The sequence below is a fragment of the Pseudophryne corroboree genome, chromosome 10 (assembly GCF_028390025.1).
Source record: "Pseudophryne corroboree isolate aPseCor3 chromosome 10, aPseCor3.hap2, whole genome shotgun sequence".
Lineage (NCBI taxonomy): Eukaryota > Metazoa > Chordata > Amphibia > Anura > Myobatrachidae > Pseudophryne > Pseudophryne corroboree.
This window is the reverse complement of record NC_086453.1, coordinates 206,052,995-206,629,710: the sequence shown is the minus strand read 5'-3', so window position 1 is coordinate 206,629,710 and position 576,716 is coordinate 206,052,995. Positions and strand designations below refer to the sequence as shown.

General features: G+C 46.1%; 2 protein-coding genes across 7 annotated transcripts; one reads left to right on the top strand and one right to left on the bottom strand.

The window, feature by feature from the left end:
- Positions 1-25,604: 25,604 nt before the first annotated feature.
- Positions 25,605-197,260, top strand: NADK (NAD kinase). Of its 6 annotated transcripts, none has more exons than XM_063943045.1 (12): positions 25,605-25,711; positions 64,219-64,438; positions 82,570-82,653; positions 139,375-139,504; positions 140,874-140,982; positions 150,798-150,883; positions 176,838-176,940; positions 182,098-182,249; positions 183,021-183,120; positions 183,953-184,110; positions 184,659-184,741; positions 193,822-197,260. In XM_063943045.1, exons 2-12 carry the CDS (start codon positions 64,260-64,262, stop codon positions 193,970-193,972), a joined length of 1,335 nt encoding a protein of 444 aa, XP_063799115.1. In that variant the 5' UTR covers positions 25,605-25,711; positions 64,219-64,259; the 3' UTR covers positions 193,973-197,260. The 6 variants fall into 6 exon arrangements, with proteins under 6 accessions (XP_063799115.1, XP_063799113.1, XP_063799114.1 ...); XM_063943043.1 differs by lacking the exon at positions 25,605-25,711 and adding an exon at positions 62,182-62,362; XM_063943044.1 differs by lacking the exon at positions 25,605-25,711 and adding an exon at positions 62,382-62,518.
- Positions 197,261-272,721: 75,461 nt separating this feature from the next.
- LOC134966369 (uncharacterized) lies at positions 272,722-514,673 on the bottom strand. Its single transcript, XM_063943042.1, has 9 exons — positions 514,419-514,673; positions 473,410-473,503; positions 424,227-424,380; positions 362,715-362,860; positions 351,066-351,242; positions 307,897-308,016; positions 299,361-299,447; positions 298,301-298,448; positions 272,722-280,493 (listed from the first exon to the last, which is right to left on the bottom strand). Exons 1-9 carry the CDS (start codon positions 514,430-514,432, stop codon positions 280,462-280,464), a joined length of 972 nt encoding a protein of 323 aa, XP_063799112.1. The 5' UTR covers positions 514,433-514,673; the 3' UTR covers positions 272,722-280,461.
- Positions 514,674-576,716: the final 62,043 nt, after the last annotated feature.

Sequence of the window (576,716 nt, the reverse complement as noted above, 5' to 3'; positions counted from 1 at the left end):
AGACGCGACAAAGGTGCACCACGTGCTCATTGCAGATTGCACGCCGTGATATAGAGTGCCACCCATGTACATCATTGAAGAACCCGTACAGCAGAGGAATGGGAGTCCTGTGGCGGAGGGATGGGGGCCCCAGGGTGGACATACCCTAGCTATTTATTTAACAGAGTAAAAGTAGAAATGTATAACTGTTCAGGTTTAACTTGTTAGCATCTATTTATTTGCATTTATTGGGAATCCAAAGACTGTTGTGCAGGACTTTGAGCCATTACAGTATGCGTGGGGACACGCATAATTTTAGCGGGCAAATTTGTGATGACCCCCCTCTTGGGGTACCCCTTCTGCTAGTTTAAACCAGCTGCACGAAGACACTGTAAGGATTAAAACCCTTTTGATCTGGTTACTAAGCAACATTGGCACCCAGGAGAAAAATCTATATAGCACTAGGACTCTGGGCTTTTCAGCAGGATTCCTGGCAGAGCAGGAAGCTGGGAGCGCTCTGATTGGCCATGGTGTGTGCGTGGAGAGAAGCAGGAAGGAGAGCTGCAGAGAGCTGAGAGGAGCATGGCAGTGAAGCAGGAACCGGTGCGTGTGTGAAGAGCTGTGTGCGGAAGTCCGGAGGCACGCTGCGCTGGGAGAGACTGGGCACTGAGAGAAGGCTGTCACCCTGCAAAGCAGCAGTGAGGAGAATTGACCGGCAGGAGCTGGCAACAGCAGCAGATAATACAGGTACTCTACCTCACCCCAGACAGCCCCCACCTATGGGCACCCAGGCCAACAGAGATCACCCTGCCAACTTTCAACATCACAGCCCCCCTTGGGACAGATCACAGCAGGACTCTATGTACAAGGAGAGGGACATGTGTGATTTATTTGGGCCTGCCAGCCACTTTACCAGAGAGCCTTAAGGGATAGGGTTGTGTGAAACCCTCTGCTTCCCTGTACCACTTCAATTGCAAGGAAAACACAAACAGTACCATTTATCCCTTGCCGGCTTGAACTACAGCACTATGTATGTGCCAGGATTGTGTCATTTGCTCTGCATCCCACTGTATGCTGACATCAGTTCAACTCCACAGCGCCCTCTATTAGAAGCTCATTGCTACACTGTGCTATGACTTACTCCACAGCGCCCTCTATTAGAAGCTCATTGCTTCACTGTGCTATGACTTACTCCACAGCGCCCTCTATTGGAAGCTCATTGCTACACTGCGCTATTATTGACAACAGCGCCCTCTATTGGAAGCTCATTGCTACACTGCGCTATTATCGACTCTTCAGCGCCCTCTATTGGAAGCTCATTGCTACACTGCGCTATTATCGACTCTACAGCACCCTTTATTGGAAGCTTGTGTGAGGGATCGCTAGTAAGCACTTCACCGCATTATCTATGGGATTACAAATACTGGGCCCAGTACCAACTCACGTTGCAACGTCCTTTGAGGGACATCGACATATGTGGGGACTTTTGTTAAAAGGTTAGACTGAGCCTAATAAACCTAACGCCATCTTGTGGACATTCCAGTTTTCACATGGTTGATAGGAAAGGAAGGTTATTATTTATTTTTTGTTCATTTACATGGTAAATATCTAAGATGCGGACATATTTCTTGAATGTTAATATTGTTGTTTGATTATGCTGCCAAGTACCTTATTGAAACATTATACAGTACAGCTATGATTAACGTTGTTACAAGATGTGATATGACAACTTTTACAGTGATTTGTTATACACTTGATTGGGTATAGCCCCGGTTCAGTCGCAGTAGTGACCCATTGATTACGGCACAATAAATTATCATCACCGCCATTTTGTGTATTACTCTATCTGTTGGGTTCTCCTTGGAGTGTCCATCCTTCTGCCACAGGCTCCTGTGGAAGAAGCCGCGAGAGGTCCTGAACCAGCAAGCGTCATCTGGAAACACAGGTACGACACTACACCATCAGAGGAGCTGACATTACACTTAGACTCTCCTCATGGATTTATGATGTTTTTGAGCACACAGTTGGTTCCTGTGCCTTAACAAGTTTCTTTTTTTTTTTAAACTTCTACAGGTAGATGGGCTTACAGCATCATAAGAGGCAGAACCACCAGTCATAAGTAAAGGCCAAGGCCTTAGTCTTACCTTGCCACTTCATGTGGTGAATGGCATATTGGCAATTTTAGGTTTCTCTGCAGCTAACTTTCCTTTTGATGTTTATATTTCTTTATCACTGTAAAATTATATTGCTCTTTGATTTTATATGCCCTGACTTAATCCCTCAATGCCCTTGGGCATCGGCCTTAGTAGATGACGTTGATGGACTTGTATTGTCATGACTGGTGGCAGCAGTTGCAGCAATAACATGTGGTTCCTGCTCTCCTCTCAAATGATCATCCTCCATATCAACAAACACAAACAAAGTGGAGTACAGGACACACCAACATTTGTAAACAAAAATATATATATTTTTTAAACTTTGTTCACAAATTACACTGCAGAGTCACACCACTTATGTGAATGCACTGGGGTAAGACCTACAGCGTCACAATATGTATATGAATATTACACTGCAGAGCCACCTACAGTGTCACAATACGTGTATGAATATTACACTGCGGTACCACCTACAATGTCCCGATACTTGGATGAAATTGGGGTACAACCTGCATCACAATATACGTGTATGAAAATTACACTGCAGTACCACCTAGTGTTGCAATATTTAGGTGAAATTGGGATACCATCTACAGTGTTACAATACGTGTATGAATATTACACTGCGGTACCACCTACAGTGTTACAATACTTGGATGCCATTGGGGTACAACCTGCAGCATCACAATACTTGTATAAATATATTACACTGCGGTCTGACGTGCAGCATCACAATACTTGAATATTGCACTCCGGTTTGACTGGCAGTGTCATAGTACTTGTATATGAAACATATTAAAATAATAATATAATAATAATAATAATAATAGTATAGTACACTGGAGTATAGAACAAACAAAAATATCATTTTTTTGAAACTATAATTTTACCTTTTATTTTTTTACACTGAGGCAGAGCCGCTGGATGGATGGACAGAGCACCCCTGGAGGACACAGCAGCCCCATGATAGATGGACAGAGCACCTCTGGATGGACACAACAGCCCCTGATGGACAATACAGCAGCACCCCTGGATGGACAATACAGCACCCCTGGAAGGACAGAGCACAGCTGTTTGGACACAGCAGACCCTTGTAGGAAAACACTGCAGCACCTCTGAATGGACAACACAGCACCCCTGGATGTCCAGAGCTCCCCTGGTTGGACACAGCAGCCCCTTGATGGACAACACAGCAGCACCCCTGGATGGACAACACAGCACTCCTGGACAGACACAGCATGGACATAACTTCACTAAACAAGCTTCACAGCCATAGTGAAAATGGCACAATCACTGGGGACCTTTTATATAATCCAAAATAATAATCTGACAGTAGGAGGATGATGTTTTGTCTCATTTTGAGATCCGAGTCAGGTAGGAAAACCTGATCTGGACTCGGATCCCTCCTCGGATCGCCATATTCGGGCAGGTACAGCTCTTAGAGAACCATCTGCTCATTTCTAGTCATAATACCATACCATAATCTTTAACACCCAAAGTGCTGGTACGCATACATACAAGCCATCATGGAGGTGGTACATGCTACAGACAAGCAAGAGATACACTGTACTGGCCTAACATGCAAAGTGAGTTTAAAAACTATGGGCGTAATTCAGAGTTGATCACAGCAGCAAATTTGTTAGCAGAAGGGCAAAACCATGTGCTCTGCAGAGGGGCAGATATAACATGTGCAGAGAGAGTTAGATTTGGGTGTAGTGTGTTCAAACTGAAATCTAAATTGCAGTGTAAAAATAAAGCAGCCAGTATTTACCCTGCACAGAAACAAAATAACCCACCCAAATCTAACTCTCTCTGCACATGTTATATCTGCCACACCTGCAGTGCACATGGGCCCTCATTCCGAGTTGATCGCTGGCTGACATTTTTTTGCAGCATAGCGTTCAGGCTAAAAACCGGCTGTTCTGCACATGCGTATGGGCCGCAGGGCGCACGTGCCAAGTACTTTCACACAAAACTAAGCAATTTTACACAGGGGCGAGCAACGCTTTTCAGTCGCTCTGCTGATCGGTGTGTGATTGACAGGAAGTGAGTGTTTCTGGGCAGAAACAGACCGTTTTCCGGGAGTGTGCTAAAAAACGCAGGCGTGTCAGGCTAAAACGCAGGTGTGGCTGGGGAAACGGGGGAGTGGCTGGCCGAACGCAGGGCGTGTTTGTGACGTCAAATCAGGAACCAAACAGTCTGCAGTGATTGCAATCTAGGAGTAGGTCTGGAGCTACTCAGAAACTGCAGGAAAAGATTTTCGAGCAATTCTGCTAATCTTTCGTTCGCACTTCTGCTAAGCTAAGATACACTCCCAGAGAGCGGCGGTCTAGCGTGTGCAATGCTGCTAAAAGCAGCTAGCGAGCAATCAACTCGGAATGAGGGCCATGGTTTTGCCCAACTGCTAACAAATTTGCTGCTGCGATCAACTCTGAATTACCCCCAATGTTGGCAACTGCTCTGCATGTAAGGAAAGTGCCCCTGCACAACAGAAAGAAACTATGATGTCACATAAGATACCAATATATCCATGGCTGATTATTAGCATGGGTTTACTTACTTATACAGGAAAGAATTTCTGTTGATAGTGGGCCATTATTCAGATTTTTGGGAGATTACACTACTCCCAGACTTGTCCACATAGGGTGGTCTTCAGTTTGCCGGCTGTGGACGGGTGTAGTAGGGTATACCGGCACCGGAATACAGACAGCCGGCATATCTACACCTTTTCTCCCTCTTGGAGGTCCACGACCCCCCCTGGAGGGAGAATAGATAGCGTGGTGCGCGTAGCAAGGGGCTCATATGTGCTCACCCAGCTGTTGGTATGAGGGCGGTCGGGATTCCGGCGTCGGTCTGCTGGCCGCCGGGAGCCCGGCTGCCGGCATACCCTGCTACACCCGTCCACACAGACTACAATAAAGCATTGCAAGGCACAATTTGCATGTGAACAATTTAGATGATTTGCCTCTGGGTGGACATGTTTCACCATCCCCACGTCACCCAAACTCGAATGCTGAAGCTTAATAGGCAGTCAAAATAGTGGAGAGTCTGTGCAAAAAAGCTAGCAGTGATCATATAGTCCCATGGAAGGCCATATTTTGTTGCAGGAATACACCAACCAAGGACAAGGGGACAAGTCCAGCACAGTGTCTAATGTAAAGAGACTTAGGACATCTTTGCCAGTCACCAGGACTTTATTTATTCCAGTGTACTATACAGTGTACCAGAGAAGCAGCAGAGGGAGCAGATTTCTAAGTTGGTTTATGATAGACCTACAAAGGAGTTGCCTGAACCTGTTATTAGTGAGCCAATATGTATGAAGCCCTTTCTTGGAGATCGCACGAGCTGTTGGAGTCTTAGTTCCTCTGTGTGAAAGGTTGCATCATGCTCATATCTTGTGGATGTGGAAGGTATTTTGTGCAGATGCAATTGTGTAGATTTGCGAGTAGCAGAGCGGCCCATTCTACATGAACATGTTGGGAGCTTTGTTCAGGCCCGGCGCTACCCTCTCAGCGAAGGGATGCAGTGCAGGGAGGCGCTGGGAGGGAGAGGCGCTCCCCCTAGTCTGCATCCCTTCCCTGCTGCGCAGTCCTGTCCCCCCTGCTGCTGCTGCCAGCTACTGTGCGGCGCTGGCAGCATGAAAAGCCCACTCTCCCCCTCCCCTCACCTGTGTGACAGCAGCTGGGTACATATCAGAGGAGGGGGGGGGAGCTACATGGACCGAAATGGGCGGAGCTAAATGGGACAGAATGGGGCAGAGCTACATGGACCAGGCTGCTGTAGTGAGGGAGACAGTGGCTTAGGTAAGTGGAGGGTGAGAGAGAAATGTATGTGTGTGTGTGTATGGTGGGTGTGTGTGTGTATATGGTGGATGTGTATGTGTGTGTCTATATGTGTGAATTGTGTGTGTGTGTGTGTGTGTGTGTGTATGTGTGTGTGTGTGTGTGTGTGTGTGTGTGTGCGCGTGCTTTAGAAACGCTACTACTGGGGGGTATTACGTATAACAACGCTACTACTGGGGGGGGCATTACATGTAAGGACGCTACTACTACTGGGGGAGCATTACGTATAAGGACGTTACTACTACTGGGGGGGCATTACATATAAGGATGCTACCACTACTGGGGGGGAATTACGTATAAGGACGCTACTACTACAGGAGGGGGCATTACGTATAACAACACTACTACTGGGAGGGCCATTACATGTAAGGACGCTATTACTACTGGGGGGAGGCATTATGTATAAGGACGGTACTACTACTGGGGGCACATTACGTAAAAGGAAGCTACTACTACTGGGGGGACATTATGTATAAGGACGGTACTACTACTGGGGGGGGGGATTACGTATTAGGTCGCTTCTACTACTGGGGGTGCACTACTTATAATGATGCTACTACTACTGGGGGGGTCATTACGCATAAGGATGCTACTACTACTGGGGGTGCACTACGTATAAAGACGCTACTACTACTGGGGGGGCATTACGTATAAGGACGCTACTAATGGGGGCGCATTATGTATAAGGATGCTACTACTACTAGGGGGGAATTACGTATAAGGATGCTTCTACTACTGGGGGTGCACTACGTATAAGGACGCTACTACTACTGGGGGGGGGGCATTACGTATAAGGATGCTACTACTACTGGGGGGGGCATTACGTATAAGGATGCTACTACTACTGGGGGTGCACTACGTATAAGGACGCTACTACTACTGGGGGGGCATTACGTATAAGGACGCGTCTACTACTGGGGGTGCACTAAGTATAAGGACGCTACTACTACTGGGGGGGCATTATGTATAAGGATGCTACTACTACTGGGGGGCATTATGTATAAGGATGCTACTACTACTGGGGGGCCATTATGTATAGGGACGCTACTACTACTCCCCAGTAGTAGCATAAAAAGTGGTATAAAAAGTAGTGGCATAAAAAGAGGCAGGTCTGATAGCTAGGAGTCAGGAGTCAGAAGAAGTCATGAAGAAGAGGCAGAAGGAATGATCCTTGGGATGGCAATCATGTACTTGCCAGTATACACTTTATGTTAGTAATTGAAACTGTTTGTGAAACTTATGTCATGTTGTTTATGTTATATAATTAAGGAAGCATAGATATTAGTATATATATATATTGATCAACCAGTGGCCAAACATTTCAGGGAATCGGGTCACCCCCTGTCCTCCCTGAGATATTTCATTATTGATCATGTTCCAGCATCATTACGTGGGGGGAATAGATCCAAGGATCTGTTAATTCGAGAATCTCAATGGATTCTGCGACTGGATACCATCTACCCTATGGGTCTTAATGAAAAGATAAACTGGAACACCCTGTAATACTGTTTTTTATTTTTATTTTTAAAAGCAGATTATGGTAGTGTCAGTATTTGAAGGTATTTTGATATAGATGGTTTCCATCGATTGGCCCCTCTTTGTACATTTGTGATAGTTTGTTATTTATTATATTTATTTGCACTTGTTTTTGTGGATGATATTATCCATATGCATGCCATGTTTTCACAATGTCTGGTCTGCTGTGTGTGCCCTTATCTCCCCGTTCATAGGAAGCACGGCGTCTGCGCATGCGCACTAACGACGGCTGTGTTTAACAGGAAGCCCAGCAGGTGAGACGCAAGCTCAGCGTCTCCATGGTTACGGTTCCTGTCTGCACAGGAAATTCGTCATGGTGGGCTGCCGGCGCTGGAGGGACTGATGAACGGAAGAGATCAGGTGAGTCACCAGCAGGTATTTAAATGTGTGTTTGTCCCTGTTTTATCTGTTACTGTCTGTTTGATCCTGACGAAGGGGCTGTGTCCCCGAAAACGTGTACGTTCGATTTCAATACAACGTTTGTATATCTACCAGTCCCTGAGTGCCGTTCTTTTTGGAGAGATATGAAGTGCTTTGAAATGGACACCGGGGCAATTGTTCTTTGAATGTGAGTGCCGACTGAATTGGAACTGTATACTATGTGCAATTGTGCACCAGTTGTATGGCACCGTGAATATTTTTGTTGCTATATACATTTATTTATTGCGACATTGGATCTTTGACATTGCATCAATCTTTATTTGGGGTACATGCCAGTACACCCATTGGTTGGAAACCTCTATTAATTGGATGGGACTCTGTCTTTAGTGTATCTGCACCCTTATACCATACGTGTATTACAGTTGGTTTGAACACAATGGAGGATATAGTACCGATTGCTGAATCTTCAGGTTGTTGCATTATACCTGTACCTCCACAAGGGACAACATTTAGCTACACTGCTGCTCAGATAGAGACCATCCTATGTAAAGATGTCATGAACACTAGTGATCCGGTAATAAACTCAGAGGACCTGTATCAACAGCTGCTGAAGTTGAAACGCCGGGAGACTGATTATCTGCTGCACGCGATTTCGCTATCAGAATATTATCGCGAGCAGAAAATCCCTAGGGGCTTCAGGGTCCACAACGTGCCTACAATTGGCCGCAACAACCCTGAGTTTGTTGCTCGTTGGATCGCAATTTTGAACAAGTGTTCATTTGACCTAATGGTGTCTGTTATAGAGGAATCCAACAGAGAATTACTTATCACTAAACAAAGAATTGCCAACTTTGAGAAAGACCATCTTCATACCTTGGAGGGTGAATCCAGTCATGATTGGTTACACAAATTGGAGCTTCAACATAATGAATATAAGAACAATCTTATCAAATTTAAGAAACAAAAGAAACGCACCGTTGATGGTGATTACGATGACAATCACGTCTATAAGTGGCTCACAGGCGGAGACAGTGGGAACCAGGGTCGCAGAAATACATTTCGGAGACGCCCATGGCAAAAACGTAATCCTGGCGTCCGAAAAGATCAACAAACTTCGAATAGCGACAGTGACTTCAATGTCTCCGAATCAGATGACACGTCACGTCCAGCAAGTGTCCCTTTAGGCAGGGGACCCAGGAATGGTATGGACCCACAAGCCATCCTCCCACCCGTCGGGGGGGCCAAAACAAGAGGGGGAAGAAAAATTCAAGAAACAAAGAAGACCTAATCTTTAATTTGTCACAACGACATTTGAAACCTCTTGAAATACAAGTACTGAATAAAGGCTTGAGTTTTGTACCGACCAACAAATACAACGAATTCAACTGGAAGAGGGACGCCCATAAGTTCTCTAGGAATTTGAGATTAAAAGAACATTTTCAATACCAACAAACACCCGCAATGTCCACCATTCTGGATCCTTTCTTAAAGTCATCTTCGAGCTCCAAATATGATCCTGTCTCCAATAATGCTTCATTAAAAACATTTGGACGACTACTGGATGGTGCAGTCTCAAGATATACAGCGGCACCAGGAGCCATTCGACACAACTTGACGAGAGAGGAAACTTTGGCTTTACGTGATCTAGCCCAATATGACGACATAGTTATCAGGCCAGCCGACAAGGGCGGTGCCATCGTCATCCAGGACATTGTGGACTACCGATCAGAAATTGAGTCACAATTATCTGATAAATTGGTCTATCTAAAATTACCTAGAGATCCTACTGAGCAGTATCAACTAGAATTAAATAGTATTCTTAAAAAAGCCTGTGATGACCAGTTGATTTCTAGTAAGGTATATCACAAACTGGTGGTACAATTCCCGAAGGTCCCTGTCCTATATACCCTGCCTAAAGTGCATAAAGATAGGGCACATCCACCAGGTCGCCCTATCGTGTCAGCACGGGAGTCACTGTATCAACCAGTGGCTCAATTACTTGATTGTATCTTACAACCACTTTTATCTAAAAAGAAAGCATTTCTTAAAGACACCACAATGTTTCTGTTAGAACTCTCTAAATTTGTTAGAGTTGTTCCAGGAACATTGATGGTATGTATGGATGTCTCCAGTCTGTACACCTCCATACCCCATGAAGGGGGTTTAAGGGCCATGCGCCAATTCCTCGAAACATTCTTAGATGCTGAAGAATTTAATCATGATTTGTTCTTGACCCTCTTAGAACTGACATTACAAAGAAACTATTTTTTGTATGATGGTAGTTTCTACCTGCAGCTACGGGGGTGTGCCATGGGGTCGCCTGTGGCCCCCTCGTATGCTAATGTTTTTATGTTTAGTTTCGAAGATGTCATGTTCTTTGAGGATCTGGAAATCTGTCACAATGTATTATGGTATACCAGATACATTGATGACATGTTCATGTTATGGACGGGTGGTGTAGAGAAGTTAGAACAGCTGATGGCAGTGATTAATGGTGTAGAGTCTCCTATTCGCTTGACGTACACTTACAGTCTATCAGAAGCAGTTTTTTTAGACGTCAAGATTTCATTGAATAATTGTACTTTTGAGACTGAAGTACACCATAAGACCACTGACTGTAACACCCTGCTTCAAGCATCTAGCCATCATCCTGATTCCTTGAAAAGGGGCCTCCCACTCTCTCAGATGATGAGGATTGCCAGAATCACCAGTGATTCTTCCAAAGTTGAAGGGCATATAGACAACCTCATAATTAAATTCCTTGATAGAGGTTATGATAGGGCTGTCTTGTTAGAACAAAAACTTAAGGTATTAGGTATGTCTCGCACAGAATTACTTCACCCACATCGTAAAGTTGAACAGGATGTAATACCTATGGTATCAGATTATACAGTAGCTAGTCCCATCATTAGAAGAGCTACAAATGCGCTGTGGCCATTAGTTAAGTCCGATCCGGATCTACCAGTTTTTAGGAACAGTAGACCCATAGCGGCCTTTAGGAGAGGAAGTAACCTGCGTGATCGTCTGGTTCATACAGACATCACGGGCCTTGGGGTCTCTAGACCACAGAATGTATATACTAAAAAAACAGGTTGCTATAGGTGTGTGAACTGTGCTACATGCACTCACTTAATAGCCTGCAAATCCTTTAAGCATCCTCACTCTGATAAGACATATGAAATCAGACACATACTTACTTGTAGTACTTCATTTGTCGTTTACGTAATAGTTTGCCCATGTGGGCTTTACTACGTGGGTCAAACTATACGTAAATTTAGTGAGCGTATGGCGGCGCATCGTTCAGCCATACGTCTCACGTTAGAAGGGAGACATATTGATCAACCAGTGGCCAAACATTTCAGGGAATCGGGTCACCCCCTGTCCTCCCTGAGATATTTCATTATTGATCATGTTCCAGCATCATTACGTGGGGGGAATAGATCCAAGGATCTGTTAATTCGAGAATCTCAATGGATTCTGCGACTGGATACCATCTACCCTATGGGTCTTAATGAAAAGATAAACTGGAACACCCTGTAATACTGTTTTTTATTTTTATTTTTAAAAGCAGATTATGGTAGTGTCAGTATTTGAAGGTATTTTGATATAGATGGTTTCCATCGATTGGCCCCTCTTTGTACATTTGTGATAGTTTGTTATTTATTATATTTATTTGCACTTGTTTTTGTGGATGATATTATCCATATGCATGCCATGTTTTCACAATGTCTGGTCTGCTGTGTGTGCCCTTATCTCCCCGTTCATAGGAAGCACGGCGTCTGCGCATGCGCACTAACGACGGCTGTGTTTAACAGGAAGCCCAGCAGGTGAGACGCAAGCTCAGCGTCTCCATGGTTACGGTTCCTGTCTGCACAGGAAATTCGTCATGGTGGGCTGCCGGCGCTGGAGGGACTGATGAACGGAAGAGATCAGGTGAGTCACCAGCAGGTATTTAAATGTGTGTTTGTCCCTGTTTTATCTGTTACTGTCTGTTTGATCCTGACGAAGGGGCTGTGTCCCCGAAAACGTGTACGTTCGATTTCAATACAACGTTTGTATATCTACCAGTCCCTGAGTGCCGTTCTTTTTGGAGAGATATATATATATATATATATATATATATATATATATCACTACTGTGTATATCTTATTCTGTACGATTTGATCTGCATGTAAATAAATAATCAATATAATCAGATCGGTAATGTCAAGTTTGAACTCTCTTTAAGGAATCTTAACTTCATAATTTCATAAGTCATATGTATAAGGACTGCATATATTTATCAGCCAATTAGTTTGTAAGCCTGACATAATATATTTGCAGATATATATGATAAACGCATATTAATTAAAATATATCCATATATTAAATACCATATATGATATATTAAATATTAATATTCATAAATATGATTCCATATGTATAAGGATGCTACTATACTGGGGTGCATTACATATAAGGACGCTACTACTATGGGTGGGGCATTACGTATAAGATGAATAAGATTGTGCTACATTGTGGCGTAATTTTAAATGGGGGTACTATTGTGTGGCCATGCCCCTTACTTGTGAGGCCACACCCTTTTTCCAGGCGCGCGCCAAAGGAATATGGGAGGGCGCAAATTTATAGTTTGCAGGTGGGCGCCAAACACCCTAGCAGCGGCCCTGGTTCTGATCCTGGCCTATTTATGGAATCGGTTGCATCAATGGCGGGTCAGAAACTTGAAAACCCACAGGTCATTATAACGAAAGGCTGTCACACTGAGAATATGGCAGCATACCGGATGGCAGCCCATATACTCCATCATTATCACATACTAGAGCTATACAGACTCTTACCCAAGAAAATCCTGTCTATACTCAGAGTGGATGTCAGTCATAGCCACCTGACAGACTTAACTTATAGTTTTGATAAATATCGGACATTTATAGTTAAGATATAGTGTAATACCCTGCATCAGTAACGTAATACTGTATGTGGTCATATAGATATATAATAGTGATTAAGATAAAGTTTATGAGGTTTCTTATATTAAAATTACCACTTAGTGGTAAAAAGTTATTGAATTGCAGATACCCTCATGGAGGGCAAAGTTCTATATAAAATTATATCACCCTCACGGAGGGTAGGTGGCCTGGACAGAACAGTTAATGGCCCAGGAAAGTTATAGACTCTTGGGGGTTAATGGGAGCGCCACGAGGAGGATTAAAGTTGGCTCGTGGAGAAGGCAGAGAGCGGGACTAATCCGGGGCTTAGAACGGAGCATATAAATAGGCTGAGGAGAGAACCGTTAGAGGTCGCCGCTGAGGAGGAGACGGAGATAGAGGAACGACGCTGGGGCGGTGAACTGTGCATGGAGGGACTGACGCACCTGAATTGAGCCTGCGTTCTGAGCGAAGGACTCCGGTGTGCGTTGGGGTGGCTCCGGTGGAGTGGGGAGCGAGGTCCGAGTGGCAATAACCGTGGTGAGCAGCAGCGAAACTTGGAGCGGCTGTTCCCGCTGGGCGGAGCGGAGGAGGCGGCTTGTGACGGACGGAGACGTGGGCGGCGGCATCGACGAGGTATCAGGAGTAGACTTCCTCCCTGCTGGGCGGATCAAAGGCGGCACCGTCCAATATACCATCCCGAAGCGGGCGGTCTGAAGCGGTGTGACAGCGGAGGGCAGAACCGCAGCCCCAAATATGGTACTCATGATCCCGCAGCAGCCAGTCAGCTGTAGTGTTCTCTTCAGCCATTCAACCCAGCCTCAGCCTTGTCAGTGACAATTAGTATAGTGCTCATACGTGTCTCAGCCCTGCCTCAGCCTTGTCAGTGACAATTAGTACAGTACTCATATGTGCCTCAGCCTTGTCAGTGACAATTAGTGCAGTGCTCATACGTGCCTCAGCCCGCCTCAGCCTTATCAGAGATAAGCAGTATAGTACACCTATAAGACCCTCAGTGTACTCAACTCAATGTTGACGTCAGAGACTTTTAACGCACCTTGTTCTGAGGCAGTCAGCACAGTGTATGCACACATTTCTCAGCCCTGCCTTACGTTGCCAGTGACAGCTAGCTCAGCGCTACCCACATAGTGTTATCAAAGGTTACCCAACACTGCAATAGTTCGGTCAGAACTAGTCGGACTAGTCACTCAGTCTGGCAGTAGTTTCGCCAGTTTCATAGCACCATTGTAATTCCTCGGTGATCTTCGCAAGCAGCTCATTCTCGGGAATTTATTACCTGATTCAGCAACCCCGGAACCAAGGATAGTCTTTAGAAACAGTTTCCATTTCTACAGATGTTGTGGGCTCTAAGGAGTAGCGAACTGGGAGTCGATTGACAGATCAGAGACATTATTTCAATACAAGTCTCTCAATTAAACTACTGGCCAACACAGAGATATAGGAAGTCATATAGCCCAGTCAAACTTTGGGGAAGTGTCGTCTTAATGTGCACCAACGAGTAATTACGAGTACTCCAAATAGAAAGTTAAATGATTAGGGGAACCCCTTCCCTTATGGTACCAACAGCACGTAGAATTGATAGAAGTGTTAGAATTATTGTATGTTCCGCTATCTACTGAAATTGTATGAATTATACCGCTGTATTAACCCTTTTATCCAGGTTACCTCCGTTACCACAGACAACAGAGGACAGAGAGCCGTTCCAGTAAAATAAAACGTTTTCTTTATTGGTTCAGCAATTTATTCCAGGTTGCATTAATGGTACAGTATTGTAGATCATACGGGACTCTATCAGGTACAAACTCAGGAGCTAATCGCTTCATCAGGAGAAATTCTGTAGTTACTAGCGATAGGGTATATTGTTACAATAGTATATTAACCAATTAACTGGCAGGGTCAGGTCACATGCGACCGCGCCGCCCCACTGTGTATCCCAGATGAGGAAATCCATTCTGCAGATGTGCATGATATAATATTTAAATATTTAAAACAAATACTTTTCAACTATATTAAATAAAACATTTAAAAAATTCAACTATATTATCGGTTTTGAAAGGAAAAACCATCAATTAAGTGGTTAAAAGAGGGAACTGTTATAGATGTTACTGTAATGTTAGTGTACTGTAATGTTAGTCTTATGCTTGGCGCCACCTTGTGGTACAATGTATGTGTTTATAAGGTGCATCTACCTATGATTGGTATCCGGATAATAGGTCAACAGTAATAAGATCAACAGTCAATAGGTCGACCACTATTGGTCGACATGCATAAGGTCGACGTGGCAATGGGCAACACAGCATATGGTCGACATGCGTTTTTTTCGAAGTTTTTTTCATTTTCAACTTTTTCATACGTTACCATCCACGTAGACTATGATTGGGAATAGTAACCTGTGCTTAGTGCAGCAGTAGCAGATGAAGGCACCTTGCCCGCAACATGGCGAGCGTTTACGGAGTAAATGGCACAAAAATCACCATGTCAGTCTTTTTTGTGTCGATATTTTAACCATATCGACCTTTTTCTCAACCTTGTGCATGTCCCAGAGATGCGGGCTGCCTCCAGGGACCAGTATAAGTGCAGTGCCAGCTCCTATACAGTGGCAGGAGCTGGGTGCAGGGGCGGTGCTAGGGTGTTCGGCGCCCTCCTGCAAACAATGAATTTGCGCCCTCCCCCACATACTCTTTAAAGGGACAGGTGTGCGCCGGAGGCGCGCAGGAAAAATATAGGGGTGTGGCTTCATAGGGAAGGGGCGTGACCACAGTATAGTACCAATTCACATTACAACGCACAATAGTGTCCGTCATTCACATTACACCACACAGTAGTACCCCTTATTCACATTATGCAATGTTAAAGCACCTCACACGCATTACATCACAGTAGAGCAGAGCCCGTTATACACAATACACCATGTAAAGCCCCTTTTATGCATGTTACACCAGGTAGAGCCCCTTACGCACGTTGCGCCAGGTAGAGTCTCTCTATAGAGAGATAGTGTGCGTGTGTGTGTGTCCTCACTCACCAGGTCCGACAGCGGCAGTAGGTCCCCCACCTCTCGACCATCTCTTCGGCCACTTCATACCTCACTTCCGCCCAACGTGAAGCTGGGCGGAAGTCAGTAGCGGGAAGCGGCCAGTGGGGGGCGCCCAGCAGGAGGCGGACAGCTAGCCTGCACCTTAAACCGCTACTGTCCGCAGCTTTAGGGCCTATGGGCTACACTTCACGAGATGTAGGTCTGGCAGGGTTTCCCAGGAACCCTCTGCCGAAAATGGCCCCTCTGCTTGGCGGTAAGGCTGACTGTGCAGAAGCCCTAGAAGTGTATTCAGCACATCACCGGGACTGGCTCCTGTCCATGCCTGTGCCGGGTGATACATTCAACCGATGTGATTGCATTCCGTAATGCGATCCTGGGTGCTAATATCACACCCAGATCGCATTGCAAATGCGATCATTGATAAATGGCACCATAGTCTTCCTTGTTTAGTACACAACTGAATAAGTATATGGGGGGTCATTCCGACCCATTCGCACACAGCGGTTCTTCGCTGCGGTGCGAACGGGTCAGAAATGCGCATGCGCGGCGGTTGCTTAGCGCACGCGGCCGTTGCCAATGACAAATGTGATCGCAGTGGCGATCGCAAGAAGATGGACAGGCGGGAGGCGTTCCGGGGCGGATACTCACCGTTTCCAGACGTTTTCGGGGAGTGGTAAGAGAAACGCAGGCGTGTCCAGCAGAACGGAGGGCGGATGTCTGACGTCACAGCCGGGACCTTCATCGCTGGATCCGTCGCACAGGATAAGTATGTCCAGGGCTGGTCTTGTTTTGAGTGAAACTTTTTTAGCATAGCAGGGCTGCACAAGCGAACGCAGCCCTACTATGCTAAAATACACTCCCCCATAGGCGGAGATTAGTTGATCGCTCCAGCAGCAAAAAGTTGCTTGGTGTGATCAACTCGGAATGACCCCCATAGACAGTTAATATAGTTAAATGTCCAGGGCAGGTAGGCTTACCTGTAGTTGGCTTTAACTGATTCTTTATGGTAAAAAAGCAGTAGTGTCTGCTTCCCAGGTGCTGCTGTATCAGGGTGCCTTCCTGGGAGCAGGTGGTGGTCATACCTCTGCTAACTGCGGTCGGCTGAGCTCCAGGAGGAATGTGGAGGGAGCTTCTCTACATGTCTTCCGGCTGCCAGACTTGTAGGGCTTTCTGCAGCCCATAGCTGCGCTGTGTGTGGTCCCCGCATAGGTTGCTCTAACTCCGGCTCTGCAGGCGGCGGCGGCGGCTCCCTCTGACTACTGTAGCTGTCACTTCTGGCAAGGAGGAGGCAGAGAGGGGGAGCTGTTCTTCATGCTGCCGGCGCCGCTGCCTGTCATACAGTGACAGGCAAAAGCTGCGGCAGCCGGCAGCAACATGCAGGGTAGTGGTAAGGAGGCAGGGAGGGGGAGCCGCTCTCCTTTCTGATGGCGCCGCTGCCTGTCACACAGAGTGACAGGCGCAGCGGCAAAGGGCAGCAATAGCGCACATCAGCAAGGTCTGTAATACATGGAGAGCGCCTATCATGCACAGCGCCTCCCTGCATTGCGGACCTTGCTGAGCGGGTAGCGCCGGCACTGGCTGGGTGCTTCACATAATGTCACAGTACAGCACCAGACTCCTGTCACTGAGGAGGAGTCGGCAATTTGGTGTCACCCCTTGGCGGGTGATACCCGGGTGCAGGCGGAGCACCATTTAACATTCAGAACGCGTGAAATTAAAAAAATCATTCTGCCTCCATATCTTATTATATAAGTACTTCCTTACATTGCTACATGGTGTCAGTATGCACTGTGTAGTAAGAATACAGTAAAAAGGGGAAGAAACCCCCCGACAAAGATCATTTTATTCAGCATGTTTATATTCTTTCCAGGCCAGGCTCGTTCTTGATCGCACAGCAGTCATGTGACGTGTGGAGGAATTCAGCTCAGCAGTGAATATATTACAGGCTGAACACTAGGCAGAGCAGAGCAGAGCAGAGCAGAGAGGGAGCTTTCTTATACAGCACCGCTCTCTTGATACTATGAAGGAGGCCTGGCCTTGGGGATTCTTGAATATGACAGAACTATCCAAGAAAGGTTATGAGAAGAACTCTCTTACAGGGGAACGCTACCTATATTGTATTCAGTATTAAGATATAACTTTTTATTAGTATGCATTAAAAGATTTTTGTTTCTTAAAAAAAGGCGATTATCAAAAAATTACAAGTGAGATATATACACGTGCATAACACAGACAAATCTTTTAGAAAGAATATATAAGGAATCATAAGAGTAGTACAAAATGATGACTAAACCGAAACAAAACTAATTTCTTGAGAAAGAGAACAATGAAAATATTTACAGGTACAGTCAATCAATCAAAGTTTAATTACCTTGATATAACCAACACAAAGTAATCAATGGAATTTATCAACTGCATGGATTCTCCAGTGCTCAGACCTTCCCACTCCCCATTTCTCTCACATTACAGATTCTTCAATAACCCTGCTTTGTTTTGTGCTAATTACATAGGGTAACACAAAACAAAAAAGTTTTAATTGTTTAGAATCTCCCAATCATTTTCCTCGATTTTAGACCATTGCAGCTTTTTGTGCTGCTTCCTTTGTGCTGTATAGAGTGAATACTTTCTTCCAGCGATCCCATCATTAGTACATGTAGTACATTTTGCTGTTGAAGAGCATAATATGTGTGTACCGTGTTGCCGCAGGGTATGATTTTAAGTATTTTATATGTGTCCATAAACCATTTTAATACAGAAAAGTATGTAAGCACCGTGGACATGCACACAGACATATTTTGACAAGTGTTCTTCTTGCAGCGTTTAGAACCATTACATGTATATTCAAAAAGAGGTGAGTTCCTATGGGAATACTTATTTATCACTGAGGACTCACATGCAGTACATAATTTACCTTTAGCTGCTTCCACTGCATCCCCTTCTACCAACAAGGCACCAGGGAAGGGCAGGCATTTACCACCCAGGTGTGGCTTTACTGGAATTATTCCCAGCAGGTTATAATAAGGTAAGGTAGTATTCAGCTGAGTACCTTTTTTTTTTTTACTGGTCTACAATTTATTCCAAATACTGTATATTAAATTCAGTCTGGTATTATAGCATCTTTAACTTGTTATTGTAAAATGTTCCAAACTGGGAAAACCAGCCAACCAGCATTCCATGTTGGCCTGTAGACTGTAGTAACTTCTGGGCGGAACTAAGAAGGGTCAGACATTTAAATATCGTGTTGAACGAACTGATTTAGGCACATGTTCAGGAGCTTTAATGCTAGAGGCTTGGTAAGTTAATAGTATATTTGGATATGTACCCAGTTACTTCCAAGAATTTACACATCTCAAAAGTACATGTTAAATATTTATGTTTCTCGTGTGCTTTGATGACCTTTGTTGTTGTTTTGTTTCATTATTATTTATTTTGTGGCACGTCAATGGCCCTATTTTAAAGGGTATCCGGTCTCTAGGTCGACCACACTTAGGTTGACAGTCATTAGGTCGACCACTACTGGTCGACATGCATTAGGTCGACACGGTCACTAGGTCGACATGATGTTTTTTTTTCTAAATCATTTTTTTAACTTTTTCATACTTTACGATCCACGTGGACTACGTTTGGGAATGGTAACCTGTGCTGAGCGTATTGGTAGCAGAGCGAGGCACCTTGCCCGAAGCATGGCGAGCGATCACGGTGCACTAATTGGAATCCATGGTCACTTTACAAAGAAAACGACTCCAATTTTTTTTTAAAAAACCTCATGTCGACCTTTTCCCATGTCAACCTTATTCGTGTCAACCTAATGACTGTGTCAACCTATTTCAGGTCCTAGTCACTGGCGACCAAAAGTGGTCGACCTAATCACTGTTGACCCCCATTTTAAAGTTATGTACTTGAAGATGAGGGGCTTCTGGGTTGATGGTTTGTATTATCATTTGTACTTTGTTCTATTTTGTAATAATGTTTGTATTATACCAATAATATAGATACTTCTTTGTTCATTGACACTAAAGGCAGCCAATGAACGACAGGCAGACACTAAACGAGCCAGTGACTCGTTGTTAAACTGTCTGCCATCCCTTGTAGCCGCCTGTCTTTGATCCTTACAGCTGTGACTATAAAATATTTAAGCCGCCAGTTATATATTTTTCTACATTCTTGCATTAATACAGCAATGCATATTAACCTCACTTTTTGAAATCATGCACATTTTTATCTTTCTAAAAGTGCCACAAAGGAAATAGAAAATAAATAACGCATTATTGTGATTTGTTATGGCAGGTTAATTGTGCTTTTAGTTAGAGATGTGCGGTGGGCAATTTTCGTGTTTTGGTTTTGGTTCTGGTTCCATCCTTGTGTTTTGGATCTGGATTGGTTTTGCCAAAACTACCCTTTCGGGTTTTGGTTTTGAATCTGGATGATTTTTGAAAAAAACATAAATAAACTAAAATCACATAATTTGGGGTTAATTTTGATCCTACGGTATTATTAACCTCAATAACATTCATTTCCACTCATTTCCAGTCTATTCTGAACACTGAACACCTCACAATATTATTTTTAGGCCAAAAGGTTGCATCAAGGTGGCTGTATGACTAAGCTAAGCGACACAAACACCTGGCACATCTAGGAGTGGCACTGCAGTGGCAAACACGATGGCAGATTTAAAAAATAGGCCCCAAACAGCACATGATGCAAAGAAAAAGAGGTGCAATGAGTTAGCTGTATGACTAAAGTGGTCATTCCGAGTTGATCGCAGCCAGCAACTTTTTGCTGCTGGTGTGATCAACTAGTCCACGCCTATGGGGGAGTGTATTTTAGCTTAGCAGGGCTGTGATCGCTTGTGCAGCCCTGCTAAGAAAAAAAAGTGTTGTGTAAAAGAAGACTAGTCCAGGACCTACTTACCCTGTGCGACGGTTTCAGCGATGCAGGTCCCGGCTTTGAGGTCAGACATCCGCCCTCCGTTCTTCTGACCACACCTGCATTTTCTCCACCACTCCCCAAAAACATCCGCCAACGGTCTGGTGCCGCCCAGGAACGCCTTCTTTCTGTCAATCTTCTTGAGGCCGCCGCTGCGACCGCTTTCTTCGTAATCCGCATCGTAACCCGGTGACCGCTGTCTCCGGGCATCGATGCGCGTGCATTCCGGACCCGTTTGCACTGCAGCGACAAACTGCTGCGTGCGAACGGGTCAGAATGACCCCCTAAACTAAGCGAGATAAGTGTGCGGCACAAACACCTGGCCCATCTAGGAGTGGCACTGCAGTTGCAGACAGGATGGCACTTAAAAAAACTAGGCCCCAAACAGCACATCATGCAAAGAAGAAAAAGAGGTGCAATGAGGTAGCTGTATGACTAAGCTAAGCGGCACAAGCAACATGGGACGTGCTGGAATTTGCCCAGATGTAATACACGCACAATATTGGTGGCACAGGAGCGTACCCCTAAACCACACACACACACACACACACACACACAGCAAAGCCTGTAAAATGAATTTGGATAATAATAACCCTTTTATTTGGAGCTATTATAATAATATGCAGCACAGGCGAGCGTACCCATACACCACACAGGGCAAATCCTGTAAAAATTATTTGGATAATAATATAAGTAACGTATATAAACCTTTTATTTGGAGTAAATAATATACAGCACAGGACACCACCATTGGACTTATGGTAGCACAAGACACCACCACTGGACTGATGCAGGACAAGACAGCACCACTGGACTGGACTTATACAGCAGTACCCCTGGAATTGTACGGCAGTGTCAGACAGGAAGGCACTTTAAAAACTAGTCCGCAAACAGCACATGATGCAAAGAAGAAAAAGACGTGCAAGATGGAATTGCCCTTGGGCCCTCCCACCCTTATGTTACATAGTAACATAGTAATTGAGGTTGAATAGAGGCAAAATGCCCATCGTGTTCAACCTGTATTATGTTGAGTTGATTATAATGTACCTGCTGAAGTAATGTTTTATGACTAGTTAACAACTATAAATCATGTTACACCCGGATTATCAATGTCAATATTGTAAATGTTATAACCTTGGATATAATTTTCAATCAGAAATTTATCCAATCCTTTTTTAAATGCATTTACAGATTCCGCCATTACCACCTTCCCTGGCAGTGAATTCCAAATCCTTATTGCCCTAACAGTGAAGAACCCTTTCCTCCATTGCGTACAAAATTTTCTCTCCTCCAGCCTCAGCGAGTGCCCACGTGTCCCAAACAGTGTACTTTCAATAAATAATTCCTCTGATAACTCTTTGTAATGTCCCTTTACATATCTGAAGATATTAATAATGTCTCCTCTTAGGCGCCTCTTTTCCAGTGTGTACATATTCAACCTAGTAAGCCTTTCCTCGTAATCCAGTCCATCTAGCCCTTTAATCAATTTAGTAGCTCGCCTTTGAACCCTTTCGAGTTCACCGATATCTTTTTTATACAGTGGTGCCCAAAACTGAACACAATATTCCAGGTGCGGACGTACCAATGATTTGTACAGCGGCAGGATTACATCCTCGCGTCCCTTGTCTCAATTCCCCGTTTTATGCACGCTAGCACCTTACTTGTTTTCTTTACTGCGCTTTGACATTGTATACGGTTATTAAGCTTATTATCAATGAGTACCCCCAAATATTTTTCCAATACTGCTACCCCTAGACTTTCCCCATTTAATATGTAGGATGCAAGTTTGTTTTTAGTCCCGAAATGCATAACCTTGCATTTTTCTATATTGAACCTCATCCCCCATTTAGACGCCCAGGTTTCAAGTTTAGACAAATCATTCTGCAGAGACTCTACATCTATTTCCGAATTAATTACCCTACACAGTTTAGTATCATCTGCAAAGATTGACACTGTGCTTTCCAGGCCTATTTCTAGGTCATTGATAAATATGTTGAACAGTAGTGGCCCAAGTACGAACCCTTGTGGTATTCCGCTGACTACTGGGGTCCAGCTTGAGGACTTCCCGTTGACCACTACTCGCTGTACCCTGTTATCCAGCCAGTTACTTATCCATGTACAAACAGTTTTTCCTAGGCCAAGCTCCTTTAATTTGATGATCAGTCTCCTGTGAGGCACTGTATCGAAGGCATTTGCAAAATCTAAGTAGAACACATCCAGTGCTTTTCCCTGGTCAAGATTATCGCTCACTTCCTCGTAGAAGCTAATTTAGTTAGTTTGACATAATCTGTCCCTCACAAACCCATGCTGGTTCTTGCTAATAATCTTAGCGGTCTGTAGATACTCTTGTATGCTATCCCTTAGAATTCCTTCCAATATTTTCCCTACTATAGATGTCAAACTAACCGGTCTGTAGTTACCTGGATGATTTTTGGATCCCTTTTTAAATAATGGCACTACCTCAGCTATACGCCAGTCCTTCAGTACCATGCTTGATCTAACTGAACTATTTAAAATCAAGAATAGGGGGTCTTTCTAGTTGTGACCTAAACTCCATAAGAACCCTCGGGTGAAGTCCATCAGGACCAGGTGATTTATTAATCTTAATTTTGCTTAGTCTCTCCCGGACTACTTCTTCACGTAAACAAGTATATAACCACAAATCATTACTGTCACTATCTTAATGCACTACTCCCACCATCCGTTCTTCTCTGGTGAACACTGATGAAAAATATTTGTTCAGTATTTCTGCTTTTATTTCGTCATCATTGATCAATACTCCAAATTCATCTTTTATTGGACCAATGTTCTCCTTTTTTAACCTTTTACTATTTATGTATTTAAAAAACTTTTTAGGATTGGTTTTACTCTCTATAGCGATCTGCTTCTCATTTTCCATTTTAGCTGCTCTTATTGCTTTTTTGCATTTTTTTATTGCATTCCTTGTAACAATGGAATGACTCCTCCTTTCCATTAGATTTAAATGCTTTGAAAGCATGCTTCTTTTTATCCATTTCTGCCTTGACCTTCTTGTTAAGCCACATCGGTTTGAGTTTAGTACTCCTGTGTTTACTGCCCATGGGAATAAATTTGTGAATATTGCTATGTAGCAACCCTTTTAAAGCATCCCACAATTATGTAGTGTTCTTGCTATGAAACAAAACTTCCCACTCAATGTTGTTAAGTGCACATCTCAGCATACTGAAATTAGCCTTCCTAAAGTTAAACGTTTTGGTTGAACCCTTAGAGCTATGTTTCCTGAAACTGATGTCGAATGTGATCGTATAGTGATCACTGTTACCCAAAGTCTCCCCAACTTTAGTGTTTGATATAATGTCCACATTATTAGTAATTACTAGATCCAGAGCAGTTTTAGCCCTAGTTAGGTCCTCGACTAATTGAGAAAAGTAGTGATCCTTTAACATATTCAAGAACCTGTTAACATATATATATATACATATAAAACATATATATATAAGAACCTTTAACATATTTAAGAACCTTAAACCTAGCTTTAACACATGAATCGTTAATCCAATTTATATCAGGATAATTAAAATTCCCAATCACTAGTATGTCCCCCAATCCCGCAGTTCTTTCGATTTGCTGCAAGAGTTGTTCTTCCTCATGTATGCTAATATCCATCTGTTTGTAACTCGTGCCTATGACTAGTTTTTCTGCATCAATACGCCCACTTGAGATTTCAACCCATAGTGACTCCACATTATCGCCAGTCCCCTCATAAATAACCTCCTTTAAGTATGGTTTAAGAGATGGTTTAACATAAAGACATACACCTCCTCCTCTTTTTCTTGCTCTGTTCCTCCTGAAAAGAGAATACCCCTCCAAGTGTGCAATCTGTCAATCAGGCAGAGGCATTCGCGGGGGGGGGGGGGACGCTCTGTTTCCTAGGCGGAGATGGAGCGTTGCAAGGGCGTGGCTTATAAACGGGGATGGCGGTAGTCGAATGGGGCATCTGTGTGATGTCACGCGCAGCCACTGCGATCACAAAAATGGCGGCAGGCCTCCTACGGAAGGCTACCCTCCAGGCTGCACCGGCCCTATTTTTAGCAATCATGCTGAAATTGCGGTGCGACCTCAATTTCAGCAAGTTCGGGGGGGAGAGGAGCGGCGGTCGTGCCCTGAGATGGGCATCCCCCAGCATGCGATCAAAATGGTTGCAAATTTTGCTACTTAGCAGAAATTGCAATCCTTACTGAATCAGGTCCATTGTGTGGATTTATAGCTGAAAGTCTACTCACAAAAAGAGCTGTGCTTCTGTGTAAACTTCCCTGTGGTAAATTCAAATATTACTAAAGGTGGGCATACATAGATGGAATCAGCCAGATAATTGTACCATGTACATTATGCCCATTATTAGTCTGATTAATGTGGACAAACATTTATTTTTATCAGTCTCTCAAGTGTAAGGTGTTACTGAAAAAAAACAGAGTGAATCACTAATAAATATATAATACCTTAAACAAACTTTTTTTAATATTATTATTATTATTATTATTATTATTATTATTGCAGCAGCAGCAGCAGCAGCAGCAGCAGCAGCGTTAATGTTTGTTAAAGTAATTTATATCATGCTAGAGGTTTTTCCCCCATTGCTTTCCATCTGAATAAGGATGAAGGCTGTGTAAGAAGTATATGGCTATGACGTTTTGTGGAGTGATTTTTATTTTCTTTTTTGTGGTTTCTAATGTGGTTAATCATTTACAGCTCGTATGTTTGTGACCAAAGTGTCACTCTTTGCTGTACTTGGAGTGATCTACTGTAGATACTGTTGATATTTTTTTTCTACATTTTTTGGAGAGGAATAAGACTGACTTCTTTAGGTTTGGGAATTTTAAGAGTATGGTATGGATTCTATTAAACTATATGGTCAGTGTTTCTGTGAGAAGGTAAGGACAGAGAATGCACCATGTTGCTTTAAATGTGTTATGTTAGGGCTATGTCTGGATTTAATTACAATGTTTGTGCATATTGTAGAGGAACTCTGCATTAACTCTATGTTAATTAATTCACTTTATGTTGGCAGTTGAAAAACAAATTGCAGCCTTCTAGTAAATGTTGTTCATTGGGCTATGAAATAGGTTTCCTTTAGATCTGTACAACACTATCCAGGCATACTGCATGACACTGCAAATTTTTCAATGGCTCCAGTTTTTGTTATCTTTGTAAAATTATCGTTGTATGTTTTGTAGAAGACACTGCTGAAAATGTTTAAATATCATGCAGCATTGGGCTTCATAGTGTAAAGGTGCATACACACGGAACGATTATACCCATGATGTTGGCATTCCCGATCAATCGGAACAATAAATAGTTTACATTGTGAGTATGAACGATAGTGCTGCCGATGCGTGCACCCGCGAGTTACTAGCGACAGTCTCAGATCTTTTGTACATGCAAGAAGATCTGTGGCTGTCGCTAGTGATGGCATGCTGCCGAATGCAGCATGGCCCCGCTCCACACCACCCCCTCCCTGCGTGCCCATTCGTCGCTGCCGGAATCAGCAATTGTGTATACACTTGCTGATGCCTGCCCCATGCCGGTCACGATGTGTCATTCAGTAACACATTGTGTAGTTTGTAGGCAACTTAAAGCCGGCCATAGACTTCATGATTACTGCAAACGGTCAAGGCGATTAACGATGGCCCAATAATCAGAGCTCATGCACACACTGCATGATACAGTGGGGCAAAAAAGTATTTGGACAGCCACCGATTGTGCAAGTTGACCCACTTAAAAAGATGAGAGAGGTCTGGAATTTCCATCATAGGTACACTTCAACTGTGAGAGACAGAATCTGAAAAAAAAAACTAGGAAATCACATTGTATGATTTTTAAACAATTGATTGTATATTCTTGCAGAAAATAATATTTAGACAATCAAAAAGTTTGACTCATAACTTTGTAATATAACCTCGGGTGGCAATTACAGAGGTCAAACGTTTTCTGTAGTTCTTGACCAGGTTTGCACACACTGTAGCAGGTATTTTGGCCCACTCTTCCATGCAGATCTTCTCTAGATCTGTCATGTTTTGGGGCTGTCACCGGACAACACGGACTTTCAACTCCCTCCACAGATTTTCTATTGGGTTGAGGTCTGAAGACTGGCTAGGCCACTGCAGGACCTTGAAATGCTTCTTACGGAGCCACTTCTTAGTTGCCAGGGCAGTGAGTTTGGGGTCATTGTCATGCTGGAAGACCCAGCCATCTTCCATCTTCAATGCTCTTACTGAGGGAAGGAGGTTTTTGCCCAAAATCTCATGATACATGGGGGTAAATTTACTAAAATGGGAGTTCTATTTAAGATGGGATGTTGCCCATAGCAACCAATCAGATTCCAGGTATTATCTTCTAGAACAGGGGTGGGGAACCTTTTTTCTACCAAGGGCCATTTGGATATTTATAAAATCCTTCGGGGGCCATACAAAAATTATCAACTTAAAAATTAGCCTGCTCCCAGTAGTTATGCCCCCAGTCACTTGTTATGCCCGATTAGATTTGCCTCCAGTCAGTTGTTATGACCCATTAGATATGCCCACTGTCAGTTGTTTTGGCCCATTAGATATGCCCCGTCAGTTGTTATGCCCCATTAAATATGCCCCCTGTAGTTATGCCCCATTAGATATGCCCCCTGTAGTTATGCCCCATTAGATATGCCCCCGGTAGTTATGCCCCATTAAATATGCCCCCTAGTAGCGCCGCTTACACACACACACGTTAAAAGGAAAAAAAAACCACAATGCTCACCAGCCCTGCTCCTGCTTCCGAACCGCTGCCCTCCCTCTTCTCGGAACTATGGGAGAGATGTCATGACGTCTCTCCCATAGCGCCGCACAGCCACACATGTACACTGCCTGAGCCAGAAGCTGGAGCTCAGGAGTGAGCTCCTGCGTCTGGCTGCTGCTGAGGAGCCGGGGCGCCTGCTGGTGGTAAATTCTCAGCGGGCGCTCGACATCTCCTCTCGTTTAGGTGAGCCTGGCCGGGCCTGATCAAGTGGCTTCGAGGGCCTTATACGGCCCTCGGGCCTGAGGTTCCCCACCCCTGTTCTAGAAGGTGCTACATAAATGAGAAGTGGAATCTGATTGGTTGCTATGGGCAACATCCCATCTTAAATAGAACTCACATCTTAGTAAATTTACCCCATGGCCCCATTCATCCTCTCCTTAATACGGATCAGTCGTCCTGTCCCCTTTGCAGAAAAGCAGCCCCAAAGCATGATGTTTCCACCCCCATGCTTCACAGCGGGTATGGTGTTCTTGGGATGCCATTCATCATTCTTCTCCCTCCAAACACGGCGAGTGGAGTTTATAACAAAAAGTTAAATTTTTCTCTCATCTGACCACATTACATTCTCCCAATCCTCCTCTGGATCATCCAGATGGTCACTGGCAAACTTTAGATGAGCCTGGACATGTGCTGGCTTAAGCATGGGGACCTTTTCGGGCGCTGCAGGATTTCAATCCATGACGACATAGTGTGTTACTAATGGTAACCTTTGTGACTGTGGTCCCAGCTCTCTTGAGGTCATTGACCAGGTCCCCCCGTGTAGTTCTGGGCTGATTCCTCACCGTTCTCAAGATCATTGATACCCCACGAGGTGAGATCTTGCATGGAGCCCCAGGTCGAGGGAGATTGTCAGTGATCTTGTATTTCTTCCATTTTTTAATAAATGCGCTAACAGTTGATCGCTTCTCACCAAGCTGCTTGCCTATTGTCGAGTAGCTCATTCCAGCCTTGTGCAGCTCTACAATTTTGTCCCTGCTGTCCTTAGACAGCTCTCTGGTCTTGGCCATGGTGGAGAGGTAGCAGTCTGACTGTTTGAAGGTGTGGACATGTGTCTTTTATACAGATAACCAGTTCAAACAGGAGCCATTAATACATTTATTTATTAGCAGTTTCTTATACAGGTACAGGTAACGAGTGGAGGATAGAAGAGCTTCTTAAAGAAGAAGTAACAGGTCTGTGAGAGCAAGAAATCTTGCTGCTTGGTTGGTGTCCAAATATTTATTTTCCACAAGAATATACAAGTAAATTGTTTAAAAATCATACAATGTGATTTTCTGTCTCTCACAGTTAAAGTGTACCTATGATGGAAATTACAGACCTTTCTCATATTTTTAAGTGGGTCAACTTGCACAATCGGTGGCTGACCAAATACTTTTTTGCCCCACTGTATATGGAGGCAATCTCCATTCACACCACGTGGAGGCAGCTTAATCACAGTCACTAGGATCGGGGTAGGTTTGATAACCAAACAATCCAGACCATTTTTCAGCCATATTCAGTCTGTGAACAATACTTGTTAACGGTCAGCTGATCTGAACGGTAATCATACAGTCTATGGATAGCTTAAGATACATGTTCTAATATTCCGATCATCCCACATGCTTCTTTTGAGTGGTACTTGGTGTTTCTATTGATCAATACTAGATGGCTGACTTAATTTGTATCTGTGTATGCAGTGGGTGTGTATCTGCTGGTAAGGCTCTGAGCGTAGTTTACAGTGATTTTCTGTATTATCATGTTACAAGTGTTGATGATATGTTTATAATGTTATGCTTTCTTTTGTTTCATCTAATGGGAAAGCATTTGTTTCACATTGTTTGATGGGTTTTTTTTTAATGGTATATTAATATCCTTTTGGTATTTTGGTATAGTTTTGTCATTGAAAATTAAGTATGTATCACTTCACAGGAACATATCGTTTTATTTTTGAAAACACAGAAACAAAACAAATCTAGCACCAGCATAAAAAGATATCTGTTCATATTACAATTGGTCTCATCTCACATTAATATACTTGTATCTATAGGAAAGTGGTTCTTCTTGATGTTAAAGATATGTGATGAGGTGCTACGTGTAACTTATATAAATAATAAGATTTCACTTACCGGTAAATCTATTTCTCGTAGTCCGTAGTGGATGCTGGGGACTCCGTAAGGACTATGGGGAATAGACGGGCTCCGCAGGAGACAGGGCACTTCAAGAAAGAATTTGGATTCTGGTGTGTTCTGGCTCCTCCCTCTATGTCCCTCCTCCAGACCTCAGTTAGAGAAACTGTGCCCGGAAGAGCTGACAGTACAAGGAAAGGTTTTTGGAATCCAGGGCAAGACTCATACCAGTCACACCAATCACACCGTATAACTTGTGATAAACATACCCAGTTAACAGTATGAACAACAACGGAGCATCAGATCAACCCTGATGCAACCATAACATAACCCTTATTTAAGCAATAACTATATACAAGTATTGCAGAAGAAGTCCGCACTTGGGACGGGCGCCCAGCATCCACTACGGAATACGAGAAATAGATTTACCGGTAAGTAAAAATAAGATTTTACTTACCGATAAATCTATTTCTCGTAGTCCGTAGTGGATGCTGGGACTCCGTAAGGACCATGGGGAATAGCGGCTCCGCAGGAGACAGGGCACAAAATAAAAGCTTAAGGATCAGGTGGTGTGCACTGGCTCCTCCCCCTATGACCCTCCTCCAAGCCTCAGTTAGGATACTGTGCCCGGACGAGCGTACATAATAAGGAAGGATCTTGAATCCCGGGTAAGACTCATACCAGCCACACCAATCACACCGTACAACTCGTGATCTGAACCCAGTTAACAGTATGATAAATGCAAAGGAGCCTCTGAAAAGATGGCTCAAACAATAATAACCCGAATTTTTGTAACAATAACTATATACAAGTATTGCAGACAATCCGCACTAGGGATGGGCGCCCAGCATCCACTACGGACTACGAGAAATAGATTTATCGGTAAGTAAAATCTTATTTTCTCTGACGTCCTAGTGGATGCTGGGACTCCGTAAGGACCATGGGGATTATACCAAAGCTCCCAAACGGGCGGGAGAGTGCGGATGACTCTGCAGCACCGAATGAGAGAACTCCAGGTCCTCCTCAGCCAGGGTATCAAATTTGTAGAATTTAGCAAACGTGTTTGCCCCTGACCAAGTAGCTGCTCGGCAAAGTTGTAAAGCCGAGACCCCTCGGGCAGCCGCCCAAGATGAGCCCACTTTCCTTGTGGAATGGGCTTTTACTGATTTTGGCTGTGGCAATCCTGCCACGGAATGTGCAAGTTGAATTGTACTACAAATCCAACGAGCAATCGTCTGCTTTGAAGCAGGAGCACCCAGCTTGTTGGGTGCATACAGGATAAACAGCGAGTCAGTTTTCCTGACTCCAGCCGTCCTGGAAACATATATTTTCAGGGCCCTGACAACGTCTAGCAACTTGGAGTCCTCCAAGTCCCAAGTAGCCGCAGGCACCACAATAGGTTGGTTCATGTGAAATGCAGAAACCACCTTAGGTAGAAATTGAGGACGAGTCCTCAATTCCGCCCTGTCAGAATGAAAAATTAAGTAAGGGCTTTTATATGATAAAGCCGCCAATTCTGACACACGCCTGGCTGAAGCCAAGGCTAACAGCATCGACACCTTCCACGTGAGATATTTTAAGTCCACAGTGGAAAGTGGTTCAAACCAATGTGATTTTAGAAAACTCAATACAACATTGAGATCCCAAGGTGCCACTGGAGGCACAAAAGGAGGCTGTATGTGCAGCACCCCTTTCACAAATGTCTGAACTTCAGGTACTGAAGCCAGTTCTTTCTGGAAGAAAATCGACAAGGCCGAAATTTGAACCTTAATGGACCCTAATTTTAGGCCCATAGACAGTCCTGTTTGCAGGAAATGCAGGAAACGACCCAGTTGAAATTCCTCTGTAGGGGCCTTCTTGGCCTCACACCACGCAACATATTTACGCCATATGCGGTGATAATGTTTTGCGGTTACTTCCTTCCTGGCTTTGACCAGAGTAGGGATGACTTCTTCTGGAATGCCCTTTTCCTTTAGGATCCGGCGTTCAACCGCCATGCCGTCAAACACAGCCGCGGTAAGTCTTGGAACAGACAAGGCCCCTGCAGTAGCAGGTCCTTTCTTAGAGGTAGAGGCCACGGTTCGTCCGTGAGCATCTCTTGAAGTTCCGGGTACCAAGTCCTTCTTGGCCAATCCGGAACCACGAGTATAGTTCTTACTCCTCTCCTTCTTATGATTCTCAATACTTTTGGTATGAGAGGCAGAGGAGGGAACACATACACTGACTGGTACACCCACGGCGTTACCAGAGCGTCCACTGCTATTGCCTGAGGGTCCCTTGACCTGGCGCAATATCTGTCCAGTTTTTTGTTTAGACGTGACGCCATCATGTCCACCTTTGGTTTTTCCCAACGGTTTACAATCAGGTGGAAGACTTCCGGGTGAAGTCCCCACTCTCCCGGGTGAAGGTCGTGTCTGCTGAGGAAGTCTGCTTCCCAGTTGTCCACTCCCGGAATGAACACTGCTGACAGTGCTATCACATGATTTTCCGCCCAGCGAAGAATCCTTGCAGCTTCTGTCATTGCCCTCCTGCTTCTCGTGCCGCCCTGTCTGTTTACGTGGGCGACTGACGTGATGTTGTCCGATTGGATCAACACCGCCTGACCCTGAAGCAGAGGTTTTGCTTGACTTAAGGCATTGTAAATGGCCCTTAGTTCCAGAATGTTTATATGAAGAGATGTTTCCATGCTTGACCACAAGCCCTGGAAATTCCTTCCCTGTGTGACTGCTCCCCAGCCTCTCAGGCTGGCATCCGTGGTTACCAGGATCCAATCCTGAATGCCAAATCTGCGGCCCTCTAGAAGATGAGCACTCTGCAGCCACCACAGGAGAGACACCCTTGTCCTTGTCGACAGGGTTATCCGCTGATGCATCTGAAGATGCGATCCGGACCATTTGTCCAGTAGATCCCACTGAAACGTTCTTGCATGGAATCTTCCGAATGGAATCGCTTCGTAAGAAGCCACCATTTTTCCCAGGACCCTCGTGCACTGATGTACTGAGACCTGTCCTGGTTTTAGGAGGTTCCTGACTAGCTCGGATAACTCCCTGGCCTTCTCCTCCGGGAGAAACACCTTCTTCTGGACTGTGTCCAGAATCATTCCTAGGAACAGGAGACGTGTCGTTGGAATCAGCTGCGATTTTGGAATATTTAGAATCCACCCGAGCTGACGTAACACTACCTGAGATAGTGCCACTCCGACTTCTAACTGTTCCCTGGTTCTTGCCCTTATCAGGAGATCGTCCAAGTAAGGGATAATTAAGATGCCTTTTCTTCGTAGAAGAATCATCATTTCGGCCATTACCTTGGTAAAGACCCGAGGTGCCGTGGACAATCCAAACGGCAGCGTCTGAAACTGATAATGACAGTTTTGTACTACAAACCTGAGGTACCCTTGGTGAGAAGGGTATATTGGGACGTGGAGATAAGCATCTTTGATGTCCAGAGACACCATATAGTCCCCTTCTTCCAGGTTCGCTATCACTGCTCTGAGTGACTCCATCTTGAATTTGAACCTTTTTATGTAAGTGTTCAAAGATTTCAGATTTAAGATTGGTCTCACCGAGCCGTCCGGCTTCGGTACCACAAACAGCGTGGAATAATACCCCTTTCCCTGTTGTAAGAGGGGTACCTTGATTATCACCTGCTGGGAATACAGCTTGTGAATGGCTTCCAAAACTGCCTCCCTGTCGGAGGGAGACTTTGGTAAAGCAGACTTCAGGAACCGATGAGGGGGAAACGCCTCGAATTCCAGTTTGTACCCCTGTGATACTACCTGTAGAATCCAGGGATCCACTTGCGAGTGAGCCCACTGCGCGTTGAAATTCTTGAGACGGGCCCCCACCATATCTGAGTCTGCTTGTAAAGCCCCAGCGTCATGCTGAAGACTTGGCAGAAGCAGAGGAGGGCTTCTGCTCCTGGGAAGCGGCTGCATGGTGCAGTCTTTTTCCCCTTCCTCTGCCCCGGGGCAGAAAAGAGTGGCCTTTTGCTCGCTTGTATTTATGGGAACGAAAGGACTGAGTTTGAAAAGACGGTGTCTTTTTCTGTTGATGTGAAGTGACCTGGGGTAAAAAGGTGGATTTTCCAGCCGTTGCCGTGGCCACCAGGTCCGATAGACCAGCCCCAAATAACTCCTCCCCTTTATACGGCAATACTTCCATGTGCCGTTTGGAATCTGCATCCCCTGACCACTGTCGCGTCCATAACGCTCTTCTGGCAGAGATGGACATAGCACTGACTCTTGATGCCAGGGTGCAAATATCCCTCTGTGCATCACGCATATATAGCAATGCATCCTTTAAATGCTCTATAGTTAACAAAATACTGTCCCTATCCAGGGTATCAATATTCTCAGTCAGGGAATCCGACCATGCGACTCCAGCACTACACATCCAGGCTGAGGCGATTGCTGGTCGCAGTATAACACCAGTATGTGTGTATATACTCTTTAGGATATTTTCCAGTCTTCTATCAGCCGGTTCTTTGAGGGTGGCCGTATCAGGGGACGGTAACGCTACTTGTTTAGATAAACGTGTGAGCGCCTTATCTACCCTAGGGGGTGTTTCCCAGCGCGTCCTAACCTCTGGCGGGAAAGGATATAGTGCTAATAATTTATTCGAAATTAGCTGTTTTTTATCGGGGAAACCCCACGCTTTATCACACACCTCATTTATTTCATCTGACTCAGGAAAAACTATTGGTAGTTTTTTCACCCCCCACATAATACCCTTCTTTGTGGTACTTGTAGTGTCAGAAAGGTTCAATGCCTCTTTCATTGCTGTGATCATGTAACGTGTGGCCCTGCTGGACATCACGTTTGTCTCGTCACCGTCGACACTAGACTCAGTATCTGTGTCTGGGTCTGTGTCGACCCACTGAGGTAACGGGCGTTTTAGGGCCCCTGACGGTGTCTGAGACGCCTGGACAGGCACTAATTGATTTGCCGGCTGTCTCATGTCGTCAACAGTTTTTTGCAAATTGCTGACATTATCACTTAATTGTTTAAATACAATCATCCAGTCAGGTGTCGACTCCCTAGGGGGTGACATCACTAACACAGGCAACTGCTCCGCTTCCACCTCATTTTCCTCCTCATACATGTCGACACACGCGTACCGACACACAGCACACACACCGGGAATGCTCTGATAGAGGACAGGACCCCACTTAGCCCTTTGGAGAGACAGAGGGAGAGTCTGCCAGCACACACCCAGCGCTATATATATATACAGGGATAACCTTATATAAGTGTTACTCCCTTATAGCTGCTGTTAATATATTTATTTGCTGCCAAACGTGCCCCCCCTTCTCTTTTTTACCCTGATTCTGAAGCAGGACTGCAGGGGAGAGTCAGGGAGCCGTCCTTCCAGCGGAGCTGTGAGGGAAAATGGCGCTTGTGTGCTGAGGAGATAGGCTCCGCCCCTTCACGACGTCCTTATCTCCCGCTTTTTCTGTGTAAAATGGCAGGGGTAAAATACATCCATATAGCCCAGGAGCTATATGTGATGTATTCTTTTTAGCCACCTAAGGTATATACTGTAATATTGCGTCTCAGGGCGCTCCCCCCCCAGCGCCCTGCACCCTCAGTGACCGGAGTGTGAAGTGTGCTGAGAGCAATGGCGCACAGCTGCGGTGCTGTGCGCTACCTTAGTCTGAAGACAGGATCGTCTTCTGCCGCCGATTTCACCGGACCTCTTCGTCTCTTCTGGCTCTGTAAGGGGGACGGCGGCGCGGCTCCGGTGACCCATCCAGGCTGAACCTGTGATCGTCCCTCTGGAGCTAATGTCCAGTAGCCTAAGAAACCCGATCCACTCTGCACTCAGGTGAGTCCGTTTCTTCTCCCCTTAGTCCCACGATGCAGTGAGCCTGTTGCCAGCAGGACTCACTGAAAATAAAAAATCCTAAACTAAACTTTTATTCTAAGCAGCTCAGGAGAGCCACCTAGATTGCACCCTTCTCGGCCGGGCACAAAAATCTAACTGAGGCTTGGAGGAGGGTCATAGGGGGAGGAGCCAGTGCACACCACCTGATCCTTAAGCTTTTATTTTGTGCCCTGTCTCCTGCGGAGCCGCTATTCCCCATGGTCCTTACGGAGTCCCAGCATCCACTAGGACGTCAGAGAAATCTTATTTTCTCTAACGTCCTAGTGGATGCTGGGGACTCCGTAAGGACCATGGGGATTATACCAAAGCTCCCAAACGGGCGGGAGAGTGCGGATGACTCTGCAGCACCGAATGAGCAAACACAAGGTCCTCCTCAGCCAGGGTATCAAACTTGTAGAACTTTGCAAAGGTGTTTGAACCCGACCAAGTAGCCGCTCGGCAAAGCTGCAATGCCGAGACCCCTCGGGCAGCCGCCCAAGAAGAGCCCACCTTCCTCGTGGAATGGGCCTTAACTGATTTAGGCAGCGGCAACCCAGCCGCAGAATGAGCCTGCTGAATCGTGTTACAGATCCAGCGAGCAAAAGTTTGCTTTGAAGCAGGCGCCCCAAGCTTGTTGGAAGCACACAGGATAAACAAAGATTCTGTTTTCCTGACCTTAGCCATTCTGGCCACATAAACCTTCAAAGCCCCGACTACATCCAGTGACTCGGAATCCTCCAAGTCAGTAGTAGCCACGGGCACTACAATTGGTTGGCTTATATGAAAGGATGAAACCACTTTCGGCAGAATTTGTGGGCGGGTCCGCAATTCTGTTCTATCCGCATGGAAAACCAGATAAGGGCTTTTATGTGACAAAGCCGCCAATTCTGACACACGCCTAGGCGAAGCCAAGGCTAATAGCATGACCACCTTCCACGTGAGATATTTTACTTCCACCGTTTTGAGTGGTTCAAACCAGTGTGATTTCAGGAAACTCAACACCACGTTAAGCTCCCAAGGTGCCACTGGAGGCACAAAAGGGGGCTGAATATGCAGCACTCCCCTTACAAACGTCTGAACTTCAGGCAGAGAAGCCAGTTGTTTTTTTAAAGAAAATGGATAAGGCCGAAATCTGAACCTTAATGGAACCCAATTTAAGGCCCAAAGTCACTCCCGACTGTAGGAAGTGAAGGAAAAGGCCCAGCTGGAATTCCTCCGTAGGGGCATTCCTGGCCTCACACCAAGCCACATATTTTCGCCATATACAGTGATAATGTTGAGCCGTCACATCCTTCCTAGCCTCTATTAGCGTAGGAATGACCTCATCCGGAATGCCTTTTTCTGCTAGGATCCGTCTTTCAACCGCCATGCCGTCAAACGCAGCCGCGGCAAGTCTTGGAACAGACAGGGCTCCTGTTGCACAAGTCCTGTCCTAGCGGCAGAGGCCACGGGTCCTCTGTGAGCATTTCTTGCAGATCTGGATACCAAGTCCTTCTTGGTCAATCCGGATCAATGAGTATTGTTCTCACTCCTCTTTTCCTTATGATTCTCAGCACCTTGGGTACGAGAGGAAGAGGAGGAAATACATAGACCGACGGGACACCCACGGTGTCACCAGTGCGTCCACAGCTATCGCCTGAGGGTCTCTTGACCTGGCGCAATATCTCTGCAGCTTTTTGTTGAGGCGGGATGCCATCATGTCCACCTGTGGCAGTTCCCACCGACTTGCAATCTTGCAATCTGCGTGAAGACTTCTTGATGAAGTCCCCACTCTCCCGGGTGGAGGTCGTGCCTGCTGAGGAAGTCTGCTTCCCAGTTGTCCACTCCCGGAATGAACACTGCTGACAGTGCGCTCACGTGATTCTCCGCCCAGCGAAGAATTCTGGTGGCTTCTACCATCGCCACCCTGCTCCTTGTGCCGCCTTGGCGGTTTACATGAGCCACTGCGGTGATGTTGTCTGACTGAATCAGAACCGGTTGGTCGCGAAGCAGGGACTCCGCTTGACGTAGGGCGTTGTATATGGCCCTTAGTTCCAGGATGTTGATGTGAAGGCAAGTCTCCTGACTTGACCACAGCCCTTGGAAATTTCTTCCCTGTGTGACTGCCCCCCACCCTCGGAGGCTTGCATCCGTGGTCACCAGGACCCAGTCCTGAATGCTGAATCTGCGACCTTCGAGAAGGTGAGCACTCTGCAGCCACCACAGGAGAGACACCCTGGCCCTGGGGGATTGGGTGATTAACCGATGCATCTGAAGATGTGATCTGGACCACTTGTCCAGTAAGTCTCATTGGAAGGTCCTCGCATGGAACCTGCCGAAGGGAATGGCCTCGTATGATGCCACCATCCTTCCCAGGACTTGAGTGCAGTGATGCACTGACACCTGTTTTGGTTTTAATAAATTCCTGACCAGAGTCACGAGCTCCTGAGCTCTCTCTATCGGGAGATAAACCCTTTTCTGGTCTGTGTCTAGGATATGCCTAGGAGAGGCAGATGAGCTGTAGGAACCTACTGCGACTTTGGAATATATAGAATCCAGCCGTGTTGCCGTTACACTTCCAGAGAAAGTGATACGCTGTTCAGCAACTGCTCTCTTGATCTCGCTTTTATGAGGAGATCGTCCCAGTACGTGATAATAGTGACACCTTGCTTCCGCAGGAGCACCATCATTTCCGCCATTACCTTGGTGAATATTCTCGGTGCCGTGGAGAGACCAAACGGCAACGTCTGAAATTGGTAATGACAATCCCGTACCACAATTCTGAGGTACGCCTGATGAGGTGGATAAATGGGGACATGAAGGTATGCATCCTTTATGTCCAGAGTCACCATAAAATCTCCCCCTTTCAGGCTTGCAATGACCGCTCTTAGCGATTCCATCTTGAACGTGAATCTTTTCAGGTATATGTTCAGGGATTTTAAATTCAATATGGGTCTGATCGAACCGTCTGGTTTCGGGACTACAACATGGTCGAATAATAACCCCCTCCTTGTTGAAGGAGGGGAACTTTGACCACCACCTGTTGAAGATACAATCTGTGAATTGCAGTTAACACTGTTTCCCTCTCATGGGGGGAAGCCGGCAGGGCCGTCGGTGAGGGGGCATCTCCTCAAAGTCCAGCTTGTATCCCTGAGACACAATATCTATTGCCCAGGGATCTAACAGGGAGTGAACCCACTTGTGGCTGAACTTACGAAGGCGTGCCCCCACCGGGCCTAGCTCCGCCTGTGGAGCCCCAGCGACATGCGGTGGATTTTGTAGAGGCCGGGGAACTAGCTGTGTTGTGCAGCTTCTTTCCTCTGCCCCTGCCTCTGGCAAGAAAGGACGCACCTCGGACTTTCTTGTTTCTTTGTTTGAAAGGCTGCATTTGATAATGTCGTGCTTTCCTAGGCTGTGCAGGAATATAAGGCAAAATATCAGAATTACCAGCTATAGCTGTGGAGACCAGGTCCGAGAACCCTTCTCCACACAATCCTCAGCCTTCTATATGCCTCTTAAGTCGGCATCATCTGTCCATTGCATATTCTACAGGACACGCCAAGCAGAAATCGACATAGCTTTGACTCTAGGACCCAGTAGACTCATGTCTCTTTGGGCATGTTTTATATATATATATATATATATATATATATATATATCTCTTAAGACAGCATCTTTAATATATATATATCTATATATACATTCTATGGTCTCAATCTCTGCTGATAAGGTACCTGTCCACGCTGCCACAGCGTTATAAACCCATGCCGACACAATCGCCGGTCTGAGTAGTGTACCAGAATGTGCACGCTATCTGCAGGATCCCTGAGAATAGCTGTTACGTCAGGGCTACCTTTTGGGCAAACGTGACACCCTAGGGGAAGATTCCTATCGTATCGTGACCCTAGTGGGGAAAGGATACTCCCTGAGAATTCTTTGTGGGAAACAGCAGTCTCTTGTCTAGAGATTCCCGCTCTTTTTCCTCATGAGAGGAGGGAAATTTACCTCAGCTTTCTTCCCCTTAAATATGTGTACCCTTGTGTCAGGGACAGATGAGTCATCAATGATATGCAAATCATCTTTTATTACAATAATCATATATTGAATACTTTTCTGCCATTTTGGCTGTAACTTTGCATTATCGTAGTCGACACTGGAGTCAGACTCCGTGTCGATATCAGTGTCTATTATTTTGGATAGTGATCATTGAGAGACTCTGAAGTTCTCTGCGACATAGGGACAGACATGGGTAGATTCCCTGTCTGTTCTCTAATCTTTTGTGCAATAAATTTACCTTAGCACTTAATTACACATATCCAAACAGGTGTCGGCGTTGTCGACGGAGACACCCTCTCACACACATATTTGCTCCATCTCCTCCTTAGGGGAGCCTTTTACCTCAGACATGTCCACACACGTACCGACACACCACACACTCAGGGAATGCTCATCTGAAGACAATTCCCCCATAAGGCCCTTTGGAGAGACAGAGAGAGAGTATGCCAGCACACACCCCAGCGCTATTAACCCAGGAATCACACAGTAACTTAGTGTTAACCCAGTAGCTGCTGTATATTATGTTCTGGTTTTTTTGCGCCTAATTTATGTGCCCCCCCTCTCTTTTTACTCTCTTCTACCGTGTATCTGCAGGGGAGAGCCTGGGGAGCTTCCTCTCAGCGGAGCTGTGGAGAAAAAATGGCGCTGGTGAGTGCTGAGGAAGAAGCCCCGCCCCCTCAGCGGCGGGCTTCTGTCCCGCGTTTCTGTATAATATAATGGCGGGGGGTCATGCATATATACAGTGCCCAACTGTATATATGCCTACTTTTGCCAAGAGGTCCTAATTTCTGCCCAGGGCCCCCCCCCCCCCCCCTGCACCCTACAGTGACCGGAGTATGTGGGTGTAGTGTGGGAGCAATGGCGCACAGCTGCAGTGCTGTGTGCTACCTCAGTTTGAAGACTGGAGTCTTCTGCCGCCGATTTCGAAGTCTTCTTGCTTCTTTCATCCGCCTTCTGTCTTCCGGCTCTGCGAGGGGGACGGCGGCGCGGCTCCGGGATCGGACGACAAAGGGTGAGATCCTGTGTACGATCCCTCTGGAGCTAATGGTGTCCAGTAGCCTAAGAAGCAGGACCTATCTTCAGAGAGTAGGGCTGCTTCTCTCCCCTCAGTCCCACGATGCAAGGAGTCTGTTGCCAGCAGATCTCCCTGAAAATAAAAAAACCTAACAAAATACTTTCTTATAGCAAGCTCAGGAGAGCTCACTAAACAGCACCCAGCTCGTCCGGGCACAGATTCAAACTGAGGTCTGGAGGAGGGACATAGAGGGAGGAGCCAGTGCACACCAGAATCCAAATTCTTTCTTGAAGTGCCCTGTCTCCTGCGGAGCCCGTCTATTCCCCATGGTCCTTACGGAGTCCCCAGCATCCACTAGGACGTTAGAGAAATACATTTACAAACAACAAAAAGAAGAGTTGTACAGAAGGTGCACTAGAGACCAGATATTATGCTTTCATTGTTATTAAAATCAATTTGTATTAATTCAAATATTAGAATTGGTGAAATAAAATTAGTTACCAGCCCATAAAAATGACGGAACAACATAACAATAATGTCAGCGCCGGCGGCTGTCCGTGCTCGAACAGAGCAACACTTGAATTGCTCCATCGGCGCCATCTAGTGGACGCTGGCATGCAAAGAACTTGAATTCCCCCCATCGAGGTGAGGAGCAGCGTTTACCTTTTATATAGGACAGGCATATCCAAACTGCGGCCCTCCAGCTGTTGAGAAACTACACATCCCAGCATGCCCTGACAACGCTTCAGCATTCTCTAACAGCAAAACTGTGTCAGGGCATGCTGGGATATGTAGTTTAACAACAGATGGAGGGACGCAGTTTGGACATGGCAGCGTCTAGTTTCCCTTCGTGGAGAGGACATTTCCCATAACCCCCTGGGTCCATGTCACAATCTATTTGGAATAGTAAAGTGTGGCGAGCGAAGCGAGACACCGAGGCTGATGCATGGCGAGCGAAGCGAGCCCGCGAGGGTTCAATGCTGCATAGAAAAATACATTTACCCCAAACGAACGGAGAACGAAGAAAACATGTAGGTGCTGTAAGGGTGGAAGTTCTCTCCTGCCCTCTCATTATGTCACTTCCAGGTCCTGAGCACGAAGGTAACATAGACACAACCGTTTAGACATGCCTGATTATAGGATAAAAGATGTCCAAAAGTATTGAAAATATGTGGAATACAATGCTTTATCAATAACTGTGGTCACTGTCTTACTTTTCTGCTGTATGGTATCTAAGGGGCTAGCTCTTGTATATTCCCATCTATAAGTGTAACCTTTTTTTAGACTTTATCAAAGTGTGTGGGCTGTCATAAATTTGGCACAATCCCTTTACAGTATATTACAAAATGTATTTGCTAAACATTTTATTCCACACATTTTCTATACGTTTGCACATCTTTTATTTTATTTATTTTGCCAATTAGTGGTTGTCTGCACTGTGTATTTTGAATGCACTGTTGTGCGTATGACAGCACAGTGCTGCAGAATCTGTAAACAAGCAATGATGATTATGGAAGCAGACCCCATATCTGGTGTGTATAGAAAAAATGAGGCCTAACCTTCATCATCAACCCCAAGCTTTTTTCAAGGCATGGGTTAAGTTCCTAGTCAGCTGATTAGACGGTGGTGAGTTTTGCTATAGCAATGTTTTCTGGTTCTTCAGGGTTGCAATATTTTGTGGTGAACTCCTGTGAAGGTCAATGACCTGTAACGCAGTACTGAGTAGTGACCAGCCTTAGAGTCTTATCAGAACCCAATGAACTTTACTTTCTGCATGGAGCAGCAGAACATCAAAGGGGGAAAGTCAGTCAGTTTGGATAATGATAGCTACAATAGATTTTAGAAAAGCAATCTAGTGGGAAGAGTAGTAGCTAAATAGTACACTAAAGGCCAACTACAAAAGCGATTGGGCCCTCTTACCAACACACTCATCGTTAACAAATGCTAGTAAAGGATTGGGTATGATATCCTGGCTGTTAGGATCCATACTGTCACAATGCCAATGAATTTCAGTAAGTATTCTAACCCAAACCCTTATCCACACGTCCTGCAGTCTAACCATAAAAGTCCCCTTAGGCCAGAGGTTCCCAAGCTGTGTGCCGTGGCTCCCCGGGGTGACTCGGGACACTTGCAGGGGTGCCCTGGGTTGGTGGTTCAGGACCAATTCAAATTATTCATGGTCAATATAATAGGCAAAACCAGTACTGGTGGCTGCCAGTCATAAAATATGTGGCCAAACAGAAGCAAATCTTGTCCCTCACCACACAACTGGCCCTAAGGATGACATATAAACACAATCTACTTAATGTAATAATTCTTTCTAAATTTCTCAATAAGAAATTTTTGGCCTAGGGGTGCCGTGAAAAAAATTCTGATATTCTAGGGTGCCGTGATTCAAAAAAGTTTGGAAACCACTACCTTAGGCAGTCTAACCTTAACTGTCCCTTCCCACAGCCTAACTCTTCCCCTAGTGCAGAGGTTCTCAAACTGAGTGCCGCAGCACCCTGGGGTGCCTCAGGACACTTGCAGGGGTGCCCTGGGTTGGTGTCCCAGAACCAATTAAAATTATTTATGGTCTATGTAATAGGCAAAAACCAGTGGTGATGGCTTCCAATTATAAAATCCTGTCGCTGATCACATAACTGATCCTAAAGGACTATGCGATTTCCCTTGAACTCCCCCAGAGCCCAGATAGTACAGATCGTACAGATTTTGACTATCTGTGCTTGAGATTTTGTCTATGTACGATTTTGACTAAGTGGCAATTTTGACTATACTTTGTACTAGATAGTACACTAGATAGTCAAGATTTACTTGCCTGCACCGTCTATCTAGCCTTACGATACCGACTCCACGGGAGCGCGCATCGGGATCGAATCTGTATCGCAAGCTGCCGAACACCTTGAGATATGTACTAACTTTTCATAAGATTTTGACTATATAGTCAAAATCTTACAGATTTATCTCACCGTGTGTACACACCTTTAGGAAGACATATAAACACAATTTACTTAATTTTATATTTTTTCTGTTTTCTCTATTACAAACTTTTGGAGTAGGGGTACCATGAATATAATTCAGATACTCTAGGGTGCCGTGACTCAAAAAACTTTGAGAAGCACTGCCCTAGTGTTTAACTCTAACCATAAAACTCATCTGCATCTGTCACTATTGTGACCATTGGGATTCTGTTGCTGGAATTCCGGCCGCCGGGATCCTGATTACATCCCCCTAATAAAAGCCTTCATATTGACACCTTTTGCAAAGTTGCCTTGAAATAGCAATTCTGATTATACAGAACTCTATTTTGTCATTGGGTCAACTATAAGGGTAACTGTAGCCATTGTGTTTATAGTTCCAGTATATCGGAGGCGTAAGGGAGAAGTGCTTATACAATAACACACTTTTGCAATTGTAACCAGCTCTCTGTATTATCAGGATGCTTTCTCATCACATGAATTTATTGCTCTAAATACCTTCCTCATTCTTTAACTCTAGACCTGGGCTTTTCTTTTTTGCACAAGATATTTCCTGAATTCTAGAATAATACAGATGATTCATTTGTGTTTCCACTAATTATTTCCTCATGCGTGCGTGTATACAAACAAACTAAGTTCCTTTTTTAATGAGCGGCTGAGATATGACAAACTGAAAGGTGTGGTCAGTCATTTCAGGTTTTATTGTGAGACTGCAGCCGGCAGTCTCACAATAAAACAGAGTCTCTTGTTTTCTTCTTTGTTGAATGTTCTGTAAAACATAGTGTGACCAGACGGTCCCGTACGAAAGCTCTCACCGCTTTTGCGTCCCGTCCCCAGTACACAGAATGGATGTTTAGGTCACACAAGACCTGGCCACATAGGGGATCCCCACTTACGTCAGTAACCGCCAGTTACTGACTCCACCCACTGCTCCGTGGGTGGGTTTATGCTGCCACCACCAAACTCCTAACCTGCCGTGGCATTTGGAACCACGGTTCTGCTCTGTATGTGCCGACACGCCGCCTTACCACAACTGTGTGGTGTTGACGAATCCCCACTAGTCGCTTGACTAGGGCTCTACCAGTAGCTGGCGAAAGGCGGAACTTGGAGATGTTGGGTGCTCCCTGGCTAGCCGGTGAACAGGGCTAGGTTTCGCATAGCCCTGTAGGTCACAAGATGACGCAGTTGTCTTTAGGCAGAAGATCTTTATTTGCCCAAATACAGCCTTCAAAAAGGCTCAGAAATACAGCAAGATGTTACAGCAGAATGAAACTTGTATAATACACTGGAGGCTCACTGACCTCCTCTTTTTATCTCAGTTCTACACACAGTACCACAGGGGGGTAAGCCCTTCCTGTCTTCTCCAACCAATCAGGTCATCGCACAAAATGTAAATAAATATGTTACATTTCAAAAGTTAAGAATTAGATAAAGCAATGTTCTGCTCCTTTTCATATATAACCAAACCAGTGGCTTTCCCAAACACAATCTGATTACCATGTTCCCGTCACTTTCACAAATGTAAATATACAGTAACTTGAATTTCAATTGCATTCATCCTCTCACACATAGACAACATTCTTATAAATTAAACATAATCTGCATCACACATAATGCAGCCTAGGAAATCTTACATCAAACTGTTGTTACACGAAACCCACTAGTTTGCATTTGTAAAACACAATCTGACTTAGCAGCCACTTGTGTCTCCATGCAAAACCACTTTTGAGTTATCACACCACAGGAGATGCTGAAAGCACAGTCTTCTTTCCAACCCTTCATTTGTACATGAAAGAGAATGTTTACCCACCAAAATGCCTGCTAATCGAAACCCTGCTTTAGCTAGGACAATTAACATATGACTTCCTAGTTGCTGAACAACAATCGTCAAGGTCTTTTAGAAACAAAATACCTTGTACTTTTCTCATAAGTGCCCTGTCCATGCAGTTCTATAACTGTCCATCATTCTCCAACTGCGCACTGCGCAGCGATACAACATATGGCACATTATTAAACATATTTTAAATACCCGGTGCCTAGCACCCACAATACATTTAAAGATGGCGCCTAGCGTCAGTGCACAGTTTAAAAGTGGCGCCAAGTGCCCATTGACCTCCTAATGGTGCCGGGCACTAGGGGTTAACCCCATTCAGTGCCACGGGCGCCATTGTCCATGTGGCCACCAGGGCTGTCCGGCCACACTCCCCCCCCCAATTCAAGTGGGAAACCAGGAAGCCATGTCCCAACGATTTGACTCCTGGTCCCGCAGTCTCTTGGGTTGAAGGGGACGCTACCTGGGTGGTGTAGGCTCCGGCCTAGACAGTTCATCCATAGTGCAGTGGGCCTCTCTTCGTGGGTGCACAATGTTCAAATAGTCCACCTGAAGTCCAAGTTCAAGGCTCCACCACAAAAGTCTGTCCGATTTCCCCAAGGTAGGTTCTAGCCACCTAACAGGTGGGTGGTAAGTCACCACGGAGGGGGGCCAGTTACACACAAGTGCCACCCAAGGTGTCTCAATTGTGGCATACCCCACCTCCCACAATAGCAGTATTCTGCTCAAACAGGCCACAGGGTGCTCCTGCCCATATGGCTCCTCCTGGCTCGGTACTGCTCCCAGTCTGTGCAGTGGCGCAGTAGTTCGTACCACACAGTCCTGGTCAAGAATGTGCGCCATCAGCACTGGAGCGGGTACCACAGCCGCCTTCATTGACTGGAATGCCAACTCACAAGCGGGTGCAAAGTACACTGACTTGGGAATGCCCTTCCTAGTCATCTCTGTAAAGGGGTTCACTACAGGACTAAAGTCAATGACAACGTGTCTGTAGGGCCTTACAGGTTCTAAGGTCAGTACCAGTCTGGGTGATGTGGGCCGGGGACAGCCTCTGCTTGCCTCTGCTTTCGGCCTACCCCTGTCTCCTCCCACATGGTGCCCCAGGCACTGCACCTCCATCATTCCTATCTGGCAACTGCCTGCTCTAACTGTCAGACCTGCCCTCCAATCCTCCTCTGTCGACCTATGACTCGGGAAACCTATCCTATCACCTAGGTATGCTCTTTCCTCCTTGTCCTCTACCTGTGCCACAGTGATGGCGGCCAGACCACCAGCCTCTGGATCCTGTGTGGCATCCACTACAGGGAGGCTGCGTGTCTTCCCCGATCTACTGCGCATAGGCAGGGGACCTGCTATGTCCACAGCAACTTGCTGCAAGGTTTCTCCTATGAGCAGAGACCCAGATACAACACAACTGCTGGAGTGCCCCAGCTGCCAACGCATGGCACCAGCCTTACAGTTGGTCTGGGCGTCATCCGACATTCCAGACCAGGGTAAGCTCTGTGACAGGCACTTCAGGTTACGGTCTATCTCCGGGTTACTGTCCAAAGGGGTTTCGCTGGCAACCAACACCGGTTGCGCAGGAAAGTTCCCTGGGGGACCAGTTGGACACATTCCCTATCTGGTCTATCCTCTCCCACTTTCCTGTCTACCCTGTACCTTAACCCTTCCCGCCAGGTCAAACTTCCTGCCCCAACCCTGTCAAGGCCGCTGCCAGAGTGGCGCCTCATGCCTTTCAGGGATGGGTCAGAGAGTTGAGCCTCCCTAAACGCCTGCCTGCGGCCCTCAATCTCTCCTAAATTGGGACACACTACAGGGGGATCTAGGTGGGGACTACTAGGGTCAGTCTGGTAGGGGTCAGTCACAGAAAGGTCAGTGTGGTTTCTCATACTCACCGCCGGAGTTGGCAAACCACTTGGGGCAGGAGCATCATTGGGCACCCCCACAGGATCAAATGAGCTGGAACCAACATCCTCTGCGTTGCTCGGGTATGTAGGCATACCAGAGGCAAAAGGCATTCGGGGTTGATATGCTCATCTAGCCGCTGTAATCTTTTCTATTTAAGATGGGATGTTGCCCAAAGCAACCAATCAGATTCTACTTCTCATTTATCTATCACCTTCTAGAAGATAATACCTGGAATCTGATTGGTTTCTATGGGCAACATCCCATCTTAAATAGAACTCCCATCTTAGTAAATTTACCCCATAGAACACTAAATGTGTCTGTGCAGAGCCTAATTTCACTTTAAAGCATATGCCATTCATTAAATCAATGAGAAATGAGAACTACACTTTGGCTCTCACTAAAGAGGTACTATGAAGAATCCTACAGTCTCTCTGTATGCTTGTTCTTACGGGATCATTTAGGTTTTTACCACTAGAAGCATAAAGACATTGTCATACCTTACAGGTGATTCCAGTAACAGAGCTTCTTCAGCTACTGAGTCACAATCCGCATTGGAGTCAATGTCACAAGGCAAAATCACAGCTTTCTTAGTAGAAGAAAGTCTTCCAAACTTTGACTGGAAATGGATATGGCAGAATTTGAATCTTCAAATGACTTTGAACAGTCTGATTTTGGGGTGAATCTTTGTTGTACTGCTTTAAGGAAGGCAGGCAGATCAATGAGCAATGGATCTTTGGACTTGATGAAGGGCAGGACTTGGCACTTACCCACACTGCCAAAAGTACCAAAACCTGGTTCAGTGACCGTGGGATTACTGTGCTGGATTGGCCAGCAAACTCACCTGAACCTGAACCCCATATAGAATCTATGGGGCATTGCTAAGAGAAAGATGAGAGACATGAGACCTAACAATGCAGAAGAGCTGAAGGCCGCTATTGAAGCATCCGTGTCTTCCATAACACCTCAGCAGTGCCACAGGCTGATAGAATTCATGCCACGCCGCATTGAGGCAGTAATTCATACAAAAGGGGCCCAAACCAAGTACTAAGTACATATGCATGATTATACTGACATTTCTGTATTTAAAATCCTTTTTTTATTGTTTTTATGTAATATTCCAATTTTCTGAAATTTTGGATTTAGTGTTTTCTTAAGCTGTAAACCACAATCAACAAAATTATAACAAATAAAGGCTTGAAATATCTCATTTTGCATGTAATGAGTCTATATATTAGTTTCACCTTTTAAGTTGAATTAATGAAATAAATTAACTTTTGTACAATATTCTAATTTTCTGAGTTTCACCTGTAATCTACAGTACATTGGATCCTTTGGAGTGTTCATTCTCATGAATATTGCTTTGGCCAAGAAAATGGCTTTCTCAACTATGTTTTGTTAATTGCACTAAAATATATGTAACATCATGTTTTTGAGTATTAATGTAGCTATTATATAATTTCTAACTTGTTGGCAGAAAGTGATCCATTTAAAGCAGAAGTGTGGGTTGTAGGGTTTGTCAGTGTGTTGTAAGATCCTTAATTACTGCAATAATTATTTTGACACAAAACTGAGGAAATGTAAGAATGTTGTGACATGAGTCCCTTATTTACAGTTACACATAAATATAAAGCGCTCGCAAACTTGCTAAATGTGCGTGTGCACTTGCCGTTGTATGGCTACGTTTTGAATTGCACTTACTGTATAAGACACAAACTTTAAATGTAATTTATATATTCATCCAATGTCTCAGAAACTTCCACCAGGCCTATGAAACAAGAAAATATATATCCCCTTAATGGTATAACTTAGATATATGTAAAGCAAATCTAACGCATCTCAAGTGTGTCAGACTGGTAGTTTCATCCCCCTACTTTATGGAACTTAGGTGGTATAATGCCCCTAACTCACCCTTTTTAGTGCCAGCATGAGACAATTAACTGCAAATACGGGTACAAGTGATGCACATACTCAGTACCACGAATGAAACATCATTTGCATATTTTGAAATCCTGCCCTTATATTGATTTAAACTTGAGCTTAACATTTTATATAGTAAGTGGGGAATCCTATTCCCCGCAAAGGGTGTAAGTTGCTATTGCCATGGCGTGTAAATATTGGCAACGGCACCCAAACTCGCACCCCTCACTGCACCTTCTAGAGCCCAACTCATATATTTTTGCTCTTTGGCCTACTGTATCTGTGAGACCCAATTACTCACACCCGCAAAGATATTGTGGATAATTGGATTCCCACCTAATTCTTCTCTTCTTCTTAGAGGCCAAGTTGTGTGCATCATTTTCATAATAAAGTCCGCAGGATCTGGTTCCTCTAGAGCAGTGGTTCTCAAACTCGTTCCTCAGGACCCCAAACAGTTCATGTTTTCCAGGTCGCCTCACAAAATCAATATAACTTTGAAATATAATCAGCTCCACCTGTTGATCTTCTAAAATGTGTAAGTGAATAATGAATACACCTGTGCACCTGCTATGTGATCTGGAAAAAGTGAACTGTTTGGGGTCCTGAAGACCGACTTTGAAAACCTATCCTCTAGTGAAATCAGCATCAGATTAGGGTTGGCCATCGACCATTGATGGTTACAAACCATCAACAGGTTTATTGACAACATTAGTTTTGCTATCAACGGTAACCCCCCCCCCCCCTTAGCCCCGCCGGAGGTTCTGATTGTCCCACAGGCCAGTTAGTAAAAGAGCAGCAATGACCATCATTAGTTGAACCCATTGATGGTCCTCCATGCATAGTTTACTACCATCTATGGTAAGTTAGATTATTTAGCGTGTTCTGCTTCATGCGATTCATAAACAGGTTTTAATTTGTTTTATAGTAGTAAAACCTCTTTCAAATTCAGCTGCGCTTACATGTCCAATGGTAGCATGTTTGGCTATATTTGGAAAAGATTCTTTGAAACTGTATGCATTATTTGTTCTGAAGCTAGATGTTTTTAGGTCTCTAGTTCAAACAAATTAGATGCAACTTCCTATTCTAATTTACAAATTTCATAATTTATGCAGGAATTCCATTTTTAGAATAATGCTCAAAAACAATGTCAAAAGCCTCATTCTGATCATGGTTCTCTGTATAGCAAACTATGATTGGCAAAGTATCTGGAAATCTTGCTTTTAAGTGATTAACATCTGTGTATATGTATTTACCATATTATTTATTTATTTATTTATTACCAGTTATTTATATAGCGCACACATATTCCGCAGCGCTTTACAGAGAGAATATTTGCCCATTCACATCGGTCCCTTCCCCAGTGGAGCTTACAATCTATATTCCCTACCACATGTACAGTACACGCGCTCACATTCAGGGTTAATTTTTGTTGGTATCCATTTGACCTACCAGTATATTTTTGGATTGTGGGAGGAAACCGGAGTACCCGGAGGAAACCCACGCAAGTACGGGGAGAATATATAAACTCCACACAGGCAGAGCCATGGTGGGAATCGAACCCATGACCTCAGTGCTGTGAGGCAGTAATGCTAACCATTACACCATCCGTAAATATTTGTCTTAAAAGCAGTGGCATCAGGAAAATTTATTTAAAGGTCTGACCAATCACCAGCAAGTAGATGGGAGATTTTCCAAATGATTAGCAGGTGTGTGTTTTAATTTCATAATGCATAGTTTTGTTGCTTCTAACACCAGGTCTATATTAAAAATAACTTCCTCCCTTTGCCAAACGTGACCAATGAGGCAGCACTTCTGAAACCATAAGTAGGCTTATCATACTATCCCATACTTGCCTACCTGACCCTCTCCATGGGGTCAATTCTATTCGGCAACTAAAGAATAGCGCCGGGAATTAGCTCCCGACGCTATTCAATTCAGCTAAAGTTAAGTCGGCGATGTCCCGTTCTCGCCGACTTAACAGGTAGTTTTGTCGGGAGAACGGGCATTCTCCGACTTAACTACCCGGCGCGAGGCTGATTCCCGACAGAATCAGCCTCGCGCCGGCCGCGAGGCAGCACTTTTGTCGGGTTTCTTCTCTCATCTCCCGGGGATGAGAGAAGAATTCCCGACAATTGCGGGCAACTAGTAGCAGAATTGAATAGCGTCGGGAGCTAATTCCCGGCGCTATTCTTTAGTTGCCGAATAGAATTGACCCCCATGAGGGAGAAAATGCTCTGTTCCTGGACTTTCCTGGTAATGTATGATTGCCATCACCTGTGGTGAAACACCTTTCTTATCAATTAACTAGCTCACCACAGGTGATGGCAATCATACATTACGAGGAAAGTCCAGGAACAGAGCATTTTCTCCCTCATGGAGAGGGTCAGGTAGGCAAGTATGTACTATCCCTTTAAACTGGGACACTCATGAATTACGCAAGTTCTGTGGCTGGCTTAATTCAAGTCTGCATTTCACCTGGTTTTAAACAGCCATAGAACATGTGTAATTCATGTGTCCTGGTTTAAAGGGATAGTTTGGCAAGCCTAACAAGTACAGCTACTAAACTGCATACCTCCCAACATGACCCTCTCCAGGAGGGACACAATGCTCTGCTTCTGGACTTCCCTCTTAATGTATGATTGCAGGCACCTGTGTTGAACAGGTTAATGAGTAACAAAGGTGTTTCAGCACAGGTGATGTAAATGTAAAATGAAGAGGGAAGTCCAGGAGCAGAACATTCTGTCCCTCCTGGAGAGGGTGATGTTGGGAGGTATGAAACTGTAAGGTCTCATATATTTGCTTAAACTTTCACTGTGATGTAATTTCATTCAGTGACCTATTCTTACTTTCCAGTGCAGCAATGACACTCACCAAGGAATCTCTTAACCACTTGCCTGGCATGGTTGAATCAGATTGCAACCACACCGACAAGTGCCTTATCTGATCTGCTCACACAGTACGCGACTTCAGACAGATCATGTATGCAGCTGCTGACAAGATGAACTCCCTGCTGCTGCTCTCAGATGGACCAGAAGGTCCATCTGCCTCCCTGCACCCTCCCCCAGTGTTTGCCATGCTGACTGTAAGGATTCTTCCTCTATTCTTTAACCCTCGATGTGATAGTCTCTTAGACGTCCGTGAGTGTAAACCTTATGCTACGAGTAACATGCAAAACACAAGCAGTAAAGATTCACACTGTTTATTGTTTGTTTAACAAAAGTATATAAAAGAAAGGATTTAGGGCGTGTATGTCCCAAGTCAATAACTAATTGGACAGAACACAAAAGGGGGTCAACATAACATGATTGGCTAGAAACTGCCGCAGCGAAAGGATATACATATATGGGCAAATTTGTACTCAAATAGAAAAGTTATTCACACGGTATAAAAAGATAACAGACAAAGACAGTAGCAAAAAATGTGCTGGAACAAACAGTTCTGTAACACAAACAATTCTATGACATGTGAAGCAGAGACGAGCTTTAACCCTTTCATTCCCCTCTTAGAATCATTATTGTTATACTATATGATTCTTGCAAAGCTTACGTCTTTCTGCACGCCAGTGGACTAGATACTGGGCATATGACTCAGGGCCAGGTACCTCAGTTTCAGTAGTATGGGACAGGGCACCATTGTACATTATGGCATTATCGATACCCTTGGAGGTGAGCTTCTTACAGCACGGGATAATACAGTAAACAATAGTGGTAACAAGAATAAGGGTAATAAGTATAAATATACCTATTTGTATAAGGGCTTGTTTCCAGTTTTCAACCCATCCAAAGTATTGGCTCCATGGATTATCAACACCTGAGTTCCTTTTGAGTTCTTTTGATAATGACTCTAGTTTCTGTATGGCTAATGTTACTTTACCGTTAGGACCTGTGTTATCAGGGATATAGGTACAACATCCTTCGGCTTTGTTGATGTAAACGCATGTACCACCTTTTTCTGCTAGCATCATATCCAGAGCCATCCTATTTTGGAAGGTCATATGGGAAGTAGCTTCTAGTTGCTCAGATATTCCCAGAAGGGCCTCTTTGGTATCATTAACAAATCTTTGTTGGTTATAATATATATAGTTAATCCACGCTACATTTTTGTTTACAGTCACTATAGGGAATAAAGATTCAAATCCTGCAGCTACCTCGTCTCTAGCTTTGAACTTATTTGGAACCCCTCTTGGGACCCCTATAGCATCAATGTATACATGGGGGTCAAAACTACCTCCTGGGAGTGTCCTTTTCTTCCGAAGGATAGGGGAATTAGAGGAAGGAGTGGGGTGGTCTTCGGTGATCATTAGAAGTGGCATTATGACTTTGGCCAGGGCACACTCACCATGCCAGGGCGTATCCAATTTGATCCTAAGTTTCATATCCCCGCATATATAGTAGATGTCGCCTAATGATCTAGTTTGATTAACTAGGACAGTTGTCCTTCTTTCTGCGCAATACCCTGGTGGGAAAGGTTTTAAATCCCTTCCTTTGGTGGTGTTGGATACATAACAGGTATAATTCCCGGGGTATATGGTTATGGTACTTCCGGGATTAGGATTTTTTAATAATATAGGATATTCCTTCTTCCACATTTCACACTGACTATCATTATTTTTAGTATCATTGTATAGGCTAAAGAAGCGTCCTTCTTGATCTAAAGGAATGTTTAAAGGTACTGTACCTAAGTGGGGCCTAGATTTGCCACATACGTAACAATTACTCATATTATGTTTTGCAGCATTATACTTCATCCATTCTAGCCAGAAATTAATGTCAGAGAAACCGGTTTCAATGGCTAGGACGTCTTCAAAAGTGGGGTTATTAATGGCTACCATATCCTTAAAGGTAGCAATATGAGGCCTTAAAGGTTTACCTTGGGGAGAAACTCTGGACTGGTATGCTGGATGTTTAAACATATCCCATAAATAAAAGATCTGTCTTGCGCTAAAGTACCCTGTTTTCCACCATATCCCAACTACATAGGTACCATTATCTGCTCTGCTAGGGTGTTGGATGTTTAGTCTAAACCTGTATGCATTCGGGCCTTCATCCATCTTAAAGATAGACAGTCTCTTGAGTAGGGGTACTCCATCAGGTTGACTCCATCTGTTTAAGGCGTCTGATGGTCTGTACCCCCAATCAAGTCCCGTGTTCCACCCCACGGATCCCCAGGAATCACAGTTATATCCCCACCAGGAATCAGTAACACAAATATAAACTGTTTCGGACATCCCTGCTTTCCTTCTTTGCTGTATGAAATGTTTGTTGTCAGCAAGCTTGGGGAACATAAAATAGTCTAGGACATAGGTGGCTACGTGTGTGTTGGAGGAATTATACCACAAGGTGGGAACCCCGTCGGTGTGTGTAATGTCAACTTCACATGTTGTGAGGTGGATGTGGGCCAGTAGGGCTATCAAGGTAGTCCCCAGGGTAAAGATAGGGGGCATTTTCTTCATCCTCCTCTGGTCTTCTGTCTTCGCTAGGTGGGAGGTCAGGGCTGTCCGCCCCTGTTCGTACCTCACTGGAATCACCTGTTTCCTCCTCTAGGTCTGGTCTAGGAATTTTCTTTACTCGGGAAGCATGGATCCAGGTGGGACTCTCTTCTGTCAGGACTGCGGTTCGGGTTACAGCAACGACTTCTGTCTCTGGACCATAGGTGAAGTCTCCCGGAGTCTTGTTCTTTGGGAGTACTTTTACCACGACTCTGTCTCCAACTTTGAAAGGATGTGTTGGTTCCTGTGGGTTCAAAGGATTTTTACAAACAACATCATGTTCAATCTCATCAAGTTTGGTTATGAGGGCCCTGACATACTCTTCCCTTATAAGTTCTAGATCTCCTTCCTGTATTATCAACGGTTTTTTTGCCCATGGGGTGGGAAAAGGCCTACCCATCAATATCTCAAAAGGGGAGTACCCTAGGGTTTTCTGTGGGGTCATCCTAATTTCTGCTAGGATGATAGGGAGGACTTGCTTCCATTTGTGGAAGGTACCTCCTGTGGCCTTCCTTAGTTTGTCTTTGAGGGTCCTATTCATTCTTTCTACGACCCCTGAACTCTGCGGGTGGTACGGGATGTGAAACTTCCATTCTATTTGCAAGGCCTTCACTAGGGCCTGTGTGACTTTGGCTGTAAAGGCTGTGCCTTTGTCGCTATTTATCTGCAATGGGCATCCCCATCTCGGGATGATTTCCTGTGTTAGGATTCTAGCTACTGTCTTAGCATCCTCTGACTTAGTTGGGAATACTTCTGGCCAGCGAGAGAACATATCTACAATGACCAGGGCATATTCTTGTTTGCCTATGCCAGGGATATGGGTAAAATCAATTTGTAAGTGTGTAAAAGGGGTAGTGGGGTATTCAAGATGCTGGTGTTTCGCTTTATTAGGGTTGTTAGGGTTGTTCCTGAGGCAGGTGATGCATCTGCTAACATATTGGTCCACAAGTGTTTTGGCCTCAGTAACATAAAAATCCTTGGTTAGTAGGAGGAGTGTTGTGGCTTTACTATGGTGACCAACACCATGGTAATGGGCAATGAGCAAAGGGGCACTGGACTGGGGTATACAGGGTTTCCCCTCTTTGCAGATTAATCCTGATTTAGGATTTTTCTGCAGAATTGGGTAAGTCCAATCGGAGAGATCAGTATTAGTCGCAGCAGCTTGAAGTTGAGTGAGCAGATGGACGTTGTCAAGGGAGGGAGGAGCCATGACTGCCATGTGAGAATGGGCAGTAGGCTGTAGGGCCGCTTGTTTAGCAGTAGTGTCTGCAAGGGCGTTGCCAAGGGAGATATTATCCTTGCCGCCAGTATGTGCCTTGCAGTGGATAATGGCAATGTCAGAAGGGAGGGTAATGGCATGTAACAGATCAGAGATGAGCTGCGCATGCGAGATACCCTTACCATCTGCCCCGAGAAAGCCACGGCGTTGCCAAATGACCCCATGGTCATGAACAACGCCGTGGGCGTATCTGGAGTCAGTGTAGATGGTAACAGGCTTGTTCTGGTAGAGCTGACATGCTCTAGTGAGTGCAATGAGTTCTGCAGCTTGCGCGGACTGATAAGGTATTGGTAGGGCTTCCAACACAGTGTCAGGGAGGGTGACAATGGCATAGCCAGCTTGGTATGTATTGTCATTGGGCCTACTACAGGAGCCGTCAACAAAAACTATGTCTGCGCCTGGTATGGGAACGGGAGACATGTCAAGTCTGGGAGAAGTTTCAGCTTCAATGGAAGCAGCACAGTCATGTAGGTCGGGTGGTTCATCCTCGGGACCTTTCAAGCCTAAAAGGGCATTGAGAATGGGTGCTGGGCCAGAAGAACTAGCAGTGTACTTGATGGTAAGGGTAGGGTTACTCAAAAGGAGTACTTCATATCCACTAAGGCGTTGAGCAGACATGTGCTGTGTGTGTAAGCCTTTAAGTATTGCCAGGACATCATGTGTGGTGTGGAGTACTGTGGTGTGGCCTAAAGTGAGGGTAGTGGCCATTTCTGCAACCATTGCACAGGCTGCCAAAGCCCTGAGGCAGGCAGGCATACCTTGCACAGACACTGGCATGACTTTGGAAAAAAATGCCACGGGGCGCAACTTCCCTCCATGAAACTGTGTGAGCACCCCCGCCATGGTTTTACAATTGTCCCTTGCATATAGATGGAAAGGTAGTACATAATTGGGGAGGCCAAGTTCCGGACTTTTCATCAACATACATTTTAAACTTTCATATGCAGTTAACATTTCTTGTGACCATTGTACAGTTTTAGGTTTGTCCTTCAGTGTGGCTTGTCTCAAAATGTTATCATAATAGGAGCAATCAGATATCCACTGTCTGCAGTAATTTACCATACCCAGGAAGGACAGTAGTTCCTTCTGGGTAGTTGGGGTGACCAGGCCCAATACAGACTGTATGCGTTGTGGACTGATTTTCCTCTCTCCCTGAGTGAGCACAAAACCTAAGTAATCAACATGCTTTTTACACCATTGCATTTTTGTTTTGGACACCTTGTGTCCACATTCACAAAGCCAGTTTAGTAATGAAACACCATCCTCTCGGCAGGCCTCCTCAGTTTGACTACAGAGCAGCAGATCATCTGCATACTGTAGCAGGACTGAACCATGGTGAGGTTGCCAGGGCCTCAATGTGGCCTGGAGTACAATGCTATAGACAACGGGTGAGTCAATATAGCCCATGGGTAATCTGCACCAGGTAAGTTGTTTACCCTCAAAAGAAAAGGCAAAAAGTAATTGTGTCTGTGAATCTACAGGTATGCTGAAAAAGGCATTCTTCAAATCAATTACAGAGAAGAACGCAGCATCTGCAGGGATTGCAGAAATGAGTGAGTTTACGTCTGGGACAATTGGTGCAATTGGGACAATTAGCTGATTGATCGCTCTGAGATCCTGTACAAATCTTATGCTGCCATCAGCCTTGGCAACAGGGTTCACAGGAGTACAGTATGGTGATACAATATGTCTGAGAATACCCTGTTGTAAGAATTGCTGTATCATGGGGCGGAGACCTTCTATCTTTTCTGGTGAGAGGGGATACTGTTTTTGATAAACAGGGTGTGAGTCGGGTTTGAGATTGGCCTTATATGGTGTGCATGAGATTAGGCCAGTGTCATATGGACCTTCTGACCAAAGAGCGGGGTTTACTTGGGCGAGGTCAGGCATGTTGGTAGTCATTTCCCAAATTGGAAAATGAGGGGATTCAATATCCAACCCAGTACCAGTAGGTGAGGGCAGGATAGAGATGGAAAGTTTGCTAAGCAGGTCCCTACCTAGTAGGTTAATGGGGCACTCAGGTATGACTGTGAACCTATGTTTGCCCATGCGCAACCCCTTTGTTGTGGAGACAGAGAGGGCCTTGGTTAGGTAGGCATCGGTGGGTATCCCATTGATTCCCATTGAAGGAGCAGTCTTTTCCAAATCACCATCATATAGGTCAGAACACAAAACACTGGTTGTTGCACCGCTGTCCACTAAAAAGGGAATTTTACTTCCATTTATAATAAGTGGCAGCAGAGGTGAATCTTTCCAATGACGGGTGAGTTGAATAAAGGCTGGGATACCCTCCTCCGGGCCCCGTCAGTGCGCGGGGTCTTGCCAGTCAACTCTGAAACGTACATGATCAGAGAGAGGGTTGTCATGGCGTGGGCGGGGGTGTTGTTGGGGGGCAGGATTCAGAGCAGGCTGTCGAGGTGTCTGAGGGGGCTGGGGGCAATCTCTTGCCCAGTGACCATCCTGGCCACAGTTGTAACAGGAGGTGTGCCGTTTGCCGGCCATGTCTCCTGTAGGTGATTTATGTTGGGGTCTTTGGAATCTTCCCTGACTGCGGGTTTGGTTCTGTCTGTCAAAGCGTCTGGAGTTCTGATAGTTATGAGTGGGTGCAGGTTTCTTTACATCAAAACACCCTGCAGCCTCTTTCTCATATAAATGTTTCTCAAAATCTTTCGTACTATCAGAAGTCCAGGAAGAGACGCTTTGCTTAACAGAAACTATGACAGAAGGTAGAAGGTTGTTAATGAAGGTGGAAATGAGTAAGCTTTCTGAGTTAAGCAAAGGTAAGCCAGCGTCATCTGTCCAGCAGTCCTTAAACCTTTTCCAAAACTCAGTAACAGACTCTGAGGGCTTCTGTTTACAAGCTACAGCGACAGGCAAAGAAGCACGGGTTTTAAAGACTTCCTTCATATGTGTATCAATTTCCTTCCACATATCCTCGATACCTGTCAGTGTGTTGAGGGGGTAAGCAGCGGCACTATTTTGTGCAGCGGGTGTGTGGATGGTAGGGACCTTTGTCCAATCCCATCCATTATAGTGGTCGGTTACACCATCTATAATCAGCCTCATGTCTTCTTGTGTATAGCTGCGTCCTTTGCAAGCTTTGCGCAAATAAGATATACAGCCAGCGGGGGTAACGGTAGGCTTGGGACAGTGTTTTACTATCCTGTCTAAATCTACTATTTCAATGGGTTTTATTAACATTTGGTCTCCCACTGTCATAAAGGGTAAGTGGAGGGCAACGGTGGTGGAAGAAGCTTCACCGCCGTCAGAGAATTCAGTTCCTCTTCGAGTGACATGGGGGGAGAAGGAGCCCTCAGCAGCGATAGTGGAATCGGCTGTGCGGCGGGTGGCTGATTGTTTAAGGGATGTGGGCTGGGAGGTTATTACACTATTATCTAAACTCTGGGTTACTGGTGCGTTAGGGATAGAGCTAGTGGACGCATTTTCTAGCAGTGGAGTTGGAGGCGATCCCATCTGCTGTGAAAGGGTTACTGCTGCTAAGAGATGTGTCTTTAAGGGCAGGATATACTGGAATGTAAGGGGGAGGCGAGAGGGTTTTCAAAGATTTACAGGTTCTCACTTCCTCCCTTCTGTGCTGTTGGGAACTGATATTTTTAATCCTCCTTTGTTTCTTATTGATGGATTTATCATACCAATAGGGCGCTATGGTCAGCCACTGCTCACCCCCGGCCCGCATATATGCCATATCCCATTGTGGATCATGATCATACCACGGCCAGGCTTCCCTGTCCCCTAAACAAAGACCTTTAACCATATCCATATAAAAAGGGTAATTACTGCCTTCCCGTGGGAATGGGTCCTGTCCTGCTTTCTCTGTCCACCCTGCTAAATTATCCACCCAGGGATCAATCAAATAATAATCAGAGGTAGAGTTACGGGCCACGTATTCTTTACATGTCTCCTCGGGTAGGGGAGGGGGGTATACAGTTTTCTTACTCTGACCAGAGCCCATAGTAAAAACACAATTTCCAACAACTTTCTATGCATGCATCAGCTAACCAGTTAATTAGTTATTGACAATATCACAATATCATCTGCATAGTACTTTAACAAAACAATCGATAGTAATAATCTGTACGTTTACTCACCACTCGTACAGGGACTTGGAAATGCAGCGTATTGTGATAGGAAGCAAGAAAGTTATAAGGGTATTCAACAGACGTGCACTTACCACCCGTCAAGCTGAATACATGAAACTTATACTCTAATATCTGTTATGGCCATAACATAATAAGTAGACAATCAAATCGAGGTAAAATCTACGTTATGTATAGACTCCCAGGTCTATTTTAAGTATCCCAGATACTAACGTCTTTGGAGAATTGCGCTTGGACCCCTGGTCACTTCTCAGACGTATCTTTAAGTCCCAGACATTAAAGATGTTTGGTCACGTGTTCCCAGAACACTGACACGGATTCAGCTTCAGTGTATGACCGCAATCCCGTATGGCAAAGACAGACAATAAATTCTCTATCTTACCGTCCGGGGACGATCAACTGAATTCCGGCAAGAGCCCCCACTTGTAAGGATTCTTCCTCTATTCTTTAACCCTCGATGTGATAGTCTCTTAGACGTCCGTGAGTGTAAACCTTATGCTACGAGTAACATGCAAAACACAAGCAGTAAAGATTCACACTGTTTATTGTTTGTTTAACAAAAGTATATAAAAGAAAGGATTTAGGGCGTGTATGTCCCAAGTCAATAACTAATTGGACAGAACACAAAAGGGGGTCAACATAACATGATTGGCTAGAAACTGCCGCAGCGGAAGGATATACATATATGGGCAAATTTGTACTCAAATAGAAAAGTTATTCACACGGTATAAAAAGATAACAGACAAAGACAGTAGCAAAAAATGTGCTGGAACAAACAGTTCTGTAACACAAACAATTCTATGACATGTGAAGCAGAGACGAGCTTTAACCCTTTCACTGACGATCACTGCTGATTGGTCAGCGCAGCAGGAACCACCACCCAGGTATTTGCAGACAAAATCAGCTGCTGGGGAAGTGTAAATTAAACCCCTCCCCCTAACCTGGTGGTTGTTAAAAGGATAGTCACAATTTTTCAAATGTTGACAACCGATGTTCCAAATTTTTTTTTTTTTTTGGGGGGGGGGGGGGGGATTTCTTTACAAATATAGATATATAAAAATATACATATATATTTATTATTCTATTTAAAATAAAAACATTTTGGATAAGCTTGAACACATGCTCTTCACCTAATTCACTCATTTAAAAAAAAACGGCAATTTCTATGCGCTTTCCAGGAAACAAAAATTGTCAAATTGTTAAGGACTGTATAGCAAAGTCAACTGACAGCCTCTTAAGTTGGGTGCATACTACCCAGCAGACAATGGGACCCGGCTGGAGGGGGTAGCACGCAAGTGCCTATGCCGACAGCGAGAAAGGGGGCCACGGCCGACGGAGGAGTGTGCATCATCGACATAGCGGGTACACTGGACAACATACTTCTCATATCACTAACGATTCTCTAGCTTTACTCTAAAGGGCCCTACTCACTGGCCGACCCGCCGCCGAGCTGCCCGACGGCGGATACGGCCGACGAGCGACCCGGCGGCGGGGGGGCAGTGACGGGGGGAGTGAAGTTTCTTCACTCCCCCCGTCACGCGGCTGCATTGAAGTGCAGGCAAATATGGACGAGATCGTCCATATTGGCCTGCATGCACAGCCGACGGGAGACCAGCGATGAACGAGCGCGGGGACGCGCATCGTTCATCGCTGGAGTCTCCACACTGAAAGATATGAACGAGTTCTCGTTCATTTATGAACGAGATCGTTCATATCTTTCCGAAAATCGGCCAGTGTGTAGGTCCCTTAAGGCTAAGCACTGTATATTTTAGATTTCAATTAGCCAATCTGGGGAGCTTTGAATAAAAGATAATTTGACTTGTGAAGTTGGTAAATGTTGCTGTAAAATGGCTTGACACAAAAAATTTTTTTGAGCGAGGCCCAGATACTGTATAGTGCTACATAGGAGAGAAACACGCAGCAGCTGAATGGCAGCCAGCCGCTGCTCCCCTACGCCTACGTGCACCGGCGCCTATTCTCCCCGCCAGCAACCGCACCCTTCCTTATATACTGGGGCAGGCGTTGCTGCTGCCCCTGCTCTGCCCTCCAGTATGACGCGTTAGTCGCATTGCGCCGACGTTTCTCTATGACACGTCAGTACTGCGCGACTTTCCGCCGTGTCAAAGTATCGGGTGCCAGGGGAATTTTGCCGGGCGTGTCGCCCGGCAAAATCAGCGCGGAGAGAGCATGCCCTTCTCAGCCGTAAGCGGTATTTATCGGTACGTCGCTCCTGGATGCCACCGGTGCGCTGTGCAGGCTGCGCTGCTGCCATGTCTGACCATATAGGCTGGAGGCTCCTGCTCAGTAGTGAAGTGTCCTTGACAGCTATACAGCGGCAGCAGCAGGAGCACAGGCACCTAGCATAATACTACACGGTAATAGATACAGTACATGTAGTGTAAGGGTTCACTACGGCTGGCCGGCGGTCGGGCTCCCGGCGACCAGCATCCCGGCGCCGGGAGCCCGACCGCCGGCTTACCGACAGCTTGGCGAGCGCAAATAATACTGTACGCATAGCATAGTGAGCAGCATGTCAAAATAGTTTCTAGGGCACTTGTGTCTCGGTGGACCTTGGCGCACTACATTCCCCATCTGAACCTTTATTGGATTTGATTAGAAAATGTGTTTACCTTTTATTTTACGTTTTTATTTTTAAATGCTAAAGCCCAATGGATGGTAAGCGTTGCATATAGTGTGCAGAAATGGGGAATATTGTGTAGATAGTAATATTGATAATAGGGAATTGGTAAAAACTAGAATGCTGGACCGGCCCCCTGCACGACCTCTGCCACTCTGGAACTTGTAGTGCGTGTTCCTGTCCAGTGTGTGTGTGTATCTGTCTGTCTGTGACAGCTGTCACTGAGATGGGGAGGGAGAGATTATAACTTTACTGCATGGTCCGGCCATGGGGTAAAATCTGGAATGCTGGACCGGCCCCCTGTGTGACCTCTGCCACTCTGGAACTTGTAGTGCGTGTTCTTGTCCAGGGTGTGTGTGTGTCTGTGACAGCTATCATTGAGATGAGGAGGGAGAGATTATAACCTTCCTGCATGATCCGGGCATAGGGACGGTGTAATGTCTACCTGCCCATCTCCGGTGACAGCCTTCACAGATGTCCCCCGAAATGGGACTCCCTTCCTACCCCCCAGGGCTGGTTACTGCAGGGAGCTGGTTTGGACCATTCCAGCTTTTACCCAATCCCTGAGAGTGGAGACACTTATGGGTAAATTTACTAAGATGGGAGTTTTATTTAAGATGGGATGTTGCTCATAGCAACCAATCAGATTCTACTAATTTATCTAGCACCTTCTAGAAGATAATACCTGGAATCTGGTTGCTATGGGCAACATCCCATCTTAAATAGAACTCCCATCTTAGTAAATTTACTCCTTCATGTCTATCCCTGGAGTTTCTGGAGTTGGTGTCTTTGTATTAGGAACAATAGGGCAGATGTATTAACCTGGAGAAGGCATAAGGAAGTGATAAAGCAGTAATAAACGCAAGGTGATAACGCACCAGCCAATCCGCTCCAATATGTAAATTATCAGTTAGGTTCAGATTGGCTGGTGCGTTATCACCTTGCACTTATCACTGGTTTATCACTTCCTTATGCCTTCTCCAAGCTTAATACATCTGCCCCAATGTCTGCTACAGATGCTCTAAATTTTGCAACAACCCTACAGTGCAACAACTTGAGATAACTTGGTTTTGTTCTCTCTTTGTCAACACTGTATCCTGTTTGTGTAATACAGACTGTTCATGTTCCCAGGCATGTGTGCTCCCTGTGCACTAACCTCCTGTTAGTTGTGAGGAAGCCGGGTGGAGTTTCCTCCATTCTTCCAGTGCAGAGTGAAGTACTGTAAGGATTAATAGGCAATTACTCAGACAGGTATTTCTGTGGCTCTCGGTTCTGTTTACGCCGTGTTGTGATAATGCTGTTGTGCAGCAAATTAATTTCTCAGGTGTCAGTCTGACTTTGTACATCATACCTATTATTGAATTGGCTGATGAAAAGAATGTTGTTTATCCATTACAGCCTGCTAATGTGTAATCAGTATTAATATTTTCTTTTTAGGCAAATTCATTTTCTATAAGTGAGGCATTCCTGATTGCACTATGGAGAACTGCCAGGGGAAGACGTGTGGCAAAGAGGAGAGCGTGAGCTCCGACGCCATACCCTTTTTTGCAGCCTGTGACTGTGAGGAGGATCTGACTCGGGGGAAACCCATCCGAGGAAGGACAAAATCCCGCAGCTTGTCTGCGTCTCCAGGACCTGGGAGCACTAAGGAGTTCAGGTGAGAAGAACAGAGCTTATACTTGCCTGAGTCGCCTGTATTCCCAGCGTAAATTCATCTTGTGTCTTTTAAAATGTTAAATACTTGCATCTTCTTAATCCAGTGTTCTGAGTTAATCACTGAGGCCAAAGATATTTATTTATTTAGTAACAGATTTTTATATAGCACAGCATATTTCATTGCGCTTTACAATTAGGACAACAGTAATAGAACAAAACTGGGTAAAAATAGACAGACATAGAGGTAGGATAGGCAGGAAAAGGCAGAGATTGAAAATAAAAGGCAATAATCAAAAGTTATATTTTTATTTTGAAATAAGCATGGCTAACATAACTTTAGAAACAATTGATTAGAGGTGTGTTAAGCTGGATACACACTGGAGTGATGTGTACCCAGCCGATATGATGGGCTGACATATCGGAACCTGGGAACACATTGAGCGATGTTAATGAAGGATAGAATAATCACTGTTCCGTCCTTCATTAGCATACATGTTGTCGTTAGCGATATCGTCAGGTTTGATGCATCACATCAAACCTAATGACTTCGCTAGCAACCGCGATCACCCGCATATCGGGCATACACACGGCCCTATGTGTGCCGAGTTGAGAGATGTCGTCCGATCCGCCGGATCGGATGACCTTTTGCTCAATGGGGGTCATTCCGAGTTGATCGCTAGCTGTCATTCGCTGCGTAGCGATCAGTGGAAAAAACGGCTAATCTGCGTATGCACCGCACTGCGCACGCTTGTCGTACGGGTACAAAGTCCTTTGTGGTTTTGCACTGGTTCTAACGACGATTCCAAACGCACAGCCGAACGCAAGAAGATTGACAGGATGAGAGCGTTTCTGGGTGTCAACTGACCGTTTTCTGGGAGTGTTTGGAAAAACGCAGGCGTGGCCGGGCGGGTATTTGATGTCATTACCGTGTCACTCATCGCAGCAATCATCACACAGGATAAGTAACTACAGGGCTGGTCTTGTTTTGCACAAAATGTGTTTGCAGGCGCACTGCTGAGCAGGCGTTCACACTCCTGCAAAGCGAAAATACACTCCCCCCGAGGGCGGCGACTATGCGTTTGCACGGCTGCTAAAAACTGCTAGCGAGCGATCGACTCGGAATGACCCTCATTATGTACTAAGCTTAACTTTATAGTTACATATGAAGGTTAATTAAACATCTTTATAAAAGTAGAATTTATTTTCTCTTCCCTTCCCTCCACTTTTTGTGCAGAAAAAGGGTTTACTTTTTTTTTCTTCGGTATTGATATGCTGTAGTTCTATTGTAGAAACTTTTTATATTTACTAAATCATCTCTCATTGGGTAAGCATGACTATCGCTTCTTGTGAATATTGGGGTCATTCTGACCCGATCGCACGCTGCACTTCTTCGCAGCGGTGCGATCGGGTCGGAACTGCGCATGCGCGGCGTTGCCGTTGCCGGGCAATGATGCCAGGAACGAGGATAGCGGTCGCAGCAGCGACCGCAAGAAGATTGACAGGAGGAAAGCGTGTCGGGGCGTCAACTGACCGTTTTCCGGGAGTGGTCCAGCGAACGCAGGTGTGTCCAGGTGTTTTGAGGGCCGATGTCTAACGTCAAATCCGTGACCTGCATCGCTGTATCCGTCGCAAATGGTAAGTAGGTCTAGGGCTGGTTTTGTTTTACGTGAAACTTTTTTAGCATAGCAGGGCTGCACAAGCGTTCGCAGCCCTGCTATGCTAAAATACACTCCTCCACAGGCAGTGTCAGGTTGATCGCACGAGCAGCAAAAAGTTGCTATGTGTGATCAACTCGGAATGACCCCCCATGTCCTCCTCCTGTGCACCTTTGAACAGACCTGCAGTGAACTGTGGCTAAACACATTTAATGTTATCATAAATGGTATCTAACAGATAGGACTTGTTAGCAAACCAATAAAGCACACTCATGGACAAAATGATGTTGCCCTGTAACGTGCAGAGAGAGATAAGGGCCCTACACACTAGGTTAACTATGAACAATGAACGATTTTTCAGTAACTATTTCTCTAACGTCCTAGTGGATGCTGGGGACTCCGAAAGGACCATGGGAATAGCGGCTCCGCAGGAGACTGGGCACAAAAGTAAAAGCTTTAGGACTACCTGGTGTGCACTGGCTCCTCCCCCTATGACCCTCCTCCAAGCCCCAGTTAGATTTTTGTGCCCGAACGAGAAGGGTGCATACTAAGGGGCTCTCCTGAGCTGCTTAGAGTAAAAGTTTAAAGTAGGTTTTTTATTTTCAGTGAGACCTGCTGGCAACAGGCTCACTGCACCGAGGGACTAAGGGGAGAAGAAGCGAACTCACCTGCGTGCAGAGTGGATTGGGCTTCTTAGGCTACTGGACATTAGCTCCAGAGGGACGATCACAGGCCCAGCCATGGATGGGTCCCAGAGCCGCGCCGCCGGCCCCCTTACAGAGCCAGAAAACTGAAGAGGTCCGGAAAATCGGCGGCAGAAGACGTCCTGTCTTCAATAAGGTAGCGCACAGCACCGCAGCTGTGCGCCATTGCTCTCAGCACACTTCACACTCCGGTCACTGAGGGTGCAGGGCGCTGGGGGGGGGCGCCCTGAGACGCAATAAAAACACCTTTTTTGGCAAAAAAAATACATCACATATAGCTCCTGGGCTATATGGATGCATTTAACCCCTGCCAATTTTTCCATAAAAAAGCGGGAGAAAGGCCGCCGAGAAGGGGGCGGAGCCTATCTCCTCAGCACACTGGCGCCATTTTTTCCTCACAGCTCCGTTGGAGGAAGGCTCCCTGACTCTCCCCTGCAGTCCTGAACTACAGAAACAGGGTAAAACAAGAGAGGGGGGGCACTAATTTGGCAGATAAATATATACAGCAGCTATATCAGGGAAAAACACTTATATAAGGTTATCCCTATATATATATATATATAGCGCTCTGGTGTGTGCTGGCAAACTCTCCCTCTGTCTCCCCAAAGGGCTAGTGGGGTCCTGTCCTCTGTCAGAGCATTCCCTGTGTGTGTGTGCTGTGTGTCGGTACGTTGTGTCGACATGTATGAGGAGGAAAATGGTGTGGAGGTGGAGCAATTGCCTGTGTTAGTGATGTCACCCCCTAGGGAGTCGACACCTGACTGGATGGTCTTATGGAAAGAATTACGTGATAGTGTCAGCACTTTACAAAAGACTGTTGACGACATGAGACAGCCGGCAAATCAGTTAATACCTGTACAGGCGTCTCAAACACCGTCAGGGGCTCTAAAACGCCCGTTACCTCAGGTCGATACAGACACTGACACGGACACTGACTCCAGTGTCGACGGTGAGGAAACAAACGTATTTTCCAGTAGGGCCACACGTTACATGATCACGGCAATGAAGGAGGTTTTGAACATTTCTGATACTACAAGTACCACAAAAAAGGGTATTATGTGGGGTGTGAAAAAACTACCCGTAGTTTTTCCTGAATCAGATGAATTAAATGAGGTGTGTGATGAAGCGTGGGTTTCCCCCGATAAAAAACTGCTAATTTCTAAAAAATTATTGGCATTATACCCTTTCCCGCCAGAGGTTAGGGCACGTTGGGAAACACCCCCTAGGGTAGATAAGGCGCTCACACGCTTATCAAAACAAGTGGCGTTACCGTCTCCTGATACGGCCGCCCTCAAGGAACCAGCTGATAGGAAGCTGGAAAATATCCTAAAAAGTATATACACACATACTGGTATTATACTGCGACCAGCAATCGCCTCAGCCTGGATGTGCAGTGCTGGGGTGGCTTGGTCGGATTCCCTGACTGAAAATATTGATACCCTGGACAGGGACAATATATTATTGACTATAGAGCATTTAAAGGATGCATTTCTATATATGCGAGATGCACAGAGGGATATTTGCACTCTGGCATCAAGAGTAAGTGCGATGTCCATTTCTGCCAGAAGAGGGTTATGGACGCGACAGTGGTCAGGTGATGCGGATTCCAAACGGCATATGGAAGTATTGCCGTATAGAGGGGAGGAGTTATTTGGGGTCGGTCTATCGGACCTGGTGGCTACGGCAACGGCTGGGAAATCCACCTTTTTACCCCAGGTCACCTCTCAGCAGAAAAAGATACCGTCTTTTCAGGCTCAGTCCTTTCGTCCCCATAAGGGCAAGCGGGCAAAAGGCCACTCATATCTGCCCCGGGGCAGAGGAAGGGGAAAAAGACTGCAGCAGACAGCCTCTTCCCACGAACAGAAGCCCTCCCCCGCTTCTGCCAAGTCCTCAGCATGACGCTGGGGCCTTACAAGCGGACTCAGGCACGGTGGGGGCCCGTCTCAAGAATTTCAGCGCGCAGTGGGCTCACTCGCAAGTGGACCCCTGGATCCTGCAGGTAGTATCTCAGGGGTACAAATTGGAATTCGAGACGTCTCCCCCTCGCCGGTTCCTGAAGTCTGCTTTACCAACGTCTCCCCCCGACAGGGAGGCGGTATTGGAAGCCATTCACAAGCTGTATTCCCAGCAGGTGATAATCAAGGTACCCCTCCTACAACAGGGAAAGGGGTATTATTCCACGCTGTTTGTGGTACCGAAGCCTGACGGCTCGGTGAGACCCATTTTAAATCTGAAATCCTTGAACACTTACATAAAAAGGTTCAAGTTCAAGATGGAGTCACTCAGAGCAGTGATAGCGAACCTGGAAGAAGGGGACTATATGGTGTCTCTGGACATCAAGGATGCTTACCTCCATGTCCCAATTTGCCCTTCTCACCAAGGGTACCTCAGGTTTGTGGTACAGAACTGTCACTATCAGTTTCAGACGCTGCCGTTTGGATTGTCCACGGCACCCCGGGTCTTTACCAAGGTAATGGCCGAAATGATGATTCTTCTTCGAAGAAAAGGCGTCTTAATTATCCCTTACTTGGACGATCTCCTGATAAGGGCAAGGTCCAGAGAACAGTTAGAGGTCGGAGTAGCACTATCTCAAGTAGTACTACGACAGCACGGATGGATTCTAAATATTCCAAAATCGCAGCTGATTCCGACGACACGTCTGCTGTTCCTAGGGATGATTCTGGACACAGTACAGAAAAAGGTGTTTCTCCCGGAGGAGAAAGCCAGGGAGTTATCCGACCTAGTCAGGAACCTCCTAAGACCAGGCCAAGTGTCAGTGCATCAATGCACAAGGGTCCTGGGAAAGATGGTGGCTTCTTACGAAGCGATTCCATTCGGCAGATTCCACGCAAGAACTTTTCAGTGGGATCTGCTGGACAAATGGTCCGGATCGCATCTTCAAATGCATCAGCGGATAACCCTGTCTCCAAGGACAAGGGTGTCTCTCCTGTGGTGGTTACAGAGTGCTCATCTCCTAGAGGGCCGCAGATTCGGCATTCAGGATTGGGTCCTGGTGACCACGGATGCCAGCCTGAGAGGCTGGGGAGCAGTCACACAGGGAAAAAATTTCCAGGGCTTGTGGTCAAGCATGGAAACGTCACTTCACATAAATATCCTGGAACTAAGGGCCATTTACAATGCCCTAAGTCAGGCAAGGCCTCTGCTTCAGGGTCAGCTGGTGTTGATCCAGTCGGACAACATCACGGCAGTCGCCCACGTAAACAGACAGGGCGGCACAAGAAGCAGGAGGGCAATGACGGAAGTTGCAAGGATTCTTCGCTGGGCGGAAAATCATGTGATAGCACTGTCAGCAGTGTTCATTCCGGGAGTGGACAACTGGGAAGCAGACTTCCTCAGCAGACACGATCTTCACCCGGGGGAGTGGGGACTTCACCCAGAAGTCTTCCACATGATTGTGAACCGTTGGGAAAAACCAAGGGTGGACATGATGGCGTCCCGCCTCAACAAAAAACTGGACAGATATTGCGCCAGGTCAAGGGACCCTCAGGCAATAGCTGTGGACGCTCTGGTAACACCGTGGGTGTACCAGTCAGTATATGTGTTCCCTCCTCTGCCTCTCATACCCAAGGTACTGAGAATCATAAGAAGGAGAGGTGTAAAGACTATACTCGTGGCTCCGGATTGGCCAAGAAGGACTTGGTACCCGGAAATTCAAGAGATGCTCACGGAAGACCCGTGGCCTCTACCTCTAAGAAAGGACCTGCTCCAGCAGGGACCTTGTCTGTTCCAAGACTTACCGCGGCTGCGTTTGACGGCATGGCGGTTGAACGCCGGATCCTGAAGGAAAAAGGCATTCCGGATGAAGTTATCCCTACCCTGATCAAAGCCAGGAAGGATGTAACTGTGCAACATTATCACCGTATTTGGCGTAAATATGTTGCGTGGTGTGAGGCCAGGAAGGCCCCTACAGAGGAATTTCAACTGGGTCGATTCCTGCATTTCCTGCAAACAGGACTGTCTATGGGCCTCAAATTAGGGTCCATTAAGGTTCAAATTTCGGCCCTGTCAATATTCTTCCAAAAAGAACTAGCTTCAGTTCCTGAAGTTCAGACGTTTGTCAAGGGGGTACTGCATATACAGCCTCCTTTTGTGCTTCCAGTGGCACCTTGGGATCTCAATGTAGTTTTGGGATTCCTAAAATCACATTGGTTTGAACCACTCACCACTGTGGACTTAAAATATCTCACATGGAAAGTGGTAATGCTGTTAGCCCTGGCTTCAGCCAGGCGTGTATCAGAATTGGCGGCTTTATCCTATAAAAGCCCTTACCTAATTTTTCATATGGACAGGGCAGAATTGAGGACTCGTCCTCAATTTCTCCCTAAGGTGGTTTCAGCATTTCACTTAAACCAGCCTATTGTGGTGCCTGCGGCTACTAGGGACTTGGAGGATTCCAAGTTGCTGGACGTAGTCAGGGCCCTGAAAATATATGTTTCCAGGACGGCTGGAGTCAGAAAATCTGACTCGCTGTTTATCCTGTATGCACCCAACAAGCTGGGTGTTCCTGCTTCTAAGCAGACTATTGCTCGTTGGATTTGTAGTACAATTCAGCTTGCACGTTCTGTGGCAGGCCTGCCACAGCCAAAATCTGTAAAAGCCCATTCCACACGGAGAGTGGGCTCATCTTGGGCGGCTGCCCGAGGGGTCTCGGCTTTACAACTTTGCCGAGCAGCTACTTGGTCAGGGGCAAATACGTTTGCAAAATTCTACAAATTTGATACCCTGGCTGAGGAGGACCTGGAGTTCTCTCATTCGGTGCTGCAGAGTCATCCGCACTCTCCCGCCCGTTTGGGAGCTTTGGTATAATCCCCATGGTCCTTTCGGAGTCCCCAGCATCCACTTAGGACGTTAGAGAAAATAAGAATTTACTTACCGATAATTCTATTTCTCGTAGTCCGTAGTGGATGCTGGGCGCCCATCCCAAGTGCGGATTGTCTGCAATACTTGTACATAGTTATTGTTACAAAAATCGGGTTATTATTGTTGTGAGCCATCTTTTCAGAGGCTCCTCTGTTATCATGCTGTTAACTGGGTTCAAATCACAAGTTGTACGGTGTGATTGGTGTGGCTGGTATGAGTCTTACCCGGGATTCAAAATCCTTCCTTATTGTGTACGCTCGTCCGGGCACAGTATCCTAACTGAGGCTTGGAGGAGGGTCATAGGGGGAGGAGCCAGTGCACACCAGGTAGTCCTAAAGCTTTTACTTTTGTGCCCAGTCTCCTGCGGAGCCGCTATTCCCATGGTCCTTTCGGAGTCCCCAGCATCCACTACGGACTATGAGAAATAGAATTATCGGTAAGTAAATTCTTATTTTTTTGCATACACACTGAACGATTTGTATGAATGATTTGACATTGCAAACATCAATATCGTCCAAATTGGCTTGCAATGATTAACGATGATAGACTGCGGGGACGCGCATCGTTCATCGTCTGTACCTCCATACTGAATGATATCTCGTTAATTTTTGACTGGTATCTTTCATATCTTTCTAAAATGTCGACCAGTGTGTAGGGCCCTTGAGATTTGGGTGGGGTGTGTTCAAACTGAAATCTAAATTGCAGTGTAAAAATAAAGCAGCCAGTATTTACCCTGCACAGAAACAAAATAACCCACCCACATCTAATGTGCCCTACACATTGTGCGATCCGCCGCCGAGCTGCCCGATGGCGGATACGGGCGACGCGGGGGGGGGGGGCGGCAGTGACGAGGGGGAGTGAAGTTCCTTCACTCCCCCGTCACCTGGCTCCATAGCAGTGCAGGCAAATATGGACGAGATCGTCCATATTGGCCTGCATGCACAAGCGACGGGGCACCAGTGATGAACGAGCGCGGGGCCACGCATCGTTCATCGCTGGTGCCTCCACACTCAAAGATATGAACGGTATCTCGTTCATTAATGAATGAGATCGCTTATATCTTTCAGTATTATCGCCCAGTGTGTGGGGCCCATAACTCTCTCTGCTCGTTAGATCTGCCGTATCTGCAGTGCTACATGGATTTGCCCAATTTCTTACTTTTTTGGTTTGCTATCCAACCTGAATAACCCCCTATAGTCCATACATGTCATTAGGAATCTTTTAGCCCATGCCTCTCAGTCTACATTCAGTCACATGTGATCTAAGTTAATTCTTTCGCCATATGACTGAGAGAGTAACTGTGCAAATAACTAAAGTTCTCACTAAATTGCTCTAGTGATGTAATCCACGGCAGCAGTGCCTATGCAGAGTCTCAAGCAACAAAACATATCAATAGTAAGAAATAACAAAAAACACATAATACAAACACACTATTTGTGTTTGGAGGGGGAATCTAAAAATTGTACAAACAGACTTTTTATAGGAACTGTAAATTGTTTTGTTATATATCTGGATCAGTGACACAGCCTGTGCATACATTCAGTATATTTGTTTTTTTTATTATTTTTATTTTGTTTTAGTAGTGCTCCATTTGTTGGGAATGTATCGTTTAAACAGTGTTGCTGCTTCGGGCGTCTTTGTATAAAATATGTGGAATGCCATCTTTCTTGTGCCATAGGTAATATTTCTGTCACTTATCCGCTTCTACATTATACTCTTAACCACTTGCCTGGCATGGTCACATCAGATGCGACCACACCAGCAAGTGCCTTATCTGACCTTGCCGCACAGGATGTGACCACTCAGATACATAGTGTTTGTAGCTGCACGGAAGAGAAACTTCCCTAGTAGTGACCAGCTCCTGACAGAAATTCAGGTAGCTCCTTTAATGTTGCCGTAGGTCTCTTACTAGCCTTTCTGGTGAGGTTTTTCCTCGGCACGTTATCAGCTTTGGAGAGAAGTCCTGATTTTGGCAATGTCTCTGTTGTGTCATCTTTTCCCCATTTACAGGTGGTAGTGTTCAGTTGGGCTAAACCATGTGCACTGCAGATGTGGCAGATATAACATTTGCAGAGAGAGATAGATTTGGGTGGGTAATTTTGTTTCTGTGCAGAGTAAATCCTGCCTGCTTTATTTTCTCTTACGTCCTAGGGGATGCTAGGAATCCATTTAGTACCATGGGGTATAGACGGGTCCACTAGGAGCCATGGGCGCTATAGAAGTTTGCTTATGTGTTCTGGCTCCTCCCTCTATGCCCCTCCTACCAGACTCAGTTTAGAAAATGTGCCCGGAGGAGCCGGTCACGTCTCTGGAAGCTCCTGAAGAGTTTTCTGCATTTATTTTCTGAGTTTATTTTCAGGCAGGACTGGATGGCACCAGCCTGCCTGCTTCATGGGATTTAGGGGGGGGACAGCCCAACCTCTCTCAGGGTTAATGGTCTCGTTCCCCGCTGACAGGACGCTAGCTCCTGAGGGAAATATTAGCAAGCCCCACCACGGCAAGCGTATATTCACGCAGCACGCCGCCACCCCTAACAGAGCCAGAAGAATGAAGAGTGGTGAGTGCTAAGCTGGTGTCGCGGTTAGCGGGTCGCCGGCCATTATGGCAGCATGAGGGTATGGAGACGCACGGCTTCTAAATGGGGCGGACGGAGTCACCTGACTGTGTACACTACAGTGTACACAGTACCCAGACTGGCACGACAGCCATAAAAGGAGGTGTACTCCATTGTATGCACATAGACACACACAGCCAGTATAAAGAAGATTTGGAAGACCGCGCGCCATTGAAGGGTCGGGGCTTCACTATGAGCGGATCCAGCAGCTCACAAGCGTCATTTTCCCTACTGCAGCTGACACAGACACTGAATAACAGGGACGCGCAGCTCCTCCGGAGAGACTCCATATGACCTCAGCGGTACCAGGGGGTCATAGCGGGGCGGAGCGACTTATTAGTGTACTAAGGGGGTAATTCAGACTTGATCATGGCAGCAAATTTGTTAGCAGTTGGGCAAAACCATGTGCACTGCGGGGGGGGGCAGATATAACGTGCAGAGAGAGTTAGATTTCGGTGTGGTGTAATTGCAGTGTAAAATAAAGCAGCCAGTATTTATTCTGCACAGAAACAATATAACCCACCCAAATCTAACTCTCTCTGCAAATGTTATATCTACCCCACCTGCAGTGCACAAGGTTTTGCCCAACTGCTAACAAATTTGCTGCTACGATCAAGGCCTGAATTACCCCCGAAGTCCCTAATCTAGGTACTTAGGGACTAATTCAGACCTGGTCGGTGCTGTGCGTTTTTGCACAGCAGTGATCAGACCTGAACTGCGCATGCACCCGTCTATACCCCATGGTACTAAATGGATTCCCAGTATCCCCTACGGACTACGAGAAAAGGAATTACCGGTAGGTAATTAAAATTCTATTTTTACACTGCAATTTAGGGGGACATTTACTAAGCAGTGATCAGAGCGGAGAAGTGAGCCAGTGGAGAAGTTGCCCCATCAACCAATCAGCAGCTCTGTATAATTTTATATTATGCAAATTATAGATGTTACTTCAGTGGTGATTGGTTGCCATAGGCACTTTTCCACTGGCTCACTTCACTGCTTAGTAAATGTCCCTCCTAGATTTCAGTTTGACCACATCCCACCCAAATGTAACTCTCTCTGCACATGTTATATCTGCCCACCCTGCAGTGCACATGGTTTTACCCAACTGCTAAAAAATTTGCTGCTACGATCAGGTCTGAATTACACCCTGTGTTACATGCACTTTATTAGGTACACTTGTTTGATGCAAATTTTTATTTAGCCAATCATTTGACAGCAACTTAATAATCACATGAAGAGCAGACACCAGAATGGTGACCAAATGTGATCTAAGTGAGAATGGCTGTTGGTCTATGATGGAGTGGTTTAAATGTCTCAGAAATTGCTGATCTGCTGGAATTGTCTCAAGAGGTTACATAGAATAGTTCTCATAACAAGACACCCACTGAGCATCCGTTCTGCTGCTTTGTTAATGAGAAGATTGGCCAGAGTGATTCAAGCTGGCCGGAAGAAGACCGTTCATATGGGATACGGTCATTAGGTCGACATGTACTAGGTCGACAGTTGAAAAGGTTGACATGAGTTTTTCACATTTTTAAACATTTTTGGACTTTTTCATACTTTACGATCCACATGGACTACAAATGGGAACGGTAACCTTGTCCGAAGCATGGCGAGCGAACACTGTGCACTAATTGGTGTTCCCCGTAACTTTATGAAGAAAACGACACCAAAATGTAAAAAAACTTCATGCCGACCTAGTACATGTTGACCTAATAACCCTGTCGATCTTATGCATGTCAACCAATAGTGGTCGACCTAATGACTGTCGACCCAACGACCCATACCCGTTCATATTACCATGCATTACGTCAGTGGTATGCAGAAGAGCATGCCTGAATGCACAGCATATTGTGTGTTGAAGTGGTTGCGCTACAGCAGTAGACCTCTACACCAGATGCTACTCCTGTCACCACATTGGGCACTGGCTTACCAAAACCGGACAGTTGAAGGCTGGAAAAACGTTGCTTAGTCCAGGTTCGGCCAATTTGTGGCTCTCCATCTGTTGTGAAACTACAAGTCCCAGTATGACCACCACAGGTTTAGAAAAACTGTCAGGGTGGCGAACATCCCCATACTAAAGTATGAGGATGTAGAAATTGTGGGATTCATCAATCTCCTAAGATGCATTATTTTGGAAATTGATAGTGTAACTGTTGGCCATCCTGAGATGACATTCAGTTCCCCGCATGTACTGAAGCTGCTGTGTGACAGCATGTGTAGTGTCTTCAGATCTATTCAGATTCCTCACCGCTGTGCTGTGTGCCGCATAGCTCATCCTCCATGCTGCCATCCCATCACACTCGCTAGTAATCCGCCGGTGACTGCTTCCCTTTGGCTGTGCTTACTGTAACCTACTCCACTTGGCCCCATCTCCTCCCCGGGTCACCATATCAGCCGTCATGTCAGTGCTGTCTGTAAGCTCTGCATTATAAACGTGTAACCCCTGCATTATGAACTACTTATCCCTTATATAAACATTCATCATATATCTATCAGGACTGCCTTCCTGATTGGGTGCTTCTCATGCGCAGCTTTAAGTATGCTCAGGTGGAAAGATTCTTCAGACGGCGCAGCAGGTGAAAATTATCACTTTTCCGAAAAGCTGTCTTTGCAAAAGGAGCAGCTTTTTGGAAGCGATGATGTTATGTTGGAGTCATGATGAATTTAAAAAAAGTTGTAAAATGTAAGAATGAGAATTGAAAACTAAATTTTCTCATTTCACAATTTTATTCATGATGAATATGCCCCCAAAGCTTTTATAGTCCATGCCACAAGTTATTCAGTCTATTCTGGGGGGTAATGAGCGGCCCTACTTAGTACTAGAAAGGTTTACCTAATAAAGTAGCCTCCGAGCATATAATGCTTTGGAATTCTTTTATACACTGTCCTTATATTAGTGTGTCACTTGAATGTTGTTGGCTGTAAGGGGACATTAAAGGTGGAAAAAGGACTGACGCGTTTCATCTTAATTTCAAACTTTACATGACCAAAATGTGAAATTTCAATAAGTGTGTGTAGAACTTTTCTCTGTAATTATATGGGCCGGATGTATCAGAGTTAAAAATGTGGTGTAATCTCCAAAACTTCAGTTCTCTGAGGGTTACCTCAATACATATAGCTCGCCATATGTAGTAAAAAGGGTCCACAGTAGATATCGGAGCTATTCGCTGCAGTCCCCATAGAATTCTATGGGCTCGCATGCACAATACAACTCGTGGGTCATAAACACATGAGGAACAGCTCTTATCGGAATCATATTGATCACAGATGCCGGTATGCAGGCGAAAGAAGGAGGGATGTAGCCCGCCCTATGAGACCAGTGTGGCAGACAGATGATAAATACAGATACTCAGAGAAATAGGTTTTTGGGTATATTCAATTGAAGTCGAAACTGCCGTCTTGTCGGAAAGACGGCAGTTTCCGACATTTTCAGGTCGGAAGGGGTTCCGACCTATTCAGTCCCCGGCTGTTTTTTTTATCCGACAAGTCGGGGAATTCGACTTGTTGGCACGTGTATCGGTGGAATAGTTGCCGATCCGCGCGCTTCTGTCGGTAACGGGGCCAAATCCGACAGGTTTTGGTCCTGTTTTCGACATCTCAATCCGACTTTAAAAAAAGTCGGATTGAGATGAGGGTGCCAAGAGGAGGAGAGGGGGGGGGGGGATGGGGGAGAGCAGCGGGTACAGCACAGCATATGCAGGAGGATGTGGCACAGCAGCGTCCACCCGGCTCCAGCAAGCGATGTCTTTTTTTAAAGTCGAATTGAGATGGCCATTGAATAGCCCTTGTCAGATCCATTCCGACAAATGCATGTCGGAATGGATCCGACTTCAATTGAATATAAGTCTTTGTCTGTATGCCCATACAAAATACTTTTGTTGGAATTAAAAGCAATTCATTTATCTTGTTCTTCTCTCCTTGGTCTGTCTTCCACAGTGCATCTCTCGTACATACTTATTTTTGTTTATTTTTGTGTTACATTGTTGCACTAATAATAAATGGCTTAGTAACTTAATCAACAATACCAGCAAATAAATAATGACATATTGCACACACAGGTAACTGATCACACAATAGTGTTATAGATGTCCTCACTGGTGTCACATGCCCACTGCAGAGATCCATTTTGCTTCTTCCAAACCAACTTTACTTTTCACTTTGTCTTATCTCTTTGATATGTGACTGAATGCGAGGAGACCCTGGCAACTGGCAGTATATAGTAGTTTAAAAAGAAATTGATCACGGTCACTCAGCTTTTGGGAAAGGTGTGATTTTCTATATAGACACGGGGTTTTTTTTCCAATGCTCTAATGACGGGACACCGCTGTTGGTATAGTGTCAGCCGGCATCCCGTTTGTATTCCCTGTAGTGTTGTATGGGGTACAAATGTAAATACACATGAAGATTTCTCAGTTTTTTTTATTTTAGATACTTTAATTGCAAATATTTTTTTACTTCCCGTTTTGCCTGCTTGTTTCTATGTTTCAGAGAACGGTCAGTAGCTTGTTCTCCTTTAATATATATTTCCACAGACGAATTAGAGATTTGCTGAGAATCCTAAGCCAGGCATAATGCAATGTGTTACACGTTATCTTGGTGCCTTCCACTTGTATTTAACGCTGACTAATGAAGACTACATAAGAAGTTTGATTTTATTGTTAATGATTAACTTATGTAACTTTCACCAATATATTGCAGTGTTTGCATGTATCTAATATAAGAAATATGTTTTTATGTCCATTTAGGCACCAGGTCAGAGGTTCTCAAACTTTTCTGAATCACGGCGCCCTAGAGTATCAGAAATTTTTTTCATGGCACCCCTGGGCCAAAAGTTTCTTATTGAGAAGTTTTGAAAAGAGATATTAAATGAAGTAAATTGTGTTTATATGTCATTGTTAGGGTCAGTTATGTGGTGAGAGATAAGATTTGCTTCTGTTGGGCTACATATTTTATGATTGACAGGCACAAGCACTGGTTTGACTGTTACATTGACCATAAATAATTTGAATTGTTCCTGGACCACCAATTCAAGGCACCCCTGCAATTGCCCTGAGGCACCCCAGGGTGCCACGGCACACAGTTTGGGAACCATTGCTTTAGGTAGAAGGATGGGACAGTGCCAGCTTTTAAAGTTTTGTCTCTGGAAATGGCCATCATTTTCACTTCTTTACCAAATGCAGTCCCTCCTATGGGCCCTACACACTAGGCGATTCGCCCCCGAGCTGCCTGACGGCGGATACGGGTGACCCGGCGGCAGAGTGGAGGTGACGGGGGAGTGAAGTTTCTTCACTCCCCCCATCACCCGGCTCCATAGCAGTACATGTTAATATGGACGAGATTGTCCATATTGGCCTGCATGCATAAGCGACGACGGGGCACCAACGATTGACTAGCGCAGGGCCGCGCATCGTTAATCGTTGGTGTCTACACACTGCACGATATGAACGAGTTCTCGTTCATTAATGAGATCTGCTAGTGTGTAGGGCCCATTACCCTGCATGCATTTTGTGATCCCTGATTCAATGTTGCACGCAACCCCTCATTTTGTGCAGTTGAGCATTATTGGCCGACAGTGCAAACTGTACATGTGATTTGCACTGCACATGTGCCACGATGGTGCTGCAACAGCGGTAGCAAAAAGGATTTATTTGCAAAGTGATTGAAGCGACCATTTGAGGGAGGTAACTTGGAGCGGTGGCGACAGGGCAGATGTAGGGACAGTTTTCTGTGCATGTTTAAGCCTATGATCCTTATGCAGTTAAACTTCATGTAGCCATGCTGTGTGACTGTACGGCTCTCAGAAATTCGATAATCCCCTGATCTTCAACCAACGCTGCGCCTTTTTATACAGCAGCTGGGACTCGCAAAGCCACCGGTGGACATCCCAATTAATTTCTAGGGCAGTACGGATGATGTAATGGTTAGCATTACTGCCTCACAGCACTGAGGTCATGGGTTCGATTCCCACCATGGCCCTAACTGTGTGGAGTTTGTATATTCTCCCCGTACTTGCGTGGGTTTCCTCCGGGTACTCCGGTTTCCTCCCACAATCCCAAAAATATACTGGCAGGTTAATTGGCTCCCAACAAAATTAACCCTAGATTGAATGTGTCTGTGTGTACATGTGGTAGGGAATATAGATTGTAAGCTCCACTGGAGCAGGGACTGATGTGAATGGGCAAATATTCTCTGTAAAGCGCTGCGGAATATGTGTGCGCTATATAAATAACTGGTAATAAATAAATAAATAATTTCTAGGCGGCTGCAGCATTTGCATAATTTCGCCGTTGCTGCAGCAGCATTAGAACACCCCTCTGAATCAGGCCCTGTATCTGTAATAAATAGTGGCTTTACTTGCTTTTTTATATGCAGGAATTCTATTATAACAGCGTTCAGTAACTTGTTCTCATGGAGAGTGCCAATTTACATCCGGACAGACCTCGGAATGATGAGTGTTGATACACTGCAGCAGTGTCCCTAGAAATGATTGTAACATTTGCAACATTGATATCATCACATGTTCCGATGTTTCCTTACTGTTTGGAGCAAAAACAAAACAAAATAGAATTGCTTCCCTCAAAATAAATATATATATATATATATATATATATATATATATTTTTTTTTTTACATTTGTTTACCCTTGCAAGGGTTTTAGGGAATAAATAAAGTTATTGGGAGCGATTACCAGACACAGGTTTGTGAAAGAATCCGTGAACTAAAGTGCAAGTTGCCACATACAGGGGTGACTGGTAACATTCCCAAATATCTGACGTTGTAATAATATATCAGAAGGAAATTCCCAAACGCATAGAAATGCAGCAAATATATATTATACAATATATTTGAGGTGGGGGAAATGTCTTAAGGTATTTGTTCCTCCCATATGTATAGCATATTTCCAGTTGCATAGTTTGACCCTGTCACACTAAGTAGTGTGCAGTTAAAATACCGCCCGTCGGAATCCCGGCTGTCTCAATACCGACGCTGGGATTCCGACAAGGGTACTATACCGGCGAAGTAGGTAATTCCACCTCTGTGGGTATCCACAACACCCACAGAGGGAGAATAGAACCTGTGGCAAGCCCCCCTGCCGGCATGCCGGCGCACGGGATGCTGATGTTGGTATACTGACATTCAGCATCCCGTGCGCCGGCATCCCATACCGATCCTGTGGCCCCCATATAGCAGTCAGATGCATACTTCTCCTGGATAGTCTGTGTGTGAAGCCTTGTAACTACATATTTGTCAATGTCACAATATCCTTTTCAGATTGTATCATTTTCCCTTTAACAAATACCTTTTTGTTATTTGGGTTCTGTGGAATATAGATGAGCTCAGTACATGTTTACCCAATGTTTGTGGGCTTATGTTCCTCTTTTTCTTCCTGTAACATTAGTTGATTTATGTTAATGCGTTTGTTCCTTCCATCTGTAAATGGTTAATAATGAGGTTGCACGGTTTATTACAGTAAGCATGACTCTGCAAATCCCTGTGGCACTCCTACGTCTATGCCTTTGTCTCATGCCTACTGTAATACTGTAATATATAGTATAGTGCTGGTTTATACTGTAGATGTCTCATTCTTTTATTACAGTTCTCTTACTGCTGATGGTTTCTGTAGCAACCAGGACATAGAAGATTATTCCCCAGTTTAACATTTTTTCTCTTTTTTTATAAATTGTTTCCTTTTTCTACAGTTTGAGACAAAGATGGTCTTTGTCATATTAATATGTAAATTACCCTAATGTATGGTTTGAATGTAATATGATTCTATTTGGCCTATATTTAGCACTGTCATTAGCATCATGTTCATGTTCTGAGGATGTCAGCCGCACCCAATGGCAAAAGCCATTCTGTGAGCTATAGAAGTTACCCATCAAAGTTCCAGTGGTCATAGTAATGTAACACACATGTCCTGTTTAATTATGTGTACATAATACACATGGGCCTCATTTCGTTTAAAAGACCGGTCCCTCCTATTGAGGAGAGGGGGAGGTGGTCATGCCCTGTTACAGTGGCAAGTATACAATATATATATATATATATATATATATATATATATATGACATTGTAATCCTAGGTTATCTGGAGGCACAGCTTAGTTGAGTAATCATTTATGTAGCTCAGAATGGTAACTGGAAGCCTCAAACTGCAAATACTAGATGAATGCTATGGTAAAATCCAGTCGTCTTTCCTTTGGATACATTTTTCTATGGATTCCTCATGCAAAGTACTCCTTGATTTTGAGTCTTTTTTTTCTTTCCCACAGGAGAACAAGATCCATGCATGGACCATGCCCAGTAACCACGTTCGGACCAAAAGCCTGTATGCTGCAGAATCCGAAAACGATCATGTGAGTACTGTACCCGCACGGGATCCTTGGTATTGCTGAGTAGCACTATCATTCCGCTCTTACTGCTATGATCTGTACAGCTGTAGCCAACGCTCATCCAGACTGCAGCTTGCCATATTTGCGGCAATCCAGGCGTGGTAAGTCAGGGCCGAAACTAGGATTGCTCTCACCCGGGGCAAGACAGCAAATTTGCGCCCCTCCCCCCCCCCCCCCCCCACACACACAAAAAAGGACAAGAAAATAATTATACTTAAAATGCAATTATATATAATCCCACACGGTACACCACAGAGGATCTACTTGTACATGTTACACCACAGTACAGCCGCTTATAAATGTTACACCACAGTACAACAGCTTATACACATTACACCGCCGAGGAGACACTTAAGCACATTACAGCACAGAGAAGCCACGTATACACATTACATAGATTGTATAGGGGGCACACTGACACACATATGGTGCAGGTCCCAGGGGAACACTGTTACCCACACACAGACCAGGAGCACACTGACACAAAAAAAGATTGTATATGAACACTTTGACACACACACGGTATAGGGACCAGATGCACATTGACACACACACACACACACACACACACACACACACACACACACACACACACACTGTATATGGACCAGATGCACACTGACAAACACACACTGTCTAGGGACCAGATGCATACACACACACACACACACACACACACACACACACACACACACACACACACACACACACACACACTGTATAGGGACCAGGTGCACACTGACACACACACACACGTTGCAGAGGGGGAGCTGTCTGCCAGGCAGAGAAACATACCTCGTAAATCTCTTCTCTCTGTCACAGTTCCCCCTCGTTCAGAGTCAACGCTGCTGCACTGTGTCCCTCCCCCTGTTCCCAGGCATGGGGGAGGGCTGTGTGCACTGTTCAGGGCTGCTGGAGAGTCGAGACTGCCACGAAAGTTCCCCTGTCAGAGGAGCCTGCCAAGGGGAGATCCACAGATCCCGTTCAGAGGTCGGACCCCAAGTCCAGCGTCAGAAAGGGGGAGCAGGAGCAGCTGGTGGAAGCCGCAGTAGGTGGAAGGGAGCCGGGCGGAAGCCGCAGCGGGTGGAAGGGAGCCAGGCGGAAGCTGCGTCAGGTGGAGGACACTGGCGGAAGACGCAGTGGGTGTAAAGGAAGTCGGGCGGAAGCCGCAGCAGGAGGAAGGGAGCCGGGCGGAAGTCGCGGCGGGTGAAAGGGAGCCGGGCGGAAGTCGCGGCGGGTGAAAGGGAGCCGGGCGGAAGCCGCGGCGGTCAAAGTGAGTGAAAGCTACGGCGGGTGGAATGAAGGAGTCGTCTCATCGCCCTCTCAAATCCGGCGCCTGGGGCACGTGCCCCCCTAGCCCCCCCCTAGTTGCGGCCCTGGGTAAGTGTGCCCATGTGTCTAAGTACACATGCCCATAGGAATATATTGGCGGCGTACTAATCCGCAACTCAGTGTACTAAGTCGCACGCTCACTTTGCCACGTGTGCGGCCGAGCCGCAGGCTGGATGAGTATGGGTATATCTGTATCCAATTTCTTCATTTTTCTCATTGTGTTATTTTCTTATACAGGTTGAGTATCCCTTATCCAAAATGCTTGGGACCAGAGGTATTTTGGATATCGGATATTTCCGTATTTTGGAATAATTGCATACCATAATGAGATATCATGGTGATGGGACCTAAATCTAAGCACAAAATGCATTTGTTACATATACACCTTATACACACAGCCTGAAGGTAATTTTTAGCCAATATTTTTTATAACTGTGCATTAAACAAAGTGTGTGTACATTCACACAATTCATTTATGTTTCATATACACCTTATATACACAGCCTGAAGGTTATTTAATACAATATTATTAATAACTTTGTGTATTAAACAAAGTTTGTGTACATTGAGCCATCAAAAAACAAAGATTTCACTATCTCACTCTCACTCAAAAAAAAGTCTGTATTTCGGAATATTTGGATATGGGATACTCAACCTGTATAAACTTTTTCCTGCTCTGGTTAGGTGCTGGGTAGGACTGATATTATGATATTATGCACTAGGATGCTGTACTATTATTGATACTTTTTCCCTTGGGTCTTTATATTTGTTATAGATTATTTCAGGCTTTCTACGCTTTGTGTCAAAAAAGGATTTCTCTGCAGTCACAGTCCTGGTTCTAGCTAGATAGCAAAGTGTGCAGGTGCATGCTGTGCTGTCTAGGTGTGATCACCCACCACTACTAAAGGAGGATAATAGAGGATTGTTATATTTCTGACTGTGACTGCAGATATCTAGTAGAGAAGTCCTACAGTGCTGGTATAATGACTGGAAGAGTGGTGGCCATTCCAACTGGGTCAAGTGCATGGTTGGCTAGGAGACTGAAGATGGGTTGTCTGCATCATGAGGATTGTGGCTGTCAAGTGAAGTTTACCTTTCATGTGTTACTTCAGTATATGCTTTATTTATATCCTTGATTTATATGGTGCCACAAGGTTCCCGAGCCACCTAACAACGGACATAAACAAATCAGCAAAACAAGAAAACAGTGACTTATAGTACAAGACAGTGTAGGACAAGTGCAGATGTAGCCATGCTCATCATGGCTACATCTTGCCGCATGCACGTCTGGGGTTCGCGCATGCACGTCTAGGGCTCGCGCGTGTCTTAGGTGTGCCGGGTAGGCTTGTTCGGCGCTGATGTAGCCACGATGAGCGTGGCTACATCTGTACTTAGTATATAAATAGCTGCATCAGCGGTTTCTGAAATAAGCATAAGGGTGGCAGAAACCAAGGGTCAGGTACCATTATAGGGAGTATGGAGTAGAAGATAGTCAACTTAAGAGAAGGAAAAACACGAGGGGAGGGGTAGGCAGACATGGCTGACACAGATGGGGTAGACAGCATGGAACAGAGGGTTAGGAGGAGAGACAGCTGGGTTTGGTGAAGAAGTGATTCTTGAGAGCCCATTTGAAGTTTTGTAGAGAGGTTGAGAGTCTGATGGGCAAAGGTAGAAAATTCCAGAGATAGGGAGCAGCACGTCCAAAATCTTGGAGCAGGGATTGTGTGGAGGTAATCAGGAGGAAGGAGAGGCAGCATTCAATTTTGGAGCGAAATGGGTGGGCGGGAGTATGAAGGGCGATAAGGTCAGAGATGTGAGGGCTTTGTAAGTGAGTATGAGAAGCTAAAATTGGTTTCTGAAGGGGAGCCGGTATAGGGCTTGGAAGAGAAGGCAGGCAGCCGTAGTACGTTTGGAGAGGAACATCAGTTGGCAGCATGGAGGACAGATTGGAGTGGAGACGGCTAGTTGTCAGGGAAGCCAGATAAACAAAGGTTACAGTTGTCCAATGTGGAGATGACCAGTGAGTGATGAGGGTCTTAGTAGTATCCAGGGTGATAGAGGGTCTGATCCTGGAAATATATTTCTCTAACGTCCTAGTGGATGCTGGGAACTCCGTAAGGACCATGGGGAATAGCGGGCTCCGAAGGAGGCTGGGCACTCTAGAAAGATTTATGACTACCTGGTGTGCAATGGCTCCTCCCACTATGACCCTCCTCCAAGCCTTAGTTAGATTTCGTGCCCGGCCGAGGTTGGATGCACACTAGGGGCTCTCCTGAGCCCTTAGAAAGAAAGTATAGTTTTAGGTTTTTTATTTTCAGTGAGACCTGCTGGCAACAGGCTCACTGCTGCGAGGGACTAAGGGGAGAAGAAGCGAACTCGCCTGCTTGCAGCCGGATTGGGCTTCTTAGGCTACTGGACACCATTAGCTCCAGAGGGATCGACCGCAGGCCCAGTCCTTGGTGTTCGGTCCCGGAGCCGCGCCGCCGTCCCCCTTACAGAGCCAGAAGCAAGAAGAGGTCCGGAAAAACGGCGGCAGAAGACATCAGTCTTCACCAAGGTAGCGCACAGCACTGCAGCTGTGCGCCATTGCTCCTCATGCACACTTCACACTCCGGTCACTGAGGGTGCAGGGCGCTGGGGGGGGGGGGCGCCCTGAGCTGCAATAAAAACACCTTGGCTGGCAAAAATACCACAATATATAGCCCCAGAGGCTATATATGTGGAAAATACCCCTGCCAGAATCCAGAAAAAAGCGGGAGAATAGGCCGCGGAAAAGGGGCGGAGCTATCTCCCTCAGACACACTGGCGCCATTTCTCCTTCACAGATCCGCTGGAAGGAAGCTCCCTGGCTCTCCCCTGCAGTCTACACTACAGAACAGGGTAAAAACAGAGAGGGGGGGCACTAAATTTGGGCGCAATATATATATATATATATATATATATATATATATATATATATATATAATATAAAAAGCAGCTATAGGGGACATAACTCGGTTAGTCCCTGCATTATATAGCGCTCTGGTGTGTGCTGGCATACTCTCACTCTGTCCCCCCAAAGGGCTTTTGTGGGTCCTGTCCTCATTCGGAGCATTCCTTGTGTGTGTGCGGTGTGTCGGTACGGCTGTGTCGACATGTTTGATGAGGATAATGATGTGGAGGCGGAGCAGATGCCTTTAGAAGGGATGTCACCCCCTGCGGGGCAGACACCTGAGTGGATGGGCTTATGGAAAGTAATGAGTGCACGTATAGACTCCTTATATAAAAAAATCGACGACATGCCAAATGTGGGACAGCCGACTTCTCAGCTCGTGCCTGCCCAGGCGTCGCATGGGTCGTCAGGGGCTCTAAAACGCCCGCTACCTCAAGCAGACCCAGATGTCGACACTGATACTGACACCAGTGTCGACGATGATGAGTCAAACCTGATGCCCACTAAGGCCATTCACTGCATGATTGAGGCAATGAAAGAGGTGTTAAACATTTCTGATATAACTACAGGTACCACTAAAAAGGGTATTATGTTTGGAGAGAAAAAACTACCCGTAGTTTTTCCCCCATCAGATGAATTAAATGAACTGTGTGAAGAAGCGTGGGCTTTCCCTGATAAAAAATTGGTAATTCCTAAGAAGGTACTAATGGCGTTCCCTTTCCCGCCAGAGGATAGGTCACGTTGGGAAACACCCCCTAGAGTGGATAAAGCGCTCACACGTTTGTCTAAAAAGGTGGCACTACCGTCTCCGGATACGGCCGCCCTCAAGGAACCTGCTGATAGAAAGCAGGAGGCGATCCTGAAGTCTGTATATACTGACAAAGCTAAATTCCCTTGTCGTATAAACAACCCTTTATGAAGTCTAAGAACACTGTACGCTGTTTACTTAAGAAGTACCGTAATGGTACGCTAGTTGCGTAACGATCGCTCAGCCGTAGGCGAGACGCTCAAGCGTCACGTTCGCTCACGGCCCAGTGATCACAGGACACGTTATTGGCTATGACTAGAGTAATGATTCGCTATGGCGTAGCGGACGCTCGAGACCACGAGGAGATCACCAGCGGCGCAGACGCTCACAACGCTATACCTTTATGTCTAAACCTTATACCAATAAAATTCACAGAATACCTTAATGTGAGTACAGGGTGTAAGTGCAACCTTGTGTAACCTGACTAACTACAAAGCTGCTTGAGCGTCACCGACGCTCAAGTGAACACTTAACACTATAGGAAATACACAGATACTGGTTTAGGGTCCAAAGCCTATTAACTGTATTATATCTAATATACTTGTAAAAGGGGATAACAGTACAAATGATACACTACAATATAACAGAGACTTCCTAACCAAAATACAATACTATCTAATACAATACAATACTAGTCTAGGGGAGATACGAGAGAAAGAGAAGGGAAAGAGAGAGAGAGACGGAGAGAGATGAGAGAAATTGGCTCACAGAAAGACAATGATTACGGAGAGAAACTTACGCACAAAGGTAAACGATCGCATGCGCCTGGACATCCAGCACCCGATTTTCAGCAATGAGAACCGTTGAAGAGTGAGAGCTGGATGTGGTCGGCCTGCCTATTTATGCCCCACACACAATGCAATCTCATAGTCCCTACAATCCCATTGTCCATTGGACGTCGGAATCCGGCCCTGTATCATAACAAAAGGTCATAGGTTGATTCATACAGGTGGGCTGTGACGATTTCAAACAGCTCAGGTGGGTGGGGAACTAGGTTTCCCGCCGCATACCTGAGTATGAGTAAATAATAGAAATGGACATAAACTTCTTATGTCCATAACTATTCGCACGAGCGATTAATACGCTCCAAACCAACACCGGAATATTGCTAATTAAATACTCTTCCGATGGGTACCAAACACTGCTGTATGATTCCTGTTAGACCCTTCGTACAATACAAAGAGGGATTACTTTAAACAGGGACCTTCTATATTAACCAAACTTTCAGAAACTATCAAAGGGATCATGATCTATAAACTACATTAATTGTGAAAATATGTAACGAATGAGTCGCACGCTACGACTACATAAACTCTACCGTAAATACGCATACCGCGCCTGCGAGTGCACGCTATTGCGGGTATGCGCCTTCACGGGAGAGCGTACGCATGCGCAGCACGGACCAGTGTGCGGTGCAAATATGGCAACGTGCATGGGGATATTTTTCTGACTTTGACAGTCCACCCTTTGGCAGTCAATAATAACTGCCACCTTCTAAAACATTTCAAAAGGAGAAAAATATATGTCAGGGGTTAATTCATTTCCATGGTTGGGTGAGGGAGGAGAGAGGAGTAGGTGTGAAGAGGGTATGACCTAGTGTGATAGCAGAAGCATGTGTGTATGAGTCCATGTTTGGAGGGTCATGTATCATCGTGCCGTACGTGTTGTAAATCAAGCTTCGAGGTATTGCGAAGTATACATTTGAATTCCTTCTTATCCTGTGGTACAGGTCTGTGGATGGGCTGTCAAACTTTACCGAGCTCTTTTCGGATTTTGAACAAAATGGGGAGCACATTTTAGTTGATGATACATGAATGGGGGAGGTATGTGGTTGCTGATATCTGTGCCTGTATTCCCTATCGTCTATGTGTGTCATTACCTGAGGGTTGTAGAGATGAAGATAAAGAACACTTATGGAAAATGCAATGATATTCTATGTCAGGGAAATGTACATCTGTCGTCGAAGTTGTGTTCGGTATCTGTTGAGAGTCGTCTTCTTTGCGCTGTATTGCTCTTTGGGCATGAGCAAATAGCTTTGTCAGTGCCATCAGATTTACAAAAAATGTTGGGCTAGCGTGAGTTTAAAATACTAGGGAAACTGGGGATCCATGGCAAAGTTCATCAAGTGTCCATTTCTCAAGTGGTCAAAACTTCATCTTTGGTGCTTGTCTGTTGTCTGTATAGCGTCTCGTCAACTTCCTCGTCCAAGGGGGTCTTTGTATCTTGGAGAAAAGCAGAAAAACAGGTGAAAGAAACGGACCGTATAATCGCATTTTCATCACATTCTGGTTTCTATTATTGGGTCATAAATCAAATCCAGGTTAATTACAGTTTCCTCACTCCCCAAGCTCATCACTTTTGTACTTTGTTTGCACCTCATTAAAGCCTGCCCGCATCTAAATATCAATCCAATAAATATAACAACACCTAAGATACATAGTAGAAACTTTCCAACATCCATTATGACTCCTTGAGCCCAGTCTCCTAAACCGGAGAACCAATTTCGCGGGTTCAACCATGACACCCAACCAGTCAGCTCATTACCTACAGCAGCAAGGGTGAGATTGTGTTTTCGACGAAATTCCCACTTTAATTGCAGAATATCGTCCATCTTTTGGTCTATGACCTCTACCGGATCCTCGGTGCTATTCGTGATATAAGTGCAACACTTTATGCCGTACTGTGTTGCCAATGTAACACAATATCCGCCTGTTACTGCTGTAAGATAATTAAGAACCATCCTATGCTGAACTAGTTCCGTTTTGTAAGCTTGAAGTTCTCTTCCAGTGTATCTAAACGTGTCATCATACATTTCAGTGATATTATCTAACAAATTGGCGAGTGCGGAAATGTATTTATAATTCATCACTCCTCGAGCGGTGCGAGTGAAATCTAACGCTACCAGAACCTGAATCCCGGTGGATTCATGGATAAGATCAGAGGCCGGATGCTCTAACCTTTCTGACAGTTGTCTTTTAACTCGGTGCTCGTAATGAGTGTGAGTATAAGGAGCTTGGGCACCACGGTGTATGTCCTTCATTTTGTCATGTGTAACAGTCATCACTTCAGGCAATACTTTTCCAATATAACACAATCCTTCAGAGTTTGGGGCAAGCCACTTGTACGCCTTTCTCCCGCATATGAAATATGCATCATCGGGGAGAACATATGGGACAGAGAAGGACATTACCATGTTACAAACCTTCCAGGTGAAATCTCCTGACCCTAATTCTTCCATCTGCTTAATGCACGTATCAGTTTGTACGATATGTGCACAGTATCCTGGTGATACCTCTCCAACTCTAGTAATCCTATTTCCTAAGGTATATCGATACCGGAAAGATTTTCCTCTACTGGCTATGTGGCGTACAAGCTCGGTATCTGTAGGCATTCTATCTGCTCTGTGTGAAAAGGTCATGGTAAGGTTGCTCCATGACACTTCCCAATTTCCCGGCTTACGGGGATTGGAGATATTAAAACATAAGAGGGACCTATCCACATGGTATTGGTGGAGCTTCAAACTAGGAGGGCTGGAGATGTTAAACCTCCGGTCCACCGGTCTCCCACCACTTAGCTCAAGTACCTCCCCTAACGTTAAAGGAAATGGTACTAGCCCTGATTTGCTATGACCCTGAGGTACTTGAGAGCATACCCAACAATCTGTTTGGTTTAACACGTTACCCACTAAAGAGTGATAGTCACTCAATGGATGCCGGTCTATATGGATATTAAAACTGGATTGGCATTTCTTTATGCATCCATCTTCAACCAGATTATCACAGAGCCTACAGATACAGTTTTCTTCAGCTAACAATCCATCACAATTTCTTCTATCGGATCGTTTTCTGATACTCGCCTTTGCTTGTTGGTTTGGTTGATCTTGGAAAACTACGCCTCCGTCATCATAATCGGAACCCATTCCAGATCCTCTCTCGACCTCTATGGTACTCTCGCCGGAACAGACTGCTCTGGTCAACATCACGGTTAACATCAAAATCCGGATCACAGTCTCTTGGGGCAAGTCCATCTTTGAGGAGGAAATAGAGAAGAATGAGAAGGGGAAAAAAAAGAAATTTCAAGGAAGAGGGGATGGGAAGTGGAGAAAAACAATAAAAGGGAGAGGGGAGTCGACAACTGCTTTCGGTCTTCAAGGCTCAGGTGCCGCCTCAGTCCTCCTGGAACAGACACTCCAGTGATACAACCTCTACCGTCTGTTCCTTATCACGGGACTTCTCTGGATCAGCAACCTTTTTGCAGTGGGATGAATGGACCCAAGTCTCTCTCTCAGCCACCTTCAATGCTGTGGTGCTAGTCAATAAGACCTGGTATGGTCCTTCCCATCTATCAATAAGACAACCTGAGCGTAGAAAATTTCGTATCATTACATAATCCCCAGGTTCAATGTCATGACAATTACTATCTGGTAAATCAGGAATCACCAACTTCAGATTATCATTTTGATTCCTCAACTGCTTACTCATGTTAATCAAGTACTTTACAGTTACTTCATTGTTACATTTCAAATCATCCTGAGGGTTAATCATGACATGCGGTTGTCGACCAAACAAGATTTCAAAAGGAGACAGATTAAGAGGGGACCTGGGAGTGGTTCTGATGCTATACAAAACAATGGGTAAAGCTTCTGGCCACGTCAATCCTGTCTCTGCCATTACTTTACTCAATTTATTTTTAATAGTGCTGTTCACTCTTTCGACCTTCGCACTCGCCTGTGGACGGTACGGAGTGTGCAGCTTGCTATCAATTCCCATCAACTTACACATTCCTTGAAAGACATCACCTGTAAAATGGGTACCCCTATCACTTTCAATGATTCTAGGGATACCATATCTACATACAAATTCCTGCACAATTTTCTTAGCTGTAAACATAGCGGTATTTGTAGCTGTTGGGAAAGCTTCGACCCAATTCGAGAAAACATCTATACAAACAAGTACATATTTCAAATTTCGACATGGGGGTAATTGAATGAAGTCGATTTGTATTACCTGGAAAGGGCCGCCGGCAGGTGGGATATGGGATGGTTCTGTAGGTATTGCCTTTCCAATATTCTTTCTCAGACAGGTAAGGCATGACATTGCTCTTTTACTCGCATGAGAGGAGAATCCTGGGGCGCACCAGTATGCTCTTACCAATTTGCACATCCCCTCCTTGCCTAGATGAGTCAGCCCGTGAGCTGCTTCAGCCAGACATGGAAGGTATGCCCTGGGGGCCACTGGTTTACCATGTCCATCCGTCCAGAGCCCTGAGGACTCCTGGCCATATCCCTTTGCCTTCCAGACTGCTCTTTCCTGTGTGGAACACAAATTCTGCATCTCACACAACTTTTGTGTGTTGATGGTATTAAATACCATCAGTTGTGTGGTGTCTGTCTGTATGGGGGTAGCAGCTGCAAGCTTTGCGGCTTCGTCTGCTCGGCTGTTACCAAGGGATACTGGGTCTTGGCTATATGTATGTGCTTTACATTTGATAACAGCCACTCTGTCGGGTTCCTGTATCGCTGTTAGAAGCCTTTTTATATATGCTGCATGCGCTATCGGTGTACCAGCTGCCGTCATGAAATTTCTGAGGCGCCATAGGGCTCCGAAATCATGTACTACCCCGAAGGCGTATCTAGAGTCGGTGTAGATATTGGCTGACTTACCCTTAGCCAATTCACATGCTCTGGTTAGGGCGACCAGTTCAGCAACCTGGGCTGAGTGAGGTGGGCCTAGCGGTTCCGCTTCTATGGTGTCTTGGTCATCTACGACTGCGTATCCAGTACACAAGTCTCCCGAGTCTGACTGTCTATGACAACTACCGTCAGTGTAGAACGTGAGTTCTGCATCTTCCAGTGGATTGTCACTGATGTCAGGCCTTGCGGTGAAATTTTGGGTCAAATATTCCATACAATCATGTGTATCTTCCTTTGCATTAAATCCTCCTTCCCCATCACTCTCACCTTCCACCCTTTGTGCCTGACCAGGCACACCTGGGAGAAAAGTTGCAGGATTTAATGCGCTGCATCTCCTTATGGTGATGTTTACTGGGGCCATTAATGCCAATTCCCATCTTGTAAACCTTGCAGATGAGACGTGTCTGGTTTGGGCAGAATTCAATAAGGCAGATACCGCATGTGGTGTATGGATTGTGAGGTTGTGGCCTAGCACGACATCTTCGCTTTTTGTCACTAGCAATGCTATCGCCGCAACGCTACGCAAGCATGTGGGGAGGGATCGCGCTACCGTGTCTAGCTGGGCGCTGTAGTATGCGACTGGCCTGCTGGCGTCACCGTGTTTTTGGGTTAGTACACCTGCTGCGCACCCAGCACTTTCTGTTCCGTATAGTTCAAAGGGTTTCCCATAGTCTGGCATACCTAGTGCTGGTGCCTGCGTTAGGCACTGTTTGAGTCTCTCAAATGCTGTTTCGGATTCGTCTGTATGCGAAATCCGATCAGGTTTGTTTGAAGAGACCATTTCCTGCAAAGGTAACGCCAATATGGAAAACCCTGGGATCCAATTACGGCAATACCCACACATTCCTAAAAACGTCCTGATCTGTTGCTGGGTTTGTGGCAGTGTCATGTCTCTAATGGCTTGGATTCTATCAGCGGTCAGGTGTCTCAGTCCTTGTGTTAGACAGTGTCCCAAATATTTTACCTTAGTTTGGCATAATTGTAACTTGTCTTTGGAAACCTTGTGTCCGGTGTCTGAAAGATGAAACAGGAGCTGTTTCGTATCCTTCAGAGATGCTTCCAGTGAATCTGAACACAGTAATAAATCGTCCACATACTGTATCAATACTGATCCACTGTCTGGTTGGAAAGACTGTAAACAATCATGCAAAGCCTGAGAAAATATACTTGGACTATCTATGAAACCTTGGGGTAACCGAGTCCACGTGTATTGGACTCCTCTGTATGTGAATGCAAACAAATATTGGCTGTCAGGGTGCAGAGGTACCGAAAAGAAAGCGGAGCAGAGGTCAATAACAGTGAAAAATTTGGCAGTGGGAGGAATTTGCATTAGGATGACAGCTGGATTAGGCACTACGGGGAACTGTTTCGACTATTTTGTTAATCCCCCTTAGATCCTGCACTAGCCTGTAACCCCTCCCCCCACTCTTTTTAACAGGGAAGATGGGACTATTTGCTGTGCTGGACGTTCTTACTAGAATGCCCTGTTGTAGCAAGCGCTCTATTACGGGAAAAACTCCTAACTCCACCTCTGGCTTCAGAGGATACTGTGGGATTTTTGGAGCTATCCTACCATCTTTTACTTGTACAATTACTGGAGCTACGTTTGCCATTAATCCAGTGTCCTGTCCATCTTTTGTCCAAAGTGACTCTGGTATCTGAGATATCATCTCTTCTACTTGGGATGGATTCCTATTTGTCATAATGGAATGTGACATTAATTTTGATGGGGAGTCTAACATGTCTCGTACCTCCTGAGCGTGATTCTCAGGAATGTCCAAGAATACACCTTCAGGAGTACAATAAATGACGCAACCCATTTTACATAGTAAGTCTCTACCCAGGAGATTAGTTGGTGCCGATGCAGCCAGCAAAAAGGAATGCTTGGTATGCAAAGGCCCTATTGTAATCTCGGCTGGTTTGCTAACAGGGTAGTGCTGGACTACTCCTGTTACTCCCATGGCTGGAATTGTCCTACCAGTGGTTCTCATGCCCACTGTTGAATTTATCACTGACTTGGCCGCCCCTGTGTCTACAAGAAAGTTTAAAGTTTTACCAGCTACATTGATTGCAATCTCTGGTTCACTTCCAAGACTGGCAATCAACTTAACTGGCTGCAGATTACAGGTATGGCCACACCCCTAGTGGGTATGCTGACCTCCCTGTATCCCGCTGGCAGCGACTACTTGTGAGGGGGTTAGCTGGGAACTACCAGAGGCATGCCAATCTCTGTTCGGGGGATATCTTTTTGTTTCCCCTGTATGTGGCTCGAAACTCCGCCTCTGTGGACCCTGCTCCCAATGTCGTGTGTCGTGTCGTTGTCTAGGGGGTTGAAAAGATCTTTGTACACTCTTTGTTCTACATTCTCGTGCATAGTGTCCCGGTCTGTTACAAGAAAAACATGTTATTACACTTGCCTTACCCACAGGATTCGGTGGTACATACGCAGGCTGCCTTGTGGTCAGCGCCTGTATACTTACGGACATCAACTTATCACTTTGCGACTCCCTGTGCCTAGTGATGTTTCTGTCGTGATCAATAGCAGCCTCTCTCAATGTGGACACTGACAGACCTCGCCAACATGGTTGTGTGGTCTGTACCCTAGCTTTTAATGTTTCTTTCAAACCATCCATCAGTACAGATACTGCTACTTCTCGATGGTTTGGGTTGGTCTTAATGTCTTCTATACCAGTGTACTTTGCCATTTCTAATAGTGCCCGGTGAAAATATTCTGTTGCCGTTTCGGACTCCTTTTGCTTAATGGAGAATATCTTGTTCCATTTAACAACGGCTGGGAAATACTCCTTTAGCTGTAAATTTATCCTTTTTACATTATCCTTGTTGTACACGTCTGTAAGCGGTACATCTTTATCCAAGGCGCAGTCAACTAAGAATTGAGTTGCGTCGACATTGGAAGGTAAACAAGCTCTTAGCAGTATCTGCCAATCCTTGTTGTTGGGTTCTACAGTGTTACCTAGATCCCTGATGTATTTTTGGCTAGCAACTAAGTCTTTCCTGGGGTCAGGAAATTCGGACACTATTGTTCTTAATTCCATTCGGGAAAATGGAGTGTACATGGCAATGTTCCTTATGGGAGTGGCTCCAGACACATCTGTTTTTCCATTGGGAACTGCTATTACCCTTACAGGAGCAATTCTAACAGCCTCATTCTGCGTAGATTCTACAACTTGTGGTACAATTGTTTCAGTGTAGTGCATGGTGCCGTACTTACCCGTTGACACGACCTCACCTATCCCTCCGCTAGGGGCTTTCACTAATCTCGTGGGTGTCGCTGTGCCTACTGTGGTCTCTGCTATGGTGGCCGCAAGAGAGAGAGCTGAAATTGTTGCCGAATCTTCTTCTTGATCACACTCCTGAGGAAGGTTCAAAACAGGGTACAACTTGCACGGGTTAATAATAGCATGAGTTACTTGGTTAACATCATTTACATTTACAGGGCTACTAAGTGTTTGTGTTTTACAACCCAGTGCGTTTCTCTCCGCAATCAACTTCTCTCCTGCAATGTATGGTGGAGGAGGGGCTGTGGCTATCAGCTTACTGACTGCCCCAGATCCTGCCGCCAGAGCCAAACCTCTCTGTATCTCACCTTCCTGGTGCCATAACTGTAAATAATCATGATGCTGAATTCGTCTCTTTGTTGATTTTACGAGACATATCCTCCTCCTTAAATTTTGTAACACGTCTGGACTGAAGCTACCTATTCTTGGGAATTTGTCCCTGTCTTGTACAGTCATTCTCTCCCATTCATCACATAAAGATTCTGTGTGACTTCCGTATTTTTCACACATGATGTACCTTGCCGACCCAACGGGTCGGTTCTCTGAATCAACCCGAACCGAGGTTGATCGCCCCCTACCTGAACAACTGGCCCCCATAATTCTGCAGGTGTTGCTTATTCCTCCTTGGATCTTTATCTCAAGGTTTTCAGCGAACCCTTACAAACAAACCAAGATGTCCTGGGCAGGCCGGCGGTGGCGGTTTACCAAGTACCCCACTTACTTCTCGCCCACGTTGGCCAGTACTGCAATAACTGTAACCAGAGCTGCTGTACCCAACCCAGGGCCCCTGTGAACCTTCTGTTTACTGGAACATATGAGGGTTACCCGAAGGACACTTACTCTTTCCAGTAAAGTTGGGGTTGTTGGATAGTTCCTGAGTGACCAGCGAACTTCCCTTTAAAAATAAAAAATTACACAAATCACGTCAGAATGTACAGATAGCGTTTGTGACCACTTTACTCTAATGGTATTAGGTCAGATTACTAACTACTGCACACAATTACGTGCGGTCCAATCGTTCAGTACATAAGCACTACTTGTCATGTACTGAAAGATCAATGGAATCGATGTTTCCGGCCGCGATTCCTTCAGCAAGAGCTTATGGCCTATATGGGTTCTGCACCAACACCCCAGGCGTTGTGCCTCTTGTACCTTTATAGCGGACCTCTTTGTCTATTTTACCTGTTACCTTATGACCTCCTGGTCTGTTACCGTCTGTTAATGACCTCCTGGTCTGTTACCTTATGACCTCCTGGTCTGTTACCTTATGACCTCCTGGTCTGTTACCTTATGGTCCGCTATACTCTAATGCTCAAATATTATTTAACCAGGGATGCCTCCCCAGCCACCGTATATGTCACTTACACGTGTGTCCCTTGACGAGTACCCGACTTTCCTTTTGGTTCAACCTCTAAGTTATATAAACTTATGTGATAAAAACACACTCACTCAACACATGTACACTTTGTTTCTATATCTATTTCTGCGCAGAAATTGTCTTCAGTCCAACTGTGTTACCAATTAGGAGCAGGATCTGTTAAACTAAATTTCAGATTTTTCCAAAAAATAGATTTGCGTTATTTACCGCGTCGCGTTATTTATCGCCTTTGCGCTAATTATCGCTTTGCGCTAATTCAACTTTTCGTGACTTGAGCTACGTTGCGTAACCAGACGCTACGTTGCGTAATGTACGCTGCGTGCGTCTGCCGTTTGGATTGCGTACGCAAGTCTTTTGTTAGGGACACGTGTACGCAAAACAAAGATCCACCGTAACACAATTTCTACCTTTATCAATGTAGGTGATCCCTGATCATCTACCGCACACCACACTGACTGTCTTATCTCCCAGACAAGCCGTATGTTGGTCTATACTTTAACTATTACCTCTACTATGAAATAACAGCAAATCTCTTTTAGCACTTTCTATCAACTAAAAAAACTTGGCAAACAGGAATAGTGATATACGAAATTTGAAAAAGAAATGCAGATAAATGTATGCGTGCGTGTATACGCAAGACAGAAGAGAAATAAAACAGTTTTAAAAGACACAAGCGTTTTGTTCTTACTTCCGGTTCCCGGATTCCTTCAGCACTCTTTATCTAAGCGAAGCAGACGCTTATCCCGTCAGCACTGCGAGACAACCTCCCACCCTTTGCTGGGGGGATAATGTCTGCTGATCTACCTAGTGCAGATATGAGAAGGATAGGACGAGTCCCCAATTGACAAAGCTAAATTCCCTTGTCGTATAAACAACCCTTTATGAAGTCTAAGAACACTGTACGCTGTTTACTTAAGAAGTACCGTAATGGTACGCTAGTTGCGTAACGATCGCTCAGCCGTAGACGAGACGCTCAAGCGTCACGTTCGCTCACGGCCCAGTGATCACAGGACACGTTATTGGCTATGACTAGAGTAATGATTCGCTATGGCGTAGCGGACGCTCGAGACCACGAGGAGATCACCAGCGGCGCAGACGCTCACAACGCTATACCTTTATGTCTAAACCTTATACCAATAAAATTCACAGAATACCTTAATGTGAGTACAGGGTGTAAGTGCAACCTTGTGTAACCTGACTAACTACAAAGCTGCTTGAGCGTCACCGACGCTCAAGTGAACACTTAACACTATAGGAAATACACAGATACTGGTTTAGGGTCCAAAGCCTATTAACTGTATTATATCTAATATACTTGTAAAAGGGGATAACAGTACAAATGATACACTACAATATAACAGAGACTTCCTAACCAAAATACAATACTATCTAATACAATACAATACTAGTCTAGGGGAGATACGAGAGAAAGAGAAGGGAAAGAGAGAGAGAGACGGAGAGAGATGAGAGAAATTGGCTCACAGAAAGACAATGATTACGGAGAGAAACTTACGCACAAAGGTAAACGATCGCATGCGCCTGGACATCCAGCACCCGATTTTCAGCAATGAGAACCGTTGAAGAGTGAGAGCTGGATGTGGTCGGCCTGCCTATTTATGCCCCACACACAATGCAATCTCATAGTCCCTACAATCCCATTGTCCATTGGACGTCGGAATCCGGCCCTGTATCATAACAAAAGGTCATAGGTTGATTCATACAGGTGGGCTGTGACGATTTCAAACAGCTCAGGTGGGTGGGGAACTAGGTTTCCCGCCGCATACCTGAGTATGAGTAAATAATAGAAATGGACATAAACTTCTTATGTCCATAACTATTCGCACGAGCGATTAATACGCTCCAAACCAACACCGGAATATTGCTAATTAAATACTCTTCCGATGGGTACCAAACACTGCTGTATGATTCCTGTTAGACCCTTCGTACAATACAAAGAGGGATTACTTTAAACAGGGACCTTCTATATTAACCAAACTTTCAGAAACTATCAAAGGGATCATGATCTATAAACTACATTAATTGTGAAAATATGTAACGAATGAGTCGCACGCTACGACTACATAAACTCTACCGTAAATACGCATACCGCGCCTGCGAGTGCACGCTATTGCGGGTATGCGCCTTCACGGGAGAGCGTACGCATGCGCAGCACGGACCAGTGTGCGGTGCAAATATGGCAACGTGCATGGGGATATTTTTCTGACTTTGACAATACACACACAGGCATTATACTTAGGCCAGCTATTGCGTCAGCTTGGATGTGCAGTGCTGCCGCTGCGTGGTCAGATAAACTGTCAGAAAATATTGACACATTAGACAGAGACACGATCCTGTTAACCATAGACCATATAAAAGACTCAGTCTTATATATAAGAGATGCACAGAGGGAAATCTGCCGACTGGCATCTAAAGTAAGTGCATTGTCCAGTTCTGCTAGGAGAGGCTTATGGACTCGCCAGTGGACAGGAGATGCGGATTCAAAAAAGCACATGGAAGTGTTACCATATAAGGGTGAGGAATTATTTGGGGATGGTCTCTCGGACCTAGTTTCCACAGCAACGTCTGGGAAGTCAGCATTTTTACCCCATGTCCCCTCACAGCCTAAGAAGGCGCCGTTTTATCAGGTTCAGTCCTTTCGGACCCAGAAAAACAGGCGTGGAAAAGGCGGGTCTTTTCTGTCCAGAGGCAGAGGTAGGGGAAAAAGACTGCAACAAACTGCAGGTTCCCAGGAGCAAAAGTCCTCCCCCGCTTCTTCTTCCAAGTCCGCCGCATGACGGTGGGGCTCCACAGGCGGAGCCAGGTACGGTGGGGGACGCCTCAAAAATTTCAGCGATCAGTGGGTTCGCTCACAGGTGGATCCCTGGATCCTGCAAATAGTATCTCAGGGGTACAAGCTGGAATTCGAGGCGCCCCCACCCCACCGGTTCCTAAAATCTGCCTTGCCGATTGCTCCCTCAGACAGGGAGGCGGTGCTAGCGGCAATTCACAAGCTGTATTCCCAGCAGGTGATAATCAAGGTACCCCTACTTCAACAAGGCCGGGGTTATTATTCCACACTATTTGTGGTACCGAAACCGGACGGTTCGGTGAGACCCATTCTAAATTTGAAATCCTTGAACACATACATAAAGAAATTCAAGTTCAAGATGGAATCGCTCAGGGCGGTTATTGCAAGCTTGGACGAGGGGGATTACATGGTATCCCTGGACATCAAAGATGCTTACTTGCATGTCCCCATTTACCATCCTCACCAGGAGTACCTCAGATTTGTGGTACAGGATTGCCATTACCAATTTCAGACGCTGCTGTTTGGACTGTCCACGGCACCGAGGGTATTTACCAAGGTTATGGCGGAAATGATGATACTCCTTCGAAGAAAGGGAGTTTTAATTATCCCGTACTTGGACGATCTCCTAATAAAAGCGAGGTCCAAGGAACAGTTGTTGGTGGGAGTAGCACTATCTCAGGAAGTGCTGCACCAGCACGGCTGGATTCTGAATATCCCAAAGTCACAGCTGGTTCCGACGACACGGCTACTGTTCCTGGGTATGATTCTGGATACAGTCCAGAGAAAAGTGTTTCTCCCGGAGGAGAAAGCCAGGGAGTTATCATCTCTAGTCAGAGACCTCCTGAAACCAAAACAGGATTCAGTGCATCACTGCACGCGGGTCCTGGGAAAGATGGTGACTTCTTACGAAGCAATTCCCTTCGGCAGGTTTCATGCCAGAATATTTCAGTGGGACCTGTTGGACCAGTGGTCCGGATCGCATCTTCAGATGCATCGCTTAATAACCCTGTCTCCAAGAACCAGGGTGTCTCTACTGTGGTGGCTGCAGAGTGCCCATCTTCTAGAGGGCCGCAGGTTCGGCATACAGGACTGGGTCCTGGTGACCACGGATGCCAGCCTTCGAGGCTGGGGGGCAGTCACACAGGGAAGAAACTTCCAAGGACTATGGTCGAGTCAGGAGACTTCCCTTCACATAAATATTCTGGAACTAAGGGCCATCTACAATGCCCTAAGTCAAGCAAAATCCCTGCTCCTACACCAGCCGGTGCTGATCCAGTCAGACAACATCACGGCAGTCGCCCATGTAAATCGACAGGGCGGCACAAGAAGCAGGATGGCGATGGCAGAAGCCACAAGAATTCTCCGATGGGCGGAGAATCATGTACTAGCACTGTCAGCAGTGTTCATTCCGGGAGTGGACAACTGGGAAGCAGACTTCCTCAGCAGACATGACCTCCACCCGGGAGAGTGGGGACTTCACCCAGAAGTCTTCCAGATGCTGGTAAACCGTTGGGAAAAACCACAGGTGGACATGATGGCGTCCCGTCTCAACAAAAAGTTAAAAAGATATTGCGCCAGGTCAAGGGACCCTCAGGCGATAGCTGTGGACGCTCTAGTAACACCGTGGATGTACCAGTCGGTTTATGTGTTTCCTCCTCTGCCTCTCATTCCAAAGGTATTGAGAATAATAAGAAAGCGAGGAGTAAACACAATTCTCGTGGTTCCGGATTGGCCAAGACGAGCGTGGTACCCGGAACTTCAAGAGATGCTCTCAGAGGACCCGTGGCCTCTACCGCTCAGACAGGACCTGATACAACAGGGGCCCTGTCTGTTCCAAGACTTACCGCGGCTGCGTTTGACGGCATGGCGGTTGAACACCGGATCCTAAAGGAAAAGGGTATTCCGGAAGAAGTCATTCCTACGCTTATTAAGGCCAGGAAAGATGTTACGGCAACGCATTATCACCGCATATGGCGAAAATATGTTGCATGGTGCGAGGCCAATAAAGCCCCAACAGAGGAATTTCAACTAGGTCGATTTCTGCATTTCCTGCAAGCAGGAGTGGATATGGGCCTAAAACTAGGCTCCATTAAAGTACAGATCTCGGCTCTGTCGATTTTCTTTCAAAAAGAACTAGCTTCAGTACCTGAAGTTCAGACTTTTGTAAAAGGAGTGCTGCATATTCAGCCCCCGTTTGTGCCTCCAGTGGCACCTTGGGATCTCAACGTGATGTTGAGTTTCTTAAAATCACATTGGTTTGAGCCACTTAAAACCGTGGATCTGAAATATCTCACGTGGAAAGTGGTCATGTTATTAGCCTTGGCTTCAGCCAGGCGGGTGTCAGAATTGGCGGCTTTATCATGTAAAAGCCCTTATCTGATTTTCCATATGGATAGGGCAGAGTTGAGGACTCGTCCCCAATTTCTCCCTAAGGTGGTGTCAGCGTTTCACCTGAACCAGCCTATTGTGGTGCCGGCGGCTACTAGTGAATTGGAGGACTCCAAGTTGCTAGACGTTGTCAGGGCCCTGAAAATATATGTTTCCAGGACGGCTGGAGTCAGAAAATCTGACTCGCTGTTTATCCTGTATGCACCCAACAAACTGGGTGCTCCTGCTTCTAAGCAGTCTATTGCTCGCTGGATTTGTAGTACAATTCAGCTTGCACATTCTGTGGCAGGCATACCACAGCCAAAATCTGTAAAGGCCCATTCCACACGGAAGGTGGGCTCATCTTGGGCGGCTGCCCGAGGGGTCTCGGCTTTACAACTTTGCCGAGCAGCTACTTGGTCAGGGGCAAATACGTTTGCAAAATTCTACAAATTTGATACCCTGGCTGAGGAGGACCTGGAGTTCTCTCATTCGGTGCTACAGAGTCATCCGCACTCTCCCGCCCGTTTGGGAGCTTTGGTATAATCCCCATGGTCCTTACGGAGTTCCCAGCATCCACTAGGACGTTAGAGAAAATAAGAATTTACTCACCGGTAATTCTATTTCTCGTAGTCCGTAGTGGATGCTGGGCGCCCATCCCAAGTGCGGATTGTCTGCAATACTTGTAAATAGTTATTGTTAACTAAAGGGTTATTGTTGAGCCATCTGTTGAGAGGCTCAGTTGTTTTCATACTGTCAAACTGGATATAGTATCACGAGTTGTACGGTGTGATTGGTGTGGCTGGTAAGAGTCTTACCCGGGATTCTAAATCCTTCCTTATTATGTCTGCTCGTCCGGGCACGGTGTCCTAACTGAGGCTTGGAGGAGGGTCATAGTGGGAGGAGCCAGTGCACACCAGGTAGTCATAAATCTTTCTAGAGTGCCCAGCCTCCTTCGGAGCCCGCTATTCCCCATGGTCCTTACGGAGTTCCCAGCATCCACTACGGACTACGAGAAATAGAATTACCGGTGAGTAAATTCTTATTTTTTTAGATGAAAATGGCAGGACTTGCGAAAGGTATTGAATGTATGGTTTTGAAGGAGAGTGAGGAGTCGAGGATAACTACCAAGACAGTGTACTAGGGGGCTAGATGAGATGGTTGTGTCGTCAATAGATAATAATGATCAGCTCAGTAGATGTGTAAAGTTTAAGAAATTGGTGGGACATCCAGTAAGAGATAACAGAGACACAGTTGGAGATACTTGAGGAGAGAGGGAAAAGAAAGGTAGATCTAAGTATAATTACTATAGAGATATTGAAGGTCAAAAGAGCTAATGAGCTCACCTAAAGAGGTTGTATAGTCGGAGAACAGAAGGGGTTCAAGAACTTCAGCTTGGAGGACACCGACTGCTAATGGAAGTGTGTGTGTTGGGCGGAGTGGAGACAGGGATGGAATGGCCAGATAGGTTGGAGGACAGCCAAGAAAGGGCAGTGTCATGCAGACTAAGGGAGTGAAGAATTTGCATGAGAGAGTGGTCCACAGTGTCAAAAGCAGCAGAGAGGTTGAGGAGAATGAGCAGAGTAGTGGCGCTTGGATTTGGTAGCAAGGCAGTCATTGCTGACTTTTCACTTTCTCTTTCAACAATTTAATCAGTTCTAATAAACGCTTTTGGCAAAAGCTAGCAGTCACATCAGTGTACCTATCTGCCAGAGAGACATTTGCAGGACTATTGGACATAAATTTCTCTGACGTCCTAAGTGGATGCTGGGGACTCCGTCAGGACCATGGGGATTAGCGGCTCCGCAGGAGACAGGGCACAAAAATAAAGCTTTAGGATCAGGTGGTGTGCACTGGCTCCTCCCCCTATGACCCTCCTCCAAGCCTCAGTTAGGTTTTTGTGCCCGTCCGAGCAGGGTGCAATCTAGGTGGCTCTCTTAAGGAGCTGCTTAGAAAAAGTTTTTAGGTTTTTTATGTTCAGTGAGTCCTGCTGGCAACAGGCTCACTGCATCGAGGGACTTAGGGGAGAGAAGTTCAACTCACCTGCGTGCAGGATGGATTGGCTTCTTAGGCTACTGGACACCATTAGCTCCAGAGGGAGTCGGAACACAGGTCTCACCCTGGGGTTCGTCCCGGAGCCGCGCCGCCGACCCCCCTTGCAGATGCTGAAGATTGAAGGTCCAGAAACCGGCGGCAGAAGGCTTTTCAGTCTTCATGAAGGTAGCGCACAGCACTGCAGCTGTGCGCCATTGTTGTCACACACTTCACACCATAGGTCACGGAGGGTGCAGGGCGCTGCTGGGGGCGCCCTGGGCAGCAATGTATAATACCTTTTATGGCTAAAAAATACATCACATATAGCCCTTGAGGCTATATGGATGTATTAAACCCATGCCAGATATCTCAAACTCCGGGAGAAAAGCCCGCCGGAATAGGGGGCGGGGCTTATTCTCCTCAGCACACAGCGCCATTTTCCTGCTCAGCTCCGCTGTGAGGAAGGCTCCCAGGACTCTCCCCTGCACTGCACTACAGAAACAAGGTAAAACAGAGAGGGGGGGCACTTTTTTTGGCGATATTTTATATATTTAAGCTGCTATAAGGATACAACACTTATATAAGGTTGTTCCCATATATATATTATAGCGCTTGGGTGTGTGCTGGCAAACTCTCCCTCTGTCTCCCCAAAGGGCTAGTGGGGTCCTGTCTTCGATAAGAGCATTCCCTGTGTGTCTGCTGTGTGTCGGTACGTGTGTGTCGACATGTATGAGGACGATGTTGGTGTGGAGGCAGAGCAATTGCCGATAATGGTGATGTCACCCCCCAGGGAGTCGACACCGGAATGGATGGCTTTGTTTATGGAATTACGTGATAATGTCAGCACATTACAAAAATCAGTTGACGACATGAGACGGCCGGAAAACCAGTTGGTACCTGCCCAGGCGTCTCAGACACCGTCAGGGGCTGTAAAACGCCCTTTACCTCAGTCGGTCGACACAGACCCAGACACGGACACTGAATCTAGTGTCGACGGTGAAGAAACAAACGTATTTTCAAGTAGGGCCACACGTTATATGATCACGGCAATGAAGGAGGCATTGCATATCTCTGATACTGCAAGTACCACAAAAAGGGGTTTTATGTGGGGGGTGAAAAAACTACCTGTAGTTTTTCCTGAATCAGAGGAATTGAATGATGTATGTGATGAAGCGTGGGTTAACCCAGATAGAAAAGTGCTAATTTCAAAAAAGTTATTGGCATTATACCCTTTCCCGCCAGAGGTTAGGGCGCGCTGGGAAACACCCCCTAGGGTGGATAAGGCGCTCACACGCTTATCAAAACAAGTGGCGTTACCGTCTCCTGATACGGCCGCCCTCAAGGATCCAGCTGATAGGAGGCTGGAAACTACCCTAAAAAGTATATACACACATACTGGTGTTATACTGCGACCAGCCATCGCCTCAGCCTGGATGTGCAGTGCTGGGGTGGTCTGGTCGGATTCCCTGACTGAAAATATTGATACCCTGGATAGGGACAGTATTTTATTGACTATAGAGCAATTAAAGGATGCTTTTCTTTATATGCGAGATGCTCAGAGGGATATTTGCACTCTGGCATCGAGAGTAAATGCGATGTCCATATCTGCCAGAAGAAGTTTATGGACGCGACAGTGGTCAGGTGATGCGGATTCTAAACGACATATGGAAGTATTGCCGTATAAAGGGGAGGAATTATTTGGCGTCGGTCTATCGGATCTGGTGGCCACGGCAACTGCCGGAAAATCCACCTTTTTACCTCAGACCCCCTCCCAACAGAAAAAGACACCGTCTTTTCAGCCGCAGTCCTTTCGGTCCTATAAGAACAAGCGGGCAAAAGGACAGTCATATCTGCCCCGGGGCAGAGGAAGGGGTAAGAGACAGCAAGCAGCCCCTGCCCAGGAACAGAAGCCCTCCCAGGGTTCTGCAAAGCCCTCAGCATGACGCTGGGGCTTTACAAGCGGACTCAGGAGCGTTGGGGGGTCGACTCAAGAATTTCAGCGCACAGTGGGCTTGCTCACAGGTGGACCCCTGGATCCTGCAGGTAGTATCTCAGGGTTACAGGTTGGAATTCGAGAAGTCTCCCCCTCGCCGGTTCCTAAAGTCTGCTTTGCCAACGTCTCCCTCAGACAGGGCGACGGTATTGGAAGCCATTCACAAGCTGTTTTCTCAGCAGGTGATAGTCAAGGTACCCCTCCTACAACAAGGAAAAGGGTATTACTCCACGCTATTTGTGGTACCGAAGCCGGACGGCTCGGTAAGACCTATTCTAAATCTGAAATCTTTGAACCTGTACATACAGAAATTCAAATTCAAGATGGAGTCACTCAGAGCAGTGATAGCGAATCTGGAAGAAGGGGACTTTATGGTGTCCCTGGACATAAAGGATGCTTACCTGCATGTCCCAATTTGCCCTTCACATCAAGGGTACCTCAGGTTCGTGGTGCAAAACTGTCATTATCAGTTTCAGACGCTGCCGTTTGGATTGTCCACGGCACCTCGGGTCTTTACCAAGGTAATGGCCGAAATGATGATTCTTCTTCGAAGAAGAGGCGTATTAATTATCCCTTACTTGGACGATCTCCTGATAAGGGCAAGGTCCAGAGAACAGCTGGAGGACGGAGTAGCACTAACCCAATTAGTGCTGCAACAACACGGGTGGATTCTGAATTTTCCAAAATCTCAGTTGACACCGACAACACGTCTGCTGTTCCTGGGAATGATTCTGGACACGGTTCAGAAAAAGGTGTTTCTTCCGGAGGAGAAAGCCAAGGAGTTATCCAAACTTGTCAGGAACCTCCTAAAACCAGGGAAAGTGTCTGTGCATCAATGCACAAGAGTCCTGGGAAAGATGGTGGCTTCTTACGAAGCGATTCCATTCGGCAGATTCCACGCACGAACTTTTCAGTGGGATCTGTTGGACAAATGGTCCGGATCGCATCTGCAGATGCACCAGCGGATAACCTTATCACCACGGACAAGGGTGTCTCTTCTGTGGTGGTTGCAGAGTGCTCATCTGTTAGAGGGCCGCAGATTCGGCATACAGGACTGGGTCCTGGTGACCACGGATGCCAGTCTGAGAGGCTGGGGAGCGGTCACACAGGGAAGAAACTTCCAGGGAGTATGGTCAAGCCTGGAGATGTCTTTTCACATAAATATACTAGAGCTAAGAGCGATTTACAATGCTCTAAGTCTGGCAAAACCCCTGCTTCAGGGTCAGCCGGTGTTGATCCAGTCGGACAACATCACGGCAGTCGCCCACGTAAACAGACAGGGCGGCACAAGAAGCAGGACAGCAATGGCAGAAGCTGCAAGGATTCTTCGCTGGGCGGAAGATCATGTGATAGCACTGTCAGCAGTGTTCATTCCGGGAGTGGACAACTGGGAAGCAGACTTCCTCAGCAGACACGATCTACACCCGGGAGAGTGGGGACTTCATCCAGAAGTCTTCCACATGATTGTGAACCGTTGGGAAAAACCAAAGGTGGATATGATGGCGTCCCGCCTCAACAAAAAACTGGACAGGTATTGCGCCAGGTCAAGAGACCCTCAGGCAATAGCTGTGGACGCTCTGGTAACACCGTGGGTGTTCCAGTCAGTGTATGTGTTCCCTCCTCTGCCTCTCATACCAAAAGTACTGAGAATTATACGGCAAAGGGGAGTAAGAACGATACTCGTGGCTCCGGATTGGCCAAGAAGAACTTAGTACCCGGAACTTCAAGAGATGCTCACGGAGGATCCGTGGCCTCTACCTCTAAGACGGGACCTGCTTCAGCAGGGACCGTGTCTATTCCAAGACTTACCGCGGCTGCGTTTGACGGCGTGGCGGTTGAACGCCGAATTCTAAGGGAAAAAGGCATTCCGGAAGAGGTCATTCCTACACTGGTAAAAGCCAGGAAGGAGGTGACTGCACAACATTATCACCGCATTTGGAGAAAATATGTTGCGTGGTGTGAGGCCAGGATGGCCCCCACGGAGGAATTTCAATTGGGTCGATTCCTACATTTCCTGCAAACAGGATTGTCTATGGGCCTCAAATTGGGGTCCATTAAGGTTCAAATTTCGGCCCTGTCGATTTTCTTCCAGAAAGAATTGGCTTCAGTTCCTGAAGTCCAGACTTTTGTAAAAGGAGTACTACATATACAGCCCCCGGTTGTGCCCCCAGTGGCTCCATGGGACCTTAATGTAGTTTTGGATTTTCTCAAATCCCATTGGTTTGAGCCACTCAAATCGGCGGATTTGAAATATCTTACATGGAAAGTAACCATGCTACTGGCCCTGGCTTCAGCCAGGAGAGTGTCAGAATTGGCGGCTTTATCCTATAAAAGCCCATATCTGATTTTCCATTCGGACGGGGCAGAACTGCGGACGCGTCCTCATTTTCTGCCTAAGGTGGTGTCAGCGTTTCACCTGAACCAGCCTATTGTGGTGCCTGCGGCTACTAACGATTTGGAGGATTCCAAGTTGTTGGACGTGGTCCGGGCGTTGAAAATATATATTTCAAGAACGGCTGGAGTCAGAAAGTCTGACTCGCTGTTTATATTGTATGCACCCAACAAGCTGGGTGCTCCTGCTTCTAAGCAGACGATTGCTCGTTGGATTTGTAGCACAATTCAACTTGCACATTCTGTGGCAGGCTTGCCACAACCAAAATCTGTCAAGGCCCATTCCACAAGGAAAGTGGGCTCATCCTGGGCGGCTGCCCGGGGGGTCTCGGCATTACAACTCTGCCGAGCAGCTACGTGGTCGGGGGAGAACACGTTTGTAAAATTCTACAAATTTGATACCCTGGCTAAAGAGGACCTGGAGTTCTCTCATTCGGTGCTGCAGAGTCATCCGCACTCTCCCGCCCGTTTGGGAGCTTTGGTATAATCCCCATGGTCCTGACGGAGTCCCCAGCATCCACTTAGGACGTCAGAAAAAATAAGATTTTACTTACCGATAAATCTATTTCTCGTAGTCCGTAGTGGATGCTGGGCGCCCATCCCAAGTGCGGATTGTCTGCAATACTTGTACATAGTTATTGTTACAAAAAAATCGGGTTATTGTTGTGAGCCGTCTGTTCAGAGGCTCCTACGTTTGTCATACTGTTAACTGGGTTCAGATCACAAGTTGTACGGTGTGATTGGTGTGGCTGGTATGAGTCTTACCCGGGATTCATTATCCTTCCTTATTGTGTACGCTCGTCCGGGCACAGTATCCTAACTGAGGCTTGGAGGAGGGTCATAGGGGGAGGAGCCAGTGCACACCACCTGATCCTAAAGCTTTATTTTTGTGCCCTGTCTCCTGCGGAGCCGCTAATCCCCATGGTCCTGACGGAGTCCCCAGCATCCACTACGGACTACGAGAAATAGATTTATCGGTAAGTAAAATCTTATTTTTACCATTACATTGCACACCCTTCAATTTCGTTACTTTGGATTTGGATCAGCATCTTTCCTTTATGCCTCTCCGAGGTGAAGCTTACACAAACTGTGCACAACTTGTTGCTCTTCCAGAACATTTGGCAGAAGTGTTACTCTGCTGTAATGACTGATAACTTGAAGAGATATTCTCCTTATTCCAGTTCATTCAGCAGAGCTCACAGTGACCCATCAGACAACAGCAGATTGCACATTGGTAACCGGATGGAAGATAGACCGTAAATAGATTGTCAATAGGTCGTCACCAGTAGATCAACAGGGTCAAAACACGGACAGTTAAATGGTCGACATGGACTGTATGCGGTTAACATACCGCTTGGCCGGGATCACGGCTGTCACAATACCGACGCTGGGATCCCGACAGGGGCACCATCCTGCCATTGGTATACCTGCGAGATAGGTGATTCCCCCTCTATGTGCTCGCCCCCCCGCCGGCGTTCCACCGTGTGGGATGCTGATGTCAGGATCCTGACGTTCGCCATCCCGGGCGGCGGTATATCACACCTATGCCACGTGGACTTAGGTTGACAGGGTCAAAAGGTCGACATGTAAATGGGTGACACCTGTTTCTTTTTCATCCACTAGGGGTCACTGGAGTACTCTTGGGATATGGACGGCTTAGCAGAACAAAGGCACTGAATATTTAAATTTAGAACTCTCCACCCCTCCATATCCCAGAGTACCTCAGTGTACGACCTCAGTGTTTTTTCTGTGCTCAAAGCACTAACATCGGCTTGTGGGAGTTCCCACACTTTGTGGAAGATTTTATTAATTTTTCATTTTTACTTTTTACTTTTTCATTTTTACACATCCCTTCCCAGTTTCTGAAAAACATGGGTCCGGGATGGTGCCGCTGCAAGGCAGCGCATGGCGTGTCGGTCCTCACAAAGAGCACCCTCACAGCCACAGGCAGCCCACTGTCTCCTGCAAGCTGGACGGAGCTTACAGATAGAAGCCCCGTCGCAGCCATGACCTGAAGAGCTGGACGGAGCTTACACATAGAAGCCCGTCGCAGCCATGACTGGAGAGCTGGACGGAGCTTACACATAGAAGCCGTCGCAGCCATGATCGGAGATACAGAGCGTAAGGTAGGCTGGGGAACGGGGCGGTCAGCGCAGGCTGCCGCCCCGCTATGTGGGTCAGTATTGTAATGCCGCTCCCGCCGCTCATACATCCGCCCGCCACAGCGTCCCAGCCGCTACGTCTGGCAGCCCAGCCGCTCCATACAGCGGCCGGCCGCCCATCCCAGCCGCTGCGTCCGGCCGCCCAGCACACTCCATCAGTTGCCAGCGCTAAGAGGGTGACAACCGGCCCGCCGCTCCATCCGGCTGCCTAGCAACGTCCACCCGCAGACGCTCCGTCAGTCACCAGCGCTAAGAAGCGGAGCGCTCCTGGTGACCTCCGCTGCTCGGCAAGAAAGCCTCCCTGCAAGTCTTCCCCGGCTTCCCGCTGAGAGACAGCGTTACAGGGAGCACGGGGGGAAGGGGGGGCGGTGGAATCTGGCGGATTACAGCGGCAAGGTTATGTAAAATACTTATATAGCCACAGTTTATGTATATATATATGTGACATGTATTCACTAGATAATAGGCTATTGAGCCTATATTAATGATAGTGAGGCATGTATTGTAACACTGGAGGCATGTATTGTAACATGCCCTGTGATTATCAAATAGGCTATTGAGCCTATATTAATGTCTGTTATTATCACTATATAATAGGCTATTGAGCCTATATTAATGTCTGTGGTTATCACTGTATAATAGGCTATTGAGCCTATATTAATGTCTGTGGTTATCACTGTATAATAGGCTATTGAGCCTATATATATTATTCACATGTTGTACCCTGCCTGTGATTATCATTGTATAATAGGCTATATTAACACTGAAGCAATTGTAACTTGTTATGTGATTATCAGGGTCAGCATGGCAAAGGGGCCATTTTAACCATGCTTCCTGTTGTTTTACAGTTTGTAATTCCGGAACATTCCTGCCATACATCTCTACGCCACCAGAGGCGCAGGGGTGTTAGTGGGAATTTTGGTTCGGGTTTCACATAGGCTGCCCATGTGAACTGTTTTCAGCCATAAATAAATATATATTACACACCTTCAGATAATAACTTTACTAAGTCGTGCAGGTGTCTGTCCGTTGCCTATTGTGTTGTCTGTCTGCATAGGGAGTAAGGCTCCAGCGCAGACTAAAAATACTTTTAAACTAGACATAAATCTACCACATGTTCACTATGTTTGTAGGTTTTCAGAATCCCAGATCCTATGATTGGCAATTCAAAGTAACTCCGCTCGACAGGAGCGGTAAGATCGACGGAAGTTATTCCGCAAGCTCTAACAAAGGAGTCTCAGTCTTTCCAAAGGTACAATTTCCCTTTGGGTACCAAGGTGTTAATTTAACTGGTCTTATAATTTAATGCAGTCTGACAATTCTATGTCAGACCTCACAGGGCACATTAAACCAGCAGTCAGATAGTGCGGGGTTTGGGCAACCATACATTGCTAATGACCAGTGAGTCAATGTCTCAAATTTACAGAGACTAAGGAGACTCTAACATCTAATCCGTCGAATTTAATAAACGACAGATTTTCAATGAGTTTCTTATTTAGAATATCTAACTAAGATTTAAGTCTATTTACCCGTTTCCACATCTAAATGGGAGAATCCGCCATTGGTGAATTCGTCTGTGTCAAACATTATTAAGACCCAAGATACATTTGGGTCACTAGACGCTCAATGTATGGAAACAATGACGATCACGTTTCACTTATCGTTAATAAAAAGCTGCAGAGTATCTCGGTAAAGCTTCTGCTGACGGCTGTTACCTCGATTCTCGCTTTTTAGCGTCGCTAGTTTCAGCACGACAAGGTCAGAAGTTGTTTGGTAAAGGCTAACATTGCCTCCTCCGGTATCAAAACGGAAATACTTTGGTCCGGCGTTTAAAGTCTTTAGAATCCAGTCTTTTCAAGGCTGTGGTACAAAAACAGTCAAGACTTGTAACGCCAGGGCGCTAAAGTCAACAAGCCAGTGGCTTGACGGCCTCTTAGGCCATCTCGAATTTCCAATTGTGGAAGCGCGCCTTTACACATTTGCCGGGTTTCCAGGCATCCACTCATGGATGTATCCGCTATTTAAAGGTTAAAAGACTGCCTCTGTCGGACGAAATTAGGAGTTTTGGCTGGTTGCCATTCAGTCTCTGCTGAATTCAGCTGTTTTTATGTCCAGGCCTGGTACACCACCAGAGTCAGGGTTACTTATTCCCCTCTGTTTGGGGTACCGAAGCCGGAGGGCTCCGTCGCAGTATCAATCAGCAAGTCACTTACTACAGTTTGACAATGGATTTCTGCGGTTAGTATTTGCATATTTGGAGCCACAAGATTGCATGATTGCGCTTGATCTTCAGAATGCGTATTTACCCATTCCGGGTTGGTCACCGCATCACAGGTTCTTGCGTTTTGCAATACGCCACAACCATTACCCGTTTCAGGTTCTACCGGTTGGCCTCATGTCAGCGCCTCGGGTATTCACCAAAGTGATGTTGGTGATGATAGCTCATCTCAGAGTCCTGGCAGTGACAATCGTTCCATACTTAGACGATCAGCTCATATGAACTCTGTCTCAACAGAGGTTCCTCTCACTTGCGCTACTAACGTACACCACGGTTGCAGTGCAAGTTCAAAAACAATCGCATCTAATTCCGTCTGAACGACTTCAATTCCTAGGCATGATTTTACATACGGTCAATCAAAGAGATTTACCTACTACACCAGAAAGAACAGACCATCTAGTACAATTAGTGCAAAAGCCACGCACACTATCGATACATTGGTGTATTCGCCTATTAGCAACAATGATGTGTTTTCAAGGTGCTTTAGTTCGCCGGGTTTCACTCGCGTTTCCCACAGGGGGCGAGGGTGTCTATACTCTGGGCGAGAGTCTCAGAGGTTGAGGAGTTGTAGTTAAAAAGGTCAGCGACAGGGGTTCTAAAACGGATCACGACAGATTGCTGTCTATAAATGTCCTGGAACTCCGTGCAATTTACAATGCACTACATGCTTCGCTTTCAGTCTGTCCAAGTGCAGTCAGACAACACAACGGGAGTTGCATACACAACAACCAGGGAGGACCGAGAGGCCGCATCGCAATGCGGGAGGTAGCTCGAATCCTCAAGTGCCCAGAACACCATAAAGTGATGTTGTCGACGGGGTTCATTCCGGGAGTGGACATCTGTTAGACAGAATGATCTCACCCGTCGGGATTTTCATCCAGAAAACTGGGCATTAAATCCAGAGGTGTTTCACATGTGGATACACAGGTGGGGTTACCCTCAGGTATACATGATGGCATCTTGCCACAATTACAAACGCTCAGTATGTGTACAGACGACAGATCACAAGGGCAGTGGCGGTGGAGGCTCTCACATTCGCGTGGTCGTACAGCCTCGTGTATCTGGCTCCACCGTTTTCCGCGCCTCTCTCCGTTGCTAAAACGGATCATAAGACAGTTCGTCACAGTCATACTAGTGATATCTCATGGGTTTCGGAGAGCTTGCTTCTCTAATCATACTCGCACACGATCTTTGCCCGCTCATAATACGTCCAACCTGTTACAACAGGGACCGTTCTTTTACCCCTATTTACCTATGTACCGCGGCTGCGGTTGACGGGGTGGTGGTTCAGACCGCCCTCTTAAGAAAAGAGATAGGGCATTACAGTATCGGTTATACCAACCATGTTACGAGCTAGGAAGCCGCTTACGGCAGCTCATTATTACAAAATTTGGTGTGCCTATATAGGTGGGTGTGAAGCTCGGAAGTTCCGACTTCATCTTTCAAGTTACCCGTATTCTGTTATTTTACACACGGGGTGGAATGGAAAACTGCGTTTATCTGCACTAAGGGTGCAGGTATCTGTGTGGTCAATTTATTTTCAAAGACGTTTGACTCTATTGCGTCGGTACACACTTTTCTACAAGGTGTCATCAGAGTGCAGCCTCCATTTATCCCACCTACAGCGCCATGCGACTGGAAGCTGGGTTCAGATTTCTTACAGTTTTCATATTTTGAACCCTTACAACAAATGGGGATTAAGTTTCTCACTTGGAAAACGTTTTTCTTCTAGCCTTAGATTCGGCAAGGGTTTTGTTTTCACATTTGGGTGCCTTGTATTCCAAGCCACCATATTTGGGTTTTCTCATGACAAAGCAGAACTTCGGACGAATTCCGATTTCTTATTTTTCACATCAATAAACCAATAGTGGTTCCTGTGTTGACAGCACATTCTAGAATTCTGAATGTGGTACACGCATTACGCGTCTATATGTCCCGAACGTCTACAGTTCGTAATACGGATACGTTGTTTGTTCTCTATGATGCTGCCAACTGGGGTTAGCCAGTTTCTCAGCAGACATTATCCAGTTGGATAAAAATGACTACAAGTCAGGCTTACTTTAAGGCTAAGTTACAGTCGCCTACGTCAGTAATAGCTCATCCCACAGGTTCTGTGGGAATGTCATGATCAGCTGGTCGTGAAGCGTCTACGACGCGGCTACATAGTCTTCAGTGCACACGTTTGTGCGCGTTTTACACGTTATGAAACGGTTACGGCATCAGCATCTAGCTTTGGCCGCCTACTGTTACAGGTGTCAAACAGCTCTCCCGCCCACGAGGGAAGCTTTGGTACGTCCCAAGAGTACTCCAGTGACCCCTAGTGGATGAAAAAGAAAATAGGATTTTGGTACTTACCAGGTAAATCCTTTTCTTTGAATCCATAGGGGGCACTGGACGCCCACCCAGAGCAGTTTTACCTGGGTTGTATTAAGCTCAGAGGAGCTTATGGGAACACATTTTCACCGATTGGTTCAAATTTATAAATGTCTATCGGTTATGGTGTCAACGGCTTAGTTGACAGTAACGTTATGTGTCAACTTTGTGGTTGTCCGTTATGTTATAGGAATTCTCCATTGTCAACCTCTCTATATAGTTCCTGTTCGCTCAGTAAAAAACACTGAGGTCGTACACTGAGGTACTCTGGGATATGGAGGGGTGGAGAGTTCTAAATTTAAATATTCAGTGCCTTTGTTCTGCTAAGCTGTCCATATCCCAAGAGTACTCCAGTGCCCCCTATGGATTCAAAGAAAAGGATTTACCTGGTAAGTACCAAAATCCTATTTTTTCATGATTGCTAGGGTTAGGCTGCTGGAGGGGACAGTTAAGGTTAGGCACCAGGTGGAGGGGGGATTAACAAAAAAACATGTCAACATTTTTTGTGTCGACCATATGCAGGTAGACCTTTTGACCAGGTGTACCTAAATCCATGTTGACCATTTAACTGTCGACCTTTTGACCCTGACAACCTATTTGCTGTCGACATATTGATTGTTTATCTAGACCAGGCCTGGCCAACCTGTGGCTCTCCAGCTGTTGTGAAGCTACAAGTCCCAGCATGCCCTGCCACAGATTTGCTATTAGGGAATGCTAAAACTTTGGCAGAGAATGCTGGGTTATGTAGTTTCATAACAGCTGGAGAGCCTCAGGTTGGCCAGGCTTGGTCTAGACACTGTCGATCTTTTAATCCACACCCGTGCACATTTATGAGAGACAAGTTCCAGTTTAGGGTTTCTAAGGTGATATCTGCTCCATTTATTCATTTACAAACAATAAGAACTAACGTTACAAAGTAAACAGGAGTGTTGGTTCGTATGGAAACCCTTCTGCAGTAGGGCCAATATTATGCTCATATAGATGAGCCTAGATGGCAGCTTCGTCTTGTGTTCTGTTAAAATGAGTGTATTTGTGCTTAGAAGTCTGCAGTTGTAGCTGTAAGCCAATAACCGTCCTTTACTAGAGTGCACAGCCCTACGTTCATGTACCCACTCTATAATGGGACACAGAATTAATGCTGTTAAATGATGCTCACCTGTATGACTATATCCCTGAAAGCTATATGTGGCACAGACACCTGGTATTTAACGTGTGAAGAAGGCACACTGGTGGTAATTTCTGATGCTAACATGTGAAGCCTTTTACACACGGCTTGTGATGTCTGGTGCTTCATTTTGTGCCTGTTTCATAGAGTCCTACACAAAATAGTGAGGTAATATGGTGCCATTAGTGGAATGAGCAGCGAGATGACAGAACACATATGTTCCATTTTAGAAGATCTTTGGCTTTATAGACATTAAAATGGTTTTGTTTTTTTCCATATACCTTGTAGCCGCTTCTTATTTACAGTTTATGCCAGCGGTTCCCAAACTTTTTTTGAATCACGCCGCCCTAGGGTATCAGAATTTCTTGCATGGCACCCTTAGGCCAAAAGTTTATTTTTGAGAAATTTAGGAAGAAATATTAAATTAAGTAAATTGTGTTTATATGTCATCTTTAGGTTCAATTGTGTGGTGAAAGACAATATTTGCTTTGTTTGTCCACATATTTTATGATTGGCAACCACCAGCACTGGTTTTGCCTATTATATTGACCATAAATAATTTCAACTGGTCCTGGACCAGCAATCAATGGCACCCCTGCAAGTTTAGGAACCACTGGTCTATGCACATTACACTAGACCTAGTGCATCAACAGGTGCAGATAATATAATAACACCCCTTCATTGGATACACACCCTTACTGGTATAGGAGGCTGATGAACAGTGTTTAGGTGACAATTAATAATTTGGTTGGTCCAAAAGGGGTGGAGAAATGCAGATTGTCTGAAGTGAGGTTTGTAAGATTTTTCACTTCTACAAAAGATTTCACAATGCATTTCATTAGATGGGCTGTGAAGATGTAGTTATGCATTACATAGATACAATTCTGCATGAAGTGATGTGCTTCTGTCTTATAGCTATACTTTTGAATGAGTCTTTAATACACAAAAGCAAAATTATAGCATTTAGACTGTTTTCCAGCCATGAGTAAATCTATTAATTAAGCCTAAACACTGTCACCATGACTTGCAAATTTAGACTATGCACATTGCACTCCGTATAGCAGGTGCGATTCCAAATGTTCCTTATACGTAGATGCACATTTCTCTAAAAGACTGAACATGTCCATATCTGCATGTTAAGAGTGTCAATAGTGTGTCTTGGTTTACCTCGGGTGTGTGTTATTACTGTGTATATCATAATAAGATTGGTAGATTAGTCTTATGTGTTGTAGGTGTGGGAGCTTGCAGTTTGGCATGTACTATAGGCCTCCAGTCATTTGTACTGGATTTTAGTGCCACTAATACCCCTTTTACATCAAAATCCTGGATCCGACCCGGGATTTGGAACGCTGTTCCAATCCGGGTCTGACCTTGGACTTACCCTATTTACACTGCGGTGCCAACCTGGGATATTCCCAGTCGGCACCGTTCACTCTGCACACGGGTGCAGTGTCTTTAAGGCCGGCACTTAGAGATTACTTCATCTCCAAGCGTCGGGAAATCCATAGATTGGGACACCCGGGGCACCTATGTCAAGCTAGGGGGACAAGGCCTAGCACTCTGGAAGTTGCTGCTGGGCTGTCTCCAGCCTCTGTCTGGGCCAGAGGTTCTCAAACTTGGTCCTCGGGGGCACACACAGTGCATGTTTTGCAGGTAACCCAGCAGGTGCACAGGTGTATTAATTACTCACTGACACATTTTAAAAGGTCCACAGGTGGAGCTAATTATTTCACTTGCGATTCTGTGAGGAGACCTGCAAAACATGCACTGTGTGTGCCCCCGAGGACCGAGTTTGAGAACCTCTGGTCTGGGCAGTAAATGGATGCTGCACTGTGGTTGGGAGGTATGGGATCTCCCTTTGCTGTAAACAGGTCCCGGGTTCTACACGTGTTTAACCCTGGTCAAAACCCAGATAGAATTGCCAGGCAACTCGACCCAGGTTATTTATTTTTTTAAGCCGTTTACACCCACGGCTGACCCTGGTAATAACTTGGCAATAACCCGGGTTTTCGTCTTGCTGTAAAAGGGTATATGTCATACTATTATAATGTAACAGTGAGTGTAACTCCTTTTTATTTTATGACTATTAGTAAATTATTAACAGTTAATGTTCCATTTTTTGGAAAACTTAAGCCCCTTTATGCTGACTGTTCACATGTAGATGTGGTTGGGCAGTATGGTTATTTACAATCGGCCAATCCTAAAAATCAAAACTGGGTTGGGTTTGATGATAGCAAAGTCAGCCAGTAACCTGCAGTGGACTGCGTGGGACTCTTGTAGACAGGGAGTAGTGGACTGTGTGGGACTCTTGTAGACAGGGGGTAGTGGACTGTGTGGGTTTCTTGTAGACAGAGGGTAGTGCTGTGGATGTGCAGTTTAGTTTCTATTTGTGTGACTAGATTGCTCACATATGCAGTGGTTAGTCATGCGAGCTCCATGTGCGATTGTCCTCTTGCAGTCATTACAAACATTAGAGGAAAATTATTCCATCAGGAGAAAGGATGGTGCCTATTTTTTAAATTTGTTCTGCATTTGCTACAACTGCATTAAGAAAATGGATGTCTCGCTATTTGGCAAAGGTTTCTAGAGCAGATGTATCTTGTCGTGAATAGGACACACAAGCAGGTTATGCTGATTACAATGATATGCGGCATGCCTATACTCTGTGTGCGACCACGGCTGTATCTACATACAAAATGCTATGTTACAGTGTTTTCCTAGACAACCCTGTAATGTACCATTTCGTATACAGACGCACAGAGAATATAGGCATGCCGCATATCTTTTTCATCAGAGTCTGCTTGTGCATCCTATTCACAAAGAGATGCGAATAAGATGCATTTTTAGGAAAAAAACAAGATCGGTCAGCTCACTCACACCAGGCATCTCCCACTACAGATGAAGCCTCGCTCATCTATGCTGTCTATGGAGTTAGTCTCGATCACGGAGTCATAGCGTGCCTGGTCGCAAGGTGGCATGCCTAGTTGTAGAGAGGCTCACAGAACTCATCATGGCATTTGGCGTTACCAGTGAGTGTAATACCTGAGATCATCCACCAGATGTCGTTTTTAAAATCACCATTGCGCAGGCGTGTGGTCTCCATTGAAATACAGTACACTATAGTGCAAGAACTACTTTACTGTACATTGTATGAGTAATGCTGTATGCGCATATCATTATGCTATTTAAAATGCACTGCGGCAATGAGGTCCCGTAGACAAACCAATAAATAAAAATAGTGTATACAGACGCAAACAAATGTGTTAAAGCAATGGTCCATTGAGCTATTAAATTAAAATGGGCTTACAGCTTAATATCTCCGGTTCTGTGGGTCCAATTGGCTCAGAACTGGGTTGGTATGGAAGGGGAGATGATTAGCTACCAGAGGATTCTAACGACAAGTTTGTGACCCCACAAGGCAAGCGTCGGAACCCATGGTGGGTCTGAATTAATGGGCCCATTATAGTCTTTGGGAAAATGGGTCCACTTTGCGCCCCTATATCTCCCGTTCTGGGTGTCACAGAGACTCGAGACCAGTACCATACAAAAGAGGAGAATCTTGGCTTTTGGGGCAGACTGGCCACTAGTTTATGTGTCACCTCAAAGGGAAACCGCAAGCAACTGTGTATCGAGTCCCCTCCAATTGTCTGCACAGCTTGCACGGGGTGTGGGGTTTCTGGCTAGATAGAAAATACTGTGCAGAGACGCTAAGCACGGTGTTTTGGCTTCCAGGAACTTAGGGAGGAGCTTTTATCTCTCCTCATTATATTTATAAAGCTAACACTTGCCTCTGTAGCCTTTAGAGCAGAGTATGTTACAAGCTGTTTGTGCTACTTAGTACTCAAATAGAAAATACTGTACAGAGACGCTCTATCGGCTACAGTGGCAGGTGTTATCTTTATAAGTATAATGGGTTGAGATAAAAGCTCCTCCCTAAGTTCCTGGATGCCAAACACCGTGATTAGCATCTCTGTACAGTATTTTCTATTTGAGTACTAAGTTGTACGAACAGCTTGTAACGTACTCTGCTCTAAAGGCTGACCATTTGCCTGAGCTTGTAGATCAATCCGCCTCTATTCGCTCTACAGTACTGGGTTAGTGGAGCATTAGCCACCCAGTGGTGAAGATGTGTATTGCATGCTGTGTATGTAGTCATGCCTCAATGCACCTGTCCGTGCAACAACTGAACAACCTGAGCTATCGCTTAGGCGTGACTAATCTCCGTTTAGGTGGAGAAACCGCAACGATGAGGGAGGCTCCATCTGTACGTGTGGCGTATTGAGGCAAGATGTATGAGGACTCATCAGTCGTTCAAACATAGAATTTATACCTCAGCATTTAATCACAGACTTCTCATTATTATAGCACTACAACAGAACTGCTTCTTCTTACCTTTATATAGCTATTCCATTTTACTTCACATCAGTCCTGGTCCTCATTGGAGCTTACTGTCTAAATTCCACACAAACTATAGAGCCCAGGAATAAACAGATTCCTGAAGCATTGGAAGCTGTGGCCATTTTTATAAACATTAGTTTAGTGCACAAAATGGCTTTCTCTACCTGTGATTGGGTGGCAGGTGTTTAAAGTAAGGCAAAGGTGAGTGCACAGAAAGATTGTCTCACTTAAAAATCAATGTAATTGCCAATGTGTAATTGAACTTTGATATGGTGATAACTGCATAAACAATACCAATGAAAAACGTGGTTAAAAATACACTTTTTATGGAGACTTTTGTTCTTTGTATTGTGAGCAATTCTGTCCTTGTTGGTTTACAATCTTACCCTTTTGCCCATCTGAAATAAAGTTCAGGCAGCTATATAGCTCTCTTCTGATCCCTCAGCTCTCACAAATACAGTAATCCACATCCGTGTATGGAAAGCTGGCTCAGGTGACGAAACAGTTTACAGGTTCTAGCTGAAATGCAGAACATGGGACCCCATGGCTATCAGTTTCACTATCTGTGTGGACATCTAATGGGAATAGTAACCTGTAGCATGGCAGAGTGGAGTGAGCTACCGCGCCTAACGCGTGGCGAGGGTACACATGTTAATGTTCTGAACACGTTTAATGATGTTCATGAGTAGTTTAGTTATGCTAAACCATGTTCTGAACTTCAACCCAGGTTCTTTGTTTTCAGATTGCCCAGCCACGGAGTAGTGAGACATTTCTTTGGCTAGGTTATTAGCCAAAAAATGTAATAAAAAAATTAAATACCCTTTTTTGTTTTCTGCCTTTTTTTTTTTACCTTTTAAAAATGTTTTATTGCTTTGTCTCTATTATCTCTTATCACTTTTAAGAGTTGCTTTCTCGCCAGAGTTGGTGACTGTGTACTAATACATCCTGTACTGCATGTTCTATGGGTACCTACTAGATACCAGTGTTCAGCTTGGGTTGGGTATGCGTGACCGGTGGTCAGGAGACTGCCGGTCACCATACCGACATCGGGATCCCGGCTTTTAGATGCCTGGTGGGGGATGCCAGCACAACGAAGCCCCTTATGGGCTCGTTGCGATGCGCTCGCCACAAATTATATTCCCACTCTATGGGTGTCGTGGACACCCATGAGTGGGAATAGTCCCTGTTAGTCAGCATGCCAACTGTCTGGACTGTAAGGGGGCTGGATTACGGTGTTGATATTGTGACGTAACTACCTCCCGTTCAGCTTAATGCTCCAAGAATAAAGTGTATGAGGAAGCATTGTCTAGCACAGTTTCAATAATTTAAGTTCATCAATTGTTTTCTTTTGGTCTGTTACGCGTGGACATACTGCCGCAGGAACATCATAAATCGCGGAGAACTGACTTGATTTTATGAAACTATGTGAAGTATTGCAGAGTACATTTCTCTAACGTCCTAGTGGATGCTGGGGACTCCGTAAGGACCATGGGGAATAGACGGGCTCCGCAGGAGACTGGGCACTCTAAAGAAAGATTAGGTACTATCTGGTGTGCACTGGCTCCTCCCTCTATGCCCCTCCTCCAGACCTCAGTTAGAATCTGTGCCCGGCCAGAGCTGGGTGCTCCTAGTGGGCTCTCCTGAGCCTGCTAGTAAAAGAAAGTATTTGTTAGGTTTTTTATTTTCAGTGAGCTTCTGCTGGCAACAGACTCACTGCTACGAGGGACTGAGGGGAGAGAAGCAAACCTACCTGTCTACAGCTAGGTTGCGCTTCTTAGGCTACTGGACACCATTAGCTCCAGAGGGTTCGAACACAGGCATCTGTCCTCGATCGTCCGTTCCCGGAGCCGCGCCGCCGTCCCCCTTGCAGAGCCAGAAGAACAGAAGCTTGAAGACGGCGAAAACGGCGGCTGAAGACTCCTGTCTTCATTTAAGATAGCGCACAGCACCGCAGCTGTGCGCCATTGCTCCCAGCACACTTTCACACTCCGGTCACTGTAGGGTGCAGGGCGCTGGGGGGGGGGAGAGGGGGGCGACCTGGGCAGCAATTGAAGTACCTTTTTGGCATAACATACATATATACAGTCAGGCACTGTATATATGTAAAAACCCCCGCCATTTTTTTTCACACAGAAGCGGGACAGAAGCCCGCCGCTGAGGGGGCGGGGACTTCTTCCTCAGCACACCAGCGCCATTTTCTCTTCACAGCTCCGCTGGAAGGTCGCTCCCCAGGCTCTCCCCTGCAGTATCCAGGTACAAGAAGGGTAAAAAAGAGAGGGGGGGGCACATAAATTTATGCGCAAAAGACATAAAATCGGCAGCTATTGGGTAATCATTTATTATAGTGAATATCCCTGGGTTATATAGCGCTGTGGTGTGTGCTGGCATACTCTCTCTCTGTCTCCCCAAAGGCCTTTGTGGGGTCCTGTCCTCAGTCAGAGCATTCCCTGTGTGTCTGCTGTGTGTCTGTACGGCTGTGTCGACATGTTTGATGAGGAGGGTTACGTGGAGGCGGAGCAAGTGCGGATAAATGTGGTGTCGCCGCCGTCGGGGCCGACACCTGATTAGATGGATATGTGGAAGGTCTTAAATGATAATGTAAGCTCCTTGCATAAAAGGTTTGATGACGCTGCAGCCTTGGGACAGCCGGGGTCTCAACCCGGGCCTGCCCAGGCGACTCAGAGGCCGTCAGGGTCTCATAAACGCCCACTATCTCAGATGGTTGATACAGATGCCGACACGGAGTCCGACTCCAGTGTCGACGATGATGAGGCACAATTACAGCCTAAGATGACCAAGGCCATCCGCTACATGATTATTGCAATGAAAGATGTATTGCACATTTCAGAGGTTAACCCTGTCCCTGACAAGAGGGTGTATATGTTTGGGGAGAAAAAGCAGGCAGTGACTTTTCCCCCGTCACATGAATTAAATGAGTTATGTGAAGAAGCGTGGAGTTCCCCTGATAAGAAAGTGGTGATTTCCAAAAAATTACTGCTGGCGTACCCTTTCCCGCCAACGGACAGGTTACGTTGGGAATCCTCCCCTAGGGTAGACAAGGCGCTGACACGCTTATCTAAGAAGGTGGCCCTGCCGTCTCAGGATACGGCCGCCCTAAAGGATCCTGCGGATAGGAAGCAGGAAGCTATCTTGAAGTCAGTGTATACACACTCTGGTACTCTACTGAGACCAGCTATTGCTTCAGCCTGGATGTGTAGCGCTGTAGCAGCATGGACAGATACTCTGTCAGAGGACATAGATGCCCTGGACAGGGATACTGTCTTGCTAACCCTGGGCCATATAAAAGACGCCGTCTTATATATGCGGGATGCCCAGAGGGACATTTGCCTGCTGGGCTCTAGAATTAATGCAATGTCCATTTCTGCCAGGAGGGTCTTATGGACTCGGCAATGGACAGGGGATGCCGATTCTAAAAAACACATAGAGGTTTTGCCTTATAAGGGTGAGGAATTGTTTGGGGACGGCCTCTCGGACCTTGTGTCCACAGCGACAGCTGGAAAGTCGACTTTCTTGCCTCAGGTTTCCTCACAGCCTAAGAAAGCACCGTATTATCAAATGCAGTCCTTTCGTTCTCAGAGAAGCAAGAAGGTCAGAGGTGCATCCTTTCTTGCCAGAGGCAGGGGTAGAGGAAAGAAGCTGCACCATGCAGCTAGTTCCCAGGAACAAAAGTCCTCCCCGGCTTCCACTAAGTCCACCGCATGACGCTGGGGCTTCACAGGCGGAGCCAGGAGCGGTGGGGGCGCGTCTCCGAAAATTCAGCAACCAGTGGGTTCGCTCACAGGTGGATCCTTGGGCTATACAAATTGTATCTCAGGGATACAAGTTGGAGTTCGAAGTGACTCCCCCTCACCGTTACCTAAACTCAGCCTTGCCACCTTCCCCCACGGAAAGGGAGGTAGTCCTGGCGGCAATTCACAAGCTGTACCTCCAGCAAGTGATGATAATGATCCCCCTCCTTCAACAGGGAAGGGGTTACTATTCCACACTGTTTGTGGTACCGAAACTGGACGGTTTGGTAAGACCCATTCTGAATTTAAAATCCTTGAACATTTATATGAAAAAATTCAAGTTCAAAATGGAATCGCTCAGAGCGGTCATTGCAAGCCTGGAAGAGGCGGATTTTATGGTATCTCTGGACATCAAGGATGCTTACTTGCATGTCCCCATTTATCCACCTCACCAGGAGTACCTCAGGTTTGTGGTACAGGACTGTCATTACCAATTCCAGACGTTGTCGTTTGGTCTGTCCACGGCACCGAGAGTATTTACCAAGGTAATGGCCGAAATGATGGTACTCCTTCGGAAGTAAGGAGTTACGGTTATCCCGTACTTGGACGATCTACTCATAAGGGCGAGGTCCAGGGAGCAGTTGTTGATCAGCGTAGCACACTCTCAGGAAGTGTTGCAACAGCACGGCTGGATTCTGAATATTCCAAAGTCACAGCTGATTCCTACGACGCGTCTGCCCTTCCTGGGTATGATTCTGGACACAGAACAGAAGAAGGTGTTTCTCCCGGAGGAGAAGGCCCAGGAGTTAGTGACTCTGGTCAGGGATCTCCTAAAACCAAAACAGGTGTCGGTGCACCACTGCACGCGAGTCCTGGGAAAGATGGTGGCCTCATACGAAGCCATTCCCTTCGGCAGGTTCCATGCGAGGATCTTTCAGTGGGATCTGTTGGACAAGTGGTCCAGATCGCATCTTCAGATGCATCGGCTGATCACCCTGTCCCCGAGGGCCAGGGTGTCTCTTCTGTGGTGGCTGCAGAGTGCTCATCTTCTCGAGGGCCGCAGGTTCGGCATACAGGACTGGGTTCTGGTGACCACGGATGCAAGCCTCCGCGGATGGGGGGCAGTCACTCAGGGAAGAAACTTCCAAGGGCTGTGGTCAAGTCAGGAGACTTGTCTGCACATAAATATACTGGAACTAAGGGCCATATACAAAGCCCTGAGTCAAGCGGAGCCCCTGCTTCGAGACCAAAAAGTGCTGATTCAGTCAGACAACATCACGGCGGTCGCCCATGTAAACAGTCAGGGCGGCACAAGAAGCAGGGTGGCGATGGCAGAAGCCACAAAGATTCTTCGTTGGGCGGAGATTCACGTACAAGCACTGTCAGCAGTGTTCATTCCGGGAGTGGACAACTGGGAAGCAGACTTCCTCAGCAGACACGACCTCCACCCGGGAGAGTGGGGACTTCATCAAGAAGTCTTCACACAGATTGCAAATCGATAGGAACTGCCACAGGTGGACATGATGGCGTCCCGCCTCAACAAAAAGCTAAAAAGATATTGCGCCAGGTCAAGGGACCCTCAGGCGATAGCTGTGGACGCGCTAGTGACACCCTGGGTGTTCCAGTCGGTATATGTGTTCCCTCCTCTTCCTCTCATACCCAAGGTACTGAGAATAGTAAGAAAAAGAGGAGTGAGAACAATACTCATCGTTCCGGATTGGCCAAGAAGGACTTGGTACCCAGAACTACAAGAGATGATCACAGAGGACCCATGGCCTCTGCCTCTCAGACAGGACCTGTTGCAACAGGGGCCCTGTCTGTTCCAAGACTTACCGCGGCTGCGTTTGACGGCATGGCGGTTGAACGCCGGATCCTAACGGAAAAGGGCATCCCGGATGAAGTGATTCCTACGCTGATAAAGGCTAGGAAGGATGTAACAGCTAAGCATTATCACCGTATATGGCGAAGATATGTTGCTTGGTGTGAGGCCAGGATGGCCCCTACAGAGGAATTCCAGCTGGGTCGATTTCTGCACTTCCTACAGTCAGGTGTGACTATGGGCCTGAAATTAGGGTCCATAAAGGTCCAGATTTCGGCCCTATCCATTTTCTTTCAAAAAGAACTGGCTTCACTGCCTGGGGTTCAGACGTTTGTAAAGGGAGTGCTGCATATTCAGCCCCCTTTTGTGCCACCAGTGGCACCTTGGGATCTTAACGTTGTGTTGGATTTCCTGAAATCCCACTGGTTTGAACCACTTAAGACCGTGGAACTAAAGTATCTCACGTGGAAACTGGTCATGCTGTTGGCCTTAGCATCGGCGAGGCGTGTATCAGAATTGGCGGCTTTGTCATGTAAAAGCCCTTATTTGATCTTCCATATGGACAGGGCAGAATTGCGGACTCGTCCCCAATTTCTCCCAAAGGTGGTATCATTGTTTCATTTGAACCAACCTATTGTGGTCCCTGTGGCTACTCGGGACTTGGAGGACTCCAAGTTGCTGGACGTAGTCCGGGCTTTGAAAATATATGTTTCCAGAACGGCTGGAGTCAGGAAGACTCGCTGTTTATTCTGTATGCACCCAATAAGCTGGGTGCTCCTGCTGCAAAGCAAACTATTGCTCGCTTGATCTGTAGTACGATTCAGCTGGCTCATTCTGCGGCTGGATTACCGCATCCAAAATCAGTGAAAGCCCATTCCACAAGGAAGGTGGGCTCTTCTTGTACGGCTGCCCGAGGGGTCTTGGCTTTACAGCTTTGCCGAGCGGCTACTTGGTCGGGTTCAAACTCTTTTGCAAAGTTCTACAAGTTTGATACCCTGGCTGAGGAGGACCTTGTGTTTGCTCATTCGGTGCTGCAGAGTCATCCGCACTCTCCCGCCCGTTTGGGAGCTTTGGTATAATCCCCATGGTCCTTACGGAGTACCCAGCATCCACTAGGACGTTAGAGAAAATAAGAATTTACTCACCGGTAATTCTATTTCTCGTAGTCCGTAGTGGATGCTGGGCGCCCGTCCCAAGTGTGGACCTTCTGCAATACGTGTATATAGTTATTGCTTAATAAAGGGTTATTGTTATGAGCCATCCGTTGAGTGATGCTCAGTTGTTGTTCATACTGTTAACTGGGTAAGGTTATCACGAGTTGTACGGTGTGATTGGTGTGGCTGGTATGAGTCTTACCCTGGATTCCAAAATCCTTTCCTTGTAATGTCAGCTCTTCCGGGCACAGTTTCCCTAACTAAGGTCTGGAGGAGGGGCATAAAGGGAGGAGCCAGTGCATACCAGATAGTACCTAATCTTCTTTAGAGTGCCCAGTCTCCTGCGGAGCCCGTCTATTCCCCATGGTCCTTACGGAGTCCCCAGCATCCACTACGGACTACGAGAAATAGAATTACCGGTGAGTAAATTCTTATTATTTCCACAGATAGACATTAGTGCTCTCACCTATGAAAATATAGCCCCCTGCTGGATCCTTGTATATTTACATGTGCTAGATTCCGGGATAAAACAAATTCGTGACATTGATACCCATAAATCAGAGGTTCTCAAACTCTGTCTTCAAGGCACCCCAACGGTGCATGTTTTAGGTATATCCATGGCTCAGCACAGATAGTTAATCAAATTCACTGAAGTGTTTATTAAGTCACCTGTGGCCAAGCATGAACTTAAAACCTGGACCATTGGGGTGCCTTGAGGAACGCATTTGAGAACTTCTACCATAAATTGTTAGCTGCTTGGCTAATCGCTTAGCCTCACAAACAGTATTACTATATAATGGCGGCAAGGTATTAACTCCACAGTTCAAAATAAGGGTTAGTATACACAAACAGTATGTTATACTCCCAGCTATGTGAAATAATGCTATTTTTTTTAGCAGCGAGCCATCTCTATCTATTTACCTCCTGTCAGACTCCCCCCTCTCTCTCTCTCTCTCTCTCTCTCTCTCTGATTTATCAAAGCTTGGAGAGAGATAAAGTACCAACCAATCAGCTTCTGTCATTCTACAGCCTGTGTTTGAATAGTGCTTTGATAAATTGCGCTCTCTCTCACCACAGAAAGCTACTGAGGATTTTCTTGGAGTATTGAAATTTATGAAAAACTGTTCCTTTTATTTTAAAAATGCAACATATTATAAATATGTACAGTATGCATATATTATTCTTCAAATCCTATCACTAGTCACTGGATGACATGTACTAGATCGACGGATGACAGGTTGCCAGGATCAAAAGGTTGACATGACAGTGAGCGTACATGTTTTTATGGATGGTGGTTACATATTACCAAACATACAAGATTTGACCCAAAACACGGTGCAAAAAAACAGTGTTAACGTATTATACCTGTTGACCTAATGCATCTCGACCATTTGGTGTTGACCTATTTACGATCTACCAAAATACTGTAGATATTCTATGCCACACTTATCCTATTACTAGCAAAGACACTGTAACAGTTGAGGCAGCATGGACGGTATAATGGTTATCATTACTGCCTCACAGCACTGAGGTCATGGGTTTGATTCCCACCATGGCTCTACCTGTGTGGAGTTTGTATATTCTCCCCGTACTTGCGTGGGTTTCCGCCGGGTACTCCGGTTTCCTCCCACAGTCCGAAAATATACTGGTAGGTTATTTGGCGCCCAACAAAATCAATACTAGCGTGAACGTGTGTGCGTGTACATGTGGTAAGGAATATAGATTCTAAGCTCCACTGGGGCAGGGACTGATGTGAATGGGCAAATATTCTCTGTAAATCCCTGCGGAATATGTGTGCGCTATAAAATAACTGATGATAATATTACCAGTGGAGACCCGTTTACCTAGATGGCCAGTCATGTGCCCCAGTCATTTCCTGTTGACAAGAAGGAACTGTACCACAGTGGAAGATTATCGGCCAGACGCTATTGCCATAACTAAATAATTGCCAGAAAACACGACCGGAAAATGTTGATGGTTTTAGGAAAGACAAAGCATTGGAAAGAAATTGCTTAGTTAAAAATAAAATAAATAAGGCTTAATAAAACCCTTTACTTGCCATTGCCTAGGGATGGTGTTTTTATGTTTGAAGAAATAGTTTTATATTGTAACTGAGGAAAAGAGTACATCCCCTTTACATGACATTCTGCAGTTGCGGTGTAAGAATTGCATTATGTGACCTCTAGTTACTGAAAGATAACCATATAAGTACCTCAGCCAATAGCTGGCTTCTCCAGACTATTAGTAGACACTATGTAAAATATATTTATCTTACTGTACGCAGCAGCTGTTTGAAAATATGCAAATGTCACAGCTGCCGGATTAAGGTTTATGTACATAGATGCAACTATTGGACGCGCATCGGCCAATATGAACCGTCTGAGTAACCATACGGTTGCGCTGCATGGCCGCTGGCAGTAAGATGCCGGAACCATTGTAACTGCGTTCAGAATTCTCAAGCTGTGACTCGCCCCTAAAATGGTCATGACATGCCCGTGTTCAGTTCAGCAATCTCCATTTATAAGTTTTGCCTTTAGCGTGCTATCATATGTAACTTATTCAGGAGTGTACCGTAACTTGAACAGTAGATCCATGGCCACTTATAATGATATTAGTTTTAGAATGAGCTAAACTGTTTCAAGCGAAGTTGTATTATTAATGTGATTGCATTTAATTATGTTGTAATGCACTGTTCTAAAATTCTAGTTTCTAGGGACTTGGTGGCCTGAATATTGGTTCCGCACACAATAGTGCCCTCCATTGTGTTAAAGCAACAGTTACACTTTGATCCATGATAAACACTAGAGGTTGCACTAACCAGTCAGCTTCTGTCATTTTACAGGCGGTGTTTGAAAAATGACAGAAGCTGATTGGTTGGTACTTTTATTTCTCTCCAAGCTTTGATAAATATCCCCCTAGGAGAGGCAGCACATTGTAATCCACACTGTAGATGGGTCCCCGGATAAGTGAAGAGTGTGAGACTGATATGTGAAAGTAATCTAACAATGAGGAGGTGCATTTATAAACCCTTTACAAATGAACTGGAATCTGGAATTTGCATAGTGTCTTGTTTCAGGGTTATGCAAATATTATCATCCATCTATTGGGATTGGAAGTATCTAGAATGAATCACTTTATTTTAGACTATCTATGTAGAACCAATATTGTCCAGTTATTGCGTAATTTGTGATCCATTTATGAGACAGGAATCAATGAATACACAGCACACTATATAATGATAACTCCCACTGATAGGTGTACCATTGTGTCACACATAAATTGGTACCCGTTCTCAGACCTATAATACATGATTGCAGTTACTGCTTACTTTAGTGGCACAGATCACTTTTAGGATCGTTCCATGTAACTCCTTTTGATTTGGGAATCTGAAGTAGAACAAATACTGTATATACTCGAGTATAAGTCGACCCGAATATAAGCCAAGGCACCTAATTTTACCCCAAAAACCTGGGAAAACTTATTGACTCGAGTATAAGCCTAGGGTGGGAAATGCAGCTCTAGCCGTACACAGCCCTCAGTGCCAGATATGCCCTCATACTGCCAGATATGCCCCCACAGTGCCAGATATGCCCCCACAGTGCCAGATATGCCCCCACAGTGCCAGATATGCCCCCACAGTGCCAGATGTGCCCCACAGTGCCAGATGTGCCCCACAGTGCCAGATGTGCCCCACAGTGCCAGATGTGCCCCACAGTGCCAGATATGCCCCACAGTGCCAGATGTGCCAGATATGCCCCACAGTGCCAGATGTGCCAGATATGCCCCACAGTGCCAGATGTGCCTGATATGCCCCACAGTGCCAGATATGCCCCACAGTGCCAGATGTGCCAGATATGCCCCACAGTGCCAGATATGCCCCACAGTGCCAGATATGCCCCACAGTGCCAGATGTGCCAGATATGCCCCACAGTGCCAGATATGCCCCACAGTGCCAGATATGCCCCACAGTGCCAGATGTGCCCCACAGTCTCTGCCTGTATATCAGGCACATCCAGATACTTACCCTCCGTCGCTCCCGCGCTGTCTTCTGAAGGAGGGACACGGAGAGCGCAGTGCGCGGCTCTCCTGCGTCTCCGGCGGCAGCGGCATGTGTTAAAGGAAGTGCCGGTTCGTGCACCCCGGCCTGTCACTCACATAGCGGCACAGGGAAACTACGGGCAGCATCACTAGGTGCAGAATGGGCCTTATGCAGCCACAGATTACTGATAATCTCTGAATTGGGCCCTTAAGGCCCATACACACTAGATAAAAAAGTAAAAAATATCACCGATCTGAGAGAGATCTTTTACAATCTCATCTAGTGTGTACACTCAATGGGGGTCATTCCGAGTTGATCGTAGCTGTGCTAAATTTAGCACAGCTACGATCATGAACTCAGAAATGCGGGGGGACGCCCAGCACAGGGCTAGTTCGCCCCGCATGTCAGTGCAGCCAACCCCCCCTCCCCCCCGCAGAAGTGCAAAGGCATTGCAGAGCGGCGATGCCTTTGCACTTCAAGAGTAGCTCCTGGCCAGCGCAGCTTTAGCGTACTGGCCGGGATCTACTCGTCGCTCCCTGGCCCGCAGCTGCTGCTGGCCACTCCCCGCACGGTCCGGCCACGCCTGCGTTGACCGGACCGCGCCCCCTAAACGTCGGGCAAACGCCGCCGTTTCACCCCCTCCCGCCCATCGACCGCCTCTGCCTGTATATCAGGCAGAGGCGATCGTAGCGCAGCGACGGGCAGCCATGCGCCGGCACACTGCGGTGCAAAACTGCAGCGTGCGATTGGGTCAGAATGACCCCCAATGTCGTTAACGATGTGTGCTCCCGAGGGAGGTCCTCGTTAACGATAGGCATGCTGGGCGTTGTTCCCTCTGCCGTCGCTCCCTTCCCCGCTGTCATCGGCAAGTGTGTATGCACTTGCTGCTGGGTCCCTGCCACTACCAATATCGGCATCAGCAGGGACTCATTTAGTGTGCCTGTGCCTTTAGTTTGCTTAACAGTGTAGATATCTCTAATTGTGAACTGATGAAAAAGGTCCCTTGTGTGTATGTCTGTCGAGTTTCAGACTCCCAATGTTGAACAGAAGCACCTGAATGTTGGACATTGTTTCCACGGGCTAAAGCCCCCGTGTCGGCAATCATTGTGATTGTTAACAAAAAATAATGGAACCCTTTGTACAGCGCTGTGTAATGTGGTGACACAGTATCATTTGATTATATTACATTTGCAGGTACTTCATACATTGTGTAAGGGTTCATGGAGATACTTTGTGGTGTGATACAGTGGAAAACATTAGACACAGTGCATCAGTTTTATATTACAGCGTGTTTAGGGTGGCATTCTGTAAACCGTGGCTAATTACCTCCCTCGGGACAATCCAATTAGCCCCGATACAGGCACTTATCGGTGAACCAAATCTGCAATAAGCAGGCTTTTCTTCCACGATCGCGGTTGCAGAAACACACAGGTTTATGACTTTTTGCGGTACCCATGTGTTTTCGCACACAGACAGAAAAAAGGGGGCTAATTGGATAGCCCGAAAATTAAACCGACTTGAAAAAACAGTTTTTCACACTATGAAAATGTTTGCGGCTAATTGGATGCCCCCCTTAATGTTTTCACTTTCACTTTTGTATTTATAGACTCTAAACACAATACATGATTCATTAATGAAATCCCTCTGCTTAGACTAGTAGTAAGTGTCTGGTATTGGGCAGAATTATACAGTTGTAGTTGAACCACACCTACCATAACGCTGCTGTCTGTGTAAATATAAGACGTGGGACAGACAGGGCTGCATGAGTTATGGGGATCACATTGTAGCTTGTTTAGCTACTGGAAGAAATCCTCATTGTAACGTTTACAGTCTGAAAGTGTACTAGCAGCGAATGGAAACTTTTATCTCACGCCCTGTTCCACAGGCATAGCATTAGACCATGTTCTTTATTCCTGGCACACAAGGGTATTGGTCAGAAGCAGCAATTATACAGGTGTTGGGATTGTCAGAGGAACTACTCCCTAATGCGTGATCCCTCCTAGCAGCACTGGTCATTTGCAGAGCTCTGTGTGCAGTGAGTACATCCTGTGCTGCACTCCACCTACTGGGCAGGACCAGCATTATGTAATGTAATTAGTAAGTCTTAAGAGGCACTGCTGTGACTGCTCTACCTTTTCAGCCTGTATACCTGGACGAGGCGTAATTCATTTTGTGATCAGCTGGCAAGTTATCTGGGGAAGACTCTCCTTTGCGTTGGATCTGCTGAAGCTGTGGAGTGGCAGTTTTTCAAGCTTTCAATAGAAGCATTATATCATTGTGCTGCAAGTGGGATGGAAGATCACTGCACACACACACAGCTAACTTTAGCCCCACTGCAACGGTGTACGGACATGTGCAGCTCCTTTCACTTACGTCTCCAGGACCAGGCTCTACACAGAGTTTGGTTTTAGTGATGACTGGATAGATCTCTGTAATCTCCGCGCTCTCTTCCTGCCCTCTTTCACCTCTGACAGCAGTGTCAGCTGGGTTTTGCCAAGGTGGTTTTTACCCCCATTCCTTACAATGTCCTATAGTCAGTAGCATACTTTCTTTAGGAGGAATTACAGTTGTTCTACTTTCTGAGACACCTGGCGATTTTATGCAAAAGGCCATGAAGATTTATGACCGTGTGAAGTCTAGAAACATTCCCAAGAATACCTGGCAATGGTTAGTATGCAGCCAGCCCACCCCCTGCCATAGATAGGTTTTTGCTTTGTCAACATAAAGGAGTACAACGATGGGAACAAACTTGTTAAACTGAAACATGGAATACACAGATACCAGGGCAGCGTTCCAAGCCTGCTGCTGCCCAGTCTCTGCTTATTCTGCGATTGTTCATGTCTGATTCACCCAGAATGTGAACTGCTGGAAGGGATGGGCAGTAATGTTTGTATACTGTGCTTTTTTCTCTGTGTGCTTGTGTACATATTTTTTATGATACGGTTTTGTTTGTTTACTGTACTTTATTTGCAAATTTAAACAGTGTTCAGCATTCGCAATGGAATGAATTATAGGCCGTTTTGTTTTTTATACGTGTTCCCATAGAACTAATGCAGGCCAGTTGATCACCTTCACTGTGATATCTTTACTGATCAGTCTATGGTCCTCTTCATTCACCCGTCAGGGATAGGGGTTAAATCATTTTAAATGAATAGGAACAAATTGTTATATATCATTATTACATTGTTGAGTTACTACAGTAGTCCCCCCCCCCCCCCCCCCCCCACACACACACACACAAACGTGAGTGCAGTCAGCCATTAGATTGCAAGCTTAGTGGAGCAGTGCAATTGCATGCTACAGGAATGTAGTGTAAAGCGTATGCTATTTTTTTGTATGAACCACAATAGATTTGCTGTCCACTTACAAACAATAGGCCATGTATTTCCTCTTCAGCAGTTGTGAAACACCGTGCAGGGAATCCCAGTTCTACAACATCTGTGAGAAGTAGGTGGCCTGCGGTCAGGTGACCTTATTACAGATTGTCACTTTGTTTTTTTACCATATTACATACCACATTCACTTACCTGAAGGAGAAAATAAAATTAAAATAATATAAATTATATATATAATATATATATACATCCATACATACCGAGAAATATTTCAATAAATATAAACATTCTCTAATCAGTCAGGCCTATACATTCTAACCTAAACACTGCAAGCTCCAGTAAAAACGTTTGAATGCAAGCCATTCTCTGTAAGGTAACAATAGACTGGGTGAATTTATTTAGGTTTCTGAAGCCCTTGGCACAATCTGTTATACTGTAGGGTTTGGGAGATTTAAATAGGAACCCAATGTCAGCTGATTTTATTGTCACAGAAATAATTATATCCCAAGTCCTCTCCATCTGCTTATTAAAATGAGTTCTGCCTGTTTATGGCATTAAGTGCAAGCTCCATAAAGTGGCAATTGTTTAGTCTAGAAGACGCTTATCGCCATGTTTCTGACACCCTTTGTGTGTGTATACATACATAAAGATTTATTTTTATACTCTTGTATATTAAGTGGGGATTAGTGCCTCCTACAAATCAGTATTGCCAGCCATTGTACACATTTACGGATCCCATTGTTTCTTGACTGGACTGGCATGGTATATGCCAAATTAGCCTTTTATATATCCTGTATAATAAAAGGCTAATGCTGCTCCTCACCTCTATGGAGGGAATTCAATTGATTTACCTTATTCCTGTCACGAGATGGCGCCCAATGAAGCAATTCTTCAGTTGTTGCTCCATCTGTGCGCATACAGCCGCCAGCACTGACATTTTACTGTTATGAACCGTAATTTTGACAGGCTGGTAACTAGTATGTATGTATGTGTGTGTATATATATATATATATATATATATATATATATATATATATATATATATATATATATATATATGTCAAAGTCACACAGGCAGAACTCATGGGTCTGGTACAATAAATGAAAACACACTGCTTACAACCATCTAGAACATCAGTAAGACTTGCAGGGGTGAGCAGTGTGTTTTCATTTATTGTACATATACTGTGTGTGTGTGTGTGTGTGTGTGTGTGTGTGTGTGTGTGTGTGTATGTATATGTGTGTATGTATATGTGTGTGTGTGTGTGTATGTATGTATATATATATATATATATATATATATTTTGCTTGAGGAGGGCAACGGGGCCCCCTAACTAGAGTGCCGCATCATGACTCTATGTATATGTATGTACGTATGCATATGATGTATATGTACATGTAGAGGAAGAAAGGTGTTTATTTCCTACAGTAATGAAAATGATGGGTTCTTCTATATGTATTAAATAGCTTGATATATTCAGTCTCTTTTTTTACTTCTTTTCCTTACTGACCACTGAAAATATTACTAATCTTTTACAGATTGCCCTAATTAGCATCTAGCAGTAATGTGCAGGTTATCCCCAGCATGTTTGAACAGAATTAACTGATAAATTCTGTGTCTTTAGTGCAGTATTTAAAACCATTCACACTAACATAAGTGCTATACCCATAATAAAGGTTTCAGTACATCTATTTTATTTTGTTTTATTTTTTTTTCTAGCCCAGAGTCTCAAAGCGTCCAGACATTTACAGCCTAATTCTATGCCACCACCTAATGATTATATGTAAATGTCACAGAAGTACATGGAATTATCCCTTTTTCTTTATTTTTTCTTTATTTTGTAATGGTTTGGGGCAAAACAATGTGACAGCCACTGCATGTAAATATTTTCTCTGCACCTTCTGACACAGTTAGCTGCTTGCATAAAGTGTGTACTTGTGGAGAATGTATTAACTTGTTGATTCCTAAATGGTCGTAAGCTCTGTAAAATGACGACCAATATGAATAAAAGACAAAAAAGCAGAGTGATGGTGCAACAATCCCTTAGTGAAAGTTATTGTACCCTCTATAATCAGCTGAGTAGTATTGACTGTAATAATAGCAATGTATTGCCAAAAAGCTCACAGCATAGTTAGATTGTATTTGCACTAATAATCCCCTCTCACACCCCCTGGTTAGTGGGGTACACTTGTATCCTAAGTCATCTTGTGACTATCAAACTTTCAAGCAAAACAAAGTTTAATGATGGACACAGGGTTCTGCCCAGGGCTCATCATTTTGTCCTTTCCCATATTGGGTTCAAATAGCACAATTACTATGCAGTAGCTGCTGCCTGACTGATGGTATTATCCTGAATCCAGGTGTGATTACGGGCTTAGATATTTTCTCGGACTCATACTTGACAAGATCTGGAACATTTAAAACCAAACAAACAAAAAAAACTAAAAACCTTATTATTCACTCATCATAGTAGTAATGTACGTCTGTACTCATGAACCAATCAATGTATGTGGCGAATGTATGGCATCATTGGGCATTGTTTCTAGTAATCTCAATTGTTACATTAATGTTCTAAGATGTCCTGGGCATCACTTGCAGTGTTCAGCGGCAAACTGCCAACAGTGATTGCTTCTGATTGGTTCGTGAAGTCGTTTTTTTTTCCCTTTTGAACAACCCACCGTATGTACAGGGAGTAATATGAGGATGAGGAGCAGACCAATTTAGCCCAGCTTATGTGCGCCTGTATTCCACTCCTGCTCGGACAAAGGATTTTACCTCAGAGCCGGTGTCCTGCATATGGTGCACAGGCTGCTGTTACTCCATGAAGATGTTTGCCATCTATCTATCTTCCAAATGTGCCGACGTTGTCCTGAAACATGTGACCTCACTGTGTGCTCATCACTCGAGGGTCTTCAGTGATTTGGATATGCAGCCAGTCAAAATGTACAGCACAATATTTATATAAATGTTGTGACGGCCAGTTCCACTGTTGCGATATGCCGTGTGCCTGTGCTGCACTTTTACCTATTGTATACACAGTAGTTTACCTGGCAAACTTGGTATAAGGGCACCAACAGAACTATGAAACTTTTCTTATGTTTTCCTACTCGTAATTACAGATACATAGTTACATTATTGAAAGATTCATGTTTCATCTTTTATTATTTACGTTTCTAGGCATATCCAGGACCCAGCAAGCCAGCTGCTAACGTGGAACAAGCCACCAAAAAGTGTATTGGTGATCAAAAAGGTCAGAGACACGAGTGTACTGCAGCCTTTCAAAGAGCTGTGTGTGTTTCTCACAGAGGTAAGTCAGATCATGGGTGACTGCACTATTTGCTCTGTGTGCTTTATATGTTGGTAATGAGCCTTCTCACTCGGGGATAAAGCACGGAACAAACATCTAGTTATCTGTGCTACCAAAAGGAAATGATGTACAAGAGTTGGGAATAACTCTCCGAGGGATGCATTTAAATTGCCGGCGGGCAGGATCCCGGCGGTCAGGATACTAATGCCGGAATCCCGCCAGCCGGAATCCCACTCTACGACACCCAGATCCTTTGGCAAGCGCGCCGAGCCCACAGCGTAGTGAGTGCTGCAAGCCTGCAAGGGGACTCTTAGGGTGTGTATGTGTACACATGGTGAGATATTTTCTTTCGATTTTGCCTATATAGTCAAAATCGCAAGAAAAGTTAGTGCAGATCGCAAGGTGAAAGTCACCTTGCGATCCCGATTCGATCCCGATGCGCAGTCCCGCCAGGTCGGCATCGCAAGAAAAGATACTGTGCAGGCAAGTCAATCCTTGCTAGATCGGTGTACTATCTAGTTCATCTCACATGTCAATTACATCTCACATAAGCCAAAATCTCACATAAGCCAAAATCGTAAGCACACACAGTCCATATCTCAAGAAAAGTTAGTCAAAATATGTGCTATCTGGGCTACAGGGAGTTCAAAGGAAATCGCAAGTGAAAATCGGGCATAGCAAGGATCTCACCGCGTGTAGAGCTCGCCCCGCTGCTGCCATTCCTGCTGGTGTGATGCCGCTGTCGGGATATTGACAGCCGGCATCCCATCCGCCGGTAAAGCAAATAGCAAATCAGTCTTGTGTCAAAGGACTTTGTAAAAACCGCTCTTAGAGTTTGTACATGGGCACATGCTTCACTCTTTAGTGACATAATTTCATTTTGTATCTCTATAATGTTTAATAGTTTTATCAGTTTGCTTGTCTGGCAGCAAAGTCGTACTTACGCTCATCAATCCATAGTGATGATTTCTCTATACAAAATGAATCTAGGAAGACCGCATAGCTTATTCATTCACTGGGGAATTCCCCTTCTCCAAGTTGTAGAATCACACCACACCATACTAGCAGGCATCTAGCCGTCTTCAATAACCACTTGCCAATGGCCTCCTACCTTGTGACTGTTGGACAGGGAGATGTGCCAGCTGGGCCCGGTGTCTGCTGAATGGCACATGTCCTGGGAAAGGGGCCCTCCCTATTCTCACTCTCTTGAAGAGTAAAGGTCTACTTTTGGAAGATATGGGCTTCTAGGTTGCGGTATCCCCTAGTCTCTTATTAAATAAAATAGCATAGGATCATTTATGTACTTCTGTACTTGGTGCTTATTAAATTGGTCACAGATAAGCAGTCATTTCTATCTATTTTCATTTAGCAAAAGAACATGATTGTGTATGTTGAGAAGAAAGTATTGGAAGACCCCGCCATTGCGAATGATGAGATTTTTGGACCAGTAAAGAAGAAGTTTTGCACTTTTAGAGAAGGTGAGAATAGCATGCACTCTTATCTGCTCTTATTGTTACTGTATGTACATGTCCGGACTGTATTCTGTTATGTAAACGTCATCTTATCCTATAAACAAAAACACTTTGTGCAATTATGTAGCTGGCTCTCCTTGTCCTACTGTACACTAGTAATTGTGTCCTAGTGCTGATCTCTGCATTATAACAGTGTATCAGATGCAGCCAATGCTTTCTCAGCATCACATTATAACAGTGTAAGTTTGCATATGTGCAGTTCTGTATGCTTCATAGTAGATGAACTGTTTTATCAGCTTGAAAACAAAACTTTTACTACAGTTGAGGATAACTTTTACATGGAATAAATATTCACTGATCTTAAGAACATATATTCACCCACAGGTGCTAAGGTGCTTAAATATAAATATTACGTTCCTTAGTAGATGATATGCATTCACATCCTCTTTCCAAGTAGTCTCTTCATATACATATACATATGATCCGTCCAATCCTCAGCAGCTCATCTCAGAAGAACAAATGTGCACAATAGTGTAATTCTGGATAGAATAAAACACACAATCCATATGTAACTTAGACTCCTACACAGCATTATGGGCTACACAGTGGGTAGACAAAAGCAGGGGTATCCCTCCTGTGGTGGTTGCAGAGTGCTCATCTTCTAGAGGGCCGCTGATTCGGCATTCAGGACTGGGTCCTGGTGACCACGGATGCCAGCCTGCGAGGCTGGGGAGCAGTCACACAGGGAAGGAATATCCAGGGCTTATGGTCAAGCCTGGAGACATCACTTCACATAAATATCCTGAAGCTAAGGGCCATTTACAATGCTCTAAGCTTAACAAGACCTCTGCTTCAAGGTCAGCCGGTGTTGATCCAGTCGGACAACATTACGGCAGTCACCCACGTAAACAGGCAGGGTGCCACGGGAAGCAGGAGGGCAATGGCAGAAGCTGCAAGGATTCTCCGCTGGGCGGAAAATCATGTAATAGCACTGTCAACAGTATTCATTCCGGGAGTGGACAACTGGGAAGCAGACTTCCTCAGCACGGCCTCCACCCGGGAGAGTGGGGACTTCACCCAGAAGTCGTCCACATGATTAAAAAACTCGACAGGTATTGCGCCAGGTCAAGAGACCCTCAGGCAATAGTTGTAGACGCTCTGGTAACACCGTGGGTGTACCAGTCAGTATATGTGTTCCCTCATCTGCCTCTCATACCCAAGGTACTGAGATTGATAAGATGGAGAGGAGTAAGCACTATATTCGTGGCTCCGGATGGGCCAAAAAGGACTTGGTAACCGGAACTTCAAGAGAGGCTCACGGAGGATCCGTGGCCTCTACCTCTAAGAAGGGACCTGCTCCAGCAAGGATCCTGTCTGTTCCAAGACTTACCGCGGCTGCGTTTGACGGCATGGCGTTTGAACACCGGATCCTGAAGAAAAAAGGCATTCCGGATGAAGTCATCCCTATCCTGATCAAAAGCCAGGAAGGATGTAACCGCAAAAACATTTTCTCTATCGTCCTAGTGGATGCTGGGGTTCCTGAAAGGACCATGGGGGAACAGCGGCTCCGCAGGAGACAGGGCACAAAAAGTAAAGCTTTTTCAGATCAGGTGGTGTGCACTGGCTCCTCCCCCTATGACCCTCCTCCAGACTCCAGTTAGATTTTTGTGCCCGGCCGAGAAGGGTGCAATCTAGGTGGCTCTCCTAAAGAGCTGCTTAGAAAAAGTTTAGCTAGGTTTTTTATTTTACAGTGATTCCTGCTGGCAACAGGATCACTGCAGCGAGGGACTGAGGGGAGAAGGAGTCAACTCACCTGCGTGCAGGATGGATTGGCTTCTTGGCTACTGGACATCAAGCTCCAGAGGGACGATCACAGGTACAGCCTGGATGGTCACCGGAGCCGCGCCGCCGGCCCCCTTGCAGATGCTGAAGTCAGAAGAGGTCCAGAATCGGCGGCTGAAGACTCCTGCAGTCTTCTAAAGGTAGCGCACAGCACTGCAGCTGTGCGCCATTTTCCTCTCAGCACACTTCACACGGCAGTCACTGAGGGTGCAGGGCGCTGGGAGGGGGGCGCCCTGGGAGGCAAATGAATACCTATAAAGGCTAAAAATACCTCACATATAGCCCCTAGAGGCTATATGGAGATATTTAACCCCTGCCTGATTTTTCTAAATAGCGGGAGACGAGCCCGCCAGAAAAGGGGCGGGGCCTATCTCCTCAGCACACGGCGCCATTTCCTCTCACAGCTCCGCTGGTCAGGACGGCTCCCAAGTCTCTCCCCTGCACTGCACTACAGAAACAGGGTAAAACAGAGAGGGGGGGGGCAAATTTATGGCGATATTTTGATATAACAAAGCAGCTATAAGGGAGCACTTATTATAAGGCTATCCCTGATATATATATATATATAGCGCTTTTGGTGTGTGCTGGCAAACTCTCCCTCTGTCTCCCCAAAGGGCTAGTGGGTCCTGTCTTCGTTAGGAGCATTCCCTGTGTGTCTGCTGTGTGTCGGTACGTGTGTGTCGACATGTATGAGGACGATATTGGTGTGGAGGCGGAGCAATTGCCAAATATGAGGATGTCACCCCCTAGGGAGTCGACACCAGAATGGATGCCTTTATTTATGGAACTACGGGATAGTGTCAACACGCTAAAGCAGTCGTTTGACGACATGAGGCGGCCGGACAATCAATTAGTGCCTGTCCAGGCGACTCAAACACCGTCAGGGGCTGTGAAACGCCCTTTGCCTCAGTCGGTCGACACAGACCCAGACGCAGGCACTGACTCCAGTGGTGACGGTGACGATTCAACCGTATTTTCCAGTAGGGCCACACGTTATATGATTTTGGCAATGAAGGAGGCGTTACATTTAGCTGATACTACAGGTACCACTAAACAGGGTATTATGTGGGGTGTGAAAAAACTACCTATAGTTTTTCCTGAATCAGAAGAATTAAATGACGTGTGTAATGAAGCGTGGGTTGCCCCTGATAAAAAGCTGATAATTTCAAAGAAATTATTGGCATTATACCCTTTCCCGCCAGAGGTTAGGGAGCGCTGGGAAACACCTCCTAGGGTGGACAAGGCGCTAACACGCTTATCTAAACAAGTGGCGTTACCCTCTCCTGAGACGGCCGCACTTAAAGATCCATCAGATAGGAGGATGGAAAATATCCAAAAAAGTATATACACACATGCAGGTGTTATACTACGACCAGCTGTAGCGACTGCCTGGATGGGCAGTGCTGGGGTAGTTTGGTCAGAGTCCCTGATTGAAAATATTGATACCCTGGACAGGGACAATATTTTACTGTCGTTAGAACAAATAAAGGATGCATTTCTTTATATGCGTGATGCACAGAGGGATATCTGCACACTGGCATCACGGGTAAGTGCTATGTCCATTTCGGCCAGAAGAGCTTTATGGACGCGACAGTGGACAGGCGATGCGGATTCAAAACGGCATATGGAAGTTTTGCCGTATAAAGGGGAGGAGTTATTTGGAGTCGGTCTATCAGATTTGGTGGCCACGGCTACAGCCGGGAAATCCACCTTTCTACCTCAAGTCACTCCCCAACAGAAAAAGGCACCGACTTTTCAACCGCAGCCCTTTCGTTCCTTTAAAAATAAGAGAGCAAAGGGCTATTCATATCTGCCACGAGGCAGAGGTCGAGGGAAGAGACAGCAACACGCAGCTCCTTCCCAGGAACAGAAGCCCTCCCCGGCTTCTACAAAAGCCTCAGCATGACGCTGGGGCTTCTCAAGCGGACTCGGGGACGGTGGGCGGTCGTCTCAAAAATTACAGCGCGCAGTGGGCTCACTCGCAGGTAGATCCCTGGATCCTGCAGATAATATCTCAAGGGTACAGGTTGGAATTAGAGACAGATCCACCTCGCCGTTTCCTGAAGTCTGCTTTACCAACGTCCCCCTCCGAAAGGGAGACGGTTTTGGAAGCCATTCACAAGCTGTACTCTCAGCAGGTGATAGTCAAGGTACCTCTTCTACAACAAGGGAAGGGGTATTATTCCACTCTTTTTGTGGTACCGAAGCCGGATGGCTCGGTAAGGCCTATTCTAAATCTGAAGTCCTTGAACCTGTACATAAAGAAGTTCAAGTTCAAGATGGAGTCACTCAGAGCAGTGATAGCGAACCTGGAAGAGGGGGACTTTATGGTATCCTTGGACATCAAGGATGCGTATCTCCACGTTCCAATTTACCCCTCACACCAGGGGTACCTCAGGTTCGTTGTACAAAACTGTCACTATCAGTTTCAGACGCTGCCGTTCGGATTGTCCACGGCACCTCGGATCTTTACAAAGGTAATGGCCGAGATGATGATTCTTCTTCGAAGAAAAGGCATATTAATTATCCCATACTTGGACGATCTCCTAATAAGGGCGAGGTCCAGAGAACAGCTAGAGATGGGATTAGCACTGTCTCAAGAAGTGCTAAAACAGCACGGGTGGATTCTGAATATTCCAAAATCCCAGTTAATGCCGACAACTCGTCTGCTGTTCCTAGGGATGATTCTGGACACGGTTCAGAAAAAGGTTTTTCTCCCGGAGGAAAAAGCCAAGGAGTTATCCGACCTTGTCAGGAACCTCCTAAAACCAGGAAAGGTGTCTGTACATCAATGCACAAGAGTCCTGGGAAAAATGGTGGCTTCTTACGAAGCAATTCCATTCGGCAGATTCCACGCAAGAATTTTCCAAAGGGATCTGTTGGACAAATGGTCAGGGTCGCATCTTCAGATGCACCTACGGATAACCCTGTCTCCAAGGACAAGGGTGTCTCTTCTGTGGTGGTTGCAGAGTCCTCATCTATTGGAGGGCCGCAGATTCGGCATACAGGATTGGATCCTGGTGACCACGGACGCCAGCCTGAGAGGCTGGGGAGCAGTCACACAAGGAAGAAACTTCCAGGGAGTATGGACGAGCCTGGAAACGTCTCTTCACATAAACATTCTGGAACTAAGAGCAATATACAATGCTCTAAGCCAGGCAGAACCTCTGCTTCAGGGAAAACCGGTATTGATCCAGTCGGACAACATCACGGCAGTCGCCCATGTGAACAGACAGGGCGGCACAAGAAGCAGGAGTGCAATGGCAGAAGCTGCAAGGATTCTTCGCTGGGCAGAGAATCATGTGATAGCACTGTCAGCAGTGTTCATCCCGGGAGTGGACAACTGGGAAGCAGACTTCCTCAGCAGACACGATCTTCACCCGGGAGAGTGGGGACTTCATCCAGAAGTCTTCCACATGCTGGTAACCCGTTGGGAAAGACCAATGGTGGACATGATGGCGTCTCGCCTCAACAAAAAACTGGACAGGTATTGCGCCAGGTCAAGAGATCCGCAGGCAATAGCTGTGGACGCGCTGGTAACGCCTTGGGTGTACCAGTCGGTGTATGTGTTTCCTCCTCTGCCTCTCATACCAAAAGTATTGAGAATTATACGGCAAAGAGGCGTAAGAACGATACTAGTGGTTCCGGATTGGCCAAGAAGGACTTGGTACCCGGAACTTCAAGAGATGATCACGGAAGATCCGTGGCCTCTACCTCTAAGGAGGGACTTGCTTCAGCAGGGTCCCTGTCTGTTTCAAGACTTACCGCGGCTGCGTTTGACGGCATGGCGGTTGAACGCCGGATCCTAAAGGAAAAAGGCATGCCGGAAGAAGTCATTCCTACTTTGATTAAAGCAAGGAAGGAAGTAACCGTGCAACATTATCACCGAATTTGGCGAAAATATGTTGCGTGGTGCGAAGATCGGAGTGCTCCGACGGAGGAATTTCAACTGGGTCGATTCCTACATTTCCTGCAATCAGGATTGTCTATGGGTCTCAAATTGGGATCTATTAAGGTTCAAATTTCGGCCCTGTCGATTTTCTTTCAAAAAGAATTGGCTTCAGTCCCTGAAGTCCAGACCTTTGTTAAGGGAGTGCTGCATATACAGCCTCCTGTGGTGCCTCCAGTGGCACCGTGGGATCTCAATGTGGTTTTGGACTTTCTAAAATCTCATTGGTTTGAACCACTAAATAAGGTGGATTTGAAATATCTCACTTGGAAAGTGACCATGCTTCTAGCCCTGGCTTCTGCCAGGAGAGTATCAGAATTGGCAGCTTTATCTTACAAAAGCCCATATCTGATTTTCCATTCGGACAGGGCAGAACTGCGGACTCGTCCGCATTTTCTCCCTAAGGTGGTGTCAGCATTTCATCTGAACCAGCCTATTGTAGTGCCTGCGGCTACAAGTGACTTGGAGGACTCCAAGTTACTGGACGTTGTCAGAGCATTAAAAATATATATTGCAAGGACAGCTGGAGTCAGAAAATCTGACTCGTTGTTTATATTGTATGCACCCAACAAGATGGGTGCTCCTGCGTCTAAGCAGACGATTGCTCGTTGGATCTGTAGCACAATCCAACTTGCACATTCTGTGGCAGGCCTGCCACAGCCTAAATCTGTAAAGGCCCACTCCACAAGGAAGGTGGGCTCATCTTGGGCGGCTGCCCGAGGGGTCTCGGCATTACAACTTTGCCGAGCAGCTACGTGGTCAGGGGAGAACACGTTTGTAAAATTTTACAAATTTGATACTCTGGCTAAGGAGGACCTGGAGTTCTCTCATTCGGTGCTGCAGAGTCATCCGCACTCTCCCGCCCGTTTGGGAGCTTTGGTATAATCCCCATGGTCCTTTCAGGAACCCCAGCATCCACTAGGACGATAGAGAAAATAAGATTTTACTTACCGATAAATCTATTTCTCGGAGTCCGTAGTGGATGCTGGGCGCCCATCCCAAGTGCGGATTATCTGCATAAATTGTACATAGTTATTGTTAACTAATTCGGGTTATTGTTGAAGGAAGCCATCTTTCAGAGGCTCCGCTGTTATCATACTGTTAACTGGGTTTAGATCACAAGTTGTACGGTGTGATTGGTGTGGCTGGTATGAGTCTTACCCGGGATTCAAAATCCTCCCTTATTGTGTACGCTCGTCCGGGCACAGTACCTAACTGGAGTCTGGAGGAGGGTCATAGGGGGAGGAGCCAGTGCACACCACCTGATCTGAAAAAGCTTTACTTTTTGTGCCCTGTCTCCTGCGGAGCCGCTGTACCCCCATGGTCCTTTCAGGAACCCCAGCATCCACTACGGACTCCGAGAAATAGATTTATCGGTAAGTAAAATCTTATTATCGCCGCAATTGGCGAAAATATGTTGCGTAGTGCGAGGCCAGTAAGGCCCGACGGAGGAAATTCAACTGGGTCGATTCCTGCATTTCCTGCAGACAGGAGTGTCTATGGGCCTGAAATTGGGGTCCATTAAGGTTCGGATTTCGGCCCTGTCAATTTTCTTCCAAAAAAGAACTAGCTTCAGTCCCTGAAGTTTAGACGTTTGTAAAAGGGGTACTGCATATACAGCCTCCTTTTGTGCCTCCAGTGGAAATTTGGGATCTCAATGTAGTTTGGGTTCCAAAAGTCACATTGGTTTGAACCACTTAAATCTGTGGAGTTAAAATATCTCGCATGGAAAGTGGTCATGCTGTTGGCCCTGGCCTAGACCAGGCGCGTGTCAGGATTGGCGGCTTTATCCTGTAAAAGCCCTTATCTGATTTTCCATTCGGACAGGGCGGAATTGAGGACTCGTCCTCAGTTTCTCCCTAAGGTGGTTCCAGCGTTTTCACCTGAACCAACCTATTGTGGTGCCTGCGGCTACTAGGGACTTGGAGGAATCCAAGTTGCTGGATGTTGTCAGGGCCCTGAAAATATGTTCCAGGACGGCTGGAGTCAGGAAATCTGACTCGCTGTTTATCCTGTATGCACCCAACATGCTGGGTGCTCCTGCTTCTAAGCAGACTATTGCTCGTTGGATTTGTAGTACAATTCAGCTTGCACATTCTGTGGCAGGCCTGCCACAGCTAAAATCTGTAAAAGCCCGTTCCACAAGGAAAGTGGGCTCATCTTGGGCGGCTGCCCGAGGGATCTCGGCTTTACAACTTTGCCGAGCAGCTACTTGGTCAGGGGCAAACACGTTTGCTAAATTCTACAAATTTGATACCCTGGCTGAGGAGGACCTGGAGTTCTCTCATTCGGTGCTGCAGAGTCATCCGCACTCTCCCGCCCGTTTGGGAGCTTTGGTATAATCCCCATGGTCCTTACGGAGTCCCCAGCATCCACTTAGGACGTTAGAGAAAATAAGAATTTACTTACCGATAATTCTATTTCTCGTAGTCCGTAGTGGATGCTGGGCGCCCATCCCAAGTGCGGATTGTCTGCAATACTTGTACATAGTTATTGTTACAAAAATCGGGTTATTATTGTTGGGAGCCATCTTTTCAGAGGCTCCTCTGTTGTCATACTGTTAACTGGGTTCAGATCACAAGTTATACGGTGTGATTGGTGTGGCTGGTATGAGTCTTACCCGGGATTCAAAATCCTTCCTTATTGTGTACGCTCGTCCGGGCACAGTTTCCTAACTGAGGCTTGGAGGAGGGTCATAGGGGGAGGAGCCAGTGCACACCAGTTAGTCCTAAAGCTTTCTTTAGATGTGCCCAGTCTCCTGCGGAGCCGCTATTCCCCATGGTCCTTATGGAGTCCCCAGCATCCACTACGGACTACGAGAAATAGAATTATCGGTAAGTAAATTCTTATTTTTTCTCAGGGAGTTTGGTTGTACTTCTCACTCACTGCCTTGTGTGAAAACTGAGGCAGTGTGTTACTACAGAGGGTAGCACCAATCTCACAAATTGCAGCTTCTGATTGTCCAGTTCACAGAAAATGTTTAATCATGGACGTTGGTATAAAGGCCTTACCCTCTTACATTGCATCATGTAGCACTGCAAGTGATTGGAGCAAATATTCAGAGATTTATATTTGGGAAGGGGTGTGTGCTCAGTGTGCAAGTAAAGCTGCCGAATATTTGTTTGATACATGCAGCCACTATTTTCCCTGCATGCAAACAAATAAATGCCTTTGCATTACTTACTGTACATTGTTGCATGGTTTATTCCAGGAGCAATTTTTTTTTTTAATTTTCTTCTAAACTGAATCAGGCTCATTATGTCTTGGTTGGTATCAAAATCATTGTCCCAGTAATTGAGGCAGCAATGCTAACCACTGCCTCACTGTACTGCTCCTTAATAGAGTGTAATGGGGCATTAACACATAGCCAGTCTAGCTGGATCAATCATGGCTTATTGCTGGTTGCACTTTTATACCATGCTAGTATTGGATGTTTGTTCTTCTTAAACCTGTTGTATTTACAGATGTGTCCTCATACATCTTGCCTCAATACTCAGCTAACGGGTCCCGTGCGGGTGTCTTTTTGCTAAAAATGCATGTTATTCGTCTTGCTATGCGAATAAGATGAATAAGCAGACTCTGCTGATTAAAATTATATTCGGCGTGCCTATATTCTGTGTGTGACCGTGGCTGTATCTGCATACGTATTGTTACATTTTGCTATGCTGTGTAGCAATTTGTATGCAGATACAGCCACGATCACAGAATATAGGCATGACGCATATCATTTTAATCAGCAAAAGCTGATAGTGCGTCCTATTCTTATCGTTTTATGAATAAGACGCATTTTAAAAAACTGAAAAAAACTCTCGGTGCTACCAAGGCGTGGCATGGTTAGAAGGGCTGTTTAACGGGCAGGGAGGCTAGATGTAGGTGGACACATCTGTATTATTTATGTAATTCAGTCATCAGTCTTCATTAACAGCTCTGCACGTGGTGATTTTGTCTGCAGTTCAGTAAGATGGAAATGTTCTCAGAATGAAGAGAACTGTCATGTCTGTTAACTCTATCTTTTTTAATGCTTTACTAGATTTTGATGACATCTCTAACCAGATTGACTTCATTATTTGCCTTGGAGGAGATGGGACCTTGCTGTATGCTTCATCACTGTTTCAGGTTTGTTCTGGTCTTATGCTTATTAATGTGATTGGCACTGATAATTCCAGTGACTGAGATGTGTGGCGTGATGAATATGCCACTTTCTAGTACCTTTGGTCTGTTAAACTAAAAGAGAACTTTTTTTCCCTTGAAAATAGCCCATTGCCAAGTTACTAGAATCGCAGGTCATCCTATCTGGAGAAACACTCACCACATGAACTCCAGCAGTCCCATGACGTTGGAGGTTAATGTACATGCTTGCAAATGGAGATTGCCAATACAATTCATTGGATAGCCAAGCACTATGGGAGTCATTCCGAGTTGATCACTCGCTAGCAGTTTTTAGCAGCCGTGCAAACGCTATGCAGCCGCCCACTGAGGAGTGTTTTTTAGCTTAGCAGAAGTGCGAACGCATGTGCAACCGAGCTCTACAAAAACAGTTTGTGCAGTTTCAGAGTAGCTCTGAACCTACTCAGCGCTTGTAATCACTTCAGCCTATTCGTGTCCGGATTTGACGTCATACACCCGCCCAGCCACGCCTGCGTTTTTGCAAACACTCCATGAAAACGCTCAGTTGACACCCAGAAACGCCCCCTTCCTGTCTTTCTGCTTGCGGCCGTCAGTACAACTGAAAACTTTGCTACAACCTGTGAAAACCACAATGGGCTTTGTACTCGTACGTCGCGCGTGCGTATTGCGGGGCATACGCATGCGCAGAAATGCCGAAAAATATGAGCAGTGGTCTCTGGTATCTTTTGGATTTTAAATACACAGTATGCTTCTATCATGGGTTTAGGCCCTCTCACACTCTTTTAAAGAGACAGGAACCACACTCAAGCATATCAGTTAATAAATACATGGGGAATTTCTTAACATTTAATTTACATATGGACAATAGGGGTGCAAGAAAAAAGCGCGACCACATAACTGTTATATAACAAATAGGCTAGAATCCACAGCACTCATACATCTGCGGTGCCAGTGTGTGTGTGTGTGTGTGTGTGTATGTATGTATGTATGTATGTATGTGTATATTAGCCCAGATCTGTGACTCATTTCCTAACGCTGGGCGGCGTCAGAGTCATAGAGTCACACATCTGCCCAAATATATAGGAGAGGTGGCTGGTGCAGGCCATGATCCTTTTACATTCTGGTGAGTAGTTGATGCACCTAAGACGCAGAGGTTATACTCCCTGCCTGACCACACGCTGCTGCGTCTATTTCCATTCTAAACCAAACACCCACCCCTCCCCCACCGGCGGCACCCCCGCACCCGCACCTCCCCCACCCCCACTATCTCCTATATATTAGCCCAGATCTGTGACTCATTTCCTAACGCTGGGTGGAGTCACACCCGCCCCTCCCTCACCGGTGGCACCCCACCCCTCCCCCACCTGCGGCGTCCCAGCACTCACCCCTCCCCCGACCGCAGCACCACTGGACCACCACCCCCATCCGTGGCACCCTCGCACCTGCCCCTCCCCCACCCGTGGCGTTTCCAGGCCCCCTACCCAAACCGCGGCACCAGCCACTCCACCGCCCACAGCACCAATGGACCCCATTGGCGGCACCCCCGCACCTGACACTCCCCCACCTGCGTCAACCCCGCTCCTCCCCCACCCGCTGCACCTCCTGACCCCCTACCCCACTTGCAGCACCCCCACACCTGCCCCTACCCCACCCGTAGCGCCTCCGTGACCCCTCTCCCATCTGCCCCTCCACCACCCGCAAGCGCCTCCAGAACCCAGCCCCTATCCATGGCCCCCACTTCTCCGCCCCTCCCCCACCCACAACACTTCCCGACCACCTCCCCCATCCGCAGCACCCCCTCTGCACCCACCCCTTAACCACCTGCCCCTCCCCCACCTGCAGCACATCCTGCCCCCATCCGCGGCCCACCTGCAGCCACCCCTCCCCCACCCACGATAGCTCAGGACTCCCTCCCCACCCGCGACACCCCCTGCAACTGCCCCGCAACCCCCCTCCCCCATACTCGTCTCCCACGCACACGCCACTCCCCCAACCAAGACACCTACTAGGTGATTCATTTTGTCCTGCGTGCAATGTTCACGCCGTCGCAAGGGGCTACGGCCCCTTAACCATCGCAAGCCCTTTGTCTGTTCAATATTTTTTATCATTTGTAATATAACCACTCACAAAATTATGATTGGAGGTAATACTCCATATAATAAAAATATTGCAAGCAAGCCCCAAGGGTGTGCAAGGGTTAAAGAGGTGTAGCCCCTTGCGACGGTATAAAAAGCGCCCGTAGCGTGCGATGAACCACCTAGTGTGTTTGTGTGTGTGTGTGTGTGTGTGTGTGTGTATGTATATATATATATATATATATATATATATATCCGTATGGTCCGGCTCTCCTTCTAATTGCAGTACCTGTCCGGGTGCCCTCACGTAACATGCATCCACACAAATCTCCTGGTGCGGCACTCCTGGACTATTGGATAAATCACGGCTCAGATAGGCAGTTATATTAACGTTTCAGTGCCACTTTATTAAGGCACTTTCATCAGACAATACACAATACAAAATAACTCGCCTAAATAAGTGTACCCTCCACATGGACGCCAATCGCCGGAAGGCGAAAACCAAGACCTCCCACCTGGCAGGCCACTCGTCATCAATGACGTCATTCCAACTCGCGTCTCACCTGGGCGGGCTAGAATTTCACTAGAACACCCACATTAACTCCTATATAGCCATCAAAAGTGCAAGTGCATAATAAACATTTAAAATTACAAATAGCACATACCTAGAGCGCCCAGAAATCAAATAATGTTATACTGCATTGTGGATCAGAGTATTAGCTACTATAAATCAATCATAATCACAATCTCATATTGACTTCACGCTGCAAACGTCAAGGGCCTATGGAGGTAATGTACTATAATGGACCATTAATAGTTTTATATTGCCTGAATAACATACCAGCCTATCAGTCCTACTCATTAATATTAAAGAAACCAATTTAACCCCAGGTGTTCGTTAAGTCCCTTGGGGCTGAGTGTATCGAGTCTGAATATCCATTCAGACTCGCATTGCATTAATTTGAGTGATCTATTGCCACCTCTAATTAGAGGTGGTATATGATCAATCATTCTGTATCGCAGCATGCTTAATGTATGTTTTGCTCTACTAAAGTGTCGAGCTACTGGCTGCTCGCTATCTCCTTTAAGGAACGCTGCCTTTATGGCACTACGATGTGCTGCCATCCGTTCTTTAAAGGCTCGTTCCGTCTTGCCCACATAGGACTTACCACAAGGGCAAATTATTTGATATACTGTGAATTTTGTATTACACGTTAGGGTGTGTCTGATTTTATATTTGTGACCTGTTCCTGGATGATAGAATGTATCACCCGCAATTAGGAACTGACATGTAGTACATGCACATCTTTTCTCTAACGTCCTAGTGGATGCTGGGGACTCCGTCAGGACCATGGGGAATAGCGGGCTCCGCAGGAGACAGGGCACATCTAAAAAGCTTTTTTGGTCACATGGTGTGTACTGGCTCCTCCCCCTATGACCCTCCTCCAAGCCTCAGTTAGGTTTTTGTGCCCGTCCGAGAAGGGTGCAAACTGGATGGCTCTCTTAAGGAGCTATTTAGTAAAGTTTTTTTTTAGGTTTCTAATCAGTGATTCCTGCTGGCGACAGGATCACTGCAACGAGGGACTTAGGGGAGAGACTGGCAACTCACCTGCGTGCAGGAGGATTGAAGTCTTCGGCTACTGGACACTGAGCTCCAGAGGGAGTCGGAACACAGGTCAGCCTGGGGTTCGTCCCGGAGCCGCGCCGCCGATCCCCCTTACAGACGCTGAAGAAAGACGGCGGAACGGAGGTCCGGAAACAGGCGGCAGAAGACTTCACAGTCTTCAGAGAGGTAGCGCACAGCACTGCAGCTGTGCGCCATTGTTGTCACACGGCTCACTGACACGGTCACGGAGGGTGCAGGGCGCTGCTGGGGGCGCCCTGGGCAGCAATATAAATACCTATTTGGCAAATAAATACATCACATATAGCCATTAAGGCTATATGTATGTATTTTAACCCAGGCCAGTTATTAAAAAACCGGGAGGAAAAGCCCGCCGAAAAGGGGGCGGAGCTTATTCTCCTCAGCACTCAGCGCCATTTTCCTGATCAGCTCCGCTGGTGAGGAAGGCTCCCACTCTCCCCTGCACTGCACTACAGAAACAGGGTTAAAAGAGAAGGGGGGCATAAATTGGCGATATAATGATATATTAAGAGCGCATATATATAGAAACAACACCTTCTAGGGTTGTTATATACATTATAGCGCTTTTGGTGTGTGCTGGCAAACTCTCCCTCTGTCTCCCCAAAGGGCTAGTGGGTCCTGTCCTCTATCAGAGCATTCCCTGTGTGTGTGCTGTATGTCGGTACGTGTGTGTCGACATGTATGAGGAAAATGTTGGTGAGGAGGCGGAGCAAATTGCCTGTAATGTTGATGTCACTCTCTAGGGAGTCGACACCGGAATGGATGGTCTACTTATGGAATTACGTGATAATGTCAACACGCTGCAAGACGGTTGACGACATGAGATGGCCGGCGGACAAATTAGTACCGGTCCAGGCGTCTCAGACACCGTCAGGGGCTTGTAAAAACGCCCATTTACCTCAGTCGGTCGACAGACACAGACATGGACACTGACCCCAGTGTCGACGGTGAAGAAACATACGTAATTTTCCTTTAGGGCCACGAGTTACATGTTAAGGGCAATGAAGGAGCTGTTACATATTTCTGATACTACAAGTACCACAAATAAGGGTATTTTGTAGGGTGTGAATAAACTACTTGTAGTTTTGCCTGAATCAGATAAATTAAATGAAGTGTGTGATGATACGTGGGGTTCCTCCGATAGAAAGTTATGGGCGGTATACCCTTTCCCGCCAGAAGTAAGGGCGAGTTGGGAAACACACCTTAGGGTGGATAAGGCGCTCACACGCTTATAAAAACATGGCGTTACCGTCTCTAGATACGGCCGCCCTCAAGAAGCCAGCTGATAGGAAGCTGAAAAATATCATGACAGTATATACACACATACTGGTGTTATACTACGACCAGCAATCGCCTCAGCCTGGATGTGCAGCGCTGAGGGGGCTTGGTCGGATTTCCTGACTGAAAATTTTGATACCCTTGACAGGGACAAGATTTTATTGACTATAGAGCATTTTAAGGATGCATTTCTATATATGCGTGATGCGCAGAGGGATATTTGCATTCTGGCATCAAGAGTAAATGTGATTTACATATCTGCCAGACGAAGACACGACAGTGGTCAGGTGAGGCAGATTCCAGACGGCATGTGGAAGTATTGCCGTATAAAGGGGCGGTCCATCGGACCTGGTGGCCATGGCAACAGCTGAAAAATCCACTTTTTGTTACCCCGAATCACATATCGGCAAAAAAGGACACAGTCTTTTCAGTCTCAGTCCTTTCGTCCCCATAGGGGCAGGCGGGCAAAGGCCAGTCATATCTGCCCAGGGGTAGAGGAAAGGGAAGAAGACTGCAGCAAGCAGCCCATTCCCAGGAACAGAAGCCTCTCACAGCTTCTGCCAAGTCCGCAGCATAACGCTGGGGCCGTACAAGCGGACTCAGGTGCGGTAGGGGGTCATCTCAAGAGTTTCAGTACGCAGGGGGCTCACTCGCAAGGGAACTCCGGGATCCTACATGTAGTATCCCAGGTGTACATTGGAAATTCGAGACATCTCCCCCTCACACAATTCACAGGCTGTATTCCCAGCAGGTGATAATCAAAGTACCCCTCTTACAACATGGAAGGGGGTAGTATCCCACACTATATTGTGGTACTGAAGCCAACCGGCTCGGTGAGATCTGAAATATTTGAACACTTACATACAAGCGTTCAAATCAAGATGGAGTCACTCAGAGCAGTGACAGCGAACCAGGAAGAAGGGGACGATATGGTGTCACTGGATATCAGGGACGCTTACCTACAGGTCCAAATTTGCCCTTCTCACCAAGGGTACTTCAGGTTCCTGGTACAGAACTGTCACTATCAGTTCAGACGCTGCCGTTTGGGTTGTCCACGGCGCCCCGGGTCTTTACCAAGGTAATGGCCGGAATGATGATTTTTCTTAAAAGGAAACATGGACGCTTTCCTGATAAGGGCAAGGTCCAGAGAACAGTTGGAGGTCGGAGTAGCACTATCTTAAGTAGTTCTACGTCAGCACGAGTGGATTCTAAATATTCCAAAATCGCAGCTTTTTCCGATGACACGTCTACTGTTCATAGGGATGATTCTGGACACAGTCCAGAAAAACGTGTTTCTCCCAGTGGAGAAAGCCAGGGAGTTCTCCGAGCTAATCGGGATCCTCCTAAAACCAGGAAAAGTGTCAGTGCATCATTGCACAAGAGTCCTGGTAAAAATGGTGGCTTATTACGAAGCAATTCCATTCGGCAGATTTCCCGCAAGAACTCTTCGGTGGGATCTGCTGGACAAATGGTCCGGATCGCATCCTCAGATGCATCAGCGGATAACCCTATATCCAAGGACAAGGGTGTCTCTCCTGTGGTGATTACAGAGTGCTCATCTTCTAGAGGGCCGCAGATTTGGCATTCAGGATTGGATGCCGGTGACCACGGAGGCCAGCCTGAGAGGCTGGAGAACAGTCACACAGGGAAAAAATTTCCAGGGAAGTGTGATTAAGTCTGGAGAATTCTCTCTGCATAAATAAGCTTAGAGCAAATTTATAAGGCTCTAAACTTAGCAAGACCTCTGCTTCAAGGTCAGCCGGTATTGATCCAGTGGGATAACATCACGGCAGTCGCCCACGTAAACAGAAAGGGCGGCACAAGAAGCAGGAGGGCAGTGACAAGACTGCAAGGATTTTTCGCTAGGCGGAAAATCATGTGATAGCACTGTCAGCAGTGTTCTTTCCGGCAGGCATGACCTCCACCCGGGAGAGTGGAAACTTCATAGGGAAGTTTTTCAGCATGATTGTGGACCGTTGGCAAAGACCAAAGGTGGACATGATAGCGTCCCGCCCGAAAAACGGGACAGGTATTCCGCCAGGTCATGAGACCTTCAGGCGATAGCTGTGGATGTTCTGGTAACACCGTGGGTGTACCAGTCAGTGTATGGGTTCCCTCCTCTGTTTCTCATAACCAAGGTATTGAGAATTATAAGACATAGAGGAGTATGAACTATACTAGTGGCTCCGGATGGGCCAAGAGGGACTTGGTACCCGGAGCTTCAAGAGATGCTCACAGAGGACTAAGGGCCTGGGGAGCTAAGAAGGGACTTGCTTCAGCAAGTACCATGTTTTTTCCAAGAATTACCGCGGCTGCGTTTGACGGCATGGCGGTTGAATACCGGATTCTGAAGGGAAAAAGGCATTCCATAAGAGGTCATACCTACCTTGGTCAAAGCCAGGAAGGAGGTGACCGCACAACGTCATCACCACATGTGGTGAAAATATGTTGCGTGGGTAAGGCCAGGAAGGCTCCACGAAGGAAATTCAACTAGGTCGATTCTGCACTTCCTGAAAACAGGAGTGTTTTGAGTCTCAAATTGGGGTTCATTAAGATTTAAATTTCGGCCCTGTAGATTTTCTTCCAGAAAAAATTGACTTCAGTTCCTGAAGTCCAGATTGTAAAGGGTGTATTCCATATACAGTTCTTTTGTGCCTCTAGGGGCACCGTGAGATCTCAACATAGTGTTGGGATTCCTTAAAATCATATTGGTTTGAACCGCTCAAATCTGTGGATTTGAAATATCTCACATGGAAAGTGACCATGCTGTTGACCAATATCTCACATGGAAAGTGACCATGTTGTTAGTCCTGGCCTCGGCCAGGCGATTGTCAAAAAGAATGGGCGGTTTTGTTTTACAAAAGCCCATATTAGAATTTTCCATTTGAACAGGGCAGAACTGGGACTCGTCTCCAGTTTCTTCCTAAAGGGGTGTCAGCGTTGTCACCTGAAACAACCTATTGTGGTGCCTGCGGCTACTGGGGACTTGGAGGACTCCAAGTTACTAGACGTTGTCAGGGCCCTAAAAATATATATATATATATATATATATATATATATATAGTTAGGACGGCTGGAGTCAGAAAGTCTGACTTGCTGTTTATATTGTATGCACCCAACAAGCTGGGTGCTCCTGCTTCTAAGCAGTCTATTGCACGCTAGATTTGTAGTACAATTCAGCTTGCACATTCTGTGGCAGGCCTGCCACAGCCGAAATATGTAGATGCCCATTCCACAAGGAAGGTGGCCTCATCCTGGGCGGCTGCCCGAGGAGTCTCGGCATTATAACTTTGCCGAGCAGCTACGTGGTCAGGGGAGAACACGTTTGTAAAATTTTACAAATTTGATACTCTGGCTAAAGAGGACCTGGAGTTCTCTCATTCGGTGCTGCAGAGTCATCCGCACTCTCCCGCCCGTTTGGGAGCTTTGGTATAATCCCCATGGTCCTGACGGAGTCCCCAGCATCCACTAGGACGTTAGAGAAAATAAGAATTTACTTACCGATAATTCTATTTCTCGTAGTCCGTAGTGGATGCTGGGCGCCCATCCCAAGTGCGGATTGTCTGCAATGCTTGTACATAGTTATTGTTACAAAAATCGGGTTATTACTATTGTTGTGAGCCATTTTTTCAGAGGCTACTTCGTTTTGTTATCATACTGTTAACTGGGTTCAGATCACAAGTTGTACGGTGTGATTGGTGTGGCTGGTATGAGTCTTACCCGGGATTCAAGATCCTTCCTTATTGTGTACGCTCGTCCGGGCACAGTACCTAACTGAGGCTTGGAGGAGGGTCATAGGGGGAGGAGCCAGTACACACCATGTGACCTAAAAAGCTTTTTAGATGTGCCCTGTCTCCTGCGGAGCCCGCTATTCCCCATGGTCCTGACGGAGTCCCCAGCATCCACTACGGACTACGAGAAATAGAATTATCGGTAAGTAAATTCTTATTATACATCCCATGTTCCTACTCCGTGCACTACTACTCCTAGTGGCATAATTTGATCTTACATCAGTTTTAACCAGTATGTCACGCAAATTGCGGCTCCTGGTGTAGCAGCTCATGAGTTTAGTATTGTTCAATTTTAACTCTTCATCTGTCTGGACCATAGGCCACCATTTCTTCGAGATCTTACTAATATTATTACTGTGCTGATTATACTCCTGCACCCAAGGGATCATAGTAATACTTTTTCTTGATTTATTTTGTTTTAATATTGCATCTCTATCCAGTTGGAGTACTTTCTCCTTAGCCTGTAATAGATCATCTAAACGATACCCTCTCGCATAAAATGTATTAATCATGACATTCATCTGTTCGTCTGCCAACTTAGGATCAGACGTAATTCTCTTTACACGGAGTAATTGGGAAAAAGTAAGGCCCCGTTTGAGGGGTCTTGGATGGAAACTTTTACAGTGGAGCAGATTATTACGGTCTGTTGTTTTGGTATACAGAGATGTAGTAATTTTACCTTCATGTTTCTTAATGAGAACATCCAAAAAGTGTACTTCTGTCTTGCTAATAGTGTATGTGAATTTAATAGGGCATTCTTGGCTGTTATGTCCTTCTATCATAGATATAAATGACTCTTGACTACCTCTCCAAAATATCAATAAATCATCTATGAATCTGGTATAAAAAGCCACATTCCTAGCAATCTCAGGATTGGAAAAAAAGACGTCAGTTTCTACCTGGAACATATAGATATTAGCGTACGATGGGGCCACACTGGACCCCATCGCACAACCTATACGCTGCAGGTAGTACTTACCGTCAAACATAAAATAATTTTTAGTAAGTACAAGACACAACAAATCAAGCAAAAAATCAAGATCTGGACCAGTATACAATGGGTTATTACTAAGGAAACGTCTGACTGACGCAAGTCCCTCATCGTGTGGGATCACTGTATACAGGCTTGCCACATCCACACTGCAAAGCCAGATATCATCATCCACATCTGTAAGAGCATTTAATTTTCTCAACAGTGCAGAGGTATCCATAAGGTAGTTTGGATGCGCTTGAATACTAGGCTGTAAAACAGTGTCAATATATACTGAAATGGGTTGAAATAGAGATTCTACTGCCGCAATTATAGGGCGTCCAGGGGGGTCTATCATAGATTTATGAATCTTGGGGGTAGTGTACATAATTGGTACTTTAGGATATTCAGGCATTAAAGCACCACTGAGCTTGGGTGTAATAATTTTATTATCGGCTGCACGTGTCAGTAAATTCTTCAATTCTATCTTAAATGAAGTAGTGGGATCTCTGTCCAGTATTCTGTATGTGTCCTTATCCATAAGTTGCCTATTAATCTCCATGATATATTTGTCAATATCCTGTATGACGAGGGCACCGCCCTTGTCCGCCGGCCTGAAAATCAAATTCTAATTTTTTGACAGTCCCATCAATGCCTGGTATTCGTCCCTTTGTAGATTATGTCGGATAGGAATTGGGTGCGCTATGTGGTTATCAACCTCGTTACCCATCATTCTCATAAACGTCTTGATTGTAGAATTAGACGACGGGGTCAAATGTCGCTTTAGGTAATAATTTGCGTAATGCTGGTGGTATTTCATCAACACTAGTTTGCTCCGGATTAACTTTGGAAAAATATTCTTTTAATTTTAGTTGCCGACACAGGCGGTGTTGCTCCACCTGCCATTGGAATGGTTTAAAGGTGTTAGTTGGCACAAATGATAATTCATATGACAACATTCTATTTTCCACTGGTGAAAGTTCATAAGAGGAAAGGTTTACCACTAAATTCTCTGTTGGCGGGGTGGTTTTGGTTTTCGCCAACAGAGAATTTAGTGGTAAACCTTTCCTCTTATGAACCTTTCCTCTTATGAACTTGATTTCTGGGCGCTCTAGGTATGTGTTATTTGTAATTTTAAATGTTTATTATGCACTTGCACTTTTGATAGCTATATAGGAGTTAATGTGGGTGTTCTAGTGAAATTCTAGCCCGCCCAGGTGAGGCGTGAGTTGGAATGACGTCATTGATGACGAGTGGCCGGCCAGGTGGGAGGTCTTGGCTTTCGGCTTCCAGCGATTGGCGTCCATGTGGAGGATACACTTATTTAGGTGAGTTATTTTGTATTGTGTATTGTCTGATGAAGGTGCCTTAATAAAGTGGCACTGAAACGTTAATATAACTGCCTATCTGAGCCGTGATTTATCCAATAGTCCAGGAGTGTCGCACCAGGAGATTTGTGCGTATGTATATATGTATATATATATATATATATATATATATATATATATATATATATATATATATATATATATATATATATATATATATATATAAATATACGTTTCCAACGGCAGCACTCAGGACTAATTTCAAGAAGGAATCACTGACGCATGTTGTAGTTTATCAACGTTTCAGTGCTGCTGCACTTTTATCAAGGGGTGGTACACTTATCAAACAATACAATACAAACTTACCCCCTAAATAGACCCAGTGAACGGACGTCTCTAAAGCCGCTTCCCGCCACACCGTCAGAAACTCCGGCGACGCAGGAAAGTGACGTCAGACAGCCCGACAAACATATTGCTTAGCAACCATAAACAACTTTGAATCTCGTATCTCAGCACATACAGCAATCATAATACATCTTAATGACACTTAATGCGACTGTATAAATGTAACAAAATCATAACTAACACCACAGAGTCATGACTACAGCGTACAATCAATTACGAAGTGTATTACTAATGAATGTTGTAACAGTATAATACATTAACATCCAAATGAATCATTACAATATAGCACTTAAATCTTTAACTGTTAACAACCAATAATTCAGCTTCCACTTATTCTGTGGGATGGATCAAAGGCTATAATTGCCTCATCTATAAGAAACAATTCAAACCCAGCGTTTCATTTAGCCCCCTTGGGGACAGTACCTAACCTAGCACTTAAATCTTTAACTGTTAACCAATAATTCAGCTTCCACTTATTCTGTGGGATGGATCAAAGGCTATAATTGCCTCATCTATAAGAAACAATTCAAACCCAGCGTTTCATTTAGCCCCCTTGGGGACAGTACCTAACCTATCGATCCATTGTACCTCACGTTGTAACAAATTTTTTTTCCTGTCGCCACCTCTAGGAGGCAACGGAATGTGATCTATGATACGATATTTGATAGATGTTAAACTGTATCTATAACTTGCTTGTTATATATATATTTATATATATATATATTTATATAAAGAGAGCGAGAGATAGTAATGGCAGAGCCGCCACTGAATGCTTCTTAAAGCAAACCAGAATAATCCTAAACTTGTTTTTGTGTTACCTCACAATGAATTTGAAATTAATTCGTCCAAAACAAGTCTGGGCTGTTTGTATAGGAAATGTGACATTTCCTCGGCACAGGCAATTGCCCCGCAGGAATTTGAGTGACACACCTGTAGGCCTTTTGCAGTTATTTAATTAGTGCTTATCACACAGTCCCAGACCCTAGTGCTTCACCTATCCAGACTGGGATTACACAGAGTAGATTGAAAGGCATCAATAGATTGTACTGGAACAAAAGAGAAACCATAGGTAAGGTTCAGACATACATTGTAATCAAGACCGTTGCTAGGGTGATCGACGCCCCCTCCCCACCCTGCAATCATAACTGTGCGTCCTCCTTCACTCCCAGACTTTACAAAGGGACAGCGCATGCCCCCAAAAGGGGTGCGGTCTCACAATTATGCCACACAGACACAGCACTGTATTTATCTGAAGCCCTGCTCCTACGCCCGCCACCATCCGACAGTTGCTCATACTCAGCACTATGGGAGAGGCATCATGACGCTTCTTCCTACACACACTGCGGGAGTCGGAAGGTGGAGCTCAAGAGTGAGCTCCAGCCTACGGCTGCAGAGAAGGAGCTGTCGAGCACCCACTGGTAACACAAATCTCAACGGGTGCCTGGCAAATGGAGAAAGCGGTAGCGCCTGTACAGTCTGGCGCCTGCCTGCATTGCAGAGCCTGTTTACTACATTGTGACGGTCTTGATTGTAGTGGAAAAATCAAACTGTGAGATAATTAAGACAACTGAGTAACTGTTATGAACAGTAGCACTCAATAATTTAGTGCCCTGGGAGGGGTGTAGTATGTTATGCCGGCGGTTGGGCTCCCGGCGACCAGCATACCGGCGCCGGAATTCCAACCGCCGGCATACCGACAGCTGGGCGAGCGTAAATGAGCCCTTTGCGGGCTCGCTGTGCTCATCACGCTGCGGGCATGGTGGCGCGCTAGGCGTGCCACGCCATCTATTCTCCCTCCAGGGGTGTCGTGGACCCCCAAGAGGGAGAAGAACTGTCGGTATGTCGGCGGTCGGGATTCCGGCGCCGGCATGCTGGTCGCCAGGAGGCCGACCGCCGGCAAAGTGAAGACCACCTCCCTGGAAGAGATGGACAGCAAGAACCAGAGGGACTGAATCTGTATTGGGAATAAACTGAGAGAGAGCAAGTAACTGCACTGGACAAAACAAACTGCAATGCAAACGGTGCAAATACATACATTTTATTTTACATGCAGGTTAATACTGGATGCTTCTGCATACCCACAAATTCTGGACGACTTTGTTTACACAGTAATTTAGATTTCAGTTTGGACACGGCTTTTTGAAATCTAAATTTCTCTGCACATTTTACATTTGCCCCAAATCCAGTACAGCATTGTGTTACCAAGGATTCACTTGCTCTTCCTTGCTTAATTCCCAACTCACTGACTGTGAGTGCATGCACACTGGAGAGTGCAGGGTGAGAACCACAACAGTGGAGGGTCCTGCTCATGAGAGGTAAGTCTAGGGCAGTGATGGGGAACATTTGGCACTCTAGCTGTTGTTGAACTACACATCCCAGCATGCCCTGCTATAGTTTTGCTATTTGGCCATGCTAAAACTGTAGCAGGGCATGCTGGGATTTGTAGTTCAACAACAGCTGGAGTGCCAAAGGTTCCCCATCACTGGTCTAGGGGGAGTGTGAGTACAACTGGGAAGCGAGATGGGAAGAGAGGACAGAGTGTGAGGGGTCTGCAGGGCTTTAATTAGCAGTTGCATTTTCATGACTTTTGGAAACCGTACCTGCTTATAGACACCTGATATTGCAGTAGAAGGTGTACGGGGAAAGTAATGCATGTGGGAGGATGTAATCAGCATGGAGGCAGGCTGACAATCTGAGGGAGAATGGAGATTTAGTGTGGCCTGAGGTGAGGTACGCAGATGAAGGAGGTGTAGGAGCGATTGAGTGCTTTGGAAAAAAAAATGTGAAGAGCTTAAACTGGATACTGTAGGGGCAGCAGAGCCAGTGAAGGAGCTGAATAAGAGGGGGGTCAAAACAGAGCAAAATATAGAAAGATGAGACAAGTGGCAGCATTGAGAAGAGCTTTAAGAAAAGAGAAGTGTTAGAGGAACACCAGAGAGCCGGATATTATAGTAGTCCAGGCAGGAGAAGACAAGAGCATGAATAAGAATTGGATCCTAGAGATATTGTAGAGGTGAAAGCTGTAGGATTGCGAGAAAGCTTGCATGTGGGAAGAGTCTAAAACAGTGGATCCCAACAGTGGTCCTCAAGGACCCCCAACAGTTCATGCTATCCAGGTCTCCTCACAGAATCACAAGTGAAATAATTAGCCCCATCTGTGAATCTTTTAAAATGTGTCAATGAGTAATAAACCTGTGCACCTGCTAGGTGACCTGGTAAACCAGAACTGTTGGGATTCCTTGAGGACAGAGTTTGGGAACCATTGGTCTGTAATGACACACAGGCAGTAGAGTGAAATAGTGTGTTAGCAGCAGAGAGAGAGAGAGGGGTGAGAGGAAAAGGTACCTGGAGGTGGGGATTACAGTAAAATCAATCTTAAACTAGGTACACACTATGCAATTTTTGGGGGATGAATAGACAGTTTTTCTGTCACTGGAAGGCCCCAATATCTACGCTACACATTAATATATATATATATATATATATATATATATATATATATATATATATATATATATTGAGTATCCCATATCCAAAATACCTCTGGTCCCAAGCATTTTGGATAAGGGATACTCAATATAAATTGTTGAGTATCCCTTATCCAAAATGCTTGGGACCAGAGGTATTTTGGATATGGGATTTTTCCGTATTTTGGAATAATTAGATACTATATTGAGATATCATGGTGATGGGACCTAAGTCTAAGCACAGAATGCATTTATGTTACATATACACCTTATACACACAGCCTGAAGGTCATTTAATACAATATTTTTAATAACTGTGTATTAAACAAAGTTTGTGTACATTGAGTCCTCAAAAAACAAAGGTTTCACTATCTCACTCTCACTCAAAAAAGTCCGTATTTCGGAATATTCCGTATTTCGGAATATTTGGATATGGGATACTCAACCTGTGTGTGTGTGTGTGTGTGTAATATATATATATATATATGTGTGTATGTATGTATGTGTATATGTATATATATATATATATATATATATATATATTAAAGTTTGCAATTTTCTGTCACACCACACTAAATTTGCGTATGTCCGCCCACCAGAAGGACGAGGTAATCAGGATAAACCACAGGAAATATGGGCAGATTATTGCACACGCTGTACGATATCAGGAACTTTGGTCGATATCTTTTGTGAAGACTGACCAATTGGATAATCGAAGCCAGGCGTTTCTGGACATTTTTTAAAGTTTAGTTAGGGTTGTAGCCAAACCACTCATGCCTACACACTCGATAAAACAGGCAGATAACCTGATTACTGATTAATCTGTGTCATAATTATATTGTGTGTAGCTGTCTTTACACATTTAATAAAGCACTGGTTCAGCCACAAAAAATGCTGGGTACAGGTACCCACTGCGTACCCTCCAACTCTACTGTTGTGGTCGGTACAGTACAGTTTTTTGTTTTTTTTAACCGTCTGTACCGGCAAGCAGGGCTGCACCTATTTGTACCTGATGCTGGGCAAAACTTTCCCCCATGTGATCTCCACAGACTACCACAGCACTGCTGGACTGGCAGGCAGCTCTGCCCACGGAATGCATACCTATTACCGGTGGCCAGGATCCCGGCTGTCATGATACCGACCGGTATGCCGGCTGCGGGGTGAGTGCTAAAAGCCCCTTATGGGCTCACTGCGGGGCACGGTGGCTCGCTGCACTCACCACAGGATCTATTATTATTATTATTATCCTTTATATGGCGCCACATGGGATCGGCAGCGCCCAATTACAGCGTAAACAAAACATGAAGACAGTGACTTACAGCTCAATACAATATAGGACAAGTACAGGGTATATAAACATAGCTGCGTCAGATAAGTTAAGTAAGAGACGTAAAAGCACATGAGGGAAGAGGGCCCTGCTCGTGAGAGCTTACATTCTAAAGGGGAGGGGCACACAGACGGGTGACACAGATGTGGTAGAATGTGAGCGTGGGCTATAGAGAGATGGCTGAGTTTGGTGAAGAAGTGGGTCTTGAGAGCCCGTTTGAAGTTTTGCAGAGAGGTGGAGAGGTAGAGAATTCCAGAAAAAGGGAGCAGCATGTGCAAAATCTTGGAGGTAGGAGTGGGAGGAGGAAATAAAAAAGCAGGAGAGACGGTGTGCATTAGCAGAGCGCAGAGGACGGGCGGGAGTGTAAAGGGAGATAAGGTCAGAGATGTAACTAGGAAAGGAGTGAGGGCTTTGTAAGTGAGTGTGAGAAGCTTGAAATGGATTCTGAAGGGGAAGGGAAGCCAGTGAAGGGCTAGTAAGAGGTGTGAGGTGGATGTAGTGCGTTTGGTGAGGAAGCTGATCGGGGCAGCAGCATTGAGGATAGATTGGAGAGGATAGATCTATTCTCCCTCTATGGTTGTCGTGGACACCAACAGAGGGAGAAAAGGCTGTGGCACCGGTATTCCGGCGGCGGCATTTCACCGCATGTTATGATTCCGGCACAGGCATTGTGACTGCGATCCCGACGGATCTCGTGATTGACCCTCCTGTCCACTTCTCAGTGGTTCTCTCCGTGGTGACATCAGCGCCAGTGTAGTGGACGGAGGACTCTACTGTTACAGTGTGTAGGTCGGCAGCGCTGCAGCAGGTAAGGAAAATAGTGCTGAGGGCAGCGTTCACAAATTAAATCATAATGATTTACACTGGGAGTGCCACTGATTTAAAATATTGCAATGTACGATGGAATGTATTCATTGAAATGAAATGCTGTGCACTGACTACTTGGCCAGGAAGCTATGTACACTGCTCTGCTTCCTAGACTATGGGGGACATTTACTAAGCAGTGATAGGAGCGGAGAAGTGAGCCAGTGGAGAAATTGCCACATCAACCAATCAGCATCTCTGTATAATTTTATAGTATGCAAATTATAGATGTTACTTCCATGCTGATTGGTTGCCATGGGCAACTTCTCCACTGGCTCACTTCTCCGCTCTTATCACTGCTGTAAATGTCCCCCTAAGGGCGGTATCCTATTAGCTGCGGTGATTTACTGTAGAACACGGTAATAACAAGCTTTTTAGCAGGATAACGCTATCGGGCTATCCAATTACAACCCATTTTTCTCTAACGTCCTAGTGGATGCTGGGGACTCCGTCAGGACCATGGGGGATAGCGGCTCCGCAGGAGACAGGGCACAAAAAGTAAGCTTTTAGGATCACATGGTGTGTACTGGCTCCTCCCCCCATGACCCTCCTCCAAGCCTCAGTTAGGTTTTTGTGCCCGTCCGAGCAGGGTGCAATCTAGGTGGCTCTCTTAAAGAGTTGCTTAGAAAAAGTTTTTAGGTTCTTTATTTTCAGTGAGTCCTGCTGGCAACAGGCTCACTGCATCGAGGGACTTAGGGGAGAGAAGTGAACTCACCTGCGTGCAGGATGGATTGGCTTCTTAGGCTACTGGACACCATTAGCTCCAGAGGGAGTCGGAACACAGGTCTCGCCCTGGGGTTCGTCCCGGAGCCGCGCCGCCGACCCCCCTTGCAGATGCTGAAGATTGAAGAGGTCCGGAACCAGGCGGCAGAAGACTTTCAGTCTTCATCAGGTAGCGCACAGCACTGCAGCTGTGCGCCATTGTTGTCAGCACACTTCACACAGCGGTCACGGAGGGTGCAGGGCGCGGGGGGGGGGCGCCCTGGGCAGCAATGTATAATACCTGTATGGCGAAAAATACATCACATATAGCCCTTGAGGCTATATGGATGTATTTAACCCCTGCCAGATATCACAGACTCCGGAGAAGAAGCCCGCCGAAAAGGGGGCGGGGCCTATTCTCCTCAGCACACAGCGCCATTTTCCCTCACAGAAATGCTGGTGGGAAGGCTCCCATGCTCTCCCCTGCACTGCACTACAGAAACAGGGTTAAAACAGAGAGGGGGGGCACTGATTTGGCGATATGAATATATATTAAAATGCTATAAGGGAGGAACACTTATATAAAGGTTGTCCCTGTATAATTATAGCGTTTTGGTGTGTGCTGGCAAACTCTCCCTCTGTCTCCCCAAAGGGCTAGTGGGTCCTGTCCTCTATCAGAGCATTCCCTATGTGTGTGCTGTATGTCGGTACGTGTGTGTCGACATGTATGAGGAAAATGTTGGTGAGGAGGCGGAGCAAATTGCCTGTAATGGTGATGTCACTCTCTAGGGAGTCGACACCGGAATGGATGGCTTATTTATGGAATTACGTGATAATGTCAACACGCTGCAAGCCGGTTGACGACATGAGACGGCCGGCGAACAAATTAGTACCTGTCCAGGCGTCTCAAACACCGTCAGGGGCTGTAAAACGCCCATTTACCTCAGTCGGTCGACACAGACCCAGACACGGACACTGATTTCAGTGTCGACGGTGAAGAAACAAACGTATTTTCCTTTAGGGCCACACGTTAAGGGCAATGAAGGAGGTGTTACATATTTCTGATACTACAAGTACCACAAAAAAGGGTATTATGTGGGATGTGAAAAAACTACCTGTAGTTTTTCCTGAATCAGATAAATTAAATGAAGTGTGTGATGATGCGTGGGTTTCCCCCGATAGAAAATTATTGGCGGTATACCCTTTCCCGCCAGAAGTTAGGGCGCGTTGGGAAACACCCCTTAGGGTGGATAAGGCGCTCACATGCTTATCAGAACAAGTGGCGGTACCATCTACAGATAGGGCCGTACTTAAGGAGCCAGCTGATAGGAGGCTGGAAAATATCCTAAAAAGTATACACACATGCTGGTGTTATACTGCGACCAGCGATTGCCTCAGCCTGGATGTGCAGAGCTGAGGTGGCTTGGTCGGATTCCCTGACTAAAAATATTGAGACCCTTGACAGGGACAGTATTTTATTGACTATAGAGCATTTAAAGGATGCATTTCTATATATGCGAGATGCGCAGAGGGATATTTGCACTCTGGCATCAAGAGTAAATGCGATGTCCATATCTGCAAGAAGATGTTTATGGACACGACAGTGGTCAGGTGATGCAGATTCCAAACGGCACAAAGATGTATTGCCGTATAAAGGGGAGGAATTATTTGGGGTCGGTCCATGGGACCTGGTGGCCACGGCAACTGCTGGAAAATCCACCGTTTTTTACCCTAAGTCACATCTCTGCAGAAAAAGACACCGTCTTTTCAGCCTCAGTCCTTTCGTCCCTATAAGAGTCATATCTGCCCAGGGATAGAGGAAAGGGAAGAAGACTGCAGCAGGCAGCCCATTCCCAGGAACAGAAGCCCTCCACCGCTTCTACCAAGTTCTCAGCATGACGCTGGGACCGTACAGGACCCCTGGATCCTACAAGTAGTATCCAAGGGGTACAGATTGGAATGTCGAGACGTTTCCCCCTCGCAGGTTCCTGTAGTCTGCTGTACCAATGTCTCCCTCCGACAGGGAGGCAGTATTGAAAACAATTCACAAGCTGTATTCCCAGCAGGTGATAATAAAATTACCCCTCCTACAACAAGGAAAGGGGTATTATTCCACACTATATGGTGGTACTGAAGCCAGAAGGCTAGGTGAGACCTATTCTAAATCTGAAATATTTGAACACTTACAAAGGTTCAAATCCAGATGCAGTCACTCAGAGCAGTGATAGCGAACCGGGAAGAAGGGGACTATATGGTGTCCCGGGACATCAGGGATGCTTACCTCCATGTCCCAAAATTTGCCTTTCTCACCAAGGGTACCTCAGGTTCGTGGTACAGAACTGTCACTATCAGTTTCAGACGATGCCGTTGGATTGTCCAAGGCACCCCGGGTCCTTACCAAGGTAATGACCGAAATGAGGATTCGTCTTCAAAGAAAATGGACGACCTCCTGATAAGAACAAGGTCCAGAGAACAGTTGGAGGTCGGAGTAGCACTATCTCAAGTAGTTCTACGACAGCACGGGTGGATTCTAAATATTCCAAAACCGCAGTTGTTCCGACGACACGTCTGCTGGTCCTAGGGATGATTCTGGACACAGTCCAGAAAAAGGTGTTTCTCCCAGAGGAGAAAGCCAGGGAGTTATCCGAGCTAATCGGGATCCTCCTAACACCAGGAAAAGTGTCAGTGCATCATTGCATGCACAAGAGTCCTGGTAAAAATGGTGGCTTATTACGAAGCGATTCCATTCGGCAGATTTCACGCAAGAACTCTTCAGTGGGATCTGCTGGACAAATGGTCCGGATCGCATCTTCAGATGCATCAGCGGATAACCCTATATCCAAGGACAAGGGTGTCTCTCCTGTGGTGATTACAGAGTGCTCATCTTCTAGAGGGCCGCAGATTCGGCATTCAGGATTGGATGCTGGTGACCACGGAGGCCAGCCTGAGAGGCTGGGGAGCAGTCACACAGGGAAAAAATTTCCAGGGAGTGTGATCAAGTCTGGAGAATTCTCTCCACATAAATATACTGGAGCTAAGAGCAAATTTATAATGCTCTAAGCTTAGCAAGACCTCTGCTTCAAGGTCAGCCGGTATTGATCCAGTGGGATAACATCACGGCAGTCGCCCACGTAAACAGAAAGGGCGGCACAAGAAGCAGGAGGGCAGTGGCAAAACTGCAAGGATTTTTCGCTAGGCGGAAAATCATGTGATAGCACTGTCAGCAGTGTTCATTCCGGGAGTGGACGACTGGGAAGCAGACTTCCTCAGCAGGCACGACCTCCACCCGGGAGAGTGGAAACTTCATCGGGAAGTTTTCCGCATGATTGTGAACCGTTGGGAAAGACCAAAGGTGGACATGATGGCGTCCCGCCCGAACAAAAAACGGGACAGGTATTGCGCCAGGTCACGAGACCTTCAGGAGATAGCTGTGGACGTCCTGGTAACACCGTGGGTGTAACAGTCGGTGTATGTGTTCCCTCCTCTGCTTCTCATAACCAAGGTATTGAGAATTATAAGACGTAGAGGAGTAAGAACTATACTCGTGGTTCCGGATTGGCCAAGAGGGACTTGGTACCCGGAACTTCAAGAGATGCTCACAGAGGACTAATGGCCTCGGGAGCTAAGAAGGGACTTGCTTCAGCAAGTACCATGTCTGTTCCAAGACTTACCGCGGCTGCGTTTGACGGCAGGGCGGTTGAACGCCGGATCCTAAGGGAAAAGGCATTTCGGAAGAGGTCATACCTACCCTGGTCAAAGCCAGGAAGGAGGTGACCGCACAACGTTATCACCACATGTGGTGAAAATATGTTGCGTGGGTGAGGCCAGGAAGGCCCCACGAAGAAATTTCAACTAGGTCGATTTCTGCACTTCCTGCAAACAGGAGTGTCTATGAGCCTCAAATTGGGGTCCATTAAGGTTCAAGTTTCGGCCCTGTAGATTTTCTTCCAGAAAGAATTGGCTTCGGTTCCTGAAGTCCAGACGTTTGTCAAGGGAGTATTGCATATACAGCCCCTTTTGTGCCTCCAGTGGCACCGTGGGATCTCAATGTAGTGTTGGGATTCCTCAAATCATATTGGTTTGAACCGCTCAAATCTGTGGATTTGAAATATCTCACATGGAAAGTGACCATGCTGTTGGCCCTGGCCTCGGCCAGGCGATTGTCAGAATTGGCGGCTTTGTCTTACAAAAGCCCATATTTAATTTTCCATTCGGACAGGGCAGAACTGCGGACTTGTCCCCAGTTTCTTCCTAAGGTGGTGTCAGCGTTTCACCTGAAACAGCCTATTGTGGTGCCTGCGGCTACTAGGGACTTGGAGGACTCCAAGTTGCTAGACGTTGTCAGGGCCCTGAAAATATATATATATATATATATATATATATATATATATATATATATATATATATATATATATTTTCAGGGCGGCTGGAGTCAGAAAGTCTGACTTGCTGTTTATATTGTATGCACCCAAAAAACTGGGTGCTCCTGCTTCTAAGCAGACTATTGCTCGTTGGATTTGTAGTACAATTCAGCTTGCACATTCTGTGGCAGGCCTGCCACAGCCAAAATCTGTAAATGCCCATTCCACAAGGAAGGTGGGCTCATCTTGGGCGGCTGCCCGAGGGGTCTCGGCTTTACAACTTTGCCGAGCAGCTACGTGGTCAGGGGGGAACACGTTTGTAAAATTCTACAAATTTGATACCCTGGTGGGGAGGACCTGGAGTTTCTCTCATTCGGTGCTGCAGAGTCATCCGCACTCTCCCGCCCGTTTGGGAGCTTTGGTATAATCCCCATGGTCCTGACGGAGTCCCCAGCATCCACTAGGACGTTAGAGAAAATAAGATTTTACTTACCGATAAATCTATTTCTCGTAGTCCGTAGTGGATGCTGGGCGCCCATCCCAAGTGCGGATTGTCTGCATTACTTGTACATAATTATTGTTACAAAAATCGGGTTGTTATTGTTGTGGGCCATCTTTTCAGAGGCTCCTTCGTTGTTATCATACTGTTAACTGGGTTCAAATCACAGGTTGTACGGTGTGATTGGTGTGGCTGGTATGAGTCTTACCCGGGATTCAAGATCCTTCCTTATTGTGTACGCTCGTCCGGGCACAGTACCTAACTGAGGCTTGGAGGAGGGTCATGGGGGGAGGAGCCAGTACACACCATGTGATCCTAAAAGCTTACTTTTTGTGCCCTGTCTCCTGCGGAGCCGCTATCCCCCATGGTCCTGACGGAGTCCCCAGCATCCACTACGGACTACGAGAAATAGATTTATCGGTAAGTAAAATCTTATTTTACCATGTGGTAAATCACCCGCTGTCTGCCAATGACCCATGGGATCCATGATAACATCGCAGACCCATGTGTTTGCGTCCGATAACGGGTCTCCTGGGGCTGCTTATTGAGGATTCCGCTTCCCGTGCCTGAGTCACGTGAAGCATAATCCCCAATAAGTGCCTAATTACTAGGTTAATGAAATATCCCTGGGGGAATCCTTCATCTGCGGTAACTCACCGATGCTAATAGGATACCGTCCCAAAAGGTTGGAGGTTAGGTTTATCCTGCGAGGGGAAGAGTTAGGGGTAGGCTGTGGGAAGGGGTAGGTTTAGGCTGCAGGAAGGGGTGGGGGAGTTAGGTTTAGGCTGTGTGAAGGGAGGGTTAGGGTTAGGCTCCGGGGTGGGGGGGGAGTAAGGCTTAGGCTGCGTGAAGGGAGGGTCTATGGGGTGGGGGGCTAGGTTTCGGCTGCGGTTAGTGAGGGTTATGGGGGAGGGTTAGCATACCGACCCTTTTCAGGGTTCTAACAATCGGGATGTTGCGGTTGCTATTCTGACTGCTGGCATCCCGACCTCCTGCATTTCAGCCCCAACCCTATTAGCAGTATGGGTGAAGTCCCTGATTAGTTATTTTTTTTATCTTTGTTGGGGCCCAACACATGACTGGAATTCCACACTTACATTTAACTAGAAATTGCAGTTACTTTAGGTTTAGCTGCCTTTTATCTATTTTACTGCATACAGGACGTTTCTTTCTCTCCTGGTAACTGGTCACTACGTGTGGACAGTGAGGAGACATTACACCCAAAACCTGTAGCTATTTTTTCACAATGAAGATCCTAGTTTATTGGCAATCCATTAGACCTAAAATTGCCACAGGAAGTGTGGGAGCATTTACCACGTTCAAATTAAATGTAAGCATAAAAGATTTCACTATATCACTTTAATATTTTTAAATTACACGTCTACGGATCTAAATAAGGAGAGCATTTATTATTTAGCCTGTTTAAGGGGCTTATTTATGAAAAAATATTTTCAGCTTGTTCCCCAAAAACACCCGTTTTCAGGGGTTATCTGCAAATCTTTACTACCACCTAAATGTTTGTAGGAGAGACCACAGCAGCTATCTTCAACCGCTGCTGCGATCCCCCCCATTTCCACTGTCAGTCGCATCCCCATAGGTTTCTATAGGGCATGCAATGCTGCCAGATTTACCCGCAGGGCAGTAGCCCACTGTAACTTATGGGCTACACATTGCAAACCTAGCTGGTCAGAGGAACCCTCATCGGAAATGGTCACTGTGCATGTGTGGTCAGTGGCACTGTGCATGCACAGTAGTCCAGCTTCTACGCTGAGCACGTTGCAGGGACAGACTCCGAAAGGAGACCCTGTCCCTGCGGGTACTCCATAATGCAGGGGTTCTCAAACTCTGTCCTCAGGACCCCACACAGTGCATGTTTTGCAGGTAACCCAGCAAGTGCACAGGTGTATTAATTACTCACAGACACATTTTAAAAGGTCCACAGGTGGAGCTAATTATTTCACTTTTGATTTTGTGAGGAGACCTGCAAAACATGCACTGTGTGGGGTCCTGAGGACCGAGTTTGAGAACCTGTGCCATAATGCATCTAGCCCATGTATGCACATCGTGCAGTGCGATCTTGTGTGCTAACATCACACCCAGATCGAATTGCACATGTAGTGAATGATAAATGGCCTCCTAAGTCTTTCTTCACCATTCTTCATACAATTAGGGGTTACAGGATAATGGGGGTCATTCCAAGTTGATCGCTAGCTGCCGTTGTTCGCAGCGCAGTGATCTGGCTAGAAATCGGCATTTCTGCGGATGCGTATGCTCCGCAATGCACACGCGCGATGTGCGGGTACAAAGCCCGTTGTGGTTGTGCACAGGTTCTAGCAAAGTTTTCAGTTGTACTGACGGCTGCAAGAAGATTGACGGGAAGGCGCGTTTCTCGGTGTCAACTGACCGTTTTCAGGGAGTGTTTGCAAAAATGCAGGCGTGTCTGAAAAACGCAGGCGTGGCTGGGTGTTCGCTGGGCGGGTGTATGACGTAAAATCCAGACACGAATAGGCTGAAGTGATCGCAAGCGCTGAGTAGGTTCAGAGCTACTCTGAAACTGCACAAACTGTTTTTGCAGAGCTCGGCTGCACATGCGTTCACACTTCTGCTAAGCTAAAATACACTCCCCAGTGGGCGGCGGCATAGCGTTTGCACAGCTGCTAAAACTAGCCAGCGAGCTATCAACTCGGAATGACCCCCAATAACAAGCTCTGCTACACAAAGAATTTATTTACCTTCAGTAAGTGGTAAGGTACTTTAAACTATACCCATTTCCTTTCACCTTAGATGGGATGCCATTGAATGACATCCCATGGGTGGGGCCACATGCCTCCTCTAACCGACACGCCCCTGATTGACAAAGACACCGCCTCCTGGCAATTCAAGTGTCCTTTTTTTAAGCTGTGAAATGTTGGAGGGTATACTGTACCCCTCTGAACTTGTATCCTGCAGTCTTTGTTCATTTCATTATCTTTCCTCTGCTTTCTAGATTGTTACTGTTCTTCACTACATTTGTATTCTTCCCTAAACTGTTATCTTTATATCCGCTATACATCCCCATTGCTGTCCGTGACTGCTTCATTCACCTGAATATAATGACACTTCCATTGCAGTATTCTGACTGAGAGCACAATGTAGTTATTTTTCATCTCTTGAGTGTCTTTCATTTATTTGTACAAATCCATTTTTTACGCCCTGAAGTAGTGACGCACTTTCCCCCCCTCTCTCTGCAGGACAGTGTGCCACCGGTAATGGCCTTTCACTTGGGATCACTGGGATTCCTCACCCCTTTTAGTTTTGACAACTTCCAGACTCAAGTCACTCAGGTTATAGAAGGTAAGAAAACGTCTCGGGTCAATGTAGGGGCAGTCAGATTCCTCTCCAGTGAGTGATGCATGTGCGGAAGTCTCCTGCCTGAACTGGGTTACTGTTCCCTGGGTGCCTGAGCACATTTTCACAGCTAGCCGGGCTTACCTTTCCTGGTCTTTGCAGGGGAGACAGATGGTCAGTCACCAAACATACTTGTACTATTAACAAGGGCTGATCTATGGTAAGAGTTAAGAATTCTTAAGACCAGTGTGAATAAAAGAGTTTTTAAAGTGTAATAATTGCTTGCCAGCAGTTGTGCCTAGGCTCACCTTCACATCAGATACCTCTTTGGCCAGTGTCATGGTTAGTAAGTGGGATATATTCATATTAGTCACCCTGGAAAAGATGGATTATACTGTTCTAAATGAAAGTCTACACAAAAACCCATCCAGTGGGTCACTGCGTCATGTATTACCGGGATTGCGCAGTTACATTACTTTTTTTGTTCTTCACATTCTACAACAATTTTTTTTCTAGGTGATTTCAGCCACTGCCAATAATGAGAATGATTTGATAGAAATAAAACGACAGAGTTAAACATCAATGTTTTTTTCTGTGAGACTGTGTGTCCGTGGTCTTTACAATTCTTTTGTGTTTAGTTTTATATTGTCATTTTACTGCTTAGTTGATATAGACGATGCATTAAGCATATAGGGAATATTCCTCATCATCTGATCTGGGGGACACTGCTAGCTAACGCTTGGTTAAGTGGGTTGCTCCACAGGAGTAGGCACTAGAAAGCCTCTAAGTCTACACAGGGCTCTTCCTTCGTATTATTTATGCATGTTCTAAGTGTGATGCAATGTTGTCTATGGGTGCAGAACTAGGGGCCCTTTGTACGCTCTGTGAGCCTAACTTCCATGGCAAGCCGTACGGGGGCACCACTCTGGATTCTGTTGTCCCGAAGCGGGCTAAAACTATGGCAGAGGCAGTAGGTGGATCACCACTCTGATTTAAGTGATCCCTCTCTTCCAGGAGGATCCAATAGTGTCCTCTGAAACCTTTATGGGCTCGTAATATTGAAAGATGCCTTTCCAGGGTATCTGCCTTCATGGACAAGATTGCAGCTTCATCCAGAACATCTAGGAAGTGTTCTGGATCCAAACACACTGTTTTCTCTGGATAATCTGATTCATATTCTTTTCAGGAAAAAGGAGAATTTCTAGATCCTGATTGGGAAGATCAGACTTACTGGGAGGATACCCCAGCTTGTCTGGAGGCTTCACGGTTTGATTGTGCAGTGAAGCAGGCTTTACTTTATTAAGAAATAAAAAAAAAACAGACAATTTATGAGAGGTTTTGTGGGGAAAAAATTGTTAGTTAAGGTGTTAAAGGATCAGTCTGATAGAAAGCATGAAGCCTTGCTCAGAGCTATTTTTTCTATATGTCCAGCATTGGCAATTGCCTTGGTAAACAAGGCTTTGGAATCTTGGACTGAGCAGTTGACTTGGGCATGCAGTCTGATTCTGATTCCCCTGAACTTTTACACTTGGTAGACCAAATCATTGAGGCTTCAGGATATATAGGCAATGCGGCTTTGAATGAAGCCTCATTATTGTTAAAGATTTCAGCTCTGGGAGTATCAGGCAGACATTTGCTTTGGCTCCAGTCTTGGCAGGCAGAAGCTGTCCCATTTGAGGGATACATGCTGTTTGGTCCAGAACTCACTAAAATTATCTCTCAAGCAACATATAGAAAAAGCCTGTATTTGCAGGTCTTACCTCAGAGATCTAAGGCCTATTTTACATTTGTAAGGTTAGCAAATTATCAAGCAACTGGGAAAAACCATGTTGTTTGGGCAGATTTAACATGTGCAGAGAGATTTAGATTTGGGTGGGTTATATTTTTTTGTGTGCACGGTAAATACTGGCTGCTCTATTTTTACAGTGCAATTTAGATTCCAGTTTGAACACACCCCACCCAAATGTAAATCTCTCGCACGTTACATCTGCCCCACCTGCAGTGCAACATGGTGTTGCCCAGTTGTTTGACAATTTGGTTTTCTTAGAATATGGGTGATCGCCACTCAACAACCTGGCAGAAATCCTGCCGATAAGCAGGCCACCTGACGGTTTGGGCGCGCACCTATTTCAGTGTCAGTACAATATGTCTGGGCCCTTTCAGGATCAGGTTGTTGGTTACAGGATGTTCTGGATAGGGGTTATGTTCTGGATCCAGCGGGTCTCTGTCCAAGTCGTTTCTTTGCTTCTCCTCTGCCTCAAGACCAAGTTCATCAAGAGGCTATCAGTACGGCAGTGCTTTTGCTATTAGAGTCAGGAGTTATTGTAACCATTCCTGCAGTGTAGAGCAAAGTGGTCAAGGCCTCTACTCACCTCTTTCTAGTAAGAAAACCAAATTGTTTGTTCTGGTCTATTCTGTATTTTAAAGGGATCAATCTTCATTTAGAGGTAGCACACTTCAAGATGGAGTCTCTGCATTCTGTTATCAGGTCAATGTTACAAGCAGAATTTTTTCGACATCTCCGGACGTGACAGATGCCTTCTTCATGTTCCAGTTTAGCAGGGTCATCAGAGGTTACCACGGTTCACAGTGGGAGTCCATCACTTTTAGTTCCGTGCTCTTCCATTCATATTATCCTCTGCTTCACATGGTAGTCTTAATCAGAAAAAATGTTACCAGCATGCCATATTTGGATTATGTTCTGGTAAAATAAAGCTCTGAGTCAACACTGATTCAGCATTTGGAGGTGGTTTTTGAGACCAGTGGTTCTACTGTGCTTCAGGCCAGGAATCTTGTTACGTCCAAGATTTACAACTGGGTCTGGCACATGCACATTCTCTGGTGTGAACGCAGCCCTCTTTTGGGGTTTTTCAATTCTCGTCTTGCGTCTTTTTTACAAGAGGGATTGTCAAAAGATTTCCGCCTGTCTTCTTTAAAGTAGTGGAAGCGTTTAGCAGTTATTCCGCAGTTGCAGACATTTCTGCATGGTGTGCTTCATATCCAACTACATTTCTCTTATTCCTACTTGGGATTTCAATTTGGTACTGGACGCTCTTCAAAAGTTACCCTTTGAACCTTTGGAAGCGGTACAGTTGTGCTACCTAACCGCAAAGGTTGTTTTCCTTCTAGCCATTGCCTCAGCTAGAAGTAAAGAAAAATATACAGCGCTATTTGACACAGTGAGATCTGAGCAAATGTGTATTTAATATTGATTTTAAAAAAGCTTATACAAATAAAAACATATCAACTGAAATTAATATACATAAAATCTATATCTCACTATTGAATCTTTGGTGGACTTTGAGACCTGGTGAATACTAGCACCAACTAGTATGTGAAGGCACCAATTAGCATGAATATACCAAGCGTAAATACAGTCATGAATACGGACCAAGTGTATAATGATTCATCCAATTGGATGTGGTTAACTTTGACAAAGCTGCCTGGAGCAGCGAAACGCGTTAGTTTGGGACCTTGTGTGGACTTTTGCTGACCAGCACCACTATCGCACCACCATCTACAGTCAGGACCCAGCAATCCATTGCCTCCGTGAACCAGGACTCCACATTGGCACTGCCATCGCCTACTATTCCTATAGGAGAACCCACACATTGGAACACGGAGCATCCATTGAACTGTGAACCAGGACTCCAACAATTGCTGCCGTTGCTACATGAACCTGCATCTATGGGAGCCTCTTTAAACGGAACACAGACTTGGTAACCACATCCAATTGGATGAATCATTATACACTTGGTCCGTATTCATGACTGTATTTACGCTTGGTATATTCATGCTAATTGGTGCCTTCACATACTAGTTGGTGCTAGTATTCACCAGGTCTCAAAGTCCACCAAAGATTCAATAGTAAGATATAGATTTTATGTACCGGTATATTCATTTCAGTTGATATGTTTTTATTTGTATAAGCTTTTTTAAAATCAATATTAAATACACATTTGCTCAGATCTCACTGTGTCAAATAGCGCTGTATATTTTTCTTTACTTACCTTGTTTCTAAAAGGGCTTGACTACTCCTTATCCATACAGCTGCTAGGACAAGCCACCCATCACAGCGCCTGTATATATACTTGATATATATATTTCTACTGCCTCAGCTAGAAGGTTGTCGGAACTGATGGCACTTTTCTGGTTGCATCTCTTGATTATTTTGCATGCAGAAATGGTGGTATTATGGACTAAGCCGTCATTCTTGCTTAAGGTAGTGTCAGGCTTCTCATGAACCCAGACATTATTGTTCTTCTGATTCCTCACTCCATCAGTTAGATGTAGTAAGGGCACGATGGATTTACATTCTTCGTACCTTGGTCTGTCGCGTACTGATTCTCTTTTAGTGCTGGTGTACACTCCTGAACATTGTTTGCGGGCCTCCAAACATTCTGTAACTAGATGGGTGACAGCAGCTATTTGTCAGGCATAGCTACCCTCTGATGGGCGGGAACATACTTCACTTAAGGCACACTCAACACGGGTGGTCAGGGTTTCCTGGATGGTTCACCGTGGTGCATTAGTGGAACAATTGTGCAAGTTGGCTACCTGGTCCTTCTGTACATATGTTCACCAAGTTTTATCTTTTTCATTCTTTTGGTTATGTGGTTTTGAGCGCCATGTATTGCATGCAGCCTTGCTGGTCGAAGTATCATCACCACTCCCTTTAGGTTTGCGTTATGAAATCCCAATGTCAGCAGTGTGCTGCAGATTGTATGATGAGGAAACTGGATTTGTATGTACTGTAAAAATCCTTTCCTTATCATCCATATGGGGGACCCTCCCTTTCTAGGCATTTAGTTGTTATTGTGGTGTGTGATTTTGCTTCCTCCAAGTGGCTTTGTTAGAAATAACTGAGGAAATATGGGAGGGGTTATTAGGGAGGGAGGAGCTGATCCGATAAGTCTTCTAGTGCTTGCTCCTGTGGACCAATCCACTAACCCAGTGTTGGCTAGCAGTGTTCCCCAGATGGATGACAAAGAAAAGGATTTTATGGTGACTACATAAAAAAAATAATCACATTTTAGAGTATAGCGTAAAATAACTATTTTCCCATGACAATAACACCTATTTTGCTGTCCCTACCGGTGCCACTGTTTTTATACGTTACACTGTAAATGCGGTTTGTCCATCAATCTCTCTGTCCTTACCCAGGTAATGCGGCTCTTGTACTACGCAGCAGGCTGAAAGTCAAGGTAGTGAAGGAGCACAAGGAGAAGAAGTCTATTCTACAGAACGGAATGGAAGAGAATGGGATGATTGCTATTCCGCCTGAGAAGGAGCTTGTCAAACAAACCAAGTATCAGGTGTGTATGCTGATCGGTCATGCTGAGGGATACACATTTATGGACAATTAAATGCTTGTTTTCCTTAGAAATGAGTTTATGTAAAGCTGACAATATCTCAGATCATAACCAATGTTTTTCAGTTTAGCGCTTTTTCTGCAACAGGTTATTTTCCAGACATAAAAGTCTTGTGTTTATCTTGTTGCCATTACTATGTAAATTTCGTGCTACAAGTCATATCCCAAAGCTGCAACCCCCATTGCTGACACGTCTGCCGTGAATATTCAGGGCGGCATCCTATTGCGTATGGTAATTTACCGCACAGCAAAAACAGGCTAATACCGCAATTTTTAGCCCAATGGTATTATCAAGCTATCCAATTCTAGCCTGTTTTTACCATGTGGTAAATTACCCGTTTTCATCCGATAACACATGGGACCCGGGATAAGTTCCCAGACCCATATATTATCGCGGGAAAACAGGTCTGATAGGGCTTGTATCTGGGATTCCACACTTGAAACCTAATCTAAGTAATTGCTGACTGTCAGGGCTGATTGGATAACCTCCACAGGATCCATTAGCCATGGTAATTTACTGCTGCTAATCGGATTCCCCCCTAACTGTTACTATAACAGGTGCGTGTTGTCGCACAACTGTTTTACTGGACATGTGTATATATACACACATCCATAGATACAGTATCTCTCGGTTTATATAGGGGTTTATTATTATTTTGCTGCTGAAAGGAATATTTGATCGACTAATGGAAGGTATGTACTCTGTGTATCCTAGGTCCTGAATGAAGTAGTAGTGGACAGAGGCCCTTCCTCTTATCTCTCCAACTTGGACGTCTTCCTAGATGGGCACCTTATCACTACAGTACAAGGAGACGGTAAGTACTGTATGGAGATTGTCTGTCTAGATTGGACTTGAGACTTTGTTTTTCTTCCCCCACCCTACAAAACTAGATTTTATTTTGCATCAATAACGAGAAGCAAAATGTTTAAATAGAATGTTAGACAATTTGGTCAGTTTTAAAAATGTAAATGTAGCTTTGGATATATGGCCTAGTGTATTACACTGTATGGGGCTAATCTGTAACACAACTGGTCAGTCACTATGGTTGTTGTATAGCTGAGATTAAGGACAAAGTGATTGTTGTCTTCAGTGTTAAATCAAAGATCTAAATAAATCCCAAAGTAATTGTTGTGGAATACAAAGGGCAGCAGGTTCTCGTAGTGTATGTATGGCACTGGGTATTTCCCACCACACTGCAATACACCCAGTCTGCGATCCTGAACACTGGGCCCCTACCGTCCTGCTACTGTGCGGTTGTGTGCTGCACCATATATATGACTCCTCCTAACAATAAGGGAAAAGCAAGTCACAGTATCTGGAACAAACCATGACGCAATGCCAGGGGTGCAGATACATTTATTTGTTTTTGCATGCTGGATAAATACTGGCTGCTTTTGCGTGTGGCCTACACATGCTGGGCAGCTTTAGTTTTACACTGCAATATAGTTTTGAGCCTGGACAGTCCCGTCTCACATCTTTCTTTGCCAAGGTGCATGTCACTGCTCTTTTTTGCTTTGCTCCCAATTTAGTTGGCCCCTAAATGTGTTGTGCTACCTATTGTCTTGTGTGATTCTGTGGGAGAGTTTGCACTGTTGGGTGAAAAGGAGTTCTGCCTAATTTACATGAAATTATTTCTCCTCTCTCAGGAGTCATTGTCTCCACGCCGACGGGCAGTACCGCATACGCAGCTGCAGCCGGAGCCTCCATGATTCATCCCAATGTACCTGCCATTATGATCACCCCCATCTGTCCCCACTCTCTGTCCTTCCGACCAATCGTGGTCCCTGCTGGGGTGGAGCTAAAGGTGACTGTGACTCTTAGTGTGTTGGTCATTTCTTCCATATGCCAATAAATAGCTGCTTTCGGACCTGTATAAACTGAGAACCTCGCTGAGTGATCAAATACTTCAAGTGGAATATAGGCAATTACGTTTATAATTGCTGAATGTGGTTTAATCTGAAAAATCACCCATTGTGGTGGCGGCCTATTTCAGTCCACCAGAGGCGTAGTCATACCAATGGGGGCCCCACAGCACAATTTCCATGGGGCCCACCCTGGATGATAGCTCAGACCGCCGCACTTTCCCCCCACCCCCGTGGTCTGCCCACGGAGATGCATCATTAATCCCGCTGTGTATATTTGTATATAACCACTGAGTTATCATTAATCCCACTGTGAACATTTACATGTGTAACAAAATTGTAACCTTCATTTAGCTGTGTAGTTTTATACATACATAAATCCCAGGCTAATAAATTAATTGGTGCTTAAATATTGTGATCACTTGCCTTTGGCTTTTAATTGTTTTTAAGTTGTTTAACAAGCTCCTGTCCATATCGGCTGTATTTTCAGATCATGCTCTCTCCGGATGCACGTAACACCGCATGGGTCTCGTTTGATGGGAGAAAGAGGCAGGAAGTTTGCCATGGAGACAGGTGAAGGTCTAGCGTAGAATTGCAGTGGACTTTACAAACATTAAAAGTACAATGAAAGCTGTTTGATCATCTTATATACAAACACAGATTGTTTCCCATTAACTGCTAGGTCTGCTTACAGCGCCTGTAATAAATACCAGCTTCGATGCATATATGTTTAGTCTTGGTTATGGCGTTTTAACAAAGGCACATTTATGAACTTTGTGGAAGATCTGTAATGAACACTGGAGTAAAACAGATCTCACACAGGGAAATGGGAGCAGTATGTTAAGAAAACTGCAAATACTCCACTATGCTATAGGGGCTGACCAGCATCAGATCATACCATTGCAGTGAGTGGGGCTGACCAGCATCAGATCATACCACTGCAGTGAGTGGAGCTGACCAGCATCAGATCATACCATTGCAGTGAGTGGAGCTGACCAGCATCAGATCATACCATTGCAGTGAGTGGGGCTGACCAGCATCAGATCATACCATTGCAGTTAGTGGGGCTGACCAGCATCAGATCATACCATTGCAGTGAGCGGGGCTGACCAGCATCAGATCATACCATTGCAGTGAGTGGGGCTGACCAGCATCAGATCATACCATTGCAGTGAGTGGAGCTGACCAGCATCAGATCATACCATTGCAGTGAGTGGGGCTGACCAGCATCAGATCATACCATTGCAGTGAGTGGAGCTGACCAGCATCAGATCATACCATTGCAGTGAGTGGGGCTGACCAGCATCAGATCATACCATTGCAGTTAGTGGGGCTGACCAGCATCAGATCATACCATTGCAGTGAGCGGGGCTGACCAGCATCAGATCATACCATTGCAGTGAGTGGGGCTGACCAGCATCAGATCATACCATTGCAGAGAGTGGGGCTGACCAGCATCAGATCATACCATTGCAGTGAGTGGAGCTGACCAGCATCAGATCATACCATTGCAGTGAGTGGGGCTGACCAGCATCAGATCATACCATTGCAGTGAGTGGGGCTGACCAGCATCAGATCAAACCATTGCAGTGAGTGGGGCTGACCAGCATCAGATCATACCATTGCAGTGAGTCCGCACCTTCTGTTTAATGTCTCTAGTTTTAAGTAAGCAGAGATAGTTTAACCTGCTGACAATAGATCACAGTGATGCGTTTACTGAATTTGAGGGCGGCAGTGACTATTAAGGTATCTGGGTGGTAGGTCAACATTGATTAGGTCGGCATGATCGACACCATAAAAATGTCGGTATGTTAAGATGGTCGACACTGGACATGTCGACTCATGAAAAGGTCAACATTACTTCTTTTTTTTCATTGATTTTTAACTTTCTCTGGCTGGGTCCACAGGATTATCCACAGGATAACATTGGGATATTGTCGAGCGACAGCGAAAATGGCACCAACACGGTCACAAGCTTTCTGGCCTCCCAGGATGCATTGGGGCCTCCACTATATAGTCCCGCCCACTGACTCAGTCAGATCAGTTTTTTGCTTGGTGCGGCAGGAAGCCGCATGGTCACAGGGCTGCTGTGAGAGCAACCTCAAGCTTTTATTATTTTATTTTTATAGACTTACTATAATGTTTTTGAGCGACTTATCTTAACAGAGTCTTAAACGCATACTAGAAAGAGTCGCTCCAACAACTCCCCACCGGGTCGCAACAACGCTTACCTTCGGGTATCAGTGCTGTTTCGACGGGCGTCTGTGTCGGATGTTCTAGCAGGTCCAGCAGACGTAACCAGGCTGTGGCCGGAGCATGGGGAGACGGTGAGTCTATGGACTTCCTCTTACTAGAGGGGTCAGGACACAGCTACACTGATTTGGTGGAGACTACAAACAGTGTGTTGATGCACCGAACATCTAGAGTGCGACAGCGCTACGCTCCGGGGATCATAGGCGCCAGGACTAGGTAGAGGCCGCGATCCTGGGAGTTTAAGTCAACAGGGGGATTCAGACGCTCTCCTGGCCGTCCCTCCTCCGAGTTCATGGCCAGTTCCCGCGTGTTTCTCGTTTCATGAACTAAATAATAATAATAATAATAATAATTTTATTTATATAGCGCTCTTTCTCCAACAGGACTCAAGGCGCTTTACAGACATCAAAAACAATGCACATGATACAGAGGATTTGAGTAATACAACAATAGACAAGCAACACAGACATAAAAGAAAAATCTTAAGTCCACAGAAAGCATAATGCAGGATTGGTGAAGGCATTTTGGGTAATAACTTCCAAGGGTTGTGTATTCCACCCTTATAGGTACCAAGTGCAGCAGCCATCTTGGGCGCTAAGCGTAGGATTACCCAGGTGGAATAGTCTACCCCTAGAAGAGATGACACAAAATGGGGGTGATTTCAGAGTCCTACAGTTTAGAGTAGGGTTCCAACAAAACCACAAGGTCCATGTATTTTTTCATCCCATCCACAAGTGTACCATATGGGGCAGCCATGTTGGGCGCACTTTGAAGGTTACACTGTGGGAGGTGAGCCATGCAAGGGCCAAGTTCATATATGGGAAAACTGATGCTTAAGTAATAGGATGATGTACCCTGCATGTAGGGCACAATGGAAAGGTGTGCAATCAGTGGAGGTAAACATTACAGGAAAACACATGGTGGGTTGGAAGCGAGCAATGGAGAGAAAAAAAAAAAAAAAAAAAAAGACACAATAGCAGGTAACTAGTGGCAGAAGTAGGATTGGGATAACATTTTGATCAGATCTTAGTTCGGTTGGGTATGAGAATGAGGGGGGCATACTCAGACGCAATGGGGATGTCCCTGCTGATCCCGGTCCTGGTGCTCTTCCCCCACAGTTCCCTGTTCATCTTGATGGTTAGGCCCAGGGACAGACTTGATGTTCTCAGACAGAGAGGTTGTAAGCATGGTCTTGGTGTTCTCATGTTTGAGGCGAGGAGAGGCCACATAAAGTTCCAGAGTTTTTAGGTTGTAATGCAGGCCTTTTGTTAATTTGTAAGTTTGTTTGCCTTCTGTTTTCCTTCGGTTTAACACAGGTATAACACTGCTATTGATATTAGCTGCCACTTAATAACTAGCCACTTTACACACTAGTCACTGCAACGTCCTTATAGGCCTGACGTCCTATACTATACTGGTTAAGTAAGTCTACAAACACATGCTCTTTGTGATTACACCCCCTCCCCCACACAGCAACCCTCAACCAAAAGGTGATAATCAACTACCAACTGTGAGATCACTAAGCCCCAGTCAATCACAAGGTTTTTGCTGACTACAGATATTAATCCACTTAACAATTTACCAAATATATCTTTTTAGCAATAAACACACAGTGATCAGCTCTCTGCTGTAGTTACCAAATATATCTTTTTAGCAATAAACACACAGTGATCAGCTCTCTGCTGTAGTTACCAAATATATCTTTTTAGCAATAAACACACAGTGATCAGCTCTCTGCTGTAGTTACCAAATATATCTTTTTAGCAATAAACACACAGTGATCAGCTCTCTGCTGTAGTTACCAAATATATCTTTTTAGCAATAAACACACAGTGATCAGCTCTCTGCTGTAGTTACCAAATATATCTTTTTAGCAATAAACACACAGTGATCAGCTCTCTGCTGTAGTTACCAAATATATCTTTTTAGCAATAAACACACAGTGATCAGCTCTCTGCTGTAGTTACCTGTTGGTGAAAAGGAGAGACAGGAGTCAATTCCAAATATCAGTTGAAGATGCAACCAATGAAACACAGGTATAACACTGCTATTGATATTAGCTGCCACTTAATAACTAGCCACTTTACACACTAGTCACTGCAACGTCCTTATAGGCCTGACGTCCTATACTATACTCTAAATGACTATAAATGACCTCACTTCCGCCTCAGACGCTACCACGAGGGTACTCGGTCGCAGCTTAGACGCTGCGGTTGTGTACACTGGAGATAAACCCGCCAGACCGAGTCGCAGGCCTTAGCGTCTGCATACACGTGGAAGTCGCTCAGCGTCCGTTGGTGAGTGTCCGTTATCAGTTATCAAGAGCGGCAGTGTACACCAGTAGCGTCTGAATCCACTCAGCGTCTTACGAACGTATTTGCTTGGATATGGAAGTGTGGTGAGTCTCCCTGTATCCCGCTCTCCAGAGGCAGGGTATACAGTACTAAAAATTCTCTCTACTTCTTAGTATGCATTGTTAATTTTTAGTACCTATTGCATATGAGACCTGTATATTACTGTGTTTTCTGCATGCTATGTTGAAAAAAGAACCAGTTTAAAACAGAAGTACAATTTTCCTACTTATGTATAAGTTGTTATGGAGGTTGTATTCTCATATGACAATGTCTAATGCTTTAACATGTGACTGACTGCTAGTATGTGTGCTGACTTTTCTGTGTAATGTCAGTCCTGTTCGGACCCTCAAATCAGGTGCACTGTGGTCAGATTAATCTCACCTCTATATACTGATATATAGGGTGATTATCAGTCACAAATTGTGTAGTCAATAACAGGTTAATACCATGTCTGTGAGCGGCAAAAGTGATGAGGAGAATTTATCAAGCACTCCTACAGCCCTAACATGCTTATCTTGTAAGTCAGGGGTAATTGATATGAATCAATTGGTCACTTATGAGGGTTTGTGTGCAAACTGTTTCGCTTTTCAGCGAAGTAAAAAACAGGAGTTGGTTCAACCACCAACAGAGCCATCATGGAATATGTTCGCAAAGACTCTGTCTTCAATAGCGGACAGGTTAGCTCCGGTAGCACCACCTCAAGGGTTAGGTTACACTATGAACCCATATATGCAGCTCCCTTCCTATGGTTTGGTTCCAGTAGCTTCTACAAGCAACCAAGGGGCAGGTAAGACTAAGACAGATGCGTCTGTGTGGCAGACTGCACAAGATGATACATATGATGATGATACAATAGATTCAACTCCGTATGATGATCAGTCGCAGAGCTTTAGTTCAGAAGATGTAGCTGAACTTATTAATGCTGTAAAAGCTGTTCTCTCGTTAGAAGAGCCAGCCAAGACAGTGTTAAAAGCAAAAGCACCTGTATTTAAAAGAACAAAATCAGTGAAAGCTGAATTCCCAGCGTCAGATGAGCTGACGGAAATGATGGAGGAGTCTTGGGCAGCGCCCAGTAAAAAGTATAAGATTCCTAAGAGATGGGATTCTTATTATCCATTTCCTGCTGTGGATTGTTCGAAAAGAGAAGTTCCTCCAAAAGTAGATGCACATGTTCTGCGACTCGTGCATAAATCTGCTTTACCACTGTCATCTACCTCATTGAATGATGTCACAGACAGAAGGGTAGAGAGCCTGTTGAAAAATATTTTTTCTCTTGTAGGAGGAGTGGTAAGACCTGCTATGGCTTCGGCCTGGGTAGCAAAGGCAATGGTGGAATGGATAGAGGAACTAGAGAATGACATCCCTTCTACTAGGGAGCAAGAGGATCGTTTTTGCCGTTTAAGACAATCTGCCCAGTATTTGGAAGAAGCAGCAATTGATGTAGGCACAGTTGCTTCTAAAGCTTCAGCCTTGACAGTAGTCGCTCGCAGAGCAGTTTGGCTACGGACCTGGAAGGCAGATGCGGAGTCCAAGAAAGAATTGGAAGCATTGTCTTTTGTCGGTAATATATTATTTGGAAAACCTTTATCGGATATCCTAGAATCAGAGGCTGAATCGAAAAAGGTCAGATTTCCGGCTGCTTATAACCCTAAGTCCAAGGGTTTAAAATTTCGCTCATTTCGTTGGCAAAGCAAAGCGAAAGCTAAAGAGGAGTCTAAGCAACCCCAGTTTAAATCCAGGGGTAGGAAGCAGTGGGCTAGCAAAAAGCCAGCTTCCAAACCTGAACAGAAACCGTCAGCCTGAAGAGACGGGCCTCCGCCTGGAGGATTCCAGGGTTGGGGGCCGACTCCTTCTTTTTGCACACATATGGCAACAGTCAACAGCAGATGCTTGGGTGCAGAAGGTAGTATCTCAGGGGTATGGGTTCCCATTCAGGAGGCAGCCTCCTCAAAGATTTTTTTGCACCAGCCCGTCTCGTATAGAGTCGAAGGCCAATGCCCTGCAAGAAGCAGTCCAAAAATTACTGCAGTCAGGTGTGATTGTCCCAGTACCTCCATCACAAAGGGGACAGGGGTTTTACTCCAATCTATTTCTAATCCAGAAACCAAATGGGTCATACCGACCAATTCTAAATCTGAAAATGTTGAACAAGTACATATGGATCCCGAAGTTCCACATGGAGACGTCACGCTCCATAATGTTGGCTATGGAACCAGGAGATTACATGGTATCTCTGGATGTACGGGATGCTTACCTACATGTGCCTATAGCACTATCACATCAGTGTTACCTCAGGTTTGCCATCCTCCAGGAACATTTCCAGTTCCAAGCTCTGCCGTTCGGGCTAGCTACAGCACCCAGGGTGTTTACCAAGATCATGGTGGTTATGGCAGCTTGTCTGCGCAAACAGGGGATAAGAATATTCCCATACCTCGACGACCTGTTAATCTTAGCACAGTCGCAGGATTTACTGTTGAGCCATCTTCAACAGACGATAGTTTGTTTACAGAGACACGGGTGGCTCATAAATTGGGAAAAGTCGTCCCTGAATCCGTCACAGCGGATGGTTCATTTGGGGGCCATATTGGATTCAGACCTACAGAAAGTTCTCTTGCCAGAGAAAAAGATAGTCAAGGTGCAGGTCATGGCTCAGGAAGCGTTGCAAGCCCAGACAATGTCAGTCCATGCAGCAATGTGACTGTTGGGTCTGATGGTATCAACCTTCGACATGGTGGAATATGCGCAATTCCACTCCAGACCGTTGCAGCACCTTATTCTGACCAAATGGAATGGAAATCATCAGACGATAAAGAAGTAGATGATAAAGATTCCAGTAAATGTAAAAAGGTCTCTAGCGTGGTGGCTACAGACAGACCATTTAAACAAGGGGAGACCCTTTTGGATAAAAGAGTGGCAAGTCCTGACAACAGATGCCAGCCTGCAGGGCTGGGGGGCGGTACTCGGAAGCCTATGGTTCCAAGGAAAGTGGACCGCAAGGGAAAGTCGCCTGCCAATAAATCTGTTAGAAATAAGGGCCATTTACTTGGCTTGGTTCAGGCAAAGGACAATCAAAAAGGAAGACCAGTCCAGATCCGCTCAGACAATGCGACGGCAGTAGCATACCTCAATCATCAAGGAGGAACTCACTGCAAGAGTCTGATGGAGGAAGTAACTCCCATTCTAGAATGGGCAGAACTCCATCTTCCGGCATTGTCAGCAGTATTTTTCCCGGGTGTACTAAATTGGGAAGCGGATTTTCTCAGTCGGCACACCATTCAGGAAACCGAATGGGCACTACACCCAGAAGTGTTTCAGACACTGGTGAACAGATGGGGTCTACCGGAGATAGACCTTATGGCGTCGCATCTAAACAACAAAGTTCCGAGGTACGGATCGAGAACAAGGGAACCAGGAGCGGTCCTGGTAGACGCACTGTCAGTAGAATGGAGGTTTCAGCTAGCATATCTGTTCCCTCCAATATCTCTATTACCCAGAGTAGTGAGAAAGATAAATCAGGCAAAAGGAGCGATCATTCTAATAGCTCCAGCTTGGCCAAGAAGGCATTGGTACACAGATCTGTTGAGAATGTCCGTGGGAGCACCGATACTGCTCCCTCAACGTCAAGATCTGCTAATGCAGGGTCCTTGTTGTCACAGTCATCTGGATCGCCTGTCTTTGACGGCGTGGCTGTTGAAACCTCTATCTTAGAGGCTAAAGGTTTTTCGAAACAAGTAATCCAAACTATGCTTAGAGCAAGAAAGCCTACTTCGGCTCGTGTGTATTCATTGGTGTACTGGAAAAAATTTCAATCCGAGATCTTTTAAAGTAGCTAGGATTTTGGATTTCCTTCAGGCAGGATTGGATAAAGGGGAGAAGCGTCGCTGGACGTGGTCCAGGCTTTAAGAATCTACATAGATCGTACTAGTGCCATCAGGAAAACAGATTCTCTCTTCATCCTCTACGGATTCCATAGAAGAGGATGGCCTGCTAGTAAACAGACGCTGGCGAGATGGCTCCGTATGGTAATATCAGAAGCTTATTCTCATGCAGATCTCCCTATTCCGGCTAATGTCTCTGCACACTCTACACGTAAGGTAGGTCCTTCTTGGGCAGCACAACAGGGTGCTTCAGCAGAACAGATATGTAGGGCAGCCACATGGTCTTCCATAAACACATTCATTAGACATTATGCTTTGGATACTTTTGCCTCTCATGACGCAGACTTCGGGCGAAAGGTCCTCCTGTGCAATCGGGAGCGTCCCCACCACTAAAATGGCTTTGGGAATCCCAATGTTATCCTGTGGACCCAGCCAGAGAAATATACGTTATGGTAAGAACTTACCGTTGATAACGTGATTTCTCTTATGTCCACAGGTATCCACAGGAATCCCACCCTGACGCATCTGATTTGAGGATCTAGACAATCCCTAAAACCTCTCCCTTCTTGTATGGAAGGGTGTGCATGTGTGTTCTTATCGCCTAAACAGGTCTCTGCCTGATGTTCCTGCCTAAAATCGCTGTGGAAAGAACTGATCTGACTGAGTCAGTGGGCGGGACTATATAGTGGAGGCCCCAATGCATCCTGGGAGGCCAGAAAGCTCGTGACCGTGTTGGTGCCATTTTCGCTGTCGCTCGACAATATCCCAATGTTATCCTGTGGATACCTGTGGACATAAGAGAAATCACGTTATCAACGGTAAGTTCTTACCATAACGTATATTTTTCATACTTTACCATCCATGTGGACTACGATTGGGAATAGTAACCTGCAGCATTCAAGGGGGCGTGTTGACCATTTTCATGTGTCGACCATGTCATTGTTGACCAATAGTGGTCAGCCGAAGTCAGGTTGACCGATTGAGCCATAACCGATTTATTAATGAGCACAGGGCTGCCAATAAAGCTCAGTGAAACCATAACATGGGTAAGGTGGATAGTGAGAAGAGTTTTTAAATGACACCACTGACATGAGTTGAATGTATTCCCTTACCCAGACCCTTCTTATTATGATTTAACCAATTAACATTTTGTCTCATGTCTTTGCAGTATTAGCATTACTACCTCTTGTTACCCCGTCCCTTCCATCTGTTTCCGGGACCCAGTCAATGACTGGTTTGACAGCCTGGCTGAGTGTTTACATTGGAATGTCCGCAAGAAACAAAACCATTTCACAGGCGATGAGGAAGAGGAGTACTAGAAGTGACCATGTATCAGAGACTTAAGTGCTGAGGCCGTACCTTTTTCCATATACGGCAATCTATTTCCTTCAAATATGTGTCCTGGGCAATAGACCAAAACAGACGGACATGCTTTCACGAGCTACCAGCTGCAAAGTACTCTTCCACCGACAACCAGCTTCCTATTTATCAAACTATACTGATCTCTTAGTATTTTAAGACAGAAGTTTATATGTGTGTTTCTTATGAATGAAACAAAAAAAAAAAGATTTACAAAAAACTAGCTGTTTGCTGTTAGTAAGGCCTGCATTGTATTGTCATTTATCAGTACAACGTAAGCCAATACTGACATCAAAACGGTTATAAAGAGTTGTTTACATTTTATAATAAATTGCCCCATGCCTGATAAATACTATACAATTAGTATAGAATATATCCAGAGGTTATTTTGTGAAATCTGTGATTTACATATTGTACATTTATTGAAAATACCAGGCAAGACCCTTCCTCATTCCTTATATCCCCCATTCTCCTATTGTGCAACCCATGTCCTGATTGTGTCTGTTACTGGAGACTAATTAATACATCCCAAATCATCAGATCTGCTCAATGGTGCTGGAAAAACAGTAACAGCTGTTACCTTATCAGCGATGCCAGAAAGACTGCCATACTTTTGTGAGTTATCAGTCTCAACGTGTACAGTCTGGTGGAGCAGAAGCTCATACTGTCTCCATAAAATGAATCCTCACATGAAATAGTAGCCTGTTAACACATTATAACATTGATCACTCTTGCACAGCACTTCCTATCTTGTTAATTGCAGTTTAATCTTTTTCATTTGGCAACCAAATGTAAATGTGTTTTCTACTCCGGGTAATTTAAAGCAACACTATCACCTAAAGTGGTAACAACAAATGATGTTCACTGCATAATAGTTGCAGAATGGGGACGTCAGCAGGAGCACCAATGACAGCCTACAGTAGCGCAATTGTAGCTTTTTATTTGTCCTCCCACCTTGTTGTGAGACTAACTATGGAACCTGGGGAGTGCTGAGCTTATATAATGATCTGCCCTCAGTCTGAAAGGGGCCAGTTAAACTAATCCGGGTCGAGTGACCTGGTATTTCAACTCTGATAACGACCAGGGTTTAACACTGCTTCAACCAGGGTCACGGTACATGTGAACAGGTAAGCCGGGTCAATGCAACTTAGCACCTGTGCACACTATAGAAAGAGGCTGCGCTTGGAGATTGTCTTATCTCCAAGCGCCACCTCCGCACGCGTCACCAGTGACCTCACCAACCCAGCAATATGCTGGGTCCATCCATGGTCTGAAAGGTGTCTCTTGCCGGGATGCACCTGGGATGTATCAGTGTACAAATCCCAGTTGCGACCTGATATAGGTGGTCTGAATGCTGGTGGATGGGATGCCAGCGGCCTTATGCCTGAACCTGCATCCTGATGCACAGAATCCCTTCCCACAGGTTAACCCTTGCAGCCTAACCCTCCCCGGTGGTACCTAAATCTAACTCTTAACCCTAACTCTCCCCAAAGGTCCCTAACCCTCACTTCCCCACAGCCTAACCCCCCACCCCCATGCCCCTGCGGCTAAAATCTAGGGGACCCCAGCATATTTATGTTTGGGATGTAGGCGGCCGGGTTTCCGGTGTCGTTACTCCAAGTGTTGTCGGAATTCCGACTCCAGGATTTTAGCCGCGTTGGGACTCTGGCGCCATTATTTTGAGCGCTGGCATCCTGACCGCAACCCCTAAATACATACTGTATATTACCATGTGGAAAATACAATTTTTTTTTTAAAAGGACATTGAAGAGACACACAAAATGCTATAAATCACTGTTAATTTTCACATGTACAAGATGCTTTGTTGAAAAATCGCCCCACAAATCTAAGCACTTTATTCTTTTCTGTAATAATTTGGCAACCATTGACAGACTGATTTATGTTGCATAGTTGTTAGTGTTCACTTATAAAGGGATGCATTTATCATCCTAAAGCATAACAGTGTGTTCTTTCTTTATTCAGCTAAAGTTTAGTTCAAGTGGAGCTGCAGCTGTAACCTTAGAGACGATGTGGACCTGTGCATAGAGCTGAGTAAAACCTTCATTTTGGGGTGATTCAGTTCAGCGCTGGAGGTTTGCACCATGGCCCTCATTCCGAGCTGATCGCATGGTAGAAGTTTTTTTGCAGCCGTGCGATCAGATAGTCGCCGCCTATGGTGGAGTGTATTTTACCATAGCAAGTGTGCGATCGCTTGTGTAGGGGAGCTGTGCAAAAAGTTTTGTGCAGTTTTTGAGTAGCTCTGAACTTACTCAGCCACTGCGATCACTTCAGCCTGTCAGGTCCCGGAAATTGACGTCAGATACCCACCCTGCAAACGCCTGCGTTTTCCACGGCACTCCCAGAAAACGGTCAGTCCAGAAACGCCTTCTTGCTGTCGATCACCTTGCGATCGCGTTCTTTGGAAGGACCCACGCAGCCCGGCGTTTCCCATCACGGCACATGCACAGTTCAGACCCGATTGCAACGCTGCGAAAAACTGCAGCGTGCGATCGGGTCAGAATGACCCCCTATATGCTCTGCTGCAGACTTTCAGAAATTACAATACATAAAATATTGCTTATTTTTGCTCGAATTAGGTGCAAGCACAATTAAGCTATGACTCTCAACGTTATTATCCTGTGGAGTGCCATGGTGTGAGGCTCTTACGGGACCTGGCGCTGAATTTTAATAGCTTTTCCTGAATACATGAACCTAATTCATTTTCATATGCATAAAAAATAAACACATTGTGTGTTAAATAATAGCATCCCTTTAAAGATCACTAATGTGCACATAAACTGTTCTGTTAACTGTATTCTAAATGTTGGTGTTTGACAGTCATGGTCTTCAGAACATTAGTTATGTGTGTGTGTGTGTGTATATATATATATATATATATATATATATATATATATATATATATATATATATATATATATATATTATATACACACACATCTCCATGAACTGTCAGTTCTGTCATGTTGCCAAATGTTACATTGCTCTAAATGACTTAGCATCTTCTCCGATATACTATTTATATAAGAACCCCAGAACACACACAACCAATCCTGTGCAGGAGTGTTCAGTGTTACAGCGTCAATGTACTCATATTTCTGTTTTATTTATTTTCGTTAAAATACATATCCATAACTAAACTGTTTTCTTTGTATACAAATTCTGTTGTATTGTGCAATTTCGTACTTTGCTTACTTGCATAAAATTTGCATAAATTTCTACAGACATTTCGGATATTTTCTATTCTTGATCTTCACTAATGAAATTAATATAATGTTAAACTCCACTGTATGTATTGTTAAAAAAAAAAAAAAATAAGACAGCAATTGCAGCTCTAAATATTATTTTCATTATTATTTATCAATAGAGCTTACAATCTATACCAAACACACACACACACACACTTGCTAATATGCGTGTGGTGGAAATCTGAGGTCCCACAGGACACCCACCCATACAGAGAACATACAGACTCCACACAGATTAGACCCTGTTCGGAATCGGACCACTGTGCTACTGATCACTTTATTGCCATTATGTGTGAGCCATTTCCTGAAGGAAGCCAATGTTGGGTTAGAACTTTTCATAAATGGATGAAGTTGAATAGAATATTCTGTTGGTTCTTATTGGCGCTTCAGGGGCCCGGAATTGTAGAAAAGCTATCCTATTGGTTCTGTTAGGGAACATAGAGAGACATACAAATGTAGAGCTAATTTCAGTGGGACAGTGAGTGGTTTCTACAGTAAAGTGTGTCCTGGCTTTCCCATTCCTAAGAAATGTGAAGAAGTTGGTTATAGATTATGATGTTACATCGCTTACAGACCAGTCTATAGCTGGAGTCATACCATGGACAAATATGATTTATCTGTTATTAAACTATAGCATTTATTTGGGTAATATTCGGCAGGTGTGAAGTTCAATGGTGCAAGGAAAAGACCTATTCCGCATAAGATTTCTCTATCGTCCTAGTGGATGCTGGGGTTCCTGAAAGGACCATGGGGAATAGCGGCTCCGCAGGAGACAGGGCACAAAAAGTAAAGCTTTAGGATCAGGTGGTGTGCACTGGCTCCTCCCCCTATGACCCTCCTCCAAGCCAGTTAGATTTTGTGCCCGGCCGAGAAGGGTGCAATCTAGGTGGCTCTCCTAGAGAGCTGCTTAGGAAAGTTTAGCTTAGGTTTTTTATTTTACAGTGAGTCCTGCTGGCAACAGGATCACTGCAACGAGGGACTTAGGGGAGAAGAAGTGAACTCACCTGCGTGCAGGATGGATTGGCTTCTTGGCTACTGGACATCAGCTCCAGAGGGACGATCACAGGTACAGCCTGGATGGTCACCGGAGCCTTGCCGCCGGCCCCCTTGCAGATGCTGAAGTAAGAAGAGGTCCAGAATCGGCGGCAGAAGACTCCTCAGTCTTCTAAAGGTAGCGCACAGCACTGCAGCTGTGCGCCATTTTCCTCTCAGCACACTTCACACGGCAGTCACTGAGGGTGCAGGGCGCTGGGAGGGGGGCGCCCTGGGAGGCAAATGAATACCTATTTTGGCTAAAAATACCTCACATATAGCCTCCGGAGGCTATATGGAGATATTTAACCCCTGCCAGAATCCGTTAAGAGCGGGAGACGAGGCCGCCCGAAAAAGGGGCGGGGCCTATCTCCTCAGCACACAGCGCCATTTTCCCTCACAGAAAGGCTGGAGGGAAGGCTCCCAGGCTCTCCCCTGCACTGCACTACAGAAACAGGGTTAAAACAGAGAGGGGGGGCACTAATTTGGCGATATGCTTATATATATATTAAGATGCTATAAGGGAAAACACTTATATAAGGTTGTCCCTATATAATTATAGCGTTTTTGGTGTGTGCTGGCAAACTCTCCCTCTGTCTCTCCAAAGGGCTAGTGGGTCCTGTCCTCTATCAGAGCATTCCCTGTGTGTGTGCTGTGTGTCGGTACGTGTGTGTCGACAGGTAGGAGGACGATGTTGGTGAGGAGGCGGAGCAATTGCCTGTAATGGTGATGTCACTCTCTAGGGAGTCGACACCGGAATGGATGGCTTATTTAGGAAATTACGTGATAATGTCAACACGCTGCAAGGTCGGTTGACGACATGAGACGGCCGACAAACAATTAGTACGGTCCAGACGTCTCAAAAACACCGTCAAGGGTTTTTAAAACGCCCGTTTACTTTAGTCGGTCGACACAGACACAGACAGGGACACTGAATCCAGTGTCGACGGTGAATAAACAAACGTATTCCTTATTAGGGCCACACGTTAAAGGCAATGAAGGAGGTGTTACGTATTTCTGATACTACAAGTACCACAAAAGAGGGTATTATGTGGGATGTGAAAAAACTACCATAGTTTTTCCTGAATCAGATAAATTAAATAAAGTGTGTGATGATGCGTGGGTTCCCCCCGATAGAAAATTATGGGCGGTATACCCTTTCCCGCCAGAAGTTAGGGCGCGTTGGGAAACACCCCTTAAGGTGGATAAGGCGCTCACACGCTTATCAAAACAAGTGGCGGTACCGTCTATAGATAGGGCCGTCCTCAAGGACCAGCTGACAAGGCTGGAAAATATAATAAAAAGTATATACACACATACTGGTGTTATACTGCGGCCAGCGATCGCCTCAGCCTGGATGTGCAGAGCTAGGGTGGCTTGGTCGGATTCCCTGACTAAAAATATTGATACCCTTGACAGGGACAGTATTTTATTGACTATAGAGCATTTCTATATATGCGAGATGCACAGAGGGATATTTGCACTCTGGCATCATGAATAAACGCGATGTCCATAACTGCCAGAAGATGTTATGGACACGACAGTGGTCAGGTGATGCAGATTCCAAACGGCACAGTATGGCCGTATAAAGGAAGAGGACTTGTTTGGGGTCGGTCCATCGGACCTGGTGGTCACGGCAACTGCTGGAAAATCCACCGTTTTTTACCCTAAGTCACATCTCTGCAGAAAAAGACACCGTCTTTTCAGCCTCAGGCCTCTCGTCCCTATAAGATCATATCTGCCCAGGGATAGAGGAAAGGGAAGAAGACTGCAACAGGCAGCCTATTCCCAGGAACAGAAGCGTTCCACCGCGTCTGACAAGTTCTCAGCATGGTGCTGAGACCGTACAGGACCCCTGGATCCTACATGTAGTATCCCGGGGGTACAGATGGGAATGTCGAGACGTTTCCCCTTCGCAGGCTCCTGAAGTCTGCTTTACCAAGTCTCCCTCCGACAAGGAGGTAGTATGGGAAAAAATTCACAAGCTGTGTTCCCAGCAGGTGACAATTAAATTACCCCTCCTACTACAGAAAAGGGGTATTATTCCACACTATATTGTGGTACTGAAGCCAGAAGGCTAGGTGAGACTTATTCTAAAAAAAAAAAAAAAAAAAATTTTTTTTGAACACTTACAAAGGTTCAAATTAAGATGAAGTCACTCAGAGCAGTGATAACGAACCAGGAAGAAGGGGACTATATAGTGTCCCGGGACATCAGGGATGCTTACCTCTATGTCCCAAATTTGCCCTTCTCACTAAGGGTACCTCAGGTTCGTGGTGCAGAACTGTCACTATCAGTTTCAGACGCTGCCGTTTGGATTGTCCACGGCACCCCGGGGTCTTTACCAAGGTAATGGCCGAATTGATGATTCTTCTTCGAAGAAAAGGCGTCTTAATTATCCCTTACTTGGACGATCTCCTGATAGGGGCATAGTCCAGGGAACAGTTGGAGGTCGGAGTAGCACTATCTCGGATACTGCTACAATCAGCACGGGTGGATTCTAAATATTCCAAAATCGCAGCTGATCCCGACGACACGTCTGCTGTGCCTAGGGATGATTCTGGACACAGTCCAGAAAAAGGTGTTTCTCCCGGAAGAGAAAGCCAGGGAGTTATCCGAGCAAGTCAGGAACCTCCTAAAAACAGTGCATCATTGCACAAGGGTCCTGGTAAAAATGGTGGCTTCCTACGAAGCAATTCCATTCGGCAGATTTCACGTAAGAACTTTTCAGTGGGATCTGCTGGACAAATGGTCCGGATCGCATCTTCAGATGCATCAGCGGATAACCCAATATCCAAGGACAAGGGTGTCTCTCCTGTGGTGGTTATAGAGTGCTCATCTTCTAGAGGGCCGCAGATTCGGCATTCAGGATTGGATGCTGGTAACCACGGAGCCCAGCCTGAGAGGCTGGGGAGCAGTCACACAAGGGAAAAATTTCCAGGGAGTGTGATCAAGTATGGAGACTTTTCTCCACATAAATATACTGGAGCTAAGGGTAAATTTATAATGCTCTAAGCTTAGCAAGACCTCTGCTTCAAGGTCAGCCGGTATTGATCCAGTGGGAAAAACATCACGGCAGTCGCCCACGTAAACAGACAGGGCGACACAAGAAGCAGGAGGGCAATGGCAGAAACTGCAAGGACTTTTCGCTGGGCGGAAAATCATGTGATAACACTGTCAGCAGTTTTTCATCCCGGGAATGGAAACTGGGAAGCAGACTTCCTCAGCACGACCTCCACCCGGGAGAGTGGAAACTTCATTGAGAAGTTTTTTCCACATGATTGTAAACCGTTGGGAAATACCAAAGGTGGACATGATGGCGTCCCGTCTGAACAAAAAACGGGACAGGTATTGCGCCAGGTCAAGGGACCCTCAGGCAATAGATGTGGACGTTCTGGTAACACCGTGGGTGTACCAGTCGGTGTATGTGTTCCCTCCTCTGCTTCTCATACCTAAGGTGCTGAGAATTATAAGACGTAGAGGAGTAAGAACTATACTCATGGCTCCGGATTGGCCAAGAAGGACTTGGTACCCGGAACTTCAAGAGATGCTTACAGAGGTCTTATGGCCTCTGCCGCTAAGAAGGGACTTGCTTCAGCAAGTACCATGTCTGTTCCAAGACTTACCGCAGCTGCGTTTGTCGGCATGGCGATGGAAAGCCGGATCCTAAGGGAAAAAAGGCATTCCGGAAGAGGTCATTCCTACCCTGGTCAAAGCCAGAAAGGAGGTGACCGCACAACATTATCACCACGTGTGGCGAAAATTTGTTGCGTGGTGTGAGGCCAGGAAGGCCCCACAAAGAAATTTCAACTCGGTCGTTTCCTGCATTTCCTGCAAACAGGAGTGTCTATGGGCCTCAAATTGGGGTCCATTAAGGTTCAAATTCGGCCCTGTAAATTTTCTTCCAGAAAGAATTGGCTTCAGTTCCTGAAGTCCAGAAGTTTGTCAAGGGAGTATTGCATATACAAACCCCTTTTTTGTGCCTCCAGTGGCACTGTGGGATCTCAACGTAGTTCTGGGATTTCTCAAATCACATTGGTTTAAAACCAGTCAAATATGTGGATTTGCAGCATCTCACATAAAAAGTGACCATGCTCTTGGCCCTGGCCTGGACCAGGCGAGTGTCAAATTGGTGGTTTTTTCTCAAAAAAGCCCATATCTGTTTGTCCATTCGGACAGGGCAGAGCTGCGGACTCGTCCCCAGTTCTCTCCCTAAGGTGGTGTCAGTGTTTCACCTGAACCAGCTTATTGTGGTGCCTTGCACCTACTAGGGACTTGGAGGACTCCAAGTTGCTAGAAGTTGTCAGGGCCCTGAAAATATATTCCAGGACAGCTGGAGTCAGAAAATCTGACTCGCTGTTTATACTGTATGCACCCAACAAGTTGGGTGCGCCTGCTTCTAAGCAGTCGATTGCTCGTTGGATTTGTAACACAATTCAACTTGCACATTCTGAGGCAGGCCTGCCACAGTCTAAATCGGTTAAGGCCCATTCCACAAGGAAGGTGGGCTCATCTTGGGCGGCTGCCCGAGAGGTCTCGGCATTACAACTCTGCCGAGCAGCTACGTGGTCAGGGGAGAACACGTTTGTAAAATTCTACAAATTTGATATCCTGGCAAAAGAGGACCTGGAGTTCTCTCATTCGGTGCTGCAGAGTCATCCGCACTCTCCCGCCCGTTTGGGAGCTTTGGTATAATCCCCATGGTCCTTTCAGGAACCCCAGCATCCACTAGGACGATAGAGAAAATAAGAATTTACTTACCGATAATTCTATTTCTCGGAGTCCGTAGTGGATGCTGGGCGCCCATCCCAAGTGCGGATTATCTGCAATACTTGTACATAGTTACAAAAATCGGGTTATTATTGTTGTGAGCCATCTTTTCAGAGGCTCCGCTGTTATCATACTGTTAACTGGGTTTAGATCACAAGTTGTACGGTGTGATTGGTGTGGCTGGTATGAGTCTTACCCGGGATTCAAAATTCCTCCTTTATTGTGTACGCTCGTCCGGGCACAGTACCTAACTGGCTTGGAGGAGGGTCATAGGGGGAGGAGCCAGTGCACACCACCTGATCCTAAAGCTTTACTTTTTGTGCCCTGTCTCCTGCGGAGCCGCTATTCCCCATGGTCCTTTCAGGAACCCCAGCATCCACTACGGACTCCGAGAAATAGAATTATCGGTAAGTAAATTCTTATTTTATAGGGTATCAAACAGTAAATCTGTAAGTAAAGTGTGGTGGAGGGATTTCTAGCACTAGTGCTGCTAAGATAAGTGGTTGTGCAAGTATGGTTGGAATGTGTGGCAGTACTTTCCTTAATGTAGCTTGGTCAGTGGGTCTTCACTGATTCCTGTAAAGTCCTTTTGCGTCTCAGTATGTTGCTCCCCTTATAGCGACCAACGTGTTTCAAGTATATAACTCTTTCTCAAGGCAGTTACAAGCAAACACTAGCAAATTGCGAAGAGGCAAGATACAAAACTCTTATTTAGGGGCACAATTGAATAGAAAATTAGTACACTACTTGCTAAAACATAACTTTCTCTAACGTCCTAGAGGATGCTGGGGACTCCGTAAGGACCATGGGGATAGACTGGCTCCGCAGGAGACATGGGCACTTTAAGAAAGTCTTTAGACCTGGGTGTGCTCTGGCTCCTCCCTCTATGCCCCTCCTCCAGACCTCAGTTTGATACTGTGCCCAGAGGAGCTGGGTGCTTTTCAGTGAGCTCTCCTGAGTTTGCTGATAGAAAGTATTTTGTTAGGTTTTTTATTTTCAGGGAGCTCTGCTGGCAACAGACTCCCTGCATCGAGGGACTGAGGGGGGAGAAGCAGCCCTACTCTCTGAGTGCAGGTCCTGCTTCTTAGGCTACTGGATACCATTAGCTCCAGAGGGATTGGTACGCAGGATCTCACCCTAGCCGTCCGTCCCAGAGCCGCGCCGCCGTCCCCCTCGCAGAGCCGGAAGATAGAAGCCGGGTGAGTATGAGAAGAAAAGAAGGCTTCAGAGGCAGCAGAAGACTTCTTGATCTTCACTGAGGTAACGCACAGCACTGCAGCTGTGCGCCATTGCTCCCACACACCTCACATACTCCGGTCACTGTAACACTGTAACACAGACACCTTGCGGAGCTGTCAACGTTTCAATGCATACAATACATTTTCGTCAGGACAACAAGGCATAAGAAACCAACATACCTAAATAGTCTTCTCCGTCTGTGCATGGCGCCGTCCGCCCGCCGCGTCCCGCTCAGCCGAATGACGTCATCCTCCGACGTCATGACAACCAAACAAGATTCACCATACATCTAGTACAAAAAGAAGGAAATTACATACACACAGTGATCATATAGAAAAATCTAAAAGCACCATACAGAATCGGCTATCTCCGCAAGTCTGTGTACAGTAAATCTATAGCTACTAGGAGATTGCTATACAAAATAAACTTCAATAACTTATATAGTAAATACATAGTACCAATTCCGCAATAGGATCACTTCTCCTTGTTGCAGAGTTGGTCCAACAATCCAGCAAGAGATTTTGGCAGGTATATGTACCAAGACAAGTTTATGACAAAGTACAACAGAAAATCATAAAAGAATATAAATTAATAAACAGTGAAAAACATATGGAGAACATCCAAACTCCACACCTAACAAAAAATATGAAAAAATGAAAAAGACCACAAGGTTATGACTGTAGAACACAGGTATCAGATAAACCCAGATGAATCAAGTAAGATAGACCAACCCATGATGTATCAAATGAAGCAGGCTAGCCCATGATGTTCGTTAAGGCCCCGAGGGGATAACGTATCTAATAAGTGAATCCACTTCGCTTCCCTTTTTAACAAAAGCAGACCTCTATCCCCACCCCGTTTAAGGGGCGGAATGTGGTCTATAATACGGTAACGCAATTGTGCCAAGGAATGGCGTGCTTCAATAAAGTGGCGGGGTACCGGCTGGTCACTTTTACCTGTATTTAAAGCTGCCCTAATGGAGGACCTATGAGCTGCCATTCGCTCTTTGAAGGCACATTCCGTCTTCCCTATATAGTGAAGACCACAAGGGCAGCTGAGTAAATACACCACAAATCTGGTGGTGCATGTCACCCGATGTAGAATCTTGAATTTTTTCCCGGAATAGGGATGATGGAAACTATCCCCCGCAATCATATGGCTGCAAGTTATGCAGCCTAAACATTTGAAGCAGCCCAAACGGGCGGGGTTAAGGAATCCTACATCCCTAACATTACTCAATGGTGGAAACTGTATGTCTGTTTTCATAACAAGGTCTCTAATGTTCCTTCCCCTTTTATAGGCTGGCATAATTCTGGTTTTATTGAGGCTCCTAAGCTGTTTGTCTGATCTGACTATAGGCCATAAGGATTTACTGAGCTTATTGACCTGATTACTTTGGCTGTGAAACTTGTTAACCCAGATCAAGCGATTCTCAGTTTTCTAAACAGCAGGGGTTAGTGCCACAGATCTAGGAATCTTAAGCACCTTAGTCTTAGTTGCCAGAAGATCCTCTAGGGGGTAGCCTCTCCGGTGGAACTTAGTTACCATAGAATCTAATATATTCTCTACCTGGCTCTCCTTATTGATAATTCTGCGCACCCGCAGCATCTGTGAATAGGGAAGGCCCCTTTTAAGGGATACAGGGTGATGGCTCGAAGCCAACAGCATGTTATTCCTGTCGGTAGGCTTCACATAGAGCCCAATGTTAACCTTTCCATCATTGATGGTAATGCGTACGTCCAGAAAATTGACACTATTAGGGTCAATGGTATGGGTAAGCTTTACAGGAGAGTCCGAAGAGTTATGATCTATAATCAAAGACTCAAGATTCTCACGTGGCCCTCCCCATACGACCAATAGATCGTCGATATATCGTACATATAGTACGATCTGTCTGCTGATTCGTGGGCATTTAAAGAACAAGGACTCCTCCACCGCAAACATGTAACTGTTCGCGAATGAAGGGGCCACATTGCTGCCCATGGCACAGCCCTGGAGTTGGAGGTAGTACGCATTATTGAACATGAAATAATTCCGTTGCAGTGTCAGTTCAAGTAAACGCATGAAAAGGTTAACATCTGGACCCTTGTACAATGGATTATCCTCAATGAGTGATCTAACCGCCAATAACCCCTCCAGATGGGGTATGCATGTGTACAAGCTCTTAACGTCAATAGTAGCCAAAAGACAATCAATAGGGATGTCATGGAGCTCATCCAGCCTTTTTAAAAGCATGGTGGTATCCTTCAAGTATGACGCCTTGGCCTGTACACATGGCTGGAGAACATAATCCACATACATGGAAATTTTCTGATACATAGATCCTCTAGCCGATATAATGGGCCTAGCAGGGGGACAGCAAGGATCTTTGTGGAGTTTGGGTAGCGAATAAAGTAATGGTGTTACCGGGAAGGTAGTGGTCAAGGCATCACAGGTAGACTGTAAAATAAACCCATCAGAAACCGCACCCTTCAAAATTAGATCCAATTCTACTTTAAAACGTGAGGTGGGATCCGAAGGAAGTTTACAATAGACACTGCCATCACTCAATTGTTTATCTAGTTCCAAAACATAGTCGGATACATTTTGAATGACTATGGCCCCGCCTTTATCGGCGGGCCTAATAACGATATCATATTTACTGAGTGACTTCAGTGCCTCCCACTCTTCACGTGAAAGATTGGAATGTTTCATAGTAGGATTAGATGTAAGCTGTTGTACAGAGCTATCTAAAGTACGACAAAAGATCTTAATAGATTGATTATGGGAAACAAGATCAAACCTTGATATTTTACGTAATGCCAGAGGGAGATCAACACAAGAATCTGAAGTTATAGACTTATCATTAAAATATTCCTTGAGACGTAGCTGTCTCCCTAACTTAAATACAGGTAAAAGTGACCAGCCGGTACCCCGCCACTTTATTGAAGCACGCCATTCCTTGGCACAATTGTGTTACCGTATTATAGACCACATTCCGCCCCTTAAACGGGGTGGGGATAGAGGTCTGCTTTTGTTAAAAAGGGAAGCGAAGTGGATTCACTTATTAGATACGTTATCCCCTCCGGGCCTTAACGAACATCATGGGCTAGCCTGCTTCATTTGATACATCATGGGTTGGTCTATCTTACTTGATTCATCTGGGTTTATCTGATACCTGTGTTCTACAGTCATAACCTTGTGGTCTTTTTCATTTTTTCATATTTTTTTGTTAGGTGTGAAGTTTGGATGTTCTCCATATGTTTTTCACTGTTTATTAATTTATATTCTTTTATGATTTTCTGTTGTACTTTGTCATAAACTTGCGTTGGTACATATACCTGCCGAAATCTCTTGCTGGATTGTTGGACCAACTCTGCAACAAGGAGAAGTGCTCCTATTGCGGAATTGGTACTATGTATATACTATATAAGTTATTGAAGTTTATTTTGTATAGCAATCTCCTAGTAGCTATAGATTTACTGTACACAGACTTGCGGAGATAGCTGATTCTGTATGGTGCTTTTAGATTTTTCTATATGATCACTGTGTGTATGTAATTTCCTTCTTTTTGTACTAGATGTATGGTGAATCTTGTCTGGTTGTCATGACGCCGGCGCCTGCGGATGACGTCATTCGGCTGAGCGGGACGCGGCGGGCGGACAGCGCCATGCACAGACGGAGAAGACTATTTAGGTATGTTGGTTTCTTATGCCTTGTTGTCCTGACGAAAATGTATTGTATGCATTGAAACATTGACAGCTCCGCAAGGTGTCTGTGTTTCTTTCTTCTCGCCGTGAGTGCCGCCTGACTGCTGTTATACATTTGGAGGGGGATTGTCCCTTTTCCCTGTGGAGGGCACCGGCATTACTGATTATACTTCGAGTTAATGGAGTGCCGCCTGACATGCAGGGTATATATATATATATATATATATATATATATATATATAGTCCCTCTATTGCTGAATAAGCAAATGGCACGTCACTCCAGGTTACTGGAAAAAGGGTTTTAATGGTCCATGACAAATTCCATGGTCAAGCAATGGTTAAATATGCAGCATGGCAAATACTCAATGGCTCGTTTCAAGACCTAGTCTCGTCTTCAGGATATATTGCCGCTGCTTGTGTGCTACATGGCTGAAAAGAGCATTAAATGCTTTCCGCAGCACAACACGGGCACCCAGGTCACTGCTTTTCCTCATATCAGGAGTGCCGGATAATTTAAAGATACATATATATATATATATATATATATATATATATATATATATATATATATATATATATATATATACATATATAAAAAATATGCTGTCTTATAGACCTATAAAACATGCCCAAAGAGACATTAGTCTACTGGGTTCTAGAGTCAACGCTATGTCGATTTCTGCTAGACGTGTCCTGTGGAACATGCAATGGACAGGTGATGCCGACTAAAAGAGGCATATGGAAGGTTTGCCTTACAAGGCTGAGGAATTGTGTGGAGAAGGCCTCTCGGACCTGGTCTCCACAGCTATAGCTGGTAATTCTGATCTTTTGCTTATATTCCCACACAGCCTAAGAAAGCACGACATTATCAAATGCAGTCCTTTCGGTCGCAGAATAACAAGAAAGTACGAGGAGCGTCCTTTCTTACCAGAGGTAAGGGCACAGGGCACAGCTAGTTCCCAGGAACAGAAGTCCTCCCCGGCCTCTACTACATCCACCGCATGACGCTGGAGCTCCGCTAAGGGAGTCCGTCCCAGTGGGAGCACGTCTTCGACTCTTCAGCCACATCTGAGTTCACTCACAGGTGGATCCCGGGGCAATAAAAATTGTTTATCAGGGTCACAAGCTGGAATTCGAAAGGTGCCTCCTCGCCGGTTTTTCCTTATCGGACCTACCGGCTTCGCCCCCAGAAAGGGAGATAATATTAAATACAATTCACACATTGTATCTCCAACAGGTGGTGCTCAAGGTTCCCCTCCTGCAACAAGGAAGGCGATATGACTCAACCTTGGCTGTAGTCCCGAAACCGTACGGTTCGGTCAGACCTATTTTAAAATTAAAATCTCTGAACCTATACGGGAAAAGGTTCAAATTTAAAGTGGGATCGCCCAGAGCGATCATCGCCAGCCTGGAAGGGGGGGATTTGATGGTGTATTGAGACATAAAGGCTGCATACCTTCATGTTCCCATTTATCCACCCCATCAGGCGTACCTGACAATTGCGGTACAGGATTGTCATTACCAATTTCAGGGTAATTGGCGGAAATAATGGTGCTCCTACGCAAGCAAGGAGTCACAGTTATCCCATACTTGGCCGATCTAATAAGGGCGAGATCAAAAGAGCAGTTGTTGAACAGCGTGTCACTTTCACTGAAGGTGTCACAGCAACACGGCTGGATTCTCAATTTCCCGAGGTCACAGTTGGTTCCTATAACTCGTCTGCCCTTCTTGGGTATGATTCTGGATACAGCCTAGAAATGGGTTTACCTTCAGATAGAGAAGGCCCAGGAACTCATGACTCTAGTCAGGGACCTATTGAAACCAAGACAGGTGTCAGTGCATCACTGCACTCGAGTCCTGGGAAAAACATTCCCTTCGGCAGGTTCCATGCGAGGACTTCAAATGGGACCTACTGGACAAGTGGTCCGGGTCACATCTACAGATTCATCAGTTGATCACCCTATCCCCCAGGGCCAGGGTATCTCTCCTGTGGTGGCTGCAGAGTGCTCGCCTTCTAGAGGGCCGTAGATTCGGCATTCAGGACTGGATCCTGGTGACCACGGACGCGAGCCTCCGAGGCTGGGGAGCAGTCACACAGGGAAGAAATTTCCAAGGTCTTTGGTCAAGTCAAGAGACTTGTCTTCACATCAACATATTGGAACTAAGGGCCATATACAACGCCCTACGTTAAGCGGAGACCTTTCTTCGCGACCAACCGGTTCTGATCCAGTCGGACAACGTCACCGCAGTAGCTCATGTAAACCGCCAAGGCGGCACAAGGAGCAGAGTGGCGATGGCGGAAGCCACCAGAATTCTTCGCTGGGCGGAGAATCATGTAAAAGCACTGTCAACAGTGTTCATTCCGGAAGTGAACAACTGGGATGCAGACTTCCTCACCAGACATACGTACTGGAGAGTGGAGACTTCATCAGGAAGTCTTCGCACAGATTGCAGTTCGGTGGGGACTGCCACAGATAGACATGATGGCGTCCCGCCTCAACAAAAAGCTGCAGTTATTGCACCTGGTCAAGAGACCCTCAGGCAGTAGCGGTAGACGCCCTAGTGACACCATGGGTGTTCCAGTCTGTCTATGTATTTCCTCCTCTTCTCATACCCAAGGGTTGAGAATAATAAGAAAAAGGAGGAGTGAGAACAATCCTCATTGTTCCAGATTGGCCACGAAGGATCTGGTATCCGGATCTGCAGGAAATGCTTACAGAAGATCCGTGGCCTCTTCCTCTAAGGCAGGACCTGTTGCAACAGGGCCCATGTCTGTTCCAAGACTTACCGCGGCTGCGTTTGACGGCATGGCGGTTGAACGCCGGATCCTAGCGGAAAAAGGCATTCTGGATGAGGTCATTCCTACGCTGACAAAGGCTAGGAAGGACGTGACATCTAAACATTATCACCGTGTATGGCGAAAATATGTTTCTTGGTGTGAGGCCAGGAATGCTCCTACGGAAGAATTCCATCTGGGCTGTTTCCTTCACTTCCTACAAACTGGAGTGAGTTTGGGCCTAAAACTTAGGCTCCATTAAGGTTCAGATTTCGGCCCTATCCATTTTCTTTCAAAAAGAATTGGCTTCTCTCCCAGAAGTTCAGACTTTTGTGAAGGGAGTGCTGCATTTTCAGCCTCCTTTTGTACCTCTGGTGGAGCCCTGGGACCTTAACGTGGTGTTAAGTTTCCTTAAGTCACACTGGTTTTAACCACCTAAAACGGTAGAGTTAAAATATCTCACTTGGAAGGTGGTCATGCTTATTAGCCTTGGCTTCGGCTAGGCAAGTGTCGGAATTGGCGGCTTTGTCTCATAGAAGCCCCTATCTGGTTTTCCATGTCGATAGAGCGGAGTTGCGGACACGTCCTCAATTCCTGCCTGAGGTGGTATCATCCTTTCATATGAACCAGCCTATTGTGGTGCCTGTGGCTACGCGTGACTTGGAGGACTCCAAGTCCCTGGTTGTGGTCAGGGCTTTGAAAATTTACGTAGCCAGAACGGCTAGAGTCAGAAAAACAGAATCACTGTTTGTCCTGTATGCTGCCAACAAGCTTGGCGCTCCTGCTTCAAAGCAGACTATTGCCCGCTGGATTTGTAACACCATTCAGCAGGCTCATTCTACGGCTGGATTGCCGTTGCCTAAATCGGTTAGGGCCCATTCCACTAGGAAGGTGGGCTCTTCTTGGGCGGCTGCCCGAGGGGTCTCGGCATTACAGTTGTGCCGAGCTGCTACTTGGTCAGGTTCAAACACTTTTGCTAAGTTCTACAAGTTTGATACCCTGGCTGAGGAGGACCTCTTGTTTGCTCAATCGGTGCTGCAGAGTCATCCGCACTCTCCCGCTCGTTTGGAGCTTTGGTATAATCCCCATGGTCCTTACGGAGTCCCCAGCATCCTCTAGGACGTTAGAGAAAATAAGATTTTAAACCTACCGGTAAATCTTTTTCTCGTAGTCCGTAGAGGATGCTGGGCGCCCGTCCCAAGTGCGGACTACTTCTGCAATACTTGTATATAGTTATTGCTTCAATAAGGGTTATATTATAGTTGCATCGGTCTTGAACTGATGATATGTTGTGTTCATACTGTTAACTGGGTAGTTATCACAAGTTATACGGTGTGATTGGTGTGGCTGGTATGAATCTTGCCCTTGGATTAACAAAATCCTTTCCTCGTACTGTCCATCTCCTCTGGGCACAGTTTCTCTAACGGAGGTCTGGAGGAGGGGCATAGAGGGAGGAGCCAGTGCACACCCAGGTCTAAAGACTTTCTTAAAGTGCCCATGTCTCCTGCGGAGCCCGTCTATCCCCATGGTCCTTATGGAGTCCCCAGCATCCTCTACGGACTACGAGAAAAAGATTTACCGGTAGGTTTAAAATCTTATTTTTAATATTATATATACCTAATAAAAATGATAGAACATAGAAATGTAACTGGCCAAATTAATAAAATGATAGTGATAATATACAACTCCGTTTATTGTTGGATATTAAATCAAACATCGTTTTACAGCAGAATAAAGCTGAGGTACAGTGGGCAAAATATACTGATCCCTTCGGTGTGCATTTAATAATTTAAAAAATGTGGTAGAGATGCAGTGCTGACCCTGAACCTACCAAGAAATGTTCATTTATGTATATTTTCTTTTTTATCCACTAGGGGTCACTGGAGTACTCTTGGGATATGGACGGCTTTAGCAAGAACAGGGCACTGAATATTTAAATTTAGAACTCTCCTCCCCTCCATATCCCAGAGTACCTCAGTGTTTTTTCTGTGCTCACAGCACTAACAGGCACTAACAGCACTAATTAATATTTTATTAATTTTTCATTTTTACTTTTTCTTTTTGCAATTAGCACATCCCTTCCCAGTTTATAAAAAAAAGTAGGTCCGGGATAGTGCCGCTGCACGGAGGCAGCGCATGGCGTGTCGGTCCTCACAAAGAGCACCCTCACAGCCACACGCAGCTCACACCTGCTGGAAAGGCTGAACGGAGCTTACAGAAGAAGCTCCGTCATAGCCCCTCACTACATAAGGCACGACGAGCAAGGTATGCTGGGGGGTCAGGGCGGTCAGCTCACGCTGCCGACCCGCTGTGTGGGGAAAGTGCTCCTTTACCGCCGGCCCGCCGCTGATTACAGGCGCCCGCTCTCGTCGCTGTTTACAGGCGCCCGCTCCTGCCGCTGATTACCCGGCCACCGCTGTACGAGGCCGCCCGAGCCAGCCGCTCTACACCGCCGCTGTCTACGGGGACAACGCTCGGATCGGCCACACGTCACTCAGAGACGCCGGCCGCTCTTCCGGACCGCAGCTCCCCGGCGCTATGCATAGCGCTCCCCGGCTCCCTGCACCTACTCCCGTCCGCTGGAGGTACATGAGGGGAGCAGTAGGGGGTAGAAGCTACCTCACAAGCAGCGCCCATAGCAGCAGCACCATATAGCAAGGCTGCATGGGTTAATAAGTCATAGGCTGTTCAGCTTTTTAAACAGGGAGTTAGTTACAGTGTAAATAACCTAGACTATGTTTCTAACTGGGGCCATTTTTAGCCATGCTTCCTGTTCTTTCTGTTTCTGATTCCAGAACATTCCTTTCCTACAACACTACTCCACCGGATGGCGCAGGGGTGTTAGTGGGAATTTGGGATCAGGTTTCATACAGTCTGGCCACGTACACTGCAGTTTGGCCATATATATATATATATATATATATATATATATATATATATATATATATATATATATAGAGAGAGAGAGAGAGAGACGCACCTTAGTAACAGTTTTACTGAGTCGTGCAAGTTGTCTGTCCTTGTCTGTTGTATTGTCTGTCTGCATAATGAGTAAGGCACCAGCAAAATCAAAAAAGCAGTTTCACTGCAATGTCTGTAAGAGTGTGTTACCGGATGGATCTACCACATGTACAGCATGTTTTGTGAACTCAGCTACAAAAATGCTAGCAGATGTAATGGCTGGGTTGCAATCAGAATTGGCCGCCGCTCGACACGAGCGGGAAGCGGCAAAATCTGAGTCTCTGGTAAGACCGCCAGAACTACCGGAGGGGTCTCAGCCTTGCCAAAGGTCCAAGTCCACTTTGTCAGTAATTGCAGGTTTAGAGCCACAGGAATTCATGATTGCGCTAGATCTCAAGGATGCGTACTTACACATTCCGATTTGGCCACCTCATCAGAGGTTCTTGCTTTTTGCGATACGGAAGAACCATTACCAGTTTCAGGCTCTACTGTTTGGCCTCTCGTCAGCGCCTCGGGTATTCACCAAAGTGATGTCTGTGATGATAGCTCATCTCAGATCCCTGGGAGTGATAATAGTTCCGTACTTGGACGATCTGCTCATCAAAGCTCCGTCTCAACAGATGCTCCTTCAACATGCGTTGCTAACGTACAATGTACTAGTTCAGCACGGTTGGATTGTCAACTTCAAGAAATCACATCTAATTCCGTCTCAACGACTTCAATTCCTAGATATGATTCTCGATACGGTGAATCAAAGATTTTACCTACCAGAACAGAAAGTACAGATTATTCGTCATCTGGTACAATTAGTGCTCAAGCCACGCACAGTCTCGGTACATTTGTGCATTCGCCTCTTAGGCACAATGGTGGCAGCTTTCGAAGCGCTTCAGTTCGGAAGATTTCACTCACGTCCTTTTCAACTGGATGTGCTCGCACAGTGGTCGGGCTCGCATCTGCAGATTCACCACAGGGTGAGGTTGTCGCCACGGGCCAGGGTATCTCTACTCTGGTGGCTCAAAGTACACAATCTAACCGCAGGGAAACGGTTCGGTGCCTGGAATTGGATAATTCTAACGACGGACGCGAGTCTCAGAGGTTGGGGAGCTGTAGTTCAAAATTGTCAGCTCCAGGGTCTCTGGGCGGATCACGAAAGATTGCTGTCTATAAATGTCCTGGAACTCCGGGCAATTTACAATGCGCTACGACAAGCAGTGCACATGCTCCGGTCGCAGACTGTCCAGGTGCAGTCAGACAACGCGACGGCGGTCGCATACATCAACAAACAAGGAGGAACGAGAAGCCGCATGGCAATGCTGGAAGTGGCTCGAATCCTCAATTGGGCCGAGCATCACCAAGTGATTTTGTCGGCAGTGTTCATTCCGGGAGTGGACAACTGGGAGGCGGATTATCTCAGCCGTTGGGATTTTCATCCAGGAGAATGGCCATTAAATCCAGAAGTGTTTCACATGTTGGTCCAGGGGTGGGGTTACCCTCAGGTGGACCTGATGGCATCTCGCCACAATCACCAAATGCCCCAGTATGTGTCCAGAACGCGAGATCCAAAGGCAGTGGCGGTGGATGCTCTCACAATCGCGTGGCCGTACAGCCTCGTGTATCTGTTTCCACCGTTTCCGCTGCTCCCTCTGTTGCTGAAACAGATCAAAAGAGAGTCCGCCACAGTCATACTAGTGGCGCCTCATTGGCCTCGGAGAGCTTGGTTCTCGGATCTCCGCGGACTACTCGCAGACGATCCTTGGCCGCTCCCACTACGTCCGGACATGTTACAACAGGGTCCGTTCCTTTTACCCTGATTTAGCGCGGCTGCGTTTGACGGGGTGGCTGTTGAGACCGCCCTCTTAAGAAGAGAGGGCATTCCAGAATCGGTTATACCAACCATGTTACGAGCTAGGAAGCCAGTTACGGCAGCTCATTATTACAGAATTTGGCGTGCCTATATAGGTTGGTGTGAAGCTCGGAAGTTTCCGACCTCATCTTTCAAGTTATCCCGTCTTTTGTTATTTCTACAGACGGGGCTAGATGGAGGACTGCGTTTATCTAAACTAAAGGTGCAGGTATCTGCTTTGTCAATTTACTTTCAAAGACGATTGGCTCCATTGCCGTCTGTACACACCTTTCTGCAAGGTGTACTCAGAGTACAGCCTCCATTCATTCCACCTACAGCGCCATGGGACTTGAATCTGGTTTTAGATTTCTTACAATCTTCATATTTTGAACCCTTACAACAAGTGGATATTAAGTTTCTCACTTGGAAAACTATTTTTCTCCTAGCCTTAGCTTCGGCAAGGCGTGTTTCAGATTTGGGTGCCTTGTCATGCAAGCCACCGTATTTGGTGTTTCATGATGACAGAGCGGAACTTCGGACGAATCCCGCTTTCTTGCCAAAGGTAGTGTCATCTTTTCACATCAATCAACCAATAGTAGTTCCTGTGTTAACAGAAGATTCGGGAACTTTGGATGCAGTACGCGCACTACGCGTTTATGTATCCCGAATGTCTACAGTACGTAAGATGGATACGTTGTTTGTTCTCTATGATGCTGCCAAGATGGGTTGGCCAGCTTCTAAGCAGACCTTATCCAGATGGATAAAACTGACCATACGTCAGGCTTACCTTCATGCTAGGTTACAGCCGCCTACATCAGTAACAGCTCATTCCACACGTTCTGTGGGAACTTCATGGGCAGCTGGTCGTGGGGCTTTCTACGACGCAGCTTTGCCGTGCGGCTACATGGTCATCAGTGCACACGTTTGTGCGCTTTTACAAGTTTGATACGTTTACGGCATCAGCATCTAGCTTTGGCTGCCTAGTGTTACAGGTGCCAAACAGCTCTCCCGCCCACGAGGGAAGCTTTGGTACGTCCCAAGAGTACTCCAGTGACCCCTAGTGGATGAAAAAGAAAATAGGATTTTGGTACTTACCAGGTAAATCCTTTTCTTTGAATCCATAGGGGGCACTGGACGCCCACCCAGAGCAGTTTTATCTAGTTTGTGGTAAGTTCAGTGGATCTTATGGTAACACATTCTCCCCGACTGGTTCAAAGTTTCAAGTTCTATCGGTTATGGTGTCAACTGTTTAGTTGTCAGTAACGTTATGTGTCAACTTTATTGTTGTCCGTTATGTTATATGTAATTCTCCGTTGTCAACCTCACTATAGCTCCTGTTCGGCTCAGTAAAAAACACTGAGGTACTCTGGGATATGGAGGGGAGGAGAGTTCTAAATTTAAATATTCAGTGCCCTGTTATTGCTAAAGCCGTCCATATCCCAAGAGTACTCCAGTGCCCCCTATGGATTCAAAGAAAAGGATTTACCTGGTAAGTACCAAAATCCTATTTTTTCAACAATAAGAAATCTCAGGTAACCCTTCTCGTTTGCGATTCTGTCATAATTAGATGAAACAAATGGATAACTGTTCAATAGCACAGAGTACTCTTTGACATATTATATGTGAAGATTTGCCGTAAGACTTCACCAAAATGGTTTCCTTATCAAATATTTTCACAGTAGAAGTAACCATTGTTATTCATTAGAAACCTATTTACTTTTCAGTAGGTAAGAATGTGTCTGACTGCACTGTCCTTTGTTTTGGGACCCTCTGCAGCCTACTCTCTATATAGGGGTCCACCACTTAAAATAGTCACCACGCCAAGTAGGACAATAGGCGGAATTAGCGCTGAGTAAATAGGAGTTTGAGTGTATTTTTTAATAACTACACACCGTAAAAATTCAGAGTTCTAAAACTTCATCTACATACACATTTTCATAAAATATACAGTGCAGTCACAAAAGTTTCATCTCCTATATAACAGACTTAACAGATAAAGAAAATCATCAACTTTGCTGAAAACCACTGAATTAGGCTTAAAATATGAGCCATAGGGTCTCATAGCTATGCAGCAAATTGGGACAAGATCCCTGTGCAAGTAATGCAGAATTTTATATCAGATGAAATATCAGTGTGAAAATATTTGTTTACTATCAAACATACTGGGCTTGATTCAGAGATGGGCGCCACTGTGTCCGCTCTAGCACCGGTTGCCAGAGTCGCGGGTATGATAGTATGTAAATGCTAGTTTTAGCCTCCCCACTAGTGTGCATCCATTTTCTGTGCCACCTGCATGCATTAGCAGCGCTGGTGGTCCTAGACACGCCATCATCGACACTTGCACCTGCCTATGGCAGGTGCAGTGTCTTCGTATGAACATGGCCTCTGTGGAAGCAGTCACAGTATGCGGCTGAGAACGCTGGCAGCTTCCACAGACACTTCTGCGTCACTACCGTTACATGCCCGCGTTCACTTCGAGCTATCTCCCAGACACCACCCAAGAACACTCATCGATTTACCTCTCCGTTTCTAATACCAGCAGCTCTGTGCGTACCAGCTCATTTGGGCGAACACTCAGGCAACACGCATACACCGTAGGGGTTTTCAGATTAATTTTAACATGCACATTAGCAAATAATCGCTCAACTACGCAAAGATCACATAGCGTGCAGTTGGCGTCTACCTCTAAATCAGGCCCACTATGTGTAGATGTTTTAGGAAAACCATTTTCCTTTTGTACTCCCAGCTTCCTCATTTAGAGAATAACCATGAACACAGATGGTAAACCGTTCATACTGTAGAGAGTTCAGGAAATTCCTCGGCTGACCTAATGCAACAGACTTGCCATTTAGAATATTGTCTAATCTAAATGACATCGCATATATTGGATTTATGCATTGGCTATAAATTTGTCATATTAGAATTAGTTAAAAAAAAAAAGTTTCTGCAGCGGGGTGCACTGGTATTCCATAGGGAATAACATTGGGAGTGTAGAGTTGGATCTTGATCCGAGGCACCAACAGGCTAAAGCTTTGACTGTTCCCAGGATGCATTGCACCGCCTCCTCTATAGCCCCACCTCCAGGCACTGGAGCTTAGTTTGTAAGTTGGTGCCTGCAGTGCAGGCAGCTTACAGGTGGGGCTGCACTAGGCAGCCCTGAAAAGAGCTTTTTAAAGAAGAAAGAAGACTTCAAGGGCTGCAGCACAGGCATGTCAATCTGACATTCTGTGCTGCGGCTCCAAAATCTCCCTCAGCGGCGCTGCATACTCCCGCTCCCTGGTTGCCGGGTACTGGCAGCAGAAGCTCTCCGGTTCCCATAAGGCACACATCACCGCTGCTGCTCTCCTGGATCGCGTGGCCGCACTTCAGGGAGGAGGTAATCTGGGACCCGCTGAAATCGTGATCCGGTCGCAGTCCCAGAAGATGCACTGCGCCACTGGCGTGGACATTGTGGCCGTGCAGGGACCCCACTGTATCCACCAGGGCAGGGAGCACAGGTCGGATTTACTAAAATCCATTTAACATAGTACCCGGTGGTAAAGTCCAGCAGAGGGGATAAGGCGCTGACCTGTAGCCACTCCCCCAGCTCCAGGCACCATCTACAGCAGGTGTTCCCGTCCTGGAGCTGCATCTCTCTCCCTCACTCCCTGTCAGCGTTTGGGCGCCAATGCACAGAGCTGCGCTGATCCTGGGACTGCTGGGCACTGTCTCCTCTGTAAAGCCACCAGTCTCATCAGTGCTGTGCATTTACAGGACACTTAAGTATTCTACATGTCGTTTAGACAGCATTAGTTAAGAACAAGTGCACCCTATATGAATATTTAGTTCAAGTATTCTGTGATATACAATAGAGCAGAAAAAAGGCTGCGCTATTTTGATGAACTGACAATATAGTCCTCTGTATATAATTAATACAATTTATTAAAAGATATATAATATCACTGTGCTTTTTGTGATAATTAGATCATAAAATGCATGCAACATAAACAAAATAGATAAAACCATACAATATGGATGATAGTATTGAAAAAAGGGTTACCCAAATGATCAGAGCTGTGAGTATATTTTAGTGGAAGAGTCCGTTCCAGATAGTTCCCCCAAGTAATTCTGTATCCGGTGTATATATTCGGTGAGAGGTAAGCAGTGTCCCGTAAAGTGACAGTGTCCGCTAGAGGAATTGGTGCTCCAAGATCTTGAATGGCGAGCTCCTCATGCAATGCGGAAAATTGAAGCAATCGGTCCAATCTGCTATTTGTGTCCTCCGACTTTGTGTCACAATCCGGAATTAGGAAGGGGGATGGTTCGGTCTTCCTGTAGATAGTCGTCAGCTCTGGGTCCCTTGTTAACCTAACGCGTTTCGCTGCGTTCAGCTAGCAGCGTTTGGGCGCCAATGCACAGAGCTGCGCTGATCCTGGGACTGCTGGGCACTGTCTCCTCTGTAAAGCCACCAGTCTCATCAGTGCTGTGCATTTACAGGACACTTAAGTATTCTACATGTCGTTTAGACAGCATTAGTTAAGAACAAGTGCACCCTATATGAATATTTAGTTCAAGTATTCTGTGATATACATCTAGTGTTTACTGTGCATTGTTATATCTATACATACATATCTATATGTAGTATTACTAGTCCCATGCAGTTTTATTGATTATATGTAATAATTTCTGCATTGTACCTGTGACTGTGTGTGCCTGTAGCTGCTGTGTGGATTCTATTCTGTGTATCACACATATTGCTATCACTATATTCTGTACCCTGGGGATCTAAGTGCGTCAGGGTCTCATATACCATATAGTGTTCCACAGGATATACAGTTTAGTATTTTTCACTGTGTGTTTCAGTCACTTGATACCGCTTAAATCCTCTGTTGTGCTGTGAATTTGCAGTCACATAACACAGGTTTTTTTTTGTCAGGTATTGTGTTTGTCTGGCTATATTGTACTGTTACGCCCTACAGCTACATTCCCAATAATGTCTGCTACACAGGGCGGGAAATCCGCAGACGCTCCTGCATCATGCAGTGCTGATGTCACGGATTTATCTGAGGAAAAGTATGTAAAACAGAACCTTGGTAGCGCTAGTGTCTAGAACTTGCAGTAATTCTCACTCCTTGGCACGATCAGCATTTCGGCTCAATAAAAGGAAATGAGTGATAATAGTGAAGTACAGTCAACAACAATTTAATAACAGTAGATCACATATAGTTAAAATCATAACATGTGTAAGAGCATAAAATAAATGACATGTATCCACATGGAATCAGTAAAGATGACAATTTCCAGAGGTAGTGTGAACTGTGTCAGAAACAACAATTCTGTAAGCGTCTGACAGGGTGTTATCCGGAAGCACCTCCACAGGTAGCTGACCTCACTGCCGTCAGGTTTTTGCTCCACACTGGCTCCTATGGCAACACAGTTCAGGTCCAATTCATTTCTACCCCTTCTGGGGTCTTTATCAAGGTCCTCAGATGCTGTATATTCTATGCCCTCCATTTCCTGGTTTAAATACCCTCTATCTCCCCAGCATGCACAGCGCCGCACAGCTGATCCTAGACAGAGTTTTCCTATTTGTCCATGATCCCTGCTGTGTGGCGCCGTCACCATGGCAACCCGTTCGTCCGGCTAATTACGGGAGGGAAGCCTCGTGCGTCAGTTCCATCCTCTGACTTCTGTCAAAGTCAGAAAAATATCAGTATGCACACTGCCATATTTGCACCTCATGCGTGTCCTCGCTGCGCGTGCATGTGCTCTCCCGTGCGTGCGCATACTCGCTGTTGCGTGCACCCGCAGGCGCACGGTATGCGCATTTACGGTAGAGTTTATGCGTCTAGCGTGCGACTCAATCGTTACATATTTTAACCATATAATGTATTTTGTAGATCATGGTCTCTTTGATAGAATCTGAAAGTTTAGTTAATGTAGCATGTTCATGGACAAAGAGATCCCTCTTTGTTTGATACGAAGGGTCAGACAAGGGTTATACAGTGGTGTTTAGTATCCATCGGAAGAGTATTTAATTAGCATTATTCTGGTGTTGGTTTGAAGCGGATAACTCGCTCGTGCGAATAGTTATGGACATAAGAAGTTTATGGACTTTTACTATATTTGCACTTTATTATCCATGTGGCGGGAAACCTAGTTTCCCACCCACCTGAGCAGTTAGGAATAGTCACAGCCCACCTGTATGAATCAACCTATGACCTTTTGTTATAATGCGAAGAGGAATTCCTGTGTCCAATGAACAATAAGAATATAGGGACCATTGTACTGTATTGTGTGTAGTGTATAAAAGGACAAGCCGATCTGGGCCAGCTCTCTATTCTCTTCAACGGTTCTCATCACTGATAATCGGGAGCTGGATATCCAGGAGGCGCATGCGATTGTTACCCTTTGTGCGTAAGTTTCTCTGCAATCATATTGTCTTTGTTTATTGTTATAAGCCATTCTCTCTCTTTCTCTCTCTCTCTCTCTTTCTCCCTCTCCCTCCCTCTCTCCCTCCCCCTTTAAAAGTGATTGTATCTTTATTGTATTTTATGTGTAGTTATCTGGTTAGGAATTCTATGTTATTTTGGTAGTGTATAACTTGTATTGTATTATTCTTTTTGAACGTTCATTCATTTCCTTAAAAGGCGTTAGACCCTTAGACCGGTATTGTGTGTGTTCATTATATTGCAGTGGGTAATAGGAGCGTCTCTATCGCTCAAACAGCTTTAGTGTAAACAAGGTTAAGCAGCGTTATATCGCTACAGTGTTTCAGTACAAGGTTTACAGTATAAGAATATCATTTCTGTGTGTTACATTCAAGGTCTACTGATTGTTATCTTGTGAGCGTCTGCGCCGCTCGTGATCTCCTCGTGGTCTCGAGCGTCCGCTACGCTGATAGCGTAGCATTACGGTAGTCGCTTACCTATAGTGTGCCCGATACCAACAGCAGATTCTCGCGAGCGTTTGTGTCGCTCGAGCGGCTTGCTCCCGATACAGCGTCCGCTACGCTAAGAGCGTACCCTTATGGTACCTCGTGCGCCAATTGCGTACTGTGTCTCTTAACCTCTTTATAGTGTGTTATATAGGATAAATATTAGGCTTTATCAATTGGCGGCTCGTCCGTCCTTCACATATCTGCACTAGGTAATTTCAGCAGACATTATCGGTCAGCAAAGGGCGGGAGGTAATATTCCTCATAGTGCTGACCCGATAAGCGTCTGCTTCGCTTAGTAAAGGGTGCTGAAGGAATCCGGAACCGGAGGTAAGAACAATACGCTAGTGTCTTTTAAAACTGTTTTTTTTTCTCTGTTCTGTCTTGCGTACGCACGCACGCACGCATACATCTGCATTTCTTTTCATTTGTGTATTTTCACATTTCACTCTCCTGTTTGCCATTTCATAATTGATAACGTGCTAAGAAAGATTTGTTGCTATTAGTAGTTAAAGAGTAAAAGTAATACATTAAGGGGTAATTTGTAAAGCACGCACACAGCTTTGCCTAAGATACAAGGAGAGACCTGTGTGGTGCTCGGTAGATGATTACAATTAAAGATCATCTACATTGATAAACGTGTTGATTGTATTTCGGTGGACATATCTGGCCAGCGTACACGTGTCTCTAACAAAAGGGTGAGACAAGAGTACACAACACAAGGGCCGACGCACGCAGCGTATATTACGCAACGGAGCGTCTGGGTACGCCCACGTAACTCAAATAACACGATAGTATTATTTTAGCAGGCGAAAAGGAAGCAACGCGATAAATAGCGCAAGTCAATTTTAGTGTCCAAAATTTTAAGCTAATAGATCCTTCTCCAATTTGTGACTCATCTGGTCTAGACTATTACTGAATGAAAGGAATTTCTGCGCAGAAATAACAATTAAAGTGTACATGTGGTGAGTGTGTGTATATATATATATATAAGTTTTACAATTTTTTCAAGGTTGAACCACAGGAAATAGAGTTCTCGTGAGGTACATACGTGTAAGTGACATGCACGGTGGCTAGGGAGGCATCCCTTGTTAAACAATAAATTTGAGCATTAGAGTATAGCAGACCAGGAGGTCTACTGTAGCACAGACCAGGAGGTCCGGAACAGACCAGGAGGTCTAGGTACAGCAGACTAAGAAGTCTGCTATAGATAGAAAAGAGCACAACCCAGGAAGGGTTGGTGCAAAACCCATATAGGCCATTAAAGCTCAGGCTGAAGGAATTCGCAGCCACAATTTTCGATTCCACTGGTCGCTCCGCACATAAGATTAGTTGCTTATGTGCAGACTGATTGTACCGCACGTAATTGTGTGCATTAGTTAGTAATTTGACCCAGTACCATTTGCGTACGAAAGGGGTCATAAACGCTATTTGTACATTCTAACGTGATTTGTGTAATTTTTTTTTATTTTAAGGGAAGTTCGCTAGTCACTTGGGAACTATCCAGCAACCAATAGTTACTGAAAAGAGTAAGTGCTCTTCGGATCACCCTCACATGTTTCAGTAAATAGAGGTTCAGGTCGCAGGGGCCCTGGGTCGAGTACGCCAGCGCTGAGGCAGTGTGTGGGCGTATTGGTCGGCGTGGGTGAGTGAGTGGAGTACTCGGTAAACTTCGCCGCCGGCCTACCCCGGACATCTTGGTTTTTGTAAGGGTCCGCCGAAGACCCTGATTAAGGTCAGAGGTAGTGAAAGCAACACCTGCAAGTATGGGGGCCAGTTGTTCAGGTAGGGGGCGATCAACCTCGGTTCGGGTTGACTTAATAAACCGACCAATCGGGTCGGCAAGGTATGTAATGTGTGAAAAATACGGTTCACACACACAGGTTTTATGTGATGAATGGGAAAGAATGACTGTACGTGACGAGGATAAGTTCCCTCGGGTAGGTAGTTTTAGCCCAGATGTGTTACAAAATCTTAGGAGAAGGATATGTCTCATTAAATCAACAAAGAGACGGATCGAACATTATGATTGTTTAAAGTTATGGCAAAAGGAAAGTGAAATACAACGAAACTTAACTTACATATCTGACTCTCATCTTGGGAAGAGAGACATGGCAATGGAGAGGATTATGGTTGCAGAGAATGGCGCAATAGGGTACGATAAAAATGCACTTAGTAACTGTATTAAGAATGAAAGTAACAAATGTAATAATGTTTATGAAAATGAAAGTGTAAAAATTACAAATGTTAACCTGTGCAAGTCGCACCCCATGTTAAACTTCCCTCAGGACTACAAGCAAGAACGTGAGCCCAGCACGATGTCGGCACCTTTTCCAGCAGCCATCACACAAGACATCCAGGTGGACGCGACCAAATCTGTAAAGGCAGTAATCAAACCCCCTAACGGAGGGTCAGGTGAGGTCGTGTCCACAGGTACGTACGGTGTTATATATCACGCACAAACAAATGTACCTCATATTGTAAGACCAACACAAGGTGATGTAATTGAATTTAGTCCTGTCAGGGTGATCACAGTCCCCAATGGGAAGACTGACTATCAGGGAATCATTCCCGTCAAGGACGGTGCAATGCGCCGTCCCTGGTCCCGGACAGAATTAAGATCAATCATGTCTGAATTCCCTGATCCCAGGGAAGATTTAGTTGCATGTCAGAGATTTATTAAAGAACTAGGAAACTCAACAGAACCCACCAACAAAGATTGGCGGACAGTGCTGAGGGCATGTTTGCCCTCCAGTGTTGAATCTGCGAAATTTATTGCTGATTGTAAATTAGACACAGAGGTACCACAAACGGAGGAAAACAATCAGGAATGTATTAAGCAGATCAACCGACAGTTAGGAGTATATTTCCCAGCCATTGTCGAGTGGAACAAAATCTTCTCCATAAGACAAAGCAAAGGTGAAAGTACTTCTAATTATTTCCACCGGGCATTGCACGACATGACTAGGTATACAGGTATAGAAAACATCGAAACAAGTGCACCGCACAGAGAAGTGGTAGTATCTGTGCTAATGGATGGTTTAAAGGAAGTGTTGAGAGCAAGGATACAGATCACCAATCCATACTGGAGAGATAAATCAGTAGCTGCATTAAGGGACTCTGCTGTTGGGCATGAGCAAAGCATCAGCAAGCACAGGGAAACAAAGAAGCCCCAGATTCCGGAGGGTAAGTCAAAGGTGAAAAGCTGTTACAACTGCTTAAGAGAAGGTCATGTTGCACGAGATTGTAGGTCTAAGAACACACACAAGGTATATACACCCCCTAGACAACGACATGACCATAATAGTCAAAGAACCAGAGAAACACAGGAAGAGCGGTTGATGGCGATGGGCATCCAAGCATTAGAGGAGACATCAAATCAACCAAAACCCCAGGCCATTGGCACATGGAGGAACTCAAGGATTTGTTATCGTTGTAAAAGAGAAGGGCATTATGCCAGCAACTGTAACAGCCCACATAAAGTCAGACCCCCTAGACAAAGAAATGAGCAAAGTTATGACACACCAAATTATAACCAGGGATCAGATAGGAAGAATTTTGGCCCACACCCATGATATGTAGTCAGGAAAGGTGATCACTAGGACAGATGGTAAGCCTGAGGTTATTGTTAACAAGTTGGGAGGTCATTCCTTGAGGACACAGGAATGACCGGGTAAAATTTGTAATGTATCTGTGAAATGTTTTCTTTTTCCCCATCTCTGACAGTCATCGGCAGGACTCAAACATTGCATAGCTACTTGGTCCTTGCAGAAGTCTACCAAACCCCAGCATGACCTACCCGCATCAATGTATCCTGGCCAGATACAAAGGGTGGAGTATGGAGGTGCTGGTGGGAGGGACTGCGCAAGGATACCATTGGACATGTAGATATGACAGCCTGATGAACAATGTTTTAAAATGTTTTTCCCTGTTGTTGTTTATTGTTGGTTTATGTAATATATATATATATATGAATTATTCTCTCTTTTGTTTTTTGTTTTTTTTGTTTTCTCTCTTCTCACTCATGTTTTCATATTTTAAAGATGGTATGTCACACATCAGTTAGACAAATGGTAATGCAAGATTTTTGCTCCTTACAGAAAGATCGCTGGTTTGGAAGGAATATTTTATCACCAGAGTGTTCGTTTGGAAGACTGAGAGACAGCACCTTTGAGATGACAGCAGAACAAGAACAACAAGACTAGAGAACTAATTATCGTAACAAGTTTCTCTCCCCCCTCAAACTGTTTTCCTGTACCCCCATTACAAATTTCTCCTTTCTCCTCCTGTAAGATGGACTCGCCTCGAGAGACTGTGAGCCGTGTTTTCATGTTGACCCTGATGTTGACCAGAGCAGTCTGTTTCGGTGAGAGTACCAGTGAGGTCGAGAAAGGATCCAGAATGGATTTCTGATGACTGAGACGGAGGTGTAAATTTCCAATAGCAACACAATCACCAAGCAAAGGCGAGTACCGGAAACGATCTAGCAGCCATGTTATTTGTAAACATTGTGAAGGATTGTTAGCTGAAGAAAATTGCATCTGTAGGCATTGTGATAACGTAGTTGAGGATGGGTGCATCAAGAAATGTCAATCCAGTTTTAATATCCACATGGACCAGCATCCATTGAGTGACTATCACTCCTTAGTGGGTAAAGTGTTAAATCAGACAGATTGTTGGGTATGCTCTCAAGTACCTCAAGGCCATAGTAAATCAGGCTTAGTACCATTCCCTTTAACAGTAGGGGAGGTACTTGAGCTAAGTGGTGGGAGACCGGTGGACAGGAGATTTAATATCTCCAGTCCTCCTAGTTTGAAGCTCCACCAATATCATGTGGATAGATCCCTAGTATGTTTTAACATTTCCAATCCCCGAAAGCCGGGAAATTGGGAAGTGTCATGGAGTAATCAAACCATGACATTTTCATATAGAGCCGACAGATTGCCCATACATACAGAACTTATACGCCAGATAGCCGACCATGGGAAATTCTTCCGGTATAGGTACACCTTGGGAAATAGGATCATGAGAGTTGGAGAGGTATCACCAGGATACTGTGCACATATCATACAAACTGATACGTGTACTAAACAGATGGGAGAATTAGGGTTAGGAGATTTCATATGGAAAATGTGTAATATGGTTATGTCCTACTCCGTCCCATATGTTCTCCCTGATGATGCATATTTCATATGCGGGAGGAAGGCGTATAAGTGGCTTGCCCCAAACTCTGAAGGATTGTGTTATATTGGAAAAGTAGTGCCTTAGGTAATGACTGTATCGCATAACAAAATTGATTTGATTTATGACCCAACGATAGAGACACTGTTGTGATGAAAATGTGATTCCACGGTCCGTTTCTTTCACCCGTTTCTCCTTTGTTTCTCACCAAGGTAAAAAGACCCGCCTGGAAGAGGAATTTGATGACCCGGTATACAGACAATAGATGGACTAAAGAAGAAGTTTGACAACCTTGTACACAGACATCAGATGGGCTATGCCATAGACCCCCATGTCCCTAGTACTTTAATTTTACGCTAGCCCAACACTTTTTGTAAGTCTATGGACATTGATAAAGCTTTGCCTGCGTTTATTGGCAAAAGCACAAAGAGACTACAGTCAACATGTACATCGAGATAAGACAAGACAAGACTTCAATCGGCGAAATGTAAATTAACCTCACATAATGGTATCTCTACCCCGTAACGACACTTCTTATTTTCACCTCTACAACCTTCAGGTAATGACACACATAGTCGATAGGGAATACAGGCACAGATATCAGCACTCACATATTCCCCCATTCATGTATCATCAACTAAAATGTGCTCCCCCATTTTGTTGCAACCAAAAGCCGAAGAGAGCTCGGTAAAGTTTGATAGCCCATCCACAGACCCGTACCACGGGATAAGAAGGAATTCAAATGTATACTTCGCAATACCTCGAAGCTTGATTTAAAACATGTACGGCACGATGATACATGACCCCCCAAACATGGATTCATACACACATGCTTCTGCTATCTCACTAGGTCATACCCTTTTCCTACCTTCTCCTCTCCTCCCCTACCCAATCATAGAAATGTATTATTCATGACATATATTTTTCTCTTTTTGAAATGTTTTAGAAAGTGGCAGTTATTGGTGACTGCCAAAGGGTGGACTGTCAAAGTCAGAAAAATATCACTATGCACACTGCCATATTTGCACCTCATGCGTGTCCTCGCTGCGCGTGCATGTGCTCTCCCGTGCGTGCGCATACTCGCTGTTGCGTGCACCCGCAGGCGCACGGTATGCGCATTTACGGTAGAGTTTGTATGCGTCTAGCGTGCGACTCAATCGTTACATATTTTAACCATATAATGTATTTTGTAGATCATGGTCTCTTTGATAGAATCTGAAAGTTTAGTTAATGTAGCATGTTCATGGACAAAGAGATCCCTCTTTGTTTGATACGAAGGGTCAGACAAGGGTTATACAGTGGTGTTTAGTATCCATCGGAAGAGTATTTAATTAGCAATATTCCTGTGTTGGTTTGAAGCGGATAACTCGCTCGTGCGAATAGTTATGGACATAAGAAGTTTATGGACTTTTACTATATTTGCACTTTATTATCCATGTGGCGGGAAACCTAGTTTCCCACCCACCTGAGCAGTTAGGAATAGTCACAGCCCACCTGTATGAATCAACCTATGACCTTTTGTTATAATGCGAAGAGGAATTCCTGTGTCCAATGAACAATAAGAATATAGGGACCATTGTACTGTATTGTGTGTAGTGTATAAAAGGACAAGCCGATCTGGGCCAGCTCTCTATTCTCTTCAACGGTTCTCATCACTGATAATCGGGAGCTGGATATCCAGGAGGCGCATGCGATTGTTACCCTTTGTGCGTAAGTTTCTCTGCAATCATATTGTCTTTGTTTATTGTTATAAGCCATTCTCTCTCTCTCATTCTCTCTCTCTTTCTCTCTCTCCCTCCCTCTCTCCCTCCCCCTTTAAAAGTGATTGTATCTTTATTGTATTTTATGTGTAGTTATCTGGTTAGGAATTCTATGTTATTTTGGTAGTGTATAACTTGTATTGTATTATTCTTTTTGAACGTTCATTCATTTCCTTAAAAGGCGTTAGACCCTTAGACCGGTATTGTGTGTGTTCATTATATTGCAGTGGGTAATAGGAGCGTCTCTATCGCTCAAACAGCTTTAGTGTAAACAAGGTTAAGCAGCGTTATATCGCTACAGTGTTTCAGTACAAGGTTTACAGTATAAGAATATCATTTCTGTGTTACATTCAAGGTCTACTGATTGTTATCTTGTGAGCGTCTGCGCCGCTCGTGATCTCCTCGTGGTCTCGAGCGTCCGCTACGCTGATAGCGTAGCATTACGGTAGTCGCTTACCTATAGTGTGCCCGATACCAACAGCGTATTCTCGCGAGCGTTTGTGTCGCTCGAGCGGCTCGCTCCCGATACAGCGTCTGCTACGCTAAGAGCGTACCCTTATGGTACCTCGTGCGCCAATTGCGTACTGTGTCTCTTAACCTCTTTATAGTGTGTTATATAGGATAAATATTAGGCTTTATCACTTCCGTGTCCCGTTGTAAGGCACCCAGCGGTGTCTGTCATCACGGCCAGGCGCGTCGTCATGGGAACCCATTCGTCCAGCTGGCCGCGGGAGAGAGGCCCCGTTCGTCTACTCCCTCCTGTCACTTCTGGGTGTTGTTGCCAAGCAGCCAATAGTGTCCAGTATGTCACATCCGGACGCGTCCTTGGTAGTCATGGTGACGAAGGGGTAATATACAAAGTCGCGTTTTCCATCCATATTAAAACTCCTTCATAACCTCAAAAGAAGTAATAGGTATTAATCATCTTATCATCAGACTTTTGGGCAAAGCAATGCAGATACAATTCATATGAAATGCCTATAGAATGCCGCATTCTTCATAAAAAGTATAAAATATATAAAATCTATAAAATCGACAATAGAATAAAAAATGCAGAAAATGACATGGTGCGTGATAGATCAGTCCCAAAGTTCATAAAGATATATTGAACTAGACATAAAGAGTGATATATAATTGAGCAAAAAGTGACCAAGTGCATAAATTCAGAAGATGGTGATATATATATATATATATATATATATATATATATAGTGGCACAGTACATGAACTAAAGAAACCATTTAATCTTAAAATCCGAGTTGAGTCCTCCCGGCTGTAATGTCCCCAACTCGAATATAGTTTGCATTTCCACTTTAGCTAGTAGATTGGTGTCATACTTATGCCGCCAATTGTTCCGTATACATTTCAATCCACAGAATCTTTTGATACCTGTGGTACAACAATTGTGGTGTTTTTTGAAATGGTCAGAAAGTGCGTGCGCCATCAGCCCTTTTGTAATATTTCGTATGTGTTCTACTATTCTGACCTTTAAAGGCCTAGATGTTCTCCCAACATAGAATAGTCCACATACACATTCTATAGCGTATACTACATTTTTTGAGCTGCAAGTGATGAAGTCTAAGAATTTGTGTTCTTTACCATTAATTTGTAATTCGCTGTTTTTTCTACCTTCCCCTTTGATCTTCTTGCAGCCTGTACATAGCCCACACCTATAGAACCCCTTTGATCGGATCTGGGGGCTCCTAAGCATTTCTGGTTGGGCGCTTCTCACCAGATTGGAGCTAATGTTAGGCGCCTTTCTATAGATGTATTTGGGCTTTTGTGGAAGATGTGAGCCGATAATGGGGTCCTTCCTAAGGATTACCCCAGTGCTTGTTGATGGTTTTTTCTAATGCTTTATGTTGGCTGCTGTAAGTGGTGACAAATGACCATTTGCATACGTCCTCTTTTTGTGTTTTCCCCTTGTTCTTCATGAGCTCTTCCCTTTTTAGAGTTGAGACCGCTTCTAAGGATTCCTGTATTCTTTTTTCATCGTACCCTGAAGCAATAAACTTTTCTTTCATATTGTCTGCTTCTATTTCATACGTCTCCGTTTTAGTGCAATTTCTTTTCACTCTCCTAAGTTGGCCTCAAGGAATGGAGTGTAGCCAGTTTGAATGATGGCAGCTAGAAGCCATTAGAAATGTACCGGAGTCTGTGGTCTCTCTGAAGTTGCGTGTATGGATCCTGCCTTCTATATAAACAGTAATGTCTAAAAAATTGATGCTCTGGTGGCTGCTTTCAAATACAAGTTCTATATTAAGATGATTCCTGTTTAAGTAATTATAAAAATCCTTTAATAGAATCCACCTTTCCAAATAAAAAATATATCGTCTATGTATCGGGACCAGGACACCAGGTTCGCCCCAAAGGGGTTATTCTCCCAAATGTTGTCTTCCCAGTCTCCCATAAAGATATTTGCATAACTTTGGGAAAACCTGGTGCCCATAGCGGTCCCGACCTTCTGAATGTAAAACACCTCATTAAAAACAAAATAATTGTTGGTGAGTATAAATTCCACACTTTCTATAATGAACCGTTGAAGTTCCTCCTTTAAGTCGCTTGTTCTCAATCTATTCTGTATGGCCTATAATAGTGTATAGGGATCGGACGTCTGCTGTAACTAACATCCAAACCTCCTCCCACTTTACTGTATCCAGTTTGTTGAGGAAATCCTTGGTGTCCCTGAGGTGAGAATGGTTGGTAATTACCATCTTCAACCGCTAGTTATCTATATACTCGGATAAATTGGCCGTGATGGAGCCAATACCCGAGACTATAGGTCTTCTCGGGGGATTGGTAAGATCTTTATGTAACTTGGGAAGAATGTATATAACCGGGATAACCGGTTCAGCGACATATAGGAAACCGTATTCTTTGTCGTCTATGATTTGGAGATCCTTATATCGTTTTAACAAGCATCCCAACTTTTCCTGGATTTTCTCAGTGGGATCCATCCTTTCTTTAGAGAAAGCGTACGAAGAAATTTGTTAAGGTCTACAAAGGTGGAAAAATAAGAATTTACTTACCGATAATTCTATTTCTCGGAGTCCGTAGTGGATGCTGGGGTTCCTGAAAGGACCATGGGGAATAGCGGCTCCGCAGGAGACAGGGCACAAAAAAGTAAAGCTTTACTAGGTCAGGTGGTGTGCACTGGCTCCTCCCCCTATGACCCTCCTCCAGACTCCAGTTAGGTACTGTGCCCGGACGAGCATACACAATAAGGGAGGCATTTTGAATCCCGGGTAAGACTCATACCAGCCACACCAATCACACCGTACAACTTGTGATCTAAACCCAGTTAACAGTATGACAACAGAAAGGGCCTCTTAAAGATGGCTCCTTAACAATAACCCGAATTAGTTAACAATAACTATGTACAAGTATTGCAGATAATCCGCACTTGGGATGGGCGCCCAGCATCCACTACGGACTCCGAGAAATAGAATTATCGGTAAGTAAATTCTTATTTTCTCTATCGTCCTAAGTGGATGCTGGGGTTCCTGAAAGGACCATGGGGATTATACCAAAGCTCCCAAACGGGCGGGAGAGTGCGGATGACTCTGCAGCACCGAATGAGAGAACTCCAGGTCCTCCTTTGCCAGGGTATCAAATTTGTAAAATTTTACAAACGTGTTCTCCCCCGACCACGTAGCTGCTCGGCAGAGTTGTAATGCCGAGACCCCTCGGGCAGCCGCCCAAGATGAGCCCACCTTCCTTGTGGAGTGGGCTTTTACAGTTTTAGGCTGTGGCAGGCCTGCCACAGAATGTGCAAGTTGAATTGTGTTACAAATCCAACGAGCAATCGACTGCTTAGAAGCAGGTGCGCCCAACTTGTTGGGTGCATACAATATAAACAGCGAGTCAGATTTTCTGACTCCAGCCGTCCTTGCAATGTATATTTTTAAGGCTCTGACAACGTCCAACAACTTGGAGTCCTCCAAGTCGCTAGTGGCCGCAGGCACCACAATAGGTTGGTTCAGATGAAATGCTGATACCACTTTAGGGAGAAAATGCGGACGAGTCCGCAGTTCTGCCCTATCCGAATGGAAGATTAGATAAGGACTTTTATAAGATAAAGCCGCCAATTCAGATACTCTCCTGGCAGAGGCCAGGGCTAGTAACATAGTCACTTTCAATGTGAGATATTTCAAATCCACCTTTTTCAATGGTTCAAACCAATGGGATTTGAGGAAATCTAAAACTACATTTAGATCCCACGGTGCCACCGGAGGCACCACAGGAGGCTGTATATGCAGTACTCCCTTGACAAAAGTCTGGACCTCAGGGACAGAGGCCAATTCTTTTTGGAAGAATATTGACAGGGCCGAAATTTGAACCTTAATGGATCCCAATTTGAGACCCATAGATAATCCTGATTGCAGGAAATGTAGGAAACGACCCAGTTGGAATTCCTCCGTCGGAACCCTCCGATCCTCGCACCACGCTACATATTTTCGCCAAATGCGGTGATAATGTTTCACGGTGACTTCCTTCCGTGCCTTAATCAAGGTAGGAATGACTTCTTCTGGAATGCCTTTCCCTTTTAGGATCTGGCGTTCAACCGCCATGCCGTCAAACGCAGCCGCGGTAAGTCTTGAAAAAGACAGGGACCCTGCTGTAGCAGGTCCCTTCTCAGAGGTAGAGGCCACGGTTCGTCCGTGAGCATCTCTTGAAGTTCCGGATACCAAGTCCTTCTCGGCCAATCCGGAACCACTAGTATTGTTCTTACTCTTCTTTGCCGTATGATCTTCAATACCTTTGGTATGAGCGGCAGAGGAGGAAACACATACACTGACTGGTACACCCAAGGAGTTACCAGTGCGTCCACAGCTATTGCCTGTGGATCTCTTGACCTGGCGCAATATTTGTCCAGTTTCTTGTTGAGGCGAGACGCCATCATGTCTACAATTGGTCTTTCCCAACGGTCTATTAACATGTTGAAGACTTCTGGATGTAGACCCCACTCTCCCGGATGAAGATCGTGTCTGCTGAGGAAGTCTGCTTCCCAGTTGTCCACGCCCGGGATGAACACTGCTGACAGTGCTATCACGTGATTCTCCGCCCAGCGAAGAATCTTGGCAGCTTCTGCCATTGCACTCCTGCTTCTTGTGCCGCCCTGCCTGTTTACATGGGCGACCGCCGTGATGTTGTCCGACTGAATCAACACCGGCTTTCCTTGCAGGAGAAGTTCCGCCTGGCTTAGAGCATTGTAGATTGCTCTTAGTTCCAGAATGTTTATGTGAAGAGACTTTTCCAGACTCGTCCATACTCCCTGGAAGTTTCTTCCTTGTGTGACTGCTCCCCAGCCTCTCAGGCTGGCGTCCGTGGTCACCAGGATCCAATCCTGAATGCCGAATCTGCGGCCTTCTAATAGGTGAGCCTTCTGCAACCACCACAGAAGTGACACCCTTGTCTTTGGTGACAGGGTTATTCGCAGGTGCATCTGCAGATGCGACCCTGACCATTTGTCCAACAGATCCCTTTGGAATATTCTTGCATGGAATCTGCCGAATGGAATTGCTTCGTAAGAAGCCACCATTTTTCCCAGGACTCTTGTGCATTGATGTACTGACACTTTTCCTGGTTTTAGGAGGTTCCTGACCAGATCGGATAACTCCTTGGCTTTTTCCTCTGGAAGGAAAACCTTTTTCTGAACCGTGTCCAGAATCATTCCTAGGAACAGCAGACGAGTTGTCGGGATTAAATGGGATTTTGGAATATTCAGAATCCACCCGTGTTGTCTTAGCACCTCTTGAGATAGTGCTAAAGCTGTCTCCAGCTGTTCTCTGGACCTTGCCCTTATTAGGAGATCGTCCAAGTATGGGATAACTAATACGCCTTTTCTTCGAAGAAGAATCATCATCTCGGCCATTACCTTGGTAAAGACCCGAGGCGCCGTGGACAATCCGAACGGCAGCGTCTGAAACTGATAGTGACAGTTTTGAACAATGAACCTGAGGTACCCCTGGTGTGCGGGGTAAATCGGAACGTGTAGATACGCATCCTTGATGTCCAAGGATACCATAAAGTCCCCTTCTTCCAGGTTCGCTATCACTGCTCTGAGTGACTCCATCTTGAACTTGAACTTTTTTATGTAGAGGTTCAAGGACTTCAGATTTAGAATAGGCCTTACCGAGCCATCCGGCTTCGGTACCACAAATAGAGTGGAATAATACCCCTTTCCTTGTTGTAATAGGGGTACTTTGACTATCACCTGCTGAGCGTACAGCTTGTGAATGGCTTCCAACACCCTCTCCCTTTCGGAAGAGACGGTTGGTAAGGCAGACTTCAGGAAACGATGAGGAGGATCCGTCTCTAATTCCAACCTGTACCCCTGAGATATTATCTGCAGGATCCAGGGGTCTACCTGCGAGTGAGCCCACTGCGCGCTGTAATTTTTGAGACGGCCCCCCACTGTCCCCGAGTCCGCTTGAGAGGCCCCAGCGTCATGCTGAGGTTTTTGCAGGAGCCGGGGAGGGCTTCTGTTCCTGGGAAGGAGCTGCCTGTTGGTGTCTCTTCCCTCTTCCTCTGCCTCGTGGCAGGTACGACAAGCCCTTTGCTCTCTTATTTTTGTAGGAGCGAAAAGGCTGCGGTTGAAAGGTCGGTGCCTTTCTCTGTTGGGGAGTGACTTGAGGTAAAAAAGTGGATTTCCCGGCAGTAGCCGTGGCCACCAAGTCTGATAGACCAACTCCAAATAACTCCTCCCCTTTATACGGCAAAACCTCCATGTGACGTTTTGAATCCGCATCGCCTGTCCACTGTCGTGTCCATAAGGCTCTTCTGGCTGAAATGGACATAGCACTCACCCGAGATGCCAGTGTGCAAATATCCCTCTGTGCATCACGCATATAGATAAATGCATCCTTTATTTGTTCTAACGACAGTAAAACATTGTCCCTATCTAGGGTATCAATATTTTCAATCAGGGATTCTGACCAAACTACTCCAGCACTGCACATCCAGGCAGTTGCTATAGCTGGTCGTAGTATAACACCTGCATGTGTGTATATATTCTTTTGAATAACTTCCATCTTTCTATCTGATGGATCCTTAAGTGCGGCCGTCTCAGGAGAGGGTAACGCCACTTGTTTGGATAAGCGTGTGAGCGCCTTGTCCACCTTAGGGGGTGTTTCCCAGCGCGCCCTAACCTCTGGCGGGAAAGGGTATAATGCCAATAACTTTTTTGAAATTATCAACTTTTTATCAGGAGCAACCCACGCTTCATCACACACGTCATTTAATTCTTCTGATTCAGGAAAAACTGTTTGTAGTTTTTTCACACCATACATAATACCCTGTTTTACGGTATCTGTAGTATCAGCTAAATGTAACGTCTCCTTCATTGCCAAAATCATATAACGTGTGGCCCTACTGGAAAATACGTTTGAATTTCTACCGTCGTCACTGGAATCAGTGCCCGTGTCTGGGTCTGTGTCGACCGACTGAGGCAAAGGGCGTTTTACAGCCCCTGACGGTGTTTGAGGCGCCTGGACAGGCATTAATTGATTGTCCGGCCGCCTCATGTCCTCAACTGACTGTTTAAGGGAAGATAAACCATCACGTAATTCCACAAATAAAGGCATCCATTCTGGTGTCGACCCCCTGGGGGGTGACATCTGCATATTTGGCAATTGCTCCGCCTCCACACCAATATCGTCCTCATACATGTCGACACCACGTACCGACACACACCGCAAACTCACAGGGAATGCTCTAATGAAGACAGGACCCACTAGCCCTTTTGGGGAGACAGAGGGAGAGTCTGCCAGCACACACCACAAAGCGCTATATATACAAGGGATATCCTTATATTAAGTGCTCCCTTATAGCTGCTTTAATATATATATATATAGCCATTAATGTGCCCCCCCTCTCTGTTTTACCCTGTTTCTGTAGTGCAGTGCAGGGGAGAGACCTGGGAGCCGTTCTGACCAGCGGAGCTGTGACAGAAAATGGCGCCGTGTGCTGAGGAGATAGGCCCCGCCCCTTTTTCGGCGGGTTCTTCTCCCGCTATTTTTCCAGTCAGGCAGGGGTTAAATATCTCCATATAGCCCCTATGGGCTATATGTGAGGTATTTTTAGCCTTGTATAAGGTTTATATTTGCCTCTCAGAGCGCCCCCCCCCAGCGCTCTGCACCCTCAGTGACTGCCCAGTGAAGTGTGCTGAGAGGAAAATGGCGCACAGCTGCAGTGCTGTGCGCTACCTTATGAAGACTGAGGAGTCTTCAGCCGCCGGTTTCCGGACCTCTTCACGCTTCAGCATCTGCAAGGGGGTCGGCGGCGCGGCTCCGGGACCGGACTCCACGGCTGGGCCTGTGTTCGATCCCTCTGGAGCTAATGGTGTCCAGTAGCCAAGCAGCAAATCCACTCTGCATGCAGGTGAGTTTACTACTTTCCCCCTAAGTCCCACGTTGCAGTGATCCTGTTGCCAGCAGGACTCACTGTAAAGAAAAAAACCTAAACTAAACTTTCTCTAAGCAGCTCTTTAGGAGAGCCACCTAGATTGCACCCTTCTCGTTCGGGCACAAAATCTAACTGGGGTCTGGAGGAGGGTCATAGGGGGAGGAGCCAGTGCACACCACCTGACCTAGTAAAGCTTTACTTTTTTGTGCCCTGTCTCCTGCGGAGCCGCTATTCCCCATGGTCCTTTCAGGAACCCCAGCATCCACTTAGGACGATAGAGAAATGTATTTAATGGTAATGCTGGCGCGAATTTAAGACCTTTTTCTAACACTGAAATTTCTTCTTTCGCAAGAATGTGGGCACTAAGGTTAAATATTTTAACCTGGTGTCCTGGTCCCGATACATAGACGATATATTTTTTATCTGGAAAGGTGGAGAGACTCTATTAAAGTATTTTTATAATTACTTACACAGGAATCATCTTAATATAGAACTTGTATTTAAAAGCAGCCACCAGACCATCAATTTTTTAGACATTACAGTTTATATTGAAGGCAGGATCCATACACGCAACTTCAGAAATACAGCAGACTCCGGTACATTTCTAATGGCTTCTAGTTGCCATCATTCAAACTGGCTACACTCCATTCCTGGAGGCCGACTTAGAAGAGTGAAAAGAAATTGCACTAAGACGGAGACGTATGAAATAGAAGCAGACAATATGAAAGAAAAGTTTATTGCTTCAGGGTACGATGAAAAAAGAATACAGGAATCCTTAGAAGCGGTCTCAACTGTAAAAAGGGAAGAGCTCATGAAGAACAAGGGGAAAACACAAAAAGAGGACGTATGCAAATGGTCATTTGTCACCACTTACAGCACCCAACATAAAGCATTAGAAAAAACCATCAACAAGCACTGGGGTAATCCTTAGGAAGAACCCTATTATTGGCTCACATCTTCCACAAAAGCCCAAATACATCTATAGAAAGGCGCCTAACATTAGCTCCAATCTGGTGAGAAGCGCCCAACCAGAAATGCTTAGAGGCCCCCAGATCCTATCAAAGGGGTTCTATAGGTGTGGGCTATGTATAGGCTGCAAGAAGATCAAAGGGGAAGTTTGTAAAACCAGCGAATTACAAATTAATGGTAAAGAACACAAAATCTTAGACTTCATTACTTGCAGCTCAAAAAATTTAGTATACGCTATAGAATGTGTATGTGGACTATTCTATGTTGGGAGAACATCCAGGCCTTTAAAGGTCAGAATAGCAGAACACATACGAAATATTACAGAAGGGCTGATGGCGCACGCACTTTCTGACCATTTCAAAAAACACCACAATTGTTGTACCACAGGTATCAAAAGATTCTGTGGATTGAAATGTATACGGAACAATTGGCGGCATAAGTATGACACCAATCTACTAGCTAAAGTGGAAATGCAAACTATATTCGAGTTGGGGACATTACAGCCGGGAGGACTCAACTCGGATTTTGAGATTAAATGGTTTCTTTAGTTCATGTACTGTGCCACTATATATATATATATATATATATATATCACCATCTTCTGAATTTATGCACTTGGTCACTTTTTGCTCAATTATATATCACTCTTTATGTCTAGTTCAATATATCTTTATGAACTTTGGGACTGATCTATCACGCACCATGTCATTTTCTGCATTTTTTATTCTATTGTCGATTTTATATTTTATACTTTTTATGAAGAATGCGGCATTCTATAGGCATTTCATATGAATTGTATCTGCATTGCTTTGCCCAAAAGCCCGATGATTAGATGATTAATACCTATTACTTCTTTTGAGGTTATGAAGGAGTTTTAATATGGATGGAAAACGCGACTTTGTATATTACCCCTTCGTCACCATGACTACCAAGGACGCGTCCGGATGTGACATACTGGACACTATTGGCTGCTTGGCAACAACACCCGGAAGTGACAGGAGGGAGTAGACGAACGGGGCCTCTCTCCCGCGGCCGGCTGGACGAATGGGTTTCCATGACGACGACGCGCCTGGCCGTGATGACACACACGGCCGGGTGCCTTGCAACGGAACACGGAAGTCAGAGGATGGAACTGATGCACGAGGCTCCCCTCCCGTAATTGGCCGGATGGACGGGTTGCCATGGTGACGGCGCCACACAGCAGGGATCATGGTCAAATAGGAAAACTCTGTCTAGGATCAGCTGTGCGGCGCTGTGCATGCTGGGGAGATAGAGGGTATTTAAACCAGGAAATGGAGGGCATAGAATATACAGCATCTGAGGACCTTGATAAAGACCCCAGAAGGGGTAGAAACGCGTTGGGCCTAAATTGTGTTGCCATAGGAGCCAGTGTGGAGCAAAAACCTGACGGCAGTGAGGTCAGCTACCTGTGGAGGTGCTTCCGGAAAAACCCTATCAGATGCTTACAGAACTGTTGTTTCTGACACAGTTCACACTACCTCTGGAAATTGTCATCTTTACTGATTCCATGTGGATACATGTCATTTATTTTATGCTCTTACACATGTTATGATTTTAACTATATGTGATCTACTGTTATTAAATTGTTGTTGACTGTACTTCACTATTATCACTCATTTCCTTTTATTGAGCCGAAATGCTGATCGTGCCAAGGAGTGAGAATTACTGCAAGTTCTAGACACTAGCGCAACGAAGGTTCTGTTTTACATACTTTGTTATGTATTTCTGTTGGTGAAGGTATAAGGGAACCTTCCTTGTTAAAACATTGAGACCAGTATAGCAGCTATCCAAGTACACCTGTTTTTGCACACTTATCTGAGGAAAAGATTACTGCTGAGGGTTCAGGTAGTGGGTGTTCTGCCCCCGCCTAGTCCGCCTGCAGCACCTGTGGCACATCAAGACCCACCTTGGGCTGTTTTTCCTAATATGCTGACTACGCTTGTAACACGGCTTACGCCCCTTGTGGGACCTCCTGTGCCATTACAGCCATATATTGTCCCTGTAGTTAATCCACCATGGGCGGATACTCTGTCAACCCAGTTATAGCAATTAAATCAGTCCTTGGTTAAACACAAATCTACCCCTCGCCCTATTGGGACCAAAGGGTCGTCTAAGCGGGCCATTTCTTCCTCACAATCTACTAATATTTCTCTTACGTCCTAGCGCAGTGGTTTCCAAACTTTTTTGAATCACGGCGCCCTAGAGTATCAGAATTTTTTTCACGGCACCCCTAGGCCAAAAATTTCTTACTGAGAAATTTAGAAAGAAATATTAAATTAAGTAAATTGATTTATATGTCATCCTTAGGCTCAATTGTGTGGTGAGGGACAATATTTTCTTCTGTTTGTCCCCATATTTTATGACTGACAGCCACCAGCACTAGTTTTGCCTATTATATTGACCATAAATAATTTGAATTGGTCCTGGACCACCAATCCAAGGCACCCCTGCAAGTGTCCCGAGGCATCCCAGGGAGCCACGGCACACAGTTTGGGAACCACTGTCCTAGCGGATGCTGTGGTCCATATTAGTACCATGGGGTATAGACGGGTCCACCAGGAGCCATGGGCACTTTAAGACTTTGATAGTGTGGGCTGGCTCCTTCCTCTATGCCCCTCCTACCAGACTCCGTTTATAAAATGTGCCCGGAGGAGCTGGTCACAGCTAGGGGAGCTCTTAGAGCTTTTCTGGTTTTATTGTTTTGTTTTTTTAAAGATGACTGGCACAGGGAGTCTGCTGGCAACAGCCTCCCTGCTTTGTGGGACTTAGGGGGGGGGGGGGAGTAGTGTCCAACCCTCAGAGGTTAATGGCCACTATCTCTGCTGACAGGACATTAAGCTCCTGAGGGTGATGATCGTTAGCCCCCAATGGCGACCGCTCACTCCCGCAGCTTGCCGCCACCCCCTAACAGAGCCAGAAGATCACGGTGGTGAGTGTGTCTCCCGTGACCCGACAAGCTGGGAGTCGGGGTGAATGGTGGCATCGGGGTGGAAGCGCAGTACTGACACCGCTCCGGAGGCTCAGCGGTACATATGGTGCGGCTTATGAGGGGTGCCCTGGGCCAGCGCATATACCCTAAAAAACTGGTCACTAAACCTATCAGGGACGTTCTGCTGCTAGTATAAATTTCCTCAGGCCAGTATAATCCTGTGAGTGCGGGAAGCTGCGCCATGTTTGGGGGCGGAGCTTCTCAGAGCAGACCCAGCAGCTCACCAGCGCCATTTTCTTCCTGCAGTTCATCACTGAGAGACGCTGACAAGGAGCGCTGACCCTCCACACGACTCCAGGTATCCTGTGCGGTACCAGGGGGTTGTAGAAGGGGGGGGAGGCTGTAATTTCACTGTGTAATCTATTAAGGTACACAGTCAGCGCCAGGCAGTTACTCTGTCACTGCTTACTGGGGTGCTGTGTGTGCTGGCTCCAATCTCTGTGTTTCTCTGAAGGTACTTGGGGAAAACTGTGTCTGACATTTTCCTGTGTGTGTGTGCATGCTGATTATCACATAGCCATGTCCAGGGACTCTGTCTTGTGTGGCAGAATATGTATCTTCTCCAGAGGAATCCATTCCTTGTACCCAGGAATGTAATATTTTGTCACAGCCTTCCGAATCCGAGCCCCAGTGGGTGGATATCCCAGATTTCTACTAGGATTGCACATTATGAGACTGAATCATAGATTTGAAAACAATCTGTGGAGGTTTTGTCTGGTTCTGTCCCCACTACCTCAAAATCCCCTGGTGTGTCCAAGAAACGTGCGCTTGCTCAGATTATGTAGGTCGACACAGATACCGACTCTGACACGGCAGAGGGTGATGTGGTTTTGCGGGGGGGGGTGAGGCTTCCCTGGCAAGAGGGGTGCAACTCATGATTGAGGCTATTACGGATGTGTTACACATTACTGACAAACCACCTGCACAGGTAGAAGAGGCTTACTTTACAGACACTTAGAAAGCCTCCCTGACCTTCCCTGCGTCTAAAGAATTAAACGCATTATTTGAAAAATCCTGGGAAAATCCAGAGAAAAAATTCCAGATCCCAAAGAGGGTTCTTGTGGCTTTTCCTTTCCCTAAGGATGATAGGAAAAAGTGGGAAAACCCACCTATAGTAAACGCTTCTTTATCTAGATTGTCTAAAAAGGTGGTGTTACCTGTCCCGGGGTCTACCGCTTTGAAAGAACCGGCAGACCGCAAGAATGAAACTACGCTCAAATCCAGATACACTGCTTCAGGAGTGGCGTTAAGGCCCAATATTGCCTGTGCATGGATTTCTAAAGCCATAGTAAAGTGGTCAGGCACATTACTAGAGGACTTAGATTCTATGGATAGAAGTGACATTGAATTGTTTTTACGTAACATACAGGATTCTGCGGGTTTCATGGTGGAGGCCATGAAGGACCTGGGTAATCTGACTGCAAGGACTTCTGCCTGGTGGTAGCACCCACGCCCACCTGTCCTATATATTGGTTTTAATTAGGTTCCTGACATTTCTTAGACTGCATGCAGAGCAAGGTGAGTCCTGCACAAATGTATATTGGATTATCAGATGGGGGTGCATTTCCGGGGTGTGGGTCCCCCTGGACTGTTTTGCCTCAGGAGCAACACATATTAACACTTATTTTCATATTTACTTTCATCCCTATCGTGTGTTTTGTTTCAATGTAATTCATTTCCTTCCTTCACTTTTCACTACTTTACCTCTCACTACTTTATCTCTCACTTCATTACCTCTCACTAATTTACCCCTGCTCTTTTCAGCAGCCTCCCTCACTAACCTATTTTCACTATATATTTTTTCACTTTTCTGTTGCCCTGGGGTCACTCAGCTGCTTCATTTTTGGGGGGTCCCGCACCCTAAATTTGTACCCCCCAAAATGTTAGGGACTTGCCCGACTAATAAGGTCGCCTGGACGCGGTGGGCAAGCTGTTACTTATGGCCATAACTATGTGAAGAACCTCGCTTAAAATTAAAAAATTTATTGCAATGATTACTTTTAATAAATTGGTAATGTTTGAATTGTGCACCTGCAACCTTTATCTTTGTATGCAGTTCTACTGAAAGGTCTCCGCAGGGTCGCACCTCTCATTACAGGTGTGCACCCCAGGGCCCCTCCCCTGTAGGACGTCGTCCATGCCCGTTTCAGCACGCAGGGGACTCTGGCTACGCCAATGGTCTGCAGACCCGAAATCCAGGAGAAGTGTGGAGACCATACCCTTCACAGGTCAGGCTTTATTTGGAGAAGCATTGGATGCGTGGATCTTGACGGCAACCGCTGGTAAGTCAACCTTTCTTCCCTCAGTCTCCCAGACGATGAAGAAACCCTTTTCTACATCCTCGGTGCAGTCCTTTCGGTCTTCAAAAGCTAAAAACTCCAAGACTCCTACCACTTTCTTCAGGGGTGGCTGAGCTAAATCCAAAAAATCAGCACCTGCAGGTTCCCAAGACCAGAAACCTGCCTCTATGTCCCCAAAATCCTCAGCATCACAGTGGACCTCCCTGCCTGGAGAACGGGCAGGTGGGAGTGAGGCTCAGACGTTTCAGTCACATCTGGGTGTCGTCCGGTCTGGATCCCTGGGTACAGGATATTGTGTCCCAGGGGTACAAACTGGAGTTTTAAGAGCTCCCACCCCACAGGTTCTTTGAATCAGGTCTGCCAGCTTTGCTGTCAGACAGGGCTATCCTTCAGGAAGCCATTCACAAATTGGAAAGGGCAGATGTAATTATTCCAGTTCCACCTCATCTGGTAAACCAGGGTTACTATTCAAACCTCTTTGTGGTACCGAAACCGGATGGTTTGGTCAGGCCAATTTTGAACCTGAAGTTGCTAAACCCTTATTTAAGGGAATTCAAGTTCAAAATGGAGTCTCTGAGAGCGTTGATCTCAGGGCTGGAGGAGGGAGAGTTTCTGGTATCCTTGGACATCAAGGATGCATACCTCCACATTCCGATTTGGCCACCACACTAGGCTTATCTCAGATTTGCTGTTGGACTGTCACTATCAGTTTCAGGCACTGCCATTCGGCCTCTCCACAGCACCAAGGGTGTTCACCAAGGTAATGGCAGAGATGATGAAGGAACCGACTGATAAGCGTGTGGAAGGTTGCTTGAAGTCTATTTACACCCTTATAGGTGCTGTACATATTTATTTTTTATTAACAGTTTCTTATATAGCGCAGCATATTCCGTTGCGCTTTAGACCCACTACGGCAGCCTCTTGGGCTGCAAGAGGCATTGAAGCATGGGTTCAAGCTATTGAGGAAGAGCTACCTCTTAATTTTTCTGACACTGCCAGACAATATCTGTCATATATTACCACAGCCTCCCATTATATTCAGGAGGTGGCTTCTGATGCAGGCGTTATGGTAGCTAAGGCATCTGCTACGTCTATCCTAGCTCGCCGAATTCTGTGGTTATGGTCCTGGTCAGTGGACCTGGACTCTAAGAAGACCTTGGAGGTGCTCCCTTTTAAGGGAGATATACTATTTGGGGAGGATCTGAACAAGATTGTGACTGACTTGGCGTCAGCCAAGACTGCGTTTCTCCCAAGTATTAATCCTTCGGCTCCGAAGGCTAAGAGTACTACTTTTCATTCCTTTCGCCCTCCAGGTAAAGCAAAAGGTCAGGCGTACCCGAGACAGTCTTGCACTTCCAAATCCTATAAGCCCAAACCTAAATGTTCTTGGGCCGCCCGTCAGCCTGCTTCCAAACCAGACAAGCCTGCTGCATGATGGGGCGGGCCTCCCCCTGGGCAACCCCAGGGTGGGAGGCCAAATTCTGCAGTTCGCCCAGGTATGGTTAATGACCACTTCAGACGCCTGGGTGCAGGAAGTGGTCTCTCATGGGTACGCGATCTCCTTCAGGAGGCGTCCCCCTCGCCAGTTTTGCTCGACTGTTATCCCTTCGGATCCTTTAAAAGCACAAACTCTACATTTGGTTGTACAATATCTCCTAGATACTGGAGTGAATGTGCCGGTGCCTCTGTCTCAGAGAGGCGGGGGATACTATTCAACGCTGTTTCTGGTTCCGAAGCCGAATGGATCCTCCCGGCCTATGCTCAACTACAAATCTTTGAACAAATATATCCAAATTCTGTATGGAAACCCTGCGCTCTATTGTACTGGCTTTGGAACCCAAGGATTATATGGTATCCCTGGACATACAGGATGCTAACCTACACATACCTATTGCCATGTCGCATCAGCAATATCTGCGGTTTGCTATTGGCAACCTACATTATCAATTCCAAGCCTTACCTTTTGGACTGATCATGGCTCCTCGGATCTTCACCAAGGTCATGGCGGTCATGACAGCCCTTCTCCACCTTCAAGGTATCAGGATCCTGCCGTATCTGGACGACTTGTTGATCCTGGCGAACTCCCCAGAGGTTCTTCTCCGTCATATGGAACGGACGGTCCAATTCCTACAAGCCCACGGGTGGCTCATCAACTGGAAGAAATCCTCGCTGGTTCCTGCTCACAGCATGGTGCACCTGGGGGTGTTACTGGACACACACAACCGTTTGTTCTGGGCTCCAGAGAAGTTCCTGAAACTTCAGAACCGAATCAGATGCTTCCTCTCTCGTCCAAAAGTGTCGATACACTCTGCGATGCAAGTACTACGCCTCATGGTGTCGGCTTTCGACATGGTAGAGTACACTCAATTTCATTCCCGCCCTCTACAGAGGTTAATACTTTCCAAGTGAGTCGTCCTGCCTCACCAGATCAGGTCTCAAATGATCTCCTTGACTCCGGAGGTTCGTCTTTCGCTGAGCTGGTGGCTACAGGACCAATAATTGAGCAGGGGTCATCCCTTCTGGATCTCCAACTGGGTCCTCCTAACGACAGATGCCAGTCTGCGGGGTTGGACCAGGGAGGAATCTCTCTTCCCAATAAATATTCTGGAATTGCAGGCAGTGTTCAATGCCATGAAACTGGCCCTGCCTCTGGTACAGAACAGGCCTGTTCAAGTACAGTTAGACAACGCCACCACGGTAGCGTACATAAATCATTAGGGCGGCACTCGAAGCCGCATGGCAATGATGGAAGTGTCAAAAATCCTTCAATGGGCGGAACGCCATCTGCCAGCCATATCGGCATTCCGGGAGTCCTCAACTGGGAAGCGGACTTCCTCAGTTGTCAGGACGTACACGCTGGAGAGTGGAGTCTTCATCCGGAAGTTTTTCAACTCCTAGTGGACAAGTGGGGCTTACCAGATGTAGACCTGATGGCGTCTCAACACAATCACAAGGCTCCGGAGGAAGATCAAGGGATCCTCAAGCAGCATTCGTGGACACACTGGCAATTCCATGGAACTTTTGGCTACCATACATGTTCCCTCCGGTGTCTCTTCTGCCTAAGGTGATACGGAAGTTCGCAAGAAGGAGGAATACTGCTTCTAGTCGCTACAGCGTGGCCCAGATGGCATTGGTTCTCAGACCTGCAGGGTCTCTCGATAGAGTGTCCTCTTCTACTTGCTCAACGACCAGACCTCCTCCTTCAGGGCCCTTGTGTCTACCATTACCTGGCACCACTGGCTTTGACAGCGTGGCTATTGAAGCTTCACTCCTGAGGGCCAAAGGATTCTCTGAGGCGGTCGATCAAACTGTTAAAACCCCGTAAACCGGCTTCGGTTCTGATTTATTATAGTGTCTGGAATTCTTGCTTCACCTGGTGTGCTACTAAGAATTATGATGCATACAAGTTCAGCACTGCCAGACTTTTGGCTTTTCTTCAACAAGGCCTGGACTTAAGACTTCGTCTGGCCTCCCTCAAGGTTCATATATCTGCCTTGTCGGTGTGGTTTCAGAGAAAAATTGCGTCTCTTCCTGACTTTCATACTTTCACTCATGGTGTTTTACAGATTCAGCCTCCCTATGTCCCTCCTGTGGCTCCATGGGCAGGGCCATCCATTCGTATGGGCTCAATGGGCACTTGGCCCCAGAAGTATAAGGGCCCTAGGCTGATAGCTGAGGGTCCCCTCTTTCCATGGGTACCAGATTTTTGAAAAAGCGGCCCTGGGGAACCGGAGATATCTGACTTCAAAGCAGTGTTCCCCATCTGAGCCTGTTAATTGCTTTTCCCAGCCAGATATCTCAGGTTCTGCCTGATGTAGAGTTTTTCTGAAGGTATTCTCCAAATATTGAGACCCTCCCCTTTCAGTGGACACTGGCAGCTTGCCTTTACTATGCCCAGTACAAGAGATATCAGCCTTCCAGCAGCTGGTCTCTGCTCCAGCTCCACACGCCTGGTATGCAGTTTTATATTTTCATTGGTAGATTACTCTGGCTCCTGACCTCTGATCCCCAAGTCCCCAGTACCTCCTGTAAGGTGGGACTCTCTAGTTTTTTATCCCATTGAAAGCTAAGAAATCTCTTTCCGGGATCTGGAGATATCTGCAGTCAAGCAAGCTGCGCTCCTACCATAAATTGATGAATTTATTAAGCTAACTCCACTATCCACCCCTCATCTGCATATTAATCACCCTCTACCATCCTGGAAGTCATGTACCGGCGCCCTTTCATTCAGCCTAATGCCTCCTTCTACAGTTTAGTGTTCTCCCTCCCGCCCCATCTCCCACCATCTGTGCATAAAGGTATAATTAGCAGAAATTACTACTCCAGGTCCTACATGCTGAGCAGAAGACAGAACACCCCCCTACCACCCGCAGGACATTGAAGCTGCTGCTGATAGCACCCCACACCCCTACCGCTGGAGGATGGGTAGGGGCCCCAGTGCATTGCTGTGCAAAGGGGCCTACACTGCTGTTAAGACTGCCCTGTCCATGGGATCTGTCTGTCTGTTCTGAATGCCCTGCAAGAGTCTCCATTTGAACCTCTTGACTCTGTGGACCTTAAATGCCTTACACTTAAGGTAGTTTTTCTGTTGGCTATTGCCTCTGTTAGGAGGGTGTCGGACTTAGGCGCTTTCTCCTGTCGTCCACCCTTTTTCTGATTTTTCACCGTGACCGTGCAGTTCTTTGAACTTGCCCTGGTTATCTACCCAAGATGGTGTCATCTTTCCACCTTAACCAAGAGATTGTAGTTCCGGCCTTTACCTCTCCTGGTTTGTCTTCCAAAGAGCGGTCCTTGGATGTGGTTCGGGCTCTCCGTATATATGTGGAGAGGACTGCCTCCATCCGGAGGTCAGATTCTCCTTTTGTCCTTTTTCGTTTTCACAAAAGTGGCTGGCCTGCGAATAGGCAAACTTTGGCCAGATGGATTAGGATGGTGATTGCACAAGCTTATGTGCAGACTGGGCTCCCAGCTATTAAGACCCATTCTACTCGGTCTGTTGGACCTTCTTGGGTGGCCCGCCGTGACGCATCCCCAGAACAATTGTGCAAGGGGGCTACGTGGTCCTCAGTGAACACATTTATCAGGTTCTATGCCCTTGATACTTACGCCTCCCAGGATGCTTCCTTTGGATGCCGGGTTCTTGTACCCGCTACAGTGCATCCGCTCCCATGAGGAACTGCTTTAGGACATCCCCGATGTTATTCCCTGTGGAATACCAGTGTACCCCGCTGCAGGAAAGGAGATTTATGGTAGACTTACCATAGTTAAATCTCTTTCTGCGAGGTACACTGGATTCCACAAAGCGCCCACCCTGACGCACTTAGCTTCTTTGGGTTTGTATGGCATTAGCCGCTGGTACCTTCTCCTGTCATGAGAATGTGGTTCTCTGTGGCTAACATCTACCGTCTCTATTTTACCTGCTACTGCATTGGACTGGTTAACAAAACTGAGCTCCAGTGCCTGGAGGCGGGGCTATAGAGGAGGTGGTGCAGTGCATCCTGGGAACAGTCAAAGCTTTAGCCCAGAGGTTCTCAAACTCGGTCCTCGGGGGCACACACAGTGCATGTTTTGCAGGTAACCCAGCAGGTGCACAGGTGTATTAATTACTCACTGACACATTTTAAAAGGTCCACAGGTGGAGCTAATTATTTCATTTGCGATTCTGTGAGGAGACCTGCAAAACATGCACTGTGTGTGCCCCCGAGGACCGAGTTTGAGAACCTCTGCTTTAGCCTGTTGGTGCCTCGGATCAAGATCCAACTCTGCACCCCCGATGTTATTCCCTGTGGAATCCAGTGTACCTCGCAGAAAGAGATTTAACTATGGTAAGTCTACCAGAAATCTCCTTTTGACCTTGCCATCAATCCACACAATTAAAAATTTGGGTATTGTATCTGCAAGTTGACACCAAGGATAAGACAATTATTGAAACTGGGCCAAGTGATCAGATTGGAATTTACCCCCTGTAAATTGATTGGCACGCACTGCAAACACATTTGGCTGCTGTGATCTGCCCATCACATTTAATAACCTGACACATCTCTGATCACTGAGGACCAACACATGCAGTAATACGGAGCCAGTTTGGTTTAAAATGACCTATCTGATACTCTATATGCACCAGGAATACACTGCATCAATAAAAGTGGAAAAAATAATATTGGCATACAGCTGAAAAACTAATCAGGCTAGACTGTCATATCTCCCTGACTAGAGGAAGATTGTAATCAATGCATATCTCCCTAACTAGTGTAAGATCGTAATCAATGCACCTGTGACAGTGGAGACTGTGCTAAGTGAAATGCTGTACTGTTAGATTTTTATGTATTTTACTTGTTTTTCCTTCAGGGTCCATAGTCTCCACAGGGTTAACCTTGGGGTATGCTGGTGGAGACTAGGACGGGCACCGAAGCTTTTACAAGCTCCCAGGATGCATTGGACCCCTCTCCTGTCATACCCTGCCCACAGCTCAGGCACTTCAGTTTTTGTTTGGTGCCAGCAGAAGATGGTCATCGGATAACAGTGGGGTTGCATTTTGCAGCCCAAGCTTTTAAATTTTTTTTTCTCTTACGTCCTAGGGGATACTAGGAATTCATTTAGTGCCATGGGGTATAGATGGGTCCACTAGGAGCCTTGGGCACTTTAAGAATTTGATAGTGTGCGCTGGCTCCTCCCTCTATGCCCCTCCTACCAGACTCAGTTTAGAAAATGTGTCGGGAGGAGCCAGTCACGTCTCTGGAAGCTCCTGAAGAGTTTTCTGCATTTATTTTAAATGTTTGTTATTTCCAGGCAGGAATGGATGGCACCAGCCTGCATGCTTCGTGGCACTTAGGGGGGGGAGGGGAACATACCAACCTCTTAAAGGGTTAATGGTCCTGTTCCTTGCTGACAGGACACTAGCTCCTGAGGGAACTATTCGCAAGCCCCACCACGGCGAGCGTACATTCCCGCAGCACGCCGCCATTCCTAACAGAGCCAGAAGAATGAAGAGTGGTGAGTACTAAGCCGGCGTCCCAGTTAGCGGGTCGCCGGCCATTATGGCGGCATGAGGGTACGGAGACATACGGCTTCTACATGGGGCCGCTGGGTCTCCAGACTCAGTACACAGTGCATAAAGGAGGCTGACTCCATTTTAGGCACAAAATTACCTCAGCCAGTATAAAAAAAGAGCGGTAAGACCGTGCGCCATTGAAGGGGCGGGGCTTCACTATGAGTGGATACACCAGCTCACCAGCACCATTTTCCCTCTGCAGCTAACACAGGCGCTGACTGACAGGGACGCGCAGCTCCTCTGGAGAGACTCCAGATTACCTCAGTGGTACCAGGGGGGTCATAGCAGGGGGGAGCCGTTATTAGTGTACTAAATCCCTAATCTAGGTACTTAGTCTTCGACCCGGCTAAGCTTGGCATTAGTGGTAAGGGCGCTGTGTGCTGGCTCCATACTTTCTCTGTGGATCCCTGGAAGGGCTCGTTGTGGGTTAATTGTGCATTTAACCTTTTTCTGTGTGTGTGTGTGTGTGTGTGTGTGTGTGTGCGGTCACTTTTTACAGTATATCAGGCAAGGAGTGTTTTTCACGTAAGGCACAGTGTTCCTCTTCTCCAGGGGGTTCACTAGTGTGTACTCAGTGTAGTGTACCTTCCCAGGCCAGCAGGGCAGAGCCAGTATGGCTGGACTCCATTAGGGGAATGATTTCCAATATTTCTACTAAATTGCCCCGCAATGAGAAAGAGACGCAATACTTAAGACAATCTATGACTGAGTTTATCAAACCAGCGTCTCAGTCCCCTGCCATTTGTCCGCAAAAACGTACTTTGGTCCATATCCTGCACTCTGACTCTGATGATGAAGGGTCAGATGTGGAGGAGGGGGTGGTGGACTCAGAAGTGGGGGAGGCAACTCTGTCAGGGAATAGAGGCTATCAGAGAAGTTCTGTATATCCCTGATAAGGTGACAGAGGAAAGTGAGGAATCTTATTTTAATATAAAAAAATAAATCCTCAGCCACTTTTCCTGTGTTAAAGGAACTAAATACCCTGTTTGAAGAACCATGGGTTAATCCTGATAGGAAATTTCAAATCCCTAAAAGATTGCTATCACCTTTTTCTCCTGATAATGCTGATTTATATACAGGGATGAAAGCTATACCTTAAACACACTTTAAATACACTTTACCATAGAGCCGCTGCGGCCGCTATACTTAATACACACTCTACGTACTCTTTACGCTATTAGCGTAAAGAGTCCCGTACTGTGTACGGACTTGGCGTACAAACGCTGCGCTGACGGTACAAAGTACACACAGCACGTACACACCCAGAGATACACCGCAAACCCTTAACAGCTATGTAATGCGATAATAATACACTTTAAACCTTAGCAGGGAAAGGAAGACACGACACCAGACTGTAATTAAACTGCTGGGTTCCGACACCACAGCATATTATTACTGAAAGGGGGTTACAATATATACAATACAATATAACAGAATAATGGCTACAGTCAATGGTACATACGTGATTGGATTCGCCGCGCTACCCAGTCTGGTCCTCAGTCATCTGATAGATAACTTTGTGAGTCTTGTGTCTGACCGGGCCTGCAGCAGGCTCTCTTTATACAATTCTTCCAAAACCTAACACAATGGATACTGTAATCTTTGTCCATTGGACACAGGGATGGTCATTTACAGTACAGGAGAGGTCATAGGTCGGTTTGAATAGGTAGGCGATGTCTGTTCCAACTGCTCTTGTGGGTGGTCTCCTATGGATTCCCGCCGCATACATAATGTACAGTAAATACAGTTTATATCTATATTCTGCTCCTGCACATAACTATCCACAGGAACATGCGATCTGCTGCAGACCAACACCGGAATGTTACCCTTAAAATGCCCTACAGCTGGATACCAAACACCACCTTATAACCTTGTTCTGTCCCCTCCTATCCTGTAAAGGTGTATCCCTTTGTTCTGTTACCATTTAAACTGCTGTAACTTACTGATGTGGTGCAGGGAGACTATGTGTACATTGTGCACTATTTGGATTAAATATGTAATGTGTTTTGATAGCTTTCCATGCATTCACAAACGTTACCGTAAATACCCATACCAAGCGCTAATGCGCAGGACCGCGGGAGCGACCATACGCAAATTGCAGATATGTGCATGCACGGCAGAATAAGTACGCGCACGGAGGCCATCTGTGTGTAGTTTGTACTTGATGTGTGTACTGCAATATTTTTCGACTTTGACACTCCTGGTAGGAAAAATGGGAAAATCCACCGATAGTGGATGCATCAGTATGTAGGCTTTCACAAAAAATTATATTGCCTGTCCCGGGTGCAGCCTCCCTGAAAGACACGGCTGATCGTAAAATTGAGACCACACTCAAATCCTTGTATACAGCTGCAGGGATGGCCCAGAGACCCACTATAGCAAGTGGGTGGATTACTAAAGCCATTGCCAAATGGTTGGGTAACCTAATTGAGGGGTTAGATACCTTGCCTCAAGGGGAGATTATTTTACTCCTGCAACATATACAGGACACTGCGAACTTTATGGTGGAAGCCATAAAAGAAATAGGCTTGCTTAATGCACGCACCACTGCTATGGCAGTGTCAGCACGCAGGGGCTTATGGCTACGCCAGTGGACTGCTTACGCGGACTCCAGGAAGGCCTACCCTTCACAGGAGAGGCCTTATTTGGAGATGAACTAGACCACAGGTTCTCAAACTCGGTCCTCAGGACCCCACACAGTGCATGTTTTGCAGGTCTCCTCACAGAATCACAAGTGAAATAATTAGCTCCACTTGTGGACCATTTAAAATGTGTCTGTGAGTAATTAATACACCTGTGCACTTGCTGGGTTACAATCCATTTATCAGCGGACGACCTTTTCCTTCTTGAACATTCTCCAGAGGTTATCAACCATCATCTCCAGGAGACCATAACATTCCTTCAGAGTCAAGGGTGGTTGGTCAACAGGGCATAGTCCTCACTCACTCACTGGATACTCACGTACGACGCATCTTCATTCCTCCGAACAAGATTGCAGCGCAACATTTGCGCATCCACATCATCCGTCGCAGATTCTCTATCCACTCTGCAATGCAGACCCTGGACTCCATGGTGTCCACCTTTGACATTGTGGAATACGCCCAATTCCACTTCAGGCCTCAACAATGAATGATACTTCCCAGGTGGAATGCACTGCCAAGCAGATCAAATCTCAGACAATGCTTAATTACAACCTAGCACCTGTCATAGTGAAAATCAGCCCAGTCTGCTGCAATTTCTAATAGTCCAGATCCAAACAGCAACCTGAAACAGACGGCTAAAGATGCGGCGTAACTGTCTAAACAACAGCTGTGACGGTGGACTGTGACACAATGTCCTGGAACTTCGGGCGGTTTACAAAGCCCTCACTGTGGCTCAGGATCTTCTTCACATCTCTTCAAGTCCAGTTGGAAAACGTCATAGCAGTGGCTTATATCAGTTGGTAGGGGGTACACTCGCAGTGTCTCCGCAATGACAGAAGTAGTTCTCACCTGGACAGAACGCCATATTCCAGCCATCGACATGGTCTTCATCCCGGGGGTCCTCAACTGGGAAGCAGACTCAGTCGCCAGGATGGGCATGCCGGAGAGTGATCTCTACACCCAGATGGCCTTTAGCTTCTGGTGGACAAATAGGGTCTTCTGGAAGAGGACCTCATGGCCTCCAGACACAACCACAAGGTACCCATGTATGGGTTCAAGACAATGGATCCAGACACAACCTTTGTGGACGTCCTAACAGTCCCATGGTCCTTTCGTCTGGCATCTCTCCTTCCAAGAATGCTATGCAAATTTAAGCGGAAGGCGGACCAGGCGCAATTGGTTCATGGATCTCCAGTGTCTCTCCGTAGACATGCCCTTTCCACGTCCTATTTGACCAGACCTCATGTCACAAGGTCCCTGTCTACACCCAGACCTAGCTCTCTTGTCTTTGACAGCGTGGCTCTTGAGTCAGCCATTCTATGGAATAGAGTTTTTTCCAGTTCAGTTATTCAAACTATGCTCACTGCTCAGAAACCGGCATCAGCTCGTATCTATTACCACATATGGCACTCTTACTTTCAGTGCAGTGCCCATGATCCTCTAGTGTTTCTGATCTCTAGACTCCTGGCATTTCTGCAGGCTGGCTTTGACATGGGCCTTGCTTCTCTTAAGGTTCAGGTCTCCGCTCTATTGGTCTGCTTCCAGAAAGACTTGCTCCTTTGCCAGGGGGGTACTGCAAACTCAGCTTCTATTTGTTCCTCCCGTGGCTCCTTGGGATTTGTCCTTGGTTCTTCAGGCCTTACAACAACCTCCCTTTGAACCGTTGGACTCTGTTGACCCCAAATGTTTGACTGAGAAGACTCTTTCTCCTGGCCATCGCCTCAGCCCACAGAGTCTCGGACTTGGGGGCACTCTCATACCGCTCCCCCTTTTTGATTTTTCATAACGACAGGGCTGTCCTCCGGACTAAACAGGGATACCTCCCCAAGGTGGTATCCAAGTTCCATATGAACAAGGAAAGTGTGGTACTGAACTTCTATACACCAGGCCTTTCTGCTGAGGAGGCTTCGTTGGATGTGGACTGTACTAGTTCCATTAGGAAAACAGATTACTTATTTGTTCACTATGGATTTCACAAACGCAGCTGGTCAGCTAATATACAAACTTTGGCTCGCTGGCTCCGCTTAACCATCTCATAGGCTTACACGCAAGCTGATCTACTCGCTCTGTGGGGCCTTTGTGGGTAGCCTGCTGTGGTGCATTTGCTGAACAACTGTGCAATGACGCTACATGGTCTTCTGCCCACATGTTTCTTTAGGTTCTATGCCAATGATACGTTTACCTCTTTAGGATGCAACCTTTGTCCGCAATGTTCTCCTTTCAGCTTAGGAGCGTCCCCTCCCTATTACAACTGCTTTGGGACATCCCAAAGGTTAACCCTGTGGAGACTGTGGACCCTGAAGAAGAAAATAAGAGTTATGGTAACACTTACCCTTGTTAACTCTTCTTGGTCATCAGTTCCCATCACCTGATTGTGTGTGTGTGTGTGTGTGTGTGTTTTCTGTGTGTTTTCTGTGTGTACCAACCTTCCTTCTCTCCAGCTTCTGCTTTGAGCTTGTTAACTAAAACTAAAGAGACTGAGCTGTGGGTGGGGTATGAGGGGAGAGGGGTCCAGTGCATCCTGGGACCTTGCCTGTCCTGGTTTCCACCAGAATACCCCAAGTTTAACCCTGTGGATCCTATGGACCTCGGGGGAAAAAAAGAGTTAACAAGGCTAAGTTTTACCATAACTTTTTTTTATTATGACCAATTGGCAAAAGCAGTGCTAGACAATGAAACTAAGGAAGAACAGAGCACAAAGGATGTAGACTTAAGTGTAGTGGAAATAAAATAAAAATGTTTGCACTCCACCAAAGAGACAAGTTCAATGCATATGTAGTGTTCAGGGAATCTGCCATCTTCCATCCAGAGGTGTACATTTTACATTGACTAGTACTGTATCTCGAGCTGTGCAAAACATTGATTAAGTCTTTACACAATTACTAGATATTTTACCAGTCTATACACAGGATGGCCCCAACACCTAGTGACCTTGTGCAAAACAAAGTACAGTGTAAGCTCAGCAGGGCCATAACTAGGTGTGTGCCAATGGTGCCTTGCCTGAGGGTGCACCATCTGGCTGCACACCCGCACAGCTGCTTGTACACTGGTACTCACTCCCGATGGCCGCTGCACAGGAGTGCTGCCACCAGCTACTCATTAAAGTATGCTGGACGGCTGCGGCCTGTGGGTAGAGCGGAGAAAAATTTTTCAGCACAAGAGGAGGGGGAATCCAGTCCTCCTCTTTGAGACTTACAGCAGCCGCCAGGGACAAGAGTTCACACTGTCAGATCCCCAGCGGGGAGCAGGGTGTGACAGAAACACTGAGGTCAGGTCACGGCATCCTCCAGTCACCCCACAAACACAGGTAGCTGAGCTCGCGGATTGGATTGGGGTGGGGGAGGTATTGACTGCTGTGTCTGCTGTCTCTTTAGTTGGTCTTTATAAGTATAACCACAAACTTACACACTCTCACTCTCTCTATAATCCCCCCCAGACTTTGCTGCCATAATGTGTAAAAAGGGGGACTCTGCCTGCCGTTATGTGTAAAAAGAGGGTCTCTGCTGCTGTAATGTGTAAAAAGGAGCACTCTGCTGCCATAATGTGTAAAAAGTGGGACCCTGCTGCCGTAATGTTTAAAAAGGTGGACTCTAATGCTTTAATGTGTAAAATGTGATACTCTGCCTATTGTAACATGAAAAAGGGGACTCAGCTGCCGTAATGTGCAAAAAAGGGGACTGTGCTGCCGTAATGTGTAAAAAGAGGGACTCTGCTGCCGTAATGTTTCAAAATGGGGACTGCTGCCGTAATGTGTAAAAAGGGGATTCTGCCTGTCGTAATGTGTAAGAAGGGGACTCTGCTGCCATAATGTATAAAAAGGGGACTCTGTTGCCTGTTGTAATGTGTAAAAAGGAGGTCTCAGCTGCCGTAATGTGTAAATAGGGGGACCCTGCTGCCGTAATGTTTAAAAATGGGGACTACTGCCGTAATGTGTAAGAAGGGGACTTTGCTGCCATAATGTGTAAAAAGGGGGACTCAGCTGCCGTAATATGCAAAATAAGGGAACTCTGCTGTTGTAATGTGTAAAAAGGGGGACTTTGCTGCCATAATGTGTGACAGGGACTCTACCTGGTGTAATGTGTGATAGGAGCTCTACCTAGCGTAATGTGTAAAATGGGGCTCTACCTGGCATAATGTGTGATAGGGTGTAATGTGTGTAAGTGGTACTGTGCAGCATAATTTGACTAATGGAGACTACTGTGCTGCATAATATGAATTGGTATTATTTTGTGGCCACACCCCTTGCCCATGAAGCCACTCCCCTATATTTTTGTGCGCACACTGGCCCTATTTTAAATGTGGGGGGAGCCCGATGCTGCTTCTTGCACACAGCGCTAAAATGTCTAGTTACGGCACTGACGCCGTTTGGTCTGTAAATTACATGGTGGGGGGATCATATGACTATCCTTGTATGGGCAGGCTTGGACTGGCCCACAGGGGTACAGGGGAAACCACCGGTGGGCCCCACTGCCTGGGGGCACACCTCCCGCTTTAAAGGCCAGTACTCACTAGCCGATGCGGGAGAGATGTGTGCTGAGCGAACCGCTCAGCACACTTCTCTCCCACCGCTCAGCACAGCGCGATCTGTGCTGAGCGTGTGGGGGGGGGCGCTCTTTTCACCCAGCGGGTTAAATGAGCGACCCGCTAGATTGGCCTGCACGGCAGGCCAATCTAGCACCAGCGATAGCGATGCGCGGGGCTGCGCATCGCTATCGCTGTAGGGGCTACACACGGAGCGATCAGACTTAAAATCTAAGCAATCTAGTCAGATTGCTTAGATTTTAAGCAGCGATCGCTCCGTGAGTACCCCCCTTAAGGATCAGGTTCTAGACTGTGCACTTGAATTATACATATGTTACCTTATACTGGACTATGGTGTATTTTCTACAGTGCATTGCTGTTATTAATCTCGTATGTTATCATGCAGCAGCTGAATTTACTGAATATATTTATGAAGGGGCCCAGACGTTGCACTCTCTAATGGTTAGTCGAACCAATGAGGTGGCAGGCCACACCCCCTCAGCAGACTGGCCACACCCCTAAATATGGGCCCCTACCACTACATTCCCTCGGAGGCCCTACATGCCCCAGTCCAACACTGTGTATGGGATCCTATCCTATCCTTGCGGCTTACCAATCAAGCACTTGTTCTCAACTTAAAATCAGTGCTGGCTCCAGAGGTGGGGCTGCAGTGGAGTCCAAAATTCACACCAACTGCCAGTGAGACCCGGGCTTGCAATGTTTGGGATGACAGTTGGTGTGGTTCCCCTATCTGAATTTTGGACTACGCTGCAGCCCCACCTCTGGAGCCACCCCAGCTTAAAATCCAGAAAAGTGACCTGTAGGTGGTATGTACTTGAGGAATGCAGTTGAGAACTACTGCGATAAAGCAAACATTATTGAGTATTTGTAGGACAGACCTTGGGAACTCTATACTTCTTCTGGCAGCAAATTGTGGATTCTGTAACATCAAAGTTGATGGGGTTTATTATTAAGCGGAGCTGGTCTTTCACTTACCTTTTGTGATTAATCAACTGAAAAGACCCCTATTAAAGCCTGATACAAAAAAATGATATCTGTACATGACAACTCATAAATGTAAATATAATCCATTAGCCCATACTGCAGAACATGTATTTTTTTAAAAAGGTCACTTTCTCCTGTACGCGTTGAGGTGAGATGACTAATGGGCTAGGCTTGCTGCCTCTGCAGTACTAATGCTACATTTGTTTATAGTGGATTTTTAGATAACTGCATTATTCTGCTGTACACGTTGGCACTGGCAAGAGTATTATTTCCCTAAAAGTCAATTGTTGCACAGTGGCCCACACTACAAAAGCTGGCCAATACAAGCAAAAGAGGGGCAGAAAGTGGAGGAGTGAATATGTCAAGTCTTTGATGGAACAATTATCAGTTTTCAACTACAGGGGCAGTGTCATCATGTGAAGGAGGAAATGGAGCAGCAAGAAGTCCCAGAGCCTGAGAGCGATTAGCAGAAACCGATTTGCGCTCTGCATTTTATAGCTGCCAAAGAGATGGGTCATGATGCAGAGTTGGAAGTAAATTGGGTGTATATTGCTCTTAACAAGCATGCACAGTATAAAACCATATCCTTGCCCATATGCAGAGCACGCATTGCTAGCTGCAACCACATCTGCTCTTGGGTTTCTACTAATATTCATCTGCTTGCACTTGAATCTGACTTGTCTTTCTCATTTCTTTGTTATATTGCTTACCTGCGTTCAAGTCATCCGATATTGTGGCTTTGGGTTTTTCAATTAGCCAAATCTGATCATTCTACCAAATGGCCTTGCTGTGTTCAAACAGCAGTGACAGGAATCATGCAATGGCTTTTCATATATGAAAAATTAGGGTGGCAGACCACCCCATTAAGATGGCTTATGCAGTGATAAGAATATGTACAATAGGTGATCATATGAAGACTTAAGAAAACGTCTAGTACCCTCTGCCTTCAAAATAACGCACAGGATATGCTTCCCATTACAGTGCATAAGTGGGAAGCAAAGAGTAGCAACTGAGAACATCCAGAATGTTCAGCATCAGATCAACTTGGCTGAAGGTGAGCCTTCTACAGTAGCATCTCTACATACCACAGGAAGGCCCGCCCCACTCTACCATGTATCCTGCAGGACGCATTCTCTCTTTAGAGGTCCAGTGCGCTACTACTCAGCGCTCTGGTTTAGGTGCCCTTGCTAGATGCTGTGAGTCTTATTCAGAGTTGGGAGAAAGAAAAAAAAAAAAGAGTCCTATGTTCTTGGAATAAACAGTGTTGCTAATGTATTTACTATTTGGCATGCACAGAAAATACTGTCTGCTTTTGCATGTAGCTGATCTGAAATGTAAAACTGAGTTAGGACTCGACCCTTCCCAGCAATAACTATCTGCACACCTGCCGCAAAACATGGTTTATCAAAATGCTTATTGCTTCGTTTAATTTGCAACAAGGGAAAAAAATGGGAGAGGCAGAAAAAAGCATTTCTGCCCAGTGTTATCATATATGTCAAGGGATAACCTGTATTAATGAGCTCTGTATAATTCAGTAACACATCTGGGGTGGCATTGGGTATGCGTGACAGGCAGTCGGGATCCCGGCCGATAGAGTGCGGCCAGGTGGGCAAGCAAATGAAGCCCCTTGCGGGCCCGCTGAGCTCACCACGATGCAGGCTTGGTGGCTCACTACAGGTTCACCCACGAGTGGGAATAGTCCTGGGTTCCCTGCCGGCATATGGTGACTACATCCCCTGGGGTGCTGCTTACAACAATCACTGTAATCAAGGTCAAGCAAAATATATATATTAAAATAATAGGATTTTGGTACTTACCGATAAATCCTTTTCTCCTAGTCCGTAGAGGATGCTGGGGACTCCAAAAGGACCATGGGGTATAGACGGGATCCGCAGGAGCTTGGGCACACTGAAAAGACTTAAACTGGGTGTGAACTGGCTCCTCCCTTTATGCCCCTCCTCCAGACCTCAGTTATAGGAACTGTGCCCAAGAGAGACGGACATTTCGAGGAAAGGATTTTTGTGTAAACTAAGGGCTACAAACATACCAGCCCACACCACAAACATGCCGTATCACCGGAGTAATAGTAAACCAGATAACCGTATGAAATAACAACAGCAACAAGCTGAAAACCAGAAATACACTACCCGTGTACAAACCAAGTTAACCAATACGAAAACATTGCCAGTAACAGTCCACACTGGGATGGGCGCCCAGTATCCTCTACGGACTAGGAGAAAAGGATTTATCGGTAAGTACCAAAATCCTATTTTCTCTTACGTCCTAGAGGATGCTGGGGACTCCAAAAGGACCATGGGGTCTATACCAAAGCTCCAGACCGGGCGGGAGAGTGCGGACGACTCTGCAGCACTGACTGAGCAAACGTAAGGTCCTCATCAGCCAGGGTATCAAACTTATAGAACTTGGCAAAAGTGTTTGCCCCTGACCAGGTGGCTGCACGGCAAAGCTGTAAAGCCGATACGCCTCGGGCAGCCGCCCAAGACGAGCCCACCTTTCTGGTAGAATGAGCTTTTACTGACTTCGGCATGGGTAGCCCGGCCGAAGAATGAGCCTGCTGGATCGTACTACAAATCCAGCGTGCAATAGTCTGTTTTGAAGCAGGATGACCAATCTTGTTAGAAGTATACAGGACAAACAGCGCCTCAGTTTTCCTGGCAACAGCTGTTCTGGCGACGTAGATCCTCAAAGCTCTCACCACATCCAGAGACTTTGGAACCGCCCCAGCCGCCGTAGCCACTGGCACCACAATAGGTTGGTTAATGTGAAACGAAGACACCACCTTCGGCAAAAATTGTTGACGAGTCCGCAATTCTGCCCTATCAGAATGAAAAATCAAATACGGGCTCTTATGAGATAAAGCCGCCAATTCTGACACCCTCCTGGCAGACGCCAGCGCCAACAGCATGACTACCTTCCAAGTGAGAAACTTCAACTCAACCTTACGCAAAGGCTCAAACCAGGAAGACATGAGAAACTGTAAGACCACGTCAAGATCCCATGGAGCCACAGGAGGCACAAACGGAGGATTGATATGCATTACTCCTTTCACAAAAGTCTGAACCCCTGGGAGGACAGCTAATTCCTTTAGAAAGAAAACAGACAAAGCCGAGATCTGTACCTTGATGGAGCCTAATTTTAGGCCCGCATCTACACCTGCCTGCAAAAAATGGAGAAAGTGACCCAAGTGAAACTCTTCCGCAGGAGCCATTTTGGTCTCACACCAGGAGACATACTTTCTCCAAATACGGTGATAATGTTTCGCCGTAACCTCCTTCCTAGCCTTAATGAGAGTGGGAATGACTTCCTCAGGAATACCCTTACGAGCTAAGATCTGGCGCTCAACTTCCATGCCGTCAATCGCAGCCACGGTAAGTCTGGAAACACGCATGGACCCTGCAACAACAGGTCCTCTCTTAGAGGAAGTGGCCAAGGATCTTCCACCAGTAACTCCTGAAGATTCGGGTACCAGGCCCTTCTTGGCCAATCTGGAACGACGAGAATCGCCTGAACCCTTGCTCGTCGAATGATCCCCAGTACCTTTGGAATGAGAGGAAGCGGAGGGAACACATACACCGACCTGAACACCCACGGAGACACCAGGGCGTCCGCTGCACTTGCCTGGGGGTCTCTAGACCTGGAACAATACCTCAGAAGTTTCTTGTTGAGACGAGACGCCATCATGTCGATTAACGGAATTCCCCAACGCTTTGTCACCTCTGCAAATACCTCTTGGTGAAGAGCCCACTCTCCCGGATGGAGATCGTGTCTGCTGAGGAAATCTGTTTCCCAGTTGTCCACTCCCGGTAGAAATACTGCTGACAGAGCACTCACGTGTTGTTCCACCCAGTGAAGGATTCTTGTGGCCTCCGCCATTGCCGCTCTGCTCCTTGTTCCGCCTTGACGGTTTATATGTGCTACCGCTGTGATGTTGTCTGACTGTACCAGGACAGGTCGACCCTGAAGAAGGCTTCTTGCTTGTTGCAGGCCGTTGTAAATGGCCCTTAACTCGAGAACATTGATGTGAAGACAAGCTTCCTGGAGCGACCATTTCCCCTGGAAGTTCCTTCCTTGGGTGACTGCGCCCCAGCCCCGGAGACTTGCATCTGTTGTCAGAAGCACCCAGTCCAGGATACCGAACCGGCGACCTTCCAGGAGGTGAGAACTTTGCATCCACCACAGGAGAGAAATTCTGGCTCTGAGAGATAGACTTATCTTCCGGTGCATGTGCAGGTGAGACCCGGACCATTTGCTCAGCAAATCCCACTGAAACACCCGGGCATGAAACCTGCCAAACGGAATGGCTTCGTACGCCGCAACTATTTTCCCCAGAACCCGAGTACATTGATGGATGGACACAGACTTCGGCCGCAGAAGTTCCCTGACCATTGACTGCAGTTCTAGAGCTTTTTCTTCTGGAAGAAATACTCTTAACTCCGTGTCCAGAATTATGCCCAGAAACGACAGCCGAGTGGCCGGAATCAACTGAGATTTCGGCAAATTCAGAACCCAACCATGCTGCCGGAGCACCAACAGTACCAAACTCACACTCCTCAGCAAACGTTCCTTGGACCTCGCTTTTATCAGGAGATCGTCCAAGTACGGGATAATTGTAACCCCTTGCCTGCGAAGGAGAACCATCATCTCCGCCATGACCTTGGTGAAAATCCTCGGGGCCGTGGAAAGCCCAAACGGCAACGTCTGAAATTGGTAATGAAAATCCTGTATCGCAAACCTTAGGAAAGCCTGATGCGGAGGATAAATTGGGACGTGTAAGTAGGCATCCTTTATGTCCACTGACGCCATAAAATCCCCCCCTTCTAGGCTGGCAATCACCGCTCGAAGAGATTCCATCTTGAACTTGAAAACTTTCAAGTATGGATTGAGGGATTTTAGGTTCAGAATCGGTCTGACCGAACCGTCCGGTTTCGGCACCACAAAGAGGCTCGAGTAGAAACCCTCCCCCCGTTGAGACGGGGGAATGGGAACAATGACCCTCTGAAGACACAACTTTTGTATTGCTTCCAGCACGACCTCCCTGTCGGGAAGAGACACTGGCAGGGTCGACATGAAAAACCGGTGAGGGGGCGTCTCCTGAAACTCCAGCCTGTAGCCCTGAGATACAATCTCTAGAACCCACGGATCCAAGTCCGATTGGACCCAGATCCGACTGAAGAACTGCAGACGGCCTCCCACTGGGACGGACTCCCCCAGGGAAGCCCCAGCGTCATGCGGTGGACTTGGTAGCGGCAGGGGTGGACTTCTGGTCCTGGGCGCCTGACACCGCAGGCGACTTCTTTCCCCTTCCTCTACCTTTTGAAGCGAGAAAGGACGAACCCTTTCCTCGCCTGTATTTATTTGGACGAAAGGACTGCATCTGCTGATGTTGTGGCTTTTTGTGTTGTGTGGGAACATAGGGAAGAAACGAGGACTTACCCGCCGTCGCGGTAGACACCAGGTCCGCCAAGCCTTCCCCAAACAGGACATTACCTTTGAAGGGTAACGCTTCCATAGCTCTCTTGGAATCTGCGTCAGCATTCCATTGATGTATCCACAGCGCCCTCCTGGCCGAAATCGACATGGCATTGGCTCTTGATCCCAAGAGACCAACATCCCTCGCCGCATCCTTCATGTAATCTGCAGCGTCCTTGATATAACCAAGAGTTAAAAGAACAGTATCTTTATCAAGGGTATCCATATCAGAAGCTAAATTCTCAGCCCATAAGGCACTACTTACCCATACCGACGCCACAGCAGGTCTGAGCAATGCACCCGTATTAGCGAAAATGGACTTTAGAGACGTCTCCAGCTTGCGATCCGCCGGATCCTTGAGAGCTGCCGTGTCAGGAGACGGAAGCGCCACCTTTTTAGACAAACGAGATAAAGCTTTATCAACATTAGGAGACGCCTCCCATTTTCCCCTATCAACTGATGGAAAAGGATACGCCATGTAAATCCTCTTGGGAATCTGCCACCTCTTGTCTGGCGACTTCCAAGCCTTTTCACAAAGAGCATTCATCTCATGAGAGGGGGGAAACTGTACCTCAGGTTTTTCTCCTTAAACAAGCAAATCCTTGTTTCCAGTACTGCAGGTTCCTCAGAAATGCGTAACACATCTTTTATAGCCACAATCATGTACTGAATACTCTTAACTAATCTAGGGTGTAAAGGAGCCTCAGTGAAGTTGACATCGGATTCAGAATCCGTGTCGGTATCCGTATCTACCACTTGAGTGAACGGCCTCTTTATCGTCTGTACCTGTGATAAAGCATCCTCCATGGATTTTTTCCACACCTGTGTCTGTGATTCAAATTTATCTAATCTCTTCGATAAAGAAGTGACATTAGAATTAATTGTATTCAACAGTGCAAGTAAGTCAGGTGTCGGCTGCGTTGACAGAGCCAACTCCATACCCGCATCTGCCTCCCCCAAAACCTCCTCCGGTGAATAACATTCAGCCTCAGACATGTCGACACCTAGTATCGACCCACCGACACACACATACAATGCCTCAGTAGGGGACAGGTCCACAAGGAAACCCGGACAGAGAAACAGAGGGAGTATGCCAGCTCACACCCCAGCACCCATATATCCCACCAAGGAAAAATATATGTACCAGCGCTGCCCAATTAACCAAATATGCACCAGCTACTGTGTCCTCCCCTCCCGATAAGCTCCCCATTACTCTGATGGAGCTCGTGGAGGTCCCAGACCAGCGTCTCCTGCCTGCACACGCGGAGAAAAATGGCGCCTGTGAGCCGCGCGGCTAAGCTCCGCCCCCTCCCGGCGCACTTCAGCCCGCCAAATTCAAACTTACGAAAATGCCGGCGGGGGTCCCGAAAACGGTGCAGATGCACTGCACAAACATCTGCCGGCCCCAGTCAGTCCTGGGCACAAAGTCTAACTGAGGTCTGGAGGAGGGGCATAGAGGGAGGAGCCAGTTCACACCCAGTTTAAGTCTTTTCAGTGTGCCCAAGCTCCTGCGGATCCCGTCTATACCCCATGGTCCTTTTGGAGTCCCCAGCATCCTCTAGGACGTAAGAGAAAATAAGAATTTACTCACCGGTAATTCTATTTCTCATAGTCCGTAGTGGATGCTGGGGACTCCGTAAGGACCATGGGGATTAGCGGCTCCGCAGGAGACTGGGCACAACTATAAAGAAAGCTTTTAGACTACTGGTGTGCACTGGCTCCTCCCACTAAGACCCTCCTCCAGACTTCAGTTAGGATACTGTGCCCGGAAGAGCTGACACAATTAGGAAGGATTTTGAATCCCGGGTAAGACTCATACCAGCCACACCAATCACACCGTATAACTCGTGATACAATACCCAGTTAACAGCATGATAACAACTGAGCCTCTCAGATAGCTCAACAATAACCCTTTAGTTAAGCAATAACTATATACAAGTATTGCAGACAATCCGCACTTGGGATGGGCGCCCAGCATCCACTACGGACTATGAGAAATAGAATTACCGGTGAGTAAATTCTTATTTTCTCTAACGTCCTAAGTGGATGCTGGGGACTCCGTAAGGACCATGGGGATTATACCAAAGCTCCCAAACGGGCGGGAGAGTGCGGATGACTCTGCAGCACCGAATGAGAGAACTCAAGGTCCTCCTCAGCCAGGGTATCAAATTTGTAGAATTTTGCAAACGTGTTTGCCCCTGACCAAGTTGCAGCTCGGCAAAGTTGAAGAGCCGAGACCCCTCGGGCAGCCGCCCAAGAAGAGCCCACTTTCCTCGTGGAATGGGCTTTTACTGATTTAGGATGCGGCAGTCCAGCCGCAGAATGTGCAAGCTGAATCGTACTACAGATCCAGCGAGCAATAGTCTGCTTTGAAGCAGGTGCACCCAACTTGTTGGGCGCATACAGGATAAAGAGCGAGTCAGTCTTTCTGACTCCAGCTGTCCTGGAAACATAAATTTTCAGGGCCCTGACTACATCCAACAACTTGGAAGCCTCCAAGTCATTTGTAGCCGCAGGCACCACGATAGGTTGGTTCAGATGAAAAGCTGATACCACTTTGGGGAGAAACTGGGGACGAGTCCTCAATTCTGCCCTATCCATATGGAAAATCAGATAAGGGCTTTTACATGACAAAGCCGCCAATTCTGAAACACGCCTGGCCGAAGCCAAAGCCAATAACATGACCACTTTCCACGTGAGATATTTCAAATCCACGGTTTTCAGTAGCTCAAACCAATGTGACTTTAGGAAATCCAACACCACGTTGAGATCCCAAGGTGCCACTGGAGGCACAAAAGGGGGCTGAATATGCAGCACTCCCTTAACAAAAGTCTGAACTTCAGGTAGTGAAGCCAATTCTCTCTGGAAGAAAATCGATAGAGCCGAAATCTGGACCTTAATGGAACCCAATTTTAGGCCCATAGTCACCCCTGACTGTAGGTAGTGCAGGAACCGGCCCAGCTGAAATTCTTCCGTTGGGGCCTTCCTGGCCTCACACCACGCAACATATTTTCGCCATATGCGGTGATAATGGTTTGCGGTTACTTCTTTCCTAGCTTTAATCAGCGTAGGAATGACTTCCTCCGGAATGCCCTTTTCCTTCAGGATCCGGTGTTCAACCGCCATGCCGTCAAACGCAGCCGCGGTAAGTCTTGGAACAGACAGGGCCCCTGCTGCAGCAGGTCTTGTCTGAGCGGTAGAGGCCATGGATCCTCTGACATCATTTCTTGAAGTTCCGGATACCACGCTCTTCTTGGCCAATCCGGAACAATGAGTATAGTTCTTACTCCTCTTCTCCTTATTATCCTCAGTACCTTTGGTATGAGAGGAAGAGGAGGGAACACATAAACCGATCGGTACACCCACGGTGTTACCAGAGCGTCCACAGCTATCGCCTGCGGGTCCCTCGACCTGGCGCAATATTTTTCTAGCTTTTTGTTTAGGCGGGACGCCATCATGTCCACCTGTGGTTTTTCCCACTGGTTTACAATCATTTGAAAGACTTCTGGATGAAGTCCCCACTCTCCCGGGTGGAGGTCGTGCCTGCTGAGGAAGTCTGCTTCCCAGTTGTCCACTCCCGGAATGAACACTGCTGACAGTGCTAACACGTGATTTTCCGCCCATCGGAGAATCCTTGTGGCTTCTGCCATCGCCGTCCTGCTTCTCGTGCCGCCCTGTCGATTTACATGGGCGACCGCCGTGATGTTGTCTGACTGGATCAGTACCGGCTGGTTTTGAAGCAGGGGTTTTGCCTGACTTAGGGCATTGCAAATGGCCCTTAGTTCCAGAATATTTATGTGCAGGGAAGTCTCCTGACTTGACCATAGTCCTTGGAAGTTTCTTCCCTGTGTGACTGCTCCCCAGCCTCGAAGGCTGGCATCCGTGGTCACCAGGACCCAGTCCTGTATGCCGAATCTGCGGCCCTCTAGAAGATGAGCACTCTGCAGCCACCACAGCAGAGACACCCTTGTCCTCGGAGACAGGGTTATCAGACGATGCATCTGAAGATGCGATCCGGACCACTTGTCCAACAGGTCCCACTGAAAGGTTCTTGCATGAAACCTGCCGAATGGAATCGCTTCGTAGGAAGCTACCATTTTTCCCAGGATCCGCGTGCAGTGATGCACCGACACCTGTTTTGGTTTTAGGAGGCCTCTGACTAGAGATGACAGCTCCTTGGCCTTTTCCTCCGGGAGAAACACTTTTCTCTGTTCTGTGTCCAGAACCATCCCTAGGAACAGCAGGCGTGTCGTAGGGACCAGCTGTGACTTTGGAATGTTTAGAATCCAGCCGTGCTGTTGTAGCACTTCCCGAGATAGTGCTACCCCTACCAACAACTGCTCTCTGGACCTCGCCTTTATCAGGAGATCGTCCAAGTACGGGATAATTAAAACTCCCTTCTTTCGAAGGAGTATCATCATTTCCGCCATTACCTTGGTAAAGACCCTCGGAGCCGTGGAGAGACCGAACGGCAACGTCTGGAATTGGTAATGACAATCTTGTACCACAAACCTGAGGTACTCCTGGTGAGGATGGTAAATGGGGACATGTAGGTAAGCATCCTTGATGTCCAGCGATACCATGTACTCCCCCTCGTCCAGGCTTGCAATAACCGCCCTGAGCGATTCCATCTTGAACTTGAATTTTTTTATATATGTGTTCAAGGATTTCAAATTTAAAATGGGTCTCACCGAACCGTCCGGTTTCGGTACCACAAACATTGTGGAATAGTAACCCCTTCCTTGTTGAAGTAGGGGCACCTTTACTATCACTTGTTGTGAATACAGCTTTTGAATTGCCTGTAACACTGCCTCCCTGCCTGAGGGAGTGGTTGGCAAGGCAGATTTGAGGAAACGGCGGGGGGGGACACGTCTCGAATTCCAGTTTGTACCCCTGAGATACTACTTGAAGGATCCAGGGATCCACCCGTGAGCGAGCCCACTGATTGCTGAAATTTTTGAGACGGGCCCCCACCGTACCTGGCTCCGCCTGTGAAGCCCCAGCGTCATGCTGTGGACTTAAGAGGAAGCGGGGGAGGACTTTTGCTCCTGGGAACTGGCTGTATGCTGCAGCTTCTTTCCCCTACCTCTGCCTCTGGGCAGAAAGGACGCGCCTTTAACCCGCTTGCCCCTATTGGGCCTAAAGGACTGTACCTGATAATACGGTGCTTTCTTTGGTTGTGAGGGAACATGGGGTAAAAATGTAGACTTCCCAGCTGTTGCTGTGGAAACGAGGTCCGAGAGACCATCCCCGAACAATTCCTCACCCTTGTAAGGCAGAACTTCCATGTGTCGTTTGGAATCTGCATCACCTGTCCACTGCCGAGTCCATAACCCTCTCCTGGCAGAAATGGACATTGCACTAATTTTGGATGCCAGCCGGCAAATATCCCTCTGTGCATCCCTCATGTATAAAAGTGCGTCTTTTATATGCTCTACGTTTAGCAAAATAGTGTCCCTGTCAAGGGTATCTATATTTTCTGACAGGGAATCTGACCACGCAGCTGCAGCACTGCACATCCAGGCTGAAGCTATAGCCGGTCTCAATATAACACCTGTGTGTGTATATATAGATTTCAGGATAGCCTCCTGCTTTCTATCAGCAGATTCCTTCAGGGCGGCCGTATCCAGAGACGGTAGTGCCACCTTTTTTGACAAGCGTGTGAGCGCTTTATCCACCCTAGGGGATGTTTCCCAGCGTGACCTATCCTCTGGCGGGAAAGGGTACGCCATTAGTAACCTCTTAGAAATTACCAGCTTTTTATCAGGGGAAGCCCACGCTTCTTCACACACTTCATTTAACTCTTCAGATGGAGGAAAAGCTACTGGTAGTTTTTTCTCTCCAAACATTATACCCTTTTTTGTGGTACCGGGGGTAACATCAGAAATGTGCAACACATTTTTCATTGCCTCAATCATGTAACGTGTGGCCCTACTGGAAGTTACATTAGTCTCCTCGTCGTCGACACTGGAGTCAGTATCCGTGTCGACATCTGTGTCAACCATCTGAGGTAGCGGGCGTTTTAGAGCCCCTGATGGCTTTTGAGATGCCTGGGCAGACACAGGCTGAGAAGCCGGCTGTCCCACATTTGGTATGTCGTCAAACCTTTTATGTAAGGAGTCGACACTATCACGTAATTCCTTCCACAGCACCATCCACTCAGGTGTCGACCCCGCAGGGGGTGACATCACATTTACAGGCATCTGCTCCGCCTCCACATAAGCCTCATCAAACATGTCGACACAGCCGTACCGACACACCGCAAACACACAGGGAATGCTCTGACAGAGGACAGGACCCCACAAAGCCCTTTGGAGAGACAGAGAGAGAGTATGCCAGCACACACCAGAGCGCTATATAACACTGGGATCCCACTATCAATGAGTGTTTTCCCTTATAGCTGCTTTTTTATATATCTTATATATATATATATATATATATATATATATATATATATATATATATATAATATCTATACTGCGCCTAAATTTAGTGCCCCCCCTCTCTTTTTTTACCCTTCTGTGGTATTCAGACTGCAGGGGAGAGCCAGGGAGCTTCCTTCCAGCTGAGCTGTGAGGGAAAAATGGCGCCAGTGTGCTGAGGGAGAAGCCCCGCCCCCTTTTTGGCTGACTTTCTCCCGCTTTTTCTGGAATACTGGCAGGGGTAATTTTACATCTATATAGCCTCTAGGACTATATATGATGTATATTTGCCAGCCAAGGTGTCATATATTGCCCTCAGGGCGCCCCCCCCCCAGCGCCCTGCACCCATCAGTGACCGAAGTGTGAGGTGTACATGAGGAGCAATGGCGCACAGCTGCAGTGCTGTGCGCTACCTTGGTGAAGACCGAAGTCTTCTGCCGCCGATTTTCCGGACCTCTTCGTGCTTCTGGCTCTGTAAGGGGGACGGCGGCGCGGCTCCGGGAACGAACACCAAGGTCGGGTCCTGCGGTCGATCCCTCTGGAGCTAATGGTGTCCAGTAGCCTAAGAAGCCCAAACTACCACCTGTTAGGTAGGTTCGCTTCTTCTCCCCTTAGTCCCTCGCTGCAGTGAGTCTGTTGCCAGCAGATCTCACTGTAAAATAAAAAACCTAAATATACTTTCTTTCTAGGAGCTCAGGAGAGCCCCTAGTGTGCATCCAGCTCAGCCGGGCACAAGAATCTAACTGAAGTCTGGAGGAGGGTCTTAGTGGGAGGAGCCAGTGCACACCAGTAGTCTAAAAGCTTTCTTTATAGTTGTGCCCAGTCTCCTGCGGAGCCGCTAATCCCCATGGTCCTTACGGAGTCCCCAGCATCCACTTAGGACGTTAGAGAAATAACGTTTACATTTTTATTGATAAGAGATAAAGGTTATATGTTAATATAGTTTTTTGTGCACCATATGACAATTGCTTTCTTCTTTAGACTTGTCCTTACTTTGCTCCTACTGTAACTGAGTCAGGCCCCTGTGACTTTCGCATGGCCCTTCGGTTACTCATCTTACTTATAATGTAAACTGTCCTTAAAAAAATGTGTTTTTCTCCTCTTGTTGAACCTATAAATGTGTCTGTTTTATTATTGCTATTAATGTCTGAAACCTCCAATATCACCTTTGCTTATTTATGCCAGGTATGGAGGAAGGATCTGTGCTATCAAACAACCTTTTCTGCCTCCCCTGCAGATTCCAGAGAGGAGGTCCAAGTGGGAAATGTGGGGACTTGGAAACACTATTCAAATCCCCCACCCCACCGTGCAAATACAGTAATTTGCATGCATGTAAAGTTACATTCGCTTCAGATGCCTTTTCTAATTAAAGCAACAAATCCCACAAATAAGCTATTAAGACATTTTCAGCTGCACTGGTCGCCCACTACGGTGACACCAAAAGACATAAATCTAACATGTACAATGAAATTGCAATTTTATTAAAAAACATACATTGTATAAAAATCTATGCATATGTATCCCAATACATCATGTATCAATTCATCACAGGTTCAGACATAAAGATTTTGTTAAAGCTTTGAACAGTGTACTGGCATAAAACCAATAACACATTGTACTTACAAGGCTTAGAATGAGAAGGTTAAAATGCTATTTATGAAGACAAGTCAGTAGGGAAACATAGTATATACTCTGTAATAGGGATTACAAAATTAGTAGCACAAAATTAACAGTGGTGATCATAAAATCATCATCACGAACAGTCCTAAATTATAACATTTTAATGAGTTACAAAATACCTGTCACAGGAGCAGTAACCATTTTGTTTGTTAAACCGATACTTATGAAAATGAACTGGTTGGATGGGCTTTAGCCTTATGATTATTGGTAGCCAGTGGCGTAGTAATAGCCCCCACAGACCCCGCCATGCTTGTGAGAGCTGGGGGTCTGCGGGGGCTATTGCTACGTCACTACCTGGATTCCATCGCGTCTGCCCCCATTGAAAATATCCCTTCCAAAATGGCCACCACCTCACAGAAGACCGTTATGAAGGATGCTAGAGGAGACAGCAGCCATTTTGGTAGGGACATTTTTAATGGGGGCAGGCGCGACAGGACTGCAGAACCGCGTGGTCAGAGTGGGGAATCCCCTGACAACGAGCAGGACATTTTCAGTGTGGTCAGGCACGACGGGACCGCAGACCCAGAGGGAGGGAGGAGGGGGATTCTCTGACAACTATCAGGTACAGGGGAAGAAAAGGGGGGAGGTACAACTAATTTATGGTTACGCCACTGTTGGTAGCCCACTCAAAATGGCTGCACACGCTGTGAGTGAGTTATTGTGCTCTTTAATGTAACACAGTCCAAGTTTTCCTTAAAAGAAAAAAAAAATATATTAAATAAATGTTCGTTTTTTTTAATGTTCTTTATCTCTTAAAGGAGCAAAAAAACCGATATTCTTACACTGTTATTTAGCAGAATGTGGCAGAGTACATTATACCACTTTCAGCCTATTTGTCTATAGCAGCCAACAGCATAAAGGTACCCTCACCCACTGCAAAAATACAGGAAGTCCCCAGAATTGTAACACAACGTATAAAATCTTTATTGAGCCCTTGAGCTGTTCAAACTAAACATGAAAACTACTGTGAAAATAAAAACCATTGTACCAAATAAGACCTTAAACAATTGCATTCTTATGTATGTTTAACTTGGGTGGAACTGCCAGTGCTTTTTTTTTTTAACAGATTTTACATCAGTGTAATTGAGCTGTGCCAAAACTTTTTAAAACTGAATTTTTATTTATTTTAACACATACTAAAAAGTAAAACATGCCAATGAATTGATTTGTGTACAGTAGTTATACGCATGATTTCAATGTGTTTGAGTCATTTAATTTACATTTTTAAACAACGTGTCTGAGATAAAACAAAGCCATTGTATCTTAAGATACACATTAGGCAGTTTTCCCCAGACAACTTAAGAGGACCATACAGCTGGCTGCTTTTGGTGCAATGTTATTCTATTAACACTTTTCACATAGTAATTTCTTTAACACTATTTCTCCATTTTAATTACATCTCATTTTTGTATCACCTTTATAGCTTCGGCTTCCTAACACTAATTTATTAACACTATAGTTTTTTCACTGGTATGCCACGCTGGGCTTTCTGGCTTATGCTGGTGCTTTGGGGTGCCACACCCTGCACCTAGATATAGTGCTAGGGACCCCAAATATTCAGAGACGCCTTGATGGGGCTTATTCATACATTTGCACAAATATATGTAACAGAGATCTCTGAATTCTAATGTTGTGTGGGATTTAAATCTGGTTACTGTTATTATTCAGGGTGCTGGGGGAAACAAAATGCCATTTTTGGACACTGGCAGTTTTTGTTATTTTAGCTGTTTAACACTACATATTCAAATTACAGTTATAGAATGAATATGACTTTAAAGTGCAGACTATTAGCTTTCATTTGAGGGTATTCACATCCAAATTGGAGGAAGAGTGTAAGAATTACAGCCATTTAATATGTAGCCCATTTTTCAAGGGACCAAAAGTACTGTAATTTGACATTTCACTCAAAAGCTGTTTCAAGGACAGGTCAGGCCTATTCTTAGTTATTTCTTTATCAATTAAGCAGGCAAAAGGTCTGGGGTTGATTTTAAGTGTGGCATTTGCATTTGGAAACTTGCTGTGAACATACAACATGCAGTCAAAGGATCTCTCCATATCAGTGAAAGAGCCCATCCTACAGTACATTCATCCTATATTCAACATGTTGGAAATCCTCGATTCACCAATTCTGACCACAAAATGATCGAGATCGGCAAGTTAGGCATTTTTAACATAGTGCATTTTGCAGATTCCCCGACAGGTCGCAGATCATGAATGTTATTATGCATAAAAAAAAGCCCCATGATTTTGGTACTCCATTTCTCAGAGTACACTGGAGGCTTATAAGAGTGGGGTATAGACGAGTGGATAAGTGGAACCGGCACTTTAAATTTATGTGCGACTGACTCCTCCCCCTCTGTACCCCCCCACCAGACCAGTTAGAGAAACTGAGCCCAAGGAGAAACGGAGAGGACATAACTTGAGAGAAGAAGGTTAAACATAGGAAAATGTCGATAACTACCTGCACAAACGGGTGCAGTCACAACAGGACGCCAAACAGATAATGGCAGGAAACATAGCGCAGGGCAGGCGTGTTCCCTGTGGAATCAGAGAAATAAATTTACCGGTTCAAGTACCAAAATCCTGTTTACTCGTTCATCCACTAGGGGACACTGAAGGCTTATGACAGTGGGAACATCCCAGAGCACCATTCATGGACGGGAGAGCGCTGAGACACCTGCAAAATGGGCCAAAGTGAAATTCATGGGCTGCAGAGGTATCACATCTGTTAAATCTGATGAAGCCCAAGAAGCCACATGACACAGTTGCATGGCTGAAACCCCTCGGGCAGCCGGGTCATGAGGGTCCCACAGAAAGTAAGGAGTGTGCAGAAATAGATGCTGGTGGTGTCCGAGAGGAAGTCAGACAGGCTTGCCTAATAGTAAGTCGAATCCAGCGAGCCAACATCTGCTTTGACGCAGGCCACCCTGGCTTAGCTGGATCATAGAGGACAGAGAGAGAATCCAATTTCCGCAGTTTAGCAGTCCTGTTCACAGATGCACAGGGCTCATACCACATCCAAAGATTGAGATGGTGGAGAATGCTCTGAAAACATAGGTACCACGATAGGCTGGTTAATGTGAAAGAAAGAAACCACTTTAGGCGGAAAATCCAGCTTTGTGCAGGGTTCTGCTCTACCCTCATGGAAGACTAAATAAGGAGTGACATGACAAGGCTCCCAGTTTCGAGAGCCTTCTAGCCAAAGCGAGAAGAACCACCATCTCTCATGAGAGACCACCGCCCCTGGAAGTGACTGTCCTTTATCACGGCTCCCCAGCCTCGGAGATTGGTATCCATCATGATGAGAACCCAGTTCCATAAGCCAAATTGATGTCCTTCTAGGAGGTGAGAGGTTTGCAACCACCATAGGAGCAAGACCCACGTTCTGGGTGTTAAGCGAACTAGTTGATGTAGCTGTGTGACCCCATCCACTGGAGAGGAGATCCAATTGAAAGGGTAGTGAAATGAAAATTACCATATTGGATGGCTTTGAACGTAGCCACCATCTTGCTCAGCAGGCGGATGCAGAGGTGAACTGAGACTCATTGAGGTTGAAGAACTAACCGGACCAGTTCTTGTATTGCCAGAGCCTTGTCCAGCGGAAGGAAAAACCTTCTGAAGCACTGTATTGAAGATCATCACTAGGAACTGAGTTGGTTCCAGGTGTGATTTTGGGAAATTGATCAATCCATGCTCTATCAGGGCCTGATGGGTTAAGGCAAAATCCGGCAACAGCTTTTCCCTCGGCTGGGCCTTTATTAGATCATCTGGATAAGGAATGGTGGTCACCCCCTTCGCACCAAGAAGCATCATCACCACCACCATCACCTTCATGAAAACTCATGGTGTGGATGATAGGCCGAATGGTAGGGCCTGGAAATGGCAGTGACAGTCCCGTATCGTAAATCTGAGTTAAACCTGATGAGGTTCCTAGATTGGAATGTGGAGATAAGCGTCCTTGATATCCAGTGATACTTGGAACTCTTGAGCTTCCAGCCCAGCAATTATGGAGTGAAGGGATTCCAACGCTGGGAAGTCTGGGAATTGAAGTTTGCCGGAGCTAAGCCGCCTCTACCGTCTTCAATTGTTGCCCAGTTTTTTTAAAACGATTAGCGCTGCCGTGAGCTAGTCCTGCTGTTCTGTATATAGGGGATTTATGCCATGGCATACTTTTCTATGATCCCCCAATGATGTGGTGCTCACAACGTGCTGCAGGACTGACCCTAAATATTGCCATATCTTCTCCTGGACTCCCTGCTAGCCGAGTGGCAGGTAATGCTCACATGGCTGCCATGCTTGCCAGTGGCGGTGGGCTAGTGGGGATCCAAGCGCAAGCCGCTGCATTGGGAACCCCTAAAGACCAGTGTCTCTGCAGCCAGGGATCTAGGCGTCAGCCTTAAGAGGTGGCATTTGGTCTCCCCGGCAGCTCCCAAAATGCAGGCAGACAGGGGGGGCAGTGCTGTCTGTCTGCCCTTACACTTGTTTTAGCTATAAAAAAATATATATTTTATATATATATATATATATATATATATATATACACACACACACACACACACAGTATACTCACTCTGCACATTTCTAAAACTGGTCTGGAGGTGGGACAGAGGGGGAGGAGCCAGTCACACCAATAAATTTAAAGTGCCAGCTCCACTTATCCACCCGTCTATACCCCACTGTCATAAGCCTCCAGTGTCCCCTAGTGGATGGAGAAAAATCTATTCTTACGCATGAATTTAAATGGCAGTTGGACAATAGTATATTCTTATCAGTATATATCAGAATATATATATTTTTATATCCACTTAACTGATGATTTTTCCCTTCTAAAGCGTTAACAACATTGTTTTTTTAAATTTATTTTATTTCATAAAGTTGAAAAAGTATTTTTTAAAATATTTAAACATTATATTATGCACATCTGCAGAACGGATCTCCTCGTCAAAAACGGGGGGACAGGGTGGGACGGCGCAGTTGCATGAAATCTGACCATGCCAGTTAAGTGGAAACAAACACCCCTAATGAAACTCTTCTCAGAAGTATAATTTTGGAAATGTAACTAACTGTCTATGCTAAACAATACACAATGAATGTGGGGAGTGTGTTTTTTTTAGCAGTTGTGGTAACAAAGACTTGGCACCGATTGGTTACTTCTATAAAACAGATCTCAGCAGCAGGAGAATGCACTCCAGCTGTAGCCAATTAAAAGGAGTGTGCATACATTTGCCGAAATTCTAAGACTTACTGTAATTAGAGTAACCAATCTATGGCAACATTGACCTGCAGTGAGAGTGATAAATAATTTCCTGAGCGACAGAACTATTCTGGCAACCAAAGAAAGGTGGAACAATTGCGGATCTTTTGGCAATGGAACGGTATCAGCACAAATGACACTTTAAGGGGGAAATTGCCACGCTGGAGCAACTTAATCAGTGGGGATTACACAGCTTGTGAATGCCCAATATTGGACTCCATGAGCAGAGAGGTAAAGTCCGCGAGAAAAGACAAAATTGGGTTTGCAAGCAGCGAAAACCCATTGATGGGCAGTTTATGCAGAATTGGTGGGTTTTCATGCCTGAAGCTCTGATATCTAATTGAAAAGCCTTTCCCCACGCTGCAGGGAATTTAGCCATTAGGCGTAGGATTTAATTGAATATCCACCTAAGAGTAATGTTCACTTCCCTTTCAACTGCAAATGGTTCAACCTGAACATGAACTGCGACATCTTGGTAACAGTTGTACAGTATTTATAAATACAATTGAAAATCAAAAGCAGTTTCATAAACTACTAAAGGTTCTTTATAAGAAAATATAGGAATGTTTAATTACTTTCAGCATGTTATAGAGGAAGTTATAGCACTGGTGCAAGCTGTCACTAATTTAACAGGTTTTAAAAATATGCCTGGATTTATTTTATTTCCTGGAAATGTCCCTATTTTTCAGCATTATCCAACTGTACAATACAATAAATCCTTTCTCAGAGTTAAGGCTCCCATACAGCTAAGCCTTGTTTCCTTGGCTGGAACTGCCATCGATGATCAGCGATCTATCGGGAATGGGGGAAATTCTACATTTAAAAGATCCCTAAAAATGGTCAGGATCGTGGAATTGAGATTTTTAAACTTGTTGAATAATCCCGACTCCCCGGCCATTGGGAATCACGAAATTGCGACAATATGGTGCTACTGAATGGGAGCCTTTAGATGTGATTATTCGGATCTCTGTGTCTTATAGGTTAGTATCTACTGTAGTGTGAAGTGTTCTTAACCACTTGCCTGGCATGGTTGCATCAGATGCGACCATGCCTGCAAGTGCTTTATCTAAACTGGTCGCACAGGATGCGACCAGTCAGATAGAAAGTGTTTGCAGCGGCGGGGAAGAGAAACTTCCCTCCGCTGCTGCTGTCAGAGGGACCAGAAGGTACCTCTGCCTCCCTGTACCCTCCCCCACTGATTGCCATGCTGCCGACCACTGCTGATCAGTCAGCACGGTAGGATCCCCCACTTCCAGTGGCTGCAGACGATAGCAGCCGCTGGTAAGTGTATACCAACCCCACCAAGCCACACCCAGCCCGCCGTGTACCTGGCAGCTGTCCAGGGTGTAAAAACCAAAGTTGCGATGTTCTGATGGTTGCTATGTTCCCGAACGATGTTCCGATGTTTGAAGAAAAGGAAGGAGGGGGGGGGGGAAATATATATATATATATATATATATTTTTTTTTTTTTACTAAAATCCCTCAAAGAAATCCGACAATTTCTGAGCGGTTTTTGGCGGAAATTTTTTTTATCAGTTAAGTGGTTAAAATGAAAAAAAAAAAAAAAAAAAAAAAAAATTAATTGTAATATACCAGAACTTACAAGGTAAATTAGCTGTAGGGTCTAAGGGGCTCTTTTTACTAGAATGATATCGCAGGACTAGTGAGAGACATAGGCTTATCATTACCCTCAGGAGAAGGGGCTTCCATGGCCTCATGTACTCCATACCGGTATAACCTCACTACTGCCCAACAAGACAAACACAAGTATCAGAAAATGAAGAGCTGGAACTAGGGAATAGAATATAAAGAAGCCTTAATTATGATGGCAACTCGCTATGGGACTTGTAGCTCCATAACAGAAAGAGAAGCATAGGCTGTCCGAGCCAGATATAATGCATGACAAGATCTGCCTTTCCTACAGTGTAAATACACAATTCTTCCAACAAACAACTTACAAAATCTGTGTGCCACTGGTGGAGTGTTCAATGGTGTATCTGTGTAAAGGTACATGTAAAATCGTACACATCATTACAGTGTCTCACAAAGTGCAGGCAGTGGCTGGTACTGCTGAAGTATGGGAGAGAAGAATATATTACACAACTCGGCCACTGAAAGCTGAATGATTCCCTTGTTTGCGGATGACTGTAGAGATAACTGCACAGTTAGACTACATGGTCATCCTGCATACTGACAGTACTGTACAAATCCGTCCTTGCAAATCGTTGAGAAATAATGTGAATGCTCTTTAAAAAAAGAAGTATTCTAGGCGTCAATCCTTCCATAGGAAGAAAACACTGTAATAGAATAAAACACACATTATTTGGCATACAGAAGACAAAGCAGACATGTATAGTTAGAAAAAAAAAGTTGTTATTAAACCTAAAAGTAACAGGTAAGTGATGTGAGAAGACAAATAAAAAAGCATATGATCGTTCACATTTCCAGTACAACCCCTACAATGACAACAGTATACAATAATATTAACCCTTAATACAGCACTCAACCATATACATAGTATAACACAATCTGTAACCTCAACCACAAGACACTTAAAACACTGCATACTGCACAAAATCACAACATACAGTACAGCCATGACCAAAAGTTTTAAGAATGATATAAGTATTGGTTTTCATAAAGTTTGCTGCTTCAGTGTTTTTAGACCTTTTTGTCAGATGTTACTATGGGGTGTGGTATGTTAGGTAGATTATACTTAGGTCGACAGTGTCTAGGTCGACCACAACTGGTCGACAGTAAGTAGGTCGACATGGTTTCTAGGTCAACAAGGACTCTAGGTAGACATGTACTGGGTCGGCAACTCTGCGTGTCTTCAGACCTGGATGATTAAACGGGGTGACGTCTCACTCCTTAGACTCCTAGCCGGTCCTCACGCTTGTGGTGCTGTTTAGAAACGGCAATTGATCCCAGCCGAGGATAGCACTCCTCTAAGGAGTGCTATCCTCGGCTGGGATCAATTGCCGTTTCTAAACAGTACCATAAGCGTGAGGACCGGCTAGGAGTCTAAGGAGTGAGACGTCACCCCGTTTAATCATCCAGGTCTGAAGACACGCAGAGTTGCTGCTTAATGAGCGTGGCCACGCTGGACTGTTAAGTATATAACTATTCTACTAAAAGCTGTTGCAGTGGATCTATGGAAGCAAAGGGATTCCTGCACTAATACGCTCTACACTAATAAGTTCCGTGCTTTGAACTTTATTAACCTTCTATTAGCTGAATGAGTTTTCATGCTTTGAACTTTTCTAATGATTTCAAGCCTTCTACTATGGCATGATTAATGGCTACTAACATCTAGTGCACTAAATAAGCTTATTAACCCCGGAGTGGCTATACTATATTATATATGTTTTAAGTGAGATATATATTAGGAAAACACCGGCCGTGTGATATATGTTTGTCATGTATTGGTTAAATAAATGTTTTATGTTTTAAATATACATTGATTTGGACAGCGCTTCATTATTGTGTATATATCTTTTGGAATTTTAGTGAGGTTGGCAGTAGAGATGTGCACCGGAAATTTTTCGGGTTTTGTGTTTTGGTTTTGGGTTCGGTTAAGTGGCCGTGTTTTGGGTTCGAACGCGTTTTGGCAAAACCTCACCGAATTTTTTTTGTCGGATTCGGGTGTGTTTTGGATTCGGGTGTTTTTTTCAAAAAACCCTAAAAAACAGCTTAAATCATAGAATTTGGGGGTCATTTTGATCCCAAAGTATTATTAACCTCAATAACCATAATTTCCACTCATTTTCAGTCTATTCTGAACACCTCACACCTCACAATATTATTTTTAGTCCTAAAATTTGCACCGAGGTCGCTGGATGACTAAGCTCAGCGACCCAAGTGGCCGACACAAACACCTGGCCCATCTAGGAGTGGCACTGCAGTGTCACACAGGATGGCCCTTCCAAAAAACACTCCCCAAACAGCACATGACGCAAAGAAAAAAAGAGGCGCAATGAGGTAGCTGTGTGACTAAGCTCAGCGACCCAAGTGGCCGACACAAACACCTGGCCCATCTAGGAGTGGCACTGTAGTGTCACGCAGGATGGCCCTTCAAAAAAACACTCCCCAAACAGCACATGACGCAAAGAAAAAAAGAGGCGCAATGAGGTAGCTGTGTGAGTAAGCTAAGCGACCCTAGTGGCCGACACAAACACCTGGCCCATCTAGGAGTGGCACTGCAGTGTCAGGCCGGATGGCCCTTCCAAAAAATACTCCCCAAACAGCACATGACGCAAAGAAGAAAAAAAAGAGGCGCAATGAGGTAGCTGTGTGAGTAAGCTAAGCGACCCCAGTGGCCGACACAAACACCTGGCCCATCTAGGAGTGGCACTGCAGTGTCACGCAGGATGGCCCTTCCAAAAAACACTCCCCAAACAGCACATGACGCAAAGAAAAATGAAAGAAAAAAGAGGTGCAAGATGGAATTGTCCTTGGGCCCTCCCACCCACCCTTATGTTGTATAAACAGGACATGCACACTTTAACCAACCCATCATTTCAGTGACAGGGTCTGCCACACGACTGTGACTGAAATGACGGGTTGGTTTGGACCCCCACCAAAAAAGAAGCAATTAATCTCTCCTTGCACAAACTGGCTCTACAGAGGCAAGATGTCCACCTCATCATCATCCTCCAATTCATCACCGTGTACATCCCCCTCCTCACAGATTATCAATTCGTCCCCACTGGAATCCACCATCACAGCTCCCTGTGTACTTTGTGGAGGCAATTGCTGCTGGTGAATGTCTCCATGGAGGAATTGATTATAATTCATTTTAATGAACATCATCTTCTCCACATTTTCTGGAAGTAACCTCGTACGCCGATTGCTGACAAGGTGAGCGGCGGCACTAAACACTCTTTCGGAGTACACACTTGTGGGAGGGCAACTTAGGTAGAATAAAGCCAGTTTGTGCAAGGGCCTCCAAATTGCCTCTTTTTCCTGCCAGTATACGTACGGACTGTCTGACGTGCCTACTTGGATGCGGTCACTCATATAATCCTCCACCATTCTTTCAATGGTGAGAGAATCATATGCAGTGACAGTAGACGACATGTCCGTAATCGTTGTCAGGTCCTTCAGTCCGGACCAGATGTCAGCATCAGCAGTCGCTCCAGACTGCCCTGCATCACCGCCAGCGGGTGGGCTCGGAATTCTGAGCCTTTTCCTCGCACCCCCAGTTGCGGGAGAATGTGAAGGAGGAGATGTTGACAGGTCGCGTTCCGCTTGACTTGACAATTTTCTCACCAGCAGTTCTTTGAACCCCTGCAGACTTGTGTCTGCCGGAAAGAGAGATACAACGTAGGTTTTAAATCTAGGATCGAGCACGGTGGCCAAAATGTAGTGCTCTGATTTCAACAGATTGACCACCCGTGAATCCTTGTTAAGCGAATGAAGGGCTCCATCCACAAGTCCCACATGCCTAGCGGAATCGCTCAGTGTTAGCTCCTCCTTCAATGTCTCCAGCTTCTTCTGCAAAAGCCTGATGAGGGGAATGACCTGACTCAGGCTGGCAGTGTCTGAACTGACTTCACGTGTGGCAAGTTCAAAAGGTTGCAGAACCTTGCACAACGTTGAAATCATTCTCCACTGCGCTTGAGACAGGTGCATTCCACCTCCTATATCGTGCTCAGTTGTATAGGCTTGAATGGCCTTTTGCTGCTCCTCCAACCTCTGAAGCATATAGAGGGTTGAATTCCACCTCGTTACCTCTTCTTGCTTCAGATGATGGCAGGGCAGGTTCAGGCGTTTTTTGGTGTTGCTCCAGTCTTCTGTACGTGGTGCCTGTACGCCGAAAGTGTCCCGCAATTCTTCTGGCCACCGACAGCATCTCTTGCACGCCCCTCTCGTTTTTTAAATAATTCTGCACTACCAAATTCAAGGTATGTGCAAAACATGGGACGTGCTGGAATTTGCCCATATTTAATGCACACACAATATTGCTGGCGTTGTCCGATGCCACAAATCCACAGGAGAGTCCAATTGGGGTAAGCCATTCTGCGATGATCTTCCTCAGTTGCCGTAAGAGGTTTTCAGCTGTGTGCGTATTCTGGAAAGCGGTGATACAAAGCATAGCCTGCCTAGGAAAGAGTTGGCGTTTGCGAGATGCTGCTACTGGTGCCGCCGCTGCTGTTCTTGCGGCGGGAGTCAATACATCTACCCAGTGGGCTGTCACAGTCATATAGTCCTGAGTCTGCCCTGCTCCACTTGACCACATGTCCGTGGTTAAGTGGACATTTTTTAGGACACTGGTGAGTCTTTTTCTGAGGTCTGTGTACATTTTCGGTATCGCCTGCCTAGAGAAATGGAACCTAGATGGTATTTGGTAACGGGGACACAGTACCTCAAACAAGTCTATAGTTGGCTCTGCAGTAATGATGGATACCGGAACCACGTTTCTCACCGCCCAGGATGCCAAGGCCTCAGTTATCCGCTTTGCAGCAGGATGACTGCTGTGATATTTCATCTTCCTCGCAAAGGACTGTTGGACAGTCAATTGCTTGGTGGAAGTAGTAAAAGTGGTCTTACGACTAACCCTCTGGGATGACCATCGACTCCCAGCAGCAACAACAGCAGCGCCAGCAGCAGTAGGCGTTACACGCAAGGATGCATCGGAGGAATCCCAGGCAGGAGAGGACTCGTCAGAATTGCCAGTGACATGGCCTGCAGGACTATTGGCATTCCTGGGGAAGGAGGAAATTGACACTGAGGGAGTTGGTGGGGTGGTTTGCGTGAGCTTGGTTACAAGAGGAAGGGATTTACTGGTCAGTGGACTGCTTCCGCTGTCGCCCAAAGTTTTTGAACTTGTTACTGACTTATGATGAATGCGCTGCAGGTGACGTATAAGGGAGGATGTTCCGAGGTGGTTAACGTCCTTACCCCTACTTATTACAGCTTGACAAAGGCAACACACGGCTTGACACCTGTTGTCCGCATTTCTGTTGAAATACTTCCACACCGAAGAGCTGATTTTTTTGGTATTTTCACCAGGCATGTCAATGGCCATATTCCTCCCACGGACAACAGGTGTCTTCCCGGGTGCCTGACTTAAACAAACCACCTCACCATCAGAATCCTCCTTGTCAATTTCCTCCCCAGCGCCAGCAACACCCATATCCTCCTCATCCTGGTGTACTTCAACACTGACATCTTCAATCTGACTATCAGGAACTGGACTGCGGGTGCTCCTTCCAGCACTTGCAGGGGGCGTGCAAATGGTGGAAGGCGCATGCTCTTCGCGTCCAGTGTTGGGAAGGTCAGGCATCGCAACCGACACAATTGGACTCTCCTTGTGGATTTGTGATTTCGAAGAACGCACAGTTCTTTGCTGTGCTTTTGCCAGCTTAAGTCTTTTCATTTTTCTAGCGAGAGGCTGAGTGCTTCCATCCTCATGTGAAGCTGAACCACTAGCCATGAACATAGGCCAGGGCCTCAGCCGTTCCTTGCCACTCCGTGTGGTAAATGGCATATTGGCAAGTTTACGCTTCTCCTCCGACGATTTTATTTTAGATTTTTGAGTCCTTTTTTTACTGATCTTTTGTGTTTTGGATTTTACATGCTCTGTACTATGACATTGGGCATCGGCCTTGGCAGACGACGTTGATGGAATTTCATCGTCTCGGCAATGACTAGTGGCAGCAGCTTCAGCACGAGGTGGAAGTGGATCTTGATCTTTCCCTATTTTTGGAACCTCAACATTTTTGTTCTCCATATTTTAATAGGCACAACTAAAAGGCACTTAAAGTATGATGTTATCTGCGCTAACTCCTTTACGGAAAAAAGAAAGACAGATAGAAAAGAAAATCAGGGGAAAAAGGAGGGAGAAATTAAGACAAAAGTGACAAACAAAATGGTGCAGCCGTAGATTAAACCAGTACCCTCACTGGTTGGGGTTAATTACATACAAAATTCTTGGCTCAACATTTGAAGACAGAGACTGATGTCAGACTGAATATAACATTTAATAATCTCAAATTAAAAAATAGCTTATTAAGCATAAAGTTAAAAATGATTAGTTCATTCAATGGGTATAGTCAATATAGAACACTCTGTAATGAACCAATTTTAAATTAAAATAAAATAAAAAGTCAATGCCTCAACGGCAAAAAATGTCCTGAGACCTGGTATCCTTAGCCAAATAGGCTTGTGATGTATCTCATTAAACCAGTCTATATCAATATTTCAACGGTGCAGCCTCTTGTCTTTCTACACTTTGCTGTGCAAATGATTTAATCCACACTGGGAACCTTTCCGCAACATGCAGTCATTAAGGTAACTTTATGGGGATAAGTCCACTACTTTCTGGTGACACTTTAGCTGATTACAGCACTCATGTACCTCTCGCTGATAGTGTGGTGGATCCCCGTCTCCGCCGTCCTCGTGGATGAGCAAGGGAAGAAGAAAAAAGGGATTTCACCAGGGATTTCACCATTGTTTGAGATGCCAGAATTGTAAAAATTCAAAAAAGACAAGTACTAAAGTTATCCAAACCTTCTCCTCAAACACCAATGGAAGGGAATTTAAAGTAGAAGATGAAATTACGTGCGATACAAAGGGGGTTATCTACCTACTAGAATGCCCTTGTGGGCAACAATATGTAGGCAGGACCATTAGACCTCTAAAAAGCCGAATTGCAGAACATATACGCAATATAAAAAATAATGTAGAAACACACAGTGTCCCAGTACATTTCAAGACCCATCATAATAGCAACCCTGCAGGATTGAATTTTATAGGGATAAAAAAGATTAGAAACAACTGGAGAGGTGGCGACAAAATAACAGAAATATCTAAGGAGGAAGCAAAGTGGATTTATCAAATTGATACAATCACCCCCAAGGGTCTTAATATAGATTTTGACTTGGCTGCCTTTTTATAATAAATTAAAAAAGTACAAGAAACAGTTACAATGTTGTACCCCCATTTTTTCTTGTGTCCAGATGTGCATATGTATATGTGCACATCTTTCCCCCTTTTTTAACCTTCCTTCTTCCTTTCTTCTTCTTCTTCTAATATTTCATGTCAGACTGAATGGATTTTTCTGCATATGTGAAAGCTTTTTTTATGCTATGCAAGAGTTAAGAAGCAATTATGCAATTAGGATCAATTAAGGGATCCATGTAACCTTTAAAAGAGGATTACGTTTTGGAAGCAGCTATCCCTGACGAAGCCCCTAAGGGGGGAAACGCGTTGGAAGCTGCACCACTGTTCTACAGCAAGGACGAGCCCAAATCTTCTACGGACCACACACACACGCCGGCTAACGTCACCAGAAGCCGGAGACCGCAAAACCGGAAGCCAGAGCGGTGCGTTCCACAGACTGCAAGCTGTGTAGAGCGACAGATCACCGCGGCTCTGGGAGGCGGCTGACATTAGCAGAGGGGAACGAGGACGGCGGAGACGGGGATCCACCACACTATCAGCGAGAGGTACATGAGTGCTGTAATCAGCTAAAGTGTCACCAGAAAGTAGTGGACTTATCCCCATAAAGTTACCTTAATGACTGCATGTTGCGGAAAGGTTCCCAGTGTGGATTAAATCATTTGCACAGCAAAGTGTAGAAAGACAAGAGGCTGCACCGTTGAAATATTGATATAGACTGGTTTAATGAGATACATCACAAGCCTATTTGGCTAAGGATACCAGGTCTCAGGACATTTTTTGCCGTTGAGGCATTGACTTTTTATTTATTTATTTTTTTATTTTAATTTAAAATTGGTTCATTACAGAGTGTTCTATATTGACTATACCCATTGAATGAACTAATCATTTTTAACTTTATGCTTAATAAGCTATTTTTTAATTTGAGATTATTAAACAACTAAAAGGCACCTCAGGTAAACAATGGAGATGGATGGATACTAGTATACTTATGGATGACGAGGCACTGACGACACAGAGGTAGCTACAGCCGTGGACTACCGTACTGCGTCTGCTAGTATAGAGATGATAATGATATAAAAAATATATATATATCACTACTGCAGGTATATATAATATAATGACGGACCTGCTGGACACTGTCAGCAGACTCCTAAACTACTAGTATGAAGAAGATAGAAAAAAAAACCCCACCACAGGTAGGTATACAATTATGGACGAGCACTGACGACACAGAGGTAGCTACAGCCGTGGACTACCGTACTGCGTCTGCTAGTATAGAGATGATAATGATATAAAAAATATATATATATATCACTACTGCAGGTATATATAATATAATGACGGACCTGCTGGACACTGTCAGCAGACTCTTAACTACTAGTATGAAGAAGATAGAAAAAAAAACCCCACCACAGGTAGGTATACAATTATGGACGAGCACTGACGACACAGAGGTAGCCACAGCCGTGGACTACCGTACTGCGTCTGCTAATATAGAGATGATAAAGATGATAGAGATGAACAAAAAAAATATAACACTACTGCAGGTAAATATTTATATAATATAATGAATGACGGACCTGCTGGACACTGTCAGCAGAATGCGTTTATAGAATAAAAAATAAAAAAACACCACAGGAGTGTTTGTTTAACTTTTTCAGGCAGACAATATACTGGTGGTCACTGGTCAGTCACACTGGCAGCAAAAGTGTGCACTGTACTCCTGCTATTAACTGCACCCCAGTCTCCCCCACAATTCAGCTGTGTGAGCAGTGAGCACTCAGCACAGTCAGATATACATAGATGATATTATCATGCAGCACACTGAGGCTGAGCACAGATATGGTATGTGACTGTGTATCGTTTTTTTTCAGGCAGAGAACGGATTATAAATAAAACTGGTGGTCACTGGTCACTATCAGCAAAACTCTGCACTGTACTGAGTACTCCTAATGCTCCCCAAGTAGTAAATCAAGTGTCTCTCTAATCTATTCTACACGGAGAGGACACCAGCCACGTCCTCTCCCTATCAATCTCAATGCACGTGTGAAAATGGCGGCGACGCGCGGCTCCTTATATAGAATCCGAGTCTCGCGATAGAATCCGAGCCTCGCGAGAATCCGACAGCGGGATGATGACGTTCGGGCGCGCTCGGGTTAACCGAGCAAGGCGGGAAGATCCGAGTCTGCCTCGGACCCGTGTAAAAAGGCTGAAGTTCGGGGGGGTTCGGATTCCGAGGAACCGAACCCGCTCATCTCTAGTTGACAGTGACCTCTTGATGAAGCAGCAGCCTTAAATCAGTGATTTTTAACATTATAGTAATTATTGTCAGCGCCCAGATATTTGTTGTATTATGTACTGGGTCGACATGAGGGTTTTTTTTTTTTTTTGGTGTTGTTTTCTCCATACAGTGACCGGGAACCCCAATTAGCGCACCACGTCCGCTCGCATGGCTCGCTTCGCTCAACATGCTTCGGGCAAGGTGCCTCGCTGCACTCGGCACAGGTTACCGTTCCCAATTGTAGTCCACGTGTATCTTAAAGTATGAAAAAGTAAAAAAAATGAAAAATTATGTGAAAAACGAAATGTTGATCTTTTGTCATGTCGACAGAGTCCCTGTCGACCTACTTACCGTTGACCAATAGCGGTCGACCTACTTACTGTCGACCTAACGACCGGATCCCGTTACTATATATACTGAAGTAAAATTACAAGCATTTCATAAATGTCAAAGGCTTTTATTGACAATTATATCAAGTTTATGCAAAGAGTCAATATTTGCAGTGTTGACCCTTCTTTTTCAATACCTCTGCAATTCGCCCTGGCATACTGTCAATCCATTTTTGGGCCACATACTGACTGATTGTCGCCCATTCTTACCTAATCAATGTTTGGAGTTTGTCAGAATTTGTGGATTTTTGTTTGTCCACCCGCCTCTTGAGGATTGACCACAAGTTCTCAATGGGATTAAGATCTGGGGAGTTTCCTGGCCATGAACCCAAAATTTGTATGTTTTGTTTCCCGAGCCACTTATTTATCACTTTCGCCTTATCGCAAGGTGCTCCATCATGCTGGAAAAGGCATTGTTCGTCCCAAAACTGTTCTTGGATGGTTGGGAGAAGTTGCTCTTGAAGGATGTATTTGTACTAATCTTTATTCATGGCTGTGTTCTTAGGAAAAATTGTGAGTGAGCCTACTCCCTTGGCTGAGTAGCAACCCCACGCATGAATGGTTTCAGGATGCTTTACTGTTGGCAAGACACAAGACCTTCCTTCTCCAGGCAAGTATTTTTCCAGATGCCCCAAACAATCTGAAAGGGATTCAGAGAAAATTACTTTATCCCAGTCCCCAGCAGTTCAATCAGTCTGTACCTGAAGATTTTCCTGAAGAGAAGTCGTTTCTTTGCTGCCCTTATTGATACCAGGCCATCCTCCAAAAGTCTTCGCCTCATTGTGCATGCAGATGCACTCACTCCTGCCTGCTGCCATTCCTGAGCAAGCTTTGCACTGGTGGTGCCCCGATCCCGCAGCTGAATCAACTTTAGGAGACGGTCCTGGCGCTTGCTGGACGTTCTTGGGCGCCCTGTAGCCTTCCTCACAACTATTGAACCTCTCTCCTTGAAGTTCTTGATGATCCGATAAATGGTTGATTTAGGTGCAATCTTACTAGCAGCAATATCCTTGCCTGTGAAGCCCTTTTTGTGCAAAGCAATGATGAGTGCACGTGTTTTCTTGCAGGTTACCATGGTTAACAGAAAAAGAACAATGAATTCAAGCACCACCCTCCTTTTAAAGCTACCAGTCTGTTATTCTAACTCAATCAGCATGGCAGAGTGATCTCCAGCCTTGTCCTCGTCAACACTCTTACCTGTGTTAACAAGCTGACATGATGTCAGATGGTCCTTTTGTGGCAAGGCTGAAATGCAGTGGAAATGTTGTTTTTGGGATTAAGTTCATTCTCATGGCAAATAGGGACTTTGCAATTAATTGCAATTATTCTGATCACTCTTTATGACATTCTGGAGTATATGCAAATTGCCATCATATAAACTGAGGTAGCAGACTTTGTGAAAATTAATATATGTGTCATTCTCAAAACTTTTGGCCATGGCTGTACAAAGTTCATCCACATTTCTTATGTCAAACACTAGTGCTACTTATGCTAATAAATCAAGTAATTAACAACACTCACAATTGCATACCCTAAAATCTTTCAGATGTTGATGGGTGGGTGGGTGGGGGGGGGAGGAACCTATTATGGAGTATCTTGGCAGTACCTGGACTGATCAGGGGTGAGAACTGTCCAGATTCTGCATGTGTTCTATGGAGTCTAGTCATACTATGTCACAGTACTTTCTATGTATACAATAGACAAGTAGTGTGAATACTTGTGTAAACACATGTGATACCTAATTTATCAATTTCTGACATCATTAGTCCTCATAGAAAATAGGTCACTGACATAAATAGGATTTTAATACCTACTGGTAAATCCTTTTCTCCTAGTCCGTAGAGGATGCTGGGGTCCACTTCAGTACCATGGGGTATAGACGGTTCCGCAGGAGCCATGGGCACTTTAAGACTTTTCAAGGGTGTGTACTGGCTCCTCTCTCTATGCCCCTCCTCCAGACCTCAGTTATAGGAACTGTGCCCAGGGAGACGGACATTTTGAGGAAAGGATTTACTTTTATACTAATGGTGAGATTCACACCAGCTCACACCTCAAACATGCCGCACAACATGGCATTCAACATAACACACGCCAATAGGCATGAACCATTTGCAGCAACATGCTGAAAACAAATGTAACACAACTTGTGTAACTATAATGAACAAACTGCCGGTAAAGTACGCATCCTCTACGGACTAGGAGAAAAGGATTTACCGGTAGGTATTAAAATCCTATTATCTCATACGTCCTAGAGGATGCTGGGGTCCACTTCAGTACCATGGGGTTTTACCATAGCTCCAGTACGGGCGGGAGAGTGCGGATGACCCTGCAGCACCGACTGACCAAACTTGAGGTCTTCATTGGCCAAAGTGTCAAACTTATAAAATTTAGCAAATGTGTTTGACCCTGACCAAGTAGCCGCTCGGCAAAGTTGTAAAGCCGAGACGCCCCGGGCAGCCGCCCAGGATGAGCCCACTTTCCAAGTAGAATGGGCATTCACCGACTTCGGTATCGGCAATCCTGCCGTAGAATGAGCGTGCTGAATCGTACCTCTGATCCAACGCGCAATAGTCTGCTTAGAAGCAGGACACCCAATCTTGTTGGAAGCATACAGGACAAACAGAGCCTCTGTTTTCCGTATCCGAGCTGTTCTTGCGACATAAATCTTCAAAGCTCTAACCACATCTAGAGACTTTGACTCAGTGAAAGTGTCAGTAGCCACTGGCACCACAATAGGTTGGTTTATGTGGAAAGATGAAACCACCTTTGGAAGAAAATGTTGGCGAGTTCTCAACTCTGCTCTGTCTTCATGGAAGATCAGGTAAGGGCTCTTGTGAGACAAGGCCCCCAACTCAGACACCCGCCTTGCGGATGCCAAGGCCAAAAGCATCACCACTTTCCAAGTGAGAACATTCAATTCTATCTCCTGCAGAGGTTCAAACCAATCTGATTGAAGGAACTGCAACACTACATTAAAGGTCCCATGGTGCCACTGGAGGCACAAATGGAGGCTGGATGTGCAGAACCCCTTTCACGAACGTCTGAACTTCTGGAAAGGAGGCCAATTGTTTTTGAAAGAAAACTGATAAGGCCGAAATCTGGACCTTGATTGACCCCAATCTAAGGCCCGCATCCACACCAGCCTGCAGAAAATGGAGAAAACGTCCCAACTCAAACTCTTCCGTAGGAGCCTTCTTGGATTCACACCAAGACACATATTTTCTCCAAATACAGTGGTAATGTTTAGACGTTACTCCTTTCCTGGCCTGAATAAGAGTGGGGATGACTTCCTTGGGAATACCCTTTCGGGCTAGGATCCGGCGCTCAACAGCCATGCCGTCAAACGTAGCCACGGTAAGTCTTGATACACACACGGCCCCTGCTGTAATAGGTCCTCTCGAGGAGGAAGAGGCCGAGGATCTTCTATGTGCAACTCCTGAAGATCTGGATACCGAGCCCTCCTTGGCCAATCTGGGGCAATGAAGATTGCTCGAACTCTTGTTCTTCTTATTATTTTGAGAACTTTTGGAATCAGTGGAAGTGGAGGGAAAACATATACCGACCGAAACACCCACTGGGTCAACAGTGCATCCACTGCTATTGCTTGAGGGTCTCTCGAACTGGAACAATATCACTGAAGCTTCTTGTTTAGACGAGATGCCATCATGTCTACTTGAGGAACTCCCCAAAGACTTGTCACCTCTGCGAAGACTTCTTGGTGGAGGCCCCACTCTCCTGGATGGAGATCGTGTCTGCTGAGGAAGTCTGCTTCCCAGTTGTCCACTCCCAGAATGAAAATTGCTGACAGAGCTATTACATGTCTTTCTGCCCAGAGGAGAATCCTTGTCACCTCTGCCATTGCCGCTCTGCTTTTCGTTCCGCCTTGCCTGTTTATGTACGCGACTGCTGCTACATTGTCCGACTGGATCTGCACGGGATGATCTTGAAGAAGATGTACCGCTTGTAGAAGGCCGTTGTAAATGGCTCTCAATTCCAGAACGTTTATGTGAAGGCAGGCTTCCTGACTTGACCATTTTCTTTGGAAGCTTTCCCCCTGTGTGACAGCTCCCCAGCTTCGGAGACTTGCATCCATGGTTACCAGGACCCAGTCCTGAATCCCAAACCTGCGTCCCTCTAGTAGGTGAGAACTGTGTAGCCACCACAGGAGCAAAATCCTGGCTTTGAAGGACAGGATTATCTTCCGGTGCATGTGTAGGTGGGATCCGGACCACTTGTCCAACAGGTCCCACTGGAATACTCTGGCATGAAATCGGCCAAACTGTATGGCCTCTTAGGCCGCTGCCCTTTTCCCAAACAACCGAATGCATTGATGGATCGACACGCTTGTTGGTTTCAATATTTGTTTGACCATTTTCTGGATTTCCAGAGCCTTTTCCACTGGAAGAAATACTCTCTGTACGTCTGTGTCCAGAATCATCCCTAAAAAGGACAATCTTGTCGTTTCCAACTGCGACTTTGGAAAATTCATGATCCAACCGTGTTGTTGGAGCATTGACAGGGAGAGTGCGATGTTCTGCACCAACTGTTCCCTGGTTCTCGCTTTTATCAGGAGATCGTCTAGATAAGGAATTATATTGACTCCTTTTTGACGAAGGAGGACCATCATCTCTGCCATCACCTTGGTGAATACCCTCGGTGCCGTGGAGAGACTGAACGGTAACGTCTGGAACCGGTAATAGCAATCCTGTACTGCGAATCTCAGATAAGCTTGGTGAGGAGGATATATGGGAACATGCAAGTAAGCATCCTTTATGTCTACTGACACCATGAAGTCCCCCTCCTCCAGACTGGAAATCACTGCCCTCAGGGATTCCATCTTGAACTTGAACCTTTTCAGGTAGAGATTCAGATTTTTCAGGTTAAAAATCGGTCTGACCGAGCCGTCCGGCTTCGGAACTACGAAGAGGCTTGAATAAAACCCTTCTCCTTGTTGTGACAAGGGTACCAGGACAATGACCTGATCCTGACATAATTTTTGAATTGCCGTCGTTACTGCCTCTCTTTCTGGAAGAGAAGCTGGCAAGGTCGATTTGAAAAATCGGCATGGGGGGACGTCTTGAAACTCCAGTTTGTACCCATGGGACACTATTTGTAAGACCCATGGGTCCAGGCCAGATTGAATCCAAATTTGACTGAAAAGTTTCAGACGTGCTCCCACCTGAGCGGACTCCCGCAATGGAGCCCCAGCGTCATGCTGCAGATTTGGCAGAAGTAGGGGTTGACTTCTGCTCCTGGGATCCTGGAGACGCTGCGGATTTCTTTCCTTTTCCCCTTCACCTACCTGCAAAGAAGGGGGAACCTTTGGCCTTTTTGTATTTGTTGGGCCGAAAGGACTGCATGTGAGAGTGATGTGTCTTTTTTTGCCGATGCAGGAGCATAAGGCAAGAATGTCGACTTAGCTGCGGTAGCCGCCGAGACTAACGCATCCAGCCCATCACCAAATAAGGCCTCCCCTTTATACGGAGAGCCTCCATATTTCTTTTGGAATCTGCATCAGCATTCCACTGGTGAATCCAAAACGCCCTCCGAGCTGATACTGCCATGGTAGCGGCTGTTGAACCCAAGAGTCCAATATCCTTCATAGCTTCCAGCATGTATGCGGCAGCGTCTTTGATATTACCTAACGTTAGGAGTATCTTGTCTCTATCAATCGTGTCGATTTCCGATGACAAGTTATCTGACCATTTTTCAATAGCAGGCCTCACCCACGCGCAATCAATGGTGGGTCTGAGCAGCGTACCATGGCCACATAAATAGATTTTAACGTAGTCTCCATTTTGCGGTCTGCCGGCTCCTTTAGTGAAGCCGTACCAGGTGCAGGGAGAATCACCTTTTTTGTTAACCTTGACAGTGCACTGTCTAACACCGGGGGTGACTCCCATCTTTTCCTGTCCTCTAAAGGAAAAGGATAAGCAATCTGAATCCTTTTGGAAATATGAAATTTCTTTTCAGGATTCACCCAAACTCCCTCAAAAAGAGTATTTAGCTCGTGGGAAGGAGGGAAAGTTACCTTACATTTATTTTCCTTATAGAAATAAGCCTTCTCCTGAGGTACAGTAGGGGCTTCCGTAACTTCTAAGACCTCCATTACAGCAACAATCATATATTGTATGTTTTTTGCCAATTTAGGATCTATCCCCCTGGAATCACTATCGTCGACACAAGAATCAGAGTCCGTGTCGGTATCAGTATGTTTGCAAACGGTCTCTTATGTGACCCAGAGGGGTCGCCTGCGGATGAGACAGCAGAACCCTGAAAAATCACATCTTCAACTGATTTTCTCCAGCTTTCTGCATGAGACTCAGACTTATCTAATCTCCTACTGATATGATTCACACTATCACGTATTTCTTTCACCCATTCCGGCTCGTGGTGTGCCGGCAGCGCCACCACATTACAACTCTGTTTCCCTAAAATGGCTCCCTCAGGGGAAGAACTCCCTCCCTCAGACATGTCACACACGTGCACAAACACACCACAGACACTCCGGGACTTATAGGGGACAGACCCACAGTAAAATCTGTCAGAAGGACACAGATAGGAGCAGCCAGTTCACAAACCCAGCGCCAGTAACACAATGCCTGTGAAACATAAAATGCCCACTGACATACAGCGCTTTTTTATAATGTAAATACACAATGTAAAGCACCAATTTCGCTGTGCCCCCCCCCCTGTTTTGCACCCTGATACTTGTATTCAGTAGTGGAGGAGGACCAGCGTTGTCTCTGCAGCCTGAGTAGAGAGAGAAAATGGCGCTGTGCAGTGTGCTGGCTGACTGAGGAGGAAGCTCCGCCCCCGAAATGGCGCGTTTCTCCTCAGAGATTCTGATATTATTATTTATACTGGCAGGAGTAAGGCTGTGCCTCGGCATCTTATGCCCCTTTTCTACCAGTTTCATAAGGTTTCATGCTGCCCAGGGCGCCCCCCCTGCAATGCCTGTGTTGTGTGGGCAGTATGGCGCAATGCGCTCTCGCCAGCCGCGCGGTACCTTTAGCCGTCACCTTGATTGAAGATCTCTCTTCTAACCCTCACCTATCTTCTGACTTCTGGCTCTGCAAGGGGGGTGACGGCGTGCTGTGGGAGTGAGCATCTAGGCACAGCTAGAGTTCAGTACCCTTCAGGAGCTAATGGTGTCCTGTCAGCCAGAAGCAGAGCCATGAAACTCTTTAGGAAGTTGGTTCCTACTTCTTCCCCCTAAGTCCCACGAAGCAGGGAGACTGTTGCCAGCAGTCCTCCCTGAAAATAAAAAACCTAACATAAGTCTTTTCAGAGAAACTCAGTAGAGCTCCCCTGGAATGCATCCAGTCTGCTTGGGCACATTTCTAAAACTGAGGTCTGGAGGAGGGGCATAGAGGGAGGAACCAGTTCATACCCTTGAAAAGTCTTAAAGTGCCCATGGCTCCTGCGGAACCGTCTATACCCCATGGTACTGAAGTGGACCCCAGCATCCTCTAGGACGTATGAGAAAATGTATTTATTAGTTATTTTTTATTACCAGTTACTTATATAGCGCACACATTTTACGCAGCGCTTTACAGAGAATGTTTGCACATTCACATCAGTCATAAATGAGATGACAGGGCCATTCTATTGAAAGCTAACAAAACTATTTTCCAAATATTGTGTTTGAGCAATACTTAAATCATCTCTGATTCATTCCAGCAGTGGAGTTTTAACAGAGGAGGGGTCCCGTGTGCAGATTCCAGGTGGGCCCTCTCTCCTGTATAGCGCAGTAGACTCTGCCATTGTGCCAGAATCTACTGCACATGCGCAGGTCTTCGGAAGAATGGCGCCCGCCGTGTTCCGGCGACAAATCACTACAGCTATTTTGCTGGTGATATTTGCCGCTACTGCAGCGATGATGTGGGACTGATGAGTAAGCAATTGAACATGGGTACAATGTATGCAGTGTGAGGTCCCACTGGACCCAGGGGCCGTGTGCCCCGCACACACTGCACCCATTATAGATACGGGAATGCCTTCCAGTCATCATTCATCAAATTTTACTTCAGGCTATAGATATTACATTGCCAGCATAAGCCCAGTAGTCATCCTCACACCCAGCCCCTACCCCAATACAATCCTATCACTATCTGTTACGCTAGAGTCTTCCTTTATCTCATCATAAAAAAAAAAATAAAAAAAAATGAAGCACTAATAAATTGACTGATAAGGATGCCGTACAACCACACTGCATTCACCAGTTTCATGTAGACACGCATACACATGCATTAACAACTCACACATATTTTCTATAATAACACTACTGCAAACACGTACATGTTTTTTTTTATCATTATCAATATCCTCCTATATTTATATGGCCCTACAAAGGCTCTGCAAGACCTTACAAAGCACATAAGGAGAAGCAGTATGAAGAAAACAAGAACAAAGGGGATGCGGTCAATTTACCTACGGTCAAAATCCCGACAACCATTGACCGACGGTCAAAATCCCGACATGGACAAAATACTGAAAAAACAACAGTACAAACAATAACTCTTACTTCTCTCCCTCAGTCCTTGGCCAAAGCTGCGATACACGCGGTACAGAGACCACAACAGCACAGATTTAATAACCACAGAGATGAACGAGCCTGTCACAGCAGCAGCTTCCAGTGTGTAGGAGTCTCCTTTGCCCCATTCCATGACCACCTGATAGCAAGATATGAACATTTTCAAGTCAGTACTCTGACACGATGAATATGCAGAAACAAAACCTACCAGAGTCTGTAATATACACTTCAATGTCAATATAAGTTGTGTATTATGTTTGTTTTACTCTTATCCTGTGTTGATAGGGCTCCTCTGTTTTTTTTAAGAATGCTACATGTTAAGCAGATAAGAATTTAGTTAAAAGTAACTGATTAAATCAGGTTGAGACACTATTTTGAGTAATTAGGGAGTAATTAAAATGTATTCAGTGTGTCAGCTTTGGAAGTGTCTAATGGCCAGTACTCACGCAGGGCTGCGCATCGCTATAGCTGTGGGGGCTACACACGGGGCAATCCTGCTTAAAATCTAAGCAATCTAGTCAGATTGCTTAGATTTTAAGCAGCGATCGCTCCGTGAGTACCCCCCTTAAGTGGAGACAGTACTGGGCGGCTAATACGGAGTGTGAGGTATAATTTTGGGACATTTTAATTTATTTCTTTTTTTACAGTCCAGGAGGTTCTGTTTTGAGTAACCCTTTTACACCCAAACGTCAACAGTGTATTGCCGGTACAATCAGCAACACTTTAAAGGTTAGCAGGGTTCACAATAAACTAGGGATAGTCCTGATGTTTGTGCTAGAGCTGACAGCTGTAATAGTACAACATGTAGAGAAGGCCATCTCTTTAGAAACTCCATTTAAAAGTCAGTATAACAGGACATGTAGGGTCTCCGGTGATGGGTGGAGATGCTTACACCAGGACCTAAGCTGACAGCAAAGAACTCTGGTTCAAGATTCGGAGATGGTATTGGTATAGGACTCCTCTCCATTTCAGTCTGTCACATTAGAGCTGTATTAATGAAGATAGCTTATATTATAGTCATGCAATTATTTACAAAGGTAATTGATAGTACCTTGTATAAAAGGTACACCAGATAGGCCACTTCTGGAAGGTTCTGCAGCAGAAATATCCACACAAGAGGTTTCAATTCTTTCAGAATCTGTTAAAAGTATAAACAGGGACAGAATAAAAGAACATTACTTCAGAACCAGTCTCTACTGTAGCTAGCTAAGTGTACTGTGTATTCTTGTCATTTTTTACATTGTTTGCCCCAGCGCAATAGAGATTTTTGTATACATTAATAGCAAAATTGTGAAGCATCAAAAATATTGGAGCTAAGACGATAGTTACAGTATTGAGGCTTTGGCTTTACTTCACCAGATGTCACTCATGAAAAGCGTTCTAAGGGGGAGATGTACTAAGCTTTGAAAAGTGATACATTTCACAGTGATAAAGTACCAGCCAATCAGCTCCTGCCATTTTTCAAACCCAGCCTGTAACATGGCAGTTATGAGCCGATTGGCTGGTACTTTATCACTCTGCATTTTATCACTTTCCAAGCGATGAGGCATCTAGCCCAGTATCCCCTCAGTGCACAGCTTCTTTAGAGTTCATCCAATGGTCTAGTAGTGCCATGACAAAAAATACTCAGACATCAAGGGCCCCATAAACCAATAGAGTTTGGGAATGACTACTTTAAAAAAAATGTCAAACACTGTGTTTCTTTGGGGATGCAATGCTTTTTGCACAAACCGGTAACTGGCAAGTGCAGTCTATGGGTTTACAACAGTAGCATAAAGTAAATTACCTAAACTTCCCAACACTGTATGTTCTGTCAATGCATCAGACATTTACATGCATTTGTGAATATCGGAAGAGGCCTTCCACACAGAGTCATCTTGTAATATAGGTTTTTGTGACCCTTTGCTGCAACTGCAGAGCACTATTTATAAGTCTCCTGCAGCCGTCTTCCTATAGGATTCCCACCCCTCTGAGTATAAAATAGTGTAAAATGGAGTAAGGGAGACTTGTGGGCACTGGAGACTTGATGGATGATGATATGTCCTTTTGTGTTATGTGACAGAATAGGTCAAAGTTATTGTATTCAAAGGTAATTTTAGTCGCTATGTTGCAATAAGATTGGTATATACTAAATGCATACATAATAGCCATTAATAAAGCAGCTGGTGCTCTCTGTATATACTATATATGCTATGCATCTTTTTTTATAAGCATGGTACATAATACAAAGAATAAATGACATCAAAGAAATCCTGGCAGAGCAATTTAAGATTCTTACCTGACACAACACGAATACAGTCTATATATATATATATATATATATATATATATATATATATATATATAATAAGAATTTACTCACCGGTAATTCTATTTCTCGTAGTCCGTAGTGGATGCTGGGGACTCCGTAAGGACCATGGGGAATAGACGGGCTCCGCAGGAGACTGGGCACTCTAAAGAAAGATTAGGTACCATCTGGTGTGCACTGGCTCCTCCCTCTATGCCCCTCCTACAGACCTCAGTTAGGGAAACTGTGCCCGGAAGAGCTGACATTACAAGGAAATGATTTTGGAATCCAGGGTAAGACTCATACCAGCCTGTCAGCGTCCGGAGTCTTACCGGTACGCTGGGGCCGCGGGGCTGGCTTCCTTGGCGTTGTGCGGGCAGCGGCGGAGGTGGGCTGCTGCGCCGGATCCGTGGGCAGCAGTAGCGGCGGTGAGGGGGTCCGCTCGTGGCGGCGGGACGCCGCTACAGCGGTTCGCTCTTGCTGAACCGTTGCTTGGAGACCAGGGGCAGTGAGCAATGTGGCTTTGCAAAAAGGTCTGCATTACTGGGCACCGCCATGTTGGAGACCAAGTTTTAAGCATAGTTCCTGTTTCCTGTTTCTTCCAGCCAATCCAGGGAAAGCTCTCCCTATAAAAGGGGGCTGGTTTAGGACAGGGATGCCAGTGCTTCAAGTTACAACCCTGTTGTAGGTGCTTTAGCCTGTGCTCCCAGGATTCCTGCTGTATCTTGGTTCCTCCTGATCCTGCTTGGTCGGTTCTCTGTTGCTTCTGCAGCCCTGCCGTTTCTAGCCAGCTACTGCCTGTGGAAGCGCTCCTGGAAAACCCGGTCCAGTAAGACTCTTTGGGCACAGTCGGCCCCGGGTCTTCTGCCTCGTCTTTCAAGCCACACTCCACAGATCTCCTTCATCAGCCACGCCTTTGTACCACTGACCACAGCCTGCAGATTATTATCTTCAAGCCTCGTTTTCCAAACCACAGTCCACAGTCCTTGTCTCCAGCCACGTTTTCAACTACCATCCTCAGTTCCATCATCTACAGTCTCGTCTTTCGAATCACAGTCCGCAGTTCTTCACCTCCAGCCACGTCTTTAACCATTGTGCTTCAGCCTCGGTTCTCTACCTCAGCCCTGTACATTATAAATACTTTCCATTGACTCTCAAACCTCGCCTACGTTCTTCATTGCTCCGTGTCCCATGCGAAGGAACTATATCCAGCCCCCTCATCTGGTTCATTCACAGCCTGCTACCTCCTCGGGCAAATCTCAGCTGTCGGATCCTCAAACCCTGCCAGACGTGACACAGCCACACCAATCACACCGTACAACTCGTGATAACCTTACCCAGTTAACAGTATGAACAACAACTGAGCATCACTCAACGGATGGCTCATAACAATAACCCTTTATTAAGCAATAACTATATACACATATTGCAGAAAGTCCGCACTTGGGACGGGCGCCCAGCATCCACTACGGACTACGAGAAATAGAATTACCGGTGACTAAATTCTTATTTTCTCTAACGTCCTAGTGGATGCTGGGGACTCCGTAAGGACCATGGGGATTATACCAAAGCTCCCAAACGGGCGGGAGAGTGCGGATGACTCTGCAGCACCGAATGAGCAAACACAAGGTCCTCCTCAGCCAGGGTATCAAACTTGTAGAACTTTGCAAAAGTGTTTGAACCCGACCAAGTAGCCGCTCGGCAAAGCTGTAAAGCCGAGACCCCTCGGGCAGCCGCCCAAGAAGAGCCCACCTTCCTTGTGGAATGGGCTTTCACCGATTTTGGATGCAGCAATCCAGCCGCAGAATGAGCCAGCTGAATCGTGCTACAGATCCAGCGAGCAATAGTTTGCTTTGAAGCAGGAGCACCCAGCTTATTGGGTGCATACAGAATAAACAGCGAGTCAGTCTTCCTGACTCCAGCCGTTCTGGAAACACATATTTTCAAAGCCCGGACTACGTCCAGCAACTTTGGAGTCCTCCAAGTCCCGAGTAGCCGCAGGGACCACAATAGGTTGGTTCAAATGAAACGATGATACCACCTTTGGGAGAAATTGGGGATGAGTCCGCAATTCTGCCCTGTCAATATGGAAGATCAAATAAGGGCTTTTACATGACAAAGCCGCCAATTCTGATACACGCCTCGCCGATGCTAAGGCCAACAGCATGACCACTTTCCACGTGAGAGATACTTTAGTTCCGCGGTCTAAAGTGGTTCAAACCAGTGGGATTTCAAGAAATCCAACACAACGTTAAGATCCCAAGGTGCCACTGGTGGCACAAAAGTGGGCTGAATATGCAGCACTCCATTTACAAACGTCTGAACCTCAGGCAGTGAAGCCAGTTCTTTTTGATAGAAAATGGATAGGGCCGAAATCTGGACCTTTATGGACCCTAATTTCAGGCCCATAGTCACACCTGACTGTAGGAAGTGCAGAAATCGACCCAGCTGGAATTCCTCTGTAGGGGCCATCCTGGCCTCACACCACGCAACATATCTTCGCCATATATGGTAATAATGCTTAGCTGTTACATCCTTCCTAGCCTTTATCAGCGTAGGAATCACTTCATCCGGGATGCCCTTTTCCGTTAGGATCCGGCGTTCAACCGCCATGCCGTCAAACGCAGCCGCGGTAAGTCTTGGAACAGACAGGGCCCCTGTTGCAACAGGTTCTGTCTGAGAGGCAGAGGCCATGGGTCCTCTATGATCATCTCTTATAGTTCTGGGTACCAAGTCCTTCTTGGCCAATCCGGAACGATGAGTATTGTTCTCACTCCTCTTTTTCTTACTATTCTCAGTACCTTGGGTATGAGAGGAAGAGGAGGGAACACATATACCGACTGGAACACCCAGGGTGTCACTAGCGCGTCCACAGCTATCGCCCCTGTGGGTCCCTTGACCTGGCACAATATCTTTTTAGCTTTTTGTTGAGGCGGGACGCCATCATGTCCACCTGTGGCAGTTCCCATCGATTTGCAATCTGTGTGAAGACTTCTTGATGAAGTCCCCACTCTCCCGGGTGGAGGTCGTGTCTGCTGAGGAAGTCTGCTTCCCAGTTGTCCACTCCCGGAATGAACACTGCTGACAGTGCTTGTACGTGAATCTCCGCCCAACGAAGAATCTTTGTGGCTTCTGCCATCGCCACCCTGCTTCTTGTGCCGCCCTGGCGGTTTACATGGGCGACCGCCGTGATGTTGTCTGACTGAATCAGCACTGGTTGGTCTCGAAGCAGGGGCTCCGCTTGACTCAGGGCTTTGTATATGGCCCTTAGTTCCAGTATATTTTTATGTGCAGACAAGTCTCCTGACTTGACCACAGCCCTTGGAAGTTTCTTCCCTGAGTGACTGCCCCCCATCCGCGGAGGCTTGCATCCGTGGTCACCAGAACCCAGTCCTGTATGCCGAACCTGCGGCCCTCGAGAATATGAGCACTCTGCAGCCACCACAGAAGACACACCCTGGCCCTCGGGGACAGGGTGATCAGCCGATGCATCTCAAGATGCGATCCGGACCACTTGTCCAACAGATCCCACTGAAAGATCCTCGCATGGAACCTGCCGAAGGGAATGGCTTCGTATGAGGCCACCATCTTTCCCAGGACTCGCGTGCAGTGATGCACAGACACCTGTTTTGGTTTTAGGAGGTCCCTGACCAGAGTCACTAACTCCTGGGCCTTCTCCTCCGGGAGAAACACCTTCTTCTGTTCTGTGTCCAGAATCATACCCAGGAAGGGCAGACGCGTCGTAGGAATCAGCTGCGACTTTGGAATATTCAGAATCCAGCCGTGCTGTTGCAACACTTCCTGAGAGTGTGCTACGCTGATCAACAACTGCTCCCTGGACCTCGCCCTTATGAGGAGATCGTCCAAGTACGGGATAACCGTAACTCCTTGCTTCCGAAGGAGTACCATCATTTCGGCCATTACCTTGGTAAATACTCTCGGTGCCGTGGACAGACCAAACGGCAACGTCTGGAATTGGTAATGACAGTCCTGTACCACAAACCTGAGGTCCTCCTGGTGAGGTGGATAAATGGGGACATGCAAGTAAGCATCCTTGATGTCCAGAGATACCATAAAATCCCCCTCTTCCAGGCTTGCAATGACCGCTCTGAGCGATACCATTTTGAACTTGAATTTTTTCATATAAATGTTCAAGGATTTTAAATTCAGAATGGGTCTTACCGAACCGTCCGGTTTCGGTACCACAAACAGTGTGGAATAGTAACCCCTTCCCTGTTGAAGGAGGGGGACCATTATTATCACTTGCTGGAGGTACAGCTTGTGAATTGCCGCCAGGACTACCTCCCTTTCCGTGGGGGAAGCTGGCAAGGCTGATTTTAGGTAACGGTGAGTCACTTCGAACTCCAGCTTGTATCCCTGAGATACAATTTGTATAGCCCAAGGATCCACCTGTGAGCGAACCCACTGGTTGCTGAATTTTCAGAGACGCGCCCCCACCGCTCCTGGCTCCGCCTGTGGAGCCCCAGCATCATGCGGTGGACTTAGTGGAAGCCGGGGAGGACTTTTGTTCCTGGGAACTAGCTGCATGGTGCAGCTTCTTTCCTCTACCCCTGCCTCTGGCAAGAAAGGATGCACCTCTGACCTTCTTGCTTCTCTGAGAACGAAAGGACTGCATTTGATAATATGGTGCTTTCTTAGGCTGTGAGGAAACCTGAGGCAAGAAAGTCGACTTTCCAGCTGTCGCTGTGGACACAAGGTCCGAGAGGCCGTCCCCAAACAATTCCTCACCCTTATAAGGCAAAACCTCCATGTGTTTTTTAGAATCGGCATCCCCTGTCCATTGCCGAGTCCATAAGACCCTCCTGGCAGAAATGGACATTGCATTAATTCTAGAGCCCAGCAGGCAAATGTCCCTCTGGGCATCCCGCATATATAAGACGGCGTCTTTTATATGGCCCAGGGTTAGCAAGACAGTATCCCTGTCCAGGGCATCTATGTCCTCTGACAGAGTATCTGTCCATGCTGCTACAGCGCTACACATCCAGGCTGAAGCAATAGCTGGTCTCAGTAGAGTACCAGAGTGTGTATACACTGACTTCAAGATAGCTTCCTATCCGCAGGATCCTTTAGGGCGGCCGTATCCTGAGACGGCAGGGCCACCTTCTTAGATAAGCGTGTCAGCGCCTTGTCTACCCTAGGGGAGGATTCCCAACGTAACCTGTCCATTGGCGGGAAAGGGTACGCCAGCAGTAATTTTTTGGAAATCACCACTTTCTTATCAGGGGAACTCCACGCTTCTTCACATAACTCATTTAATTCATGTGACGGGGGAAAAGTCACTGCCTGCTTTTTCTCCCCAAACATATACACCCTCTTGTCAGGGACAGGGTTAACCTCTGAAATGTGCAATACATCTTTCATTGCAATAATCATGTAGCGGATGGCCTTGGTCATCTTAGGCTGTAATTGTTCCTCATCATCGTCGACACTGGAGTCGGACTCCGTGTCGGCATCTGTGTCAACCATCTGAGATAGTGGGCGTTTATGAGACCCTGACGGCCTCTGAGTCGCCTGGGCAGGTCCGGGTTGAGACCCCGGCTGTCCCAAGGCTGCAGCGTCATCAAACCTTTTATGCAAGGAGCTTACATTATCATTTAAGACCTTCCACATATCCATCCAATCAGGTGTCGGCCCCGACGGCAGCGACACCACATTTATCCGCACTTGCTCCGCCTCCACGTAACCCTCATCAAACATGTCGACACAGCCGTACCGACACACAGCAGACACACAGGGAATGCTCTTACTGAGGACAGGACCCCACAAAGGCCTTTGGGGAGACAGAGAGAGAGTATGCCAGCACACACCACAGCGCTATATAACCCAGGGATATTCACTATAATAAGTGATTACCCAATAGCTGCCGATTTTATGTCTTTTGCGCCTAAATTTATGTGCCCCCCCTCTCTTTTTTACCCTTCTTGTACCTGGATACTGCAGGGGAGAGCCTGGGGAGCGTCCTTCCAGCGGAGCTGTGAAGAGAAAATGGCGCTGGTGTGCTGAGGAAGAAGGCCCCGCCCCCTCAGCGGCGGGCTTCTGTCCCGCTTCTGTGTGAAAAAAATGGCGGGGTTTTTTACATATATACAGTGCCTGACTGTATATATGTATGTTATGCCAAAAAGGTACTTCAATTGCTGCCCAGGGAGCCCCCCCCCCCCCCCCAGTGCCCTGCACCCTACAGTGACCGGAGTGTGAAAGTGTGCTGGGAGCAATGGCGCACAGCTGCGGTGCTGTGCGCTACCTTAAATGAAGACAGGAGTCTTCAGCCGCCGTTTTCGCCGTCTTCAAGCTTCTGTTCTTCTGGCTCTGCGAGGGGGACGGCGGCGCGGCTCCGGGAATGAACGATCGAGGACAGATGCCTGTGTTCGAACCCTCTGGAGCTAATGGTGTCCAGTAGCCTAAGAAGCGCAACCTAGCTGTAGACAGGTAGGTTTGCTTCTCTCCCCTCAGTCCCTCGTAGCAGTGAGTCTGTTGCCAACAGAAGCTCACTGAAAATAAAAAACCTAATAAATACTTTCTTTTACTAGCAGGCTCAGGAGAGCCCACTAGGAGCACCCAGCTCTGGCCGGGCACAGATTCTAACTGAGGTCTGGAGGAGGGGCATAGAGGGAGGAGCCAGTGCACACCAGATAGTACCTAATCTTTCTTTAGAGTGCCCAGTCTCCTGCGGAGCCCGTCTATTCCCCATGGTCCTTACGGAGTCCCCAGCATCCACTAGGACGTTAGAGAAATATATATATATACACACACACATATACATAAAAGGGAGCTTATAGTGATGTGTGCATGGAATGCAGATTAGATTCCCTTATGGTGCTGCATCATCAACACTGTGTGATACGTCACATGATCTTGTAGGAGAGTTATAAAAACAAAGTGCCAACACCTTGCTGTACACTACTGGGATCATAATACAAAAATACAAACAAGTGATGTAATGAATGTTTAAGTCATGACATCACTAAATGTTGTTTATACAAATATTTTCAGACAAAGGTCTACGCTAAATCGCATACAGGAATTGTATTAAAAAAAATAACGTATCAAAAAGGTGAAAAACATTTAAAAAAATGAAATAAAATACTTCAAACACTTCACTTTTCCTGGGAGTGCATAATTAATCTGAAAGGGCAATCTATAATTGCATATAAAGACCCTTTAATTCCACTTGTGTATTACAATGCATTTTTATGTTATCACGCACAGCTGCAACGCCCCAACACTTTATTTTTCTGGGTTAGGAACATGTGAGGTAGGAGATACCAACATTAATACTCACAGCCAAAATACCAATGGTGACTTTCAGAACAGCCCAGATCAAGCCAATGGTGAGAATGATGCTGTGAAGAGTAGAGATTTCATATAAACCAGAGAAGAAGACCAGGACTGTCAGACAGAGCTAGGAAAAAAACAGATCTGAAGTTTACATTTAGTTGTCAACCTGCCTTATTCCAGTTCAATATTGTGTCATAATTTCCATGATATCATTATTAATGCTGAAGTTTTGTTACTGAAGTTGTCAATATCGGCAACATTTATCAGCGACAGTATAAAATGATTAAACATACTATTGTTTTATGCAAACATGGGGTAAATCCTTTTCTCGTAGTCCGTAGGGGATACTTGGAATTCAATTAGTAACATGGGGTATAGACGGGTCCACTAGGAGCCATGGGCACTATAGAAGTTTGATTACATGTGCTGGCTCCTCCCTCTATGCCCCTCCTACCAGACTCAGTCTAGGAAACTGTGCCTGAGGAGACGGACATACTTTGACAGAAGGATAGATAAGGAAAGTGGTGAGTATTCGAACCAGCACAACCAGAACTAGAGGAAAGCTACGCTAACCAAACCTGCAAACAGGGACAGCAACAGCTAAACCAAACAACATTACTTAACCAAGTAACAGAGCAGGAAGAACGAAGCACCGGGCAGGCGCCCAGTATCCCCTACGGACTACGAGAAAAGGATTTACCGGTAGGTAATTAAAATCTTATTTTCTCTTACGTTCTTGGGGATACTGGGAATCCATTTAGTACCATGGGGAAGTACCAAAGCTCCCAAACCGGGTGGGAGAGTGCTGAGGTTCCTGCAGAACTGCTTGACCAAACTGAAGGTTCTCAGAGGCCAAGGTATCAAACTTGTAAAACTTTGCAAACGTGTTTGAAACCGACCAAGTAGCTGCTCAGCATAGCTGCAAAGCCGATACACCCCCTGGCTGCCGCCCAAGAGGAAAGCCTCAACCTAGTACAGTGGGCTTGAACAGATGTCGGAATCAGCAAACCTACCGTGGAATAAGCATGCTGGATAGTGAGCCTGATCCAGCATGCAATTGACTACTTTGAAGCAGGACATCCAATCTTATTGGGATCATAAAGAACAAATAGCGAGTCCGATTTCCTATGACGAGCTGTTCTCTTCACATAGACCTTCAAAGCCCTTACAACATCCAAAGATTTTGAAGTAGCAGAGGCGTCCGTAACAACCGGAACCACAATAGGTTGGTTGATGTGAAACGCGGACACCGGCTTAGGAAGAAATTGCTGACGAGTCCTGAGTTCAGCTCTGTCCTCATGGAAAATTAAGTAGGGGCTCTTGTAAGACAACACCCCCATCTCAGACAAACGTCTTGCTGAAGCCAAGGCCACCAGTGTGACGGTCTTCCACGTAAGGTACTTTACGTCTACCTCCTGCAACGGTTCAAAACAGTCCGATTGGAGGAACTGCAGCACCAAATTGAGATCCCAAAGTGCCGTGGTAGGCACAAAGGGAGGTTGTAAGTGCAGAACACCTTTCAAGAACGTCTGGACCTCAGGGAGAGAAGCCAATTGTTTCTGAAAGAAAATAGACTAGGCAGAAATCTGAACTTTAATGGAGTCAAGGCGTAGGTCCACATCCACTCCTGACTGCAGAAAAAGCAGGAAATGTCCCAGATGAAATTCCACCATAGAATATTGTCTGCTCTCACACCAAGAGACATATTTCTTCCAGATACGATGATAATGTTTAGACGTTACCCCGACTTGACCATCTTCCTTGAAACTGCAAACTTCCCAACCTCTGAGGCTTGCATCTGTGGTTAGCAGAATCCAATTCTGAATCCAGAACCTCTGACCCCCGACTAGGTGAGAAGTCTGTAGCCACCACAGGAGGGAGATCCTGGCTTTTGGTGACAGATGAATCCTCTGGTGCATGTGAAGATGTGATCCGGGCCATTTGTCCAATAGATCCAGCTGGAAGGGCCTCACATGAAACCTTCCATACTGAATTGCCTCGTAAGAAGCCACCATTTTCAACATAAGGCATATGCAGAGATGTACTGAGTTTCGGATCGGCTTCAAGACGGCCCAAACCATCGACTGGATTACCATTGCCTTTTCCAAGGGAAGGAACACTTTCTGAGACTCTGTGTCCACTATCATTCCCAGGAAATGAAGCCTCTGCGTTGGTTCTAGGTGTGAAATTGGTAGGTTCAGAATCAACCCATGATCCAGGAATAGTCTGGTTGAGAGGGCAATGTTCTCCAACAACTGTTCCCTGGACGGTGCCTTTATTAGAAGATCGTTCAGGTACGGAATTATGTTCACTCCTTTCTTGTGAAGTAGTATCATCATCTCTGCCATCACCTTGGTGAACAACCTCGGTGCCTTGGAGAGACCAAATGGCAGGGCCTGGAACTGGTAGTGACAGTACTGCAGTGCAAACCATAGATGAGCCTGATGAGCATCCATGAATATTATCCAGACACCTTGGGTGTGGAACGCTTGCTGAGGGATCCTTCTGATGCATGCTGGGGAGAGGACTCATCACCTTCCTGTTTCCTACACATTTGGGATCTTTTGATTGGACTTATTTGTACAGTCTTACACATTGTTGTTTTTGCATATTATTTCCCTATACACAACGATTTACTGAGGAGTACATCTGTATACTATGAAGAATTTGAGGACGGTGGAAAGCGCAAAGTGAGACGTAAACCTTTTGTTTGTCCATAAACTGGAGGGTTTCCGGAGGAGCTGCACATCCCTTTCAGTCAGCGTCTGTGTCAGCTGCAGTAGGGAAAATGGCGCTTGTGAGCTGCTGGATCGGCTCATAGTGAAGCCCCGCCCCTTCAACGGCACGCGGTCTTCCCGCTCTTCTTTATACTGGCTTTAAATGGAGACATTCCCCTTTTATGTCTGTAGTGCCAGTGTGGGTACTGCGTACACTACAGTGTACTAAGTCAGGAGACTCAGTCCGCCCAGTGTAGAAGCCATGCGTCTCCGTACCCTCATGCCGCCATAATGGCCAGCGACCCGCTAACCGGAACATCAGCTTAGTACTCACCACTCTTCATTCTTCTGGCTCTGTTAGATGTGGCGGCGTACTGCGGGAATGTACGCTTGCCATGGAGGGTCTTGCAAATAGGTCCCTCAGGAACTAGCGTCCTGTCAGCGGGGAACGGGACCATTAACCCTTAGTGGGGTTGGGCCGTACACCCCCCTAAGTCCCACGAAGCAGGCAGGCACGAAGCAGGCAGGCTGGTGCCATCCAGGTCCTGCCTGAAAATAACAAACTTTAAAAATAAACGTAGAAAACTTTTCAGGAGCTTTCAGAGACGTGACTGGCTCCTCCGTGCACATTTTCTAAACTGAGTCTGGTAGGAGGGGCATAGAGGGAGGAGCCAGCACACGTAATCAAACTTCTATAGTGCCCATGGCTCCAAGTGGACCCGTCTATACCTCATGGTACTAACTGGATTTACAGTATCCCCTAGGACGTAAATGAAATATAAAGTGTTAAAGAGCACCTGACGTCTGCACACAATGGAGGCAGCCATATTGTGGATGGAATCAGTATTCAGGAGAATGCGGCCTATCATGACCAATCTATGTGAGACGTGACGGCTATTTACGGGACTGGTTCTTAGAGATGGGCTTCTTTACCACGGTCCTGACTCCAGTGTGTGTCCTATACCAATTCAAAAAAGTCTCCCACCTTCCCCACATCTGGTAAAACACAAGGTTATCAGATGTTTAATTAAGGCACCAAGACATTTCTCCTAAAACTACAAAAGTTTAAGAAAAAAAAAAGTGTTTTCCTTTAAGGGAAGTTAATAGGCTGTTGAGAAAATGAGAGCATACGAAAATAATCTTGTGAAACACCTAAAGTGGGTATATTATTTGTGCCGTACAGATTGCATTTATTGGAAAGTGTAAAAAAACGCTTATACTTTCGTTCAATTTCACACCACGGTCAAGACATCCAAATTTCATGGACACAGATGAATAATTTATAAGCCAGCAAAGCAGATTATTCCCATGAACCATTACAGGAAGCAGTAAGGTCCATTTTTAGCAACTTCTTTCCATTTTAGCTCTACTAATCTGTTCCTCTATAATGCCATATCCTGCATTGAATCTCAATAATTGTTGTAGTCAAATATCCTTGGTCTTCAAGACATGCACTGGATAGCAACCCTTACATTTAAGGTACCCCAGAGGTCTCGAATTCAACAGCGCCGTCAATTAATACTGACACATTTCTAGGTTTCAAAGGAGGTTGATAAACTTCTATTTTATTGTATTGTTGATGTAATATAATGGATCCTCATGAGGAGAAATAAGTATTTCAGCTGTGCAAAATAGAGAAGCATTTTTCAGTGTACAATTAGCCATCGGAATAACTGACAGAGGGGTAATATAATAGGAACATAGATTATATTTATAGAATTGCTGGAAAATGTATATGTAGGCCATAAAACCGACTTTGTTGGTCGATTATATTTTAGCCTGGATATGCAGGTCACACAGCCATATTAGGTTTATACACATATCAGAAGAGGGCTGAGAGATTTTGTCAATTGTGCCACATAAAATGTCTATATCAGGGGCTCCTTGGTAGGGGCTACTAATTACAAAGGCCCCAGCCTGTTGGGAGATGGGGGGCTCAGCATGGGCCAAGACCCACTGCCACACACAGTTTTTTCCAATGTTTATTTCTGGAGGGGGCATGATCATGTGTTCTAAATCTGGCCACACCCCCTACAATCATACATACATACATACTGATCCAGAAGCCATGATCTCCCGTGGATAGGCTAAGGGACCAATATTAGCACTATAGGTTTTGTATTTTTTTTATTTTTATTGAAAAGAAAACCAGTGACTTCCAAAAAATAGACACACAGGGGTAAATTTACCAAGGTGGGAAGTTTCTTTTAGAACTGGTGATGTTGCCCATAGCAACCAACCAATCAGATTCTATCTATTATCTTCTAGAAGCAGCTAGATAAATGTTAAGTAGAATCTGGTTGCTATGAGCAACATCACCAGTTCTAAAATTCTCCCACTTAAGTAAATTTACCCCACAGTCTGTAAGAGGTGTTTTATACATTGTTTACAAAAAAGTGCACTAATCCCATAATTGAAGTTTCACACACCTGTCTGGGTGTTCCAGTTTGATAAATGAACTTTGTGTCACATTGAGAGGTCTGTTTGACAACACTGCTTCATAGGAGTCTCACATCACTATTGTATGTTTGGGCGGAATCGGCTCCTTTCACTGTTCTACCACTCCTTGGCTTCCCACTTGCGTCAATGCCACCCTAATATCACAGTGCCCCTGTCACGTGTAGCTCTGCCCTCACTGACACAATGATGAGGTCACTGCCTCTAAAAAGGATCAGCACACTTATCTTCTGAAATAATCTGTGCTGCTGTGAACATACCAATGATCTGATTGTTAAGTAGAGAAAGATCAGCTTGAAGCTAAACTAGAAATATTGTGCTCTTGCCCTCAACTACCCAACCTTGCCAGTCCTGCTGTCTCTCAGGTGAGGGATGTTGTGTTAATATGAGACAAGAAGCTGAACCATAGTTCAACATTGCTAGTGAGAAAAGTTACATCGGGACCATGCTATGGTTGACTCCTAATAGCCCAAACTTATTTTGTATAGGAAATGATGAGACTGGGCACTTCATCAGCAAATGGGTATTGCTAGTTAAATAATCACCCGCTTCTGTCTTTAAGATGAAAATAACTATCATAAAGCATTACCGATAAGTGTATATGCAATGAAAAGTATAATGTGAGTTGCATGGAAATGCTGAAGAGATAAGCAGAATATTAGAGTTTAATAGCATAGATGGCTTTATGGGCAAATGGCATTTGTCTACTTGTTGTGGATATTATATTTGTTTATGATCTATGCCAGAACGTTTTCAGGTTGGGGGAGCAAAGACTAAATGGAATTTTGGTACCCATATAATACGCTTGTAAACACAAACGTATTTCATTTTTATCGCAGTCCAAGAGTTTATTGACATATTAAAGTACATAATTTAGAGCTGGGCATTAATAAATCTGGTATGTATGTTGATTCATTTTATTCAATAATATTTTTTAGATAATTTCCTATTTTACAATGTTAAAATCAATAATAATAACCATAACTTTTTAAAATGAAGAAAAGTTGCAAATATTAATTTGAATTGCGTGGCAACATTCAAACTCTTTCTGAAGAAGGCTATACTCATTGACAATTGGACAACCCCAGTGTACATTAAAAATGAAAGATAAATACATTGGGTGGTATCCCATAAGCCCCGACGCCGCTTCAGCCGGATGGCCGATTGTCATTTTTGCGATATCCAATAGAGGCCGTTTTGAGTGGCCAAAAATTGGACCCGCAATAGCACAGAAGCACATGGTATCGGAGTTAAGTCCTTCGCTCCCAATGGCCCCTTATTGCAGATTTTGATTCAGATGCCTGAGGCACTTAAAGTATAATCCCCGATAAGTGCCGGCATCAGAAGAAAACGATGCTGGCATCAGGGCTAATAGGATCGCTCCTGGTAATGTATCACAGATAATAGGATACCACCCATTATCATAATGACTAAGCGAAACCGAAGACTTCCAGCAACTGTAATCAAAGAAAAACTCAATAAAATTAGACAAACTATCAGTTGACACCATTAAAAGATGTCTGCGTAACGTAGGTCTGAATGGTCGCATAGCTTGCAGAAAACCATTGTTGAAGTCTGTAAATAAAGTAAATCCCCTCCGATGGGCCAAAGAACACCGGTACTGGACACTGGAAAAAAGGATTTCGGACCAACGAGTCCAAATGTAAACATTTTGAAACAGTAGATGCTAGTATGCTCAAAGAGTGGTCAAAGAATGTGTGTTAGATAACAGTATAAGTCATACAGTTAAACATGGTGCTGGACATGTCATGATTTGGGGTGGTTTTGGTGGAGAAAAGGTAGGAGATTTAGTCCAAATAATATCAACTATGGATAAGACAAGATACCACAGTATTTTAGTATATCACACTGTACCATGTGAAATATTGGAAAGGGGTTCATCATGCAACAAACATAACGACCCTAAGCACACATCTAAACTGTATATATTTGAAAAAGTAAAGAAAAGCAGACAGTTCTACAAATTATGATATGGCCTCCTTAGTCACCTGATCGCAAGTCTGGGATGAATTACACATGAAAGTTTGTGTAATGGCTCAAACAAATACTAAAAACTAAAAAAGTTGGAGTCTCGAATGTCCAAACTATGTGAATCAGTGATATGTGCCAAAGGAGGACACATTGATGAACGCCATATTTAAATCAGAAATTTATGTTATACTATAAAATTATAAATCATTTTGATAATGTTTAGTTACAATATCGTGTGAAACATTATTATGAATGAATATTTTCATTATGCCACTACATTTTGTCTTTTATTAACAATTATTTTCCTTGGCCAAAGACTTTTGCACGCTAGTATATACAGTATACATACAGCATGTGAATAATAAGATTTTACTTACCGGTAAATCTATTTCTCGTAGTCTGTAGAGGATGCTGGGGACTCCGTAAGCACCATGGGGAACAGACGGGCTCCGCAGGAGATAGGGCACTTTAAGAAAGACTTTGGATTCTGGGTGTGCACTGGCTCCTCCCTCTATGCCCCTCCTCCAGACCTCAGTTAGGGAAACTGTGCCCAGAGGAGACGGACAGTACGAGGAAAGGATTTTAGTTAATCCAAGGGCAAGATTCATACCAGCCACACCAATCATATCGTATAACCTGTGATAAACTACCCAGTTAACAGCATGAACAACAACATAGTCTCGGTTCAAACTGATGAAACTATAACATAACCCTTATGTAAGCAATAACTATATACAAGTCTTGCAGAAGAAGTCCGCACTTGGGACGGGCGCCCAGCATCCTCTACGGACTACGAGAAATAGATTTACCGGTAAGTAAAATCTTATTTTCTCGAACGTCCTAGAGGATGCTGGGGACTCCGTAAGGACCATGGGGAATATACCAAAGCTCCCAAACGGGCGGGAGAGTGCGGATGACTCTGCAGCACCGATTGAGGAAACAGGAGGTCCTCCTCAGCCAGGGTATCAAACTTATAGAACTTTGCAAAGGTGTTTGACCCCGACCAAGTAGCAGCTCGGCATAGTTGTAGTGCCGAGACCCCTCGGGCAGCCGCCCAAGAAGAGCCCACCTTCCTAGTGGAATGGGCCCTAACCAATTTAGGCAATGGCAATCCTGCCGTAGAATGCGCCTGCTGAATCGTGTTACAGATCCAGCGAGCAATAGACTGCTTTGAAGCTGACAAAGCTAAATATTTGTCTTACTTAAAACCCTTTAAGAGATCTAAGAACACTGTACGCTATTGACGTATGGAATACCGTAAGGGTACGCACGTTGCGTAACGATCGCTTAGCCGTAGTAGAGACGCTCAAGCGTCACGTTCGCTCACGGCCAAGAGATCACAGACAGGCACGCTATTGGCTGTCGACTAACGTAATGTTTCGCTATAGCGTAGCGAACGCTCGGGACCACGAGGAGATCACCAGCGGCGCTAACGCTCACAATGTTAAACCTTTATATGTAAACCATGAACAATGTATTATACAGGAAAACCTTAGTGAAATGATAGAGTGTAGATGCAACACAGTGTAACCTTATTAACTCAAAAGCTGTTCGAGCGTCACCGACGCTCTGAGAATACTTAACACTATAAGAAATACACAAATACTGGGCTTAGGGTCTAACGCCTTATATAAATGTTATACTTGCAAAAGAATAATACAATACAAGTCATACACTACAATATAACATAGACTAACTAACCAGATAACGACACAGGAAATACAATACAATACAATTATGTTTAAGGGAAAATGAGAGAGAAAGAGGAGGAGAGAGAGAGAGAGAGAAAGATATGGCTCACAATAACAATAAAGACAATATGATTGCGGAGAAAACTTACGCACAAGGGGAACGATCGCATGCGCCTCGATATCCAGCTCCCGATTATCAGCAATGAGAACCGTTGAAGAGAGTGAGCTGGATATGGTCGGCTTGTCTATTTATGCCCCACACACAATACAATTCAATGGTCCCTACAATCTCATTGTTCATTGGACACAGGAATTCGTCTTCGTATTATAACAAAAGGTCATAGGTTGATTCATACAGGTGGGCTGAGACCATTTCCAACTGCTCAGGTGGGTGGGAAACTAGGTTTCCCGCCGCATGGATAAGTAAGTGCAAATAATAGTAAATGGACATAAACTTCTTATGTCCATAACTATTCGCACGAGCGATTAATCTGCTTCAAACCAACACCGGAATATTGCTAATTAAATACTCTTCCGATGGATACTAAACACCACTGTATGACCCATGTCTGACCCTTCGTATCAAACAAAGAGGGATCTCTTTGTCCATGAACATGCTATATTAACTAAACTTTCAGAATCTATCAAGGGGACCATGATCTACAAAATACATTATATAGTTAAAATATGTAACGAACGAGTCGCCCGCTATACGCACATAAACTTTACCGTAAATGCGCACACCGCGCGCCTGCGGGTGCCCGCAGCGGCGAGTATGCGCACGCACGGCAGGGCTCACGAACGTGCAACAGGCACTCGCATGAGGTGCAAATATGGCAGTGTGTAGCGTGATATTTTTCTGACTTTGACAGTCCACCCTTTGGCAGTCAACAATAACTGCCACTTCCTAAAACATTTCAAAAAGAGAAAAATATATGTCAAGTGTAAATACATTTCTATGGTTGGGTAGGGGAGGAGAGGAGAAGGTAGGAAAAGGGTATGACCTAGTGAGATAGCAGAAGCATGTGTGTATGAATCCATGTTTGGGGGGTCATGTATCATCGTGCCGTACGTGTTTTAAATCAAGCTTCGAGGTATTGCGAAGTATACATTTGAATTCCTTCTTATCCCGCGGTACGGGTCTGTGGATGGGCTGTCAAACTTTACCGAGCTCTTTTCGGATTTTGGTTGCAACAAAAATGGGGGAGCACATTTTAGTTGATGATACATGAATGGGGGAATATGTGATTGCTGATATCTGTGCCTGTATTCCCTATCGACTATGTGTGTCATTACCTGAAGGTTGTAGAGATGAAGATAAAGAACACTTATGGTAAATGCAGTGGTATTCTATGTCAGGTTAATGAACATTTGTCGGTTGAAGTCTTGTTCGGTGTCTGTTGAATGCAGTCTTCTTTGGGCTTTTGCCAAAAGGTGTGGGCAAAAAGCTTTGTCAATGTCCATAGACTTACAAAAGTGTTGGGCTAGCGTAATTTTAAAATTTCTAGGGAAACTGGGGGTCTATGGCATAGTTCATCAAATATCTGTGTATAAGGTTGTCAAAACTTCTTCTTTAATCCATCAGTTGTCTGTATACAGGATCATCAAATTCCTCGTCAAAAGTGGGTCTTTTTACCTTGGAAAAACCGGAAAAACAGGTGAAAGAAACGGACCGTATAATCGCATTTTCATCACATCATTGTTTCTACAGTTGGGTCATAAATCAAATCCATTGGAATTACAATTTCCTCACTCCTTAGACTCATTACTCTGGTACTACGTTTGCACTTCGTTAAAGCCTGAACGCACCTAAATATCAAGCCAATCGTTATGACAACACCTAAGATACATAGGAGAAACTTCCCTACATCCATTATGACTCCTTGAGCCCATTCTCCTAAACCAGAGAACCAAATTCGCGGGTTCAACCATGACACCCAACCAGTCAGCTCATTACCCACAGCAGCAAGAGTGAGATTGTGTCTCCTGCGAAATTCCCACTTTAATTGGAGAATATCATCCATTTTTTGGTCTATGACCTCGACCGGGTCCTCGGTACTATTCGTTATATATGTGCAGCATTTCACGCCGTACTGCGTTGCCAGTGTGACACAATATCCACCTGTCACTGCTGTGAGATAATTAAGAACCATTCTATGCTGAACCAGTTCTGTTTTATAAGCTTGAAGCTCTCTTCCAGTATACCTAAACGTGTCATCATACATTTCTGTGATATTGTCTAACAAATTTGCAAGCGCAGATATGTATCTATAGTTCAGCACTCCTCTAGCGGTGCGAGTGAAATCTAGCGCAAGTAGAACCTGAATCCCGGTGGATTCATGGATCATGTCAGAGGCCGAATGCTCTGTCCTTTCTGTCAGTTGCCTTTTAACTACGTGCTCGTAATGGGTGTGAGTATAAGGAGCTTGGGCACCACGGTGTATATCTTTCATTTTGGCATGTGATACAGTCATTACCTCAGGCAGTACTTTTCCAATATAACACAATCCTTCAGAGTTTGGGGCAAGCCACTTATACGCCTTCCTCCCGCATATGAAATATGCATCATCGGGAAGAACATATGGGACGGAGTAGGACATAACCATATTACACATCCTCCATGTGAAATCTCCTACCCCTAATTCTCCCAGTGTCTAGTACACGTATCAGTTTGTACGATATGTGCACAGTATCCTGGTGATACTTCTCCAACTCTCGTAATCCTACTTCCTAGGGTATACCTATATCGGAAAGATTTTTCTCTACTGGCTATGTGGCGTATAAGCTCTGTATCTGTCGGCATTCTATCTGCTCTATATGAAAAGGTCATGGTTTGGTTACTCCATGACACTTCCCAATTTCCCGGCTTTCGGGGATTGGTAATGTTAAAACATATTAGGGATCTATCCACATGATATTGGTGGAGCTTCAAACTAGGAAGACTGGAGATATTAAACCTCCTGTCCACCGGTCTCCCACCCTTTAAGCTCAAGTACCTCCCCTACCGTTAAAGGAAATGGTACTAGCCCTGATTTGCTATGACCTTGAGGTACTTGAGAGCATACCCAACAATCTGTTTGATTTAACACACTACCCACTAAGGAGTGATAGTCACTCAATGGATGCCGGTCCATGTGGATATTAAAACTGGATTGGCATTTCTTAATGCACCCATCCTCAACTACATTGTCACAGAGCCTACAGATACAGTTTTCTTCAGCTAACAATCCTTCACAATTCCTTCTATTGTCAATGCTATCGGATCGTTTTCTGATACTCGCCTTTACTTGTTGGTTAAGTTGTTCTTGGAAAACTACGCCTCCATCTTTGTCATCAGAACCCATTCCAGAACCTCTCTCGACCTCCATGGTACTCTCGCCGGAACAGACTGCTCTGGTCAACATCATGGTCAACAGGAAAATCCGGATCACAGTCTCTTGGGGCAAGTCCATCTTATAGGAGGAAACGGAGAAGAATGAGAAGGGGGAAAAAAAATAATTGGGGGAGAGGGGATGGGAAGTGGAGAAAAACAATAAAAGGGAACAGGGAATCGACAACTGCTTTTGATCTTATGATTTTCCGATGCTCAGGTGCCGCCTCAGTCCTCCTGGAACAGACACTCCAGTGATACAACTTCCTCTACCGTCTGTTCCTTATCACGGGACCTCTCTGGATCAGCAACCTTCTTACAGTGGGACGAATGAACCCAAGTCTCTCTCTCGGCAACCTTCAATGCAGTAGTGCTAGTCAATAAGACTTGGTATGGTCCTTCCCATCTGTCAATAAGGCAACCTGAGCGTAGAAAATTCTGTATCATTACATAATCCCCAGGTTCAATGTCATGACAATTACTATCTGGTAAATTAGGAATCACTAACTTCAAATTATCATTTTGATTCCTTAGCTGTCTACTCATGTTAACCAGGTACTTTACAGTCACTTCATTGTTACACTTCAAATCATCCTGAGGGTTAATCATAACATGCGGTTGTCGACCAAACAAGATTTCAAAGGGAGACAGATTAAGAGGGGACCTGGGAGTGGTTCTGATGCTGTACAGTACAATGGGTAAAGCTTCTGGCCATGTCAATCCTGTCTCTGCCATAACTTTGCTCAGTAAATTTTTAATAGTGCTGTTCACTCTTTCCACCTTCGCACTCGCCTGTGGACGGTATGGAGTGTGCAGCTTGCTATCAATTCCCATCAACTTACACATTCCTTGAAAGACATCACCTGTAAAATGGGTACCCCTATCACTTTCGATTATTCTAGGGATACCATATCTACATACAAATTCCTGCACAATTTTCTTAGCAGTAAACATAGCGGTATTTGTGGCCGCAGGAAATGCTTCGACCCAATTTGAGAATACATCTATACAAACAAGTACATATTTCAAATTTCGACAAGGGGGTAATTGAATAAAGTCAATCTGTATTACCTGAAAAGGGCCGCCTGTAGGTGGGATATGAGATGGTTCTGTTGGTATTGCCTTTCCGATATTCTTTCTCAAGGCATGACATTGCTCTCTTACTCGCATGAGATGAAAATCCTGGGGCGCACCAATATGCTCTTACCAACTTGCACATTCCCTCCTTGCCCAGATGAGTCAGCCCGTGTGCTGCCTCAGCTAAACATGGAAGATATGCTCTGGGGGCCACTGGTTTACCTTGTCCATCCGTCCAGAGTCCTGAGGACTCCTGGCCATATCCCTTTGCCTTCCAGACTGCCTTTTCCTGTGTGGAACACAAATTTCTCTATCGTCCTAGTGGATGCTGGGGTTCCTGATAGGACCATGGGGAATAGCGGCTCCGCAGGAGACAGGGCACAAAAAGTAAAGCTTTACGATCAGGTGGTGTGTACTGGCTCCTCCCCCTATGACCTTCCTCCAAGCCTCAGTTAGATTTTTGTGCCCGGCCGAGAAGGGTGCAATCTAGGTGGCTCTCCTAAAGAGCTGCTTAGAAAAGTTTAGCTTAGGTTTTTTATTTTACAGTGAGTCCTGCTGGCAACAGGATCACTGCAACGAGGGACTTAGGGGAGAAGAAGTGAACTCACCTGCGTGCAGGATGGATTGGCTTCTTGGCTACTGGACATTAGCTCCAGAGGGACGATCACAGGTACAGCCTGGATGGTCACCGGAGCCTCGCCGCCGGCCCCCTTGCAGATGCTGAAACGAGAAGAGGTCCAGAATCGGCGGCAGAAGACTCCTCAGTCTTCTTAAGGTAGCGCACAGCACTGCAGTTGTGCGCCATTTTCCTCTCAGCACACTTCACACGGCAGTCACTGAGGGTGCAGGGCGCTGGGAGGGGGGCGCCCTGGGAGGCAAATGAAAACCTTTTTTGGCTAAAAATACCTCACATATAGCCTCCGGGGGCTATATGGAGATATTTAACCCCTGCCAGAATCCACTAAAGAGCGGGAGACGAGCCCGCCGAAAAAGGGGCGGGGCCTATCTCCTCAGCACACAGCGCCATTTTCCTCACACAGCTCCGCTGGTCAGGAAGGCTCCCAGGCTCTCCCCTGCACTGCACTACAGAAACAGGGTAAAACAAGAGAGGGGGGGCAAAATTGTGGCAAAACTATATTATTAAAGCAGCTATACAGGGAGCACTTATTATAAGGCTATCCCTGTCATATATAGCGCTTTTGGTGTGTGCTGGCAAACTCTCCCTCTGTCTCCCCAAAGGGCTAGTGGGGTCCTGTCTTCGTTAAGAGCATTCCCTGTGTGTCTGCTGTGTGTCGGTACGTGTGTGTCGACATGTATGAGGACGATATTGGTGTGGAGGCGGAGCAATTGCCAAATATGGGGATGTCACCTCCTAGGGGGTCGACACCAGAATGGATGCCTTTATTTATGGAATTACGGGATAGTGTCAACACGCTAAAGCAGTCGTTTGACGACATGAGACGGCCGGACAATCAATTAGTGCCTGTCCAGGCGCCTCAAACACCGTCAGGGGCTGTAAAACGCCCTTTGCCTCAGTCGGTCGACACAGACCCAGACACAGGCACTGATTCCAGTGGCGACGGTGACGAATCAACCGTATTTTCTAGTAGGGCCACACGTTATATGATTTTGGCAATGAAGGAGGCGTTACATATTGCTGATACTACAGGTACCACAAAACAGGGTATCATGTGGGGTGTGAAAAAACTACCTATAGTTTTTCCTGAATCAGATGAATTAAATGAGGTGTGTGATGAAGCGTGGGTTGCCCCCGATAAAAAAATGCTAATTTCAAAGAAGTTATTGGCTTTATACCCTTTCCCGCCAGAGGTTAGGGCGCGCTGGGAAACACCTCCTAGGGTGGACAATGCGCTCACACGCTTATCAAAACAAGTGGCGTTACCCTCTCCTGAGACGGCCGCACTTAAAGATCCAGCAGATAGGAGGATGGAAAATATCCAAAAAAGTATATACACACATACAGGTGTTATACTACGACCAGCTATAGCGACAGCCTGGATGTGCAGTGCTGGGGTAGCTTGGTCAGAGTCCCTGATTGAAAATATTGATACCCTGGATAGGGACAATGTTTTACTGTCTTTAGAGCAAATAAAGGATGCATTTCTTTATATGCGTGATGCACAGAGGGATATCTGCACACTGGCATCACGGGTAAGTGCTATGTCCATTTCGGCCAGAAGAAGTTTATGGACGCGACAGTGGTCAGGCGATGCGGACTCAAAACGGCATATGGAAGTTTTGCCGTATAAAGGGGAGGAGTTATTTGGTGTCGGTCTATCGGATTTGGTGGCCACGGCTACAGCCGGGAAATCCACCTTTTTACCTCAAGTCACTCCCCAACAGAAAAAGACACCGACTTTTCAACCGCAGCCCTTTCGTTCCTTTAAAAACAAGAGAGCAAAGGGATATTCATATCTGCCACGAGGCAGAGGAAGGGGGAAGAGACAGCAACAGGCAGCTCCTTCCCAGGAACAGAAGCCCTCCCCCGCTTCTACAAAAGCCTCAGCATGACGCTGGGGCTTCTCAAGCGGACTCGGGGGCGGTGGGGGGTCGTCTCAAGAATTTCAGCGCGCAGTGGGCTCACTCGCAGGTAGATCCCTGGATCCTGCAGATAATATCTCAGGGGTACAGGTTGGAACTAGAGACGGATCCACCTCGCCATTTCCTGAAGTCTGCTTTACCAACGTCCCCCTCCGACAGGGTGACGGTCTTGGAAGCCATTCACAAGCTGTACTCTCAGCAGGTGATAGTCAAGGTACCCCTTTTACAACAAGGAAAGGGGTATTATTCCACTCTATTTGTGGTACCGAAGCCGGATGGCTCGGTAAGACCTATTCTAAATCTGAAATCCTTGAACCTGTACATAAAGAAGTTCAAGTTCAAGATGGAGTCACTCAGAGCAGTGATAGCGAACCTGGAAGAAGGGGACTTTATGGTATCCTTGGACATCAAGGATGCGTATCTCCACGTTCCAATTTACCCCTCACACCAGGGGTACCTCAGGTTCGTCGTACAGAACTGTCACTATCAGTTTCAGACGCTGCCGTTCGGATTGTCCACGGCACCTCGGGTCTTTACCAAGGTAATGGCCGAGATGATGATTCTTCTTCGAAGAAAAGGCGTATTAATTATCCCATACTTGGACGATCTCCTAATAAGGGCAAGGTCCAGAGAACAGCTAGAGATGGGATTAGCACTGTCTCAAGAAGTGCTAAAACAGCACGGGTGGATTCTGAATATTCCAAAATCCCAGTTAATTCCGACAACACGTCTGCTGTTCCTAGGGATGATTCTGGACACGGTTCAGAAAAAGGTTTTTCTCCCGGAGGAAAAAGCCAAGGAGTTATCCGAGCTTGTCAGGAACCTCCTAAAACCAGGAAAGGTGTCTGTACATCAATGCACAAGAGTCCTGGGAAAAATGGTGGCTTCTTACGAAGCAATTCCATTCGGCAGATTCCACGCAAGAATTTTCCAGAGGGATCTGTTGGACAAATGGTCAGGGTCGCATCTTCAGATGCACCAGCGGATAACCCTGTCTCCAAGGACAAGGGTATCTCTTCTGTGGTGGTTGCAGAGTGCTCATCTATTGGAGGGCCGCAGATTCGGCATACAGGATTGGATCCTGGTGACCACGGACGCCAGCCTGAGAGGCTGGGGAGCAGTCACACAAGGAAGAAACTTCCAGGGCGTGTGGTCGAGCCTGGAAACGTCTCTTCACATAAACATTCTGGAACTAAGAGCAATCTACAATGCTCTAAGCCAGGCAGAACCTCTGCTTCAAGGAAAACCGGTGTTGATCCAGTCGGACAACATCACGGCAGTCGCCCATGTGAACAGACAGGGCGGCACAAGAAGCAGGAGTGCAATGGCAGAAGCTGCAAGGATCCTTCGCTGGGCAGAGAATCATGTGATAGCACTGTCAGCAGTGTTCATCCCGGGAGTGGACAACTGGGAAGCAGACTTCCTCAGCAGACACGACCTTCACCCGGGAGAGTGGGGACTTCATCCAGAAGTTTTCCACATGCTGGTAACCCGTTGGGAAAGACCAATGGTGGACATGATGGCGTCTCGCCTCAACAAAAAACTGGACAGGTATTGCGCCAGGTCAAGAGATCCGCAGGCAATAGCTGTGGACGCGCTGGTAACGCCTTGGGTGTACCAGTCGGTGTATGTGTTTCCTCCTCTGCCTCTCATACCAAAAGTATTGAGAATTATACGGCAAAGAGGCGTAAGAACGATACTAGTGGTTCCGGATTGGCCAAGAAGGACTTGGTACCCGGAACTTCAAGAGATGATCACGGAAGATCCGTGGCCTCTACCTCTGAGAAGGGACTTGCTTCAGCAGGGTCCCTGTCTGTTTCAAGACTTACCGCGGCTGCGTTTGACGGCATGGCGGTTGAACGCCGGATCCTAAAGGAAAAAGGCATGCCGGAAGAAGTCATTCCTACTTTGATTAAAGCAAGGAAGGAAGTAACCGCGCAACATTATCACTGCATTTGGCGAAAATATGTTGCGTGGTGCGAGGATCGGAGTGCTCCGACGGAGGAATTTCAACTGGGTCGATTCCTACATTTCCTGCAATCAGGATTGTCTATGGGTCTCAAATTGGGATCTATTAAGGTTCAAATTTCGGCCCTGTCGATTTTCTTCCAAAAAGAATTGGCTTCAGTTCCTGAAGTCCAGACTTTTGTTAAGGGAGTGCTGCATATACAGCCCCTGTGGTGCCTCCAGTGGCACCGTGGGATCTCAATGTTGTTTTGGACTTTCTCAAATCTCATTGGTTTGAACCACTAAAAACTGTGGATTTGAAATATCTCACATGGAAAGTGACCATGCTACTAGCCCTGGCTTCGGCCAGGAGAGTGTCAGAACTGGCAGCTTTATCTTACAAAAGCCCATATCTGATTTTCCATTCGGACAGGGCAGAACTGCGGACTCGTCCGCATTTTCTCCCTAAGGTGGTGTCAGCATTTCATCTGAACCAACCTATTGTAGTGCCTGCGGCTACAAGCGACTTGGAGGACTCCAAGTTGTTGGACGTTGTCAGAGCTTTAAAAATATACATTTCAAGGACAGCTGGAGTCAGGAAATCTGACTCGCTGTTTATACTATATGCTCCCAACAAGTTGGGCGCTCCTGCGTCTAAGCAGACTATTGCTCGCTGGATTTGTAGTACGATTCAGCTTGCACATTCTGTGGCAGGCCTGCCACAGCCAAAATCGGTAAAAGCCCACTCCACAAGGAAGGTGGGTTCTTCTTCGGCGGCTGCCCGAGGGGTCTCGGCATTACAACTCTGCCGAGCGGCTACGTGGTCGGGGGAGAACACGTTTGTAAAATTCTACAAATTTGATACCCTGGCTAAGGAGGACCTGGAGTTCTCTCATTCGGTGCTGCAGAGTCATCCGCACTCTCCCGCCCGTTTGGGAGCTTTGGTATAATCCCCATGGTCCTTTCAGGAACCCCAGCATCCACTAGGACGATAGAGAAAATAAGAATTTACTTACCGATAATTCTATTTCTCGGAGTCCGTAGTGGATGCTGGGCGCCCATCCCAAGTGCGGATTATCTGCATTACTTGTACATAGTTACAAAAATCGGGTTATTATTGTTGTGAGCCATCTTTTCAGAGGCTCCGCTGTTATCATACTGTTAACTGGGTTTAGATCACAGGTTGTACGGTGTGATTGGTGTGGCTGGTATGAGTCTTACCCGGGATTCATAAATCCTTCCTTATTGTGTACGCTCGTCCGGGCACAGTACCTAACTGAGGCTTGGAGGAGGGTCATAGGGGGAGGAGCCAGTACACACCACCTGATCGTAAAGCTTTACTTTTTGTGCCCTGTCTCCTGCGGAGCCGCTATTCCCCATGGTCCTATCAGGAACCCCAGCATCCACTACGGACTCCGAGAAATAGAATTATCGGTAAGTAAATTCTTATTTTTGCATTTCACACAACTTCTGTGTGTTGATGGTATTAAATACCATCAATTGTGTGGTGTCTGTCTGTCTGGGGGTACCAGCTGCTAACTTAGCTGCTTCGTCTGCTCGGCTGTTACCAAGTGATACTGGGTCCTGGCTATATGTGTGTGCTTTACACTTGATAACAGCCACTCTGTTGGGTTCCTGTATCGCTGTTAGAAGCCTTTTGATGTGAGCTGCATGCGCTACCGGTGTACCAGCTGCCGTCATGAAGTTTCTGAGGCGCCATAGGGCTCCGAAATCATGGACTACCCCGAAGGCGTATCCAGAATCGGTGTAGATATTGGCTGATTTGCCCTTAGCCAATTCACATGCTCTGGTTAGGGCGACCAGTTCAGCAACCTGGGCTGAGTGAGGTGGGCCTAGCGGTTCAGCTTCTATGGTGCCTTGGTCATCTACGACTGCGTATCCAGTACACAAGTCTCCCGAGTCTGACTGTCTGTGACAACTACCGTCCGTGTAGAAAGTTAGATCTACATCTTCCAGTGGGTTGTCACTGATGTCAGGCCTTGCGGTAAAATTTTGGGTCAAATATTCCATACAATCATGTGTGTCCTCCTTTGTATTAAATCCTCCTTCCCCACCACTCTCATCCTCCACCCTTTGTGCCTGTCCAGGCACACCTGGGAGCTATGTTGCAGGATTTAATGCACTGCATCTCTTTATGGTGATGTTCACGGGGGCCATTAGTGCCAATTCTTATCTTGTAAACCGCGCTGATGAGACGTGCCTGGTTTGGGCAGAATTTAGCAAGGCTGACACTGCATGTGGTGTATGAATTGTGAGGTTGTGACCTAGCACTACATCTTCGCTTTTCGTTACTAGCAATGCTATCGCAGCAACGCTTCGCAAGCATGTGGGGAGGGATCGCGCTACTGTATCTAGCTGAGCACTGTAGTATGCTACCGGCCTGCTGGCATCACCATGCTTTTGGGTTAGGACGCCTGCCGCGCAACCAGCACTTTCTGTTCCGTACAGGTCAAAGGGTTTCCCATAGTCTGGCATACCTAATGCTGGTGCCTGCGTTAGGCACTGTTTAAGTCTCTCAAATGCCATCTCGGACTCGTCTGTATGCGAAATCCGATCAGGCTTGTTTGAGGAAACCATCTCCTGCAAAGGTAATGCTAGAATGGAAAATCCTGGGATCCAGTTACGGCAATACCCACACATTCCTAAAAACGTTCTGATCTGTTGCTGGGTTTGAGGCAGAGTCATGTCTCTAATTGCTTGAATTCTATCAGCGGTCAGGTGTCTCAGTCCTTGTGTTAGACAGTGTCCCAAATATTTTACTTTAGTTTGGCATAATTGTAACTTGTCTTTGGAAACCTTGTGTCCTGTGTCTGAAAGATGAAACAGGAGCTGTTTCGTATCCTTCAGGGATGCTTCCAATGAATCTGAACACAGTAGTAAATCATCCACGTACTGTATCAATATTGATCCACTCCCTGGTTGGAAAGACTGTAAACAGTCATGCAAAGCCTGAGAAAATATACTTGGACTATCTATGAAACCTTGTGGTAATCGAGTCCATGTGTATTGGACTCCTCTGTATGTAAATGCAAACAAATATTGACTGTCAGGGTGCAGAGGTACCGAAAAGAATGCGGAGCAGAGGTCAATAACAGTGAAAAATTTCGCAGTGGGAGGGATCTGCATAAGGATGACAGCTGGATTTGGCACTACGGGGAACTGACTCTCAACTATTTTGTTAATCCCCCTTAGATCCTGCACTAGCCTGTAACCCCTCCCCCCACTCTTTTTCACAGGGAAGATGGGACTATTTGCAGTGCTGGATGTTCTTACCAGAATGCCCTGTTGTAGCAAGCGCTCTATTACTGGGTAAACTCCTAACTCCACCTCTGGCTTCAGAGGGTACTGTGGGATTGTTGGAGCTATCCTACCATCTTTTACTTGTACAACTACCGGAGCTACGTTTGCCATTAATCCAGTGTCCTGTCCATCTTTAGTCCAAAGTGACTCTGGTATCTGGGATGTCATCTCTTCTATTTGGGATGGAATCTTATTTGTCATATTGTCATAATGGTATGTGTCATTAATTTTGATGGGGAGTCTAACATGTCTCGCACTTCCTGAGCGTGATTCTCAGGTATGTCCAAGAATACACCTTCAGGAGTACAATAAATGACGCACCCCATTTTACACAATAAGTCTCTTCCCAGGAGATTAGTCGGTGCCGATGCAGCCAGCAAAAAGGAATGCTTGGTATGTAAAGGCCCTATTGTAATCTCGGCTGGTTTGCTAACAGGGTAATGCTGGACTACTCCCGTTACTCCCATGGCTGGAATTGTCTTACCAGTGGTTCTCATGCCCACTGTCGAATTTATCACTGATTTGGCCGCCCCCGTATCTACAAGAAAGTTTAATGATTTACCAGCTACATTAATTGTAATTTCGGGTTCACTTCCAAGACTTGCAATCAATTTTACTGGCTGCAGATTACAGGTATGGACACACCCCTATTGGGTATGGTGACCTCCCTGAATCCCGCTGGCAGCAACTACTTGAGAAGGGGTTAAATGGGAACTACCAGAGGCTTGCCAGTCTCTGTTCGGGGGGTATCTTTTTGTTTCCCCTGCATGTGGCTCATAACTCCGTTTCTGTGGACCCTGCTCCCAATGTCGTGTGTCGTGTCGTTGTCTAGGGGGTTGATAAGACTTTTGTATGTTTCTCGATTTACAGTCTCGTGCAAAGTGTCCCTCTCTATGACAAGAATAACAGGTTACCACATTTGACTTACCCACAGGGTTTGGTGATTTATACAAAGGCTGCCTTGTGGTCAGGGCCTGTATACTTACGGCCATTAACTTATCACCTTGTAATTCCCTGTGTCTGGTGATATTCCGATCGTGATCAATAGCTGCCTCTCTCAAAGTAGCCACCGACAGACCTCGCCAACATGGTTGCGTGGTCTGTACCCTTGTCTTTAATGCCTCTTTTAAGCCATCCATTAGTACAGACACTGCTACTTCTCGATGGTTTATGTTTGTTTTAATGTCCTCTATGCCTGTGTATTTAGCCATATCTAGTAATGCCCTGTGAAAATACTCTGCAGCTGTTTCTGACTCCTTTTGTTTAATGGAGAATATCTTGTTCCATTTAACTACAGCTGGGAAATACTCCTTTAACTGTAAACTTATCCTTTTTACATTGTCTTTGTTGTACACATCTGTAAGAGGTACATCCTGATCCAATCCACAGTCAGCTAAAAATTGAGCCGAGTCGACATTGGAGGGTAAACAAGCCCTCAGCAATACCTGCCAGTCTTTGTTATTGGGCTCTAAAGTGTTCCCTAGGTCTCTGATGTATTTCTGGCTAGCAACTAAGTCTTTCCTAGGGTCAGGGAATTCAGACACTATGGTTCTTAATTCCATTCGGGAAAATGGGCTATACATGGCAATGTTCCTAATGGGAGTGACTCCTGTGGTGTCTGTTTTCCCATTTGGAACAGCTATCACCCTAACAGGATTTAATCTAGCAACATCATTCTGTGTAGATTCTACAGCCTGTGGTGAAATGGTTTCAGCATAGTGTATGGTGCCGTACTTACCCGTAGATACGACCTCACCTGTCCATCCGCTAGGGGCCTTTGTTACTAATCTTAAGGGTTGGGCCGTGCCTACTGTAGTTTCTGATATGGTGGCTGCTAGAGAGAGCGCCGATATTGTTGCCGATTCGTCCTCTTGATCACACTCCTGGGGAAAGTTCAAAACAGGGTACAACTTGCACGGGTTAATACTTGCATTGGTTAACTTATTAACATTTACACAGTTACTAAGTGTTTGTTTGTTACACCCTAGGGCGTCATTCTCCGCAACCAATTTCTCTCCTGATATGTATGGTGGCGGCGGGGCCGTGGCTATCAGTTTCTTGATAGGGTTAGATCCCGCCGCCTGAGCCAATCCTCTCTGTATTTCACCCTCCTGTTGCCATAACTGCAAATAATCATAATGTTTGATTCGTCTCTTTGTTGATTTAAGGAGACATATCCTCCTCCTTAGATTTTGTAACACTTCTGGGCTAAAGCTACCTACTCTTGGGAATTTCTCCCCGTCATTCTCTCCCATTCATCACATAAAACCTCTGTGTGTGAACCGTATTTTTCACACATTACGTACCTTGCCGACCCGACTGGTCGGTTCACTGAATCAACCCGAACCGAGGTTGATCGCCCCCTACCTGAACAATTGGCCCCCATACCTGTAGGCGTTGCTTTCACCACCTCTGACCTTCAATCAGGGTCTTCAGCGAACCCTTACAAAACCAAAATGTTCAAGATAGGCTGACGGTGGCGGTTTACCGAGTACCCCACTCACTCGCCCACGCCGACCAATACGACCTACACACTGCCCTAGTGCTGGCGTACTCGACCCAGGGCCCCTATGAACCTTTGTTTACTGGAACATGTGAGTGTGTTCCGCAGAGCATTGACCCTTTCCAGTAACTATTGGTTGTTGGACAATTCCTGAGTGACCAGCGAACTTCCCTTTAGAAAAATAAAAAATTACACAAATCACGTCAGAATGTACAAATAGTATTTATGACCCGTTTCGTACACAAACGGTACTGGTCAGATTTAACTAATGCACACAATTACGTGCGGTACAATCGTTCAGCACATAAGCAACTAATCTTATGTGCAGAGCGACCAGTGGAATCGAAAATTTCGGCTGCGAATTCCTTCAGCATGAGCTTTAATGGCCTATATGGGTTCTGCACCAACCCCATGGGTTGTGCTCTTTTCTCTATTTATAGCGGACTTCCTTGTCTGCTGTACCTGGACCTCTTGGTCTGTTCTGGACCTCCTGGTCTGTGCTACAGTGTGACCTCCTGGTCTGCTATACTCTAATGCTCAGATTTATGTTTAACAAGGGATGCCTCCCTAGCCACCATGTACGTCACTTACATGCATGTACCTCACGAGAACTCGACTTCTTGTGGTTCAACCTCAAAAATTGTATAAACTTATATATACAAAACACTCACTCATCACATGTACACTTTTGTTTCTATTTCTGCGCAGAAATTTTCTTTCCTTTAGACCAGATGTGTTGTAAATTTGGAGAAGGATCTGTTAGTCTAAATTTCGGACACTAAAATAGACTTGCGCTATTTATCGCGTTGCCACCTTTTCGCCTGTTACAATAACTAGTGTGTGATTTGTTACGTGGGCGTACCCGGGTGCTCCGTTGCGTAATATACGCTGCGTGCGTCGGCCTTTGAGTTGCGTACGCAAGTCTCACCCTTTGTTAGAGACACGTGTACGCAAAGCAAATATCCACCGTAACACAATTTACACGTTTATCAATGTAGATGATCCTCGATCATCTACCGAACACCACACCAATCTCTCCTTGTATCTTTAGGTAGAGCTGCGTGCGTGCTTTGCACTTTATCCCTTAATGTATTACTTTTACACTTTAACTATGAAATAGCGACAAATCTCTCTTAGCACGTTTATCAATTATAAAATGGCAAACAGGAGAGTGATATATGAAAATACACGAATAAAAGAAATGCAGATATGCGTGTGTGCGTACGCAAGACAGCAATAAACAGTTTTAAAAGACACTAGCGTGTTATTCTTACCTCCGGTTCCGGATTCCCTCAGCACCCTTTACTAAGCGAAGCAGACGCTTATCCAGACAGCACTACGAGGAATATGATCTCCCGCCCTTTGCTGATGGATAATGTCTGCTGAAATTACCTAGTGCAGATATGGGAAGGATGGACGAGCCGCCAATTGACAAAGCGAAATATTTGTCTTACTTAAAACCCTTTAAGAGGTGTAAGAACACTGTACGCTATTGACGTATGGAATACCGTAAGGGTACGCACGTTGTGTAACGATCGCTTAGCCGTAGTCGAGACGCTCAAGCGTCACGTTCGCTCACGGCCAAGAGATCACAGACAGGCACGCTATTGGCTGCCGACTAACGTAATGTTTCGCTATAGCGTAGCAAACGCTCAGGACCACGAGGAGATCACCAGCGGCGCTAACGCTCACAATGTTAAACCTTTATATGTAAACCATGAACAATGTATTATACAGGAAAACCTAAGTGAAATGATAGAGTGTAGATGCAACACAGTGTAACCTTATTAACTCAAAAGCTGTTCGAGCGTCACCGACGCTCTGAGAATACTTAACACTATAAGAAATACACAAACACTGGGCTTAGGGTCTAACGCCTTATATAAATGTTATACTTGCAAAAGAATAATACAATACAAGTCATACACTACAATATAACATAGACTAACTAACCAGATAACTACACAGGAAATACAATACAATACAATTATGTTTAAGGGAAAATGAGAGAGAAAGAGGAGGAGAGAGAGAGAGAGAGAGATATGGCTCACAATAACAATAAAGACAATATGATTGCGGAGAAAACTTACGCACAAGGGGAACGATCGCATGCGCCTCGATATCCAGCTCCCGATTATCAGCAATGAGAACCGTTGAAGAGAGTGAGCTGGATATGGTCGGCTTGTCTATTTATGCCCCACACACAATACAATTCAATGGTCCCTACAATCTCATTGTTCATTGGACACAGGAATTCGTCTTCGTATTATAACAAAAGGTCATAGGTTGATTCATACAGGTGGGCTGAGACCATTTCCAACTGCTCAGGTGGGTGGGAAACTAGGTTTCCCGCCGCATGGATAAGTAAGTGCAAATAATAGTAAATGGACATAAACTTCTTATGTCCATAACTATTCGCACGAGCGATTAATCTGCTTCAAACCAACACCGGAATATTGCTAATTAAATACTCTTCCGATGGATACTAAACACCACTGTATGACCCATGTCTGACCCTTCGTATCAAACAAAGAGGGATCTCTTTGTCCATGAACATGCTATATTAACTAAACTTTCAGAATCTATCAAGGGGACCATGATCTACAAAATACATTATATAGTTAAAATATGTAACGAACGAGTCGCCCGCTAGACGCACATAAACTTTACCGTAAATGCGCACACCGCGCGCCTGCGGGTGCCCGCAGCGGCGAGTATGCGCACGCACGGCAGGGCTCACGAACGTGCAACAGGCACTCGCATGAGGTGCAAATATGGCAGTGTGTAGCGTGATATTTTTCTGACTTTGACAAAGCAGGAGCGCCAACTTTGTTGGCTGCATACAGAACAAACAGAGCTTCAGTCTTCCTGATCCTAGCTGTTCTGGTCACATAAATCTTCAAAGCCCTGGCCACATCCAGGGACTCAGAATCCTCCAAGTCCCGTGTAGCCACAGGCACGACAATAGGTTGGTTCATATGAAAAGATGAGACGCGTCCTCAACTCTGCCCTATCCACGTGAAAAAACAGGTAGGGGCTTTTATGTGATAAAGCTGCCAATTCCGAAACACGCCTTGCCGAAGCCAAGGCCAACAACATGACCACTTTCCGAGTGAGATATTTCAACTCCACTGTTTTGAGTGGCTCAAACCAAGGTGATCTGAGGAAACTTAATACCACATTAAGATCCCACGGCGCCACCGGAGGTACAAAAGGAGGCTGAATATGCAGCACCCCCTTCACGAATGTCTGTACTTCAGGAAGAGAAGCCAATTCTTTTTGAAAGAAAATGGACAAGGCCGAAATCTGGACCTTTATGGACCCTAATTTTAGGCCCAAATTCACTCCTGTTTGCAGGAAGTGAAGCAGACGACCCAAATGGAACTCCTCCGTAGGAGCAGCCCTGGCCTCACACCAAGAAACATATTTTCGCCATATACGGTGATAATGTTTCAATGTCACGTCCTTCCTAGCCTTTATTAGCGTAGGGATGACCTCCTCCGGAATACCTTTTTCCGCTAGGATCCGGCGTTCAACCGCCATGCCGTCAAACGCAGCCGCGGTAAGTCTTGGAACAGACAGGGCCCCTGCTGCAGCAGGTCCTGTCTTAGAGGAGGAGGCCACGGATCTTCTGTGAGCAACTCTTGCAGATCCGGATACCAAGTCCTTCGTGGCCAATCTGGAACAATGAGGATTGTTCTGACTCTGCTTAGGCTTATTATTCTTAACACCTTGGGTATGAGAGGTAGAGGAGGGAACACACAGACCGACCTGAACACCCAAGGTGTCACTAGAGCGTCCACCGCTACCGCCTGAGGGTCTCTTGACCTGGCGCAATACCGCTTTAGTTTTTTGTTGAGACGGGACGCCATCATGTCTATCTGAGGCAGTCCCCACCGACCCACGACCTGTGCGAAGACTTCTGGATGAAGTCCCCACTCTCCTGGATGCAGGTCGTGTCTGCTGAGGAAGTCCGCTTCCCAGTTGTCCACCCCCGGGATGAATATCCGACTGAATCAGAACCGGTTTGTTCCGAAGCAATGCCTCCGCTTGGCGTAGGGCGTTGTATATGGCCCTCAACTCCAGGACGTTGATGTGGAGACAAGTCTCTAGATTTGACCAGAGACCTTGGAAATTTCTTCCCAGTGTGACTGCTCCCCAACCTCGGAGGCTTGCGTCCGTGGTCACCAGGATCAAGTCCTGAATTCCGAACCTGCGGCCTTCTAGGAGGTGAGCACTGTGCAGCCACCACAGGAGAGATACTCTGGAAGACAGGGTGATCCTTTGATGCATTTGTAAATGGGACCCGGACCATTTGTCCAGTAGATCCCATTGAAAGGTCCTCAAATGGAACCTTCCGAAGGGGATAGCCTCTTACGATGCCACCATCTTGCCCAGGACACGCGTGCAGTGATGCACTGAAACCTTTTTTAGCTTTAATAGGTTCCTGACCAGGGCTATGAGCTCCTGAGCCTTTTCCATCGGAAGAAAAACCTTTTTCTGGTCTGTGTCTAGAATCAGGCCCAGAAAGGTCAGACGCGTTGTAGGGACTAGCTGGGACTTCGGTATATTGAGAATCCAGCTGTGCCTTTGCAACATTCTCACCGACAGCGACACGCTGTCCAGCAACTTCTCCCGAGATCTCGCCTTTATGAGGAGATCGTCCAAGTATGGGATAATTGTGACCCCCTGCTTGCGCAGGAGCACCATCATTTCCGCCATTACCTTGGTGAAAATTCTCGGGGCTGTGGAAAGCCCAAACGGCAACGTCTGAATTTGGTAATGACAGTCCAGTACTGCAAATCTCAGGAACGCCTGGTGAGGAGGTAAAATCGGAACATGAAGGTATGCATCCTTTATGTCCAGGGACACCATCCAATCCCCCCCCCTCCAGGCTGGCGATGACCGCTCTGAGCGATTCCATCTTGAACTTGAACTTTTTCAAGTACAAGTTCAGGGATTTTAGATTCAAAATGGGCCTGACCGAACCGTCCGGTTTCGGGACCACAAACAGGGTTGAGTAATACCCCTTTCCTTGCTGGAGAAGAGGAACTTTGACTATCACCTGTTGAAGATACAATTTTTGAATTGCAGACAAAACTAACTCCCTCTCTGACGGGGAAGCTGGCAGAGCCGATTTGAAAAACCGGCGAGGAGGCACGTCTTCGAATTCCAGCCTGTATCCCTGAAAAACCATCTCTATAGCCCAGGGATCCACCTGTGAGTAAACCCAGACCTGGCTGAAAAAGCGAAGACGCGCCCCCACTTGAGCTGACTCCCCCCGGGAAGCCCCAGCGTCATGCGTTGGACTTTGCAGATGTAGGGGAGGACTTCTGCTCCTGGGAACTAGCTGCATGCAGCTTTTTTCCCTTGCCTTTTCCTCTGGCAAGGAAGGACGATCCCCGTACCTTCTTGCTTTTATTGGAACGAAAGGACTGCATTTGATAATGAGGTGCCTTTTTAGTATGCTGCGGGGGGACATAAGGTAAGAAATTCGATTTACCGGCCGTAGCAGTAGAGACAAGGTCCGAGAGGCCTTCTCCAAACAACTCCTCCCCCTTGTCAGGCAACGACTCCATATGCCGCTTTGAGTCGGCATACCCCGTCCACTGTCGGGTCCACAAGAGTCGCCTAGCAGAAATAGACATAGCATTTATTCTGGAGCTTAGTAAACAAATGTCTCTTTGAGCATCCCTCATATATAAAGCAGCATCTTTGATATGCTCTAGGGTCATTAGAATGGTATCCTTATCTAGGGTGTCAAGTTCCGTAGATAAGGAACTGTCCATGCTGCGACAGAACTACAAACCCAGGCCGATGCCATAGCCGGTCTAACGCTAGTACCGGAATGTGTGTAAATGTGCTTCATGGTAACCTCCTGCTTACGATCAGCAGGATCCTGGAGGGAAGCTGTATCTTGAGAAGGCAGTGCCACCTTCTTGGATAAGCGTGTCAGCGCCTTGTCTACCTAAGGCGAAGATTCCCAGCGTATCCTGTCATTTTGTGGAAAGAGATATGCCATAAGAATCCTTTTGGGAACTTGTAGTCTCCTATCTGGAGATTCCCAAGCCTTTTCGCACAAGTCGCTTAGCTCAAATGAGGACGGAAAAGTGACCTCAGGCTTTTTCCCTTTATACCTGTGTACCCTCGTGTCAGGGACAGGGGGTTCCTCAGTGATATGCAAAACCTCTTTAATGGCAATAATCATGTAACGAATGCCTTTTGCCACCTTTGGTTGCAATTTTGCATCTTCATAGTCGACACTAGAGTCAGTATCAGTGTCAGTGATCTGGGATATGGTGCGTTTTTGAGACCCCGACGGTCCTGGTGCCACCGTTTATGCAGTAAATATACATTTGCATTCAAGACATTCCACATATCCACCCAGTCCGGTGTCGGCATTGCCGACGGCGACCTGACAATCATGCACTCCCCCTCCTCCTTAGGTGAGCCTTCTTCGTCAAACATGTCGACACACACGTACCGACACACTTCACACACACAGGGAATCTCTTTTCTGAAGACAGGTTCCCCCTGAGGCCCCTTGGAGAGACAGAGAGAGAGTATGCCAGCACACACCCCAGCGCTATATGACCCAGGAGAAACACAGAATGTTTACCCAGTAGCGCTGCTTAATGTGTAAACGCCAATAATGTGCCCCCCCCTCTACTTTAAAACCCCCTTACACCGTGTGCCAAGCAGGGGAGAGTCCGGGGAGCTTCCTCTCAGCGGTGCTGTGGAGAGAAAATGGCGCTGGTGAGTGCTGAGGGAGAAGCCCCGCCCCTCGGCGGCGGGCTTCTGTCCCGCTCAAACTTACTAAAAAATGGCGGGGGCTCTTTTATATACATGTACAGTGCCCACCTGTACATGTATATAGACTTTTGCCATAGGAGAGGTGTTTTATTGCTGCCCAGGGCGCCCCCCCCCCTGCGCCCTGCACCCGGTACAGTGACCGGAGTGTGTGAGGTGTATGGGAGCAATGACGCACAGCTGCAGTGCTGTGCGTTACCTCTGTGAAGGCGAAGGCTTCTGCCGCCTTAGACGTCTTCTGGCTTCGTTTCTTCTGGCTCTGTGAGGAGAACGGCGGCGCGGCTCTGGGGGTGAACGCCCAGGACGAACCTGTGTTCACTCCCTCTGGAGCTAATGGTATCCAGTAGCCGAGGAAGCAGAGCCTATCATTTAAGTAGGTCTGCTCCTCTCTCCTCAGTCCCTCGATGCAGGGAGCCTGTTGCCAGCAGTGCTCCATGAAAAAGAGAAAAAAATCCAAACAAAAATGCTTTCTAAGCAGGAAACTCAGGAGAGCTCCCTGCAGTGCACCCATTCTCCTCTGGGCACAGTCTAAAACTGAGGTCTGGAGGAGGGGCAAAGAGGGAGGAGCCAGTGCACACCCAGAATCCAAAGTCTTTCTTAAAGTGCCCTATCTCCTGCGGAGCCCATCTATTCCCCATGGTCCTTACGGAGTCCCCAGCATCCTCTAAGACGTTAGAGAAAATAGAGATAGAGCAAGAGCCTGATAGTGCAGTAATTTCAAACCCTTATGGATATCAGTAAAATAAAGTATTCTGCGTACCAGGTATATTAGTATTTTATTGCTCAAAATCTAATTTCTCACATGCAAAACCGAGAACAATCAATATCAGTCAGAGGGTCTCTAGACTTCTATATCTTCAAGTGTAGCTTCTCAGTTCTAAATAAAATCAAGAATTTATATCCATAGCATAGTACATATAGTACTGTGCAAAAGTTTTAGGCAGGTGTGGAATACAATGCTACAAAGTAAGAATGCTTTCAAAAATAGCAGTGTTAATTTATTTTTATAATGAACAAAATGCAAAGTGAATGAACAGAAAAATCAAACGAATATTTGGTGTGACCACCCTTTGCCTTCATAACAGCAGCAATTCTTTTAAGTATACGTCACACAGTTTTTGAAGGAACTCGGCAGGAAGGTTGTTTCAAACATCTTATAGGCCCTACACATTTACCGATAACAATGAAAGATATGAACGAGATACCGTTCATATCTTTCAGTGTGTATGCACCAACGATGAACGATGCACTGCCCCGCGCTCGTTCATCGCTCGCCCAGCTGTCGGTATGCCGGCGGTCGGGATTCCGGCGCCGGTATGCTGGCCACCGGGAGCCCGGCCGCCGGCATACCCTACTACACCCCACTCCAGGACCTTGAAATGCTTCTTACGGAGCCACTCCTTAGCTGCCCGGGCGGTGAGTTTGGGGTCATTGTCATGCTGGAAGACCCAGCCACGTTCCATCTTCAATGCTCTTACTGAAAGAAGGAGGTTTTTGCCCAAAATCTCACGATATATGGCCCCATTCATCCTCTCCTTAATACGGATCAGTCGTCCTGTCCCCTTTGTAGAAAAGCAACCCCAAAGCATGATGTTTCCACCCCCATGCTTCACAGTGGGTATGGTGTTCTTGGGATGTCATTCATCATTCTTCTCCCTCCAAACACGGCGAGTGGAGTTTATACCAAAAAGTTCGATTTTGCTCTCATCTGACCACATTACATTCTCCCAATCCTCCTCTGGATCATCCAGATGGTCACTGGCAAACTATAGACGGGCCTGGACATGTGCTGGCTTAAGCAGGTGGACCTTTCGGGCGCTGCAGGATTTCAATCCATGACGACGTAGTGTGTTACTAATGGTAACCTTTGTGGCTGTGGTCCCAGCTCTCATGAGGTCATTGACCAGGTCCCCCCATGTAGTTCTGGGCTGATTCCTCACCGTTCTCAAGATCATTGATACCCCACGAGGTGAGATCTTGCATGGAGCCCCTGGTCAAGGGAGATTGTCAGTGATCTTGTATTTCTTCCATTTTTTAATAATTGCACCAACAGTTGATCGTTTCTCACCAAGCTGCTTGCCTATTGTCGAGTAGCTCATCCCAGCCTTGTGCAGCTCTACAATTTTGTCCCTGGTGTCCTTAGACAGCTCCCTGGTCTTGGCCATGATGGAGATGTAGCAGTCTGACTGTTTGAGGGTGTGGACAGGTGTCTTTTATAGAGATAACCAGTTCAAACAGGTGCCATTAATACAGGTAACGAGTGGAGGATAGAAGAGCTTCTTAAAGAAGAAGTAACAGGTCTGTGAGAGCCAGAAATCTTGCTGCTTGGTAGGTGTCCAAATATTTATTTTCCACAAGAATATACAAGTAAATTGTTTAAAAATCCTACAATGTGATTTCCTGGGGTTTTTTTTTTCAGATTCTGTCTCTCACAGTTGAAGTGATGGAAATTACAGACCTCTCTCATCTTTTTAAGTGGGTCAACTTGCACAATCGGTGGCTGTCCAAATACTTTTTTGCCCCACTGTATGTGTAGCTTCTTCCTATAGCTTTACTACAATTGCTTTTTAGTAATTATTAGGTAACAATATACACAGTGTAAAAAATGCACTACACAAGTTTGTAGGGATTTTCGCACATGTGCAGTAGAAAAAACTATTTGCTCAACTCCGTGTACAACAGCATTGCGTGTGACTAAGAATCAGGCTCTAATTTCCACACATTGATATGTGTTAGAATGACTAACAGGCTCAGTGACACATAATGAGATGTACTGCGCATTAGCACCATTCAGCAGTTAGTGAGTGACTACTGTCATATCTTTGGCATGACAGCTGTAAGCAGAGGAGACTCTAACATGATGTCAAAGCTGAATAAAAGCTGAATAAAAGAATAGTCTGAAATATCAAGAAGCTTCTCTGCTAGTGAAAAACCGGTCTGGAGAGTGGCTTAAAAGGAATGTATAATCTCAGTACACTAGTAACCAATCAACTGCTTCGTTGCTGAGCCTATTTTGGCAGAACCTACAAGTGTACAATCTGCACTTGAAACTAATAATACATTTACTCATTTATTATTTGTTTGAGCAAAACACAAAATGTGTACCAATAATATGGTTGCCCAGCAGGGCAACCATTCTGAAACAAAAGACAATTTATTGTATGAAATGAGGAGACTCCTGTGTTTACTGATGCCAGGATGTGGATTTCTTAATGCTTTCTGTAGTACTGGGTGTCATTATCTGGTGATCAGACAATAACTACTAAGGAGGCACATTCTTTGAAAGAAGGAACTGCAATGTAAAGCAGTTCGCAAACAACAATAAAATTAGTCAAATACAAAGAATCACATGGTAAACAGTAAGTAAAAGAATATGGGTCAGCAATTACAATTGTATATAAAACTCATACAGGACCAAATCGTAAAAAGGACAAAAGGGCTTTTTGCTTCACAATGTGGTCCAAGGATTATTGAAAAAAAAATAGGATTTTGGTTACCTACCGGTAAATCCTTTTCTCGTAGTCCGTAGAGGATGCTGCGGTCCACATTAGTACCATGGGGTATAGACGGGTCCACCAGGAGCCATTGGCACTTTAAGGGTTTGAGAGTGTGGGCTGGCTCCTCCCTCTATGCCCCTCCTACCAGACTCAGTCTAGAAACTGTGCCCGAGGAGACGGACATCTTCGAGAGAAGGATTATACACAGATAGTGGTGAGATTCATACCAGCTCACACATACAAGGCACGTCAAGTCAACGAAGCTTGAACACTCAACAACTGCTGAAACATTACTTATCAAGTAACAATGCAGTACTCAACTAAAACGAAGCTATACTGAACCAAATAATGTTTGCAGGAAATGAAGCGCTGGGCGGGCGCCCAGCATCCTCTACGGACTACGAGAAAAGGATTTACCGGTAGGTAACCAAAATCCTATTTTCTCTTACGTCCTAGAGGATGCTGGGGTCCACATTAGTACCATGGGGATGTACCAAAGCTCCCAGAACGGGAGGGAGAGCATGGAGGCTCCTGCAGAACTGATTGACTGAACAACAGATCATCAGAGGCCAAAGTATCTAACTTGTAAAACTTGGCAAACGTGTTCGACCCAGACCAAGTTGCAGCTCGGCAACGTTGCACTGCCGAGACACCCCGGCCAGCCGCCCAGGAAGACCCCACCTTACGAGTAGAGTGGGCCTTAACAGATTTTGGACACAGCAGTCCTGCCGTAGTATAAGCGTGCTGGATAGTGAACCTAATCCAGAGAGAAATAGTCTGCTTAGAAGCAGGACACCCAATTTTCTTGGGATCATATAGGACAAACAGAGAGTCCGACTTTCTGTGACGAGATGTTCTCTTCACATATATCTTCAGAGCCCTTACAACATCCAAGGACTTTGATGTAACTGAGGAGTCAGTAGCAACTGGCACCACAATAGGTTGGTTGATATGAAATGCCGACACAACCTTCGGAAGAAACTGCTGACGTGTCCGGAGCTCAGCTCTATCTTCATGGAAGATCAAGTAAGGGCTTTTACAGGATAAAGCCTCCAGCTCGGACACGCGTCTAGCAGAAGCTAAGGCCAACAACGTGCCCGCCTTCCATGTAAGAAATTTGACCTCAACCTCCTGTAGAGGGCAGCCAATTGTTTCTGAAAGAAAATGGATAGGGCCGAAAGCTGAACCTTCACAGATCCTAACCTCAGGCCCATATCCACACCTGCTTGCAGGAAGAGGAGAAAATGTCCGAGCTGAAACTCCACCGTAGGAAACTTCTTGGATTCACACCAAGAGACCTATTTCTTCCAAATACGATGGTAATGTTTAGACGTTACCCCTTTCCTAGCCTGTATCAGGGTAGGAATGACCTCTTCGGAATGCCCTACTGAGCAAGTATCAGGCGCTCAACTTCCATGACGTCAAACATTGCTGCGGTAAGTCTTGATAGGCGAACGGCCCCTGTTGCAGTAGGTCCTCCCAAAGAGGAAGAGGCCTCGGATCTTCTAGCAGTAGATTCAGAACGTCCACGTACCAAGCCCTTCTTGGCCAGTCTGGGGCAATGAGGATCGCTTGAACCCTTGTTCTCCTTATGAGCTTTAGGATTCTTGGGATGAGTGGGAGTGGTGGAAACACGTACACTGACTGGAACACCCACGGAGACACCAGGGCGTCCACTGCCACTGCCTGTGGGTCTCTCGACCTGGAACAATAACGCTGAAGCTTCTTGTTGAGGCGAGAGCCCATCATGTCTATTTGGGGTAATCCTCAAAGGTCTGTTATATCCTTGAACACCTCCGGATGGAGACCCCACTCCCCTGGATGGAGATCGTGTCTGCTGAGGAAGTCTGCTTCCCAGTTGTCTACTCCCGGAATGAAGATGGCTGACAGCGCCAACGCGTGCTTTTCTGTCCACAGGAGTATTCTTGTCACCTCTGACATTGCCGCTCTGCTCTTCATTCCGCCTTGTTGGTTTATGTAAGCCACTGTTGTTACGTTGTCCGACTGCACTTGAATGTCCCGATTTCTTAGAAGAGGGGCCGCCTGAAGAAGACCGTTGTAGACTGCTCTTAGTTCCAGGATTTTGATGGGCAGGCTGGCTTCCAGGCTTGACCACCATCTTTGGAAGGTTACTCCTTGAGTGACTGCTCCCCAGCCCTGAAAGCTCGCATCCGTGGTTAGAAGGACCCAGTCCTGAATCCCGAACCTGAGGCCCTCCAAAAGGTGAGGCAATTAGAGCCACCAGAGGAGTGAAATCCTGGCCTTTGGCGCCAGACGAATTCTCTGGTGCATGTGGAGATGAGATTCTGACCACTTGTCCAGGAGATCCAGTTGGAAGGTCCGAGCGTGGAACCTCCTGTACTGGAGAGCCACGTAAGAGGCAACCATCTTTCCCAATAGGCGACACACGGGCTGGCTTCAGGACATCCCGGACCATAGCTTGTATCACCAATGCCTTTTCCTGTGGAAGAAACACCTTTTGCACTTCCGTATCCAGGATCATTCCCAGAAAGGACAACCTCTGGGTTGGTTCCAAATGTAACTTTGGAAGGTTCAGAATCCAACCATGACTCCTGAGGAGGCATGTTGTGAGAACAATGGACTGCAGCAGCTTCTCCGTGGACTATGCCTTTATCAGCAGATCGTCCAGATATGGAATGATGTTCACACTCTGTTTGTGGCGGAGAACCATAATTTCTGCCATCACCTTGGTAAACACCCTTGGTGCTGTGGAGAGGCCGAATGGTTGGGCCTGGAACTGGAAATGACAGTCCAGCAATGCGAAACGGAGATAAGCCTGATGCGTCAGCCAGTTCGGAATGTGGAGGTATGCATACTTGATATCCAGTGATACCAGGAATTCCCCCTCTTCCAGACCTGATATAACCGCCCTGAGAGACTCCATCTTGAACTTGAACTCCATTAGAAAGGGGTTCAATGATTTTAGGTTCAGAATGGGCCTGACCAAACCATCCGGTTTCGGTACCACGAAAAGGTTCGAATAGTAACATATGCATATGAGGTGGTACTGGCACAATGACCTGTGCCTCCACCAGTTTTTGGACAGCGTCTTGTAGTACAGTGCTGTCTGCCAACAGAGTTGGTAAGCCTGATTTGAAAAAGCGATGAGGAGGGAGACTTTGAAATTCCAGCCTGTATCCCTGGGATACAATATCTATCACCCAAGGATCCAGGCCGGATGATACCCAGACCTGACTGAAGTGTCTGAGTCTCGCTCCCACTGGCCCCACCTCCAGGTCGCGCGGTCCACCGTCATGCGGAGGACTTTGGCGTACCTAAAGCAGGTTTTAGTTCCTGGGAACCTGCAGCTGCAGGTTTCTTGGACTTAACTCGACCTCCCCTAAAGAACGTATTGGACGTTCTTGTCCTTCTAGGCTTGTTAGGCCGAAAGGACTGCGTTGCAGATGAAGAGAAGGATTTCTTCGGAGCAGGTGCTGCTGAGGGAAGAAACGGAGACTTACCTGCTGTAGCCGTGGATAGCCACGCATCTAGAGCTTCCCCAAAGAGAGCCTGACCTGTATAGGGTAGGGACTCCACAATTTTTCTGGATTCCGCGTCGGCCGACCACTGGCGCAGACACAGTCCCCGACGAGCTGAAAAAGACATGGAAGATATTCCCGCAGCCATGGAACCCAGGTCTTTCATAGTTTCTACCATAAAACCTGCTGAATCATGTATATTGCGTAAATATAATGCAACATCATCCCTATCCATCGTATCCAAATCCTGAAGTAAGGTAGCCGACCACTTTACTATTGCCTTTGCAATCCATGCGGTAGCAATAGTGGGACGTAATATGGCCCCTGAAGCAGTGTACATAGAAAAATTGATAACACGCTTAAATCTATCAGCCGACTCCTTTAAGGCGGTAGATCCTGGAACAGGCAAAACCACCTTCTTTGAGAGTCTGGACACAGATGCGTCAACAATCGGCGGGTTTTCCCATTTTTTCCTATCCTCCTCAGGGAAATGAAACGCCACCTGGACCCTTTTAGGGACCTGGAATTTTTTCCTCAGGGTTTACCCATGCTTTTTCAAATATAGCATTCAATTCCTTTGACGCAGGGAAGGTTAGCGAGGCTTTTTTATTTTCAGTGAAAAAAGTCTCCTTAACCTGCTCAGGTGTGGTATCATTAACATTCAACACATCCCTGATAGCCTCTATCAACAATTGCACCCTTTTTGCAAGAGATACGGACCCCCCCCCCCCAACACACGTGTCATCTTGTGTGACATGCACAAGCGCAAGTTTACCATGTACAGATAGCTAGAGCGCTGTGCAGGCAGGAAAATGGCGCTGAAACGCTGCTGGGTCCGCTCTGAGAAGTTCCGCCCCCTTAATGGCGTGGTCTTCCCGCTCTTCATGGATTATACTGGCCTAAGGAATTAGTGCTGGCTGAGATCCGAGGACCCCGACAGGCTTCTGGACCAGTGTAGGGGGTAAGCGCTGGCTCAGGGCGCCCCTCACAGCATCGCACCATGTACCGCTGAGCCTTCCCAGGAGCGCAGTTAATACTGCGCTCCCTCCCCGCTGCCGCCATCTTCACACCGAACCCCCGCTTGCTAGGGGGGTCGGTGTCTCACTCACCACTTCTTCAGCTCTGTAAGGGGTTGGCGGCATGCTGCTGGGGCGAGCGGTCCCCTTTGGCGGAGAACGATCAGACCCCTCTGGAGCTCAGTGTCCAGTCAGCGGAGACAGTGGCTGAGACCCCGCAGGGCGGACACTGCTCCCTCCCTTAGTCCCTCGCTGCGGGGAGGCTGTTGCCAGCAGCCTCCCTGTAAAATAAAAACTCTAAGATAAACTTTACTAGAAAAGCTCTGTAGAGCTCCCCTAGCTGTGACCGGCTCCTCCGGGCACATTTTCTAAACTGGGTCTGGTAGGATGGGCATAGAGGGAGGAGTCAGCCCACACTCTCAAACTCTTAAAGTGCCAATGGCTCCTGGTGGACCCGTCTATACCCCATGGTATTAATGTGGACCCCAGCATCCTCTAGGATGTAAGAGAAAATATCTATTCCTGAACATATAGAAGATGTATTACTGTAAGAGATGATTTGCAATGACCCATAAACTAGTAAAATATCAGAGTCGGTATTAAAAGAAAGAGAAAGTAAATATAAACCGTTATCCTACCTGAGAAATTCATCAGGTACAGTCCCAACAGGTACTAACATGTTAGATTTAGAAAGGAGGCCAACCATGAATGGGAAGATCAAATGCCACTAAGCACAGCAAATACCAAAAGGTATGTTTCAGTCACTCAAACACTGAAACAAGTGTGCCCCTGGATGTGTGAGTGCCAGGATGGGGGAAATTATACATGTTAAGTATCCTCCCCCATCTCTACGGTGGGCCCACTACAACTGGGTACAGTAGCTGGCTGCGACACACCCCGTATCTGTCGCAACACGTCTGTGTTTCACTTTTCACAACCTTTTCAACCCACTAGAGGGCTTTAAATCTCACACTTAATTATGAATTTTTATTGTAGGACAGTTAACAGTGGATCACGTTTATATATCTGCCTTATCCTTGTACTCTGGCCCATTAAGCCGTATCAGCTAATTCTCATAATATCCACCTGTGTATGCACCGATGTGTCCTTTGATTCTGTACCTCTCATTAACTTTAGTTTGTGTCTTAAGGCCTCTCTAAATATAGTTACTCTACAGATAGGTCTTTTCTTTTATTGGATCTTGAGTTAAATATTTTTTTTAGGTTTATACCCTATATTGGTCTATGTCCCAGTATGCTTATTTAGCTATTCATAATATCTGCAGGCGAATGCAGAGATATCTTCTTTAAATTATACATTACAAAACAAGTCCCAAACTCAGTGTTTCTCCTGTATGTTTATGGACCACATCTAACGCTGGGGTATTTACCAGCATTATTTGTGCAACTATCATTTCTCTACCAAATATGCTTTTTCCTACCTACATTTATTAGGTGGACTCTCATCTACGATTCGAGGGAACGACTGTACACTAGTAAGCTCGGACCAGAGGTCCCCCTGTCTAACGTAGACAGTAGATCCACCATCTCTATTTTTTTCTTTCCTTGGCTCTTACTGAGCCTAATTCTATATTTTTCTCTACTGAACTGAAGCGGACTTCCCACAGCTTCATTTAGGTACACTCTCATTAGTGAAGCAGAGACATCTACCCACTCTGTACTACCACACCTCACTGCACATGCCCAATCTCGTCTGATCTTGGAAGCCAAACAGTGTTGGACTGGGTTAGTACCTGGTAGCGAGACCCCTAGGGAAAAAAGAGTGTTGTATGCGAGTTTTGAGTGTTTTACTCTGATGTAGCACTAACAGTAGGATCACTGCTTCTCTTCCTTCACTCTAATAGAGTCAGCAACTTTGCCATGTTTTCTATCATGCAACTGATATGATGTGAAGGAGTTAAGTGATATCTTATATCTAATATATGTAATCATTGAGCTTTGAGTTCAGGGTACCCAAATTCTGGTGTATGGGTTCTACCAAATGCTGATTGACCTATTGAGGTTTCATCAATACTATTCTTTGTACTGGCCTAAGGGAAACGGGGTAATACTGATTGTGTCTACACTCCATTCTCGAACTACTATCTGCAGAGATGGACCAGAACACACCATTGTTTTTAACTGTATTTTATTTATGAATGGTGAGTCTGTCCCCCGTCTGTAGGATACAAATTAAATTTAATGTGATTAAAAAATAAAAGTTAGGTCTTAAAATTTCCTATATCTGTTTTTTTTTCTTTATTAAATACATAAAAGTGCGTCCACACAAGAGTCTTCCTTTCTTGTTATTTGTACTCAGAAATTAATACATGACAGGGAAGGTTGATTCTGGAAAAATGTTTTTGTGCTGTTGAGATCTGGGGTGATTTTTTCTCTCAGTTACAGATTCTAGAGTAGAGCTGGATCAATGAGGAATGCAATTGCGTTCTGGAAAACAATGGCAAGATGTCGGGAGACATCTGGGTGGGTGACGATGGAAACATCAGACAATATAGATTAAGCAGGATATAGGCCTTGATAAAGGAGGAGGAGTGGGTTAAACAGGCAATTAATAAAGTAGAATGAGAACTGCGATAAGATTCACACAACAGAAACCTGGCTGTATGGGACACATAACTAGGCAGGAAATGCAAATAGGTAAAGAATAGTTATGAAGCAGAGAAGATGGCTGCATGTGAGTAACTGGCTAGTTACCAGTCATTCATTTAATACATATTCAATAACACCATCTTCAAGACAATTTCCACAACTATCTTTAGATTATTTGTAAATATATAGATTAAAATGACTTCCACAATTATTTAGGGACTTGCTAGGAGCCAGCAGCAGAATCTGATCACAAGTAGGAACTAACTGCTATCACAGCACAAGCGGAATTATACTCGGACATGAGTAATTACACCCGGACAGCTGATAGTGTGCTCCTGTCTGTGCTGGTGGCTAGTATGATTAAAGTACATGTGAAGATCCTGTGGACGATCAAAAAATTCCATGAATCTGCTATCTCCTACAATGCCGGCATTGTGAGTCTTGACTAAGCTACTCTTAAACTTTTTTCTTTTGCATATGACAGGCATGAACACACATTTTTGTTTGTGGTAACATCTACCTGTTCTCTGTTTTACTTATCATACTGTGTGAGATTAGTTTTGGCTAAAGTCTGGTAGCGGTACAAGTTTTATATATATATATATATAATCCACTGTTATATTAAAGACGCCTATTGTTAATTCTTGAGAAACGGACAAATGAGCGCTCATTAATAGCACCAAGTGTGATTGGTCAAATTATATTAGAAGACTTGTGCACTACTGAATAGAAATATTCATGCTACTGGTATTGGCAATTAATGGAGCTCACTGTCATGCGCAGTCAGACTTCCTCTGCGTTTCCCAGAATTAAATGCACCCAAAACACACACACCTTTTTTACTAAAGCCTTCCTAACTCTTCACTCAGTCACTGCACTACCTCTACTGATTTCGCACTGGTAGTCTAAAACTGGCAACTGGGGATTTCTAGGTCTATTTTTTGGTAAGAGTGCGCCTTGTTGAAGCATCACATTCTCTCCTCTGTAGCAGCACATTCTTCCCTCCTCCATAACACAGTCCTCTCTCTTTACCTTGTAGCAGCACATGCTCTCACCCGCAGCAGCCCGTTCCTTCCTCCTCTCCTTGTAGCAGCACATTTTCTCTCCCGCAGCAACCTGTTCCTTCCTCTCCTCCTTGTAGCAGCACCTTCTCTCACCAGCAGCAGCCCATTCCTTCCTCTTCTCCTTGTAGTAGCACATTCTCTCACCAGCAGCAGCCCGTTCCTTTCTCTCCTCCTGGTAGCAACACATTCTCTCACCCGCAGCTGCTCGTTCCTTCCTCTCCTCCTTGTATCAGCACATTCTTTCACCAGTAACAACCCGTTCCTTCCTCTCACCCCCTCTCACCCGCAGCTCCCGTTCCTTCCTCTCCTCCTTGTAGCAGCACATTCTCTCACCCACAACTGTCCGTTGCTTCCTCTCCTCCTTGTATCAGCACATTCTTTCACCAGTAACAGCCCGTTCCTTCCTCTCCTCCTTGTAGCAGCACATTCTCTCACCCGCAGCTGCCCGTTACTTCCTCTCCTGCTTGTAGCAGCACATTCTCTAACCCGCAGCAGCCCGTTCTTTCCTCAACCCCTTCCAGCAGCACATTCTCTCACCAGCAGCAGCCCGTTCCTTCCTCTCCTCCGTGTAGCAGCACATTCTTTCACCTGCAGCAGCCCGTTCCTCCTGCTCCTCCTTATAGCAGCACATTCTCTCACCAGCAGCAGCCTGTTCCTTCCTCTCACCCGCAGCTGCCCGTTCCTTCCTCTCCTCCTTGTAGCAGCACATTCTCTCACCCGCAGCTGCCCGTTCCTTTCTCTCCTCCTTGTATCAGCACATTCCTTCACCAGTAACAGCCCGTTCCTTCCTCTCACCCGCAGCTGCCCGATCCTTCCTCTCCTCCTTGTAGCAGCACATTCTCTCACCCGCAGCTGCCCGTTCTTTCCTCTCCTCCCTGTAACAGCAAATTCCTCCCTCCTTTGTAAAACACCTCAAAACAAATTGTTGTTCTTTAGGCATAAATTGTACAGCATGAGTTTAGGTAACCTGGTACCAAAGATCACATTATTACTAAATAACGTAACACTTAAAGATATACAGTAAATAATGATTACAGTACCTGTGCTTGCAGGTCAAAAGTCAGCAGTGAAAAGCAAAGGCTTAACATGTTGTACTGCAACTGCAGACTTTCCAGAGCACCGCCGACCCGGAAAGCCATCATATTCTGCCCCAGTACCAGGCTCAGAGCGCAGACCACATGGATAAGACCCACAAGAAGGATTACTATAAATCGCGGCTGAATGGACAAAAACAGCAATAGAAAGATGTAACAGAGGTGAGCAGTGAAGTAGTAATGGACATACATGCAGTACAGCAGCTTGTGTTTGAAGAAACAATCATTGAAAAAATAAAAACAAAAATCGCTGGCTTATAACATAATTCAAGCGAATGCGGTATGTGATCATTGCTTTCTGTAACACTTTTCCTTTCATTAGAGCCTAATTAAGAACACGTGGGGTTCTAGACAAGAAACTGATTTTGGGCCCTCCATTTGTATAACAAAAATAAAATAAAAATGGGTTAAAATAAACACTGGTCCCTAGAAGGGAGCCTACTGCATAACTACTGGTTCAGCTGTGATTCTCACCATTATACTGTATGCCTGTACAAATGCTTTCTCTCTTTTCTCCTGTCAAATTTAAATTAAATTACAATTAAAATCTCACTTCTAGCTGAACTAGTTATCAGAAAAGGAACCACTCACAGCACAGATTTATTCTGGATAAACAAAGTTACAGTGAATCGGAGGAATATGGTAAAGCTGGACACACACGTTGCCACCTCATACAGAAATATCCAGTGGCTGGCTCCAAAACAAGCTTGTCCGTAATCCAATGCAGTTATCCTCCCATAATAATTTACAGGCCCCAATGAAACGAGTTTCTCTGTGCACTTGCTGATCATTCTTATCTCAGGGGTAATTCAGATCTGATCACTGGGCTGCCGTGCGTTTTTTTGCTGCCTTGCGATAAGATAGTCGCCGACTACAGAGGGAGGGGAAAAGTGTTGTGCAAGTGTGCGATCGCTACTGTTGCAGAGCTGCACAAAGATAGGATTTTGGTTACTTACCGGTAAATCCTATTTTCGCAGTCCGTAGAGGATGCTGGGGTCCACATTAGTACCATGGGGTATAGACGGGTCCACCAGGAGCCATTGGCACTTCAAGAGTTTGAGAGTGTGGGCTGGCTCCTCCCTCTATGCCCCTCCTACCAGACTCAGTCTAGAAACTGTGCCTGAGGAGACGGACATCTTCGAGAGAAGGATTTAACACAGATAGTGGCGAGATTCATTCCAGCTCACACATACAAGGCAAACCAAGCTAACTTAGCTTGAAAACTTACTGAACCAAATAACGATAGCAGGAAAACGGAGCGCTGGGCGGGAGCCCAGCATCCTCTACGGACTACGAGAAAAGGATTTACCGGTAGGTAACCAAAATCCTATTTTCTCTTACGTCCTAGAGGATGCTGAGGGGTCCACATTAGTACCATGGGGATGTACCAAAGCTCCCAGAACAGGAGGGAGAGCGCGGAGGCTCCTGCAGAACTGATTGACTGAACTTCAGGTCCTCAGAGGCCAAACTATCGAACTTGTAGAACTTTGCAAACGTGTTCGACCCAGACCAAGTTGCAGCTCGGCAAAGTTGTAAAGCCGAGACACTCCAGGAAGCCGTCCAGGAAGACCCCACCTTACGAGTAGAGTGGGCCTTGACAGTCGTAGGATACGGCAAGCCTGCTGTAGAATACGCATGCTGGATAGTGAACCTGATCCAGCGAGAGATCGTCTGCTTAGAAGCAGGACACCCAATTTTCTTGGGATCATACAGGACAAACAGAGAGTCCGATTTTCTGTGAGTAGCAGTCCTCTTCACATAGATTTTCAGAGCCCTTACAACATCCAAGGAGGATACTGGCACCACAATAGGTTGGTTGATATGAAATGCAGACATAACCTTCGGAAGAAACTGCTGACGTGTCCGGAGCTCAGCTCTCGCTTCGTGGAAGATCAAGTATGGGCTTTTACAGGACAAACCCCCAACTCCGACAAACGTCTAGCAGAAGCTAAGGCCAACAATGTGAGAGCCTTCCATGTAAGAAATGTGACCTCAACCTCCTGTAGAAGCTTGAACCAGTCCGATTGGGGGAACTGCAACACCACATTAAGGTCCCAAGGCGCCGTAGGCGGTACAAAGGGAGGTTGGATGTGTAGAAATCCCTTCAAAAAGGTCTGAACCTCAGGGAGGGCAGCCAATTGTTTCTGGAAGAAAATGGATAGGGAAGAAATCTGGACCTTTACAGATCCCAACCTCAGGCCCATAATCACACAGGTTTCTATGAAGAGGAGAAACCGTCCCAGATGAAACTCCTCGACCTGGAACAATACCGCCGAAGCTTCTTGTTGAGACGAGAGGCCATTATGTAGATCTGGGGTACACCCCAAAGATCTGTTACCTCCTTGAACACTTCCGGATGAGACCCCACTCCCCTGGATGGAGATTGTGTCTGCTGAGGAAGTCCGCTTCCCAGTTGTCTACTCCCGGAATGAAGATTGCTGACAGCGCCAATGCGTGTTTTTCTGCCCAGAGGATGATTCTTGTTACCTCTGACATTGCAGCTCTGCTCTTCGTTCCGCCCTGTCGGTTTATGCAAGCCACTGTTGTCACATTGTCCGACTGCACTTGAACGGCCCGATTTCTCAGAAGATGGGCCGCTTGGAGAAGACCGTTGTAGACGGCTCTTAGTTCCAGAATGTTTATTGGCAGTCCGGCTTCCAGATTGGACTACCTTCCTTGGAAGGTTTCCCCTTGAGTGACCGCGCCCCAGCCCCGGAGACTTGCATCCGTGGTTAGAAGGATCCAGTCCTGAATCCCGAACCTGCGTCCCACCAGAAGGTGAGGCAGCTGCAGCCACCAGAGGAGTGAAATCCTGGCCTTTGGTGACAGACGTATTCTCTGGTGCATGTGTAGATGGGATCCCGACCACCTGTCCAGGAGATCCAGTTGGAAGGACCAAGCGTGAAATCTCCCGTACGGAGGGCCTCGTAAGAGACCACCATCTTTCCCAGAAGGCGAATGCACTGATGAACCCACACCCGGGTTGGCTTCAGGACATCCCGGACCATCGTTTGAAGCACTAACGCTTTTTCCCCTGGAAGAAACACCCTCTGCACTTCAGTGTCGAGGATCATTCCCAGAAAGGACAACCTCCTGGTTGGTTCCAAATGAGATTTTGGAAGATTCAGGATCCAACCATGTTCCCTGAGAAGCTGGGTCGTGAGAGCTACGGACCTTAAAGGCATCGTCCAAGGAGAAGCTGTTATCAACAGATTGTCCAGATACGGATACGGAATTATACAGATCGTCCAGATACGGAATTATGTTCACCCCGTCTGCGGAGGAGAACCATTATTTCCGCCATCACCTTGGTGAATACCCTCTGTGCTGTGGAGAGGCCAAATGGTAGGGCCTGGAACTGAAAATGACAGTCCAACAGTGCGAATCGAAGATAAGCTTGACGCTGCAGCCAAATCAGAATATGGCGGTACGCATCCTTGATATCCAGGGATACCAGGAATTACCCCTCCTCCAGACCTGATATCACTGCCCTTAGAGACTCCATTTTGAACTTGAACTACCTCAGAAAGGGATTTAGTGATTTTAAATTCAGAATGGGCCTGACCGAACCATCCTGTTTCGGCACCACGAAATGGTTCGAATAGTAACCTTTGTTTTGCATATGAAGTGGTACTGGCACAATGACCTGTGCCTCCACCAACTTCTGGACGGCTTCTTGCAGGATAGTCCTGTCTGCCAGCAGGGCTGGCAAGCCCAATTTGAAAAATCGGTGAGGGAGATTTTGAAATTCCACCCTGTACCCCTGAGACACAATATCTTGCACCCAGTGGTCCAGGCCGGATGACACCCAGACATGACTGAAATGCCTGAGTCTCGCTCCCACCGGCCCCACCTCCGGGGCGTGCAGTCCACCGTCATGCGGAGAACTTTGGTGTACCTGAAACAGGTTTCTGTTCCTGGGAACCTGCAGCTGCAGGTTTCTTGGACTTGGGCCGACCTCCCCGAAAGAAGGTGTTGGACGGCTTGGCCTTTCTGGGTTTGGTAGACCGAAAGGGCTGTGATGTAGCTGAAGAAAAGGGTTTCTTCGGAGCAGGTGTAGCTGAGGGAAGAAAAGGTGACTTACCAGCCACGCATCTAACGCTTCCCCAAAGAGAGCCTGACCTGTGTAGGGTAAGGTCTCCACACTTCTCCTGGATTCCGCGTCGGCAGACCACTGGCGCAACCACAGTCCTCGACTAGCTGATACAGACATGGAAGAAATGACCGCAGCCATGGAATTCAGGTCTTTCATGGATTCTACCAGAAATCCTGCCGAATCCTGAATGTTATGTAAAAACAATTCAACATCACATTTCTCCATAGTATCAAAGTCTTCAAGTAACTTGCCTGACCACTTTACTATAGCTTTGGCAATCCAAGCACTGGCAAAGACATAGTATTGCCCCAGAAGCTGTGTACATGGATTTTAGCGTATTATCAATTTACGATCAGCCGGCTCTTTCAAGGCGGTAGATCCTGGAACAGGTAAAACCACCTTTTTTTGAGAGTCTGGATACTGACGCGTCAACAATAGGCAGGTTTTCACATTTTTTCCTATCCTCTACCGGGAAAAGAAATGCCACCAGAACCCTTTTAGGTATCTGGAAATTTTTATCCGGGTTTTCCCAAGCCTTTTCAAAAATAGCATTTAATTCCTTTGAAGGTTAGCGAGGCTTTCTTATTTTCAGTGAAGTAAGCCTCCTCAACCTGCTCGGGTGTTGTATCAGCAATATTCAACACATCTCTAATAGACTCTATCATCAACTGCACCCCTTTAGCAAGAGATGCTGCCCCCCGCGACACGTCACCGTCTGCACTGTCAGAATCGGTATCCGTATCATCCTGCATGATCTGCGCAAGAGCACGTTTACAGCAGGGAGCCCTGAGGTACCAGAACTGGGCCAGACTGCCATTATTATTATTATCCTTTATTTATATGGCACCACAAGGGTTCCGCAAATTCATTTTGTGCAACCCTATTTGAAATCTGAGAAATCATAGATTTGATAGAGGATAACCACTCAGGCTCCCTTGCTGGTATCTGTGCTAAACCAGTGCAATCCTGATTACATGGAATGGGATCATCCTGAGAGGACATATCCTCTGCAGCATATGACACAAAGTCCCTGGACATTGCTTAATGGAGACCACAGACACTCCACACATACACAGGGCAGGACAGACATAATTTCACCCCCAAGAATGGCAAGAGAGATACAGAGATTGGAGCCAACCCACACACAGCACTATTAATGTAAAGGGAGACCCCTACTAGCGCTGACTGTGCACCTTAATAGGTTACACAGTCTTAATGCAGCCTCCCCCCCTTCTACAACCCCCTGGTACCGTGAGAGATAGCTGGAGTTGCTGTGGAGGGACTTGCTCTTCCTGGACAGCGCTGTGCAGGCAGGAAAATGGCGCTGAACGCTGCTGGGTCCGCTCTGAGAAGCTCTGCCCCCGAAATGGCGCTGTCTTCCTGCTCTTCACAAGGATTATACTGGCCTGAGGTAAAATGCTGGATGAGATCCACGGACCCCGACAGACTTGCTGACCAGTGCAGGGTTCAGGCGCCGACTAAGGGCGCCCCTCACAGCGCCGCAATATGTACCGCTGAGCCTCCGGAGCGCAGTTAGTACTGTGCTCCTACCCTGTTGCCGCCATCTTCACACCGGCCCCCCGCTTGCTAGGGGGATCAGTGACTAACTCGCCACTGATCTTCAGCTCTGTAAGGGGGTGGCGGCATGCTGCTGGGGTGAGCGATCCCCTGTGGCGGGGAACGATCTATCCCCTCAGGAGCTCAGTGTCCTGTCAGCGGAGATAGTGACTCAGACACCGCAGGGCGGACAGTGCTCTCACCCTTAATCCCACAAAGCAGGGAAGCTGTTGCCAGCAGCCTCCCTGTAAAATAAAAAACTCTAAAAAAAAAATAAGATTTTACTTACCGGTAAATCTATTTCTCGTAGTCCGTAGAGGATGCTGGGACTCCGTAAGGACCATGGGGAATAGACGGGCTCCGCAGGAGATAGGGCACTTTAAGAAAGCTTTGGACTCTGGGTGTGCACTGGCTCCTCCCTCTATGCCCATCCTCCAGACCTCAGTTAGGGAAACTGTGCCCAGAGGAGATGGACAGTACGAGGAAGGTTTTTTGTAAATCTAAGGGCGAGATCCATACCAGCCACACCAATCACACCGTATAACTTGTGATAAACTTACCCAGTTAACAGTATGAACAACAACATAGCCACGGTTCCAACGAAAAACTATAACATAACCCTTATGTAAGCAATAACTATATACAAGTCTTGCAGAAGAAGTCCGCACTTGGGACGGGCGCCCAGCATCCTCTACGGACTACGAGAAATAGATTTACCGGTAAGTAAAATCTTATTTTCTCTAACGTCCTTGAGGATGCTGGGACTCCGTAAGGACCATGGGGATTATACCAAAGCTCCCAAACGGGCGGGAGAGTGCGGATGACTCTGCAGCACCGATTGAGCAAACAGGAGGTCCTCCTCAGCCAGGGTATCAAACTTATAGAACTTTGCAAAGGTGTTTGTCCCCGACCAAGTAGCTGCTCGGCACAACTGTAATGCCGAGACCCCTCGGACAGCCGCCCAAGAAGAGCCCACTTTCCTAGTGGAGTGGGCCTTAACCGATTTCGGTAACAGCAATCCTGCCATAGAATGCGCCTGCTGAATCGTGTTACAGATCCAGCGAGCAATAGTCTGCTTTGAAGCAGGAGCGCCAACCTTGTTGGCCGCATACAGAACGAACAAAGCTTCAGTATTCCTGATTCTAGCCATTCTGGTCACATAAATCTTCAAAGCCCTGACTACATCCAGGGACTCGGAATCCTCCAAGTCCCGTGTAGCCACAGGCCCGACAAGAGGTTGGTTCACATGAAAAGATGAGACCACTTTTGGCAGAAAGTGAGGGCGAGTCCTCAACTCTGCCCTATCCACGTGAAAAACTTGTCCAGAAGGTCCCACTGAAACGTCCTCGCATGGAACCTGCCGAAGGGGATGGTCTCGTAGGCTGCCACCATTTTTCCCAGAACACGAGTGCATTGATGAACAGACACTCTTTTTGGTTTTAGCAGGTCCCTGACCATGTTCTGGAGATCCTGGGCTTTTTCCATTGGTAGAAAAACCCTCTTCTGTTCCGTGTCCAGAATCATGCCTAGGAATGATAGTCGAGTCGTTGGAATCAACTGTGACTTTGGCAGATTGAGAATCCAACCGTGTTGTTGTAACACTCTCAGGGAGAGCGACACGCTTTTCAGCAATTGATCTCTCGATCTCGCCTTTATCAGGAGATCGTCCCAGTACGGGATAATTGTGACTCCCTGCCTGCGCAGGAGCACCATCATTTCCGCCATCACTTTGGTAAAAGTCCTCGGGGCCGTGGAAAGCCCAAACGGCAACGTCTGAAACTGGTAATGACAGTCCTGTACCGCGAACCTCAGGTACTCCTGATGAGGAGGAAATATGGGGACATGAAGGTAGGCATCCTTCACGTCCAGCGACACCATAAAATCCCCTCATTCCAGACTGGATATCACAGCCCGGAGTGATTCCATCTTGAATTTGAACTTTTTCAAGTACAGGTTTAGGGATTTTAGATTTAAAATGGGTCTGACCGAACCATCCGGCTTCGGGACCACGAACAGGGTTGAATAGTACCCTTTTCCCTGTTGGACCAGGGGAACCTTGACAATCACTTGCTGTTGACACAGCTTTTGAATTGCATCTAATACTACTTCCCTCTCCGGGGAAGAGGCTGGCAAGGCCGACTTGAAAAATCGGCGAGGGGGCACCTCTTCGAACTCAATTTTGTAACCTTGGGATACAATTTCCAACGCCCAAGGATCCACGTCTGACAAAACCCAGACGTGCCTCCACCGGCGCGGACTCCCTCACTGGAGCCCCAGCGTCATGCGGTGGATTTAGCAGAAGCCGGGGAGGACTTCTGCTCCTGGGAACTATTCGTTGCAGGTGTTCTCTTACCTCTACCCTTACCTCTGGCGATGAAAGAGGGGCCCCGACCTCTTCTGGACTTATGCGACCGAAAGGACTGCATCTGATATTGTGGAGTTATCTTTTGCTGTGGGGAAACAAAAGGCAAAAATGTAGATTTACCCGCGGTCGCTGTGGAAACCAGGTCCGCGAGACCATCCCCAAACAAAACTTCACCCTTGTAAGGTAAAACCTCCATATGCTTCTTTGAATCGGCATCACCCGATCATTGGCGGGTCCACAGAGCTCGTCTCGCCGAAACTGCCATGGCGTTGGCTCTGGAACCAAGCAGCCCCACGTCTCTTTGAGCGTCTCTCATATATAAGACTGCGTCTTTAATGTGACTTAAAGTCAGTAAAATGGTATCCTTGTCCAGGGTATCAAAGTCAGCTAATAAGGTATCTGTCCACGCTGCAACTGCGCTACAAACCCATGCCGATGCTATTGCCGGCCTGAGCAAAGCACCTGTATGTGTATAAATTGATTTTAAGGTAGTTTCCTGTCTACGATCCACAGGATCCTTGAGGGCTCCGGTGTCTGGAGACGGTAGCGCCACCTTCTTGGACAGACGCGTTAAAGCCTTGTCCACCCTGGGTGAGGATTCCCACCGTACCCTGCCCTTTGCAGGGAAAGGATACGCCATAAGGATCCTCTTGGGAATGTGCAGTTTTTTGTCTGGAGTTTTAACTCCGGTTTCTTTTCCTTATACATGCGCACCCTCGCGTCAGGGACAGAGGGTTCATCTGTGATATGCAAAACATCTTTTATTGCCAAAATCATATAATGAATACTTTTGGCCACCTTTGGGTATAATCTTGCCTCATCATAGTCGACACTGGAGTCAGAATCCGTGTCGGTATCAATGTCTGCTATTTGGGATAGGGGACGCGTTTGAGACCCTGACGGGCCCTGTGACCCAGTCAAATCAGTGGATTGACTCCCTGCTGTTTCCCTGGACTCAGCTTTGTCCATTCTCTTATGTCATAATGTCACATTTGCATTTAAAATATTCCACATATCATACCAATCATGAGTCGGCGTTGCCGACGGAGACACCACAATCATCTGCTCCACCTCCTCCTTGGATGAGCCTTCCGCTTCAGACATGCCGACACACGCGTACCGACAGCCCCACACACACACAGGGATATATCTATAAGGGGACAGTTCCCTAACAAGGCCCTTTGGAGAGACAGAGAGAGAGTATGCCAGCACACACCCAGCGCCAACTGACACCGATAAACAGCGCCAACTGACACTGGAACCAATTCCCAGATAGAGCGCTTTTATATATATATTAACCGTGATATACACTCACTGCGCCTACATGTGCCCCCCCCCCCTCTTTTTCAGCCCTGTATCACCGTTCAGCAGGGGAGAGTCCGGGGAGCCAGCTTCTCTGCAGATCACTGTGGAGAAAATGGCGCTGGTTAGTGCTGTGAGACCAAGCTCCACCCCCTCAGCGGAGGGCTTCGGTCCCGCACAAATGTACAAATAATGGCGGGGAATGTATATATCTACTGCCTCCGCAGCCCATATATTAAAAATGCCAGTCCAGAGGTTTATATTGCTGCCCAGGGCACCCCCCCTGCGCCCTGCACCCATCAGTGCCTGTCCGTGTGTGTAATGTGTGGGAGCAATGGCGCGCAGCGTTACCGCTGCGCGCTTACCTCACGGAAAATCTGAAGTCTTCTGCCGCCTTTGCACTCTTCTTTCTTCTTATACTCACTCGGCTTCTATCTTCCGGCTCTGTGAGGAGGACGGCGGCGCGGCTCTGGGACGAACGGCGGGGGGAGACCTGCGTTCCGATCCCTCTGGAGCTAATGGTGTCCAGTAGCCTAAGAAGCAGAGCCTATCACTTAAGTAGGTCTGCTTCTCTCTCCTCAGTCCCACGATGCAGGGAGCCTGTTGCCAGCAGTGCTCCCTGAAAATAAAAAACCTAACAAAATTCTTTTATCAGAGAAACTCAGTAGAGCTCCCCTGTAGTGCACCCATTCTCCTCTGGGCACAGAATCTAACTGAGGTCTGGAGGAGGGGCATAGAGGGAGGAGCCAGTGCACATCCATACTAAAAGTTCTTTGTAGTGCCCATGTCTCCTGCGGAGCCCGTCTATACCCCATGGTCCTTACGGAGTCCCCAGCATCCTTTAGGACGTAAGAGAAAAAACCTTTACTAAAGAAGCTCTGTAGAGCTCCCCTAGCTGTGACCGGCTCCTCTGGGCACATTTTCTAAACTGAGTCTGGTAGGAGGGGCATAGAGGGAGGAGCCAGCCCAGACTCTCAAACTCTTAAAGTGCCAATGGCTCCTGGTGGACCTGTCTATACCCCATGATACTAATGTGGACCCCAGCATCCTCTAGGACATAAGAGAATATCAGTTTGTGCAGTCTATGCGCAGCCCAGGACTTACTCTTCCTGTACGATGGAATCCTGCTGATCGGGGCTGGAGCAAACGTCAGACACCCTCTCTCAAAACGCCTGAGCCCGCCTGCGTTTTTCCGGACACTCCTGGAAATCGGTCAGTTGCCACCCACAAACGGCCTCTTCCTGTCAATCTCCTTGCAAATGCCCGCATATTTGGAGTTTTCGCACCATCCCATCGCTGTTTTGTGCAACGCCTCGGCGCAGTACAGCTCTGACGCATGCGCAGTTCGGATCTGGCCGCCCGCTGCGCGAAAATGTACAGCAGCGATCAGATCTGAATTACCCCCCTCATCCAAACTGCCCACTTTTACGTATGGCTGATCATCCATGTGCAGTCGGCATAAGATTTTGGTTGGGTAATTCAACCAAACTGACCAACGGTATGGTCCCATCCTAACTGGTGACACTTCATCAGGCAGCTTGGAAGATCAGGTTGGCTGATAACCTCCATCTTCTTGTGTGCGAGGCCATCAGACAACCTAGCAGGTAAAATTACAAAATAAGACAGGTGTGATACCTTTTACCAGTGGTTGGGATGCCGATGGTCATATGACTGACAGCAGCATCCCGATGGAGAAGATCCCGACAGGGTTTACTTACCTTCCCCATAAACCCCCTAACCCTATCCCTCCCCGCAGCCTAACCCTAACATTAGATAGATAGATAGATAGATAGATAGATAGATAGATAGATAGATAGATAGACAGATAGATAGATAGATAGACAGATAGACTGACAGACAGACAGACAGACAAAATATGGATGGTGTTCACCTATGTAATAAGTAAAGGGTATCATTTCCCCAATGCAATAAGGTCTTGACAAAAATCTCCACATTACGCTGCATTCAAAATATGAACACATAATGGGGAAAACAAAAGCGCTATGTTCAGTGTTTTGAAACACTATAATCAGGAAGCATATTCTTTCCAGTGGATATTTCGAGTATTGTGGAAATTTTAAATAAAAATAGAAATAAATAAAAATATGCAGGGTCAGCTCAGTCTCCGCCATCCGCTATGGCTGGCCTGCTACCAATGTGCTGTTCTGGTGCCCCATTGCTCCATCCCGCCGGATCCCCCGCCCGCCCCCCCAGTTAGACCCTGGTCATTTCCAGAACACAGGGTAATTGTGGGATGAAACTTAACAAAACTCACTTGTATATCAGGTTTAGCATCTTTGGAGAGAACACTGAAGTTGACAATGGCACGAATCATTTCCAGTAGAATGGAGAGGACAAAGACAATGAGTTCCTGGCGATTCTCCTGCAGGATGCCCCGAGTCACGTAATAGATGCAGAACACTGATAAAGGGAACAGAAGTTTTAAGAATCAGGTAGAGTACAAATGTAATTGTTATCCTATGCATTATTTAAAGTATACATGTCTTACAAGTCATTTAAGTTCGTGTTGCTTGCGCAAGCTTGGACACATCTTGGTTAGCCAACCTGTGGCACCTGTTTTAAAACAAGTCCCAGCAAGCACTAAAAGTACAGGTTGAGTATCCCATATCCAAAATGCTTGGGACCACAAGTATTTTGGATATCGGATTATTCCGTATTTTGGAATAATTGCATATCATAAGGAGATATGGCGATGGGACCTAAGTCTAAGCACAGAATGCATTTATCTTTCATATACACCTTGTACAGGGTGGTCTTCAGTATGCCAAATGTCAGGATCCCGGCGCACATTATACCGGCGCCGGAATCCCGACACCCGGCATACCGACAGCTATTCTCCCTCGTGGGGGTCCACGACCCCCCTGCGCCACCGTGCCCGCAGCGTGGCGAGCGCAGCGAGCCCGCAAAGGGGCTCCTTAGCGCTCGCCACGCTGTCGTGCTCCCGGCGCCGGTATGCTGGTCGCCGGGAGCCCGAGCGCCGGCATACCGTACTACACCCCTTGTACACACAGCCTGAAGGTAATTTTAGCCAATATTTTTAATAACTTTGTGCATTAAACAAAGTTTGTATACATACACACAATACATTTTTGTTTCATATACACCTTATACACACAGCCTGAAGGTCATATAATACACAAAGTTATTAAATATATTGTATTAAACAAAGTTTGTATACATTGAGCCATCAGAAAACAAATGTTTCACTATCTCAGTCTCACTTAAAAAATTCCGTATTTCGGAATATTCCGTATTTCGGAATATTTGGATATGGGATACTCAACCTGTATTAACATGCAATCAAAAATGTAGATTTAAAACCAAAGTTTTAATAGGAAGCGCTGTCCAGTCCAATTAAAAATATAAAAAATTATATATATTTATTTCACAAAGAGAGCATATATGGCCATATAATATACATAAAATAACAAGTTTAAAAATAGGATTTTAATACCTACCGGTAAATCCTTTTCTCTTAGTCCGTAGAGGATGCTGGGGACTCCAAAAGGACCATGGGGTATAGACGGGATCCGCAGGAGACATGGGCACTTTAAGACTTTAATGGGCGTGAACTGGCTCCTCCCTCTATGCCCCTCCTCCAGACCTCAGTTATAGGAACTGTGCCCAGAGGAGACGGACATTTTGAGGAAAAGGATTTTGTTAAACTAAGGGTGAGATACATACCAGCTCACACCACAACACACCGTACAACATGGCATTTAACTAAAACCAGGTAACTGCGTGAACCAAAGAGATCAGCAACAGGCTGACCATAACCGAAACACAACCTTTGTGTAACACAAGCAATAACTATTAAACAAGTGCTGCAGATAGTGTCCGCACAGGGACGGGCGCCCAGCATCCTCTACGGACTAAGAGAAAAGGATTTACCGGTAGGTATTAAAATCCTATTTTCTCCTTCGTCCTAGAGGATGCTGGGGACTCCAAAAGGACCATGGGGTTTATACCAAAGCTCCAGACCGGGCGGGAGAGTGCGGATGACTCTGCAGCACAGATTGTACAAACATGAGGTCCTCATCAGCCAGGGTATCAAACTTGTAGAATTTTGCAAAAGTGTTTGAATCCGACCAAGTAGCTGCTCGGCATTACAGCCGCCCAAGATGAGCCCACCTTCCTAGTGGAATGGGCTTTCACCGATTTCGGTACCGGCAATCCAGCCGTAGAATGAGCCTGCTGAATCGTATTACAGATCAAGCGTGCAATAGTCTGCTTAGAAGCACGAGCGCCAACCTTATTGGCCGCATACAGGACAAACAGCGCCTCTGTCTTCCTAACCCGAGCCGTTCTGGCTACATACATTTTCAAAGCCCTGACTACATCAAAAGACTTGGAATCAGCCAAGGCTTCAGTAGCCACAGGCACCACAATAGGTTGGTTCATGTGAAACGACAAAACCACCTTTGGCAGAAATTGTTGACAAGTTCTCTACTCTGCTCTATCCTCATGGAAAACCAGACAGGGGCTTTTGTGAGACAAAGCCGCCAATTCAGACACCCGCCTTGCGGACGCCAAGGCCAACAGCATGACCACCTTCCAAGTGAGAAATTTCAACTCTACCTCCTGTAAAGGTTCAAACCAATGTGACGTAAGGAACTGTAACACCACATTAAGGTCCCATGGCGCCACAGGGGGCACAAATGGAGGTTGAATGTGTAACACGCCCCTCACGAAGGTCTGCACTTCAGGAAGTGAGGCTAATTCTTTTTGAAAGAAAATCGATAAGGCCGAAATCTGCACTTTAATGAAGCCTAATTTTAGGCCCGCATCCACACCTGCTTGCAAAAAATGGAGAAAACGACCCAGCTGAAATTCCTCCGTAGGAACCTTCTTGGATTCACACCAAGACACATATTTTCTTCAAATACGGTGATAATGCTTCGCCGTTACCTCCTTTCTAGCTTTGAGTACAGTGGGTGTGACTTCCCCGGGAATACCCTTCCTAGCTAGGATTTGGCGTTTAACCGCCATGCCGTCAAACGCAACCGCGGTAAGTCCTGGAACACACACGGCCCTTGCTGTAACAGATCCTCTCTTAGAGGAAGAGGCCAGGGATCTCCTGTGGGTAATTCCTGAAGATCCGGATACCAGGCCCTCCGTTGCCAATCTGGAACAACGAGTATCGTCCAAACTCTTGTTCTTCTTATGATCCTTAATACCTTTGGGATGAGTGGAAACGGAGGGAACACATAGACCGACTGAAACCCCCACGGTGTCACTAGTGCGTCCACTGCTATTGCTTGAGGGTCAATCGACCTGGAACAATATGTCTGAAGCTTCTTGTTGAGGCGAGACGCCATCATGTCTATTTGAGGAAGTCCCCAACGACTTGCCACTTCTGCAAAGACCTCCTGATGAAGACCCCACTCTCCTGGATGGAGATCATGTCTGCTGAGGAAGTCTGTTTCCCAGTTGTCCACTCCTGGAATGAAGACCGCTGACAGAGCGCCTGCATGTTTTTCCGCCCAGCGAAGAATCTTGGTGGCCTCCACCATCGCCGCTCTGCTCTTCGTTCCGCCCTGGCGGTTTACGTGCTCCACGGCTGTGATGTTGTCCGACTGAATCAGGACAGGCCGGTCGCGAAGATGTTCCGCCTGCCGCAGGCCGTTGTAGATGGCCCTTAACTCCAGCACGTTTATGTGCAGACAAGCTTCCTGGCTTGACCATTTTCCCTGGAAATTTTGTCCCTGTGTGATCGCTCCCCAACCTCGGAGACTCGCATCCGTGGTCACCAGAATCCAATCGTGAATTCCGAACCTGCGACCCTCTAGAAGGAGAGAACTCTGGAGCCACCACAGGAGAGAAACCCTGGTCCTGGGGGACAGGCTTATCTTCCGGTGCATCTGCAGATAGGACCCGGACCACTTGTCCAGCAGGTCCCACTGAAACGTTCTTGCATGGAACCTGCCAAACGGAATGGCCTCGTAGGCCGCCACCATTTTCCCCAACACTCGAGTGCAGTGATGAATCGACACTCTTGGCGGTTTCAGAAGTTCCTTGACCATGTTCTGGATTTCCTGAGCTTTTTCCAACGGGAGAAAGATCCTCTGCAGGTCAGTGTCCAGAATCATGCCCAAAAACGATAGCCGAGTTGTCGGAATCAACTGCGACTTTTGTAAATTTAGGAGCCAGCCATGCTGTTGCAGGATATGCAGGGAGAGCGCAACGCTTTTCAGTAACTGCTCCTGTGATCTCGCCTTTATCAGGAGATCGTCCAAGTACGGGATAATTGTGACCCCTTGCTTGCGCAGGAGCACCATCATTTCCGCCATTACCTTGGTGAAAATCCTCGGGGCCGTGGAAAGACCAAACGGCAACGTCTGAATTTGGTAGTGACAATCCTGTACAGCAAACCTCAGGTACGCCTGATGAGGAGGATATATGGGAACATGTAGGTACGCATCCTTTATGTCGGCCGACACCAGAAATCCCCCCCTTCCAGACTGGAGATCACTGCAGACTCCATCTTGAATTTGATTTTTTTTTAAATAAAGGTTGAGGGATTTTAAGTTCAGAATCTGTCTGACCGAGCCATCCGGCTTCGGGACCATAAACAGGGTTGAATAAAACCCGTCTCCCCATTGTGACGGGGGTACCGTGACAATGACTTGCTGTTGACACAGCTTTTGTATTGCAACACGTACTACCTCTCTCTCTGGAAGAGAAACTGGTAAGGCCGATTTGAAAAATCGGTGCGGAGGCACGTCTTGGAATCCAGCTTGTATCCCTGGGTCACAATATCTAGCACCCAAGGATCCAGGTCCGAGCGAACCCAGACCTTACTGAAGAGTTGAAGACGTGCCCCCACCGGTGCGGACTCCCGCAGCGGAGCCCCAGCGTCATGCGGTGGACTTGGTTGAAGCCGGGGAGGACTTCTGTTCGTGGGAGCTTGCCCCAGCCGGGGATTTTTTACCTCTTCCCTTACCTCTGGCCGCGAGGAAGGAAGAGCCACGTCCTTTTCTGAAGTTATGCGACCAAAAGGACTGCATCTGGTACTGAGGTGTTTTCTTTTGCTGTGGAGGGACAAAAGGCAAAAAGGAAGACTTACCCGCGGTAGCTGTGGAAACCAGCTCCGCGAGGCCCTCACCAAACAAAACTTCACCTTTGTAGGGCAGAGCCTCCATAGCCTTCTTAGAGTCAGCATCACCATTCCATTGATGAGTCCACAACGCCCTCCTAGCCGAGATTGCCATGGCATTGGCCCTTGATCCCAAGATGCGAATATCCCTTGCAGCGTCCCTTAAATAAACTGCTGCGTCCCTGATGTGACCCAGCGTCAAAGCTACACTGTCCCTATCCAGGGTGTCCATGTCAGATAACAAGTTATCTTCCCACTTTTCAATAGCGCTACTCACCCATGCTGATGCCACGGCCGGCCTGAGTAGCGTACCGGTAGTAACATAAATAGATTTTAAGGTAGTTTCCTGTTTCCGATCCGCAGGTTCCTTAAGGGCTGCCGTGTCAGGGGACAGTAGCTCCACCTTCTTGGACAAACGCGCCAGGGCTTTGTCCACTGTGGGTGATGATTCCCACCGTAATCTATCCGGCGAGGGGAAAGGATACGCCATAGCAATTCTCCTGGGAATCTGCAGTCTCTTGTCAGGAGACTCCCAAGCCTTTTCAAAAAGAGCGTTCAATTCATGAGAGGGAGGAAACATTACCTCAGGCTTCTTTTCCTTAAACATACAGACCCTTGTGTCAGAGACAGTGGGGTCTTCCGTGATATGTAACACATCTTTAATAGCCACAATCATGTACTGAGTACTCTTAGCCACTTCAGGATGTAACTTGGCATCATTATAGTCAACACTGGAGTCGGAATCCGTGTCGGTATCTGTGTCTGCTACCTTGGTAAATGGATGTTTCTGAGACCCTGAGGGGGCCTGAGACTGTGATAAAACCTCACCCATGGATTGTCTCCATGCTTGGTTCTGAGACTCAGAATTGTCTAGCCTCTTATGCAGTAAAGCCACACTTGCATTTAAAACTTTCCACATATCTACCCAATCAGCAGTCGGCGGTGCCGACGGAGTCACTCCCACATTCTGTACTGCTCCCTCACCAGCCTCCTCCTGGGAAAAGCATTCAATTTCAGACATGTCGACACACACGTACTGACACCCCCAAACACACTGGACTATAGGGGACAGACCCACAGTAAGGCCCTCCAGAGAGACAGAAAGGGAGTTTGCCAGCTCACACCCAGCGCCCCACCGGTCTGAAGGAATTAACCAATGCCCCAGACCTCTAAGCGCTCTCTATATAACAGAAATCAACACCAAATTGCCGTGCCCCCCCCCCTCGTTTTGTGCACTTGTGGTAGCAGTGAAGGGCCAGGAGCAGCGTCTTTGCAGCTGTGCTGTGGAGAAAATGGCGCTGGTTTGAGCTGAGGAGGAAGCCCCGCCCCCTATATGGCGCACTTCGGTCCCGCGTTTTTTTATACTGGCGGGTGCCCCTATACATTGTCTAGGCAATGTATATACATAAAGCCAGGTGAAATATGAGGTTTTATTGCTGCCTAGGACGCCCCCCCTGCGCCCTGCACCCATGTAGTGCCGCTTGTGTAAGGGAGCAAAGGCGCGCTGCGCGGTACCTCCGGAAGATCTGAAGTCTTCTGCCGCCTTTGAAGTCTTCTTGCTTCTTTACTCACCCGGCTTCTCTCTTCAGGCTCCGTGAGGGGGACGGCGGCGCGGCTCTGGGAACGAACAGCTAGGCGCACCAAGTGATCAGACCGTCTGGAGCTAATGGTGTCCAGTAGCCTAAGAAGCAGTGCCTTTGAACTCACAGAAGTAGGTCTGCTTCTCTCCCCTCAGTCCCACGAAGCAGGGTGCCTGTTGCCAGCAGTGCTCCCTGAAAATAAGAAACCTAACAAAAGTATTTTCAAGAGAAACTCTGTAGAGCTCCCCTAGTGTGCAACCAGTCTCCTCTGGGCACAGAATCTAACTGAGGTCTGGCGGAGGGGCATAGAGGAAGGAGCCAGTTCTCGCCCATTAAAGTCTTAAAGTGCCCATGTCTCCTGCGGATCCCGTCTATGCCCCATGGTCCTTTTGGAGTCCCCAACATCCTCTAGGACGAAGGAAAAATGTACTTAATCAATATACAGCTAATCTTAAATAAATATATAAAAAATCAAATGTTAGTCAGTCAATTGACTTATGCTTAGAAGGGCATGCAATCTTGCTCACTGCTTATATTAGTCATCCATTCATGTTAGTAAGTTAGTCCATTAATAATGGGATCCAATGTAATGGGCGTGATTCCTCAGGTGTCACTGGTAGTTTCTCTCCTACCTCCCTTACGTAGCAATTTGCGGGGGCTTTACATATTGGAGACCAATGTTTATAACTGAAGAAAAAAGGATCCAACAAGGACTTACAAGCCGGGGAGCGCTCCTTCTCACTCCTTACTTTAGCGGCTATTGCGCCAGTGTGTCAGTGTCCACAGCGAAGATAGCAGTGTAGATGTGTGCTTGTTTGCACCGATTGCAGCCCGATCACGTGACTCGTTTCTCCGCCTCTCCACTTCCGGGTGCTCGGCGGTTTCCTCAGACGTATGTAGTTACTGGCCCGCTGAGTGCCCTTATATCCTCCTATAATTGCATCAATCAGCAAGCAACCATAACCCACCTGGGGGAGCAATTATCTTACATAACCAGTTACCAAGGTAACTTGTATTAAACCCTTTGGTTATTCAGAACTAGTGACTACTTCCTGTTTCCGGTCACATGCTGCTTGAGTTCCACCTGCGGATTTTTGCGTTCCAGCATCTAATTCACATCAAAACATAATCATTTCATATTCCACACAAGTGTATTATAGATATACGTCTGCCAGCTAGTCCAACCATATAGATAAACCCATTTATAAACAATTATCAATAATATAGTGGACTATGCTGTCCTGAGGATTAGATAGTCAAACATTGTTTAGTTCTATCGTATCATTAAGCCCTCCCTTGGTGTAAGAGTTTTCATACTAAATATCCAGAAGGCTTCCTGTCTACACAGACGGTTATATCTGTCTCCCCCTCTCAGTTTAATTTGTTCAATGGCTGTTATTTTTGTGTTTTTCATGGAGCCCTTCTGACAATCAGAGAAGTGTCTGTAAAGAGAATTGGTCCTGGAACTCATCAAAATATTTATTTTGTGTTCCATGAACCAAATGTGCAATGCTCTGGTGGTACGACCTATATATTGAAGGCCGCACCCGCAATCCAGCAGTTATATCACAAAATCAGACCTGCAGTTAATAAAATCTTTAACAAAAAATATCTCACTAGATACTTTAGAAGAAAAGGATACAGTTTTCCTGTTTGTACAATTGCATGTAAAACAACCCATTTTCCCACAGCGATGGAAACCTTGTGGTTTCATAGATAGCCAAGTCTCTAATGGTCCCTTTTCCTCCGCTGTTTTGGTTTTGATTCTAAAGTGACTAGGGGCCAGTTTTTGTTTTAAGTTTCCGGACTTTCTAAAAATGATATTATCATTTAATAAACCCGTACTATTCAGAAGTTCGTCTAATTCTAAGAGATGGAAATTTTTCTTTACAATTCTCTTAATGGCAAAAGCTTTGGAGTTGTATTGGGTTACAAAATTGACACTCCTATCTACATTCTTCTTTTCATTTCTTGGTGTTGCCATCTGATCGCCTAGGAGGGACCTCCTATCTAATCCGGCAACCTGAGCCAATGTCGTATCAAATAGTTTTCTAGGGTACCCTTGTTCAAGGAATGCATCATACATGCATTCCACCTGTTTCTGGAAAATTTCAGGGCAAGAGCAGTTCCTTTTAATCCTCATAAACTGGCTTTTAGGGATATTCGTTTTCCATTTGCTATAATGTCCACTTTTAAAATTAAGGTACCTATTCTGGTCTACTTCCTTAATATAATAACAGCCATTGAACAAATTAAACTGACAGTGAAAGGGGGAGACAGATATAACCGTCTGTGTAGACGGGAAGCCTTCTGGATATTTAGTATGAAAACTCTTACACCAGGGGGGCTTAATGATACGATAGAACTAAACAATGTTTGACTATCTAATCCCCAGGACAGTATAGTCCACTATATTATTGATAACTGTTTATAAATGGGTTTATCTATATGGTTGGACTAGCTGGCAGACGTATATCTATAATACACTTGTGTGGAATATGAAATGATTATGTTTTGATGTGAATTAGATGCTGGAATGCAAAAATCCGCAGGTGGAACTCAAGCAGCATGTGACCGGAAACAGGAAGTAGTCACTAGTTCTGAATAACCAAACGGTTTAATACAAGTTACCTTGGTGACTGGTTATCTAAGATAATTGTGCCCCCAGGTGGGTCTAGAATGCTTGCCTATTGATGCAATTATAGGAGGATATAAGGGCACTTAGCGGACCAGTAACTACATACATCTGAGGAAACCGCCTCTCCACTTCCGGGTGCTCGGCGGAGAAACGAGTCACGTGATTGGGCTGCAATCGGTGCGAACAAGCACACATCTACACTGCTATCTTCGCTGTGGACACTGACACACTGGCGCAATTGCCGCTAAAGTAAGGAGTGAGAGGGAGCGCTCCCCGGCTTGTAAGTCCTTGTTGGATCCTTTTTTCTTCAGTTATAAACATTGGTCTCCAATATGTAAAGCACCCGCAAATTGCTACGTAAGGGAGGTAGGAGAGAAACTACCAGTGACACCTGAGGAATCACGCCCATTACATTGGATCCCATTATTAATGGACTAACTTACTAACATGAATGGATGACTAATATAAGCAGTGAGCAAGATTGCATGCCCTTCTAAGCATAAGTCAATTGACTGACTAACATTTGATTTTTTATATATTTATTTGAGATTAGCTGTATATTGATTAAGTACATTTTAAACTTGTTATTTTATGTATATTATATGGCCATATATGCTCTGTTTGTGAAATAAATATATATAATTTTTTATATTAATTGGACTGGACAGCGCTTCCTATTAAAACTTCGGTTTTAAATCTACATTTTTGATTGTTTTCTACAGGGTTTTTTGCAAGAACCCGTATTGGGAAGCTGCAGCCCGGTCCCAGATATATGTCTGCTAGAGGTTTAAGGATCAGGCGCCAAGTATTATGGTCTATATTGTTTTACTGTATTAACATGGTATGCTGGGACTTTACATCTTACTATGTTTGAAATGCAAAGAAGTGGACAGACAAAGATGGTAAGTTACAACCAATAAAGAGACCACAAAGGAACAGTAAAGAAGTATTGTATACCACATACCTATTGACAAGTCTCTTCACGTCCCCCAAAAAGGACATGTACACACAGGTGTTGAGACTACTAAAGAAGTTATTCACATTTAAAAGTGAAACATCTGAAAGAGTTAATGTATAGTCTAGTCATGAAGAAGTGAAGACCATCAAGTCATAAAATGGTTAATATATCATACTAATTATAACTTGACCATATAGTGCAATGGAAGTATACAGATGTGTCCACTCACTTCTAGCCTCCCTGCATGTTAAACAGCCCTTCTAGTCACGCCATGCTGTGGCATGACTTTGTAGCGCCAAGTGTATTTTTGTGCAAATTTTTCCATTAAAATGCATCTTATTCACAGTGATAGGACGCACAAGCAGCATATGCTGATCAATAGAACACACTAGAAAACACTGTAACGTAGCATTTCATATACAGATACAGCCACAGACGCACACAGAATATAGGTATGCCACATTTCATTTTAATCAGTAGAGTCTGCCTGAGTGTCCTACCTGCATAGCGATGTCAATAAGACGCATTTTCAGCAAAAAAAGACACCTGAAGCCAACAAAATTGCATGGGACCTGTCAGCTCACTCATGCCAGGCAACTCACGCTGCGTGGCATATGGAGGCAAGATGTATGAGGACACATCTGTACCTAAACATTAATATAAACAGGCAAATACATTGTGAACAAATGTCAATACGAGTACATACAAACTAATAATAGGATTTTAATACCTACCGGTAAATCCTTTTCTCTTAGTCCGTAGAGGATGCTGGGGATGCTTCAAGAACCATGGGGTATAGACGGTATTCGCAGGAGACATGGGCACTTTAAGACTTTAAATGGGTGTGGACTGGCTCCTCCCTCTATACCCCTCCTCCAGACTCCAGTTATAGGAGCTGTGCCCAGGGAGACGGACATTTAGAGGAAAAGGATTTATTGTTAAACTAAGGGTGAGATACAAACCAGCTCACACCACAACACACCGTACAACATGGCATTAGCAAAAAGTCCAGTCAACGGCATGAACAAAATCAGCAACAGGCTGACCATAACCGAAACACAACCTTTGTGTAACACAAGCAATAACTATTAAACAAGTGCTGCAGATAGTGTCCGCACAGGGACGGGCGCCCAGCATCCTCTACGGACTAAGAGAAAAGGATTTACCAGTAGGTATTAAAATCCTATTTTCTCATACGTCCTAGAGGATGCTGGGGATGCTTCAAGAACCATGGGGTTTATACCAAAGCTCTAGAACGGGCGGGAGAGTGCGGATGACTCTGCAGCACCGATTGACCAAACAAGAGGTCCTCATCAGCCAGGGTATCAAACTTGTAAAACTTTGCAAAGGTGTTTGAACCCGACCAAGTAGCAGCTCGGCAAAGCTGTAATGCCGAGACCCCTCGGGCAGCCGCCCAGGATGAGCCCACCTTTCTGGTAGAATGGGCTTTTACCGATTTCGGTAACTGCAATCCTGCCGTAGAATGAGCATGCTCAATCGTATTACAGATCCAGCGTGCAATAGTCTGCTTGGATGCAGGAGCCCCAATCTTGTTGGGAGCCCACAGGACAAACAGAGCCTCTGTTTTCCTAATCTGCGCCGTTCTGGCGACATAGATCTTCAAAGCTCTGACCACATCAAGAGACTTCGAATCTGCCAAGGCATCAGTAGCCACCGGCACCACAATAGGCTGGTTTACGTGAAATGATGAAACCACTTTTGGCATAAATTGCTGACGAGTTCTCAACTCCGCTCTATCAGCATGGAAGATTAAATAGGAGCTTTTGTGAGAGACAAAGCCGCCAACTCAGACACCCGCCTTGCGGATGCCAAGGCCAACAACATGACTACTTTCCAAGTAAGGAATTTTAGCTCAACCTTACGTAAAGGTTCAAACCAATGAGATTGCAGGAACCGCAATACCACATTAAGATCCCACGGTGCCACAGGGGGCACAAATGGAGGTTGGATGTGCAGCACGCCTTTCACGAAGGTCTGAACTTCTGGAAGGGAGGCCAATTCTTTCTGAAAGAAGATTGACAAAGCCGAAATTTGTACTTTAATAGAGCCCAACTTTAGGCCCGCATCCACACCTGCTTGCAAAAAATGGAGCAAACGCCCCCGCTGCAATTCTTCCAGAGGAACCTTCTTGGATTCACACCAAGACACATATTTCCTCCAAATACGGTGGTAATGCTTTGCCGTTACTTCTTTTCTAGCCTGAAGAAGTGTGGGAATGACTTCACTGGGAATACCCTTTCGGGCTAGGATTTGGCGTTCAACAGCCATGCCGTCAAACACAGCCGCGGTAAGTCTTGATACACGCACGGTCCTTGCTGTAACAGGTCCTCCCGTAGAGGAAGCGGCCAGGGATCTTCTATGAGTAATTCTTGAAGATCTGGATACCAGGTCCTCCTTGGCCAATCTGGAACAATGAGTATCGCCTGAACCCTTGTTCTTATCATCATCTTTATCACCTTTGGAATGAGAGGAAGTGGAGGGAACACATATACCGACGGAAACACCCACGGTGTCACTAGGGCGTCCACCGCTACCGCTTGAGGGTCCCCTGACCTGGAACAATATCTCTGAAGTTTCTTGTTGAGGTGGGACGCCACCATGTCTATTTGAGGAATTCCCCAACGACTTGTCACTTCTGCAAAGACCTCGACTCTCCTGGATGGAGATCGTGTCTGCTGAGGAAGTCTGCTTCCCAGTTGTCGACTACTGGAATGAAGACCACTGACAGAGCGCTTGCATGTCTTTCCGCCCAGCGAAGTACCTTCGTGGCCTCGGCCATTGCCGCTCTGCTCTTTGTTCCGCCCTGGCGGCTTATGTACGCCACTGCTGTTATGTTGTCTGACTGAATCAAGACGGGCAGACCGCAAAGAAGATGATCCGCTTGCAGAATGCCGTTGTAAATGGCCCTTAATTCCAGAATGTTTATGTGCAGACAAGCTTCCTGGCTTGACCATTTTCCCTGAAAATTTCTCCCCTGTGTGACTGCTCCCCAGCCTCGGAGACTTGCATCTGTGGTCACCAGGATCCAATCCTGAATCCCGAACCTGCATCCCTCCAGATGGTGATAACTGTGCAGTCACCACAGAAGGGAGATCCTGGTCCTGGATGATAGGATTATTTTCCGGTGCATGTCAAGGTGAGATCCGGACCACTTGTCCAACAGGTCCCACTGAAACACCCCGGCATGGAACCTGCCATACTGAATGGCCTCGTAGACCGCCACCATCTTCCCCAGCAACCGAGTGCATTGATGAATCGACACTCTTGCCGGTTTCAGAAACTGTTTTACCATGTTCTGAATTTCCAGAGCCTTTTCCACTGCAAGAAAGACTCTCTGTAATTCTGTATCTAGAATCATACCCAGGAACGACAGCCGTGTCGTCGGAACCAATTGTGATTTTGGCAAGTTTAGGAGCCAACCATGTTGTTGCAGAATCGTCAGAGAGAGCACAACATTTTTCAGCAATTGCTCCTTGGATCTCGCCTTTATGAGGAGATCGACCCAGTACGGGATAATTGTGATTCCCTGCTTGCGCAGGAGAACCATCATTTCCGCCATAACTTTGGTGAAAACCCTTGGAGCCGTGGACAGACCAAACGGCAATGTCTGAAATTGGTACTGACAATCCTGCACAGCAAACCTCAGTTAAGCCTGATGTGGAGGATATATAGGAACGTGTAAGTAGTAGAGATGAGCGGGTTCGGTTTCTCTGAATCCGAACCCGCCCGAACTTCATGGTTTTTTTCACGGGTCCGAGCAGACTCGGATCCTCCCGCCTTGCTCGGTTAACCCGAGCGCGCCCGAACGTCATCATGACGCTGTCGGATTCTCGCGAGACTCGGATTCTATATAAGGAGACGCGCGTCGCCGCCATTTTCACACGTGCATTGAGATTGATAGGGAGAGGACGTGGCTGGCGTCCTCTCCATTTAGATTAGAAGAGAGAGAGAGAGAGAGAGATTGACCTGATTTACTGGAGCTTAGGAGTACTGTAGAAGTGTAGAGAGTGCAGAGTTTACTAGTGACTGACCACAGTGACCACCAGACAGTGCAGTTTTATTTAATATATCCGTTCTCTGCCTGAAAAAAACGATACACACAGTGACTCAGTCACATACCATATCTGTGTGCACTGCTCAGCCCAGTGTGCTGCATCATCTATGTATATATATCTGACTGTGCTCAGCTCACACAGCTTATAATTGTGGGGGAGACTGGGGAGCACTGCAGTGCCAGTTATAGGTTATAGCAGGAGCCAGGAGTACATATTATATTAAAATTAAACAGTGCACACTTTTGCTGCAGGAGTGCCACTGCCAGTGTGACTGCCAGTGTGACTGACCAGTGACCACCAGTATACTACTAACTATACCACCAGTATAGTTAGTAGTATACTATATTGTGATTGCCTGAAAAAGTTAAACACTCGTCGTGTGACTTCACTTGTGTGGTGTTTTTTTTTTTATTCTATAAAAAACTCATTCTGCTGACAGACAGTGTCCAGCAGGTCCGTCATTATATAATATATACCTGTCCGGCTGCAGTAGTGATATATATATATTTTTTATATCATTATTTATCATCCAGTCGCAGCAGACACAGTACGGTAGTTCACGGCTGTAGCTACCTCTGTGTCGGCACTCGGCAGTCCATCCATAATTGTATACCACCTACCCGTGGTTTTTTTTTCTTTCTTCTTTATACATACATACTACTACATCTCTTTATCAACCAGTCTATATTAGCAGCAGACACAGTACAGTACGGTAGTCCACGGCTGTAGCTACCTCTGTGTCGGCACTCGGCAGTCCGTCCATAATTGTATACCACCTACCCGTGGTTTTTTTTTCTTTCTTCTTTATACATACATACTACTACATCTCTTTATCAACCAGTCTATATTAGCAGCAGACACAGTACAGTACGGTAGTTCACGGCTGTAGCTACCTCTGTGTCGGCACTCGGCAGTCCGTCCATAATTGTATACCACCTACCCGTGGTTTTTTTTTCTTTCTTCTTTATACATACATACTACTACATCTCTTTATCAACCAGTCTATATTAGCAGCAGACACAGTACAGTACGGTAGTTCACGGCTGTAGCTACCTCTGTGTCGGCACTCGGCAGTCCGTCCATAATTGTATACCACCTACCCGTGGTTTTTTTTTCTTTCTTCTTTATACATACATACTACTACATCTCTTTATCAACCAGTCTATATTAGCAGCAGACACAGTACAGTACGGTAGTTCACGGCTGTAGCTACCTCTGTGTCGGCACTCGGCAGTCCGTCCATAATTGTATACCACCTACCCGAGGTTTTTTTTTCTTTCTTCTTTATACATACATACTACTACATCTCTTTATCAACCAGTCTATATTAGCAGCAGACACAGTACAGTACGGTAGTCCACGGCTGTAGCTACCTCTGTGTCGGCACTCGGCAGTCCGTCCATAATTGTATACCACCTAGCCGTGGTTTTTTTTTCTTTCTTCTTTATACATACATACTACTACATCTCTTTATCAACCAGTCTATATTAGCAGCAGACAGTACAGTACGGTAGTTCACGGCTGTAGCTACCTCTGTGTCGGCACTCGGCAGTCCGTCCATAATTGTATACCACCTACCCGTGGTTTTTTTTTCTTTCTTCTTTATACATACATACTACTACATCTCTTTATCAACCAGTCTATATTAGCAGCAGACACAGTACAGTACGGTAGTTCACGGCTGTAGCTACCTCTGTGTCGGCACTCGGCAGTCCGTCCATAATTGTATACCACCTACCCGTGGTTTTTTTTTCTTTCTTCTTTATACATACATACTACTACATCTCTTTATCAACCAGTCTATATTAGCAGCAGACACAGTACAGTACGGTAGTTCACGGCTGTAGCTACCTCTGTGTCGGCACTCGGCAGTCCGTCCATAATTGTATACCACCTACCCGTGGTTTTTTTTTCCTTCTTCTTTATACATACATACTAGTACATCTCTTTATCAACCAGTCTATATTAGCAGCAGACACAGTACAGTACGGTAGTCCACGGCTGTAGCTACCTCTGTGTCGGCACTCGGCAGTCCGTCCATAATTGTATACCACCTACCCGTGGTTTTTTTTTCTTTCTTCTTTATACATACATACTACTACATCTCTTTATCAACCAGTCTATATTAGCAGCAGACAGTACAGTACGGTAGTTCACGGCTGTAGCTACCTCTGTGTCGGCACTCGGCAGTCCGTCCATAATTGTATACCACCTACCCGTGGTTTTTTTTTCTTTCTTCTTTATACATACATACTACTACATCTCTTTATCAACCAGTCTATATTAGCAGCAGACACAGTACAGTACGGTAGTTCACGGCTGTAGCTACCTCTGTGTCGGCACTCGGCAGTCCGTCCATAATTGTATACCACCTACCCGTGGTTTTTTTTTCTTTCTTCTTTATACATACATACTACTACATCTCTTTATCAACCAGTCTATATTAGCAGCAGACACAGTACAGTACGGTAGTTCACGGCTGTAGCTACCTCTGTGTCGGCACTCGGCAGTCCGTCCATAATTGTATACCACCTACCCGTGGTTTTTTTTTCTTTCTTCTTTATACATACATACTACTACATCTCTTTATCAACCAGTCTATATTAGCAGCAGACACAGTACAGTACGGTAGTTCACGGCTGTAGCTACCTCTGTGTCGGCACTCGGCAGTCCGTCCATAATTGTATACCACCTACCCGTGGTTTTTTTTTCTTTCTTCTTTATACATACATACTACTACATCTCTTTATCAACCAGTCTATATTAGCAGCAGACACAGTACAGTACGGTAGTCCACGGCTGTAGCTAACTCTGTGTCGGCACTCGGCAGTCCGTCCATAATTGTATACTAGTATCCATCCATCTCCATTGTTTACCTGAGGTGCCTTTTAGTTGTGCCTATTAAAATATGGAGAATAAAAATGTTGAGGTTCCAAAATTAGGGAAAGATCAAGATCCACTTCCACCTCGTGCTGAAGCTGCTGCCACTAGTCATGGCCGAGACGATGAAATGCCAGCAACGTCGTCTGCCAAGGCCGATGCCCAATGTCATAGTACAGAGCATGTCAAATCCAAAACACCAAATATCAGTAAAAAAAGGACTCCAAAACCTAAAATAAAATTGTCGGAGGAGAAGCGTAAACTTGCCAATATGCCATTTACCACACGGAGTGGCAAGGAACGGCTGAGGCCCTGGCCTATGTTCATGGCTAGTGGTTCAGCTTCACATGAGGATGGAGGCACTCAGCCTCTCGCTAGAAAAATGAAAAGACTCAAGCTGGCAAAAGCAGTAGCACCGCAAAGAACTGTGCGTTCTTCGAAATCCCAAATCCACAAGGAGAGTCCAATTGTGTCGGTTGCGATGCCTGACCTTCCCAACACTGGACGTGAAGAGCATGCGCCTTCCACCATTTGCACGCCCCCTGCAAGTGCTGGAAGGAGCACCCGCAGTCCAGTTCCTGATAGTCAGATTGAAGATGTCAGTGTTGAAGTACACCAGGATGAGGAGGATATGGGTGTTGCTGGCGCTGGGGAGGAAATTGACCAGGAGGATTCTGATGGTGAGGTGGTTTGTTTAAGTCAGGCACCCGGGGAGACACCTGTTGTCCGTGGGAGGAATATGGCCGTTGACATGCCTGGTGAAAATACCAAAAAAATCAGCTCTTCGGTGTGGAGGTATTTCAACAGAAATGCGGACAACAGGTGTCAAGCCGTGTGTTCCCTTTGTCAAGCTGTAATAAGTAGGGGTAAGGACGTTAACCACCTCGGAACATCCTCCCTTATACGTCACCTGCAGCGCATTCATAATAAGTCAGTGACAAGTTCAAAAACTTTGGGTGACAGCGGAAGCAGTCCACTGACCAGTAAATCCCTTCCTCTTGTAACCAAGCTCACGCAAACCACCCCACCAACTCCCTCAGTGTCAATTTCCTCCTTCCCCAGGAATGCCAATAGTCCTGCAGGCCATGTCACTGGCAATTCTGATGATTCCTCTCCTGCCTGGGATTCCTCCGATGCATCCTTGCGTGTAACGCCTACTGCTGCTGGCGCTGCTGTTGTTGCTGCTGGGAGTCGATGGTCATCCCAGAGGGGAAGTCGTAAGACCACTTTTACTACTTCCACCAAGCAATTGACTGTCCAACAGTCCTTTGCGAGGAAGATGAAATATCACAGCAGTCATCCTACTGCAAAGCGGATAACTGAGGCCTTGGCATCCTGGGTGGTGAGAAACGTGGTTCCGGTATCCATCATTACTGCAGAGCCAACTAGAGACTTGTTGGAGGTACTGTGTCCCCGGTACCAAATACCATCTAGGTTCCATTTCTCTAGGCAGGCGATACCGAAAATGTACACAGACCTCAGAAAAAGAGTCACCAGTGTCCTAAAAAATGCAGCTGTACCCAATGTCCACTTAACCACGGACATGTGGACAAGTGGAGCAGGGCAGGGTCAGGACTATATGACTGTGACAGCCCACTGGGTAGATGTATGGACTCCCGCCGCAAGAACAGCAGCGGCGGCACCAGTAGCAGCATCTCGCAAACGCCAACTCTTTCCTAGGCAGGCTACGCTTTGTATCACCGCTTTCCAGAATACGCACACAGCTGAAAACCTCTTACGGCAACTGAGGAAGATCATCGCGGAATGGCTTACCCCAATTGGACTCTCCTGTGGATTTGTGGCATCGGACAACGCCAGCAATATTGTGTGTGCATTAAATATGGGCAAATTCCAGCACGTCCCATGTTTTGCACATACCTTGAATTTGGTGGTGCAGAATTATTTAAAAAACGACAGGGGCGTGCAAGAGATGCTGTCGGTGGCCAGAAGAATTGCGGGACACTTTCGGCGTACAGGCACCACGTACAGAAGACTGGAGCACCACCAAAAACTACTGAACCTGCCCTGCCATCATCTGAAGCAAGAAGTGGTAACGAGGTGGAATTCAACCCTCTATATGCTTCAGAGGTTGGAGGAGCAGCAAAAGGCCATTCAAGCCTATACAATTGAGCACGATATAGGAGGTGGAATGCACCTGTCTCAAGCGCAGTGGAGAATGATTTCAACGTTGTGCAAGGTTCTGCTGCCCTTTGAACTTGCCACACGTGAAGTCAGTTCAGACACTGCCAGCCTGAGTCAGGTCATTCCCCTCATCAGGCTTTTGCAGAAGAAGCTGGAGACATTGAAGGAGGAGCTAACACGGAGCGATTCCGCTAGGCATGTGGGACTTGTGGATGGAGCCCTTAATTCGCTTAACAAGGATTCACGGGTGGTCAATCTGTTGAAATCAGAGCACTACATTTTGGCCACCATGCTCGATCCTAGATTTAAAGCCTACCTTGGATCTCTCTTTCCGGCAGACACAAGTCTGCTGGGGTTGAAAGACCTGCTGGTGAGAAAATTGTCAAGTCAAGCGGAACGCGACCTGTCAACATCTCCTCCTTCACATTCTCCCACAACTGGGGGTGCGAGGAAAAGGCTCAGAATTCCGAGCCCACCCGCTGGCGGTGATGCAGGGCAGTCTGGAGCGACTGCTGATGCTGACATCTGGTCCGGACTGAAGGACCTGACAACGATTACGGACATGTCGTCTACTGTCACTGCATATGATTCTCTCACCATTGAAAGAATGGTGGAGGATTATATGAGTGACCGCATCCAAGTAGGCACGTCACACAGTCCATACTTATACTGGCAGGAAAAAGAGGCAATTTGGAGGCCCTTGCACAAACTGGCTTTATTCTACCTAAGTTGCCCTCCCACAAGTGTGTACTCCGAAAGAGTGTTTAGTGCCGCCGCTCACCTTGTCAGCAATCGGCGTACGAGGTTACATCCAGAAAATGTGGAGAAGATGATGTTCATTAAAATGAATTATAATCAATTCCTCCGCGGAGACATTGACCAGCAGCAATTGCCTCCACAAAGTACACAGGGAGCTGAGATGGTGGATTCCAGTGGGGACGAATTGATAATCTGTGAGGAGGGGGATGTACACGGTGATATATCGGAGGATGATGATGAGGTGGACATCTTGCCTCTGTAGAGCCAGTTTGTGCAAGGAGAGATTAATTGCTTCTTTTTTGGGGGGGGTCCAAACCAACCCGTCATATCAGTCACAGTCGTGTGGCAGACCCTGTCACTGAAATGATGGGTTGGTTAAAGTGTGCATGTCCTGTTTTGTTTATACAACATAAGGGTGGGTGGAAGGGCCCAAGGACAATTCCATCTTGCACCTCTTTTTTCTTTTATTTTTCTTTGCGTCATGTGCTGTTTGGGGAGGGTTTTTTGGAAGGGACATCCTGCGTGACACTGCAGTGCCACTCCTAAATGGGCCCGGTGTTTGTGTCGGCCACTAGGGTCGCTTATCTTACTCACACAGTCAGCTACCTCATTGCGCCTCTTTTTTTCTTTGCGTCATGTGCTGTTTGGGGAGGCTTTTTTGGAAGGGACATCCTACGTGACACTGCAGTGCCACTCCTAGATGGGCCCGGTGTTTGTGTCGGCCACTACGGTCGCTAATCTTACTCACACAGCTACCTCATTGCGCCTCTTTTTTTCTTTGCGTCATGTGCTGTTTGGGGAGGGTTTTTTGGAAGGGACATCCTGCGTGACACTGCAGTGCCACTCCTAAATGGGCCCGGTGTTTGTGTCGGCCACTAGGGTCGCTTATCTTACTCACACAGTCAGCTACCTCATTGCGCCTCTTTTTTTCTTTGCGTCATGTGCTGTTTGGGGAGTGTTTTTTGGAAGGGCCATCCTGCGTGACACTGCAGTGCCACTCCTAGATGGGCCCGGTGTTTGTGTCGGCCACTAGGGTCGCTAATCTTACTCACACAGCTACCTCATTGCGCCTCTTTTTTTCTTTGCGTCATGTGCTGTTTGGGGAGGGTTTTTTGGAAGGGACATCCTGCGTGACACTGCAGTGCCACTCCTAAATGGGCCCGGTGTTTGTGTCGGCCACTAGGGTCGCTAATCTTACTCACACAGCTACCTCATTGCGCCTCTTTTTTTCTTTGCGTCATGTGCTGTTTGGGGAGGGTTTTTTGGAAGGGATATCCTGCGTGACACTGCAGTGCCACTCCTAGATGGGCCAGGTGTTTGTGTCGGCCACTAGGGTCGCTTAGCTTAGTCATCCAGCGACCTCGGTGCAAATTTTAGGACTAAAAATAATATTGTGAGGTGTGAGGTATTCAGAATAGACTGAAAATGAGTGGAAATTATGGTTTTTGAGGTTAATAATAATATGGGATCAAAATGACCCCCAAATTCTATGATTTAAGCTGTTTTTTAGGGTTTTTTGAAAAAAACACCCGAATCCAAAACACACCCGAATCCGACAAAAAAAATTCGGTGAGGTTTTGCCAAAACGCGGTCGAACCCAAAACACGGCCGCGGAACCGAACCCAAAACCAAAACACAAAACCCGAAAAATTTCAGGCGCTCATCACTAGTAAGTAGGCATCCTTTATGTCGACCAACACCATAAAATCACCTTCCTCCAGACTGGAGATCACTGCTCAGAGAGATTCCATCTTGAATTTGAATTTTTTTTTAGAAAGAAATCGAGGGATTTTAGGTTCAGAATCGGTCTGACTGAGCCATCCGGCTTTGGTACCACGAACAGACTCGAATAAAAACCCTCCCCCGGTTGTGACGGGGGTAGCGTGACAATGACTTGATTTTGACACAGCTTTAGTATCGCAGCGCATACCACCTCCCTTTCTGGAAGAGAAGCTGGCAAGGCCGATTTGAAAAATCGGTGAGGGGGCACGTCTTGAAACTCTAATTTGTACCTTTGGGTCACTATTTCTAATATCCAAGGATCCGGGGCCGAGCGAGCCCAGACCTGACTGAAGAGTTTGAGACGTGCCCCCACTGGTGCGGACTCCCACAGAGGAGCCCCAGCGTCATGCGGTGGATTTGGTAGAAGCCGGAGAGGACTTCTGTTCTTGGGAACTTGCCACAGCCTGTGACCTTTTTCCCTTTCCTCTTCCTCTCGCAGCAAGGAAGGAGGATCCTTGTCCTTTTTTGTATTAATTGGGCCTAAAGGACTGCATCTGATAGTGGGGTGTTTTCTTTTGTTGTGCAGGAACATAAGGTAAAAATGACGACTTACCCGCGGTAGCCGTAGATACCAGGTCAGTGAGGACGTCACCAAACAAGACACTACCGTTAAACGGTAGAGACTCCATAGCCTTCTTCGAGTCAGCATCAGCATTCCATTGATGAATCCACAATGCCCCTCTAGCCGAGACAGCCATGGCATTGGCCCTTGATCCCAAAAGGCAAATATCCCTTGCAGCATCTTTTAAATATGCTGCAGCATCCCTGATATGACCCAGAGTCAAAAGCACGTAATCCCTGTCCAGGGTATCTATCTCAGATGACAAGTTATCTGCCCATTTTTCAATAGCGCTACTCACCCATGCCGAAGCAACGGCAGGCCTGAGTAGCGAACCTGTAGTGACATAAATTTATTTTAGTGTATTTTCCTGCTTACGATCCGCAGGATCCTTTAGGGCTGCCATGTCCGGAGACGGAAGCGCCACCTTCTTGGACAGACGCGATAGAGCTTTGTCCACTGTGGGGGTTGACTCCCTCTTTTCCCTGTCCCCCGAGGGGAACGGATATGCCACTGGAATTCTTTTGGGAACCTGTACCTTCTTGTCAGGATTTTCGCAAGCCTTTTCAAAAAGAGCGTTCAGTTCATGAGAGAGAGGAAACGTTACCTCAGGTTTCTTTCCTTTAAACATACAGACCCTAGTATCAGGAACAGCAGGGTCCCCCGTGATATGTAATACGTCTTTTATCGCCACCATCATGTACTGAATGCTCTTATCCAGTTTAGGATTTAATCTGGCATCACTATAGTCGACACTGGAATCAGAGTCCGTGTCGGTCTCTGTATCTGCTATCTGGGTAGATGCACGTTTCTGTGACCCCGAAGGGGTCTGAGCTTGTGACAATGCATCTTCCATGGATTTCTTCCATGTCTGGTTCTTAGACTCTGATTTATCTAATCTATCAGTCAACCGAGCCACATCTGCATTCAAAACACTCAACATATTTACCCACTCAGCAGTCGGCGGTGCCGACAGGGTCACTCCCACCTCCTTTTCTGTCCCCCACTCTGGCTTCCTCCTGGGAAGAGCACTCAGCCTCAGACATGTCGACACACACGTACCGACACCTACAATCACACTGGGCTATAGGGGACAGACCCACAGCAAAGCCTGTTAGAAAGACACAGAGGGAGTTTGCCAGCTCACTTACAATTACATACAATGCCTCAGACCTGCTAGCGCTTTTATAATAAAGATAATAGCACCAAATCTACTGTGCCAGCCCCCCCCCCCCCCGTTTTGCACCCTGTTACTTGTACAGCAGTGTGGAGGTCAGGGCCAGCGTCTCTGCAGCTTCTGTGAAGAGAAAATGGCGCTGGTCAGAGCTGTGGGGACTAAGCCACAACCCCTCACCAGTCCCGCTCATTTAAAAAATGTTATGCTAGTGGGGGTCTATATTGAGTGCCTAGGCGCTTTTCATATAACTTTTGCCAGTCCTTTCAGGTCCCCATGCTGCCCAGGGCGCCCCCCCCCCCCCCTGCACCCTGTCAGTGCCGCTGTGTGTTTGGGAGCATGGCGCGCAGCGCGACTGCTGCCCGGTACCTCAGGACCTGAAGTCTTCTGCCGTCACTGAAGTTACTTCTTTTACTCACCCGGCTTCTTTCTTCTGGCTCTGTAAGGGGGGGTGACGGCGCGGCTCCGGGAATGAGCAGCTAGGCGTACCAAGTGATCGAACCCTCTGGAGCTAATGGTGTCCAGTAGCCTAAGAAGCAGAGCCTTTGAACTCACCGAAGTAGGTGTGCTTCTCTCCCCTCAGTCCCACGAACCAGGGAGCCTGTTGCCAGCAGTGCTCCCTGAACATAAAAAACCTAACATAAGTCTTTTTTCAGAGAAACTCAGTAGAGCTCCCCTGTGTCTGACCAGACTCCCTGAGCACAGAATCTAACTGGAGTCTGGAGGAGGGGCATAGAGGGAGGAGCCAGTTCACACCCATTTAAAGTCTTAAAGTGCCCATGTCTCCTGCGGATCGTCTATACCCCATGGTTCTTGAAGCATCCCCAGCATCCTCTAGGACGTATGAGAAATACATATATCAGCTACCTTTTATTAGGATTGAGGAGTCTATTTACTAAGCCTTGGATGGTGATAAAGTGGACGGAGGTAAAGCACCAGCCAATCAGCTCCTGACATTTTTCAAACCCAGCCTGTGACATGGCAGTTAGGAGCTGATTGACACAAATATCACTTCAGAGCAATAAACACGCCTGTATGCATAGGGATAGAAGCTTTTACACCACATATACACTTTTTATGGGAATAAAATAAAAACACAACTGATAAAACTCTACACTATCACTCAAAGCTTTGTCCAGCATCTGAATGAAGCACACAGAACCATTACCTAGCTGTGCTGCTTTAGAACCCAGCAAATCTGTACAGGTGCCCAGCACTAGCCCATAGCGTTCATCGAATACCAGAATAGGTCTACTTACACTCTCTGTGTTCTGCTTATAGTAACAAACGCCACTAACCGCAACTAATATTTTCAGTACAAAGTGCCCCCTTGCCAAGCAGAGCATCATAGGGGGAAATTCGTGCCGAAACAACACTCACGAGTACTGGCTGCTAGCACTTCAAGGCAGATCCAGGGGCAGACGTACTAAGCCTTGGAGAGTGATAAAGTAGAGAGAGATAAACTACCAGTCAGTTCCTGTCATTTTTCAAACACAGCCTATAACATGGCAGTTCAGAGTTGTAAGAACTTGGTCTTAGCATGACAAAGGTCAACAACATATACACTAAATTAATGAATTTGGGTTGTCTCTTTGTCTGCCTGACTTAAACAGGTTGTCAATGGATCTCCAGTAAACAGTCTCAAAGTAATTTCTAAGTATCCTTGCCACAGACTCTAACCAGCTCAACAGCAGTAATAATAACTCTCAGTCAGTGCTATCCAAATACAAGACTCCTGTTACCAGGGAGCAGCCACTTTTTATGCCTGGACTGTTTCCAACAGTCAAGTGGCTTCAACAAAGATGGCACTACCTAGTGATGACCCTACAGATAAGTACCCACCTATCAGAAGGGCTGTAACTGATTATTCTCATGTCTCACACAGGCAGCAAGCTCACACTGAAATTGCATTCTTACAGTCTTTCTGGACAAAAGAAAGTCCTACAAAGTATAGTGATAGCGGTCAGCGCGATTATCAGTGTGCCTGTTTGGCTGGGTGCCCCAATGAAGCCAAGTGACAATAATTCTTTTTTGGGGACTTTGTATAGATGACAGCGAAACACAGTAAACCACCAGGCATTATTTAAGTACAGTGTGAAGTACAATATTAAAAGTAAACAATACATGTATCAGGGTATCCGGACTATAGATCTACACTACAAAGGTTTATAGTCAATAGGTCTACCACTAATCCTGTCGACCTAAATCATGTCTCCATTAGTAGTAGACCTATTGATTGTAGACCTTTTTAGTGTAGATCTAATAATCCAAACCCATGTATCATATACTGCCAAAAGGGAATGTCAAGTGGGCTTAACTTTTACTTTCAATATCCTACAAGTCTGCTCATGTCACATGAGTTGTCAGGTATAACATAAGTATAGATAAAAGACTGGTTTTGTTTTCTTGGCATCATTCACCAGGATGCCTCAGGTCTCACAGCAGACAGAACACAGATATAAAGATCAGGAATGATAAGGAACAAGTACAAATTTCCATATCCACTCCCTAAACGATTTCTGAGACCCAGTGTACCAGTCATGTAATATGATTTTGTGCACCTGAGGCATCTAAAGCCCTAAGCTAAAACATAGTTAGGCAACTGGAATGCTCGGCCAGCCTCAGACTGCACTAACAGAGAAATGGCTGCTGGTACTTTAAGGCAAAGCCAGGAAGAACTGGTAAAAAAGAAGGGTGTTTTTTTTGTTTTGTTTTTTAAGATGGAATAACTGGCATGCAGCATGTCCTGTCAGTGTTTGTGGTATATTTCAGCCATGACAGGCTCATCGTGGTTGTCAGGTCCCTTATACTAGTATAGCAGCAGCCGGGTGGAGGCCTTTGTTTAAACAAAAGGGACGTGGTCTCACATGGAAGGGGTATGGCCACACTATAGTACAAATTCACATTATGCCAACAGTGCGGCTCCTTAGACATTATGCCCACACAGTATGGCCACTTACAGTATATACCACCACACAGTAGTGCCCCTTATACCCATATGCTACACAGTATGGGCCTCCCAATACCTATCGGATACTAAACAGGCGCTGCCTGTAACCCGGTTCTTTAAGTTAGTGGCAACGGAGGCTGAGTGCAGCACGACTTTTGACAAGGAAGCTGTGCAGATTCTGAGAACACAGGTATCTGGAGACTGCAGCTTAGAGCTAAAGTAACAACCTCCCAAGTAGAGGAAAGCAGCAGCTGTGGAGTTTCCAGCCCACATGCAGCTTTACAGTGCACACTATGGGGAAGCAAAGGAGCACAGCAGAGAATCCAAGCCCAACCAGAGAAGCACTGTAGGGGGCTCCTGGTGGAGGAAAACAGTACCTGGAGGGTCAGGTGGCTGTAGAGAGCCCAGCTGCTGTTGTCAGAAGAGCTGCACCGGAGGAGGAAACTGGGCGCCACCGGGAGCTGCAAGAGATGACTAACTGCAGCTCAACCATGGCGCACAAGCAGGAACTGCAATCAGAGGGGATGGTGGGAGAGGAAACAGACCACCATGAGGGACTATAATGCTAGGCTCTGGTCCAGGCACAGATAAAGGCCAGACGTCGGGCAGAGGAGAACCGCATCACAAGGAGGCTCCCGCACTGCTGACGAGTCGCCTGGGTACCAGCACAGTGGCAGGAGACAGCAAGTCAGTGAGGAGGCGACTGGAAGCAGAGGAAGTTATGTGAATCCAGCCACACCGCAGGAGCTGCAGGTGCAACCATGCAGAATGGCCGCCAAGACACAAAAAGTGCTGGGTGGCAGGGTAATTTTGCTGGGTAGATCGCCCAAAAATAAAAAAGGTGGGGAGAACACTGGGTATGCAAAGCTCTGATTACGCTAAAAAATAAGAATTTACTCACCGGTAATTCTATTTCTCGTAGTCCGTAGTGGATGTTGGGACTCCGTAAGGACCATGGGGAATAGCGGCTCCGCAGGAGACTGGGCACAACTAAAAGAAAGCTTTAGACTACTGGTGTGCACTGGCTCCTCCCACTATGACCCTCCTCCAGACTTCAGTTAGGATACTGTGCCCGGAAGAGCTGACACAATAAGGAAGGATTTTGAATCCCGGGTAAGACTCATACCAGCCACACCAATCACACCGTATAACTCGTGATACAATACCCAGTTTACAGTATGAGAACAACTGAGCCTCTCAACAGATGGCTCAACAATAACCCTTTAGTTAAACAAGAACTATATACAAGTATTGCAGACAATCCGCACTCGGGATAGGCGCCCAGCATCCACTACGGACTACGAGAAATAGAATTACCGGTGAGTAAATTCTTATTTTCTCTGACGTCCTAAGTGGATGCTGGGACTCCGTAAGGACCATGGGGATTATACCAAAGCTCCCAAACGGGCGGGAGAGTGCGGGTGACTCTGCAGCACCGAATGGGCAAACTCTAGGTCCTCCTCAGCCAGGGTGTCAAACTTGTAGAATTTAGCAAATGTGTTTGACCCCGACCAAGTAGCTGCTCGGCAAAGTTGTAGAGCCGAGACCCTCGGGCAGCCGCCCAAGAAGAGTCCACCTTCCTCGTGGAATGGGCTTTCACTGATTTAGGATGCGGCAGTCCAGCCGCAGAATGTGCAAGCTGAATCGTACTACAGATCCAGCGAGCAATAGTCTGCTTTGAAGCAGGTGCACCCAACTTGTTGGGCGCATACAGGATAAATAGCGAGTCAGTCTTTCTGACTCCAGCTGTCCTGGAAACATAAATTTTCAGGGCCCTGACTACGTCCAACAACTTGGAAGCCTCCAAGTCTTTAGTAGCCGCAGGCACCACAATAGGTTGGTTCAGGTGAAAGGCTGATACCACCTTTGGGAGAAATTGGGGACGAGTCCTCAATTCTGCCCTATCCATATGGAAAATCAGATAAGGGCTTTTACATGACAAGGCCGCCAATTCTGATACCCGCCTGGCCGAAGCCAAGGCCAACAACATGACCACTTTCCACGTGAGATACTTCAATTCCACGGTTTTAAGTGGCTCAAACCAATGTGACTTTAGGAAATCCAACACCACGTTGAGATCCCAAGGTGCCACTGGAGGCACAAAAGGGGGCTGAATATGCAGCACCCCCTTAACAAAAGTTTGAACTTCAGGTAGTGAAGCCATTTCTCTCTGGAAGAAAATCGATAGAGCCGAAATCTGGACCTTAATGGAACCCAATTTTAGGCCATAGTCATCCCTGACTGTAGGAAGTGCAGGAAACGGCCCAGCTGAAATTCCTCCGTTGGGGCCTTCCTGGCCTCACACCACGCAACATATTTTCGCCATATGCGGTGATAATGGTTTGCGGTTACTTCTTTCCTAGCTTTAATCAGCGTAGGAATGACTTCATCCGGAATGCCCTTTTCCTTCAGGATCCGGTGTTCAACCGCCATGCCGTCAAACGTAGCCGCGGTAAGTCTTGGAACAGACAGGGCCCCTGCTGCAGCAGGTCCTGTCTGAGCGGCAGAGGCCATGGGTCTTCTGACATTATTTCTTGAAGTTCCGGGTACCAAGCTCTTCTTGGCCAATCCAGGACAATGAGTATAGTTCTTACTCCTCTTCTCCTTATTATCCTCAGTACCTTTGGTATGAGAGGAAGAGGAGGGAACACATAAACCGACCGGTACACCCACGGTGTCACTAGAGCGTTCACAGCTATCGCCTGAGGGTCTCTCGACCTGGCGCAATATCTTTCTAGCTTTTTGTTTAGGCGGGACGCCATCATGTCCACCTGTGGCCTTTCCCAACGGTTCACAATCAGTTGGAAGACTTCTGGATGAAGGGAGGGTGGAGGTCGTGCCTGCTGAGGAAGTCTGCTTCCCAGTTGTCCACTCCCGGAATGAACACTGCTGACAGTGCTAACACGTGATTTTCCGCCCATCGGAGAATCGTTGTGGCTTCTGCCATCGCCGTCCTGCTTCTCGTGCCGCCCTGTCGGTTTACATGGGCGACCGCCGTGATGTTGTCTGACTGGATCAGTACCGGCTGGTTTTGAAGCAGGGGTTTTGCCTGACTTAGGGCATTGTAAATGGCCCTTAGTTCCAGAATATTTATGTGCAGGGAAGTCTCCTGACTTGACCATAGTCCTTGGAAGTTTCTTCCCTGTGTGACTGCCCCCCAGCCTCGAAGGCTGGCATCCGTGGTCACCAGGACCCAGTCCTGTATGCCGAATCTGCGGCCCTCTTGAAGATGAGCACTCTGCAGCCACCACAGCAGAGACACCCTGGTCCTTGGAGACAGGGTTATCAGCCGATGCATCTGAAGATGCGATCCGGACCACTTGTCCAACAGGTCCCACTGAAAAGTTCTTGCATGGAACCTGCCGAATGGAATTGCTTCGTAGGAAGCTACCATCTTTCCCAGGATCCGCGTGCAGTGATGCACCGACACCTGTTTTGGTTTTAGGAGGCCTCTGACTAGAGATGACAGCTCCTTGGCCTTCTCCTCCGGGAGAAACACTTTTTTCTGTTCTGTGTCCAGAACCATCCCCAGGAACAGTAGACATGTCGTAGGGACCAGCTGTGACTTTGTAATATTTAGAATCCAGCCGTGCTGTTGTAGCACCTCCCGAGATAGTGCTACCCCGATCAACAACTGCTCCCTGCACCACGCCTTTATCAGGAGATCGTCCAAGTACGGGATAATTAAAACTCCCTTCTTTCGAAGGAGTATCATCATTTCGGCCATTACCTTGGTAAAGACCCTCGGAGCCGTTGATAGCCCGAACGGCAACGTCTGGAATTGGTAATGACAATCCTGTACCACAAATCTGAGGTACTCCTGGTGAGGATGGTAAATGGGGACATGCAGGTAAGCATCCTTGATGTCCGGTGATACCATGTAATCCCCCTCGTCCAGGCTTGCAATAACCGCCCTGAGCGATTCCATCTTGAACTTGAATTTTTTTATATACGTTGTCAAGGATTTCAAATTTAAAATGGGTCTCACCGAACCGTCCGGTTTCGGTACCACAAACATTGTGGAATAGTAACCCCGTCCTTGTTGAAGTAGGGGCACCTTTACTATCACCTGCTGGGAATACAGCTTGTGAATTGCCTCTAACACTGCCTCCCTGGCTGAGGGAGTTGTTGGCAAGGCAGATTTGAGGAAACGGCGGGGGGGAGACGTCTCGAATTCCAGCTTTTACCCCTGAGATACTACTTGAAAGATCCAGGGATCCACCCGTGAGCGAGCCCACTGATCGCTGAAATTTTTGAGACAGGCCCCCACCGTACCTGGCTCCGCCTGTGGAGCCCCAGCGTCATGCTGTGGACTTAGAGGAAGCGGGGGAGGACTTTTGCTCCTGGGAACTGGCTGTATGCTGCAGCTTTTACCCTCTACCTCTGGGCAGAAAGGACGCGCCTTTAACCCGCTTGCCCTTATTGGGCCGAAAGGACTGTACCTGATAATACGGTGCTTTCTTTGGCTGTGAGGGAACATGGGGTAAAAACGTAGACTTCCCAGCTGTTGCTGTGGAAACGAGGTCCGAGAGACCATCCCCGAACAGCTCCTCACCCTTATAAGGCAAAACTTCCATGTGCCTTTTAGAATCTGCATCTCCTGTCCACTGCCGAGTCCATAACCCTCTCCTGGCAGAAATGGACATTGCACTTATTTTAGATGCCAGCCAGCAAATATCCCTCTGTGCATCCCTCATGTGTAAGAGTGCGTCTTTAATATGCTCTACGGTTAGCAATATAGTGTCCCTGTCTAGGGTATCAATATTTTCCGACAGGGAATCTGACCACGCAGCTGCAGCACTGCACATCCATGCTGAAGCAATAGCTGGTCTCAGTATAACACCTGTGTGTGTATATATAGACTTCAGGATAGCCTCCTGCTTTCTATCAGCAGATTCCTTCAGGGCGGCCGTATCCGGAGACGGTAGTGCCACCTTCTTTGACAAGCGTGTGAGCGCTTTATCCACCCTAGGGGATGTTTCCCAACGTGACCTATCCTCTGGCGGGAAAGGGTACGCCATTAGTAACCTCTTAGAAATTACCAGTTTCTTATTGGGGGAAGCCCACGCTTCTTCACACACTTCATTTAATTCCTCAGATGGAGGAAAAACAACTGGTAGTTTTTTCTCTCCAAACATAATACCCTTTTTTGTGGTACCCGGGGTAACATCAGAAATATGCAACACATTTTTCATTGCCTCAATCATATAACGTGTGGCCCTATTGGAAGATACATTAGTCTCATCGTCGTCGACACTGGAGTCAGTATCCGTGTCGACATCTGTGTCTGCCATCTGAGGTAGCGGGCGTTTTAGAGCCCCTGATGGCTTTTGAGACGCCTGGGCAGGCACAGGCTGAGAAGCCGGCTGTCCCATATTTGGTATGTCGTCAAACCTTTTATGCAAGGAGTCGACACTGTCGCGTAATTCCTTCCACAGAACCATCCACTCAGGTGTCGACCCCGCAGGGGGTGACATCACATTTATCGGCATTTGCTCCGCCTCCATATAAGCCTCCTCATCAAACATGTCGACACAGCCGTACCGACACACCGCATACACACAGGGAATGCTCTGACAGAGGACAGGACCCCACAAAGCCCTTTGGGGAGACAGAGAGAGAGTATGCCAGCACACACCAGAGCGCTATATAACACAGGGATCAAACTATAAATGAGTGTTTTTTCCCTTATAGCTGCTTATATTATATATATATACTGCGCCTAAATTTAGTGCCCCCCCTCTCTTATTTACCCTTATGTAGCTTGACACTACAGGGGAGAGCCAGGGAGCGTCCTTCCAGCGGAGCTGTGAGGGAAAAATGGCGCCAGTGTGCTGAGGGAGATAACCCCGCCCCTTTTCCGGCGGACTTCTCCCGCTTTTTCTGGAATTCTGGCAGGGGTATTTTTACACCTATATAGCCTTCCTGACTATATATGGTGTAGGTTTGCCAGCCAAGGTGTATTATATTGCCCTCAGGGCGCCCCCCCCCAGTGCCCTGCACCCATCAGTGACCGGAGTGTGAGGTGTGCATGAGGAGCAATGGCGCACAGATGCAGTGCTGTGCGCTACCTTGTTGAAGACAGAAGTCTTCTGCCGCCGATTTTCCGGAACACTTCTTGCTTCTGGCTCTGTAAGGGGGCCGGCGGCGCGGCTCCGGGACCGAACATCGAGGTCGGGTCCTGTGGTCGATCCCTCTGGAGCTAATGGTGTTCAGTAGCCTAAGAAGCCCAAGCTACCACCAGTTAGGTAGGTTCGCTTCTTCTCCCCTTAGTCCCTCGCTGCAGTGAGTCTGTTGCCAGCAGATCTCACTGTAAAATAAAAAACCTAAAATATACTTTCTTTCTAGGAGCTCAGGAGAGCCCCTAGTGTGCATCCAGCTCAGCCGGGCACAAGATTCTAACTGAAGTCTGGAGGAGGGTCATAGTGGGAGGAGCCAGTGCACACCAGTAGTCTAAAGCTTTCTTTTAGTTGTGCCCAGTCTCCTGCGGAGCCGCTATTCCCCATGGTCCTTACGGAGTCCCAGCATCCACTTAGGACGTCAGAGAAACATTCCATATTGCCCTTCAACTGTAGTAAAACTATAAGTCGCAGAAAGTTCTGCTTGTCTCAGATTATCATATGAGAAAAGGCTAAATACTCAAAACCTCTTAATTAAGCATAAGTGAACTAGAAATAAATTAGCAAAACCATGAAAAGTATTTCATTCAGTATAGGAAAACTATATATGAGACATGGCGGCAGACAATTTGTTGGATGAACCAATATTTAACCCATAAATTTGGATGTAACTAAATTATCGGAGTATAAAGCACTACAAATCACAAAATGTCTGCATCCACCACGTGCACATCGGAGTATAAAGCACTACAAATCACAATATGTCTGCATCCACCATGTGCATTTTTGGGTCCATATAAGCAAAATAGGTTTGTGATTGGCTGATAGCATTTTCCAGCTTAACACACAAAATGCTGTTTTTAACCAGTGTTGTCAAATGCCCAATAAAATCAGTTTGTGAGTCCCATCTACAGAGTATTACAATAAACCAGGCTAATAAATGGCAGAGGAACAACAAATTCAACATTTCTTAATTCTTGATAAAGGACAAGAAAACTACATGAAAGAGAGTTTAGTTTTTTTCTTAATCATGTATTTTTAATGAAGATTTATTTACATTACAAAATAAAAAACATGGAAAACAGAGCACACTGAACATATAAGAGCACAGTAAAAGCTATGGGATACTACCAACAGAAATTACTGGCGCAATATTGTAAAATGTGCATTGTAAATCACAGCCGCCACCAATAAAACGTATGATTGACATACTGCATACAGTACTTCTAGGAACAATCATAAAGAGTATGATATGTGACCAATAATCGATACAGGGCCAGACATGTGTCTGGAGGGAACAGGTGCAGCAAAAGTATCATACATAGAGGCAGAGGCATTTCAGCAGAAAGTAAGTTCATTTTAGGGTGATGTACATCAAGTTACAAAAGATTGCTGGATAAGATGTGTATACTGATCCAGTGGATCTCCTGATATCTGTGGTTGTCCAGGGACACTCTCCTCAGTGCTCTCAGCTTCTTACCTGTACCAAACTAGCAGTGGTGTTGCACATTCCTACCGCAAGTGAACGTCCCATGCAAACAATGGATGTCCAAGTATATATATATATATATATATATATATATATATATATCAGTGTGGATTGTTACAATAAGTGTGCCTATAATCACATGTTACACCACAGAGATAGGATGGGTGTGGTATGCAAGGTCGACAGTAACTAGGTCGACCACTATTGGTCGACAGTAACTAGGTCGACAGGTCAAAAGGTCAACATGAGTTTTATCTGTACAGTGACCGGGAACCCCAATTAGTGCACCGTGTCCCCTCGCATGCTTCGGGCAAGGTGCCTCACTCCACTACCGCTGTGCTCGGCACAGGTTACCTTTCCCAATCGTAGTCCGCGTGGATCGTTAAGTATGAAAAGGTCAAAAAAAGAAAAACAAAAGTGAAAAACTCATGTCGCCCTTTTGACCTAGAACATGTCGACCCAGAGACCCTGTCGACCTAGTTACTGTCGTCCAATAGTGGTCGACCTAGAGAACGGATCCCAGATAGGATATGGATTAATTTAATAATTGGATATGGCCTTTATTGTGTTACACCCTTATAAGACACGTTATCTTTGCTCTGAATTGGTAAAGACCGCCCCTTCCATAATTGTGAAGCGGACTGTGGCATCTTGGGCACATGACATAGCCCTCCATTGACTCCTATGAATCCCTCCTGCTTTATTATTACTCAGCGTTGAGGTGTCTCCGCAGCTCTTAGCTACAGGAGGTTCATATATAAACCTTACATTGGGGGTCATTCCGAGTTGTTCGCTCGCAAGCTGTTTTTAGCAGCTTTGCACACGCTAAGCCGCCGCCTACTGGGAGTGAATCTTAGCTTCTTAAAATTGCGAACGAAAGATTAGCAATATTGCGATAAGACATCTCTGTGCAGTTTCTGAGTAACTCGAGACTTACTCGGCATCTGCGATCAGTTCAGTGCTTGTCGTTCCTGGTTTGACGTCACAAACACACCCAGCGTTCGCCCAGACACTCCTCCGTTTCTCCAGCCACTCCTGCGTTTTTCCCAGAAACGGTAGCGTTTTTTCACACACTCCCATAAAACGCCCTGTTTCCGCCCACTTCCTGTCAATCACATTACGATCACCAGAACGAGGAAAAAACAGTGAGTAAAATTCCTAACTGCATAGCAAATTTACTTGGCAAGTCGCAGTGCGGACATTGCGCATGCGCACTAAGCGGAAAATCGCTGCGATGCGAAGAAATTTACCGAGCGAACAACTCGGAATGACCCCCATTGTGTGTACATCTCTCAGGCTCGTTGAAAGCACATGGTTTTGGAGCAGTCAGGTAACGGTCTAAAGTATTAACGCCCCAACGCAACTTTTTATCATAATTTTTGGTTATGTCCTAAGATCCAAAAATTTTAGGGCACAGTTATGAATTGCATTCATTCTATTTTCCACAGACAGTTCCCAATTGACCAGGCTGCCTTCCTCTGCGCTAACTTTTCCAAATGGCACTTGGGGTAAACAAACTGTGTAGGCCTTTGCTAACTATAATTGTTATGGCCCAAAAGGTTTTTCTTGGACTACAGATGCAGCCCCCGTTATCTTGGATGGCTGAGGCATTAGTCACGATCGGGCATACGCAGCGTGCCTGGGCACAAGGAGGCGCACCTAGTCGTCGGGAGGCCCACAGAGCGTTTGGCGTTACCTTTAAATGTAATACCTGCAATCATCCACCAGATGTCACTTTTTAAAATCACTTTGCGCATGTGTGTGGTCTCCATTAAAATACAATACCGAAATACATAGTAAGAACTACTTTACAGGTGCGTCTCATTACGCTACAATATGCTACAGTATGTCATACAGTATATTACAGTGTACAGACATAAATACAGTAGTACAGTATAAACAGATGCAAATGAACGTGATAAAGCCACAGTATAGTCCATTGACGTTAGGAATATGAGAGCGTCCAAGTCCCGCAGACAAATCAACAAATAAAACCAGTAGTGTACACAGACGCAAACGAACGTGTTACAGGTACATTGTGGTCTATTGATGTTAGGGATATTGTATGTTAGCGTCCTAATCCCGTAACCATTACGGCATAATCAAAACCAAAGGGCTTATTCATCTGTCGGTGGCGACGTGTCCGAGTGGTGAAGTGTTCTGCTTCCCATGCACAGAGTCCCAGGGTTCGATTCCCAAAGTGCGAATGCATGTTAGTTTTTTCAAGACACTTTATTCATTTTTTTTATTTTTGTATCTATTGTACTGTACTATACTTTCACATTCAATAGAAGTGTGCACACAAGTTTTACATAAATCAGGGCAAAGCTGCAGGTGCGTATTTACTGTAAAATACACAGCGGCTACGAGGATAAGGTCCTATGCACCGTATGGTACACATACAATTCTGTAACAGGGCAGACTCGATTGAAATGGCTACCACCCGTGACTCCTTACCTCGTGGAAGCCCTCAGCTATGTGGAGTCATTCTGACCCGATCACACGCTGCAGTTTATCGCAGCGGTGCAATCGGGTCAGAAGTGTGCATGCCCCGGTGCATGCCAGAAGGCCGAAGGCCGTCGGTCGGCTCGCTAATATCGCCTCCCATTGGTATTCGTTTATGCCGTTAGGGGACTCAGACGCTCATATTTCAAAACACGGTATTTAGTGCACTGTATATACTTTAAAGTCAATTAACTACATTATGCCTTTCACACATTAGTTGCGTCTGCATACTCTATTGCTTTGTCTACAGGACTTGGACGCTCACACGGCAATTGACAAGTGTTTTAATACATTCGTTTGCGTCTGTATAAACTATTTTTTTTTATTTTTTTTCTACTCTCTCCGTCTGACCTTTGGTCACCATCTGTGTGTACAGTGGGGGTAATTCTGAGTTGATCGCAGCAGCAAGAAAGTTAGCAATTGGGCAAAACCATGTGCACTGCAGGTGTGGCAGATATAACATTTGCAAAGAGAGTTAGATTTGGGTGGGTTATTTTATTTCTGTGCAGGGTAAATACTGGCTGCTTTATTTTTACACTGCAAATTAGATTGCAGATTGAACACACCCCACCCAAATCTAACTCTCTCTGCAAATGTTATATCTGCCCCCCTGCAGTGCAAATGGTTTTGCCCAACTGCTAAAAAATTTGATGCTGCGATCAACTTGGAATTACCCCCAGTATGCAGTACAGGACTGCATATTAACATTACAGTCGTCACTGACAATTTGCCAGAGCTTGTACTGTAGATCAATCCGCCGCTATTCGAACTAAAGTACTGGATTAGTGGAGCATTAGCTACCCAGTGGTGGAGATGTGTATTGCATGCTGAGTATGTAATCGTGCCTCAACGCGCCTGTCCATGATTAAACTCAGCAACCTAAGCTATCGCCTAGGCGTGACTAAACCTCAATCTAGGCGCAGAAACAGCCAAGATAACGGAAAACTCATCTGTACCTCCACCCCTCCTTTCCTCGGATCGGTTAAGTCCTTAATGCTTAAAACGCTTTATTATTACAGGCAGGCCTTGGAAACTGGTGTAACCTCCTTTTATATGAAATGGAGACCGTTCATTGAATCGCTAAACTCCCGTACTCAAACTACCATTTTAAACATTTTTGAAACTACCACCTGGTTCCTTCACCGCAATGTATCTTAAGATAGTAGATGCCTGCCCTGGTTGGTTGGGATTGGTGCAGTTACTGCTCCGCATGTACCAGCTTAATGTTTTGTGGGTTCGTTTGCTATTAATGGGAAAGCTTTTACAGTAAAATTTTTGGTATTGCTCGACTCCCTCCCCTTGTCAATCCTCTCCCTTTTTCTCTAGTTTGTTAGGATTTCTTATTGTTGTCCCCAGTTTCTCTCGTACTGCTGGGTTATGAACATGGTCATTGTGGTCAGCATCATGTTTCGCATATTATGTTTTGTAATGATTTGCATGGACCTGCGATGTCCTATGACTTGACTTTTCTTGTTCTGATATATGACTCATTTAGTTGTCATTGTACGATGTACGTTTTATTATCTTCTGAAAAAATAATAAACAGCTTTAAGAAAAAAAAAAAATTGGTTATGGAATAATTTACTAACCGGACACACTAATATTTATTACCAGCTAGGAGTCATTAAAAAGAAAGCACTAATCCTTTGACTGGCTAACCAAACTATGCTTTTTTAATATATGATTTGTGCATTAATAAACTGTATATCTGGTTGAACAGAGCTTCCTTAGTAACCTTTCTTAACCCTTTTTCTTGCTACTAGCATTGAGGTCTCCGTAATTCCTCTATAACCCTTCACACAGAGCCAAGAACCCAGGTAATTGCTGGGGCAAGCCAGCACGACCCGGGTCCAGGATCAGTGTGAAAGGGTCCACCCGGGTCCGCTGCAGTGTGAAAGGGTCCACCCGAGTCCGCTGCAGGGTGAAAGGCAGACACGGATCATTGATGACCTGGGTCATGCCTAAACGGCTGCTGATTGGCTGGCTCAGGAGCGACTGGAGATGACGTCATCGCCAAGTGCCCTGAGGTAATAGCGACGCCCCAAGTCCAGTGTGAAAAGGGGAAGTACACATCTGCAGCCTCGATCCCAACCAGAGTTCAGTTTCCCGGGTCGGAGCCAGGACTGTGTGAAAAAGGTATTATTGGATACAGCAGTTAATTCCAGCTATAATCGTTGCCAATTGAGATCGGTGCGCAGGCATGCATTTCTTTTGCGTTTTACAATGGTGCCTGCATAATTAAGAATTTATAGTAACTTACTTATAATATACACATCGGTTCTGGATGTGCTATAGCTGCTAGTATAGCTTTCTTACATGTGACAAGGATATAGCTCGAGGATCCAGTCATACTATATTCACACTAGCTTCAGATGACAATCACTGAGAAGTAAAAATAAATGAAAACAACTCGGTTTAGCCAGTGAATTCCTGCATGTCTAGAATTGACAGTTTAAAATGATCTCAAAAAGTACAAAAAAAAAAATCTTCACAAACAAGTTCAGCTGCACCTTAATAATGTTTTGAAAAGAATATTTACGAAACCTAAATCTTTGTGTGAAAAAAGGGAAGAGAGTCAAAATAGGAGCGTCGAGGACATGGCTCATATGAAGAAAAATATAAATCTGAACGGGTGTGGTATATCATATAGATCATATATAATCATAATCATATAGACATATAATCATATAGACACCAGGTCAACAGGTACATTATGTAGATAACCAAAATATTAATATGGACTATATGAGCCATGGGGGTCATTCCGAGTTGTTCGCTCGGTAAAAATCTTCGCATCGCAGCGATTTTCCGCTTAATGCGCATGCGCAATGTCCGCACTGCGACTGCGTCAAGTAAATTTGCTATGCACTTAGGAATTTTACTCACGGCTTTTTCTTCGTTCTGGCGATCGTAATGTGATTGACAGGAAATGGGTGTTACTGGGCGGAAACAGGCCGTTTTATGGGCGTGTGGGAAAAAACGCTACCGTTTCCGGAAAAAACGCAGGAGTGGCCGGAGAAACGGGGGAGTGTCTGGGCGAACGCTGGGTGTGTTTGTGACGTCAAACCAGGAACGACAAGCACTGAACTGATCGCAGAAGCCGACTAAGTCTGGAGCTACTCAGAAACTGCTACGAGGTGTGTAATCGCAATATTGCGAATACATCGTTCGCAATTTTAAGATGCTAAGATTCACTCCCAGTAGGCGGCGGCTTAGCATGAGCAAATCTGCTAAAATCCGCTTGCGAGCGAACAACTCGGAATGACCCCCCATATCCAATTAGCCGCGATAATGCTGTGGCCGCGAAAAACAGATTTTTGTTTATTATTTTTTTTAATCACTTTATCCTATTATACGAGAATATTATTATACTAGAACGATGAAGAAAGAAAAAAACACAAACTTTTTTTGTGAAAGATCTGTGAAAAACTTTAGAGAGAAAAAAAATAGGATTTTAAATACCTACCGGTAAATCCTTTTCTCGTAGTCCATAAGGGATATTGGGGACAGAATTAGTACGATGGGGTATAGACGGGTCCAGAGGAGCCAGTGCACTTTAAATTTCTTCAACTGGGTGTGCTGGCTCATCCCCTCTATGCCTCCTCCTACAGGTCAGTTATAGGTAAACAGTGCCCGAAGGAGAAGGACATACTTGAGAGAAGGAACATAACAACAATAATGGTGGGGAGATTTACACACCAGCACACCAAAACATAACCGGGACAGCAACGTCTGGGAACAGTAACAGCAACAGCTGAACAGGTAACACAGAACAGAGAACCTGCAGAAAGTAACCGCACAGAGGCGGGCGCCCAATATCCCTTATGGACTACTAGAAAAGGATTTACCGGTAGGTATTTAAAATCCTATTTTCTCTAGCATCCATAAGGGATATTGGGGACAGAATTAGTACGATGGAGATGTCCCAAAGTGGGAACGTGCGGTTTATCCTGGCTGTACAGACTGGGTATCCTCTTTGGCCAGGGTATCAAATCTGTAGAATTTCACAAAAGTGTTCTTTCCCGACCAGGTAGCAGCTCGACATTGTTGCAAGGCTGAGACTCCACGGGTAGCCGCCCAGGAAGACCCCACTGATCTCGTACAGTGGGCCTTCAGAGACTTAGGAACAGGTAAGGCTGTCAACACATAAGCCTGTTGGATAGTAAGCCTAATCCAAGGAGCAATGGACTGCTTTGAAGCAGGACAACCCTTCTTCTGTCTGACTCGAGCTATGCGTTTGACATAGATCTTCAAAGCGCGCACCACGTTCAAAGAAGGTCTGAACTTCTGGCAAGACAGCCAATTTCTTCTGAAAGAAAATTGAAAGAGCTGAAATCTGGGCCTTAACGGAACCCAGACGTAAGCCTTTACCCACACCAGCCTGTAGGAAACGTCCCAAGTGAAACTCCGCAGGTGGATATGTGCGTTCCTCGCACCAAGATATGCATCTCCTCCAGATATGATGATAATGTTTTGACGTCATAGGTTTTCTGGCTTGCACCATAGTGGCAATGACCTTTTTGGAAAACCCTTTGTGAGCTAGGATATTCCATGGCGTCAAACGAAGCCGCTGTAAGTCCGGGTAGACGAACGGTCCTTGCTGAAGAAGATCCTTTCTTAGCGGAAGAGGCCAAGGGTCTTCTATGGACATGTCCAGAAGAGTTGCGTACCACGCCCTTCGGGGCCAATGCGGCGCAATCAGGATTACGTTGACTCTGATGTCTGATCCGTTGGAGCACCCTTGGGATCAACGGGATCGGAGGAAATAGGTAGGCTAGCCAGTAAGGCCAAGCTGACATCAGTGCATCCACTGCACTCGCCTAAGGGTCCCTGGTTCGCGAGCAGTAGCAGCGAAGCTTTTTGTTGAGGCGAGACGCCATCATGTTGATCTGCGGGTATCCCCACCTGTCGACAATCTGTTGAAACACCTGAGGATGTAATCCCCACACCCCCGGGGTGGAGGTCGTGACGACTCAGGAAGTCTGCTTCCCAGTTGTCCACTCCCAGAATGAAGAAGAATGAAGATTGCGGACAGTGCTCTTGCATTTCCGCATGCAGGCCTTGCTTTTTGTCCCTTCTTGTCGATTGATGTACGCCACTGCCGTAGAGTTGTCTGACTGGACCTGGATCACCCGATCCCTGAGTAGAGGGGAGGCCTGAAGCAGAGCATTGTAAATCGCCCGAAGTTCCAGAATGCTGATCGGAAGTAGGACCTCTTGGGATGTGGCAACCATTTTTCCTAACAACTTTATGCAAAGATGAATGGAAACTCGAGCAGGACGGAGAACCATGCGAACCATCTCTTGAAGTGTTCTCACCTTGTCCTCTGGGAGAAACACTCTTTGAGCCACAGTATCCAGTATCATACCCAGAAACAGGAGCCGTTGAGATGGTTCCAGCTGAGACTTCTGTAGATTGAGGATTCACCCGTGGTGAGACAGAAGTTGGATAGTGCAATCTATATAAAGCAAGAGAAGCTCCCTGGAACTTGCTTTCATCAGGAGATCGTCCAGGTAAGGGACAATGTTGACCCCCTGGACTCGGAGCTGGAACATCATTTCCGACATCACCTTCGTGAACACCCTCGGAGCTGTAGATAGGCTGAAGGGCAACGCCTGAAACTGGTAGTGACCGTTAAGTAGGGTGAACCATAGATAGGCCTGATGAGGAGGCCAAATCGGGATATGCAGGTAGGCGTCCTTGATATCCAAGGACACAAGGAATTCTTGATGCTCCAGGCCCGCGATCACTGCTCTCAAAGATTCCATCTTACATTTGAAAACTTTCAGGTAAGGATTCAAGGACTTCAGATTCAAATTGAGTCTCACAGACCCGTCTGTTTTTGGCAATACAAACAGACTGGAGTAGTAACCTTGTACTTGTTGTAGCAGGGGTACTGGAACAATGACCTGGGATTGGACCAACTTGTCGATGGCCAGTAGTAGTGTAACACGCATATTTTCCAAAGCTGGCAAGCCTGATTTTTTAAGGGAGTCACATAGGACTCCTGCCGTGTCCTGAATGTGTTTTAGAAAAGTTACAGTAGTAACTAAGGTCATATCACCCGAAAGACCTTCCTGAATTTGAGTAGCTCAGGAATGAATTGCATTTGTCATCCAGCAACCTAAAATGACCGGTCTTTGAGCAAAACCTGCAGCAGTGTAGACAGGAAAATTGAGGCCACTCTAAAATCTATCTGCCGGGTCCTTTACCGTAAAGGAGCCCGGAGCAGGAAGTAATGCCTTTTTAGAAAGGCGAGAGACTGAGACATCCACCGCTGGAGATTCTTCACAGAATTTTCTGCCTTCAGGGGCAAAGGGGAATGTATGCAGAAACCGTTTGGACACCTGATATTTTTTATCTGGATTCTTCCAGGCTATTTTAAATAAGTCATCCAATTGCTTGGAATCAGGAAATGTGACTGTCAGTTTGTCTTGTGAGAGGTAGAATGACTGCTCAGTATTAGCATCCTCCAGGGCGAGCTTTAACACATCCCGAATAGCTAATATGAGCGGTTCAATACCCTGGGTAGGGGTGGAATCCCCACTTATGGGGTCCACATCATCCCCATTATCCTGTATATCATCGTCAGTATCTGAGAGGAGTGTAGGACGTTTTTGTGCCCCTGTAGCAGACAAGGGGGGATGTTTAGCAGTTAGACTTGCCACTGCTTGTTGCAGTTCCTGACTCTTATAAGCATTTGCAGTGAGTTGAGATGACATATCAGACATCATAGTTTTGATAGCTCCCAACCAGGAGGGCTCTGGACTCTCCCCCACATTGTTATCAGCATTCTGAGATGACTGACTACACTGCTCACATGATATTGAGCCAGATGAACTAGGAGAGAATCTAGCATTACAAACACTGCATGACTTCTGTTTTACCATATTGAATGAGAAAAACAGGTACAAAACACATACAACACAGCCTGAAATACAACACAAGCTTGTCCTATTGCCTGTGAGAGGAGACACAAGAGAGAGGACACCAGCGCACCCAGGGCTGTACAGCCCCAGTGAGGCTGGCAGCGTTTTATATGTAAACAACAGTGAGACTATATTATGAAAAATCCCTGAGAGGGATGTTACTTGTGCACACTACAGTGGCTCTCCCCCTCTACACCCGGTACCAGTGATCCAGGGACTGTTATGGAGGAGCTGTTGAGGCTGCTGCTGCTGCTAAGCAGTGGAAGGCGCCAAATTGCAGCTGAGCCTACTCTCATGTAGCTCCGCCCCCCATCATGGAGCCAGAGCTACTGTTTTATATTTATACTGGCCATGTCTCCTTATGTTTGTAGCCTCACATTAATGCTTGGTACAATGCATTTTAGCCAGTCTCTCGCAGGGGCTACAGCGGGTCCCCCCCAGGATGGACCCGTACACCTCACCCACGCTTCAGCCGCACAGGGAACCGGGGGGTACCCGGCGTGTACTCACCACCGATGATCACCATCAGGCAGCGTTAGGGGTGTACAGCATGCTGCGGCTGCAACAGCCAAGGCACCATGCCCCACTGAACAAACAGCCCCTCAGGACAGTGGTCCTGCAGCGGGGAAGTGGCTTTGCACCTCAAGAGGCTGGTGACCATCCCCCTCCTAACTCCCACGGTGCAGGTATGCTGTTGCCCAACAGCATACCGAAAGAAATAAAACTTAAAAGAAATTGAAGAAAAACTCTGGAGTGCGCATCCTCTCCTGAGGGCACTTTTTCTAAACCGACCGGTAGGAGGAGGCATAGAGGGGAGGAGCCAGCACACCCAGTTGAAGAATTTTAAAGTGCACTGGCTCCTTTGGACCCGTCTATACCCCATCGTACTAGTTCTGTCCCCAATATCCTTTATGGATGCTAGAGAAAATAGCGAAAAGTCCAGTTTTTTTGCCTAGGCGAAAAAGATTACTCTAATCAAATATTTTTAAAATCAGCTGTGTGGAAAGTCAGTAAACCAATGAACAATGGGGGTCATTCCGAGTTGTTCGCTAGCTGCATTCGTTCGCTGTGCAGCGATGAGTAAAAAAAAAACGGAACTTCTGCGCATGCGGAGCAATGCGCACGCGCGACGTATTACATCAACGAACGATGTCGTTTCACACAGGGTCTAGCGATGCTTTTCAGTTGCACTGCTTGCCGCAGAGTGATTGACATGAAGTGGGCGTTTCTGGGTGTCAACTGACCGTTTTCAGGGAGTGTTCGAGAAAAAAGCAGGCGTGCCAGGAAAAACACAGGCATGGCTGGGCGAACGCAGGGCGTGTTTGTGACGTCAAAATATGAACTGAACAGTCTGAAGTGATCGCAAGCGCTGAGTAGGTTTTGAGCTACTCTAAAACTGCAAAAAATAAAAACTTTGTAGCCGCTCTACGATCCTTTCGTTCTCATTTCTGCTAAGCTAAAATACACTCCCAGTGGGTGGCGGCATAGCGTTTGCACGGCTGCTAAAAACTGCTAGCGAGCGAACTCGGAATGACCACCCATGTGCTTAACACTGGATAGTAAACGTTAATTTGGGCGTTAGTGGCTCTTTAAGCTGCTTTTTCACACGTGTGTGTGTGTGTGTATTTATTCTTTGTTTTTAAGCAACAATAAATTGCACATAGGTTTATATTGCAACATCTCTTATAGGACTCAATTTATTTCCTGTTTCTGAAGAGTACAGTTTGTTTTTCTAAATTACCAGGAAACGCTGCTGATATTCTAATGTAGAGATGCATTCACTGGAAGCAAGTCCAGCAAGTGCCTGTAACTACTGCGTCTCACTCACTGTCCTCATAGTTTGGAGCAATTTCTGCTGGCTCTCTAGAGGAAATTGCACCACTGCTTATTGCAATACAAACATTGTAGTTAACAGTGACGTAGTTAATTGGTAACAATCTCTAGCACAGTGGTTCTCAAACTTGGTCCTCAGGACCCCACACAGTTCACGTTTTCCATGTTACCCAGCAGGTGCACTGTGTATCACCAACTGTCACATTTAAAAAAATCTACAAGCGACCTGAAAAACGTGACCTGTGTGGGGTCCTGAGGACCGAGTTTGAGAACCTGTGCTCTAGCATATAGGATTTTAGTTTTTCAAATACTACTCCCTTTTTTAGTGCAAATGGGGATTCACCCTATTCTATAACAGGGCTGTTTTTTCGCATAGGCCAAAAATTCAGCAGGGCTGTTTTTGACAATTTTGAGGCATTTTTTGCCAATGCCTTCCCCCCCCCCCAAAAAAAAAAAAAAAAGAGGTGAAAAGGCATTGGTGAAAATTTCCCTAAAAACAGGCCTCAAATGAATAGGCAGGGGGGCAAATTCAATAGTTCCGAGATTACCATAACTAATTGAATACACCATTTCATTAGAGCCAACCAAACCCCCTTCCACATAGAGTATATAGAAAAGTGAGCTGCTGTTACATCACTAACCCTGGCCTATGAATAAATCAGCCAATACACACAAAGCATTTATCTTCAAGGTAGTCAGCCCCTGACTAGCTAGCACAGTACTGTAGCCCATAATAAGGGCAACTCGTGGTGGAATAAAATTGGCATGATGGTTATATTTAGTTTAGTATGACTATCCAAGTTACAGTACTTTACAAGTTTATAATTATTGTTCTGTAATACACAGGGGGAAATGTATCAAAACCTTCTAAAGAGGACAAGTTGCCAATGGCAACCAGTCAGATTCTGCGTTTCATTGTATACATTGTACTAGATAAATGGGGTGAATTTACTTCCCAAACTCAATGAGATGTGTCATTCCACCATTCTGGGTGGTACATAGCACCACGCTGTCCTCAAAAGTTAGCAGCATCGGCACTACCATAGGGGCTGGGTATGTGTGCATTCAGGAATTGCAGCGATGCCAGCAGCACTTCCTACACAACCGAGTCATCGCCCGCCCCACCTCCAATAGCTAGGGGAGTATTGGTTGCTATGGGAAACATCACAACAGTCTTTCATGTATATTGACTTCATACAGCGGCTTAACACCCTCTTTAACTGTTGCCAGTATTTAAAGTACAGCTGTGTAATAAATACTCAGGGGCACTTCATAAAACTGGTACAATAGAAAAAATAAGAATTTACTTACCGATAATTCTATTTCTCATAGTCCGTAGTGGATGCTGGGAACTCCGTAAGGACCATGGGGAATAGCGGCTCCGCAGGAGACTGGGCACAAAAGTAAAAGCTTTTAGGTCACCTGGTGTGCACTGGCTCCTCCCCCCATGACCCTCCTCCAAGCCTCAGTTAGGATACTGTGCCCGGACGAGCGTACATAATAAGGAAGGATCTTGAATCCCGGGTAAGACTCATACCAGCACCACCAATCACACCGTACAACTTGTGATCTGAACCCAGTTAACAGTATGATAAACGTAGGAGCCTCTGAAAAGATGGCTCACAACAAAAAACAACCCGATTTTTGTAACAATAACTATATACAAGTATTGCAGACAATCCGCACTTGGGATGGGCGCCCAGCATCCACTACGGACTATGAGAAATAGAATTATCGGTAAGTAAATTCTTATTTTCTCTGACGTCCTAGTGGATGCTGGGAACTCCGTAAGGACCATGGGGATTATACCAAAGCTCCCAAACGGGCGGGAGAGTGCGGATGACTCTGCAGCACCGAATGAGAGAACTCCAGGTCCTCCTCAGCCAGGGTATCGAATTTGTAAAATTTAGCAAACGTGTTTGCCCCTGACCAAGTAGCTGCTCGGCAAAGTTGTAAAGCCGAGACCCCTCGGGCAGCCGCCCAAGATGAGCCCACTTTCCTTGTGGAATGGGCTTTTACAGATTTTGGCTGTGGCAGGCCTGCCACAGAATGTGCAAGCTGAATTGTACTACAAATCCAACGAGCAATCGTCTGCTTAGAAGCAGGAGCACCCAGCTTGTTGGGTGCATACAGGATAAACAGCGAGTCAGATTTTCTGACTCCAGCCGTCCTGGAAACATATATTTTCAGGGCCCTGACTACGTCCAGCAACTTGGAGTCCTCCAAGTCCCTAGTAGCCGCAGGTACCACAATAGGCTGGTTCATGTGAAACGCTGAAACCACCTTAGGGAGAAATTGAGGGCGAGTCCTCAGTTCTGCCCTGTCTGAATGAAAAATTAGGTAAGGGCTTTTATATGATAAAGCCGCCAATTCAGAGACACGCCTGGCTGAAGCCAGGGCTAACAGCATGACCACTTTCCATGTGAGATATTTCAATTCCACAGTGGTGAGTGGTTCAAACCAATGTGATTTTAGGAGACTCAACACTACATTGAGATCCCAAGGTGCCACTGGAGGCACAAAAGGAGGCTGTATATGCAGTACCCCTTTGACAAACGTCTGAACTTCAGGCACTGAAGCCAGTTCTTTTTGGAAGAAGATTGACGGGGCCGAAATTTGAACCTTAATGGACCCTAATTTTAGGCCCATAGATAGTCCTGTTTGCAGGAAATGCAGGAAACGACCCAGTTGAAATTCCTCTGTAGGGGCCTTCTTGGCCTCACACCACGCAACATATTTCCGCCAAATGCGGTGATAATGTTTTGCGGTTACATCCTTTCTGGCCTTGACCAGGGTAGGGATGACTTCATCTGGAATGCCTTTTTCCTTCAGGATCCGGCGTTCAACCTCCATGCCGTCAAACGCAGCCGCGGTAAGTCTTGGAACAGACAAGGTCCCTGCTGGAGCAGGTCCTTTCTGAGAGGTAGAGGCCACGGGTCCTCCGTGAGCATCTCTTGAAGTTCCGGGTACCAAGTCCTTCTTGGCCAATCCGGAGCCACGAGTATAATTCTTACTCCTCTCCTTCTTATGATTCTCAGTACTTTGGGTATGAGAGGCAGAGGAGGGAACACATACACTGACTGGTACACCCACGGTGTTACCAGAGCGTCCACCGCTATTGCCTGAGGGTCCCTTGACCTGGCGCAATATCTGTCTAGTTTCTTGTTGAGACGAGACGCCATCATGTCCACCTTTGGTTTTTCCCAACGGTTTACAATCACGTGGAAGACTTCTGGGTGAAGTCCCCACTCCCCCGGGTGGAGGTCGTGTCTGCTGAGGAAGTCTGCTTCCCAGTTGTCCACTCCCGAAATGAACACCGCTGACAGTGCTGTCACATGATTTTCCGCCCAGCGAAGAATTCTTGCAGCTTCTGCCATTGCCCTCCTGCTTCTTGTGCCGCCCTGTCTGTTTACGTGGGCGACTGCCGTGATGTTGTCCGATTGGATCAAAACCGACTGACCCTGAAGCAGAGGCCTTGCTTGACTTAGGGCATTGTAAATTGCCCTTAGTTCCAGGATATTTATGTGAAGAGACGTTTCCATGCTTGACCACAAGCCCTGGAAGTTTCTTCCCTGTGTGACTGCTCCCCAGCCTCTCAGGCTGGCATCCGTGGTCACCAGAATCCAGTCCTGAATGCCGAATCTGCGGCCCTCTAGAAGATGAGCACTCTGCAACCACCACAGGAGAGACACCCTTGTCCTTGGAGATAGGGTTATCCGCTGATGCATCTGAAGATGCGATCCGGACCATTTGTCCAGCAGATCCCACTGAAACGTTCTTGCATGGAATCTTCCGAATGGAATTGCTTCGTAAGAAGCCACCATCTTTCCCAGGACCCTTGTGCATTGATGCACTGACACTTGTCCTGGTTTCAGGAGGTTCCTGACTAGCTCGGATAACTCCCTGGCCTTCTCCTCCGAGAGAAACACCTTTTTCTGGACTGTGTCCAGAATCATCCCTAGGAACAGTAGACGTGTTGTTGGAATCAGCTGCGATTTTGGAATATTTAGAATCCACCCGTGCTGACGTAGCACCACCTGAGATAGTGCTACTCCGACCTCTAACTGTTCCCTGGACCTTGCCCTTATCAGGAGATCGTCCAAGTAAGGGATAATTAAGACGCCTTTTCTTCGAAGAAGAATCATCATTTCGGCCATTACCTTGGTAAAGACCCGTGGTGCCGTGGACAACCCAAACGGCAGCGTCTGAAACTGATAATGACAGTTCTGTACCACAAACCTGAGGTACCCTTGGTGAGAAGGGTAGATTGGGACATGGAGATAAGCATCTTTGATGTCCAGAGACACCATATAGTCCCCTTCTTCCAGGTTCGCTATCACTGCTCTGAGTGATTCCATCTTGAATTTGAACCTTTTTATGTAAGTGTTCAATGATTTCAGATTTAAAATCGGTCTCACCGAGCCGTCCGGCTTCGGTACCACAAACAGCGTGGAATAATACCCCTTTCCCTGTTGTAGGAGGGGTACCTTGATTATCACCTGCTGGGAATACAGCTTGTGAATAGCTTCCAATACTGCCTCCCTGTCGGAGGGAGACGTTGGTAGAGCAGACTTCAGGAACCGGCGAGGGGGAGACGTCTCGAATTCCAGTTTGTACCCCTGTGATACTACCTGCAGGATCCAGGGGTCCACTTGCGAGTGAGCCCACTGCGCGTTGAAATTTTTGAGACGGGCCCCCACCGTGCCTGAGTCCGCTTGTAAAGCCCCAGCGTCATGCTGAAGACTTGGCAGAAGCGGGGGAGGGCTTCTGATCCTGGGAAGAGGCTGCTTGCTGCAGTCTTTTTCCCCTTCCTCTGCCCCGGGGCAGAAATGAGTGGCCTTTTGCCCGCTTGCCCTTATGGGGACGAAAGGACTGAGTTTGAAAAGAAGGTGTCTTTTTCTGCTGAGAGGTGACCTGGGGTAAAAAGGTGGATTTCCCAGCCGTCGCCGTGGCCACCAGGTCTGATAGACCGACCCCAAATAACTCCTCCCCTTTATACGGCAAAACTTCCATATGCCGTTTTGAATCCGCATCACCTGACCACTGTCGTGTCCATAAACTTCTTCTGGCAGAAATGGACAACGCACTTACTCTTGATGCCAGGGTGCAAATATCCCTCTGTGCATCTCGCATATATAGTAATGCATCCTTTAAATGCTCTATAGTCAATAATATACTGTCCCTATCCAGGGTATCAATATTTTCAGTCAGGGAATCCGACCAAGCCACTCCAGCACTGCACATCCAGGCTGAGGCGATTGCTGGTCGTAGTATAACACCAGTATGTGTGTATATACCTTTTAGGATATTTTCCAGCTTTCTATCAGCTGGTTCCTTGAGGGCGGCCGTATCAGGAGACGGTAACGCCACTTGTTTTGATAAGCGTGTGAGCGCCTTATCTACCCTAGGGGGTGTTTCCCAACGCGCCCTAACCTCTGGCGGGAAAGGGTATAATGCCAATAATTTATTAGAAATCAGCAGTTTTTTATCGGGGGAAACCCACGCTTTGTCACACACCTCATTTAATTCATCCGATTCAGGAAAAACTATGGGTAGTTTTTTCACACCCCACATAATACCCTTTTTTGTGGTACTTGTAGTATCAGAAATGTTCAAAGCCTCCTTCATTGCCGTGATCATGTAACGTGTGGCCCTACTGGACATTACGTTTGTCTCGTCACCGTCGACACTGGAGTCTGTCGACCATCTGAGGTAACGGGCGCTTTAGAGCCCCTGACGGTGTTTGAGACGCCTGGACAGGCACTAACTGATTTGCCGGCTGTCTCATGTCGTCAACAGTTTTTTGCAAAGTGCTGACACTGTCACGTAATTCCTTCCATACGACCATCCAGTCAGGTGTCGACTCCCTAGGGGGTGACATCACTATTACAGGCAATTGCTCCGCCTCCACATCATTTTCCTCCTCATACATGTCGACACAATCGTACCGACACACAGCACACACACAGGGAATGCTCTGATAGAGGACAGGACCCCACGAGCCCTTTGGGGAGACAGAGGGAGAGTTTGCCAGCACACACCAGAGCGCTATATATATGCAGGGATAACCTTATATAAGTGTTTCTCCCTTCTATAGCTGCTGTATATGTATTTTCTGCCAATTAGTGCCCCCCCTCTCTTGTTTTACCCTGATTCTGTAGCAGGACTGCAGGGGAGAGTCAGGGAGCCTTCCTTCCAGCGGAACTGTGAGGGAAAATGGCGCTTGTGTGCTGAGGAGGTAGGCTCCGCCCCCTTCACGGCGGCCTTTTCTCCCGCTTTTTTTAGGAAAACTGGCAGGGGTGAAATGCATCCATATAGCCCAGGAGCTATATGTGATGTATTTCTTTAGCCATATAAGGTTTAAACATGTTTTATTGCGTCTCAGGGCGCTCCCCCCCAGCGCCCTGCACCCTCAGTGACCGGAGTGTGAAGTGTGCTGAGAGCAATGGCGCACAGCTGCAGTGCTGTGCGCTACCTTATTGAAGACAGGAACGTCTTCTGCCGCCGATTTTTCCGGACCTCTTCGCTCTTCTGGCTCTGAAAGGGGGCCGGCGGCGCGGCTCCGGGACCCATCCAGGCTGAACCTGTGATCGTCCCTCTGGAGCTAATGTCCAGTAGCCAAGAAGCCCAATCCACTCTGCAGTCAGGTGAGTTCGCTTCTTCTCCCCTTAGTCTCACGATGCAGTGAGCCTGTTGCCAGCAGGTCTCACTGAAAATAAAAAAACCTATTTAAAACTTTTACTCTAAGCAGCTCTGGAGAGCTACCTAGCATGTACCCTTCTCGGCCGGGCACAAAAATCTAACTGAGGCTTGGAGGAGGGTCATGGGGGGAGGAGCCAGTGCACACCAGGTGACCTAAAAGCTTTTACTTTTGTGCCCAGTCTCCTGCGGAGCCGCTATTCCCCATGGTCCTTACGGAGTTCCCAGCATCCACTAGGACGTCAGAGAAAGGTGGGGTTTCCCATAGCAACCAGGCTGTCAAATGCTCCATAGCCATGAAGTAGGAAATGCAATAACTGCAAAAATGAAAGTAACATGCGCACTTAGCTGCAATAACAGAAAATACTTGACATTAGTAGAGCGCCTTCTAATCGCATTCTATATATGGGGTGCGTATGCTGACTGTGAAGGACCATAATGACACTGTAGGAACTTCTAATGACAGTATATACAGTATATTAGGTGAATGTTGGCTATGACGCAATGCTAATATGTTAGCAATATACCTGTACTGATAACTGGTAAGATACAGCCCTTTCACACACAAGCAAAAACCCGGGCTTGTTTATTGGCAAGCTGCTCAATCAGATTGTGATGTCACTCAGGTGCTAAAAGGGAGGGGTAATTCTGAGTAAGGAAAAACATTTTGCTATCCCTGATGCACACTGAGTGAAAAATAGCACTACATAATAATCAGATAATACAGAGATCTTGGCTGCATACATCTGCAGATATAGGCTCTCAGATGCTGTAGGAGCCATTATCATGTGGCCTAACACTGGGCTATTAGACCCAGACATATTTGTTATTATTTATAGGGTGGGTTTGGGGTGCGGTACCCCCTGTGCTGGTGTGGCTGGGCTGCTTCAGGTTGGCACACCCTAAGACTTTATTAACACTTATGTTTTTCCCTATCACATTGTATATATTTTAACACTTCTCACTTACATAGCACTTATGTGCTTCTTATTAACCCCTACTAATTTTCACCTGTGTGCTGCACTTGGGTGGCCGGCCTGTGCCGACATGATGGGGTCCTGCATCCCGGACCAATACCTAGTGTTAGGGACCCCCAAGTGACAGAGACGCTTTGCCGTTCGGCCTGGGCGCTTAACCCTATTTCTGCAGATATATGCAACCAATATCTCTGTATTATCTGATTATTATGTAGTGTTACTTTTCACTCAGTGTGCATTAGGGATAGCAAAATGTTTTTTCTTATGTCTGGAAGAGTCAGATCCAGGTTGACAGTCCTGGGTCCGCGAATCTGCATCTGACCGGGTTAATTCCCGGGACTTACAACTCAGGTCAGTGCCCCGGCTTGTGTGTGAAAGGTATTACTTGGGTCATGCCTAAAAAGCATTCAATGGCGGGGACAGTAGCACTTGGAGATTACATCATCTCCAAGCATCTACTGTTAGATGGAAGTCCCGGGTCTGGTAACGACCCGGGAAAAACCTGGGTCATCACCCAGGTGTGAATGGGGGAATAAGTACTGAAACCCCAGCTTCAACCAGTGTTCTGTGCCTAGGGTCTGAGCCAGGTTTATATCTGAAAGGGGTATAAATGGGAAAAACGTAATTAGAATGTGATAATTTACAGGCACATACTAAATGGAACAATGTATCCATGGACATAATTCTTTATTATCCCTTAGTGGCAATCAAATGGTATTACCCTCCGACGCGCCTGACTTACACATTGTGAATTAAACAGCATGCTAATGCAGGGGTACAAGGCTTATAGTAAATCGGTATCACTTACTCTAACCAGGCATAAGGGAGATTGTTACCATGTGGCAGAAACTGTAGGCTATAGAACTTTCTACAGTCTTCACGCAAGGCTGTTTTAGCAGGGCAACGCGCCCTGCCCGATATTTAAAGGGCAAAATGCACCCTGCCCTTTTTCTGGCATCCTGTTAAAACTGCTTACTGTTGCCATGACGCCGGGTCAATACATGCTGTGTGCATGCGCATGGCATCTTTTATGGAGGCACACATTGCCCCATTAGTGACATCGAAGACCTGTGACTCCACCATTTGTGACACTGACCGAGGCCGCGCCGCCCACAATAGTGACGCCGGCGGGGTCGCTCCTAGGGTTACCACCTCATCCCTTTAATTCTGGACACACATTAATTACACAGGTTCTGTGGCTGATTAAAACCAGGTGAAATGGAGTCTTGAAGTCAGCCAGCCACAGAACCTGTGTAATTAATGTGTGTCCAGAATTAAAGGGATGTGGTGGTAACCCTAGTCGCTCCCCATTTTCGACAGCGGCCGCATACTGCCCAAGCACCTATACGTCCTTCCAGCATCCTAGCGGGATCACTGTTTGTACATGTATACATTGTCCCCTTTGTAAGTTATCCCACATGATTGTATTTTTCCCCTCTGCTGACTAGTAATCAATAGAAGCATATTGTTAACATACACGCATTGGGTTACATTGACATAATATACACAGACATTAGAAGTTACTAGAGTTGTATTATCACCCACTACACTCGAGAACGCACTAGAATATACTACACACTGGTTAAATAATTACAGGGTTATCTTATTCCAGAATAAACACCTCATACTTACAATGCGATTAGGTTGCTGGGTGCTCTACGAATTTCAAAACTGACAGCTCAGCAGCCCTCACTTTACAAGGCTTGTCTATGATGTCAGCACTGCGTATACACTGTCACTGCATATTAGATATTTTCAAACTGTTCCAAAAAACATTCCCCCGTTGCACATATGTCTGTGAAATTTCACTACTCATGGGAAACTGGTCATGAACCGGGGAAAGGGGGCAACCAGGGGAGCGTCTGACTCCCCACTGCTGACATCAACCCTAGGGATCACAGCCTCATACTACTCCTGGAGCCTATGATCCCTAAGGGCTAGCGCTGGTGCACCCGAGGCGGCAGCCGCATCAGCGACTGTTTGGTAGTCTCCTCCCAAAGCAGTGCGGCTGTGTCTGTATTCCCCCTCTAAGCGGAACCGATGCCTTACTTTCTCCCCGTGCTCCGGCCACAGCCTGGTAACGTCTGCTGAACCTGCTAGTATATCCGACACAGACGCCCGCCGAAACAGCACTTTACTCGTGGGTAAGCATTGTCGCAGCCCAGCGGACAGTTGTTGGAGCAACTTTTTCTAAGGTACGTATAAGACGCTTTTTAGAAAGATCACTCAAAAAAATAGTAAGACTATAAAAATAAAATAAGAAAGCTTATGGCTGCTAAAAACCAGCAGCCCTCTGACCATAGTCCGGCTCCTGCCGCACCAAACAAAAAACTGATTTGTCTGAGCCAGCAGGCGGGGATATATGGGCGGGCCCGTTGCATGCTAGGAGGCCGAAAAGCTTTGACCAATTGGTGCAAATCCGCTGTCGCTTCATCATATCCCAATGTTATCCTGTGGATAGTGGACCCTGCCAGAGAAATGCTTTTTAATGCATGTAAAAAAAATCAATGCTCCAAGTCAGTCCATAGTTGCAGCGTCCTTCATCGTCGGATGTAGTGCGTTGCAGTCACCGGGTAATTTACAGTCTGCAGTTGGTGGGTGTCGGGAAGGGGACCATTATAGAAAACGGGAGGGGGGGGAGCGGGGGTGTCGGCCCCATTTTTGATGGCGTGCAGAGGCCAATAACTGTGTCTTCTGACACAGAGTCACCAACTTCAGCAGCATAGTTGTAGCAGGAATTCTGGGCAATCTTAGGGTTGCTGAGATGCCCGATGGTGATGGACATCTCCACTGAAAAGACGACACTTGCATCAATTACACACCTTCTCAGATCCTCTGCTACCACTGAGCACTCCTGCGTCCACCTCTGAATAAGGCCAAGATACCTGTTCTCGGCATTAGCCAAGTGGCTGGAAAGCACTATGTAGGAGCACCAGAAGGGTTACTGCTAATCCCATATGCTTTCATTTCTGAATGGCAGATATTTGCAGTTTACAGCTTTTAACAGAAAGATACTTTGCCTGAAAACAATAGATGTTACTGTCCTAGGGAATACGTCATCAACAGTATATAAATACGTATAAATAAGAATTTACTCACCGGTAATTCTACTTCTCGTAGTCCGTAGTGGATGCTGGGTACTCCGTAAGGACCATGGGGTATAGACGGGCTCCGCAGGAGACTGGGCACTCTTAAAAGAAAGATTAGGTACTATATCTGGTGTGCACTGGCTCCTCCCTCTATGCCCCTCCTCCAGACCTCAGTTAGGGAAACTGTGCCCGGAAGAGCTGACATTACTAGGAAAGGATTTGGAATCCAGGGTAAGACTCATACCAGCCACACCAATCACACCGTACAACTTGTGATAACTATACCCAGTTAACAGTATGAACAAAAACTGAGCCTCTCTCAACAGATGGCTCAAACAATAACCCTTTATTTAAGCAATAACTATATACATGTATTGCAGAGAGTCCGCACTTGGGACGGGCTCCCAGCATCCACTACGGACTACGAGAAATAGAATTACCGGTGAGTAAATTCTTATTTTCTCTGACGTCCCAGTGGATGCTGTGTACTCCGTAAGGACCATGGGGATTATACCAAAGCTCCCAAACGGGCGGGAGAGTGCGGATGACTCTGCAGCACCGAATGAGCAAACTCAAGGTCCTCCTCAGCCAGGGTATCAAACTTGTAGAACTTTGCAAAAGTGTTTGAACCCGACCAAGTAGCTGCTCGGCAAAGCTGTAATGCCGAGACCCCTCGGGCAGCCGCCCAAGAAGAGCCCACCTTCCTCGTGGAATGGGCTTTTACTAATTTAGGATGCGGCAGTCCAGCCGCAGAATGTGCAAGCTGAATCGTGCTACAGATCCAGTGAGCAATATTCTGCTTTGAAGCAGGAGCACCCAGCTTGTTGGGTGCATGCAGGATAAATAGCGAGTCAGTTTTTCTGACTCTAGCCGTCCTGGAAACCAAGTTTCAGGGCCCGGACTACGTCCAGCAACTTGGAATCCTCCAAGTCCCTAGTAGCCGCAGGCACCACAATAGGTTGGTTCAAATGAAACGATGATACCACCTTAGGGAGAAATTGGGGACGAGTCCTCCATTCTGCCCTTTCCATATGGAAGATCAGATATGGGCTTTTACATGACAAAGCCGCCAATTCTGACACACGCCTAGTCCAAGCTAAGGCCAAAAGCATGACCACTTTCCATGTGAGATATTTTAGCTCCACGGTCTTAAGTGGCTCAAACCAGTGGGATTTTAGGAATCCAACACACGTTAAGATCCCAAGGTGCCACTGGAGGCACAAAAGGGGCTGAATATGCAGCACCCCTGTAACAACGTCCGAACTTCAGGCAGTGAAGCCAGTTCTTTTTGATAGAAAAAGGGATAGGGGCGAAATCTTGGCCTTTATGGATCCTAATTTTAGGCCCATAGTTACTCATGACTGTAGGAAGTGCAGGAATCGACCCCCCTGGAATTCCTCTGTAGGGCCTTCCCGGCCACACACCAAGCAACCTATTTTCGCCATATACAGTGAAAAAGTCTTGCTGTCACGTCTTTCCTAGCCTTTATCAGCGTAGGAATAACTGCATCCGGAATGCCCTTTTCCGCTAGGATCCGGCGTTCAACCGCCATGCCGTCCAACGCAGCCGCGGTAAGTCTTGGATCAGACAGGGTCCCTGTTGCAACATGTCCAGGCCATGGGTCCTCTGAGAGCATTTCTTGCAGTTCCGGGTACTCTTGGCCAATCCGGAGCAAAGAATATTGTTCACACTCCTCCGTTTATTACAATTCTCAGCCCTATTGTCTGAGAGGAAGAGGAGGGAATATATAGACCGACTGGAATACCCACGGTGTTACTAGTGCGACCACAGCTATCGCCTGAGAGTCCCTTGACCCAGCGTAAAATCTTTTTTATCTTTTTATTGAGGTGGGACGCCATGTAGTCCACCTGAGGCAGTTTCCATCAATATGCAAAACTGCGTGAAGACTTCCTGATGAAGTCACCACCTTCCCGGGTGGAGGTCGTGTCCACTCCCGGAATGAACACTGCTGACAGTGCGCTTACTTGATTCTCCGCCCAGCGAAGAATTCTGGTGGCTTCTACCCTCGCCACCCTGCTCCTTGTGCCGCCCTGGCGGTTTACATGAGCCCCTGCGGTCTGACTGGATCAGAACCGGTTGGTCGCGAAGCAGGAACTCCGCTTGACTTAGGGCGTTGTATATGGCCCTTAGTTCCAGGATATTGATGTCAAGGCAAGTCTGTTGGCTTGACCACAAACCTTGGAATTTTCTTCCCTGTGTAACTGCCCCCCACCCTCGGAGGCTTGCATCCGTGGTCACCAGGACCCAGTCCTGAATGCCGAATCTGCGGCCATCGAGAAGGTGAGCACTCCGCAGCCACCACAGGAGAGACACCCTGGCCCTGGGGGATAGGGTGATTAACCGATGCATCTGAAGATGTGATCCGGACCACTTGTCCAGTAAGTTCTATTGTCCTTGCATGGAACCAGCCGAAGGGGATGGCCTCGTATGATGCCATCATCCTTCCCAGGACTCGAGTGCAGTGATGCACTGACACCTGTTTTGGTTTTCAATGGATTCCTGACCAGTGTCATGAGCTCCTGAGCTCTCTCTATCGGGCGATAAACCCTCTTCTGGTCTGTGTCTAGGATCATGCCTAGGCGAGGCAGATGAGCTGTAGGAACCAACTGCGACTTCGGAATATATAGAATCCAGTCGTGTTGCCGTTTCACTTTCAGAGAAGGTGATACGCTGTCCAGCAACTGCTCTCTTGATCTCACTTTTATGAGGAGATCATCCAAGTACAGTATGTGATAATAGTGACACCTTGCTTCCACAGGAGCACCATCATATCCGCCATTACCTTGGTGAAATTGGTAATGACAATCCCGTACCGCAATTCTGAGGTACGCCTGATGAGGTGGATAAATGGGGACACGAAGGTATGCATCCCTTATGTCCCGATTAATTTCAGGCTTGCAATCACCGCTCTTAGCGATTCCATCTTGAACCTGAACCTTTTCAGGTATATGTTCAGGGATTTTAATTCAATATGGGTCTAACCGAACCTACTGGTTTCGGGATTATAACATGGTCGAATAATAACACCCTCTTGTTGAAGGAGGGGACCCATGACCACCACCTGTTGAAGATACAATTTACGAATAGCAGTTAACACTGGCTCCCTCTCTTGGGGGGAAGCCCACCGGGTCCTCGGTGAGGGGGCATCTTCTCACAGTCCAGCCTGTATCCCTGCGATACAATTTCTATTGCCCAGGGATCTAACAGGGAGTGAACCCACCTGTGGCTAAACTTACGAAGGCGTGTCCCCATCGGGCCTAGCTCCGCCTGTGGAGCCCCAGCGACATGCGGTGGATTTTTGTAGAGGCCGGGGAGGACTTCTGTTCCTGGGGACTAGCTGTGTTGTACAGCTTCTTTCCTCTGCCACCGGCTCTGACAAGAAAGGACGCACCTCAGACTTTCTTGTTTCTTTATTCGAAAAGCTGCATTTAATAATGTCGTGCTTTCCTAGGCTGTGCAGGAATATAAGGCAAAATATCAGAATTACCAGCTATAGCTGTGGAGACCAGGCCCAAGAACCTTTCTCCACACAATCCTCAGCCTTCCATATGCCTCTTAAGTCGGCATCATCTGTCCAATGTATATTCTACAGGACACGTCAAGCAGAAATCGACATAGCTTTTGTCTCTAGGACCCAGTATACTCATGTCCCTTTGGGCATGCTTTATAATTATATATCTATCACTTAAGACAGCATCTTAAAATATTTATAAGCATACTAGGGTCTCAATCTCTGCTGATAAGGTACCTGTCCACGCTGCCACAGCGCTATAAACCCATGCCGACACAATCGCCGGTCTGGGTAGTATACTAGAATGTGCACACTATCTGCAGGATCCCTGAGAATAGCTAGTGCAAACAGGACACCCAAGGGGAAGATTCTCAACACATCCTGGCCCTAGTGGGGAAAGGATACAGCCTGAGAATTCTCTTGTGGGAAGCTGCCGTCTCTTTTCTGGAGATTCCCGCTCTTTTTCCTCATGAGAGGAGGGAAATTTACCTCAGCATTCTTCCCCTTAACATGTGTACTCTCGTGTCAGGGACAGATGAGTCATCAGTGATATGCAAATCATCTTTTATTCCAATAATCATATATTGAATATCTTTTAGCCCTCTTGGCTGTAACTTTGCATTATCGTAGTCGACAGTGGAGTTAAACTCCGTGTCGATACTTTGTTATTTTGGATAGTGAACATAGAGAGACTCTGAAGGACACTGTGACATAGGGACAGACCAGGGTAGATTTCCTTTCTGTTCCCTAACCTTTTGTGCAATAATTTTACCTCAGCACTTACACATATCCAAACAGGTGTCGGCGTTGTCGACGGAGACACCCTCCCACACACATATCCGCTCTATCACTTCCTTAGAGGAGCCTTTTACCTCAGATATGTCGACACACGCGTACCGACACACCACACACACAGGGGATGCTCTATTTGAAGACAGTTCCCCCACCAGGCCCTTTGGAGAGACAGAGAGAGAGTATGCCAGCACACACCACAGCGCTATATAATACAGGGATGTACACTATACTGAGTGATTTTTCCCCTATAGCAGCTTATATACACAGTTTTGCGCCTAAATTTATGTGCCCCCCCTCTCTTTTTTACCCTTTGTGTACCAGGATACTGCAGGGGAGAGCCTGGGGAGCTTCCTTCCAGCTGAGCTGTGAAGAGAAAATGGCGCCGGTGTGCTGAGGAAGAAGGCCCGGCCCCCTCAGCGGCGGGCTTCTGTCCTTTTATGTACTTTAATGGCGGGGGTTAATGCACATATACAGTTTATCAGACTGTATTATGTGCTTTTCGCCAAGTAAGGTAATCGAATTGCTGCCCAGGGCGCCCCCCCCAGCGCCCTGCACCCATCAGTGACCGGAGTGTGTGGTGTGCTAAGGGAGCAATGGCGCACAGCTGCAGTGCTGTGCGCTACCTTAATGAAGACAGGAGTCTTCAGCAGCCGATTTTCAACTTCTCTTCGTTCTTCTGGCTCTGCAAGGGGGACGGCGGCGCGGCTCCGGGACCGGACGACCGAGGACTGGGCCTGTGTTCGATCCCTCTGGAGCTAATGGTGTCCAGTAGCCTTAGAAGCCCAAGCTAGCTGCAAGCAGGTAGGTTCGCTTCTCTCCCCTCAGTCCCACGTAGCAGTGAGTCTGTTGCCAGCAGATCTCACTGAAAATAAAAAACCTAACAAATACTTTCTTTTCTAGGAAGCTCAGGAGAGCCCCTAGGGTGCATCCAGCTCTGGCCGGGCACAGATACTAACTGAGGTCTGGAGGAGGGGCATAGAGGGAGGAGCCAGTGCACACCAGATATAGTACCTAATCTTTCTTTTAAGAGTGCCCAGTCTCCTGCGGAGCCCGTCTATACCCCATGGTCCTTACGGAGTACCCAGCATCCACTAGGACGTCAGAGAAATATAGTATACTGTGTTAACCTTGTTCATTGTCAAACACAATACATATTTGAAACTGTATAAGTGGCTTCTCTTGCCGCAGTCACATAGTGCACTTACCGATTCCTATCAGCTGAATAAGAGACACCGTCGAATCTTCGTTGCTCTGCTGCACAAGATTGGAGATGGTTAAGCCAAGCACACAGAGAAGAGAAAGGATGGCCAGGCAGAAATAGGTTTTTATTGGCCATGGCAACTCTGCCCAGGGTTTGATCTGTAATATAAAGAAGATAAAAAGAAAGTAAGAACACATATATAAAGCTGTGCTTACAGTGCCACATGTGCCCACCGGGTGTGGTTCGTTTTATCGACAGTATCTAGGTCGACAATGATTAGGTCGACCACTATAGGTCGACAGTCACTAGGTCGACATGGATGGAAGGTCGACAGGGTTTCTAGGTCGATATGTGCTAGGTCGACAGGTCTAAAGGTCGACATGAGGATTTTTTTATTTTTTTTGTGTCGTTTTCTTCATAAAGTGACCGGGATCCCAAATTAGTGCACCGCGTCCCCTCGCATGGCTCGCTTCGCTCGCCATGCTTCGGGCATGGTGCCTTCGCTCCGCTACCGCTTCGCTCGGCACACTTTACCGTTTCAATCGTAGTCCACATAGATCGTTAAGTATGAAAAAATCCACAATTTTTAAAAAAAAAACTCATGTCGACCTTTAGACCTGTCGACCTAGCACATGTCGACCTAGAAACCCTGTCGACCTTCCATCCATGTCGACCTAGTGACTGTCGACCTATAGTGGTCGACCTAAACATTGTCGACCTAGACACTGTCGATCTTTAGACCGGATCCCGTGCCCACCACGCACAATTTAGGTGTGTTGGATTGGTGTTGGAGACACAGATGAGCGGGCGATGAAGTGAGCAGGGTCACACAACTTGTAACAGAAAACCAGCAACACATTACCCGCAGCTAATTCCTCAGTGCCTGTGTATAGAAAGCTTGAGGAGGCAGTGCTGTTGCCAATCGGAAGATCTAAACCTTTACAGGGGGGCATACTACTGCTATGAGCCCGTCAATGTGGTTTAAAATGCATTTCTATATAAAAACAAAATTAATGCATCCAATCCCACAATAGTTAAGACAACATATGTCAAGAGTAAAGATGCCTTGATCACTGAAAACAGCATTTACCATTCACTGAGGTATGAATTTATTAAAAAACAGGCCTGCCATTATGTAATAAAACACAACCCACAGACACAGGGTCTGTTTCAAAGATGGCTGCTACAGCACAGACAAATATGTAAAAGAAGCTTCTCTGATCCGAAGCTGCGTCCAAAGACGCATCCAAAGACGTCCAGCTATCGGATCAACTGTGTGGCCATCGGATGTCCAGTCAAATAGGCCCATAGTTTGTATATGTCAGTGTTGCTACCTCTGCACTCACTGATGTATAAAGCAACTGTAAGTAAATGAAGCCCTCTACTGGTAAAAGAATAAAATCATTTTACTGTTCGAAAATATAAACATTCTGAGAATTATGCCAGGGGACAAAATATATGGTGGCAGGGATCCGGTCCGTAGGTCGATAGTAACTAGGTCGACACTATCTAGGTCGACCACTTTTGGTCGACAGTAACTAGGTCGACAGGTCAAAAGGTCGACATGAGTTTTTCACGATTTTTTTCTTATTTTGAACCTTTTCATACTTAACGATCCACGTGGACTACGATTGGAACAGTAATCTTGCCCGAAGCATGGCGAGTGAAGCGAGAAATGCGAGGGGACACGGTGCACTAATTGGGGATCCCGGTCACTCTACGAAGAAAACGACACAAAAAAACACACACAAAAAAACTAATGTCGACCATTTTGACCTGTCTACCTAGACCATGTCGACCTAAAGACCTTGTCAACCTAGTTACAGTCGACCAATAGTGGTCAACCTGGACACTGTCGACCTAGTTACGATCTACCTTCCATACCACACCACTGGTGGCATATGTATTAAGGTCCGAGTTTGCCGTAAGTGTGATGCCAGCTGATCTTAAAACAAGTTTTTATTTTATTTTGTATATTAGAGAATACCATCAACATAGTATACAAAGTACCATAAAAGAAGACTGAGAATAAACAAAATGAATCAACAGGGTACCATAAACATAATCGATATAGATTACATAGGAAAAAAAAGAGACCTAAACAGTGAGCTTGCAATACACTCAATAAAATTAACACAGGGGGTAATTCCAAGTTGATCGCAGCAGGATTTTTTTTAGCAATTGGGCAAAACCATGTGCACTGTAGGGGAGGCAGATATAACACGTGCAGAGAGAGTTAGATTTGGGTGGGTTATTTTGTTTCTGTGCAGGGTAAATACTGGCTGCTTTATTTTTACACTGCAAATTAGATTGCAGATTGAACACACCCCACCCAAATCTAACTCTCTCTGCACATGTTATATCTGCCTCCCCTGCAGTGCACATGGTTTTGCCCAATTGCTAACAAAAATCCTGCTGCGATCAACTTGGAATTACCCCCACAAATAGAATATTACTGAGAGTAAAATCATAACAATCACAAAACAAAAAGGGAGAGGGATAAATGGTCACAAAGGATCACAAATAATCACTAGCAGAGTCCAGGAAGGGGGGTAGAATGGTGAAGGTACCAGGATATCCTGGTGCAAACTAACAGATCGAACCGGAGCACTTAATAGAGCTACTTTAGCATCATTCAAGATAGGAGTACCTAAAATCCCAGATAATAATGTCCATACGTGATTCCAAAAAGCAGAAATAATTGGGCATAACCACCAAATGTGAAAGAATGTACCTTCTTCTCCACTATTTCTCCAGCATAAATTAGAAGTTGGTGGAAAAATGGCGTTAAGCTTTGGTGGAGTTAGGTACCATCGTGTGTAAACCTTATAACAAGTCTCTCTGATGGCCACGCCAATAGAGGCTTTAGACGTTCTCACTCTAATGGCGGACCATTCCTCATCGTCAATAGGGGTGGACAGGTCAGCCTCCCATTTGAGCTCATGAGGTTCACGGACAGGAAGAGTTGGGGTTAGAATGGAGCGGTAAATGACAGAAATGTTACCTTTGCTGCCTATGGAGTATATACAAAGGCGTTCAAATGGGGATAACATTCGAGATTTGTTAGAAGGAAGCTGAGAGTTAACAAAACTCATAATCTGTACATACTGGTAATGGTAAGAGAGCGGGATTGAAAATTTAGTCTGGAGATCAGGAAGAGATACTGGAGAAAACTGACCATTCATATTTCTGAATCTATTAATGTGAAATATTTCTCAGTATGATGCCATGGACCTGCCACAACCCTCTGGGGGGGGAGAGAGGATGATTCCAAATAGGAGCCATATGAGAGGGAAAGTTAACTAAATTCAAAGATAAGCGGAGTCTGTCTCATAGCTGAAGAGTAAAGCATATTGTCGGGATCACATAGGCAGAGGCTGGTCTAAGCGTTTTAGGGAGCCATACCATCATCTCATCTACTTGTCGTTCGTGAATCATGTCATTTTCCAAATCCACCCATCTCCTACAACCAGGTTCGGAATGCAACGATACTATCTGATTTAGGTGGGCTGCATAATAATAGGAACGAAGCACCGGGATGCGAGGTTTACCATGCGCCCAGATAAACCGATTACAAAGTTATTGCAGAGAATCCAGTGCTAAAATCGGGACAGGAATGGGAAGAGTCTGGAACAGATACAATAACCTCGGGAGTAGATTCATTTTAATGGTGTTGGTCCTACCAACGGGTGGTATTTATGTGACCGGCGGTCGGGAGACAGACAGTCACATGACCTCCTCCAGCATCCCGACCCCTCACTATTCCAATGGTCGGCATGCCGACCAACAGGGACTATTTCCACTCGTGGGTGTCCACGACACCCATAGAGTGGGAGTAGAACCCGTGGCGACCGTAGGTCGCCACCGAGCCCGCAAGGGGCTTGCTGCACTCGCCCCTCCCCACCGGGATCCCGGCGTCAGTAAGCTGACCGGCGGTCTCCTGACTGCCGGTCAGCCATACTACACCCCTACCAACCCATGAAATAAAGAGAGACTGCCAGTGTGTTAAATCTTTAGTCAGTGTTTGAAACATATGGGAGTAGTTAGCTTGAAATAAGAGAGAATATGTCTTAGTAATGGAGATGCCTAAATATTTAATTGCTGAGGGGCACCAGGTACAAAGGGAAAAGAAGATGTAAGCGATAAAAGTTGTTGGGAAGAAATGCAGAGCCATAGCTTCAGACTTAGAACTGTTCATTTTGTATCCAGAGACATAAAGTTATAGCTGTGACTGGAGTTTAGGTAGGGAAACCGAGGGGTTAGACAAAAGTAAGAAGAATGTCATCCGTAAAAATAGACAATTTGTACTGGTTATTCCCCACTTCAATGCCCCTAATATTAGGGTTAGCTCTAATTCTGCCCGCCAATGGCTCTATGCAGATCGCACAAATAAGGGGCGAAAGGGGGCATCCCTGCCTAGTCCCATTCCCCAGAGCAAAGCGCGTGGAGTAACACATTGGTCATTACAGAAGAGGATGGGTGAGAATACAGTGCTGCGATAGCTTGCAAAAAATTACCCCGTAGACCCACTGATGATAGCGTGGTAAACATAAAAGGCCACAAGAGACGATCAAACGCCTTTTCTGCGTCCAAGGCCACAACTACTGAGGATATCTTTTTAGTATTACAATAGTGAATCAGATCTATAGTACGCCTAGTGTTGTCGGAAGCTTGGCGCAGGGGTATGAAGTAGACTTGGTCCGGATGAATGAAGGGTGGCAGTACCCCATTAAATCTTGTGGCTAAGATTTTGGCAAATAATTTAAGGTCGGTATTGGTAAGGGAAATGTGACGTTAGGTTGCGCATAGTGAGGGATCGTTTACTGGTTTGGGAATGACAATGATTCTAGAAGTGGTAGAGTCTGGGTGGAACATGGCACCATGTAAAACTGCATTAAACAAACAAAGCAACTGAGGAGAGACTTGCTGTGCAAAGCACTTATAATAGGCCATTGTAAACCCATCGGGGCCAGGTGCCTTTGATGGTTTTTGTGTTTTAAGGGCCGAGGCAAGTTCCTCCTCAGTGATATCCATTTCCAAAGCCTGAGTCGCTGAATCAGAAGCTTTTTTTTGCAGCACTGAGATCAGGTCAAAACTCGGCAAAACTGCGCATGCGTAAGCACCACAATGCGCAGGCGCGTCGTACGGGTACAAAGTGGATCGGTGCTGGGCGATGGATTTAACGAAGAATCCATTCGCACAGCCGATCGCAAGAAGACTGACAGGAAGAAGGCGTTTATGGGTGTCAACTTACCGTTTTCAGGGAGTGGTTGGAAAAACGCAGGCGTGTCCAAGCGTTTGCAGTGCGGGTGTCTGACGTCAATTCCGGGACCGGACAGGCTGAAGTGATCGCAGCTGTTGAGTAAGTTCAGACCTACTCAGAAACTGCACAAAACTTTTTTGTATTGCTCGGCTGCACAAGCGTTCGCACACTTGCAAAGCGAAAATACACTCCCCCATAGGCAGCGACTATCTGATCTCAGCGCTTCAAAAAATAGCTAGCGTGCGATCAGGTCGGAATGACCCCCATAGTGTGAGCTTTATTACTTTTGTCGTAAAATTTATGATTGACCCATCTGAGGCTCTTCTCAACTCGTTCAGCTAGCAACACCTGCAGTTCAGCCCGAGCCTTAGTTAGTTGTGACAGAATTTTCTTGGATAGAGTTCTTTTATGTTCACAATCCAAAGAAGCAATGGTAGAGTGTAAAGACGCTATCAAAGCCTCCTGGGATTTTTTTTGCGGCGCAAAGCAAACTGAATAATATGTCCTCTAATCACTCATTTGTGGGCCTCCCAAACAGTAGGGAAAGGTACATCAGAGGAATTAAGTTGGAAGTAATCCCGTAAACATTCCCCCACCATCTCATGAAATTGAGGAAGTTTCAATAGCATTTCATTCAGTCTCCAGGAGGGCCGACCAGTATTAGCCTCTAGTAGTCCAAAAGATACCTCCAAGAAGGAGTGATCGAACCATGTGTTAGGAGAAATGTGTCACGGCCGGCAGATCGGGTTCTAGGAGTCCTGGTACTTACCCGTCCGGAAACTTTGGCGCAGTCCCTCCGGAAGGGGTGCAGGCTGCTGGCGGTGGTCAAGCTTGCAGGCAGGTCTGGGAGGCCACGGGGAGGGGCAGCAGCGAGGGCGTGTGCAGCTTTCAGCTGCAGAGTTGCAGTATGGACGCCGCCATCTTGGAAGGGTCAGCTGCCCAAATTCACCCAGTGACCAGCAAGGCTAGCAAAGTCAATGAGAAACAGCCTACAGGTATAAATCTGAGGCTTTCTGGGCAAAAGATCGCCAGTGCAACGTCTCTCACACAGCCTTGTGTGTGCTAGTTAATCCGTGCTCCACAGCAGTGCTATTGTAGCATACAGTTCCTGGAATCCTTTGTATTTCTGAATTTCCTGGTCACCTCGACACACTTGCTGATCCTCCAGTTACCCTACGCTCTCAGTGAAACTCAAGTTGTCCAAACCTCCAGTCAACCTACCGACCGGGGTACTACCACCAGGCATTCGCTCTCGGGCAGTCGGCTTCTGCCGAACCGTCTGCTTCCACAGTTTTTAAAACCACAGCACCTGCAGTACCCTCATAGGAGACCTATGAAAAAGACCTTTATTCAGCCTGCCTGGCTAATCCTGTTGAAGGTTGCCGACACTGGGCCTCAAGCCGCAAGTCCGGATTCCCAAAACCTAAGTACTCTGACAAAATAGAGGAGTGGACAGTTGTGTGAGACAAGGAGGCACAACCTAAGAACAAATCTATGCGTGAGTAGGTATCGTGAGGTGTAGAATAAAAAGTATAATCCCTAACTGTAGGATTAATGGCCTTCCAAATATCAGACAAAAGAACATTACATTGAAATATCAACTAAAATTGACATTGGAAAAAGGAGGTTTATGGTAAGAACTTACCGTTGTTTAATCTCTTTCTGCGAGGTACACTGGATTCCACAGGGAATTACATTGGGGTGTAGAGTTGGATCTTGATCCGAGGCACCAACAGGCTAAAGGCTTTGGCTGCTCCTAGGATGCATAGCTCTGCCTCCTCTATATCCCCGCCTCCAGGCACTGGAGCTCAATTTTGTTAACCAGCCCAATGCAGTAGCAGGTAAGAGAGACGACAACAGTTAGTAGCCACATACACTTACATTCTCACGACAGGAGAAGGTACCAGCGGCTAATGCCATACAAACCCAAAGAAACTAAGTGCGTCAGGGTGGGCGCCCTGTGGAATCCAGTGTACCTTGCAGAAAATAGGATTTTGGTACCTACCGGTAAATTCTTTTCTCATAGTCCGTAGAGGATGCTGGGGTCCACATTAGTACCATGGGGTATAGACAGGTCCACCAGGAGCCATTGGCACTTTAAGAGTTTTAGAGTGTGGGCTGGCTACTCCCTCTATGCCCCTCCTACCGGACTTAGTCTAGAAACTGTGCCCGAGGAGACGACATACTTCGAAAGAAGTATTATACACAGATAGTGGTGAGATTCATACCAGCTCACACATACAAGGCACGTCAAGCCAACTAGCTTGAACTACTCAGCAACAGCTGAAACATTACTTACCAAGTAACAATGCAGTACTCAACTAAAACAAAGTTGTACTGAACCAAATAACATTTGCAGGAAAACGAAGCGCTGGGCGGGCGGGCGCCCAGCATCCTCTACGGACTACGAGAAAAGGATTTACCAGTAGGTACCAAAATACTATTTTCTTTTACGTCCTCGAGGATGCTGAGGTCCACATTCGTACCATGAGGATGTACCAAAGCTCCCAGAACGGGAGGGAGAGCGCGGAGGCTCCTGCAGAACTGATTGACTGAACTTCAGATCATCAGAGGCCAAAGTATCGAACTTGTAGAACTTAACAAACGTGTGCGACCCAGACCAAGTTGCAGCTCGGCAAAGTTGCACAGCCGATACACCGCGGGCAGCCGACCCCACCTTACGAATAGAGTGGGCCTTAAAGAAAATGGATAGGGCTGAAATCTGGACCTTCACAGATCCCAATCTCAAACCCATATCCACTCCTGCTTGCAGGAAGAGCAGGAAACGTCCCAGTTGAAACTCCACCGTAGGAAACTTCTTGGACTCACACTAAGAAACATATTTCTTCCAAATACGATGGTAATGTTTTGACGTTACCCCTTTCCTAGCCTGTATGAGGGTAGGAATAACTTTCTTCGGAATGCCCTTCCGAGCAAGAATCGGGCGCTCAACTCCCATGCCGTCAAACGTAGCTGCAGTAAGTCTTGATAGGCGAACGGCCCCTGCTGCAGCAGGTCCTCCCGAAGAGGAAGAGGCCTCGGCTATTCATGCAGTAGAGTCAGAAGATCCGCGTACCAAGCCCTTCTTGGCCAGTCTGGGGCAATGAGGATTGCTTGAACCCTTGTTCTCCTTATGAGCTTTAGGATTCTTGGGATGAGTGGGAGTGGTGGAAAGACGTACACTGACTGGAACAGCCACGGCGACACCAGGGCATCAACCGCCACTGCCTGTGGGTCTCTCGACCTGGAACAATAATGCCGAAGCTTCTTGTTGAGACGAGAGGTCATCATGTCTATTTGGGGTAGGCCCCAAAGATCTGTTACTTCCTTGAACACCTTCGGATGGAGTCCCCACTCCCCTGGATGGAGATCGTGTCTGCTGAGGAAGTCTGCTTCCCAGTTGTCTACTCCCGGAATGAAGATGGCTGACAGCACCAACGCGTGCTTTTCTGTCCAGAGGAGTATTCTTGTCAACTCTGACATTGCCGCTCTGCTCTTCATTCCGCCCTGTCGGTTTATGTAAGCCACTGTTGTTACGTTGTCCGACTGCACTTGAATGGCCCGATTTCTTAGAAGAGGGGCTGCCTGAAGAAGACCGTTGTATGCGGCTCTTAGTTCCAGAATGTTGATGGGCAGGCCGGCTTCCAGGCTTGACCACCGTCCTTGGAAGGTCACTCCCTGAGTGACTGCTCCCCAGCCCCTGAGGCTCGCATCCGTTGTTGGCAGGACCCAGTCCTGAATCCCGAACCTGCGGCCTTCCAGGAGGTGAGGCAATTGGAGCCACCAGAGGAGTGAAATCCTCGCCCTTGGCAACAGACAAATTCTCTGATGCATGTGGAGGTGAGATCCCGACCACTTGTCCAGGAGATCCAGTTGGAAGGTCCGAGCATGGAACCTCCCATACTGGAGAGCCTCGTAAGAGGCCACCATCTTTCCCAAAAGGCGAATGCATTGATGAACCGACACCCGGGGTTGCTTCAAGACACCCCGGACCATGGATTGGATCACCAACGCCTTGTTCTGCGGAAGAAACACCCGCTGCACTTCCGTATCCAGGATCATTCCCAGAAATTACAATCTCTGGGTTGGTTCCAAATGTGACTTTGGAAAGTTCCAAAGTCACGCAGTCGCGTTGTGAGAACAATGGACTGCAGCAGCTTCTCCTTGGACGACGCCTTTATCAGGAGATCGTCCAGATATGGAATGATGTTCACATCCTGCTTGCGGAGGAGTATCATCATTTCCGCCATCACCTTGGGAAACCCCCTTGGTGCTGTGGAGAGGCCGAATGGCAGAGCCTGGAACTGAAAATGACAGTCCAGCAATGCGAAGCGGAGATAAGCCTGATGCGGCAGCCAGATTGGAATGTGAAGGTACGCATTCTTGATATCCAGTGATACCAGGAATTCCCCCTCTTCCAGACCTGATATCACCGCCCTGAGAGACTCCATCTTGAACTTGAACTCCTTTAGAAAGGGGTTCAATGATTTTAGGTTCAGAATGGGCCTGACCGAACCATTCGGTTTCGGTACCATGAAAAGGTTTGAATAGTAACCTTTGTTCAGCATATGAGGTGGTACCGTCACAAAGACTTGTGCCTCTACCAGCTTTTGGACAGCGTCCTGAAGCAGTGCGCTGTCCTCCAACAGAGTTGGGAAGTCCGACTTGAAAAAGCAATGAGGAGGGAGACACTGAAATTCCAGCATGTATCCCTGAGACACAATATCTATCACCCAGGGATCCAGGCCGGACGATACCCAGACATGACTGAAATGTCTTAAGTCTCGCTCCCACTGGCCCCACCGCCGGGCCGTACAGTCCACCGTTATGCGGAGGACTTTGGGGTACCTGATGCAGGCTTTTGTTCCTGGGAAACTGCAGCGGCAGGTTTCTTGGACTTAACCCTACCTCCCCTAAAGAACGTATTGGATGTTCTGGCCTTTCTAGGCTTGTTAGGCCGAAAGGACTGCTGTGCAGCTGAGGGGACGGATTTCTTTGGAGCAGGTGCTGCTGAGGGAAGAAACGGAGACTTACCCGCTGTAGCGGTGGATATCCACGCGTCTAGAGCTTCCCCAAAGAGAGCCTGACCTGTATAGGGTAGCGACTCCACACTTCTTCTGGATTCCGCGTCGGCCGACCACTGGCGCAGCCACAGTCCCCGACGAGCTGAAAAAGACATGGAAGAAATTCCCGCAGCCATGGAACCCAGGTCTTTCATGGATTCTACCATAAAATCTGCAGAATCATGTATGCTGCGTAAATATAATGCAATGTCATCCCTTATCCATCGTATCCCAATCCACAAGCAAGGTAGCTGACCACTTCACTATTGCTGTTGCAATCCATGCACTAGCAATAGCGGGACGTAATTTGGCCCCAGAGGCAGTTTACATTGATTTAAGTGTGTTATCAAATCTTTCTATCTGCCGGCTCCTTTAAGGCAGTAGATCCTGTCACAGGCAAAACCACCTTTTTTGAGAGTCTGGACACAGATGCGTCAACAATCGGAGTGTTTTCCCACTTTTTCCTATCCTCCTCAGGGAAAGGAAAAGACACTTGGACCCTTTTAGGGATCTGGAACTTTTTCTCAGGGTTTTCAGTTTCACATGCTTTTTCAAATATAGCATTTAACTCCTTTGACGCAGGGAAGGTTAGCGAGGCTTTTTTATTTTCAGTGAAAAAAGCCTCCTCAACCTGCTCAGGTGTGGTATCATTAACATTTAACACACCCCTGATAGCCTCTATCAAAATTTGCATCCCCCTTGCAAGAGATGCGGACCCCCGCAACACATCCCCATCACCGTCTGTAGTATCAGAATCGGTATCCGTGTCGTCTTGTGCGGGTATATAGCGGGGTGTCCTGAGGTACCAGACACAGGCCATACAACCATAGAGCTCTGTAATACCTGTATTGCAGATTCATTACTAGCAACCCTGTCAGAAATCTGAGAAATCCAAGTTTTGATAGAGGAAAACCACTCTGGTTCCCTTGCTGGTAGCTGTGCTAAACCAGTGCTACCCTGATTGCATGGAATGGGATCATCCTGGGAGGATAAATCCTCTGCAGCATATGACACAGTGTCCCTGGACATAGCTAAAGGAGACCACCAAACACTACACACACACACACAGGTGTGGGCAGACAGAGTTTCCCCCCCAAGAAAGGCAAGAGAGACACAGAGATCGGAGCAAACCCACAATACAGCGCTTTTAGTAAAAGGCAACCCCTTACCAGCGCAGACTGTGTCCCTTAATATGAGACACAGTCGTTTTGCAGCCTCCCCTCCCTTCTACAACAACCTGGTACCGTGTAAAGTCAGATGGAGCTGCTGTGGAGGGACCTGATCTTCCATCCAGCGCTGTGCAGGCAGGAAAATGGCGCTGGAACACTACTGGGTCAGCTCTGAGGAGAAGCTCCGTCCGCTTAATGATGCTGTCTTCCCGCTCTTCAGATTTTTATACTGGCCTGAGGAATTTTGCTGGCTGAGATCCGCGGACCTCGACAGGCTTGCTGACCAGTGTAGGGGTAAGCGCTGGCCCAGGGCGCCCCTCACAGCGCCGCACTATGTGCCTCTGGTACCTTCCCAGGAGCGCAGTTAGTACTGCGCTCCCTCCCCATTGCCGCCATCTTCACATCGGCCCCCCACTTGCTACGGGGGTCGGTGACTAACTCCCCACTTCTTCAGCTCTGTAAGGGGTTGGCGGCATGCTGAAGGGGCGAGCGGTCCCCTGTGGCAGAGATCGATCCGACCACTCTGGAGCTCAGTGTCCAGTCAGCGGAGTCAGTGGCTCAGACCCCGCAAGGCGGATACTGCTCCCCCCCTTAGTCCCTCGCTGCAGGCAGGCTGTTGCCAACAGCCTCCTGTAAAAAAAAAAAAACAACTAGAAATATAACTTTTACTAGAAAAGCTCAGGAGAGCTCCCGACTCTACTGGCCCATTTTCTAAACTGAGTCTGGCAGGAGGGGCATAGAGGGAGGAGCCAGCCCACACTCTAAAACTCTTAAAGTGCCAATGGCTCCTGGTGGACCTGTCTATACCCCATGGTACTAATGTGGACCCCAGCATCCTCTATGACGTAAGAGAAAGAAATTTTAACAACGGTAAGTTCTTACCATAAATCTCCTTTTCTGCAGCGGGGTACACTGTGATTCCACAGGGAATTACATCGGGGATGTCCTAAAGCAGTTCCTCATGGGAGGGGACGCACTTTAGCGGGCACAAGAACGCAGGCGTCCAAAGGAGGCATCATGGGAGGCGGAAGTATCGAAGGCATAGAACCTTATGAAGGTGTTCACTGAGGACCACGTAGCCGCCTTGCACAATTGTTTAAGGGTCGCACCACGGCGGGCCGCCCAAGAAGGTCCAACAGACCGATTAGAATGGGCTTTGATGGTAGCAGGAGCTGGAAGGCCAGCCTGTACATAAGCATGTGCAATCACCATTCTAATCCATTTGGCCAAGGTCTGCCTATTAGCAGGTCAGCCACGTTTGTGAAAACCAAAAAGAACAAAGAGAGAATCAAATCTCCTAAGCGAAACTGTTCTCTTCACATAAATACGGAGAGCCCGTACCACATCAAAAGACCTCTCTTTGGAGGACAAATCAGGAGAGATAAAGGCTGGAACCACAATCTCTTGGTTAAGGTGGAAAGATGACACCAGCTTAGGCAGATAACCAGGGCGAGTTCTAAGAACCGGACAATCATGGTGAAAAATCAGAAAGGGTGACCGACAGGACAAGGCACCCAAGTCTGAAACCCGTCTAGCAGAGGCGATAGCCAGCAAAAACAAGACCTTAAGAGTAAGCCATTTAAGGTCCACAGACTCAAGAGGTTCGAACGGAGACTCTTGTCGGGCATCCAGGACGACCGACAAATGCCAAGGAGCCACAGGAGGAACATAGGGAGGTTGAATCCGTGAAAGTATGAACGTCAGGCAGAGTCGCAATTTCTCTCAGAAACCACACCGACAAGGTCGAAATATGAACCTTGAGGGAGGCCAGACGAAGGCCTAAGTCCAGGCCCTGTTGCAGAAAAGCCAAAAGTTTAGCAGTACTGAACTTATACGCATCATAATTCTTAGCCGCACACCAAGTGAAGTAAGAATTCCAAACCCTATAATAAATCCGAGCCAAAGCCGCTTTACGGGCTTTCTGACCGCCTCAGAAAATCCCCTGGCCCTTAGAACTGAAGCTTCAAGAGCCACGCCGTCAAAGCCAGTCGGGCCAGATCCTGATATACACAAGGGCCCTGAACGAGGAGGTCCACGCGTTGTGGAAGTAGAAGAGGACGCTCTATCGAGAGACCCCGCAAGTCTGAGAACCAATGCCGTCTGGGCCACGCTGGAGCGATTAGAAGTAGTATTCCTCCTTCTTGCTTGAACTTCCTTATTACCCTGGGCAGGAGTGACACCGGAGGGAACACGTACGCAGCCAAAAGTTCCATGGAATTGCCAGTGGGTCCACGAACGCTGCTTGAGGATCCCTTGTCCTTGCTCCGAAGACCGGAACCTTGTGATTGTGTCGAGACGCCATCAGGTCTACATCTGGTAGGCCCCACTTGTCCACTAGGAGTTGAAGTACTTCTGGATGAAGGCTCCACTCTTCGGCGTGTAAGTCCTTACGACTGAGGAAGTCCGCTTCCCAGTTGAGGACGCCCGGAATGAACAATGCCGATATGGCCAGCAGATGGCGTTCCAACCATAGAAGAATCTTTGACAATTCCATCATTGCTATGCGGCTTTGAGTGCCGCCTTGATGATTTATGTAAGCCACTGCGGTGGCATTGTCCGACTGTACTTGAACAGGCCTGTTCTGTACCAGAGGCAGAGCCAGTTTCAAAGCGTTGAACACTGCCCGCAACTCCAGAATGTTTATCCGGAGGAGAGATTCCTCCCTGCTCCCGAACCCTGCAGACTGGCATTCGTCGTTAGAAGGACCCAGTTGGAGATACAGAAGGGACGACCCCTGCTCAATTGCTGGTCCTGTAGCCACCAAGTCAGTGACAGGCGGACCTCCGGGGTCAAGGAGATCATGCGAGTCCTGATCCGGTGTGGCAGGCCTTCCCATTTGGAAAGGATTAACCTCTGCAGAGGGCGGGAATGAAATTGAGTGTACTCCACCATGTCGAAAGCCGAATAATGAGGCCTAGCACTTGCATCGCCGAGTGTATCGACACACGTGGGCGAGATAGGAAGCATCTTATATTGTCCTGAAGTTTCAGGACTTTCTCTGGAGACAAGAACAACCGTTGGTTGTAGGTGTCCAATAATGCCCCCAGGTGCACCATGCTCTGAGCAGGGACCAGTGAGGATTTTTTCCAGTTGATGAGCCACCCGTGGGCTTGCAGGAATTGGACTGTCAGTTCCAGATGATGAAGGAGAACCTCTGGAAAGTTCGCCAGGATCAACAAGTCGTCCAGATACGGCAGGATCCTGATACCCTGACGGCGGAGCATAGCAGTCATTACCACCATGACCTTGGTGAAGTTTCTCGGAGCCGTGGTCAGACCAAAACGCAAGGCCTGGAATTGAAAATGTAGGTTGCCAATAGCAAACCACAGGTATTGCTGATGCGACATGGCAATAGGAATATGCAGGTAAGCATCCTGTATATCCAGGGATACCATATAGTCCATTGGCTCCAAAGCAAGAACAATAGAGCGAAGAGTTTCCATATGGAATTTGGAGACTTTCACAAATTTGTTCAAAGACTTGAGGTTGAGAATGGGCCGGGAAGACCCATTCGGTTTCGGAACTAGGAACAACGGTGAATAGTACCCCCTGCCTCTCTGAGCCAGAGGCACCGGCACTATCACCATGTGTCCAGGAGGGATTGTACCACCAGATGGAGAGTTTTCGCTTTGACCGGATCCGAAGGGATGTTTGTTGAGCAAAACTGGCGAGGGGGACGTTTCTTGAAATAGATGGCGTATCCGTGAGTGACAACTTCCTGTACCCAGGCATCTGAAGAGATCTGTAACCATACCTGAGCAAACTGCAGAAGTCGGCATCCCACCCTGAGGTCCCCCAGGAGGAGGCCAGCCCCGTCACGCAGCAGGCTTGTTTGTTTTGGAAACAGGCTGACGGAAAGCCCAGGAATGTTTAGGTTTGGGCTTAGTGGATTTGGAAGTGCGAGTCTGTTTCGGTTATGCCTGACCCTTTGCTTTACTTGGAGGTCGAAAGGAGTGAAAGGAAGTACTCTTAGCCTTCGGAGGCGAAGGATTAGTACTAGGCAGGCAGGCAGTCTTAGCAGATGCTAAGTCAGCAACAATCTTGTTGAGATCCTCCCCAAAAACGATGTTCCCCTTAAAGGGGATCACCTCCAAGGTCTTTTTAGAGTCCAGATCTAAAGAACAGGACCGCAACCAGAGAATTCGGCAAGCCAGAATGAACGTAGTAGATGCTTTGGCCGCCAGGACACCAGCATCAGATGCCGCCTCCTGAATATAATGAGAGGCTGTAATAATATATGAAAGACACTGTCTAGCAATACCAAGAAAATCAGACGGCAGTTCCGCTTCAACTTCCTGAACCCAGGTTTCAATAGCTTCTGCAGCCCAAGAAGCCGCAATAGTGGGCCTATGCACAGCTCCTGCAATAGTGTAAATAAACTTCAAGCAACCCTCCACACTCTTATCCGTTGGTTCCTTCAGAAAGGTGACGGTAGTGACAGGCAGAGCAGATGACACCACCAGACGTGCAACCTGTAAGACCACCGGCGGTGGTGTTTCACAATTTTTACTTAACTCTGCAGCGAGGGGATAACAAGCTAGCATCTTCTTAGACATGGAGAATGTCTTTCCTGGATACTCCCAGCATTCCTGACGTATGTCAACCAAATGGTCAGAATGGGGTAAAACTAATTAGTAACTTTCTGACGCTTAACTTATCTGGTTTCTTAGAGGTATCTAGAGGTTCTGCTTCATCATCGATTTGGAGAATGAGTCTGATAGCCTCCAAGAGATCAGGAACATCCATTTGTGTAATAGAGTCCCCATCAGAAGCATCTGCATCTGAGGGGTCAGTATATGCGCCATCTACATCGGATGAAGTATCCGAAACATGTGTGGATTGTGAGGAAGTAATGGCCCGTTTAGAGGACCGCTTGGTCTTAGGCGTGCGAGGGTTACCAGCGTAGTCAGTAAATTAGAAAAGGCAGCCCAAGGTGAGTCTTGGAGTGCCCCCGGTGCTGCAGACTGACTGAGGGGTATAGAACCCTCAGCTGCAATGTTTTCCTCTTAGCAATCCGTGGCGTCAGCACTGCATGGTGCAGGATCAGCCATGGATCTACCACCCTGTTTAGCAGACATTATTTGTAAGCGTAACCTTAGGGCGTAAAAGTACAATAAAAGCAGACAAAATACCTGACAAAAATCCCCTGTATAGTGTGACTGCAAAGCAGAGCACAAACAGAGAACTTAAGAGGTATATGGTGACTGAAACACACAGAAAAAAATACCAAAGTAGTATATCCTGTGAGACACTATATCAAATGAGAACCCTGATGCACTTAGCCGCCTTCAGGGTACAGAATATAGGGATAGCAATATGCGCGAGATACATGTAATATAGACCACACAGCAGCTATTGGCACATGCAGTCACATGTACAATGCAGAAATCATTACAAACAATAAAACTGCACTGGACTAGCAATACTAAGTAACTGGACTACTAAGTAAAGCTATAAGTGTGTGTGTATATATATATATATGTAGCCCTCCCTTTGGCTGAAATATCCCCTGGAGTATGTCAGTGTCTCCACTCAAACCTTTGAGCTACGGTGAATGCCCGTAGTTTTAGGGGAGGTTTGAGAAAACCCTATCCCGACTACGATTACACCACTACGTGAGGACTCTCTCACGCCCTTATGTATAAAAGGTGTTCCCAGTGGCCTATTGGAATAAGAGGAGACCGGGCTGATCTCACCGTGGGTTCTCACCTTGGTTTCTTAAAGTAAGAATAGTTAGCAACAAATAAGAATACAGTTACAAAGCAGTAGAATCGCAATCCTATTTTAGTTCACTTTAAGATAACACATTTGCTTTACAATTTATAGATCAAACATTTATACTGTCATAACACAGGTCAATGCAATTCTAATGAAAATTCTCAAGCTAACCATTTACCCCAATCAAAATTATATATTTGCAAATATATATATGTTTAGAAACACCAGTGCACTGGTACCGTATCTCCAGTCTCTCTCTCTATCCGTCCACTAACTGAGGACCTAGATGAGATGTGAATTAACCTCACAACTGTGGGGCAAATATTCCTGTACTCGGCTCCAATACGGCAGGGAGAGGGTTAGTATATCAGGGTTTGGCCTCGTGTCCGATCCCAATCCGCCAATGTCACGCTTTAACTCCCGCTCTCAGACTCTGCAGCCAATGTGGGGCCGTGATAATTTCTAGTCTCCAAGTTGCTCGAAAAGGGCTATATATATATATATATATATATATATATATATATATATAGATTAACAGTTTCCTGCCTTTCCCTCGGGTATAGATGCGTAGGATGACCCAGTTGAGACAATGTTACTAATGTACTCTTGAGTTATTAATTCAATGTCTGTCTGCTTTATTTCATAGGGATCACCCATGGACCTAGGTGTAGCTTCCCCTGCGAGTTCTGTCCATTCACAAGTCTGCAATACTCCAAGCAGGTAAGTATTCAATGTCTATAATGGGTGTTAATGCCTTTGTCCCTCTCTAGCTGCTATAGACTCGCTTTCCGATGTGGTAAGTATGCAGTATTTGGATTAGGTTTAATCACCTACTGTTATAAGTCTCTACTCTGTGTATACTGCCTGAATATGAGAGAGAGAGTATAAATTGGCTCCCACTGTAAACTCCTCTGTCACACTGTGTGCCTGAAGCTGTTACATGCAGCTCCGTATCGTTACAGGGGTAGGGGCGTCACCTGGCGTTTAGATCCTCCTTCGAGGCGGCTCCCGGGTGGTGCTCTCGGCTAGTAAGTGGGGCGTCGCTGTTCACCGAACGTTCCTTCCCACTGATGACTCACACGGACCGGGTCCCCGTCGAGCACCGTCTCCGATCGTCTCCGGCAGCTTCAGACGCCTTCCGCTCCCCTAGCTCTGCAGTCTCGGCAGTTCCTCCAGACACCGCTGGCTATTATGTCTGCTCTCTCTGGGTGAGCGATGGCCGGAGGGGCGGCTCGCTACTTGTACCGGATCCCGGCTCTCGTAGTGTTCTCCCCGACAGCTGCCTGGCTCCCGTCCTTCTCTCTCATCCGTTACCTCTGGCGCACCTCCTCCTGTCCTTAACCGACGACGACTTCTCGCGGCTCACCCGCGTGTCTCTCTTGTTCTCGAGCCCAACAGTGACCCACTCCTGTAGCCAGTCACGTCCACTCCCAATCAGACAAATATATTTTATATAGAGTATCGATACAACACTTTATGTATCAGCATATTTACAATATCACTGCTGAATTATATTACAGTTTCATATTACACAGTTATCCATCAACCCATACATTTATAGTATTAATCCCTACATTCTCCCCCTGGTGACATGCAGAATATGTACCTACACCTGTGTGTCACCATTAGCGGCCATTAACATTTTATCTCACCCAAAATATGGCCACGATGTCACCATTTTGGGGTAGACAACTCGGGGTTCAACACTAGGAGTCCCCAAACTATCAGAAGTTAGTACCATGGGAGGTCTATGGGATCTTGTGGATCGCATCCGTTGTGGCATGGGTTGACCTGTGTCTATGTGAGTTCCAACCTCTGTGGGATTCGAATCTATCTCTGAAGTGTCTTCAATGAAACTCCAAGACTCAAGTTCCTTATCAACATCTATACGATTCTTCCCCCACTCACAGGGGATGGGTTCCATGTCCCTCCTGGAGTTCATCTCAGGGTCAACCGCCCCAGGGCTACAGTCTTCATCCTCCCACCCCTGAGGGTACGGAACATAAGGGATTTCACTATAAAAGTATCCTACTCCTTCCTTATTATTATCAGGGGATATTCCGTCAACAGGATTGAGTGTCTCTGTGGTGGTTTCTACAATTGGAGTCTTTGTCTTTGTCTCTCCACTCTTGTTTAACTCTTCCCGTTTATCGGGAGTATTGTTGAATAATATATCTTGTCCAACGGGTAATAGATGCTGACGATGATAAGTAACCATAGGGCCATCACCGTCCTCTGGTATCAATTGGTAAACAGGGATACCAGGTAGTTGCTGGACTACTCTATACGGAGTCTCTTTCCATCTATTGGCTAATTTCTGACGTCGGGGAGCTCCAAGACGTTTAACAAGTACTCTATCCCCAGGGAGTAATACTTGTTCTTTTACTTTCTTATCAAAATTTTGTTTATTTTTATCACCTGGCTTCAGAGACGCCTTATGGGCAAGATCAAAAGCCTCTCGTAGTTCCTTTCTCAGTCTTTGCACGTACTGTGTATGGGTAGTGTGGCGAGAGGGGGTGGTGTCTGGCAAATATCGATGGGCAATCATGCCTCCCGCCCGAACATCAGTACATAGGGAGAATATCCGGTGGCATCACTTACAGTACAATTATACGCATGGACTAGTTGGCACACGTGTCGCTTCCATTGGATTTTGTCTTGTGCATTGAGAGTCCCTAGCATATCAAGGATGGTTCTATTGAACCGTTTGGGTTGAGGATCTCCCTGTGGGTGGTACGGAGAAGTTCTTGACTTTTTTATGCCACAACACATACACAGTTCCTTAATCAATTTACTGTCGAAATCCCTCCCTTGATCGGTATGGATCCGGGCCGGTAACCCGTAGTGTACGAAGAACTTTTCCCATAACGTTTTAGCAACTGTTAGGGCCTTCTGGTCTACCGTGACGTACGCTTGGGCGTACCGAGTAAAATGATCGGTCACTACTAGAATGTTACTCTCTTTTCCGGAAGGCCCTTCTAAGGACAAGAAGTCAATACAAACTAACTCTAAAGGCCCGGAGCTGTCCATATTCACCAATTTGGCCGACGGCACAGGCAGAGATTTCCTCATGATACAATTTCGACAGTTCTTACAATAAGCCTCGATGTCCCTGTTCATGAAGGGCCAGTATACCCTTTCTGCAACGAGACAACGAGTTTTATCACATCCTAAATGTCCATGGTGGTCGTGTAGTGAGCGTAGTACCATAGAGATATACACTGTCGGAAGCACTAGCTGATGGCGGAGATACCCGGAATGGGTCTTAGTCTCTCTATACAAGATCCCATGTTTGAAAATTAGCTTCCTCCTTTGTCGTAGTAATGCTCGAGATCGGTTCGATAATGGAGAACTATTATCCATTCCCTGGTTAGTGGTAAAACGCCTAATAACGACTGCTAGATCTGGGTCTCGCCTCTGGGCCTCACGAATTTGGTCTTGAGACAATACATCCAGTCCCCCCATTTCTGCTTGCGATATCCAACAGTACATTAGTGGTAGAACAGCCCCGGTCACTCCCAGTGAAGTTATACTTTCCTGTGGCCTCTCACGCAGATCCATTATTTGATTACATAAACCTTGTACTGCAGGTGCTGGAACCTCTACCCACTTGTCATTATTGCTGTCAGCAACAGAATTCGATAATCGGGATAATGCATCCGCGTCGATGTTACTAATCCCAGGCCGGTATCTCAGCGTGAAGTGGTAGTTGGATAGAGCCGCCAGCCACCGATGCCCTGTGGCATCTAGTCTTGCAGTGGAATTTATATAAGTCAACGGGTTGTTATCTGTGTGGACCATGAAGTGCACCCCATATAGATAGTCGTGGAACTTCTCAACCACCGTCCACTTTAAACGCAAGGAACTCCAACTTGTGCACTGCATATTTCCTTTCACTGCATGACAATCCTCGGCTGACATAGGCTACCGGCCGTAGTCGTCCCTGCTGCCATTGATACAGGACTCCCCCTAATCCGTCTAATGAGGCGTCGATGTGTAATTCATAGGGCAACTCAGGATCTGCGTAAGCGAGCACAGGAGAGTGGGTTAATCTATGCTTCAGTCGAAGAAAAGCGTCCTCACATAAACTAGTCCATCGATCTCCGAAATCTTCTTGTGGCTTAAAGTACTCGGACTTGTCTTTGATCCCTTTATGCCCTCTTCTACATTTCACCAGGGGATAGCCCTTGGTCAATTCTGTAAGCGGTCGTGCTATACTAAAGTATTGCGATACAAATCGGCGATAGTAGCCACAGAACCCTAGAAAAGAACGAAGGTCTCTTAAGTTCTTCGGGCGAGGCCACTGTCGCACAGCTTCAGTCTTGTCGGGATCGGTCGACACTCCTTCCCGACTGACGATATGCCCCAAATATTTGACAGTGGTCTGACAAAGTCAACATTTATCAATAGATAGTTTGAGACCCTTCTTCTGCAGCCTATCCAACACTTTCACCAATCGATTATTATGCTCTGCTAGAGTCCTTCCAAAAACAATGAGGTCATCCAAGTATACTAGCACCTCTCTATAACTAGTGATGAGCGGATTCGGTTTTACTCGGTTTTACTCGGTTCTCAAAACCGAATCTTATTGGCTCACTGATGTCACGTGTTTTGGATAGCCAATAAGATTCGGTTTTGAGAACCGAGTAAAACCGAGTAAAACCGAATCCGCTCATCACTATCTATAACACATATCCCCTACTGTTTGTTCCATGGTCCGTTGGAAAGTGGCGGGGGGCCCTTTGACCCCTTGAGGCATTTTGAGGAACTCAAAAAAACCAATAGGGCAGATGAAAGCAGTCTTGGCTTTATCCTCTGGCTTCATCGGTATCTGATAGTATCCGCACCGCATGTCCAAGACGGAAAACCAATAGTTCCCTTGTAGACAGCGCTTCCTCTACCCTTGGTACGGTGTACTGATCTGCGATCGTACGGTTGTTTAGGGTACGGTAATCTATGCATAGCCGTATGTCTCCATTTTTTTTCGAGCCACTACTATGGGAGAAGCATATGGACTCTCGGAATTGGCTATCACATGATTCTCCAACAGTTTCTTTAAATATTGCCGCACATCAACAAAGTCGGCTAGGGCTAGCCGGCGAGATCTCTCACGGAATGGCGTAGTATCACTCAAGGAAATTCGATGCTCCACGCCCACTGCCGTTCCCAACTCCCACTCATCTATAGAAAAAACTTGCTGTCTAGCTCGTAGTTCCTCTACTAACTGATCTTGCTCTTGGGGACTAATATCACTACCTTGAAAACACCTTCGAATTTTAGAGAGAAAACGTTCTTCAGCTGTATCTTTCGACCCCATCTCCAACATAGTAGGGGTAATGCCATCTCCCAGTGCAGCCAGACCGCTATGGTCATAGATAAACCCCCACCAGTTTGACAGTGTCCTAAAGAGGTTAGAGTTGGTTCCCACAATATTCGCAACAGTCTCTCTATCCCCCGGAGGGTCAGGACATACCAGTGCTACTAAAGGTAATGGGTCGGACTGGTCAGTTAACACCGGAGGGAACTCAATGCGAGTCATGACATATCCCAGATAGGGGTACTTTTGGTTGCTTAATCCCCAGATCGCTAGTCTATCGACAGGTAATATGGGTATATCCGATAAGTGATCACGATACCAGTTCTCAAAAATGATAGACACTTGTGAGCCGCTGTCTAATAACACCTTATTGGCATGCCCATTGATAAAGGCTTGTACCAATGGGGTCTTTCCCAGCATTCTTTCCGGGATGGTCTCTGGCCACTGGGCACCCCCTATTGTACTCACTACAATACCTGGGGAGTCGGTGCGGGGTTCACCGACACCCCCCCCCCCCCCCCCCCAAGGTTTTCACTCTGATCTCCACTCTGAGGACACTCAAACGATCGGTGCAAAAACTGCCCACACCGATAACAGATAATATGATCATGATTGTCTTGCCGCCTGGAGTACCCTCTACCTCTCCCTCGAGTGGCAATCCCAGAAGAATTACTCTGCAGAGTATTATTTGGTCCAGTTTTTTATTTTGCTCTTCTAACAGCTTGTACAATTTTTCACTCTCGGTGGGACCTTCCGGGGCAGGTAGCACAACCTTCACCCTTCTGAGGCTCTTTTCTCTATTATCAATTTGAACTTCTTCTAACTTCACTTCTTTAATTAATTCACCCAACGTAGGGGGTCGAGTCCCAACGGCACTGCACCGAAGTCGCTGAGCAACAGGATTACTAGTCAGGGCCCCCCTCAGCAGATGTTTTATACGTTTCTCATCGATCGCTGATGCTTCAATTCCTCCTTTATCCAACAATTTATATAATATTTTGTCTAACTGGTAGATATAATTAGTAAGAGTCTCAGCGGCTCTTGGTAGGTCTGATTTACTCTAGCCAAGATATCCCCTACGTCCTCTATGGTCCCGAAAGAATAGTCGAGGGCACTGAAATAGTCTTTCAATGCAGCATCCGGATTGCTTCTCCGTGTAGCGTGGATAATTCCCATGGCGGGTCCTCTCATACTTTCCACTATCCTCTGCTTCTTTATGTGCTCTGGGCACCGCCACTCTTCTGAGTGCTGTACAGCGACCTCCCTCCAAGTGTCATATGCTTCTTCTCCGGTGGGTACTGGTAATATGCCGGAGAAAACTCGGAGCCTCCTGTATCCTCCCTCATAGTGCCAGCGTTCGAAGTGGCTAACCATTTTGTCCATTACAGCCTCTACTTGTGGCTCTATAGATTCACTTGTAATGTTACTCGTAGCTGCCCTAGGTAAAGTACTATCCCTGCGTTGGGATAGCTTCCCCAAGGTCTCTCAGTCCTCTTATCACCAATGGCTATCTGTGCTTCCCCTTCAGTCTCTTCCCCATCGATGGGCCACATTATTTGCCACCTCCGGCCTGGTACTCCTTCTACTAATATATTTGCAGGAATCAGAGATGAATAAAAGTATTCTTGGTTCGTTATTAATACAGCACATATATCTCCTGCAGTACTCTTCCACTTATCAACTACGCAGGGAAGTCTTATCTCACATAATTTCTGTACTTCTTGGATCACTTTGTCATCTGTAATGCCCGCAAAGTTGCCCACTATACAGACACTTTGACGAGGGTCTACCTTTTGATCTTTACACTATGTGTGGATGTCCCTTTCCATGATAACCTCCATTTCTTCCAGGGGGCTGGTAGGTATCAAGAATCTCAGCAGTGCCTCCAAATGTAGCCCTCCCTATGGCTGAAATATCCCCTGGAGTATGTCAGTGTCTCCACTCAAACCTTTGAACTACGGTGAATGCCCGTAGTTTTATGGAGGTTTGAGAAAACCCTATCCCGACTACGATTTCACCACTACGTGAGGACTCTCTCACACCCTTATGTATAAAAGGTGTTCCCAGTGGCCTATTGGAATAAGAGGAGACCGGGCTGATCTCACCGTGGGTTCTCACCTTGGTTTCTTAAAGTAAGAATAGTTAGCAACAAATAAGAATACAGTGACAAAGCAGTAGAATCGCAATCCTATTTTAGTTCACTTAGTTCACTTTAAGATAACACATTTGCTTTACAATTTATAGATCAAACATTTATACTGTCATAACACAGGTCAATGCAATTCTAATGAAAATTCTCAAGCTAACCATTTACCCCAATCAAAATTATATATTTGCAAATATATATATGTTTAGAAACACCAGTGCACTGGTACCGTATTCTCCAGTCTCTCTCTCTATCCGTCCACTAACTGAGGACCTAGATGAGATGTGAGTTAACCCCGCAGCTGTGGGGCAAATATTCCTGTACTCGGCTCCAATACGGCAGGGAGAGTGTTTAGTATATCAGGGTTTGGCCTCGTGTCCGATCCCAATCCGCCAATGTCACTCTTTAACTCCCGCTCTCAGACTCTGCAGCCAATGTGGGGCCGTGATCATTTCTAGTCTCCAAGTTGCTCGAAAAGGGCTATATATATATATATATATATATATATATATATATATATATATATGTTAACAGTTTCCTGCCTTTCCCTCGGGTATAGATGCATAAGATGACTCAGTTGCGACAATGTTACTAATGTACTCTTGAGTTATTAATTCAATGTCTGTCTCTGCTTTATTTCATAGGGATCCACCCAAGAACCTAGGTGTAGCTTCCCCTGCGAGTTCTGTCCATTCACAAGTCTGCAATACTCCAAGCAGGTAAGTATTCAATGTCTATAATGGGTGTTAATGCCTTTGTTCCTCTCTAGCTGCTATAGACTCGCTTTCCGATGTGGTAAGTATGCAGTATTTGAATTAGGTTTAATCACCTACTGTTATAAGTCTCTACTCTGTGTATACTGCCTGAATATGAGAGAGAGAGTGAGTATAAATTGGCTCCCACTGTAAACTCCTCTGTCACACTGTGTGCCTGAAGCTGTTACATGCAGCTCCGTATCGTTACAGGGGTAGGGGCGTCACCTGGTGTTTAGATCCTCCTTCGAGGCGGCTCCCGGGTGGTGCTCTCGGCTAGTAATTGGGGCGTCGCTGTTCACCGGACGTTCCTTCCCACTGATGACTCACACGGACCGGGTCCCCGTCGAGCACAGTCTCCAATCGTCTCCAGCAGCTTCAGACACCTTCTGCTCCCCCAGCTCTGCAGTCTCAGCAGTTCCTCCAGACACCGCTGGCTATTATGTCCGCTCTCTCTGGGTGAGCGTTGGCCGGAGGGGCGGCTCGCTACTTGTACCGGATCCCGGCTCTCGTAGTGTTCTCCCCGACAGCTGCCTGACTCCCGTCCTTCTCTCTCATCCGTTACCTCTGGCGCACCTCCTCCTGTCCTTAACCGACGACTTCTTCTCGCGGCTCACCCGCGTGTCTCTCTTGTTCTCGAGCCCAACAGTGACCCACTACTGTAGCCAGTCACGTCCACTCCCAATCAGACAAATATATCTTATATACAGTATCGATACAACACTTTATGTATCAGCATATTTACAATATCACTGCTGAATTATATTACAGTTTCATATTACACAGTTATCCATCAACCCATACATTTATAGTATTAATCCCTACATTTATATATATATATATATATATATATATATATACACACATATACACATATACACACACATACATATACAGATATAACAATGCACAGTAAAAACTGGATGTATATCACAGGGTACTTTTACTAAATATCCCTGTAGTTATGCACTTGTTCTTAACTAACACTGTCTAAATCACATGTAGAATACTTAAGTGTCCTGTAAATGCACAGCGCTGATGATGCAGGCGGCTTTACAAAGGAGACATTGCCCAGCAGTCCCAGAATCAGCTCAGCATGTGTGTAATGGCGCCCAAACGCTGACAGGGAGTGAGGGAGAGAGAGATATGCAGCTCCAGGGCGGGAACATTTGCAGTAAATGGCGCCTGGAGCTGGGGGAGGAGCTACAGGTCAGAGCCTTATCCTCTTGCTGGACTTCACCACCGGGTACTGTGGGGCCTATTTGAAACGGATTTTAATAAATCCAACCTGTGCCCCTTGCCCTGGTGGTCTAGTGGGGTCCCTGTATGGCCACAGTGTCCACTCCAGCGCGCGCGGTCTGTCTCCCGGAAACCGCGCCGGATCGCTATTTCAGAGGGTCCTGCCTGGGGGACCCTCTTACCTTCTCCCGAAGATGCGGCCACGCGATCCAGGAGAGCATCAGCAAGTGTGTGCCTGAAGTAACCGAAGCCCCCTGCTGTAAGTACCCGGCAACCAGGGCACGGGAGTATACAGCGCCGCTGGGGGAGGTGATGGAGCCCTTGAAGTCTTCTTTCTTATCAGGGCTGCCTAGTGCAGCCCTCCCTGTTAGCTGCCTGCACTGAAGGCACGAACTTACAAACTGAGGAGGCAGCGCTGTGCATCCTGGGAATAGTCAAAGCTTTTAGCCTGTTGGTGCCTCGGATCAAGATCCAACTCTACACCCTGATGTAATTCCCTGTGGAATCACAGTGTACCCCGCTGCAGAAATAGCAATTAAAGGATAAAGAAGACCAGTAACCTGACTCGTTCAGGTCAGACACTCCTGGGTGTGAGGTTCTTGACTGGAGGAATGAGTAGCAGTGGAGATTGAGTTTGCGAAGGAGATCTTTACCCTCTTCCAGAGTCCGTACAGTATAGGGTTTAACTTAGACCTCCACTACAAGATGAAACGGGAACCCCAACTTGTATTTATAACCATGTTCCCTCAGTAGAGCGGTTACTGTATGCAGGTCTCTCCGTTTGGCATTGGTCGAGGGGGCAAGGTTTTAAAAGATTTGAAGTTTAGATCCTTCAAACAGGATGCCGGAAGAGAATCTTAAAAGAAAGCAGTTTAAGGATCATATCCCTGGGAGGGTCGGTATCCTTCGGTCTAGGGCATAGAGCCCTGTGTGCCCTTTCAATTAGAAAAATAAGAATTTACTCACCGGTAATTCTATTTCTCGTAGTCCGTAGTGGATGCTGGGAACTCCGTAAGGACCATGGGGAATAGCGGGCTCCGCAGGAGACTGGGCACTCTAAAAGAAAGATTAGGTACTATCTGGTGTGCACTGGCTCCTCCCTCTATGCCCCTCCTCCAGACCTCAGTTAGGGAAACTGTGCCCGGAAGAGCTGACACAATAAGGAAAGGATTTGGAATCCCGGGTAAGACTCATACCAGCCACACCAATCACACCGTACAACTCGTGATACTATACCCAGTTAACAGTATGAATAACAACTGAGCCTCACGAAAAGATGGCTCATAACAATAACCCTTTAGTTAGGCAATAACTATATACAAGTATTGCAGACAATCCGCACTTGGGATGGGCGCCCAGCATCCACTACGGACTACGAGAAATAGAATTACCAGTGAGTAAATTCTTATTTTCTCTGACGTCCTAGTGGATGCTGGGAACTCCGTAAGGACCATGGGGATTATACCAAAGCTCCCAAACGGGCGGGAGAGTGCGGATGACTCTGGAGCACCGAATGAGCAAACTCAAGGTCCTCCTCAGCCAGGGTATCAAACTTGTAGAATTTTGCAAATGTGTTTGAACCCGACCAAGTAGCAGCTCGGCAAAGCTGTAAAGCCGAGACCCCTCGGGCAGCCGCCCAAGAAGAGCCCACCTTCCTCGTGGAATGGGCTTTTACTGATTTAGGATGCGGCAGTCCAGCCGCAGAATGTGCAAGTTGAATCGTGCTACAGATCCAGCGAGCAATAGTCTGCTTTGAAGCAGGAGCACCCAGCTTGTTGGGTGCATACAGGATAAACAGCGAGTCAGTTTTCCTGACTCTAGCCATCCTGGAAACATAGATTTTCTGGGCCCTGACTACGTCCAGCAACTTGGAATCCTCCAAGTCCCGAGTAGCCGCAGGCTCCACAATAGGTTGGTTCAAATTAAACGCTGATACCACCTTAGGAAGAAATTGGGAACGAGTCCTCAATTCCGCCCTATCCATATGAAAAATCAGATAAGGGCTTTTACATGACAAAGCCGCCAATTCTGATACACACCTGGCCGAAGCCAAGGCCAACAGCATGACCACTTTCCGCGTGAGATATTTTTGCTCCACGGTTTTAAGTGGCTCAACCAATGCGACTTTAGGAAATCCAACACCACGTTGAGATCCCAAGGTGCCACTGGAGGCACAAAAGGGGGCTGAATATGCAGCACTCCTTTAACAAAAGTCTGAACTTCAGGCAGTGAAGCCAGTTCGTTTTGGAAGAAAATCGACAGAGCCAAAATCTGGACCTTAATGGAACCCAAGTTGAGGCCCATAGTCACCCCTGACTGTAGGAAGTGCAGAAATCGACCCAGCTGAAATTCCTCCATTGGGGCCTTCCAGGTCTCACACCAAGCAACATATTTCCGCCATAAGCGGTGATAATGTTTTGCGGTCACATCCTTCCTAGCTTTAATCAGCGTAGGAAATGACTTCCTCCGGAATGCCCTTTTCCTTTAGGATCCGGTGTTCAACCGCCATGCCGTCAAACGCAGCCGCGGTAAGTCTTGGAACAGACAGGGCCCCTGCAGTAGCAGGTCCAGTCTGAGCGGCAGAGGCCAAGGGTCCTCTGAGATCATTTCTTGAAGTTCTGGGTACCAAGCTCTTCTTGGCCAATCCGGAACAATGAGTATAGTTCTTACTCCTCTCCTTCTTATTATTCTCAGTACCTTGGGTATGAGAGGAAGAGGAGGGAACACATAAACCGACTGGTACACCCACGGTGTCACTAGAGCGTCCACAGCTATCGCCTGAGGGTCCCTTGACCTGGCGCAATATCTTTTTAGCTTTTTTTTGAGGCGGGACGCCATCATGTCCACCTGTGGCCGTACCCAATGGTTCACAATCAACTGGAAGACCTCTGGATGAAGTCCCCACTCTCCCGGGTGGAGGTCGTGCCTGCTGAGGAAGTCTGCTTCCCAGTTGTCCACTCCCGGAATGAACACTGCTGACAGTGCTATCACGTGATTCTCCGCCATCAAAGAATCCTTGTGGCTTCTGCCATTGCCACCCTGCTTCTTGTGCCGCCCTGGCGGTTTACATGGGCGACCGCTGTGATGTTGTCTGACTGAATGAGAACCTGTTGGTTTTGAAGCAGGGGTTCTGCTTGACTCAGGGCGTTGTAAATGTCCCTTAGTTCCAGAATATTTATGTGTAGGGAAGTTTCCTGACTTGACCATTGTCCTTGGAAGTTTCTTCCCTGGGTGACTGCCCCCCAACCTCGGAGGCTTGCATCCGTGGTCACCAGGACCCAGTCCCGTATGCCGAATCTGCGGCCTTCGAGCAGATGAGCACTCTGCAGCCACCACAGCAGAGACACCCTGGCCCTCGGGGACAGGGTGATTAACCGATGCATCTGGAGATGCGATCCGGACCACTTGTCCAACAGATCCCACTGGAAGATCCTTGCATGGAATCTGCCGAAGGGACTTGCTTCGTAAGAAGCTACCATCTTTCCCAGGACTCGCGTGCAGTGATGCACCAACACCTGCTTTGGTTTCAGGAGGACCCTGACCAGAGATGATAATTCCTGGGCCTTCTCCTCCGGGAGAAATATCTTCTTCTGTTCTGTGTCCAGAATCATGCCCAAGAACAGCAGATGCGTCGCAGGAATCAGCTGCGACTTTGGGATATTCAGAATCCAGCCGTGCTGATGCAGCACTTCCTGAGATAGTGCCACGCCGACTAGCAACTGCTCTTTGGACCTCGCCTTTATAAGGAGATCGTCCAAGTACGGAATAATCATGACTCCGTTCTTTCGGAGGAGCATCATCATTTCGGCCATTACCTTGGTAAATACCCACGGTGCCGTGGACAGACCAGACGGCAACGTCTGGAATTGGTAATGACAGTCCTGTACCACACCCTTGAGGTACTTTGAACTTGAACTTTTTTATATAAATGTTCAAGGATTTTAAATTTAGAATGGGTCTCACCGAACCGTCTGGTTTCGGTACCACAACATTGTGGAATAGTAACCCCGTCCCTGTTGAAGGAGGGGTACCTTGATTATCACCTGCTGAAGATACAGCTTGTGAATTGCCGCCAGTACTACCTCCCTTTCTCTGAGGGCAGCAGGCAAGGCTGATTTGAGGTAACGGGCGAGGGGGAGTCGCCTCGAACTCCAGCTTGTATCCCTGTGATACTACTTGCAGAACCCAGGGATCCATCTGTGAGCGAGCCCACTGGTCGCTTAAGTTCCGGGGACGCGCCCCCACCGCACCTGGCTCAGCCTGTGGAGCCCCAGCATCATGCGGTGGACTTAGAGGAAGCGGGGAAAGATTTTTGATCCTGGGAACTGGCTGTCTGGTGCAGCCTTTTTCCTTCTTCCCTTGCCTCTGGCAGAAAGGAAGCGCCTTTGACCCGCTTGCTTTTCTGAGGCCGAAAGGACTGTACCTGATAATACGGTGCTTTCTTAGGCTGTGAGGGAACCTGAGGTAAAAATTTTGACTTCCCAGCTGTTGCTGTGGATACGAGGTCCGAGAGACCATCTCCAAACAATTCCTCACCCTTATAAGGCAGAATCTCCATGTGCCTTTTAGAATCAGCATCACCTGTCCACTGCCGGGTCCATAATACCCTCCTGGCAAAAATGGACATTGCATTCTGGATGCCAGCCGGCAAATATCCCTCTGTGCATCCCTCATATACAAGACGACGTCTTTGATATGCTCTATGGTTAGCAAAATAGTATCCCTGTCGAGGGTAACACTATTATCTGACAGGGTATCAGACCACGCTGCAGCAGCACTACACCTCCATGCTGAGGCAATTGCAGGTCTCAGTATAGTACCTGAGTGTGTATATACAGACTTCAGGATTTCCTCCTGCTTTCTATCAGCAGGCTCCTTCAAGGTGGCCGTATCCTGAGACGGCAGTGCCACCTTTTTTGACAAACGTGTGAGCGCCTTATCCACCCTAGGGGATATCTCCCAACGTGACCTATCCTCTGGCGGGAAAGGGTACGCCATCAGTAACTTTTTAGAAATTACCAGTTTCTTATCGGGGGAAACCCACGCTTCTTCACACACTTCATTCAATTCATCTGATGGGGGAACAAAACACTGGCTGCTTTTTCTCCCCAAACATAAAACCCCTTTTTAGTGGTACTTGGGTTAATGTCAGAAATGTGTAACACATTTTTCATTGCCGAAATCATGCAACGGATGCCCCTAGTGGATTGTGTATATGTCTCAACCTCGTCGACACTGGAGTCAGACTCCGTGTCGACATCTGTGTCTGCCATCTGAGGTAGCGGCCATTTTTGAGCCCCTGATGGCCTTTGAGACGCCTGGGCAGGCGCGGGCTGAGAAGCCGGCTGTCCCATGGCCGTTACGTCATCCAGCCTTTTATGTAAGGAGTTGACACTGTCGGTTAATACCTTCCACATATCCACCTACTCTGGTGTCGGCCCCGCAGGGGGTGACATCACATTTATCGGCACCTGCTCCGCCTCCACATAAGCCTCCTCATCAAACAAGTCGACACAGCCGTACCGACACACAGCACACACACAGGGAATGCTCTGACTGAGGACAGGACCCCACAAAGTCCTTTGGGGAGACAGAGAGAGAGTATGCCAGCACACACCACAGCGCTATTTAATCAGGGATTTACACTAATAGAAAGTGATTTTTCCCTATAGCTGCTTTTTATATACAGTTTGCGCCTAAATTTAGTGCCCCCCCTCTCTTTTTAACCCTTTGAGCCTGGAAACTGCAGGGGAGAGCCTGGGGAGCTGTCTTCCAGCTGCACTGTGAAGAGAAAATGGCGCCAGTGTGCTGAGGGAGATAGCCCCGCCCCTTTTTTGGCTGACTTCTCCCGCTCTTATAATTGTATTATGGCAGGGGATTTTTACACATATATAGCTTATTAGGCTATATTATGTGTTGTTTGCCAAAGTTAAGGTACTCTAATTGCAGCCCAGGGCGCCCCCCCCCCCCCCCCAGCGCCCTGCACCCATCAGTGACCGGAGTATGTGGTGTGCATAGGGAGCAATGGCGCACAGCTGCAGTGCTGTGCGCTACCTTAATGAAGACCGAAGTCTTCAGCCGCCGATTTCCAGGACGTTCTTCTTGCTTCTGGCTCTGTAAGGGGGACGGCAGCGCGGCTCCGGGACCAGACGACCGAGGCTGGGCCTGTGTTCGATCCCTCTGGAGCTAATGGTGTCCAGTAGCCTAAGAAGCCCAAGCTAGCTGCAAGCAGGTAGGTTCGCTTCTTCTCCCCTTAGTCCCTCGTAGCAGTGAGTCTGTTGCCAGCAGATCTCACTGAAAATAAAAAACCTAACAAATACTTTCTTTACTAGGAACTCAGGAGAGCCCCTAGTGTGCAACCAGCTCAGGCCGGGCACAGATTCTGGAGGAGGGGCATAGAGGGAGGAGCCAGTGCACACCAGATAGTACCTAATCTTTCTTTTAGAGTGCCCAGTCTCCTGCGGAGCCCGCTATTCCCCATGGTCCTTACGGAGTTCCCAGCATCCACTAGGACGTCAGAGAAAATAGAAATGTCCTCCAAAGGGAGAAGATGAGCAAATAATCGAATAAGATAGGGCTCAATTTCACTCGGTATTACTGTTTCAGGAATGTTACATATTCGAAGATTGTTAAGCCTCTCCCGGGTCTCCAAATCTTCATTCTTATCCCTCAAGACATCAAGCTCATTATAGTAGTAGTCCATATCCTTAGAGAAGTTGTTATGGTCTTCCTGGATCTTATTAATATGGGTTTTAAGTAGGGCGGTGCAAGAAGAAAGTTCCGTCATGTCAGTTTTAAGCTCGCCTACAGCTTTTTGAAGGGCGGAAGTAAAAGATTTTTAAGGTCCATAATGAGAGCCTGCAGATTCTGAATATCGCCCCTAGTGGCAGGAGACAAAGTCAGATTCATCTCAGACGACAGCGAAGTATTCCTAGGGGATGGAGTCAAAGGTTTCTTTTCTTGACAAAGGAAATGATGAGAGATTTCTTAGGGCCCCCTTTTCTTAGTTTTCGCTGACAGATGGCTCACAGTACCATACACTGGTAACAATGTGTAATAGATACAGGTCGTAGAAGAATAATGAAATGATACCCACTTCTATAACGGTAAGCTCTGGGTCAGAAAGTATGGCAATCAATGTGGCATTGTCAGTTGAAAGGCTTATATGAGAAAGGGAGAAGAGTACGGATCCAGCACAAATTCACGGGAGAGGCAGCAGCCCAGGATAAAGCTGTCAATGGGATACAGGAACTTGGGCGCTAGTGCCTAGAAAGAGAATTACAATAAATGTGGCGTATGGCCCTTTAACATATAATTCCTCTCCAGAGCTATAGTGTGCTCAGTGCAGCGCACTTAGGGCCAAACGTGCAAACTAACCAATATATGCAGGTTTCAGCAGGATCCTATAACTGCCTCCAGGTGACATATGCAGCCAGTGGAGTATGCAATAGCCGGGACTGAAATGGCTGCCACACAGTACCGTGTACTAGGCCTATTCACCTGCTTAGAGTGTGAGGCCGGAGGGCAGGTACTCACGGCAGAGTTGCAACCAGGTCCGAGAACGGGAGCTGGAGGCAAGATGGCGGGCGCTGCAGCTTCCACATCGCCCACTGCAGGTTCGTGCGTGGCTCTCCTCTGTGTCTCTAAATTTAGCACATCTACGATTAGTTACTCAGGCATCCGGGGGGACGCCCAGCACAGGGCTAATTCGCCACGCAAGTCTGGCCCTCTCCCCCCCAGCACGGGTGCAAAAGCATTGCACGGTGGCGATGCTTTTGCACCCGCCGAGTAGCTTCCAGCCTGCGCTAGCTAAAATCATTTTCCATAGTTTCAATTGCAGAAATGCGAAGCGCGAGTTGGTGGATTTATAGAGGAATTCATGGTTAGTATTTAGCAGCTTTAGGTGTAATTAAAACGCTATAGAATTTTTTATAATAAAATACATAAATAATACATGTGCTTTGTTTTTATAATGAGAGAACCAATAAACCCCACAGGACGTTTTCAGTAAGAAAGCATACAGTAAATATAAGCACACTTGTGTCCTCATAGCTCAGACTGCAGTCAGTGGAGCTCCTGTGACATCACCGCTTCTCTGCATGAACCACCAATCCAAGTAGCGAATTTCTGCAGAGTTCCTGCAAGCTTGATATATCGGTGTAGTTTAATAGATCTACAATGTCTAGGTTGACAATCATTAGGTCAACACCACATGGTCAACATGCATTAGGTCAACAGGATAAATGTCGATAGATGAATGGTCGACAGATAAAAAATGTAGACTATTTTTATATATTAGCCCCAATTCTAACCCTAACCCTCCCCCTAAAGCCTAACCCTAACCGTCCCCTCCAGTAGCCTAACCCTGTATGTACTCCTTGGTGCCTACCCTAACCATCCCCTCCCGTAGCCTACCCTATATGTCCTCCTTGGTGCCTACCATAACCATCCCCTCCCGTAGCCTAACCCTGTATGTACGCCTTGCTGCCTAACACTCCTCCTAGTGCCTAACCCTATATGTCCTCCTTGGTGCCAAACCCTAACCATACCCTTCCAGTGCCTAACCCTAATCGTACCCTCCCGTAGCCTAACTCTAACCATCCCCTCCTGTAGCCTAACCCTATGGAGTAAATTTACTAAGGTGGGAGTTTTTTTTAAAACCAATCAGATTCTATCTATTATCTTCTAGAAGCAGCTAGATAAATGTAAAGTAGAATCGGATTGGTTGCTATAAGCAACATCACCAGTTTTAAAAAAAACTCCCACCTTAGTAAATATACCCTTATATGTCCTCCTTACTGCCTAACCCTAACACTCCCACTAGTGCAGCCGTGGCCAACGCGTGGCTCTTGAGCCGCATGCGGCTCTTTCTTTATTCAAATGTGGCTCCCAACACTCAAAGTCACCTGACCACAACAGATCCTGAAAACCGGTGCACTCCAGCAAGACACACAGCAGCACTACGGCGACTGAAAACTGAGGGAGCCAGATACTAAGCTGTAGTGACATATGAGGGTGGGCTGGAGTGACACAAGGGGGGGCTGGCTGGAGTGACACAGAAGGATCCTGGCAGGAGACATAATGGGGGAGCTGACTGGCGTGATAAAGGAGGGTGCTGGCAGGAGTGACACAGGAGGGTACTGGCTGGAGTGACACAGGAGGGTACTGGCAGGAGTGACACAGGAGGGTACTGGCTGGAGTGACACATGGGGGAGCTGGCAGGAGTGACACATGGGGGAGCTGGCAGGAGTGACACGGGAGGGTATTAGCAGGAGTGACACATTCACACATGGGCTGGCTGGAGTGACACAGGAGGGTGCTGACTGGAGTGACACATGGAGGAGCTGAAGTGTATTATGTGAATATTGCTGTTTCAAGATACGTTATGTGGATCTGGATTTTGTAATTATTTTATGTGGCTCTGGCTTTAAAAGTGTCCTTTTCAATATATTTTATGTTGGCTCTGGCTTTAAAATTTATTTTATGTGGATCTGGCATTTTCATTGTATTTTATACCAGGGGTGTGGCCTAGCAGGCACAAGGCCACACCCCATTTTTGCACACGCGCCTTCGGTTTGATGTCGGCTCTTGACGTACCTAACAAGGTTTTTTGGCTCTTTGTCTGACTGGTTGGCCACCCCTGCACTAGTGTCTAATCCTAAAAATGTTGAAAAAACATGGGGGGGGGGAAACATGTCGACCATTTTCATGTTGATCTTTTGTCACTGTTGACCTAATGCATGCGATGCTGTGGAGTCGACCTTTGGATTGTCGATCTTTCATCCATACACCTGGATATACACCCTCTGCGTACTCAGTGAAGCAATTTCCCCCTAACATGGCAGAGCTGAAAGAGCATGGTAGATGTATCCAACTAATTATAAACACTTCGGGGTATATGCAATTCCGGACGAATTGCGGCTTTTTTTAGCCCGTTTTTAAATTCGACACAATTCGACCATCGAATCCTGGCCGGCGGGTGCCGGAATTCGACATATTCAATTAAAAAACGGATTCGACAGTCCCGCTGTCGAAAAACGGACCAATTGACGGATAAGTGCGTCCTGGATTCGACTTTTCGGACGGCAAAAAAATGGTTAAAAAACCCTAAAAAAAATTGCGTGGGGTCCCGCCTCCTAAGCATAACCAGCCTCGGGCTCTTTGAGCCGGTCCTGGTTGTAAAAATACGGGGGGGAAATTTACAGGGGATCCCCCGTATTTTTAGAACCAGCACCGGGCTCTGCGTCCAGCTAGTGGAGCCCGGTGCTGGTGTTAAAAATAAGGGGGACCCCTACATCTTTTGTCCCCCGTATTTTTTGCACCAGGACCGGACGCAGAGCCCGGTGCTGGTTCTAAAAATACGGGGGATCCTCTGTCAATTTTCCCCCCGTATTTTTACAACCAGGACCGGCTCAAAGAGCCCGAGGCTGGTTATGCTTAGGAGGGGAGACCCCACGCATATTTTTTTTTCAGGATTTTAACACATTCCCACCCCTTCCCACTGAAAACCATGCTCTCTCTATTAGTCAGTTAAAAAAAAAATAAGAATTTACTCACCGGTAATTCTATTTCTCATAGTCCGTAGTGGATGCTGGTGACTCCGTAAGGACCATGGGGATTAGCGGCTCCGCAGGAGACTGGGCACAACTACAAAGAAAGCTTCTAGACTACTGGTGTGCACTGGCTCCTCCCACTAAGACCCTCCTCCAGACCTCAGTTAGGATACTATGGAAGAGCTGACACAATTAGGAAGGATTTTGAATCCCGGGTAAGACTCATACCAGCCACACCAATCACACCGTATAACTCGTGATACAATACCCAGTTAACAGCATGATAACAACTGAGCCTCTCAACAGATAGCTCAACAATAACCCTTTAGTTAAGCAATAACTATATACAAGTATTGCAGACAATCCGCACTTGGGATGGGAGCCCAGCATCCACTACGGACTATGAGAAATAGAATTACCGGTGAGTAAATTCTTATTTTCTCTAACGTCCTAAGTGGATGCTGGGGACTCCTTAAGGACCACGGGGATTATACCAAAGCTCCCAAACGGGCGGGAGAGTGCGGATGACTCTGCAGCACCGAATGAGAGAACTCAAGGTCCTCCTCAGCCAGGGTATCAAATTTGTAGAATTTAGCAAACGTGTTTGCCCCTGACCAAGTAGCAGCTCGGCAAAGTTGAAGAGCCGAGACCCCTCGGGCAGCCGCCCAAGAAGAGCCCACTTTCCTTGTGGAATGGGCTTTTACTGATTTAGGATGCGGCAGTCCAGCCGCAGAATGTGCAAGCTGAATCGTACTACAGATCCAGCGAGCAATAGTCTGCTTAGAAGCAGGTGCACCCAACTTGTTTGGCGCATACAGGATAAAAAGCGAGTCAGTCTTCCTGACTCCAGCTGTCCTGCAAACATAAATTTTTAGGGCCCTGACTACATCCAACAACTTGGAAGCCTCCAAGTCATTCGTAGCCGCAGGCACCACGATAGGTTGGTTCAGATGAAAAGCTGATACCACTTTAGGGAGAAACTGGGGACGAGTCCTCAATTCTGCCCTATCCATATGGAAAATCAGATAAGGGCTTTTACATGACAAAGCCGCCAATTCTGAAACCCGCCTGGCCGAAGCCAAGGCCAACAACATGACCACTTTCCACGTGAGATATTTTAAATCCACGGTTTTCAGTGGCTCAAACCAATGTGACTTTAGGAAATCCAACACCACGTTGAGATCCCAAGGTGCCACTGGAGGCACAAAAGGAGGCTGAATATGCAGCACTCCCTTAACAAAAGTCTGAACTTCAGGTAGTGAAGCCAATTCTCTCTGGAAGAAAATCGATAGAGCCGAAATCTGGACCTTAAGGGAACCCAATTTAAGGCCCATAGTCACCCCTGACTGTAGGAAGTGCAGGAACCGGCCCAGCTGAAATTCTTCCGTTGGGGCCTTCCTGGCCTCACACCACGCAACATATTTTCGCCATATGCGGTGATAATGGTTCGCGGTTACTTCTTTCCTAGCTTTTATCAGCGTAGGAATGACTTCCTCCGGAATGCCCTTTTCCTTCAGGATCCGGTGTTCAACCGCCATGCCGTCAAACGCAGCCGCGGTAAGTCTTGGAACAGACAGGGCCCCTGCTGCAGCAGGTCCTGTCTGAGCGGTAGAGGCCATGGGTCCTCTGACATAATTTCTTGAAGTTCCAGGTACCACGCTCTTCTTGGCCAATCCGGAACAATGAGTATAGTTCTTACGCCTCTTCTCCTTATTATCCTCAGTACCTTTGGTATGAGAGGAAGAGGAGGGAACACATAAACCGATCGGTACACCCACGGTGTTACCAGAGCGTCCACAGCTATCGCCTGCGGGTCTCTTGACCTGGCGCAATATTTTTCTAGCTTTTTGTTTAGGCGGGACGCCATCATGTCCACCTGTGGTTTTTCCCACTGGTTTACAATCATTTGAAAGACTTCTGGATGAAGTCCCCACTCTCCCGGGTGGAGGTCGTGCCTGCTGAGGAAGTCTGCTTCCCAGTTGTCCACTCCCGGAATGAACACTGCTGACAGTGCTAACACGTGATTTTCCGCCCATCGGAGAATCCTTGTGGCTTCTGCCATTGCCGTCCTGCTTCTCGTGCCGCCCTGTCGATTTACATGGGCGACTGCCGTGATGTTGTCTGACTGGATCAGTACCGGCTGGTTTTGAAGCAGGGGTTTTGCCTGACTTAGGGCATTGTAAATGGCCCTTAGTTCCAGAATATGTATGTGCAGGGAAGTCTCCTGACTTGACCATAGTCCTTGGAAGTTTCTTCCCTGTGTGACTGCTCCCCAGCCTCGAAGGCTGGCATCCGTGGTCACCAGGACCCAGTCCTGTATGCCGAATCTGCGGCCCTCTTGAAGATGAGCACTCTGCAGCCACCACAGCAGAGACACCCTTGTTCTTGGAGACAGGGTTATCAGACGATGCATCTGAAGATGCGATCCGGACCACTTGTCCAACAGGTCCCACTGAAAGGTTCTTGCATGAAACCTGCCGAATGGAATCGCTTCGTAGGAAGCTACCATTTTTCCCAGGATCCGCGTGCAGTGATGCACCGACACCTGTTTTGGTTTTAGGAGACCTCTGACTAGAGATGACAGCTCCTTGGCCTTCTCCTCCGGGAGAAACACTTTTCTCTGTTCTGTGTCCAGAACCATCCCTAGGAACAGCAGGCGTGTCGTAGGGACCAGCTGTGACTTTGGAATGTTTAGAATCCAGCCGTGCTGTTGTAGCACTTCCCGAGATAGTGCTACCCCTACCAACAACTGCTCTCTGGACCTCGCCTTTATCAGGAGATCGTCCAAGTACGGGATAATTAAAACTCCCTTCCTTCGAAGGAGTATCATCATTTCCGCCATTACCTTGGTAAAGACCCTCGGAGCCGTGGAGAGACCGAACGGCAACGTCTGGAATTGGTAATGACAATCTTGTACCACAAACCTGAGGTACTCCTGGTGAGGATGGTAAATGGGGACATGTAGGTAAGCATCCTTGATGTCCAGCGATACCATGTAATCTCCCTCGTCCAGGCTCGCAATAACCGCCCTGAGCGATTCCATCTTGAACTTGAATTTTTTGATATATGTGTTCAAGGATTTCAAGTTTAAAATGGGTCTCACCGAACCGTCCGGTTTCGGTACCACAAACATTGTGGAATAGTAACCCCTTCCTTGTTGAAGTAGGGGCACCTTTACTATCACTTGTTGTGAATACAGCTTTTGAATTGCCTGTAACACTGCCTCCCTGCCTGAGGGAGTGGTTGGCAAGGCAGATTTGAGGAAACGGCGGGGGGGAGACGTCTCGAATTCCAGTTTGTACCCCTGAGATACTATTTGAAGGATCCAGGGATCCACCCGTGAGCGAGCCCACTGCTTGCTGAAATGCTTGAGACGGGCCCCCCCCGTACCTGGCTCTGCCTGTGGAGCCCCAGCGTCATGCTGTGGACTTAGAGGTAGCGGGGGAGGACTTTTGCTCCTGGGAACTGGCTGTATGCTGCAGCTTTTTCCCTCTACCTCTGCCTCTGGGCAGAAAGGACGCGCCTTTAACCCGCTTGCCCCTATTGGGCCGAAAGGACTGTACCTGATAATACGGTGCTTTCTTTGGTTGTGAGGGAACATGGGGCAAAAAAGTAGACTTCCCAGCTGTTGCTGTGGAAACGAGGTCCGAGAGACCATCCCCGAACAATTCCTCACCCTTATAAGGCAGAACTTCCATGTGTCGTTTGGAATCTGCATCACCTGTCCACTGCCGAGTCCATAACCCTCTCCTGGCAGAAATGGACATTGCACTAATTTTGGATGCCAGCCGGCAAATATCCCTCTGTGCATCCCTCATGTATAAAAGTGCGTCTTTTATATGCTCTACGTTCAGCAAAATAGTGTCCCTGTCTAGGGCATCTATATTTACTGACAGGGAATCTGACCACGCAGCAGCAGCGCTGCACATCCAGGCTGAAGCTATAGCCGGTCTCAGTATCACACCTGTGTGTGTATATATAGATTTCAGGATAGCCTCCTGCTTTCTATCAGCAGATTCCTTCAGAGCGGCCGTATCCGGAGACGGTAGTGCCACCTTCTTCGACAAGCGTGTGAGCGCTTTATCCACCCTAGGGGATGTTTCCCAGCGTGACCTATCCTCTGGCGGGAAAGGGTACGCCATTAGTAACCTCTTAGAAATTACCATCTTTTTATCAGGGGAAGCCCACGCTTCTTCACACACTTCATTTAACTCTTCAGATGGAGGAAAAGCTACTGGTAGTTTTTTCTTTCCAAACATTATACCCTTTTTTGTGGTACCGGGGGTAACATCAAAAATGTGCAACACATTTTTCATTGCCTCAATCATGTAACGTGTGGCCCTACTGGAAGTTACATTAGTCTCTTCGTCGTCGACACTGGAGTCAGTATCCGTGTCGAGATCTGTGTCAACCATCTGAGGTAGCGGGCGTTTTAGAGCCCCTGATGGTTTTTGAGACGCCTGGGCAGGCACAGGCTGAGAAGCCGGCTGTCCCACATTAGGTATGTCGTCAAACCTTTTATGTAAGGAGTCGACACTATCACGTAATTCCTTCCACAGCACCATCCACTCTGGTGTCCACCCCGCAGGGGGTGACATCACATTTACAGGCATCTGCTCCGCCTCCACATAAGCCTCCTCATCAAACATGTCGACACAGCCGTACCGACACACCACAAACACACAGGGAATGCTCTGACAGAGGACAGGACCCCACAAAGCCCTTTGGGGAGACAGAGAGAGAGTATGCCAGCACACACCAGAGCGCTATATAACACTGGGATCCCACTATCAATGAGTGTTTTCCCTATAGCTGCTTTTTTATATATATTACATATATATATCTATACTGCGCCTAAATTTAGTGCCCCCCCTCTCTTTTTTACCCTTCTGTAGTTTTCTCAGACTGCAGGGGAGAGCCAGGGAGCTTCCTTCCAGCGGAACTGTGAGGGAAAAATGGCGCCAGTGTGCTGAGGGAGAAGCCCCGCCCCCTTTTCGGCGGACTTTCTCCCGCTTTTTCTGTGATACTGGCAGGGGTAATTTTACATCTATATAGCCTCTGGGACTATATATGATGTATATTTTGCCAGCCAAGGTGTTATCTATTGCCCTCAGGGCGCCCCCCCCCCCCCAGCGCCCTGCACCCATCAGTGACCGAAGTATGAGGTGTACATGAGGAGCAATGACGCACAGCTGCAGTGCTGTGCGCTACCTTGGTGAGGACTGAAGTCTTCTGCCGCCGATTTTCCGGACCTTCTTCGTGCTTCTGGCTCTGTAAGGGGGACGGCAGCGCGGCTCCGGGAACGAACACCAAGGTCGGGTCCTGCGGTCGATCCCTCTGGAGCTAATGGTGTCCAGTAGCCTAAGAAGCCCAAACTACCACCTGTTAGGTAGGTTCGCTTAAAAACCTAAATATACTTTCTTTCTAGGTGCTCAGGAGAGCCCCTAGTGTGCATCCAGCTCGGCCGGGCACAAGAATCTAACTGGAGGAGGGTCTTAGTGGGAGGAGCCAGTGCACACCAGTAGTCTAAAAGCTTTCTTTGTAGTTGTGCCCAGTCTCCTGCGGAGCCGCTAATCCCCATGGTCCTTACGGAGTCCCCAGCATCCACTTAGGACGTTAAAGGAAAAAAAAAAAATTTAAAAAAAATAAGAATTTACTCACCGGTAATTCTATTTCTCGTAGTCCGTAGTGGATGCTGGGGACTCCGTAAGGACCATGGGGAATAGACGGCTCCGCAGGAGACTGGGCACATCTAAAGAAAGATTTAGGACTATCTGGTGTGCACTGGCTCCTCCCCCTATGACCCTCCTCCAAGCCTCAGTTAGGAACTGTGCCCGGAAGAGCTGACACAATAAGGAAGGATTTTTGAATCCCGGGTAAGACTCATACCAGCCACACCAATCACACCATATAACACGTGATAGGAACCCCGGTTAACAGTAACAAATGGAGCCTCTGAAGAGATGGCTCACAACAAAAACCCGATTTTTGTAACAATAACTATGTACAGGTATTGCAGACAATCCGCACTTGGGATGGGCGCCCAGCATCCACTACGGACTACGAGAAATAGAATTACCGGTGAGTAAATTCTTATTTTCTCTGACGTCCTAGTGGATGCTGGGGACTCCGTAAGGACCATGGGGATTATACCAAAGCTCCCAAACGGGCGGGAGAGTGCGGATGACTCTGCAGCACCGAATGAGAGAATTCCAGGTCCTCCTCAGCCAGGGTATCAAATTTGTAGAATTTTGCAAACGTGTTTGCCCCCGACCAAGTAGCTGCTCGGCAAAGTTGTAAAGCCGAGACCCCTCGGGCAGCCGCCCAAGATGAGCCCACCTTCCGTGTGGAATGGGCTTTTACAGATTTAGGCTGCGGTAAGCCTACCGCAGAATGCGCCAGCTGAATAGTGCTACAAATCCAGCGCGCAATAGACTGCTTAGAAGCAGGAGCACCCAGCTTGGTGGGTGCATACAGGATAAACAGCGAGTCAGTCTTTCTGACTCCAGCCGTCCTGGAAATATAAATTTTTAGGGCCCTGACTACGTCCAGCAACTTGGAATCCTCCAAGTCCCTAGTAGCCGCAGGCACCACAATAGGTTGGTTCAAGTGAAAAGCTGAGACCACCTTAGGGAGAAACTGAGGACGAGTCCTCAATTCTGCCCTATCCATATGGAAAATCAGATAAGGGCTTTTACAAGACAAAGCCGCCAATTCTGAAACCCGCCTGGCCGACGCCAAGGCCAACAGCATGACCACTTTCCACGTGAGATATTTTAATTCCACAGTCTTAAGTGGTTCGAACCAATGTGATTTCAGGAATGCCAAAACCACATTGAGATCCCAAGGTGCCACTGGGGGCACAAAAGGAGGCTGAATATGCAGTACTCCTTTAACAAAAGTCTGAACTTCGGGCAGTGAAGCCAGTTCTTTTTGGAAGAAAATCGACAGAGCCGAAATCTGGACCTTTATGGACCCCAATTTGAGGCCCAACGTCACCCCTGCAAGTGCAGGAATCGACCCAGTTGAAATTCCTCCATCGGGGCCTTCATGGCCTCACACCAAGCAACATATTTTCGCCAAATGCGGTGATAATGTCTTGCGGTGACATCCTTCCTGGCTTTGATCAGGGTAGGGATGACTTCCTCCGGAATACCTTTTTCCTTCAGGATCCGGTGTTCAACCGCCATGCCGTCAAACGCAGCCGCGGTAAGTCTTGGAACAGACAGGGTCCCTGCTGCAGCAGGTCTTGTCTGAGCGGCAGAGGCCAAGGGTCCTCTGTAAGCATCTCTTGAAGTTCCGGGTACCAAGCTCTTCTTGGCCAATCCGGAACCACGAGTATGGTTTTCACTCCTCGCCTTCTTATTATTCTCAGTACCTTGGGTATGAGATGTAGAGGAGGAAACACATAAACCGACTGGTACACCCATGGTGTCACTAGAGCGTCCACCGCTATCGCCTGAGGGTCTCTTGACCGGGCGCAATATCTTTTCAACTTCTTGTTGAGGCGGGACGCCATCATGTCTACCTGTGGTTTTTCCCACCGGTTGACCAGCATTTGGAAGACTTCTGGATGAAGTCCCCATTCTCCCGGGTGGAGGTCGTGCCTGCTGAGGAAGTCTGCTTCCCAGTTGTCCACTCCCGGAATGAACACTGCCGTCAGTGCTAACACATGATTCTCTGCCCATCTGAGAATCCTTGTGGCTTCTGCCATCGCCATCCTGCTTCTCGTGCCGCCCTGTCTGTTTACATGGGCGACCGCCGTGATTTTGTCTGACTGGATCAGTACCGGCTGGTGTTGAAGCAGGGGTCTTGCCTGGCTTAGGGCATTGTAAATGGCCCTTAGCTCCAGGATATTTATGTGAAGCGAAATCTCCTGATTTGACCACAGTCCTTAGAAATTTCTTCCCTTTGTGACTGCCCCCCAGTCCCGAAGGCTGGCATCCGTGGTCACCAGGACCCAGTCCTGTATTCCGAATCTGCGGCCCTCTAGTAGATGAGCCCTCTGCAGCCACCACAGTAGCGACACCCTGGTTCTGGCCGATAGGGTTATCCGCTGTTGCATCTGGAGATGGGACCCGGACCATTTGTCCAACAGGTCCCACTGGAACGTCCTTGCGTGGAACCTTCCGAATGGAATTGCTTCGTACGAAGCTACCATTTTTCCCAGGACTCGTGTGCATTGATGTACCAACACTTTTCCTGGTTTTAGGATGTCTCTGACCAGAGATGACAATTCCTCGGCTTTTTCCAGTGGAAGAAACACTCTTTTCTGGTCTGTGTCCAGAATCATTCCCAGGAACAGAAGACGTGTCGTCGGGACCAGCTGTGACTTTGGAATGTTTAGAATCCAGCCGTGCTGTTGTAGCACTTCCTGAGAAAGTGCCACCCCCACTATCAACTGTTCTTTGGACCTCGCCTTTATCAGGAGATCGTCCAAGTACGGGATAATTAAAACTCCCTTCTTGCGAAGGAGTATCATCATTTCGGCCATTACCTTGGTAAAGACCCTCGGTGCCGTGGATAACCCAAACGGCAGCGTCTGGAACTGATAGTGACAGTCCTGTACCACAAATCTGAAGTACTCCTGGTGCGGAGGGTAAATGGGGACATGCAGGTACGCATCCTTGATGTCCAGGGATACCATGTAATCCCCCTCCTCCAGGCTCGCAATAACCGCCCTGAGCGATTCCATCTTGAACTTGAACCTTTTGATATAAGTGTTCAAGGCTTTTAAATTTAAGATGGGTCTCACCGAACCGTCCGGTTTCGGTAACACAAACATTGTGGAGTAGTAACCCTGTCCTTGCTGAAGGAGGGGTACCTTGACGATCACTTTCTGTGAATACAGTTTTTGTATAGCCACCAACACTGCCTCCCTGGCAGAGGGAGTTGCCGGCAAGGCAGATTTTAGGAAACGGCGGGGGGGGGGGGGGGGGGGAGACGTCTCGAATTCCATCCTGTACCCCTGAGATACTACTTGAAGGACCCAGGGATCCACTTGTGAGAGAGCCCACTGTGTGCTGAAAAACCTGAGACGTGCCCCCACCGTTCCCGATTCCGCCTGAGCAGCCCCAGCGTCATGCTGTGGACTTACCGGACGCAGGGGAGGACTTCTGCTCCTGGGAACTAGCTGTGTGCTGCAGCTTTTTCCCCCTTCCTCTGCCCCTCGGCAGAAAGGATGAGCCTCTAGCCCGCTTATTTTTCTGGGGCCGAAAGGACTGTACCTGATAATACGGTGCTTTCTTTTGCTGTGGGGTAGCCTGTGGCAAAAAAGTCGATTTCCCAGCAGTAGCTGTGGAATCGAGGTCTGAAAGACCTTCCCCAAAAAGTTCCACCCCTTTATAGGGTAAAACTTCCATGTGCCGCTTGGAGTCGGCATCACCTGACCATTGCCTAGTCCATAACCCCCGTCTGGCGGCAATGGACATAGCGCTTATTTTTTATGCCAGCCGGCAAATATCCCTCTGTGCATCACGCATGTATAAGACCGCGTCTTTTATATGGTCAATTGTTAGCAAAATATTGTCCCTATCCATGGTATCAATGTTTTCCGACAGGGAGTCTGACCACGCAGCAGCAGCACTGCACATCCAAGCTGATGCAATAGCGGGTCTCAATATAATGCCAGTGTGTGTGTATATAGCTTTTAGGGTACTTTCCAGCTTTCTATCAGCAGGTTCTTTTAGGGCGGCCGTATCCGGAGACGGTAGTGCCACCTTCTTTGATAAGCGTGTCAGCGCTTTATCTACCCTAGGGGGTGTTTCCCAGCGTGACCTATCCTCTGGCGGGAAAGGGTACGCAGCCATTAACCGTTTAGAAATGATCAATTTCTTATCTGGGGAAGTCCACGCTTCCTCACACACCTCATTTAATTCGTCAGATGCAGGAAAAACTACTGGTAGCTTTTTCTCACCAAACATAATACCCTTTTTTGTGGTACCTGGGGTATCATCAGAAATGTGTAATACATTTTTCATAGCCTCAATCATATAACGGGTGGATCTATTGGAGGGTACACTCGTCTCATCATCGTCGACACTGGAGTCGGTATCCGTGTCGACATCTGTATCTGTCATCTGAGGTAGCGGGCGTTTTATAGCCCCTGATGACATTTGAGACGCTTGGACAAGCACAAGCTGAGTAGCCGGCTGTCCTATGTCGTCAAACCTTTTATGTAAGGAGCTGACACTGTCACGTAATTCCTTCCATAAGTCCATCCACACTGGTGTCGACCCCGCAGGGGGTGACATCACATTCACAGGCATTTGCTCCGCCTCCACATCATTATCCTCATCATACATGTCGACACAGCAGTACCGACACACAGCAGACACACAGGGAATGCTCTTACAGAGGACAGGACCCCACAAAGCCCTTTGGGGAGACAGAGGGAGAGTATGCCAGCACACACCAGGGCGCTATATAACACAGGGATATCACTATACAGAGTGTTTTCCCCTATAGCTGCCTATAATATATATATATATTGCGCCTAAATTGTGCCCCCCCTCTCTTTTTTACCCTTTCTGTAGTGCAGGACTGCAGGGGAGAGCCAGGGAGCTTCCTTCCAGCGAAGCTGTGAGGGAATAATGGCGCCAGTGTGCTGAGGGAGTCGGCTCCGCCCCTTTTTCGGCGGGCTTTCTCCCGCTATTTTATCGTTTCTGGCAGGGGTTAATATACACCTATATAGCCTCTGGGGCTATATATGGTGTTAGTTTTGCCAGCCAAGGTGTTATTATTGCTGCTCAGGGCGCCCCCCCCCCCCAGCGCCCTGCACCCATCAGTGACCGCAGTGTGTGGTGTGCATGAGGAGCAATGGCGCACAGCTGCAGTGCTGTGCGCTACCTTGGAGAAGACAGAAGTCTTCAGCCGCCGATTTTCCGGACCACCTTCTTGTTTCTGTCTCTGTAAGGGGGACGGCGGCGCGGCTCCGGGAACGGACGACGAGGTTGGGTCCTGTGTTCGATCCCTCTGGAGCTAATGGTGTCCAGTAGCCTAAGAAGCCCAAGCTACCACCACTTAGGTAGGTTCGCTTCTTCTCCCCTTAGTCCCTCGTTGCAGTGAGCCTGTTGCCAGCAGGTCTCACTGAAAATAAAAAACCTAAACTATACTTTCTTCTAGGAGCTCAGGAGAGCCCCTAGTGTGCATCCAGCTCAGCCGGGCACAGAAATCTAACTGAGGCTTGGAGGAGGGTCATAGGAGGAGGAGCCAGTGCACACCAGATAGTCCTAAATCTTTCTTTAGATGTGCCCAGTCTCCTGCGGAGCCGTCTATTCCCCATGGTCCTTACGGAGTCCCCAGCATCCACTAGGACGTCAGAGAAATATATAATACTTGTGTCTTCTAATAGACAAACCAAGTACATAATCCCTTCTAATATAAATAGATATGCTATTAGCAATAAAAAAACACACAAAAAAAACATGTTTTTAAACATTTTTATTAGATTCCGCCAGCAAAGTGAGGCGGAATGAAATTGACGAAATTACTGTCGAAAAGCACTGTTGTCGAATCGACATTCTTCAATTGAATATACTTTTGTCGAAAAGCCGCATTTTTACCACTGCAGACATGTCTAATTTTAAAAATGTCGAATTGCAAAAAGTCGAATCTGAAACGTCCGTTTTTTTGTCGAAAAGTACTGTATTGCATTGTCGTATCCAATTCGACATGTTGTTTTTTTGTCGAAAATGCCCCGTTTTTCGACTTTTGCGGCAATTCGACCGCAATTGCATATACCCCTTCATATTTTACAGCAGACCAGCGTCGATATATAAAATATTAAATAGTGGCTTTGCCTGCTCTGCAATGTACATTTTGCTAGCCATTCCTATCCTCCAAAACCCCTTGCCTGAGAATAAGCACTGCATACAGATGTTTCTTTCATATGCATGATTGCAGCCCAACACAACAGTTTCATTCTGTCCAGCAAACAGTAGTTGCATGATGCCAACCAGTACTTACAGGACCACATGGTGTAGGAATTAGATCCTGGTGACGCGGTCGCAGGTTTGGCAGAGGCAGGTCACAGGCGTCACTGTTTTGTGAAACAACAGACCTGTGGAGGAGAAAACAGCTATTTACCAGAAGCAACTGCACAAAAGCATATCCCATGCTCATTATAGCTACACATGGTATGCCACAAATACAAGAGAACTTGTGGCCAGACCTTACTAAAACACAAGGCTCCCTTTTAGGGCAAGCGGCAGATTTAAATTCAGCTCTTACTAATTTAATGCATTTTATTTTAAGTTTTAATACAACTTGGCGTGCACTTAAATCTGATAAATGATCATTGTTATTGAAGTATTAAGTTCAGACAGGACAGTTTTATGATGCGCTCTAGTAAAGTATGTAGGCTGGGTGACTGATACCCCTTTCACATTGCAAAAATAACCCGGTATCAACCCGGTGTATTGCCGAGTCGCTGTGCAGTGTGAAAGGGGCCATGGCGAATTCCCGGGTCGCCTGACCAGTAATTCAACCAAGGAATAAAGAAGGGTTATTCCCAGGTTAAATACTGGGTCAGGAGCAGTGTGAACGGGTTGCCGGGTCGATGCGACCTGGGACCCGTGTTCACTGCATAGGGAGAGGCAGCGTGGAGATAATCATCTCCCAGCATCGCCTCCGCCCCCGCCACCGATGACAACGCGGTCCCAGTCCACGATAGCAACCCGACCCGGCATTTGCCATGTGAAAGCGACATTAAAAGTAAAAAATAGGATTTTAATACCTACCGTTAAATCCTTTTCTCTTAGTCCGTAGAGGATGCTGGGGTTCCAAAAGGACCATGGGGTATAGACGGGATCCGCAGGAGACATGGGCACACTATAAGACTTTGAATGGGTGTGAACTGGCTCCTCCCTCTATGCCCCTCCCCCAGACCTGTTAGAAAACTGTGCCCAGAGAGACGGACATTTCGAGGAAAGAATTTAATGTTTAAACACGGTGAGTGTCCTACCAGCTCACACCTCAAACATGCCGCAGAATGTGGCATTCAATAGAACACCAGCTGACGGCATGGAAAAACCATACAGCAAAATGCTGACCGAAAACGTAACACGACTTGTGTGCATCATGACCGATAATCAGATATCGCATGTCATGGCACGAATAATTGCAGCCACAGACATGACTGCAAGAAACACCACATGAGTGCAACGACAACCCATAGCTGCAGATACAGTATGCACTGGGACGGGCACCCAGCATCCTCTATGGACAAAGAGAAAAGGATTTACCGGTAGGTATTAAAATCCTATTTTCTCCTATGTCCTAGAGGATGCTGGGGTTCGGGTTTATACCAAAGCTCTAGACCGGGCGGGAGAGTGCGGACAACTCTGCAGCACCGATCGAGCAACCTGAGGTCCTCAGCAGCCAGGTTATCAAACTTGTAGAACTTAGGAAAAATGCTTGAACCCGACCAAATAGCCGCTCGGCAAAGTTGAACCGCCGAGACTCCACGGGCATCCGCCCAAGAAGAGCCCACCTTCCTGGTAGAATGGGCCTTCACGACTTCGGTAACAGCAATCCAGCTGTAGAATGAGCCTGCAGAATCGTATCACAGATCCAGCGTGCAATAGTCTGCTCAGAAGCAGGAGCCCCAATTTTGTTGGGAGCATACAGGATAAACAGAGCCTCTGTTTCCCCAATCTGAGCCATCCTGGCGACTCAAAAATTCAAGCTCTGACTACCACAAGAGACTTCGAATCAGCCAAGGCTTAAGCAGTCCCAGGCACCACAATAGATTGGTTCCTGTGAAAACGCAGAAAGCACTTTAGGCAGAAACTGTTGCCAATTTCTCAATTCCTCTCTATCCACAAGGAAGATCAAAGATGGCTCTTGTGAGGTAAAGTCCGATACCCGCCTTGCGGACGCCAATGCCAATAGCCTGACCACTTTTCAAGAGGGAAAAAATTTTACCTTACGTAAAGGTTCCAACCAGTGTGACATAAGAAACTGCAACACCACATTAAGGTCCCATGGTGCCAACGGGGCACAAATGGAGGTTGGAAGTGCAGCACTCCTTTCACGGAAGTCCGAACTTTTGGAAAGGTGGCCGAAACCTGCACTTTAATGGAGCCTAGCCTTAGGGTTGCATCCACACCTGCATGCAAAAAATGGAGAAAACGACCCAGCCAAAATTCTTCCGTAGGAACCTTCTTGGATTCACACCAAGACACATACTTCCTCCAAATATGGTGGAAAACCTTCGCCGTTACTCCTTTATTAGCCTGAAGCAATGTGGAAACGACTTTACCGGCAATAGCCTTTCGGGCCAGGATATGGCGTTCAACCGCCAAGCCGTCAAACACAGCCCTGGTAAATCTTGGTACATGCCCTGTCCTTGCTGTAACAGGACCACTCTTAGAGGAAGAGGCCAGGGATCTTCTATGAGCAAGACTTGAAGATCTGGATACCAAGCCCTCCTTGGCTAGACCGGAACAATGAGGATCGCCTGAATCTTAGTTTTTCTTATAGTTATCACCCTCTGAAAGAGTGAAAGTGAACACATAGATCGACTGAAACACCCAAGGTGTCACGAGGGGGTCCACTGCTATAGCTTGAGTGTCCCTTGACCTGGACCAACATCCCCGAAGTATCCTGTGGAGGCGAAAACACCCTCACAACTAATTGAGGAATTCCCCAAAGACTTGTTATTTCTGTGAACTTCTCGATGAAGACCCCACTCTCCTGGATGAAGAGCGTGCTGAGGAAGTCTATTTCTCCGTTGTCTTCACCCGGAACGACGACCTCTAATAGAGCGTTTACCTGCCTTTCCGCTCATCGGAAACTTTTGTGGCTTCCACCATTTCCGCTCTGCTCCTCATTCCACCCTAGTGGCTTACTTACGCCACTGCTGTTTAGTCGTCTGACAGAATTAAGACAGGCAGAACATGAAGAAGATGTTCCGTTTGAAATAGTTCTTAATCCAAGAATGCTTATTAAAGGCAAGCTTTCCGGCTTGACCTTTCCCCTTGGGAATTCTTCCCTTGGAAACTGCTCTCCAGCCTTGGAGACTTGTATCCATGGACACCAGGATTTAATCCTGGATCCTGAACCATCGTCCCTGTAGGAGGTGAGAACTGTGAAGCCACCACAGGAGAGATATCCTGGTCCTGTAAAATAGGAATATTCACCAGTGCATGTGCAGGTAAGACCCGGACCATATGTTCAACTGGTCCCGCAAAAAACCACTCTGGCATTTGACCTGCTCACCGAATGGCCTTGTAGGCCGTAACTATCTTCCGCACCAACGAAAGGTATCGACGGGTTTACACTGTTGCAAACCTGATCCGACTCTGGCTCACCAGATCTCTTTCCACAGGAAAAAACAACTCTTAACCGATCAGTATCCAAACTTATTCCCAACTCCGACCTCAGCGTCGTTGGGATCAACAGCGATTCTTTGTGACGAAGAACTGTCAGAGAGAAACAACGAATTTTACCATTTGTTTCTTGACCTCGCCGTAGTCAGGAGAGCGTTCCCGTACAGAAAAATAATGGCCCTTACTATAGAAGGAAACCATCATACCACCATCACTCTGGTGAACTGGCAATGACCATCCTGAATAGCAAAAATAGGTAAGTTTAACGCGGGCGACACCGCACTTAAAACCTCTTTCTTCTTTTACAGGTCGGAAATCCCTGCCCTGAGAGATTCCAACTTGTAGCTCTAACTTCTGAAGAAATCTTCTTGGGATTGTTCTGACCAAGCTGTCTGGTTTCAGAAGCACGAAAAAGCCAGCTTATTCCCCCTTTTTTTTTTTTTTTTGGACAGGGACAGCAGGACAATGTCCTGATCCTGAACCAAACCTTGTATGGCGTCGCCTACCTCCCCGTCCATAGGAGAATCGGTAAGATCTATTTTAAAAATCAGCGAGGGGAATTATCTGGAAACTCGAGTATGTCCCCCTATGGACTGTATTCTTACCCACTGTGTCAAGTCCATTCCAGGACTGACTGAGGAGTATTAGACGAGTCCCCACCGGTGAGGGCTCCAGCAAGATAGACCCAGCGATCTGCGGTGGACGTAGTAGAAACAGAGGACGATATCTTGCTCTGCGAACTTGAAAAGGCCGCAGACCTCTTACCTTTTTACCGTCCTCTACCTGCAAAGAAGGGAAAACAAAACGGTATCCAACCGGTCAAAATGACTGCATCCCACAAAAAAGAAATGCATCAGCAACCGTTGTGATGGAACATAGCTCAGGACGGTAGACATACCAGTGGTATCTGCCGAGATCCACTTAACCAAGCCATCCCCAAACCAGATTACCCCTTCATAGGGAAGATGCTCCAGTATTTCTCGGAGTCCGTGCATACCTCTTGTAGTCGCACGGCAGCATGCTGCAATGTTCTAGATAAGACCCAAGGAATTCATTATATCGGATAACAAGGTAACCGATCATCTTTGAATACAAGTACACCCCCATGTGCATGTAATGCCAATATCATCAAAGCATATAATTAAAATTATAACTTAGCTTCCTGTATACGATCCTTGTTTACAGGGCCCCGTGTAGACCAGTGGTAGACATTCACTTTATTCTATCCACGGCAGGAAAAGAATAAAACAGTCGGACTCCTCGGGAGGATTCGAGACCATCTTGTCACGGCTGACCTAGAGCTTCGTCAACAGAGCGACCAGCACATGAGAAAGAATAACTTTACTTCAGCATTCATAATAAATTGTAATATAACTGTACACACTTAAATACACATATATACACATATGCTTATATATACATCGTATATATATATATATATATATATATATATACACACACACACACATATACATCTCCTATACATTAGCCCTGTGACTCTGTGCCTGCATTTCTAACACTGGGTGGAGTCACAGACCCTGCCCTGTCTCAGTGTCAGCACACCACATGACACACCATAGCAGAAGGGACCACCAGGCAGACACACCATTCTCTGCCACAAGCCAGCAGTGCACTGACGACCCACACTGCCAGGTAACCCACACACCCTCACCACACACCACCCCTCCCCTGCAAACACCCACCACCACCTACTACACCCACCTTACCCAGCACGGCGCCACACACAGCCGCTACCAAATCCGCTGCTAGCCCCCCCTCCCCCCACCATCTGTTACAGTGCAGCCGCGCCATGCAAATACAGTCACGGCTAAACGCCCTCCACACCCCCGTCGCACCCATCGCTCCACACACTGACTCACGGAGCCCGAGCACACAGCACAGCCAGGCTCCGTCACTACCACTCTCGCTCCCATTCAGCTCCCACCGCCCTTCACCAGCCCCGTCACCCGCAGCTCTCTTCCGCCGGACTACAGGACCGCACAGAGCGCTCACCCCGTCTCACGGAGGCGCCACACACCACACCGCAAGCCTCCCTCACTACCGCGGCAGCTGCGCATCTGTCACCTCCGTAACTCGCATCGCTCTGTCTGCCACCTGCGCCTCCGTCACGCGCACCGCTCTCCGCCAGCCCTGTCGCCACCCCACCATCACCCAGCACAAATACACCTCCCGCACCCACCACCATCAGTATAGAAGCCAACTGTAGTGCACCCACACCCCCTTCCCCACCTTGGCTGATATTGGGGGGGGGGGGGTAGGGGGGGGAGTCAATAACTTGATGACTGCTATTGTGCTGGAAGGGGGGGGGGGGGGGGGAAGTATCACCCAACACAATCCTTGAAACAACACCCTCCCCATCCACCCCCAGCCCCCACCACCATCAGCCACACAACAGTATATCTGGCCTATATAGCCAATGGTACACTCGATTGGAGTCGTAGTCGTTTTATGGGGGGGGGAGAACCGTGTGGCAAAATCTACAGGGCCTTTTTCAAGACAAAGCTGGAGGAGACGGCGAGAACTCAGAGGACGAGAGGCCCCTACCTCAAACAGTGACAGCGAATTCGTGACCCGTGAGTCCGATGACCCTTTAGAAGGACCCTCAATCCCTTTAGCCAACAATACACCGGATCCGAAAGGGTCAAATTTAAGCACCAAGCCACCCGCCGCGGGAGTCAAAACGAGAGGCAAAAAAGACGGCAACTCTCTAAAAAACAAGAAAAAATAATATATAACTTATCGTCCAGACGTCTTACCGAAGTTGAAGAAAGAGTTTTAAATAAAGGACTGTCCTTCGTCCCCACTAATTCATACTACGACCTTAATTGGAACATCGAACTACATCAGTTTTCAAGGTCACTTCGACTACAAGAATCCTTTCAACATTCAGATCCCCTCAGACAGGATACACCCACACAGAGGTTCCTGTCCAAAAGAAGTACATCTACGTTTGATCCAGTTTCCGCTAATAGTTCAATCAAGACCTTCACCCGACTCATGGATAACTCAGTACAGAAATTTGTCCAAGCACAACCCAGAGTTCACCATAATTTGAGTCGTCAGGAGTCCCAGGCCCTGCGTGACTTATCAGGATACCGTGATATCACAGTGCGCCCTGCCGATAAGGGGGGCGCAATTGTGATTCAGGATCTATCTGACTACATGGCCGAGATTGATAGACAACTTGCTGATGGACAAGTATATCAATTATTACCTGGAGATCCAACCATCCAGTATCAAAAAGAATTACTAGACATACTACAATCAGCACATCAGCGGGGTGAAGTGGATTCAAAACTCTTAAAAGCTTTACAACAGTCGTTTCCTGTGTGTCCGGTTTTGTACACTGTTCCAAAGATTCATAAACACCAGACCCAGCCCCCCGGACGTCCCATCATTTCAGCACGCAATTCCCTGTATCACCCCATTTCCATGTTCCTTGACTGCATACTACAACCATATGTGATGCGCCAACCTACCCTCACTAAGGACACCACAGACTTTCTCCTACGGCTATCAGCTATCGGTGAAGTGCCACCAAACAGTATCTTGTGCACGTTAGACATCAACAGTCTATATACATCTATCCCCCATCAGCAGGGACTGGCGGCAACTAGGTGGTTCTATGAATCCCAAGGCATCAAAGACATGGATATAGATCTGTTCATGCAGCTTTTAGAACTCACCCTGACTAGAAATTACTTCATATACAATGGCCACTTCTATCGCCAACTGTCAGGCTGCGCCATGGGTAGCCATGTGGCACCCAGTTATGCAAACATTTTCATGTTTCAGGAAGAGGTCTCCATGTTCTTTCAAAGAGAAGATTACCGCCGGCACATTAAAATTTACATGCGCTACATCGATGACTTGTTCATCTTGTGGACCGGAAGTGAGGAATTGCTCCATCAGATGGTGGAAGAAATAAATAGTAGAGAGTCCACTATCAAGGTTACTTCTCAACAGAGCATGTCCTCCATTCATTATCTGGACGTACTTGTCACACTTCAACCGGACGGCCTGCACACGGAGGTATACTCTAAGCCAACGGACAGAAATACACTTCTATTGGCATCAAGTCACCACCCTAAACCCCTTAAAAAGGGCCTGCCGAAGTCCCAGATGATGAGGGTGGCCAGAATTGCAGATAATCTCGATACAGCCGCTAGAGGGATTGACGCTGTTATAGATAAATTCATCACAAGGGGTTATAGCCTAAACTCCTTGAAGCAACAAAAACAGGAAGTTTTATCCATGGGCAGAGATCAGCTGCTGCTTCCACGAGAACGTACAAATAACACTGCTATACCATGGAAAATGGCGTTTAACACTGCAAGTCAGGTTGTGCAAAGGGCCAGTCGGGCACTATGGCCAATTGTCGCCACAGACAAATACCTACAGTGCTTTAGACAAAAGAAACCGATGGCTTGCTTCACCAGGGGACGGAACATACGCGACATGGTGGTTCATACCGACATCACCGGGTTCAGCCAGACACCAGCGGAAGCACACTTTATGACAAGACCCCCCGGCTGTTACAAATGCCCAAGGTGCACCACCTGCAATCATATGATCACAGGTAGCTGCTTTAAAAGTCCACACACTGACCGCAGCTTTAAGATTAACTTTGCGCTATCATGTCTATCAACACATGTGGTATATAGAAGAAGCAAGTGTTGGTATTTATCTGTGTCCAGGGCGCGTAAAAAAAGAAAAAGGTAATGAAACTTAACACATCCCTTGTCAAATGGGTATACAATGTCTTCTCCAGGTTATGCAGGCCTATGAGTCCTTTCGTTCAGGTGAATCTTCTCGTTATAAATGGCTCCCAGTTCATGTCAAAATGGAGAGAAATAAGAGAGAAAAGAAATGTGTAGCACCGTTTACAACAGCTAGAATCGAGAATTCCACACAATGAAAGTTTTTAAGGGCGTACCCCACTCACACAGAAACAAGTAAGTGGGTTCCCGTAAAGGTATCTTTATTGCTAGTTTTTTTCTCCAATCCCCTCAGGTTAGGTTCACGTAATTAAGCGTGCCTGAATCTCACACCACATGGGGTACTGTAAACACGTAGGGGTAGCGTCTGAGGCAATTTCAATGCGTACCCTCACTTACACAGAGCAAAGCCAGAACATTCATATAACGGTTTCTTTATATCAACAAAAATCCTCAGGTGCGTACCCCAACTCACTCAGTAAACGATGAATGACTCCTATAAAGGTTTCTTTAAATAGATTCACTGGTATCCCTTTGGTGGATCCACAAGAGGAAAAGGAACTCTTTCTCCCAAATGCCAGACCAGAGTCATGAAAAAAATCCTTCTTTCTAAAACAGGTTTTTTATTCCAGACATAGTCCAAATTCATACAAAGAAATCACCACACATGGTGACAGAAAAAATAAAAAAGTAAAAATTTAAAAGTACAATAAAAATTCCAAAGGCAAAATTTGAGATAATAATCGGCGTGATTATTCCCTTTTTCCAGAAAAACTACTCACAGTACAGTCGTCATGTGGTATATATCATCATCTGCCCATGTAACAAGTATTACGTGGGCAAGACAACACGAACGGTTCGTGAAACGCATGGCCTTACATCGTTCATCAATCAACAGAGCATTGAAGACTAAGGTGGCGGACCAGCCTGTGGCCCGCCACTTTCTCTCAGCAGGACATTCTCTGGCGCAACTGAAACATATCCTGATTGACCACATACCAGTGTCTCTTAGAGGTGGTGATCGGGACGGCAAACTGCTCAAGTGTGAGAGCAGGTGGATTCACGTCCTGAATACTGTGGCCCCCCATGGCATGAACGAGCGACTCAACTGGAACGTATTTCGCTGACAGCCTCATTGCGAGGTTGTCTCATGGACTGTCTTTTAGCTTATTGATATTTATTTAGCACCTCTCTTTACCTTTCTTTGTTTGCTGGGACTCAGATATTGGTAACATCTGGGTTCCCGCAATTTGTTTGACATGCACCTTAGCCATGCCAGCCTATGGAATTTCAGTCCACCTACAGGTGCTTTGACTGCTGCTGCTAGGGGCCGTGTGATCATTTGCCGTCCGCTATATGCATCATTCACAGTAACGAGTAATATGTTGTGTATATGTTGAATATAGACATTTGAATGTTTAATTCCCATTCTGTGATCATGCACATTTGCTTGTTTGTAGACGCCCGCGGTGAGGGCCGGGGAGATGAGTTGGAGGTATCCTGCAGTTGGCCCGGCTAACAGACGCGTCGCCAGGGAAACGGGACGCGTCGCCTAGGTAACCACAGCGGATGCCGTCTGACGTCACCGGACGTGACGCACCCGCAGCTGGCGGAAGCGCACGCCGGACCCGGCTCTCCCGTGGGCTGTGACACGTCTCCTATTTAGGTGAGTGTAATTCATGTGTTATGTTTGTCCATTTTACATGCCTGCCTTGAAAACGGTGCATGGCACCGAAACGTCGGCCTTACATGGCATACTTATTATGGGTTTGACTCATTAAACAGCATTTTTTTCATCAATTACGAGTGCCGCAGTCTCCAAGTCTGCTATATATATATATATATATATATATATACACACATATACGTGTGTGTATATATATATATATATATATATATATACACACACACACACACACACATATATATATATATACACACAGAAACCCCCCCCTGAAAATGCTGCGTTTGCCCCTGTCACAAGACCCACCAGATTCACCATCACAGTCCTTTTTCTCATACTACATCTACCCACAAACAAAACAACCATTCCACCACAACTTCACCATCTACTATTCTACACCTTCACTTTTCTGTTGAGTTTAACGGGGCGTAGCCCCTTACGACGGTGTGAAGAGCGCCCGTAGGGCGCGATGAATCACCTAGTGTGTGTGTATATATATATATATATATATATATATATATATATATATATAAATATTAAATCTGTCGGGAACATCAGGGTCCCTAGCGACATTAATGTGTTCTGAATGTGTATGAACATGTACTGAATGCCAATGTTGCGGATCTATTCAGAAAACATTATGGCCGACAGAGAACATAGTATTCGTGTCGACGACAGGGAGAAGTGACTGGGCAAAATAAAATTTTTGTGACCCCGAGGGATCTGAGGGAAACACATACCTAATTTCACTAGGACGCCCCCACAAAATACTATCACGTCTGTGCTCAAGCTACAGCCCACTGCAACGTACCATACATATATACACCTACAGGTATAGGTTTCTCATATATTTTTACACCCAGTCATCATAGTTGGTGCCGACAGGGTCACCCACATACTACTGTGTTTCCCATACTGTGTGTACTTATGACAAGCATACCACTACCGACCTGTTGACTCTATCAAGTACCAACAGGCGTCGGCGATGTCGACAGTGACCCCATATCGGTTTGTGACCGATCACTCCCTCATGTAGACACATGTGGACTATAGTGGGTATAACTGACAGGGAACTCACAAAGAAATATGCACAACAATGATTATATGGCCATTTCTAAACAAACAGTGTTATATATATCTTAATATACCACTAAAACTCTGTGTGTCCCCTCGTTTGTACTTTTTGGCGGGGACAGAGAGAAAAATAGCGCTGAACACTGCTGTGAAGGCAAAGCCCCGCCCCCTATTCGGCGCGCTTCAGCCTCATCATAATAAAATGTAACATACAGGCAGGGGACCGTATATAGTGTCTAGGCACTATATACCATCACAAAACACATATATTGCTGTTTAGGGCGCCCCCCCCCCCAGCGCCCTGCACCCAAGTGACCGCTGGCGTGTGCGGGATCAATGGCGCGCAGTGCTACCGCTGCCGTTCGGCGGGGGTATCGTACTGGGTATCCGGGCCCCGAGGGTGCCTGTGTAAAATAAAGAACCTCAGTAACATGCTGCCCAGGGACGCTCCCCCCCCAGCGCCCTGCACCCTGCAAGTGCCGATGGTGATGTGTGTGGGAGCATGGAGCGCAGCGCTACCTCTGCGGTTACCTCCGTTACTGAAGTCTTCTGCCGTCACTGAAGTCTTCTGATCTTCTAATACTCACCCGGCTTCTTTCTTCTGGCTTCTGTTAGGGGGGTGACGGCGCGGCTCCGGGAACAAGCAGCTAGGCGAACCAAGTGATCGAACCCTCTGGAGCTAATGGTGTCCAGTAGCCTAAGAAGCAGAGCCCTTGAACTAAGAAGAAGTAGGTCTGACTTCTCTCCCCTCAGTCCCACGATGCAGGGAGCCTGTAGCCAGCAGGTCTCCCTGAAAATAAAAAACCTAACAAAGTCTTTTCAGAGAAACTCAGGAGAACTCCCCTAGTGTGTGTCCAGTCACCTCTGGGCACAAAGTCTAACTGAGGTCTGGGGGAGGGGCATAGAGGGAGGAGCCAGTTCACACCCATTCAAAGTCTTATAGTGTGCCCATGTCTCCTGCGGATCCCGTCTATACCCCATGGTCCTTTTGGAACCCCAGCATCCTCTAGGACGTAGGAGAAATAAATAAATTATGAAACAGAGAACTTTATGTACAAGATTATGAAACAGAGAACAACTACACATATTACAAAACTCATTGCTTATATTTTTCAGATTCTTGAATAGATTTTGTTCTAGCAGAGTGAATATAGTTTGCAGACATACAACCCCGCTAGTATCCCCCCTCCAATTCCTTCTCCCCATCATGAATACAGCAAACATAGGGATCTTTTCTTGCACGGTCCCTGCCGGTGTCTTCCCTACACATTGCTAGTATATTACTATTCACACGGAATAGATCCCCATGGAAAGTACCAGCCTGAGCTTTCATACATCAGATGAGAACCATTAGAAAGTCTCCTTATTATGTACAGCTGACAAATTAAGGGATCTATTTACTAAACACTTGGATGGAGATAAAGTGGATGGAGATAAAGTACCAGCCAATCAGCTACTAACTGCCATGTCAGAATGTGTTTGTAAAATGACAGTTAGGAGCTGATTGGCTGGTACTTTATCTCCAGGCACTTTATCTCCAGCTAAGGCTTAGTAAATAGACCCCTAAGTGTGTTCCACTGCTGTGGTATTACTGCCAACATTGGCAGAGCAAATAACATCCTACTGAAATTAGTGAGAAAGGCCACCCATTGTTAAGGCATTTGCATGTTATAACTGGTGAAAAAAACTGTATCTCACAAATATTATTATTATTATTATCCTTTATTTATATGGTAACTACATGGGATCCGCAGCGCCCAATTACAGAGTACATAAATAAACAGGCAAAACGAGAAAACAGTGACTTACAGTTCAAGACAATATAGGACAAGTACAGGGTATGTGCAACACTTACTGTCCAAGGTAATAATTAGCACCTATGGAAAATATGGCATTCGTATCAGGTAAAGCCACACAGAGTGGCATAAGGGGCAGGAAAAATGGCCTCATAAGCAATCACAGAGTATTAAGAAATCTTGTGGCCAGCAGGCATTTTTGGTCCATGCAAAATATATAAAAAGACAAGGGTCTAATTCAGAGATGTATGCTAATGCATTCACATCTGTGGTCACCTACACGTCGGATGTAGGAAAATATGCCAATGCTGTAGCCAGCTGGAAATGAGACGCCCACAGGCGATAATGGACTCCCTGAGCAAATTAAAAGCTGCGGGAATTGAGTTGCTGGCACCATGTTTTACACATACCATTGAATACTGCCATGGGTGTAAGTGACCAAAAAATCCTATTATTTGCCTGTATGCAGCGTTATATATATCTTGTGGTGCGCCCGTCCCCTATCCATCTGTTTGGTTCCGACCAGCTTACACTTGCTGCAGAAGATGCACCTGGAAACAGGCGTATTTATGTTTACAACCTACTCTGTGGCTTGCAGTTCCATCTACACACCCTCACTGACATTTATCTATGTAAGATTGCCTGTGCAGCCCAGTTATGCCCTTTCAGCCATAAGTGGAGATGTGCTTGAGGTGTGTATGACTCTGCTGTACTTGCGTATGCTTGGTTCATGCCCATTTTCCCATTTGCTTGTGCAGGTAAAAAAGCCAGAGCATTTGCCCCACAGGCTAAAAGTTGCCAGCCAGGGAATGGCCGCAAAGAGAGAAATACACAGTTTTTCTGCACACATAAAGTGGAGCACGTTCCCAGTTCCGTCTAACAATCAGTACGCCCAGATGGAGAAACTCTCCCTATTTTACAAACCACTCTATCAGAAAAAAAAAAAAACATAAGTGCCATCACTGGTCACAAACCAAGACACATTATAACAAGTACAGGTAAGGTCCTAATATATCGGTAAAAGCAAATAATATTACTGACCTGACATTGAATACAAACATTTGCTACATATAAACCAACAACATCTGAAAAATAGTGACCAGTTTATATTGGGAAAAGAAATAATAAATTATAATTCCCACTGATTTTCTTACATTACCAATCAGACCCCAGATATGACAAGCCTGCCTCACCCCTCAATTCTAATCATACAAAACCCTGCAAACATACACCTTGTCAAACATACTCCATACATGACAACCCGCTCTCCTTCCTCAATTATCTCAGACCTGACAGCCCCCAATCCCTCCATGAAAATCATATCCCAGAACTTCTCCGTCTGACCTGACCTCACCGCCCCCTCAATCCCTCAAAGAAAAAAGCAAATTATACTTACCGATAATTTCATTTCTCCGAGGTACTTCATGGCAGCCCTTACTCTTGGGAATTGTATCCCATTCCTAAACTTAGACAGGGAATCCTCTCAACACTTTAGGACCACCCACCTTGGGTATATAGCCCTGCTCCTCCCCTTCCTCCATTAGTCTTTTGAGTGTCTCCTGTGACCAGGCTATATTTATACTTTACTAAGGGAGGGTATATTGTAGGCTGCCATGAAGTACCTCGGAGAAATGAAATTATCGGTAAGTATAATTTGCTTTTTTCTCCTACACTACTTCATGGCAGCCCTTACTCTTGGGATATACCAACACTCAATATAGGGAGGGCAATAAAAAATACCACAGACATCTTGTCAATGCTGAAAATTATAATTTGTTTAATTCAACGCTGCATCAAAGACACGTTTTCCAAAGTGTGCCTCAATAACATCCACCGCATAATGACTGGAGAATGTATGCATAGAAGACCATGTGGCTGCTGCACATATATCCTTCGCCGAAAGCCTTGCCTTCTTAGCCCAGGAAGCTGCCATGGCCCTGGTAGAGTGTGCCTTTAGCTGCTCCGGAACCTCCTGACCATTCTGTTTGTAAATAAACGCCAGGAGTTCTGTGATCCATCTGGAGATGGTCTGTTTCGTAGGTTTCTCACCCTTCCTTGCACCTGAATATAACACAAACAGGTGTTTCGTCTTACGGAACTCTTTCACTCTGTCCAGATACACTGAAATTGCTCTGATTAGATCCAAACTATGCATTTTCTTCTCCTCCTCATTCTGCGGCTGTGGGTAGAATGATGGTAACACGATGTCCTGATTCAAATGGAAATCTGACACTACTTTGGGCAAAAAATCTGGATTAGTCCTTAACACAAGTCTACCCGGGAGGAAATTAAGGTAGGGCTCCTCTGACCACAGGGCCTGTAGCTCTCCAACTCTTCTAGCTGATGTAATGGCTACCAGGAACACTACTTTCCAAGTTAGAAATTTAACCGAGACGTCCTGCAATGGCTCAAACGGAGACAACATTAATGAATTTAAAACTAAATTCAGATCCCACGGAGCGACCACCGACCTGAAGCGAGGTCTTATCCTTTTAATTGCCTGACAGAACTTCCTCACTAAGCTCTCATCAGATAATCTTCTCTCCAATAGGACACTCAGTGCTGCTATCTGGACCTTGATGGTAGATACCGCCAGTCCCTTCTCAAATCCATCAAACAGGAATTGAAGGACCTGCGATGTCTCTGCTTTCTGTGGGTTAAATCTTGAGCCCGACCAGGAAATGAAAGTTTTCCAGATTCTATAGTAGATCTTAGAGGATACCTTCTTTCTCGACTGAATCAGCAAATTAACAACTTGCTCAGACAACCCTTTATCTCTCAATAATTGGCGTTCAATTTCCATGCCGTCAAATGCAGTTGTCGCAAATTCGGGTGCAGCAATGGACCCTGATGCAACAGGTCCGTTATTAGTGGCAACGTCAAAGGTTCCCCTGCTGCCATGCTCAGTACTGAAGGAAACCACGCTCTCTTCGGCCAATATGGAAGAACTATTATGACCTGCGCCCTCTCTTCTCTGATCTTCCTTAGAATACGTGCAATCATTGGAAACGGAGGAAAAACATATGCTAGTCTGAACCCCCATGGGAGAGAGAAGACATCCACCCCGCTTGATCCTGGGAGATGATATCGGGAGAAGAACAGAGGAACCTTCGTATTGATGTGTGTGGCCATCAGATCCACCTGTGGCTGGCCGAACCTCTGTACAATCTGATTGAACACTGCGTCGTTCAATTCCCACTCTCCTGGTAACACCTCTTGTCTGCTGAGGAAATCTGCCACATAATTGTCTACTCCGGGAACATGTAGTGCTGATAGGGATTCGAGATGACGTTCCGCCCAATGAAGTATGTTTGATACCTCTTCCATTAATACATGACTTCTGGTGCCTCCTTGCCGATTGAGATAGGCTACCACTGCTACATTGTCTGAAAATATCCTGAGATGTTTCCCCTGTAACTGCTTCTGGAAATATTTCATCGCCTTCCACACAGCTCTCATTTCCCTGTGGTTTGAGGATAATCTTCTCTCCTCGTGGTTCCACCTTCCTTGGCAGTTCTGTTGCAACAGGTGCGCCCCCCAACCGACTGCACTTGCATCTGTTGTTAGAATGAGGAAGTGACGATCCGACAAAGTCGTCTTCCTGTCGACCAGTTCCGTTTCCATCCACCAGCCTAGGGAACGTTTTGCCCCTTGGCCTAACCTTATGCGATGATTCAGTGAATAACGTCTCCGACAATAGCCTAGTATCTCTAGCTGAAGGCCCCTCATCCGCCATCTCGCCCACGGGAGCACGTCTATGGAGGAGGCCATCATACCCAAAAGGCTCATCCCCTGACGCAGAGTCACACTGTTGCATTCTCTTAGCAAAGAAGCCAGACTCCGAATCTTCGAGCATCTTTCTTCTGAAAGACCTATTGTGTAATTGGCAGTATCCACCTGTACTCCGAGAAACTGAATTTCTTGTCTTGGTTCTAGTTGACTTTTCTTCCAATTTATTAACCAGCCATGTTCTTGTAGGATCTGCAGCGTCACTTCTAACGCCATCTTTACTTCCTGTTTTGACTCTCCGCACACTAGTAGATCGTCTAGATATGCCAAAATTGCAATTCTTTGACCTCTTATTACAGTTACCAGTGCCGACAGCACCTTGGTAAATATCCTTGGAGACGACTTCAGACCGAAAGGGAGGCAAGTGAATGCTTGCCCATGACAGAAAACCTCAGGTATCTTCTGTGCCGCGTGTGTACCGGCACATGAAAGTAAGCATCCTTTAGGTCTATGGACGCTAGGAAATCCTCTTTCCTTACCCCTGACAGAATGGATTTCATCGTCTCCATACGAAATTTTATCGTCTTTACAGAATTGTTGAGCTGTCTGAGATCTAGTATCGTTCTGAAATCTCCTGACGCCTTTCTTATCAGAAAAATTCTGGAATAAAATCCCCTCTTTCTTTATGAAGGCGGAACAGGCTCTACCGCATTCACCTGGATCAATTTTTCCAAACTGTCTTCCAGAGCCTTTAGTTCCAGACTCGCAGCTGGGCTTCTTGAACTCACAAATTTGTCCCTCTTTGGAACTTCGAAGAACTCTATCCGGTATCCCTGAGATATCACATCCAGTACCCAAGTGTCCTGAATTGAATACTGCCAGAGACTGGCAAACTTCTGGAGCCTGGCTCCCACCGGAAAGGATACCAGAACTCTGCGACAGTCATTGTCTTCGTCCACCTCTCCTATAGGCCTGGCGAAAGGACTGCCTATTCGTCCCCGAGGAATACCTTCCCATATGAGCTCGCCCTGGCCTATAACTTCTCGCTTCCTTAAATTGTTGCTTAGCAGAAGGAAACGGAAATTTATTCCTCTTGTCCTGAGGCAGCCTCGCTGACTTACCCCCTGACATCTTTTGTATAATAGCCTCAAGCTTATTTCCAAATAATAGGGAACCCTCATACGGTAATGACACCGACCGGTTCTTGGAATGCATGTCCGCCGACCATGATCTAAGCCACAAAGCTCTTCTAGCCATAACACCTGCCGCCATGGATTTTGCTGCGAAATCTAACACATCCAAAGAAGCTTCGCACAGATACTCTATGCCCTTGAGCATAATACCCAGGCTTCTCTGCAAATATTGCCTTGAGATTTTCTCTTCAACATCTGTGGACAACACTGATCCCCAAACTCTCAAAGCTCTGGAAACAGATGCAACAGCCACACCGGATCTTAAGGATACTGCCGAGGACATATGTAATTTTGTCAGCGCACTTTCCATACGCTTATCCATGCCATCCTTAAGGACAGCTCCGTCCTCTAACAGAATCGTAGTTTTAGACACCATTTCTGCCACTGCCGCATCAATCTTAGGCACTGTGCACCAGCCCAGAAATTGCTCATCTTCTACCGGAAACATCCGATCCACTCGTTTAATACTTCCAAGTCTCTTATCGATGTTTTGCCACTCCTTAGACACTACATCCTTCAATGCTCTGTGTACCGGAAAATATCTGCTCCTTTTGGACTTATCTCCAAACAAAACATCCTTATCTTCATCTCCTTTATCCTTTTGCCTATAGTTCATAGTCTTAAATATATTCTTTAAGAGACTGTCAACGAGATCCAAATTAAACTCTCTAACTTCCTCCTTCTCTTCTGACCCAGAACTAGAGGAAACCTGATAATCAGCATACAAAGAGGCTGACTCATCCCGAGAGTCAATACTAGCCAGGGATCTAGATCTCTTATTTCCCTGCAAATCAGCCAGCTGTTCTCTCGTAACAAAAGACCTCTTCATCCAGTCCTTTAATTCCTGAATCTGACTGGTTTGACTGGCCTGCTGAATGTCACTCTGTATACAGTCCTCACAGAACTTCACATTCTCAGTAGAAGAAAAGAACTTATCACATGCTGCACATTGTATATCCATATGCCTCTTCTTGCATAGCCTCTTCTTAGGAGGAGACACACTAAAAAATGAACAGCAGTAGCACTATATTAAAATCCTAACCACGCAGAAAAAATCAAAACCTGAAAAAAGAACATATCCTCTATGAGGACTTACCTCTTCCGGGCACTCATCGGCTTATGGGGAGAAGGCTCTCTATCCATCCTGCTGGTAAGCATACACCTGCCCAGCTCATAGGAGACTCTCACTCCTAGTGTGCAGCGCCATATTTAAGCTCCAAAAGAATCATAGAGAGCGGCGCTGAGCAGACCGTCCCAGCCTACAGGACGGCCGCCCCAGCACTTCCGCCCGCCAACCGCCGCATGCTGTCTCTCACAGCGCTTCCGCCAGCCGCACTTCCCCTTCGCCCCGCTGCCCTTCCGGCAACCCGCACTTCCGGTCTCGCCGGAGATACAGGCGCTGCGGCTAGCGGAGCAAAGCACCCGGGGAGACGGCTTCAGACAGCGGCGCTAGGGAGAGGGATCAGCAGCAAATACAGCGGGCGGACACCTTAAGCTGAACAGCGGGGACTTACAACCGCCCCAAGCACACTCTGCCTTCTCCAGGGAGCCACCCTCTTCCAGTACGGCTACACAGAGGAGTATTACTGGGAATAGAGGTAAACGTTCTCAAAAACAAAACACGTAAACCCCCTGTCAAGCTAGGAGACAGGAAAAAAGACTAATGGAGGAAGGGGAGGAGCAGGGCTATATACCCAAGGTGGGTGGTCCTAAAGTGTTGAGAGGATTCCCTGTCTAAGTTTAGGAATGGGATACAATTCCCAAGAGTAAGGGCTGCCATGAAGTAGTGTAGGAGAAAATAGGGTTATTCTCCAGAAAGTGAACATAAAGTCCCGTGCATCACACGCTTTTACGCTTTTTTTCCCTTTTAAACTGGTCTGTTAAGAAATAGTTGTTGTATGAAAACTTAATTGCTTAGTAGCAATGCCTTACCCTATAACTTAAGACCCCCTAAAATCTTGGTATTTTGGAGAAGTACTGTATATCGTTCAAATTTGTGTAGCTGTCCCGTGCATCATGGAGAAACGCCCAATAATGCCCCAAAATCGCCCCCGGCTTGATAACCCCAATGCCTCAATAAAAATAATGCCCCCAAAAAACTGAGCCCCTCCGACATGATAACCCTCCCCTCAATATCTCAATGAATATAACGCCCTAAAATCTGACCCCCTAGACCTGATAACCCTCCCCCCCCCCCCCAATGCCTCTATGAAAATAATGGCCTACGTAAATTGCCACCCCAGACCTATGTCAAAGTCGGAAAAATATCATGCTACACGTTGCCATATATTCACCCCATGCGCTTGCCCGCTGCACATGCACATTCTCTCCCGTGCGTGCGCATATTCGCAGTTGCGTGACGGCGCCTCCTCGGCCATGCGCTCGAGCGCGTGGTATGTGCATTTACGGTAGTTTGTGTGCGTCTAGCGGGCGACTCAATCGTTACATAGTAAATCCAAATAGTATGTTTTATAGATAATGTTCCCCTTAATAATAACTGTAAGTTTGTTTATTGTAACTGGTCGCTGGACAGAGGAATTCCTCTTTGCATGATGCGAAGGGACAGACAGGGTTTGAGCAGTGGTGTTTGGTACCTAACTAAAGAACATTTTATTAGAAACAATCCGGTGCTGGTTAGGTAAAGATTAATCGCTCCTGCGTATAGTTATGTCTATTAGTAGTTTCTGGACATTTACTATATTTGCGGTTCATTATCCATGCGGCGGGAATCCTGAGATTCCCTCCCACCTGAGCAGTTCAATATAGTCACAGCCCACCTGTTCAAACTAACCTATTACCTTTTATTATGATGCGGGGAGACATTCCTGTGTCCAATGAACAATGAGATTATAGGTCCCTTTGTAGTGTACTGTACGCAGTGTATATAAGGCAGCCAGTCTGGGCCAGCTAGTCTCTCTCCACAACGGTTTTCATCATTGACTAACTAGAGAGCTGGTACCATGACTGCGCAGCGATCGTTCCCAGTGTGTAAGTTATTCTCTGTAGCCAACTTATTCTCTGTTTGTATTTGCCATATTCTCTCTCTCTCTGTTATTGTATAGGATTAAGACGCTATTGTATATTTATGTGTAGTTATTCTGCTTAGATATTGATGTTAGTCTGTAGTGTATGAACTGTTAACTGTTTTCCCCTTTTTACATAGCTAGATATTGTTAGTAAAGGTGTTGGAACCTTAGCAAGGTATTGTGTGTTTATTACATTGCTGAGGGTAATCGGAGCGTCTCAATCGCTCAAGCAGCTTTTGTATTAACAAGGTTAAGCAGCGTTATATCGCTACAGTATTTCAGTACTAAGGTTTACAGTATAAACTCAATCTTTCAGTGTGTTGCATACAAGGTTTACTGAGTGTCATCCCGTGAGCGTCTGGGCCGCTCATGTTCCCCTCGTGGTCACGAGCGTCCGCTACGCTGGTAGCGTAGCATTACGGTAGTCGGCCGCCTATAGCGTGCTCGACACCAAGCGTTAAGCTGTGAGCGAGCGTGCCGCATGTGCGTCTCGACCACGGCTAAACGTCAGCAACGCTAAGTGCGTACCCTTACGGTACCCCATACGCCAATTGCGTACTGAGTCTCTTACCCATATATAGTGTATGTTATAAGATAATAAGAATTTACTTACCGATAATTCTATTTCTCATAGTCCGTAGTGGATGCTGGGGACTCCGTCAGGACCATGGGGATTAGCGGCTCCGCAGGAGACAGGGCACAAAAGCAAGCTTTTAGGATCACATGGTGTGTACTGGCTCCTCCCCCTATGACCCTCCTCCAAGCCTCAGTTAGGTACTGTGCCCGGACGAGCGTACACAATAAGGAAGGATCTTGAATCCCGGGTAAGACTCATACCAGCCACACCAATCACACCGTACAACTTGTGATCTGAACCCAGTTAACAGTATGATAACAAAGAAGTAGCCTCTAAAAAAAGATGGCTCACAACAATAATAACCCGATTTTTGTAACAATAACTATGTACAAGTATTGCAGACAATCCGCACTTGGGATGGGCGCCCAGCATCCACTACGGACTATGAGAAATAGAATTATCGGTAAGTAAATTCTTATTTTCTCTAACGTCCTAGTGGATGCTGGGGACTCCGTCAGGACCATGGGGATTATACCAAAGCTCCCAAACGGGCGGGAGAGTGCGGATGACTCTGCAGCACCGAATGAGAGAACTCCAAGTCCTCTTTAGCCAGAGTATCAAATTTGTAAAATTTTACAAACGTGTTCTCCCCTGACCACGTAGCTGCTCGGCAAAGTTGTAATGCCGAGACCCCTCGGGCAGCCGCCCAAGATGAGCCCACCTTCCTTGTGGAGTGGGCTTTAACAGTTTTAGGCTGTGGCAGGCCTGCCACAGAATGTGCAAGTTGGATTGTGCTACAGATCCAACGAGCAATCGTCTGCTTAGACGCAGGAGCACCCATCTTGTTGGGTGCATACAAGATAAACAACGAGTCAGATTTTCTGACTCCAGCTGTCCTTGAAATATATATTTTCAATGCTCTGACAACGTCCAGTAACTTGGAGTCCTCCAAGTCGCTAGTAGCCGCAGGCACCACAATAGGCTGGTTCAAGTGAAAAGCCGAAACCACCTTAGGGAGAAAATGAGGACGTGTCCGCAGTTCTGCCCTGTCCGAATGGAAAATCAGATATGGGCTTTTGTACGATAAAGCCGCCAACTCTGAAACTCTCCTGGCTGAAGCCAGGGCCAGTAGCATGGTTACTTTCCATGTAAGATACTTCAAATCTACCGATTTGAGAGGCTCAAACCAATGAGATTTGAGAAAATCCAAAACTACGTTTAGATCCCACGGTGCCACTGGAGGCACAATTGGGGGCTGTATATGTAGTACACCCTTGACAAAAGTTTGTACTTCAGGCACTGAAGCCAATTCTTTCTGGAAGAAGATTGATAAGGCCGAAATTTGAACTTTAATAGACCCCAATTTTAGGCCCATAGACAATCCTGCCTGCAGGAAATGTAGGAATCGACCAAATTGAAATTCTTCCGTTGGGGCCTTCTTGGCTTCACACCACGCAACATATTTTCTCCAAATGCGGTGATAATGTTGTGCGGTCACTTCCTTCCTAGCTTTAATCAAGGTAGGAATAACTTCCTCTGGAATGCCCTTTTCTTTTAGAATCCGGCGTTCAACCGCCATGCCGTCAAACGCAGTCGCGGTAAGTCTTGGAACATACAAGGTCCCTGCTGAAGCAGATCCCTTCTTAGAGGTAGAGGCCACGGATCTTCCGTGAGCATCTCTTGGAGTTCCGGGTACCAAGTTCTTCTTGGCCAATCCGGAGCCACTAGTATTGTTCTTACTCCCCTTTTCCGTATAATTCTCAGTACCTTTGGTATGAGAGGCAGAGGAGGGAACACATACACTGACTGGTACACCCACGGTGTTACCAGAGCGTCCACAGCTATTGCCTGAGGGTCTCTTGACCTGGCGCAATATCTGTCCAGTTTTTTGTTGAGGCGAGACGCCATCATGTCCACCTTTGGTTTTTCCCAATGGTTCACAATCATGTGGAAAACTTCCGGATGAAGTCCCCACTCTCCCGGGTGAAGGTCGTGTCTGCTGAGGAAGTCTGCTTCCCAGTTGTCCACTCCCGGGATGAACACTGCTGACAGTGCTATGACATGATTTTCCGCCCAGCGAAGAATCCTTGCAGCTTCTGTCACTGCTCTTCTGCTTCTCGTGCCGCCTTGTCTGTTTACGTGGGCGACTGCCGTGATGTTGTCCGACTGGATCAACACCGGCTGACCCTGAAGCAGCGGTTTCGCCAGGCTTAGAGCATTGTAGATCGCTCTTAGCTCCAGTATATTTATATGAAGAGACGTCTCCAGGTTTGACCATACACCCTGGAAGTTTCTTCCCTGTGTGACTGCTCCCCAGCCTCGTAGGCTGGCATCCGTAGTCACCAGGACCCAGTCCTGTATGCCGAACCTGCGGCCCTCTAACAGATGGGCACTCTGCAACCACCACAGGAGAGACAACCTTGTTCTTGGTGACAGTGTTATCCGCTGATGCATGTGCAGATGCGATCCGGACCATTTGTCCAGCAGATCCCACTGAAATATTCGTGCGTGGAATCTGCCGAATGGAATTGCTTCGTAAGAAGCCACCATCTTTCCCAGGACTCTTGTGCATTGATGTACTGACACATTTCCTGGTTTTAGGAGGTTCCTGACAAGTTCGGATAACTCCCTTGCTTTCTCCTCCGGGAGAAACACCTTTTTCTGAACAGTGTCCAGAATCATTCCCAGGAACAGCAGACGAGTTGTCGGTGTCAATTGAGATTTTGGAAGATTCAGAATCCACCCGTGTTGTTGAAGCACTACTTGGGTTAGTGCTACCCCGACTTCCAGCTGTTCTCTGGACCTTGCCCTTATCAGGAGATCGTCCAAGTAAGGGATAATTAATACGCCTTTTCTTCGTAGAAGAACCATCATTTCGGTCATTACCTTGGTAAAGACCCGAGGTGCCGTGGACAAACCAAACGGCAGCGTTTGAAACTGATAATGACAGTCTTGTATCACGAACCTGAGATACCCTTGGTGTGAGGGGTAAATTGGGACATGCAGATAAGCATCTTTTATGTCCAGGGACACCATGAAGTCCCCTTCTTCCAGATTCGCTATCACTGCTCTTAGTGACTCCATCTTGAACTTGAATTTCTGTATGTACAGGTTCAAGGATTTCAGATTTAGAATAGGTCTTACCGAACCGTCCGGCTTCGGTACCACAAATAGTGTGGAATAATACCCCTTTCCCTGTTGTAGGAGGGGTACCTTGATTATCACCTGCTGATAATACAGCTTGTGAATGGCTTCCAATACCGTCGCCCTTTCTAAGGGAGACGTTGGTAAAGCAGACTTTAGGAACCGGCGAGGGGGAGACCTTTCGAATTCCAACATGTAACCCTGAGATACTATCTGCAGGATCCACGGGTCCACCTGTGAGCGAGCCCACTGATTGCTGAAAATCTTTAGTCGACCCCCCACCGCTCCTGAGTCCGCTAGTAAAGCCCCAGCGTCATGCTGATGGCTTTGTAGAACCCGGGGCGGGCTTCTGTTCCTGGGCAGGGGCTGCTTGCTGCCCTCTCTTACCCTTTCCTCTGCCTCGGGGCAGATAAGACTGTCCTTTTGCCCGCTTGTTTTTATAGGAGCGAAAGGACTGCGGCTGAAAAGACGGTGTCTTTTTCTGTTGGGAGGGGGTCTGAGGTAAAAAAGTGGATTTGCCGGCAGTTGCCGTGGCCACCAGATCCGATAGACCGACCCCAAATAATTCCTCTCCTTTATATGGCAATACTTCCATATGCCTTTTGGAATCCGCATCACCTGACCACTGTCGCGTCCATAAACTTCTTCTGGCAGATATGGACATCGCATTTACTCTCGATGCCAGAGTGCAAATATCCCTCTGAGCATCTCGCATATAAAGAAACGCATCCTTTAATTGCTCTAAAGTCAATAAAATACTGTCCCTATCCAGGGTATCAATATTTTCAGTCAGGGAATCCAACCACACTACCCCAGCACTGCACATCCAGGCTGAGGCTATTGCTGGTCGGAGTATAACACCAGTATGTGTGTAAATACTCTTCAGTGTAGTTTCCAGCCTCCTATCTGCTGGATCCTTGAGGGCGGCCGTATCAGGAGACGGCAACGCCACTTGTTTTGATAAACGTGTGAGCGCTTTATCCACCCTAGGGGGTGTTTCCCAGCGCGCCCTAACCTCTGGTGGGAAAGGGTATAATGCCAATAACTTCTTTGAAATTAGCAGTTTTCTATCGGGGTTAACCCACGCTTCATCACACACGTCATTCAATTCCTCTGATTCTGGAAAAGCTACAGGTAGTTTTTTCACCCCCCACATAATACCCCTTTTTGAGGTACCTGCAGTATCAGAGATCTGCAAAGCCTCCTTCATTGCCGTGATCATATAACGTGTGGCCCTATTGGAAAATACGTTTGTTTCTTCACCGTCGACACTAGATTCATCTGTGTCGGTACCTGTGTCGACTGACTGAGGTAAGGGATGTTTTACAGCCCCTGACGGTGTCTGAGACGCCTGAGCAGGTACCAACTGGTTTTCCGGCCGTCTCATTTCGTCAACTGACTTTTGTAATGTACTAACATTATCACGTAATTCCATAATTAAAGCCATCCATTCCGGTGTCGACTCCCTAGGGGGTGACATCACCATTACCGGCAATTGCTCCGCCTCCATACCAACATCGTCCTCATACATGTCGACACACACGTACCGACACACAGCAGACACACAGGGAATGCTCTTATCGAAGACAGGACCCCACTAGCCCTTTGGGGAGACAGAGGGAGAGTTTGCCAGCACACACCAAAAGCGCTATAAAATGTATATAAACAACCCTAAAAGGTGTTGTTTCTGTTATATGCGCTTTAAATATATAAATATCGCCAAAATATGCCCCCCTTCTCTTTGTTACCCTGTTTCTGTAGTGCAGTGCAGGGGAGAGTCCTGGGAGCCTTCCTCACAGCGGAGCTGAGCAGGAAAATGGCGCTGTGTGCTGAGGAGAATAAGCCCCGCCCCCTTTTCGTCGGGCTTTTCTCCCGGGTTTTGAGATATCTGGCCTGGGTTAAATACATACATATAGCCTCAATGGCTATATGTGATGTATTCCTTTGCCATAAAAGGTATTAAATATTGCTGCCCAGGGCGCCCCCAGCAGCGCCCTGCACCCTCCGTGACTGGTCAGTGTGAAGTGTGTAGCAACAATGGCGCACAGCTGCAGTGCTGTGCGCTACCTTCATGAAGACTGAAGAGCCTTCTGCCGCCTGTTTCCGGACCCTCGATCTTCAGCATCTGTAAGGGGGATCGGCGGCGCGGCTCCGGGACGAACCCCAGGGTGACCTGTGTTCCGACTCCCTCTGGAGCTATGTCCAGTAGCCTAAGACTCCAATCCATCCTGCACGCAGGTGAGTTGAAAATCTCTCCCCTAAGTCCCTCGATGCAGTGAGCCTGTTGCCAGCAGGACTCACTGAAAATAAAAAACCTAAAAACTTTTTCTAAGCAGCTCTTTAGGAGAGCCACCTAGATTGCACCCTGCTCGGACGGGCACAAAAACCTAACTGAGGCTTGGAGGAGGGTCATAGGGGGAGGAGCCAGTACACACCATGTGATCCTAAAAGCTTGCTTTTGTGCCCTGTCTCCTGCGGAGCCGCTAATCCCCATGGTCCTGACGGAGTCCCCAGCATCCACTAGGACGTTAGAGAAAAATATTTAGCTTTATCACCTATCTCCCCCCATGCCTCAATGAAAATAATGTCATAGAAGTGCGCCCCCATACCTGATAACCCCCCAAAATGCCTCAATTAAATAATGCCCCCAAGATCTTAAAACCCCTCTAATGCCTTAATAAAAATAATGCCCAAGAACTGCTCCCCACCTCCACAGACCTAACAACTGCTCCATAGTAACCCTGGGTAGCTTCAGTCTGGCAGCATTGCAGCAGGCCAGCAGCTCTCTGTGTAAGCGGGTATCCGGTTGATAGATAGACAGTGTCTAGTTAGACAGTCAATAGATAGACACCGTACTGTATGTTAGACAGACATTAGATCGTCAGGGTCAAAAGGTTGACATGAAAATGGTCGACATAAAGACAAATGGGTTTTTTTTATTTAACATGTTTTTGGACTATTTCATACCTTCTCTATCCATGTCGGCATAGTTTGGTTATAAACCTTGTGGCAAGCGCAGCAAGCCACCGAGCCCGAAGCGCGGCGAGCGAAGCGAGCCCGCGAGGGTATGCCTTTCTACAATTGGGGGTCCCAGATGACAAAACTATCCACACAAACCACAAAAATGCAAAAAGCATGGGCCCTCATTCCGAGTTGTTCGCTCGTTCTTTTCCTTCGCATCGGTGCGATTTTCCGCTAACTGCGCATGCGCAATGTTCGCACTGCGGCTGCGCCAAGTAAATTTGCTAAGAAGTTTGGTATTTTACTCACGGCATTACGAGGTTTTTTCTTCGTTCTGCTGATCGTTGTGCGATTGACAGGAAGTGGGTGTTTCTGGGCGGAAACTGTCCGTTTTATGGGAGTGTGAAAAAACGCTGCCGTTTCTGGGAAAAACGCGGGAGTGGCTGGAGAAACGGGGGAGTGTCTGGGCGAACGCTGGGTGTGTTTGTGACGTCAAACCAGGAACGACAAGCACTGAACTGATCGCACTGGAAGAGTAAGTCTCGAGCTACTTAGAAACTGCAAAGAAAAATCTTTTCGCAATATTGCGAATACTTCGTTCGCAATTCAGCTAAGCTAAGATTCACTCCCAGAGGGCGGCGGCTTAGCGTGTGCACTGCTGCGAAAAGCGGCTAGCGAGCGAGCAACTCGGAATGAGGGCCATGGTGTCTACCTTTTTCATGTCGACCTTTTGACCCTGTCGGCCTTTTGTACTGTCTACCTTTTTCATGTCGACCTTTTGACCCTGTCGACCTAATGTCTGTCTAACATATGGTGTCTATCTATTGACTGTCTAACTAGACAATATCTATCTATTATACCACACCCGTGCAAGCGTGCTAAAAGGAGATTTATGGTAGACTTACCATAGTTAAATCTCTTTCTGAGAGGTACACTGGATTCCACATGGAATACATCGGGGTGTAGAGTTGGATCTTGATCCGAGGCACCAACAGGCTAAAGCTTTGACTGTTCCCAGGATGCATTGCACCGCCTCCTCTATAGACCCGCCTCCAAGCACTGGAGCTCAGTTACGTTAACCAGTCCAATGCAGTAGCAGGTAAAAGAGACGGCAGATGTTAGTCACACAAAACCACATTCTCACGACAGGAGAAGGAACCAGCGGCTAATGCCATACAAACCCAAAGAAGCTAAGTGCGTCAGGGTGGGCGCCCTGTGGAATCCAGTGTACCTCGCAGAAAGAGATTTAACTATGGTAAGTCTACCATAAATCTCCTTTTCTGCAGTGGGGTACACTAGGATTCCACAGGGAATAACATCGGGATGTCCTAAAGCAGTTCTTCATGGGAGGGGACGCACTGTAGCGGGTACAAGAACCCGGCGTCCAAAGGAAGCATCCTGGGAGGCGGAAGTATCAAAGGCATAGAACCTGATGACAGTGTTCACTGAGGACCACGTAGCCGCCTTACACAATTGTTCTGCGGACGCGCCACGGCAGGCCGCCCAAGAAGGTCCAACCGAGTAGAATGGGCTTTGAGAGCAGCAGGAGCTGGGAGACCAGCCTGTGCAATCACCATTCTAATCCATCTGGCCAAGGTTTGCTTATTCGCAAGCCAGCCACGTTTCCGAAAACCAACAAGAACAAAAAGGGTATCCGACCTCCTGATAGAGGCAGTCTTCTCCACATAAATACGGAGAGCCTGTACCACATCCAAAGACCGCTCTTTGGAGGAGAAACCAGAAGAGATAAAGGCCAGAACCACAATCTCTTGGTTAAGATGGAAAGATGACACCACCTTAGGGAGATAACAGGGGGGAGGGCGAAGAAATGCCTGGTCACGGTGGACAATCAGAAAGGGTGGATGACAGGATAAAGCACCTAAGTCCGACACCCGCCTAGCAGAGGAAATAGCCAACAGAAACACAACCTTAAACATAAGGCATTTAAGGTCCACAGACTCAAGAGGTTCATATGGAGACTCTTGTATGGTGAGTAGAGTACGCCATCTACGCTTTCAATTTAAAAACACAAAAAAGATACCTTGATGTGTATATACAGTAAGCTTCCAATCTTGTGTGAGTTGGGTACGCCTTTTTCTTATCCCATGGTCACAAATTAATAAATTATTAAGTACGTAGTGCTATCTGTAAGGTCTGCAAATCTGTACTACACATTGGGATATAGTTTTTTTTGTTTTGGGTACATACGGATCAAAAACGTGATCTGGTCTGGAGAACATCATATGACATCTCCAAGAAAGATACCTTGATGAGCTTCATATCGTTTATTGCACTGTGAGTGGGGTACGCCTTCTTTTTGACCAAAGACACCTTAATGAGCTTACTCCACATCATTAGCATAGTGAGTAGGGTACGCCCGTTCCACTTCAATGTACTTAATACAAAACACTAGAAAAAAAATTCAAGCACTCAGAGGAACGTTTATTGCACGGTGTTGCACTGTTCAGTGTGACGTTTGAAACGCCGTCTAATACTTGAAATATTTCACACACACAAAGAGTCACAGTGGCAGGGCCAGTGTCAACGCATTGAGCACTGCCAGCAATTCCAGAATGTTTATCGGTAGGAGAGATTCCTCCCTGGTCCACCGACCCTGGAGAGAGTGTTGCTCCAACATTGTGCCCCTACCCCGCAGACTGGCATCAGTCATTAGTAGGACCCAGTTGGAAATCCAGTTCAGTGACAAATGAACCTCCGGAGTCAAGGATTTCAATTGAGACCTGATCCGATGAGGCACGCCATCCCACTTGGAAAGGATTAACCTCTGCAGAGAGCGGGAATGAAATTGAGCGTACTCTACCATGTCGAAAGCAGACACCATGAGGCCTAGTACCTGCATCGATGAGTGTATCGACACTCTAGGGCGAGAGAGGAAGTATCTCATCCTGTCCTGAAGTTTCAGGACCTTCTCTGGAGACAAAAACAATCGTTGGTTGTGTGTGTTCAGCAGTGCCCCCAGGTGCACCATGCTCCGAGCAGGGACCAGCGAGGACTTCTTACAGTTGATGAGCCACCCGTGGGCTTGTAGGAATTGGACCGTCAGTTCCAGATAACGGAGGAGAACCGGAGTTCGCCAGGATCAGCAAGTCGTCCAGATACGGCAGGAACCTGATTCCCTGACGGCGGAGAAGGGCTGTCGGCGGGATCCCGGGATTTGGGCCCAAAAATGGCGGGATTTGAATCCCGGGATTGGAGCCTCCAATCCCAGGATTCAAGGGATTACAGTGCGCATGTGCGGGAGGGTTGGAAGCGGCGCAGGAGGGTGGGTGGGTGTAAGTAATAACACTTACTATCAGGCGGCCGCGGCAGCCATGGACACGCTGAACGCAGCGGCAATTCAAATGAAGCGCCGGCCGCCAGCCAATCAGAGCTGGCGGACCGGCAGCCAATCAGGGAAGCTGCTGCAGCAGCGGCAGCCAATCAGGAGCGAGTCCGGAGCGGCACCCGCCTGTCAGTGTCTGCGCACGCCTATGCCTACCCCCTCCCTACTTCCCGCACCGCTACCTACCCCCTCCCTACCTCTCGCACTGCTACCTACACCCTCCCTCCAGCGCTGCTCCCTACATCTTTCACTGGTCCCTACTGCAATCCCGGGAATGACCGTTTTTCAATCCCGAATCCCGGGATTGAAAAAAACGGCCCGGGATTGGCCTCCCTACTTTGTACCACCGACCACAGTCTGCAGATTAGTATCTTCAGCCTCGTTTAACAAACCACAGTCCCCAGTCCTTGTCTCCAGCCACGTCTTCAACCACCATCCACAGTTCCGCAGTTCATCATCTACAGTCTCGTCTTTCAAGTCACAGTCCACAGTTCTTCGCCCCCTGCCACGTCTTTAACCATCGTGCTCCAGCCTCGGTCCTCTACCTCAGCCCTGTACATAATAAATACTTTCCATTGACTGTCAAACCCCGCCTACGTTCCTCATTGCTCCATGTCCCATGCGAAGGAACTATATCCAGCCCCCTCATCTGGTTCATTCACAGCCTGCTACCTCCTCGGGCAAACCTCAGCTGCCGGATCCTCAAACTTTGCTAGACGTGACACAGCAGAACATTCTCCTTGTGCTTGGTGATAACCTGCTTTCATCTGTGAATAGCACAGGGCGCCAGTGGCGAATTTGCCAATCTTGGTGTTCTCTGGCAAATGCCCAACGTCTTGCACGGTGTTGGGCTGTAAGCACAACCCCCACCTGTAGACGTGGGCCCTCATACCCCCCTCATGGAGTCTGTTTCTGATCGTTTGAGTAGACACATGCACATTTGTGGCTTGCTGGAGGTCATTTTGCAGGGCTCTGGCAGTGCTCCTCCTGTTTCTCCTTGCACAAAGGCGGAGGTAGCGGTCCTGCTGCTGGGTTGTTGCCCTCCTACGGCCTCCTCCACGTCTCTTGATGTACTGGCCTGTCTCCTGGTAGCGCCTCCATGCTCTGGATACTACGCTGACAGACACAGCAAACCTACTTGCCACAGCTCACATTGATGTGCCATCCTGGATGAGCTGCACTACCTGAGCCACTTGTGTGGGTTGTAGACTCCGTCTCATGCTACCACTAGAGTGAAAGCACCGCCAGCTTTCAAAAGTGACCAAAACATCAGCCAGAAAGCATAGGAGCTGAGAAGTGGTCTGTGTTCACCACCTGCAGAACAACTCCTTTATTGGGGGTGGTCTTGCTAATTGCCTATAATTCCCACCTGTTGTCTATTCCATTTGCACAACAGAATGAAATTGATTGTCAATCAGTGTTGCTTCCTAAGTGGACAGTTTGATTTCACAGAAGTGTGATTGACTTGGAGTTACATTGTGTTTGTTCCCTTTATTTTTTTGAGCAGTGTGTGTGTGTGTATATATATATATATATATATATATATATATATATATATATATATATATATATATATATATATATATATATATATATATATATAAAATAAGATTTTACTTACCGATAAATCTATTTCTCGTAGTCCGTAGTGGATGCTGGGACTCCGTCAGGACCATGGGGAATAGCGGCTCCGCAGGAGACAGGGCACAAAATTTAAAAGTTTGACCACTAGGTGGTGTGTACTGGCTCCTCCCCCTATGACCCTCCTCCAAGCCTCAGTTAGGATACTGTGCCCGGACGAGCGTACACAATAAGGAAGGATTTTGAATCCCGGGTAAGACTCATACCAGCCACACCAATCACACCGTACAACTTGTGATCTGAACCCAGTTAACAGTATGACAAACGTAGGAGCCTCTGAACAGACGGCTCACAACAATAACAACCCGATTTTTTTGTAACAATAACTATGTACAAGTATTGCAGACAATCCGCACTTGGGATGGGCGCCCAGCATCCACTACGGACTACGAGAAATAGATTTATCGGTAAGTAAAATCTTATTTTCTCTGACGTCCTAGTGGATGCTGGGACTCCGTCAGGACCATGGGGATTATACCAAAGCTCCCAAACGGGCGGGAGAGTGCGGATGACTCTGCAGCACCGAATGAGAGAAACTCCAGGTCCTCCTCAGCCAGGGTATCAAATTTGTAGAATTTTACAAACGTGTTCTCCCCTGACCACGTAGCTGCTCGGCAGAGTTGTAATGCCGAGACCCCTCGGGCAGCCGCCCAAGATGAGCCCACCTTCCTTGTGGAATGGGCATTTACAGATTTAGGCTGTGGCAGGCCTGCCACAGAATGTGCAAGTTGAATTGTGCTACAAATCCAACGAGCAATCGTCTGCTTAGAAGCAGGAGCACCCAGCTTGTTGGGTGCATACAGTATAAACAGCGAGTCAGATTTTCTGACTCCAGCCGTCCTTGAAATATATATTTTCAATGCTCTGACAACGTCCAGCAACTTGGAATCCTCCAAATCGCTAGTAGCCGCAGGCACCACAATAGGCTGGTTCAGGTGAAACGCTGAAACCACCTTAGGCAGAAAGTGAGGACGCGTCCGCAGTTCTGCCCTGTCCGAATGGAAAATCAGATATGGGCTTTTATACGATAAAGCCGCCAATTCTGACACTCTCCTGGCTGAAGCCAGGGCCAGTAGCATGGTTACTTTCCATGTAAGATATTTCAAATCCACCGATTTGAGTGGCTCAAACCAATGGGATTTGAGAAAATCCAAAACTACATTAAGATCCCACGGTGCCACTGGGGGCACAACCGGGGGCTGTATATGTAGTACTCCTTTTACAAAAGTCTGGACTTCAGGAACTGAAGCCAATTCTTTCTGGAAGAAAATCGACAGGGCCGAAATTTGAACCTTAATGGACCCTAATTTGAGGCCCATAGACAATCCTGTTTGCAGCAAATGTAGGAATCGACCCAGTTGAAATTCCTCCGTCGGGCCTTCCTGGCCTCACACCACGCAACATATTTTCTCCAAATGCGGTGATAATGTTGTGCAGTCACCTCCTTCCTGGCTTTTACCAGGGTAGGGATGACCTCTTCCGGAATGCCTTTTTCCCTTAGGATTCGGCGTTCAACCGCCATGCCGTCAAACGCAGCCGCGGTAAGTCTTGGAATAGACACGGTCCCTGCTGAAGCAGGTCCCGTCTTAGAGGTAGAGGCCACGGATCTTCCGTGAGCATCTTCTGAAGTTCCGGGTACCAAGTTCTTCTTGGCCAATCCGGAGCCACGAGTATCGTTCTTACTCCCCTTTGCCGTATAATTCTCAGTACTTTTGGTATGAGAGGCAGAGGAGGAAACACATACACTGACTGGTACACCCATGGTGTTACCAGAGCGTCTACAGCTATTGCCTGAGGGTCTCTTGACCTGGCGCAATACCTGTCCAGTTTTTTGTTGAGGCGGGACGCCATCATGTCCACCATTGGTCTTTCCCAATGGACCACAATCATGTGGAAGACTTCTGGATGAAGTCCCCACTCTCCCGGGTGCAGATCGTGTCTGCTGAGGAAGTCTGCTTCCCAGTTGTCCACTCCCGGGATGAACACAGCTGACCACACGCCCTGGAAGTTTCTTCCCTGTGTGACCGCTCCCCAGCCTCTCAGGCTGGCATCCGTGGTCACTAGGACCCAGTTCTGTATGCCGAATCTGCGGCCCTCTAACAGATGAGCACTCTGCAACCACCATAGCAGAGACACTCTTGTCCTTGTGGACAATTTTATCCGCTGATGCATCTGCAGATGCGATCCGGACCATTTGTCCAGCAGATCCCACTGAAAAGTTTGTGCATGGAATCTGCCGAATGGAATCGCTTCGTAAGAAGCTACCATTTTTCCCAGGACTCTTGTGCATTGATGCACAGATACTTTTCCTGGTTTTAGGAGGTTCCTGACTAGATCGGATAACTCCCTGGCTTTCTCCTCCGGAAGAAATACCTTTTTCTGAACAGTGTCCAGAATCATCCCTAGGAACAACAGACGTGTCGTCGGGATCAGTTGGGATTTTGGAAAATTCAGAATCCACCCGTGTTGTTGGAGCACTACTTGGGTTAGTGCTACTCCGACCTCCAGCTGTTCTCTGGATCTTGCCCTTATCAGGAGATCGTCCAAGTAAGGGATAATTAAGACGCCTTCTCTTCGAAGAAGGATCATCATTTCGGCCATTACCTTGGTAAAGACCCGGGGTGCCGTGGACAATCCAAACGGCAGCGTCTGAAACTGATAATGACAGTTTTGGACCACGAACCTAAGGTACCCTTGGTCGGTCTTACCGAGCCGTCCGGCTTCGGTACCACAAATAGCGTGGAGTAATACCCCTGTCCCTGTTGTAGGAGGGGTACCTTGACTATCACCTGCTGAGAATACAGCTTGTGAATGGCCTCCAATACCGTCGCCCTGTCGGAGGGAGACGTTGGCAAAGCAGACTTTAGGAAACGGCGAGGAGGGGACTTCTCGAATTCCAACCTGTAACCCTGAGATACTACCTGCAGGATCCAGGGGTCCACCTGCGAGTGAGCCCACTGTGCGCTGAAATGTTTGAGGCGACCCCCCACCGCCCCTGAGTCTGCTTGTAAGGTCCCAGCGTCATGCTGACGCCTTTGTAGAAGCCGGGGAGGGCTTCTGCTCCTGGGAAGGAGCTGCTTGTTGCAGTCTCTTACCCTTTCCTTTGCCTCGGGGCAAATAGGAATGTCCTTTTGCTCGTTTGTTCTTATAGGAACGAAAGGACTGCGGCTGAAAAGCCTGCGGCTTTTTCTGCTGGTAGGTGACCTGGGGTAAAAAGGTGGATTTTCCGGCCGTTGCCGTGGCCACCAGATCCGATAGACCGACCCCAAATAATTCCTCCCCCTTATACGGCAATACTTCCATATGTCGTTTGGATCCGCATCACCTGACCACTGGCGCGTCCATAAACTTCTTCTGGCAGATATGGACATCGCACTTACTCTTGATGCCAGAGTGCAAATATCTCTCTGTGCATCTCGCATATAAAGAAATGCATCCTTTAACTGCTCTATAGTCAGTAAAATACTGTCCCTATCCAGGGTATCAATATTTTCAGACAGTGACTCCGACCAAGCCACGCCAGCACTGCACATCCAGGCTGAGGCGATTGCTGGTCTCAGTATAACACCCGTATGTGTGTATATACTTTTTAATGTATTCTCCAGCCTCCTATCAGCTGGATCCTTGAGGGCGGCCGTATCAGGAGACGGTAACGCCACTTGCTTTGATAAGCGTGTGAGCGCCTTATCCACCCTAGGAGGTGTTTCCCAGCGCGCCCTAACCTCTGGCGGGAAAGGGTATAATGCCAATATCTTCTTTGAAATTAGCGGTTTTCTATCTGGGGTAACCCACGCTTCATCACACACTTCATTCAGTTCCTCTGATTCAGGAAAAACTATCGGTAGTTTTTTCACACCCCACATAATACCCCTTTTTGTGGTACTTGCAGTATCAGAGATATGCAAAGCCTCCTTCATTGCCGTGATCATATAACGTGTGGCCCTACTGGAAAATACGTTTGTTTCTTCACCGTCGACACTGGATTCAGTGTCAGCGTCTGGGTCTGTGTCGACCGACTGAGGTAAAGGGCGTTTTACAGCCCCTGACGGTGTCTGAGACGCCTGGACAGGTACTAACTGGTTTGCCGGCTGTCTCATGTCGTCAACCGACTTTTGTAGCGTGCTGACACTATCCCGTAATTCCATAAACAAAGCCATCCATTCTGGTGTCGACTCCCTAGGGGGTGACATCACCATTACAGGCAATTGCTCCGCCTCCACGCCAACATCGTCCTCATACATGTCGACACACACGTACCGACACACAGCAGACACACAGGGAATGCTCTGATAGAAGACAGGACCCCACTAGCCCTTTGGGGAGACAGAGGGAGAGTTTGCCAGCACACACCCAAGCGCTATAAATATATATAGGGACAACCTTAATAAGTGTGTTCCCTTTATAGCAGCTCAAATATTATAAATATCGCCAATAAGTGCCCCCCCTCTCTGTTTTTACCCTGTTTCTGTAGTGCAGTGCAGGGGAGAGTCCTGGGAGCCTTCCTCGCAGCGGAGCTGGGTAGGAAAATGGCGCTGTGTGCTGAGGAGAATAGGCCCCGCCCCCTTTTCGGCGGGCTTCTTCTCCCGGTTTTTTTGGAACCTGGCAGGGGTTAAATACATCCATATAGCCCCAGGGGCTATATGTGATATATTTTAGCCAGAATAGGTATATTACATTGCTGCCCAGGGCGCCCCCCCCAGCGCCCTGCACCCTCAGTGACCGCTGGTGTGAAGTGTGCGGAGAGCAATGGCGCACAGCTGCAGTGCTGTGCGCTACCTCATGAAGACTGAGACGTCTTCTGCCGCCGGTTTCTGGACCTCTTCTCTATTCGGCATCTGCAAGGGGGTCGGCGGCGCGGCTCCGGTGACCCATCCAGGCTGTACCTGTGATCGTCCCTCTGGAGCTAGTGTCCAGTAGCCTAAGAAGCAAATCCATCCTGCACGCAGGTGAGTTCACTTCTTCTCCCCTAAGTCCCTCGTTGCAGTGAGCCTGTTGCCAGCAGGTCTCACTGAAAATAAAAAACCTAACAAAACTTTTACTCTAAGCAGCTCTTTAGGAGAGCCACCTAGATTGCACCCTGCTCGGACGGGCACAAAAACCTAACTGAGGCTTGGAGGAGGGTCATAGGGGGAGGAGCCAGTGCACACCACCTAGTGGTCAAACTTTTAAATTTTGTGCCCTGTCTCCTGCGGAGCCGCTATTCCCCATGGTCCTGACGGAGTCCCAGCATCCACTAGGACGTCAGAGAAATATATATATATAAGACCCTGACGCACCTAGCCCCCCCAGGGTACAGAATATAGTGATAGCAATACGTGTGATACAGGAAAATGGAATCCCACACAACAGCTACAGGCACACTCAGTCACATGTACAATGCAGAGGTTACTACATATAAACAATAAAACTGCACTGGACTAGTAAAAGTACATATAAATATGTATGACTATAGATATAACATTGCACAGTAGATACTGGACGTATATCACAGAATATTTGTACTAAATATTCAGATAGCAGAACACTTGTTCTTAACACTGACTAAAATGACATATAGAATACTTAAGTACCTGTAAATGCAGAGCGCTGATGAGACAGGCGGCTTTACAGAGGAGACAGAGCCCTGCAGTCCAGATCAGCCCAGCTAGTAGTGAAGATGGCGCCGAAATCTCTGTCAGGGAGTGAGGGAGAGCGAAATTCAGCTCCAGGGCGGGAAAACCAGCAGCAGATGGTGCCCAGAGCTGGAGGAGGGGCTACAGGTCAGTGCCTTATCCCCTATGCTGGGCTTCACCACCGGGTACTGTGGAACCTATTGTAAACGGATTTTAGTAAATCCGACCTGTGCTCCCTGCCCTGGTGGATATAGTGGGGTCCCTGTACAGTACAGTGTCCACGCCAGCGGTGCGGTCCGTCTCCTGGGACCACGAGCGGACTGCGATTTACCGGCGGGTCCCACCTGGGGGACCCTCTTACCTCCTCCCTGATGTGCAGCCACGCGATCCTGGAGAGCGTCAGCGGTGGTGTGCCTGATGACCAGTGCGCCTCCGCTGCAAGTACCCGGGAACCTGGCCGCGGGAGTATGCACGCTGCTGGGGAAGGTGATGGTGCCGCAGCACAGCATGTCATAAAGACATAGAAAGTGCTGCGGCCCTTGAAGTCTTCTTAAAAGCTCTTTTCAGGGCTGACTAGCGCAGCCCCACCTGTTAGTGACCTGCTCTGCAGGCACCAACTTACAAACTGAGCTCCAGTGCCTGGAGGCGGGGCTATAGAGGAGGCGGTGCAATGCATCCTGGGAACAGTCAAAGCTTTAGCCTGTTGGTGCCTCGGATCAAGATCCAACTCTACACCCCGATGTATTCCCTGTGGAATCCCAGTGTACCCTGCTGCAGAAAGCTGGGTACACACTAAATGATGTGTGTACCCAGAGGCAGCGACAGAAGCTGGAAGGGGAGGCGGCATATGCAAGCGCATACACTTGCCGGTAGCGAAAGCCATGCTGCAGAAGCCCTCGCTAGTGATGTCTTCCATCGATCCTGCATGTAGGGCCAACGGATGTCACCGACGATGCATTGGAGCGCGCATCGTCACAGACATAGTGGGTACACACTAGACGCACAGACTGTGCCTGATATGTCAGTCCGATCCACCGGTTCGGGCAACATAATGTCTAGTGTGTACCCAGCTTAACACTTCAGTTTTCCTTGGTTGGTGAATAGCACCAGCCATCTACCAATCAATATTTTGATACTTCCATGCCTGTTATTGGTTGATGGCCAAAGCCCAGCAGTGCAGCCGTAGCGTGAGTGCGGGCACTCGGCACACTGCAGACTGGACATAGCTATTGCCAGCAGCAATGTAGGTAGAGAGAATGCTGGCTAACGTCCTTGTCACAGCCCCAAGTGTCTAAATGTATACCGGCCCAGATGTCACCCTGTCCCCAGCCTGCCCCTGACTCCCCGTTAGCTCCTCCAAACAGCCACTGATCGCAAGTGACATCACTAAGGTACCTTGATGTGTGCGAAGTGCAACTTAGATGCGTGCAGTTTACCAATAATCGCTCAACTCCATAAATATTGACATTGCATATCTCTCTGAATCAGGCCCAAAACTAGTTTTGCTGACATTGCAGAGAAAGAAGGCAGTTTTCTTGTCCACTGAAACTAGCATTATGTAAAGGTATAAGTTCATAATGGGTGCAGATTGAGAATAAAGCATTCTTGTTGGATGTGGGATAAAGAATTAAAGAAAAGGATAATTTATATCAGAGTGCACAAATGTTCATAACCACTTATATTTAGTTTAATGTTTGATTTTAATTAAAATAAATATGCATAGTATGGTTAATTTTAGAGTTTTTAGGAAGAGAAAGAGAACAGGGGCAGGGGATAGAAAACAAGGGGGGGGGTGCAGGAGAAAGGATGGAGCGAGAGAAAAGGGGAAGCGCAAGACAGAGATAGATCAGTAGGGAAGAGAGAAAGAACGGTGGGGAGGAGAACAAACAAAAGGAGAGAGAGTTAGAAAATAGTGGAAAAACAAAGAACAGGGGGTAGGCAAAATAAGTATATATCAAAGTGAGTGCACTCACTAGACTTTATACAAACAAATAATCATCAGGTTTTGTTCAGGTATTTGCCAAGATACAATTCATGAACAATCTTCGTTGTGTCAGGACCGAGAGCCCTTCATTGATAAACTGTACCTTGCAACTGGAGTCCTTGGACATAGGGCCTAATTCAGATCTGATCACTGGGCTGCATTTTTTGTTGCCCTGCGATCAGATGGTCGCCGCCTACAGGGGGGGTGTATTTTCCCTGTGCAAGTGTGCGATCGCATGTGTAGCAGCGCTGCACAAACTGATTTTGTGCAGTCTCTGCACAGCCCAGGACTTACTCTTCCAGTTCGGTTGAATCGTGCTGATCGGGGCCGGAACTGACGTCAGACACCCTCCCTGAAAACGCTTGAGCCGCCTGTGTTTTTCCGGACACTCCCTGAAAACGGTAAATTGCCACCCACAAACGGCCTCTTTCTGTCAATCTCCTTGCAAACACCAGTGCGAATGGATCATTCGCACCATCCCGTTGCTGACCGGCGATGCTCGTTGTAGCTGTCCAACGTGCCTGCGCATTGCGGTGCATACACAATTCAGATCTGATCGCCCACTGTGCGTAAGCGCACAGCAGCGATCAGATCTGAATTAGGCCCTTGTTTGGGTAGCTAACTCAGCAATCTCTAGTTGTTTGGTTTTTTTAACGAGTGTGGCTCTACTGGAAGTATAATATATATATATATATATCCCACATTTCTGCATATGGTTGCAATACCAGACCCACTAGTGAACATAGGCTACTCAGAGCACAGAACGTCTCAATCTCAGTAATAGCATATTGTTTAACACAAGCGATTAATTAAGAAGTGGTGATTGCATATTATGGCATATTAGGCAGGTGCTGTCGTGTTGCACAGAGTATAGTAGAGGGAAATGGGCAACCAGTGGTTCTGCAGAACTTGTGGTACTGCACTGCAGGTGTTTGCATGACGGGGATTGTAGTCCAGTTGAAGGGTCAATGGAAGTAGTGTACATAATGCCGTGGAACATGAATAGAGAAGGTGAGATGGCGACCACCTCATCCGGGCAGTGGTAGCGCAGCAGCACACTGTGCCAGGCTATGTGTAAGGAAATGCACCGTACTGTATCTGACTCTGAGTGCCCGGATAGAGCCACTACATAACGGGTCACCTGTGATCTTCCATACTGCGGGCGCGCTGTGCTGCGTGGTCCCTCCGAGAGATCTGTTCCCTCCGCCCAGACACTGACGGGAAAGCTCTGGCTCAGCCCCGCGCACGTCACTTCCACGACCGAGCACCGCAGAACTGCCACCGTAGCCACGGACCTTGTTGCCCGGAGTGGGTGCAAGCTCACGCATCAGCAGCCCAGGCCTGGCTGTTCCCAGTGCATCATGGGGCGTGGAGCCTAAGTTCTGCATTCCAGGGCTCTTGCACAATGTCATCTGCTCCTATCACTTGTCTTGTATTCAGGGAACCGGTTTTTGTTTCGGTTCCTGCAATAACGGCTGCAGGATGCAATCGTTCTTAAAGGTTTTCTGCTGTTCAGTTGTCAAATAACGTCTATCAACCAAAGGTGGATTTTGTTGTCTATTTACTAAGCCTTGGATAGAGATAAAGTTAGTAGCAGACTGTCTGGTACTTTTATCTGTGTCCTATTTATCTCCATCCAAGGCTTAGTAAATTGACCCCTTAGACCTCATGGGGCCCTAAGCAAGACATCGATATGAGGCCCCCTGTCCTCAAACCTTTGTGTTCCCCCAAAAAATTGTAGCAGACAGGTATCCACACATTATGTCTCAGCCCAGTTAGTGTATGCTCCCCAATCTGCCCCCTGAGAATTATAGCAGGCGGATGGTAGTTGTACTACAGTATTTATATAGCGCACACATATTTCACAGCACTTTACAGAGAATATTTGTCCATTCACATCAGTCCCTTTCCCAGTGGAGTTTACAATCTATATTCCCTACCACATGTAGACATTCATGCTAGGGTTCATTTTATTGGGAACAAGTTAACCAATCAGTATACTTTTGGATTGTGGGAGGAAACCAGAGTACCCAGGAAACCCACGCGAATACGGGAAGAATATACAAACTCCACACAGGACTATGGTGGGAACTGAACTAATGACCTGAGTGCTACAAGGCAGTAATGCTAACCATTACACCATCCGTGCTGCCTGTAAAATCACACTGTAGGCAGGCACAGATACAGAGGGGGGAGGTCGCCCCCCCAGCACACTCCTGCCTATGGACAAACTGTCTGTGAAGTCCTGCTCCTTAACCCCTTCCTATCTCAGCTGGCTGTCAGCTATAGTGAGTGGTGTGAGTCGCAGCAGCTCACAGCGGGTGCCCCTTCCTCCCCACTCACCCTTTTGGCCTGCACAGCAGTTAATCAATCAACATAATTTGTTGATTGAGACTGCTTTCATCTCCCCAGCTCTCAGTCTGTGCTGATAACAGATTCAGGAAGTGGCTGTGTGTTGGGGGCGTGGCTTCAATTACATGAGAGGCTAGTGGGCTAATAGAAACAGTATAGTGTGTTGACTTTTCTGCACAGTGAGAGCATGCTGGATTCCTGCACCCAGAGACCAGCCAGCTGCCAGAGGGACTTTCCTGCCAACCTGTACCATTGACCAGCCTGTGGAAGAGGGACCATCCTACCAGCCTGTTGCAGAGGAACCAGCCAGTAAGAGATCTTAGTGCTATATTCTAGAGATGAGCGGGTTCGGTTTCTCGGAAACCGAACCCCCCCGAACTTCACACTTTTTACACGGGTCCGAGGCAGGTTCGAACCTTCCCGCCTTGCTCGGCTAACCCGAGCGCGCCCGAACGTCATCATCCCGCTGTCGGATTCTCGCGAGATTCGGATTCCATATTAGCAGCCACGCGTCGCCGCCATTTTCACTCGTGCATTGGAGATGATAGGGAGAGGACGTGGCTGGCGTCCTCTCCGTTTATTGTTGAACTTGATTGCTTTATTGCTTAATTGTGGGGAGGACTGGGGAGCAGCTGTTAGGAGGAGTACAGTGGAGAGTTTTGCTGATAAGTGACCACCAGTTTTTATCCGTTCTCTGCCTGAAAAAAACGCTCCATACCATATCTGTGCTCAGTGTGCTGCATAATATATCTGTGCTCACACTGCTTAATTGTGGGGACTGGGGAGCAGCTGTATTATATAGCAGGAGTACAGTGCAGAGTTTTGCTGACAGTGACCACCAGTATACGTTGTCTGCCTGAAAAACACTCCATATCTGTGCTCAGTGTGCTGCTTTATTGTGGGGACTGGGGACCACCAGTATAATTAATATTATATACGAGGAGTACAGTGCAGAGTTTTGCTGACCAGTGACCACCAGTATACTATATATAGCAGTACGGTACGGAAGGCCACTGCTGTACCTACCTCTGTGTCATCATTCATTAAGTATACTATCCATCTACATTCTATACCTGTGGTGCATTTTAGTTTTGCAGTTTGCTGACACAGTGACCACCAGTATACTATATATAGCAGTACGGAAGGCCACTGCTGTACCTACCTCTGTGTCGTCATTCATTAAGTATACTATCCATCTACATTCTATACCTGTGGTGCATTTAGGTTTTGCAGTTTGCTGACACAGTGACCACCAGTATACTATATATAGCAGTACGGTAGGCCACTGCTGTACCTACCTCTGTGTCGTCATTCATTAAGTATACTATCCATCTACATTCTATACCTGTGGTGCATTTTAGTTTTGCAGTTTGCTGACACAGTGACCACCAGTATACTATATATAGCAGTACGGTAGGCCACTGCTGTACCTACCTCTGTGTCGTCATTCATTAAGTATACTATCCATCTACATTCTATACCTGTGGTGCATTTTAGTTTTGCAGTTTGCTGACACAGTGACCACCAGTATACTATATATAGCAGTACGGTAGGCCACTGCTGTACCCACCTCTGTGTCGTCATCCATTAAGTATACTATCCATCTACATTCTATACCTGTGGTGCATTTTAGTTTTGCAGTTTGCTGGCACAGTGACCACCAGTATACTATATATAGCAGTACGGTAGGCCACTGCTGTACCTACCTCTGTGTCATCATCCATTAAGTATACTATCCATCTACATTCTATACCTGTGGTGCATTTTAGTTTTGCAGTTTTCTGACACAGTGACCACCAGTATACTATATATAGCAGTACGGTAGGCCACTGCTGTACCTATCCCTGTGTCATCATTCATTAAGTATACTATCCATCTACATTCTATACCTGTGGTGCATTTTAGTTTTGCAGTTTGCTGACACAGTGACCACCAGTATACTATATATAGCAGTACGGAAGGCCACTGCTGTACCTACCTCTGTGTCGTCAAGTATACTATCCATCCATACCTGTGGTGCATTTCAGTTGTGCGCAGTAAATATAGTAGTAGGCCATTGCTATTGATACTGGCGTATAATTCCACACATTAAAAAATGGAGAACAAAAATGTGGAGGTTAAAATAGGGAAAGATCAAGATCCACTTCCACCTCATGCTGAAGCTGCTGCCACTAGTCATGGCCGAGACGATGAAATGCCATCAACGTCGTCTGCCAAGGCCGATGCCCAATGTCATAGTAGAAAGCATGTAAAATCCAAAAAACAAAAGTTCAGTAAAATGACCCAAAAATCAAAATTAAAATCGTCTGAGGAGAAGCGTAAACTTGCCAATATGCCATTTACGACACAGAGTGGCAAGGAACGGCTGAGGCCCTGGCCTATGTTCATGGCTAGTGGTTCAGCTTCACATGAGGATGGAAGCACTCATCCTCTCGCTAGAAAAATGAAAAGACTTAAGCTGGCAAAAGCACAGCAAAGAACTGTGCGTTCTTCTAAATCACAAATCCCCAAGGAGAGTCCAATTGTGTCGGTTGCGATGCCTGACCTTCCCAACACTGGACGGGAAGAGCTTGCGCCTTCCACCATTTGCACTCCCCCTGCAAGTGCTGGAAGGAGCACCCGCAGTCCAGTTCCTGATAGTCAAATTGAAGATGTCACTGTTGAAGTACACCAGGATGAGGATATGGGTGTTGCTGGCGCTGGGGAGGAAATTGACAAGGAGGATTCTGATGGTGAGGTGGTTTGTTTAAGTCAGGCACCCGGGGAGACACCTGTTTTCCGTGGGACGAATATGGCCATTGACATGCCTGTTCAAAATACAAAAAAAATCACCTCTTCGGTGTGGAATTATTTCAACACAAATGCGGACAACAGGTGTCAAGCCGTGTGTTGCCTTTGTCAAGCTGTAATAAGTAGGGGTCAGGACGTTAACCACCTCGGAACATGCTCCCTTATACGTCACCTGCAGCGCATTCATCATAAGTCAGTGACAAGTTCAAAAACTTTGGGTGACAGCGGAAGCAGTCCAATGACCACTAAATCCCTTCCTCTTGTAACCAAGCTCCTGCAAACCACACCACCAACTCCCTCAGTGTCAATTTCCTCCTTACCCAGGAAAGCCAATAGTCCTGCAGGCCATGTCACTGTCAAGTCTGACGAGTCCTCTCCTGCCTGGGATTCCTCCGATGCATCCTTGAGTGTAACGCCTACTGCTGCTGGCGCTGCTGTTGTTGCTGCTGGCAGTCGATCGTCATCCCAGAGGGGAAGTCGGAAGACCACTTGTACTACTTCCAGTAAGCAATTGACTGTCCAACAGTCCTTTGGAAGGAAGATGAAATATCACAGCAGTTATCCTGCTGCAAAGCAGATAACTCAGGCCTTGGCAGCCTGGGCGGTGAGAAACGTGGTTCCGGTATCCATCGTTAATTCAGAGGCAACTATAGACTTGATTGAGGTACTGTTTCCCCGGTACCAAATACCATCTAGGCTCTATTTCTCTAGGCAGGCGATACCGAAAATGTACACAGACCTCAGACTCACCAGTGTCCTAAAAAATGCAGTTGTACCCAATGTCCACTTAACCACGGACATGTGGACAAGTGGAGCAGGGCAGACTCAGGACTATATGACTGTGACAGCCCACTGGGTAGATGTATTGCAAGAACAGCAGCGGCGGCACCAGTAGCAGCATCTCGCAAACGCCAACTCGTTCCTAGGCAGGCTACGCTTTGTATCACCGCTTTCCATAAGAGGCACACAGCTGACAACCTCTTACGGGAACTGAAGAAGATCATCGCAGAATCGCTTACCCCAATTGGACTCTCCTGGGGATTTGTGACATCGGACAACGCCAGCTTTCTTTGTGCGTGCATTACATCTGGGCAAATTCCAGCACGTCCCATGTTTTGCACATACATTGAATTTGGTGGTGCAGAATTATTTAAAAAACGACAGGGGCGTGCAAGAGATGCTGTCGGTGGCCCGAAGAATTGCGGGCCACTTTCGGCATTCAGGCACTGCGTACAAAAGACTGGAGCACCACCAAACATTCCTGAACCTGCCCTGCCATCATCTGAAGCAAGAGGTGGTAACGAGGTGGAATTCAACCCTCTATATGCTTCAGAGGATGGAGGAGCAGCAAAAGGCCATTCAAGCCTATACATCTGCCCACGATATAGGCAAAGGAGGGGGAATGCACCTGACTCAAGCGCAGTGGAGAATGATTTCAACGTTGTGCAAGGTTCTGCAACCCTTTGAACTTGCCACACGTGAAGTCAGTTCAGACACTGCCAGCCTGAGTCAGGTCATTCCCCTCATCAGGCTTTTGCAGAAGAAGCTGGAGACATTGAAGGAGGAGCTAAAACAGAGCGATTCCGCTAGGCATGTGGGACTTGTGGATGGAGCCCTTAATTCGCTTAACCAGGATTCACGGGTGGTCAATCTGTTGAAATCAGAGCACTACATTTTGGCCACCGTGCTCGATCCTAGATTTAAAACCTACGTTGTATCTCTCTTTCCGGCAAACACAAGTCTGCAGAGGTTCAAAGACCTGCTGGTGAGAAAATTGTCAAGTAAAGCGGAACGTGACCCGTCAACAGCTCCTCCTTCACATTCTCCCGCAACTGGGGGTGCGAGGAAAAGGCTAAGAATTCCGAGCCCACCCGCTGGCGGTGATGCAGGGCAGTCTGGAGCGAGTGCTGACATCTGGTCCGGACTGAAGGACCTGCCAACGATTACTGACATGTCGTCTACTGTCACTGCATATGATTCTCTCACCATTGAAAGAATGGTGGAGGATTATATGAGTGACCGCATCCAAGTAGGCACGTCAGACAGTCCGTACGTATACTGGCAGGAAAAAGAGGCAATTTGGAGGCCCTTGCACAAACTGGCTTTATTCTACCTAAGTTGCCCTCCCTCCAGTGTGTACTCCGAAAGAGTGTTTAGTGCAGACGCTCACCTTGTCAGCAATCAGCGTACGAGGTTACTTCCAGAAAATGTGGAGAAGATGATGTTCATAAAAATTAATTATAATCAATTCCTCCGTGGAGACATTCACCAGCAGCAATTGCCTCCAGAAAGTACACGGGGACCTGAGATGGTGGATTCCAGTGGGGACGAATTAATAATCTGTGAGAAGGGGGATGTACACAGTGAAAGGGGTGAGGAATCGGAGGATGATGATGAGGTGGACATCTTGCCTCTGTAGAGCCAGTTTGTGCAAGGAGAGATTGATTGCTTCTTTTTTGGTGGGGGCCCAAACCAACCAGTCATTTCAGTCACAGTCGTGTGGCAGACCCTGTCGCTGAAATGATGGGTTCGTTAAAGTGTGCATGTCCTGTTTATACAACATAAAGGTGGGTGGGAGGGCCCAAGGACAATTCCATCTTGCACCTCTTTTTTCTTTCATTTTTCTTTGCATCATGTGCTGTTTGGGGACAATTTTTTTGAAGTGCCATCCTGCCTGACACTGCAGTGCCACTCCTAGATGGGCCAGGTGTTTGTGTCGGCCACTTGTGTCGCTTAGCTTAGCCATCCAGCGACCTTGGTGCGCCTTTTTTTTTCTTTGCATCATGTGCTGTTTGGGGACAATTTTTTGGAAGTGCCATCCTGCCTGACACTGCAGTGCCACTCCTAGATGGGCCAGGTGTTTGTGTCGGCCACTTGTGTCGCTTAGCTTAGTCACACAGCGACCTTGGTGCGCCTCTTTTTTTCTTTGCATCATGTGCTGTTTGGGGACAATTTTTTTGAAGTGCCATCCTGCCTGACACTGCAGTGCCACTCCTAGATGGGCCAGGTGTTTGTGTCGGCCACTTGTGTCGCTTAGCTTAGCCATCCAGCGACCTTGGTGCGCCTCTTTTTTTCTTTGCATCATGTGCTGTTTGGGGACAATTTTTTTGAAGTGCCATCCTGCCTGACACTGCAGTGCCACTCCTAGATGGGCCAGGTGTTTGTGTCGGCCACTTGTGTCGCTTAGCTTAGTCACACAGCGACCTTGGTGCGCCTCTTTTTTTCTTTGCATCATGTGCTGTTTGGGGACAATTTTTTTGAAGTGCCATCCTGCCTGACACTGCAGTGCCACTCCTAGATGGGCCAGGTGTTTGTGTCGGCCACTTGTGTCGCTTAGCTTAGCCATCCAGCGACCTCGGTGCAAATTGTAGGACTAAAAATAATATTGTGAGGTGTGAGGTGTTCAGAATAGACTGGAAATGAGTGGAAATTATGGTAATTGAGGTTAATAATACTATGGGATCAAAATGACCCCCAAATTCTATGATTTAAGCTGTTTTTTAGGGGTTTTTGAAAAAAACACCCGAACCCAAAACACACCCGAATCCGACAAAAACATTTCGGTGAGGTTTTGCCAAAACGCGTCCGAATCCAAAACACGGCCGCGGAACCGAATTCAGAACCAAAACACAAAACCCGAAAAATGTCCGGTGCACATCACTACTATATTCCCTAGGCAGGGTATTACAGGTTGAGTCTCCCATATGTGCAACACAGTAGAACAGAGGATGTCTGTAGTAGTGTATAGGTTTTAAAACATTCCTTGTATTTCATAATATTAAACATTACATATCACGTCCTGTCAGTGAAATACTAAAATTATAGAGAGATGCGTGTAAAACTACAGAAGGAAAGTGTGCATAAAAATGCTATACAAAAAATATGGTGTATGCTAATCTGTCCTCTATTTGGTTAATTTCTCATAAATAACACCATACTCCTTCTATGAGGTATCAACTTGGAATTGTCCTCACCGTATAATTCACCTACGAGGTGGCCTCACAGTAGCCTCACAAATGAGTATTAGTTACAACTGTCTTCAAGTTCCTGTATAGCATTGGTCCTATAATGAAAAGTTGAACGCCAGTGGCGTAAATCTCGTAGTTCAAGTGACTTTCTCACATATACGACCACCTACCACTCTTATCATACTGCTCTGGACACTGCCAAACAAACATATTTTCAATCTCTCATCTCTGCTCAAGCCTCTAACCCCAAGCGACTTTTTAATACATTTAAATCACTTCTTGTCCCTCCCTCACCTAACCCACCAGCCACTGTCAGTGCGCAAGATCTTGCTTCCTATTTCAAGGACAAGATTGACAAGATCCGAAATGAAATGGTATGCTCTTCCACAGCAAGTGACCTGCTCAATTTCCTGCCTGAACCCTCTAACACCTTCTCTTCCTTTCATCCTACAAATGAAGATGAAGTATCTGCACTCTTTTCATCTGCCTACTCTAATACCTCTCCCCTTGACTCTATACCCTCACAAATTAGTAAAGCTCTGTCTACTGTGCTCATCCCAACCTTAACAAAAATCTGTAATCTCTCCCTGTCTACTGGTATCTTTCCTTCTCTATACAAGCATGCAGTGATTACTCCCATTCTGAAAAAAACAAAACTCTGACCCGAACTCTCTCTCTAACTACCGTCCCATCTCTCAGCTCCCATGCCCCTCCAAGCTACTGGAGAGACTTGCCTACACTCGCCTCACACACTTTCTTAACTCACACAGCCTACTGGACCCACTTCAGTCAGGATTTCGTGCCCAACACTCCACAGAGACAGCACTGACTAAGGTAGTGAATGATTTGGTCACTGCTAAATCTAAAGGACATTTCTCTCTCCTTATTCTCCTTGATCTCTCTGCTGCTTTTGACACTGTTGACCACTCTCTTCTCATACAAACACTACAATCCCTAGGTATTCAGGACACAGCCCTTTCTTGGTTCTCATCCTACCTATCTAATTGCTCCTTCAGTGTTCGTTTCTCTGATTCCACCTCTACTTCGCTACCTCTCTCAGTTGGAGTACCGCAAGGCTTAGTCCTAGGTCCTCTGCTTTTCTCTATCTATACCACATCTCTTGGCAAACTAATCAACTCTTTCGGATTTCAGTACCATCTGTATGCAGATGATACTCAAATCTACCTATCCTCCCCTGATTTGTCACCATCTGTATTGGGCCGTGTCACTGAATGCCTTTCTGCCATTTCATCTTGGATGACATCTCGCCACCTCAAACTTAATATTTCCAAAACAGAATTAATTATATTTCCACCGCCCAATAGTAGTTTCCAACCTGATATCTCTATCACTGTTGAGAACTCTGCAATCACCCCTACCCCACAAGCTCGCTGCCTAGGTGTCATTCTTGACTCTGAACTGTCCTTTGTTACCCACATTCAATCTGTCTCAAGATCATGTTACATACATCTAAGAAACATATCCAAAATACGCCCTTATCTTACACAAGACACAGCAAAAACTCTAATCCATGCTCTCATTATCTCCCGCATTGATTATTGTAATAGTCTCCTGACCGGTCTTCCCAAACATAGGCTCTCACCACTACAATCCATTTTGAATGCAGCTGCGAGGCTAATCTTCCTTGCCAGACGTTCATCGTCTGCAGATCCGCTCTGTCAGTCCCTCCATTGGTTACCAGTATTCTACCGTATTAAATATAAAAATACTTTTACTCACATACAAGGCTATTAACCAAACTGCACCAACATACATCTCTTCACTCATCTCAAAATATCTCCCTACCCGACCTCTCCGCTCTGCACAAGATCTACGTCTCTCATCCACACGCATTACTTGTTCACACTCAAAATTACAGGACTTTATCCGGGCTTCACCCACTCTGTGGAATGCCCTCCCACGCACAGTAAGACTCGCCTCTAGTCTCCAAACCTTTAAATGTTCCCTGAAAACTCACCTCTTCAGACAAGCCTATCAAATTCCAGACCCACCCACATAACCTTCAGTGCTTCCCTATCTAATTACATCCTCTGTAGAATATTCATAACATCACATATCTTGTCTTTCTTTAGTCTCACACCCTCCTGACACTTGGATAACTTTGTGGGGTATCATCATACAACCCATTAAGAACCTAGCAATCTGGTGGACCATTATGCAATAGGTAGCATCTATCCTTGTGTATCTATGCCTATTTCCCTATAGATCGTAAGCTTGCGAGCAGGGCCTTCCCACCTCTGTCTGTCTGTTTTTACCCACTTTTGTTCTATTACTGTTGTTCTAATTGTAAAGCGCAACGGAATATGCTGCGCTATATAAGAAACTGTTAATAAATAAATAAATAAATAAAATAATGTGCATCAAACAGTTTATATATCAGTGGGAGAGATCCCTTGATTATAAATGGCACCCTAATAGCTGGTAGAGATATATTGCAAGATAAACAAGTAAAGGATTTGTTAGTGGGTGTTTGGTATAATAATCACTTCTACAACACATCAAATCAAAGTCCCCCAATATGACATCTATCCAAATCCCTACAAATATTTCAGTTGCTTGATATGGTGTGTCCTCGGGAGCCTCACTCTCTTATAACTGATGTCATTACTGACAAGGGGCCTAATTCAGACCTGATCACTGCTGTGCATTTTCGCACAGCAGCCGATCAGGTCTGAACTGCGCATATGCTGGCGCATGCCAGACAGCCGACGGCCATCTCAGCCCTGCCAGGCAGAGGCGGTCGCTGGGCAGGAGGGTGCGGGCCGGTGGCATTTGGCCGCCTTTTTAGGGGTGCGGTCCGGGCAACGCAGGTGTGCCTGGACCGTGTGGGGGGCAGGCTGCGGCTGCTGCGTCACATCACACACAGCCGCTATGACCCGGTCAGTAACTAGTAGCTCCCTGCCTATACGCAGGAGCTGCGCTGGTATGGAACTACTCATCAAGTACAAAAGCATTGCCGCTGTGCGATGCTTTTGAACTTGTACAGTGGGGCAGAGCCAGACATGCGGGGGCGGACTAGCCCTGTGCTGGGCGTTCCCCCCGCATGTATGAGTAACTGATCGTAGCCGTGCAAAATTTTGCACGGCTACGATCAAGTTTGAATTATGCCCAATGTCTTGTCACTGTTGTTGCCACAAATGCCATATTTTGATGGCCCTCTATTATACCATCCATATGTTCATCATAATTTATGACACGTCATGTACAGTTGTGATACCTACAGTATACAAAGTTGTAATTCCCTAATATTGGGGTATAGCAAAAAAATATTACATTAAAACAGAATGCCTGGATTAATTATGATTGACTTATTCTATATCAGCACCTCATATTAACATGAGAAACAGTAACAATCTGATAATAGATATATAAAATAGACAATCCTAGCAGTGCGCACAAGCAGAAAAAAAGCAGCTCGGTGAACTCAATATTTTACTTAAAGGTATCCTCACATCTTCACCAAATATGTGCCAAAAAAGGTTGAATATAACTTATACAGCGCTACTGCATATGTAGGTCATTCATAAATATACCACTTCAGATACAGCAGATGTCATATCTCACAGTATACTTCTTATTAGGCTCATTCAGATATACCCAAAATGTAAGAGATTAGCAATTTATAGTGAAATACTGTTTAATAATTGTAAGATTTAATAAGCGAAAAACAAAAACGTATAAACCCCACACAGATTACAGGTATTTCCAAGTGGCCAAATTTTGACAATTACCAGCTAGACATGTTTTTAAGCAGTTCAGAATGCACCTGAAACAGTGCAAGTCCTGGGTTCTCCCACTGGTGCAGGCTCAGGTTTGGCTGAAATTTACAATTATTAAACAGTACTTCACTATAATTGCTTATCCCTTTCATTTTGTGGATAGCTGAATGAGCCTAATAAGAAGTATGACATCTGCTGTATCTGAAGTGGTATATTTATGAACAGCATACGTATGCAGTAGCACTGGCTAAATTCTATACAACAATGTGATAATAATACCTATAATTCCTTAAATTAATTGTATCAATCAGATATCTTTGGTTTACTAGCAACATTTTTCTGGAAAAAAAAGGGTGGTGGGGGGATTTCCCAAACCTATGTGGCACATAGATGCAAAAGGGATTTTAATCCACGGGTGAACTCCTGCGAGTATTACGTACTCTCACTTAATCCTGGTTAGTCTCAAACTCCATTATTGGACAATTACAAATGTGGAATTCATCTGTTAGGGTTGGCAAGTGTTGAGTACTGTGTGGGATCAAATAATTGGCCTAACCCCCCAAGACTCTGTGCCTAAAATCCCCTTGGTACTATTCAGCAGTTCCCCTTATTTTAATAATATAACAGGGTATTATAATGTGTCTTCCCTTCCTGGTTCAGTAACACACAGTATGCCAGTTGTTACCATTTGTAACCATAAAAGTTGCTAGTATCCCAAAGAAAGGAATTATAGGTATTATCACATTGTTACTGTTTCTCATTTTAATATAATGCGCTTATATAGAGTCAGTCAATCATCAAGGTTTATGATAATACTGTATTTCATAACGACGTTGACATATAAACCTTGATGATTGACTGTCTATATCAGTACCTCATATTAAGATGAGAAATAGATGCAAATAATTACTCCAGACATTTTGTTTTTATTTAATTATTTTATTTAATTTTCTTTTGCTATACCCCAATATTAGGGGATTATAACCTTTTATACTGTAAGTATCACAACTGTACGTGACGTGTCATACATTATGATGAACATAAGGCGGGATTTGGATAGATGTCATATTGGGGAACTTTGCTTTGATGTGTTGTAGAAGTGATTATTATACCTAACATCCACTAACAAATCCTTTAACTGCAATTATACCTATTTCTCTATCGTCCTAGTGGATGCTGGGGTTCCTGAAAGGACCATGGGGAATAGCGGCTCCGCAGGAGACAGGGCACAAAAAGTAAAGCTTTTCCAGATCAGGTGGTGTGCACTGGCTCCTCCCCCTATGACCCCCCTCCAGACTCCAGTTAGATTTTTGTGCCCGGCCGAGAAGGGTGCAATCTAGGTGGCTCTCCTAAAGAGCTGCTTAGAAAAAGTTTAGCTTAGGTTTTTTATTTTACAGTGAGTCCTGCTGGCAACAGGATCACTGCAACGAGGGACTGAGGGGAGAAGAAGTGAACTCACCTGCGTGCAGGATGGATTGGCTTCTTGGCTACTGGACATCAGCTCCAGAGGGACGATCACAGGTACAGCCTGGATGGTCACCGGAGCCGCGCCGCCGGCCCCCTTGCAGATGCTGAAGTCAGAAGAGGTCCAGAATCGGCGGCTGAAGACTCCTGCAGTCTTCTAAAGGTAGCGCACAGCACTGCAGCTGTGCGCCATTTTCCTCTCAGCACACTTCACACGCAGTCACTGAGGGTGCAGGGCGCTGGGGGGGGGCGCCCTGGGAGGCAAATGTAACCTATATAAAGGCTAAAAATACCTCACATATAGCCCCCAGAGGCTATATGGAGATATTTAACCCCTGCCTGGATTCACTAAATAGCGGGAGACGAGCCCGCCGGAAAAGGGGCGGGGCCTATCTCCTCAGCACACGGCGCCATTTCCTCTCACAGCTCCGCTGGTCAGGACGGCTCCCAGGTCTCTCCCCTGCACTGCACTACAGAAACAGGGTAAAACAGAGAGGGGGGGCAAATTTATGGCGATATTTTGATTTATATAAAGCAGCTATAAGGGAGCACTTATTATAAGGCTATCCCTGTTATATATAGCGCTTTTGGTGTGTGCTGGCAAACTCTCCCTCTGTCTCCCCAAAGGGCTAGTGGGTCCTGTCTTCGTTAGGAGCATTCCCTGTGTGTCTGCTGTGTGTCGGTACGTGTGTGTCGACATGTATGAGGACGATATTGGTGTGGAGGCGGAGCAATTGCCAAATATGAGGATGTCACCCCCTAGGGAGTCGACACCAGAATGGATGCCTTTATTTATGGAACTACGGGATAGTGTCAACACGCTAAAGCAGTCGTTTGACGACATGAGACGGCCGGACAATCAATTAGTGCCTGTCCAGGCGACTCAAACACCGTCAGGGGCTGTGAAACGCCCTTTGCCTCAGTCGGTCGACACAGACCCAGACACAGGCACTGACTCCAGTGGTGACGGTGACGAATCAACCGTATTTTCCAGTAGGGCCACACGTTATATGATTTTGGCAATGAAGGAGGCGTTACATTTAGCTGATACTACAGGTACCACTAAACAGGGTATTATGTGGGGTGTGAAAAAACTACCTATAGTTTTTCCTGAATCAGAAGAATTAAATGACGTGTGTAATGAAGCGTGGGTTGCCCCTGATAAAAAGCTGATAATTTCAAAGAAATTATTGGCATTATACCCTTTCCCGCCAGAGGTTAGGGAGCGCTGGGAAACACCTCCTAGGGTGGACAAGGCGCTAACACGCTTATCTAAACAAGTGGCGTTACCCTCTCCTGAGACGGCCGCACTTAAAGATCCATCAGATAGGAGGATGGAAAATATCCAAAAAAGTATATACACACATGCAGGTGTTATACTACGACCAGCTATAGCGACTGCCTGGATGTGCAGTGCTGGGGTAGTTTGGTCAGAGTCCCTGATTGAAAATATTGATACCCTGGACAGGGACAATATTTTACTGTCGTTAGAACAAATAAAGGATGCATTTCTTTATATGCGTGATGCACAGAGGGATATCTGCACACTGGCATCACGGGTAAGTGCTATGTCCATTTCGGCCAGAAGAGCTTTATGGACGCGACAGTGGACAGGCGATGCGGATTCAAAACGACATATGGAAGTTTTGCCGTATAAAGGGGAGGAGTTATTTGGAGTCGGTCTATCAGATTTGGTGGCCACGGCTACAGCCGGGAAATCCACCTTTCTACCTCAAGTCACTCCCCAACAGAAAAAGGCACCGACTTTTCAACCGCAGCCCTTTCGTTCCTTTAAAAATAAGAGAGCAAAGGGCTATTCATATCTGCCACGAGGCAGAGGTCGAGGGAAGAGACAGCAACAGGCAGCTCCTTCCCAGGAACAGAAGCCTTCCCCGGCTTCTACAAAAGCCTCAGCATGACGCTGGGGCTTCTCAAGCGGACTCGGGGACGGTGGGTGGTCGTCTCAAAAATTACAGCGCGCAGTGGGCTCACTCGCAGGTAGATCCCTGGATCCTGCAGATAATATCTCAGGGGTACAGGTTGGAATTAGAGACAGATCCACCTCGCCGTTTCCTGAAGTCTGCTTTACCAACGTCCCCCTCCGAAAGGGAGACGGTTTTGGAAGCCATTCACAAGCTGTACTCTCAGCAGGTGATAGTCAAGGTACCTCTTCTACAACAAGGGAAGGGGTATTATTCCACTCTTTTTGTGGTACCGAAGCCGGATGGCTCGGTAAGGCCTATTCTAAATCTGAAGTCCTTGAACCTGTACATAAAGATGTTCAAGTTCAAGATGGAGTCACTCAGAGCAGTGATAGCGAACCTGGAAGAGGGGGACTTTATGGTATCCTTGGACATCAAGGATGCGTATCTCCACGTTCCAATTTACCCCTCACACCAGGGGTACCTCAGGTTCGTTGTACAAAACTGTCACTATCAGTTTCAGACGCTGCCGTTCGGATTGTCCACGGCACCTCGGGTCTTTACAAAGGTAATGGCCGAGATGATGATTCTTCTTCGAAGAAAAGGCATATTAATTATCCCATACTTGGACGATCTCCTAATAAGGGCAAGGTCCAGAGAACAGCTAGAGATGGGATTAGCACTGTCTCAAGAAGTGCTAAAACAGCACGGGTGGATTCTGAATATTCCAAAATCCCAGTTAATGCCGACAACTCGTCTGCTGTTCCTAGGGATGATTCTGGACACGGTTCAGAAAAAGGTTTTTCTCCCGGAGGAAAAAGCCAAGGAGTTATCCGAGCTTGTCAGGAACCTCCTAAAACCAGGAAAAGTGTCTGTACATCAATGCACAAGAGTCCTGGGAAAAATGGTGGCTTCTTACGAAGCAATTCCATTCGGCAGATTCCACGCAAGAATTTTCCAAAGGGATCTGTTGGACAAATGGTCAGGGTCGCATCTTCAGATGCACCTGCGGATAACCCTGTCTCCAAGGACAAGGGTGTCTCTTCTGTGGTGGTTGCAGAGTGCTCATCTATTGGAGGGCCGCAGATTCGGCATACAGGATTGGATCCTGGTGACCACGGACGCCAGCCTGAGAGGCTGGGGAGCAGTCACACAAGGAAGAAACTTCCAGGGAGTATGGACGAGCCTGGAAACGTCTCTTCACATAAACATTCTGGAACTAAGAGCAATATACAATGCTCTAAGCCAGGCAGAACCTCTGCTTCAGGGAAAACCGGTGTTGATCCAGTCGGACAACATCACGGCAGTCGCCCATGTGAACAGACAGGGCGGCACAAGAAGCAGGAGTGCAATGGCAGAAGCTGCAAGGATTCTTCGCTGGGCAGAGAATCATGTGATAGCACTGTCAGCAGTGTTCATCCCGGGAGTGGACAACTGGGAAGCAGATTTCCTCAGCAGACACGATCTTCACCCGGGAGAGTGGGGACTTCATCCAGAAGTCTTCCACTTGCTGGTAACCCGTTGGGAAAGACCAATGGTGGACATGATGGCGTCTCGCCTCAACAAAAAACTGGACAGGTATTGCGCCAGGTCAAGAGATCCGCAGGCAATAGCTGTGGACGCGCTGGTAACGCCTTGGGTGTACCAGTCGGTGTATGTGTTTCCTCCTCTGCCTCTCATACCAAAAGTATTGAGAATTATACGGCAAAGAGGCGTAAGGACGATACTAGTGGTTCCGGATTGGCCAAGAAGGACTTGGTACCCGGAACTTCAAGAGATGATCACGGAAGATCCGTGGCCTCTACCTCTAAGGAGGGACTTGCTTCAGCAGGGTCCCTGTCTGTTTCAAGACTTACCGCGGCTGCGTTTGACGGCATGGCGGTTGAACGCCGGATCCTAAAGGAAAAAGGCATGCCGGAAGAAGTCATTCCTACTTTGATTAAAGCAAGGAAGGAAGTAACCGTGCAACATTATCACCGAATTTGGCGAAAATATGTTGCGTGGTGCGAAGATCGGAGTGCTCCGACGGAGGAATTTCAACTGGGTCGATTCCTACATTTCCTGCAATCAGGATTGTCTATGGGTCTCAAATTGGGATCTATTAAGGTTCAAATTTCGGCCCTGTCGATTTTCTTTCAAAAAGAATTGGCTTCAGTCCCTGAAGTCCAGACCTTTGTTAAGGGAGTGCTACATATACAGCCTCCTGTGGTGCCTCCAGTGGCACCGTGGGATCTCAATGTGGTTTTGGACTTTCTAAAATCTCATTGGTTTGAACCACTAATGAAGGTGGATTTGAAATATCTCACATGGAAAGTGACCATGCTTCTAGCCCTGGCTTCGGCCAGGAGAGTGTCAGAACTGGCAGCTTTATCTTACAAAAGCCCATATCTGATTTTCCATTCGGACAGGGCAGAACTGCGGACTCATCCGCATTTTCTCCCTAAGGTGGTGTCAGCATTTCATCTGAACCAGCCTATTGTAGTGCCTGCGGCTACAAGTGACTTGGAGGACTCCAAGTTACTGGACGTTGTCAGAGCATTAAAAATATATATTGCAAGGACAGCTGGAGTCAGAAAGTCTGACTCGTTGTTTATATTGTATGCACCCAACAAGATGGGTGCTCCTGCGTCTAAGCAGACGATTGCTCGTTGGATCTGTAGCACAATCCAACTTGCACATTCTGTGGCAGGCCTGCCACAGCCTAAATCTGTAAAGGCCCACTCCACAAGGAAGGTGGGCTCATCTTGGGCGGCTGCCCGAGGGGTCTCGGCATTACAACTTTGCCGAGCAGCTACGTGGTCAGGGGAGAACACGTTTGTAAAATTTTACAAATTTGATACTCTGGCTAAGGAGGACCTGGAGTTCTCTCATTCGGTGCTGCAGAGTCATCCGCACTCTCCCGCCCGTTTGGGAGCTTTGGTATAATCCCCATGGTCCTTTCAGGAACCCCAGCATCCACTAGGACGATAGAGAAAATAAGATTTTACTTACCGATAAATCTATTTCTCGGAGTCCGTAGTGGATGCTGGGCGCCCATCCCAAGTGCGGATTATCTGCAATAATTGTACATAGTTATTGTTAACTAATTCGGGTTATTGTTGAAGGAAGCCATCTTTCAGAGGCTCCGCTGTTATCATACTGTTAACTGGGTTTAGATCACAAGTTGTACGGTGTGATTGGTGTGGCTGGTATGAGTCTTACCCGGGATTCAAAATCCTCCCTTATTGTGTACGCTCGTCCGGGCACAGTACCTAACTGGAGTCTGGAGGGGGGTCATAGGGGGAGGAGCCAGTGCACACCACCTGATCTGGAAAAGCTTTACTTTTTGTGCCCTGTCTCCTGCGGAGCCGCTATTCCCCATGGTCCTTTCAGGAACCCCAGCATCCACTACGGACTCCGAGAAATAGATTTATCGGTAAGTAAAATCTTATTTTGTGTGATGGAGGAATTTTGACTGTAGAGGGGAGGAGTCAAGACGAGAGAGGGGAGGAGTCAAGATTAGAGAGGGGAGGAGTCGGGACTGGAGAGGGGAGAGGTCAAGATTAAACCGCAAACTGCCCCCCCTAAAAGAAAAGTCTAGATCCGACCCTGACTGTAGGCACTGCACACAGGTGCAGGCAACTGGCAGCAATCTAGTCACTGACAGCCTGCCAGGAGTGTTCACTCAGACATTTTCGTCGGAAATCAGAAATGCCCTTCTGACTCCATGATCTGTTGGCGAGCCCCCTGCGACCTGTCAGACCCTTGTGGCTGCTTTGGTTGCATAGTGGTAAATCCACTACTGCACGGTGGTGAATTCGCTAACTTAATTGTAAGACCTTGTATAATGGAATCACACTAAAGGCACTGATAAATTGGGCCTAATTCAGACCTGATCGCAGCAGCAACATTTCCCTCTAATGGGCAAAACCATGGGCCTAATTCAGACCTGTTCGCACGTAGGCTATTTTTTGCACTGCTGCGACCAGGTAATCGCCGCCCACAGGTGAGGGGGGATTTGCTGTGCAGGGCTGCAAATGATGGTTCAGAGAGCTGCACAAACAAAAAGTTTGTGCAGTCTCTGCACAGCTCAGTACCTACTCACCCGCTGCAATGATCATTGCTGGAGCTGACGTCAGGATCCCTTCCTGGAAACGGGCGGGCACGCCTGTGTTTTCCTCGACACTTCCAGAAAACGGTGAGTTGACACCCCCGGACGGCCTCTTCCTGTCAATCTTCTTGCGTTCGCCGCTGCGAACGCTTTCTTCGTTGCTTTCATCGCTGCCGTCACCAGGCAGCGGCGCGCCTGCGCATTGAGGCCCCAAGGCATGTGCTGTTCAGACCCGATCGCACGGCAGCAAAAAACTGTAGCGTGCGATCGGATCTGAATTACCCCCCATGTGCAGTGCAGGTGGGGCAGATGTAACGTGCAGAGAGATTTAGATTTTGGTGTGGTGTGTTCAAGCTGAAATCTAAATTGCAGTGTAAAAATAAAGCAGCCTCTATTTACCCTGCACAGAAACAATATAACCCACCCAAATCTAACTCTCCCTGCACATGTTACATCTGCCCCACCTGCAGTGCAACATGGTTTTGTCCATTAGAGAAAGATTTTGCTGCTGTGATCAGGTCTGAATTAGGCCCATAGTCAATACAGTCACTGACTGAGGGGTGCACTAATGGATATCATAAGGGATGGAAAACCTGCTAATATGGGATGGGGGTTGTGCTAAAATCAGTGGATGGGGGGGCACTGATATATAATGCAGGCACCCATACCTTATAATACTTATTATTACACCCAATTACATTAGTGTTGACTGCATTATATATGAGTACCTTCCCCCCTATTATGGATTGCAGCAGCCTAGTAGGCCCCCATCCCTTACAAAACCCATTATTACACCTCTCAGTCAGCGTGACTGTATTGATTGTATATCAGTGCCCCACTGATTGTAGCAGGCATCTCTCATACACGGTAGTACCTAAAATAGAGTATAATGGCATATTGAAATATCACCAGTCAGTGTGTGCCTCCTCCCCAGCCATGATTGTAGCAGGAGGGGGTTAGACACTATACTCAAAATAACACTGTCCACCCCCCATCCCCCACTCCCGCCTGACTGGAATTTGAAGTGGGTGGATGTTATGTAATATTAAAAAAAAACCACTGTAATAAAGTATACAGGAAGACCTCATGTTTTTTTCTGTGCACATCCCGGCTCCTCTCTCTAAGTATCTGACGTCATACACACGTGTGTCATGACTGGTCACACGCACAGTACTGCAGGACTGGAGAAACAGGCATGTGCTGGAGCCGGCACCCACAGCTGTCTAATTACTGACAGCCTGTTGAGAGTATTCAGCCAGCCCAGCTCACGGACAATTTCAGTGATGCTCATGGTCTGCCAGAAGTGCTCTTTATACAGCCTTGTCGGCGGACCCCCTAAGACCAACAGGGCCCTAAGCAGTTGCTTTAGTTGCCTTGAGGTAAATCCTCCTCTGCTACCAACTGCTTTATTACATAAGACATAGGGGCAGATTTCCTAAAGTATCTTTGCTGGGAATACCTCCAAAATGGCCATTCAAAGTAAGAGACCTTGGGATGTATGCAGGGGGTACTGCAGCAAATATCTCTTCCATACCTCCCAATATTTTTATTCCCAGTCTCGGGACGCTATGGTGGCTACTATGTTGTCAGATTTACCAAGATCCAATATGCAAAGCAGTCCAGAGCTTGGACCCGGTAGTTAATGCCATCTTCAAATGGTGTTAGCCATTGTAGCCTGTAGGCTACACACCTCAGACGTTACCAGGAGAGGGTTCTGTAGGATACCTGCCCAGCAATGGTCGCTCGTGATAGCATCATCTGATGACTACACTTGCACAGTAGCGCTGCTGGCCCCCAAATATAAAAGCAAAGCGATTGCATTAGTGTGCCCTTTACTTTTACAAATCACAGGGACGAGCACCTATTGGTGCGCCTCTCATCTGGAACAGCCCCTCTGTACAGACCTCAGCAGCCCTGTCCTCGCAGCTCCCAGTTCATCATGGGGCATGGAGTCGTCTGCACAGTGCACACAATGGCTCTTGCACAATGCCACCTTCCCGGTCACCTCAAGATTGCCAAACAGCAGTTATTTTACCAGGAACTGTTTTATGTTTTGTTTTCTGTAAGTTAGATATGCAATGTTTACTGTCTCAGGAGGAAAAAAATATACATAACTTCCCTCTTAGGTCTTTTGTCTGCTTGTCAATAACATTTCTACCAACTGCCTTACTGTCTCTCCCACCAATTAGACCATCACATCTACAGGAGCACACAAGGCACACACATCTTGCGTATTTCTGCTTACTGCAGTACACCATAGAAAGAAAGCAGCTACTGCACATATGCTGGATAGGGTTTGGTATGTGATGTCGGTGGTCAAAGATCAACAGCGGCATCCCAACACTGAAGATTCCGACACCGGACAGGGTAAGTATTGTTAACCTCCCCACTCTCCTACCTTAACCCTCCGGTGGTGCCGGCTATGGCTAACCTTTGGGAGGTGTCAGCTATGGCTAACCACCCCCATAGTGCCTATCCCTCCTCACCCCCCCACCCCTAATGGGCCCTAACCCATACCCCAATACTTACCTTTGGGATGTTGGTTGTCTGTGTCCAGCGCTGGTCTCCTGAGTGTTGTTGGGATTCCGCCGTCGGTCAAGCACCCGCACATGTATGAAGATCGCTACTGCGCACAGATTGATCTGTCCGTCAGCAGACCACACTATCCGTAAAATGGATGATAAAGGGGCGGTGACCATGCAAATACACTGAGCTGTTCTGTTGGGTGTGTCAGCTGACTTCTGTGCTCATAAACTGATAATCAGCCCAATAATGACAGGCTTCAGACGCGTAACCCTGAGAAGTACACAAGCTGGGGTTCTCGCCTGCTATACAATAACAAAGCCACATCTTATCTGTCAGTAGGGATCAGGTACTAAACAGGCATATATAGACACCCATGGCATATAAGTAGGCACTCGCCTTTCACATTTGGGACATTCTGCGCAGCTAATTTGCTGTTTACAGGCCTCATTGGAACGCATAAACTGGAAAAAAAGTAAATTTGCCACTTTAAAGTTTTACACATTACTCTTAAAAGGCAATACTTTGAGACTAATTTATCTCTTAAATAAGTTATGAAGGTAACAGGACTTTGAAACTGTCTTTACTACATGTCACCTTTGAGTGTTTGTATGTTTTTATTGAGTTACCTACTTTCCTGTAATGCTTAGTAGGTAGGGGTTTGTGCGCAAGATTTGTTATATGTCTCTGTATGAATAAGTACTGTAGTACAACCCACTGGTATACTACTGAAATCCAGTTATTAGGGTGAAAACAGTGCTCCTTTATTTTCACTCAGAAATGGTGTCCATAAAGTTAGTCTTAAAAGTCTATTTTTCAGAGTGCGGCGTCCCGCATATCTGTGGTGTCAAAAGTCTCTAAGTGCACTCTATTGCTTTACAAATGTTCCCCTCGATCCTGTGATTTTTCACGGTGTATGTGAGACTCAGGTTAAACCACCCAGATTGGATACACAGAATAGTTGTCCGGACTGGTCTCCCTTCTCTAACCCCCGCTCCCCTTGGTGCGTTTTGGTACAGAGGCCCCCCCGGGGTGCCGGTCGGTCTGAGTGGAAGTCCTGTCTGAGGTTCAGGGGAGCGCTCTGCCGAGCTGCTCGCTGTGCGTTCCTCCCCTCTAACGGACACTCACCTGTCGTCCTCCCCGCTGGTCACCGAGCTCCGTCACCGGCTTCTTCCTCCGTCCTCCGTCTAGCGGTTGCTGGGATACAGGCGCGCTCTCCGGATTTCCTGGTCACATGACCGGGTCTCTCTCTGCTATTCCAACGATGAACGTGTTGTAAGGCAATGTTCAGTGTAGCTTAGGAATTAAAGTTAGTGGTGTCTCCAACGCGTTTCAGCCTCTGTTGGGCCTTCCTCTGGGAGCAATGGATGTTTGATTGCTTGTAGCCTTGATTTTTTAAAGGGTGTCTCTGCTGTTCAGTCTGGTCATGTGACCAGAAATCAGTTTCCTATTGGTCTATCTTTTTCTCCTGTCTAACGATCATACTTCTGTTTCTACCTTAACTCCAATTAGCTAATTAGTTGTCAGTACTGGATAGTCTGCCTAGTTGTCAGTAAATGGCTAGAGATCTATACTGGGCAGTCTTCAAAACGTGTACTTTAACTATTGATTAATTTATGGTTCTGTGTAGATCTCATTTTGGCTTGATTAAAACTGTTGTGTGTATTGGAGCGTCCATACCTTTTATCTAGATGTTCCCCTGTGTCATTGTGGTGAACCTAATTCAGAAAATGATTAGAACTCCAAAACTAAGTATAGTGTTTATTTTTTGCATATCACTGATTTGACTTCATTATCTCTGTTTAGTCCAAAAGGCGCTAAAGTTTTCATTTCATACATCCACCTCAGTTCTGCTCTATTGATCTTATCGATGTGGTCCCCTCCCCTCCAATTTTGGGGTATTTCTTGTATCCCTAAGAACTTTAATGAACGGGAATCGCTGTTGTGGTATTCTTTGAAATGTTTTTATAGATTATGCTCCTCTAGACCCCTTTTGATGTTGTGAATATGTTCGCTTATTCTTACTTTCAGTGGTCGTGTAGTTCGTCCCACATACTGTTTTTTACATCCACACTCCAGTATGTATATGATGCCTTTACTCTTGCATGTCAGTCTTTCCTTGATGTTATATAATTTGTGTGTGTTGGTGGATTCAAAATTGATAACTGGTTTGGTGCTTGCGGGTCCCCCTTTTCTACACCCTAGACATGTCCCGCAGTAGTAGAAACCTGGTTTGGAGTGATTGATGTACGTTTGTGTCATCTTGGTAGGTTGCAAATGGCTATGCACTAGTTTCTGCTTTAAATCTGGTGCTTTCCTAAAGATGATTCTTGGTTTAGTGTCCAGAATGTCATTTAGTGTTTCGTCTTCCATAAGAAGTGGCCAATGTTTCTTTAGTATGTGTTGTACGGATTTGGCTTGCTGTGTATAGTTGGTGATTACCCTCTGAGTAGTCTCTACCTTTTCTGTCTTTGTATGCGAGTAGTTGATTCCTGTCTCCTTCCCCTACTTGTTGGTAAGCCTGTCTTACTGACTCCTCTTTATACCTCCTCTCTCTGAATTCTGCAAAAGAGAAAATTACCAAGGTAATAAGTTCGGCGCTTATGAGGTGTGGTGCTTCTCGTTAAGCAGCTGTAAAAGGAGGGGTAGTTAGCCCCTGAGGATAACAGAAAAAGGTGCAATATACAGCGCTTAGAAAACTGGATATGGAAAAGAACAATTAAATTTTATTTAATAAGTTATGTTGCAACACATTAATTAAAAGTTCATAGATGTACATCAATTAAAAAATATACTGATATATAGGCTTATTGGGCAAGCACAGCACAGCAAAATGGTTTGGTATATTACCATATGAGAAGTTGAGAGATCAATTGGTGTATATACTCCTTGGAACTTGTGCCACAGTCCTGGGGGCAATTTGCAATGCAGGCAGATGTGAGTCCACAAATTTCTTTTAGAAACCGACCTTTTGCTTTGTTCCGAGCGGCAGCTCAGTCCTATTTGTAGCTTGGTCTTCTTTCGTTAGAGTGGATATCTGTCAATTCCCCATTTGAGCAAGTAAATGGACTTCTAGGCTTGTTCCAGGTGTTTGGCAATTGGAGTCTGTATGCCCAACTTCTCCAGACCAACGCGTTTCACTGTAACAACAGCTTTCTCAAGGTATAGATGTTTGCTGTGAAAGTGCCCTTTTTAAAGGCTGTGCTGATTGCCCATTACTGACAGCTGATAATAATTTTAACATCATTAAAAATCATTAAAACAAAATCATATCCAGTTTAAATTGTTTATCATTATAGAAGACAAACGTATATGTGTATGTAAATCGATTTTGATATATATTTATTGAAAGAAATAGGAAAGATACTAAAAAGGTAAATGAAGGAGGGTGCACACTTCCTGTTTCTCGGTCCGATCACGTGATCACTGGGGTCATTTCCTGTAAATGGAACGCATAAATCACCAATCATTGGTGGTCAGTGAGTGGTTTCCTGGTCACATGGCCGGCTACATGCAAACACGGCCCCCTTCACGATGCACGCGTGTCCATGTCCACAGATCCCGATTCGTCCGGCGGTCCGGTCACGTGCTCTGATCACGTGATCCGGCCCCGTGATCGGCACGTGTCCCCGGAAGTGCGTCATTCCCTTAGTCTGATGCCAAATGTAATCACGTGATCGGATCTTTCAGGCATACTTTTGCCCTTAGTGTGTTCAATAGATTTACCTTCCTTTAAATAAATAGTCGATCAATTTCTATCATTATGCTTCGGTATTCTCCATTATGTGTTCTACAACTATACAAATCATTTTTATGAAGAAGTATTATAATTTTTATTTTTTACCAATATAAGTCACATGACAATAGATGGCCATTGGACTTTCTGGTATTCAAAATGATGTAAATATTCTCATATCTAAAGAAACATTATGTTATGCATCTGTTAAGTTATTTTCATAGCAGGGATATTTTAAGGCAATATATCTTAATATATATATACGTGAGAAATTAGACGAAGGACATTTTCATTCAATAATGTCCATTTGTCTGTTTATTTGTACTCACTACTGCCATCTTGTGTTATAATTCCATAGTTACAAATTCAAAAAAGAGACAAAAGTACAGAGAATAAAAATTATTGATAATAATAATAAATAAATATGAATAAATAAATATGAGGAGGAAGAAAGGGGAAGAAGGTTTATTTATAGATATACTACTCAAAAAAGTTTGGATGTGTAGCACTAAAATTATGTATATCAAAACCTTTTATAATACCACATTTAGCTCTAATGCTTCGTTAAGGCCACTCGGGTATAGGGAATTTAAATGAAATGTCCAAAAGATCTCTTGCCGGCATAATTTTATAAATCTGTCACCCCCCCGATTGGTTGGTGCTATGTGTTCTAATCCGACAAGTCTTAAAGAACTAGGATCTTTTTTATGGTGATGTAAAAAGTGTCTTGATACACTATGTTTTGTTAATCCGTTAGTAATATTTCTGCGATGTTCCATGAATCTGGATTTTAGAGCTCTAGTTGTTCTGCCCACATATTTTAGATTACATCCACATTCTAGCAGATACACCACCCATGTTGTATTGCAATTAATAAAACTAGAAATGTTTATGTGTTTTTCTTTTGATATTGTATTCACCATTTTTGTTCTATTGCATGCGTAAGAACATGTCGTGCACCTATTACCTCCACATTTATAGAAACCATTCGGTTTTGTGGTTAACCAGCTTTTTTTGGACTTTTTATCTATATCAGTTGATACATGTTTTAGTTGGCTAGGAGCTAATATGGTTTTCAAGGACCTATTTTTTCTAAAAATAAAATCTGGTTGTTTAGGGAGAACACCTCCCAGGATGGGGTCATTTTGAAGCATATGGTAGTTTTGTTTTATTATTTTTTTGATATTATTAGACTTACTATTAAATTTAGATATATAAGCTAGGTCACCTCTATCCGACTGAGTTTTTTCTTTTGGACGGAGAAGAGTATCTCTTTCTATCTTCTCTACTTCAGAGATAGCTTTATCTAAAATATATTGAGGGTAATCTCTATCTGCAAAGGATTCCATTAATTTAGTAGCCTGCATATGAAATGATTTAGTCGAGGAACAATTTCTTTTCACTCTTAGTAGTTGTCCCTTAGGAATATTATTTTTCCAGGAGGGATGATGGGCACTTTTATAGTTTAGGTATGAATTGTGGCCTACATCCTTTGTGTAGTTCGAAGTATGTATATGGTTATCAATTATTTCTAGAGTGATATCCAAAAAATTAATCTTCGATGTGCTATAATTAGAAGTGAAGGTTAGGTTAAATGTGTTGGTGTTAAGAGATTTAACTAAATCAGTAAATGTGTCATAATCCCCATCCCAAATGAAAAACAAATCATCTATGTACCGCCCATAGAGGACGAGATGCCCGCCGAGCCCGCCCCCCCAAACGAGGGCCTTTTCAAGCTGCCCTACATATAGGTTGGCGTAGCTCGGCGCGAATCTCGTCCCCATGGCGGTCCCCATGTTTGCATGTAGCCGGCCATGTGACCAGGAAACCACTCACTGACCACCAATGATTGGTGATTTATGCGTTCCATTTACAGGAAATGACCCCAGTGATCACGTGATCGGACCGAGAAACAGGAAGTGTGCACCCTCCTTCATTTACCTTTTTAGTATCTTTCCTATTTCTTTCAATAAATATATATCAAAATCGATTTACATACACATATACGTTTGTCTTCTATAATGATAAACAATTTAAACTGGATATGATTTTGTTTTAATGATTTTTAATGATGTTAAAATTATTATCAGCTGTCAGTAATGGGCAATCAGCACAGCCTTTAAAAAGGGCACTTTCACAGCAAACATCTATACCTTGAGAAAGCTGTTGTTACAGTGAAACGCGTTGGTCTGGAGAAGTTGGGCATACAGACTCCAATTGCCAAACACCTGGAACAAGCCTAGAAGTCCATTTACTTGCTCAAATGGGGAATTGACAGATATCCACTCTAACGAAAGAAGACCAAGCTACAAATAGGACTGAGCTGCCGCTCGGAACAAAGCAAAAGGTCGGTTTCTAAAAGAAATTTGTGGACTCACATCTGCCTGCATTGCAAATTGCCCCCAGGACTGTGGCACAAGTTCCAAGGAGTATATACACCAATTGATCTCTCAACTTCTCATATGGTAATATACCAAACCATTTTGCTGTGCTGTGCTTGCCCAATAAGCCTATATATCAGTATATTTTTTAATTGATGTACATCTATGAACTTTTAATTAATGTGTTGCAACATAACTTATTAAATAAAATTTAATTGTTCTTTTCCATATCCAGTTTTCTAAGCGCTGTATATCTCTCTGAATTCTGTCATCAACTCCTCCCCTTGTGATATGTAATCTGATTTCTTTGAACAGTTTCTTCTTAGTCTGGTGAATTGCCCTCTTGGGATTGATTCTAGCCAGGTAGGGTGGTGTACGCTAGTTGATAAGATATAACTGTTTACGTCTACCTTTTTCCTGAAGGTTTTCGTGTGTAGGTGGCTATCTTCAACAAAGATATCTAGATCCAAAAAATGTACCTTTGTTTTACTGTATATGGTTGTAAACTTGAGGCTATTGTTGTTGTTATTCATGTGTTCTAGGAAGTGATTAAGTGTATCCTCCTCCCCTTTCCAAATGAAAAAGATATCATCTATAAATCTCGTCCAGAGCACGAGATTCGCCCCAAGCTCCGGCCTCCCCCAGATAAAATTACGTAACACTAGAGCCACTAGGGCAGCCACAGCCTTTCAGGCACTAGTGGTACCAGATACACAAAGATACAGTAGCAACACCTTCTGTAATGCATTTTTACAACTAGAGAAATTAGTAAACAAGGAAACCAACTTGTGGTGGGACACGCACACATTAAGTTGGTATTTACAAAATGATTTAGTACCCAGGGGGCTTAAAATAAAGAAAGTACCCACACATCACAGAGAAAACAAAGTATTTATGACCAAATGGAACAACATTTTAAATGAATGTTCCAACAAACTGATAGGATTAATCATAGAGAATAACACAAAGGAATTAGAACAGATAGAACGGGATATCACAACACTTGATGCCCAATTAGAGCCACACAAGAAGGAGCAGGAATTTAAGAATCTCTCAGACTTGACAGCACAAAGGATTCTAAGACGGGAAAATGTATTAATAGAGACAAAAAAGAGAAAGATCCTTAGGGACAAATTTGGAGTCAGGAGAACACACACACCAAAAAGAAAAAAGACACAACCTTTACTTGAGAGAACAAAACCATTATTGAACAAAACTTTAAAGGTAACCCACCAAAAAAGTCCCATATACAAGAAACTGAACCTTACCTACCAGCAGTACATGTCTAAAATACACAGAGTTGAAGGAAAGAGAGACATTTCAAAACAAGCATCATCCGTCTCCTCAGAGGAAGACGTGGAGTCAGAGATCTCATTTTCCATATACGAAATAGAAGAGGATCTAGAATATGAAGGTCTAGCAAGATTATCCCTAGAAAAAGGGTGGGCAAATCAAAACCGAACCAGTGTATACATTACAGAAAGGAAACATACACAACAAGGAACGGACCATCAATCAAGCACCCAAAAATCACCAGATAGAGCCATATCAGTACCCCCGATTGAGACAGGAGGTGTAGAAACAGGATCACTACTGACACAAACATGTGCTACCAATTTGTTTTTTTTAGGGGACAGCAACCAGAAGGAACACAATACGAACCACAAAAACACACCAGTAAAAACAATGAAACGAAAGTTAGAAGAACAAGTCGGGGAATTAGAGGGGGGAAAAAGAACAAGAGTAGACCATCAGTAGAAAAAGAAAAATTAGGAAAAGGGGTCTTCAATCTAAGTGACATACAATTGACAAACAGCGATTTGAAATTACTAGACAAAGGCCTCAAATTCACCCCTACAAACAAAATGGACAAATTTAATACATACCTTGACCTCCATAAATTTGCCCGGAAGTTGACACTCAAGAAATATTTTTCAACCACAATACCAGCACCAGTGAGAAACCAACCAGAAACAGATAACTTCAGACATAGTCAACTAAAACCACCATCCACTTTTTACCCCAGCCATCTGAAAGGTACACAAATTAATGCATTTATCAGAATGGTGGAGAAAGACATTGAGAAACTTGACACGGCCAAACATATGAACAACTTAACCAAACAAGAGAGAACAGCATTACAAGAACTACAAGACAACAAGTCTTTGGTCATAAAACAAGCAGACAAAGGGGGTGGAATAGTCTTACTTAATAAATCAGACTACATCAAGGAAGCCAATCGCATCCTGGATGACACAAAAACATATAGGAAACTACAAGGTGACCCAACACTAGCATTTCAGAAAGAACTAGACATACATTTACAAAAGGGAGCAGACCTTGAAATTTTGAACAAACACGAATATCAATACATACAGACTCCACATCCGATAATTCCGGTTTTCTATTACCTTCCCAAAATACACAAAGACATACACAACCCACCAGGCAGACCAATTATATCAGGGATAGGTTCATTGACATCCCACTTATCAGAATACCTAGACACATTCCTACAACCCTACGTACAGAAACAAAGATCCTACCTGAGGGACACAACACACGTACTCAATAAACTACAGGGAACAGGATGGAAGGAGGACATGTGGATGGTCACCTCTGACGTCACATCACTTTATTTGGTGATAGATCACGATCAAGGGGCAGGGAGTATCAGATACCATCTAGATCAAGACACTGAACTGACAGAGATACAGAAGACATTCATTATTGATAGCATACTATACATTTTGAGACACAATTATGTATGGTTCGAGGGTAAATTCTACCTACAGACCACGGGCACAGCAATGGGCACGAGATTCGCCCCGAGCTACGCCAACCTCTTCATGAGTTGGTGGGAGGACCTATTTATCTGGGGGAGGCCGGAGCTTGGGGCGAATCTCGTGCGGTGGATGAGATTTATAGATGATATCTTTTTCATTTGGAAAGGGGAGGAGGATACACTTAATCACTTCCTAGAACACATGAATAAGAACAACAATAACCATAAGTTTACAACCATATACAGTAAAACAAAGGTACATTTTTTGGATCTAGATATCTTTGTTGAAGATAGCCACCTACACACGAAAACCTTCAGGAAAAAGGTAGACGTAAACAGTTATATCTTATCAACTAGCGGACACCACCCTACCTGGCTAGAATCAATCCCAAGAGGGCAATTCACCAGACTAAGAAGAAACTGTTCAAAGAAATCAGATTACATATCACAAAGGGAGGAGTTGATGACAGAATTCAGAGAGAGGAGGTATAAAGAGGAGACAGTAAGACAGGCTTACCAACAAGTAGGGGAAGAAGACAGGAATCAACTGCTCGCATACAAAGACAGAAAAGGTAGAGACTACTCAGAGGGTGTAACCTTCATCACCAACTATACACAGCAAGCCAAATCCGTACAGCACATACTAAAGAAACATTGGTCACTTCTTATGGAAGACGAAACACTAAATGACATTCTGGACACTAAACCAAGAATCAACTTTAGGAGAGCACCAGATTTAAAGCAGAAACTAGTGCATAGCCATTTGCAACCTACCAAGATGACACAAACGTACATCAATCACTCCAAACCCAAAACAGGTTTCTACTACTGCGGGACATGTCTAGGGTGTAGAAATGGGGGACCCGCAAGCACCAAACCAGTTACCAATTTTGAATCCACCAACACACACAAATTATATAACATCAAGGAAAGACTAACATGCAACAGTAAAGGCATCATATACATACTGGAGTGTGGATGTAAAAAACAGTATGTGGGACGAACTACACGACCACTGAAAGTAAGAATAAGCGAACATATTCGCAACATCAAAAGGGGTCTAGAGGAGCATAATCTATCAAAACATTTCAAAGAATACCACAACAGCGATTCCCGTTCATTAAAGTTCTTAGGGATACAAGAAATACCCCAAAATTGGAGGGGACTACATCGATAAGATCAATAGAGCAGAACTGAGGTGGATGTATGAAATGAAAACTTTAGCGCCTTTTGGACTAAACAGAGATAATGAAGTCAAATCAGTGATATGCAAAAAATAAACACTATACTTAGTTTTGGAGTTCTAATCATTTTCTGAATTAGGTTCACCACAATGACACAGGGGAACATCTAGATAAAAGGTATGGACGCTCCAATACACACAACAGTTTAATCAAGCCAAAATGAGATCTACACAGAACCATAAATTAATCAATAATTAAAGTACACGTTTTGAAGACTGCCCAGTATAGATCTCTAGCCATTTACTGACAACTAGGCAGACTATCCAGTACTGACAACTAATTAGCTAATTGGAGTTAAGGTAGAAACAGAAGTATGATCGTTAGACAGGAGAAAAAGATAGACCAATAGGAAACTGATTTCTGGTCACATGACCGGACTGAACAGCAGAGACACCCTTTAAAAAATCAAGGGAACAAGCAATCAAACATCCATTGCTCCCAGAGGAAGGCCCAACAGAGGCTGAAACGCGTTGGAGACACCACTAACTTTAATTCCTAAGCTACACTGAACATTACCTTACAACACGTTCATCGTTGGAACTGCAGAGAGAGACCCGGTCACGTGACCAGGAAATCCGGAGAGCGCGCCTGTATCCCAGCAACCGCTAGACGGAGGACGGAGGAAGAAGCCGGTGACGGAGCTCGGTGACCAGCGGGGAGGATGACAGGTGAGTGTCCGTTAGAGGGGAGGAACGCACAGCGAGCAGCTCAGCAGAGCGCTCCCCTGGCTCTCCTGAACCTCAGACAGGACTTCCACTCAGACCGACCGGCACCACGGGGGGCCTCTGTAGCAAGACGCACCAAGGGGAGCAGGGATTAGAGAAGGGAGACCAGTCCGGACAACTATTCTGTGTATCCAATCTGGGTGGTTTAACCTGAGTCTCACATACACCGTGAAAAATCACAGGATCGAGGGGAACATTTGTAAAACAATAAAGTGCACTTAGAGACTTTTGACACCACAGATATGCGGGACACCGCACTCTGAAAAATAGACTTTTAAGACTAACTTTATGGACACCATTTCTGAGTGAAAATAAAAGAGCACACACCAGTGCTCAAACGTTTCTACTGTTGCAGAGATTTTGTTCAGTGAATAACAATCATTCATGTGATATATATTTACGAATCCAAAGATTGCAGTCTACAACTTGAGTGATAAAAAGTTAAAGTACAATACACACACAGCATCAATCAAGCCACAAGTAAAGCACATTAATCACATACAAATTAAAAGTTCACTACATTAATAGGATTGAGCGCAGCACAGAAATTTGCAATACTTGTTTATGGGGTTGGTCACCTTAAGTGCAAGCAGCTTATCCGAACAAAAGGGGCTCAGTGCGCAGTTAAAACCCATCCTTTTTTGTCTAGAATCTTGACCCTCTTTTTCTGCAGCAAGAGACCCCATATGGGACTGATTGAATTACGTAACACTAGAGCCACTAGGGCAGCAGCAGCCTTTCAGGCACTAGTGGTACCAGATACACAAACATACAGTAGCAACACCTTCTGTAATGCATTTTTACAACTAGAGTAATTAATAGGATTGAGCGCAGCACAGACATTTGCAATACTTGTTTATGGGGTTGGTCACCTTAAGTGCAAGCAGCTTATCCGAACAAAAGGGACTCAGTGCCCATCCTTTTTTGTCTGAAAACAGTGCTTCCCTAAGTAAGTATAAATCCATAGACTGTGAATACTAATGAGGCACTCTAATTATTATTTTTCAAATCGACTTTACCAGCTTCTCCCCCAGAGAGGGAGATAGTTTTAGCTGCAATTCAAAAGCTGTGTCAACAGCAAGTGATTGTCAAGGTTGCCCTAGTTCAACAGGGGAAGGGGTACTATTCAACCCCGTTTGTGGTTCCGAAACCGGATGGCTCGGTCAGACCCATTCTAAATCTAAAATCCCTAAACCTATACTTGCAAAGGTTCAAATTCAAGATGGAATCGCTCCGGGCAGTTATCTCCAGCCTGGAATGGGGGGATTTTATGGTGTCACTGGACATAAAGGATGCATACCTTCATGTCCCCATATATCCCCCTCATCAGGCGTACCTGAGATTCGCTGTACAGGGCTGTCATTACCAGTTTCAGACATTGCCGTTTGGGCTTTCCACGGCCCCGTGGATTTTCACCAAGGTAATGGCGGAAATGATGGTGCTCCTGCGCAGGCAGGGAGTCACAATTATCCCCTACTTGGACGATCTCCTGATAAAAGCGAGATCGAGAGATTAGTTGAGGAAAAGCGTGTCGCTCTCCCTGAGAGTGCTCCAGCAGCATGGCTGGATTCTAAATCTACCAAAGTCACAATTGGTTCCAACGACTCGGCTGTTGTTCTTAGGCATGTTTCTGGACACGGAACAAAAGAGGGTTTTTCTCCCGATAGAAAAAGCCCAGGAACTCCAGAACATAGAGACCTGATAAAACCGAACAGAGTGTCGGTTCATCAATGCACTCGAGTAATGGGAAAAATGGTGGCGACCTACGAGGCGATTCCCTTCGGCAGGTTCCATGCGAGGACATTTCAGTGGGACTTTCTGGACGAGTGGTCCGGGTCCCATCTTCAAATTCATCAGAAAACAAGCCTGTCCCCCAGGGCCAGGGTGTCTTTCCTGTGGTGGCTGCAGAGTGCTCACCTTCTAGAGGGTCGCAGGTTCGGCATTCAGGACTGGGTACTGGTGACCTCGGACGCGAGCCAACGAGGATGGGGAGCAGTCACACAGGGAAGAAATTTTCAGGGACTATGGTCAAGCCAGGAGGCCTGTCTACACATCAACATTCTAGAATTAAGGGCCATATAACATAGTAACATAGTAACATAGTATCTGAGGTTGAAAAAAGACAATTGTCCATCGAGTTCAACCTATTTGTGGTCTCCTATGCATGATGATTTGACTAAAATTTCTGACTGATGCTGCTGTCAGCCATTGCATTTTATCCCTATTAATAGTAACTATAATGCATGACTATGCACCATACCCCTGGATATCCTTATCCATTAGGAATTTATCTAACCCATTCTTAAAGGTGTTGACAGATTCCGCCATTACAACTCCCTCGGGCAGGGAATTCCAAACACGTATTGTCCTTACCGTGAAAAAGCCTTTACGTCGTATTGTGCGGAATCTCCTCTCCTCTAACCTGAGCGAGTGTCCACGAGTCCTCTGTGTTGATCTAACCAAAAACAGGTCCCGCGCAAGCTCTGTGTATTGTCCCCTTATTTATTTGTAGATGTTGATCATATCCCCTCTTAGTCTCCGCTTTTCCAATGTAAACATGCCTAGTCTTTCAAGCCTTTCCTTGTATTCCATCGTCTCCATGCCCTTAATTAGTTTGGTCGCCCTCCTCTGTACCTTTTCAAGCTCCAGGATATCCTTTTTGTAGTACGGTGCCCAGAATTGTACACAGTATTCAAGGTGTGGCCTCACTAGTGATTTATATAGCGGGAGTATAATACTCTCGTCCCTAGCATCAATACCCCATTTTATGCATGCTAATATCTTATTAGCCTTCTTTGCTGCAGTCCTACTTTGGGTACTACTGCTTAGCTTGCTATCTATGAGGACACCTAAGTCCTTTTCCAGTACAGAAACCCCTAATTTTACCCCATTTAGTAGGTAGGTGTAATTTTTGTTCTTGTTACCACAGTGCATTACCTTACACTTGTCTGTGTTGAAGCGCATTCTCCATTTGGCTGCCCATGCTTCTAATTTAACTAAGTCGTTCTGAAGAGACTCGGCATCCTCCTCTGTATTTATAGCCTTACACAATTTTGTATCATCTGCAAACATTGACACCATGCTCTCTAGACCTTCTGTTAGGTCGTTAATGAAAATATTGAACAATAGCGGTCCTAATACTGAGCCTTGCGGTACACCACTTAGCACTTCAGTCCAAGTTGAAAAAGATCCATTAACCACAACGCGCTGCTCCCTATTATCTAACCAGTTTTTGACCCAAGTGCATATTGTGCTTCCTAGCCCTGATTCTTGTAGCTTGTAGATAAGTCTCATGTGTGGTACAGTATCGAACGCTTTAGCAAAGTCTAAAAAGATTACATCCACGTCTTTACCCTGATCTAGGTTTGCGCTTACTGTTTCATAAAAGCCAAGTAAGTTGGTTTGACAGGATCTGTCCTTCATAAACCCATGTTGATTCCTTTTAATGACCTTATTGGTTTCAAGGAACTTCTGAATACTATCTCTTAGAATACCTTCCAATACTTTCCCCACTATAGATGTAAGACTAACTGGTCTATAATTACCTGGTTCAGCTTTACTTCCCTTTTTGAATATAGGCACTACTTCCGCTATACGCCAGTCTTTGGGAACCATACCTGATATAACTGAATCCTTAAAGATCAAAGATAGCGGTTTTGCCAGTTCAGAGTGAAGCTCCATTAGAACTCTTGGATGAATGCCATCGGGCCCTGGTGATTTATTAATCTTTAAATGTTTTAATCGGTCACAGACTACTTCCTCGCTTAAATAAGTACCTATCAGTGTGATATTCTCATTATTGAGATTGTGTGTCAGTCCCTGAATTGGGTCCTCTCTAGTGAATACTGTTGAAAAAAACTCATTTAGTGTGTCCGCTATGTCATTATCATTTTTGCTTAAGACTCCCAACTTGTCTTTTAAAGGGCCTATACTCTCCTTCTTTAATCTCTTGCTATTAATGTATTTAAAGAATTTTTTGGGATTCGCTTTGCTTTCCTTTGCTACTAGTTTCTCAGTTTCTACTTTAGCCACTCTTATTTCCTTTTTGCAAATTTTGTTACATTCCTTATAGTGCTGAAATGACTCTGCTTCCCCGTCAGATTTGTATTTTTTAAATGCTCGCCTTTTCTTGCCCATAAGTTCCTTAATCTTTTTGTTAAGCCACATCGGTTTATGATTTTTATTCCTTTTTTTGCTACTCATAGGAATACATTTGAGTGTATTTTTAGCTAGCAGCAATTTTAGTACCTCCCATTTCTCCGTAGTATTTTTTCCTAAAAACAAACCTTCCCATTCAATATCCCTGAAAAATACTCTCATCTTTTCAAAATTTGCTTTGCTAAAGTTTAAAGTCCTAGTTGAGCCAGTATAGGGCTGTTTATAGAAACTGATATTGAATGTGACCATATTGTGGTCGCTGTTTCCTATGGGTTCCCCTACTATAATACCTGATACCAAATCCCCATTGTTTGTTAATACCAGGTCTAAGATTGCATTGTACCTAGTTGGTTCCTCAATTAGTTGGACTAAGTAGTTATCATTAAGTGTGTTTAAAAACATATTGCCCCTAGCAGTATCACATAAGTCGTTTTTCCAGTTTATCTCTGGATAGTTAAAATCTCCCATCACTACTATGTCTCCTACTCCTGCTGCTCTTTCAATTTGCTTTAGTAACAATTCATCATCAGATGCGTTGATACCAGGCGGCCTATAGCATACACCCAATACTAACTTTTTTATTCCTTTTTCCCCGCATGCAATTTCTACCCATAATGTCTCGACAGTGTCTACAGTCCCCTCCTGAATATCTTCCCATATATTAGGTTTTAAAAACATCTTTACGTAAAGACACACCCCTCCACCCTTTTTATTTAGTCTGTCTCTCCTAAACAGTGTATAGCCCTATAGATTGACTGTCCAATCATGAGATTCATCCCACCAAGTTTCAGTAATGCCTATAATATCATACTGTTTGCTTGCTGCAAGTATTTCTAGTTCCCCCTTTTTACCAGTAATGCTTCTGGCGTTTACATACATACAACTAAGATAAGTATTTTCCCTTGCGTTAGGGACATCTTTCACCTTATGTAGCAAGGATGACCTGTAATCGTCATTGGTTAGTGCTTTGGTAAAATCCCTTTTAGTACCCATGTTAGTAACCTTACCGCCTGCTCTTACCCTCCCCCCAACTTCTCCCCCATTTCGTTTACTACCGCCATCCCCACTATTCTCACTGCATGACCCGTAGTTTCTAGCTAAACCCTCCCCCCAGGCTCCTAGTTTAAAATCTCCTCCAACCTTCTAACCATCTTTCCCCAGCACCGCTGCCCCCTCCTCAGTCAGGTGCAATCCGTCATGACAAAAGAGATGGCGCCTGACTGAGAAGTCCGCCCAGTGTTCCAGGAACACAAACCCCTCTTTCCTGCACCAATCCCTAAGCCACACATTTACCTCCCTAATCTCCCTCTGCCTCCCTGGACTAGCGCGTGGCACGGGTAATAATTCTGAGAATATTACCTTAGATGTCCTTGCCTTCAGTTTCTTTCCTAAGTCCCTATAGTCTTTCTTAAGGACATCCCACCTTCCGCTAACTTTGTCATTGGTGCCAACGTGCACCAAGACCGCCGGGTTTTTGCCAGCCCCTCCCAACAATCTATCTACCCGGTCCGCGGTGTGCCGTACCCGAGCACCCGGGAGACAACAGACTGTACGGCGATCACGGTCCCGGTAGCAGATTGCCCTATCTGCCTTCCTGATGATAGAATCCCCTACCACCACCATCTGACTAGGTACCTCTCTATCTTTTATCCCAACCGCGCCAGAGGGACCGCACCTCTGGATGCTAGAGGGAGCAGTCTCCTCCGGCACCGTCATTTCTTCACTATCATCCTCCGATTCCTCGTCCAATCGGGCAAATTTGTTCGGATTTGATAGTTCGGAGATGTCGTGCCTCCCCCTCTTTTTCTTCCTTCTAACTGTGACCCAACTGGCTACCTGATCATCATCCTCTTCTACCAGTGACCCCTCCCGCAACTCCTCCACCGTTCTGTCTAAACTACGCTCGAGATTGTGAATCCCCCTCAGTCGCGTAACGGTTTGCTCTAGATCAGTTACCTGGGCTTCCAGGGCAACCGTTCGCACACACCTCGTGCAGATGTAATCACACTGGGCCGGTAGCTCCAGGTGTGCATACATCTTGCACGACATGCACTGAGTGAGGTCCTCAATCACAGCCCCTCCCATATTGTTTGTAAGGTCTAACTCCCTGTTACTCTCAAAGAAAAAGCAGCACAAATAAAAAGTAGAAGACAAGCAATCTCACTTATACAATAAATTAAGCTGGCTTATACTTATCTATCTTTGTGTGGTTCTTGGTCCTTCACTTTTATGCAGCCGTAGTACTCTCTCCTGCGGCACCTATACTCCACTTAGCAGTTGCAGTTGTTCCAGCTCACTGCACCTCCTTTTCACTCGGCTTCCAGCTCCTGGAAAAAAAAAAACACAAAAAAAAAAACCCCGCACACACGCACAATCACAGCCCCTCTGCTACTCCAAGCTGCTACTCCAAGTAAGAGACCCTCTCACTCACAAGGTCAGCCCCTTGCAGCCTCACCGGAAGTTTAATGGTACTGCAAATGTGTGTTCCTGATTGTGTATTGTGTCTTATGAAACTCACCTTTTTCTGTATTCTAACTCACCTTTTTGCTGTTTAAAACTCACACTTAGAAATCCCAGCAGCACTTGGAAGAGACCAGCCCCACAGAGCGAACTCCAAGAGTCTAGTCACTGCTTATATAGGCCCAGCCAGCTGCCTTAATCAGCCCCTCCTCCTCCTGATTACTCACACCTGAGTTAACCCCTCTGGCTTTTCATCTCTCACTTTTTTTTTTCCTACCAAAAAAAACAAAAACAAAAACCCAGTACAGATATATTAAAACAAAAAGAAACAGTATAGATACAAACAATCAGATTCAGATTATAGATATAGTATAGATACTAACAATCAGAATCAGATTACTTTCTCTCACAATATTACTATCCCTATATGGATAGACAGATTAATCAGAGTTCACCTTTTTGCTGTTTAAAACTCACACTTAGAAATCCCAGCAGCACTTGGAAGAGACCAGCCCCACAGAGCGAGCTCCAAGAGTCTAGTCACTGCTTATATAGGCCCAGCCAGCTGCCTTAATCAGCCCCTCCTCCTCCTGATTACTCCTGATTACTCACACCTGAGTTAACCCCTCTGGCTTTTCACCTCTCACTTTTTTTTTCCCCACCAAAAAAAACAAAAAAAACCCAGTACAGATATATTAAAACAAAAAGAAACAGTATAGATACAAACAATCAGATTCAGATTATAGATATAGTATAGATACTAACAATCAGAATCAGATTACTTTCTCTCACAATATTACTATCCCTATATGGATAGACAGATTAATCAGAGTTCACCTTTTTGCTGTTTTAAAACTGACACTTAGAAATCCCAGCACACTTGAGTAGTATAGTGAACCACTTTCTGTCAAACTCATTTTTGACAGGTACCACGCCTACTCTCCGCCTACTCTCCACCTACTCTCCACCCAGACCCCGCCCCCATCACCGCCCATAACAAACCCCGACACTCCCACTTTTCATCTCTTTCTGCTGCTGTTTTATATGCAATAAGCTTACAAAATCTGTTATAAGCGCTTTTTATACAGTATGTATTATTACTTATGATGCAATCATTTGTGTTACATTCAAAACATTAAACCATCGATTCCTACTTTAAAATACATTTTTTATGATTTTGAATGCATGCAAGAAACGGGCGTGCACATACCCAATTTCTGTTACGCATTAACGCTAGTGGATGAGAAATCCTGGGAATTTCAGGGATCTACTTGTATTGAAGATTTTGTAAAAACTTTCATGAGACCAAAATTTGTGGGATACACTTTCATAGCTCATAATGCAGGTCGTTATGATGCGTACTTTGTAATGCGACAATTGATTAAGGAAAAATTGAAAACCTCTGTGTTGGCACAAGGCGGTAAACTGTTATGCATAACGGTGTGTGATTTAAATATTCGATTTATCGATTCTTTAAATTTCTTGCCAATGCGACTCAGTTGTTTACCAAAAGCAATGGGATTTGAAGGTTCAAAAGGTCATTTCCCACATTTTTTTAACACGGCCGCTAACCAAAATTATGTAGGGTCCATGCCGGATATTCAACATTACGGCGTACAATATATGATGGAATCGGAAAAGGTTGATTTCAAAGTGTGGTATGAGAAAAACAAACATAAGCCATTTAACTTCCAGGATGAGCTTAAATGCTATTGCAAGGAGGATGTGATAATATTACAGAAAGCTTGTAAGGTGTTCCGAGATGCTGTTATATCGATGACCGAACAGGTGGGGGTCGTATATAAGAAAAGTAAACCAGTCATTGTTAAGAGATGGATTGATCCCTTTCAACTTACCACACTGGCTTCAATCTGCATGTCGATGTACCGATACAGATTTTTGAAGGATAACACGTTGGCTCTTGTCCCAGGCGATAACTATCACAAGACTCAGAAGCGTTACTCAACACCGGCAATACAGTGGTTAATGTACATAGCCCATACAGAAGGCATAGACATAAGACACGCGTTACAAGGAGGTGAGAAGAAAGTTGGTAACTACTACCTGGATGGTTATTCAGTGATCGATGATGTACAAACGGCGTTTGAGTTCCAAGGTTGCTTTTATCATGGTTGTAGCGCTTGTTACAATCCCGATGATGCAAACAAAGTGACTCAAACGACCTACGGTCAATTACGACACAAGACGCACGTGAGAATTAACTATCTTAAGCTCTGTGGATTTCACGTGCGTGTCATTTGGGAGTGCCAGTGGAAAAAAATGTTACAGGACGATCCCCGTCTACAGGAGTTTCTGAAGGTTAAAGAATTACCCGTACCCTTGGATCCGCGAGATTCACTTTACGGAGGTCGTACAAATGCCATAAAGATGTATCACAAAACACAACAGGATGAACAGATACACTACTATGATTTTACCAGTCTCTACCCGTTTGTCAACAAAACCAAATCATGTCCTGTAAAACATCCCAGGATCATTTATAAAGATTTTGGCGATATCACAACGTATTTTGGCATAGCTAAAGTAAAAGTGTATCCGCCACGTAATCTTTTCTTTCCGGTTCTACCGGTTAAAATGCACGGTAAACTAATGTTTTCTTTATGTCGCATTTGTGCTGAGTCTGGACAGACCGAATCGTGCGAACATAGTGATGAGGAACGATCACTGATCGGCACATGGTGCACCGTAGAAATAAATTTAGCAGTTGACAAGGGATACAAAGTGCATAAAATCTATGAAGTGTGGCATTTTGATGAGCAATCTGACAAACTGTTTTCAGAGTACATTAAATTACATCTCAGGGACAAACAAGAGGCCTCCGGTTATCCCGAATGGTGTACAGACTCTGAGAAACGCCAAGCATATATAGATGACTATCAAAAAAATGAAGGCGTGTCATTACGACCAGATCATATCTATTACAATCCCTCCAAGAGACAACTATCAAAACGTTTTTTGAATTCGTTGTGGGGTAAATTTGGTCAACGTAATAACATGCCCTATACGGAGATAGTAACAGATCCCGACAGACTTTTTGAATACGCGTTTTTACCGCACTATGAGGTGTCTGCTTTAGATTTTATTGACGAGGATTCTGTTATGGTAAATTGGAGGTACGCCAAAGACCATTACACCCGATCAAGTAGCTGTAATATTTTTATAGCTGCGTTTACAACAGCGTATGCTAGAATTGAACTGTACAAACTATTGGACGGCTTACAAGAACGTTGTCTTTACCACGATACAGACTCTGTTATTTTTGTCAGCAGCCCCGGTGATTGGAATCCGCCATTGGGTGATTATCTAGGCGAACTGACTAGCGAAATACCAGCCGGTACGCATATAACAGAGTTTGTCTCATCAGGCCCCAAATCATACGGATATCGTCTAAATAACGGAAAGACCTGTTTAAAAGTTAAAGGTATAACTCTCAACGTTGATAATGCGCAACATGTCAACTTTGACAGCCTGAAAGAGTTGGTCTTGGATTACCCTTTAAATCCTGAAGGTGATAACCTGAAAAAAATTGTGATACGTCAACCCGGAATAGTGAGGATTAAAAAGTATTGGCAAATTGAAACGCGCGTGCTGCAGAAAACGCAAAAGTGCGTTTACACTAAACGGAGATTTACAGAAAACTTCACAACGTTACCGTTTGGTTATTAAGATGGATATCAGACTGCAACATCCCTTTTCATGCATTTTAGCAGGCCCCTCCAATTCGGGTAAAAGTTATTTTGTTAAAATGCTGCTGCAAAATGCATCTACGCACATATCACATGTGCCTGATAATATTGTTTGGTTTTACGGATGTTGGCAACCTATGTATGATCAGCTTCTGCGTGATTATCCAAGCATCCGTTTTATAGAGGGTCTACCTGAGACTTTTAACGACGACCAACTTTTTTCCTCTGATAGGATTAATTTAGCGGTTGTTGATGATCTGATGGAATCAGCTAGTAATAATTCAGAGATTGAAAAAGCTTTCACAAAGTATGTACACCATAGAAATCTGAGCATCATGTACCTCGTGCAAAATGTATTTTGTCAGGGTAAAAAGAGCAGAACCATACATTTAAATACAAAATATATGGTTCTTTTCAAAAACCCTAGGGATAAATTGCAAGTGACAACGCTGGCTAGACAGATGTATCCGGGTGAATCAAAATTCTTTTTAAAATCTTTTGAAGATGCGACCAGATCTCCTTATGGTTATTTACTGGTTGATTTAAGAAACAATACGCTTGATGAGTACCGTTTACGAAGTGGTTTATTTCCACCAGATACACCAGTAGCGTATGTCCTTAAAAAACGTGCTTCTAAAAAGCTGTAATTCTACAACTTTTAGTCATTTATCTTAGTTCCACTAACAGCGAACATGTCGATGCGCTTACGTCGCAATTGGTCGCTTTTAAAAGCATTAATAAAGGCGACACCGACTCAAAGAAAAGCTATTCTATCCACCGCTTCAAACGATTTAGTAACAACCATTTGCGAGATAGCCCTCAATATACTTAAAGGTAAAATACCCTTGTCACAACGTCAGCTGAGCTACCTTAAAAAGAAACTAGGTTTGTTGTGGGGGAAATAGCGCACTGAGCTACCTTTCTATTGGTATTTTATGTATGAAAACCGGAATATGAAGATAGTATTGTTAAAGAAATAATAATATCCATTGCCTATGAGGGAAATTATGTACTAACTCCTTAAATTAACAAAAAACCCGGTGGTGCTCCCCTGAGTTGTGAAAAACACATAAATTGGTTATAAGAAAGAAAAGACAACTCCTTTTTATGGGGCACTCGTATTAGTATTCTAAAACGTAACTTTTATTGAAATTGGACTCACATTAACATACAACATGAAACATTTAATCAATGAAAAAAATTTTTACAATATTTTGTGGTATAACTGGCTATGCCTCTGAAAAAATCTCTGTGTAACGTCCTTCCCACTGTATAAATATAACTATCCCAATTAAATCCAAATACCCACAATATTAAGTTCTACTGCTATGATGAGTAATATACAGGGAACATATCCTAAAAAACTTCCAGATCCAAGATATTAAGGTATAGATATTCACCTTATATGTCACAGACAATTAACTGTCAGACTGTTATTGATAATCCCTTAGTATGACTGTGGATTTGGAGCAGCTACCACAATATACCTTTAATGATTGCGTGTTATAATCAAAACTTATAATCAAATGATGGTATTTATCTAATAAGCAGATAACCTAATTTTGGCATCTGTGGAAGATTATAAATTGTGGACACAATTCACAAAATCCACAATTTATAATCTTCCACAGATGCCAAAATTAGGTTATCTGCTTATTAGATAAATACCATCATTTGATTATAAGTTTTGATTATAACACGCAATCATTAAAGGTATATTGTGGTAGCTGCTCCAAATCCATAGTCATACTAAGGGATTATCAATAACAGTCTGACAGTTAATTGTCTGTGACATATAAGGTGAATAGCTATACCTTAATATCTTGGATCTGGAAGTTTTTTAGGATATATTCCCTGTATATAACTCATCATAGCAGTAGAACTTAATATTGTGGGTATTTGGATTTAATTGGGATAGTTATATTTATACAGTGGGAAGGACGTTACACAGAGATTTTTTCAGAGGCATAGCCAGTTATACCACAAAATATTTAAAAAAAAATTTTCATTGATTAAATGTTTCATGTTGTATGTTAATGTGAGTCCAATTTCAATAAAAGTTACGTTTTAGAATACTAATACGAGTGCCCCATAAAAAGGAGTTGTCTTTTCTTTCTTATAACCAATCTACCTTAAAAAGAAGCGAGCCCTTATAAAAACGCTTTGTGATCAGAAATGTGCCATTGGTAAAAAGAAGCGCATGGTGAAACAATCCGGTGGCTTTATTGGATCTTTGCTTGGTTTTGCTATTCCGTTAATAACAGGTCTTCTGACTAATCGCTGATGGAATACGCTGAGAAAATGTACCTGGTTCCGCAGCGACAGATAGAACGTTTACAAAACAAACCGTTTAACGATGATATACGTAAAACAGTCACGCAAGGTCTGGATGTGGAAATCATAAACATACTACAGAATAATAATTTATCGGAATATGATAAAGCTAAACGTTACACAGCAGCTCTGCAGAAATATATGGTGTTGAGTAAGCAAGCTGATAGAGAAATGTCAACTTTAACTCTTTTAACGCCCAAAATAACATCCCAACCTCAAACAAACAACTCTGATCAACCAGACGGAATTGACACTGTTTATCATGATGTTGTGGATGGTGTTAATGCCCGATATAGGAAGAACTCTGAAATTATTTTAAGTAAAATGACTGGCTCGAAACACATCACAAACTGGAACGCCAAAGGCGAGTTTCTCTATAAAGGTAACATTGTACAGGGGTCCAATATGTTAGATTTAATAAGACACATCACGCAAAGCCACAGCGTGTCGAGCTGTAAAATGCCGCATGGGTGGAGTGAAATTATGCACGCTATGGCTGAAATAAATGTCCCGTCCACTGTAGTCGGCAACGCATCAAACAGAATGCTCCTAGAACGTTTAAAAGCAGAAACACGCACCAATGACTTTTTATTAACACCAGATCTAGATGCATATAAAAAAAGACGTTTAAATGTTATAAGCAGTCCCGGATTAACAACGACTCATGGTTACTTAATGCCTAGAAAACGAACTGTAGAAATGTTACAGGATTCACCGTGGCTGAGCCTATGATCTATTTTTATTATATATTGATTTTAAGCATTGACTTTGTTATAAAGTTTTTTTTTTTTAAAGTTTGTTTATTATAGTTATGAAACATTGTATATAAATGCTTCAAACATTGATCTGATTACAATTGTTATAATATTACGTTTATGCATCTGTAAATATGCTTTTTGTGTTACAATAAAATAATCTTATGGTTTATAATGATCTGTTTGCTCTTGGTTTCTAATCCGTGCTTTTGAAAGAAAATCACAAGTGCACAACAACATAAAGTTTAAAATCATTGATTTATTATAGTTATGAAACATTGTACATAAAATGTTTCAATCACAGGGATGATTACAAGTTTCACATTTCTGTATACATTTAGCCGTATAACGACTCAAACAATGACTTTTCGGCAGTCGCCTTACAAACATTGCAACTAAGCGGTCATTACATTTTGTATCAATACTAAATCGGGACATAATCTCATCATATTTGTAGTTTTTACACATCATAAATATAAAGTAAATACAATATTGACCGCATACAGTGCTTGAAAAATCTTGTAACTGACGGTTTTGGTGACAAATACTTTTTGAATTAAAATGTAAAAACTTTATGATATTCTTTGAGAAAATGTCACTGTCCGGCGAGAGACCGTAGGAATCAAAAAAATAACAAATACCGTGTTCATTAAAATAAACTGCCAGCCAGTGTTCGCCGGGCTGTCCACTACTATGCGTATTGATTACAAATGCGCTGGGGTAATGCATCAGTTTATCGGTAGGCAACAGATCACACGGATAAGTGCCTTTAAAAATATTCTGTGTGCTTTGCACAGCGTACAGAATACAATTTATCTGTAATGTGTTCATTTTTCAGCAAATGCTGTTTTAGTTTATTTCATTTATAGATAATCGTACAGCACATCGCGCCTTTGATTAATCTCGATGATGTTATCAAATAGAGCGTATAATATCACGTTGACTGTCCGGTCTAGCGCTTCTGCGAAGCGGAATTCGGCGCGTAGATTCCCCGTTCTTATCAGGGAAAGGTGTTCTCCACACTCCTGTTCAGGTGAAAGATCAAAAGCAAATAGTGCGTAACCTCTGAGGTACTCTTCGCGGTCAATCAGTATACCATTGTCAGATTTCTGTTTATTTGTGATCTGTATGAGTGACATATACTCTCTTACAGCGTTACCGCGTTCAAAGTCGGGTTGAAATGGTTTTGCAGGATGTGGTGTTCCATCCAGATTAAGGGACGCAAAACTTACATTTTTATGTTCAAAGCAAAGGGGATTCCGGTTATGGATTCCTGAAAATGCTTCGTTATCCACAAAGCCAACTATGACAGTCTTCGGCACTTGACCTAAAAATAGATTTTCTAGATTAAATACTCTACTGCCTGTTGGTACGCTGTAGATTTTCATCCCAACGCGGTCGATCGCGTATTTCGCATTGCCGTTTAGCAGAACCTGTGCGTGTCCAATTCGCACAGCCGAAACCTGCACTCTTTTCACGAACAGGGACGCGGCTGTGATCTGTATTTTAAAGGCATCCGCGTCAGTCGACATTAAGCAGAATGCGTCTTTGTTTCTGGTGAGTTTAATCTTCAGGTCAACGGCGTTTAAAATTAATTTATGTTGATGGAAAAGGTCGCAGTGAAGTGGTCCTAGCAATTCAACCATGCGACTCTGCTCTGTCGCTTCTGCTCGTTTTTTGAATCCCGTGTTTGGTCCGTCCAGCACCGTGATGTTAAATTCTCCAGCTGTATCTTTGTAAAATAATCCTGTTGTGTGCTTTGTTGACAATGCGTCCGAGCTGTAATTCAATATAGTCTCAATGTACGCACGGTATGCGTAAAGATTGTTGGATTGTGATATGAGCCTATCGCCCAAAGTTACATCCACTTGGTTGAATAAAGTAGCTATGGGGTAATTAATAAGTGCTACCCGTGCACCTTGCGGTATCGGTGTGTTATCGGTTCGTACAATCTTGCACGTCACGTACAGCAGTGTGTTGTTCAGATCATAGTAGTGTTCGCCGCTGGCCGCTATATAAAACTCTAGCGGTGCTGTGTCTGATAAAGCTGCTAAAGGTTGAACTTCAACGTATAGACTTTTCTCTATGCTAGTTTGTGTCGGGGGTACGTCAAAAAGATCCAGCTCAGTTTTTGCACATTCAACGCACTCGTGGTGTATGAAAGACATGTTTAAAAAATATCACCAACGGTGCACTTCGGCTTTCTCTTCTTCTTTGAGTTGCGTCGTCTCTGGTTTTTATTTAAAAAGGGTATGTCCCAAGGCGGAAGTGATATCACACGCTTCCGTTTTCTTTTAGACACACCTTTTCTTGTATATATTAGGCCTGATCCATCTTGTTTTGCTTGGTTCGACTCGTGTATTTTATTAATTACGGCCGTTGTGGCTTGTCCGATAACGTCTTTCGCAATATTACGTGCTGCTGTCTTCATATGCGGTTTAGCTAACTCTAAACCTCTCCGGAAAAGAGGAACAGCTTTTCTGAAAAGACTTCGAAAAATACCGCCTAAACCGCAGCCGTACATGTACGCACTGCCGTGAAAACCGGGTAATCCATTACCAGCTTGTGTATTATAATATTGTGCATAGAGTTCCGGATCACCATCATTTTTAACAGCGACCATTCTGTTTAGTTAATAAATATCGTTTTTGCGACGTCTGAAGTGTAGTTTCACGATCACTTTACCAAACTTAAATGATATGTTCTTGTTCTGGTCGTCCTTTATCTCTATGGCGACTGTGTCAAAATGCGCTTTGCACAAAGGTACGTAATCGGGCTTCTCGTATCGTATTGTGATCACTTCATTGTTATATCCTTTAATTTCAACTGTGCGTAGTAGCGGTACGTAGCTATCACCGACCCTCTGATGTTCGATAATGTCAGTATACACATACAGCGTATATTGGGCTGGCCGCCCTTGATATCTGCGCACGGCTTAGAAATCTTAGTTTTAGGCTGTAAACCAAGTATAGTCGTCAGTTTATCACCCGCTGAAAGATAATACAACCGCTTACTGTCGCATGTTACAACACGTTCAAGCGGATCATACACTAGCCTTAAACCGCCATCCAGTTTATGATGGTCAATTTCCGCATTGATTACAACCAGCAGAGCGTCGATTGTTTTATAAAATCCGGGTTTAACGCACACAGTTGTGAATTCCACAACTGAATTGGTTAGCATAACGTCCTGTGTTATTTGTAATGTACAATCCTGTATATCCAAAGTATTCCATGTGTGCGGATATTGTATCTCTGTAAGAGCGACTTCCCACTCACCGCTTAAGTGTATCGACTTTGCAAGCTTTGTTGTATAGTTAGATATCTTATTCTGCGGGAAAGTATAGGCCGAAGCATTGCTGGGCAAAGTTATGTAAAACGATTTGTCATCCATCGCTCGTCTTGTTTAGAGGGTAATGCGCTTTATATATCTTTTAACACAGCTGCCGCTATCCAACTGTTAAATTTTGCAGGGTATCCGTGCCACTTGACTTACACGTATTTTCGACCTTTAACTGTCTTATTTTTTAAAATCTTTTCCACTTTGTAAATTCTATTATGGTTTTTGGGAATGCTTTGAAGTTCTTCGGAGTAAAAACTGCCTGTAATGGTTTCGCCGTAGAGATCCGTCAACTTATAAAGCGGCTTAACACCTTTAGTGTTCACATCCTGTATGACAAATATTTCCTCAGAATAATTCTGTTCATATCCTTTCTGAAATATATCCTTATATTTGGATATGCGCACGTGTTCACCGATGTTAAAACGTGGCGCTTGTTTACCGTGTTTAAAGTAATCGCCGTACACAGTCTTGAAAATCCTCAAAGCGTTAGAGGTCTTCACTTCAAACGGCGCGCACTTAATCGTTCTGTGGTACGTGTTATTGTAGCTGCATATAAAGGCCTGTAAAACATCTATATATCTGTAAGTATTATGCGCTGTGAAATAGCGCCACATCCGTGTTTTTAATGTTCTATTAAATCGTTCTATGACAGCCGCCTTTACGTCATTATTAGTTGTAAAATGGTGTATATCGTATTTTTCTAACACTTTTTTTAAGGTTTTGTTTAGAAACTCTTTACCGCAGTCGGTTTGTAGATTCTTTGGTACGTTACCCTATTGAAATATTTTTTCAAAAGCAATAGCGACGGATGTAGCATTCTTAGCCATTAAGCTTTCAGCCCACGACCTCTTACTGAAAATATCGATGATGGTTAGTATGTACTTAAAACCGTCATTGTACTTCGCAAGGTCTATGAGCGAAACCAAGTCGCATTGCCATTGTTGATTTATACCTGATACGCAGATCATATTCCTTTTATAGTTTTTCCTGACCGGCTTATGTAATATATAAGCATCTTGTTTTTGCAGCCATTCTTTAATATCGCTCCTTTTAAACACGTCTTTATTCGATGCATAAAACTTATCAATGCCGCTATAACTTCCCGGTTTTAATACAGTGTAATAAGCAATCTTCATATGATTTTTTCGGTTAGCAGACTGTTGTAACACACCGGATATTTTGTTCGCAGACATAGCAGTATACACTTTTATAGATATCACACTAGAGTCCAATAAACAACATTCCTAGCTCGCCCGGTTATTTTATAAAGATCGTTGCATCATAAGTAATAATACATACTGTTTAAAAAGCGCTTATAACAGATTTTGTAAGCTTATTTCATATAAAACAGCAGCAGAAAGAGATGAAAAGTGGGAGTGTCGGGGTTTGTTATGGGCGGTGATGGGGGCGGGGTCTGGGTGGAGAGTAGGTGGAGAGTAGGCGGAGAGTAGGCGTGGTACCTGTCAAAAATGAGTTTGACAGAAAGTGGTTCACTATACTACTCACTTGGAAGAGACCAGCCCCACAGAGCGAGCTCCAAGAGTCTAGTCACTGCTTATATAGGCCCAGCCAGCTGCCTTAATCAGCCCCTCCTCCTCCTGATTACTCCTGATTACTCACACCTGAGTTAACCCCTCTGGCTTTTCACCTCTCACTTTTTTTTTTTCCCCACCAAAAAAAACAAAAAAAACCCAGTACAGATATATTAAAACAAAAAGAAACAGTATAGATACAAACAATCAGATTCAGATTATAGATATAGTATAGATACTAACAATCAGAATCAGATTACTTTCTCTCACAATATTACTATCCCTATATGGATAGACAGATTAATCAGAGTTCACCTTTTTGCTGTTTAAAACTCACACTTAGAAATCCCAGCAGCACTTGGAAGAGACCAGCCCCACAGAGCGAGCTCCAAGAGTCTAGTCACTGCTTATATAGGCCCAGCCAGCTGCCTTAATCAGCCCCTCCTCCTCCTGATTACTCCTGATTACTCACACCTGAGTTAACCCCTCTGGCTTTTCACCTCTCACTTTTTTTTTCCCACCAAAAAAACAAAACAAAAAACCCAGTACAGATATATTAAAACAAAAAGAAACAGTATAGATACAAACAATCAGATTCAGATTATAGATATAGTATAGATACTAACAATCAGAATCAGATTACTTTCTCTCACAATATTACTATCCCTATATGGATAGACAGATTAATCAGAGTTCACCTTTTTGCTGTTTAAAACTCACACTTAGAAATCCCAGCAGCACTTGGAAGAGACCAGCCCCACAGAGCGAGCTCCAAGAGTCTAGTCACTGCTTATATAGGCCCAGCCAGCTGCCTTAATCAGCCCCTCCTCCTCCTGATTACTCCTGATTACTCACACCTGAGTTAACCCCTCTGGCTTTTCAATGGCCTACAACAAGCGGAGAATCTTCTTCGTGACCTACCTGTTCTGATTCAATCAGACAACGTCACAGCCGTGGCTCATGTAAACCGCCAAAGCGGGACAAGGAGCAGAGTGGCAATGGCGGAAGCCACCAGGATTCTTCGCTGGGCGGAAAATCACGTAAGCGCTCTGTCAGCAGTCTTCATTCCGGGAGTGGACAACTGGGAAGCAGACTTCCTCAGCAGACACGATCTCCATCCAGGAGAGTGGGGACTTCATCAAGAAGTTTTTGCAGAGATAACAAGTCTTTGGGGAGTTCCTCAAATAGACATGATGGCGTCACGCCTCAACAAGAAGCTTCGGAGGTATTGTGCCAGGTCAAGGGACCCTCAGGCAGTAGCGGTGGATGCCCTGGTGACACCGTGGGTGTTTCAGTCAGTCTATGTGTTCCCTCCTCTTCCTCTCATCTCAAAAATATTGAGAATCATAAGACGAAAAAGAGTTCAGACAATACTCATTGTTCCAGATTGGCCTCGAAGGGCCTGGTATTCAGATCTTCAGGAGTTACAGTTCCTAAAATTTCACTGGTTTGAGCCTCTTCAAACAGTTGAATTAAAATTTCTCACTTGGAAGGTGGTCATGTTGTTGGCCTTGGCATCAGCAAGGCGGGTGTCCGAATTGGCGGCTTTGTCTCACAAAAGCCCCAATCTGATTTTCCATGTGGATAGAGCAGAGTTGAGGACGCGTCCTCAATTTTTGCCTAAGGTGGTTTCATCGTTTCATATGAACCAACCTATTGTGGTGCCGGTGGCTACGGGAGACTTGGAGGATTCCAAGTCCCTGGATGTAGTCAGGGCCTTAAAAATGTATGCAGCCAGGACGGCTCGGATTAGGAAAACAGAGGCACTGTTTGTCCTGTATGCGGCCAACAAGGTTGGCGCTCCTGCTTCTAAGCAGACTATTGCTCGCTGGATCTGTAACACGATTCAGCAGGCTCATTCTACGGCTGGATTGCCGTTACCAAATTCGGTAAAGGCCCATTCCACTAGGAAGGTGGGCTCTTCTTGGGCGGCTGCCCGAGGTGTCTCGGCGTTACAGCTTTGCCGAGCAGCTACTTGGTCGGGTTCAAACACTTTTGCAAAATTCTACAAGTTTGATACCCTGGCTGATGAGGACCTCATGTTTGCTCAATCGGTGCTACAGAGTCATCCGCACTCTCCCGCCCGGTTTGGAGCTTTGGTATAATCCCCATGGTCCTTACGGAGTCCCCAGCATCCTCTAGGACGTAAGAGAATATAAGATTTTAAACCTACCGGTAAATCTTTTTCTCCTAGTCCGTAGAGGATGCTGGGCGCCCGTCCCAGTGCGGACATATTTCTGCTTGGCTTGTATATAGTTGTTGCTTACATAAGGGTTATGTTACAGTTAAGATCAGTCTTTGGCTGATGCTGTTTTGTTCATACTGTTAACTGGTTGCGTATATTCCAGGTTATACGGTGTGGATGGTGTGGGCTGGTATGAATCTTGCCCACAAAAATCCTTTCCTCCTACTGTCCGTCTCCTCTGGGCACAGTTTCTCTAACTGAAGTCTGGAGGAGGGGCATAGAGGGAGGAACCAGTGCACACCCATTCTAAAGTCTTTAGAGTGCCCATGTCTCCTGCGAAGCCCGTCTATACCCCATGGTCCTTACGGAGTCCCCAGCATCCTCTACGGACTAGGAGAAAAAGATTTACCGGTAGGTTTAAAATCTTATTTTTACATGATATCTGGCAAAAATATATATGTTGGAAGTGCCTAGGCACTGGATATAGCCCCCGCTATATTTATACTTTAAATTTTGAGCGGGACTACAGCGCGCTGGTGAGGGGGCGTGGCTTAGCCCTCACAGCTTCCCAGCGCCATTTTCTCTTCACAGGATGCAGAGACGCTGGCCCGGACCTCCACACTCCTGCACAAGTAACAGGGTGCAAAACGGGGGGGCACAGTAATTTGGTGCGATTACATTGATAATAACAGCACAAACAGGTCTGAGGCAGTGTGTATTTGCTCTCAGTACCGGGATAGGCGCTGGGGTGTGAGCTGGTAAACTCCCTCTGTGTGTCTCTAACAGACTTTCCATGGGTCTGTCCCCTATAGCCAGTGTGTTGGTGCGTGTCGGTACGTGTGTGTCGACATGTCTGAAGCTGAGTGCTCCTTCCCGGAGGAGGTTACTGTGGGGGCGGATAAGGCGCTGGGAGTAACTCTGTCGGCACCGCCGACTGCTGATTGGGTGGATATGTTGAGTACATTGAATGCAAATGTGGCGTTATTGACTAAAAGGCTGGATAAATCTGATTCTCAGACACAAACATGGAGAAAATCCATGGAGGACGCCTTGTCTCAGGTCCAGACCCCCTCAGGGTCACAAAAGCGTTCATTTACCCAAATGGTGGATACTGATACCGACACGGACTCTGATTCCAGTGATGACTATAGTGAGGCCAGTTTAAATCCGAAACTGGTTAAGAGTATTCAGTACATGATTGTGGCAATTAAAGACGTTTTACATATTTCAGAAGTACCTACTGTTCCTGATACAAGGGTTTGTTTATATAAGGGAAAAAAGCCTGAGGTGACGTTTCCCCCCTCTCATGAGCTGAACACTCTTTGTGAAAAAGCTTGGGAATCTCCTGACAAAAGGTGGCAGATTCCCAAGAGAATTCTAATGGCATATCCTTTCCCTTCTGACAACAGGGAAAAGTGGGAGTCATCTCCCAATGTGGACAAGGCTCTATCATGACTGTCCAAGAAGGTGGCGCTTCCGTCTTCTGATACAGCTGCCCTAAAGGACCCTGCGGATCGTAAGCAGGAAACTACCTTAAAATCCATTTATGTCACTACGGGGGCGCTGCTCAGACCTGCCGTGGCGTCGGCATGGGTGAGTAGTGCTATTGGTAAGTGGACAGATAATTTGGTATCTGACATGGATACCCTGGATAGGGATAGCATTCTTTTGACGCTCGGTTATATCAGGGACGCTGCAGCTTACCTAAAGGATGCAGCGAGGGATATTGGCCTCTTGGGATCAAGGGCCAATGCCATGGCAGTCTCGGCCAGGAGAGCGCTGTGGATTCATCAATGGAATGCTGATGCCGACTCTAAAAAAGCTATGGAAGCCCTCCCATATAAAGGTGGTGTCTTGTTTGGTGACGGCCTCGCTGATCTGCTGTCTACAGCTACAGCGGGTAAGTCCTCATTTCTTCCTTATGTTCCTGCACAACAGAAAAAGACGCCGCATTATCAGATGCAGTCCTTTCGGCCTAATAAATACAAAAAAGGAAGAGGGTCGTCCTTCCTTGCCTCTAAAGGTAGAGGAAGGGGAAAAAGGTCGCCTGCTATGCCAGGTTCCCAGGAGCAGAAGTCCTCCCCGGCTTCTGCCAAGTCCACCGCATGGCACTGGGGCTCCTCTACGGGAGTCCGTACCGGTGGGAGCGCATCTCCGATTCTTCAGTCAGGTCTGGTTTCACTCGGACCTGGATCCTTGGGTGTTAGAAATAGTGTCCCAAGGGTACAAACTGGAGTTTCAAGATGTGCCTCCCCACCGGTTGTTCAAATCAGCCTTGCCAGTTTCTCTTCCAATAAATGGTGGCAAACTGCTCTAATCAAGCTGGTAACAATCCTCAGGTGCTGCGGGAGGGGGTTACTCTAGACAAGAAAAACAAAAGGGATTTTTCCCACGCACTCTGCTGGCTGTTAGTAAGAAGAACTATATACTATGTAATAATAGAAAATGTAGAGCTCTTCGTTACATATGGTTTGCAAAAGATATGATAAGCCTCCAGGCCACTTGACGGCTGCTCTATTACTGGAGGTCCCTAACTAAGCATAAGTCCAGGGCTTGGACCCCACAAAGTCGGCTCAGGCCCGACCACCCTAGGGCAGCACACCATTGAAATACTAAAGTGTTAATATGTGTTAAGAAAGAAGCAGAAGCTATGGGTTAGAAACTACAGAAATAAGGGTGTTAATAAAATACTCAAAAGAGTAATATTAGTGAAAAAATAGGAGTGTTACATAAGTGCTAAATAAATAATATGGCGTGCTGCCCCAAGGTAGCCCAGTCACACCAGACCTGAGGGGTACCACTCCTCAAACTCACACACAGCATAATAATAATAATCACTATGGGTCATACAATTGCTTAATGTACGGCCACATGATAATGGCACATACAAAACATATCCAGATTGAGAGCTAGCTTACCTGGAGGCACCCCTGTATCCTCCAAATGGCACCACAGGACCCAGCATGCCCTCCTAATGCTGGCTCCATCTATGCCTCACTGAACTGCAATAAATGGTGGCAAACTGCTCTAATCAAGCTGGTAACAATCCTCAGGTGCTGCGGGAGGGGGTTACTCTAGACAAGAAAAACAAAAGGGATTTTTCCCACGCACTCTGCTGGCTGTTAGTAAGAAGAACTATATACTATGTAATAATAGAAAATGTAGAGCTCTTCGTTACATATGTTTTGCAGAAAGGGAAGTAGTGCGCGCTGCAATACAAAAACTGTGTCAACAGCGTGTCATTGTCCCGGTACCCCCGTCTCAACGGGGAGAAGGGTTTTATTCGAGCCTATTTGTCATACCAAAGCCGGATGGCTCGGTCAGACCGATCCTGAACCTAAAATCCCTCAATCTATATTTGAAAAGTTTCAAGTTCAAGATGGAATCTCTTCGAGCAGTGATCTCCAGTCTGGAAGGGGGGGATTTTATGGCGTCAGTCGACATAAAAGATGCCTACTTACATGTCCCAATATATCCTCCACATCAAGCTTTCCTGAGGTTTGCTGTTTAGTATTGTCATTACCAATTTCAGACGTTGCCGTTTGGTCTTTCCACGGCCCCGAGGGTCTTCACCAAAGTAATGGCGGAAATTATGGTGCTCCTACGCAAGCAGGGTGTCACAATTATCCCGTGCTTGGACAATCTCCTGATAAAGGCGAGATCAAAGGAGCAGTTGCTAAGAAACGTGGCACTCTCCCTGACAGTTCTGCAACAACATGGTTGGATCCTAAATTTGCCAAAGTCACAGTTGATGCCAATGACTCGGGTGTCTTTCTTGGGCATGATCCTGGACACGGAACTACAGACAGTGTTTCTCCCAGCGGAAAAAGCTCTGGAAATCCGAAACATGGTCAAGGAGATACTGAATCCGGCAAGAGTGTCGATTCATCAGTGCACTCGGCTGTTGGGTAAGATGGTTGCAGCCTACGAAGCCATTCCATTTTGGCAGGTTTCATGCCCGGGTGTTTCAGTGGGACCTGTTGGACAAGTGGTCCGGGTCTCACCTGCACATGCACCGGGAAAAATATTGCAGTACACACATCACGTACAAACTACACACAGATGGCCTCCGTGCGCGTATTTGTTCTGCCGTGCGTGCACATATTCGCAATTTGCGTATGGTCGCTCCCGCGGTCCTGCGCATTAGCGCGTGGTATGGGTAATTACGGTAGAGTTTGTGATCGCATGGAAAAGCCATAAAAACACATTACATATTTAATCCAAATAGTGCACAATGTACACATAGTCTCCCTGCACCACACCAGCAAGTTACACTAGTTTAAATGGTATCAGAACAAAGGGATTCACCTTTACAGGATAGGAGGGGACAGAACTAGATTATAAGGTGGTGTTTGGTATCCAGCTGTAGGGTATATTAAGGGCAATATTCCGGTGTTGGTTTGCAGAAGATCGCACGTTCCTGCAAATAGTTATGTGCAGGAGCAGAATATAAATATTAACTGTATTTACTGTACATTTGGTATCCCAACCCAGCGGCGGGAACCCAGAGGAGACCACCTGCAAGTGCACCTGGAACAGACATCGCCCACCTATTCAAACCGACCTATGACCTCTCCTGTACTGTAAATGACCATCCCTGTGTCCAATGGACATAGAGATTACAGGTTCCATTGTGTTATGTGTTGGACTATTGTATAAAAAGCCAGCTGCATGCCCGGTCACACACAGACTCTGAAGTTCATCTACACTGATGACTGAGGACCGGGCCGGGAAGCGCAGGTGAAACTAAAACGTATGTACCATTGACTGTAGCCATTTTTCTATTGTATTGTATTGTTATTGTAACCCCCCTTTCAGTAATTATATGTTGGTGTGTTGGAACCCGGCATTTTAAATACAATCTGGTGTCGTGTCTCCTTTCCCTGCTAGGGTTATAAGTGTATTTCAGTCACACATGTAGCTGCTAAGTGCTCACGGAGTATCTTTGGGTGTACGCACTGCTTGTACTTTGTACGGCCAGTGCGGCGTTTGTACGCAAAGTACGTACACGGTACGGGGCTTTGTATGCTAATGGTGTAAAAAGTACGTAGGCTAAGGATTGATTACAGCGGCCGCAGCAGCTCCATTTAAAGGGTATTGAATGTCTTTTTAAAGTGTTGCTTTTAGTCCTGTATGTAAATCAATGTTTACAATTGGGGGCTCGATCCGGTTTTCACATGCTCACAGCCTAGCAGGTCATAGCAGACTTAATCTATCAGCAAACGGTGGAAAGTTATCTTACGTAACCTTTTCCTGGTTAGTGGATGTTCTAAAAAACCCTATTTGTGTGCTGTTAGATTGCGTCTGCTCTGTCTGGTCTGCAGAGGTGCTGATAGAACCCGTTAACAGGAAAAAAGCTATTTAAAAATCTGTGATTTTTTTTTGGCGCCAAAAGCGTACACAAAGGGCACCGATACTTTGCATACTCTCTCACATTGTTGCCGCAAGATTTAGATTATTAGATTTGTTTAGATCTGTGTGAAATCGGATACATTTGTTGCTATATAGGTAAATTTGAAATAAAAGTATTTAAGGAAGTAAGTATAAAGCACAACACGCAGGTCTGGCCCTGTCGTAAAGGGTTACACAGAACAAGCATAGATTGTGCTTGTGAGTGATTATAGTTAGCATTGCTCACATTTATAGAGGTTGTGGGATTTGTTTTATTGCGGACGCACGGTTTTGTACACGTGGCTCGGACAAACTACAGGACCACGCACGCAGCATAAAAGACACGCACGGTCGCGTGTTTACGCAAAGTGCGTAAGAGTGCGGACGCTAAGTACAAATTACACCACAGTTTTGTTCAATTAAAAGGTGGGATAGTAGCCATTCTACAATAGCACATAACTATCCGGTTTCAAAAGCAGATTAGTCGAAAAATTTTATTTAAACTGTATTGCCTCTGGGGGTAAAGCTGCCGATCAGAATGAGTGGAAATTTTCTGTACAGAAAAACAAAGTGTATTTGAGTGAGTGAAAGTAGGAGTGAACGTATTGAACCCCGGGAATTCGGGATCCCGCCGTTGGTACACCAAGTGAGAGGAGGCTTGGCGGCATGAGGCGGCTGACTCACGTTAATATAGATTGGAATACGTAAGTCGTGAGGAGACTTACACAGGAGTGAGGTAGGGAATTGTGTTGTGACCCATATAGTTTTTTATATGCTCCGGCTGAGGTTTCGCAGCTCGTGATTCGATTCCAGTGGTCGTAGGGCCGATAGGTAACAAGTACCTATACGCTGTGCGATTAGACTGCATGTTTGTGGGTGCGATACATAGCGCAACTTGATACCCCTTTGCGAGCTTTTGTGTAAAATCGAGGTATCATTATCGCTGTATAGAGCATACGCAAGCGTGATTTGTGTACAAGTGCATAAAGGGAGTTTTCGCTGGTCTCTCAGGAAATCTCCAACGACAGATATTTACTGGAAAAGGTAAGTCACTCCTAAAAACTTCTAGTAAATATAGGTCAAAGTAGGGGCCCTAATTTGGGTACATCGCCTTCGCTATCGACAGTGTATCGCAGTACCGGCCAACGTGGCGGGAGTGGGTGAAAGCGCTCTAAGACCTTTCACCGTCTGCTTATATTGAGTATTTTGGTGTTTGTGGGAAAAGGCCCACAATTATGGGAGCCAGTTGCTCAACTAAGAGACGTATGGTAGCCAGGATTCAGGCAGAAGAGTCGCGGCCCAAGGGGTCCACGAGGTTTATAATGTGTGAGAAATATGGTCCACACGCTGAAGTTTATTGTGACGAATGGATACGTATGACCGACAATGATAGGGTATCATTCCCTAGGGTGGGCAGCTTTGAACCAGAGGTACTGCAGAATGTAGGCAGTAAAATATGTCTAATTTAATCCAGAAAACAAAGGATCAGACATAACGTTTGTTTCAATCTGTGGCAACAAGAGGGGGAGGTGCAAAGGGAACAAACTCGCAAAGCAAGTTCCAAACCTAGCAGGAATGAGGGCACTGACACACCATTATCGACAAAGGTCGAAAGGGAAGAGATGGCTACAGTCAATGGTATATCTGTAAATGATAGTAGAATGCAAGAGAAATGTATTAACCCTAATTTTTGCAAGTTGTATCCTGTTTTGAAGTCTCTGAAAGGTTGTAGGTCACATGAAGATGAAGGACCCAGCCAAATTGCAGCTCTCATTCAGGCAGTCACCTTGCAGGAAACTCAGGTGGGGCCTGTCCATCCAGACAGAGCAGTAACAATATTCCCCACTGAAAGAACTGGTGAGGTCACAGCTACCGGTAAGTGTGAGATGGGTCATTGCACAGAGACAACAACACCTTACAGCAAACAGATTAGGAACGGAATGGTAGGATTACATCCTGTCTTGGAGATAGTAACTCCCAATGGGGGAACCGATAGTCAGGGAGAAATCCTCACCAGGAATAATGCAATGTATTGCCCGTGGTCCAGAGCTGAGCTGCGGTCAATTATTTCAGAATTCCCCGATCCCCGGAAGCATTTAGCCAGATGTCAGAAGTTTATCAGAGATCTGGGTAATGGTCATGAACCAGCTAACAAAGATTGGCGGATATTTTTGAAAGCATGCCTACCCCCTAATATTGACACCCAAAAATGTATCACTGATTGTAAATTAGAGTCGGATGGTCCAATGACTGACGGAAACAATCAGGAGAACGTGGAGCAAATTAACATGCAACTAGAGTTGTATTTACCCACTACTGTTAAGTGGAGAAGAATTTTCTCCATAAAACAGAGGGAAAATGAAATGGTATCTGAATATTTCAATCGGGCTCTGCAAATAATGGATAGATACATTTGGGTATCGGATACAGGGAACGATGCAAATTACAGGGAAGTGGCTGTCTCTGTGCTAATGGACGGGCTCAATAAGACAGTAAGGGACAGGGTACAAACATCTTTCCCTAATTGGAGAGGGGCCAAAGTAGCTTGTCTTAGAGATTGAGCAATTGAACAACATAACAATATTGCTAGGCGCAGGGAACAACAGGAAGAGAAGCTGATGACAATAAGTCTACAGGCTCTGACAGGAAAGCCCCACCAGCCCAAACCCCAGACCCCTGCTGTTTGGAAAAGACCGAGAATATGTTACATTTGTAAAAAGGAAGGGCATTTTGCCAGAGATTGTAGGTATAGTAGAACACATAGTCAATATAGACCCCTAGACAGAGAAAACAAGCCACATTATTAAACACATAGACGGGATCAAGGGACATTTAGTAAGGAATCACGAGCCATATAGAAAACACAGATTCGGTTAATGGGAAGAACGGAATAAATGCAACTTTACCCTTTTGACAAAACTTGTTGGGGTTAAGATGAGGCCTCTAAACTTTTGCTTCTTTCTCTAGCAGAAATGGCCCCTGATTAACTTAACAGGAGTTTTGTTAGAGATGGTATACATATAGCGTGCTCCCGCCCAGGAAGTACAAAGTATGTTGGATACCCACGAAGACTAATGTTGCATTTCACGGTTCTAGATGCATGTCCATCACAGGTAGAGGAAATTATCTCACAGATACCGGGTTCCCTATGAACTTAGGATGGACAGGACACTGGATTGATGGCTGGGATAGTCCCAGTAGAGATACGACACACATAGAATTTTTTTTAAGGGGAGCAGACCTAGTAGAGAATCACTTCCCCATAGTGCCCAATCCAGTTGTCAAATTTTATAAAATCCTCTTTGCCTCTATAAACTTATCTGTTACTAACCTCTGTGTAATTTTTCTTCAAAGTTTCCTCCTCATCTCTTACGTTCACCGACAGGAGGGTACAATACATGGACCCGATTACAGTTCAAACGCCACATGCCTACTCGGTCCTTCAGAGTTCTGCCCAAATCCAGTATATCTCACCAGCATAAGGACACCAGTATTAATGCAGTGTGCCTGGTCATGCACAAAGGGTGGAGAATGAGAATACTGGTGAAGGGAGACTGTGTACAGACACCGATATGCATGATGGTGTGACAGCCTGTTGGTGAATGCCAAACCTGACATTTTCTTTTCTTTTTTTATTTTTCCCCTCTCTTCTCTCATCCAGAAACGGTTTACTTCACACAACTGATAACACACGATAGTAAATTAAAATGCAAAATTTGTGTTCCCTACAGGAAAGGGCAGTCTGGAGGGCAAAGGGGTATGGCCAGGAGTCCTCAGGACTTTGGACAGGTGGACACGGTAAGCCGGTGGCCCCCAGAGCATATCTTCCAAGTCTAGCTGAGGCGGCACACGGTC

Coding starts and splice junctions, on each gene's coding strand:
- NADK (XM_063943045.1), top strand. CDS start 64,260: ATGGAGAACTGCCAGGGGAAGACGTGTGGCAAAGAGGAGAGCGTGAGC. Junction 176,941..182,097: donor AGTCACTCAGGTTATAGAAG/GTAAGAAAACGT, acceptor GTCCTTACCCAG/GTAATGCGGCTCTTGTACTA. Junction 184,742..193,821: donor GAAGTTTGCCATGGAGACAG/GTGAAGGTCTAG, acceptor ATGTCTTTGCAG/TATTAGCATTACTACCTCTT.
- LOC134966369 (XM_063943042.1), bottom strand. Junction 424,381..473,409: donor TTCCTACACCATGTGGTCCT/GTAAGTACTGGT, acceptor TTTATATTACAG/ATCAAACCCTGGGCAGAGTT. Junction 362,861..424,226: donor TATTCAGCTGATAGGAATCG/GTAAGTGCACTA, acceptor TCCCTTTATCAG/TGTTCTGCATCTATTACGTG.